The 457,377-nt window shown below is 48.2% G+C and overlaps 5 protein-coding genes across 6 annotated transcripts in view; all 5 read right to left on the bottom strand.

The window, feature by feature from the left end:
* LOC144608808 (biogenesis of lysosome-related organelles complex 1 subunit 4-like) overlaps positions 1–245 on the bottom strand; it is a 16,974-nt gene extending 16,729 nt beyond the window's left edge. The window contains exon 1 of the mRNA XM_078426938.1: positions 4–245. Coding sequence (XP_078283064.1) covers positions 4–241 — 238 coding nt within the window. The 5' untranslated portion in view covers positions 242–245. The remainder of the gene's footprint in view (positions 1–3) is intronic.
* An 11,804-nt stretch (positions 246–12,049) lies between these two features.
* pard6ga (par-6 family cell polarity regulator gamma a) lies at positions 12,050–39,211 on the bottom strand. Of its 2 annotated transcripts, none has more exons than XM_078426915.1 (3): positions 38,995–39,211; positions 20,963–21,185; positions 12,050–14,913 (listed from the first exon to the last, which is right to left on the bottom strand). In XM_078426915.1, exons 1-3 carry the CDS (start codon positions 39,067–39,069, stop codon positions 14,060–14,062), a joined length of 1,152 nt encoding a protein of 383 aa, XP_078283041.1. In that variant the 5' UTR covers positions 39,070–39,211; the 3' UTR covers positions 12,050–14,059. The 2 variants fall into 2 exon arrangements, with proteins under 2 accessions (XP_078283041.1, XP_078283049.1); XM_078426923.1 differs by having other exon boundaries at positions 12,050–14,910.
* Positions 39,212–107,673: 68,462 nt separating this feature from the next.
* Positions 107,674–166,550, bottom strand: scgn (secretagogin, EF-hand calcium binding protein). The gene is made up of 11 exons (XM_078426900.1): positions 166,394–166,550; positions 152,591–152,661; positions 137,030–137,125; positions 133,386–133,475; positions 131,599–131,655; positions 129,854–129,931; positions 126,271–126,326; positions 117,129–117,174; positions 115,931–115,990; positions 112,377–112,445; positions 107,674–111,705 (listed from the first exon to the last, which is right to left on the bottom strand). Exons 1-11 carry the CDS (start codon positions 166,464–166,466, stop codon positions 111,577–111,579), a joined length of 825 nt encoding a protein of 274 aa, XP_078283026.1. The 5' UTR covers positions 166,467–166,550; the 3' UTR covers positions 107,674–111,576.
* A 28,974-nt stretch (positions 166,551–195,524) lies between these two features.
* LOC144601979 (F-actin-uncapping protein LRRC16A-like) lies at positions 195,525–346,851 on the bottom strand. Its single transcript, XM_078414660.1, has 30 exons — positions 346,777–346,851; positions 342,986–343,073; positions 341,721–341,815; positions 334,815–334,901; positions 330,787–330,890; positions 326,850–326,927; positions 319,924–320,000; positions 312,951–313,055; positions 308,443–308,512; positions 297,947–298,028; positions 291,368–291,467; positions 288,869–288,923; positions 283,750–283,922; positions 271,869–271,937; positions 269,748–269,841; positions 268,060–268,158; positions 264,937–265,065; positions 262,222–262,350; positions 260,080–260,255; positions 252,892–252,979; positions 251,337–251,486; positions 242,429–242,446; positions 237,617–237,683; positions 232,917–233,128; positions 230,334–230,440; positions 225,614–226,043; positions 219,631–219,709; positions 213,445–213,648; positions 210,891–211,034; positions 195,525–197,066 (listed from the first exon to the last, which is right to left on the bottom strand). The coding sequence occupies exons 2-30, from the start codon at positions 343,009–343,011 to the stop codon at positions 196,864–196,866; spliced, it is 3,450 nt and encodes a 1,149-aa protein (XP_078270786.1). The 5' UTR covers positions 343,012–343,073; positions 346,777–346,851; the 3' UTR covers positions 195,525–196,863.
* Positions 344,689–446,658, bottom strand: LOC144611052 (F-actin-uncapping protein LRRC16A-like). Its single transcript, XM_078430143.1, has 9 exons — positions 446,634–446,658; positions 420,652–420,761; positions 412,324–412,374; positions 391,567–391,626; positions 363,844–363,965; positions 360,792–360,889; positions 356,284–356,354; positions 352,283–352,356; positions 344,689–344,917 (listed from the first exon to the last, which is right to left on the bottom strand). Exons 1-9 carry the CDS (start codon positions 446,656–446,658, stop codon positions 344,689–344,691), a joined length of 840 nt encoding a protein of 279 aa, XP_078286269.1.
* Positions 446,659–457,377: the final 10,719 nt, after the last annotated feature.

The raw sequence follows: 457,377 nt of genomic DNA, 5'->3' as shown, positions 1-457,377 counted from the left end.
CCTCCTGCCCGGCGCTGGCCGTCAGACAGCCCGAGTAGAAGCTCGCCGCCCGCCGCAGCTGTTGGTGCAGCAGCGCCTCCTGCTCGCTGTCGGGCCGGGCTTCACCTCCCTGCCCGGGGTCAGGGTCAGGGTCAGGGTCGGGGCCATCGTCCTCCTCGTCCTCCTCCTCCTCCCCCTCCGCTCCCTCCTCCTCTTGCCCGCTGCCGCCGCCATTAGACGCTGCGGCCCACGAATCCGCCATCGAGCCCCGACCCTCCCTTGGTCCTGGTCCTCCCAGCCCCTCCTCCCCCCTGGTCCTCCCAGCCCCTCCTCCCCCCTGGTCCTCCCAGCCCCTCCTCCCCCCTGGTCCTCCCAGCCCCTCCTCCCCCCTGGTCCTCCCAGCCCCCGACCCTCCCTTGGTCCTGGTCCTCCCAGCCCCTCCTCCCCCTGGTCCTCCCAGCCCCTCCCCTGGTCCTCCCAGCCCCTCCTCCCCCCTGGTCCTCCCAGCCCCTCCCCTGGTCCTCCCAGCCCCTCCTCCCCCCTGGTCCTCCCAGCTCCTCCCTGGTCCTCCCAGCCCCTCCTCCCCTGGTCCTCCCAGCCCCTCCTCCCCCCTGGTCCTCCAACCTCCTCCCCTGGTCCTCCCAGCTCCTCCCCTGGTCCTCCCAGCTCCTCCCCTGGTCCGCCCAGCTCCTCCCCTGGTCCTCCCCAGCTCTTCCCCTGGTCCTCCCAGCTCCTCCCCTGGTCCTCCCAGCTCCTCCTCCCCCCTGGTCCTCCCAGCCCCTCCTCCCCAGGTCCTGGTCCTCCCAGCTCCTCCCAGCCCCTCCTCCCCTGGTCCTCCCAGCTCCTCCTCCCCTGGTCCTCCCAGCTCCTCCCCCGGTCCTCCCAGCCCCTCCTCCCCAGGTCCTCCCAGCTCCTCCCCTGGTCCTCCCAGCTCCTCCCCCGGTCCTCCCAGCCTCTCCTCCCCTGGTCCTGGTCCTCCCCAGCTCCTCCCCATGTCTACCCCAGCTCCCCCCCTGGTCCTGGTCCTCCCCAGGTTTTCCCAGCTCCTCCCCTGGTCTTCCCTAGCTGCTCCCAGGTCCTAATCCTCCCAGCTCTTCCCCTGATCCTCCCAGCTCTTCCCCTGATCCTCCCAGCTCCTCCCCTGGTCCTGGTCCTCCCCAGGTCCTCCCCTGGTCCTGGCATTGATGGCACTGCCCTGAGCTGGTTTGTTTCCTACCTCAAAAGTAGGAGCTTCTCCATCAACATAGGCAATTCCTCTTCTCCAGCTAGCCTCTCCTGCGGAGTTCCACAAGGCTCCATCCTCGGCCCCATTCTCTTCTCTCTTTACATGCTCCCCCTTGGCCAAATCATTCAAAGGCACGGCATTTCTTTCCACTGTTATGCTGATGACACACAACTTTATCTCCCCCTGAAACCCAACAACCGGTAAAATTTAATCAGCCTCATGCACTGCCTTGAGGACATAAAATGTTGGATGGCACAGAACTTCCTTCAACTAAACGAGAGCAAGTCTGAGGTCATCCTATCCCCCCCCCCCCCCCCCCCCCGACTCCATCAAAACGATCACAGGCAGCCTTGGAAGCCTATCCTCCCTAGTCAAACCGCATGTCAAAAACCTTGGCGTGATATTTGACTCTGCATTAAAGTTTGGCAAGCAAGTCAACGCTGTGGTAAAAGCCAGCTTCTTCCAGCTTCGTACCATAGCTAAAATCAAACCATTCCTCCGATTTGACGACCTTGAATAAATCATCCACGCATTCATTTCCTCCCGCCTAGACTACTGCAACTCCCTATACACTGGGATCAGCCAATCATCCCTGTCCCGCCTGCAATTGGTTCAAAACGCCGCAGCGAGACTCCTGACGCGTACCCGGAAAAGGGACCACATCACCCCGATTCTGGCCTCTCTCCACTGGCTCCCAGTACGGTACAGAATCAACTTCAAGCTCCCCCTATTCACATACAAAGCCCTTAATTGGCTTGCCCCCCCCCCCCCCCCCATATCAAAAATCTTCTAACCCACCACTCTATCTCCAGGTCCCTCAGGTCGGCCGACTTGGGGCTACTGACTATCCCGCGGTCTAGGCTTAAACTCAGGGGTGACCGCGCTTTTGCGTTTGCAGCACCCAGACTGTGGAACAGCATCCCTCTCCCCATCAGAACTGCCCCCTCCATCTACTCCTTTAAGTCCAGGCTCAAAACCTATTTCTAATCCCTAGCGTTTGAGGGGGTGCTGTAAACTCTCTATGGATGTGTTATTATGTTGGTGTGCCACTGGATGTTCTGATGTACAGCACTTTGGTCAACGTGGGTTGTTTTAAAATTGACTTGACTTGACTTCGTCGTACCAGCTCCTCCCCTGGTCCTCCCTTGGTCCTGGTTCCAGCTCCTCTCATGGTCCTCCCCTGGTCCTGGTCCTCCCAGCTCCTCCCCAGTCCTGCTCCAGGTTCAGGCTCGGCCCCAGGTCTCCCCAGCTCCACCAAGGCTCAGTTCCAGGTCCCCCCACCGTCCCCCCCCAGCTCCACCAAGGCTTTTAGATGGGCCCATGGAAGTGCAGGGAACAGAGGGATGCGGATCATGTACAGGCAGATGAAAGTAGAATGTAAGGACGTTCTTTTAGGAAGGAGATGAAGTGGAACTTCTTTAGACAGAGGGTGGTGAATCTGTGGAATTCATTGTCACAGGCGGCTGTGAGGGAACAGTCAGTGGATATTTTGAAGGCAGAGATGAATGGATTCTTGACTAGTACGGGTGTCGAGTTATGAGAAGGCAGGAGAATGGGGTTGAGAGGGAGAGATAGATCAGCCATAATTGCATGGTGGAATAGGTTTGATGGGCCAAATGGCCTAATTCTGTGACTTGTGAACTGATGAAGATGAGATCAGTTTATCCTGGCATCATATTCAGCACAGACATTATGGGGCACAGTAATGTACTATTCTATGTTATATCTCACGTTTGATATTGAGCATCAGTGGTCTATACACACCTTTTCCCAGTCTCCCCAGTTCTGGGCATCAATGTTGTCAAGCTGGAAAGTGTACAACGATAATTTACGAGGATGTTTCCAGGACTAGAGGGTGTGAGCTTTCGGGAGAGGTTGAGCAGGCTGGGATTCTATTCCTTGGAGCACAGGAAGATGAGGGCTGGTCTTATAGAGGTGTATAAGATTATGAGGGGAATAGATCTGGTAGATGCACAGAGTCTCTTGCCCAGTGTAGGTGAATCGAGGTCTAGAGGACATAGGTTTAAGGTGAAGGGGAAAAGATTTCATAAGAATCTGAGGGGTATCTTTTTCACACAAAGGGTGGTGGGTGTATGGAACCCCAGAAAAAGTAGTTGAGGCAGGGACTATCAAAACATTTAGGAAACAGATAAACAGGCACATGGATAGGACAGGTTTGGAGGAATATGGACCGAATGCAGCCAGCTCGTGGTTAGGACATGTTGGCCGGTGGGGGAAAGTTGGGCTGGTGGGCCTGTTTCCACACTGTATCACTGTCTATGACACTATTTCTCAGTAACTTAATTGTATCCTGAATGTAGATCCGTGATAAAGTAAACAGTATTTTCCCTTGGGAAAATATAGTCTTACTCTGTGGTTTAAACTACTTTATGCTTTGATTCTATGCTTTGGAGGGAGTGGCTGTGCAGTAGAAAGCTTGAAGTAGTTTACTATAATTGTAGTATATTTGTGATAGTTCATTGTAATTGCTTAAATAGTAAGTAGGAAATTGTTTTGTTTACCATTGTTGACCAGAGGAGGTCATAAGGAATAGGAGTAGAATTAGGCCATTCGGCCCATCAAGTCTATTCCGCCATTCAATCATGGCTGAGCTAACTCTCCCTGCTAACCCCATTCTCCTGCCTTCTCCCCGTAACCCCTGACACCCCGTACTATAGACAATAGACAATAGGTGCAGGAGTAAGCCATTCGGCCCTTCGAGCCAGCACCGCCATTCAATGTGATAATGGCTGATCATTCTCAATCAGTACCCCGTTCCTGCCTTCTCCCCATACCCCCTGACTCCGCTATCCTTAACAGCTCTATCTAGCTCTCTCTTGAATGCATTCAGAGAACTGGCCTCCACTGCCTTCTGCGGCAGAGAATTCCACAGATTTACAACTCTCTGACTGAAAAAGGTTTTCCTCATCACTGTTCTGAACATGTTTCCTGCCTCTAACGTGTCCAACCCCTTAATAATCTTATATGTTTCGATAAGATCCCCTCTCATCCTTCTAAATTCCAGTGTATACAAGCCTAGTCGCTCCAGTCTTTCAACATATGACAGTCCCGCCATTCCGGGAATTAACCTAGTAAACCTACGCTGCACGCCCCCAATAGCAAGAATATCCTTCAAATTTGGAGACCAAAACTGCACACAGTACTCCAGGTGTAGCCTCACTAGGGCCCTGTACAATTACAGAAGGACCTCTTTGCTCCAATACTCAACTCCTCTTGTTATGAAGGCCACCATTCCATTGGCTTTCTTCACTGCCTGCTGTACTTGCATGCTACCTTTCAGTGACTGATGCACTAGGACACCCAGATCTCGTTGTACGTCCCCTTTTCCTGACTTGACACCATTCAGATAATAATCTGCCTTCCTATTCCTACCACCAAAGTGGATAACCTCACACTTATCCACATTAAACTGCATCTGCCATGCATCCACCCACTCACACAACCTGTCCAAGTCGCTCTGCAACCTCATAGCATCTTCCTCACAGTTCACACTACCACCCAGCTTTGTATCATCTGCAAATTTGCTAATGGTACTTTTAATTCCTTCATCCAAGTCATTAATGTATACTGTAAATAGCTGCGGTCCCAGCACCGAGCCTTGTGGTACCCCACTAGTCACTGCCTGCCATTCTGAAAGGGACCCATTTATCCCCACTCTTTGCTTTCTGTCTGTCAACCAATTTTCTATCCATGTCAGTACCCTACCCCCATTACCATGTGCTCTAATTTTGCCCACTAATCTCCTATGTACTACTACTCCCACTACTCAGGAATCTATCTATCCCTCCCTTAAATATATCCACTGACGGCCTCCACAGCCCTCTGTGGTGATGAATTCCAGATTAACCCCCAAGAGGGATGTCAGGTGGCGGGCCGAGCCGGTCGAGCGTGACGGAGGAGGCCCTGCATCAACTTGTAGATAAGTGTGAGGTTATCCACTTTGGTGGTAAGAATAGGAAGGCAGATTATTATTTGAATGGTGTCAAGTTAGGAAAAGGGGACGTACAACGTGATCTGGGTGTCTTAGTGCATCAGTCACTGAAAGGAAGCATGCAGGTACAGCAGGCAGTGAAGAAAGCCAATGGAATGTTGGCCTTCATAACAAGAGGAGTTGAGTATAGGAACAAAGAAGTCCTTCTGCAGTTGCACAGGGCCCTAGTGAGACCGCAACTGGAGTACTGTGTGCAGTTTTGGTCTCCAAATTTGAGGAAGGATATTCTTGCTATTGAGGGCGTGCAGCGTAGGTTTACTAGGTTAATTCCCGGAATGGCGGGACTGTCATATGTTGAAAGACTGGAGCGACTAGGCTTGTATACACTGGAATTTAGAAGGATGAGAGGGGATCTTATCGAAACATATAAGATTATTAAAGGGTTGGACATGTTAGAGGCAGGAAACATGTTCCCAATGTTGGGGGAGTCCAGAACCAGGGGCCACAGTTTAAGAATAAGGGGTGGGCCATTTAGAACAGAGATGAGGAAAAACTTTTTTAGTCAGTTGTGAATCTGTGAAATTCTCTGCCTCAGAGGGCAGTGGAGGCCAATTCTCTGAATACATTCAAGAGAGAGCTGGATAGAGCTCTTAAGGATAGCGGAGTCAGGGGGTATGGGGAGAAGGCAGGAACGGGGTACTGATTGAGAATGATCAGCCATGATCACATTGAATGGCGGTGCTGGCTCGAAGGGCCGAATGGCCTACTCCTGCACCTATTGTCTAACTTACCCGGATCGTGATCTGCTCCAGTATATCGAGCGTGAGCCTTTTGTAAAGGGCACCAAACTATGGTGACCCGTGCGTGTGAGCTGTGCAGTGCACACATGACAATAAAGCATCATTGAACCATACGATGACCATTACCATTCACATGTTTGTCTATTTTGTGTGGTTTGTAATTCCTTGTATATATTTAGTCACCCGCACTTAGCTTGCTTTTCTTTCTAGTTTTTAGTTTAGAGATACAGCGCAGAAACAGGCCCTTCGGCCCACTGAGTCCGTGCCGACCAGCCATCCCTGCACATTAACACTGCCCCACACACACACTAGGGACAATTTTACATTTATACCACGCCAATTAACCTACAAACCTGTACGTCTTTGGAGTGTGGGAGGAAAGTGAAGATCTTGGAGAAAACCCACGCAGGACACGGGGAGAACGTACAAACCCCGTACAGACAACGCCCGTAGTCAGGATCGAACCCAGGTCTCCGGCGCTGCATTCGCTGTAAGGCAGCAACTCTACCGCTGCGCCACCGTGCCGCCCTCTGTGTGATCTATGCAGTGCACACGTGACAATAAAACACCATTGAACCATGTGATGACCATTACCATTGACATATTTACCATTTGACAACCAAAACTTGATTCCTTGCATATATTTCGTCGCCCGCACATGGCTTGTTTTACTTTGTCTTCAAATATGAGAACAATCTAAATGACAGCAAAAGACACAAAGTGCTGGAGTAACTCAGACTTAAGAAGGATCCCAGCCTGAAACGCTGCCTATCCATGTTGACATGAGATGCTGAGATGCTGCCTGACCTGTTGATTTACACCAACACTGAGGTACAGTGAAAAGCTTTTGTAGCTGCTATCCAGTCAAAGAAGACTATAAATGTTTACAATCAAGCCATCGGATGGCATTGAAGTGTGGCAACTCTGCGTTCTGGTCCCAAAGAAGGATCTACCATCATCTAGTATAAGAAAATAACTGCAGATGCTGGTACAAATCGAATGTATTTATTCACAAAATGCTGGAGTAACTCAGCAGGTCAGGCAGCATCTCGGGAGAGAAGGAATGGATGACGTTTCGGGTCGAGACCCTTCTTCAGACTGATGTCAGGGGGGCGGGACAAAGGAAGGATATAGGTGGAGACAGGAAGATAGAGGGAGATCTGGGAAGGAGGAGTGGAAGAGAGGGACAGAGGAACTATCTAAAGTTGGAGAAGTCGATGTTCATACCGCTGGGCTGCAAACTGCCCAGGCGAAATATAAGGTGCTGTTCCTCCAATTTCCGGTGGGCCTCACTATGGCACTGGAGGAGGCCCCTGACAGAAAGGTCAGACTGGGAATGGGAGGGGGAGTTGAAGTGCTCGGCCACTGGGAGATCAGTTTGGTCAATGCGGACCGAGCGCAGGTATTGAGCGAAGCGATCGCCGAGCCTGTGCTTGGTTTCGCCGATGTAAATAAGTTGACATCTAGAGCAGCGGATGCAATAGATGAGGTTGGAGGAGGTGCAGGTGAACCTTTGTCTCACCTGGAAGGACTGTTTGGGTCCTTAGATGGAGTTGAGGGGGAGGTAAAGGGACAGGTGTTGCATCTCGTGCGGTTGCAGGGGAAAGTGCCCGGGGTTGGGGTGGTTTGGGTAGGAAGGGACGAGTGGACCAGGGAGTTACGGAGGGAACGGTCTCTGCGGAACGCAGAGAGGGGAGGGGATGGGAAGATATGGCCAGTGGTGCGGTCCCGTTGTAGGTGACGGAAATGTTGGTGGATGATTTGTTGGATCCACTGGCTGGTGGGGTGGAAGGTGAGAGTGAGGGGGATTCTGTCCATCTGATACAATCACTCTCCTCTTTAAAAATGTGGAGGAAGGAACTGCAGATGCTGGCTTACACCAAAGATAAGACACAGAATACTGGAAAAATTCCATGGGTCAGGCAGCATCTCTGGAGAAAAAGGAATTGGTGACATTGCAGGTTAAGACCCTTCTTCAGACTGAGATTCAGGGGAGAGAAAAAGTCGAGGTATGAAAAGGTTCTGAACAAATCAGAGCCAGCACCGATGATCAAGAAAAGGTGGAGCCCACAATGCTTCATTGTCGGCTGTGGAAGAGGTTAGCAAAGAGATATATGGCTCCTCCTTCAAATCTCTTTTCTACTCATAAATCTAGAACCAGATTCTGCACTCTATCTTTCCCTTTGCTTTACGTATTGCACTTGAGTTTGGTTTGACTGTAGTTATGTACAGCATCATCAGATCTGATGGGATATCATGCAAAGCTTTTCACTGTACCTCAGTACATGCGTACATGCGTCAACCATAAACCTAAACCAAAGAACATTGGGGGTTGGGGCAAGAGATTTAATTAAGAAATTCCAAGACTTAAAAAAATGAAGGCATGCCAGCTAAGGATGGGTTAAGGAAAGGGGGATTATACTTATACAAGACTGCAGTATAAATAAAACAAAGTGCTAGAGTAACTCAGAGGGTTAGGCAGAATCTGTGGAGAACATGGATAGTGTAGGAAGGAACTGCAGATGCTGGTTTAAACCAGAGACACAAGAAGCTGGAGTAACTAGTCATAACCAGAAAAAAGCCTCCTTTATTGCCGAACTTTGCCTCCTGCCATCCAGCAAACCTGCTATCCCTGCTAGTATCTGTCCTTTGATACCATGGGTTCTCATCTTCTTTAGCACCTTAACAACGGCCATTGAAAATCCAGGTAAACAACATCCACTGACTCTCCTTTGTCTGTCCTGCTATTTACTTACTCAAAGAATTCTAACAGGTTTGTCAGGCAGGATTACCCTTTCACAAAACCATGCTGACTTTGGCCTATTTTATTGTGTGTTTCTAAATACTCATAAATCTCATCCTTGATAATGGTCTCTAAATTCCTACCAACCACTGAAGCCAGGCCTTTAGTTTCCACTTAATGTAGACACAAAATGCTGGAGTAACTCAGCGCGACAGGCAGCATTTCTGGAGAGAAGGAATGGGTGACGTTTCGGGTCGAGACCCTTCTTCAGACTGCAGTTTCCACTTTTCTGCTTCGCTCCCTTCTTGAACAGCAGCGTAACATTAGCAATTTCCCAACCGTCTGGAACCAACCCTAACTCTAGTGATTCTCGAGAGTTCACAACTAATGCCTCCATAATCTCGAAAGCCTACTTAATTGTATTATTTAGGAAGCTTTTAAATTAGACCATTAAACTATTTCGCTATTTCATATCTCCAGTGGAGATGGGACATCCCAAGCTGTTGTTCGGTGAGGTACAGGGGAAGTCTGGCCAATATTTATTCTTCAGTCATCACAATGTGTTTATCTAATCAGCGGGGCTGTGATGTGGCACTTATCTGTATGCACAATTATCTGCTGCATTTCCAGACAAGCACTTTCAACTATAATGGTGCTTTGGAATGTCTTGACGTCATGAAAGGCAAACGCGATAACTTCTTTACTTTTACAAAGAAGGGCAGGAAATCCAACCACTTCGTCCCACAAAGGAATCACATTGTAGAAACTGCTCAGTTTTATAAAATTGAAAAAAGGTTCTGCAGAAAAAGGCAGTATTTGAGCGAATGACCGAGAAGCTTGTGGAATGGGAGCAAATTCGGCCAAGCAAACACTGGGACAAAGATTCAGCGCTAGGGGGAAAAGAAAGTTAGAAAGTAGATTTAGATTTAGAGATACAGCGCAGAAACAGGCCCTTCGGCCCACCGGGTCCGCGCCGCCCAGCGATCCCCGCACATTAACACTATCCTACACCCACTAGGGACAATTTTTACATTTGTCCAGCCAACTAACCTGCACGTCTTTGGAGTGTGGGAGGAAACCGAAGATCTCGGAGAAAACCCACGCAGGTCACGGGGAGAACGTACAAACTCCGTACAGTACAGCACCCGTAGTCAGGATCGAATCCGAGTCTCCGGCGCTGCATTCGCTGTAAGGCAGCAACTCTACCGCTGCGCCACCGTAGGGCAGTACAATGGCGGAGCAGTAGCGTTACTGCCTCACAACACCAGAGACCTGGGTTCAATTTTGACCCTGGGTGCTGTCGGTACGGTAGAGAATTTGTACGTTCTCCCTGTGACCTGCATGGGTCTTCCCCGGGTGCTCCAGTTTCCTCCCACACTCCAAGGACGCACAGGTTTGTAGGTTAATTGGCTGGGGTAAAGATTATATATTGACCTTGGTGTGTAGGATAGTGCTGGGGTGCAGGAGTGACCGGGGGTCTAATGAGATGGAGGAACTGAGGGAAATCCAGGTTAGTCGGGAAGTGGTGTTAGGTAAATTAAATGGATTAAAGGCAGATAAATCCCCAGGGACAGATAGGCTGCATCCCAGAGAGCTTAAGGAAGTAGCCTCAGAAATAGTGGATGCATTAGTGATAATTTTTCAAAACTCTTTAGATTCTGCAGTAGTTCCTGAGGATTGGAGGGTAGCTAATGTAACCCCACTTTTTAAAAAGGGAGGGAGAGAGAAAACGGGGAATTATAGACCAGTTAGCCTAACATCGGTAGCGGGGAAAATGCTAGAGTCAGTTATTAAAGATGTGATAGCATCACATTTGGAAAGTGGTGAAATCATCGGACAAAGTCAGCATGGATTTACAAAAGGCAAATCATGTCTGACGAATCTTATAGAATGTTTCGAGGATGTAACTAGTAGAGTGGATAAGGGAGAACCAGTCGATGTGTTATATCTGGACTTTCAGAAGGCCTTCGACAAGGTCCCACATAGGAGATTGGTGTACAAACTTAAAGCACACGGTATTGAGGCTTCAGTGTTGAGGTGGATAGAAAATTGGTTGGCGGACAGGAAGCAAAGAGTAGGAATAAACGGGTCCTTTTCAGAATGGCAGGCAGTGACTAGTGGGGTACCGCAAGGCTCAGTGCTGGGACCCCAGTTATTTACAGTGTATATTAATGATTTGGACGAGGGAATTGAATGCAACATCTCTAAGTTTGCGGATGACACGAAGCTGGGTGGCAGTGTTAGCTGCGAGGAGGATGTTAGGAGGCTGCAGAGTGACATGGATAGATTAGGCGAGTGGGCAAATGCATGGCAGATGCAATATAATGTGGATAAATGTGAGGTTATCCACTTTGGCGGCAAGAACAGGAAAGCAGAGTATTACCTGAATGGTGAACGATTAGGAGAAGGGGAGATGCAACGTGACCTGGGTGTCATGGTGCACCAGTCATTGAAAGCAAGCGTGCAGGTGCAGCAGGCAGTGAAGAAAGCGAATGGTATGTTGGCATTCATAGCAAGAGGATTTGAGTTTAGGAGCAGGGAGGTTCTACTGCAGTTGTACAGGGCCTTGGTGAGACCGCACCTGGAGTATTGTGTGCAGTTTTGGTCTCCTAATCTGAGGAAAGACGTTCTAGCCTTAGAGGGAGTACAGAGAAGGTTCACTAGATTGATCCCTGGGATGGCGGGACTTTCATATGAAGAAAGTGGATAGACTAGGCTTGTACTCACTGGAATTTAGAAGACTGAGGGGGGATCTTATAGAAACATATAAAATTCTTAAGGGGTTGGAGGGGCTAGATGTGGGAAGATAGTTCCCGATGTTGGGGGAGTCCGGAACCAGGGGTCACAGCTTAAGGATAAGGGGGAAGTCTTTTAGGACCGAGATGAGAAAACATTTCTTCACACAGAGAGTGGTGAGTCTGTGGAATTCTCTGCCACAGAAGGTAGTTGAGGCCAGTTAATTGGCTATATTTAAGAGGGAGTTAGATGTGGCCCTTTTTGCTAAAGGGATCAGGGGGTATGGAGAGAAGGCAGGTACAGGTTACTGAGCTGGATGATCAGCCATGATCATATTGAATGGCGGTGCAGGTTCGAAGGGCCGAATGGCCTACTCCTGCACCTATTTTCTATGTTTCTATGTTTCTAAACTAAATTCTAGGCATGGTCTATTTCAATTCTCAGTGAAGAACCAATTTATTACTTGCAATGAGGGTAAAGGCATTTAAAACTACTGAAAGTTAAAAGCAAATTCAATATAAAGTTTGAATGCTTCATGCATATCTTTGGTTTCCCTCAATAATAATCCCAATGACAATAATAATTTTCTAGTACAATGAAGCCAGTTTCCACATATTGTATTCATAGGTAAACAGGTGCATTGACAATCGTTGCAGATACAAAAATAGATAACCCCTCCCCCAAATAAGAGAACGCTTTACGTATAAAATTTGAAATGCATAAAATATAAGATACCATAAAATGATTTGCAGATGAATTCAAGAGACTCAGATGACAATCACAATTTGGTCAAGCCTTAATTTGGTATTCATGTCACTTAAAGCTCCTGATCGTTCATTCCTTAGTATCCATTTTCTACACACTACTAACTGGCACTCGTGCCTATTTGCCGATAAGATTTATTATTTATTATTATTTTCAGCTCCAAAGAGTGTTTTTCTCGACATATTGTAGATGCACTTTTTTAGTTTAGTTTAGGGACACAGCGTGGAGACAGGCTCTTCGGCCCACCGAGTCAGCGCCGACCAGCGGTCACACGGTCACACTAGCACTATCACACCAGTGACAATTTACTATCTTTACCAAAGCCAATTAACCTAAATGTCTTTAAAATGCGGGAGGAAACCGGAGCACCCAGGGAAAACCCGAGCAGGTCAGGGGGAGAACGTAAAAACTCCGTACAGGCAGCACCCATAGTCGGGATCGAACCCGGGTCTCTGGCGCTGTGAGCAGCATCTCTATTGCTGCGCCACCGAGCTGCCTTCTACAACTCAGTTCTTGAAAGTCAAGGAAGTGTTGTAGAGCAGAGGGATCTAGGAGTGCAGGTGCATAGTTCGTTGGAAGTGGCGTCACAGCTAGATAGGCTGGTCAAGAAGGCTTTTGGCACATTGGCCCTCATCGGTCAGATTACCGAGTATAGAATTTGGGAGGTCATGTTGCAGTTGTATAAGGCCCCACATTTAGAGCATTGTGTTCACCTCAGGGCACCATGTTATGGGAAAGATGTTGTCATGCTGGAAAGCTCTGGTGCTGTAAGGCAGCAACTCTATCGCTGCACCACTGTGCACTTCTTAACATTTGTGGCTATTCATCTCCAAACATACTCAACATTAAAATTTAGAAACAAAAACAAACTATGGCCGTTGAATTGGGCATTTTATTAGTCATCGTGGGGGGGGGGGCAATGGTCAGTATGGACTCGGTGGGCCGAAGGGGCTGTTTCCGTGCTGTATCTTTCAATCGATTCAATTTTATGCTGAAACATTTGTCATTCTCTACCATTGCCTCAGATTAATTTAGCCACTTCTTTAGCCAGAGGGTGGTGAATCTGTGGAATTCATTGCCACAGACTAGCTGTGGAGGCCAAGTCAATGGGTGTTTTTAAGTTGGAGATTGATAGACTCTCGATCGGTACAGGTATCTGGGGTTATGGGGAGACGGCAGGAGAATGGGGTTGAGAGGGAAAGATCGATCAGCCATGATTGAATGGCAGAGCAGACTTGATGGGCTGAATGGTCCAATTCTGCTCCTAGAACCTATGAACTTCCAGATTGTACGTGTGTAAGAACCCATGAACTTCCAGATTGTACTTGAGCTAATTTAATACTGACTAGCTAATTAAATTATTGCATCGTATGGGAGGCGCATTCCCAATCTCGTTGTACCCCTGTACAATGACAATAAAGATATATTGTATTGTATTGTGTCTGGATTAATAGCTGTAATAATAACTATGTATTTGAAGAATTTAATGTTCAATTATTGCTACAAACGTCTGCTCATATCTAACAAGTGGTATTATACAAGACAATCATTTCTGACCACAGGTTAGCTTCCATGATTTAAAAAAAAAAGTTTAAACTAATTTGGTATTGTGCTTTTCGATATATCGACTTAAAAACTTCAATGATTTAAAATAATTTATGGCTTTGTGACCTATTCACCCATAAGATTTGATTAATAGTAGTTGCCTTTAAATGTTAAAGGCAATGCATAGAAAAAACAGAGATTACAAATTCTAGTAAAAAAATAGGAAATGTTCCCCAAAAATTCCAGAAATTCAAAAACAGTGAAAGGCAACAAAATTCATTGTTGCCCGCTGACACCGGGCGGAATGGGAAGTGTCAGAGTGTTATCACTGTTCCATCTTCCTCGATGCCTCCCCTGGTGAGGGCGAGACTGTGCCTGGCCTCGGCTTTGATTGCAGTCAACGTGTTAAGTATGCTCGCTCTGTTTTCCCGAATGGAGTCATTGAACGCCAGTTCCTTCTGCAGCCTCTGACTGAGGTGAGCAGCGTTCGTCTGGGAAGCAGCAAAGGAGGAAGGCAGCGGCCTGAAGGGGATGCTGTGCGTGTGGTTGGTCCCCTCGATGATGATGTCAGCCTCCTCATCGCTCTCGTCCTCGGGGTTGTAGTTGTGCATGGCGTGGGCTGACGACAGGCTGTGGTGACTGGATGTGCTGTCGTTGGAGTGGCCAGAGCTGCCGGACATGCGGCTGCTGCGGATGACATTGTTCCTCTGGTTGACCGGCTTGACCGTGACGATGAGGTTATGACTGTTGGCGATCATCATGTCCGTGACCTGGTCGAGGGTCTTCCCCATCACCTCGATCCCATTCACCTCCAGCACCTCGTCGTTGACAGCCAGGAGCCCCGTGCTTTCGGCCAACCCCCCCGGCACCAGCCTGGAGATGAAGATGCCCGGAACCTTCTCCAGGCCGTGGGCGGTCACTCTCACGCTGGTGCCGTCTCGAATGTAGAATCCGAGGGGCTTCTCGCATCCGTGCTTGTACAACCGGACTCTCCGGTGGGTTTCAGGCAGAATGTCCACGTCAATAATGGAAGAGACCGGTCTAAAGTCTTGAGGAACGCTGATGCTGAGGTGAACACGCTTCCGCAGGGTGTCGTTTCGCAGACCTCCCAGAGGCTTCTTCTTTCTTGTCAATGAATCCGTGCCAAAAAGATCGTAGTCTACCTCTTCTGAAAAAGTCAAAAGCAAATTTCTGAAAACGTTCATTCATAATATTGTGCATCATCTAGGACAATTTAAAAAATATATATATAGAGTCATAGAGTCACACATCATGGAAACAGGCCCTTTGGACCAACTTGCCCACACCGGCCAACATGTCCCTGCTACACTAGTCCCATCTGCCCACGTTTGCTCCATATCCATCCAAACCTGTCCTATCCATGTATCTGTCTAAGTGTTTCTTAAATGTTGGGATAGTCTCTGCCTCAGCTACCTCTTTTGGCAGTTTGTTCCAATAATCCACCACACTTTGTGTGAAAATGTTACCCCTCAGATTCCCATTAAACCTTTTCCCCTTCACCATAAACGTATGTCCTCTGGGCAAGAGACTCCGTGCATCTACCCGATCTTTTCCTCTCATGATCTTATGACAACGCCCAGAGGATTGTCGGCTGCCCTCTACTTACCTTGGAGGACTTACACAGTTCCCGCTGCATCAAAAAATCCCAGAGTATTATAAAGGACATTTCCCACCCCGGACACTCCCTGTTTGAACTGTTACCGTCAGGCAGACGGTACAGATCTACAAGGACAAGGACAAACAGACTTAAAAATAGTTTTTACCCCACTGCTATAAAGGCACTAAATGTAGCCGCCAAGGAACGCAGGGGCGATACATAATAAGAGACTGTGAAATCGACAGAAGGATGTAGGGTTGGGTGTTTATGCGTGCTATTTTCATGATATTTATTTTAGTTGTTTATCTTTTTTAAAATATTTTACCTTGTATGTATCGTTAGCTTTTAGAAATGTTTGAATGGTGCACTGACTGGCTGACATTTTACAATTTCGTTGTACATGGCTCATGTTACAATGACAATAAAGGAACTATTCTATTCTACTATTCTATACATCTCTATAAGATCTGTTCACAAAATGCTGGAGTAACTCAGCAGGTCAGGCAGCATCTCAGGAGAGAAGGAATGGGTGATGTTTCGGGTCGAGACCCTTCTTCAGACTGATGTCAGGGGGGCGGGACAAAGGAAGGATATAGGTGGAGACAGGAAGATAGAGGGAGATCCGGGAAGGAGGAGAGGAAGAGAGGGACAGAAGAACTATCTAAAGTTGGAGAAGTCGATGTTCATACCGCTGGGCTGCAAGCTGCCCAGGCGAAATATGAGGTGCTGTTCCTCCAATTTCTGGTGGGCCTCACTATGGCACTGAAGGAGGCCCATGACAGACAGGTCAGACTGGGAGTGGGAGGGGGAGTTGAAGTGCTCAGCCACTGGGAGATCAGATTGGTTAAGGTGGACTGAGCGATCTGTCTCTCTAAATTTAAAAAAAATCTAAGATCACCCCCCATCCTCCTGCGCTCCAAGAAATAAAGTCCCAGCCTACTCAATCTCTGCCCGATAGATGAGACCCTTGAGTCCTGCTGCACTTATGAACTTTTGTTTAGAGATTCTAAATAGCAAAGCATTCCCAGTGAAACCTGCTATTTAATATATTTTAAACCTATTTCAAGTAAACTGGTTGCCATGTAGACATTTCAAAGTGATAATATAGAATTAAACATCAATTAGAATTCACAATGATAAACATTAGACACGGAATGCATTATAGCAAAAATATTAAAAACCATTAGAAAAACTAATCTTATGCCTTATAGTCAAAATTATTTAATCAGATTACATAATGCAATTTAAAAATAGTGAATATAAGAAAATAACTGCAGATGCTGGTATAAATCGAAGGTATTTATTCACAAAATGCTGGAGTAACTCAGCAAGTCAGGCAGCATCTCCTGAGAGAAGGAATGGGTGACGTTTCGGGTCGAGACCCTTCTTCAGTCTGAAAATAGTGAAGATAAATGCAAAGTGCTGGAGTAACTCAGTGGGTCTGGCAGCATCTCTGAATATAAAGGATGGGCTTTGACCTTTCTTCAGACGGAAAGCAGGGGGTGGAGATGAGTGGCGGGTGGAAGAGAAGAGGTGGAGGCGAGAAAAGATAGAGGGTCACAATTAAACAGAAGCCCTGTGTTCGTAGAAGAAATGCCGCACCTCCAAAACTGCCTGCCTCTTCGGGGACTGCCTGCCCCATTCGACGGGGAGTCTGAAATTCCCACCCTGGCCTTAGTAGCCCCTTCAGAACCCATTAAACTGGAGTGGAAGTAATTCCCTTGAGAGACTACCTGAGATCAGGGTGAATCTTTAAAGAAATGGTCAGTGCGGTTGATGTTAAAATTGGATGAAGCTTCAAATAGACTAAGTGATTAACTCCACAAAAACATTACTTTAAAATGCAATTTTTTTGCACATTCACGTGGGCTAGTCCAGAACCAGGGGCCATAGTCTTAGAATAAAGGGGAGGCCCTTTAAAACTGAGGTGAGAAGGAACTTTTTCACCCAGAGAGTTGTGAATTTGTGGAATTCTCTGCCACAGAGGGCAGTGGAGGCCAAATCACTGGATGGATTTAAGAGAGAGTTAGAGAGAGCTCTGGGGGCTAGTGGAATCAAGGGATATGGGGAGAAGGCAGGCATGGGTTATAGATTGTAGATGATCAGCCATGATCACAATGAATGGCGGTGCTGGTTTGAAGGGCCGAATGGCCTCCTCCTGCACCTATTTTCTATGTTTCTATGTTTCAAATAACATTCTGAAGCAAGACCACGATCAGTGTCATGCAACAGAGACACAGGCAGCTGCAGGTGGTAGAAACTGGAGCAACAAACTAGCTGCTGGAGGAACTCAGCGGGCCCAGCCGCATCTGTGGGGTGTGGGTTTTGAAGGAATTGTCAACTTTCCAGGTCAATATATTTTGGGTTAAAGCATTCATAAGTTCCCAAGTTCCAGGAGCAGAATTAGGCCATTCGGCCCATCTGCCATTCAATCATGGCTGACCTATATTTCCCTCTCAACCCCATTCTCCTGACTTCATCCCATAACCTGACACCTGTACTAATCAAGAATCTATCAATCTTCACCTTAAAAATACCCACTGACTTGGCCTCTACAGCCTTCCGTGGCAATGAATTCCAGATTCACCACCCTCTGACTAAATAAATTCCTCCTCATCTCCTTCCAAAAAGAACGCCCTTTAATTCTCAGGGTATGGCCTCTAGTCCTAGACTCTCCCACAGGTGGAAAAATCCTCTCCACATCCACTCTATCCAAGCCTTTCACTGTTCTGTACGTTTCGATGAGGTCCCCCCTCATCCTTCTAAACTCCAGCGACTACAGGCCCAGTGCCTACAAAGGCTCATGATTTGTTAACCCTCTCATCCCTGGGATCATTCTTGTAAACCTCCTCTGGACTGCATTGCATGAAATGTCCTGATCATGCAAAACTGTCTGCTTCTAAATATAGAAACTGTTTACAGGAGCGGCGAACAACGTCAACGGGTGAATTTGAGAGATTGTGCTTCGGATGTTTATCAAATTTTGTATCTGTTTGTATTAAACAGGTAGCTTTGGTCACAAAAGATTCTGCCTCTTTTTTTTCTTTTTGGTGCTTAGAATACCATTCAGTTCAATCTATTGAAGTCACAATCATCTTCGGTGACTTAATTCTGGTAAAATATTAGAGCTTGGGTGCTGGTTATAGACACTAAAAGCTGGAATAACTCCGCGGGTCTGGGAGCATCTCTGGAGAAAAGGAGTAGGTTAACGTTTCCGGTCGAGACCCTTCTTCAGACTCTGGTTGCTGGTTAGATCTACTTTCCCCAGAGATGCTGCCTGAGCCGCTGAGTTACTCCTGCACTCTGTGTCCAGCATCTGTAGTTCCTTGTTTCTACGTATTCACCAATAACCTACTCTCTGGAGTAACTCAGCGGGTCAAGCAGCATCTCGGGAGAGAAGGAATGGGTGACGTTTTGGGTCGAGACCCTTCTTCAATCTGATAGCAGGCAGTGAAGAAAGCCAATGGAATGTTGGCCTTCATAACAAGAGGAGTTGAGTATAGGAGCAAAGAGGTCCTTCTGCAGTTGTACAGGGCCCTAGTGAGACCGCACCTGGAGTACTGTGTGCAGTTTTGGTCTCCAAATTTGAGGAAGGATATTCTTGCTATTGAGGGCGTGCAGCGTAGGTTTACTAGGTTAATTCCCGGAATGGCGGGACTGTCATATGTTGAAAGACTGGAGCGACTAGGCTTGTATACACTGAAATTTAGAAGGATGAGAGGGGATCTTATCGAAACGTATAAGATTATTAAGGGGTTAGACACGTTAGAGGCAGGAAACATGTTCCCAATGTTGGGGGAGTCCAGAACAAGGGGCCACAGTTTAAGAAGAAAAGGTAGGCCATTTAGAACTGAGATGAGGAAAAACTTTTTCAGTCAGAGAGTTGTGAATCTGTGGAATTCTCTGCCTCAGAAGGCAGTAGAGGCCAATTCTCTGAATGCATTCAAGAGAGAGCTAGATAAAGCTCTTAAGGATAGCGGAGTCAGGGGAGGGGTTATGGGGAGAAGGCAGGAACGGGGTACTGATTGAGAATGAACAGCCATGATCACATTGAATGGCGGTGCTGGCTCGAAGGGCCGAATGGCCTACTCCTGCACCTTTTGTCTATTGTCTAAATCCTCGGTCTCCCTTTCTGACAATGCTGTGGGAATACTCTCACCAACAGACTTTAACCGTTTAACGAGGATGACTTAATATTTTCTGAAAATATTATGAATATTAAGCATTTACTGTCCGTGGGAACGGACAATAAATGCTCGCCTCAGATCCCACATATGAATTTACGCACATATGTAAGACCAAAGACCCAACAGAAGCAGCACCCTAAAATAACAGTTATCTGGATATTTGAGATTGCAGTATTTATAAAATGGCTGCTTGCAAGGCCTCGAGTAATTACATCTTCATGCTCCTAAAACGTATTCAAATCTAAAAAAAACATTTGAAAAATGGTAATTTTAGCGTATTTGCTAATTTAATTCAAGCAGTCTAAAGATTTATCTCATCCGAAAAACCCGAAAACCAATTATGCTTTGAACTCGTTATGTTTATAATTATTAGCAGATGTTCAGAATGCAGATGTTAGGAATTTCTTTAGCCAGAGAGTGGTGAATCTGTGGAATTCATTGCCACAGAAGGCTGTGGAGGCCGAGTCATTGGGTATTTTTAAAGCCGAGATTGATAGGTTCTTGATTTGGTAAGAGCGTCAACGGTTATGTGGAGAAGGCAGTAGAATGGGGCAAAGGGGGGAAATATAGATCGGCCATGATTGAACGGCACAGGCAGACTCGACGGGTCGAATGGCCTAATTCCGCTCCTATATCTTATGAGCAGCAATCTGATATTATTTAACACATATTTTCCACATAACTGCATCGTAATATTTTAGTTATATACATTTGATGACTAATCCAACAAAACCAAAGGAGCATGGGAATGCAGAGCCAAAAATAAAGTGGAGATTCAATATCCTGATACGAGGCTGGAGGAGGTGAGGTGCAAACAGAGGACAAATCTTTAGCACATCTTGCAGTGCATTAGCAGTTTTGGGCCCCATATCAGAGGAAGGATGCGCTGGCATTGGAGAGGGTCCAGTGGAGGTCTACGAGAATGATCCCAGGAATGATTGGGTTGACATACAATGCGTGTTTGAAGGCACTGGGCCTGCATTTGCCAGAGTTTAGAAGAATGATGGGGAGACCTCAATGAAACTTACAGAACAGTGAAAGGCCTGGATAGAGTGAATGTGGAGAGGCCGTTTCCACTAGTGGGAGAGTCGAGGGCCAGAGGCCACAGTCTCAGATTAAAAGGATGTAGCTTTAGAGGAAGAATTTCTTTAGTCAGAGGGTGGCAAATCTGTGGAATTCATTGTCACAGAAGGCTGACGATGGATTTTGTTAAGGCGGATATTGACAGATTCTTGATTAGTACGGGTGTCAGGGGTTTTGGAGAGAAGGCAGATGAATGGGGTTGAGAGGGAAAGATAGATCAGCCACAATTGATTGGCGGAGTAGACTTGATGGGCAGAATGGCCTAATTCTGCTCCTAGAGTTTATTAACTAACATTTACTTTAAATCTAATCTAGTTTCAAAATCATACCTTTCCGTTGCACAAAAATTCTGAGCAATGGGTTGGCCATGGTAATAGCTTTATAGAAGTTGTCATTGTTGTTGATCGGAAGCAGGTCACCGTGAACATCGGCATATCCAATTAATATATCCATGTTGGAGATGTTATGTGTATGAAGGATTAGGTTGTAGAATTCATCAAACTTTCCAGGCTTGTACCGGCACAACGAGAATCTTCGGAATTCTGCTCCAAACTGATCAAAAAAGAAAAATTAGTATGGTATTGTCAGTCTGTGAGCATATTTAACATTACATTTAGAAATACACCGATCAGCCAAAACATTATGACCACCTGCCTAATATGCTGTTGGTCCTCCGTGTGCAGCCCCATACGCAGCAGGGTGCGATGCACTGTGTATTATGACACATTCCTCCCGTGACCACCATTAACATTTTCTGTGACTTGTGCCACAGTAGACCTTCTGTCAGTTCAGACCAGACGGGATAGCCTTCGTTGCCCTCGCGCATCGATGAGCCTTGGGCGCCCAACACCCTGTCGCCGGTTTGTGGTTTGTCCCTCCTCGGACCACTGTCGGTAGGTACTCACCACTGCTGACCGGGAGCACCCCACAAGCCTTGCCGTTTCAGAGATGCTCTGACCCAGTCGACTGGCCATAACAATTTGGCCCGTGTCAAAGTCGCTCAGGTCTTTACTCCTGCCCATTTCTCCTGCATCCAACGCATCAACCTCAAGAACTGACTGTTCACTTGCTGCCCAATATATCCCATCCCTTGACAGGTGCCATTGTAACAAGATAATCAATGTTATTCACTTTGCCTGTCAGTGGTCATAATGTTTTGGCTGATCGGTGTATAAGGGCAATAGGAAAATACTGGTAACATCCACATGAAGACAACTTCAGCTCACGATAATGCTTATATAGAGAAAAGCAACATGCAATCTCCAAAACACTGCTGAATCAAAGAATCGAGTCGCGTTTCCTTTTTCACTCCTAATCAAAGACAATGAAAAGGCCATACCCTCCAGGGTATGGCCTTTTCCTAGTATTTGATTAGGAGTGAAAAAGGAAACTCGACTCAATTCTGGAGGGTATGGCCTTTTCCTTGTCTTTGATTAGGAGTGAAAAAGGAAACTCAACTCGATTCTTTGATTCAGCAGTGTTTTGGACTGCTTGGACAGGTCATGGATAGCAGAATATACTTTGGGAAGGTAGAAAAAAAAAATTTAACAAAAATTAAGATAGTAATTTTACAATCATGCATCCTGAAGATGATGGCACCTTGCATAGTATATTACAATTCAATAGTTTTATATTTATCATCAAAATAATAATTAGCCGAGCACAGACAGCTTCATTTACTTTTCTTTGCAAGTTCCAACACCACCCGCCCCACTGCCCACTGCTTGGACCAGGGACAAAATAGATCACCCCAAATGAATTCACTGCAGGTGGCTGGGACTGTCCGTGGAGAATAAGGCAGCATGTCTTAAATCTCAACTCGGACACCGAGATCTACATTTACATTTTTTGAAAAGGCGTAACTGAAAAATTACATCAGAGAATTATATTTACACTTCACGCTGCCTCGGCAAGGCCAGCAGCACAATCAAGGACAAGTCACTCCATGGTCACTCCCTCTTCTCCCCTCTCCCATCAGGCAAGAGGTACAGAAGTGTGAAAACGCACACCTCCAGATTCAGGGACAGTTTCTTCCCAGCTGTTATCACGCAACTGAACCATCCGATCAAAAACCAGAGAGCGGGCCTGAGCTACTATCTACCTCAAGGGAGACCCTTGGACTATCTTGAATCAGACTTTACTGGACTTTATCTTGCACTAAACGTTATTCCCTTTATCGTGTATTAGTACACTCTTTTTGGCTTGATTGTATAGTCTTTCTGCTGACTGGTTAGCATGCAACAAAAATCTTTTCACTGTACCCCGGTACACCTGACAAACTAATCTTCCCATTGCCAAGATAGTAGTTAGTGGCAGTCTCTGGAATATTAGAGTCCACATAAAACTCATGCAAGTCATCGAACAATTTTTTATTGGTAATAAAGCATTTAACTAACGTCAAAATTCTTTTGCAATTGTGATTTAATTTTTTTTAATTAAATAGCTTCAAAGTTTAATTATGTGCACTATACATCATTTTATACGTGCATTATCCTTTTGTGATAAATATCTATTAAAGGATTAAACAAAAATTACATGTTGCTGCATCTCCATTCTGACATTTCAAAAGACACCATTAATCTAGGGTAAATTCAACTGTGGTCTGATCTCTAGAAATACTAGACGATAATCCATTTAGGATGAATTGAATGCTTTCAACTAAATTCTTTCTTATGCCACGTGCAGAACAAACCACTAATTCTGTTCCTTTTCTTCCAAGATACTGCTGCTTTTCCCCCCTCAATTTTTGGCTCAGCTGCAAGGCAAAACATTCAATCCATATAAGAAAATAACTGCAGATGCTGTTACAAATCGATTTATTCACAAAATGCTGGAGTAACTCAGCAGGTCAGGCAGCATCTCGGGAGAGAAGGATTGGGTGACGTTTCGGGTCGAGACCCTTCTTCAGACTGATGTCAGTGGGGCGGGACCTTTGTCTGCCTGACCTGCTGAGTTACTCCAGCATTTTGTGAATAAAACATTCAATCCAACTAGTTTAGGAAGAAGGGTCCCACCCCAAAACATCACCCATCCATGCTTTCCTGGGATGCTGCCTGACCTGCTGAGTTACTCCAGCACTTTGTGTTAGAAACAAAGAAAATAGGTGCAGGAGGAGGCCATTCGGCCCTTCGAGCCAGCATCGCTATTCATTGTAATCATGGCTGATCGTCCCCAATCAATAACCCGTGCCTGCCTTCACCCGCACGGTGGCGCAGCGGTAGAGTTGCTGCCTTACAGCGAATGCAGCGCCGGAGACTCGGGTTGGATCCTGACTACGGGCGCCGTCTGTACGGAGTTTGTACGTTCTCCCCGTGACCTGTGTGGGTTTTCTCCGAGATCTTCGGTTTCCTCCCACACTCCAAAGACGTACAGGTATGTAGGTTAATTGGCTGGGCAAATGTAAAAAATAATTGTCCCTAGTGGGTGTAGGATATGTTAGTGTGCGGGGATCGCTGGGAGGCGCGGACCCGGTGGGCCGAAGGGCCTGTTTCTGCGCTGTATCTCTAAATCTAAAAAAATCTAAAAATCTAAAATCCCCATATCCCTTGATTCCACTAGCCCCTAGAGCTCTGTCTAACTCGCTCTTAAATCCATCCAGTGATTTGGCTTCCACTGCCCTCTGTGGCAGAGAATTCCACAAATTCACAACTCTGGGCGAAAAAGTTTTTTCTCATCTCAGTTTTAAATGGCCTCCCCTTTATTCTAAGACTGCGGCCCCGTGGTTCTGGACTCGCTCAACATTGGGAACATTTTTCCTGCATCTAGCTTGTCCAGTCCTTTCATAATTTTATATGTTTCTATAAGATCCCCTCTCATCCTTCTAAACTCCAGTGTTCTTTGTGCCACCCATTACTTCTCTCCAGAGGTGCTACCTGTCCCACTGAATTTCTCCAGCATTTTGTGTCTATCTTTCGTTTAAATCTTTCATTGACTCATTTACCTGTCACTGAAAGACCACCACTGCGACTCCCCTTTTGTCTCCTCACATATCACTGGCGCGTGAAAGGCCATACCTTTTCAACAAGCCAAGCACCGACCGTAATCCCACCTACAATCCTGCTTCCTTTCAAGGGGCACTAAGCCTTCAGCTGCTTCCTTCTGTGCTCCCCACAAACCACGACTTGCTCCCTTTCATCAGATTTTGAAAGATTTCTCTTCCAAAATGCTGCTGAGCATTTCTGTTTGAAGGCCACTTCAATATACTTCATACACATGTATTAACCTTACACGACATTCAAGTCCAGTCTGTCACCATTGTCACATCTTGACAGTTTTGCATAAATGTTTATCCTTGTGGATATTTAAGCCGAATAAAAAAAGTACCGAAAACGTTGGAAAGCTGAAACATGACCAAATCTACTTTCTGAACTATTTCTTATTAATATTTAAGCTTAACATGTTTAGACAGCGTGATATTTTGCCTGAGGCAATGTTTCAAATATTATAAATCATTTTTTTAATTTATTTTTGACAGGAAACAAACACCTTACATTGAGTTTAGAGATACAGTGTGGTAACAAAGTGGCCCTTCAGCCCACTGAGTCTGTACCAACTAGAGGTCCACGCACACTAATACTATCCCACACACTAGGGACTATTTTGCCAAGCCAATTAGCAAACCTGTACGTCTTTGGTGTGGGAAGGAACCGGAGCACCTGGAGAAAACGCACGCAGGCCACGGGGAGAACGTACAAACCCCGTACAGACTGCACCCATAGTCAGGATTGAATGTGGGTCTCTGCAGCGGTAAGGGAGCAACTCTGCCGCTACACCGCCGGGCCGCCCCAATGCTCTATATATTGTCGGTATTGTGATGGCTATAATTAAACTACATCAATTCAAAAGAATCTGATTGCAGCACGAAAAATGTATACCCAATGGAAATATAAGAAAATAACTGCAGATGCTGGTACAAATCGAAGGTATTTATTTCACAAAAATGCTGGAGTAACTCAGCAGGTCAGGCAGCATCTCAGGACAATAGGTGCAGGAGTAGGCCATTCAGCCCTTCGAGCCAGCACCGCCATGGCTGATCACTCTCAATCAGTACCCCGTTCCTGCCTTCTCCCCATACCCCCTCACTCCGCTATCCTTAAGAGCTCTATCCAGCTCTCTCTTGAAAGCATCCAACGAACTGGCCTCCACTGCCTTCTGAGGCAGAGAATTCCACACCTTCACCACTCTCTGACTGAAAAAGTTCTTCCTCATCTCCGTCAGACTGAAGAAGGGTCTCGACCCGAAACGTCACCCATTCCTTCTCTCCTGAGATGCTGCCTGACCAGCTGAGTTACTCCAGCATTTTTGTGAAATAAATACCCAATGGAAATATGATTAGTTAAATTTTAGTTTTGAGACACAGCACGGAAACAGGCCCTTCGGCCCACCGAGTCTGTGCCAACCAGTGATCCCACAGGTGATCTGAAAGCGAGTATTGAGATTAGGCAACATTCTGCACTGGTTCCAATTTTCTAAAAGAATTATCTAAAAAAAGAACTAATTTCCACATACGAAATGCAGAATGTTAAATGCAAATCTGCCACAATGTAATTACGTCCCCCTGCATTGGTTAAATTGCTATCCAACTTAATTCAGTGCAGCAACATATTAATTTCTAAGTCCCAAAATTTCAACAATTCAAGTTTTACTGCGTAGTAGTTACTTAAAAGATGAACAGCTTCTGGAAGTGATTTTAATAGACTAGCTGTTTGTTTCTGTGTGCCACAAATAATGCAGGGAGTTGTGGACATAGCCCAGACCATCGCGCAAACAAACACTTCCATTGACCCCGTCCACACTTCACGCTGCCTCGGCAAGGCCACCAGCATAATCAAGGACCAGTCTCATCCCGGTCACTCCGTCTTTTCCCCTCTCCCAACAGGCAAGAGGTACAGAAGTTTGAAAGTGCACACCTCCAGATTCAGGGACAGTTTCTTCCCAGCTGTTATCAGACAATTGAACCATCCTATCAACAACTAGAGAGCAGTCCACACCTCCCATCTACCTCATTGGAGACCTTTGAACTATATTTAATCAGACTTTATTGGACTTCATCTTGCATTGAACGTTACATCCTCTATCCTGCATCTATACACTGTGGGTGGCTTGATTGTAATCATGTATAATTGTTTCACTGACTGGATGGCACAAGAACAAAAAACTTTCACTGTACCTCGGGTACATGTGACCATACTAGACTAAACTAAACTAGCAGACAAGAATTAATACATCTGAAACAGTCACAATTTAATAATCCGATAATAAGATGTACACAAAATGCTGGAGTAACTCAGCGGGACAGGCAGCATCTCTGGAAAGAAGGAATGGGTGCTGTTTTGGGTCGAGATCCTTCTTCAGACCTGATCTTATAAAATGTTTACAAACTTTGCACAAAAAAAATATCGCAATTTGCACTCAGCAAATCAATGCAAATTAGTTCTTTTGAATACATAATCAAGCCTTGTTCCTGTCTCAATTAGCTTAATCGCTGGACATTACAAGAACGGCAGAAATTTTCCATTAAAAGATAACTAGAGATATTGTGTGCCAGTGAGTGGTGAAAACAGGCTTGGACAAGCACGGTGTTTATTTTGAAATTTTAAAACTAAAACCAGTTTTGCAGGAACTCTCCATTCTAAGAAATAAGACTCAACTACTGCACTGTGCAGATAAACACTAGTCAGTGTACACAGCAGTGCAAACAGGTCTAATTCACCAAAGAAAAAGCTTTTGCTATGCATTACAAAATTACATGCTAAACTATTTGTGCTGTTGGCTGTTTATTAAATTATTTTCTTGCCAGTGAAGGTTCATTTCAAGATTTGCCACCATTACACTGGATATAACCAGGATAGCCTGTTTGCATTTAGAAAGCTTCCACAAATGTCATTGTGATAGCAACCAGATAATGTTTGTTTACTGATGTTGACAATGATAATATTGAGCAGTGCCAGATATTTATCTTGTTTCCCCAAGGTATTATTTTATCATGCCACTCTGACATTCGCATTGTTCCACACATCCCTCCTCCACCTTCTCTCCTATGAAAAGTCAACTTGCATGTCTCCTCCCCGGTTGTGACAAAATGTTACCTGTTTCTCTTTCCAAGATTCTCCGTGACCTGCTGAGCTTTTCTGCCATTTTTCTTTTTTGGTTTAGAAAATTGAGTTTCTTCCAGACCCAGTCCATCTAAAAAAAATGCTACATGTCTGGTCGTACTAACCTGCAAACACCCGATCGTGTCTGAACTTGTAAGCTAAGCAGGCTGAAGCCTCGTTAATATTTGGATGGGTGACCGCCTAGGAATAAATACCAGGTGCAGTGCACATAGGGGCAGCAGACTGGCACAGATTAGAGATACAGCGTGGAAACAGGCCTTTTAGCCCATCCCGACCACCAATCACCTATACACTAGTCGGAAAGAAAACTGCAGATGCTGGTTTAAATCGGCTTCACAGTGGCGCAGCGGTAGAGAAATGCTGGAGTAACTCAGCGGGTCAGGCAGCATCTCTGGAGAGAAGGAATGGGTGACCGAGACTTCAGTCTGAAGAAGGGTCTCGACCCGAAACGTCACCCATTCCTTCTCTCCAGAGATGCTGCCTGACCCGCTGAGTTACTCCAGCATTTTGTGTCTACCGATACACTGGTTCTATCCTACACAATAGGGACAATTTACAGATGCCATTTAACCTACGCGACTTTGGAATGTGTGGGGAAACCGCAGTATCGACAGAAAACCCATGCGGTCGGTCTCAGGGAGATTGTACAAACTCCGGACAGACAGAACATGTAATCAGAATAGAACCTGGGTCTCTGGCTCTCTAAGGCATCAACTCTACCGCTGCGCCACTGTGCGGCCAGCAGCTGGTAGAGCTGTTGTCTCTGTTACCTCCAGTTTGTAGGGAACGGATGAGAAAGTGGAATATAGAACTAGATGATCAGCATGGACTCGGAGGGCTGAAGGGCCCGTTTCCATGCTGTATCTCTAAACTAAATAGAATAGCCTTTAATGTCATCCAAAAACATGTTTTTGGACGAAAGTACGTTACCCACAGTCAACAATGAGAGGCAATAAAAAAGAAAGCAGTAAAACACACAATCACAAAACCAACATAAAACAAAGAAACATCCATCACAGTGAGTCTCCTCCAGTCACCTCCTCACTGTGATGGAAGGCCAGAATGTCTTTTCTCTTCCCTGCCGTCTTCTCCCAGCAGTCAGGCAGTCGAAATTGCCACGTTGGGGCGGTCGGGGCTCCCGACAATGAAGCCCCCGGCGAGCGGTGGAAAATCCCGCTGCCTATTCCAGGCCGCGCCGGACGGTGAAAGGTCCGCAGCGGGCCGTCCCAAGCCCCACTATTCGGGGCGGGCAAAGACGCTGCCGGAGCTCCCGAAGTTGGCCCCCACCCAGGGACCTGCGAGCTTCCGACGTCCACAGGCCCCGCTGCCGAAGGCGAGTCGCAGTCGCACTCGCAGCGACACCACAGCCTCCGAAGGCAGCCAGCTCCGCAGGTGGCAGGTACAGTCCAGTCTCTGCGAACCAGAGCCCCAGGTGGTCCCAGCTGGAGGCCGCCAGCTCCAGGTGTTTGGCCGATGGTAGGCCGCAGCGTGAACGGAGACACCACCCAGAAAAAAGGTTGCGTCTTCGTTCGGAAGAGACATTTTTTATAGCTCCTCCCCCTCCCCACATATAGTATACAAACACAAAAAATACTACATCACATCCAAACACTACAATTAAGACAAAAAACAAAAAACCCCACAAAGAGACAAACTGACTGCAGGTGAGCCACACCGGCTGCGCAGCGCCGACACTTCCTTGAATGAATTTAAGGTTCATTCCATAACTAAGAACCATTTCAAGGTTTGAGAATTAAGTATGCACTGAGAACCAACCATATGTTAAGATGGAAACTGTCAAATCAAATCTCCACTAAGAAATACAATGGACAATAGGTGCAGGAGGAGGCCATTCGGCCCTTCGAGCCCTCCAGAAATACATCTCCATTAACCCAGGAACTAATAATGCAAGGCTAAAACTTGCCCAAAGCTTTAAAGCTTCAGGTGTGATTTCCATGGCTTCCAACATAATGACAACGAGAAGCAAGTCAATATAGATGACTGTTTAAAAATAATTTATATAGAAAAAAAACCTGAATCTTGATAACTATTTGGAATTGTTTTAATTTGGAGCTTTTCAAATCATGAATCCTTTAAGCAATAATGCTACTTATCTCCATTAAAGGTTAATCAGTCGCAGACTGAAACTAATATGCAATCTCGAGCAAACATTTTGAATAACAGTGGAACAGTTTCGAGGCATGCGTATCTCTAAAGCTACTATTTACCTCATTGGAGACCCTTGGGCTATCTTTAATCAGACATTATCTCGCACTAAACATTATTCCCTTTATCATGTATTTGTACACTGTGGACGGCTCGATTGTAAGCATGTGTAGTTTTTTTCCCGCTGAAGGGTTAGCATATAACAAAAACCTTTTTACTGTACCTCAGTACATAGAGTCAAAGAGTGACACAGCGTGGAAACAGGCCCTTCTGCCCACACCGGCCAACATCTCCCAGCTACACTAGTCCCACCTGCCAGCATTTGCCAGCAACATGTGACAATAAACTAAACTCTCCTGGGTCCAGAATATCGATGTAATCACAAAGAAAGTCATCAATGCCTCTACTTCTTTAGAAGATTGAAGAGATTTGGTATGTCGGCGAATACTCTATTAAACTTCTATATGCGTAGGTTAGAGTACTGGCTGACTGGTGATATTACAGTCTGGTTCAGCAACTCAAACGTCCAGGAACAGAGGAGACCATTGAGAGTGGTAGACACTGCCAAGTCCATCACAGATTAACTAGTAATACTGGTTATTCATTTACTCTACTACAGTAAACCCTTGCAGTAACAGACCATGGGGGGAGGGGAAGAATGGTGTCTGTTATAACCGAGTAATGGGTTATCAGTGTATGGGTTTTGTGTATTAGTTGTTTCTACAACCAAAGGCGTTGGTTACTACACAGGAGAACACAAAGAGACACAAAATGCTGGAGTAACTCAGCAGATCAGGCAGCATCTCTGGATAGAAGGAATGGGTGACACAAAGAACACAAAGTGCTGGAGTAACTCAGCAGGTCAGGCAGCATCTCTGGAAAACATGGATAAGTGACGTTTCGGGACGGGACGTTTCTTCAGACTCTCGGTCTGGAACTGGGCCTGGAATCCAGATGAGTTGATAGCCCCGGCCTGCTGGTGGCCAGGGAAAGAGGCACGGATCGGCGGAGTCAACGGCCGTGGAGAGAGTGCAGGTAAGGGTCGGCAGTGGCAAGTGAGGCTTAGAAGGGGCCGAGGAAGGGATGGGGCTGGCGTCTGCGGCCCAGCCTGGCGGTGAAGGTTGGTAGGTTCGTCCGCTATAACTGAAACCCGTTATAGAAAATAGGTGCAGGAGGAGGCCATTCGGCCCTTCGAGCCAGCACTGCCATACATTCTCAGTAACCCGTGCCTGCCTTCTCCCCATATCCCTTGATACCACTAGCCCCCAGAGCTCTATCTAACTCTCTCTTAAATCCATCCAGTGAATCGGCCTCCACTGCCCTCTGTGGCAGAGAATTCCACAGATTCACAACTCTCTGGGCGAAAAAGTTCCTTCTCACCTCAGTTATAAATGGCCTCCCCTTTAGACAATAGGTGCAGGAGGAGGCCATTCAGCCCTTCGAGCCAGCATCGCCATTCAATGTGATCATGGCTGATCATTCTCAGTACCCCGTTCCTGCCTTCTCCCCATACCCCCTGACTCCGCTATCCTTAAGAGCTCTATCTAGCTCTCTCTTGAATGCATTCAGAGAATTGGCCTCCACTGCCTTCTGAGGCAGAGAATTCCACAGATTCACAACTCTCTGACTGAAAATGTTTTTCCTCATCTCAGTTCTAAATGGCCGACCCCTTATTCTTAAAATGTGGCCCCTTGTTCTGGACTCCCCCAACATTGGGAACATGTTTCCTGACTCTAACGTGTCCAACCCCTTAATAATCTTATACATTTCGATAAGATCTCCTCTCATCCTTCTAAATTCCAGTGTATACAAGCCTAGATGCTCCAGTCTTTCAACATATGATAGTCCCGCCATTCCGGGAATTAACCTAGTAAACCTACGCTGCACGCCCCCAATAGCAAGAATATCCTTCCTCAAATTTGGAGACCAAAACTGCACACAGTACTCCAGGTGCGGTCTCACTAGGGCCCTGTCCAACTGCAGAAGGACCTCTTTGCTCCTATACTCAACTCCTCTTGTTATGAAGGTCAACATTCCATTGGGTTTCTTCACTGCCTGCTGTACCTGCACGCTTCCTTTCAGTGACTGATGCACTAGGATACCCAGATCTCGTTGTACGTCCCCTGTTCCTAACTTGACACCATTCAGATAATACTCTGCCTTCCTATTCTTACCACCAAAGTGGATAACCTCACACTTATCCACATTAAACTGCATCTGCCATGCATCCGCCCACTCACACAACCTGTCCAAGTCACCCTGCAACCTCATAGCATCTTCCTCACAGTTCACACTACCACCCAGCTTTGTAACATCTGCAAATTTGCTAATGGTACTTTTAATCCCTTCATCCAAGTCATTAATGTATATTGTAAATAGCTGCGGTCCCAGCACCGAGCCTTGCGGTACCCCACTAGTTACTGCCTGCCGTTATAAAGAGGTTTGTAAAAACAAGGGTTTACTGTATTATATATTTATCTGTGTTTTATCTCGACTCTATAGTTCTGCAATGTTACATTCTTCACAAAAGGAAAGAGGAGGCTCAGGAATTATATACTAAATAAAACCAGGAAATTCTTGTCATGGAACAATAAAATCATCCAACAAGTACTGTAAAACTGTCATCATAAGTCATTAAGATGTGTTGTTTACCTGACACTGTGCCCATTACATAACGAATGTGAAAAGTAAAACAATACTAAGAACCGAGAAATTGTTCAAGTGATTTTTTCCTCATGCATCCTAGGAACATCAAATGATAGTGAAGCTAGCCAACAATTTTGGCAAAGTGAGAACATTCACACTGCTGTTTCCATGCAACTAATCTGATTATCCCGATAGTCATTGTTTACACATGATAGTGTGGCTGAATCCTGCATGCAATTAAGATAGAATAGACTCCACAAGGCAAAACCAGCCCTCGGGCTGATTCCTGAAGTCAATCTCCACGTGGCTATCCCCTGATGGAACACGCAGACTGCAAACAGCAAAGCATACGCCAACATGCTGAGATGGCAAATTTTGTTCCAGTTCCTTTCAATTCAAAGTTAATGGGTTAGCGTGCTTCATTAGCACCATACAAATCTCACCGGAGATACCTCACGCTGCCTCGGCAAGGCCACCAGCACAATCAAGAACGAGTCGCACCTGCAGGTCCTTCTGACAGTTTCTTCCCAGCGTTATCAGGCAACTGAACCATCCATCCCACCACAACTAGAGAGCAGTCCTGAACTACTATGTGTAGGAAGGAACTGCCGATGCTCGTTTACACCGTAGATTCAAAATGCTGGAGTAATTCAGCGGGACAGGCAGACAATAGACAAAAGGTGCAGGAGGCCATTCGGCCCTTCGAGCCAGCACCGCCATTCAATGTGATCATGGCTGATCATTCTCAATCAGTACACCGTTCCTGCCTTCCCATACCCCCTGACTCCGCTATCCTTAAGAGCTCTATCTAGCTCTCTCTTGAATGCATTCAGAGAATTGGCCTCCACTGCCTTCTGAGGCAGAGAATTCCACAGATTCACAACTCTCTGACTGAAAAAAGTTTTTCCTCATCTCAGTTCTAAATGGCCTACCCCTTATTCTTAAACTGTGGCCCCTTGTTCTGGACTCCCCCAACATTGGGAACATGTTTCCTGCCTAGAAGGAATGGGTGACGTTTCGGGTCGAGTCCCTTCCTCGGACTAATATCTAGCTCATTGGAAACCCTCGGACTATCTTTCATTGGATTTACTGGCTTTATCTTGCACGAAATGTTTGAAGAAGGGTCTCGACCCGAAACGTCACCCATTCCTTCTCTCCTGAGATGCTGCCTGACCTGCTGAGTTACTCCAGCATTTTGTGAATAAATTTCCTTTATCCAGTATCTGTACACTATAAATGGCTCGATTATAATCATGTATTATCTTTCCGCTGACTGGTTAGCATGCAACAAAAGCTTTTCACTGTACCTCGGTACACGTGACAATAAACTGCACTCAAATTCAAAAACACCTGTCTAGGGCTAGCAGAGTGAGCATATACACACCTTGCATTTACGTGATGTTTATATCACTGCAGAGCATTTCAAAGCCCTTCACAATGGTCTTATCAAACAACATTTGACACAGAGATATTAGAACAGGTGAGCAAGAGGGGTGATTTTTGGACAACCTTGGATTAATCTTGTTGATCAAGGACAATCTTGAAGGATGGGGCAAATAAATGGGCAGGTAGCAAAGTCCAGAAAATAGATCGCAAACAGGGAAAGCACTAAATAAATTTAGGAATATACGTACACAGTGACAATTGGATAAATTCACAGATCTGGGAGCGCTGTATAGAGATGAAACAAGTTTGGGCCATGTAGATTTGAAAACTTCGGGTTATGAAAAAAATGGAATTCTGAACAAGACAGAACAGGGACAGTAGAATTATTTGGGGAGATTTGAAGCACGTGAAAGGTGGAGGCTGTACAAGGACAAGACATACAAGGTGGTGCAGCGGTAGAGTTGCTGCCTTGCAGTGCCAGAGACCTAGGTTCGATCCTGACTGTCTGCACGTTCTCCCCATGACCTGCATGGGTTTTCCCCGGTTGCTCCGGATTCCACCCTCAGATGTACAGGTTTGTAGGTTAATTGGCTTGGTAAAATTGTAAATTGCCCTAATGTGTGCGGGGATTGCTGGTTGGCACGGACTCGATGGGCCGAAGGGCCTGTTTCCGCACTGAGTCACTAAATAAGATAAAGGCGTGGATGAAGACTGTCAAAAAGCTGAGGCAGGCAAACAGGCCACATATCACAAAGTGCTGGGGGAACTATAGAGTCAGGCAGCATCTGTGGAAGGGATTTTCAGGTAATGTTTCATGTCGAGACCCTTCTTCAGACCCCCAGTCTAAAGATGATGTGCGCGCTGTCCATTCCCTCTACAATACAATACAATATATCTTTATTGTCATTGTACAGGGGTACAACGAGATTGGGAATGCGCCTCCCATACGATGCAATAATTTAATTAGTTAGTCAGTATTAATTTAAACAACCCAATGAAACAAATTGTAACAGTTTTAAAACAGAATAAAGTGCAAGTAGATCTGTGCCGGATCACTGTGCGATGTGACCATCCGGCTCAGCAGGACCGGTTCATAGCAGCTATGGCCCTGGGGATGAAGCTGTTCCTGAGTCTGGAGGTGCGGGCATAGAAGGTCTTGTATCGTCTGCCCGATGGTAGAAGTTCGAACAGACTGTTGCAGGGGTGTGAAGAGTCTTTGTGGATGCTGGTGGCTTTTCTGAGGCATCGTGTGTTGTAGATGCCCTCCAAGGCTGGTAGCTGTGTTCCGATGGTCCTCTGAGCTCTATGGACTACCCGCTGAAGAGCTTTCCTCTTTGCCCAGATGCAGCCCAGCCCGCTGAGTTCCTCCAGCATTTTATATTTTGCCCAAGATTCCAGCATTGCAATTCCTTGGGTCTCCAGGCAAAGTTACAAAAGTGGATGCATGCCATCATGCAGTTCGAAACACTTCCCAGGACCGAAATAGAGGCCAAGCTTCAAAAAGGTTTGAGCCTCAAAACAGCTCGGGAACGGAAGGAGGTAACGAGGTTCTCCCTTCCTATTAATCAGCTCTTGGGAATTTCTGCTCAGATCGTGAAATGATCAAGCGATTTCAGAGCAAGCAGTAACATGCAAACTGTTCGCAGAAAACTCCCACTTCAAGTACAATTTATTATAAAGCACACAAATGGCATGGATATTGCGCAAGATTACAAGAAACAAAACTCGTCTGGGAAGCAACATCAACCCTTCACGCATGATGCATTACACAGTAATCCTAACATCCAGGTGAACGAACAGCAAACCTCTTTAGCCAAATCTAGTTGCAGCTGACCCTGGAGAAACAGGTCCCCAAGGGGAAAATAAAACTCAGGAGGGCTGGGTGAAGTGAGGAGAAAGACAGGGGTGGGGGGTGTAACAACTCTCTCCAACTGCCGGGGCACCGTTCCCCTCTCTACTGATGCTGCCCTGAACAATTCAGCATTTCCCAGAATTTTCTGAATTTATTACAGAATTTCCAGCATCTACTTCTGGATTTTCAACAGGTTCCAGATGTCACTTCCTCCACTTTGTTTTTTTACACACATACACCGAAGCAGGGAGCTGAGAGGGAGAGATAGAAGAAACCTTTTTACAAACAGCTTTGCCCCAAAACTTTTCTCCACTTTAAATGGAAATCGACCTTGGTTGAAAAAGAGAGCCAAAATTGCTACTTTTTTTTGCGTGTGAGAGTGGTGGTGGGGGGGGATTTCTTTGCTGGGAAATGATTATGACTCCCGTCTCGTCTGCTGGTGATTTAAAACACATAAGGAGGGCTTGGGGTATAAAAGGAGGCGGCAGTAGCACAAGCAATATTGACATTTGGAGCCGCCCCCCACCATCTTTTCCCCAACCCCAATTATTCCCACCTTTCCCCACCCTCAGCCCCCACCAAAACCCCTCCAACATCCACCTATCCCCCCCCTCCACCTAACCCCACCACCCACCCTACACCTAAACTGCCCCCATCCACCTCACAACTTCACCCAATTCCCCTAACCCTCCACACCAATCCCTCCCAAGCCACCCCTACCCAACTGCCCTAACCCAACCCCCAACTCCCCTAACCCTCTCCACCCAACCCCCCGAACCCCTTCCATCCACCACTCCCCTAACCCCCTAAACTCCCAACACCCACCCACCCTCTGACCTCCTCCACCCATCCCCCCTTAATTCCCCCACCCACCCACCCATCCAGTGAAAATGTCCAGTGAATTGGCCTCCACTGCCTTCTGTGGCAGAGAATTCCACAGATTCACAACTCTCCGGTTAAAAAAGTTTTCCTCATCTCAGTCCTAAATGGCCTACTTATTCTTAAACGGTGACCCCTGGTTCTGAACTCCCCCAACCTCTGGAACATTTTTCCTACATCTAGCCTGTCCAATCTCTTAAGAATTTTCATGTGTTTCTATAAGATCCCCTCATCCTTCTAAATTCCAGTGAATATAAGCCCAGTCAACACGTTCCCCCTCTCCCTTCCCCTACCCCATCCTCCCTCTCCCCCCCCCCCTTCCTAATTTGAGGAAAGACATTATTGCTATTGAGGGATTGCAGCGTAGGTTAATTCCCAGGATGGCAGGACTGACATATGATGAAAGAACGGGTCGACTGGGCTTGTATTCACTGGAATTTAGAAGGATGAGAGGGAATCTTATAGAAACATATAAAATTATGAAAGGACTGGAGAAGCTGCATGCAGGAAAAATGTTCTCAGAACTTTATTCTGTTTTAAAACTGTTTCTAATTTTGTTTCATTGGGTTGTCTAAATTTATACTGATGAGCTAATTAATTTATTACATCCTATGGAAGGCGCATTCCCAATCTCGTCGTACCCCTGTACAATGACAATAAAGATATATTGTATTGTATTGTAAACTAAGGTGAGGGAAAAACGTTTTCACCCAGAGAGTTGTGAACCTGTGGAATTCCCTGCCACAGAGGGCAGTGGAGGCCAATTCACTGGATGTTTTCAAGAGAGAGATGGATGGAGCTCTGAGCAGGAGCTATCTGCAAAACCACACATTTTAGTATCATCAATTCACTGGATGTTTTCAAGAGGATGAGATGGGATCTTATCGAAACATATCAGATTATTAAGGGGTTGGACATGTTAGAAGCAGGAAACATGTTCCAAAATTTGGGGGAGTCCAGAACCAGGGGCCACAGTTTAAGAATAAGGGGTAGGCCATTTAGAACGGAGATGAGGAAAAACTATCTCAGTCAGAGTTGTGAATCTGTGGAATTCTCTGCCTCAGAAGGCAGTGGAGGCCAATTCTCTGAATGCATTCAAGAGAGAGCTAGATAGAGCTCTTAAGGATAGCGGAGTCAGGGGGTATGGGGAGAAGGCAGGAACGGGGTACTGATTGAGAATGATCAGCCATGATCACATTGAATGGTGGTGCTGGCTGGAAGGGCCGAATGGCCTACTCCTGCACCTATTGTCTATAAGAGAGTTGGATGGAGCTCTAAGCAGGAGCTATCTGCAAAACCACCCATTTTAGTATCATCAATTCACTGGATGTTTTCAAGAGAGAGCTGTTAGATTTAGTTCTTAGTAGGGCTAAAGGAATCAAGGCAAGGGATTTGGGGAGAGGGCAGGAACGGGGTACTGATTGAGAATGATCAGCCATGATCAGATTGAATGGCGGTGCTGGTGTCAAAGGGCCGAATGGCCTCCTCCTTTAAATCAAATCAAGTCAAATTGTTTTATTGTCATTCAAAAATAGATTTGAATGAAATTGGCGTTACCATGCAGTCCTGCACCTATTGTTCTCTACGTTTTCACCTTAACACCCACTTCCCCTCACCCGCCCCCAAATCCTCCTCACCTCCCCCCCAAATCCCCCTCCCCCCCAATCCCCCTCACCCCCCCAAATCCTTCTCAAACCCCCTCCCCCAAATCCTCCTCACCCCCCATCCCACTCACCTCCCCCATTCCTCCTCCCCCAAATCCTCCTCACCCTCCCAAATCCTTCTCACCGCCCCCCAAATCCCCCTCACTCCCCCCCAAATCCTCCTCACCACCCCCCAAATCCCCCTCACCTCCCCCAAATCCTCCTCACCCCCCCAAATCCCCCTCACCTCCCCCCAAATCATCCTCACCCCCCCAAATCCCCCTCACCCCCCCAAATCCCCCTCACCCCCCCAAATCCCCCTCACCTCCCCCCAAATCATCCTCACCCCCCCAAATCCCCCTCACCCCCCCAAATCCCCCTCACTCCCCCCCAAATCCTCCTCACCACCCCCCAAATCCCCCTCACCTCCCCCAAATCCCCCTCACCCCCCCAAATCCCCCTCACCTCCCCCCAAATCATCCTCACCCCCTCCCCGAAATCTCCCTCACCCCAGATCCCCCCCATTCCTCCCCAAATCCTCCTCACCCCCCCATTCCTCCCCAAATCCTCCTCAGCCCCCCAAATCCCCCTCACCCCCTTCCCCCCAAATCCCCTCACCCCCCCAAATCCCCTTCACCTTCCCCCCAATCCCCCTCCCCCCAAATCCCCCTCACCTTACTCTTCACCTCCACCGCCACCATGATGTCCAAGCCCCTCAGCATGTCCGCTGTGCCGTAACTTCTACTCATTCTCCTCCTTTATCGATCGTGTTGATCGTGTTGCCTGGATCGGGGGAGAGGAGAGGGGGGTGAGGGCCGACGACGACTCTCCCGCCGCTCTCTCTCTCTCTCTCTCTCAGTGTGTCCCGGAGCCGAGCAGAGCCCGGACAGTTGCTCTCGCCTCCGCCTCCGTCTCTGTCTCCGTCTCTCTCCCCTCCCCTCGCCGCGCACCGATGAGATCACTCGGCTCCACACAGCTCCTCCCGACCTGCGGGCGGCGCTGCAGGTAGGAGGACCATTGATCATCCCCGCACACATCTACATTCAGCTCCTCCCGACCTGCGGGCGGCGCTGCAAGCAGGAGGACCATTGATCACCCCCCCCCCCCCCCCCCCCCCCCCCCCACCCCCACCCCCACCCCCACCCCCACCCCCACCAGACACACACACACATCTACATTCAGCTCCTCCCGACCTGCGGGCGGCGCTGCAGGCTGGAGGACCCACTGATCATCCCCACACATCTACATTCAGCTCCTCCCGACCTGCGGGCGGCGCTGCAAGCAGTAGGACCATTGATCCTGCAGGACCATTAATCATCCCCCTCCCATACACATACATATCTACATTCAGCTCCTCCCGACCTGCAGGCGGCGCTGCAAGCAGGAGGACTCATTAATCATCCCCATACACTCACACACATCTACATTCAGTTCCTCCCGACCAGCGGGCGGCGCTGCAGGCAGGAAGGACCCATTGATCATCACTCCACACACACAAACACACAAACACACACACATCTACATTCAGTTCCTTCCGACCTGCGGGCGGCGCTGCAGGCAGGAGGACCATTGATCAAAGGTGGACACAAAATGCTGGGGTAACTCAGTGGGACTGCCCGTCCTTGCCGGCATTGCCCCGGCCAACATCAGACGAGAAGCAGCCACACTGGCCCTTTCTCGAAAGGCACAGACCAGTGATTTCCACCTTCTCCATCAGATCGTCACAGAGACACCATGACATGTGCGCCTCAAGTCACGGTGCTCCTTTGCCATGCAAGCCCACGAGCTGCTCTGTACAACACCAGTTGACACTTCCAAGGCCACCTGGGTCAAGACGAGATGGAGAGACCAGTGGAAGTCAGCGGAACCATCTAGGCTACACCGCTACATCGGTGAACCTGGCCAGGACATGCCCCGAAAGCAGTGGATAACCCTCAATCGCTTGAGGACAGGCGTCGGGCGCTATGGAGTAGCGATGAAGAGGTGGGGTCTCGTGGACAGTGCCTTCTGCGAGTGTGGGGACCCAACACAGACAGTGGAGCACATAGTCACCAGTTGCCCCAAATACCGGGGGTATGGGGAGAAGGCAGGAACGGGGTACTGATTGAGAATGATCAGCCCCGTTCCTGCCTTCTCCCCATACCCCCTGACTCCGCTATCCTTAAGAGCTCTATCTAGCTCTCTCTTGAATACATTCAGAGACTTGGCATCCACTGCCTTCTGAAGCAGTGAATTCCACAGATTTACAACTCTCTGACTGAAAAAGTTTTTCCTCATCTCAGTTCTAAATGGCCTACACCTTATTTTGTGTGGTGGGACACAAGAAGAGGAACATTTAATGCATGGCTGCTTGCAGCGCCAGAGACCCGGGTTCCATCCTGACTATGGGCACTGTCTGTACAGTGTTTGTACGATTTCCCCGTGACCGCGTGGGTTTTCTCCGAGATCTTCGGTTTCCTCCCACACTCCAAAGACGTACAGGTTTGTAGATAAATTGGCTTGGTATAAATGTAAATTGTCCCTAGTGTGTGTAGGATGGGGCGTCGATCCCAGGCAAGGAATCGGCTCAGATGTTAAGTGGTGTTGCATGCCAACCAGTCAGTGGAAAGACAATACATGATTACAATCGAGCTATTTACAGCGTACAGATACATGATAAAGGGAGTAGCGTAAATAATGTTTCGTGTCAAGATAAAGTCTGATTAAAGATAATCTAATGAGGTAGATAGTAATGTGGAGGAAGGAACTGCAGATGTTAGTTTAAACCGAAGATAAACACAAAATTCCCAGAAGGGGACAGGCAGATTCTCTGGAGAGAAGGAATGGGTGATGTTTCGGGTCAAACCCCTTCTTCAAGGGAAAGGGAAACATGAGGTATAGGCAGTGATGTAGAGAGATATATTTCTTTAATTTAATTTATTTGTCTATGTAGGTTGGCACAGGGTCAACGGTACAATGAAATGTATTTGACAAGACAACGGGTCACCTCAGCAGTAATATTCCAAGGATAAATAAGATTTTTCAAAATGACATTAGTAAGGTAAAAAGACAATATTAAAAATAATCAGCATATATGATGTGAAATGTGTTTGTGAGTTCAGAAGCCTGATGGCCTGATGGTGGAAACTGCTCTTAAGTCTGGTGGTACGCACAGCCATACTCCTGTATCGTCTGCCTGACGGTAACAAGGAGAACAGCCTGCGTGCTGGGTGGCTGTGGTCCTTGATGATGCTGCGTGCCTTCCGCAGGCACCGCCGGTAGAAAATGTCCGGAATGGCCGGGAGACAGTTGCCAGTGATGTGCTGTGCCGCCTTCACCACTCTCTGTAGTGATTTGTGGCTGTGGGCAGAACAGTTCCCGTACCAGACTGTAATGCAGCCCGTCAGCAGGCTCTCGATGGTGCATCTGTAGAAGTTTGTGAGGATGCTGGCGTTCATGCCAAACTTCCTCAGTCTTCTCGGGAAAAAGAACCGCTGGCGGGCCTTCTTTCTTATTGTGTCTGTGTGCAGTGTCCAGGAAAGGTCCTCAGTGATGTGCACACCGAGGAACTTAAAGCTGCTGACCCTTTCAACCTCAGCATCACCGATGTGGATGGGGAGGTGTCCACTCCCCTGCTGCCTCCTGTAGTCCACTATCATCTCTTTAGTTTTGCTGACATTGAGAGAGAGGTTATTTTCCTGGCACCAGCTGTTTAGTGCCTTTACCTCCTCTCTGTAGGCCGTCTCATTGTTGTCTGTGATGAGGCCCAAGATGGGCGTGTCGTCAGCAAACTTTAGGATGCTGTTTGAGCTGTGCTTAGCAGTACAGTCTTGCGTGAACAGGGAGTACAGGAGAGGACTGAGCTCACAGGCCTGTGTTGAGGATCAGTGAGGAGGAGGTGTGGCTGCCAATTCTCACCACCTGGGGCCTGCCCGTCAGGAAATCGAATATCTATCCGCAGATGGAGGTCTCCAGTCCAAGATCTAGGAGCTTGGGGACGAGTTTTGAGGGAATAATAGTGTTGAATGCCGAGCTGTAGTCAATAAAGAGCATTCCCACATATGTATTTCCTTTGTCCAGGTGGGTGAGCGCAGTATGTATTGCCATGGCGATGGCATCGTCTGTGGCCCTCTGGTCTATATGCAAACTGGAGATGTTCCAAGGTGTCAGGGAGAGAGGAGCAGATGTGAGTTTTGACCAATGTTGGGGGAGTCCAGAACCAGGGGCCACAGTTTAAGAATAAGGGGTAGGCCATTTAGAACGGAGATGAGGAAAAACTATTCCAGTCAGAGAGTTGTAAATCTGTGGAATTCTCTGCCTCAGAAGGCAGTGGAGGCCAATTCTCTGAATGTATTCAAGAGAGAGCTAGATAGAGCTCTTAAGGATAGCGGAGTCAGGGGGTATGGGGAGAAGGCAGGAACGGGGTACTGATTGTGAATGATCAGCCATGATCACGTTGAATGGTGGTGCTGGCTCGAAGGGCCGAATGACCTCCTCCTGCACCTATTGTCTATTGTCTAGTCGCTCGAAACACTTCATGTTGACTGATGTCAGTGCGACAGGACGGTAGTCATTTAAACAGGAGGTTACTGGTTTCTTTGGAACAGGAACGACGGTGGATGCTTTGAAGGAGGTGGGAACCACAGACTGACTCAGAGAGAGGTTGAAGATGTTGGTGAACAAAATGAATGAAAGATATGCAAAAAAGTAACGGTGATAAAGGAAACGGGCCATTGTTAGCTGTTGGCTAGGTGAGAACGAGAGGCTGGTGCGACTTGGGTGGGGGTGGGATGGTGAGACAATAGACAATAGGTGCAGGAGGAGGCCATTCGGCCCTTCGAGCCAGCACCGCCATTCAATGTGATCATGGCTGATCATGGAGGGAGTGAGAGAGGGAGTGTATGGGATTCTTGAGGTTAGAGAAATAATATTCATACCACTGGGTACTTGAAGTTAGAGATGTTTTTCTCCAAGTGACCCGAACCATCACCTGTCCATGATCTCCAGAGATGCTGCCTGACCCCGCTTAATTACTCAAGCACTTTGACTCTTTTTTTGTTGTTGACCAGCATCTGCAGTTCCCTGTTTCTACTTAATAGCCGTTCCAGGTTTACAACATTTGGCATGCACTTTGGAATAAAACAATGCAATCCAGTCACTCTACACAGAAACAGCCCTCACTGACTCCAAGAACATGTGTAATTTTAGCTGATACAATGATGGAAGGAATTAACACCGGAAATGAAAATCAAAGATTTGCATATGATGGAAATTTTAAATAGAAAATAAAAATACTGTTCAAGAATGTTTTAGGTTGAAAACTTAAGCTTATGACGCAGCCCAGACCATCACACAAACCAACCTCCCTTCCATTGGCTCCATCTACACCTCACGCTGCCTCGGCAAGGCCAGCAGCATAATCAAGGACCAGTCGCACCCTGGCCACTCCCTCTTCTCCCCTCTCCCATCGGGCAAAAGGTACAGAAGTGTGAAAACGCATACCTCCAGATTCAGGGACAGTAGCTTCCCAGCTGTTATCAGGCAACTGAACCACCCTACCACAACCAGAGAGCAGTGCTGAACTACCATCTACCTCTTTGGGATTATCCTTGATCGGACTTTGCTGGCTTTACCTTGCACTAAAAGTTATTCCCTTGTCATGTATCTATACACTGTAATGGCCCGATTGTAATCATGTGTTGTCTTTCTGCTGACTGGATAGCACGCAACAAAAGCTTTTCACTCTACCTCGGTACACGTGACAATAAACTAAGCTGAAGAATTTCATTGTTCCATTTCGGTACTTATAACAACAAAACACTCTCTTCCCTTGAAGGTAGACACAAAAAGCTGGAGTAACTCAGCGGGACAGGCAGCATCTCGGGAGAGACGGAATGGGTGACGTTTCGGGTCGAGACCCTTCCTCAGACTCTACTTCTCTCCAGAGATGCTGCCTGTCCCGCTGAGTTACTCCAACATTTTGTGTCTACCTTCGATTTAAACCAGCATCTGCAGTTCTTTCCGACTCTGTTCCCTTGACTCTCTTCTCCTGAAGAAAGGCAGCTGGAATGTGTAAGGAGGAACTTCAGCTGCTGTTTTAAACCGTGGACACCAAAAGGCAGATGGAATCGCAGTTTAATGTCTCTCCTTGTAGAGTGCTTTGGGCAATGTGACTTTGTGTCAATACTGCTTTGAAAAGTCAGTGCAGATTATTGCTTCTGAAGTAACAGTGGGCTTGCCAGTACAGGTTTACTAAGTAATGTTGTACTTCTACATTAAACGCAGAACAAAAAATTTAAATCCTTGTTTATACTCACCTCAATTTGTGCTTTATCATTACCTTGTAATCTACTTGATCATAATGTATTCCTTTATTCATCCCACACCGGGGAAATTTACATATTTTGGCATCTATTGAGACTTAACTAAATTTATATTTACTTTATCTCAAATTGAATCAAATCAGTCACTGAAAGGAAGCAGGCAGTGAAGAAAGCTAATGGAATGTTGGCCTTCATAACAAGAAGAGTTGAGTATAGGAGCAAAGAGGTCCTTCTGCAGTTGTACAGGGCCCTAGAGAGATCTGGGTGTCCTAGTGCATCAGTCACTGAAAGGAAGCGTGCAGGTACAGCAGGCAGTGAAGAAAGCCAATGGAATGTTGACCTTCATAACAAGAGGAGTTGAGTATAGGAGCAAAGAAGTCCTTCTGCAGTTGGACAGGGCCCTAGTGAGACCGCACCTGGAGTACTGTGTGCAGTTTTGGTCTCCAAATTTGAGGAAGGATATTCTTGCTATTGAGGGCGTGCAGCGTAGGTTTACTACGTTAATTCCCGGAATGGCGGGACTGTCATATGTTGAAAGACTGGAGCGACTAGGCTTGTAAACACTGGAATTTAGAAGGATGAGAGGGGATCTTATTGAAACATATAAGATTATTAAGGGGTTGGACACGTTAGAGGCAGGAAACATGTTCCCAATGTTGGGGGAGTCTAGAACCAGGGGCCACAGTTTAAGAATAAGGGGTAGGCCATTTAGAACGGAGATGAGGAAAAACCTTTTCAGTCAGAGAGTTGTGAATCTGTGGAATTCTCTGCCTCAGAAGGCAGTGGAGGCCAATTGTCTGAATGCATTCAAGAGAGAGCTAGATAGAGCTCTTAAGGATAGCGGAGTCAGGGGGTATGGGGAGAAGGCAGGAACGGGGTACTGATTGAGAATGATCAGCCATGATCACATTGAATGGTGGTGTTGGCTTGAAGGGCCGAATGGCCTCCTCCCGCACCTATTGTCTATTGTCTAAATTAATGTTAAATATATATTTTTTAACTTTACCATTGCTTTGAATAGTAAATCAGTCTCCATTTTTATGTGATTCCAACTACCGGTTATGAAGCACCCCTCAGTTTACCAACAGGGTGCCGGTGGGCGGCACGGCGGTGCAGCGGTAGAGTTGCTGCCTCACAGCGCCAGAGACCCGGGTTCCATCCTGACTACGGGTGCTGTCTGCACGGAGTTTGTACGTTCTCCCCATGACCTGCTTGGATTTTCTCCAGGTGCTCTGGTTTCCTCCCACACTCCAAAGGCGTGCAGGTTTGAAGGGTAATTGGTTTCGGTACAAAATTGTAAGTTTCAGTGGCATTGCAGATATGCTTTCAGCTGGAAGTGTTTTACTTTGTGAAGTTTAGTTTTAGTTTAGGGATACAGCGCGGAAGCAGGCCCTTCGGCCCACCGAGTCCGCGCCGACCAGCGATATCCCGGTACACTAGCACTATCCTACACACATGAGGGACAATTTGCAATCTTTACCGAAGCCAATTAACCTACAAACCTGCACGTCTTTGGAGTGTGGGAGGAAGCCGGAGCACCCGGGGAAAACCCGCGCGGTCACGGGGAGAACGTACAATCTCCGTACAGACAGCACCCATCGGCGAGATCGAACCTGGGTCTCTGGCGCTGTGAGGCAGCAATTCTACCGCTGCGCCACCGCGCACCCTGAATAAGGCCTATATCTTGATGATTTGTCATTGTCAGACAAACGCTAGGATGTTAGGCACGGTGGCGCAGCAGTAGAGTTGCTGCCTTACAGCGCCAGAGACCCGGGTTCGATCCTGACTACGGGTGCTGTCTGTGCAGAGTTTGTACGTTCTCGCCATCACCTGCGTGAGTTTTATCCGAGTGCTCCGGTTTCCTCCCCCACTCCAAAGACGCACAAGATTTGCAGGTTAATTGGTTTCTGCAAAATGGTGAATTGTCCCTAGTGTGTGTAGGATAGTGTTAATGTAGGGGATCGCTGGTCGGCGCGGACCTAGTGGGCCGAAGGGCCTGTTTCTGCGCTGTATCTCTAAACTAAACTGGACAACTGGATCTCCGGGATGGCCCGTTTCCTCCCACACTCTGAAGACATACAGGTTTGTATGTTAATTGATTTCGATAAAATAGTAAATTGTTCTCAGTGTGTGTAGGACAGTGTTAGTGCGCGGGGATCGCTGGTCGGCGCGGACCTGGTGGGCCGATGGGCCTGTTTCCGCGCTGTATCCCTGAACTAAACTGGAAATGTTCTTTTTGCCTGTTGTTCCTGGTGCGTGGTCTGTGTGAGTGGTCTGGTTTCCAGAGCACTAAGAGGCCGCCCTATCTCTGAAGCTCTGCCAGATGAAAACACCGCTGTAAAAACATGCCAGATTCCATCACGTTATCGGGCTCAGTGACTCTTCAACGCTGGGCCGCTGCGATAAGGGAAACCAGAGAGACCCCTGGCTCCTAATAAAAATAAACAAAAAGCCTTTGCAGTTAATCAAGGTGATAGTTTGATCTCGAAAGAAAAATACTACTTGGGTGACACTGCCGACTCAAAAGCTGAGACATTCCAGTTAAGGAACGGTAAAAAGGGGGAAAAAACCCGTTTAGTTTAGTTTAGTTTAGAGATAAAACGCGGAAACAGGCCCTTCAGCCCACCGAGTCCGCACCGTCCACCGATCCCCCCACACCAACACTACCCTACACACACTGAGGACAATTTTTACATTTATTAACCAAGCCAATTAACCTACAAACCTGCACGTCTTTGGAGTGCGGGAGGAAACCGAAGATCTCGGGGGAAAACCCACCCAGGTCACGGGGAGAACGTACAAACTCCGCACAGACAGCACCCGTAGTCGGGATGGAACCCGGGTCTCTGGCGCTCGAAAGGCTGCAACTCTACCGCTGCGCCACCGTGTAATTTGCGATCACTCAATCCAAATTCTCTGTGCAGAAACATACCTCAGATAAGATGTCCATTCCAGTTTCACTGTTAAAGTGACAGTGGGGAAATAATTTCGAAATCTGTTATTTTTTTGTACAGTTCAAGGAACAATGGGATTTCTGACAGGATTCCCCATCTAGGCAGCATCTCTGGAGAGAAGGAATGGGTGACGTTTTGGGTCGAGACCCTTCTTCAGACTGCCTACCGTGACTGTGCAATGTTTATCTTTCAAGCAACAATACTAATTCCATGGGTTTTATTACATGTGTAGGAAGGAACAGCCGATGCTGGTTTACACTGATGAAGATAGACAGAATATGCTGGAGTAACTCAGCAAATCAGGCAGCATCTCTGGAGTGAAGGAATAGGTTATGTTTTGAGTCGAGACCCTTCTTCTGTCTGAAGAAGGGTCTCGACCCGAAATGCCACCTATTTGTTTTTTTCCAGAGATACTCCAGCACTTTCTGTCTATCTTCGGCCTTTATCACATAGTTACCTGCATATACTTGCCATTGTCCAAGTTTTGTCTTCTGATAAACTTTGTGTTACATGACACAGATTCTATGCTTCCACATTATCACAACAACGCATATCTGCAGGATAAAGATACAGCCTCCATATTTGTAGGCATATAGTTTGTATCATGTAACGCGGCATTTATCAGACGACTTATAGCTGAATATTCTATGTTTCAACATGACAACATTTTAAACTTATTGTCTGCAAAACACTTTGGGATGTCTTGATTGATAGTTATGGAATGGAAGCAGGCCCTTCAGCTGGGGTTGCCAACGGTCCCGTATTAGCCGGGACATCCCGTATTTTGGCCTAAATTGGTTTGTCCCGTACGGGACCGCCCTTGTCCCATATTAGGCCTGGGGGGGGCGCTGTTGGCCCGGACCCTGTTGGCCCGGACCCTGTAGGCCTGGATGCTATAGGCCCGGATGCTGTAGGTCTGGACAGTGTACGTCCGGACGGTGTAGGTCTGGACAGTGTAGGTCTGGACAGAGTAGGTCCGGACACTGTAGGTCCGGACACTGTGGGTCTGGACACTAAGTCCGGACACTGTAGGTCTGGACACTAGGTCTGGACACTGTAGGTCCGTACACTGTAGGTCTGGACAGTGTAGGCCCGGACACTGTAGGTCTGGACACTGTAGGTCTGGACAGTGTAGGTCCGGACACTGTAGGTCCGGACACTGTAGGTCTGGACACTGTAGGTCCGGACAGTGTAGGTCCGGACAGTGTAGGTCTGGACAGTGTAGGTCCGGACAGTGTAAGTCCGGACACTGTAGGTCTGGACACTGTAGGTCCGGACACTGTAGGTCTGGACAGTGTAGGCCCGGACACTGTGGGTCTGGACACTGTAGGTCTGGACAGTGTAGGCCCGGACACTGTAGGTCTGGACACTGTAGGTCTGGACACTGTAGGTCCGGACAGTGTAGGTCCGGACAATGTGTGGCCCGGAGGCCTGGGCGCTGCCTAACGGAAGTTGCTTAGCGACCGGCCTCCTGGCCCGGGTGGCCGACATTGGTGGAGCGGTAACACGTGGCCGCTAGCTGGGTGAGGTCACGTGGGGCGCGGGGCGGTGACGTCGCCTTGTCCCCTATTTGGGAGTGAGATAGTTGGCACCCCTACCTTCAGCCCACCGAGTCCACGCCGACCATCGATCGCCAGTTCATACTAGAACTATCTTGTCCCACTTTCTCATCCACTCTCTCTTCGCCGTGAAGAACAATGGGGACCCGGCTTGGGGGGACTGCCGTGAGGGAAGATGGGAGAACAAAGGGGGACCTGGTGTGGGGGAGGAGTGGAGGGGCACTCTGGTTTTTGAATCCTCTGCCCAGGGGATAAGTCTGTGTTCGTTTGTTTGTTTGTTCGGTCGTTCCGGGTAAAGCGCTGTGCACACTTGTCTATATCTTTTTTTTCTCTCTCACTCTTAATTTCAAGTTTTCGTGTACCTTGTTGTGTGTTGTGACTGTTGGCAGACCAATTTCCCCTCCAGGGATGAATATAGTTCTATCGTATCGTATCGTATCATACACACCAGGGGCGGGGGGGGGGGGCAATTTACAGAGGCCAATTAACCTCCAAACCTGCACGTCTTTGGGATTTGGAGGAAATGAGGAAACGCAGAAAAATGTGAGGTGTTGCACTTTGGGAAGTCCAAATAGGGCAGGACGAACAGAGTGAATGTTAGGGCTCTGGGAGTGTTGTGGAGCAGAGGGATCTGGGAGTGAAGGTACATTTGTGAATTTGTGAATCTGTTTGTACATTGTTCCTTGAAGGTGGCATCATAGGTGGATAGGGTGGCCAAAAAGGCTTTTGGCACATTGCCCTTCATCAGTCAGAGTACTGAGTATAGATGTTGGGAGGTCATGTTGCAGTTATATAAGACTTTGGTGAAACCGCCTTTAGAGTATTGTGTTCGGTTCTGGGCACCACGTTCCAGGAAATATTTTTTTAGATTTTAGAGATACAGCGCGGAAACAGGCCCTTCGGCCCACCGAGTCCGAGCCGCCCAGCGATCCCCGCACATTAACACTATCCTACACACACTAGGGACAATTTTTTTTAACATTTACCCAGTCAATTAACCTATATACCTGTACGTCTTTGGAGTGTGGGAGGAAACCGAAGATCTCGGAGAAAACCCACGCAGGTCACGGGGAGAACGTACAAACTCCGTACAGACGGCGCCCGTAGTCAGGATCGAACCTGAGTCTCCGGCGCTGCATTCGCTGTAAGGCAGCAACTCTACCACAGCGCCACCGTGCCACAATATGTTGTTGGAAAGGGTGCAGAGAAGATTTACGAGGATGTTGCCAGCATGGTTGAGTTGGGCTGAAGGGCCTTTTGGAGGCATCTGGGCCAAACGTAGGCAAATTGGGACGAGCTTAGATGGGGCATCTTGGCCAGCATGGATGAGTTGGGCCGAAGGGCCTTTTTCCGCACCGACTGACTCAATGGCTCCACGACATACAAATGAAGATTAAGTCTGGGCATGTCTGCTCATGCTGCAGTTGCAATTTTGCCTTGGGCTGAACAGCATAATTGATGAATGTCCTCACCACACATTTAGAATTAAGCGAAACTAAGTATTTACAGTACCACGTCTTTATAAACCTTTCCTTCATGTGGGACCGGAATTAATCAGAAGGATCAGGATGATTACAGTGCGGAATACGCAAATTGTGCTTCATATTACAACATACATCGTGTTATGCATTTGTAAGCAAATAACAAAGAGTTTATCAAACAACTTTTCATGAGGAAGAGCCCTTTGATTGAGCTCGTAAAAGGGATGTGTAGGGGTGGAAGGATGAGAGGGGATCTTACAGAAACATGTAAAATTCTTCAGGGATTGGACAGGCTAGATGCAGGAAAAATGTTCCCGATGTTGGGGGAAATCCAGAACCAGGGGGTCACAGTTTAAGAATGAGGGGTAGGGCATTTAGCATTGAGATGAGGAAAAACTTTTTCACCCAGAGAGTTTGTGAATCTGTGGAATTCTCTGCCGCAGAAGGCAGTGGAGGCCAATTCACTGGATGTTTTCAAGAGAGTTGGATTTAGCTCTTAGGGCTGACGGAATCAAGGGATATGGGGATAAAGCAGGAACGGGGTACTGATTTTGGATGATCAGCCGTGATCACATTGAATGGCGGTGCTGGTTCGAAGGGCCAAATGGTCAACTCCTGCACCTATTTTTCTATGTTTCTATGTGTAGTTTGGGTGAAAGATAGGGGGGTGGGGGGAGAGGATGGGAGGGGGTAGTCCGAGGCTCTTCAATGAGGTAGATGGTAGATCTGGACCGCTCTCTAGTTGTTGATAGGATGGTTCAGTTACAATCCTGATTCAACTACCTCCTCTGGCAGCTCGCTCCATACACCCACCACCCTCTGAGTGAAAGGGTTGCCCCTCTATTTCCTATAAAATCTTTCCCCTCTGACCTTTAACCTATGTCCTTTGGATTTAGCTTCCCCAACTCTAGTTTAGTTTAGTGTCGGCACGGTGGCGCAGCGGTAGATTTGCTGCCTTACAGCGAATGCAGTGCCGGAGACCCGGGTTCGATCCTGACAATGGGTGCTGTACTGTACGGAGTTTGTACGTTCTCCCCGTGACCTGCGTGGGTTTTCTCCGAGATCTTCGGTTTCCTCCCACACTCCAAAGACGTACAGGTTTGTAGGTTAATTGGCTGGGCAAATGTAAAAATAGTCCCTGGTGGGTGTAGGATAGTGTTAACGTGCGGGGATCGCTGGGCGGCGCGGACCCGGTGGGCCGAAAGGGCCTGTTTCCGCGCTGTATCTCTAAATCTAAATCTAAATCTAAATCTAAAAAGTCACACGTACAGTGAAAAGCTTTTGTTGCGTGCTAACCAGTCAGTGGAAAGACAATACGTGATTACAATCGAGCCGTCCACAGTGTACAGATACACGGAAATAGGAATAGCGTGAATAACGTTTAGTACAAGATAAAGTCCGATGAAAGATAGCCCAAGGGTCTCCAATGAGGTAGATAGTAGCTCAGGGCAGCTCTCTGGTTGTTGGTAGGATGGTCCAGTTGCCTGATAACAGCTGGGAAGAAACTGTCCCTGAATCTGGAGGTGTGCGTTTTCACACTTCTGTACCTTTTGCCCGGTGGGAGAGGGGAGATGTCAGCAACTTTGTATTGTGTCTCTATGTCTGTGTATAGGTCTCTGGGTACATGACTGCATTCACCATATCGATTCTCCTCATGATTTTATACACCTCTATAAGATCATCCCTTGGCTTCCTGCGCCCCCAGGAATAAAGTCATAGCTTGTCCAACCTTTCCCTATAGCTCAGGCCCTTGTGTCCTGGCAACATCCTCGTAAATCTTCTCTGCACTATTTCCAGCTTAAAGACATCCCTCTAAGGCACGGCGGGCGGCACGGTAGCGCAGCGGTAAAGTTGCTGCCTTACAGCGAATGCAGCGCCGGCGTCTCAGGTTCGATCCCGACTACGGGCGCTGTCTGTACGAAGTTTTATACGTTCTCCCCGTGACCTGCGTGGGTTTTTCTCCGAGATCTTCGGTTTCCTCCCACACTCCAAAGACGTGCAGGTATGTAGGTTAATTGACTGGGTAAATGTTTTTAAAAAAAAATTCCCTAGTGTGTGTAGGATAGTGTTAATGTGCGGGGATCGCTGGGCGGCGCGGACTCGGTGGGCCGAAGGGCCTGTTTCCGCGCTGTATCTCTAAATCTAAAAAAAAAATCTTTACACCCCAGCAGCATGAACATTGACTTGTCTAACTTCAGATAGTCCCTGCTTTCCCTCTCTCTCCATCCCCTCCCCCTTCCCAGTTCTCCCACTAGTCTTCCTGTCTCCGACTACATTCTATCTCTGTCCCACCCACTCCCCTGACATCAGTCTGAAGAAGGGTCTCGACCCGAAACGTCACCCATTCCTTCTCTCCAGAAATGCCTCCTGACCTGCTGAGTTACTCCAGCATTTTGTGTCTGCCATCAACTGTCTGATGTATTTCAGGATAGGTAATGCCAGCATGCCTGAAGGTGAGAATGTGGAGCATTTAAATGATTTCAACACTTAATACAGCCTCACATACAATGGCCTGTTTGTTTCCGCTGTGCAACCCTGGTCTCATGGGGGAAAAAATGGATCAAACATTTGATAAAAGGCAAATCACGTAATTTGATAAAGACTGCAAACAAGGAAAGGGTAGATTATTTCATCTGCATTAATAAAGGACCATTCATAAGAGTGTAAATGCAATGAACTGCAGACACAGGGACAGTTCCTTCACAGCTGTTATCAGGCAACTGAACTGTCTTCTGCCCAGCTAGAGATGGGACGTAAGTTCACAAGTTCAAAAGTACTAGGAGCAGAATTAGGCCATTCAGCCCATAAAATTATGAAAGGACTGGACAAGCTAGATGCAGGAAAAATGTTACCAATGTTGGGCGAGTCCAGAACCAGGGGCCACAGTCTTAGAATAAAGGGGAGGCCATTTAAAACTGAGGTGAGAAGGAACTTTTTCTCCCAGAGAATTTGTGGAATTCTCTGCCACAGAAGGTAGTGGAGGCCCAATCATTGGATGGATTTAAGAGAGAGTTAGATAGAGCCCCAGGGGCTAGTGGAATCAAGGGATATGGGGAGAAGGCAGGCATGGGTTATTGATTGTGGACGATCAGCCATGATAGCGGCACGGTAGCGCAGCGGTAGAAGTTGCTGCTTTACAGCGAATGCAGCGCCGGAGACTCAGGTTCGATCTTGACTACGGGTGCTGTACTGTAAGGAGTTTGTACGTTCTCCCCGTGACCTGCGTGGGTTTTCTCCGAGATCTTCGGTTTCCTCCCACACTCCAAAGACGTACAAGTATGTAGGTTAATTGACTGGGTAAATGTAAAAAAAATAAGATAAAAAATTGTCCCTAGTGTGTGTAGGATAGTGTTAATAGTGTTAGTGTGCGGGGATCGCTGGGCGGCACGGACTTGGTGGGCCGAAAAGGCCTGTTTCCGCGCTGTATCTGAAATATGAAATATAAAATAATAAATATGAAATGATCACAATGAATGGCGGTGCTGGCTCGAAGGGCCGAATGGCCTCCTCCTGCACCTATTTTCTATGTTTCTATCATCGGCATTTCAGCAACAATTTCTAAGTCTACTCCGCCATTCAATCATTCTATCTCTCCCTCCCAACCACAATTCTCCTGCATTCTCCCTATAACCCCTGACACCCCGCACTAATCAAGAATCTATGTATGTCTGCCTTAACTTGGCCTTTAACTTGGCCTCCACAGCCCTCTGTGGCGATGAATTCCACAGATTCACCACTCTCTGCCTAAAGAAATTCCTCCTCATCTCCTTCCTAAAGGTAGCTTTAGCAAGCTTGCAGCCCAGCGGTATGAACATTGACTTCCCCAACTTTAGATGGTTCCTCTGTCCCTTTCTTCCCCTCCCTCTTCCCAGTTCTCCCTCTATCTTCCTGTCTCCACCTATATCCTTCCTTTGTCTCGCCCCCCTGACATCAGTCTGAAGAAGATTGAGGGGGGATCTTATAGGAACTTACAAAATTCTTAAGGGGTTGGACAGGCTAGATGTAGGAAGATTGTTCCCGATGTGGAGGAAGTCCAGAACAAGGGGTCACAGTTTAAGGATAAGGGGGAAGTCTTTTAGGACCGAGATGAGAAGGTTTTTTTTCACACAGGGAATGGTGAATCTGTGGAATTCTCTGCCACAGAAGGTAGTTGAGGCCAGTTCATTGGCTATATTTAAGAGGGAGTTAGATGTGGCCCTTGTGGCTAAAGGGATCAGGGGGTATGGAGAGAAGGCAGGTACGGGATACTGAATTGGATGATCAGCCATGATCATATTGAATGGCGGTGCAGGCTCGAAGGGCCGAATGGCCTGCTCCTGCACCTATTTTCTATGTTTCTATGTTTCTAAGAATGGTCTCGACCCGAAACGTCACCCATTCCTTCTCTCCTGAGATGCTGCCTGACCTGTTCAGTTACTCCAACATTTTGTGAAATAAATTCCTTCCTAAAGGTGTTCTTTTATTCTGAGGCTTTGATCTCTTGTCCTAGACTCCTCCACTAGTGGAAACATCCTCTCCACATCCACTATATCCAGGCATTGACATTGCATCCGACAACAGCCATGTTTGGAGTTGAATTGAATTGAATACATTTTATTAGCCAAGTATGTACGCATACAAGGAATGTGCCTCGGTGTTTAGCTCACAAGTAACAACACGACATACAGTAAACAATTAAGAATAAAACATAAAACATTAAAACATTAAGAATAAAACATTATAGTTTAAACATGTGAATGAAATAAAATACCAGAGCGAAAGGAGGCCACAAACTTTTGGTTGTTGAGTAGAGCTACTGCTCGTGGAAACAAAGCTGTTTTTATGTCTTGCTGTGGCTGCTTTGACAGTCCGGAGTCGCCTTCCAGAGGGAAGTGCTTCGAAGAGTTTGCGGCCAGGGTGAGAGAGGTCAGAGATGATCTTGCCCGCTCGCTTCCTGGCCCTTGCAATGTACAGTTCGTCAATGGGGGGGGGGGGGGGGGGGGAGGGGAAGGTTGCAGCCAACAACTGATCGAACGATGCGTTGCAGCCTCCGAGTGTCCTGCTCGATGGCTAAGCCAAACCAGATTGCGATGGAGAAGGTGAGGACGGACTTTACGATGGCAGTATAGAACAGTTTAATTTAGCTTAGTATAGAACATAAAACAGTACAGCACAGGAACAGGCCCTTTGGCCCACAATGTTCAGACCGAACACGATGCCTAGTTAAAATGGCCTCATCTGCTTGTACATGATCCATGTCCCTCTATTCCCTGCACTTCCGTGTGCCTATCCAAAAGCCTCTTAAACATCACTATCGTATCTGCCTCCACCACCATCCCTGATGGTGTGTTTCAGGCCCCCACCACTCTATGTGTAAAAAAAAAATCTTAGTCTAGTTTAGTTTATGTGTACTAAGTTACAGTGAAAAGGCTAACCTATGATGAGCGTTTGTGGGCACTGGGCCTGTACTCGCTGGAGTTTAGAAGAATGAGGGGGGGGGGGACCTCATTGAAAAATACAGAATAGTGAAAAGGCTTGGATCGAGTGGATGTGGAGAGGATGTTTCCACTAGTGGGAGAGTCTAGGACCAGAGGTCACAGCCTCAGAATTAAAGGACGTTCTTTCAGGAAGGAGATGAGGAGGAATTTCTTTAGTCAGAGGGCGGTGAATCTGTGGAATTCTTTGCCGCAGAAGGCTGTGGAGGCCAAGTCAATGGATATTTTTAAGGCAGAGATAGACAGATTCTTGATTAGTACGGGTGTCAGAGGTTATGGGGAGAAGGCAGAAGAATGGGGTTAGGAGGGAGAGATAGTTCAGCCATAATTTAATGGCGGACTAAACTTGATGGGCCGAATGGCCTAATTCTATTCCAATTCCTTATGACCTTATGAAAAGCTTTTTTATCGTGCTATCCTGTCATTAATACTTGATTACAACAGAGCCATTTACAGTGTACAACTACATGATGAGGGAATAGCATTTAGCGCAAGGTTAGGGTTAGTGTCTTGTATTTAGAAAACGTAATTATTGAATATTAATATTTAAATATTTTCACATTAAATAATAGTGTATTTTAATATCATAATGAACCTCGAGAGTGTTTTATTATTGTCTGATCTGAAACAGAACAATGAAATTCAAACTTTACTCCGACAATGAAATTCTTTCAGTACTTTTCAATGTAGTTTAGTTCGAGATGCACTGTGGAGACTGGCCTTTGCCCACCGGGTCCGCGCCGACCAGAGATCCCCACACACTAACACCACCCTACACACACCAGGGACAATTTTTACATGGATGCCAAGCCAATCAACCTACTAACCTGCACGTCTTTGGGAGTGTGGGGGGGAAAACCGAAGATCTCGGGAGAAAACCCACGCGGGTCGCGGGGAGAGGGTACAAACTCCGTACAGACGGCGCCCGTAGTCGGGATCGAACCCGGGTCTCTGGCGCTGTGAGGCAGCAGCTCTACCGCTAAACCACCGTTCCGCCCTGGAGCTGACAATTAAAGTTTTCCTGCAGTTTGGACAAGTATTTTCTGGGAGAGTGGCTTAATTTACCATCAAAATAATTCAGTGACTGGGAACTGTATTCGCCACTGTCTAGTCCTGTGCAACAAAAGGGTTTCTCAACCAAGAAATGGTTCGGAGATCAAGTTTGCCGACAGCGAACAATATCTTTAAAATAACAATGTTCTCATTTTTTTTTTAAACGCGTTCCGTGTTTCATATTCCTCTCGTTTCCCTCGTATGGTGTACCCGGACTTTCAGAAAGCCTTCGACAAGGTCCCACATAGGGATTAGTGGGCAAAATTAGAGCAAATGGTATTGGGGTAGGGTACTGACATGGATAGAAAATTGGTTGCAGACAGAAAGCAAAGAGTGGGATAAACTGGTCCTTTCAGAATGGCAGGCAGTGACTAGTGGAGTACCGCAAGGCTCGGTGCTGGGACCGCAGCTATTTACAATATACATTAATGACTTGGATGAAGGGATTAAAAGTACCATTAGCAAATTTGCAGATGATACAAAGCTAGGTGGTAGTGTGAACTGTGAGGAAGATGCTATGAGGTTGCAGGGTGACTTGGACAGGTTGTGTGAGTGGGCAGATGTATGGCAGATGCAGTTTAATGTGGATAAGTGTGAGGTTATCCACCTTGGTGGTAAGAATAGGAAGGCAGAGTATTATCTGAATGGTGTCAAGTTAGGAAAAGGGGACGTACAACGAGATCTGGGTGTCCTAGTGCATCAGTCACTGAAAGGAAGCATGCAGGTAGAGCAGGCAGTGAAGAAAGCACTGGAATGTTGGCCTTCATAACAAGAGGAGTTGAGTACAGGAGCAGAGAGGTCCTTCTGCAGTTGTACAGGCCCTAGTGAGACCGCACCTGGAGTACTGTGTGCAGTTTTGGTCTCCAAATTTGAGGGAAGGATATTCTTGCTATTGAGGGCGTGCAGCGTAGGTTTACTAGGTTAATTCGGGAGGCGGGATGTCATACGTTGAAAGAAAATTGACACGACCCCTCCCCTCACCTTCCTTATGTCCTTTGACAGATCTGGGTCAGGATCCAGTGGCGTGGAGTCCAAGACGACGGGGACCCTTTTCTGCTGCGGCCTTCATCCATCCACCTTCCCAGCCGTTGTGACGCTCCACTAAAGTCAGCCATCACCCTCCGCCTGTTCCACCGTTGAGGTCTTGTTGGATTGCTCTTTGTCAGGGACCTCCCCCTCGATCTTCCCGCCATGGGTGACCCTACCAGGAGCGTAGCTCCAGACGGCATCGCTCTCGAGGATCTCAGGACCACACGAGCTTCTCCACCACGACAAGGTGACAATCCACGCAGAAGTTGTGCTTATAAGGAACCATTGAACCATAGAGAAAAGGAAAGTATTGGAACTGCTGGTAAATAGTCATAGAGTCGTACAGAATGGAAACAGGCCCTTCTGCCCACTCGCCCATGCTGACCAAGATGCCCCATCTACACTAGTCCCACCTGCTCACGTTTGGCCCATATCCCTCTAACGCTTTTCTACCCACGTACATGCCAAAGTGACTATTAAATGGTGTTATTGTACGAGCCTCCACACCTCCTCTGGCAGCTGGTTGTGAAAATGTTGCCCCTGAGTTCCTATTACATTTTTCTGTCATTCTCTCTCCCTCTCTCTCTCTCTCTCTCCCCTTCACCCTGTTTCCCCTCTCTCTTGTGTCACTCTTGCTCTTTCTCTCTCTCTCTCTCTTCTCTCTCTCTCTCTCTCCTCTCTCTCTCTCTCTCTCTCTCTCTCTCTCTCGTCTCTCTCTCTCTCTCTCTCTCTCTCTCTCTCTCTCTCTCTCTCTCTCTCTCTCTCTCTCTCTCTCTCTCTCTCTCTCTCTCTCCCTCTCTGTCTCTCTCTCGTCTCTCTCTCTTCTCTCTCTCTCTCTTCTTCTCTCTCTCTCTCTCTCTCTCTCCCCACCTTACTCTAAGGCACGCAAGACTGGACAGTGTGCAGGAGACATGCAGCCAGCTTAATCACTTCCACATGACATGTCTGCACAGAATACATCACATCAGGAGGCACGGCAAAATCCCAGACCACACAGAATGTATTAGCAAAGGTTTTTTTTTATTGTTTATGGGGAGAAGTGCAGGAGAATGGCCTACTAAGAAATAAGTGGGTCGATGCCATTTTAGAACGGAGATGGGAAAAAAACGTTTTCAGTCAGAGAGTTGTAAATCTGTGGAATTCACTGCCTCAGAAGGCAGCAGAGGCCAAGTATCTGAATGCATTCAAGAGAGAACTAGATAGAGCTCTTAAGGATAGCGGAGTCAGGGGGTATGGGGAGAAGGCAGGAACGGGGTACTGATTGAGAATGATCAGCCATGATCACATTGAATGGTGGTGCTGGCTCGAGAGGCCGAATGGCCCTACCTCCTGCACCTATTGTCTATTGTCTTACTGGGGTTGATCAGCCATAATCACATTGAATGCGGTGCTGGGCTCGAAGGGCCGAAAGGCCTACTCCTGCACCTAATGGCTAGTGTCTATTGTCTATTGAGAGGGAAAGATAGATCATCCATGATTGAATGGCGGAGTAGATTTGATGGGCCGAATGGCCTAATTATGCTCCTAGGGCTTATGAACTTATGAACAACCAATATGTCTACACTAGTCCTACCTCACTGTGTTTGGTCATATCCCTCTAAACCTATCCTATACATGTGCCTGTCCAAATGTCCAGAGGAGTTTACCTGTCCAGAGGAGTTTTACCTGTCCAGAGGAGTTTTACCTGTCCAGAGGAGGTTTAGCCTGTCCAGAGGAGGTTTACGAGGAATGATCCAGGGACTGATTGGGTTAACGCATAGGGAGCATTTGATGGCTCTGGGCCTTTACTCGCTGGAGTTTAGCGCTGATGAGGGGATTGAGATTTCAGTTGCAACCTAGCCCAAAATAATAGAAAGGCCTGGATAGAGTGGATGCGGAGAGGAAGTGATTTCCACTGGTGGCGAGAGTCTAGGACACAGAGGGCACAGCCTCAGAATTAAAGGGTGTTCCTCTTTGAATAGAAATGAGAAGGGGATTTCTTTAGGCCAGAGGGTAGTGAATTTGTGGATTAGGATACGGACAAGTGTCTCAGAAGAGACCTTGATCAGGCATGATCATATTAAATGGCAGGGCAGGTTTGAAGAGCCTAATGTTCTTATTTTCTCATTGCGCTCCTATTTTAGTTTACTTTAGAGATCTCTCTCTCTCTCTCTCCTCCTCTCTCTCACTCTCTCTCTCTCTCCTCTACTCTCTCTCTCTCTCTCAGTCTCTCTCTCTCCTCTCCTCTCTCTCTCTCTCTACATCTCTCTCTTCTCTCGCTCTCTCTCTCCTCTCTCCAGCTCTCCGCCTCTCCCTCTCTCTCCCTCTCTCCTCTCTCCTCTCTCTCTCCTCTCTCTCTCTCGTCTCGCAGAGAAGGAATCAGCGTTTCAATGAAATCTCATCCCTCTCACCCTGCTAACTCCATGGAAACTTGCTATTCACACCAAGCCCAATTAAACCCACAGACCCTTTGGAGTGTGGGAGAAATGAAGATCTCGTGGAAAAACCCACGTCAGGACACGGGAGAAACGTACAAACTCTGTACGGACAGCACCTGTGGTCAGGATCGAACCCGGATCTCTGGCGCTGTAAGGCTGCAACTCTACTGCTGTGGCCATCATGCCATCTGGTGGAGTCATAGGTGGTACAGTGTGGAAATAGGCCCTTCGACCCAACTTGCTCACACCGGCCAACAATGTCCCATCTACACTAATCCCACCCGCGCTGCCTATGGGCCCATGTCCTCTAAACCTGTCCTATCCAGTGCTCCTGGCTAATCTATATACTAAAACTCTCGTTTGTTATCTTGTTTGTGACTGAACTTCAGCCAAAACGGTACACGATTAGCGCGACAATTTTAGGCCCACCTTACTCACCATTGTCACTTTAGTGATAATGCAAGTAGTTTTATTGAAATCGGTGTTATATTTTTAAAGTTATTCACATTTTAAAGTTTAAAAAGGAGGGAGGGGGAGGGGAGGAGGGAGGAGGGAGGGTAAGGGGGAGTTAGGGTAGAAGGGAGAGGGGAGGGGGGGTTGAGGAGAGAGGGAGGGGTGGAAAGTGAAGTGGAAGAAGGGATGAGGGAGGGTAGGGGGTTGAGGAGAGAGGGGAGGGGGGGAGGACAGGGTGGTGCCACCAATGCAGGAGAGGTTTGGGGCCCAACGGTCCACTTGTCTAATTGCTTATTAAAGTAGTCGAGCTAGTCCCTGCTCAGACTATAAATCTTCCAGCAGCTCGGTCCATACACCCACCACCCTTTGCGTGAAACATTTACCCCTCGGATTCCTGCCAGCAGAAAAATGCATTTGTTTGAAAAGACCATTTTCTGTTGGTAAAAGAAGTTATGCTTTCTCCCCCCCCTATTTTCTCCAGACCTTTGCAAAGTTTAAACACTCTAATGAGTTCATCGTGTTGCCATTTTACTTTCAAAGGCAACAGCAAGGTAGGCATGTGGGAGCTGGAATGTGATCGGCCCTGAAGGGAATCGTATGCCGGACCTTGCAGGCAATGTGGTGTTGTTACAGCGGTTACATGGGCGATTAAAGAGTCTAACTGTGTATTCTTAAGAGAATCAAGGAACTGCAGACGTTGGGATCTCCAGCAAAAACACAAAGTGCTGGAGTAATTCAACGGGTCAGTCAGCATCTCTGGAGGACATGTTTGATTTAGTTTAGTTTAGTTTAGAGATACAATGCAGAAACAGGCCCTTCGGCCCACCGGGTCCGTACCGACCAGTGATCAGTACACCTGCACTATCCTACACACTAGGAATAATTTTACAATGTTTACTGAAGCCAATTAACCTACAAACCTGTACGCCTTTGGAGTGTGGGAGGAAAGAGGTCCTTCTGCAGTTGTACCGGGCCCTGGTGAGACCGCACCTGGAGTACTGTGTGCAGTTTTGGTCTCCAAATTTGAGGAAGGACATTCTTGCTATTGAGGGAGTGCAGCGTAGGTTCACTAGGTTAATTCCCGGAATGGCGGGACTGTCGTATGTTGAAAGACTGGAGCGACTGGGCTTGTATACGCTGGAATTTAGAAAGATGAGAGGGGATCTTATTGAAACATATAAGATTATTAAGGGATTGGACACGCTAGAGGCAGGAAACATGTTCCCAATGTTGGGGGAGTCCAGAACCAGGGGCCACAGTTTAAGAATAAGGGGTAGGCCATTTAGAATGGAGATGAGGAAAAACATTTTCAGTCAGAGAGTTGTGAATCTGTGGAATTCTCTGCCTCAGAGGGCAGTGGAGGCCAATTCTCTGAATGCATTCAAGAGAGAGCTAGATAGAGCTCTTAAGGATAGTGGAGTCAGGGGGTATGGGAGAAGGCAGGAACGGGGTACTGATTGTGAATGATCAGCCATGATCACATTGAATGGCGGTGCTGGCTCCCTGCCCCCTGAATGATCATGGCTGATCATTCTCAATCAGTACCCCGTTCATGCCTTCTCCCCATACACCCTGACTCTGCTATCCTTAAGAGCTCTATCTAGCTCTCTCTTGAAAGCAAGAGAGAGCTTTTCTGACACTTACAGCCAACGAAGCAACTTTGACATCTAATTACTAGAGAAAAGTCTCTCGAGGTGTGAAACTATACTTACATTGTCCTAATGATGCAGGAAGGAACTGCAGACGCTGATCTAAACCGAAGGTAGACACAAAAAGCTGGAGTAACTCAGCGGGTCAGGCAGCATCTCTGGAGAGAAGGGATGGGTGACGTTTCGGGTCGAGACCCTTCTTCAGACTGGTTAGGGAAACGAGAGATATGGACAGTGATGTGGAGAGATAAAGGACAATGAATAAAAGATACGCAAAAAAGTAACGATGATAAAGGAAACAGGCCATTGTTAGCTGTTGGATGGATGAAGACGAGACTTGGGTGGGGAAGAGATAGAGAGAAAGAGGGGGAATGCCGGGGCTACCGGGAGTGAGAGAAATCAATATTCAGACCACTGGCGTTATTCATATTCATATAGGGTTGCCAACTGTCCCGTATTAGCCGGGACAGCCTATATTTTGGGCTAAATTGGTTTGTCCCGTACGGGACTGCCCTTGCCCTGTATTAGGCCTAGGGGGCGCTGTATACCGGACATTGTAGGCCCAGGCGCTGTAGGCCCGGACACTGTAGGCCCAGACGCTGCAGGCCCGGACACTCTTGGCCCAGACACAGAGGCCCGGGCACTGCCTGGCGGAGGTTGCATAACAACCCGCCTCCCGGCCTGGGCGGCCGCCATTGATGCAACAGGAGCACGTGGCCGCTGGCTGGGTGAGGTCACGTGGGGCGCGGGGGCAGTGACGTCACCTTGTCCCGTACTTGGGAGTGAGATAGTTGGCAACCCTGTATTCATGAGGAAGGATATTCTTGCTATTGAGGGAGTGCAGCGTAGGTTTACTAGGTTAATTCCCGGAATGGCGGGACTGTCATATGTTGAAAGACTGGAGCGACTAGGCTTGTATACACTGGAATTTAGAAGGATGAGAGGGGATCTTATCGAAACGTATAAGATTATTAAGGGGTTGGACACGTTAGAGGCAGGAAACATGTTCCCAATGTTGGGGGAGTCCAGAACCAGGGGCCACAGTTTAAGAATAAGGGGTAGGCCATTTAGAACGGAGATGAGGAAAAACTTTTTCAGTCAGAGAGTTGTGAATCTGTGGAATTCTCTGCCTCAGAAGGCAGTGGAGGCCAATTCTCTGAATGCATTCAAGAGAGAGCTAGAAAGAGCTCGTAAGGATAGCGGAGTCAGGGGGTATGGGGAGAAGGCAGGAACAGGGTACTGATTGAGAATGATCAGCCATGATCACATTGAATGGCGGTGCTGGCTCGAAGGGCCGAATGGTCTCCTCCTGCACCTATTGTCAATTGTCTATACCACCCTACATTGTCCTAATCTGCCTACTAGGCCAGCTCTTTGTCATACAGCACGGAAACAGGTCCTTCGTCCCAACTCGTCCATGCCAACCAAGATGCCCCCGTCTAAGCCTGTCCCATTTGCCCATGTTTGACCCGCACAGATCAATATCCTTCCTGTCCATGTACCCAACAGGTGGCTTTGCAATATTGTGTAGGAAGAAACTGCAGATTTTTAGTTTTAGTTTAGTTTAGTTTAGAGATACAGCGCAGAAACAGGCCCTTTCGAGGGTGCTGCATGATTACAGGAGAGGTTTGAGCCCAACGGGTCCACTTGGTCTAGTTCTTATTAAATCTTTTCCCCCTCACCCTCGACCCGTGCTCTCTGGTTCTTGATTCCCCTACTCAGGGTAAAATATACTGTGCATCCACCAGATCTATTCCTCTCATGATTTTGTACACCTCTCTGCAAGATCACCCCACTGCCTCCCCGGTGTTCCAAGGAATAAACAGCTAGCCTGCCCAGTCTCTCCCTGTGGCTCCCGTACTCGAGTCCTGGCGAATCTTCTCTTAGTTTAGTTGAGTGATACCACGCTGAAGCAGGCCCTTCGGCCCACCGAGTCACAGAAACATAGAAACATAGAAAATAGGTGCAGGAGGAGGCCATTCGGACCTTTCAATCAGATTCCTAGAAACATTGAAACATAAGGTGTAGGAGGAGGCCATTCGGCCCTTCGAGCCAGCACCGCCATTCATTGTGATCATGGCTGATCGTCCACAATCAGTAACCTGTGCCTGCCTTCTCCCCATATCCCTTGATTCCACTAGCCCCCAGAGCTCTATCTAACTCTCTCTTAAATCCATCCAGTGATTTGGCCTCCACTGCCCTCTGTGGCAGAGAATCCCACAAATTCACAACTTTCTGGGTGAAAAAGTTCCTTCTCACCTCAGTTTTAAATGGCCTCCCCAATATTCTAAGACAGTGGCCCCTGGTTCTGGACTCCCCCAACATTGGGATCATTTTTCCTGCATCTATCTTGTCCGGTCCATTTTTAATTTTATACGTCTCTATAAGATCCCCTCTCATCCTTCTAAACCCCAGTGAATACAAGCCTAGTCTTTTCAATCTTTCCTCATATGACAGTCCCTCTGACCAGCGATACCCGCACACCAACACTAAGTTGACCACTGGATGGCGCCGTGAGAGGCAGCCTCGTCAACAGCCTGTCTTGCCCCTTTCTTTTTTGTTGTTTTTACCCTGTTTTATTTATATGTTTTAGTTGATCTTTAGTTTTTGTATTATGTGGGGGGGGGGTTGAGGGAAACTTTATTTTAACTCTTCCCCCCGACGGAGATGCGAATCGTATCATATCTCTGTCCGCACTGCGGCCTTAGCATCGTGGAGCTGGTGGTCCCTTTGTTAGGGAACGACTTCGGGAGCTCCAACCGCAGGAGCTTCGACCGCCCCGATCGCGGGAGCCTCAATCGCCCTGATCGCGGGAGCCTCAATCGCCCTGATCGCGGGAGCTTCGGCCGCCCCGATCGCGGGAGCTTCGATCGCCGACTGCGGGCGCTTCGATCGCCCCGACTGCAGATGTTTCAATGGCTACGACCTCGCGGGAGAAAAGGAGGAAGAAGGTACAAGTTATTGGCCTTCCGTCGCAGTGGGGGACGTGAGGTCGCCGAAAACAAGATGGCCGTGCGGTCTGCGCTGGTGGGGACTCGGAGGGAGGGTGTACCGTGAGTGCGATGATCTCGGTGTTTGCGGGGACGTGGCTCCATGTGGACATCCCAGAGTCTGGTGCGAGTGCGAACGTCTTTCTGACAGTTCGGGCGGACAGGGACTGCAGAGAGAGTGACAGCGGTCGGTACAACTCTGGTCACATCACGGTGAAGGAGCGTGTGTGTGTGTGTGTGGAGCGGACATTGAACTGATGGCTGTGGGTCTCTGCTTATGCTGTGTGCCCTGGGGATTTTCACACGCCGCTGTGATGATTGTTTCTGTTTAATTTTTATGTCATATTGTGTCTTGTTGCTTTTTTGGTATGACTGTATGGTAAATCAAATTTAATTGTACCTCAAGGTACACGTGACAATAAAGGACAAACAAAGCCAATGGAATGTTGGCATTCATAACAAGGGGAGTTGAGTATAGAAGCAAAGAGGTCCTTCTGCAGTTGTACAGGGCCCTAGTGAGACCGTACCTGGAGTACTGTGTGCAGTTTTGGTCTCCAAATTTGAGGAAGGATATTCTTGCTTTTGAGGGCATGCAGCGTAGGTTTACTAGGTTAATTCCCGGAATGGCGGGACTGTCATATGTTGAAAGACTGGAGCGACTAGGCTTGTATACACTGGAATTTAGAAGGATGAGAGGGGATCTTATCGAAACGTATAAGATTATTAAGTGGTTGGACAGGTTAGAGGCTGTGTTTATGTCTGGAGTCGTCTTCCAGAGGGAAGTGCTTCAAAGAGTTTGTGGCCAGAGTGAGAGGGGTCAGAGGTGATCTTGCCCGCTTGCTTCCTGGCCCTTGCAGTGTACAGTTCGTCAATGGCTCTTAAGGATAGAGCTCTTAACGATAGCGGAGTCAGGGAGTACGGGGAGAAGGCAGGAACGGGGTACTGATTGAGAATGATCAGCCATGATCACATTGAATGGCGGTGCTGGCTCGAAGGGCCGAATGGCCTCCTCCTGCACCTATTGTCTATTGTCTATTGGAGGGGGGGGGGGGGGGGGGGAGAGGGTACAGCCAACAAACTTCTCAGCTGTGCGAACGATCCCTTGCAATCTCTGGATTCAATGAAGTCCCCCCCTCATCCTTCTGAAACGTCTTGTCACCTCAGCTGGGACAAAGCATGATAAATATCAATGAGCTAATTCACCGCGCCCGGCAGTCACTTCTACGCAGTCACTTTGCTGCAAATCTGTATTGACACGGGTATTTGTAGATTTCGAAAGAGCACAATCAATCATCGCCGTACCACTTCCAAAACACATTTCTCTCTGTCCATTAACTCAAGTCAATAAAAAAGGTTTGCAGCAATAACCATTTCGCACCGTAACAGATTGCTTTCATGAAGTGCTATTCGGCTTGTCTAGAAAGGACAAACACTTGCATCTATTTTCGTGACAACAATAAAACTTCGTCGAGAGTCTTTTAAATGCGGCATGTGTCAGCCCTTGTCAGCCACAGCAGTATTGCAGTCCAGTATTACAGTCCACAGTACAATCTCCGTACAGACAGCACCCGTGGTCAGGATCGAACCCAGGTCTCTGGCGCCGTGAGGCAGTAACTCTACCGTTGCGCCACCGCGCCGCCCTAAATAATTAATTTTAGTGGGCATTATCCTTGCACAGAAACGTCCCGACATTTTCCAGAAAGAAAGGGGTGTAATGCCGAGGCTCTACAAGGCGCTGGTCAGGCCGCCTTTTGGAGTTCCGTGAGCAAACGTTGGGCCCCATATCTGAGGAAGGGCGTCCTGGCTCTGGAGAGGGTCCAGAGGAGGTTTACGAGAACGATCCCAGGAATGAGTTGGGTTAACCTATGATGGCCGTTTGTCGGCACTGGGCCTGTACTCGCTGGAGTTTAGAAGGTTGAGGGGGGGGGGGACCTCATTGAAACTTACAGAATAATGAAAGGCATAGATGGAGTGGATGTGGAGGGGATGTTTCCACTAGTGGGAGAGTCTAGGACCAGAGGGCACAGCCTCAGAATTAAAGGATGTACTTTTAGAAAGGAGATGAGGGGGAATTTCTTTAGTCAGAGGGTGGTGAATCTGTGGAATTCTTTGCCGCAGAAGGCTGTGGAGGTCAAGGCAAAGGATATTTTTAAGGCAGAGATAGATAGATTCTTGATTAGACAATAGACAATAGACAATAGGTGCAGGAGGAGGCCATTCGGCCCTTCGAGCCAGCACCGCCATTCAATGTGATCATGGCTGATCATTCTCAATCAGTACCCCGTTCCTGCCTTCTCCCCATACCCCCTGACTCCGCTATCCTTAAGAGCTCTTTCTAGCTCTCTCTTGAATGCATTCAGAGAATTGGCCTCCACTGCCTTCTGAGGTACGGATTAGTACGGATGTCAGGGGTCATGGAGAGAAGGCAGGAGAATGGGGTTGAGAGGTAAAGAAAGATCAACCATGATTGAATGGCGGAGTAGACTTAATGAGCTGAATGGCCTAATTCTGCTGCTATAACTTCTGAACTTTTCAGAATGATAGAGCTTTACTGAGGTGAGTGTGGAGCCACGTTTGTCCAGAACTGCTGAGCACGAGGATACGAATCTGCTTCTGCAGGCTATTGAGTTGGAAAATTGATCTTCTCTTTCACTGCTCAATATGTCAGCCTTTTTCATGCTTCATGGCACTTGGCTGAGATTATGGATTTAACTGATGCAACTAATGGGCAGAACACTGTAGCTTAGAAGACTCCAAGCACAATACAGCATGGATAAAGGCTATCGAAATGAGTCAGCCACATGGTGGCACGGTGGCGCACCGGTAGAGTTGCTGCCTCACAGCGCCAGAGACCCGGGTTCCATCCTTACTGCGGGTGCTGCCTGTACGGAGTTTGTACGTTCTCCCCGTGACCTGCGTGGGTTTTCCCCAAGTGCTCCGGTTTCCTCCCACACTCCAAAGACGTACGGGTTTGTCGGCTAATTGGCTTGGTAAAATTGTAAATTGTCCCTAGTGCGTGTAGGATAGTGCTAGTGTGCGGGGATCGCTGGCCAACGCGGACTCGTTGGGCCGAAGGGCCTGTTTCCGCACTGTATCTCCAAGCTCAATATCAAGGAATAATTTAGCTTACAGTTGAAAGAAGCAGAATCTATTTTTATTGGGCATTATGCTTGTACCGAAATCTCTGGACATTTTAGACAATAGACACCAGACAATAGATAATAATAATAATAATAATAATAATAATGTATTTTATTTATATAGCGCTTTTCATATACTCAAAGACGCTTTACAGAGATTTAAAGAACATAGGGAAATTAATAAATAGATAAATAAGTAAATAAATAAACGAGCGGTAGAGTTGCTGCTTTACAGCGAATGCAGCGCCGGAGACTCAGGTTCGATCCTGACTATCGGTACTGCACTGTAAGGAGTTTGTACGTTCTCCCCGTGACCTGCGTAGGTTTTCTCCGAGATCTTCGGTTTCCTCCCACACTCCAAAGACGTACAGGTATGTAGGTTAATTGGCTGGGTAAATGTAAAAATTGTCCCTAGTGGGTGTAGGATAGTGTTAATGTACAGGGATCACTGGGCGGCACGGACTTGGTGGGCCGAAAAGGCCTGTTTCCGGCTGTATATATATGATATGATATGATGAAGGTGAGGTGACCTTCAGTGGTTGAAGGCAGTACTGAACAGGTGAGACTTCAGCGATGTTTTGAATGTGGTGAGTGTGGAGGAGTCTCTAACGTTTTGGGGTAGTGAGTTCCATAGGGTGGGAGCAGCGATGGAGAAAGCCCTGTTCCCCCAGGATCTGAGTTTGGTCCGGATGTGGGGGGATAGGAGATTGGCAGCGGCAGAGCGGAGGGTGCAGGTGGGAGTGTGCCTGTGGAGGAGGCCCTTTGACCATTCAGCCCTTCGAGCCAGCACCGCCATTCAACGTGATCATGGCTGATCATCCACAATCAGTACCCTGTTCCTGCCTTCTCCCCATACCCCCTGACTCCGCTATTTCTAAGAGCTCTATCTAACTCTCTCTTGAAAGCATCCAGGGAATTGGCCTCCACTGCTTTCTGTGGCAGAGAATTCCACAGATTCTACAACTCTCTGAGTGAAAAAGTTTTTCCTCATCTCAGTCCTAAATGGCCTACCCCTTATTCCTAAACAGAGGTCACAGTTTAAGAATAAGGGGGAATGCCATTTAGGACTCTTATGTTTCTATGTCATGGGTGTGTAATCCTTAACAGCCCCAGCAATGTGTTGCACATGCACCTTTGAAGGTCAACACAAAATGCTGGAGTAACTCAGCAGGTCAGGCAGCACCTCAGGAGCGAAGGAATGGGTGACGTTTCGGGTCAGTCTGAAGAAGGGCCTCGACCCGAAACGTCACCTATTCCTTCTCTCCTGAGATGCTGCATGACCCGTTGAGTTACTCCAGCATTTTGTATCTACCTTCAATTTGAACCAGCATCTGCAGTTATATTCCTACACATGCATCTGTTGTCAATTTAGATGAAAGCAGCTTGTATAGTCTCCGAGAAACCTCTGGTTCACAATCCTATTCGGCCATTGACGGACCGCACCGACCAACAATGGTCAGGTGTCAAGGAGGAGAAGGTCACAGAGATACGTACGGTTGTAAAAATCATATTGGTTTCCTTCAGATGCACGACGTTTATGGCCAATAGTTTATAACACAGATCAATAGACAATAGACAATAGACAATAGGTGCAGGAGTAGGCCATTCGGCCCTTCGAGACAGCACCACCATTCAATGCGATCATGGCTGATCATCCACAATCAGTACCCCGTTCCTGTCTTCTCCCCATACCCCCTGACTCCGCTATCCTTAAGAGCTCTATCTAGCTCTCTCTTGAATGCATTCCCTTCCTCCTCTCTCCCCTGCCCCTATTGGACCTGGACTTTAACACCCCACACACACGCACATCCAGCACCAGACACTTTAAAAAAAATTTTTTTTTAACGCATTTGAAGTGACTATATTTTATATTTTATATTTTATGTTGATTGTTGTTTGCTGTGCCTTTTTAATTTTAACTTAGTTTTATGCACTTTGTTCCTCGGGATTGTGGGAAACGGTATTTCGATTTTCTGTCTGTGTAAACTGGCAGAGGATTGACAATAAAATTGACTTTGACTTTGACTTGACTTGACTTGGCCTCCGCTGCCTTCTGCGGCAAAGAATTCAACAGATTTTTAACTCTCTGACTGAAAGAGTTTTTCCTCATCTCCGTTCTAAATGGCCTACCCCTTATTCTTAAACTGTGGGCCCTGGTTCTGGACTCCCCCAACTTCGGGAACATGTTTCCTGCCTCTAATGTGTCCAATCCCTTAATAATCTTATATGTTTCGCTAACATCCCCTCTCATCCTTCTAAATTCCAGCGTATACAAGCCTAGTCGCTCCAGTCTTTCAACATACGACAGTCGCGCCATTCCGGGAATTAACCACGTGAACCTACGCTGCAAGACCTCAATAGCAAGAATATCCTTCCTCAAATTTGGAGATCCAGTATCATTTGACAAACCAACCCTGTGGTGAACCCGCAAGAAGTGGTCAGACGCAAGCTGAACAATTTGAATACTCTAGAAACATAGAAACATAGAAAATAGGTGCAGGAGGAGACCATTTGGCCCTTCAAGCCAGCACCGCCATTCATTGTGATCATGGCTGATCATCAACAATCAGTAACCCGTGCCTGCCTTCTCCCCATATCCCTTGATCCCACTAGCCCCTAGAGCTCTATCTAACTCTCTTTTAAATTCATCCAGTGAATTGGCCTCCACTGCCCTCTGTGTCAGAGAATTCCACAAATTCTCAACTCTCTAGGTGTAAAAGTTTCCTCTCACCTCAGTCTTAAATGGCCTCCCCTTTATTCTTATACTGTGTCCCCTGGTTCTGGACTCGCCCAACATTGGGAACATTTTTCCTGCATCTAGCTTGTCCAGTCCTTTTATAATATTATACGTCTCTATAAGATCTCCTCTCATCCTTCTAAACTCCAGTGAACACAAGCCCAATCTTTCCAATCTTTCCTCATATGACAGTCCCTCCATCCCAGGGATTAACCTCGTGAACCTACACTGCAATGCCTCAATATGTGGCCTCATCAATATCTTATACAACTGTAACATGACTTCCCAACTTCTATACTCAGTGGTCTGACTGATGGAGGCCAATGTGCCAAAGGCCTTTTTGATCACCCTGTCTACCAGTGATACCATTTTCAACAAACGATGTCCCTGTATTATTACAAGAAAAATAACTGCAGATGCTGGTACAAATCGAAGGTATTTATTCACAAAATGCTGGAGTAACTCAGCATTTGATCTCAAACTGATCTCCCGGTGGCCGAGCACTTCAACTCCTCCTCCCATTCCCAGTCTGACCTTTCTGCCATGGGCCTCCTCCAGTGCCATAGTGAGGCCCGCCGGAAATTGGAGGAACAGCACCTCATATTTCGCCTGGGCAGCTTGCAGCCCAGTGGCATGAACATCGACTTCTCCAACTTTAGATAGTTACTCTGTCCCTCTCTTCCCCTCCTCCTTCCCAGATCTCCCTCTATCTTCCTGTCTCCACCTATATCCTTCCTTTGTCCCGCCCCCCTGACATCAGTCTGAAGAAGGGTCTCGACCCAAAACGTCACCCATTCCTTCTCTCCCGAGATGCTGCCTGACCTGCTGAGTTACTCCAGCATTTTGTGAATATATACCTGTATTATTAGATCCCTCTGCTCTACAACACTCGCCAGAGCCCTGCCATTTACTGTGTAGGACCTGCCCACATTAGACTTCCCAAAGTGCAACACCTCACCTTTCTCTGCATTAAATTCCATCATCCATTCCTCGCACCACCCACCCTGCCAAACCAATCAAGACCCTGCTGCAAATTTTGACAACCATCATCGCTATCTGCAGTGCCAGCCCACATTAATGCCATTTGCAAACGTACTGATCATGTGCTCTCATTCAAATCATCCACGGACACTTCATCCACTTGCCCCTCCCAATTTCATAAGATCATAAGTGATAGGAGTAGAATTAGACCGTTTGGCCCATCAGGTCTACTACGCCATTCAATCATGGCTGATCTATCTCTCCCTCCTAACCCCATTCTCCTGCCTTCTCCCCATAACCTCTGACACCTGTACTAATCAAGAATCTACAGTATCCATCTCTGCCTTAAATATATCCACTGACTTTGCCTCCATTGCCGTCGGTGGCAAAGAATTCCACATATTCACCACCATCTGACGAAAGAAATTCCTCCTCATCTCCTTCCTGAAAGAACATCCTTTAATTCTGAGGCCGTGACCTCTAGTCCCTCGAGTCTCCCACTAGTGGCGGCACGGTGGCGCAGCGGTAAAGTTGCTGCCTTACAGCACTTGCAGCACCGGAGATCTGGGTTCGATCCCGACTAGATATTAGATTTTTAGATTTAGATTTTTTAGATTTTAGATTTTAGATTTTAGATTTTGTGATACAGCGCAGAAACAGGCCCTTCGGCCCACCGGGTCCGCGCCGCCCAGCGATCCCCGCACACTAACACTATCCCTACACCCACTAGGGACAATTTTTTTACATTTGCCCAGCCAATTAACCTACATACCTATACGCCTTTGGAGTGTGGGAGGAAACCGAGGATCTCGGAGAAAGCCCACGCCGGTCACGGGGAGAACGTACAAACTCCGTACAGACGGCGCCCGTAGTCAGGATCGAACCTGAGTCTCCGGCGCTGCATTCGCTGTAAGGCAGCAACTCTACCGCTGCGCCACCGTGCCGCAAGACCGTGCCACCGTGCCTGCTGCGACTACGAAACTGACTCCTCTCCCCCCTCTCCCCCTCCCCAAACTTTGCATGGCCCCCAATCCTTCCCACTCGTCACTTTAATTTCATGTTTCATGTATCCTGTTGTGTTTTATGACTGTTGGCAGATCAATTTCCCTCCTGGGATAAATAAAGTTCTATCGTATTGTATCGTATTGTAGAGCTGCTGCCTCACAGCGCCAGAGACCCGGGATCGATCCCGACTACGGGTGCTGTCTGTACGGAGTTTGTACCTTCTCCCAGTGACTGCCTGGGTTTTTCTCCGGGTGCTCCGGTTTCCTCCCACACTCCAAAGACGTGCGGGTTTGTAGTTGATTGGAGATTGACACAAATTGCTGGAGTAACTCAGCGGGTCAGGCAGCATCTCTGGAGAAAAGGAATAGGTGACGTTTCGGGTCGAGACCCTTGTCAGCCCCTTGCAGTTAAATAGCTTCGGTAAAGATTGTGGATTGTCCCTAGTGTGTGTAGGATAGTGCTGGTTTAGTTTAGTTTACTTTAGTTTTTCAGATACAGCGTGGAAACAGGCCCTTTCGGCCCACCGGGTCCGCGTCGACCAGCGATCCCCGCACACTAACACTATCCTACACCCACTAGGGACAATTTTTACATTTACCAAGCCAACTAACCTACAAACCTGTACGTCTTTGGAGCGTGGGAGGAAACTGATGATCTCGGAGAAAACCCACGCAGGTCACGGGGAGAACGTACAAACTCCGTACAATCGGCGCCCGTAGTCAGGATCGAACCCGGGTCTCCGGCGCTGCATTCGCTGTGAGGCAGCAACTCTACCGCTGCGCCACCGTGACCACCCTGTGCGGGGATCGCTGGTCTGCACGGACTCAGTGGGCCGAATGGCCTGATTTCCGCGCTCTAAACCAGACGAAACTAGACTAAGAAGCACCGTTGAACATTATAAATTGTAAATATATACACAACAATTAGGCTTAATTTTTAAACTAATGTGGGTTGAGTAGTGCTAATGCATTCTAATTATTTGGTCTTGATTTTATTGGTGAAACAAAATCACACCATATAGTCCCTGATCACAGCACAAAATATAAATGAGGTTTTTAATTGGAAGTGGTTGTCTAAAGATAAATTGCCAAATGAAGACTGATAGGACAATGCAGGCATGAGCTGTGTCAAGCTTTCTAAACCATGCTTGCTTCATCAACATCTTAGAAACATAGAAAACATAGAAAATAGGTGCAGGAGTAGGCCATTCGGCCCTTCGAACCTGCACCGCCATTCAATATGATCATGGCTGATCATCCAACTCAGTATCCCGTACCTGCCTTCTCTCCATACCCCCTGATCCCTTTAGCCACAAGGGCCACAACTAACTCCCTCTTAAATATAGCCAATGAACTGGCCTCAACTACCTTCTGTGGCAGAGAATTCCACAGATTCACCACTCTGTGTGAAAAAAAACGTTCTCATCTCGGTCCTAAAAGACTTCCCCTTATCCTTAAACTGTGACCCCTTGTTCTGGACTTCCCCAACATCGGGAACAATCTTCCTGCATCTAGCCTGTCCAACCCCTTAAGAATTTTGTAAGTTTCTATAAGATCCCCCCTCAATCTTCTAAATTCCAGCGAGTACAAGCCGAGTCTATCCAGTTTTTCTTCATATGAAAGTCCTGCCATCCCAGGAATCAATCTGGTGAACCTTCTCTGTACTCCCTCTATGGCAAGAATGTCTTTCCTCAGATTAGGAGACCAAAACTGTACACAATACTCCAGGTGCGGTCTCACCAATGCCCTGTACAACTGCAGCAGAACCTCCCTGCTCCTATACTCAAATCCCCTCGCTATGAATGCCAACATACCATTCGCTTTCTTCACTGCCTGCTGCACCTGCATGTCTACTTTCAATAACTGGTGTACCACGACACCCAGGTCTCGTTGCATCTCCCCTTCTCCTAATCGGCCACCATTCAGGTAATAGTCTGCTTTCCTGATCATGCCACCAAAGTGGATAACCTCACATTTATAGTGGATAACCTCACATCTTTATCCATCAGTGTCAACAGAACTACTAAAACATTGCTGCAAGGTCATTTTCTATATGCTGGGAAAATGTCACCTGCTGAGATTTCCCTTTCCGGCTCATTCAAGATGGCGCCCAACCCAGGTGACTCTGTGCGCCAGTCACAGAAGTGACGATGGGCGACTTGGTGGCGCAGTTGCTGCCTTACAGCGCCAGAGATCCGAGTTCGATCCCGACTACGGGCGCTGTCTGTACGGAGTTTGTACGTCCCCCCCCTCCCCCCCCCGTGACCTGCGTGGGTTTTCTCCGGGTGCTCCGGTTTCCTCCCACACTCCAAAGACGTGCAGGTTTGTAGGTTAGTTGGCTCGGTATAAATGTAAATTGTATCTAGTGTGTGCGGGACGGTGTTAGTGTGCGGGGATCGCTGGTCGGCGCGAACCTGGTGGGCCGAAGGGCCTGTTTCCGTGCTGTATCTCTAAACTAAACTAAACTAAATGGATCTGCAATCACGCATTCCAATCGCTCCACTCTATTAAATCTCAGCTCCAACAGCAACATTTCTTACTTTAACTTCTTTAACTCCTCTGTTCACATTATTCCCTTTACTATGTGTCGATCGTAACCATGTATTGTCTTTCCGCTGACTGGTCGGCACGCCACAAAAGCTTTTCACTGTACCTCAGTACACGTGACAATAATAGACAATAGACAATAGACAATAGGTGCAGGAGTAGGCCATTCAGCCCTTCGAGCCAGCACCGCCATTCAATGCGATCATGGCTGATCACTCTCAATCAGTACCCCGTTCCTGCCTTCTCCCCATACCCCCTCACTCCGCTATCCTTAAGAGCTCAATCTAGCTCTCTCTTGAAAGCATCCAACGAACTGGCCTCCACTGCCTTCTGAGGCAGAGAATTCCACACCTTCACCACTCTCTGACTGAAAAAGTTCTTCCTCATCTCCGTTCTAAATGGCCTACCCCTTATTCTTAAACTGTGGCCCCTTGTTCTGGACTCCCCCAACATTGGGAACATGTTTCCTGCCTCTAATGTGTCCAATCCCCTAATTATCTTATATGTTTCAATAAGATCCCCCCTCATCCTTCTAAATTCCAGTGTATACAAGCCTAATTGCTCCAGCCTTTCAACATACGACAGTCCCGCCATTCCGGGAATCAACCTAGTGAACCTACGCTGCACGCCCTCAATAACAAGAATATCCTTCCTCAAATTTGGAGACCAAAACTGCACACAGTACTCCAGGTGCGGTCTCACTAGGGCCCTGTACAACTGTAGAAGGACCTCTTTGCTCCTATACTCAACTCCTCTTGTTACGAAGGCCAACATTCCATTGGCTTTCTTCACTGCCTGCTGTACCTGCATGCTTCCTTTCAGTGACTGATGCACTGTTGTATATAACCAATTTCTTTCTCAATTACTGTAGTCAGAGTCTCTTTTTTTAGGCTGTGTGTCTTATTTAATTTGGTACATCTTTTTCCTTCAGTTACTTTTTCTGAACCTCATAGGTTTTGCTCTTTTAAATGAAGAAGCTGCCGCGTCTATCAATAAGGTATGTGAGGAAGAGTCGAGAGTCAAGGGCCAATAGCAGGCAGGTGGGACCCGTGTAGATGGGACATGTTGGTCGTCGGTGACGGCCCTGATTTGTCCTGAACCTGTCCTTTCCCTCTCCCATGACTCTCAGGGTCAGAAGAAGGGGTCTCGACCCAAAACACCACTTATTCCTTCCTAGTTTAGTTTAGTTTGGTTTAGAGATACAGCGCGGAAACAGGCCCTTCGGCCCACAATAAACCAAACTCGAACTCAACTCAGTGGAGTACCTGGTTGTTGTTGTTGTTCGTCCTTCGGGTTGGAAGATGACCATGACTTCACTTTCAGTTGGGGGATTGGTGACTGTGGGTCCGGAAGTGACTGGTGAGGCCAATCCGGGCCCGGGAGGCACGCCCACACGTAGGACACAAGTGGATGGGTGCTGCAGTGGAAGTGGAGGTAGCCCGGGCCTTGCGCGCGGTGCGTTTCCTCTGGGCCTCTGCAGTGCGTCTCGGTTCTCTGCTGCACGGGCTCCTGTGGTGAGCTTGCTACGCCAGGTTGGACGGTCCAGAGCAAGAGACTCCCAAGTACAAGTACCTGTTAGAGCTGCTGCCTTACAGCGCCAGAAACCCAGGCTGAGTCCAGTTTAGTTTATTGCCGCGTGTAACGAGGTACAGTGAAAAGCTTATGCTGTGAGCAAACCAGTCGGCGGAAAGACCGTCCGTGATTACAATTGAGCTGTCCACAGTGGACAGATACAAGGTAAAGGGGACAATGCTTAGGAACCAGGGCGTTACCTCCAGCTCCTGCAAGATCGGCTATAAAAAGGCACCCATCAGGATTCAGAGGAGAGGGAACTTGGGTCGGGCTTCATAGAAACATAGAAAATAGGTGCAGGAGTAGGCCATTCGGCCCTTCGAGCCAGCACCGCCATTCAATATGATCATGGCTGATCATCCAACTCAGTATCCCGTACCTGCCTTCTCTCCATACCCCCTGATCCCTTTAGCCACAAGGGCCACATCTAACTCCCTCTTAAATATAGCCAATGAACTGGCCTCAACTACCTTTTGTGGCAGAGAATTCCACAGATTCACCACTCTCTGTGTGAAAAAAAACTTTCCCATCTCGGTCCTAAAAGACTTCCCCCTTATCCTTAAACTGTGACCCCTTGTTCTGGACTTCCCCAACATCGGGAACAATCTTCCTGCATCTAGCCTGTCCAACCCCTTAAGAATTTTGTAAGTTTCTATAAGATCCCCCCTCAATCTTCTAAATCCCAGCGAGTACAAGCCGAGTCTATCCAGTCTTTCTTCATATGAAAGTCCTGCCATCCCAGGAATCAATCTGGTGAACCTTCTCCGTACTCCCTCTATGGCAAGAATGTCTTTCCTCAGATTAGGAGACCAAAACTGTACGCAATACTCCAGGTGTGGTCTTACCAATGCCCTGTACAACTGCAGCAGAACCTCCCTGCTCCTATACTCAAATCCCCTCGCTATGAACGCCAACATACCATTCACTTTCTTCACTGCCTGCTGCACCTGCATGCCTACTTTCAATGACTGGTGTACCATCTTCCATATCTATCGTTTCCCACTCCCCCGACTCTCAGCCTGAAGAAGGGTTTCGACCCTAAACGTCACCCATTCCTTCTCTCCAGAGATGCTGCCTGTCCCGCTGAGTTACTCCTCGGTCGCCTCGGCAGAAATCGAACTATCTGTCCCTGGGAGAAGCATGGGGGAAGAGAGAAGAAATTGTTTTGCCTTCCATCACAGTGAAGGGGTGTCTGGAGGAGACACTGTGATGGATGTTTGTGTTAAAATTGTGTGTCTTGTGTCTTTTACTCTGTACTGTTGTGGCTGCGTGACAAATGATTTCTGTTCAATTCATTTTGAATGACAATAAATGTAATTCAGATTCAGATTCAGATTCAAATTCCAGCATTTTGTGTCTATTTTGCGTCAGGCTCCCCTGGATCCACTCTAGGACTTCCAACCCGTGGAATGGACGTTGCACTTTGGACTGGTGCGTTTTCTCTTTTTTTCCCTCTTTTTCGTAAACGACGGCAAAACTGTGGCGACTGCATTTTGTGGTGGTGTAAAAGAATTTCACTCAGGTGCACGTACGTGACAATAAAGAACCGATGAAGCTTTGCAAGTCCAGGAAATAGGGTTGGCAACTGTCCCGTATTAGCCGGGACATCCTGTACATTGGGCCAGATTGGTTTGTCCCATACGGGACCGCCCTTGTCCCTATTAGGCCCGGGGGGCGCTGTAGGCCCGGACACTGTAGGCCGGGACACTGTAGGCCGGGACACTGCAGGTCGGGACACTGTAGGGCCGGACAATGTAGGCCGGGACACTGTAGGCCCGGACACTGTAGGCCCGGACACTGTAGGCCGGGACACTGCAGGCCGGGACACTGTAGGGCCGGACAATGTAGGCCGGGACACTGTAGGCCCGGACACTGTAGGCCGGGACACTGTCGGCCCGGACACTGTAGGCCCAGGGACCGCTGTAGGCCTGGACAGTGTAAGCCTGGAGGCCCGGGTGCCGCCTGACGGAGGTTGCATGGCAATCTGCCTCCCGGCCCGGGCGGTCGCCATTGGTGGAGCAGGAGCACGTGGCCGCTGGCCGTGCGAGGTCATGTGGGGCGCGGGGCGGTGAAGTCACCTTTTGTCCCTTATTTGGGAGTGAGAAAGTTGGCAACCCTACCAGTAAAATCAGATAATAGATAGTCTGAGGGTCTCCAATGAAGTAGATGGTAGCTCAGTTTGTACGTTCTCCCCGTGACCTGCGGGTTTTCTCCGGGTGCACCGGTTTCCTCCAAAGACGTACAGGTTTGTAGGTTAACTGGCTTGGTATAAATGTAAATTGTCCCTGGTGTGTGTAGGATAGTGTTAATGTCCGAGGATCGCTGGTCGGTGCGGACTCAAAGGGCCGATTTCCGTGCTTTATCTCTAAATGAAAACGAAACTAAACTAAACTGAACTAAATTAAGCAGACAGAAAAAGTAACTGAAGTAAAAAGATGTACCAAATTAAATAAGACACACAGCCTAAAAAAAGAAACAGACTCTGACTACAGCAATTGAGAAAGAAATCGGCTATATTCAAAATTATATCTCCATGTAATTACATATAATTACATATATACTTTAATACATACTTAAAATATTGTTCATTTTTATATAACGTGTGCAATTATGTATCATTATATTTCTATCAAACTCTTTCTAATTACATGTAATCACCTGCATCTGCCTTGGTACCTCTGTAACTTGTATACACTGGAATTTAGAAGGATGAGAGGGGATCTTATCGAAACATATACGATTATTAAGGGGTTGGACATGTTAGAGGCAGGAAACATGTTCCCAATGTTGGGGGAGTCCAGAACCAGGGGCCACAGTTTAAGAATAAGGGGTAGGCCATTTAGAACGGAGATGAGGAAAAGCTTTTTCAGTCAGAGAGTTGTGAATCTGTGGAATTCTCTGCCTCAGAAGGCAGAGGAGGCCAATTCTCTGAATGCACTCAAGAGAGAGCTAGATAGAGCTCTTAAGGATAGTCTCTTGGGAAGGGAGAGGGGAAGGAGGGAGGGAGTGGGGGGGGGGGGGCGGGGGGAGGATAAGGGGGATTGAGGGGAGGAGGGAGGGGGGAGGTGGGGATGGGGGAGGGGGGGAGAGAGGGTGCTGCACCAATGCAGGATAGGTTTGGGCCCAACGGGTTCACTTGGCCTAGTGAATACATATAGATATATTTGTCATTGCGATGTTGATAAATAAAACAAATACCATCTGAGACGGTGGGGGGAGGTCTCCACTTCTCTAACTGGGATAGTTCTGCATCATCTTCAGAGTCCACTGGGACAAGTCAGGGAAGGCCAGGCTTTGTCACCAAATCCGGAAAAACTGTCCTTCCACATCAGACTGAAGTGTCATCCAGCATTGTGGCCTCCCGACATTCATGGGGGAGGGAAACTTAGTCTCAGAGACAAGGTTGCTCATATATATATATATAGACATGTGTAAGAAAATAACTGCAGATGCTGGTACAAATCGAAGTTATTTATTCACAAAATGCTGGAGTAACTCAGCAGGTCAGGCAGCATCTCAGGAGAGAAGGAATGGGTGACGTTTCGGGTCCGAAACATCACCCATTCCTTCTCTCCTGAGATGCTGCCTGACCTGCTGAGTTACTCCAGCATTTTGTATATGTAGACGTAAAGTGCTGGAGTTACTCAGCGTGTCAAGCAGCATCACTGGAGAAAAAAGGCTCCAGAAAATGGAGGAACAGCACCTCATATTTCGCTTGGGCAGCTTACAACCCAGCAGTATGAATATTGACTTCACTAATTTCAAGTAGCCCCTCTCTCTCCCGACCCCCCCCCGCACTGTTTGTATTCCCTCGTTATCACCTCCTTCAAAACCAACAATGGACCACACACTGGAATTTAGAAGGATGAGAGGGGATCTTATCGAAACGTATAAGATTATTAAGGGGTTGGACACGTTAGAGGCAGGAAACATGTTCCCAATGTTGGGGGAGTCCAGAACCAGGGGCCACAGTTTAAGAATAAGGGGTAGGCCATTTAGAACAGAGATGAGGAAATTTTTTTTTAGTCAGAGAGTTGTGAATCTGTGGAATTCTCTGCCTCAGAAGGCAGTGGAGGCCAATTCTCTGAATGCATTCAAGAGAGAGTTAGATAGAGCTCTTAAGGATAGCGGAGTCAGGGGGTATGGGGAGAAAGCAGGAACGGGGTACTGATTGAGAATGATCAGCCATGATCACATTGATTGGCGGTGCTGGCTCGAAGGGCCGAATGGCGTCCTCCTGCACCTATTGTCTATTGTTTATTGTCTATCGTGGGCTTCTTGGCCCTGATTTGTTTCATGGCTTTCCTTACCTCTCATTTTCCCTCGCCCCTGACTCTCAGTCTGAAGAGGGGTCTTGACCGAAAAACGTCACCTCTCCGTTTTCTCCAGAGATGCTGTCTGGCCCCCTGAGTTGAATGCTGAGTTAGGCCAGCTGAATACAAGCCTAGTCTTTCCAATCTTTCCTCATACGACAGTCCCTCCATCCCAGGGATTAACCTCGTGAACCTACGCCGCACTGGCCTCAATAGCAAGGACGTCCTTCCTCAAATCAGGAGACCAAATTATGGACCGTTTCGTGTCCATCACACCACATTGGCTGAAGAGCCCCAAACTGAGACGAAACATGTTTGCGGTTCACGAGCCAGCGTCCGCCATATGTAATGGACTGGGTGAGTTGTCGTGCGAAAGTCGAGAAGAAATGCAGGAAGCCGTGATATTTTCAGTGTTATTGCTAATCAAATACACTGACATTCCACAGGTCAGAGTGGTGCGGAGTAAGATTTGACTTCTGTGGTGACACACAGCTGAGAAAATCAATCAGCGGGCTATTTATAAGCAACCTGCCTTCAGTGGCAAAGAAAATCAAGTGTGAAGTAAATCAGACTGTCCACATCTACTCACTGCTGCCACAGGCATGCAATGTACTGACATGGATAGAAAATTGGTTGACAGACAGAAAGCAAAGAGTGGGGATAAATGGGTCCCTTTCAGAATGGAAGGCAGTGACTAGTGGGGTACTGCAAGGCTCGGTGCTGGGACCGCAGCTATTTACAATATACATTAATAAAACAATAGACAATAGACAATAGGTGCAGAATTAGGCCATTCGGCCCCTCGAGCCAGCACCGCCATTCAATGTGATCATGGCTGATCATTCTCAATCAGTACCCCGTTCCTGCTTTCTCCCCATACCCCCTGACTCCGCTATCCTTAAGAGCTCTATCTAGCTCTCTCTTGAATGTATTCAGAGAATTGGCTTCCACTGCTCTCTGAGGCAGAGAATTCCACAGATTCACAACTCTCTGACTAAAAAAGTTTTTCCTCGTCTCTGTTCTAAATGGCCTACCCCTTATTCTTAAACTGTGGCCCCTGGTTCTGGACTCCCCCAACATTGGGAACATGTTTCCTGCCTGTAACGTGTCGAACCCTTTAATAATCTTATACGTTTCGATAAGATCCCCTCTCATCCTTCTAAATTCCAGTGTATACAAGCTAAATTTCAGCGTATAATGACTTGGTTGAAGGGATTAAAAGTACCATTAGCAAATTTGCCGATGATACAAAGCTGGGTGGCAGTGTGAGCTGTGAGGAAGATGCTATGAGGTTGCAGGGTGACTTGGACAGGTTGTGTGAGTGGGCGGATGCATGGCAGATGCAGTTTAGTGTGGATAAGTGTGAGGTTATCCACTTTGGTGGTAAGAATAAGAAGGTAGAGTATTATCTGAATGGTGTCAAGTTAGGAAAAGGGGACGTACAACGAGATCTGGGTGTCCTAGTGCATCAGTCACTGAAAGGAAGCATGCAGGTACAGCAGGCAGTGAAGAAAGCCAATGGAATGTTAGCCTTCATAACAAGAGGAGTTGAATATAGGAGCAAAGAGGTCCTTCTGCAGTTGTACAGGGCCCAAGTGAGACCGCACCTGGAGTACTGTGTGCAGTTTTGGTCTCCAAATTTGAGGAAGGATATTCTTGCTAATGAGGGTGTGCAGCGTAGGTTTACTAGGTTAATTCCTGGAATGGCGGGACTGTCGTATGTTGAAAGACTGGAGCGGCTAGGCTTGTATACACTGGAATTTAGAAGGATGAGAGGGGATCTTATCGAAACATATAAGATTATTAAGGGGTTGGACACGTTAGAGGCAGGAAACATGTTCCCAATGTTGGGGGAGTCCAGAACAAGGGGCCACAGTTTAAGAATAAGGGGTAGGCCATTTAGAACGGAGATGAGGAAAAACTTTTTCAGTCAGAGAGTTGTAAATCTGTGGAATTCTCTGCCTCAGAAGGCAGTGGAGGCCAATTCTCTGAATGCATTCAAGAGAGAGTTAGATAGAGCTCTTAAGGATAGCGGAGTCAGGGGGTATGGGGAGAAGGCAGGAACGGGGGGTACTGATTGAGAATGATCAGCCATGATCACATTGAATGGCGGTGCTGGCTCGAAGGGCCGAATGGCCGAATGGCCTCCTTCTGCAACTATTGTCTATTGTCTATTGTCTATTGTCTATTGCTCTATTGCTGGACTGTGGGTGACCGACCTTTCATTTCTTTTTTTTTTAGAGATACAGCGCGGAAACAGTCCCTTCGGCCCACCGAGTCCGCGCCGCCCGGTGATCCCCGCACACTAACACTATCCTACACTCACTAGGGACAATTTTTTTAAACATTTGCCCAGCCAATTAACCTACATACCTGTACGTCTTTGGAGTGTGGGAGGAAACTGAAGATCTCGGAGAAAACCCACGCAGGTCACGGGGAGAACGTACAAACTCCGTACAGACGGCACCCGTAGTCAGGATCAAACCTGAGTCTCCGGCGCTGCATTCGCTGTAAGGCAGCAACTCTACCACTGCACAAACCGTGCCGCCCTAAGATAGAACTCTTAAAGATAGCGGAGTCAAGGGATATGGGGAGAAGGCAGGAACGGGGTACAGATTGTGGATGATCAGCCATGATCAGAGTGAATGGCGGTGCTGGCTCTAAGCTGTCTATAAGCTGGCTCTCCCGAATGGCCTACTCCTGCACCTATTGTCTATTGTCTATCATGTACAGGCTAGATGAGTTTGGTTTGACATGTTTGGCATCATGTTCGGTACAAACATTGTGGGCCGAAGGACCCTATCCTGTATTGTACTGTTCTGTGTTCTGATATTGCAGACAACATTCAGTCAGCAGTTAGATATTTCCCATTGCTGCTAGTTGGTGAGACCATCAATTGACTTGGTGGTAAATGCAAAACGCTGGAGTAACTCAGCAAGTCAGGAGACCTCTCTGATGAAAAGGAATAGGTGACGTTTCGTGTCGAGACGTCTTTCTCAGACACAAACTCAGACTTCATTGACTTTGTGGCCTCAATGTGAATCACCGATGGCAATGTATTTATAATCAAAACATGCTGGTATGTGTTGGTACACTTGGCAATGATAAACCAATACCGATACTGGAGGAGACTCACTGTGATGGATGTTTTCTTGATGGATGTTTCTTTTGTGTGTTTTGGGGGTTGTGTAATTTTAATGCCTATTTTGATGCTTTTGTTGTTGGACTGTGGGTGACTGAATTTCGTCCAATTTGGATGACAATAAAGCTATCTTGAATCTTGAATCTTGAATCTTGAATCTTGAATCTTGAATCTTGAATCTTGAATCTTGAATACCAATTTTAGGGGCGGCGCGATGGCGCGGTGGCGCAGCGGTAGAGTTGCTGCCTTTTACAGCGCCAGAGACCTGGGTTCCATCTTGACTACGGGTGCTGCCTGTACGGAGTTTGTACGTTCTCCCCGGAGTCGGTTTTCTACGAGATCTTCGGTTTCCTACCACACTCCAAACACGTACAGGTTTGTAGGTTAATTGGCTTGGTATAAATGCAAAATGTAATATTGTCCCTAGTGCGTGTAGGGTCATGTTAATGTGCGGGGGTCGCGAGGCGGAGCCTGCTTCCGTGTTGTATCTCCAAACTAAACTAAACAAGGCTCGTAGATGCAGCATAAAGTCATATGAAGAAAGACTGGATAGACTCGGCTTGTACTCGCTGGAATTTAGAAGATTGAGGGGGGATCTTATAGAAACTTACAAAATTCTTAAGGGGTTGGACAGGCTAGATGCAGGAAGATTGTTTCCGATGTTGGGGAAGTCCAGAACCAGGGGTCACAGTTTAAGGATAAGGGGGAAGTCTTTTAGGACCGAGATGAGAACGTTCTTTTTCACACAGAGAGTGGTGAATCTGTGGAATTCTCTGCCACAGAAGGTAGTTGAGGCCAGTTCATTGGCTATATTTAAGAGGGAGTTAGATGTGGCCCTAGTGGCTAAAGGGATCAGGGGGTATGGAGAGAAGGCAGGTACAGGATACTGAGTTGGATGATCAGCCATGATCATATTGAATGGCGGTGCAGGCTCGAAGGGCCGAATGGCCTACTCCTGCACCTATTTTCTATGTTTCTATGTAAACAAAGAATAGCTTTCACGAGGGTAAACATGTCCCTATGTTTGTCTTCATTTTGTCTAATTTATCTGTCTAACAGATCGTTTCAAGGAAAGATTATGGCCAGAGTAAGCCTAGCTTCACCCTATCACCTTACATTCAAGCCTCCCCCCACTCCCACAACACGTTCTACAACTTAAAATCAACTTGTTGTCTCTCTTTCTTGAGCAAAACACTTGGAGAGGTATCTTCAACCTATAACATTAACTCTGGCCCTCTCTCCACAGATGCTGCCTGACCTCGTAGAGTTATAGAATCATACAGCGTGGAAACAGGCCCTTTGGCCCAACTTGCCCACACCGGACAAAATGCCCCAACTAGTCCCACCTGCCTGCGTTTGGTCCACATCCCTCCAAACCTGTCCTATCCATGTACCTGTCTAACTGTTTCTTAAACGTTGGGATAGTCCCAGCCTCAACTACCTCCTCCGACAGCTCGTTCCATACACGCACCACCCTCTGTGTGAAAAAGTTACCCCTCAGATTCCTATTAAATCTTTCCCCCTTCACCTTGAACCGATGTCCTCTGGTCCTCGATTCCCCTACTCTGGGCAAGAGACTCTGTGCGTCTACCCGATCTATTCCTCTGATGATTCTGTACACATTGATTTTGGACCTGCTTAGTATTTTAAAAATCACTTCAGATTATTTCAGCACGGTGGCGCGGCAGTAGAGTTGCTGCCTCACAGCGCCAGAGATCCGGTTCCGAACCTGGCTACGGGTGCTGTCTGTACGGAGTTTGCACGTTCTCCCCGTGACCTGCGTGGGTTTTCTCCGAGATCTTCGGTTTCGTCCCACACTCCAAAGACGTACAGGTTTGCAGGTTATTTGGCTTGGTATAAATATAAATTGTCCCTAGTGGGTGTAGGATAGTGTTAGTGTGCGGGGATCGCAGGTCGGCGCGGACTCGGTGGGCCGAAGGGCCTATTTCCGCGCTGTATCTCTAAACTAAACTAAAAGAAGCTAAATTTTCAACATCGACAGCGTTAAAAAAAATGATCTTCAACGAGGATAAATATCACTTACTGGCAATTTGGTTGATGAAATTCTAACGCATGTGCACCACATTCCTCTCACCTTTTTAAATGAGTTAATGCCTCAGTGGGAAGAACAGAGGAATGGCAAGTAAGGATGATCAGGATCCATCTGAAATCATCACCAGAGCTGGCAGCTGCCTTTATGTTTCGAACACAGAGTGCTGGAGTAACTCAGCGGGTCAGGCAGCATCTCTGGAGAACATGGATAGGTGACATTTCATAGAGTGCTGGAGTAACTCAGCGGGTCAGGCAGCATCTCTGGAGAACATGGGTAAGTGATGTTTCACAGAGTGCTGGAATAGCTCAGCGGGTCAGGCAGCATCTCTGGAGAACATGGATAGGTGACATTTCATAGAGTGCTGGAGTAACTCAGCGGGTCAGGCAGCATCTCTGGAGAACATGGATAGTGACGTTTCACAGAATGCTGGAGTAACTCAGCGGGTCAGGCAGCATCTCTGGAGAACATGGATAGGCATTGATTTGGATTGGGACCTTTCTTTAGGCTGACCCCATCAGTCTGAGAAGAATCCTGACCCGAAATGGATCGACTGGGCTCATATTCACTGGAATTTAGAAGGATGAGAGGGGATCTTAAAGAACATATAAAATTCTTAAGGGATTGGACAGACTAGTTGCAGGGAAAATGTTCCCGATGTTGGGGAGTCCAGAACTAAGGGTCACAGTCAGGATTCAGATGAGGAAAAACAGAGTTGTGAATCTGTGGAATTCTCTGCCACAGAAGGCAGTGGAGGCCAATTCACTGGATGTTTTCAAGAGAGAGTTAGATTTAGCTCTTAGGGCTAACGGAATCAAGGGATATGGGGAGAAAGCAGGAATGGGGTACTGATTTAGGATGATCAGCCATTATTATATTGAATGGTGGTGCTGACTCGAAGGGCCGAATGGCCTACACCTGCACCTATTTTCTATGTTTCAAAATGCACAGAATCTTTTACCCGGAGTTGGGGAAGCGAAAACAAAGAGGATATTTATTCAAGGTGAGAGGGGAAAGATTTAATAGGAACCCGAGGGACATCTGGAATGAGCTGCCAGAGGAGGTAGTTGAGGCATGGACCACAGCACCATTTGAAAGATATTAGGACAGGTGTCATGGATAGGACAGGTTTAGAGGGATATGGGCCAAACACAGGCAGGTGGGACTAACAAACATGGGCACTCTTGAAGGTATCACAAAAATCTGGAGTAACTCAGTGGGTCAGGCAGCATCTCAGGAGAGAAGGAATGGGTGACGTTTTGGGTCGAGAAGTTGCAAAGTGCCGTAAAAATGAAAATTTGTTTCGGGGAGAAAAGTGTAAGAGGGAGAAGCATTTTAGCAGAGTAGCTTAGTTTAGTTTAGAGATACAGCGTGGAAACAGGCCCTTCGACCCACGAGCCCACGCCGACCAGCGATCCCCGCATATTAACAAAGAAACATAGAAACATAGACAATAGGTGCAGGAGGAGGCCATTCGAGCCAGCACCGCCATTCTTTGTGATCATGGCTGATCATCCACAATCAGTAACCTGTGTCTAACTTCTCCGCATACCCCTTGAATCTACTAGCCCCTCGAGCTCTATCTAACTCTCTCTTAAATTCATCCGGTGATTTGGCCTCCACTGCCCTCTGTGGCAGAGAATCCCACAAATTCACAACTCACTGGGTGAAAAAGTTCCTTCTCACCTCAGTTTTAAATGGCCTCCCCTTTATTCTAAGACTGTGGCCCCTGGTTTTGGACTCGCCCAACATTGGCAATATTTTTCATGCATCTAGCTTGTCCTTTTAAATTTTAGATGTCTCTATAAGATCCCCTCTCATCCTTCTAAACTCCAGTGAATACAAGCCTAGTCTTTCCAATCTTTCCTCATATGACAGTCCCGCCATCCCAGGGATCAATCTCGTGAACTTACGCTGCATTGCCTCAATTACAAGGATGTCCTTCCTCAAATTAGGAGACCAAAACTGTACACAATACTCCAGATGTGGTCTTACCAGGGCCCTATACAACTGCAGAAGAACCTCTTTACTCCTATACTGAAATCCTCTCGTTATGAAGGCCAACATTCCATTAGCTTTCTTCACTGCCTGCTGTACCTGCACGCCAACTTTAAGTGACTGGTGTACAAGGACACCCAGGTCTCGTTGCACTTCCCCCTTAACACTACCCTACACACACTTGGAGCCAATTAACCTACAAACCTGTACGTCTTTGGAGAGTGTGGGATGAAAACAAAGATCTCGGAGAAAACTCACGCCGGTCATGGGGAGAACGTACAAACTCTGTACGGACAGCGCCCGTAGTCAGGATGGAACCCGTGTCTCTGGCGCTGCAAGGCAACAACACTACCGCTGCGCCACCGTGCCACCCAGGTTTTGGAGGGACGTGCTTGCTACGGGAGAGGAGGGAGAGGATTGTTAGAGGCAGATGCTTGTCAATCGGATACATTTATCATAAGGAAGTGATTTATTTAGTTTACGGGAGGATTCGGTTCATTAGGATTGAAAGCTTATTACTGAAAGAGGGTTTCAAGTAGAGCCCGTTTCTTGGTGGGATAACGACCGTGAGTGGGAGCAGTTTATTGGGAGAAATGATTTAAGGAACTGTATGTTCGAAGTGAAGTGGCTTGTTATATGTAAAGGTTTTATAAGGGCAGAGATGTGATGAAATGTTTATACTTTAAAGGGTTTCACAGCGATGCTGCCAACATTTCTAAATAAATATCGGTGTCTCCATAGAGTCAGGGAGGAAGGTAGGCCACTACTTCCTGGTCATCGTGTGTCGGAAGGAACTGCAGATGCTGGTTTAGATCGAAGGTGGACTCAAAATGCTGGAGGAACTCAGCGGGTCAGGCAGCACTTGATTGAGAATTGAAAGATTTCATGTTCATAATATGAAAACATTAAAATTTATGTTTGTCATAAGTTCATAAGTGATAGGAGCAGAATTAGGCCATTCGGCCCATCGAGTCTACTCCGCCATTCAATCGTGGCTGATCTATCTCTCCCTCCTAACCCCATTCTCCTGCCTTCTCCCCATAACCCCTGACACCCGCACTAATCGAAAATCTGCCAATCCCCACTTTAAAAGCCTCTTGGCCTCAACAACTATTGGTACATTCACCAGACAGCGTATTGATTTTGGGGGTTGGCTGGCGTTTGAGTATGGAAGAACTTGTAAATCTGTGTCTTTAAAATATCCATTGACTTGGGCCCCACAGCCGTCTGTGGCAATGGATTCCACAGATTCACCACCCTCTGACGAAACAAGCCAGTCTACCCCACGACAGAACGGGGTGGAGGTGTACAGTTGTACAGTTTGATAGCCACATGGAAAAAGGATCCCCTGCGGTGTTCTCAGCTACACCTTTGTGGGACAAAACCATCAGAGCAATAGGCGGCACGGTGGCGCAGCGGTAGAGTTGCTGCCTTACAGCGAATGCAGCGCCGGAGACCCGGGTTCAATCCCGACTACGGGTGCTTGTCTGTACGGAGTTTGTACGTTCTCCCCGTGACCTGCGTGGGTTTTCTCCGAGAACTTCGGTTTCCTCCCACGCTCCAAAGACGTGCAGGTATGTAGGTTAATTGGCTTGGTAAATGTAAATATTGTGCCTAGTGGGTATAGGATAGTGTTAAGTGCGCGGAGATCGCTGGTCGGCGTGGACCCGGTGGGCCGAAAGGACCTGTTTCCGCGCTGTATCTCTAAACTAAACTCTGATCTAACCTAAACTAGATTGGGTGGACGCATAGAGTCTCTTGCCCAGAGTAGGTGAATCGGGGACCAGACGACATAGGTTTTAAGGTGAGGTGGGAAAGATTTAATAGGAATATGAGGGGTAGCTTTTTCATACAAAGGGTGGCGGGTGTATGGAATGAGCTGCCAGAAGAAGTAGTTGAGGCAGGAACTATCGCAACGTTTTTGAGATACATGGATAGGACAGGTTTCGAGCTGGTTTAAACCGAAGACAGACCCAAAATTCTGGAGTAACTCAGCGGGACAGGCAGCATCTCGACCAGAAGGGTCTCGACCAGAAACGTCACCCATTCCTTCTCTCCAGAGATGCTGCCCGTCCCGCTGAGTTACTCTGGCGTTTTGCGTCTATTTCCTGAACACTGCTCTGAAGCTGTTGGTAGGATGATTCAGCTGCCAGATAACAGGCTGGGTAGAAACTGTCCCTGAATCTGGAGGTGTGCGTTTTCACACAGGGCTAAGAATAGTAAGCACTACAGCTCGTGTGAATGGTGAGCAGGCACCAAGATGGTGTTCTTGAGGGGGAGCATTTTGAACTACCCACAAATATATTGGGAGGCCACCATCGACTCCACAGTCAAAAAGGCCCAACAGAGGATGTACTTCCTGCGGCAACTGAGGAAACACAATCTGCCACAGGCAATGATGGTCCAATTCTATACTGCTATCATTGAGTCCGTCCTCACCTTCTCCATCATGGTCTGGTTTGGCTCAGCCACCAAGCAAGACATCCAGAGGCTGCAACGGATCGTTCGCACGGCTGAGAAGGTTGTTGGCTGCAACCTTCCCCCCATTGACGAACTGTACACTGCAAGGGCCAGGAAGCGAGCGGGCAAGATCATCTCTGACCCCTCTCACCCTGGCCACAAACTCTTTGAAGCACTTCCCTCTGGAAGGCGACTCCGGACTGTCAAAGCAGCCACAGCCAGACATAAAAACAACTTTTTTCCAAGAGCAGTAGCTCTACTCAACAACCAAAAATCGGTAGCCTCCTTTTGCTCTGGAATTTTATTTCATTCTTCACATGTTTAAATTACAATGTTTTATTTTTAATTGTCCACTGTATATCATATTGTTACTTGCGAGCTAAGCACCAAGGCAAATTCCTTGTATGTATACGTACTTGGCTAATAAAATTTATTCACTTTAATTCAATTCAATTCAACCTTTCTATCCTGGGCCTATGGTTGCCAACTGACCCGTATTAGCCAGGACATCCCGATTTTTGGGCTAAATTGGTTTGTCCCGTACGGGACCGCCCTTGTCCCGTATTAGGCCCGGGGGATACTGTAGGCCCCGACGCTCTAGCCCCGACACTGTAGGCCCCGACGCTGTAGGCCCTGACGCTGTAGGCCCCGACACTGTAGGCCCCGACACTGTAGGCCCTGACGCTGTAGGTCCCGATAGTTTAGGTCCCAACACTCTAGGTTTCCGACATTTTAGCTCCAGATAGTCCAGGTCCGGAGGCCCGGGTGCCGCCTAACGGAGGTTGCGTAGCAACCCGCCTCCTGGCCCGGGCGGCCACCATTGGTGGAGCGGGAGCACGTGGCCGCTGGCTGGGTGAGGTCACGTGGTGCGCGTGGCAGTGACGTCACTTGTCCCTTATTTGGGAGTGAGACAGTTGGCATCCCCACCCTCTACCCTGACTCTCAGTCTGAAGAAGGGACTCGACCCGAAACGTCACCAATTCCTTCTCTCCAGAGACGCTGCCTGTCCCGCTGAGTTACTCCAGCGTCTTGTGTTCATCTGAGCTCCACCTTTCTCACTCAGTTAGAAAAAGAAAAAAACGTGATTATTCTTCCAGTTCCTGGCTCCTGTTGCAAAGGGCAGGCAAGCTGTCTGCATCAGTTGCCAATCAGCATTGCTGAAAGGCAACCCTCTCTGATCTTCGCTCTGAATTTATTCCCCTTAACCTCGAGGGGACACGGTATATTATTTACTTATCCACTGAACCACCAGCAGCACAGTTATATTACTCTGCTGTTCAAACGTGCACAGCTGTGGCCTGTACTCGCTGGAGTTTAGAAGGATGAGGGGGGAACCACATTGAAACTTCTGGATAGTGAAAGGCCTGGATAGAGTGGATGTGGAGAGGATGTTCATAACAAGAGGAATTGAGTATAGGAGCAAAGAGGTCCTTCTGCAGTTGTACAGGGCCCTAGTTAGACCACACCTGGAGTACTGTGTGCAGTTTTGGTCTCCAAATTTGTGGAAGGATATTCTTGCTATTGAGGGCGTGCAGCGTAGGTTAATTCCCGGAATGGCGGGACTGTAATATGTTGAAAGACTGGAGCGACTAGGCTTGTATACACTGGAATTTAGAAGGTTGAGAGGAGATCTTATCGAAACGCATAAGATTATTAAGGGGTTGTACACGTTAGAGGCAGGAAACATGTTCCCAATGTTGGGGGAGTCCAGAACCAGGGGCCATAGTTTAAGAATAAGGGGTAGGCCATTTAGAACGGAGATGAGGAAAAACTTTTTTAGTCAGAGAGTTGTAAATCTGTGGAATTCTCTACCTCAGAAGGCAGTGGAGGCCAATTCTCTAAATGCATTCAAGAGAGAGCTAGATAGAGCTCTTAAGGATAGGTGAGTCAGGGGGTATGGGGAGAAGGCAGGAACGGGGTACTGATTGAGAATGATCAGCCATGATCACATTGAATGGCGGTGCTGGCTCGAAGGGCCGAATGACCTCCTCCTGCACCTATTGTCTATTGTCTATTGTGTAGTGGGAGAGTCTAGGACCAAAGGTCACAGCCTCAGAATTAAAGGACGTTCTTTTAGGAAGGAGATGAGAGGGAATTTCTTTAGTCAGAGGGTGGTGAATTGGTGGAATTCATTGCCACAGAAGGCTGTGGAGGCCAAGTCAGTGGATATTTTATAAGACAGAGATAGACAGATCTTGATCAGTACGGTTGTCAGGGGTTACGGGGAGAAGGCGGGTTCGGAGGGAAAGATTGATCAGCCGTGATTGAATGGCGGTGTAGACTCGATGGGCCAAATAGCCTAATTCTGCTCCTATCACTGATGAACTTATGAAGATAGACACAAAATGCTGGAGTAACTCAGAGGGACAGGCAGCATCTCTGGAGAAAATAAATGAGTGACGTTTAAGGTCGTAGCCCTTCTTCAGTCTGAGAGCCAGGGGAGAGAGAGTCTAGAGGTTTCGAAGAGGTACAAATAACAAGGGAATGAAAGGTATGCATGGAGACAAATCAAAGCCAGCAACGATGATCAAGGAAAGGTGGAGCCCACAATGGTCCGTTGTTGGCTGTGGGGAAGGTGATCACGAGTGATACCAACAGCGAAACTAGGGGGATGACTAGGGTGGGGGAGGGACGGAGAGAGAGGGGATGCAAGGGTTACTTGAAGGTAGAGTGCGGCCACGGTGGCGCAGCGGGCAGAGCTGCTGCCTTACAGCGAATGCAGCGCCGGAGACCCGGGTTTGATCCCGACCACGGGTGCCGTCTGTACGGAGTTTGTACGTTCTCCCCGTGACCTGCGTGGGTTTTCTCTGAGATCTTCGGTTTCCCCCCACACTCCAAAGACGTACAGGTTTGTAGGTTAATTGTAGGTTAATTGGCTTGGTGTATGTGTAAATTGTCTCTTGTGTGTGTAGGGTAGTGTTAGTGTGCATGGATCGCTGATGGTGGGCCGAAGGGCCTGTTTCCGCGCTGTATCTCTAAACTTAAAAAATATATATATTCATACCACTGGGGTGTAAGCTGCCCAAGTGAAATATGAGGTGCTGTTCCTCCAATTTGCGTTGGGCCTCACTCTGACAATAGACAATAGACAATAGACAATATGTGCAGGAGGAGGCCATTTGGCCCTTCCAGCCAGCACCGCCATTTAATGTGATCATGGCTGATCATTCTCAATCAGTACCCCGTTCCTGCCTTCTCCCCATGCCCCCTGACTCCACTATCCTTAAGAGCTCTATCTAGCTCTCTCTTGAATGCATTCAGAGAATTGGCCTCCACTGCCTTCTGAGGCAGAGAATTCCACAGATTCGCAACTCTCTGACTGAAAAAGTTTTTCCTCATCTCAGTTCTAAATGGCCTACCCCTCTGAATGGAGGAGGCCCAGGACAGAAAGGTCAGGGTCGTAATGGGAGGGGGAGTTAAAGTGTTTAGCAACCTGGAGATCAGGTTGGCCAAGACGGACTGAGCGAATGGAATTTATTTGCTTGTCCTCTGAATAACCAGCCGCACATTTATATTACCCTGGTAATCAAACATGTACAGCTGTCTACAATATTATACTGCTTGCCAAACACTTTTGAAATCCCTGCATGGTGCACTTTTTTAAAGCCTCTTTTATTTAACCTGTTCCAGGTGCTAAGCATGATTTTCTTTCCACAAACAGGAGACGGGTGTTTCAGTAATAATTGACATCGGAGCTGAATGACCATTGAAAGAGCTTGATTAGTACTGGTGTCAGGGGTAATGGGGAGAAGGCAGGAGAATGGGGTTAGGAGGGAGAGCTAGATCAGCCATGATCGAATGGTGGAGTAGACTTGATTGGCCGAATGGCCTAATTCTGCTCCTATCGTTTATGTACTTATGAACTCTAAGTGCCTCCGTAGATAAGGCAAGACCCTGTACAGATGGTTATACTATGTTACACCGAAAGTAAACACAAAATCGTTCCGAGTCAGCATAGATTTACGAAGGGGTAGTCATGCTTGACTAATCTTCTGGAATTTTTTGAGGATGTAACTAGGAAAATGGATAAGGGAGAGCCAGTGGATGTAGTGTACCTGGACTTTCAGAAAGCCTTTGACAAGGTCCCACATAGGAGATTAGTGGGCAAAATTAGAGCACATGGTATTGGGGGTAGGGTACTGACATGGATAGAAAATTGGTTGGTAGACAGGAAACAAAGAGTTGGGATTAACGGGTCCCTTTCAGAATGGCAGGCAGTGACTAGTGGGGTACCGCAAGGCTCGGTGCTGGGACCACAGCTATTTGCAATATACATTCATTATTTAGATGAAGGGATTAAAAATAACATTAGCAAATTTGCAGATGACACAAAGCTGGGTGGCAGTGTGAACTGTGAGGAAGATGCTATGAGGTTGCAGGGTGACTTGGACAGGTTGTGTGAGTGGGCGGACGCATGGCAGATGCAGTTTAATGTGGATAAGTGTGAGGTTATCCACTTTGGTGGTAAGAATAAAAGCAGCAATTCTACAGTCTGAAGAAGGGTCTCGACCCGAAACTTCACCCATTCCTTCTCTCCAGAGATGCTGCCTGTCCCGCTGAGTTACTCCAGCATTTTGTGCTCTTTCTTGTCTAAGTGACATTCTTGCCAGCAAAACGCCTTCTACATCAGCTCCTTCTTGTGCCTCTCAAAATTTAGTGCAGTTCAGTTTAGTATATTGTCACGTGTACCGAGGTACAGTGAAAAGCCTTTTGTTGCGTGCTAACCAGTCATCAGAAAGACAATACATGATTACAATCGATCCATTTTCAGTGTACAGATACATGATAAGGGAATAACGTTTAGTGCAAGATAAAGCCAGCAAAGTCCGGTCAAGGATAGTCCGAGAGTCACCAATGAGGTCGATGGTAGTCCAGCACTGCTCTCTGGTTGTGGTAGGATGGTTCAGTTGCCTGATAACAGCTGGGAAGAAACTGTCCCTGAATCTGGAGGTGTGCGGTTTCACACTTCTGTACCTTTTGCCCGATGGGAGAGGGGAGAAGAGGGAGTGGCCGGGGTGAGACTGGGTCCTTGATTATGCTGCTGGCCTTGCCGAGGCAGCGTGAGGTGTAGATGGAGTCGATGGAAGGGAGGTCGGTTTGTGTGATGGTCTGGGCTGCGTCCATGATTTGCTGCAATTTCTTACTGAACATGAAATAATAACATTTACTACTTGAATCGTAACATTTATTATTTTGGCCTTCATTTCTCACCCCCGGGCACCGTTCCATCGGGCTCCAATTTTGCTTCCAGCGGTACACTCTGTACTTAATTTCATCCAGGTTCCCCCAGCAAGCAGTAACAAGATGAAAGAGTGTGGAACGCTGGCACAGCACTTCGGAACACTTTCGGAACAGCGAAACATAAAAGCGTTTGAAAATCAACGTTGGCTCGTTGCCAATGCTGGAATGCACACAAATGCAGATGCAGGAAAAATGCTCCCTGTGTTGGGGGAGTCCAGAACCAGGGGTCACAGTTTAAGAGTAAGGGGGAGGCCATTTAGGACTGAGATGAGGAAAAACTTTTTCACCCAGAGAGTTGTGAATCTGTGGAATTCTCTGCCACAGAAGGCAGTGGAGGCCAATTCACTGGATGTTTTCAAGAGAGAGTTAGATTTAGCTCTTAGGGCTAACGGAATGAAGGGATATGGGGAGAAAGCAGGAACAGGGTACTGATTTTGGATGATCAGCCATGATCACAATGAATGGCAGTGCTGGCTCGAAGGGCCGAATGGCCGACTCCTGCACCTACTTTATTCTCAACATATGACAAGTCACAGTGAAGTTCTTTCTTTGGATAAACGAGGTATGCAAATAGTCACCCGTAAAGGGCGCTTACAAAGTTACTAAGTACCCCTCGGATTTTCTCCGAGATCTTTGGTTTCCTCCCACACTCTAAAGACGTAGGTTAATTGGCTTGGTATGAACTGTAAAATTGTCCCAAGTGTGTGTAGGATAGTGATAATGTGCAGAGGGATCGCTGGTCCGTACGGACTCGGTGGGCCGAAGGGCCTGTTTCCGCGCTGTATCTCTAAACTAAATTAAACTAAAACTTTATTCTACTGTGTCTTCATGTTATTGTGTTTACGGCGCTTGTAAGCAGGGTTTCATTATACGGCAGTTGGTGCGTGTAAACGTTAAACACTTTTGATTCACAAGTTCACGTTATAGTAGGATGAGGACATTCGGCCCATCGAGCCTACTCCGCCAATTCAATCATGGCTGATCTCTGCCTCCTAATCCCATTTTCCTGCCTTCTCCCCATAACCCTTGACACCCATTCGAATCAAGAATTTGTCCATCTCTGCCTTAAAAATAATCCACTGACTTGCTCTCCACAGCCCTCTGTGGCAATGAGTTCCACAGATTCACCACCCTCTGACTGAAGAAGTTCCTCCTCACCTCCTTTCTAAAAGTGCGCCCTTTAATTCTGAGGCTGTGACCTCTGGCCCTAGACTCTCCCACCAGTGGAAACATCCTCTCCACATCCACTCTATCCAGGCCTTTTACTCTTCTGTAAGTTTCAATGAGGTCCCCCCTCAACCTTCTAAACTCCAGCGAGTACAGGCCCAGTGCCGACACACGCTCATCATATGCGAACCCAACTCATTCCTGGGATCGTTCTCGTAAACCTCCTCTGGACCCTCTCCAGAGCCAGCACATCCTTCCTCAGGTATGGAGCCCAAATCTGCTCACTGATTCTTGACTTTTGATTGTTAAATCCCTTCATCTTCAGTTATCTAAAGTAAACAACGGAAATAGCAACAGTAATTGCCCTGCCCTTACTTACAATTGCACAAACTCCCGAGGTGAAGTCATCACAGTGAGTGTTCTATCTGCATAGACAGAGAAATACAATAAAACTACAGTTCAATTGCTGTTAAGCCGAGCATTCATTATGGAAAACAATTTTAAAAATCAATACAGCAGTCTCCCGGTTACTTATTACTTTCAGTAATATGCAGAGAAAAAAATGTGGTGGTTAATGATAAACATAAAGAATTATGTACCTTGACTGTGTAGGAAGGAACAGCAGCTGCTGATTTAAACCGAAGATAGATACAAAATGCTGGAGTAACTCAGCGGGACAGTCAGCATCTCTGGAGAGAAGGAATGGGGTGACGTTTTGGGTCGAGACACTTCTTCAGACTGGAGAATTGCTGCCTCACAGCAGAGAGACCCGGGTTTGGTCCTACCATTCGCTGTGTGGGTCCTGTCCATGCGAGTCTGAAGAAGGGTCTCGACCCGAAAAACGTCACCCATTCCTTCTCTCCGAGATGCTGCCTGACCCGCTGAGTTACTCCAGCATTTTGTGATACCTTCGATTTGTACCAGCATCTGCAGCCATTTTCCTACACTCCCAAATGCAACACCTCCCATTTCTCTGCATTAAATTCCATTAACCATTCCACAGCACAACTGGTCAGGATCCTGGTGCGATTTTTGACTCCCATCTTCACCATCTACAAAACCACCCACTTTTGTGTCATCTGCAAACTTGCTAATCATGCCACGTACGTTCTCATCTAAATCATCGATGGAGATGACAATCAGCGACGGGCCCAGCACCGATCCCTGAGGCACAACACTCGTCACAGGCCTCACCGTAACCTCTCACCCCTGTTCAGGTACAGGTACAGGAGCCCGAAGACAGTAACGTCCAGGTTCAGGAACAGCTTCTTCCCTACAGTCATCAGACTATTAAACACTACAACCTCCAACGAGCTCTGAATTACAAAGACTGCCATTGTTATTATTGCACCATAATTGTCTGTTTGTTTATTAAGTTACATATGTGTGCGTATGTGTATATATAGACAATAGACAATAGACAATAGGTGCAGGAGGAGGTCATTCGGCCCTTCGAGCCAGCACCGCCATTCAATGTGATCATGGCTGATCATTCTCAATCAGTACCCCCTTCCTGCCTTCTCCCCATACCCCCTGACTCTGCTATCCTTAAGAGCTCTATCTAGCTCTCTCTTGAATGCATTCAGAGAATCGGCCTCCACTGCCTTCTGAGGCATAGAATTCCACAGATTCACAACTCTGGAAACACTTTTTCAGTCAGAGAGTTGTGAATCTGTGGAATTCTCTGCCTCAGAAGGCAGTGGGGGCCAATTCTCTGAATGCATTCAGGAGAGAGCTAGATAGAGCTCTTAAGGATAGCGGAGTCAGGGGGTATGGGGAGAAGGCAGGAACGGGTTACTGATTGAGAATGATCAGCCATGATCACATTGAATGGCGGTGCTGGCTCGAAGGGCCGAATGGCCTCCTCCTGCACCTATTTTCTATTGTCTCTCGTTTATTATATTGTACATGTTCTGTCGTGCGGCTGCAAGTAAGATTTTCATTGTTCTATCTGGGACATTTACCAGTAAAACACTCTTGACTCTGTTCAAAGCCACGGGTTTTAGTGAGCAGAGTGCACTTTAAGCCCCTAGACACAATAGCAGCCTTTTCCCACCGTAGTCCTGAGCTGTTCAATGCAGCAACGATCCAACACACTCTTCCCAAATCACAGCTGGCCCAGTTGTTTTAATGTCTATTGTAACTGGCTTAATTTTCGATTCAGGATTGTGTTGGGTTCTTTTGTCCTCCATTCCAATCTCGTTTTCCCAACTGGTCATGTCTGCTTAATATTTTAAATCCATCAGGCAAAAAAAAGCCCTTTTAAATTTTCTCAGTTGCACTGAGTTACAGCCTGGCTGTTTGCTTTTTTCCTTTGGTATCTGTTCAATGAATTGCCATTGGATTGTGTCATTGGATTGTGGACGTTTGCAAAGCTCCAAATGGGTCTTTTGTGCAGTAGTCACCGTCACCGTCAGTCTTTGCTTTTATATTCCATACCTCTCATGGTGAAGGCCGACACTTGATTAGCCTTCATTCTTGCACTTGTCAATTATATTTGGAGCCGCCTTCAACTTAGTGTGTAGTGTGCATCCGCTGCTCCAGATGTCAACTTATTTACATCGGCGAAACCAAGCGCAGGCTCGCCGATCGCTTCGCTCAACACCTGCGCTCGGTCCTCATTGACCAAACTGATCTCCCGGTGGCTGAGCACTTCAACTCCCCCTCCCACTCCCAGTCTGACCTTTCTGTCATGGGCCTCCTCCAGTGCCATAGTGAGGCCCACCGGAAATTGGAGGAACAGCACCTCATATTTCACCTGGGTAGCTTGCAGCCCAGTGGTATGAACATCGACTTCTCCCACTTTAGATAGTTCCTCTGTCCCTCTCTTCCCCTCCCCCTTCCCAGTTCTCCCTCTATCTTCCTGTCTCCACCTATATCCTTCCTTTGTCCCGCCCCCCTGACATCAGTCTGAAGAAGGGTCTCGACCCAAAACGTCACCCATTCCTTCTCTCCCGAGATGCTGCCTGACCCGCTGAGTTACTCCAGCATTTTGTGAATAAATACCTTCGATTTGTACCAGCATCTGCAGTTATTGTCTTATACTCTCTGGAGAGAAGGATTCCTTCTCTCCAGAGATGCTGCCTGTCCCTTCAACTTAGATTAGACTTAATTAAAAGTTATTTAATTAAACGTTCACTGTGGGCCGAAGGGGCCACAGTCTGAGAAGAGCTTGTGCTGATCTGTTTAGTTTAGTTTAGCTTAGAGATACAGCACAGAAACAGGCCTTTCGGCCCACCGAGTCCACGCTGACCTGCGATCACCCCGTACACTAACACTATCCTGCATGCACTGGGAACAACTTACAATTTTACCGAAGCTGATTAACCTATAAAAACCTGCACATCTTTGGAGTGTGGGAGGAAACCGGAGCACCCGGAGAAAACCCACGCAGGTCATGGGGGGAACGTACAAACTCCGCACAGACAGCGCCCGTAGTCAGGATCGAACACGGATCTCTGGCGCAGTAAAGCAGCAACTCTACCGCTGCGCCACCGTGCATTAGTGTTATCTTCAGTAGTGTTCACAATCGAATTGGGGATCTTATAGAAACATATAAAATTATAAAAGGACTGGACAAGCTAAATGCAGGAAAAATGTTCCCAATGTTGGGCGAGTCCAGAACCAGGGGCCATAGTCTTAGAATAAAGGGGAGGCCCTTTAAAACTGAGGTGAGAAGGAACTTTTTCACCCAGAGAGTTGTGAATTTGTGGAATTCTCTGCCACAGAGGGCAGTGGAGGCCAAATCACTGGATGGATTTAAGAGAGAGTTAGATAGAGCTCTGGGGGCTAGTGGAATCAAGGGATATGGGGAGAAGGGAGGCAGGAACTGTGGCCCCTGGTTCTGGACATGCCCAACATTGGGAACATTTTTCCTGCATTTAGCTTGTCCAGTCCTTTTATAATTTTACTGATTGTGGACGATCAGCCATGATCACAATGAATGGCGGTGCTGGCTCGAAGGGCCGAATGGCCTCCTCCTGCACCTATTTTTTTCTATGTTTTCTATGATTCTTATACCAAGCGTCTGCCATGCATCACCCATTCACCCAACCTGTCCAAGTCACCCTGCGGCCTCATAGCATCCTCCTCGCAGCTCACACTGCCACCCAGCTGTGTGTCATCCGCAAACTTGGAGATGCTGAAGACGGGTTTGAACCCTTAACTGAGCACGGGTAATTGGACAGCTCTAAGTGCTCATTCCCAGCTGACAAAGCGGACAAAAGAGAGCGATAGCCAAATCCTTTTATCATAATGGCTTGTTATGCTGAGCAGTTGATCCACTTGAGCAAGTTTACAGAATAAAAGTCATGACATTGTAATTGCCCGCCATAGATTGCCATTAGCCTTCATGGCTGTGCACTGTGTGCAAGGCACTTGTCAAAATATGTCACTCATTGTTTCCACTGCCAGCGGAAGCAGCCGGCTCTGGTAGTCTTGGCAACAAACTGAGAGTTTAGAAGGTATAGGAAAGAAAACTGCAGGTGCAGGTTTAAATCGGAGGGAGACGCAAAATGCTGGAGACAATAGACAATAGACAATAAGTGCAGGAGGAGGCCATTCGGCCCTTCGAGCCAGCACCGCCATACAATGTGATCATGGCTGATCATTCTCAATCAGTACCCCGTTCCTGCCTTCTCCCCATACCCCCCTGACTCCGCTGTCCTTAAGAGCTCTATCCAGCTCTCTCTTGAATGCATTCAGAGAATTGGCCTCCACTGCCTTCTGAGGCAGAGAATTCCACAGATTCACAACTCTCTGACTGAAAAAGTTTTTCCTCATCTCAGTTCTAAATGGCCTACCCCTTATTCTTAAACTGTGGCCCCTTGTTCTGGACTCCCCCAACATTGGGAACATGTTTCCTGCTTCTAATGTGTCCAACCCCTTAATAATCTTATACGTTTCGATAAGATCCCCTCTCATCCTTCTAAATTCCAGTGTATAAAGGAACACTGTCCAGAACCAGGGGCCACAGTCTTAGAATAAAGGGGAGGCCATTTAAAACTGAGGTGAGAAGGAACCTTTTCTCCCAGAGAGTTGTGAATTTGTGGAATTCTCTGCCACAAAGGGCAGTGGAGGCCAAATCACTGGATGGATTTAAGAGAGAGTTTAAGAGAGAGTTAGAGTAACTCAGCGGGCCAGGCAGCATCTCTGGAGGGAAGGAATGGGTGACGTTTAAGGTCGAGACCCTTCTTCAGACTGATGTCAGGGGAGGGGGAGGGACAAATATGGGATGTAGTAGGAGACAGGACTAAACTCACGTCGAAGTTTCTGTGTTTCTATGAAGAGAGGAGGAGAACTTCTTCAAAGTAGACATGTGTAGGAAAGAAAACTACAGGTGCTGGTTTTAAATCGGAGGGAGACACAAAATGCTGGAGTAACTCATTTTGCGTCTACCTCCGATTGGCAGTGGAGGCCAAGTCAAGTTTCTCTTAGTAAAATAAACAGAGGGGATCTTGTAGAAAAGATGGGGGATATTATATAAAAGGACTGGACGAGCTAGAAGCAGGAAAAATGTTCCCAATGTTGGGGGAGTCCAGAACCAGGGGCCACACACAGTCTTAGAATAAAGGGGAGGCCATTTTAAACTGAGGTGAGAAGAAACTTTTCCACCCAGAGAGTTGTGAATTCGTGGAATTCTCTGCCACAGAGGGCAGTGGAGGCCAATTCACTGGATGGATTTAAAAGAGAGTTAGATAGAGCTGCAGGGGCTGGTGGAATCAAGGGATATGGGGTGAAGGCAGGCACGGGTTACTGATTGTGGATGATCAGCCATGATCACAATGAATGGCCGTGCTGGCTCGAAGGGCCGAATGGCCTCCTCCTGCACCTATTTTGTATGTTTTTATGTTTCTATATAAACTAAAGATAGACACATAAAGCTGGAGTAAGTCAGGCAGCATCTCCGGACAGAAGGAATGGGTGACGTTTCAGGTCGAGACCCTTCTAAACATAAGCTAAGTATGAATAGAAACATAAAGTCGTAGGATAACTGGTAGCAAAAACTTTGTAATCGCTTCCATCTTTTTTTGACCGTTGGATCATTTAGAACAATGGAATGTCAAGGCCACCTTGGTGTGCAGGCTCTTAGAAGTGTCTGAGCTAAAGCAACTGTGAAATTTATTTCAGAAATGCTGCACACCCATTAATCAAATGTATTGATGGAACGCAAGGGAAACAGTGGAATGCACACTGTTCTGAATAAGGGAAGGCAAATTTAATAGCAATTTTCAAAGGTACGCTGGATAAAACCTTGGCAGGGCGATTGGAAAATGAGGCAGGGCGTCTTAATTGAAGACCTCATTCAAAACGTTTGCACAGTCAATGGAAACAAATAAAAATGACACTCTGGTTAACATCCCTTTTCACCCAAACCAACCCCACCCCACCCCGGGTACTTTCCCCTGCAACCGCAGGAGATGCAACACCTGTACCTCGATCCTGTCCGAGGACCCCGACAGTCGTTTCCAGGTGGGGCAGAGGTTCACTTGCCCCTCCCTCCTCCAGCCTCGTCCACTGTATCCGCCGTTTCCAGGTGTGGACTCCTGTAGATGGAGGTGGAGACCAAGGCGCAGGCTCGGCGATCGTTTCGCTGAACACCTCCGCTCAGTCCGCCAAGGCTTACCTGATCTCCCGGTTGCCAAACACTTTAACTCCCCCTCCCACTCCCACGCTGTCCTTTGTGTCCTGGGCCTCTTCCACTGTCAGAGTGAGGCCCAGTGCAAATTGGAGGAGCAGCACTGCATATTTCGCTTGGGTAGCTCGAACATTGACTTCTCTAACTTTCAGTCACTCTTGCCTTCCCTCTCTCTCTCCATCCCTCCCCCATCCTGGATCTCCGACCAGTCTGACTGTCCTCCTGATTAAATTTTACATTGTAGGCCTCGTTGTCACCTTCCCCTCAGCTAACATTGATCTATTCTCTGTTTTTCTTGATCTTCGCCTCCGATGATCTCTCGTTTTCACGCAATTTCTTACCCTTCCATATCTCTCCTTTCCCTCTCCCATGACTCTCAGTCCGAAGAAGGGTCTTGGCCCGAAACGTCACCCATTCCTTCCCTCCAGAGATGCTGCCCGTCCCGCTGAGTTACTCCAGCATTTTGTGTCCATTTCCAGCAATATGTATCCACTATCACGAGTAGGGTTGCCAACTTTCTCACTCCCAAATAAGGGACAAGGTGATGTCACCGCCTGAGCCCCACGTGACCTCACCCAGCCAGCGGCCACGTGCTCCTGCTCCACCAATGGCTGCCGCCCGGGCTGGGAGGTGGGTTGCTACGCAACCTCCATTAGGCGAACGCACTCGGTCCCGCTCCCCGAACACACTCCGTCAGCTTACACTGTCCCCGGGCGTACAGTGTCCGGGCCTACAGCGGCCCCCGGGCGTACCGTGTCCGGGCCTACAACGGCTCCCGGGCTTACAGTGTCCGGGCCTACAGTGTCCGGGCCTACAACGGCCCCCGGGCTTACAGTGTCCGGGCTTACAGTGTCCGGGCTTACAGTGTCCGGGCCTACAGTGTCCGGGCCTACAGTGTCTGGGCCTACAACGGCCCCCGGGCTTACAGTGTCCGGGCCTACAACGGCTCCCGGGCTTACAGTGTCCGGGCCTACAGTGTCCGGGCCTACAATGGCCCCCAGGCTTACAGTGTCCGGACTTACAGTGTCCGGGCTTACAGTGTCCGGGCCTACTGTGTCCGGGCCTACAGTGTCTGGGCCTACAACGGCCCCCGGGCTTACAGTGTCCGGGCCTACGGTGTCCGGGCCTACAACGGCCCCCGGACTTACAGTGTCCGGGCCTACAGTGTCTACAACGGCCCCCGGGCTTACAGTGTCCGGGCCTACAGTGTCTGGGCCTATAGCGCCCCCTGGGCCTATAGCGCCCCCTGGGCCTAATACGGGACAAGGGCAGTCCTGTCTGGGACAAACCAAATTAGCCCAAAATACGGGATGTCCCGGCTAATACGGGACAGTTGGCGACCCTAATCACGAGGATGGAAGTTGTACCAACGGAAAGAGTTGTGGAGTACTTTCAAAGCAATGGTTCATAGTTTGCACGTTCTCCCTGTCACAGCGTGGGTTTTCTCCGGGTGCTTCGGTTTCCTCCTATATTGCAAAGACATGCAGGTTTGTAGGTCGATTGGCTTCTGTAAATTGCCATAAGTGATTGGAGCAAAATTTAGGCCATTCGGCCCTTCAAGTCTACTCTGCCATTCAATCATGGCTGATCTGTCTCTCCCTCTCAACCCCATTCTCCTGCCTTCTCCCCATAACCCCTGACACCCGTACTAATCAAGCATCAATAAATCTTTGCCTTAAAAATATCCACTGACTTGGCCTCCACAGCCATCTGTGACAACGAATTCCACAGATTCACCACCCTCTGACTAAAGAAATTGCTCATCTCTTTCGTAACGGAGCACCCTTTTATTTTGAGGCGAGAACGAGGGTGGTCCTAACCTGAGACCTTCAGTTCAGTTCAGAGATACAGGGCGGGAACAGGTCCACGCCATCCAACCATCACGCACGCACTAGTTCTATCCTCCACACGAGGGACAATTTACAGCAGCCAGTTAACCTTCAACCTTAGTGCGGCACGGTGGCGCAGCGGTAGAGTTGCTGCCTTACAGCGAATGCAGCGCCGGAGACTCAGGTTCGACCCTGACTACGGGCGCCGTCTGTACGGAGTTTGTACGTTCTCCCCGTGACCCGCGTGGGTTTTCTCCGAGATCTTCGGTTTCCTCCCGCACTCCAAAGACGTACAGGTATGTAGGTTAATTGGTTGGGCAAATGTAAAAATTGTCCCTAGTGAGTGTAGGACAGTGTTAATGTGCGGGGACTGCTGGGCGGCGCGGACCCGGTGGGCCGAGGGGCCTGTTTCCGCGCTGTATCTCTAAATCTAAAAATTACGTCTTTGGAAGGTGGGAGGAAACCGGAGCACCCGGAGAAAACCCACGAGGTGACAGGGAGAGTGTACAAACTCCGTACAGACAAGTGCCTGCAGTCGGGATCGATCCTAGGGGTCTCTGGTGCAGTGAGGCAGCGATTCTACCGCTGCCCCTCCGTACCAACCTCGTTCAAACAGGCACAGTAGGCAGGTTGAACTGAATGGAGTCTTTCTCTCTTGTGTGGGGACAGTTCTGTAGCAGGAAACCAGGCAGGAAAAAAGGGCGCAGATATAGTCTCTCAATGGACAATAGACAATAGACAATAGGTGCAGGAGGAGGCCATTCGGCCCTTCGAGCCAGCACCGCCATTCAATGTGATCATGGCTGATCATTCTCAATCAGTACCCCGTTCCTGCCTTCTCCCCATACCCCCTGACTCCGCTATCCTTAAGAGCTCTATCTAGCTCTCTCTTGAATGCATTCAGAGAATTGGCCTCCACTGACTGCCTTCTGAGGCAGAGAATTCCACAGATTCACAACTCTCTGACTGAAAAAGTTTTTCCTCATCTCTGTTCTAAATGACCGACTCCTTATTCTTAAACTGTGTGGCCCCTTGTTCTGGACTCCCCCAACATTGGGAACATGTTTCCTGCCTCTAACGTGTCCAACCCCTTAATAATCTTACACGTTTCGATAAGATCCCCTCTTATCTCACAACAAAGAACGGAAAGCCAATAGGTACATTCCACCACGTAAATTTAATTTCATTTGACAAACACTGCAGAGCAGTACCCAGGTACACAGGCTTACACTGAGCTAAACATTCAAAACATACACAGCCCTGTGACAAGCAGAAGACACAATAGTTATTTCAATACTCGGCAAAAAAAGGCAAATTTCTTTTGAGTTACCGTCACAGAAGCGCAAGGAATAAGTGGGTATTAAACGTAGAACAGAGCTCTGCTAAAGGACTCCAAGTGCGAGCTTTCGCTGATACCTCAGCAACAAGGTTTGGTTTAGTTCAGAGACGCAGCGTGGAAACATAGGCCCTCTGGCCCACCGAGTCCGCGCCGATCGCCGATCCCCATACGTCCCACACAGTCTGGGGACAATTTTTACAATGTTATCAAAGCCAATTTACCTGCAGTCCTGTACACCTTTGGAAGGTGGGAGGAAACCGGAGCACCCGGAGAAAACCCACGCGGGTCACGTACAAACTCCGTACACACAGTACCCCGCGGTCAGGATGGAACCCGGGTTAGGCAGCAACTCTACCGCTGCGCCACCGTGCTGGTTGTTCAGTAGTTTACTACGGGATAGATATTGCTTTTTGTTTTAGCAACAGGATAATGTCCAGAAAGGCACTGTGGAAAAATGCGAACACTTATCTTTCCCTTGAAATACACGCAATATTTCCAAATAATTCCTCTTTTAAAAAAAATTGAACCAGAGCACCAGGAATAGACACTTCAACTTTTAATTTCATCGGTCAGGTTTCAATATTGCTGGATTATGTCACTTGCGACCATTGTCAAAATCTACGGACAGTGCCTTACAATAACGATGAGGAAAGGAATGAATGGTTCAAACCAGTATTGCCATTTACAATGGAGACACAAGGAATTGCAGATAAGGACACAAATTGTGCTGGAGGAACTCAGCAGGTCAGGCAGCATCATTGGAGACCTTAGTTTAGTTTAATTTAGAGATTCAGCGCGGAAATAGGCCCTTCGGCCCACCGGGTCCGCGCCGACCAGCGATCCCCGCACATTGACACTATCCTACACCCACTAGGGACAATTTTTACATTTACCAAGCCAATTAGCCTACAAACCTGTACGTCTTTGGAGTGTGGGAGGAAACCGAAGATCTCGGAGAAAACCCACGCAGGTCACGGGGAGAACGTACAAACTCCATACAGACAGCGCCCGTAGTCGGGATCGAACCCGGGTCTGCATTCGCTGTAAGGCAGCAACTCTACCGCTGCGCCACCGTGCCGCCCTTGGAACATGGATAGATGACGTTTCGGGATGGGACCCTTCACATCCCCCCCCCCGCCCCTTCCACCTACATTCCTTCCTCTAGCTTCACAAGTCACAACTCTTCAATCCTTTTGTCTCATCTGTATCTTTCCATCTCTGCTCTTTGTCCAACCAACTGCTGATCAAACACCTCCCACTTACCTGCGTTCACCTATAACCTACCATTGTCTTGCCCTTCCTGTCTTCCACCTTCCCCCCCCCCTTCCCCGCCCCATTATCAATCTGCAGGGGGGTTCCCGACCCGAAACGTCACCTATCCGTGTTCTCCAGAGATGCTGCCTGACCCGCTGAGTTACTCCAGCACTCTGTGAAACGTCGCCTATCCGTGTTCTCCAGAGATGCTGCCTGACCCGCTGAGTTACTCCAGCACTCTGTGAAACGTCGCCTATCCGTGTTCTCCAGAGATGCTGCCTGACCCGCTGAGTTACTCCAGCACTCTGTATCATAAGGTCATAAGTGATTAGCGCAGAATTAGGCCATTCGGCCCATCAAGTCTATTCCGCTATTCAATCATGGCTGATCTATCTCTCCCTTCTAACCCCATTCTCCTGCCTTCTACCCGTTACCCCTGATACACTTTGTGTCGTTTGATGTGTTAATCAGCATCTACAGTTGCTTGTTTAGTTTAGTTCAGTTTAGTTTAGTTTAGTTTAGAGATACAGCGCAGAAACAGGCCCTTTCGGCCCACCGAGTCCACGCCGACCAGCGATCCCCGCACACTAACACTATCCTACACCCACCAGGGACAAGTTTTACATTTACCAAGCCAATTAGCCTACATACCTGTACGCCTTTGGAGTGTGGGAGGAAAGCGAAGATCTCGGAGAAAACCCACGCAGGTCACGGGGAGAACGTACAAACTCCGTACAGACGGCGCCCGTAGTCGGGATGGAACCCGGGTCTCCGGCGCTGCATTCGCTGTAAGGCAGCAACTCTACCGCTGCGCCACCGTTTCTACAAGGAATTGCGGATGCTATTTTACAAATCCGAAAGTACTGGAGTAACTCAGCAGGTTTGGAAGCATCTCTGCAGAGCATGGGTAGATGATGTGTTGCACGATAATGAAAGGGGGGAGGGGGGGGGGGGGGGAAGAATGAAGTACAATTTCTAAATTATAAGGTTTCAGGGAACATTGTAAGATCACTCTGGAGACTGAATGAGTAGTTTCATCAAAAGTAAAGCTGAACTGAGTGTGAAGAAGGGTCCCGACCAGAAACGTCACCAATCCATGTTCTCCAGAGATGTCGCCTATCCCGCTGAGATACTCCAGCACTTTGGGCCCTTTTGTGTGTTAACCATCTTTTGCAGTTCTGGATGTAATTCAGTTCTGGAGTAACACAGCAGGTCAGACAGCATCTCTGGAATCTCAAGAATGATCCCAGGAAAGAGTGGGTTAGCATATGATGAGCGTTTGTCAGCACTGGGCCTGGAGTTTAGAAGGTTGAGGGGGGGACCTCATTGAAACTTACAGAATAATGAAAGGCCTGGATAGAGTGGATGTGGAGAGGATGTTTCCACTGGTGGGAGAGTCTAGGACCAGAGGTCACAGCGTGAGAATTAAAGGGCGCTCATTTAGAAAGATGAGGAGGAACTTCTTTAGGGTAGTTAATCTGTGGAACTCATTGCCACAGAGGGCTGTGGAGGCCAAGTCAGTGGGTATTTTTAAGGCAGAGATAGACAGATTCTTGATTAGAACGGGTGTCAAGGGTTATGGGAAAAAGGTAGGAAAATGGGATTAGGAAGCAGAGATCAGCCATGATTGAATGGTGGAGTAGACTCGATGGGCCGAATGGCCTAATTCTACTCCAAAAACTTGTGAACATGGATAGGCGACGTTTCGAAAGAGGTGTCCCAACACGTAACTTCACCCATTCATGTTCTTGATCAGTACGGGTGTCAGGGGCTTATGGGGTGAAGGCAGGAGGATGGGTTTGGGAGGGAGAGATAGATCAGCCATGATCGGATGGCGGAGTAGACTTGATGGGCCGAATGGCCTAATTCTTCTTCTAGAACTTATGAACTTCTGTTCTCCAGAGAAGCTGCCTGATCCACTGGGTTACTCCAGCACTTTGTCAAATGTTTGCCTTTTACAATGTCTGCATCGTTTTATATCGATGACATTCAACAGTGAGAACGGGGTTAAGAGGGAAGGCTAGATTGATCAGCCATGATTGAATGGCAGAGCAGACTTGATGGGCCGAATGGACTAACGCTGCTCCTATCACTTATGACCTGATGAACACATTGCATTCTAGGCATGCAGATTCAAAAGCATTCGAGCATTTCAATAGCAAGTGCTGGATTGACTGATCGATTGACTGATCAATTGACAGATCGATTGACTGATCGATTGACTGATCGATTGATTGACTGATCAATTGTTTGATCGACTGATTGATTGATTGATTGATTGATTGATTGATTGATTGATTGGTTGATTGGTTGATTGATTGATTGATTGGGGGGAGGGGGAGATTAGTTTCACTTCCCCTCTCCTGCACGAACAAGGAGCACCCCGGCGAGGCGCAGAGCTGGGGGATTGTCGGCAAATGTTATCAAGGTGGGGTTTGGACGTGCGGTTAAAAGGGCGTGGAACCGCTGGCTGCATGGCTGGGCTCACTGGTTCATCTTCAGGCCGAGGCAGAGAGCCAGCTCAGACTTCTGGATCTTTCCGTCCTGGTTCTCGTCACAGTGGTGCAGCAGAATCTCACGGAACTTGTCCAGGTCAATTCCGCTGATGCTCGACTGAAGAACAGACGGGGGAAAAAAAGGACACAGAATGACTAAAGCTGACGCCTCATCCTCGCGTATCTTCACTCTGTTGTATCGCACACCACTGCTATTTTCACTTAAGACATTAGACAATAGACAATAGGTGCAGGAGGAGGCCATTCGGCCCTTCGAGCCAGCACCGCCATTCAATGTGATCGTGGCTGATCATTCACAATCAGTGCACTGTTCCTGCCTTCTCCCCGTACCCCCTTACTTCAGACTTTAGAGATACACCGCGCAAACAGGCCCTTCGGCCCACCGCGTCCGCGCTGACCAGCGATCCCCACGCATCAACACTGTCCTCGCACTAACATTAGGGACAATTTACAATTGTCACCAAGCCAATTAACCCACAAACCTGGACGTCTTTGGAGTGGGGGAGGAAACCCGAAGATCTCGGGGGAAACCCACACAGGTCACAAACTCCGTTGAGACAGCACCCATGTGCAGGATCGAACCCGGGTCCCTGGCGCTGTAAGGCGGCAAGTCCACCGCCCTTATGGGCCACCGTGCCGCCCATAATATTGCCAATATTGGCGCCATTTACATCCATCTTAATGGCAGTGGAAACACACATCCACATTGCTGCACATAGTTGCATAAACAGACATTTTTTTATCCCAACTCATCTTGCATGAACTCACCTTCACCAATTCCATCATATCTTTGACAAACCCGTCCACCTCAGGACCTTCCAGGGCTCCTGTTTTACTCTGCAAAATAATAATCAACAATCGAGGATTTAGTAAATCCTTTCAGTCGAGGAGCAGCGCTGAACTACTATCTACCTCTCCAGTGCCCCTCGGACGATCTTTGATCGGGCTTTACCTTGCTCTCAACGTTATTCCCTTATCATGAAGATATATGAAGATTTGGATGATCAGCCATGATCACGGTGAATGGCGGTGCTGGCTCGAAGGGCTGAATGGCCTCCTCCTGCACCTATTGTCTAATGTCTATTGCCTTCAATTGGTCCAAAACGCCGCAGCGAGACTCCTGACGGGTACCCGTAAAAGGGACCACATCACCCCGATTCTGGCCTCTCTCCACTGGCTCCCAGTACAGTACAGAATTAACTTCAAGCTCCTCCTATTCACATACAAAGCCCTAAACGGGCTTGCCCCCCCCCCCATATCTTCTAACCCACCACTCTATCTCCAGGTCCCTCAGGTCGGCCGACTTGGGGCTACTGACTATCCCATGGTCTCGGCTTAAGCTCAGGGGTGACCGCGCTTTAGCGGTTGCAGCTCCTAGACTGTGGAACAGCATCCCTCTCCCCATCAGAACTGCCCCCTCCATCCACTCCTTTATGTCCACGCTCAAAACCTATTTCTACTCCCTAGCGTTTGAGGCCCTCTGAGGGGGCGCTGTGAACTGTTTATGTATGTGCTGTTATGTTTGTGTGCCATTGTATGTTCGTTCTTAGTACCTGAACTGATGTACAGCACTTTGGTCAACGTGGGTTGTTTCTAAATGTGCTATACAAATAAAATTGACTTGACTTGACTTGTCACAAAATGCTGGAGTAACTCAGCGGGTCAGACAGCATCTTTGGAGAGAAGGAATGGGTGACGTTTCGGGTCGAGGCCTATTCTTCAGGCTGAGAATCAGTGGGAGAGGGAAACTAGAGGTACGAAAAGGTTCAGGACAAATCAGAGCCGGCACGGATGGCCGAGGAAAGGTGGAGCCCACAATGGTCCGTTGTTGGCTGTGGAAGAGGTGATAACGAAGGGAAGCAAGGATGCGAACAGTGAAACTGGCAGGACAGCAGGGGTGGGGGAGGGGCAGAGAGAGAGGGAGTTACTTGAAGCTAAGAGAAATCAATATTCATACCGCTGCCCAAGCGAAATATGAGGCGTGGTTCCTCCAATTTGGCAGTGGAGGAGGCCCAGGACAGAAAGGTCAGTGTGGGAGTGGGAGGGGGAGTTTAAAGTGTTTGGCAACTGGGAGATCACGTAGGTCCAGGCGGACTGAGCGGATGGACCTACGATCGCCCAGTCTGCGCTTGGTCTCGCCGATATATACAGGAGCACACACCTGGAACAGCGGATACAGTGGGTGAGGTTGGAGGAGGTGCAAGTGAACCTCTGCCTCACCTGAAAGACCCTGGATGGAGCTGCGGGAGGAAGTATAGGGACAGGCTGCTCTGCCTGATAGTCACACTGTACAATAGCGTAACAGAAGCCTGATGTAGCACTGAAGTACTGCGCATCTGTGTTCAATTGCTCTAGGACTCGAGGTCACAGCCTCAGAATTAAAGGACGTTCTTTCAGGAAGGAGACGAGGAGAAATTTCTTCAGTCAGAGGGTGGTGAATCTGTGGAATTCTTTGCCACAGAAGGCTGTGGAGGCCAAGTCAGTGGACATTTCTAAGGTAGAGATAGATAGATTCTTCATTAGTACAGGTGTCAGGGGTTATGGGGAGAAGGCAGGAGAATGGGGTTAGGAGGGAGAGATAGATCAGCCATGATTGAATGGCGGAGTAGACTTGATGGGCCGAATGGCCTAATTCTACTCCTATTCCTCCTGTAAGGAAAATAGACAATAGACAATAGGTGCAGGAGTAGGCCATTCGGCCCTTCGAGCCAGCACCGCCATTCAATGTGATCTTGTGGCTGATCATTCACAATCAGTGCCCCGTTCCTGCCTTCTCCCCATACCCCCTGACTCTGCTATCATTAAGAGCTCTATATAACTCTCTCTTGAAAGCATCCAGAGAATTGGCCTCCACTACCTTCTGAGGCAGAGAATTCCAAGGATTTACAACTCTGACTGAAAAAGTTTTTCCTCATCTCCATTCTAATCTCTGGATGAAAAAGTTTTTCCTCATCTCCGTTCTAATCTCTGACTGAAAAAGTTTTTCCTCATCTCCCATTCTAATCTCTGAGTGAAAAAGTTTTTCCTCATCTCCCGTTCTATCGAAATCCGAAAAATCGTGTACATTCGTGTGTCTCCACCTCCCAGACCTACCAGGCATTCAGTTATACAGAGTCCCATGACCGGCTTGGTGTCAGGAGATCAACAACAAGTTTTTGCTTACACAAAAGGACACCAAGTTCTAGAGGAAATCAGCGGGCCAAGCAACATCTCCGGAGAACATGTCAGGCGAAATTTCGAGTCAGGACCCTTCTTCTGACTAATTATCGTGGGGAGGGTAGCGGAACATTTAGTCAAGGACAGAGGCAGGGCAAAGTGTAACAGGGTTTCAGTTCCAGTTTAGCTTATTGTCACGTGTACCGAGGTACAGTGAGAAGCTTTTGTTGCGTGCCGACCAGCCAGCGGAAAGACAATACATGATTACAAACGAGCCATTTACAGTGAACAGATATATGATAAGGGAACAACGTTTAGTGCAAGGTAAAGTCAATAGACAATAGACAATAGGTGCAGGAGTAGGCCATTCGGCCCTTCGAGTCAGCACCACCATTCAATGTGATCATGGCTGATCATTCTCAATCAGTACCCCGTTCCTGCCTTCTCCCCATACCCCCTGACTCCGCTATCCTTAAGAGCTCTATCTAGCTCTCTCTTGAATGCAGTCCAATCAAGGATAGTCCGAGGGTCACCAATGAGGTAGATAGTAGTTCAGCACTGCTCTCTGGTTGTGGTAGGATGGTTCAGTTGCCTGATAAGAGACGGGAAGAAACTGTCCCTGAATCTGGAGGTGTGCGGTTTTCACACTTCTAAACTTTTGCCCGATGGGAGAGGGGAGGAGAGGGAGTGGCCGGGGTGCCACTCGTCCTTGATTATGCTGCTGGCCTTGCCGAGGCAGCGTGAGTTTAGCTTTTTAGTTTGGTTTAGAGATACAGCGCGGAAACAGGCCCTTCGGCCCACCGAGTCGGCACCGACCAGCGATCCCCGCGCACTAACACTATCCTACACTAGGGACAATTTACACTTACACCAGGCCAATTAACCTGCAAGCCTGTACGTCTTTGGAGCGTGGGAGGAAACCGAAGATCTCGGAGAAAACCCACGCGGGTCACGGGGAGAACGTACAAACTCCGTGCGGACAGCACCCGTGGTCGGGATTGAACCCGGGTCTCCGGCGCTGCATTCGCTGTAAGGCAGCAACTCCAACGCCGCGCCACCGTGACCGCCCCTCCCTGAGGTACAAGTGGAGTCAATGGAAGGGAGGTCGGTTTTGTGTGATGGCCTGGGCTGCGTCCACAATAGGTCGACATATAAACGTCACCCACCACATCATAGTGAGAGAAAATCGTCTCAAAGTCGTGTCTTCTTTCCTCCAGGCTGCAAGCCTTTGCAAAAGAGGGAGAAAATTAATGACAAACAGCGGTCGTTTCCATTGAGAAGGCGAGAGAACAGCTCGATTTGTCAAAACCAAACCACAGTGAAACCGCATGAAAAATAGGTTGATGCACAATAACGAGAAAACTGGAAACTTCATCCAGGATGATTCTGGAATTGCAAAATCTAGGTGAAACAATTTAATAATAATAATAATAATAATAATAATAATAATAATAATAATAATAATAATAATAATAATAATAATATTCCTTTATTTGTCCTACACCGAGGAAATTTTCTAGCAGCAAAGTGGATAGCAGCAAAGAGATCATTCATTATAAATAAAAGTAAAGGCAAGGATAATTGTCATCATTTACTGTGTTATTCCTTTACTGTTACTGTTGACTCGTCTGCTGGGAGCAGTGCTGGTTGTGCAGTCTCACAGCAGCGGGAAGGAAGGACCTCCTATATCTCTCCATCACGCACTTGGGGTGAAGGAGTCTGTCACTGAAGGAGCTACTCAGCGCAGTGACAGTGTCCTGCATGGGGTGGGAGTCGTTGTCCCAGCAGCGATGTTAGCTTTGCCATCGTCCTCCTCTCTCCCACCGCCTGCACTGAGTCGAGGGGGCAACCCAGGACGGAGCTGACCTTTCCTGACCAGCTTGTCGAGTCTCTTCCCCTCCCATTATTCAGTGCGTCAACCAGCGATCCCCGCACACTAACACTATCCTACACCCACTAGGGACAATTTTTACATTTACCAAGCCAATTAACCTACAAACCTGTACGTCTTTGGAGTGTGGGAGGAAACCGAAGATCCCGGAGAAAACCCACGCAGGTCACGGGGAGAACGTACAGACTCCGTACAGACGGCACCCGTAGTCGGGATCGAACCCGAGTCCCGGCGCTGCGTTTGCTGTAAGGCAGCCACTCTACCGCTGCTGCCTGACCCACTGAATTACTCCAGCACTCTGTGAAACGTCACCGATCCATGTTCCCCAGAGATGCTGCCTGACCCGCTGAATCACTCCAGCACTTTGTGTCCATTTGTTTAGTTTGTAGATTTGTTTCTCCGTCAAATAGGCAGCAACTCTACCGCTGTGGCGCCCTTTGCTTTCTGAGGAATGTTACGAAAGTTGAACTTACATCCATTTTGAACTGCAAAAGGAAATTTTCATCCAGCGATAGAATCCTGTGACAGAAAAGAACGTGCACAGTCAGTCCAAAATCTAAAGTCATCCAAACTGAAGACTTGTCAACAATTCTCCAGGCTGTTGATGATCATTCTTCAGCACTGGAACGAGAGGACGGGTTTATTAGGGGACATGGGGAAAGACTGGTAATGATTTGCCATGAGTCTTGACCAATAATGTGCGGCACGGTGGCGCAGCGGTAGAGTTGCTGCCTTACAGCGAATGCTGCGCCGGGTTCGATCCTGACTACGGGCGCCGTCTGTACGGAGTCTGTACGTTCTCCCCGTGACCTGCGTGGGTTTTCTCCGAGATCTTCGGTTTCCTCCCACACTCCAAAGACGTACAGGTATGTAGGTCAATTGACTGGGTAAATGTAAAAATTGTCCCTAGTGTGTGTAGGATAGTGTTAATGTGCGGGGATCGCTGGGCGGCGCGGACCCGGTGGGCCGAAGGGCCTGTTTCCGCGCTGTATCTCTAAATCTAAAAATCGAAATCGAAATCTAAAAATCAATTGTTCCCAATGTACAACCATTCCCCAAGCCCTTCGTCTAAGCGATAAAGTCCTATCCTGCCCAACCTCTTCCGAAGATAGACGCAAATAGCTGGAGTAACTCAGCGGGACGGGCAGCATCTCTGGAGAGACGGAGATGGGTGACGTTTGGGGGTCGGGACCCTTCTTCAGACCTCCAGAGATGTTCGTCAGCCTCTTCTCCCACCACCTCTCCCAGTTGCCCAGTTTCTCTAGCCCTGCCGACATCCTTGTAAATCTCCGCGGCACTCTTGCCAGCCTCATGGTATCTTTCGTCGTGGAAGCATGGGGGAAGAGAGAAGAAATCTTCTTGCCTTCCATCACAGTGAAGGGGTGTCTGGAGGAGTCACTGTGATGGATGTTTGTGTTAAAATTGTGTGTCTTGTGTCTTTTACACTGTACTGTTGTTGTGGCTGTGTGGCAAACGATTTTCGTTCAATTCATTTTGAATGACAGTAAAGGTAATTCAGATTCAAATGGCAACTTCGCAGTTGGTTTCAACGAGGCCCCCCCACCCCCCCCCCCCCCCCATCCTTCCAAACTTCAGTGAGTGCAGGCACAGAGCCGACAAACGGTGACCTCATACGGTAACCCAATTATCCCCAGGATAATTCTCGTGAGCCTCCTCTGGACCCTCTCCAAAGCTAGCACATCCTCCCTCAGATATGGGACCTAAACCCTTTTGCAGACTCCAACCCTAGTTCTTGGATCAGAATTTGGCCATTCCGCCCAATCATGTCTACTCCGCCATTCAATCATGGCTGATCAAATCTTTCCCTCTCAACCCCATTCTCCTGCCTTCTCTCCAAAGCCAGCACATCCTTCCTCAGATATGGGACCTAACCCCTTTTTCAGACTCCAACCTTAGTTCATAAGTTCGGATCAGAATTTGACCGTTCGGCCCAATCAGGTCTACTCCCCCATTCAATCATGGCCTCCACAGCCGTCTGTGGCAATGAATTCCACAGATTCACCGCCCTCTGACTGAAGAAATTCCTCCTCATCTCTTTTCCAAAGGTACATCCTTTTATTCTGAGGTTGTGCCCTCTGGTCCTAGACTCCCCCGCAAGTTCAAATTGTCGGTACGATCATTCTCGTAAACCTCCTCTGGACTCTCTCCAATGTCAGCAGCACAGTGGCACAGCGGTAGAGTTGCTGCCTCACAGCGCCAGGGACTCAGGTTCGATCCCGACTGCGGGTGCTGTCTGTACGGAGTTTGTACGCTCTCCCCGCGACCTGCGTGGGTTTTCTCCGAGACCTTTCCTCCCACACTCCAAAGACGTACGGGTCTGTAGGTTAATTGGCTTGGTGCAAAAATTTAAAAATTGTCCCCCAGTGTGTGTGTGTGTGTGTGTGTGTGTGTGTGTGTGTGTGTGTGTGTCGGATAGTGTTAGTGTGCAGGGGATCGCCGGTCGGCGCGGACTCGGTGGGCCGAATGGGCCTGTTTCCACGCTGTATCTCTAAACTACACTAACAAACGTCCTTCTGGGGAAGTGTAAGAAAATAACTGCAGATGCTGGTACAAATCGAAGGTATTTATTCACAAAATGCTGGAGTAACTCAGCAGGTCAGGCAGCATCTCAGGAGAGAAGGAATGGGTGACGTTTCGGGTCGAGACCCTTCTTCAGAAGTCTGAAGAAGGGTCTCGACCCGAAACGCACCCATTCCTTTTCTCCTTCTGAGGAAGGGTCGGAAGAAGGGTCTCGACCCGAAACGTCACCCATTCCTTTGCTCCCGAGATGCTGCCAGACCTGCTGAGTTACTCCAGCATTTTGTGTCTACCTTAAAAACGTCTTTCCTCAGATATGGGGACTAAACCCCCCCCTTGTTTCAGACTATATCCTCCAGTTCCTACTGCGGACACAGCCCACAGTTCCGACCCCAGACTCGGACCCCGTATCCCAGTGCCCTCCCGACTCAGGATCAGAACCATGGGGTGGAAAGCCAATGGAATGTTGGCCTTCATAACAAGAGGAGTTGAGTATAGGAGCAAAGAGGCAGCTTTTTCCACACAGAGAACAAGCTGCCAGAGGAGGTAGTCGAGGCTGGGACTATCCCAACATTTAAGAAACGGTTAGACAGGTACATGGACAGGACGTAGCGCAGCGGTAGAGTTGCTGCTTTACAGCGAATGCAGCGCCGGAGACTCAGGTTCGATCCTGACTACGGGTGCTGCACTGTAAGGAGTTTGTACGTTCTCCCCGTGACCTGCGTGGGTTTACTCCGAGATCTTCGGTTTCCTCCCACACTCCAAAGACGTACAGGTATGTAGGTTAATTGGCTGGGTAAATGTAAAAAATTGTCCCTAGTGGGTGTAGGATAATGTTAATGTACGGGGATCACTGGGCGGCACGGACTTGGAGGGCCGAAAAGGCCTGTTTCCGGCTGTATGTATATGATATGATATGATATGACTTGGTTGGAGGGTTATGGATCAAATGCGGGCAGGTGGGACTAGTGTAGCTGGGACATGTTGGCCGGTATGGGCAAGCTGGGCCGAAGGGCCTATTTCTACACTGCATGGGTCTATGACTAGTGAAAAAAATGATTGCAGAAAGACAGAGCATGAATTTCAATAGCACCTTTCTCATCTAAGTAGAGTCATAGAGTGCAAAATAGGTCCTTCGACCCAACTTGCCCACACCGGACAAGATGTCTCAGCTGCACTAATCCCACCTGTAGCTGGGACATGTGAAATGCCTACACACCCAACGAATAATGAATGTTTCCACATATTTCCACTGGTGGGAGAGTCCATGACCAGAGGCCATTCCTAGAAGATGAACCTCTAGGAAGGTGTGATTGAATGGCCGAGTAGGCTGCACGGTGGCGCAGCGGTAGAGTTGCTGCCTTACAGCAAATGCAGCGTCGGAGACTCAGGTTCGATCCTGACTACGGGCGCCGTCTGTACGGAGTTTTGTACGTTCTCCCCGTGACCTGCGTGGGTTTTCTCCGAGATCTTCGGTTTCCTCCCACACTCCAAAGACGTGCAGGTTTGTAGGTTAATTGACCGGGTGAATGTGAAAAAACAATTGTCCCTAGTGGGTGTAGGATAGTGTTAACGTGCGGGAATCGCTGGGCGGCGCGGACTCGGTGGGCCGAAGGGCCTGTTTCCGCGCTGTATCTCTAAATCTAAAAAAAATAATCTAGACTCGATGGACGAATGGCCTAAATCTACTCCGATGTATTATGGTCGTACGGAAGGAGGAGGAATTTTGTTTAGTCCATTTTTTAAATCTGGGGAATTCATTGCCACAGACGGCTGTGGAGGCCAAGCCTATTGATATTTTTAAGACAGAGATCGATAAATTCTTGATTGGTACAGGTGTCAGTGGTTATGGGGAGAAGGCAGGAGAATGGGGTTGAGAGGAAAAGATAGATCAGCCATGATTAGAAACATAGAAACATAGAAAATAGGTGCAGGAGGAGGCCATTTGGCCCTTCGAGCCAGTACTGCCATTCATTGTGATCATGGCTGATCATCCACAATCAGTAACCGTACCTGCCTTCTCCCCCTATCCCTTGATTCCACTAGCCTCTAGAGCTCTATCTAACTCTCTCTTAAATCCATCCAGTGATTTGGCCTCCACTGCTTTCTGTGGCAGAGAATTCCACAAATTCAACTCTCTGGGTGAACAAGTATTTTCTCACCACAGTTTTAAATGGCCTCTCCTTTATTCTTAGACTGTGGCCCCTGGTTCTGGACTCTCCCAACATTGGGAACATTTTACCTGCATCTAGCTTGCCAGTCCTTTTATAATTTTATACGTCTCTATAAGATCCCCTCTCATCCTTCTAAATTCCAGTGAATACAAGCCCAGTCTTTCCAATCTTTCGTCATATGACAGTCCCGCCATTGAGTTGGTGGTAGACTTGATGGGACAAATGGCTTAATTCTGCTCCTATAACTCATGAACTACAATTGGAGTTGTGCGTTCTGTAAGTCGGGGATATGTATAAGATGGCTGTGGATGTCACGGGTTACTAAACGTTCTTGTTTTGCAGGTGTGTGCGGCACTTCTGAGGGGATGTTGCCAACACTTGGCATCTCTGCACCTGTGTAAAAGTATCTTCTCCCACAGGTAATCCATCTGCTTTAAAGATGTTTTTCTTCGCTCGTTCTCATCTTGCTTTAAATACAGTAAACCCTCGATCTCACCGACCATGGGGTGGGGTGGGGGAATGGGGTCCATTATTGCCCGCCATAACCGAGCAAGGGATTCGCTCCAACCACCTAGTGAACCTCTCTGTGGATCAAAGTTCTTTCTAACAGCTAACAATGTATTTTTGTTACTGCAAGCTAAAAACACCAAAGGCTGTTTGCTACATTGTGAATAGAGTTAAGCGTCGATGGAAGCGATTGCTGATCAATTTCAATGCCTTGTCAATTTCAATGCCTTGTGGACTTCAATGCCTTGTCAATTTCAACGCCTTGTCAATTTCAACGTCTTGTCGATTTCAACGCCTTGTCGATTTCAACGCCTTGTCAATGTCAATGCCTTGTCAATTTCAATGCCTTGTCAATTTCAATGCCTTGTCAATTTCAATGCCTTGTCAATTTCAATGCCTTGTCAATTTCAATGCCTTGTCAATTTCAATGCCTTGTCAATTTCCATGCCTTGTCAACATCAATGCCTTGTGGACTTCAATGCCTTGTGGACTTCAAGGCCTTATGGACTTCAATGCCTTGTAAACTTCAATGCCTTGTCAACTTCAATGCCTTGTCAACATCAATGCCTTGTGGACTTCAATGCCTTGTCGACTTCAATGCCTTGTCAACTTCAATGCCTTGTCAACTTCAATGCCTTGTCAATTTCAATGCCTTGTCAACATCAATGCCTAGTGGACTTCAATGCCTTGTGGACTTCAATGCCTTGTGGACTTCAATCATGGCTGATGGCGGCGCGCACGGACGCAGCGGCTCACAGCTCTCCCTTTCGGTGCGTTTTATGTGTGTTATCTGTGTTATGTCTGTTAGTCAATTTTAGTCATGCAAACCAGGCAAATCAGGCAAATCCTACCTACAACCGAAAGGATTTTCTGATCATAGGATTCCAGTGCAATCGGGACCTTGTGCGCGAATTTCCACACCTGCGAAATATACCGGAAGAGATAGCCAGGACACCGGGCGCTCCGTGGATAGTTGTCGGCGCGAACAGGCGTCGCAGGCGGAGGAGAAACAGGAAGCAAAAGCGAGGATGCCGGTCCGGTATACTTGCCAAGCTAAAGAGACAGCCACACAAACCACCGCTACCTAGCATGTTTCTCACCAACGCCAGATCCATCATCAACAAAATGGACGAACTAAAACTACAGATATCAGCAAACAAACTCGTGGAGGACTGTTGCATTCTCTTAGTAACAGAGACATGGCTTCATCCACTTATCCCAGACGGAGCCATTGAGCTAGCCGGGCGTACAGCGTTTCGTTGGGACAGAAACATCGACTCCGGTAAGAGCAAGGGGGGGGGGGTTATGCATTTACGTGCACAACAGCTGGTGCACTAACATCCAAATCATAGATAGCCACTGTTCTCCTGATCTGGAGTCCCTAACAGTTAAATGCAGGCCTTTTTACCTTCCTCGCGAATTTACAGGGGTTATAGTAACAGCAGTCTACATCCCACCGAATGCTAACGCTAGCACAGCTTTAGGCTACCTGCTCGGTGCAATAAACTCACAACAGAGCACATATCCAGAAGCAGCCCACATCATAGCCGGGGACTTCAACCATGCAGACCTAAAGTCAGTTCTCCCGAAACTTGAACAACACATAAGATGTGCTACCAGGGGGAAAAACACACTAGACAAGGTTTACTCAAATATTAAGAAGGGTTTCAGGTCAGCACCACTACCACACCTGGGGCAGTCAGATCACCTGTCCATATTCCTAACTCCAGCATACACCCCACTCAGGAGGAAAGCTCCAGTCACCATAAAGACTGTTAAGACATGGCCTGAAGGAGCTTCCTCGCAGCTGCAGGATTGCTTCGAAAGGACCAACTGGGATATTTTTGAGGATCAGGACTTGGAGGAGTACACATCAACTGTACTTTGCTACATCCAAAACTGTGTTGACAATGTCACCGTCGACAAACGCATCCGGTTGTATCCCAATCAAAAACCCTGGATGACAAAGGATGTCAGGTCTCTCCTCAAGGACCGTAACACCGCCTTCAGGTCTAGTGATAGAGCTCTATACAGTGCTGCTAGAACCAACCTGAAGAGAGGCATCAAGGATGCCAAAGCGTCCTACAAGAGGAAGATTGAGGACCACTTTTCCAACAATGACCCACGGCGGGTATGGCAAGGCATCCAGCACATCACCAACTACAAGACCAGCAACCGCACGACTGCCGACGGCGACGCCTCGCTGGCAGAGGAACTTAACTGTTTCTTTGCTCGTTTCGAGGTGAAAGCTACAGTGGCAGACATAACACCCTCTCCAGCACCTGACAGCAACACCTTCACTGTGCAGGAGTATGATGTTAAGCGCGTGCTCAGAGCAGTGAATCCCAGGAAAGCTGCAGGCCCCGATGGTGTGACGGGCAGAGTGCTGAGGGAATGTGCAGGCCAATTATCTGAGGTCTTCACAAAAATCTTCAACCTGTCCCTTTTAAAATCCACCATCCCTCCCTGCCTGAAGTCCGCCACAATCATCCCACTGCCGAAAAAGTCTGTCATCAGCGGTCTTAACGACTACCGTCCGGTAGCACTCACACCGGTCATCACAAAGTGCTTCGAGAGACTGGTCCTGCAGCACATCAAAGCCAGCCTCCCACCCACCTTCGACCCACACCAGTTTGCCTACAGAGCAAATAGGTCTACAGGGGATGCCATCGACACTGCTCTTCACACTGCACTGACCCACCTTGAACACCAGGGGAGCTATGTGAGGATGCTCTTCCTCGACTTCAGCTCTGCCTTTAACACGGTCATCCCGAGCAGACTGGTCACCAAACTTTCCAACCTTGGATTTTCCCAAACCATCTGCCAATGGATCAAGGACTTCCTGACCAACCGCCCCCAGACCGTCAAAATAGGCCCTCACCTCTCCTCCACCATTACACTGAGCACCGGCTCACCACAGGGCTGTGTGTTGAGCCCCATCCTTTACTCCCTCTACACTCACGACTGCGCCCCCACCCATCCCACCAACACCATCATCAAGTTCGCGGATGACACGACTGTGGTTGGACTCATCTCAGAAGGAGATGAGACAGCCTATAGGGATGAAATCCAAAGGCTGGCAGCATGGTGTTCAGTGAACAATCTGGTCCTGAACTCCTCCAAAACAAAGGAACTTATAATTGACTTTAGAAAAACCAGTGTAGATTACGACCCACTCTACATCAATGGGGTCTGTGTGGAAAGGGTACCAGCTTTCAGGTTCCTGGGTACGCACATCGCAGAGGATCTTACCTGGTCTACCAACACCATCACCACAGTAAAGAAGGCACAGCAGAGACTCCACTTCCTGAGGATCCTCAGGAAAACCAACCTGCAGGAGAAGCTCATGTTGTCCTTCTATCGCTGCTCCATCGAGAGTGTGCTGGCATACTGTATAACCACATGGTATGCCAGCTGCTCAGAAAAGGACAGGAAGGCCCTTCAGAGGGTCATCACGACGGCCCAGAAGATCATCGGCTGCTCACTGCCCTCCCTGGAGCACCTGTTCAGCCTACGCTGCCTCAGTAGAGCAGGCAAAATAATAAAAGATCCATCCCACCCCGGCCACCGTCTGTTTGTTCATCTGCCCTCTGGTCGACGTTTCAGGTCGATCAAATCCCGAACAAACAGACTTAAGAACAGTTTTTACCCCAGGGCCATACGAGAACTGAACACTACCTTTGCACTAGGCAACACCGTTAAAAAATCTTGTACTTAATATAATTGTATTTAATTGTATTTATGTATTTATTTGTTTTTGCATTTATTGCATATATGTTTGTACGCACCGTCAGGATTGGCTATTTTTTAATTTCGTTGTACTCGTTGCAATGACAATAAATGAATATTATTATTATTATTATTATTATTATTATTATTATTATTATTTGTGGACTTCAATGCCTTGTCGATTTCAATGCCTTGTCGATTTCAATGCCTTGTCGATTGCAATGTCTTGTCAATTTCAACACAATGTCAATTTCAACGCCTTGTCAATTTCAACACCTTGTCAATGTCAATGCCTTGTCGATTTCAATGCCTTGTCGATTTCAATGCCTTGTCAATGTCTATGCCTTGTTGATTTCAATGTCTTGTCAATTTCAACAACATGTCAATTTCATGCCGTGACAATTTCAACCCCTTGTCAATTTCAATGCCTTCTCAACGTCTTTGCCTTGTCAACATCTATAATACGATACCATAGAACTTTATTGATCCCAGGAGGGAAATAGCATCTGTAGTGCAACTTGCAGCCTGTGTTTTCTCAAAGAAACAGTCTGCTATAAACCAAAATCTGTCATAAAGACGTCTGTAATAACAAGGGTTTACTGCACTTATTCTAGAGAGCCTGGCCGTCTAAAAACAGGTTGAGGTGCAGCGTATAGATTCAACTAACCTTGCCAAGTCATTAAGGTCCAGGCGGCCATCTTTGTTTTTATCAAAGATTTTCATCTGAAATGAATTAATCGTGAATAGTGAGTGGTCATCACATAAGATAGATTTTCATATGCAAACAATGAGCATTTTCATGTTAATAAACTTTATGTACATGGTAACGGGTGTCAGGGCTTATGGGGAGAAGGCAGTAGAATGGGGTTAGGAGGGAGAGATAGATCAGACATGATTGAATGGCGGAGTAGACTTGATGGGCCGAATGGCCTAATTCTGCTCCTATCACATCCATATACTAAAACTCTCGTTTGTTTGTTTGTTTGTTTGTTCCTGAACTACAGCCAAAACGGTACACGATAGCTCGACATTTTTAGGCCCACCTTACTCACCGTCGTCCCTTTGGTGCTAATGGAAGAAGTTTCATTGAAATCGGTGTTATATTTTTTAAGTTATTCACATTTTGAAGTTTAAATCTATCTCCTAGGGAGGGAGGGAGGGAGGGAGGGAGGGGGTGGAGGGAGGATAAGGGGGGTTGAGGGGGATGGAGGGGAGGGGAGGGGAAGGGGAGAGGGGGAGGGGGAGGGGGGGAGGGAGGGGAGGGGGTAGGGGAGGGGGGAGTGGAGGAGAGGGGAAGGGGGAGAGGGGGAGGGGGGAGGGAGTGGGAGGGGAGGGGGGGAGGGGAGGAGAGGGGAAAGGGAGGGGGAGGCGGGGAGGAGAGGGTGCTACACCAATGCAGGAGAGGTTTGGGCCCAACGGATCCACTTCGTCTAGTATATATGACCTTAAAAATGTACTATTTGACCTCCAAAACTGATGCAAAATAAATCCCTGTTTAAACCGAGCCCATGGAGTTATGTCCAATCAACACCATCCCTTAAATTCTAGTTGTGGGCATCCAACTGTAAAGATCCCAGGGCGGCACGGTGGCGCAGCAGTAGAACTGCTGCCTTACAGCGCCAGAGACCCGTGTTCGATCCTGACTACGGGTGCTGTCTGCGCGGAGTTTGTACGTTCTCCCCATGACCTGCGTGGGTTTTCTCGGGGTGACCCGCTTTCCTCCCACACTCCGAAGACATGCAGGTTTGTAGGGTAATTGGCTTTGGTATAGTTGTAAATCGTCCCGAATGTGTGTGTGTGTGTGTGCGCGGGTGCACGCGTGTGTGTGTGTGTGCGTGTGTGTGCGTGTGTGTTTGTGTGTGCGCGCGTGCGTGTCTGTGTGTGTTTGCGTGTGTGTGTGTATGTGTATGTGTGTGTGTGTGTGTGTGCGCACGTGCGTGTCTGTGTGTGTTTGCGTGTGTGTGTGTGTGTGTGTGTGTGTGTGTGTGTGTGTGTATGTGTGTGTGTGTGTGCGCGCGTGCGTGTCTGTGTGTTTGCGTGTGTGTGTGTGTGTGTGTGTGTGTGTGTGTGTGTGCGCGCGTGTGTTTGTGTGTTTGCGTGTGTGCGTGTGTGTGTGTGTGCGCGCGTGCGTGTCTGTGTGTGTTTGCGTGTGTGTGTGTGTGTGTGTGTATGTGTGTGTGTGTGTGTGCGCGCGTGCGTGTCTGTGTGTTTGCGTGTGTGTGTGTGTGTGTGTGTGTGTGTGTGTGCGCGCGTGTGTGTTTGTGTGTTTGCGTGTGTGCGTGTGTGTGCGCGCGTGCGTGTCTGTGTGTGTTTGCGTGTGTGTGTGTGCGCGCGCGTGTGTTTGTGCGTGTGCGTGTGCGTGTGCGTGTGTGTTTGTGTGTTTGCGTATGTGCGTGTGTGTGTGTGTGTGTGTGTGTATGTGTGTGTGTATGTGTGTGTGTGAGTGTGTATGTGTGTGTGTTTGTGTGTTTGCGTGTGTGCGTGTGTGTGTGTGTTTGCGTGTGTGTGTGTGTGTGTGTGTGTGTGTTTGCGTGTGTGTGTGTGCGTGCGTGCGTGTTTGTGTGTTTGCGTGTGCGTGTGTGTGTATGTGTGTGTGAGTGCGTGTGTGTGCGCGTGTATGTGTGTGTGTGTGTGTGTGTGTGTGTGTGTGTGTGTGTGTGTGTGTGTGTGTGTGTGTGTGTGTGTGTGTGTAGGATGCAGTTAGTGAGCACGGATCGGGGATCGCTGGTCAGCACGGACTCGGTGGGCCGAAGGGCCGCTTTCCGCAGCGTGTCTCCAAACGAAACTAAAAACAAAACTAAAATACTAAACACTAAACTGTAAACTAAACTATGAACTAAAAAATGAATCTAAAAGAACTAAACCAGGCCAGCTGACGTGCTTATGTATAAGGAGCCATCTTCAAATTCATTCCATTGTACCCAGCTAAATGAAAAGAAAATCACCAGCACTGTCCAAATCAGTTATCACTGCATCATATAGAACAGCTGAGACATCCAGGCTGGGATGGCGTAGATTGGAAATAAATCCATGGGCGCAGACAAAAGCTTTGGTCTGACACACAAACAGCGGCTCTGGAGTAAGTGAGCTGTGAAATATACCACTCACATTCAGGCACGGAGTCATAGAAACATTGAAACATTGAATATAGGTGCAGGAGGAGGCCATTCAGCCCTTCGAGCCAGCACCGCCATTCAATATGGGGATCTTATAGAAACATATAAAATTCTTAAGGGGTTGGACAGGCTAGATGCGGGAAGATTGTTCCCGATGTTGGGGAAGTCCAGAACCAGGGGTCACAGCTTAAGGATAAGGGGGAAGTCTTTTAGGGCCGAGATGAGAAAACATTTCTTCACACAGAGAGTGGTGAGTCTGTGGAATTCTCTGCCACAGAAGGTAGTTGAGGCCAGTTCATTAGCTATATTTAAGAGGGAGTTAGATGTGGCCCTTGTGGCTAAAGGGATCAGGGGGTATGGAGAGAAGGCAGGTACAGGTTACTGAGCTGGATGATCAGCCATGATCATATTGAATGGCGGTGCAGGCTCGAAGGGCCGAATGGCCTACTCCTACACCTATTTTCTATGTTTCTATGTTTCTAATATGATCATGACTGATCATCCAAAATCAGTACCCCGTTCCTGCTTTCTCCCCGTATCCCTTGATTCCATTAGCCCTAAGAGCTAAATCTAACTCTCTCTTGAAAACATCCCGTGAATTGGCCTCCACTGCCTTCTGTGGCAGAGAATTCCACAGATTCACAACTCTCTGGGTGAAAAAGGTTTTCTCTCATCTCAGTTATAAAATGGCCTTCCCCCTTATTCTTAAACTGTGTGACCCCTGGTTCTGGACTCCCCCAAAATGGGGAACATTTTTCCTGCATCCCTTAAGAATGTTATATGTTTCTCTAAGATCCCCTCTCATCCTTCTAAATTCCATTGAATACAAGCCCAGTCGACCCATTCTCTCATCCTATGTCAGTCCCGCCATCCCGGGAATTAACCTGGTGAACCTGCGCTGCACTCCCTCAATAGAAGAATGTTCTTCCTCAAATTCGGAGACAATAAACTGCACACAATACTCCAGGTGCGGTCTCACCAGGGCCCTGTACAACCGCAGTATGGCCTCCTTGTTCCTATACTCACATCCCCTCGCTATGAAGGCCAACATGCCATTAGCTTTCTTCACTGCCTGCTGCACCTGCACGCTTACTTTCAGTGACTGATGTACAAGGACACCCAGGTCGCACTCACCATCGTGTCAGTGTACTCATCCAGTTTGTCGTCTGGGATTGTTTTCTTGTGTCGGAGAAACAAGTCTCTCAGGAAACTCTGCAGATCACATTAGAGGCAAAGAATAAACAGAAAGATATTGTTGCCCGGCATTCAGTTAACCCACATCTTTCTTCTGTGCAGTTTCGGCTTTCAGCAACTAATTGGACGGAGAAAAGCAATTCCCACTCTGTTCCACTTTCCGCTTCCAGCAAAACGTTGATGGCAGACGGAGTCACTGAGTCGTACAGCGTGGAGACAGGCCCTTCAGCCCAACTTGCCCATGCTGGCCGACATGACCCGTGCACAAATACGGGAAAAAAGGCAATAATGACAGAGCATGGGACGGCGGCGCGGTGGCGCGGCGGTAGAGTTGCTGCCTCTCAGCGCCAGAGACCCGGGTTCGATCCTGACTACGGGTGCTGTCTGTACGGAGTTTGTACGTTCTCCCCGTGACCTGCATGGGTTTGCCCCAGATCCCGCGGTTTCCTCCCACACTCCAAAGCCGTACAGGTTTGTAGGTTAATTGGCTGAGGTAAAATTGTAAATCGTTCCTTGTGTGTGTGGTGTGTGTGTGTGTGTGTGTGTGTGTGTGTGTGTGTGTGTGTGTATCTGTGTCTGTGTGTGTGTGTGTGTGTGTGTGTGTGTGTGTGTGTGTGTGTGTGTGTGTGTGTGTGTGTGTGTGTGTGTGTGTGTGTGTGTGTGTGTGTGTGTGTGTGTGTGTGTGTAGGACAGGGCTAGTGTGCGGGGATTGTTGGTCGGCATGGACTCGGTGGGCCGAAGGGCCTGTTTCCACACTGTATCTTTAATCTAAACAAACAAAAAATCCACACTAGTCCCACCTGCCCACGCTTGGCCCATATCTGTGTGGAGTTTGCATGTGGGCCCCATTTCTCCCAACACAAGGGCCCGGTAGATTCATAGCTAGTTAAAAGTGAATAGCCGAAAATAGCCGTGCAGGTGAGTGGCAGAATGTTGAAAGACTGGAGCGACGAGGCTTGTGTACACTGGAATTTAGAAGGATGAGAGGGGATCTTATCGAAACGTATAAGATTATTAAGGGGTTGTACACGTTAGAGGCAGGAAACATGTTCCCAATGTTGGGGGAGTCCAGAACCAGGGCCCACAGTTTAAGAATAAGGGGTAGGCCATTTAGAACTGAGATGAGGATAAACCTTTTCAGTCAGAGAGTTGTAAATCTGTGGAATTCACTGCCTCAGAAGGCAGTGGAGGCCAATTCTCTGGATGCTTTCAAGAGAGAGCTAGATAGAGCTCCTAAGGATAGCGGAGTCAGGTGGTATGGGGAGAGGGCAGGAACGGGGTACTGATTGAGAATGATCAGCCATGATCACATTGAATGGTGGTGCTGGCTCGAGGGGCCGAATGGCCAACTCCTGCACCTATTGTCTATTGTCCAATCTGGGTACAGCTGTCGTGAATGTGGGGAGAATAAAATGTGGGGGATTCACCTAAGTAAGTGGGTGTTTGATAATCGGTGTGGGCATGTTCCTGTTTCGGTGTTTATAGAGTCACACAGCACGGAAACAGGCCCTTAAATCTGCATATCCACGTGCTTTTCCAAACGCCTCTTCAACGCCGCTATCGTATCTGTCTCCACCACCACCCCTGGCAGCGAGTTCCAGGCCCCCACCACCCTGTGTAAAAAACTTTAGGCCCACACAACCTCAGTTAAACTTTGCCCCTATCTTCCTCTCCAATCTACTTACTCGAAGTTCAGAGGCAGAAATATATCCACTGCTGTCGGCATCATATTTACGCCAGATCTAAACAGGATAACAGAAGAATTGAGTTTGCATGGAAACATGGAAAATAGGTGCAGGAGGAGGCCGTTTGGCCCTTCGAGCCAGCACCGCCGTTCATTGTGATCATGGCTGATCATCCACAATCAGTAACCCGTGCCTGCCTTCTCCCCATATCCCTTGATTCCGCTAGCTCCTAGAGCTCTATCTAACTCTCTTTTAAATTCATCCAGTGAATCGGCCTCCACTGCCTTCTGTGGCAGAGAATTCCACAAATTCACAACTCTCGGGGTGAAAGAGCTTGGTTTAATTTAGTTTAGAGATACAGCATGGAAACAGGCCCTTCGGCCCACAGAGTCCACGCTGACCGTCGAGCACCGGTTCAGGCTAGTTCTATGTTATCCCACTTTCCCGTCCGCCCCCTACAAACCCCCTACAATCTAGTGGCAATTTATAGACGTCAAACCTGCTCAAACCCCTCCCCCCCTCCCTTCTTCCCCCACCCTGATTCTATCCCAACTCCCCTCCCTCCTCTCTGACCAGTCTGGATTCTCATCTGTGTCCCCCCTCCCCCTCTCCTTCCACCTACATTCCTTCCTCTAGCTTCACAATTCGCAACCCTTTCCATCCTTTTGTCTCACACCTTCTGTCTTTTCATCTCCGGCTTTTGTCCGACCACCTGTCTATCTGCTTAATCTGAAGAAGGGTCTCGACCTGAAACGTCACCCATTCCCTCTCTCCAGAGATGCTGCCTGACCCGCTGAGTTACTCCAGCATTTTGCGTCTGTCCTTGGTATGAAGGAACTGCAGATGCTGGTTTAAATCGAAGATGGAGACAAAATCCTTATCTATACACGCCCTTATCTATGTTCCTCCCAGTCCCTTGACATCAGGCTGAAGAAGGGCCGTGCCCCGAAACGTCACCCATTCCTTCACTCCAGAGATGCTGCCTGTCCCGCTGAGTTACTCCCCCAGCCTGTGTTCACCCTTAATCTACCTGGCTTTGTACTGCCCCTCCTCCCTTCCAGCTTTCATTCCGACCCCACAACCAGTTAGAAGAGGGGTCCCGATCAGCTTTAAGTAGGGTTGCCAACTTCCTCACTCCCAAATAAGGGACAAAGGGTGACATCATCGCCCCGCGCCCCACGTGACCTCACCCAGCCAGCGGCCACGTGCTGCCGCTCCACCAAGGGTGGCCGCCCGGGTCAGGAGGCGGGTTGCTAAGCAACCTCCGTTAGGCAGCGCCGAGGCCTACACTTTCCGGGACTGCTGCGGCCCCCGGGCTACAGTGTCTGGGCCTATAGTGTCTGGGCCTACAGTGTCCGGGCCTACAGTGTCCGGGCCTACAGGGGCCGGGCCTACACTGTCCAGGCCTACAGCGTCCGGGCCTACGGCGTCCGGGCCTACGGCGTCCGGGCCTACGGCGTCCGGGCCTACGGCGTCCGGGCCTACGGCATCCGGGCCTACGGCATCCGGGCCTAGGACGTCCGGGCCTACATCGCCCCCCCCGGGCCTATTACGGGACAAGGACGGTTCTGTACGGGACAGTTGGCAACCCTAGCTATCAGTGTTCTCCGAAGATGTTTCCAATCCCGCCGAGTTACTCCAGCACTTTCTTTCTAGTTTAGAAAAACCACGGCCTGTTTCCTCGCTGTATCCCTAAACTAAACAAAAACGGAACGTAAACGCAGACAAATGATGTGACCTTCGGGTCGATGAACCTCCAGGCCTAGATCCTGAGCTCAGTTACCTACCCGCATGAAGTCCACGCTGTTGTCCAGTGGAGTTTCACGTCGGAATAACAGAAGGAAGTTTTCATCCTCTGGGAGAATCATGTTTGCCAGCTGCAGGGAGGGAAGATCAACTTCAACACACACGCACTTTACTAATTGCAAAGCAAACTCAATGCTAGCATTTATTTCAAGAGGGTTTGTACACGATGTACTGAGAGGCTGAGGCTCTCTATCACTGGATGCATTCAAGAGAGAGCTGGATAGAGCTCTTAAAGATAGCGGAGTCAGGGGGTATGGGGAGAGGGCAGGAATGGGGTGCTGATTGTGGATGATCAGCCATGATCACATTGAATGGTGGTGCTGGCTCGAAGGGCCGAATGGCCTACTCCTGCACCTATTGTCTGTGGTCTATAAGGTGCTGACATTTGTAATATTGTCAGCAATTTTGGGCCCCATATCTGAGGAAGGACATGCTGGCTCTGGAGAGGGTCCAGAGGAGGTTTACGAGAATGACCCCAGGAATGAGTGGGTTAACCTATAATGAGCGTTTGTCGGCACTGGGCCTGCACTCGCTGGGGATTAGAAGCATGAGGGGGGACCTCATTGAAACGTACAGAATAGTGAAAGGCTTGCACACCCTACACAATTTACAGAGGGCCGATTAACCTACAAACCTTGCAGGCTAGACACAAAGTTCTGGAGTAACTCAGTGGGTCAGGCAGCATCCCCAGAGAGAAGGAATGGGTGACGTTTCGGGTCGAGACCCTTCTTCAGACTGGCCTATTCAGAATTCGCACTACACCTCTTCCTTCTCTCCAGAGATGCTGCCTGGCCCGCTGAGTTACTCCAGAATTCTGCGCCTATCTTCGGTGTAAAGCAGCATCTGCAGTTCCTTCCCACACAAACTTTGTAGGTTAATTGGCCTCTGTGCCTGAAGAAGGGTCTCGGCCCAAAACGTCACCTATCCCAATTCTCCAGAGATGCTGCCTGACCCGCTGAGTTACTCCAGCACTTTGCATCTAACCTACAAACCCCGCACGCCTTTGGGATGTGGGAGGAAACCGGAGCACCCGGAGGAAACCCACGTCGTCACTGGGAGAACATACAAACTCCGTGCAGACAGCACCCGTGGCCAGGATGGAGCCCGGGTCTCTGGCGCCGTGAGGCAGCAACTCTACCGCTGCGTCACCTCTCCGTTTCAGTCTTTGATTCTACTGAAAATTGAAATTAGATCCTTGATGGAGCTTTGGGATCGGAAACATAGAAAATAGGTGCAGGAGGAGGCCACTCTGCCCTACGAGCCAGCACCGCCATTCATTGTGATCATGGCTGATCATCCACAATCAGTAACCCGTGCCTGCCTTCCCCCCATATCCCTTGATTCCGTTAGCCCCTAGAGCTCTATTTAACTCTCTTTTAAACTTATCCAGTGAATTGGCCTCCACTGCCTTCTGTGGCAGAGAATTCCACAGATTCAGAACTCTCTGGTTGAAAAAGTTTTTTCTCATCTCAGTTTTAAATGACCTCCCTTTTATTCTTAGACTGTGGCCCCTGGTTCTGGACTCCCCCAACATTGGGAACATTTTTCCTGCATCTAGCTTGTCCAGTCCTTTTATAATTTTATACATTTATTAGCTTCAATAGATTTCGTACCATGGACAAATATTGACCCAACCAATGTTTTATCTTGGGTCAATATTTGTCCATGGTGCAAAATCTATTGCAAGGTGCCGGTAGGCAAATCAATTAAAAATGAATCTACGTTTAAGACAATTTTTTTCCCAATAATATTCTGTTTTTATTCTGGGTTGCTTTGAGGAAGGACATTCTTGCTATTGAGGGAGTGCAGCGTAGGTTCACGAGGATAATTCCCGGAATGGTGGGACTGTCGTATGTTGAAAGACTGGAGCGACTGGGCTTGTAGACACTGGAATTTAGATGGATGAGAGGGGATCTTATCGAAACGTATAAGATTATTAAGGGGATGGACACGCTAGAGGCAGGAAACATGTTCCCGATGTTGGGGGAGTCCCGAGCCAAGGGCCACAGTTTAAGAATAAGGGGTAGGCCATTTAGAACGGAGATGAGGAAAAACTTTTTCACTCAGAGAGTTGTGAATCGGTGGAATTCTCTGCCTCAGAAGGCCAATTCTCTGGATGCTTTCAAGAGAGAGTTAGATAGAGCTCTTAATGAGTCAGGGGGTATGGGGAGAGGGCAGGAACGGGGTACTGATTGAGAATGATCAGCCATGATCACATTGAATGGTGGTGCTGGTTCGAAGGGCCGAATGGCCTCCTCCTGCACCTATTGTCTATTGAATCAGTCAATCTCCTCCTTAAAAATACCCTCGGAATTCCATAGATTCACCACCCACTGGCTAAAGAAATTCCTCCTCATCTCCTTCCTAAAAGTTTTATGCAGGCCCAGAGCTAAGGGTGAGTTAAGGGTTATGGCATATAGCTGATGGAACATGCTGTGCGTGTCCAAGTGTTGTCAATTGAGACTATGTTTGATGGGTATTAGTTTAGGTTAGTTGAGTTTAGTTTAGAGATACAGCACGGAAACAGGCTCTCCGCGCCGACCAGCGATCCACGCACATTAACACTATCCTACACACACTGGGGACAATTTTACATTTTTACCAAGCCAATTAACCACCAAACCTGTATGTCTTTGGAGTGTGGGAGGAAACCGAAGATCTCAGAGAAAACCCACGCAGGTCGCGGGGAGCACGTGCAAACTCCGTACAGACAGCGCCCGTGGTCAGGATCGATTTCGGGCCTGTGGGGCCGTAATTGTTGAGGCAGGGACTATCCCTACATTTAAGGAACAGGTACATGGATAGGACAGGTTTGGAGGGATATGGGCCAAAACACAGGCAGGTGGGACTAGCGTAGCTGGGACATGTTGGCCGGTGTGGGCAAGGTGGGCCTGTTTCCACGCTGTGTCACTCCGTGACCCTATGATGGAGCCAGGTTTAAAAGGTGGCAATTGCGTTTGGCGAATTAAGATTGGATTATTTGCCATTATTTACAATAGACAATAGGTGCAGGAGGAGGCCATTCAGCCCTTCGAGCCAGCACCGCTATTCAATGTGATCATGGCTGATCATTCTCAATCAGTACCCCGTTCCTGCCTTCACCCCATACCCCCTGACTCTGCTATCCTTAAGAGCTCTATCCAGCTCTCTCTTGAAGCTGTACGTAGCTTTGTCTCGTACGTAGAGATCTGTAGGATTTACAAAAGGTCATGCAAACGGGCCGGACTGATCCGTGTAATTGATGTGCTGGGAGGAAGTTTCCAGGTTTAATTAAATATTACGCTCCATGTAAATGACAAATTTCTGCAAAACAGTAGCTCCGCCAGCTGTCATTGTTAAACACACTGAGGCTTCCAACCCAACTGGTACTTAGGAATAGAAGTGGTGCAGTCAGCGGAGTCATAGAGTGATACAGTGTGGATAGTCTGCTTCTCCGTGGATTGTCACCCGTGCTGTGGTGGAGATCCTGAGAGCGATGCCGTCTGGAGCTACGCTCCTGGTAGGGTCACTCATGGCGGTAAGGTCAAGGGGGAGGTCCCTGACAAAGAGCGATCCAACCAAGACCCCAACGGTGGAACAGGCGGAGGGTGATGGCTGACTTTAGTGGAGCGTCACGACGGCTTACCTCCTGGATCTGTAGCTTCCCATCAGCGGTCACATCGTACGCTGACATAAAGCGCTCTTTCATTTTCTGCACCTTCGTAGCACTCAGGTCAGTGCCCTGATCAAGGGAAGCAAAGCGGACACATTAGAAACATAGAGACATAGAAAATAGGTGCAGCAGTAGGCCATTCGGCCCTTCGAGCCTGCACCGCCATTCAATATGATCATGGCTGATCATCTAGCTCAGTATCCCGTACCTGCCTTCTCTCCATACCCCCTGATCCCTTTAGCCACAAGGGCCACATCTAACTCCCTCTTAATTATAGCCAATGAACTGGCCTCAACTGCCTTCTTTGGTAGAGAATTCCACAGACTCACCACTCTCTGTGTGAAGAAATGTTTCCTCATCTCGGTCCTAAAAGACTTCCCCCTTATCCTTAAGCTGTGACCCCTGGTTCTGGACTTCCGCAACATCAGCAACAATCTTCCCGCATCTAGCCTCTCCAACCCCTTAAGAATTTTATGTTTCTATAAGATCCCCCCTCAGTCTTCTAAATTCCAGCGAGTATAAGCCTAGTCTATCCAGTCTTTCTTCATATGAAAGTCCTGCCATCCCAGGGATCAATCTGGTGAACCTTCTCTGTACTCCCTCTAAGGCTAGAATGTCTTTCCTCAGATTAGGAGACCAAAACTGCACACAATACTCCAGGTGCGGTCTCACCAAGGCCCTGTACAACTGCAGCAGAACACAGTACCCCTCAGGTTCCTATCAAATCTTTCCCCCCTCACCTTAATCCAACTTCGAAGGTATTTATTCACAAAGTGCTGGAGTAACCCAGCAGGTCAGGCAGCATCTCAGGAGAGAAGGAATGGGCGACGTTTTGGGTCGAGACCCTTCTTCAGACTGAAGAAGGGTCTCGACCCGAAACGTCATCCATTCCTTCTCTCCTGAGATGCTGCCTGACCTGCTGAGTTACTCCAGCATTTTGTGAATAAATACCTTCGATTTGTACCAGCATCTGCAGTTATTTTCTTAATCCAACGTCGTCTCAGAGTCACGGAGTGATGGAGTGATAAGAGTCATACAGAGCAGAAACGAGTCCATCAGCCCATGCGGCCCAACATGCCCCATCTACACTAGTCCCACCTACCCGCGTTTGGCCCATATCCCTCTAAACCTGTCCTATCCATGTATCTGGCCAAATGTTTCTTAAACGTTATAGTACCTGCCTCAACTAGCTCCTCTGGCGGCTCGTTCCGTATACCCACCACCCTCTGTGTGAAAAGGTTGTACCTCAGGTTCCTATTAAATCTTTCCCTTCTCACCTTAAACCCATGCCCTAGGATTCCTGATTCTCCTGCTCTGTGTAAAAGACTCTGTGTGCATTTACCACGGCACGGTGGCACAGCGGTAGAGCTGCTGCCTTAAAGCGCCAGAGACCCGGGTTCGATCCCGACCACGGCGGTTGTCTGTACGGAGTTTGTACGTTCTCCCCGTGACCTGCGTGGGTTTTCTCCGAGATCTTCGGATTCCTCCCACACTCCAAAGACGTACAGTTTTTTTGGTTTAATTGACTTGGTGCAAATATATATAGAATGTAAAATTGTCCATAGCGTGTGTAGAATAGTGTTAGTATGCGGGGATCGCTGGCCTCGTTCAGGACTCGGTGGACCGAAGGGCCTGTTTCTGCGCTGTAACTCTAAAGTAAAACTAACGGAGGTTGCGTAGCAACCCACTACCCGGACCGGGCGGCCGCTATTGGTGGAGCGGGAGCGCGTGGCCGCTGGCTGGGTGGGGTCACGTGGGGCGCAGGGCGGTGACGTCACCTTTTAGATTTAGAGATACAGCGCGGAAACAGGCCCTTCGGTCCACCGGGTCCGCGCCGCCCAGCGATCCCCGCACATTAACACTATCCTACACCCACTAGGGACAATTTTTTTACATTTACCCACTCAATTAACCACCAAACCTATACGTCTTTGGAGTGTGGGAGGAAACCGAAGATCTCGGAGAAAACCCACGCAGGTCACGGGGAGAACGTACAAACTCCGTACAGACGGCGCCCGTAGTCAGGATCGAACCCGAGTCTCCGGCGCTGGATTCGATGTAAGGCAGCAACTCTACCGCTGCGCCACCGTGACGTCCTGTTTGTCCCTTATTTGGGAGTGGGGAAGTTGGCAACCCCAACCATATCCATGCCTCTCATGATTTTATACACTTCTATCAGGTCTCCCTTTACATCAATTAAAATATAAAGCATTTGTTAACATTTCATTGACATTGGAATTAAATTGCTCGTTCGTGTCCCATTGAAAATAACCTTTTGCATCACATTGCAATAAACTGATTTTGGATGTTCAGCCATGATCATATTGAATAGCTGGCCTATTCCTGCACATATTTTCTATGTTTATATTTCTTCTTGTAATGGCGTTTCATACATGATCGGCCACGATATTAAAGTCTGTGCTGAACTATTCGGGAAGGAAGATTTTTCCCCCCCCATTCCACCTGTGCCTCACTGTGACAAATGAACAATAGACAATAGGTGCAGGAGGAGGCCATTCGGCCCTTCGAGCCAGCACCGCCATTCAATGTGATCATGGCTGATCATTCTCAATCAGTACCCCGCTCCTGCCTTCTCCCCATACCCCCTGACTCCGCTATCCTTAAGAGCTCTATCTATCTCTCTCTTGAATGCATTCAGAGAATTGGCCTCCACTGCCTTCTGAGGCAGAGAATTCCACAGATTCACAACTCTCTGACTGAAAAAGTTTTTCCTCATCTCAGTTCTAAATGGCCTACCCCTTATTCTTAAACTGTGGCCCCTTGTTCTGGACTCCCCCAACATTGGGAACATGTTTCCTGCCTCTAGCGTGTCCAATCCCTTAATAATCTTATATCTTTCAATAAGATCCCCTTTCATCCTTCTAAATTCCAATGTACACAAGCCCAGTCGCTCTAGTCTTTCAACATACGACAGTCCCGCCATTCCGGGAATTAACCTAGTAAACCTACGCTGCACGCCCTTAATAGCAAGAATACCCTTCCACAAATCACGTTCTGAAATGCAGTCATTGCAGACCAGCAGGTCTGAATGAGCTTTATGTTTGGAGACCAAAACTGCACACAGTACTCCAGGTACGGTCTCACTAGGGCCCTGTACAACTGCAGAAGGACCTCTTTGCTCCTATACTCAACTCCTCTCGTTATGGAGGCCAACATGCCATTGGCTTTCTTCACTGCCTGCTCTACCTGCATGTTTACTTTCAGTGACTGAAATGTGTACCTGACATACGATGCATAAATTAATTAGCTAGTCAGTATTAATTTAGACAACCCAATGAAACAAATTGGAACAATTTTTAAAACAGAATAAAGTGCAAGTAGGTCCGTGCCGGTTCACTGTGCGATGTGACCATCTGGCTCAGCAGGACCGGTTCATAGCAGCCATGGCCCTGGGGATGAAGCTGTTCCTGAGTCTGGAGGTTCGGGCGTAGAAGGCCGAGAGGTATAGATGATGATGCGGAGAGATTAAGAACAACGAATGAAAGATATGCAAAGAAGTAACGACGATAAAGGAAACAGGCCATTGTTTGTTGTTTGTTGGGTGAAAACGAGAAGCTGGTGCGACTTGGGTGGGGGAGGGATGGAGAGAGGGAGGGAATGCCGGGGCTACCTGAAGTTAGAGAATTCAATATCCACACCACTGGGCTGTAAGCCAATTTGCGTTTAGCCTCACTCTGGCAGTGGAGAAGACCAAGGACAGAAGGGTCAGTGTGGGAATGGGAAGGAGAATTAATGTGTTTCGCAACCGGGAGATCAGGTGGCACAGCGGTAGAGTTGCTGCCTTACAGCGAATGCAGCGCCGGAGACCCAGGTTCGATTCTGACTGCGGGCGCCGTCTGTACGGAGTTTGTACGTTCTCCCCATGACCTGCGTGGGTTTTCTCCGAGACTTTCGATTTCCTCCCACACTCCAAAGACGTACAGGTTTGTAGGTTAACTGACTGGGTAAATGTAAAACAAAATTGTCCCTAGTGTGTATAGGGCAGTGTTAATGTGCGGGGATCGCTGGGCGGCACGGACTCGGTGGGCCGAAGGGCCTGTTTCCGCGCTGTATCTCTAAATCTAAAAAAATAAAAAATCAGGTAGGGAACTCCCTCAACCAAAAGGCTGTGGATTGCTGGGTTAGGTGGAATTCACTAAATTAAGATTAGAGATGTGAGTTATCTTAAGGCATTAAGTAACAGTGAACAAAAATCAGCGTGCAAAAACTGGTGAATTGCTTTTGCAGTGATGGAGTCATAGAGTGATACAGCATGGAAACAGGCCCTTCGGCCCAACTTACCCACACTGACCAACATGTCCCATCTACACTAATCCCACCTGCCCGCATTTGGCCCATGTCCCTCCACACCTGTCCTATCCATGTACCTGTCTAACTGTTTCTTAAATGTTGGGATAGTCCCTGCCTCAACTACCTCCTCTGGGAGCTTGTTCCATATATCCACCACCCTTTGCGTGAAAAAGTTACCCCTCAGATTCCTATTAAATAAACCTTGCTATTGAGGGCGTGCAGCGTAGATTTACTAGGTTAATTCCCGGAATGGCGGGACTGTCATATGTTGAAAGACTGGAGCGACTAGGCTTGTGTACACTGGAATTTAGAAGGATGAGAGGGGATCTTATCGAAACGTATAAGATTATTAAGGGGTTGGACACGTTAAAGGCAGGAAATATGTTCCCAATGTTGGGGGAGTCCAGAACCAGGGGTCACAGTTTAAGAATAAGGGGTAGGCTATTTAGAACTGAGATGAGGAAAAACTTTTTCAGTCAGAGAGTTGTGAATCTGTGGAATTCTCTGCCTCAGAAGGCAGTGGAGGCCAATTCTCTGAATACATTCAAGAGAGAGTTAGATAGAGCTCCTAAGGTTAGCGGAGTCAGGGGGTATGGGGAGAAGGCAGGAACTGGGTACTGATTGAGAATGATCAGCCATGATCACTTTGAATGGCGGTGCTGGCTCGAAGGGCCGAATGGCCTCCTCCTGCACCTATTGTCTATTGTCTAAATCTTTTCCCCTTCACCTTGAACCTATGTCCTCTGGTCCTTGATTCACCTACTCTGGGCAAGAGACTCGATGCGCTATTCCTGATTTTATACACCTCTATAAGATCACTCACTGCACAACTTCCTGCCCTCCAAGGAATAGAGTCCCAGCCTGCTCAACCTCTCCCTGTAGCTCAGACCATCTAGTCCTGGCTACATCCACAGTACCCTTTCCAGCTTGACAACATCTTTCCTACAGCATGGTGCCCAGAACCGAACACAATACTCTAAATGCAGCCTCACCAACGTCTTACACAACTGCCACATGACCTCCCAATTTCTATACTCATGAGGGGAATTGACAGGGTGGATGCCCCACATGGTTTTGGGCGGCACGGTGGCGCAGCGGTAGAGTTGCCGCCTTACAGCGAATGTAGCGCCGGAGACCCGGGTTCGATCCCGACTACGGGCGCCGTCTGTACGGAGTTTGTACGTTCTCCCCGTGACCTGCGTGGGTTTTCTCCGGGATCTTCGGTTTCCTCCCACACTCCAAAGACGTGCAGGTTTGTAGGTTAATAGGCTTGGTAAATGTAAAAATTGTCCCTAGTGGGTGTTGGATAGTGTTAATGCGCAGGGATCGCTGGTCGGAATAAAGTCCCAGCCTGCCCAATCTCTTCCTATAGCATTCCCTCTCAACTTAAACCTATGACCTCTGGTTCTTGACTCCCCTACCCTGCCTACCAGTCCAAATGTCTTTTAAATTGTGTTATAGTCCCTGCCTCAACTACCTCCTCTGGCAGTTCGTTCCATGTACCCACCACCTTCCGTGTGAAAAAGTTGCCCCTCAAGTAAAACATGGGTAAAAGACCCATTCACCCTATCAGTTCACTCATGATTTTATATATCTCTATGATATCACCCTCAGGTGGGGTTGCCAACTGTCCCGTAATAGGCAGGACATGCTATATTTTGGGTTTAATTGGTTTTTCCCGTACGGGACCGCCCTTGTCCCCTATTAGGCCTGGGGGGGGGCACTGTAGGACTGGACGCTGTAGGCCCGGACAGTGTAGGCCCGGACAGTGTAGGCCCGGACAGTGTAGGCCCGGACAGTGTAGGCCCGGACAGTGTAGGCCCGGACAGTGTAGGCCCGGACAGTGTAGGCCCGCACAGTGTAGGTCCGGAGGCCCGGGCGCCGCCAAACGGAGGTTGCGTAGCAACCCGCCTCCCGGCCCTGCCCGGGTGGCCGCCGTTGGTGGAGCGGGAGCACATGGCCGCTGGCTGGGTGAGGTCACGTGGGGCTGGCTGGGTGACGTCACCTTGTCCCTTACGTGGGAGTGAGATAGTTGGCAACCCCTACCCTCAGCCTCCAATGTATGTTGCCTGGTCCTCGATTCCCCTACCTTGCAATTAGTTATAGAATAATCATTTTTCAGCTGATGGTGAATTAAACTTAAAAGGTGGATGGACCTTACTTTGGTCTTTATTCCCAAGGTTTTTATTTTAACCTACAGGCCAAATTCATTTATTTAAAATAAACCAGTTAACTCGGTTGTCTTGAACTGAGTAAAAGGCAGAAGGGAAAGGGCCAAGATTGATAGCAATCAAAAACCAAAATCAAATTATGAAGCAAATCGACCCAGCTGGAAATGGGATATTTCTAAGAGTAAATGGGTGGCCAGGGTTATTGTGTACGGTCATGGGTGGAGTTAAAATCCAGCTAATGCATCAGCAAAATCTCATTTTAGCTTGATAATGGGATCCAAATAACACAATTACCGCATCACAACCTGCTCACGATTCTTCCAGTTGCTCCCAAGAGCATTGACTATCACCAGCTGGCAGAAGCTCTGGAAGTATAGAGTCATACAGCATGTGCAGTTTTGGTCTCCAAATTTGTGGAAGGATATTCTTGCTATTGAGGGCGTGCAGCGTAGGTTTACTAGGTTAATTCCCGGAATGGCGGGACCATCATATGTTGAAAGACTGGAGCGACTAGGCTTGTATACACTGGAATTTAGAAGGATGAGAGGGGATCTTATCGAAACGTATAAGATTATTAAGGGGTTGGACACGTTAGAGGCAGGAAACATGTTCCCAATGTTGGGGGGGTCCAGAACAAGGGGCCACAGTTTAAGAATAAGGGGTAGGCCATTTAGAACTGAGATGAGGAAAAAAAAATTCAGTCAGAGAGTTGTGAATCTGTGGAATTCGCTGCCTCAGAAGACAGTGGAGGCCAAGTCTCTGAATGCATTCAAGAGAGAGCTGGATAGAGCTCTTAAGGATAGCGGAGTCAGTGGGTATGGGGAGAAGACAGGAACGGGGTACTGATTGAGAATGATCAGCCATGATCACATTGAATGGCGGTGCTGGCTCGAAGGGCCGAATGGCCTCCTCCTGCACCTATTGTCTATTGTCTATTGAAACAGACTCTTTGGCCCAACTTGCCCACGCCCCGACCAAGGTGCCCCGTCTACACTCGCCCCACCTGCCTGCGTTCCACCCCGAACTGTGATGTCAGCCGCACAATTCTCACAGTAAAAAGCCCATCGGTCCATCGCATCCCTGCCACACAGCTTGGAAACAGGCCCTTCTGCCCAACCTGCCCATGCCGACCACGGTGGAGCGTCGCTGCCTTACAGCGCTTGCAGTGCCAGAGACCAGGGTTCGATCCTGACTATGGGTGCTTGTCTGTATGGAGTTTGTATCTTTACAGTGGTTTAGCTTAGAGATACAGCGCGGAAACAGGCCCTTCGGCCCAACGGGTCCGCGCCGACCAGCGATCCCCGCACACTAACACTATCCTACACCCACTAGGGACAATTTTTCCATTTACCCAGCCGATTAACCTACAAACCTGTAGGCACCTCTTTGGAGTCTCCATAGACAATGGACAATAGACAATAGGTGCAGGAGTAGGCCATTCGGCCCTTTGAGCCAGCACCGCCATTCAATGTGATCATGGCTGATCGTTCTCAATCAGTACCCCGTTCCTGCCTTCTCCCCATACCCCCTGACTCAGCTATCCTTCAGAGCTCTATCTAGCTCTCTCTTGAATGCTCATCGCATGCTCAAGCTATTTCCACCTCATCTTAGAATATAAATACAGGGATGTAATGCCGAGGCTCTATAAGGCATTTGTCAGACCGCATTTGGAGTACTGTGAGCAGTTTTGGGCCCCGCATCTGAGGAAGGATGTGCTGGCTCTGGAGAGGGTCCAGAGGAGATTTACAAGAATGATCCCAGGAATGAGTTGGGTTAACGTATGATGAGCGTTTGTTGGCACTGGGCCTGTACTCGCTGGAGTTTAGAAGGTTGAAACTTACAGAATAATGAAAGGCCCGGATAGAGTGGATGTGGAGAGGATGTTTCCACTGGTGGGAGAGTCTAGGACCAGAGGCCACAGCTTCAGAATTGAATGGCGCTTTTTTAGAAAGGAGGTGAGGAGGAACATCTTTAGTCAGAGGGTGGTGAATCTGAGGAATTCTTTGCCACAGAAGGCTGTGGAGGCCGAGTCAATGGATATTTTTAGATTTTAGATTTTAGATTTAGATTTTAGATTTAGAGATACAGCGCAGAAACAGGCCCTTCGGCCCACCGGGTCCGCGCCGCCCAGCGATCCCCGCACATTAACACTATCCTACACCCACTAGGGACAATTTTTACATTTTACCCAGCCAATTAACCTACAAACCTGCACGTCTTTGGAGTGCGGGAGGAAACCGAAGATCTCGGAGAAAACCCACGCAGGTCACGGGGAGAACGTACAAACTCCGTACAGACGGCGCCCGTAGTCAGGATCGAACCCGAGTCTCCGGCGCTGCATTTGCTGTAAGGCAGCAACTCTACCGCTGCGCCACCGTGCCGCTCAGAGGTTAAGCTGGAGGTTGACAGATTCTTGATTAGTACGGGTGTCAGGGGGTTATGGGGAGAAGGCAGGAGAATGGGGCTGAGAGGGAGAGATAGATCAGCCATGATTGAAATGGCGGAGTAGACTCGATGGGCCGAATGGCCTAATTCTGCTCCTATCACTTACGGCCTTGCAGGCTCCCTTTACGCCTGGCTCCCTGCTTGAAATCAATGAATTTATTCTCCTTTTTGTTGTGTGTTTTGTAGCAACTTATTCAGAGATATGTCCACTGAGATGGGACGTGTTATGAAAATCTGCATGGTGCCAATTTGTTGCTTCAGTGGGGCATTCATCATTTTTGATGTTTAATATCGTCAACAAAATTGCATTGACCAATGAAAAGGAACATGAACGAAGCGCTTGCCACGGTAAAATAATCACTCACAATGTTATTTTGTGGTTAGACTGGCGCAAATGATTAACTGTGCGGCTCGGTGGCGCAGCTGGTAGAGTTGCTGCCTCACAGCGCCAGAGACCCGGGTTCCATCCCGACTACGGGGGGCTGCCCGTACGGAGTTTGCACGTTCTCCCCGTGACCTGCGTGGGTTTTCTCCAAGATCTTCGGAGGAAACATAGAAACATAGAAACATAGAAAATAGGTGCAGGAGTAGGCCATTCGGCCCTTCGAGCCTGCACCGCCATTCAATATGATCATGGCTGATCATCCAGCTCAGTATCCCGTACCTGCCTTCTCTCCATACCCCCTGATCCCTTTAGGCACAAGGGCCACATCTAACTCCCTCTTAAATATAGCCAATGAACTGGCCTCAACTACCTTCTGTGGCAGAGAATTCCACAGACTCACCACTCTCTGTGTGAAGAAATGTTTTCTCATCTCGGTCCTAAAAGACTTCCCCCTTATCCTTAAGATGTGACCCCTGGTTCTGGACTTCCCCAAGATCGGGAACAATCTTCCCGCATCTAGCCTCTCCAACCCCTTAAGAATTTTATATGTTTCCATAAGATCCCCCCTCAGTCTTCTAAATTCCAGCGAGTACAAGCCAAGTCTATCCAGTCTTTCTTCACATGAAAGTCCTGCCATCCCAGGGATCAATCTGGCGAACCTTCTCTGTACTCCCTCTAAGGCTAGAATGTCTTTCCTCAGATTAGGAGACCAAAACTGTATGCAATAGATCGGGTAGATGCGCAGAGTCTCTTACCAGGAGGCGGGGAATCGAGAACCAGAGGACAGAGGTTTAAGGTGGGGGGGGGGAACATTTAATAGGAATCTGAGGGGTAACTTTTTCACATAAAGGGCGGTGGGTGTATGGAATGAGGTAGTTAAGGCAGGTACTATTGTAATGTTTAAAAATCCATGTAAGCAGGTGCATTGATGGGACAAGTTTAGAGGGATATGGGCCAAGTGCAGGCAGGTGGGACTAGTGTAGATGGGACAAGTAAATATAGATGAGGAAGATGTGGCTTAATGGGCCGAATGGCCAAATTCTGCTCCTATGACTGATGAACATGATCTTATAAGAAGGGTGGTAAAAGGATCCTAGTTCTCTCTGGTTTAGGGTTGCCAACCGTCCCGTATTAGCCGGGACATCCCGTATTTTGGGCTAAATTTGTTTGTCCTGTACGGGGCTGCCCTTGTCCGGTATTAGGCCCGGGGGGCGCCGTAGGCCCGGACACCGTAGGCCTGGTGGCCGCTGTAGGCCCGGACAGTGTAGGCTAATGGAGTGTGTTCGGGGAGCGGGGCAGTTCGGGGAGCGGGAGCATGTGGGCCCCATTGGTGGAGCGGGAGCACGTGGGCGCTGGCTGGGTGAAGGCACGCGGGGCACTATGCAGTGACGAGATCTTTTGTCCCTTATTTGGGAGTGAGAAAGTTGGCAACCCTAGTCTGGCCTATCACTGATTTCTGACAAGTGCAATATTTTGCCTTCGTATAAAGTTTGATTTTTCTCCCAAGTTGTTATGGTAATCACGTGAAAGAAACACAGGCAAGCAATTAACACAAACTAGATAAGAAAGCTGTAGCAATCATTCAAAGACAACACATGTGCAATTTATATTTGAGCAATCTTCCTGACAAAAACCAGACCTGAAAGGAAATTAGCTTGGAGCTACTGATTAAGGAGCTTTAAAGATAAAGTAGTGTGGCACAATGTTGCAGCCAGAAAAGCTGCTGCCTCTTGCGAGATAGAAACATAGACAATAAGTGCAGGACAATATAGACAATAGACAATAGACAATAGGTGCAGGAGTAGGCCATTCGGCCCTTCAAGCCAGCACCGCCATTCCATATGATCATGGCTGATCATCCAAAATCAGTACCCCGTTCCTGCTTTCTCCCCATATCCCTTGATTCCGTTAGCCGTCAGAGCTCTATCTAACTCTCTCTTGAAAACATCCAGTGAATTCCACTGCCTTCTGTGGCAGAGAATTCCACAGATTCACAACTCTCTGGGTGAAAAAGCTTTTACTCATCTCAGTCCAAAATGGCCTTCTCCTTATTCTTACACTGTGACCCCTGGTTCTGGACTTCCTCCAACATTGGGAACATTGTTCCTGCATCTAGACTGTCCAATCCCTTAAGAATTTGATATGTTTATATGATTCTGTAAGATCCCCTCTCATCCTTCTAAATTCCAGTGAATACAAGCCCAGTCGATCCACAGGTTTAATCCCGACCTCTGGTTTAGTATAGATAGACACAAAATGCTGGATTAGCTCAGCGGGACAGGCAGTATCTCTGGAGAGAAGGAATGTGTGACGTTTCGAGTCGAGACTCTTCTTCAGAACTTTTCTTTTTAAAAACTGCAGTCGTGGTAGAAACGGAGGGCTTTAAGGCCTTCCTGGTGGGGGAGGGAGGTGTCTAGGGTTGCCAACTTTCTCACTCCCAAACAAGGGACAAAGGGTGACATCACCGCCCCGCGCCCCACGTGACCTCATCCAGCCAGTGGCCACGTGCTCCCGCTCCACCAATGGCGGCCGCCCGGGCCGGGAGGCGGGTTGCTATGCAACTTCCGGTAGGTGGCGCCCATGCCTCCAGGCCTACAGTGTCCGATACAAGCAATCTCCCAGATGTTCTAGTGGCCAGAGATCCTCGGGTGACAGAGGAACTGAAGGAAATCCACATTAAGCAGGAAATGGTGTTGGGTAGACTGATGGGACTAAAGGCTGATAAATCCCCAGGGCCTGATGGTCTGCATCCCAAGGTACTTAAGGAGGTGGCGCGAGAAATTGTGGACGCATTGGTGATCATTTTCCAATGTTCTATAGATTCAGGATCAGTTCCTGTGGATTGGAGGGTAGCTAATGTTATCCCACTTTTTAAGAAAGGAGGGAGAGAGAAAATGGGAAATTATAGACCAGTTAGTCTGACATCAGTGGTGGGGAAGATGCTGGAGTCAATTATAAAAGGCGAAATTGCTGAGCATTTGGATAGTAGTAACAGGATCGTTCCGAGTCAGCATGGATTTACGAAGGGGAAATAATGCTTGACTAATCTTCTGGAATTCTTTGAGGATGTAACTAGGAAAATTGACAGGGGAGAGCCGGTGGATGTGGTGTACCTTGACTTTCAGAAAGCCTTCGACAAGGTTCCACATAGGAGATTAGTGGGCAAAATTAGAGCACATGGTATTGGAGGTAGGGTACTGACATGGATAGAAAATTGGTTGACAGACAGAAAGCAAAGAGTGGGGATAAATGGGACCCTTTCAGAATGGCAGGCTGTAACTAGTGGGGTACCGCAAGGCTCGGTGCTGGGATCTATTGTCCTGTTGTCTATTGAAAGGGGTGAAGTTTAAAGGGGTTTTGTAGGGTCAAGATTGTTTTTTTCCACACAGAGTGCCTGGGGTTGTGGTTTTTAGCTTAGAGATACAGCGTGGAAACAGGCCCCTTCGGCCCACCGGGTCCGCGCCGACCAGCGATCCCTGCACGTTAACCTATACCCGCTAGGGCAAAGGTTCCCTACTTGTGGTAAATTTTTCCCCCGGGGGGGTAAACTTCACCCACCATTATTGTTATTTAACTTAAAATAATAACGTTAAAAACAGTATTTTAAAATTTACCCTTTGTCGGTTGCTTTATTGTGGTAGAAGTGTAAACTCAAACTACTGAACAAAACAGGGTGGGGGTAAATTAACTTTCAAAAAGTTGCCAGGGGTCAATGGGATGAATAAGGTTGGGAACCCCTGGTCTGGGGACAATTTTTTTACATTTAGATTTTTTTTAGAGATTCAGAATTGAAGGGCGCTTTTTTAGAAAGGAGGTGAGGAGGATCACCTTTAGTCAGAGGGTGGTGAATCTGAGGAATTCTTTGCCGCAGAAGGCTGTGGAGGCCGAGTCAATGGATATTTTTAGATTTTAGATTTAGATTTTAGATTTAGAGATACAGCGCAGAAACAGGCCCTTCGGCCCATCGGGTCCGCGCCGCCCAGCGATCCCCGCACACTAACACCATCCTACACACACTAGGGACAATTTTTACATTTTACCCAGTCAATTAACCTACATACCTGTACGTCTTTGGAGTGTGGGAGGAAACCGAGCCAAGCCAATTTCCCTACAAACAAACTTGTACGTCTTTGGAGCGCGGGAGGAAACCGAAGATCTCGGAGAAAACCCCACGCAGGTCACGGGGAGAACGTACAAACTCCGTACAGACGGCGCCCGTGGTCGGGATCGAACGCGGGTCTCCGGCGCTGCAGTCGCTGTCAGGCGGCGACTCTACCGCTGCGCCACCGTGACAGCCGTGCGTGAGTGGGGGGCAGATACGATAGTGGTTGTCAAGAGACTCTGTGCGTCTGCCCGGTCTGTTCCTCCCGTGACCTTGTGCACCTCTGTAAGGCCATGATGCAATGCTATAATGCATCTCTCCCGAAAACTAGATTACACTCTTGTCTAAAAGTCAAAAACGTGACCTCTCTGCCTGAGGCAGCAATAGCCATGACAGAAAGTGTAATCTGATATTCCGCATCAACCGTGCTCAGAACGTTTTACACCAAATCTGCGGCTCAGCTCAACGGGTGCCCCACTGGGAGTTGTCAATTCAATCCTTCAAACTCAATCACTTATTTTGTCTGCCTTCTTCTCTGCTCCGAGAAAAGACCAGCAAGAACAGCTTGAATATTTATTACCTCAGCCTGAATATAAATGTCACCTTCCTCTGCCTGGAATGCATAAACCACAAACAGTTCAGTTTAGTTTAGTTGGCACACTCCAAAAACGTACAACAACTTTGGTTGGACAAAACCCACGCAGGTCAATAGACAATAGACAATAGGTGCAGGAGTAGGCCATTCGGCCCTTTGAGCCAGCACCGCCATTCAATGTGATCATGGCTGATCATTCTCAATCAGTACCCCGTTCCTGCCTTCTCCCCGTACCCCCTGACTCCGCTATCCTTAAGAGCTCTATCCAGCTCTCTCTTGAATGCATTCAGAGAATTGGCCTCCACTGACTTCTGAGGCAGAGAATTCCACAGATTCAGAACTCTCTGACTGAAAAAGTTTTTCCTCATCTCAGTTCTAAATGGCCTACCCCTTATTCCACGGGGAGAACGTACAAACTCCGTACAGATGGCGCCCGTAGTCGGGATGGAACGCGGGTCTCCGTTCCCACACTGATCTCTCTCTTTCTCCCCCCTCCCCGTCCCTCGTCATCCTGCTAGTTTAACTGTTCATATCCCTTTGTCATCACCGCGTGGACGCAAACAGAAAGCTTTTCACTGTACCTCGCCACACACGACAATGAACTAAACTAAGCAACAATGGATCATTGTGGGCTCCACCTTCGCTTGCTCATGGGTTCTGGCTCTGACTTGTTCTGCATCGCTTCATACCTCGAGTGCCCATTCCGCCTGACCAATCCCAGCCATGAGTGGGTTAACCTATGACGAGCTTTTGTCGGCACTGGGCCTGTACTCGCTGGAGTTTAGAAGGATGAGGGGGGACTTCATTGAAACATACAGAATAGTGAAAGGCTTGGATAGAGTGAATGTGGAGAGGATGTTTCCGCTGGTGGGAGAGTCTAGGACCAGAGGTCACAGCCTCAGGATTAAAGGACGTTCCTTTAGGAAGGAGATGAGGAGGAATTTCTTCAGTCAGAGGGTGGTGAATCTGTGGAATTCTTTGCCACAGAAGGCCGTGGAGGCCAAGTCAGTGGATATTTTTGAGGCAGAGATAGATAGATTTGTGATTAGTGCGGGTGTCAGAGTTTATGGGGAGAAGGCAGGAGAATAGGGTTAGGAGGGAGAGATAGATCGGCCGTGATTGAATGGCGGAGTAGACTTGATGGGCCGAATGGCCTAATTCTGCTTCCTATCACTTATCCAGAACCAGGGGCCACAGTTTAAGAATAAGGGGTAGGCCATTTAGAACGGAGATGAGGAAAAATGTTTTCCAGTCAGAGAGTTGTGAATCTATGGAATTCTCTGCCTCAGAAGGCAGTGGAGGCCAATTCTCTGAATGCATTCAAGAGAGAGCGAGATAGAGCTCTTAAGGATAGCGGAGTCAGGGGGTATGGGGAGAAGGCAGGAACGGGGTACTGATTGAGAATGATCAGCCATGATCACATTGAATGGCGGTGCGTACAGGCTCGAAGGGCCGAATGGCCTCCTCCTGCACCTATTGTCTGTTGACCTTATGGCCCTATCGCCCAATGAGGACGAACACTCACCTCAGTACCAAGTTTCTTCATCAGGTGGAGAAAGAAGTCGTCCAGTTCTTTGCCTTCAATATATCCATTGTCTAGGCAGAGTTGAACAGAGAGAGAATGGTTTACAGAGGCACAGAATAAGGGGCAAAGACAGCAAAATAAACCACTTTCGAGAAAGTCTCCGCGATGAACCTTTGCTACGATATAAAGGAACAATGAACTGCAGCAGGTCGGTATTTACACACGTTAAGGCCATCCGTAAAGCCCAAGATGGTAAAAAATAAATACTAGAGGGCAGAGCTTTAAGGTTTGGTTTAGTTTAGCGACACAGCTCGAAAACAGGCCCTTCGGCCCACCATGTCCGCGCCGACCAGCGATCCCCACACAGGCAGCACGGTGGCGCAGCGGTAGAGTTGCTGCCTTACAGCGCCGGAGTCCCGGGTTCGATCCCGGGCGCTGTCTGTACGGAGTTTGTACGTTCTCCCCGTGACCCGCGTGGGTTTCTCCGAGATCTTCGGTTTCCTCCCACACTCCAAAGACGTGCAGGTTTGTAGGTTAATTGGCTGGGTGTAAGTGTAAATTGCCTCTAGTTTGGGTCAGACAGTGTTAACGTGCAGGGATCGCTGGTCGGCGCGGGCTAGGTGGGCCGAAGGGCCTGTTACCGCGCTGTATCTCTAAACTAAACTAACACTATCCGACAAACACCGGGGACAATTTGTGCCTTTTTACGTGGCCGGTTAGCCCACAAACCTGTACATCTTTGGAGGGTGGGAGGAAACCGGAGATGGGGAGAACGTAGGTCACGAGGAGAACGTACAAACTCCGTGCAGACAAGCGCCCATGGTCGGGATCGAACCTGGGTCTCTATCGCTGTGAGGCAGCAACTCTACTGCTGCCTTGCCACCATGCTGCCGGTGACAATAGACAATAGGTGCAGGAGTAGGCCATTCGGCCCTTCGAGCCAGCACCGCCATTCAATGTGATCATGGCTGATCATTCTCAATCAGTACCCCGTTCCTGCCTTCTCCCCATACCCCCTGACTCCGCTATCCTTAAGAGCTCTATCGAGCTCTCTCTTGAATGCATTCAGACAATTGGCTTCCACTGCCTTCTGAGGCAGAGAATTCCACAGATTCACAACTCTCTGACTGAAAAAGTTTTTCCTCATCTCAGTTCTAAATGGCCTACCCCTTATTCTTAAACTGTGGCCCCTGGCTCTGGACTCCCCCAACATTGGGAACACGTTTCCTGCCTCTAACGTGTCCAACCCCTTAATAATCTTATACGTTTAGGGACAGGCAAAGTTTAATCAAGAAGTGCAGGACAAAGCTTAGTTTTTCCACACAGGGTAGTGAGTGGCTGGAATGCACTGCCAGGGGTAGTGGTGGACCCAGATATGTTAGTGGCACCTAAGAGCCTTTTGGATAGGCACATGGATTATAGAGGGATATCCCTGGAGTATGTGCAGGCAGATAAGAGTTGGACTTGGCATTATATTCAGCACAGACATTGCGGGCCGAAGGGCCTGTTCACGTGCTGTACCGGTCCATGAAACCAGGTGGCGCAGCGGTAGAGTTGCTGCCTTGTAGCACATGCAGCGCTGGAGACCCGGGTTCCATCCCGACTACGGGCGCTGTCTGCGCGGAGTTTGCACGTTCTCCCCGTGACCTGCGTGGGTTTTCTACGCGATCTTCGGTTTTCTTCCACACTCCAAAGACGTGCAGGTTTGTAGGTAAATTAGCTTGGCGGAAGTGTTAATTGTCCCTGGTGTGTGTAGGATAGTGTTAGTGTGCGGGGATCGCTGGTCGGCGCGGACTTGGTGGGCCGAAGGGCCTGTTTCCGCGCTGCATCTATAAACTAAACTAAATCTCTTCAACCGCTTGCATGGTTAGTCAGAGTTTGAAGGGACTCAGGTGTTGTAATGCAAGGGTTAAAAAAAGCTGCCAGAGGAGGTAATTCAATAGACAATAGGTGCAGGAGGAGGCCATTCGGCCCTTCGAGCCAGCACCGCCATTCAATGTGATCATGGCTGATCATTCTCAATCAGTACCCCGTTCCTGCCTTCTCCCCATACCCCCTGACTCTGCTATCCTTAAGAGCTCTATCTAGCTCTCTCTTGAATGCATTCAGAGAATTGGCCTCCACTGCCTTCTGAGGCAGAGAATTCCACAGATTCACAACTCTCTGACTGAAAAAGTTTTTCCTCATCTCAGTTCTAAATGGCCTACCCCTTATTCTTAAACTGTGGCCCCTTGTTCTGGACTCCCCCAACATTGGGAACATGTTTCCTGCCTCTAACGTGTCCAACCCCTTAATAATCTTATACGTTTCGATAAGATACAGGCTGGGACTACCCCGACGTTTAAGAAACATTTGGACAGGTACATGGATAGGACAGGTTTGGAGGGATATGGACCAAACGCAGGCAGGTGGGACTCGTGTAGCTGGGACATGTTGGCCGGTGTGGGCAAGTTGGGCCGAAGGGCCTGTTTCCACGCTGTATCACTCTCTGACTCTGTGACTCTGTGTCAGCTAAAATGGAGTTGTCAGCTAAATTTGCAGCGCCACATTTTAATCCCTGCTTAGGAAAGCAAGTAGATGTTTTGGAAGGATGATTAGACTAACTCAAAGGGAACAGTAAATCATGAGGCCGCCTGTGAGGTCACTGAGATAAGCTTTGCTTTCCCAGAGACATCCCAGACCAGCTCGGAGTCTGACATGACACATGACTCACGCTAATCTGCTACCAAGGAGGATGACCCATTTTGACAAGTAGTCAACTGTGGTTCTTAGGGATAACGTTATTATATAAGTGCATGCTTCCACCACCAGAGAGAACTTCCACCAGAGAGGGGGGAAGGAGGGGGGGGGGGGGGGGGGGGGGGGGGGGGGGGGAGAGAGAGACACACAGGGACAGAGAGAGGGGCAGACAGAGAGACAGAGAGACAGAGAGAGACAGACAGAGAGAGAGAGGCAGAGAGAGAGAGGCAGAGAGAGAGAGGCAGAGAGAGAGGCAGAGAGAGGGGCAGAGAGAGGGGCAGAGAGAGGGGCAGAGAGAGGGGCAGAGAGAGGGGCAGAGAGAGAGGGGCAGAGAGAGAGGGACAGAGAGAGAGGGACAGAGAGAGAGGGACAGAGAGAGAGGGACAGAGAGAGAGGGACAGAGAGAGAGGGACAGAGAGAGAGGGACAGAGAGAGAGGGACAGAGAGAGAGGGACAGAGAGAGAGGGACAGAGAGAGAGGGACAGAGAGAGAGGGACAGAGAGAGAGGGACAGAGAGAGAGGGACAGAGAGAGAGGGACAGAGAGAGAGGGACAGAGAGAGAGGGACAGAGAGAGAGGGACAGAGAGAGAGGGACAGAGAGAGAGGGACAGAGAGAGAGGGACAGAGAGAGAGGGACAGAGAGAGAGGGACAGAGAGAGAGGGACAGAGAGAGAGGGACAGAGAGAGAGGGACAGAGAGAGAGGGACAGAGAGAGAGGGACAGAGAGAGAGGGACAGAGAGAGAGGGACAGAGAGAGAGGGACAGAGAGAGAGGGGCAGAGAGAGAGGGGCAGAGAGAGAGGGGCAGAGAGAGAGGGGCAGAGAGAGAGGGGCAGAGAGAGAGAGAGGCAGAGAGAGAGGCAGAGAGAGAGGCAGAGAGAGAGGCAGAGAGAGAGGCAGAGAGAGAGGCAGAGAGAGAGGCAGAGAGAGAGGCAGAGAGAGAGGCAGAGAGAGAGGCAGAGAGAGAGGCAGAGAGAGAGGCAGAGAGAGAGGCAGAGAGAGAGGCAGAGAGAGAGGCAGAGAGAGAGGCAGAGAGAGAGGCAGAGAGAGAGGCAGAGAGAGAGGCAGAGAGAGAGGCAGAGAGAGAGGCAGAGAGAGAGGCAGAGAGAGAGGCAGAGAGAGAGGCAGAGAGAGAGGCAGAGAGAGAGGCAGAGAGAGAGGCAGAGAGAGAGGCAGAGAGAGAGGCAGAGAGAGAGGCAGAGAGAGAGGCAGAGAGAGGCAGAGAGAGGCAGAGAGAGGCAGAGAGAGGCAGAGAGAGGCAGAGAGAGGCAGAGAGAGGCAGAGAGAGGCAGAGAGAGGCAGAGAGAGGCAGAGAGAGGCAGAGAGAGGCAGAGAGAGGCAGAGAGAGAGAGACAGACAGAGACAGAGATAGAGAGATAGAGACAGAGACAGAAAGAGAGAGAGAGATACACAGAGGGACACAATACAATACAATACAATACAATATATCTTTATTGTTATTGTACCCAGGGGTACAACGAGATTGGGAATGCGCCTCCCATATGATGCAATATACACACAGACATATACACACAGAGACACACACACACACAGAGACAGAGAGGGAGACAGGAACTTTTTGGATAGTTGATAGATTCCCTGTATTTTACGTATTTTGCCTTAAAAATTGTAAATTCTGCTTCTCAGGATGTGATTTCTCCTTTCATTCATTCATTCATTCATTCATTCATTCATTCATTCATTCATTCATTGATCCAAATCGTTGTTTCATGCATATATTTAGTTACAGGAGTCAAGAGTGTGTAATTGCTGGAGCTGCGATCGGCACAAGCACTGTGGGCCGAAGGGCCTGTTTCTGTGCTGTACTGTTGTGTGGTCAATGCCATATGACCACAGAACAATGAAATTCTTACTTGCTACAGCATAGCATGCCTGTAAACATCTTACACACACATAATGTCTAAAAAACAAAGAAATATCTAATAAACAAAGAAAATCATTAAAGTAATAAACACATTATTAGTGCAAAAAAAAACCCCTCCAGGTTCTTAATATTACCAAAGACAGGGCAGAGACGTTCGTAGATGAGGTTAGTGTTGTGCAGCGTTCAATAGACAATAGGTGCCGGAGTAGGCCATTCGGCCCTTCAATGTGATCATGGCTGATCATTCACAATCAGTACCCCGTTCCTGCCTTCTCCCCATACCCCCTGACTCCGCTATCCTTAAGAGCTCTATCTACCTCTCTCTTGAAAGCATCCAGAGAATTGGCCTCCACTGCCTTCTGAGGCAGAGAATTCCACAGATTCACAACTCTCTGAGTGAAAAAGTTTTTCCTCATCTCCGTTCTAAATGGCCTACCCCTTATTCTTAAACTGTGGCCTCTGGTTCTGGACTCCCCCAACATTGGGAACATGTTTCCTGCCTCTAACGTGTCCAACCCCTTAAAAATCTTATATGTTTCGATAAGATCCCCTCTCATCCTGCTAAATTCCAGTGTATACAAGCCTGGTCGCTCCAGTCTTTCAACATATGACAGTCCAGCCATTCCGGGAATTAACCTAGTGAACCTACGCTGCACGCCCTCAATAGCAAGAATGTCCTTCCTCAAATTAGCACGCTGCAAAAAGCTTTTCTCTGTGACAATAAACTCAACCCAAACTACTTTGTCTGAAAGCCCCTCTTGAGTAGTGTTGTAATTCTGCGTGGTTGCACAATAGTGAGCACAAGGACACGGAGAAGGTCAGGAGGAGTGACTGCTCAATGATGGTGCAGCATGCCACACTATAATGCAGGGAAGCCTTGAATGGTGCATTCAGTGCACTGAATGGAAACTAATCAGCCCTCCGTCAAACAATAGCTGCCGTGATGCCAGTATCCATGCCGTGGAGATGAAAAGAATCCTTCAACATCACTGAATACACTTTAAAATGACGTTAAATCCCGAGGGTATCACAAAATGCCGGAGTAACTCAGTTTCGTTTCGCTCAACACCTTCGCTCAGTCCGCCTTAACCAACCTGATCTCCCGGTGGCTGAGCACCTCAACTCCCCCTCCCACTCCCAGTCTGACCTTTCTGTCATGGGCCTCCTCCAGTGCCACAGTGAGTCCCACCGCAAATTGGAGGAACAGCACCTCATATTTCGCCTGGGCAGCTTGCAGCCTAGCGGTATCATATCATATATATACAGCCGGAAACAGGCCTTTTCGTCCCTCCAAGTCCGTGCCGCCCAGCGATCCCCGTACATTAACACTATCCTACACCCACTAGGGACAATTTTTACATTTACCCAGCCAATTAACCTACATACCTGTACGTCTATGAACATTGACTTCTCCAACTTTAGATTGTTCCTCTGTCCCTCTCTTCCCCTCCCCCTTCCCAGTTCTCCCTCTATCTTCCTGTCTCCACCTATATCCTTCCTTTGTCTCGCCCCCCTGACATCAGTCTGAAGAAGGGTCTCGACCCGAAACGTCACCCATTCCTTCTCTCCTGAGATGCTGCCTGACCTGCTGAGTTACTCCAGCATTTCGTGGAGTAACTCAGCAGGTCAGGCAGAATCTCCGGAGAGAAGGAACGGGTGACGTTTCGGGTTGAGAAGTCATTGAGCAGTCTTCTTCAGACTGACGGTGGAAATCTAGAGGGTGGCGGGTGTACGGAGCCAGCTGCCGAAGGAGGGAGTTGAGGTAGTCAGGGACTATCGCAACGTTTAAGAAGCAGTTAGACAGGCACATGGACAGGACAGGTTTGGAGGGATACGGGCCAAGCTCGGGCAGGTGGGACCAGTGGGGCTGGGACATGTTGGCCAGTGTGGGCAGGTTGGGCCGAAGGGCCCGTTCCCACACTTTGCGACTCTATACCTTGTGGAAACAGGCCCTTCTGCCCGCACCTACCAACATGCCCCAGTGACGCTAGTCCCACCTTCCTGCGTTTGGCCCACATCCCTCTAAATCTGTCCTATCCATGTGCCTGTTGTAAGGTCATGAGTAATGGGAGCAGAATTAGGCCATTCGGCCCATCAAGTCTACTCCATCATTCAATCATGGCTGATTTGCCTCCTAACCCCATTTCCGTGCCTTCTCCCCATTGCCCCGTACTAATCAAGAATCTATCTATCTCTGCTTTAAAAATATCCAGTCTAAATGTTTCTTAAACATTACGATAGTCCCTGCCTCAACTACCTCCTCTGGCAGCTCGTTCCATACACCCACCACACTTTGTGTGAAAAAGTTACCCCTCAGGTTCCTATTGAATCATTCCCCCCTTCACCTTAGACGTATGTCCTCTGGTTCTCGATTCCCCTACTCTGGGCAAGAGACTCTGTGGGTCTGCCCTCCCATTCCCAGTCTGACCTTTCTGTCATGGGCCTCCTCCAGTGCCATAGTGAGGCCCACCGGAAATTGGAGGAGCAGCACCTCATATTTCGCCTGGGCAGCTTGCAGCCCAGCGGTATGTACATTGACTTCACCAACTTTAGATAGTTCATCTGTCCCTCTCTTCCCCTCCCCCTTCCCAGTTCTCCCTCTATCTTCCTGTCTCCACCTATATCCTTCCTTTGTCCCGCCCCTCTGACATCAGTCTGAAGAAGGGTCTCGACCCGAAACGTCACCCATTCCTTCTCTCCCGAGATGCTGCCTGACCTGCTGAGTTACTCCAGCATTTTGTGAATAAATACCTTCGATTTGTACCAGCATCTATAGTTATTTTCTTACACTGTGCGTCTACCCGATCTATTCCTCTCATGATTTTAGCCACCACTATAAGATCACCCCTCATCCTCCTGCGCTCCAAGGAATAGAGTCCCAGCCTGCTCAACCTCTCCCTGTAGCTCAGGCCCTCGAGTGCTGGCAACATCCTCGTAAATCTTCTCTGAACACTTTCCAGCTAAACTAAATTAAACTAGTACGCAAACAAAATCTTTTTTGACTTTTTCTCGGCACACGTGGCAATAAGAAAACTAGAGGCACGAAACATGTTCCCAATGTTGGGGGAGTCCAGAACAAGGGGCCACAATTTAAGCATAAGGGGTAGGCCATTTAGAACGGAGATGAGGAAAAACTTTTTCAGTCAGAGAGTTGTGAATCTATGGAATTCTCTGCCTCAGAAGGCAGTGGAGGCCAATTCTCTGAATGCATTCAAGAGAGAGCTAGATAGAGCTCTTAAGGATAGCGGAGTCAGGGGGTACGGGGAGAAGGCAGGAACGGGGTACTGATTGAGAATGATCAGCCATGATCACATTGAATGGCGGTGCTGGCTTGAAGGGCCGAATGGCCTCCTCCTGCACCTATTGTTTATTGTCTATAAAACCAAGAAAAATAAAATATTTGTTTTATCATTGTTCAGGTCAGTTTAGTTTATTGTCACATGTACAGTGAAAAGCTTTTATTGCGTGCAGTCAGCGGAAAGACAATGGGTGACGTTTCAGGTCGAGACACCTCGTCTCAAGAAGGGTCTCGTCCCGAAACGTCATCCACTCCTTCTCTCCGGAGATGCTGCCTGTCCCGCTGAGTTACTCCGGCTTTTTGTGTCTATCTTCGGTTTAAACCAGCAGCTGCTGTTCCTTCTTACACAGCCGAAAGACAATCCATGATTACAATCGAGCCATTACAGTGTAGATACACGATAAGGGAATAAATAGCATTTTTAGTGCAAGATAAAGCCAGCAAAGTGCGATCAAGCATAGTCCGAGTGTCACCAACGAGGTAGATAGACAATAGACAATAGGTGCAGGAGGAGGCCATTCAGCCCTTCGAGCCAGCACCGCCATTCAATGTGATCATGGCTGATCATTCTCAATCTGTACCCCGTTCCTGCCTTCTCCCCATACCCCCCGACTCCGCTATCCTTCAGAGCTCTATCCACTACTAATGATAGTAGTTCAGCACTGCTCTCTGGTTGTGGTAGGATAGAAACATAGAAAATAGGTGCAGGAGTAGGCCATTCGGCCCTTCGAGCCTGCACCGCCATTCAATATGATCATGGCTGATCATCCAACTCAGTATCCCGTACCTGCCTTCTCTCCATACCCCCTGATCCCTTTAGCCACAAGGGCCACATCTAACTCCCTCTTAAATATAGCCAATGAACTGGCTTCAACTACCTTCTGTGGCAGAGAATTCCACAGACTCACCACTCTCTGTGTGAAGAAATGTTTTCTCATCTCGGTCCTAAAAGACTTCCCCCTTATCCTTAAGCTGCGACCCCTGGTTCTGGACTTCCCCAACATCGGGAACAATCTTCCCGCATCTAGCCTCTCCAACCCCTTAAGAATTTTATATGTTTCAATAAGGTCCCCCCTCAATCTTCTAAATTCCAGCGAGTACAAGCCCAGTCCATCCAGTCTTTCTTCATATGAAAGCCCTGCCATCCCAGGGATCAATCTGGTGAACCTTCTCTGTACTCCCTCGGGGGGAGGGGGGAGAAGAGGGAGTGGCCAGGGTAGGGACTCGTCTGCAATGTTTCAGCATTTTACAAAACGATCGCTCAGGTTACAGTCTGTGGGTTGGAGTAGCTGTCTGTTTGCTTTGGGTCATTAGCTCTCCTTGTACATTACAGCCTGCATATGGGAACGAATCATTCATTCGACGCATTGACCGGGTTTATTTGTTAACATGTCCCACCTGGCTCTACACTGTTTAAACACTTCACAACACCACCAAGCCATCTGGCACCATGATATGTGGGCTGTCAAAAGACCAGCTTCCATTATGTTACAGAGACGAGACACGCAGGGAAGAGGTCGGGAAATTACAATGATAAGATCATAAGTGAGAGGAGCAGAATCAGGCCATTCGGCCCATCCAGTCTTCCCCGCCCTTCCACCATGGCCAATCTATCTCACCTTCCTAGCCCCATCCTCCTGTCTTCCCCTGGAGGACTCTTACTAATCAAGAATCTATCTATTTTAGCTGTCTATCAGTTTAAACCAGCATCAGCAGTTCCAGAACCAGGGGCCACAGTCTTAGAATAAAGAGGAGGCCATTTAAAACTGAGGTGAGCAAGGAGCTTTTTCACCCAGAGAGTTGTGAATTTGTGGGATTCTCCGCCACAGAGGTCAGTGGAGGCCAAATCACTGGATGGATTTAAGAGAGAGTTAGATAGAGCTCTGGGGGCTAGTGGAATCAAGGGATATGGGGAGAAGGCAGGCACGGGTTATTGATTGTGGACGATCAGCCATGATCACAATGAATGGCGGTGCTGGCTCGAAGGGCCGAATGGCCTCCTCCTGCACCTATTTTCTATGTTTCTATGTTTCTGACAACATCTGCCCATCGATCTATGTATCTCTCTCTATCTCTGCCTTAAAAATATCCATTGACTTGGCCTCGGCAGTGAATTCCACAGATTCACCACCCTCTGACTAAAGAAATTCCTCCTCATCTCCTTCCTAAAGGAACTTCCCTCAATTCTGAGGCTGTGACTCTCCCACCAGTGGAAACATCCTCTCCACATCCACTCTATCCAGGCCTTTCACAATTCTGTAAGTTTCAATGAGGTCCCCCCTCATCCCCCTAAACTCCAGCGAGTACAGGCCCAGTGCCGACAAACGCTCATCATATGTTAACCCACTCATTCCTGGGATCGTTCTCGTAAACCTCCTCTGGACCCTCTCCAGAGCCAGCACATCCTTCCTCAGGTACGGGGCCCAAAATTGCTCACAGTTCTCCAAATGTGGCCTGACCAGTGCCTTGTAGAGCCTCAGCATTACATCCCTGTTTTTGTATTCTAGTCCTCTTGGAATAAATGCTAGCAGCCATAGAGTGATACAGCGTGGAAACAGGCCCTTCGGCCCAACTTGCCCATACCGACCAACATGTCCCATCTACACTAGTCCCACCTGCCTGCGTCTGGCCCATATCCCTCTAAACCTGTCTGAATTCTGTGGAATTCTGTGCCTCAGAAGGCAGTGGAGGCCAATTCTCTGAATGCATTCAAGAGAGAGCTAGGTAGGGCTCTTAAGGATAGCGGAGTCAGGGGGTATGGGGAGAAGGCAGGAACGGGGGTACTGATTGAGAATGATCAGCCCATGATCACATTGAATGGAGGTGCTGGCTCGAAGGGCCGAATGGCCTCCTCCTGCACCTATTGTCTATTGTCTATTGATCCATGTACCTGACTACATGTTTCTTAGATGTTGGGTGAGTCTGGGACCAGAGGTCACAGCCTCACAATTAAAGGGCGCTCTTTTTAGAAAGGGGGTGAGGAGGAACTTCTTTAGTCAGAGGGTGGTGAATCTGTGGAACCCATTGCCACAGAGGGCTGTGGAGGCCAAGTCAGTGGATATTTTTAAGGCAGAGATAGACAGATTCTTGATTAGAACGGGTGTCAAGGGTTACGGGGAGAAGGCAGGAAAATGGGGTTTAGGAGGCTGAGATCAGCCGTGATTGAATGGCGGAGTGGACTCGATGGGCCGAATGGCCTAATTCTACTCCTATGACTTGTGCACTGGAGGTGATACTACCTAAGGGTTGGGGCGAATCTGTTTCTATTGCAGTAGGCTCTGAGGTAGTTGAGGTGGGAAGTGTTTAGCTTGGATGTACATATCAAGGGACTGTTGACAAGGAATTGTAGGAAGGAACTGCAGATGCCGGTTTAAAACCAAAGAGGCTGGAGTAACTCAGCGGGGCGGGAGGCATCTCTGGAGAGAAGGAACAGGGGACGTTTTTGGGGTCGAGACCCTTCTGCAGACCAACGGTCAGGGGAAAGCGGAATGAGAGATATGGACAGTACTTCGAAGAAGTGGGCGGCACGGTGGCGCAGCGGTAGAGTTGCTGCCTCTCAGCGAATGCAGCGCTGGAGACCCGGGTTCCATCCCGACTACGGGTGCTGTCTGTACGGAGTTTGCACGTTCAGGGGGTATGGGGAGAAGGCAGGAACGGGGGTACTGATTGAGAATGATCAGCCATGATCACATTGAATGGCGGTGCTGGCTCGAAGGCCGAATGACCTCCTCATGCACCTATTGTCTATTGTCCCACACTCCAAAGACCTACAGGTTCCCTCTCACCCTGAAAGAAGGGGCTCGACCCGAAACCCGGCCCCTATACTTCTCTCCAGAGATGCTGCCTGTCTCTGTTGAGTTACTCCAGCTAGCAAGGGAGTTTTGAAGTGCAGGGCGACTGAGAGACTGGTAGGAACAACAGGGATTTCTCTGTTATAATCACAATTTAATTTGGTTGAATCTATCCAAAAACAGCTGGAAAAAACCCCCCACATAATCGCAACGTGGTGAAGATAGATACAATATCTTGAGATAACATAATGCTGGAGTAACTCAGCGGGTCAGGCAGCATCTCTGGAGAGAAGGAATGGGTGACGATTCGGGTCGAGACCCTTCTTCAGACCGAGAGTCAGGGGAGAGGAAGCCTAGAGACACGGAAGGGTAAGGTGTGAAAACGACAGATCAAAGCGGATGCTGATAAGGAAATATTGAATATTTCATTATTAGCTGAGGGGAAGCTGACAACGAAGGCATACAAAGGGAAATATTTAATCAGGACAGTGGAATTAGTCGGGGAACTAGGATGGGGTGGGGGGGAGAGAGAGAGGGAGGAAGGGAGAGATGAGGGGGAGAGGGGGGAGAGGGGGGAGAGGGGGAGAGGGGGAGAGGGGGAGAGGGGAGAGGGGGAGAGGGGGAGAGGGGGAGAGGGGGAGAGGGGGAGAGGGGGAGAGGGGGAGAGGGGGAGAGGGGAGAGGGGGAGAGGGGGAGAGGGGGAGAGGGGGAGAGGGGGAGAGGGGGAGAGGGGGAGAGGGGGAGAGGGGGAGAGGGGGAGAGGGGGAGAGGGGAGAGGGGGAGAGGGGGAGAGGGGGAGAGGGGGAGAGGGGGAGAGGGGGAGAGGGGAGAGGGGGGAGAGGGGGAGAGGGGGAGAGGGGAGAGGGGGAGAGGGGGAGAGGGAGAGAGAGAGCAAGGGTTGCTTGAAGTTAGAGAAATCAATATCTATAGGGCTGGGTTGTAAGCTGCCCAAGTTACTCCGGCATTTTGTGTCTATCTTCCTACTCATTCACACTGAAATGATGCATCTTAATAAAGCATGGTAGAATTGGGCGATAGAAAGGAACAGCGTGCTCACCGATTTAACAGCCCACCCGTTTTTGTTCTAAACGTAGATACAAGGAACTTGTCTGAAGAAGGGTCTCGACCTGAAACGTCACCCATTTCTTCTCTCCCGAGATGCTGCCTGACCCGCTGAGTTACTCCAGCATTTGTGAATAAATCGATTTTGTACAGCATCTGCAGTTATTTTCTGATACAAGAAACTACTGGCTGGTTTAATATAAAAGAGGACACAAAGTGCTGGAGTAACTCAGCGGGTCAGGCAGCATCTCTGAAGGCGGTCTGAACTGTTCTGGACATTTTTAAACCTCTAGTCTCTCTGCCTCTCTCCCTCTCCCCCCTGTCTCTCAGTCTGCAGAAAACCCTGAACGTCACCCATTCCTTCTCTCCAGAGATGCTGACCGACCCGCTGAGTTACTCCAGCATTTTGTGGTGCCTCTCTCTGGAGCACATGAATAGGTAGGTGGCCCTTCTTCAGACTCACAACAGATCCTTGCCAGGCTACTATTAGTCCTTTCCGAACCATCGAGGAACCCAATCTCAATTGAAAGCATGCGTGCACAACCTTGAAAATTAAATTTGCATTGAAATAAAGACAATTTAAATTACTTTCCAGAGTTTTCACACAAACACAGACACACACACACACACAAACACACACACACACACACAAACACGCGCACACACACGCACACGCACACACACACACACAAAGACACACACAAACACAAACACACAAACAGAAACACACAGAGACACACACAGACACAAACACACACACACACAGAGACACACACACAGACACAAACACACACACATGTACACACACACATGTACACACACACAAACACACACACACACACAAACACACACGCACAAACACACACGCACAAACACACACAAACACGCACACACACGCACAAACACACACGCACACACACACACACACACACAAATCACTCCTGCATTAAATCACACCGTTCTGAACGGGCATTTCTTTGTGATTTTTGTTTTTGCATTAAATAAAAATGTAAACAAAAAATCGGTTACCATCAGCGTCAAAGCGTTGCCAAATCCGCAGAAATCCGACGGCGTCTAAGTTTTCGAAGAAAGGACTGTCCATGGTGCTGACGGAGAGGGGCGAAGAAAAGTTTTTGCAGACGCTGGCTGGCTCTCTCTCTCTCTCTCTCTCTCTCTCTCTCTCTCTCTCTCTCTGCGGGCGAGCGTGATTGGGAAACCTCCTCTGTCAGAGACACAGTTAAAATAAGAGCCCAACACTGCCCCTCAGTCTGCCCTTTAACACCTTCGCTCTGCATGACTTGCTCCCAAGCTCCCCAGCTCCTCCCCCGACCCCACTCATCCAATTGAACGGTGCATCCAGTCCAGTACACTCTGACTGCAAAGTCAACCAGCAGAGTCTGCATTGAATACCATGTTCGGAATAACAACTCAGCCCCAGGCTCCAATGTCTCAATGAGACAGTTTGGGTCCCAATGTCTCCGAGACAGAGTGCTGGAGTAACTCAGCGGGTCAGGCAGCATCTCTGGAGAACATGGATAGGTGACGTTTCACAGAGTGCTGGAGTAACTCAGCGGGTCAGGCAGCATAGACACATAGACACATAGACACATAGAAAATAGGTGCAGGAGTAGGCCATTCGACCCTTCGAGCCTGCACCCACCGCCATTCAATATGATCATGGCTGATCATCCAACTCAGTATCCCGTACCTGCCTTCTCTCCATACCCCCTGATCCCTTTAGCCACAAGGGCCACATCTAACTCCTCTTAAATATAGCCAATGAACTGGCCTCAACTACCTTCTGTGGCAGAGAATTCCACAGATTCACCACTCTCTGTGTGAAAAAAAAACTTTCTCATCTCGGTCCTAAAAGACTTCCCCCTTATCCTTAAACTGTGACTCCTTTTTCTGGACTTCCCCAACATCGGGAACAATCTTCTTGCATCTAGCCTGTCCAACCCCTTAAGAATTTTGTAAGTTTCTATAAAATCCCCCCTCATTCTTCTAAATTCCAGCGAGTACAAGCCGAGTCTATCCAGTCTTTCTTCATATGAAAGTCAGTTCAATGAGTCATTTTGAGTCCCAATGTCTCTGAGACAGAGTGCTGGAGTAACTCAGCGGGTCAGGCAGCATCTCTGGGGAACATGGATAGGTGACGTTTCACAGAGTGCTGGAGTAACTCAGCGGGTCAGGCAGCATCTCTGGAGAACATAGATAGGAACGAGCTGCCAGAGGAGGTAGTTGAGGCTGGGACTATGCCAACATTTAAGAAACAGTTAGACAATAGACAATAGGTGCAGGAGCAGGCCATTCGGCCCTTCGAACCAGCACCGCCAATGTGATCATGGCTGATCATTCTCAATCAGTACCCCGTTCCTGCCCTCTCCCCATACCTCCTGACTCCGCTATCATTAAGAGCTCTATCTAGCTGTCTCTTGAAAGCATCCAGAGAATTGGCCTCCATTCGCTTTCTGAGGCAGAGAATTCCACAGATTTACAACTCTCTGACTGAAAAAGTTTTTCCTTATCTCCGTTCTAAATGGCCTACCCCTTATTCTTAAACTGTGGCCCCTGGTTCTGGACTCCACCAACATTTGGAACATGTTTCCTGCCTCTAACGTGTCCAATCCCTTAATAATCTTATATGTTTCAATAAGATCCCCTCTCATCCTAAATTCCATGTGTATACAAGCCTAGTACATGGATAGAATTTGATTGGGGGGATATGGGCCAAATGCAGGCAGGTGGGACTAGTGTAGATGGGGCATGTTGGCCGGTGTGGGCAGGTTGGGCCAAAGGGCCTGTTTCCACGCTGTATCACTCTATGACTCTATCACTGTCTATACCTCTCGTTTCCCTTTCCCCCGACTCTCAGTCTGAAGAAAGGTTTCGACCCGAAACGTTACCAATCCTTTTTCTCCAGAGATGCTATCTGACCCACTGAGTTAGTCCAGGTTTTTAAGTCTATTTTTGCTAAGAATCTCGTGTTGTTTGGGCATGCTTATGTAATATGTATTTAAGTGTTCATAAGATCATGCGATAGGAGCAGAATTAGGCCATTCGGCCCATCAAGTCTACCCCGCCATTCAATCACGGCTGATCTATCTCTCTCCCTCCTAACCCCATTCTCCTTCCATCTCCCCATAACCCCTGACACCCGTACTAATCAAGTTTTATTTTAGATTTCCCGCATTGGTGGTATAATGTGTCTAAATTCTCCTTCCACCTTTAGTCCCACTCTTTGAGCGTCGAGCAGGCTATCTCAATGTGTGTGTTTCTTCTGCTCCACAGCATCATATATATTCATAATTTAATTACTAAAGGCATATTGGGCACATTGCCTATTGCACTTCAAATGTCAAGCTTTCCTAATTTGATTTGCGACACTTTAATTCGATTAGCTCAAATTTCACTTCCCTCCATCAGCAACTAATGTCAATACAAACCTCCAATCCTGACAGTTCCAGATGGGGAAAAGGACATTAATAAATGGATGGCAGCTGTAATCAACAATAAAAATGATCAAATATTGCTTTTGCTAAAAATCTTTGACTTTTTTTTACAGTCATAGAGTTGGACAGCAGGGAAACAGGCCCTTCGGCCCAACCTGCCCACGCCCGGCCAACATGTCCCCTCGACACTGGTCCCACCTGCCTGCGTTTGGCCCCTCTCCCTCTAAGCCTGTCCGATCCATGTACCTGTCCAAACGTCTTTTAAATGTTGTTTGGGTTGGGTTTAGTTTAGAGATAGAGCGTGACAGGAGGCCCTTCGGCCCATCGAGTCCGCACCGACCAGCGATCACCCCGTACACTAGTTCTATCCGACACGCACCGCGGTCAATTTACAGAAGCCGATTAACCGACAAACTCTGCACGTCTTTGGAATGTGGGAGGAAACCGGAGAGCCCTGGGAAAACCCGCGCGGTCCCGGGGAGAACGTACAAACTCCATGCAGACAGGAACTCTACTACTGCACCATCATATGTTCTAAGAGCTGAATTAGGCCATTCGCCCATCAAGTCTACTCTGCCATTCAATCACGGCTGATCTATCGTTCCCTCTCAACCCCATTCTCCTGACCTCTCCCCATAACCCCTGACACCCGTACGAATCAAGAATCTATAACATATAACATATAACATATAACAACTACAGCATGGAAACAGGCCTGTCCGGCCCTACCAGTCCACGCCGACCATTCTCCCTGACCTAGTCTCATCTACCTGCACTCAGACCATAACCCTCCAATCCCCTCCTATCCATATACCTATCCAATTTACTCTTAAATAATAAAATCGAGCCAGCCTCCACCACTTCCACCGGAAGCCCATTCCATACAGCCACAACCCTCTGAGTAAAGAAGTTCCCCCTCATGTTACCCCTAAACCTTTGTCCCTCAATTCTGAAGCTATGTCCCCTTGTTGGAATCTTCCCCACTCTCAAAGGGAAAAGCCTACCCACGTCAACTCTGTCCGTCCCTCTCAAAATTTTAAAAACCTCTATCAAGTCCCCCCTCAACCTTCTACGCTCCAAAGAATAAAGACCCAACCTGTTCAACCTCTCTGTAGCCTAAGTGCTGAAACCCAGGCAACATTCTAGTAAATCTCCTCTGTACCCTCTCCATTTTCTCTCCTTAAAAATATCCACTGACTTGGCCTCAACAGCCTTCTGTGGCAATGAATTCCACAGATTCACCACCCCTCTGACCAAAGAAACTCCTCCTCATCTCCATCCTAAAGGAACATCCTTTTATTGTGAGGCTGTGGCCTCTGGTCCTGGACTCCCCCACTAGTGGAAACGTCATCTCCGCATTCAGTCAATCCAGGCCTTTCACTATTTGGTAAGTCGCAATGTGGCTCCCCCCGTCACGCTGCTAAACTCTGGAGAGTGCAGGCTCAGTGCCGACAAAAGCTCAACATATCTTAACCCAAATGTTTCCATGGGATTATTCTCGTAAACCTCCCCTGGACCCTCTCCAATCTTTCCCCAAATACGGGGCCCAGAAATATGTGCAACAAATAAAGCACCATTGAACCATTGAACTATTGAACCATTGAACCATTGAACAATTGAGCTATTGGACCCATGTCTACTTATCTTTGTCAGTCCTTCTTCCACGTGTACCATTTGGGGCAGTACGGTGGCGCAGCGGTAAAGTTGCTCCCTCACTGGATAGACTCGGCTTGTACTCGCTGGAATTTAGAAGATTGAGGGGGGATCTTATAGAAACTTACAAAATTCTTAAGGGGTTGGACAGGCTAGCTGCAGGAAGATTGTTCCCGATGTTGGGGAAGTCCAGAACAAGGGGGGTCACAGTTTAAGGATAAGGGGGAAGTCTTTTAGGACCGAGATGAGAACGTTTTTCTTCACACAGAGAGTGGTGAATCTGTGGAATTCTCTGCCACAGAAGGTAGTTGAGGCCAGTTCATTGGCTATATTTAAGAGGGAGTTAGATGTGGCCCTTGTGGCTAAAGGGATCAGGGGGTCTGGAGAGAAGGCAGGTACGGGATACTGAGTTGGATGATCAGCCATGATCACATTGAATGGCGGTGCAGGCTTGAAGGGCCGAATGGCCTACTCCTGCACCTATTTTCTATGTTTCTATGTTTCTATGTTTCTCACAACGCCAGAGATCCAGGTTCGATCCCGACTATGGATGCTGTCTGTACGGAGTTTGTACGCTCTCACGATGACCTGCGTGGGTTTTCCCCGAGATTTCCTCCCACACTCCAAAGACGCACAGTTTCGCGGGTTGATTGGCTTGGAATAAATGTAAAATTGTCCCTAGTGTATGTAGGATAGACATAGAAACATAGAAAATAGGTGCAGGAGGAGGCCATTCGGCCCTTCGAGCCGGCATCGCCATTCATTGTGATCATGGCTGATCGTCCACAATCAGTAACCCGTGCCTGCCTTCTCCCCATATCCCTTGATTCCGCTCGCCCCTAGAGCTCTATCTAACTCTCTTTTAAGTTCATCCAGGATAGTGTTAAGGTGCGGGGATCGCTGGTCGGGGGCAGACTCGGTTGGCCGAAGGGCCTCTGTATCTCTAAACTAAAAATAAATTTCCATTGCCAAATAAAATTGCCACTATACAGATCCACAGCAATTAGTCGATTTAATAAGCCAGCACTCTCTCAAAGTGCACAACATCACGTTGCATATAATGCACTAATTACGGCAAAAAACAATAAAGCTATGATAGATCACGCTCTTGTTCCTAAATACAAACCCATCCTGTCCTGTTATATTCTCTTCACGTCAGTCAATTTTTTCAGCTGGTGTCAATTCATCACTTTTATTGGGGTTTTTAATTTTTTTTAAAAATATTTATTTATTTATTTTAAAAAAATTTATTTTTTGAAAAGCATATGTACAAATAGAAATAAAAGACACATTTGTTACAGAGTTCTTACATAGCTTCAACTTTTATTGGGTTTTGAGAAAATCCTCGCAGTGCATCATATCAATCACAATAGACAATAGACAATAGGTGCAGGAGGAGGCCATTTTGCCCTTCGAGCCATTACCGCCATTCACTGTGATCATGGCTGATCATTCTCAATCAGTACCCTGTTCCTGCCTTCTTCCCATACCCCCTGACTCCGCTATCCTTAAGAACTCTATCTAGCTCTCTCTTGAATGCATTCAGAGGATCGGCCTCCACTGCCTTCTGAGGCAGAGAATTCCACTCTCTGAGTGAAAAGGTTTTTCCTCATCTCCGTTCTAAATGGCCTACCCCTTATTCTTAAACTGTGGCTCCTGGTTCTGGACTCCCCCAAAATTGGGAAAATGTTTCCTGCCTCTAACGTGTCCAACCCCTTAATAATCTTTTTTAGACAATAGACAATAGGTGCAGGAGTAGGCCATTCGGTCCTTCGAGCCAGCACCGCCATTCAATGTGATCATGGCTGATCATTCTCAATCAATACCCCGTTCCTGCCTTCTCCCCATACCCCCTGACTCCGCTATTCTTAAGAGCTCTATCTAGCTCTCTCTTGAATGTATTCAGAGAATTGGCCTCCACTGCCCTCTGAGGCAGAGAATTCCACTTTTGTTTCATTAAGATCCCCATAATCTTATATGTTTCAATAAGATCCTATGTTTTTAATAAGATAAGGCAGAGATAGCCATATTATTGTTAGAATGGGTGTCAAGGGTTATGGGGAGAAGGCAGGAAAATGGGATTAGGAGGCAGGAATGGCGGAGTAGATTCGATGGGCCGAATGGCCTAATTCTACTCCTATAACTTGTGAAGTTGTGAAGACTGCAAGAGTCTGCAGAAAGCGGTTGATGTAGCCCAGACCATCGCACACACCAGACTTCCCATTCAGCCCTTTGAGCCAGCACCGCCATTCAATGTGATAGAAACATAGAAACATAGAAAACAGGTGCAGGAGGAGGCCATTTGGCCCTTTGAGCCAGCACTGCCATTCATTGTGATCATGGCTGATCATCCACAATCAGTAACCTGTGCCTGCCTTCTCCCCATATCCCTTGATTCCACTAGCCCCTGGAGCTCTATCTAACTCTCTTTTAAATTCAGCCAGTAATTTGGCCTCCACTGCCCTCTGTGGCAGAGAATTCCACAAATTCACAACTCTCTGGGTGAAAAAGTTTTTTCTCACCTCAGTTTTAAATGGCCTCCCCTTTATTCTAAGACTGTGGCTCTTGGTTCGGGACTCCCCCAACATTGGGAACATTTTTCCTGCATCCAGTTTGTCCAGTCCTTTTATAATTTTATACGTCTCTATAAGTTCCCCTCTCATCCTTCTAAACTCCAGTGAATACAAGCCCAGTTTTTCCACCCTTTCCTCATATGACAGTCCCGCCATCCCAGGGATCAATCTCGTGAACCTACGCTGCACTGCCTCAATTACAAGGACGTCCTTCCTCAAATTAGGAGACCAAAACTGCACACAATACTCCAGAAGTGGTCTTACCAGGGCCCTATGCAACTGCAGAATAACCTCTTTACTCCAACACGCAAATACTCTTATTATGAAGAACAACATGCCATGAGCTTTCTTCACTGCCTGCTGTACCTGCATGTTCACTTTCAGTGACTGATGTACAAGGACACCCAGGTCTCGTTGCACTTCCCTTTTACCTCATCTGACACCATTGAGATAATAATCTGCCTCCTTGTTTTTGCTGCCAAAGTGGATAGCCCACCTTGACCAGTCATCCAAAATCAGTACCCCGTTCCTGCTTTCTCCCCATATCCCTTGATTCCGTTAGCCCTCAGAGTTCAATCTAACTCTCACTTGAAAACATCCAGTGAATTGGCCTCCACTGCCTTCTGCGGCAGAGAATTCCACAGACTGTGGAATTCTCTGCCTCAGAAGGCAGTGGAGGCCAATTCTCTGAATGCATTCAAGAGAGAGCTAGATAGAGCTCTTAAGGATAGCGGAGTCAGGGGGTATGGGGAGAAGGCAGGAACGGGGTACTAATTGAGAATGATCAGCCATGATCACATTGAATGGCAGTGCTGGCTCGAAGGGCCGAATGGCCTCCTCCTGCACCTATTGTCTATTGTCTATTGTCTATTGACTCACAACTCTCTAGGTGAAAAGGTTTTTCCTTATCTCAGTCCTAACAGGATAGGACAGTTTTAGAGGGATATGGGCCAAACGCAGGCAGGTGGGACTTGTGAAGATGGGGCACGTTGGTTGGTGTGGGCAAGTTGGGCCGAAGGGCCTGTGCCCACGACGTATCTCTCTATGACTGAGAATGCAAATACATGCTTTTCATGTGACGATAACAAAACCAATATAATTATGCATTGCTCACGAGTACATTGAGATTAAAAAAATTCATTTACAGCACAACACAGGAATGCACAATGCTCTAATCAAGGTCCATCAATATTGGCTCATTGTTTGATAAACCTATTAGGCTTTCAGGAGAAATGGTTGGAATCTGGAGTGAGTTAATGAGAACCTGAGGAGAACAATAAAGAGTTATTGTGAATGATAATTATACGGGCGGCACGGTGGCGCAGCGGTAGAGTTGCTGCCTTACAGCCCGGAGACACTGGTTCGATCCCGACTACGGGTGCTGTCTGTGTGGAGTTTGCACGTTTTTCACATCACCTGCGTGGGTTTTCTCCGGTTTGCATTCCACATTCAAAAACAAAACGTGCAGGTTTGTAGGTTAATTGGCTTCTGTAAATTTAGTTTACTTTAGTTTAGGGGTACAGCGCGGAAACAGGCCCTTTCGGCCCACCGGGTCCGCGCCGACCAGCGATCCCCGCACACTAACACTATCCTACACCCACTAGGGACAATGTTTACATTTACACCAAGCCAATTAACCTACAAACCTGCACGTCTTTGGAGCGCGGGAGGAAACCGAAGATCTCGGAGAAAACGCACGCAGGTCACGGGGAGAACGTACAAACTCCGTACAGACGTCTCCCGTGGTCGAGATCGAACCCGGGTCTCCGGCGCTGTATTCGCTGCAAGGCAGCAACTCTACCGCCGCGCCACCGTGACAGCCCTGTGTCCTTAGTGTGTAGGATAGAACTGGGTGTACGGGATGATCGCTGGTCGGCGTGGACTCATTGGGCGGAAGGGCCGGTTTTCATGCTGTATCTCTAAACTAACCTAAACTAAAGATGATTTATCCACAAAATGCTGGAGTAACTCAGCAGGTCAGGCAGCATCTCAGGAGAGAAGGAATGGGTGACGTTTCGGGTCGAGACCCTTCTTCAGACTGATGTCAGGGGGGCGGGATAAAAACACTAAGGTCTCTTCTACATCCCGCAGCTCCGCTCTTGCTCCCCCTCCCCCCATTCGTAACAAGGACAGAATCCTCCTCGTTCTCACCTTCCACCCCGCCAGCCAGCGGATCCAACATATCATCCGCCAACATTTCCGTCACCTACAATGGGACCCCACCACTGGCCATATCTTCCCATCCCCTCCCCTCTCTGCGTTCCGCAGAGACCGTTCCCTCCGTAGCTCCCTGGTCCACTCGTCCCTTCCTACCCAAACCACCCCAACCCCGGGCACTTTCCCCTGCAACCGCACGAGATGCAACACCTGTCCCTTTACCTCCCCCCTCAACTCCATCCAAGGACCCAAACAGTCTTTCCAGGTGAGACAAAGGTTCACCTGCACCTCCTCCAACCTCATCTATTGCATCCGCTGCTCCAGATGTCAACTTATTTACATCGGCGAAACCAAGCGCAGGCTCGGCGATCGCTTCACTCAACACCTGCGCTCGGTCCGCGTTGGCCAAACTGATCTCCCGGTGGCTGAGCACTTCAACTCCCCCTCCCATTCCCAGTCTGACCTTTCTGTCATGGGCCTCCTCCAGTGCCATAGTGAGGCCCACCGTAAATTGGAGGAACAGCACCTCATATTTCGCCTGAGCATCGACTTCTCCAACTTTAGATAGTTCCTCTGTCCCTCTCTTCCCCTCCCCCTTCCCAGTTCTCCCACTGTCTTCCTGTCTCCACCTATATCCTTCCTTTATCCCGCCCCCCCTGACATCAGTCTGAAGAAGGGCCTCGACCCGTAAACGTCACCCATTCCTTCTCTCCTGAGATGCTGCCTGACCTGCTGAGTTACTCCAGCATTTTGTGAATAAATACCTTCGATTTGTACCAGCATCTGCAGTTATTTTCTTAAACTAAAGGTGATTGATGGTTTGTGCAGACTAGATGGGCCGAAAGGTCTGCTTCTGTGCCCTGTGACAGGGACAGTTCCTTCCCAGCTGTTATCAGGCCACTGAACCATCCTACCCACAAACAGAGAGCAGTCCTGAACTACCATCTACCTCATTGGACCCCCTCAGAACATCCTTGATCGGACTTTACTGACTTTACCTTGCACGAAACCTTATTCACGTTACTCCCTTTATTCTGTATCTGTACACTGCAAATGGCTCGATAGTAATCATGCATTGTCTTTCTGCTGACTGGTTAGCACGCAACAAAAGCTTTTCACTGTACCTCGGTACACGTGACAATAAACTAAACTGAACTATCCTTTACTCTTAATGTGTCAGAAGGAACTGCAGATGCTGGTTTAAACCGAAGGTAGACACAAAATGCTGGAGTAACTCAGCGGGACAGGCAGCGTCTCTGGAGAAAAGGAATGGGTGAGGTTTCGGGTCGAGACCCTTCTTCAGACTAGTCAGAGGAGACGGGAACAAGAGATATAAACGATGATGTAGAGAGATGTAGAACAAGTGAATGAAAGACATGCAAAAAAGTAACGATGATAAAGGAAACAGGCCATTGTTAGCTGTTTGCTAGGTGTGAACGGGAACCTGGTGTGACTTATCATATCATATCATATATATACAGCCGGAAACAGGCCTTTTCGGCCCTCCACGTCCGTGCCGCCCAGTGATCCCCGTACATTAACACTATCCTACACCCACTAGGGACAATGTTTACATTTTACCCAGCCAATTAACCTACATACCTGTACGTCTTTGGAGTGTGGGAGGAAACCGAAGATCTCGGAGAAAACCCACGCAGGTCACGGGGAGAACGTACAAACTCCTTACAGTGCAGCACCCGTAGTCAGGATCGAACCTGAGTCTCCGGCGCTGCATTCGCTGTAAAGCAGCAACTCTACCGCTGCGCTACCGTGCCGCCCGTGGTGGGGGAGGGATGGAGAGAGAGAGGGGTTACTGGCAGTGAGAGAAATCAATATTCATACCACTGGGGTGTAAGCTGCCCAAGCGAAATATGAGGTGCTGTTCCTCCAATTTGCGCTGGGCCTCACTCTGACAATGGAGGAGGCCCAGGATAGAAAGGTCAGTGTGGGAATGGGAAGGGGGATTAAAGTGTTTGGCAACCGGGAGATCAGGCAGGTCTAGGCGGACCGAGCGAAGTTGTTCAGCGAAGCGATCGCCCAGTCTGCGTTTGGTCTCGCCGATGTACGAGAGTCCACAGGAGGGTCGGCTGAGGCAGCTTGCATTCAGGAAAAAGTTAGATAAATACGCAAGAAAGAGTATTTTGTTAAGATTAGGTGAAAGATCTTGAGAAGGAGTGTTGAAGTGACATAGGCCGACTCGGGTGAATGACCTATTTCTGCGCTGTAATCAGTGTGCAAGTCCTGAGGAGGTGTTTCGACCTAAAAAGGGACTGGAAGATGAGCTGATATGATAACTTTGAAATTGTCGAATGTCGAGTGAACGTGAAGGTGTTGACAGGTCCGTTGTTCCATTACCTGGAGACCGTGCACCACGAAGCCAAAGTTCGTGATGGAACGCTAAATTGTGTCCATTACGAGCATGGGAACTGTTTGCTTAGATGCTTGGTCTGTATTAAACTTGTCCCAGAGTCACATAGAAACATAGAAAATAGGTGCAGGAGTAGGCCATTCGGCCCTTCGAGCCTGCACCTCCATTCAATATGATCATGGCTGATCATCCAGCTCAGTATCCTGTACCTGCCTTCTCTCCATACCCCCTGATCCCTTTAGCCACAAGGGCCACATCTAACTCCCTCTTAAATATAGCCAAAGAACTGGCCTCAACTACCTTCTGTGGCAGAGAATTCCACAGACTCACCACTCTCTGTGTGAAGAAATGTTTTCTCATCTCGGTCCTAAAAGACTTCCCCCTTATCCTAAAGCTGTGACCCCTGGTTCTGGACTCCCCCAACATCGGGAACAATCTTCCCGCATCTAGCCTCTCCAACCCCTTAAGAATTTTATGTTTCAATAAGATCCCCCCCTCAGTCTTCTAAATTCCAGCGAGTACAAGCCTAGTCTATCCAGTCTGCCTAGTCTATCCACACAGCTCGACAGCTCATAGACACCACACAGGTGGCGCAGCGGTAGAGTTGCTGCCTCACAGCGCCGGAGACCCGGGTTCCATCCTGACCACGGGCGCTGCCTTTACGGAGTTTGTACGGTCCACCTGCGACCGCGTGAGTTTACTCCGGGTTCAGTCTAGTTTAAAGGTACAGCGCGGAAACAGGCCCTTCGTCCCACTGAGCCCGTGCCGACCAGCTGCTTCTTCTTTCATGTCCATCATCCATGTTTCAAATGTTGACATCTCTCCAACACCAAGTCTACTCCGCCATTCAGTCATGGCTGACCTATCTCTCCCTCCTTAACCCATAAGGTCATAAGTGATAAGAGCAGAATTAGGCCATTCGGCCCATCAAGTCTACTCCGCCATTCAGTCATGGCTGACCTATCTCTCCCTCCTTAACCCATAAGGTCATAAGTGATAAGAGCAGAATTAGGCCATTCGGCCCATCAAGTCTACCCCGCCATTCAGTCATGGCTGACCTATCTCTCCCTCCTAACCCCATTCTCCTGCCTTCTCCCCATAACCCCTGACACACGCACTAATCAAGAATCTGTCTATCTCTGCCTTAAAAATTATCCACTGACTTGGCCTCCACAGCCTTCTGAGGCAAAGAATTCCACAGATTCACCACAACTCTAACTAAAGAAATTTCTCATCTCCTTCCTAAAAATTCTGAGGCCGTGACCTCCAGTCCTCACAATATTTCATATGTGGCCTGACCAGCGCCTTGTAGAGCCTCAGTATTACATCCCTGTTTTTGTAAACAAGCCCTCTTGAAATAAATGCTAGCAGTGAGTTTGCTTTCTTCACTACCGATTCAACTTGCAGATTAACTTTTGGGGGAATCCTGCACCAGCAGTCCCAAGTCCCTTTGCATCTCCGATTTCTGGATTCTCTCCCCATTTAGAAAATAGTCTACGCCTTTATTCCTACCAGCAAAATGCATGGCTCCACACTTTGCTACACTATATTCCATGGAGTTGAGTAGAGGAGCAAAGAGGTCCTTCTGCAGTTGTACAGGGCCCTAGTGAGACCGCACCTGGAGTACTGTGTGCAGTTTTGGTCTCCAAATTTGAGGAAGGATATTCTTGCTATTGAGGGCGTGCAGCGTAGGTTTACTAGGTTAATTCCCGGAAAGGCGGGACTATCATATGTTGAAAGACTGGAGCGACTAGGCTTGTATACACTGGAATTTAGAAGGATGAGAAGAGATCTTATCGAAACGTATAAGATTATTAAGGGGTTGGACACGTTAGAGGCAGGAAACATGTTCCCAATGTTGGGGGAGTCCAGAACAAGGGGCCACAGTTTAAGAATAAGGGGTAGGCCATTTAGAACTGAGATGAGGAAAACATTTTTCAGTCAGAGAGTTGTGAAACTGTGGAATTCTCTGCCTCAGAAGGCAGTGGAGGCCAATTCTCTGAATGCATTCAAGAGAGAGCTAGATAGAGCTCTTAAGGATAGCGGAGTCAGGGGGTATGGGGAGAAGGCAGGAACGGGGTACTGATTGAGAATGATCAGCCATGATCACATTGAATGGCGGTGCTGGCTCGAAGGGCCGAATGGCCTCCTCCTGCACCTATTGTCTATTGTCTATTGTCTATCTGCCACTTCCCTGCATTCTCTACACCACCTGCCCCTGCACATATTCTCGTATCATCCACAAACCTGGCCACAAAGCCTTCGATCCCCTCGTCCAAATCATTAATATACAACGTGGAGAGCAGTGGCCCCAGCACCGAGCCCTGTGGAACTCTGCTAGTCACTGGCAGCCAAGCAGAAAAAGCCCCTATTTATTCTCCCCCCATCCTCCTGCCATCCTCCCATAAACCCTGACAGTTACTAATCAAGAATCTATCTATTTCTGCCTTAAAAATATCGTAGATGGCCTCTACAGCATTCTGTGGCAATGAATTCCACAGATTCACCGCCCTCTGACTAAGGAAATTCTAAAGGTTTGTTCTTTTATTCTGAGGCCGTACCCTCTAGTCCTAGAGTTTGCCACCACTGGAAACATCCTCTCCACATCCACTGTCTCTCTCTGCTTTATATTAATCGGGAGCTTTCAATGAGATTCATTTGGTTTCCAGATGTTTTCCATACAGCAGATCATACAATTGAATGATATCACAAAATGCTGGAGTAACTCAGCAGGTCAGGCAGCATCTCGGGAGAGAAGGAATGGGTGACGTTTCGGGTCGAGACCCTTCTTCAGACTGATGTCAGGTGGGCGGGACAAAGGAAGGATATAGGTGGAGACAGGAAGATAGAGGGGGAAGGGGGAGGGGGGGGGGGGGGGAAGAGAGGGACAGCGGAGCTATCTAAAGTTGGAGAAGTCAATGTTCATACCGCTGGGCTGCATGTACCAGCATCTGCAGTTATTTTCCTACACAATTGAATGATTAGCCTCTCCTCTGGCAGTGAAGATAAGCCTTTATTGTCCAACACATCCATTTAGTTTAGATTAGAGATACAGTGTGGAGACAGGCCCTTCGGCCCACCAAGTCCATGCTGACTATCGCTCACCCATACACCAGTTCCATGTTATCCCACTTTCTCATCCACTCCCTGCACACTAGGAGCAATTTATAGAAGTTAATTAACCTACAAACCTGCAAGTCTTTGGGATAGGAACATAGAAACATACAAAATAGGTGCCATTCGGAGGAGGCCATTCGGCCCTTCGAGCCAGCAACTCTACCGCTGCGCCACCGTGCCAAAACGACGCAGAGTGCTGAACTTTTTAGACTGCTAAAGTAAAGCCAATGCTTTTGTTTAGTTTATTGCCGCGTGTACCAAGGTGAATTGCTGACCAGTCAGCGGAAAGACCACACATTGATTACAATCAAATAATCCATGTTGTACAGATACAGGATAAATGTAGGTCAGGACAAACATATAAAGTAACTGGTCATAGATACAGAGACAAGCAGCGCCGTTCATTGTGATCATGGCTGATCATCCACAATCAGTAACCCGTGCCTGCCTTCTCCCCATATCCCTTGATTCCGCTAGCCCCTAGAGCTCTATCTAACTCTCTCTTAAATCCATCCAGTGATTTGGCCTCCACTGCCTTCCGTGGCAGAGAATTCCACAAATTCACAACTCTCTGGGTGAAAACATTTTTTCTCACCTCAGTTTTAAATGGCCTCCCCTTTATTCTTAGGCTGTATGGCCCCTGGTTCTGGACTCCCCCAACATTGGGAACATTTTTCCTGCATCTAGCTTGTCCAGGCCTTTTATAATTTTATACGCCTCTATAAGATCCCCTCTCATCCTTCTAAACTCCAGTGAATACAAGCCTAGTCTTTCCAATCTTTCCTCATATGACAGTCCTGCTTTTTCCACATATGACATACTGTTATAGTATCTGCATTCTGTAGTTGTCGTTTGAAGCCTCATCACCTTGAATCACACAATGCCAAATCAGCCCCGCAAGGCAATACACAAAGGCATTGCTGATGAACAAAACAGTACAAACACATTGTCCTTCTGCAGTTGTACAGGGCCCTAGTGAGACCACACCTGGAGTACTGTGTGCAGTTTCGTTCTCCAAATTTGAGGAAGGATATTCTTGCTATTGAGGGCGTGCAGCGTAGGTTCACTAGGTTAATTCCCGGAATGGCGGGACTGTCATATGTTGAAAGACTGGAACGACTGGGCTTGTATACACTGGAATTTAGAAGGATGAGAGGGGATCTTATCGAAACGTATAAGATTATTGAGGGGTTGGACACGTTAGAAGCAGGAAACATGTTCCCAATGTTGGGGGAGTCCAGAACAAGGGGCCACAATTTAAGAATAAGGGGTAGGCCATTTAGAACGGAGACGAGGAAAAACTTTTTCAGTCAGAGAGTTGTGAATCTGTGGAATTCTCTGCCTCAGAAGGCAGTGGAGGCCAATTCTCTGAATGCATTCAAGAGAGAGCTAGATAGAGCTCTTAAGGATAGCGGAGTCAGGGGGTATGGGGAGAAGGCAGGAACGGGGTACTGATTGAGAATGATCAGCCATGATCACATTGAATGGCGGTGCCGGCTCGAAGGGCCTAATGGCCTACTCCTGCACCTATTGTCTGTTGTCTAAATTACTTCTTCCAACCTAACAATCTGATTCACTCTGGCATCTCCTGGCATCTGTGCATTGCCTGCTATCCTGTTCACTGCTGCAGTACAAGTTGGGCGGCACGGTGGCGCAGCGGTAGAGTTGCCGCCTTACAGCGAATGCAGCCCCGGAGACCCGGGTTCGATCCCGACCGCGGGCGCCATCTGTACGGAGTTTGTACGTTCTCCCCGTGACCTGCGTGGGTTTTCTCCGAGATCTTCGGTTTCCTCCCGCACTCCAAAGACGTGCAGGTATGTAGGTTAATTGGCTCGGTAAAATGTAAAAATTGTCCCCAGTGGGTGTAGGATAGTGTTAATGTGCGGGGATCGCTGGTCGGCGCGGACCCGGTGGGCCGAAAGAGGTTGTTTCAGCGCTGTATCTCTAAACTAAACAAATTACCTTTATTAAATTCACAAGACCTTTCGCTTCACCCATTGAAGGGGCGGCTGTCAGTTCTATCCATGTTTTCTTGAAGCTCTCTGCTTTTTTTTAGCTCCAAAGACAGACGCAAAATGCTGGAGGAACTCAGCGGGTCAGGCAGCACCTGTGGAGAAGATGGATGGGCGACGATTCGGGTCAGGACCCTCCTTCAGAGCTACAGATGTTGGTTTACACGCAAGGACGCAAAGTACCGACGCACCTGTGTCACCCTAGGTGTGCTGCAAATCTACCATTTCTACCATTCTGGAGAAGGCAGGAAAATGGGCCATGATTGAATGGCGGAGTAGACTCGATGGGACTAATTCTACTCCTATAACTTGTGAATGTGTAAATTGCCCCTGGTAGCGCAGCGGTAGAGTTGCTGCTTTACAGCGAATGCAGCGCCGGAGACTCAGGTTCGATCCTGACTACGGGTGCTGTACTGTACGGAGTTTGTACGTTCTGCCCGTGACCTGCGTGGGTTTTCTCCGAGATCTTCGGTTTCCTCCCACACTCCAAAGACGTACAGGTATGTAGGTTAATTGACTGGGTAAATGTAAAAATTGTCCCTAGTGTATGTAGGATAGTGTTAGTGTGCGGAGATCGCTGGGCGGCGCGGACTTGGTGGGCCGAAAAGGCCTGTTTCCGCGCTGTACCTGAAATATGAAAAATATGAATTTACACATTCACAAGTTATCGAAGTAGAATTAGGCCTTTCGGCCCATTGAGTCTACTCCGCCATTCAATCATGGCCCATTTTCCTGCCTTCTCCCCATAACCCTTGACACCCGTTCTAATCAAGAATTTGTCTATCTCTGCTTTAAAAATATCCACCGACTTGGCGTCCACAGCCCTCTGTGGCAATGCGTTCCACAGAGTCACCACCCTCTGACTAAAGAAGTTCCTCCTCACCTCCTTTCTAAAAGATCGCCCTTTAATTCTGAAGCTGTGACCTCTGGTCCTAGACTCTCCCACCAGTGGAAACATCCTCTCCACATCCACTCTATCCAGGCCTTTCGTTATTCTGTAAGTTCCAATGAGGTCGCCCCTCAACCTTCTAAACTCCAGCGAGCACAGGCCCAGTGCCGACACACGCTCATCATAGGTTAACCCACTCATCCCTGGGATCGTTCCTGTAAACCTCCTCTGGACCCTCTCCAGGGCCAGCACATCCTTCCTCAGATATGGGGGCCCATGTTTGCTCACATACGACATTCCCGGAATGGCGGGACTGTCGTATGTTGAAAGGCTGGAGCGATTGGGCTTGTATACACTGGAATTTAGAAGGATGAGGGGGGATCTTATTGAAACATATAAGATAATTAGGGGATTGGACACGTTAGAGGCAGATAACATGTTCCCAATGTTGGGGGAGTCCAGAACAAGGGGCCACAGTTTAAGAATAAGGGGTAGGCCATTTAGAACGGAGATGAGGAAGAACCTTTTCAGTCAGAGGGTGGTGAAGGTGTGGAATTCTCTGCCTCAGAAGGCAGTGGAGGCCAGTTCGTTGGATGCTTTCAAGAGAGAGCTGGATAGAGCTCTTAAGGATAGCGGAGTGAGGGGGTATGGGGAGAAGGCAGGAACGGGGTACTGATTGAGAGTGATCAGCCATGATCGCATTGAATGGCGGTGCTGGCTCGAAGGGCTGAATGGCCTACTCCTGCACCTATTGTCTATTGTCTATTGTCTCACAGTGCTCCAAATATGGTCTGACCAGCGCCTTATAGAGCCGTGGCCCCAGGCAGAATCAGCACAGACCAGACATCTACCGGGATAAAGAAATAAATTTGATTTAGTTCACTTTATTATTGTCATGTGTACAATGGTACTGTGAAAAGCTTTTGTCTGTGAGCTATCCAGTCAAAGAAAAGACCACACATGAGTACAATCAAGTCGTCCACCACATATAGATAAAGATAAAGGATATTTTTAAGGCAGATCGACAGATTCTTGATTATTACGGGTGTCAAGGGTTATGGGGAGAAGGCAGGAGAATGGAGGTCGAGAGGGAGAGACAGATCAGCCGCGATTGAATGGCGGAGATGGCTTGATGGGCCGAATGGCCTCGTTCTGCTCCTATCACTTATGACCTTATGACTTTACGATGGGGGGTACAGCATTTAGTGCAAAGATATAACATTGAAGTCTGATAAAGTCAGATTAAAGTAAGTTCAATGGTCTCCAATGAGGTAGATAGTAGTTCAGCACTGCTCTCTGGGTGTGGTAGGATGGTTCGGTTGCCTGATAACAGCCGGGAAGAAACTGTCCCTGAACCTGGAGCTGTGCGTTTTCTCACTTCTGTACCTCTTGCCTGATCGGAGAGGTCATAGAAACATAGAAACATAGAAAATAGGTGCAGGAGTAAGTAGGCCATTCGGCCCTTCGACCCTGCACCGCCATTCAATATGATCATGGCTGATCATCCAACTCAGTATCCTGTACCTGCCTTCTCTCCATACCCCCGATCCCTTTAGCCACAAGGGCCACATCTAACTCCCTCTTAAATATAGCCAATGAACTGGCCTCAACTACCTTCTGTGGCAGAGAATTCCACAGATTCACCACTCTCTGTGTGAAAAAAAACTTTCCCATCTCGGTCCTAAAAGACTTCCCCCTTATCCTTAAACTGTGACCCCCTTGTTCTGGACTTCCCCAACATCGGGAACAATCTTCCTGCATCTAGCCTGTCCAACCCCTTAAGAATTTTGTAAGTTTCATAAGATCATAAGTGATAGGACTAGAATTAGGCCGTTCGGCCCATCGAGTCTACTCCGTCATTCAATCGTGGCTGATCTATCTTTCCCTCCCAACCCCGTTCTCCTGCCTTCTCCCCATAACCCCCGACACCCGTCAGAGAGGGACGGAAGAGGGGTTGGCCAGGGTGCGAGTCGTCCTTGATTCTGCTGCTGGCAGCGTGAGGTGTGGATGGAGTCAAGGAAAGGGAGGTTGGGGTTTGTGTGATGGTCTGGGCTGCTGCTTCCACAACTCTCTGCAATTTCTTGCGGTCTTGTGTGGAGCTGTGATGCATCCCGATAAAATAACAAGGGGAGTCAGTATTTAGCACGCCTTCTTGATGTTGCCTGATTGCAATTCTGCTCTTGCCACCAATGTGACCTTCCGGAGCTGAAGGAGTAATTTGGATATAATGTCCATTTACCTGTTTTCTTTCGAAGCAGCAGTTCAGATATGCACTCCATGAATGTCTGAAGAAGGGTCTCGACCTGAAACATCGCCCGTTCCTTCTCTCCAGAGTTGCTGCCTGTCCCGCTGAGTTACCCCAGCATTTTGTGTCTAGACAATAGACACTAGGTGCAGGAGTAGGCCATTTGGCCCTTCGAGCCAGCACCGCCATTCAATGTGATCATGGCTGATCATTCTCAATCAGTACCCCGTTCCTGTCTTCTCCCCATACCCCCTGACTCCGCTATCCTTAAGAGCTCTATCTAGCTCTCTCTTGAATGCATTCAGAGAATTGGCATCCACTGCCTTCTGAGGCAGAGAATTCCACAGATTTACAACTCTCTGAGTGGAAAGGTTTTTCCTCATCTCCGTTCTAAATGGCCTACCCCTTATTCTTAAACTGTGGCCCTTGGTTCTGGACTCCCCCAACATTGGGAACATGTTTCCTGCCTCTAATGTGTCCAATCCCTTAATAATCGTATATATTTCAATAAGATCCCCTCTCATCCTTCTAAATTCCAGTGTATACAAGCCCAGTCGCTCCAGTCTTTCAACATATGACAGTCCCGCCATTCCGGGAATTAACCTAGTAAACCTACGCTGCACGCCCTCAATAGCAAGAATGTCCTTCCTCAAATTTGGAGACCAAAATTGCACACAGTACTCCAGGTGTGGTCTCACTAGGGCCCTGTACAACTGCAGAAGGACCTCTTTGCTCCTATACTCAACTCCTCTTGTCATGAAGGCCAACATGCCATTAGATTTAAACCAGCATTTGCAGTTCTTTCCTACACACTCCATATCAATCTTTTGTCTTCATTCTTTAACTTGAATCCCCCAGTAACCAGGAGCGATTTAGAAAGCAAAATGATTATTACTTCGAGGAGCAACACTGAAATGTATTATATTTTCTAGGTCACAACGCAGGTGTGGTTTCGGTTATTATCGTCATGCGTACCGAGCTGAAGTGAAAATCTTTTGCTTGCGTGCTCTCCAGTCTAAAAAAAAGACTAACAGAGAAACATAGAAAATAGGTGCAGGAGGAGGCCATTTTGGCCCTTCGAGCCAGCACCGCCATTCATTGTGATCATGGCTGATCGTCCACAATCAGTAACCCGTGCCTGCCTTCTCCCCGTATCCCTTGATTCCACTAGCCCCTAGAGCTCTATCTAACTCTCTCTTAAATCCATCCAGTGATTTGGACTCCACTGCCGTCCGTGGCAGAGAATTCCACCAATTCACAAATCTCCGGGTGAAAAAGTTTTTTCTCACCTCAGTTTTAAATGGCCTTCCCTTTATTCTTAGACTGTGTGGCCCCTGGTTCTGGACTCCCCCCAACATTGCGAACATTTTTCCTGCATCTAGCTTGTCCAGTCCTTTTATAATTTTACACGTCTCTATAAGACCCCCTCACATTCTTCTAAACTCCAGTGAATACAAGCAGTCCGCGGGAGCCACTCCAGTACATCGAGCGAGCGGGCCGATCGGACTTTGAATAATGGTGTCACAAAATGCTGGAGCAACTCAGCAGGTCAGGCAGCATCTTGGATAGAAGGAATGGGTGATGTTTCGGGTCGAGACCCTTCTTCGGACTTAGAATTAATGGTGCCAATAATGGTGGTGCCCCCATGTGTAATACGAGCAAAAAATAATTTCACTGTGCAGTTGCATTTGTGACAAATAAGCACAATTGACCATTGACACTATTGACTATTGACACTATTGACTATTGACACTATTGACTATTGGCACTATTGACTATTGGCACTATTGACTATTGGCACTATTGACTATTGGCACTATTGACTATTGGCACTATTGACTATTGACACTATTGACACTATTGACTATTAGCACTATTGACTATTGACACTATTGACTATTGGCACTATTGACTATTGACACTATTGACTATGGACACTATTGACTATTGGCACTATTGACTATTGACACTATTGACTATTGGCACTTTTGACTATTGACACTCTGGACTATTGACACTATTGACTATTGACACTATTGACTATTGACACTATTGACTATTGACACTATTGACTATTGGCACTATTGACACTCTGGACTATTGACACTATTGACTATTGACACTATTGACTATTGACACTATTGACACCATTGGCACTATTGACTATTGGCACTATTGACTATTGGCACTATTGACACTATTGACACTATTGACTATTGGCACTATTGACTATTGGCACTATTGACTATTGGCACTATTGACTATTGGCACTATTGACTATTGGCACTATTGACACTATTGACTATTGACACTATTGACTATTGACACTATTGACTATTGGCATTATTGACTATTGGCACTATTGACTATTGGCACTATTGACTATTGGCACTATTGACTATTGACACTATTGACTATTGGCACTATTGACTATTGGCACTATTGACACTATTGACTATTGGCACTATTGACACTAATGACACTATTGACTATTGACACTATTGACTATTGGCACTATTGTCTATTGGCACTATTGACACTATTGGCACTATTGACTATTGACACTCTGGACTATTGACACTATTGACTATTGACACTATTGACTATTGACACTATTGACTATTGGCACTATTGACTATTGGCACTATTGACTATTGACTATTGACACTATTGACACTATTGACTAATGACACTCTTGACTATTGGTACTATTGACTATTGGCACTATTGGCACTATTGACACTATTGACTATTAACACTATTGCCTATTGACACTATTGAGAATTGGCACTATTGACTATTGGCACTATTGACCATTGGCACTATTGACACTATTGACTATTGGCACTATTGACTATTGGCACTATTGACTATTGGCACTAGTGACTATTGGCACTATTGACTATTGACACTCTGGACTATTGACACTATTGACTATTGCCACTATTGACTATTGACACTATTGACTATTGGCACTATTGACACTCTGGACTATTGACACTCTGGACTATTGACACTATTGACTATTGACACTATTGACTATTGACACTATTGACACCATTGGCACTATTGACTATTGGCACTATTGACTATTGGCACTATTGACACTATTGACTATTGGCACTATTGACTATTGGCACTATTGACTATTGGCACTATTGACTATTGGCACTATTGACTATTGGCACTATTGACACTATTGACTATTGACACTATTGACTATTGACACTATTGACTATTGGCATTATTGACTATTGGCACTATTGACTATTGGCACTATTGACTATTGGCACTATTGACTATTGACTATTGGCACTATTGACTATTGGCACTATTGTCTATTGGCACTATTGACACTATTGGCACTATTGACTATTGACACTCTGGACTATTGACACTATTGACTATTGACACTATTGACTATTGACACTATTGACTATTGGCACTATTGACTATTGGCACTATTGACTATTGACACTATTGACTATTGACACTATTGACTATTGACACTATTGACTAATGACACTCTTGACTATTGGTACTATTGACTATTGGCACTATTGACACTATTGACACTATTGACTATTAACACTATTGCCTATTGACACTATTGAGAATTGGCACTATTGACTATTGGCACTATTGACCATTGGCACTATTGACACTATTGACTATTGGCACTATTGACTATTGGCACTATTGACTATTGGCACTAGTGACTATTGGCACTATTGACTATTGACACTATTGACTATTGACACTATTGACTATTGAAACTCTTGACCATTGACACTCTTGACCATTGACTCCAAAATGGCGCCAGTTACAGACATCAACCCGCGAGCCGTCAGGCCTTGCCTCACACAGCCGCCGATCGGTCTTCGTGTCCCTGCGTTCCCTCCACAGCTGACGTTGGAGCACCCAGAGGGGATTTTGAGGGCACGGGAGGTAAGGCCCCAACCAACTTACGGGCATCTTTGTGTCCCAGCGTCTGCCACTGCCGCCGCCACCTTGAAGGAACCTGATGATTGAAGGAAAATAGCTGTTCTTGAACCCGTGATGTTGGACTTCATGCTTGTGTTCCTCCTGCCTAGTGATAGCGGTGAGAAGATAGACTTACGGGATGGTCATAAGTGAGAGGAGTAGAATTAGGCCATTCGGCCCATCAAGGGCCGCACGCTGGTGCAGCGGAAGAATTACCGCCTTACAGCGAATGCAGCGCCGGAGACCAGGGTTCGATCCTGACTACGGGTGCTGTCTGTACGGAGTTTGTTCGTTCTCCCCATGACCTGCGTGCGTTTTCTCCGAGATCTTTGGTTTCTTTCCACACTCCAGAGACGTGCAGATATGTAGGTTAATTGGCTTGGTAAATATAAAAAAATTGTCCCTAGTGGGTGTAGGATAGTGTTAGTGTGCGGGGATCGCTGGTCGGCGCGGACCCATTAGGCCAAAAGGGCATGTTGCCGCGCTGTATCTCTAAACTAAACTACACTACACTAAACTAAACTAAAGTCTACTCCGCCATTCAATCATGGCTGATCTATCTCTCCCTCCTAACCCCATTCTCCTGCCTTCTCCCCATAACCTCTGTTACCTGTACTAATCTAGAATCTATCTATCTCTGCCTTAAAAATATCCACTGACTTGGCCTCCACAGTCTTCTGTGGGGAAGAATTCCTGATTCACCACACTCTGATAAAGAAATTTCCCCTTATCTCCTTCCTAAAAGAAAGTCCTTTAATTCTGACACTATGACTTTTTTTTAGTTTAGTTTAGTTTAATTTAGAGATGGAGCGTGCAAACAGGCCCTTCGGCCCACCGGGTCCGCGCCGACCAACGATCCCTGCACATTAACATTATCCCACACCCACTCGGGACAATTTTTACATTTACCAAGCCAATTTACCTACACACCTGTACGTCTTTGGAGTGTGGGAGGTAACCGAAGATCTCGGAGAAAACCCACGCAGGTCACGGTGAGAACGTACAAACTCCAAACACGTTAGAGGCAGGAAACATGTTCCCAATGTTGGGGGAGTCCAGAACCAGGGGCCACAGTTGAAGTATAAGGGGCAGGCCATTTAGAACTGAGATGAGGAAAAACTTTTTCAGTCAGCGAGTTGTGAATCTGTGGAATTCTCTGCCTCAGAAGGCAGTGGAGGCCAATTCTCTGAATGCATTCAAGAGAGAGTTAGATAGAGCTCTTAAGGATAGCGGAGTCAGGGGGTATGGGGAGAAGGCAGGAACGGGGTACTGATTGAGAATGATCAGCCATGATCGCATTGAATGGCGGTGCTGGCTCGAAGGGCCGAATGGCCTACTCCTGCACCTATTGTCTATTGTCCATACAGACAGAACCCGTGGTCGGGATCGAACCCGGGTCTCCGGCGCTTCATTCGCTGTAAGGCAGCAACTCTACCGTTGCGCCACCGTGCCGCCCTAAACCTCTAGTCCTAGACTTCCCCCACTAGTGGAAACATCCTCTCCACATCCAATGGTCGAGGTCCATGATGATAGATGCTTCCATTTTGAGGCAGTGACTCATGTGGAAGTCTGGAACCAGCGGGCACAGCCTCAGAATTAAAGGACGTACCTTTGGAACGGAGATGAGGAGGAATTTCTTTAGCCAGATTTCTTGCTATTGAGGGCGTGCAGCGTAGGTTTACTAGGTCAATTCCCGGAATGGCGGGACCATCATATGTTGATAGACTGGAGCGACTAGGCTTGTATACACTGGAATTTAGAAGGATGAGAGGGGATCTTATCGAAACGTATAAGATTATTAAGGGGTTGGACACGTTAGAGGCAGGAAACATGTTCCCAATGTTGGGGGAGTCCAGAACCAGGGGCCACACAGTTTAAGAATAAGGGGTAGGCCATTTAGAACTGAGACGAGGAAAAACTTTTTCAGTCAGAGAGTTGTGAATCTGTGGAATTCTCTGCCTCAGAAGGCAGTGGAGGCCAATTCTCTGAATGCATTCAAGAGAGAGCTGGATAGAGCTCTTAAGGATAGCGGAGTCAGGGGGTATGGGGAGAAGGCAAGAACGGGGTACTGATTGAGAATGATCAGCCATGATCACATTGAATGGTGGTGCTGGCTCGAAGGGCCGAATGGCCTCCTCCTGCACCTACTGTCTATAAGTGATAGATAGATAGCTTTATTTGTCATCCAAATTGGACGAAATTGGATGGGAGCAGCATTAGGCCATTCTGCCCATCAAGTCTTCTTTGCCACTCAATCCTGGGCTGACCTATCTCTTCCTCCTAACCCCATTCTCCTGCCCATAATCACACTACGGGGAGAAGGGTATGAAGGAGGGTCTCGACCCGAAACGTCACCCATCCCTTCTCTCCACAGATGCTGCCTGACCCGCTGAGGTACTCCAGCATTTTGTGTCTGTCTTCGGTGTAAACCAGCACCTGCAGTTCCTACCTGCGCAAGGTGTTCATGTAACTGCAGCACCATCTAGTGGCCAATTTGCATTTGCAGCATCTGATGAGCGCCTTCACTCAGTCCACCTAAACCTACCTGATCTCCCGGTTGCTCAACACTCCAACTCCTCCTCCCATTCCCACACTGACCATTCTTCCACTGTCACAGTGCGGCCCAACGCAAATTGGAGGAACAGCACCTTGGGCAGCTTACTACACAGCGGTATGAACATTGATTTCTCTAACTTCAAAGGTTTCAAAGGTCTTTATAGACAATAGGTGCAGGAGGAGGCCATTCGGCCCTTCGAGCCAGCACCGCCATTCAATGTGATCATGGCTGATCATTCTCAATCAGTACCCCGTTCCTGCCTTCTCCCCATACCCCCTGACTCTGCTATCCTTAAGAGCTCTATCTAGCTCTCGGATGCATTCAGAGAATTGGCCTCCACTGCCTTCTGAGGCAGAGAATTCCACAGATTCACAACTCTCTGACTGAAAAAGTTTTTCCTCATCTCCGTTCTAAATGGCCTACCCCTTACTCTTAAACTGTGGCCCCTGGTTCTGGACTCCCCCAACATTTGGAACATGTTTCCTGCCTCTAATGTGTCCAACCCCTTAATAATCTTATATGTTTCGATAAGATCCCCTCTCATCCTTATAAATCCCAGTGTATACAAGCCTAGTCGCTCCAGTCTTTCAACATAGGACAGTCCCACCATTCCGGGAATTAACCTAGTAAACCTACGCTGCACGCAAATGTAATAAAATTACATTTTATCTTTAGTTTAGTTTAGATACAGCGTGGAAACAGGCCCATTCGGCCCACCGGGTCCGCACCCGCCTGCGATCCCCGCACATTAACACTATCCTACACCCACTAGGGACAATTTTTACATTTACCAAGCCAATTTACCTACAAACCTGTACGTCTTTGGAGCGTGGGAGGAAACCGAAGATCTCGGAAAAAAACCCACGTGGTCACGGGGAGAACGTACAAACTCCGTGCAGACAGCACCCGTAGTCAGGATCGAACCCGGGTCTCCGGCGCTGCATTCGCTGTATGGCAGCAACTCTACCGCTGCGCCACCATGACTGCCTCTGTATGACCTCTGTATGCTTGTCAACTGCTCCTTGCTTACAATGATCTATTCTATATTTTCCTTGAACTGCATCCCCTTTGATGTCTCGTTTTCACACCTTACACTTCCTTATCCCTGTGCCTCCCTCTTCTCTCGCTCTCAGTTTGAAGAAGGGTCTCAACCCGAAACGTCACCCATTCCTTCTCTCCAGAGTTGCTGCCTGTCGCGCTGAGTTACTCCAGCATTTTGTGTGTGTGTATCTGAACTGAAACTGATGTGGGCTCAGGGGATTTATCTGCTGGTCTGGAGATGATGCTTATGTATGGCAATAATCTCACCGATCTGTGGGCAAAGCATTTCACTCTACATTGGTACAGGTGATAATAAAGAAACTATTGGACCATTTTTGTCATCACGTCCAAGAAGAATTGAAAGATGTTGGCAAAATTATCAAGCGTTTTTTTTTTTTTCTGTAAGATTCCTCCTCTGAACCCTTTGCAAAGCCTTCATCTCCTTCCCACCCTGGTCGTCCTGTTAGTCTCACAGTTCGCATCCCCTCATTATAACCTCCTCCACAGCCAACAATGGACCATTGTGGGCTCTTTGGCCATCGGTGCCGGCTCTGATTAGTTCTAGTTACCTTTTCATACCTTTCGTTTCTCTCTCCCCCGACTCTCAAGTCTGAAGAAGGGTCCCGGCCCGAAACGTCACCTGTCCCGCTGAGTTACTCCAGCATTTTGTGTCTTATCTTCGAGGCAACCCAGCATCTGCGGTTCATTCTCACACATTACTTGTCCAAATGCTTTTAAAATGTCGTCACAGTACCTGGCACTAATACCTCCTCCGGCAGCTCCTTCCGTTTGCCCACAACCTACTCGGGTGAGCAGGCTGGCTGTGGGAGGGAGGGCAGGGCCTCGACGGGGGAGTGGGGCGCTGGAGGCCCTGCAGCGGCCTGTGGCTGGGCTGGACCGGGCGCCGCTCCCAGAGGTCGAGCGCGCGGACTGCACGCGGCCTACAGCGGTGGAGCAGCGGCGGGGGACACGACGGCCACGCTTGGCCAGGCCGACCCTGCAATGTCGTCATGACAACGGGCCTTCATGGTCAGGCCAAGATCTTACACGTTAGAGGCAGGAAACATGTTCCCAATGTTGGGGGAGTCCAGAACCAGGGGCCACAGTTTAAGAATAAGGGGTAGGCCATTTAGAACGGAGACGAGGAAAAACCTTTTCAGTCAGAGAGTTGTGGATCTGTGGAATTCTCTGCCTCAGAAGGCAGTGGAGGCCAATTCTCTGAATGCATTCAAGAGAGAGCTAGATAGAGCTCTTCAGGATAGCGGAGTCAGGGGGTATGGGGAGAAGGCAGGAACGGGGTACTGATTGAGAATGATCAGCCATGATCACATTGAATGGCGGTGCAGGCTCGAAGGGCCGAATGGCCTCCTCCTGCACCTATTGTCTATTGTCTATCCCTGCACTTACAACAAATGGGACTTGAAACTGGCGCCAAACTGGCGCTTCTGTACACTGTTGTAACTTGTACAGTATCTGAGATGCTTATCTAAGATGTACCTACGTGCTTATGTATAGTGATACTGCTTCACCACCCTCTGACTAAAGAAATTTCTCTTTATCTCCTTCCTAAAAGAAAGTCCTTTAATTCTGACACTATGACTTTTTTTTTAGTTTAGTTTAATTTAATTTAGAGATAGAGCGTGCAAACAGGCCCTTGCGGCACACCGGGTCCGCGCCGACCAACGATCCCTGCCCATCGAGTCTACTCCACCATTCAATCATGGCTGATCTATCTCTCCCTCCTAGCCCCAATTCTCCTGCCTTCTCCCCATAACCCCTGACACCCATACTAATCAAGAATCTATCCACCTCTGCTGTAAAAATACCCACTGACTTGGCCTCCAGTCTTCTGCGGCAGAGAATTCCACAGATTCACCACCCTCTGACCCCCTCATCTCCTTCCTAAAGGAACGTCCTTTAATTCTGAGGCTGTGCCCTCCGGTCCTAGACTCTCCCACTAGTGGAAACATCCTCTCCACGCCCACTCTATCCAGGCCTTTCACCCCCCCCCCCCCCCCACACCACTCATTCTTCTAAACTCCAGCGAGCACAGGCCCAATGCCTCCGAACGCTCGGCTGATGAATAGTCAAGGCCAGAGGTAGCAAGGGTATGAATCATTCTCTTTATTGGTACAAATATATACACGAGGAAATCCCGCCCACACTCCGGAACGAACCTACAGTGTGAGCCGGTGCCACCGGAAGGCAAAACTGATAAAATTATTCCAGATGTAAAAGTCGGTATAAATCCATCTGCTACCCTAGTGATTAAAATAAGAGGACACTTCCCTGCTCCGTTTACATGAAACTGCTAAAAGTTACACCCCGCATCGTCGTGTGTGCTTATGAGAACGTGTTCTGCCGTTGTCTTGGTAAATGACGTACCTGTACAACGCGAGGGTAAAAGATGCCCTGCCAGAGGATTGTAAACCCTTTTCCAAGCTCCCCCCGATTTTATTTATAATAAATTATACAAATCTATTTCGTTACTGTGCTCAGGTTTTTTAGCGTGACTCAGCCTAGTAGCTTGCATTCAGGAATATATCTCGTGTGCACGTCTCTCAAACGCAGGCAGATTTATCATCCATTAGCTTTCAGAATATTGTACAGAAGCCGAATCACCCCACCCCCCCCCCCCCACACCCCAAAAATAATAGGTTTCCTGCCAGCACCTCATGTTTCGCTTGGGCAGCTTACAACCCAGTGGGTATGATTATTGATTTCTCTCACTTCAAGTAGCCCTTGCATTCCCCCTCTCTCTCTCTCCGTCCCTCCCCCGCCCACTGGAAGTCGTTGTACCAGCTTCAAAGTCACCCTGTTGAGTTTCATTGTCTGTGACTCGTTTTCACCTAGACCGCGGCTAACGACGGTCATCGTTACTTTTCTTTTGCAAGCCTTTCGTTCATCTCTCTCTCTCTCTATAATCTCTCCTTCCCCTCTCCCCTGACTCTGGGCCTGGACCCGAAACGTCACCCATTCCTTTCCTCCACAGATGCTGCCATGACCCGCTGAGTTACCCCAGCTTTTTTTGTGCCTATTTCCTTGCCTTGTTTCCAATGTCCCCCCTGCCCCCTCCTCCCCTTGTAGCTGCGATACGTTAAAAAAACAATCCAGTGTAAGAGAAAGTATTGGCGTCTAATGGTCAAAATTGGGGAGCAGCGGGGACGGATTAAGGATAAGATTGGGGTTAGGGTAAAACATTCTAAGCATGCAGTAAAATTAATGTAGTAGATTATATTAAAGGATCATTTTAAAACTAAAAATTTGAGTGCCAGGAATGCAGACTGCCAGGAATCAATTTTTGTAAAATAAAACGTTATTTCTTCGATGCTCGGCTGGTGGGTGGAAACTTCAGAGGATTTCCTGTATGCCCAGGTAGCCATGTTTCATCGTGTGCGCCTGTGCTGTTGTGTTGTTCCCCCCCCCCCCCCCACTCCCCCCACAACAGCCTTTACACAAAGATGTAGTCCTTGTCCCCCTCCTCCCCAGAGTCGCTGGACTTGCTGCCGTTCTTGCCGTCCGCCTTCGAGTTTTGCCGCTCTCTCCTCCCCGCCCGGACCTTCGCTGGGAACTCCTGGTCGTCGTCGGCCGGTCCGCCCGCCCTGCCCTCGTCGTTCTGCCTGGGGCTGCCGTCCGTCACCGAACTTTGGCGCGCTGGTGGGGAGGTTTTAAAGGACAGTTCGTGAGACAAGGTTTTATCAGCCGGGTACGTACGCGCACAAGGAATCCGCCCTCGGCGCTCTGCTCGCGAGTAGCATCGCGACATACAGTAAACAATTAAGGACAAAACATGATCATTTACACACGTGAAGAATGACATGAAATACCAGGGCAAAAGGAGGCTGCAGACTTTTGGTCGTTGAGTAGAGCTGCTGTGCGGTAAAAATCATAGAAACATAGAAAATAGGTGCAGGAGGAGGCCATTCATTGTGATCATGGCTGATCGTCCACAATCAGTACCCCTGCCTGCCTTCTCCCCATATCCCTTGATTCCACTAGCCCCTAGAGCTCTATTTAACTCTCTCTTAAATCCATCCAGTGATTTGGCTTCCACTGCCCTCTGAGGCAGAGAATTCCACAAATTCACAACTCTCTGGGTGAAAAAGTTTTTTCTCGCCTCAGTTTTAAATGGCCTCCCCTTTATTCTTAGACTGTGGCCCCTGGTTCTGGAATCCCCCCAACATTGGGAACATGGGGATTTGGGGAGAAGGCAGGAACGGGGTACTGATTGAGAATGATCAGCCATGATCACATTGAATGGTGGTGCTGGCTCGAAGGGCCGAATGGCCTCCTCCTGCACCTATTGTCTATTGTCTATCATTCATTCAAATCTATTAAACACAAGGAATTAAAGAAAACAATTAAATTAACCACTGGCTCCGGTTCCAACATACTAGGAGCATGGAGAACCAGCTGGGAACAGACATCGCCACCTCCTCAATTCACCGTCGCACCGAACACCACAGCCCCACCCGGCTCGGACATGCCCCGCAAAGAGTGGGTCGCCCTGAACCGGCTCCGCACAGGGGTCGGCCGGTTCAACGCCAACGTGCATCGTTGGGGGTTGCGTCCATCAGCAGCCTGCATGTGTGGAGCAGACCAGCAAACAGCGCAGCACGTCATGTTCGACTGCACTGTCCTCCGTCCCCCTGGTGGAGGGGTAGACCTCACGGCCCTCCCTCGACAACAGCACATTGCACTGGCTACAGCGCCTGGAGGGCGATACATAACCTCTGCTGCCTCAAACGTAAGAAGAAGAGGAGTCAACTACCTCCTTCCTACCTCTGTCTCTTGTGTACGGGGATGCCCAGGGATGTCCTCCTTGCACCAGACACCAATTTGGGGAATGGTGCTTGCACGTATTGCCCGCACTAAGCAGTGGCGAGTTGGTTCACCTCTCTGATACATGCTAGGATGTTTCCACCAGTGGGAGAGTCTAGGACTAGAGGTCGCGGCCTCAGAATTAAAGGACGATCTTTTAGGAAGGAGATGAGGAGGATTTTCTTTGGTCAGAGGGTGGTGAACCTGTGGAATTCTTTGACACAGAAGACTATGGAGGCCAAGTCCACAGTGGATTTTTTTTAAGGCAGAGATCGATAAGATTCTTGATTAGTACGGGTGTCAGAGGTTATGGGGAGAAGGCAGGAGAATGGGGTTAGGTGGGAGAGATAGATCAGCCATGATTGAATGGCAGAGTAGACTTGAGGGGCCGAATGGCCTAATTCCACTCCTATTTCTTATGACCCTCGGACTATCTTTGATCGGACAATACTGGCTTTACTTTGCACTAAACGTTATTCCCTTATCACGTATCTGTACACTGCAAAACGGCTCGATTTCCGCTGGCTGGTTAGCACGCAACACAAGCTTTTCACTGTACCTCGGTGCACGTGACAATAAACTAAACTGGAACTGGGCTGGAAGTGCTCAACATGAGAGCACAGAGACAAGCAGCTGAGAGAGCCAGGGCAGGGAGGAGTCAAAGCTGCGCTCAAACGTGGGGGGAAAACGCAGGCCGTATTTAGTTTAGATTAGTTTAGAGGTACGGGCCCTTCGGCCCACCGAGTCCACTCCGACCAGCGATCCCCGCACACTAACACTATCCTACACTCACTGGGTGTCATTTACAATTACTCCAAGCCAATTAGCCTACAAACCTGTACGTCTTTGGAGTGTGGGAGGAAACCGGAGCACCCGGAGAAGACCCACGCTGGTCACAGACAGCACCCGTGGTCAGGATTGAACCCGGGTCTCTGGCGCTGTGAGGCAGCAACTCTACCGCTGCGCCACCACATGTGGTGAACCAATGACAAGTTATGGGCGGTACGGTAGCGCAGCGGTAGAGTTGCTGCTTTACAACGAATGCAGCGCCGGAGACTCAGGTTCGATCCTGACTACGGGTGCTGCACTGTAAGGAGTTTGTACGTTCTCCCCGTGACCTGCGTGGGTTTACTCCAAGATCTTCGGTTTCCTCCCACACTCCAAAGACGTACAGGTATGTAGGTTAATTGGCTGGGTAAATGTAAAAATTGTCCCTAGTGGGTGTAGGATAGTGTTAATGTACGGGGATCACTGGGCGGCACGGACTTGGAGGGCCGAAAAGGCCTGTTTCCGGCTGTATATATATGATATGATATGATATGATATCTGAAAATTCGGGGACCTTCGGACAAAGGCAGGCCCACGGAGATTGCGTACAGATCAGCCGTAATCTAGAGTCACGGAGTTTCATGGGGTAACAACAGAGATGTAATGCTGGGGCTTTCTTGGGCACTGGCGTTTGGAGCATCGTGAGCAGGTTATATTTCTGAGGAAGGATGTGCTGGCTCTGGAGAGGGTCCAGAGGAGGTTCACAAGAATGATCCCAGGAATGAGTGGGTTAACCTGTTAATCGATGAGCGTTTGTCGGCACTGGGCCTGCACTCGCTGGAGTTTAGAAGGATGAGGGGGGACCTCATTGAAACGTACCGAATAGTGAAAGGCCTGGATAGAGTGGATGTGGAGAGGATGTTTCCACTGGTGGGAGAGTCTAGCACCAGAGGGCACTGTCTTAGAATAAATTGCGTTAGTGTGCGGGGATCGTTGGTCGGTGCGGACACGGTGGGCTAGATGAAGGGCCTGTTCCCTAAACTAAACTACACTAGTTTGTGGAATTCATTAAAAATTGCTTCATCTCTTTACATTCACAGCAAATGTTTGTGGAATATTGGTCGGAGATTGAAGGCTTACATATGGAGTAATCGAGAAAGGGCAGGGAAAAAGAGCAGTGAATCGAATTGCAAACCAGTCTTTAGTTTAGATTAGTTTAGACATAGAAACATAGAAAATAGGTGCAGGTGTAGGCCATTCGGCCCTTCGAGCCTGCACCGCCATTCAATATGATCATGGCTGATCGTCCAGCTCAGTATCCTGTACCTGCCTTCTCTCCATATCCCCTGATCCCTTTAGCCACAAGGGCCACATCTAACTCCCTCTTAAATATAGCCAATGAACTGGCCTCAATTACCTTCTGTGGCAGAGAATTCCACAGACTCACCACTCCCTGTGTGAAGAAATGTTTTCTCATCTCGGTCCTAAAAGACTTCCCCCTTATCCTTAAGCTGTGACTCCTGGTTCTGGACTTCCCCAACATCGGGAACAATCTTCCCACATCTAGCCTCTCCAACCCCTTAAGAATTTTATATGTTTCTATAAGATCCCCCCTCAGTCTTCTAAATTCCAGCGAGTATAAGCCTAGTCTATCCAGTCTTTCTTCATATGAAAGTCCTGCCATCCCATAGCGAGGAAATAGGTCCTTCGCCAATCCGTGCCGACCATCAATCAACCGTACACTAATTCTATCCTACACATTAGGGATAAATTTGTCGAAGCCAATTAACCTGCAAACCCGCACGTCTTTGGAGTGTGGGAGGAAACCGGAGCACCCGGAGAAAACCCACGCAGGTCACGGGGAGAACGTACAAACTCCGCACGGGCAGCAGCCGCAGTCGGGATGGAACCCGGGTCTCTGGCGCCGTGAGGCAGCAGCTCCACCGCTCTGCGCCAGCGTGCCGCCCATGGAATGTATCTTTAATGAGATCGTTACTGGGCCTGGATTACTGCACTTAGGCAATACAGCACACAGTGTTTGTCTACAGGTGATCGTGAAAAGAACAAATGAAATGACAAACAAATGTTGCCAATCCCAGCGGCAATGCCTGTACACATAATACTCTAATGAAGCTTGAAGGTTAAATAGAAATAAAACAGAATCATCACTGCAAAGAACAACATCAAAGCAAAGCTTGAAAACTAGAGCATCTTTTTCCATGGTCCATTCAAAGAAGCTTAGATTTAAATCGAGAAGTCAGCTTCTAATTTCGATAATCACTTAAAATGTTTTAAGTTAAAATGCAAAGAGAATTTGCAGGAAGGATATTCTTGCTATTGAGGGCGTGCAGCGTAGGTTCACTAGGTTAATTCCCGGAATGGCGGGACTGTCATATGTTGAAAGGCTGGAGCGACTAGGCTTGTATACACTGGAATTTAGAAGGATGAGAGGAGATCTTATCGAAACATATAAGATTATTAAGGGGTTGGACACGTTAGAGGCAGGAAACATGTTCCCAATGTTGGGGGAGTCCAGAACCAGGGGCCACAGTTTAAGAATAAGGGGTAGGCCATTTAGAACGGTGATGAGGAAAAGCTTTTTCAGTCAGTTGTAAATCTGTGGAATTCTCTGCCTCAAAAGGCAGTGGAGGCCAATTCTCTGAATGCATTCAAGAGAGAGCTAGATAGAGCGCTTAATGATAGTGGAGTCAGGGGGTATAGGGAGAAGGCAGGAATGGGGTACTGATTGAGAATGATCAGCCATGATCACATTGAATGGTGGTGCTGGTTCGAAGGGCCGAATGGCCTACTCCTGCACCCATTGTCTATTGAGAACAAACAGTACAGAAACAGGCCCTTCGGCCCACAATGTCCGTGCCAATGTTTAGTTTAAAGGTACAGCGCGGAAACAGGCCCTTCGGCCCATCGAGTCCGCACCGACCAGAAAGGAGATGAGGAGGAATTTCTTTCGTTAGAGGGTGGTGAATCTGTGGAATTCATTGCCACAAAAGGCTGTGGAGGCCAAGTCAATAGATATTTTTAAGGCAGAGATAGATAGATTCCTGATTAGTATGAGTGTCAGCGGTTATGAGGTGAATGGGGTTGAGAGGGAAAGATAGATCAGCCATTATTGAATGGCGGAGTAGACTTGATGGGCCGAATGGTCCAATTCTGCTCCTAGAGCTTGTGAACTTATGGAAGGGAATAATGTGAAAAACGTTTAGTTAATAGCAATCCCTGCACACAAACGCTTTCCCACACACACTAGGGACAATTTACAATTTTACCGAAGCCAATTAACCTACAAACCTGCACGTCTTTGGAGCGTTGGAGGAATCCGGAGCACCCGGAAGAAAACCCACGCAGGTCACAGGAGAGAACGTACAAACTCCGTACGCACAGCATCCGCAGTCAGGATGGAACCCGGGTCTCTGGCGCTGTGAGGCAGCAACTCTACCGCTGCGCCACCGTGCCGCCCTGAATGTTATCGATTTTCAATAGAGGCTAACGGCAATTATTTTCACATTGCTTTCATTTTGAGCAAATATAATTAACTTGAGACAGGGAATAAGATGCTAAAGTTTTCGATTGCAAGCTATGAGAATGATATGCCTCCAAACATGAAAATGGCACCAACAAACCACAGGGAAAGCAGTTGTTAATAACATTACAACTGGCCCCTTGTACTGTTATTTTTTGCATTTGTCATGAGTGAAAACTAACAGCCCAAATCTCCTAAAGCCCGTCGTGTCACAGTTTAGAGGTACAGCGCGGGAACAGGCCCTTCGGCCCACCGGGTCCGCGCCGCCCAGCGATCCCCGGGCACTAACACTACCCTACACCCACTGGGGACAATTTTTTTACATTTACCAAGCCAATTAACCTACAAACCTGCACGTCTTCGGAGTGTGGGAGGAAACCGAAAATCTCGGAGAAAACCCACGCAGGTCACGGGGAGAACGTACAAACTCCGTGCAGGCAGCACCCGTAGTCGGGATCGAACCCGGGTCTCCGGCGCTGCATTCGCTGTGAGGCAGCAACTCTACCGCTGCGCCACCGTGACCGCCCAACAGTCTAGCAAAGATTATTTTCTTAAAGCTAGCAGGCTGTCGAGCAAGGAGGAAGAACTTTTTCAGTCAGAGGGTGGTGAAGATGTGGATTTCTCTGCCTCAGAAGGCAGTGGAGGCCAGTTCGTTGGATGCTTTCAAGAGAGAGCTGGATAGAGCTCTTAAGGATAGCGGAGTGAGGGGGTATGGGGAGAAGGCAGGAACGGGGTACTGATTGAGAGTGATCAGCCATGATCGCATTGAATGGCGGTGCTGGCTCGAAGGGCTGAATGGCCTACTCCTGCACCTATTGTCTATTGTCTATTGTCTATAAGCCAATATGCATTTAGAATCTAGTGGGACAGTCCAGGACCAGAGGCCAAAGCCACAGAATTAAAGGACGTCCCTTTAGGAAGGGGATGAGGAGGAATTTCTTCAGTCAGAGGGTGGTGAATCTGTGGAATTCATTGCCACAGACGTCTGTGGAGACCAAGTCAGTGGATATTTTTTAAGGCGGAGATTGCCTGATTCTTGATTAGTACGGGTGTCAGGGGTTATGGGGAGAAGGCAGGAGGATGGGGTTGAGAGGGAGAGATAGGACAGCCGTGATTGAATGGCGGAGGAGACTTGATTGGCCGAGTGGCCCAATTCTGCTCCTAGAACATACGGAAGGGAATAATGTGAATAACGTTTAGTCGTTCATATATTTAGTTGGTCATAGATTTAGTTTTACACAAAATGCTGGAGTAACTCAGTGGGACAGGCAGCATCTCTGGAGAGAAGGACTGGGTGACACCTTGGGTCGAGACCCTTCTTCAGGTCTCTTGTCTCCGGAGATGCTGCCTGTCCAGCTGAGTTACTCCAGCAGTTTCATGTCTATCTTCGGGTTTAAACCAGCATCTGCAGCTCCTTCCTATATATTCAGTTTATTTTAGTTTAGGTTAGTTTAGAGATACTGCAGGGAAACAGGCCCTTCGGCCCACTGAGTCCGTGCTGACCACCACCCTACACACACTGGGGACAAGTTTTATATTCGTGCTAAAGCCAATTAACCTGCAAACCTGCACGTCTTTGGAGTGCGGGAGGAAACCGGTGCACCCGGAGAAAACCCACGCAGGTCACGGGGAGAACGTACAAACTCCGTACAGGCAGCACCCGTGGTCGGGATCGAACCCGGGTCTCCGGCGCTGTGAAGGCAGCAGCTCTACCGCTGCGCCACCATTGAATTAGACGGTAGACAATAGACAGTAGGTGCAGGAGTAGGCCATTCGGCCCTTCGAAAGCCAGCACCGCCATTCACCGTGATCATGGCTGATCACCCACAATCGGTACCCCGTTCCTGCCTTCTCCCAGTACCCCTCGAGTTGAGCTAGTCATATATTTAACTGCTTGTAGTGGGGGTGCCTCTCGAGGTAGAAACAGGTAGATATTTGTTGGTGCCAACCACATCACCACTACCACTCCAGCAAGGGAAAAATGTCTGACCGGTCAACGGCTGTGATTTCTTGCGCTCAATCTCGCTTGCGTCTTTCACCGCGCCAGTCGACGATTGCCGCAGCGTTCTTTTGACACGCGCTCCATTTCTGGCCATTTCAGAATCACTCTCTGCGTCAGGCCTACTATCAAGTCCAAGTGGCTCTATCGGGGGGAGGGGGGAGGAGGGGGGAAAGGGCACTTTTATCACCTTCACTTTACAAACACAATCAGTGCAGTAACAAGTCACACTCACATACACAGAACGGGTACAGCACAGGAGCAGGCCCTTCGGCCCACAGCGTTTCCCAGCCGGAGATGATGCCAAGGACCAACTCTCATCTACCTGCGCGTAGTCCATAATCCCTTCACTGTCTGCATAGTCGTAGAACAGAGGACAAAGAACAGTACATCCCAGGAACAGGCCCTTCGGCCCAGAGTGTCTGTGCTGAACATCATGCCAAGGACCAACTCTTGTCTGCCTGCACGTAATCCATATGCCTCCATTGTCCGCATAATCCATGTGCCTATCCAAAAGACATCATAGAACACAAGACAGGCAACACAACACAAGACAGGCCTTTCAGGCCACCACATCTGTAGACAATAGATAATAGGTGCAGGAGGAGGCCATTCGGCCCTTCGAGCCAGCACCGCCATTCAATGTGATCATGGCTGATCATTCTCAATCAGTACCCCGTTCCTGCCTTCTCCCCATACCCTCTGACTCCGCTATCCTTAAGAGCTCTATCCAGCTCTCTCTTGAATGCATTCAGAGAATCGGCCTCCACTGCCTTCCGAGGCAGAGAATTCCACAGATTCACAACTCTCTGACTGAAAGTTTTTCCTCATCTCAGTTCTAAATGGCCTACCCCTTATTCTTAAACTGTGGCCCCTGGTTCTGGACTCCCCCAACATTTTCGGAACATGTTTCCTGCCTCTAACGTGTCCAACCCCTTAATAATCTTATACGTTTTGATAAGATCCCCTCTCATCCTTCTAAATTCCAGTGTATACAAGCCTAGTCGTTCCAGTCTTTCAACATATGACAGTCCCGCCATTCCGGGAATTAACCTAGTAAACCTACGCTGCACGCCCTCAAGAATATCCTTCCTCAAATTTGGAGACCAAAACTGCACACAGTACTCCAGGTGCGGTCTCACTAGGGCCCTGTACAACTGCAGAAGGACCTCTTTGCTCCTATACTCAACTCCTCTTGTTATGAAGGCCAACATTCCATTGGCTTTCATCACTGCCTGCTGTACCTGCATGCTTCCTTTCAGTGACTGATGCACTAGGACACCCAGATCTCGTTGTACGTCCCCTGTTCCTAACTTGACACCATTCAGATAATACTCTGCCTTCCTATTCTTACCACTAAAGTGGATAACCTCACACTTATCTACATTAAACTGCATCTGCCATGCATCCGCCCACTCACACAACCTGTCCAAGTCACCCTGCAACTTCATAGCATCTCCCTCACAGTTCACACTACCACCCAGCTTTGTATCATCTGCAAATTTGCTAATGGTACTTTTAATCCCTTCATCCAAGTCATCTCCTTTATATTTTGCCCCTCTCACCTTAAAGCTGTGCCATCTGGTAATTGTTTTTTCTAAGCAGGGAAAAATGGTTCTGACTGTCTACCTGACCTGTTGTAGGAATTCCATTGTTCTATCTGTGTATATATAACTTACCTTCGTACCTCATCTTTTCTCCCCGTATTGCCTTTTTAGTTATCTTCTGTTGCTCTTTAAAAGAGTCCCAATCCTCTGGCTTCCCACTCATCTTTGCTATGTTATACTTCTCTTTTATATTTATACTGTCCTTGACTTCCCTTGTCAGCCAGTCGCCTCTTACTCCCTTTAGAATCTTTCTTCCTCTTTGGAATGAACTGTTCCCGCATCTTCTGGATTATTCCCACGAATACCTGCCATTGCTGTTCCACTGTCTTCCCTGCTAGGGTCTCTTTCCAGTCAACTCTGGCCAGCTCCTCTCTCATGCCTCCATAGTCCTCTTTGCTCAACTGTAATACTGCCACTTCCGATTTTCCCTTCTCCCTCTCCAATTGTAGATTAAAACTTATCATATTATGGTCACTACCTCCTAATGGCTCTTTTACCTTGAGTTCCCTTATCAAATCCGGTTCATTGCACAACACTAAATCCAGAATTGCCTTCTTCCTGGTAGGCTCCAGTACAAGCTGCTCTAAGAATCCATCTCGGAGGCACTCCACAAACTCCCTTTCCTGGGGTCCAGTACCAACCTGATTTTCCCAGTCTACCTGCATGTTGAAATCTCCCAAAACCACTGTAGCATTACCGTTGCTACATGCCAATTTTAACTCTTGATCCAGACTAGTGTTTGGGGGCCTGTAGATAACTCCCATTAGGGTCTTTTTAACCTTACAATTCCTCAGTACTGTCCATACTAACTCTACATCTCCTGATTCTACGTCACCCCTCGCAAGGGACTGAATGTCATTCCTTACTGTGAACTGTTTGCGTACTACTGTATGTTTTCATTTTTTTTTCTATTGGAACCTAATCAAATGTACAGCACTTTGGTCAACGTGGGTTGTTTTTAAATGTGCTATACAAATAAAATTGACTTGACTTGACTTGACTTACCACCAGAGCTACCCCAGAGTTTCTAAATCCATGTATCTATTGAAAGCATCTTTATCGTTACTGCCTCCACCACCACCTCTAGCAGATCGTTCCAGGCACTGACTGCTCTCTGTGTAAAAAAACCTTGCCATGCACATTCTCCTTTAAACTCTGCCCCTCTCACCCGAAGGCATGCTGGGCTTCACCTTGCACTAAACGTTAGTCCTTTATCATGTATCTATTCACTGTAAATGGCACAATTGTAATCATGCAGTTTCTTTCTGCTGACTAGAAAGCACGCAACAGAAGCTTTTCACTGTACCTCGGTACATGTGACAATAAAACAGAGTAAACTAAACTAAAGCTATCCAATCAGCAAAAAGGCTGTACATGGATACAATCGAGCTGTCCACAGTGCACAGATACAGGATATAGGGAATAACGTTTATACGAATAACGTACACTGACAATAAACTAAATTGAACCAGCCTTCAGTCTTTGACATTTCAACCCTTGGAGAAAGGTTCTGACACAGAAACATAGAAACATAGAAAATAGGTGCAGGAGTAGGCCATTCGGCCCTTCGAGCCTGCACCGCCATTCAATATGATCATGGCTGATCATCCAACTCAGTATCCCGTACCTGCCTTCTCTCCATACCCCCTGATCCCTTTAGCCACAAGGGCCACATCTAACTCCCTCTTAAATATAGCCAATGAACTGGCCTCAACTACCTTCTGTGGCAGAGAATTCCACAGATTCACCACTCTCTGTGTGAAAAAAAACGTTCTCATCTTGGTCCTAAAAGACTTCCCCCTTATCCTTAAACTGTGACCCCTTGTTCTGGACTTCCCCAACATCGGGAACAATCTTCCTGCATCTAGCCTGTCCAACCCCTTAAGAATTTTGTAAGTTTCTATAAGATCCCCCCTCAATCTTCTAAATTCCAGCGAGTACAAGCCGAGTCTATCCAGCCTTTCTTCATATGAAAGTCCTGCCATCCCAGGATTCAATCTGGTGAACCTTCTCTGTACTCCCTCTATGGCAAGAATGTCTTTCCTCAGATTAGGAGACCAAAACTGTACGCAATACTCCAGGTGCGGTCTCACCAATGCCCTGTACAACTGCAGCAGAACCTCCCTGCTCCTATACTCAAATCCCCTCGCTATGAGTGCGACTGTCTACCCTCTCTATGCCTTTCATCATTTTATGGACGTCTATCGTGATTCCCTTCAATCTCTGGTGTTCCAGTGAAAACAATCCAAATTTCTCCAATTAATTTAATTTAATTAAAAATCGTTGAAAACATTAGCGATGCAGTGGTGCTGGTTTCTGACGGGCACAGTGACGGACGCCCCACACATCTCTGTCCTCCACACAGCTGGCCAGCTCCTCCTTTGTCTCTGTGTAGCTCCCCTTTTGTCTCCCCCAGCAGGACCAAAAACAAGGCCTGTCAAAGGACGGGTGAGCTCCTATCGAGCCAACGGCCATCCACACTTCAGTAGAAACTGCCATCACCGTGATAGCACTGTGAGGAATGATGATGAATTTCTCCAACCTCTGGGGATCCCTCTATCACCTTACAACCTTGCTCCTAGAGTCAGAGTGATACAGTGTGGAAACAGGCCCTTTGGCCCAACTTGCCCACACCGGCCAACAATGTCCCAGCTACACTAGTCTACACCTGCCTGCGTTTGGCCCACATCCCTCCAAACCTGTCCTATCCATGCACCTGTCTTGCTGTTTCTTAAACGTTGGGATAGTCCAGGCCTCAACTACCTCCAATGGCAGCTAGTTCCACACACTCAACACCTCTTGAGATCTTTGTTGTGATGTAGGCAGATTTGTAAGGTTGACCAATGTTACACTGTGTTTAAATCAGTCTGAAATTAAAATTAAGATGCTTGTATAGGTTTCAAATCACCACAAAGCATCATTTGAATTTCCAGTTGGGAGTAATGAGTTTCATTACAGCTATGAAAGGTGACGTTTGTTACAGTTTATGGAGGCAACCAATGGAAATACATGTATGAAATGCACATTTTGCAATAATTTAAAAAAACCATTTGTAATGTAAAATGCGCACATGATGGTTCACACATTGCAGCGGCCGGTACAATTGCAATAACTTATTAAATGAACTGCATTATTGATAGATGCACAATTGAGTATGCAGTGAACCCTCGTTATAATGGACCATGGTGGAGGAATGTTGTCTGTTATTGCCGATTGTCTCCAGCCACCTAGTGGAGTCTCCGTGAAACAAGTTGTTTTCAAATACAAAGTTCTTTCCAACAGCTATAAATGTATTTTTGGTTCTGCAGGCTGATAAACATTCACGGTTGCTTGCTGTTACATTGTTCAATGGAGTTAAGTGTCGATTAGAGTGATTGCTTGTCAATTTCTACGCCTTGTCAATTTCAACACCTTGTCAATTTCTACGCCTTGTCAATTTCAATGTCTCATCAATTTCAACACCTTGTCAATTTCAACACCTTGTCAATTTAAATGCCTTGTCAATTTCAATGCCTTGTCAATTTCAATGCCTTGTCCATTTCCACGCCTTGTCAATTTCAGCGCCTTGTCAATTTCAACACCTTGTCAATTTCAATGTCTCATCAATTTCAATGCCTTATCAATTTCAACGTCTTATCAATTTCAACACCTTGTCAATTTCAACACCTTGTCAATTTCAACACCTTGTCAATTTCAACGCCTTGTCAATTTCAATGTCTCATCAATTTCAACACCTTATCAATTTCAACACCTTGTCAATTTAAATGCCTTGTCAATTTCAATGCCTTGTCAATTTCAATGCCTTGTCAATTTCAGCGCCTTGTCAATTTCAACACCTTGTCAATTTCAATGTCTCATCAATTTCAATGCCTTATCAATTTCAACGTCTTATCAATTTCAACACCTTGTCAATTTCAACACCTTGTCAATTTCAACGCCTTGTCAATTTCAATGTCTCGTCAATTTCAACACCTTATCAATTTCAACACCTTGTCAATTTCAACGCCTTGTCAATTTCCACGCCTTGTCAATTTCCACGCCTTGTCAATTTCAACGCCTTGTCAATTTCAACGCCTTGTCAATTTCAACGCCTTGTCAATTTCAACGCCTTGTCAATTTCAATGCCTTGCCAATTTCAATGCCTTGTCAATTTCAGCGACTTGTCAATTTCAACACCTTGTCATTTTCAACGCCTTGTCAATTTCAATGCCTTATCAATTTCAATGCCTCGTCAACTTCAAAGCATCGTCGATTTCTATGGCCTCCCGCAATGCAATGAGCAGCCTGAGTTCTTAAAGACAGTCCACTGTAACCGAGATCCATTATAAAGAGGTCCGTCATAACGAGGGCTCCCTGCATTTGAGTTGAAACTATATCTTCCATTACTTTTAATCCACTAATACATGATCTTTTACAGATGTTATTGCCGTTGTATGTTACCACTTTGTAACTCTTTCACTGAATGCATCCCACAACATCACCAGTCTCCAATCAGACAAAACTCTCGATGTGGAATTTTGTTAAACTTTTTAAACACGGTTTGAAATCTTGGCTTCTTTTGGAAAAAAAGCTGGTGCGGTTCTTTTGAGATACTGGTAAGGTGGTGGATGGCACAGTTAAAAGAGTTAACTGTCTGCTGTATTGTTCAAATATACTCCGGTAAAGCTGTCAAAGCAACCCTTCCTCTCCCCCTGAAGATCCGCCCGTCTCACTTGGACAGCCATTAAACTGTGTCCACCTACCTTCGTGCGACGATGACCAGCTGTTGGGCCCACTGAAAGGTGGGCTGCCCTGCCCATCTCTATCTGATGGTATCCGCCTTAGAGCAGGTGGGACCAGAGCAACTTTGGGGGAAGTGTGACCAGATGGTGATTCTGCAGTTTCCTCTACAAGAAACAACAAAGATATAAATCTTATCAATATTGCTTATTATTAAATCATCTCCAAACAATACGAGTGGTTGATCGAGATAGGTTAGTGCCTTTGCACCCAATGATCCCATTAAAACAATCTTCAAGCCATGTAGTGTGGAGGCGGTATTAGAGCCAGGTACTATCACAACATTTAAAAAACAGTTGGACAAGTAATGTGTACGAAGGAACTGCAGATGCTGGATTTCACCAAAGATAGACACAAAATGGCGGTGCTGGCTCAAAGGGCCGAATGGTCTACTCCTGCACCTATTGTCTATGTATCTATGTATCAATTTAAAATGCTGGAGTAACTCAGCGGGGCAGGCTGCATCTCTGGAAAGAAGGAATAGGTGACGTTTCGGGTTGAGACCGTTCTTTATGTTTTTATTGCTTGATACTTTATATAGTTTAGTTTAGAGATACAGCGCGGAAACAGGTCCTTCGGCCCACTGGGTCTCTGAACACTAGTACTATCCTACAGACTGGTGACAATTTTCAATTTGTTTTCACCAAAGCCAAAATAACCTACAAACCTGCACGTCTTTGGAGTGTGGGAGGAAACCGGAGCACCCGGGGAAAACCCACGCGGTCACGGGGAGAACGTACAAACTCCGGACAGACAGCACCTGTAGTCAGGATCAAACCCGGGTCTCTGGCGCTGTAAGGCAGCAACTCTATCGCCGCGCCACCGTGCTGCCCCAATAATCCCAATAAAACATTGTTTAACAAGTTTTGTGTGTTATTGATTGATTGATAGTATTTTCTCACATAGAGAGACGTATAAAATTACAAAAGGACTGGACAAGCTAGATGCAGGAAAAATGTTCCCAATGTTGGGGGTGTCCAGAACCAGGGGCCACAGTCTAAGAATAAAGGGGAGGCCATTTAAAACTGAGGTGAGGAAAAACTTTTTCACCCAGAGAGTTGTGGAATCTGTGGAGTTCTCTGCCACAGAAGGCAATGGAGGCAAATTCACTGGATGAATTTAAAAGAGAGTTAGATAGAGCTCTAGGGGCTAGCGGAATCAAGGGATATGGGGAGAAGGCAGGCATGGGTTTGTGGATGATCAGCCATGATCACAACGAATGGTGGTGCTGGCTCGAAGGGCCAAATGGCCTCCTCCTGCACCTATTTTCTATGTTTCTCTGTGCCATGTCACAGTGAAATACTTTGTTTTGCGTACGTATAGGGTGCTGTTAAATGTACAAATGGGTTTAGTGTGATAACGTACCATTAATCTGTTGAACTACCATCCATTGTGTAAAGCAGCACCAGTCCAAAATATGTAACTTACTATCATTAAAGTGGATCTAAATCTCTTATGTTATATTGAACGTTGTGTTATATTGAATTTCTGTTATGTTATAATATTACTTATGTTTAATATTAGAAATGATGGATTAATATATTTTAACCTAGTCTTACAGCGTGGAAACAGGCCCTTTAGCCCAACTTGACCACACCGACCAACATGCCCCATCTACACTAGTTCCACCTGCCTGCGTTTGGTCCATATCCCTCCAAACCTGTCCTACGCATGTACCTGTCTGAATGTTTTTTTTTAAAACGTTGTGATAGTCCCTGCCTCAACTACCTCCTGCGGCAGCTCGTTCCATACACCCACCACCCTATGTGTGAAATAAGTTGCCCCTCGGGTTCCCATTAAATCTTTCCCTCCTCACCTTGTGTGGAGATTGAAAACACCTACCAGACAAACCTGCTGAGTTACTCCAGCATTTTGTGAATAAAAGGAAAGATAGTGTTGGGTTACAAATTATAATGTAGTGAGGAAGGGCAGTGAACCTGAAGACCAGTAGGATTTATAAACATCAGCAGAGGGTGAATGAGACATTAGTACAGAAAGGAAAGTATATAATGAGAAAAAATATAAAAGAAATATAATGCACGAAATAAGAGATTGTGAGAATCCTTACAGTCAAGTAAAGAATGGGTCGACTGGGTTTGTATTCACTGGAATTTTGAAGGATGAGAGGGGATCTTATAGAAACATATACAATTCTTCAAGGATTGGATAAGCTAGAAGCAGGAAACATGTTCCCGATGTTGGGGGAGTCCAGGGGGTCACAGTTTAAGAATAAGGTGTATGCCATTTAGGACTGAGATGAGGAAAAACATCTTCACCCAGAGAGTTGTGAATCTGTGGAATTCTCTGCCACAGAAGGCAGTGGAGGCCAATTCACTTCGCCCTCAGATTCCTATTAAATCTTTTCCCCTTCACCTTGAACCTATGTCCTCTGGTCCTCGATTCCCCTACTCTGGGCAAGGGACTCTGTGCGTCTACCCGATCTATTCCTCCTGTTTTGTACACCTCTGCAAGATCTCCCCTCATCCTCCTGCCCTCCATGGTGCTGAGTCCACTCACCTGCACTCCAGCTGGGTCTGGGCTTTTGAGGAATAGTCGGGCGGCCCATGTTGCTGGGCTTGTGGGCGAGTGGCGGTGTTTTTGGGCTGGTGGGGGTGCTGGAGGAACCTTTAGGCTTCACTGCTTCGGCCTTCGGCTCAGGCTTGGCAAGCACCTCCGGTGAAGTCACCACGGCATCTCCCTTCTGGGTTTGCAGGTCCTTGGCTAACAGGGCGAGAAGAAGAAACGTTGCTGGTTCAAATCGAAGGTAGACACAAAAATGCTGGAGTAACTCAGCGGGTCAGGCAGCGTCTCGGGAGAGAAGGGACGGGTGACGTTTCGGGTCGAGACCCTTCTTCAGACCGAGAGTCAGGGGAGGGGGCGGGACAGAGACAGAATGTGGTGGGAGACAGTCAGACTGGTGGGAGAACTGGGAAGGGGGAGGGGATGGAAAGAGAGGGAAAGCAAGGGTTATCTGAAGTTAGAGAAGTCAATGTTCATACCGCTGGGGTGTAAGCCGCCCAAGCGAAATATGAGGTGCTGTTCCTCCAATTTGCGCTGGGCCTCACTCTGACAATGGAGGAGGCCCAGGGCAGAAAGGTCAGACTGGGAAAGGGAGGGGGAGTTGAAGTGCTGAGCCACCGGGAGAATGCTTAGTCATACAGCGTGGAAACAGGCCCTTCGGCCCAACGTGCCCATGCCGACCAACATGCCCCATCTACACAAATCCCACCTGCCTGTGCCTGGTCCATATCCCTCCAAACCTGTCTTATCCATGTACATGTATAACTGTTTCTTAAACGTTGGGAGAGTATCTGCCTCAACTACCTCCTCTGGCGGTTTCGTTCCACGCACGCACCACCCTTTGCGTGAAAACGTTACCGCCCAGGTTCTTATTAAGTCTTTCCCCCCCTCACCTTAAACCTATGTCTGCTGGTCCTCGATTCCCCTACTCTGGGCAAGAGACTCTGTGCGTCTACCCGATCTATTCCACACCTCTATAAGATCACCCCTCATCCTCCTGCGCTCCAAAGCAACAAAGTCTTGCTCAGAGTTTAAAGTTTGGGGATACAGCGTGGAAACAGGCCCTTCGGCCCACCGAGCATTGATCGCCTGTGCGGTAGTTCTGTGCTATCCCACTTCACACTAAGGGGCAAATTACAGAAGCCAATTAACCTACAAACCCGCACATCATTGGAATGTAGGATGAAACCGGAGCACCCAGGGAAAACCCACGCGGTCACTGGGAGAACGTGCCACCTTCATATAGATAGCACACAGTCAGGATGGAACCTGGGTCTCTGGTGCTGTAAGGCAGCAACTCTACCGCTGTGCCACCGTGCCACCCCAGAGAATGTGGGGAATGGGGTTGGGAGCGAGAGACAGATCAGCCATAATTGAATGGTGGGATAGACTCGATGGGCCGAATGGCCTACCTCTGCTCCTATAACCTATGCGACACAGCTGTAACTAAGTAGGTTTTCAGACAACAAGGAACCTTAACTGATACTGTGAACCGGCAGAATACCTTCGGCAGTGGCACAGTTCGGTAATCACTACTGGTGCTCATGTTCACAAGGGATCGGTGTGGGAATTAGGCCGTTCGGCCCATCAAGTCTACCCCGCCGAGTCTCAATCATGGCCGATCTATCTTTCCCTCTCAACCCCATTCCCCACGTTCTCTTGGCGGCACAGTGGCGCAGCGGTAGAGTTGCAGTGACAATAGACAATAGGTGCAGGAATAGGCCATTCGGCCCTTCGAGCCAGCACCGCCATTCAATGTGTATAAGAAAATAACTGCAGATGCTGGTACAAATCGAAGGTATTTATTCACAAAATGCTGGAGTAACTCAGCAGGTCAGGCAGCATCTCAGGAGAGAAGGAATGGGTGACATTTCGGGTCGAGACCCTTCTACCACCATTCAATGTGATCATGGCTGATCATTCATAATCAGTACCCCGTTCCTGCCTTCTCCCCATACCCCCTGACTCCGCTATCCTTAAGAGCTCTATCTAGCTCTCTCTTGAATGCATTCGGAGAATTGGCCTCCACTGCCTTCTGAGGCAGAGAATTCCACAGATTCACAACTCTCTGATTGAAAATGTTTTTCCTCATCTCCGTTCTAAATGGCCTACCCCTTATTCTTAAACAGTGGCCCCTTGTTCTGGACTCCCCCAACATTGGGAACTTGTTTCCTGTCTCTAACGTGTCCAACCCCTTAATAATCTTATACGTTTCGATAAGATCCCCTCTCATCCTTCTAAATTCCAGTGTATACAAGCCTAGTCGCTCCAGTCTTTCAACATACGACAGTCCCGCCATTCTGGGAATTAACCTAGTGAACCTACGCTGCACGCCCTCAATAGCAAGAATATCCTTCCTCAAATTTGGAGACCAAAACTGCACACAGTACTCCAGGTGCGGTCTCACTAGGGCCCTGTACAACTGCAGAAGGACCTTTTTGCTCCTATACTCAACTCCCCTTGTTATGAAGGCTAACATTCCATTGGCTTTCTTCACTGCCTGCTGTACCTGCATGCTTCCTTTCAGTGACTGATGCACTAGGACACCCAGATCTCGTTGTACGTCCCCTTTTCCTAACTAGAGTAGAGGTAGAGTTGCTGTGCCAGCGGTGGAGTTTCCTGAGGATGCCGACAAAAGGCTGGTGACCTCCTACCACCGCCGCACCACAGAGAGCATCCTAACATACTGCATCTCTGCGGGATATCTCAGCTGCACAGCGGAGGGATAGGAGAGCTCTTCAGCGGGTCGGCTCCAGAGCGCAGAAGATCATTGGGATACAGCTCCCAGCCCTGGAGGACATCTACAACGCACGCTGCATCAGAAAAGCCCCCCAGCATCGGCAGTTCCTTCCTACACAAAAAATATTTATCGATGTGTGCTGCAATAGTTAACTAGTACCTGTTTCTACATTGGTGTGCAATCTTAGCATACACGTTCTTAGGATTTGCTTTGTTAAACAGCGTGGAAACAGGCCCTTCGGCCCAACTTGCCCACACCGACCAACATGTCCCATCTACACTAGCCCCACCTACCTGCGCTTGGCCCATATCCCTCTAAAACTGTCCTGTCCACGTACCTGTCCAAACATGTCGGAAGGGACTGCAGATGCTGGTTTAAAACAAAATGCTGGAATAACTCAGCGGGTCAGGCAGGATCACTGGAGAAAAGGAAGAGGTGACATCTCGGGTCGAGACCTTTCTTCAGACTCAGAACTTCAATTTGAAGTAGGGGCTCGACTCGAAACGTCAGCTATTACTTTTCTCCGGAGAGACTCTGCCTGACCCACTGAGTTTAGCTTAGCGATACAGCGCAGAAACAGGCCCTTCGGCCCGCCGATTCTGTGCCGACCAGCGATCCCCTGCACACTAACGATATCCTACACACACTAGGGACAATCTACAATTATACCAAGCCAATTAACCTGCAAACCCGTACGTCTTTGGAGTGCAGGAAGAAACCGGAGCACCCGGAGAAAACCCACGTGGGTCACGGGGAGAACGTACAAACTCCAAACAGATAAGCACCCGTAGTCGGGATCGAACCCGGGTCTCTGGCGCTGTAAGGCAGCAACTCTACCGCTGGGCCACTGTGCCGCCCCTGAGTTACTCCAGTATATTGTGTGTCGCTGACTAAATATTTCTTAATCTATATACTAAAACTCGTTTGTTTGTTTGTTTGTTTGTTCCTGAACTACAGCCAAAACGGTACATGATAGACAATAGACAATAGGTGCAGGAGGAGGCCATTTGTCCCTTCGAGCCAGCACCGCCATTCAATGTGATCATGGCTGATCATTCTCAATCAGTACCCCGTTCCTGCCTTCTCCCCATACCCCCTGACTCCGCTATCCTTAAGAGCTCTATCTAACTCTCTCTTGAATAGCCTACTCCTGCACCTATTGTCTATTGTCTAATTGGCCTCCACTGCCTTCTGAGGCAGAGAATTCCACATATTTACAACTCTCTGAGTGAAAAAGCTTTTCCTCATCTCAGTTCTAAATGGCCTACCCTTATTCTTAAACTGTGGCCCTTGTTCTGGACTCCCCCAACATCGGGAACATGTTTCCTGCCTCTAACGTGTCCAACCCCTTAATAATCTTATACGTTTCGATAAGATCTCCTCTCATCCTTCTAAATTCCAGTGTATACAAGCCTAGTCGCTCCAGTCTTTCAACATACGATAGTCCCGCCATTCCGGGAATTAACCTAGTAAACCTACGCTGCACGCCCTCAATAGTAAGAATATCCTTCCTCAAATTTGGAGACCAAAACTGCACACAGTACTCCAGGTGCGGTCTCACTAGGGCCCTGTATAACTGCAGAAGGACCTCTTTGCTCCTATACTCAACTCCTCTTGTTATGAAGGCCAACATTCCATTGGCTTTCTTCACTGCCTGCTGTACCTGCATGCTTCCTTTCAGTGACTGATGCATTAGGAAACCCAGATCTCGTTGTACGTCCCCTGTTCCTAACTTGACAACATTCAGATAATACTCTGCCTTCCTATTCTTACGACCAAAGTGGATAACCTCACACTTATCCACATTAAACTGCATCTGCCATGCATCCGCCCACTCACACAACCTGTCCAAGTCACCCTGCAACCTCATAGCATCTTCCTCACAGTTCACACTACCAGCCAGCTTTGCATCATCTGCAAATTTGCTAATGGTACTTTTAATCCCTTCATCCAAGTCATTAATGTATATTGTAAATAGCTGCGGTCCCAGCACCGAGCCTTGCGGTACCCCACTAGTTACTGCCTGCCATTCTGAAAGGGACCCATTTATCCCCACTCTTTGCTTTCTGTCTGTCAACCAATTTTCTATCCATGTCAGTACCCTACCTCCAATACCATGTGCTCTAATTTTGCCCACTAATCTCCTATGTGGGACCTTGTCGAAGGCTTTCTGAAAGTCAAGGTACACTACATCCACCGGCTCTCCCCTGTCAATTTTCCTGGTTACATCCTCAAAGAATTCCAGTAGATTAGTCAAGCATGATTTCCCCTTCGTAAATCCATGCTGACTCGGAACGATCCTGTTACTACTATCCAAATGCTCCGCAATTTCGTCTTTTATAATTGACTCCAGCATCTTCCCCACCACTGATGTAAGACTAACTGGTCTATAATTTCCCGTTTTTTCTCTCCCTCCTTTCTTAAAAAGTGGGACAACATTAGCTACCCTCCAATCCACAGGAACTGATCCTGAATCTATAGAACATTGGAAAATGATCACCAATGCATCCACAATTTTTAGCGCCACTTCCTTAAGTACCCTGGGATGCAGACCATCAGGCCCTGGGGATTTATCAGCCTTCAGTCCCACCAGTCTACCCAACACCATTTCCTGCCTAATGTGGATTTCCTTCAGTTCCTCCGTCACCCTAGGATCTCTGGCCACTAGAACATCTGGGAGATTGCTTGTATCTTCCTTAGTGAAGGCAGATCCAAAGTACCGGTTCAACTCGTCTGCCATTTCCTTGTTTCCCATAATAACTTCCCCCGCTTCTGACTTCAAGGGACCCACATTTGCCTTGACTATTTTTTTCCTCTTCACGTACCTAAAAAAGCTTTTACTATCCTCCTTTATATTATTGGCTAGTTTACCCTCGTACATCATCTTTTCTCCCCGTATTGCCTTCTTAGTCATATTCTGATAGCACGATAATTTCAGGCCCACCTTACTCACCGTCATCCCTTTGGTGCTAATGGAAGAAGTTTCATTGAAATCGGTGTTATATATTTAAAGTTATTCACACTTTAAAGTTTAAATCTATCTCCCAGGGAGGGAGGAAGTGGGGGGGGGGGGGGGGGTTGAGGGAGGGAGGGAGGATAAGGGGGTTGAGGGGAATGGGGTGAGGGGGAGGGTGAGGGGAAGGGGAGGAGGGAGGGGGAGGAGGGAGGGGGAGTGGGAGGGGGAGGAGGGAGGGAAGGGGAGGAGGGAGGGGGAGGAGGGAGGGGGAGTGGGAGGGGGAGGAGGGAGGGAAGGGGAGGGGAGGAGGGAGGGGGAGGGGGAGAGGAGGGAGGAGGGAGGGGGAGGGGGAGAGGAGGGAGGGGAGAGGGGGAGGGGAGAGGGGAGAGGGGGGAGGAGATGGTGCTGTACCAATGCAGGAGAGGTTTGGGCCCAACGGGTCCACTTGGTCTAGTACCTGTCTAAATGTTTCTTGACTTGAACTCACCTCTCCCCGTTTCATTTACTTGGTCTGCACTTGACAAGATGTCATGTGACTCCTTACTTCCTGCTTCGTTTTCCAGCTTCTGAAAGATGCACCAAAATTAAAGAAAAAATGTTAGCACACAAACGATCAAACCAGTTCCTTAATTGTTCCGTGGCCTTGAAGACGCAATTCTTGCTATTGAGGGCGTGCAGCGTAGGTTCACTAGGTTAATTCCCGGAATGGCGGGACTGTCATATGTTGAAAGACTGGAGCGACTGGGCTTGTATACACTGGAATTTAGAAGGATGAGAGGGGATCTTATCGAAACATAAAAGATTATTAAGGGGCACGTTACACGTTAGAGGCAGGAAACATATTCCCAATGTTGGGGGAGTCCAGAACCAGGGGCCACAGTTTAAGAATAAGGGGTAAGCCATTTAGAACAGAGATGAGGAAAAACTTTTTCAGTCAGAGTTGTAAATCTGTGGAATTCTCTGCCTCAGAAGGCATTATAGACAATAGACAATAGACAATAGGTGCAGGAGTAGGTCATTCAGCCCTTCGAGCCAGCATCGCCATTCAATGTGATCATGGCTGATCACTCTCAATCAGTACCCCGTTCCTGCCTTCTCCCCATACCCCCTCACTCCGCTATCCTTAAGAGCTCTATCCAGCTCTCTCTTGAAAGCATCCAACGAACTGGCCTCCACTGCCTTCTGAGGCAGAGAATTCCACACCTTCACCACTCTCTGACTGAAAAAGTTCTTCCTCATCTCCGTTCTAAATGGCCTACCCCTTATTCTTAAACTGTGGCCCCTTGTTCTGGACTCCCCCAACATTGGGAACATGTTTCCTGCCTCTAATGTGTCCAATCCCCTAATTATCTTATATGTTTCAATAAGATCCCCCCTCATCCTTCTAATTCTCAATGCATTCAAGAGAGAGCTAGATAGAGCTCTTAAGGATAGCAGAGTCAGGGGGTATGGGGAGAAGGCAGGAACGGGGTACTGATTGAGAATGATCAGCCATGATCACATTGAATGGTGGTGCTGGCTCGAAGGGCAGAATGGCCTCCTCCTGCACCTATTGTCTATTGTCTAATCAAGAGGACAGTCAGACTGGTCGGAGAATTGGCCTCCAGTGAATTGGCCTCCACTGCCTTCTGTGGCAGGAATGAAGGAATAAAACGCTGAATTAAAAGAGCAGGCACAGGAACCCAATGGGTTAAAGGATGAGCAACAAGGGGAAAATAAAACACAACTAATTTGGAATTGATAGTGCACTCAGCATTGATTGTAACAAAACACCAACCGAGCCAAGGCCCTTGGCGAGAAGTCAAAGAGCATTACATGCTTATTCATTGCTGGAGCTGCCTTAGAGAGGAATAGATGGCAGACTGATTGGAGCCCTATTGGATATTCAAGGGCACTTGCTTTGTTGGCAGTGGTGGCATGGTGGCGCAGCGGTAGAGTTGCTGCCTTGCAGCGCCAGAGACCCCGGTTCGATCCCGACTATGGGTGCTTGTCTGTACGGAGTTTGTACGTTCTCCCCGTGACCTGCGTGGGTTTTCCCCCAAGATCTTCGGCTTCCTCCCGCACTCCAAAGACGTGCAGGTTTGTAGGTTAATTGGCTTGTTGTAAACTGTCCCTAGTGTGTGTGGGATGCTGTTGGTGTGCGGGGATCGCTGGGCGGCGCGGACCCGGTGGGTCGAAGGGCCTGCTTCCGCGCTGTATCTCCAAACTAAACTAACCTAAGTGAAAGACAGAGGGGGAGAGAGTAGGCAGATGTGGGACACTGGGATTTTACACTGAAGTCTGCCGGATAAAAGACGTCACTCCAAAGACGTACAGGTTTGTAGGTTAATTGACTGGGTAAATGTAAAAAGAAAATTGTCCCTAGTGTTGTGTAGGATAGTGTTAGTGTGCGGGGATCGCTGGGCGGCACGGACCCAGTGGGCCGAAGGGCCTGTTTCCGCGCTGTATCTCTAAATCTAAAAAATCTAAAAAAATCAAAAGCAGATTATATAAAAGCACAAGGCCTGTCAAGGATCCTAGAATATTAAAAACTGTGATGTAATGCTGAGGGAAGACACAGAATGCTGGAGTAACTCAGCGGGACAGGCAGCATCTCTGGAGAGAAGGGATGGGTGACGTTTCGGGTCGAGTCCCTTTTCTGCAGCTCTCCGGCCAGACGGCATTTGGAGTGTGTTGCGAGCACTTTTGGCCCCCCAACTCTGAGGAAGGATGTGCTGGCTTTGGAGAGGGTCCAGAAGATGATTTGTGAGAATGATCCCAGGAACGAGTGGGTTGACATACGGCACAAGAGTACAAACTCAAGCCAATTAACCGACAAACCTTTGGAGCGTGGGAGGAAACCGAAGATCTGGGAGAAAACCCAAGATGGACACAACGAGCTGGGGATGACTCAGTGGGACAGGCAGCATCACTGGAGAGAAGGAACGGGTGACCTGTTTCGGGTCGAGACCCTTCTTCAGACTCACGCAGGTCTCGGACTTGAACCCGGGTCTCCGGCGCTGTGAGGCGGCAACTCTACCGCTGCGCCACCGTGCCAAAAAGACGCAGAGTGCTGAACTTTTTAGACTGCTAAAGTAAAGCCAATGCTTTTGTTTAGTTTATTGCTGCGTGTACCAAGGTGAATTGCTGACCAGTCAGCGGAAAGGCCACACATTGATTACAATCAAATAATCCATGTTGTACAGATACAGGATAAATGTAGGTCAGGGCAAACATATAAAGTAACTGGTCATTCTGGATTTAGTGTTGTGTAATGATCCTGATCTGATAAGGGGACTAGAGGTAAAAGAGCCATTAGGAGGCAGTGATCACAACATGATAAGTTTTACTCTGCAAATGGAAAGGCAGAAGGGAAAATCGGAAGTGTCAGTATTACAGTATAGCAAAGGGGATTACAGAGGCATGAGGCGGGAGCTGGCCAAAATTGACTGGAAGGAGGCCCTAGCAGGGAAGACGGTAGAACAGCAATGGCAGGTATTCCTGGGAATAATGCAGAGGTTGCAGGATCAATTTATTCCAAAGAGGTGGAAAGACTCTAAGGGGAGTAAGAGACACCTGTGGCTGACAAGGGAAGTCAGGGACAGCATAAAAATTAAGGAGAGGAAGTATAACATAGCAAAGAAGAGTGGGAAGACAGAGGATTGGGACTCTTTTAAAGAGCAACAAAAGTTAACTAAAAAGGCAATACGGGGAGAAAAGATGAGGTACGAGGGTAAACCAGCCAATAATATAAAGGAGGATAGCAAAAGTTTTTTTAGGTACGTGAAGAGGAAAAAAATAGTCAAGGCAAATGTGGGTCCCTTGAAGACAGAAGCAGGGGAATTTATTATGGGGAACAAAGAAATGGCAGACGAGTTAAACCGTTACTTTGGATCTGTCTTCACTGAGGAAGATACACACAATCTCCCAAATGTTCTAGTGGCCGGAGAACCTAGGGTGATGGAGGAACTGAAGGAAATCCACATTAGGCAGGAAATGGTTTTGGGTAGACTGATGGGACTGAAGGCTGATAAATCCCCAGGGCCTGATGGTCTGCATCCCAGGGTACTTAAGGAGGTGGCTCTAGAAATAGTGGAAGCATTGGAGATCATTTTTCAATGTTCTATAGATTCAGGATCAGTTCCTGTGGATTGGAGGATAGCAAATGTTATCCCACTTTTTAAGAAAGGAGAGAGAAAACGGGTAATTATAGACCAGTTAGTCTGACATCAGTGGTGGGGAAGATGCTGGAGTCAATTATAAAATACGAAATTGCTGAGCATTTGGATAGCAGTAACAGGATCATTCCGAGTCAGCATGGATTTACGAAGGGGAAATCATGCTTGACAAATCTACTGGAATTTTTTGAGGATGTAACTAGGAAAATTGACAGGGGAGAGTCAGTGGATGTGGTGTACCTCGACTTTCAGAAAGCCTTCGACAAGGTCCCACATAGGAGATTAGTGGGCAAAATTAGGGCACATGGTATTGGGGGTAGGGTACTGACATGGATAGAAAATTGGTTGACAGACAGAAAGCAAAGAGTGGGGATAAATGGGTCCCTTTCGGAATGGCAGGCAGTGACCAGTGGGGTACCGCAAGGTTCGGTGCTGGGACCCCAGCTATTTACGATATACATTAATGACTTAGACGAAGGGATTAAAAGTACCATTAACAAATTTGCAGATGATATACTAAGCTGGGGGGTAGTGTGAATTGTGAATTGTGAGGAAGATGCAATAAGGCTGCAGGGTGACTTGGACAGGTTGTGTGAGTGGGCGGATACATGGCAGATGCAGTTTAATGTAGATAAGTGTGAGGTTATTCACTTTGGAAGTAAGAATAGAAAGGCAGATTATTATCTGAATGGTGTCAAGTTAGGAGGAGGGGGAGTTCAACGAGATCTGGGTGTCCTAGTGCATCAGTCAATGAAAGGAAGAATGCAGGTACAGCAGGCAGTGAAGAAAGCCAATGGAATGTTGGCCTTCATAACAAGAGGAGTTGAGTATAGGAGCAAAGAGGTCCTTCTACAGTTGTACCGGGCCCTGGTGAGACCGCACCTGGAGTACTGTGTGCAGTTTTGGTCTCCAAATTTGAGGAAGGATATTCTTGCTATGGAGGGCGTGCAGCGTAGGTTCACTAGGTTAATTCCCGGAATGGCGGGACTGTCGTATGTTGAAAGGCTGGAGCGATTGGGCTTGTATACACTGGAATTTAGAAGGATGAGGGGGGATCTTATTGAAACATATAAGATAATTAGGGGATTGGACACATTAGAGGCAGGAAACATGTTCCCAATGTTGGGGGAGTCCAGAACAAGGGGCCACAGTTTAAGAATAAGGGGTAGGCCATTTAGAACGGAGATGAGGAAGAACTTTTTCAGTCAGGGAGTGGTGAAGGTGTGGAATTCTCTGCCTCAGAAGGCAGTGGAGGCCAGTTCGTTGGATGCTTTCAAGAGAGAGCTGGATAGAGCTCTTAAGGATAGCGGAGTGAGGGGGTATGGGGAGAAGGCAGGAACGGGGTACTGATTGAGAGTGATCAGCCATGATCGCATTGAATGGCGGTGCTGGCCCGAAGGGCTGAATGGCCTACTCCTGCACCTATTGTCTATTGTCTATTGTCATAGATACAGAGACAATAGGTGCAGGAGGAGGCTATTCGGCCCTTCGAGCCAGCAGCGCCGTTCAATGTGATCATGGCTGATCATCCACAATCAGTACCCCATTCCTGCTTTATCCCCATATCCCTTGATTCCGCTAGCCCTAAGAGCTCTATCTAACTCTCTTTTAAATTCATCCAGTGAATCGGCCTCCACTGCCCTCTGTGGCAGAGAATTCCACAAATTCACAACTCTCTGGGTGAAAAGGTTTTTCCTAATCTCCGTTCTAAATGGCCTACCCCTTATTCTTAAACTGCGTGACCCCTGGTTCTGGACTCCACCCACATCGGGAACATGTTTCATGCACCTAGCGTGTCCAATCTCCTAATAATTTTACATGTTTCAGTAAGATGGCGGCACGGTGGCGCAGCGGTAGAGTTGCTGCCTTACAACGAATGCAGCACCGGAGACTCAGGTTCGATCCTGACTACAGGTGCTGTCTGTAAGGAGTTTGTACGTTCTCCCCGTGACCTGCGTGGGTTTTCTCCGAGATCTTCGGTTTCCTCCCACACTCCAAAGACGTGCAGGTTTGTAGGTTAATTGGCTGGGCAAATGTAAAAATTGTGCCTAGTGGGTGTAGGATAGTGTTAATGTGCGAGGATCGCTGGGCGGCACGGACCCGGTGGGCCGAAGGGCCTGTTTCTGCACTGTATCTCTAAAAAAATATCTAAAGATCCCCTCTCATCCTTCTGAATTCTAGTGCGTAGAAGCCCAGTCGCTCCATTCTTTCATCATATGACAGTCCCGCCATCCCGGGGATTAACCTGGTGAACCTACGCTGCACTCCCTCAATGGCAATGATGTCCTTCCTCAAATTAGGAGACCTACTTACTTTCTGGACCGCGGCCCGCTTTTCCTGCTTGGCCTTGAATTCTGCCAGCAGTCCGCTGCCCATCACTTGCACCCCGTACCACCGGCCACTTTGCGGGCTCCCTTTGCCGTCCACCTTCTCCGTCCTCCCCGCCTCCTCCAGCGCGGCCTCCGCCGTGTCCGGCGTCTTGTGCCCCTCGGAGAGCTCGGCCCCGCCGTTCTGTTCCGCCTGCCTGGAGTCCCTCCTGCCGAGGTCTGGGGCCGGGGCCGGACCCTTGGTCCCACCTCTGGGCGACAGCGGCTCCTCGGTACCGCCCGCCGCCTGGGGCCTCTCCGCCTTGCTGGTGCGCGACTTGATCAGGTTGAGGAAGTTGCTCTTCTTGGAGTCCTTGCGCTTCCTGTCGTCCGACTCGCCGGAGTCCAGGGAGTCCGAGCTCCGTAGTGAGAGCCTTCTGAAACACAAAAATCACAAGACGTGTCGGTCAGCTGCACGCACACAGTTCAGTTTAGTCTAGACGCACAGTTCAGTTTAGTCTAGTCTAGACGCACACTGTTCAGCTTAGTCTAGTCTAGACGCACACACGCACACAGTTCAGCTTAGTCTAGTCTAGACGCACACAGTTCAGTTTAATCTAGTCTAGACGCACACTGTTCAGCTTAGTCTAGTCTAGACGCACACAGTTCAGTTTAGTCTAGACGCACACAGTTCAGTTTAGTCTAGACGCACACAGTTCAGCTTAGTCTAGTTTAGACGCACAGAGTTTAGCTTAGTTTAGACGCAGAGTTTAGTTTAGTTTAGTTTAGTTTAGATTAGACGCACAGAGTGTAGTTTAGTTTAGTTTAGACGGACAGTTTAGTTTAGTTTAGACGCACAGAGTTTACTTTAGTTTAGTTTAGACGCAAAGAGTTTAGTTTAGTTTAGACACACGGAGTTTAGTTTAGTTTAGACACACGGAGTTTAGTTTAGTTTATAGATCCATCGCGGAAACAGGTCCTTTCAGCCCACCAGGTCTGCACCGACCAGCGATCCCCGCATATATTTGGCCCTATACCCACTAGTTCACCGTTTACATGGTTTAAACTCTTGGTTAAATGCTTTAACTTTTACCGTTTACATGCTTTAATCCCCTGTCTATATGTATTGTATTGCACTGTTTAACTGTATTGGACTGTATCGTATTGTACTGCACTGTCATCCCGTCTACCCATATGTTTTGCATTTGTATTGCACTATGGCCCCCCCCAGAGGCACTCTGTTTCGTCCCATTTGTTGCATGAACTGTAAGGAGTGGAATGACAAATAAACTAATTGATTGATTGACTAATTGATTGATTGATTAATTGATTGATTGATTGGGACAATTTTTACATTTGCCAAGCCAATTCACCTACATACCTGCATGTCTTTGGAGTGGAGTCTCTTGCCCAGAGTAGGGAAATCGAGTACCAGCGGACAAAGGTTCAAGGTGAAGGGGAAAAGAATTCATAGGAATTTCAGTATAGGAGTAAAGAGGTTCTTCTGCAGTAATTTCAGTATAGGAGTAAAGAGGTTCTTCTGCAGTTGTATAGGGCCCTGGTAATACCACATCTGGAGTATTGTGTACAGTTTTAGTCTCCTAATTTGAGGAAGGACATCCTTGTAATTGAGGCAGTGCAGCGTAGGTTCAAGAGATTGATCCCTGGGATGGCGGGACTGTCATATGAGGAAAGATTGAAAAGACTAGGCTTGTTTTCACTGGAGTTTAGAAGGATGAGAGGGGATCTTATAGAAACATAAAATTATAAAAGGACTGGACAAGCTAGATGCAGGAAAAATGTTCCCAATGTTGGGCGAATCCAGAACCAGGGGCCATAGTCTTAGAATAAAGGGGAGGCCATTTAAAACTGAGGTGAGAAAAAACTTATTCACCCAGAGAGTTGTGAATTTGTGGAATTCTCTGCCACAGAGGGCAGTGGAGGCCAAATCACTAGATGGATTTAAGAGAGAGTTAGATAGAGCTCTAGGGGCTAGTAGAATCAAGGGATATGGGGAGAAGGCAGGCACGGTTTATTGATTGGGGACGATCAGCCGTGATCACAATGAATGGCGATGCTGGCTCGAAGGGCCGAATGGCCTCCTCCTGCGCCTATTTTCTATGTTTCTATGTTGCTAGGAATCTGGTGGGTAACCTTTTCACACAGTTGCGCAGCGGTAGAGTTGCCGCCTTACAGCGAATGCCGCGCAGGAGACCAGGGTTCGATCCCAACTACGCGCTCTGTCTGGACGGAGTTTGTACGTTCTCCTCGTGACCTGCGTGGGTTTTCTCCGAGATCTTCGGTTTCCTCCCACACTCCAAAGACGTGCAGGTTTGTAGGTTAATTCGCTTGGTAAATGTAAAAATTGTCCCTAGTGGGTGTAGGATAGTGTTAGTGTGCGGGGATCGCTGGGCGGCGCGGACCCGGTGGGACGAAAGGGCCTGTTTCCGCGCTGTATCTCTAAACTAAACTAAAAGGGTGGTGGGCGTATGGAAAGAGCTGCCAGAGGAGGTAGTTGAGGCTGGGACTATCCCAATGTTTAAGATACAAATTAGACAGGTACATGGATAGGACATGGTTGGAGGGATATGGACCCAGTACAGGCAGGTGGGACTAGTGTAGCTGGGACATGTTGGCCGGTGTGGGCAAGTTGGGCCAAGTACCTGCCCACCACATGTTCAGCCATCCCGCTGACTACGAGAGCAAATTCTTTAGTTAACTTTCGCTGAGAGATACCGTTCAGTTTCAGTTTAGTTTAGTTTATTGCCACGTGTACCGAGGTACAGTGAAAAGCTTTCGTTGCGTGCTAACCAGTCAGCGGAAAGACAATACGTGATTACAATCGAGCCGTCCACAGTAAAAAGATACAGGATAAAGGGAATAATGTGATTATTGTTTAGTGCAAGATAAACGTCAAGTAAAGTTCGATCAAAGATAGTCCGAGGGTCACCAATGAGTTTAGTTTAGTTTAGATGCAAAGAATTTAGTTTAGTTTAGTTTAGACGCACAGAGTTTAGATTTGTTCGATCAAAGATACTCCGAGGGTCACCAATGAGGTGGATAGTTGCTCTGGACAACTCTCTGGTTGTTGTTAGGATGGTTCAGTTGCCTGATAACAGCCAGGAAGAAACTGTGCCTGAATCTGGAGGTGTGCGTTTTCACACTTGCCTGATGGGAGAGGGGAGAATAGGGAGTGGCCGGGGTGAGACTGGGTCCTTGATTATGCTGCTGGCTTTGCCGAGGCAGCGTGAGGTGTAGTTGGAGACAATGGAAGGGAGGTCGGTTTGTGCGATGGTCAGGGCCAAGCTGTGATGCTTCCTGATAAAATGCTTTCTACGGCACATCTGTAGAAGTTGGTGAGAGTTGTTGGGGGCATGCCGAACTTCCTAAACCATCTAAGGAAGTCGTGTGCATTCTTAGCCATGATTGCTTTGATAAACTCCATAAAGGGAATAATGTGATTATTGTTTAGTGCGAGATAAAGTCCAGTGAAGTCCGATCAAAGATAGTCCGAGGGTCACCAATGAGGTGGATGGTAGTAGAGTAGGTGGTCCAGGACATGTTGCTGGTGATATTTACACCTGCAGATTCCCGCCACAGATGCTGTGAGAAGATTCAGAGGTAGAGAGCGGAAAGAGGCCCTTCGGCCTAGGATAGTGGCAATGCCTGTGTGGCTCGCTGCTCGGGTCCGCGCCGACCTGTGATCCCCGCACACATTACCACTATCCTACCCGACACACACTGGCGACAATTTCTTTTCACATTCACCAAGCCAATTAACCTACATGCCTGTAGGTCTTTGAAGGTTCACCAGATTGATTCCTGGGATGGCAGGACTTTCATATGAAGAAAGACTGGATAGACTCGGCTTGTACTCGCTGGAATTTAGAAGATTGAGGGGGGATCTTATAGAAACTTACAAAATTCTTAGGGGGTTGGTGGGAGGTGGAGCCTCGCTGGTGGGGGGTGGATCCTCGCGTGTCGGGGGTGGAGCCTCGCGGGTCGGGGGTGGAGCCTCGCGGGTCAGGGGGTGGAGCCTCGCTGGTGGGGGTGGAGCCTCGCGGGTCGAAGGCGGGGCCTCGCGGGTCGATGGCGGAGTCTCGCTGGTGGGAGGTGGAGCCTCGCTGGTGGGAGGTGGAGCCTCGCTGGTGGGAGGTGGAGCGAATCAACCGCTGCGTCGCCATGCCGCCCCTTCTTCCCGTGCATGAATGCGTGATTCCCAACCACCAGACGGGACGCAACCCAAGACAGACAGACTCGGTGGGCCGAAGGGCCTGATTCCACACTGTATCTCTAAACTAAACTACCAAGCCAACTAACCTACTACAATCCTGTGCACACGTCTTTGGAGCGTGGGAAGTGTCCAGAACCAGGGGCCACAGTTTAAGAATAAGGGTTAGGCCATTTAGAACTGGGATGAGGAAAAACGTTTTCAGTCAGAGAGTTGTGAATCTGTGGAATTCTCTGCCTCAGAAGGCAGTGGAGGCCAATTCTCTGAATGCAATCAAGAGAAGGAAAGGGTGACGTTTCACAGAGTGCTGGAGTAACTCAGCAGGTCAGGCAGCGTCGCTGGAGAACACGGATAGGTGACGTTTCACAGAGTGCTGGAGTAACTCAGCGGGTCAGGCAGCGTCGCTGGAGCGAAGGAACGGGTGACGTTTCGGGTCGAGACCCTTCCACAGACAACCCCTGCCCTCCCCCCGGCCCCTCTCCTCTCGAAGACTTACTTGGATTCCATGGGGATTATCCGCTTGTTGAAAAACTCGTCCACCCCCTCATCCACTCGATCTATCAGGCCGTTCTGCTCAGGCTCCTGGCTCTCTGTGGCCGAAAGCTGCAAGAAAATAATTCTTCCTTAATTCGGAAACATAGACCACGTGTCCGAATAGTCATCTTTCCTCCGGACCATCTTGATGGGCCCCATTGTGTCGACAGGATTAGTAACCTGCTTATAAGTTCATCAGGTAGACCCAAAATGGTGGAGTAACTCAGCGGGTCAGGCAGCATCTTGGGAGAGACCCTTCTTCAGACTATTGTCAGGGGAGGGGGTGGGACAAAGATAGGATGTAGTCGGAGACAGGAAGACTAGTGGGAGAACTGGGAAAGGGGAGGGGATAGAGGGAGAGGGAAAGCAGGGACTATCTGAAGTTAGAGAAGTCGATACAAGTTCATAAGTTCAGTTTAGTTTAGAGATACAGCGCGGAAACAGGCCCTTCGGCCCACCGGGTCCACACCGACCAGCGATCCCCGCACACTAACTCTATCCTACACACACACTAGGGACAATTTTGTATTTTATACCAAGCTAATTAACCTGCAAACCTGTACGTCTTTGGAGTGTGGGAGCAAACGGAAGATCTCGGAGAAAACCCACGCAGGTCATGGGGAGAACGTACAAAGTCCGTACAGACAGCACCCGTAGTCGGGATCGAACCCGGGTCTCTGGCGCTGTAAGGCAGCGACTCTACCGCAGCGCCACCGTGCCGCCCATGAGGAGCAGGAGCAGAATTAGGCCATTCGGCCCAATAAACGCCAATGGGCTTGCATTCACTGGAATTTAGAAGGATGAGAGGGGATCATGGAAACACCTAAAATTCTTAAGGGATTGGACAGGGCTAGAAGCAGGAAAAATGTTCCAGATGTTGGGGAGTCCAGAACCAGGGGTCACAGTTTAAGAATAAGAGGTAGGCCATTTAGGACTGAGATGAGGAAAAACATTTCACCCAGAGAGTTGTGAGTCTGTGGAATTCTCTGCCGCAGAAGGCAGTGGAGGCCAATTCACTGGATGTTCTCAAGAGAGAGTTAGATTTAGCTCTTCGGGCTAACGGAATGAAGGGATATGGGGGAAAAGCAGGAACGGGGTACTGATTTTAGATGATCAGCCATGATCAATAGACAATAGACAATAGGTGCAGGAGTAGGCCATTCAGCCCTTCGAGCCAGCACCGCCATTCAATGCGATCATGGCTGATCACTCTCAATCAGTACCCCGTTCCTGCCTTCTCCCCATACCCCCTCACTCCGCTATCCTTAAGAGCTCTATCCAGCTCTCTCTTGAAAGCATCCAACGAACTGGCCTCCACTGCCTTCTGAGGCAGAGAATTCCACACCTTCACCACCCTCTGACTGAAAAAGTTCTTCCTCATCTCCGTTCTAAATGGCCTACCCCTTATTCTTAAACTGTGGCCCCTTGTTCTGGACTCCCCCAACATTGGGAACATGTTATCTGCCTCTAATGTGTCCAATCCCCTAATTATCTTATATGTTTCAATAAGATCCCCCCTCATCCTTCTAAATTCCAGTGAATGGTGGTGCTGGCTCGAAGGGCTGAATGGCCTTCTCCTGCACCTATTGTCTATTGTCTATTTTCTATGTTTCTGTGTCTATGAGTTCGCACCGACCATCGATCCCCCACACATTAACACTGCCCAACAACACACAAAAGAGCCAATTTCCACTTAAACAGAGCAGATATAGGTGGCGCAGCGGTAGAGTTGCTGCCTTACAGCGAATGCAGCGCCGGAGACCCGGGTTCGATCCCGACAGCGGGCGCTGTCTGTACGTTCAAGTTTGTACGTTCTCCCCGTGACCTGCGTGTGTTTTCTCTCCGAGATCTTCGCTTTCCTCCCACACTCCAAAGACGTGCAGGCATGTAGGTTAATTGGCTTGGTAAATGTAAAAAACAATTGTCCCTAGTGGGTGATGGATAGTGTTAATGTGTGGGGATCGCTGGTCGGCGCGGACCCGGTGGGCCGAAAGGGCCTGTTTCCGCGCTGTATCCTCTACGCTAAACGAAACTACCACCCCAAGACCAATTAGCGTACAAACCTGCAGCTATTTTCTCTGTTTCTATGTTTCTAAGTCCACTTAAGAAAAAAATTCTTAAGGGGTTGGACAGGCTAGATGCAGGAAGATTGTTCCCGATGATGGGGAAGTCCAGAACAAGGGGTCACAGTTTAAGGATAAGGGGGAAGTCTTTTAGGACCGAGATGAGAAAGTTTTTTTTCACACAGAGAGTGATGAATCTGTGGAATTCTCTGCCACAGAAGGTAGTTGAGGCCAGTTCATTGGCTATATTTAAGAGGGAGTTAGATGTGGCCCTTGTGGCTAAAGGGATCAGGGGGTATGGAGAGAAGGCAGGTACAGGATACTGAGTTGGATGATCAGCCATGATCATATTGAATGGCGGTGCAGGCTCGAAGGGCCGAATGGCCTACTCCTGCACCTATTTTCTATGTTTCTATGTTTCTACTCCGCCAGAAGAAACAAGTGGAGTTAAGCACAGGTTTGACAAACGCAAAATGACTTACGGCAGCCTTGCTTGGCGGCAGCTTCTTGTTCCTCTTGGGTCTGGACTTGGTGTAGTGCTCCAGCTTCTTGACTTCATCAGAGGGGAGTTCATTCATCATGCTGCTGGGCCGCGATGACCGGTCCAGCCTGCTGTAGGCGCTCGAGCCGGGAGTCGAGTCGTCGTAGTGGACCGGGATATCCTCCAGGGCCTTATCCAAGTCAAACTCCATCTCTGTACCAAGCACAAAATGGAGGTCAGCGGCCCGGTCGGGAGCAGCGGTAGCGTTGCCGCCTTACAGCGAATGCAACGCCCGAGGCCCGGGTTCGATCCCGACCGCGGGCGCTGTCTGTAAGGAGTTTGCACGCTCTCCCCGTGACCTGCGTGGGTTTTCTCCGAGATCTTCGGTTTCCTCCCGCACTCCAAAGACGTGCAGGTATGTAGGTTCATTGGCTGGGCAAATGTAAAAACTGTCCCTCGCGTGTGTAGGGTAGTGTTGGCGTGCGGGGATCGCTGGTCGGCGCGGACCCGGTGGGCCGAAAGGCCCTGGTTCCGCGCTGTATCTCTAAACTAAACTAACTCCCAAGCATTGGAATTCTCTGCCACAGGAGGCAGGTGGAGGCCAATTCACTGGACGTATTCAAGAGAGAGTTAGCTATGGCTCTTAGGGTTAATGGAATCAAGGGGTATGGGGAGAAAACAGGAAAGGGGTACTGATTTTGGATGATCAGCCATGATCATATTGAATGGCGATGCTGGTTCGGACGGCCGAATGGCCACCTCCTGCAACTATTTTCTATGTTTCTATGCCTATGAGTCCGCACCGACCAGCGATCCCCGCACATAAACACTGCCCAACACACACTTGTAAATTGCCAAGTATACCAAGTATACAAACCCAAGCCAATTAACCTATAGAGTTCATGTTCATAAGTGATAGGAGCAGAATTAGGCCATTCGGCCCATCAGGTCTATTCCGCCATGGTTGATAGAAGATAGACACAAAAAGCTGGAGTAACTCAGCGGGACAGGCAGCATCTCTGGAGAGAAGGAATGGGTGAGGTTTCGGGTCGAGACCCTTCCTCAGTCTGAGAGTCATGGGAGATGGTGGGGAGATAGAGAGATAAGGAAGTGTGAGGTGCGAGAACGAGACATCAAAGGGGGTGAAGTATTAGGCTTGTATTCGCTGGAGTTTAGAAGGATGAGAGGCGATCTTATAGAAACGTATAAAATTATAAAAGGACTGGACAAGCTAGATGCAGGAAAAATGTTCCCAACGTTGGGCGAGTCCAGAACCAGGGGCCACACAGTCTTCGAATAAATGGGAGGCCATTTAAAACTGAGGTGAGAAGGAACCTTTTCACCCAGAGAGTTGTGAATTTGTGGAATTCTCTGCCACAGAGGGCAGTGGAGGCCAAATCACTGGATGGATTTAAGAGAGAGTTAGACAGAGCTCTAGGGGCTAGTGGAATCAAGGGAAGAAGGCAGGCACGGGTTACTGATTGGGGACGATCAGCCATGATCACAATGAATGGCGGTGTTGGCTCGAAGGGCCGAATGGCCTCCTCCTGCACCTATTTTCTATGTTTCTAAGTTCAAGGAAAATGCAGCAGGAGGAATTATAGAGAGGGGGAGCAGCGAGGGAGATGGTGCAGAACACTCATCAGAGAGAGGAGCAGAACCTCTTCAAAGTCGGCACACCTTGAGGAGATCTCACAGTGGAGCAGGTGAAATGTGTGGGAAGGAACTGCAGATGCTGGTCTAAACACAAAATGCTGGAGTAACTCAGCGCGCCAGGCAGCATCTCTGAAGATCATCTCTGGCCGATCGATCTCTCCCTCCTAACCCCATTCTCCTGCCTTCTCCCCATAACCCTTTTGACGCCTTTACTAATCGTGAATCTATCTGTCTCTGCCTTAAATATATCCACTGACCTGGCCTCCACAGCCTTCTGTGGCAAGGAATTCCACAGATTCACCACCCTCTGACAAATTCCTCCTTCTTAAAGGAACGTCCTTTAATTCTGTGGCTGTGACCTCTGGTCCTACTAGACTCTCCCACTGGTGGAAACATCCTCTCCACATCTACTCTATCCAAGCCTTTCACTGTTTAGTAAGTTTCAATGAGGTCCCCCCCCTCACATCCTACTAATCTCCAGCGAGTGCAGGTTCAGTGTTCCATTTAAACTTTGCCTCTGACACCTTAAAGCTATGCCCTCTAAGAAGGGTCTCGACCCGAAACGTCACCCATTCCTTCTCACCTGAGATGCTGCCTGACCTGCTGAGTTACTCCAGCATTTTGTGAAATAAATACCTTCGATTTGCACCAGCATCTGCAGTTATTTTCTTACACAACCACAAGATGGCGCTCATTTCTCACGAACAGCTCCCCCATCTCTAGCAGGAAGTAACGATAGTGGCGCAGTGGTAGAGTTACTGCCTTGTAGCGTTGGAGACCCGGGTTCGATCCCGACTCCGGGTACTTGTCTGTACGGAGTTTTGTACCTTCTCCCCGTGACATGCATTGGTCCTCTCCGGTTTCCTCCCACACTCCAAAGACATGCAGGTTTGTAGGTTAACTGACTTCGGTAAAGATTGTAAACTGTCAATAGACAATAAATAGGTGCAGGAGTAGGCCATTCGGCCCTTCGAGCCAGCACCGCCATTCAATGTGATCATGGCTGATCATTTTCAATCAGTACCCCGTTCCTGCCCTTCTCCCCATACCCCGTGACTCCGCTATCCTTAAGAGCTCTATCTAGCTCTCTCTTGAATGCATTCAGAGAATTGGCCTCCACTGCCTTCTGAGGCAGTGAATTCCACAGATTCACAACTCTCTGACTGAAAACGTTTTTCCTCATCTCTGTTCTAAATGGCCTACCCCTTATTCTTAAACTGTGGCCCCTGGTTCTGGACTCCCCCAACATTGGGAACATGTTTCCTGCCTCTAACGTGTCCAACCCCTTAATAATCTTATACGTTTCGATAAGATCCCCTCTCATCCTTCTAAATTCCAGTGTATACAAGCCTAGCCGCTCCAGTCTTTCAACATACGACCCTAGTGTGTGTAGGATAGTGCTAATGTACGGGGTGATCGCTGGTCGGCACAGACTCAGTGGGCCGAAGGGCCTGTTTCAGCGCTGTTTCTCTAAACTAAACTAAACTAAACAGGGTGTTGGAAGGAACTGCAGATGCTGCTTTGGACCAGAGATAGACACAATGTGCTGGAGTGACTCAGCAGGCCAGACAGCATCTCTGGAGAGAAGAAATGGGTCAGGATCCTTCTTCAGGATGAAGGGCCTCGACCCGAAACGTCACCCGTTCGTTCCTTCTCTCCAGAGATGCTGACTGACCCGCTGAGTTACTCCAGCATTTTGTGTCTACCTAAACTACATTCCTTCACGAGCATCGTGAAGCTTATTAAAAAAAAAAAAAATCAATCCGTTTGGTTCCAATCTGAGTTTTTTGCGCACTAATAAAATACTTGCAGTAGAACAGAATTCCCCTTTTCCTATTAAAACAAGTGTTTTGTAACTTAAGTGTTTGATGTCATGTAACTCTATACATTTTTTTTGAAATTCCCAGCAACTTTGCGGTTTTCGGGGAAATTTTCAGTATCGGTGAACATTTTGGAACAGCGAAGGTGGACACAAAACGCTGGAGTAACTCAGCGGATCAGGCAGCATCTCTGGAGAGAAGGAATGGGTGACGTTTCGGGTCGAGACCCTTCTTCAGACTGATGTCAGGGGAGTGGGCGGGACAGAGATAGAATGTAGTCGGAGACAGTAAGACTGGTGGGGGAACTGGGAAGGGGGAGGGGTGGAGAGAGAGAGAGAGAGGGAAAGCCAGGGCAACTTGAAGTTAGAGAAGTCAATGTTCCTAACGCTGGGGTGTAAGCTGCCCAAGCGAAATATTAGTGCTGTTCCTCCAATTTGCCCTGGGCCTCACTCTGACAATGGAGGAGGCCCAGGACAGAAAGGTCAGTGCGGGAATGAATGGGTGGGGGAGTTGAAGTGTTGGTTATAGAAAATAGGTGCAGGAGTAGGCCATTCGGCCCTTCGAGCCTGCACCGCCATTCAATATGATCATGGCTGATCATCCAGCTCAGTAACCTGTACCTGCCTTCTCTCCATACCCCCTGATCCCTTTAGCCATAAGAGCCACATCTAACTCCCTCTTAAATATAGCCAATGAACTGGCCTCAACTACCTTCTGTGTCAGAGAATTCCACAGACTCACCACTCTCTGTGTGAAGAAATGTTTTCTCATCTCGGTCCTAAAAGACTTCCCCCTTATCCTTAAGCTGTGACCCCTGGTTCTGGACCTCCCTGCTCCTATACTCAAATCCCCTCGCTATGAATGCCAACATACCATTCGCTTTCTTCACTGCCTGCTTACACCTGCATGCCTACTTTCAATGACTGGTGTACCACGACACCCAGGTCTCGTTGCATCTCCCCTTCTCCTAATCGGCCACCATTCAGATAATGGGAATGGGAGATCAGGTAGATTTAAGGAGGTGTTGAGCGAAACGATCGCCGAGCCTGCGTTTGGTCTCGTCGATGTACAGGAGACCACACCCGGAACGGCGGATACAGTAGATGAGGTTGGAGGAGGTGCAAGTGAACCTCTGCCCCACCTGGGAAAGGAACAGCGAGCGGGCTGTTTAGGGCTTAATTAATCAGATTCCAGATGAAAAGTAAAGACATGAAGATTCGTTTACCAAAAGCTTTGGATACTGGGCGGAGCATTCGGCTGTGGATGCTTTTCCTCTTTGACTTCGGAGTCATCTGCCACATAAAACATAAGTCTCGTTAATCGCTCATAGATCAATATTACTTCATCCCAACCTACCATCATCCCACTACCGGGGATCAGTGCTGAACTGTGACTTGTGGGAAGGAACCTCAGACGCCGGTTTACACCGCGGACAGACACAAAATGCTGGAGTAACTCAGCGCGGGGGACAGGCAGCGTCTCCGGAGAGAAGGAATGGGTGGCGTTTCGGGCCCAGAACCTTCTTCTCGACCCAAAACGTCACCCATTGCTTCTGTCCAGAGATGCTGCCAGTCCCTCCGAGTTACTATCTTCGGTGTAAACCAGCATCTGCAGGTTCCTCCCTGCATTTTATCTCCTCCGGCCTCGTTGCACAGTCACAGCTGTATCACATCAGTTCATAAGTTCCAGGAGCAGAATTAGGACATTCGGCCCCCATCGAGTCTACTCCGCCATTCAATCGCGGCTGATCTATCTCTCCCTCCAAATCCCGTCCTCCTGCCTTCTCCTCGTGACCCCCTGACACCCTGTACTACTAATCGAGAATCAGTCAATCTTGGCAGGTGGCGCAGCGGTAGAGTTGCTGACTTAGCGAATGCAGCGCCAGAGACTCAGGTTCGATCCTGACGACGGACGCCGTTAGTTAGATGTGGCCCTTGTGGCTAAAGGGATCAGGGGGTATGGAGAGAAGGCAGGTACGGGATACTGAGTTGGATGATCAGCCATGATCATATTGAATGGCGGTGCAGGCTCGAAGGGCCGAATGGCCTACCCCTGCACCTATTTTCTATGTTTCTATGTCTGTACGGAGTTTGTACGTTCTCCCCGTGACCTGCGTGGGTTTTCTCCGAGATCTTCGGTTTCCTCCCACGCTCCAAAGACGTACAGGTTTGTAGGTTAATTGGCTGGGCAAATATAAAAATTGTCCCTAGTGGGTGTAGGATAGTGTTAGTGTGCGGGGATCGCTGGGCGGCACGGACCCGGTGGGCCGAAGGGCCTGTTTCCACGCTGTATCTCTAAATCTAAAATTAAAATCTAAATCTCCGCCTTCAACATGTCCATTGACTTGGCCTCCACAGCCTGTCTGTGGCAGGAATTGGGCCCTAAATCCCGGGTAGAAGCTTTCCGATGGGTGGCGGGACGTGGACGCACCGCGCGGGCAGGCCCGGCTCACCTGCCGTGGAATCGGGACACCCCCCCGTGGAGCGGAGCCACCGGGATCGGCCGCTGCCTGTCCCTGGCGCCGGGAACTGCAGAGGACAGTGGAGGGAGTCGGCCATATTGGACGGCGGAGCAAAGTGCCGATGGCCCCCAACCCAGCTGACTATTTGGGTGCCAGCCACAGAAGCAGTCTACAATCACATAGAAACATAGGAAATAGGTGCAGGAGGAGGCCATTCGGCCCTTCGAGCCAGCACCGCCATTCTTTGTGATCATGGCTGATCGTCACCAATCAATAACCCGTGCCTGCCTTCTCCCCATATCCCTTGATTCCACTAGCCCCTAGAGCTTTATCTAACTCTCTTTTAAATCCGTCCAGTGAATCGGCCTCCACTGCCCTCTGTGGCAGAGAGTTCCACAAATTCACAACTCTCTGGGTGAAAAAGTTTTTTCTCACCTCAGTTTTAAATGGCCTCCCCTTTATGCTAACACCGTGTGGCCCCTGGTTCTGGACTCCCCCAACATTGGGAACATTTTTCCTGCATCTTGCTTGTCCAGTCCTTTTATAATTTTGTACATTTCTGTAAGATCCCCTCCCATCCTTGCAAACTCCGGTGAATACAACAAGCCCAGTCTTTCCAAAGTGGATAACCTCAGATTTATCTACATTATACTGAGATGAATGTAATACACATTACAATCGCTCCACACTCTTTAACCTCTACTCCTAGGGCTACATCTGTGCATTGTGAACGGCTCGATTGTAATCATGTACTGTCTTTCCGCTGACTGGTTATCGCGCGAGAAAAGCTTTTCACTGTACCTCGGTACACGTGACAATGAACTACACTGTAATTGCCAAACAACTTCACAAGGGCGGTCACGGTGGCGCAGCGGTAGAGTTGCTGCCTTACAGCGCATGCAACGCCGGAGACCCGGGTTCGATCCCGACTGCGGGTGCTGTCTGTACGGAGTTTGCACGTTCTCCCCGTGACCTGCGTGGGTTTCCTCCGAGATCTTTGGTTTCCACCCACACTCCAAAGACGTGCAGGTTTGTAGGTTAATTGACTTGGTATAAATGTTAAAATTGTCCCTAGTGGGTGTAGGATAGTGTTAGTGTGCGGGGATCGCTGGTCGGCGCGGACCCGGTGGGCCGAAGGGCATGTTTCCGCGCTGTATCTCTGAACTAAACGATCTTTAAGAACGTTGAAAATGTGTCGGACTTGGATCAAGAATTCCATGGAAAGCCACAATAGAAAACTAATGCTCCATTTGGTGTGAAATTCTTCAGCATGAATCTTATTTGAACATATTTCACATTACCTCGTTAAAATTGCGGCAGCCTAAAATCTGGGTTTGTACTAACATCTGTACGCAAAGAAAAAAAAATGTCACTGTATCTTGCTACTTGTGATAATAAAGAACCACTGGATTGATATTAACATAGAAATATAGAAAACAGGTGCAGGATTAGGCCATTCAGCCCTTCGAACCAGCACCACCATTCAACATGATCATGGTCAAACATCCAGAATCAGCACCCCGTTCCGGCTTTTTCTCCCCATATCCCTTGGTTCTGTTAGAGTTAGTCTGACTCTCTCTTGAATACATCCAGTGAATTGGCCGCCACTGCCTTCTGTGGCAGAGAATTTCCATTGGGTTACGTGGCTGCTGTGGATACAAGCTGAAACAGGCATGTTTACACCCTGCTTCAGGTCTAGAACTGATGTGAGGAATGTGGAATGTGAGACGTGGGCTGTGTTTCACACTATAACCTCCTCAGGCTCAACTGTCAAGTCTTCAGCCTGAAGAGAAAATCTGACTGCATGCTCTTGTGAAAAAAGCATAGGAGCAGTTTCTGCATCTTACATAGAAACATAGAAAATAGGTGCAGGAGTAGGCCATTCGGCCCTTCGAACCTGCACCGCCATTCAATATGATCATGGCTGATCATCCAACTCAGTATCCCGTACCTGCCTTCTCTCCATACCCCCTGATCCCTTTAGCCACAAGGGCCACATCTAACTCCCTCTTAGATATAGCCAATGAACTGGCCTCAACTACCTTCTGTGGCAGAGAATTCCACAGACTCACCACTCTCTGTGTGAAAAAAAACTTTCTCATCTCGGTCCTAAAAGACTTCCCCCTTATCCTTAAACTGTGACCCCTTGTTCTGGACTTCCCCAACATCGGGAACAATCTTCCTGCATCTAGCCTGTCCAACCCCTTAAGAATTTTGTACGTTTTCAGAGAAGGCTTTAGACTTAAGGCTTAAACTAGTTTAATTTGGAGATACGGCGCTGAAACAAGCCCTTCGGCCCGCCAAGTCCACCCGGCCCAGGCGATCAACATACACCAGCACTATCCTACAAACATGGAGTACCTTTGGACAAAGGCAGGAGGTTGCGTACAGATCAGCCGCGATCTGGATTTGGATTTTTTTAGATTTAGAGATACAGCGCAGAAACAGGCCCTTCGGCCCACCGGGTCCGCGCCGCCCAGCGATCCCCGCAAACCAACACTATCCTACACCCACTAGGGACAATTTTTACATTTGCCCAGCCAATTAACCTACATACCTGTACGACATTGGTGTGTGGGAGGAAACCGAAGATCTCGGAGAAAACCCACGCAGGACACGGGGAGAACGTACAAACTCCGTACAGACGGCGCCCGTAGTCAGGATCGGACCCGAGTCTCCGGCGCTGCATTCGCTGTAAGGCAGCAACTCTACCGCTGCGCCACCGTGACGCGCTAAAGTCACAGAGTTTCATGGGGTAACAACAGAGATGTGATGCTGAGGCTTTCTAAGGCACTGGCATTTGGAGTATTGTGAGCAGTTTTGGGCCCCATATCTGAGGAAGGATGTGCTGGCTCTGGAGAGGGTCCAGAGGAGGTTTGCAAGAATGATCCCAGGAATGAGTGGGTTAATAAATGATGAGCGTTTGTCGGCACTGGGCCTGTGCTCGCTGGAGTTTGGAAGGTTGAGGGGGGACCTCATTGAAACTTACAGTATAGTGAAAGGCCTGGATAGAGTGGATGTGGAGAGGATGGGAGAGGTTATAGCTTTAGAATTAAAGAGCATTCCTTTAGGTAGGAGATGAGGAGGAATTCCTTTAGTCAGAGGGCAGCGAATCTGTGGAATCCTTTGCCACAGAGGGCTGTGGAGGCCAAGTCAGTGGATATTTTTAAGGCAGAGATAGAAAGATTCTTGATTAGTATGAGTGTCAGGGGTTACGGGGAGAAGGCAGGAGAGTGGGGTTGAGAGGGAGAGATAGATCAGCCACGATTGAATGGCGGCGTGGACTTAATTCTGCTCCTATCGCAACCGAACCTGTGAAAAGCTTTTTGCTGTACCTCGGTCGGTACACGTGACACTAAACTAAACTAAACCCGACTCAACCTCACCTGATATTGAAGGTCCGTCGAACATTAAAAAGCAAACTTGAATAATCAGTTAGCGCGTGCATCAAACATATATGTATCAGTTCCAGCTCTTAGCCAAAGGACGTTTGAGTTGAGACAGAGTCGCACACAATTCAAAAAGCAAAGCAAAGTGAGTGATAAAGAGGGAGAGAGTGGGCAGACTAATACTCACACTGGTGCAGCAGAGAGTCTCCAAGCAGCACAGGGAGAAATCAGAAAGTCAAGAAAGAAAAGGACATGATGAATATGCTTTTGTAATTCAGAAAGATTAGGGCAACCAGCACAAGATTATTATTCAAACACAATCTGCCACAGGCAATGACGGTCCGATTCTACACTGCTATCATTGAGTCCGTCCTCAACCTTCTCCATCATGGTCTGGTTTGGCTCAGCCACCAAGCACGACATCCGGAGGCTGCAACGGATCGTTCGCACGGCTGAGAAGGTTGTTGGCTGCAACCTTCCCCACCATCGACGAAACTGTACACTGCAAGGGCCAGGAAGCGAGCGGGCAAGATCATCTCTGACCCCTCTCACCCTGGCCACAAACTCTTCGACGCACTTCCCTCTGGAAGGCGACTCCGGACTGTCAGAGCAGCCACAGCCAGACATAAAAACAGCTTTTTTCCCCACGAGTGATAGTTCCGCTCAATAACCAAAGTCTGTAGCCTCTTTTTTGCTCTGGTTTATTTTAACCCACATGCTTAGACCGTAATGTTGTATCCTTATTGTTTTGATGTGGTTATGCTTTATTTTTCATTGTTAACTGTATGTTTGTGTTGTCATTTGTGAGCGGAGCACCAAGGCACATTCCTTGTATCTGCACATACTTGGCCAATAAACTTATTCATTGTGAAACCATTCAAAGCTTGAGATGCTGCAGAAAGGGCAACCAACTCTAAAGAGGGTAAACACAAAAAGCTGGAGTAACTCAACGGGACAGACAGCATCTCTGGAGAGAAGGAATGGGTGACGTTTCGGGCCGAGACCCTTCGAAGGGCCTGTTTCCACGCTGTATCTCTAAACTAAAAAAAGCAATCTTGCACTAATATCAATTCTAATATTTAACTATTTGATTTACGTTCGGGCAATGTCTTTTCCAAATTTGGTTAGACAAAACAGTGTGGAATCTAGCCGTCCCCGACTACATTTTATCTCTGTTTGTTTTGTTGTTACCTTCTCCCAGCTAACAATAGACAATAGACAATAGACAATAGGTGCAGGAGGAGGCCATTCGGCCCTTTGAGCCAGCACCGCCATTCAATGTGATCATGGCTGATCATTCTCAATCAGTACCCCGTTCCTGCCTTCTCCCCATACCCCCTGACTCCTCTATCCTTAAGAGCTCTATCTAGCTTTCTCTTGAATGCATTCAGAGAATTAGCCTCCACTGCCTTCTGAGGCAGAGAATTCCACAGATTCACAACTCTCTGACTGAAAAAGCTTTTCCTCATCTCAGTTCTAAAGGGCCTACCCCTTATTCTTAAACTGTGGCCCCTGGTTCTGGACTCCCCCAACATTGGGAACATGTTTCCTGCCTCTAACGTGTCCAACCCCTTAATAATCTTATACGTTTCGATAAGATCCCCTCTCATCCTTCTAAATTCCAGTGTATACAAGCCCAGTCGCTCCTGTCTTTCAACATATGACAGTCCCGCCATTCCGGGAATTAACCTAGTAAACCTACGCTGCACGCCCTCAATAGCAAGAATATCCTTCCTCAAATTTGGAGACCAAAACTGCACACAGTACTCCAGGTGCGGTCTCACTAGGGCCCTGTACAACTGCAGAAGGACCTCTTTGCTCCTATACTCAACTCCCCTTGTTATGAAGGCCAACATTCCATTGGCTTTCTTCACTGCCTGCTGTACCTGCATGCTTCCTTTCAGTGACTGATGCACTCAGACACCCAGATCTTGTTGTACGTCCCCTTTTCCTAACTTGACATTCAGATAATAATCTGCCTTCCTATTCTTACCACCAAAGTGGATAACCTCACAGTTATCCACATTAAACTGCATCTGCCATGCATCTGCCCATCCACACAACCTGTCCAAGTCACCCTGCAACCTCATAGCATCTTCCTCACAGTTCACACTACCACCCAGCTTTGTATCATCTGCAAATTTGCTAATGGTACTTTTAATCCCTTCATCCAAGTCATTAATGTATATTGTAAATAGCTGCGGTCCCAGCACCGAGCCTTGCGGTACCCCACTAGTTACTGCCTGCCATTCTGAAAGGGACCCATTTATCCCCACTCTTTGCTTTCTGTCTGTCAACCAATTTTCTATCCATGTCAGTACCCTACCTCCAATACCATGTGCTCTAATTTTGCCCACTAATCTCCTATGTGGAACCTTGTCAAAGGCTTTCTGAAAGTCGAGGTACACCACATCCACCGGCTCTCCCCAGTCAATTTTCCTAGTTACATCCTCAAAGAATCCCAGAAGATTAGTCAAGCATGATTTCCCCTTCGTAAATCAATGCTGACTCGGAACGATCCTGTTACTACTATCCAAATGCTCCGCAATTTCATCTTTTATAATTGACTCCAGCATCTTCCCCACCACTGATGTCAGACTAACTGGTCTATAATTTCCCGTTTTCTCTCTCCCTCCTTTCTTAAAAAGTGGGACAACATTAGCTACCCTCCAATCCACAGGAACTGATCGTGAATCTACAGAACAATGGAAAATGATCGTCCACAATTTCTAGCGCCACCTCCTTAAGTAATCTGGGATGCAGACCATCAGGCTCTGGGGAATAACGTAGAATAGATTGTTGTTAGCTGGGGGTGGGGGGGGGGAGGGGGGGGTGGGGGGAAGGTAACAACGAAGCAAACAGAGATAAAATGTAGTCGGAGACAGTCAGACTGGTCGGAGAACTGGGAAGGGGGAGGGTTTGGAGAGAGACTCTCACCTCTAAGCGAACCCTTATTTGGTCAAATGGCAGAAAATTGAACTTTTTCAAGCAGTCTATCGCTGGCACTGTGGTGACAAGCCTAGATTTTCCCAGCATCTCACAGCCTTTCTCGTCTTCGAGACACATTTCCAATAGATTAGCAAGAGGCTGCCATTGACAGACCGTTAATTTGCCTGTCAGGAAGCAAATTATTCAAGCAACTGAAGAATTAAGGAGTATTATTTATACCAAAACGTGATGTGTTTCAAATCAAGCAATTTACTGCAGCCTCGTGCGAAAACCGCCTTGGCCTCAACCTCTCAGTTACTTTTATGAACTTGCTGGATTTGCCCCTGTAATTGCTTATTAAATTTGTCATTCATGCTTAAAAATGCAAGCTCCCATTTAATGACCTGCCAATCAACTCTCGGGCGAATCTCTGAACAGTGAACGGCTTGGATAGAGTGGATGTGGAGAGGATGTTTCCACCAGTGGGAGAGTCTGGGACCAGAGGTCACAGCCTCAGAGTTAAAGGACGTTCTTTCAGGAAGGAGATGGGGAGAAATTTCTTCAGTCAGAGGGTGGTGAACCTGTGGAATTCTTTGCCACAGAGGGCTGTGGAGGCCAAGTCAGTGGATATTTTTAAGGCAGAGATAGATAGTACGGGTGTCAGAGGTTAAGGGGGAGAAGGCAGGAGAATGGGGTTAGGAGGGAGAGAAAGTTCAGCCATGATTGAATGGCGGAGTAGACTTGATGGGCCGAATGGCCTAATTCCACTCCTACTCCTTAAGCTGCTGCCTCACTCCTTGCATGCAGCAAATTCATCCGGCACGTGAAGTCCATTTTTCCTGTTAATTTATTCTTTTCTTTAGCTATTAGGAGAGTTTGGATAAACTTATGACTGTGAGAGTTGGAGGCCAAGGGGTGAGCAAATGTTAGTACATCAAGTTACCAGAGGCATGGGCAGGGCAGGCAGTCTTTTACCCAGGGTGGAAACGTCAAATATTACAGGTTATAAGGGGAGTTACTGCCTCACAGCACCAGAGACCCACCCGGGTTCGATCCTCACTGCGGGTGCTGTCTGTACGGAGTCTGTACGTTCTCCCCGTGACCTGCGTGGGTTTTCTCCGAGATCTTCAGTTTCCTCCCTCACTCCAAAGATGTGCAGGTTTGTTGGTTAATTGGTATAAATGCAAATTTTCCCCAGTGTGTGCAGGGTAGTGTTAGTATGTGGGGATCGCTGGTCGGTGCGGACTCGGTGGGCTGAAGGGCCTGTTTCCGCGCTGTATCTCTAAACTAAACTAAACTTTAAGGTAAGAGGGAGAAAGTTTAAAGGAGAAACACAAGGCGGTGCCTGAAACACACTGCCAGGGGTGGAAGCAGAGGCAGATATTTCAACTAGAGAGTGGACCTAACCTACCATCTATAGACAATAGACAATAGGTGCAGGAGGAGGCCATTCGGCCCTTCAAGCCAGCACAGCCATTCATTGTGATCATGGCTGATCATCCACAATCAGTAACCTGTGCCTGCCTTCTCCCCATATCCCTTGATTCCGCTAGCCCCTAGAGCTCTTTCTAACTCTCTCTTAAATCCATCCAGTGAATTGGCCTCCACTGCCCTCTGTGGCAGAGAATTCCACAAATTCACAACTCTCTGGGTGAAAAAGTTCCTTCTCACCTCAGTTTTAAATGGCCTCCCCTTTATTCTAAGACTGTGGCCCCTGGTTCTGGACTCCCCCAACCAACATTGGGAACAATTTTCCTGCATCCAGCTTGTCCAGTCCTTTTATAATTTTATATGTCTCTTTAAGATCCCCTCTCATCCTTCTAAACTCCAGTGAATACAAGCCTAGTATTTTCAATCTTTCCTCATATGACAGTCCCGCCATCCCAGGGATCAATCTCGTGAACTTACGCTGCACTGCCCCAATTACAAGGATGTCCTTCCTCAAATTAGGAGATCAAAACTAATTGAATGCATCTCGTACTTTATTTAATCGGCAGAATTAAATAATTAATCGGTATTTTATCTAATCGGTAGAATGCCCAGAACCAGGGGCCACAGTCCAAGAATAAAGGGGAGGCCATGTAAAACTGAGATGAGAAAAAAACATTTCCACTCAAGAGTTTGTGGAATTTGTGGAATTCTCTGCCACAGAAGGCAGTGGAGGCCGATTCACTGGATGAATTTAAAAGAGAGTTCAATAGGGCTCTATCTAGGGGCTAGCGGAATGAAGGGATATGGGGAGAAGGCAGGCACGGGTTACTGATTGTGGATGATCAGCCATGATCACAATGAATGGCGGTGCTGGCTCGAAGGGCCGAATGGCCTCCTCCTGCACCTATTTCCTCTGTTTCTATGGTACGTTGCAATTATGATTGATGCTGTGCTTGTTAGCTGCACAAGGAGGCTGCATTTTAAGTGAGCATTAACCTGAGACAACCACAATCATCCTGACTTATCGACCATGTCATATGATATTAAGTCTGACGAGCCACTTCCAAGTCGTTAGTTGTGCTTTAGATTTATTTGTTGAACCTTTTGATGTGTGCTATCCAGTCAAAGAAAAGACTATCGAGAACCAGAGGACATAGACAATAGGTGCAAGAGGAGGCCATTCAGCCCTTCGAGCCAGCACCGCCATTCAATATGATCATGGCTGATCATTCTCAATCAGTACCCCGTTCCTGCCTTCTCCCCATACCCCCTGACTCCGCTATCCTTAAGAGCTCTATCTCGCTCTCTCTTGAATGCCTTCAGAGAATTGGCCTCCACTGCCTTCTGAGGCAGAGAATTCCACAGATTCACAACTCTCTGACTGAAAAAGTTTTTCCTCATCTCTGTTCTAAATGGCCTACCCCTTATTCTTAAACTGTGGCCCCTGGTTCTGGACTCCCCCAACATTGGGAACATGTTTCCTGCCTCTAACGTGTCCAACCCCTTAATAATCAATACTCCAAATGTGGTCTCACCAGGGCCCTATACAACTGCACTCATCCCTCCCACCCCTCCCCCTTACTCCCTTCCTCCACCCTAGTCATTTAACCAGTTGCTCAGTTCTTCACATTGGGATCTCTCTTGAGATCCCTCTTGAGATGCCAATGGCATGTTGGCCTTCATATCGAGAGGATTTGAGTATAGGAATAAAGAGGTCCTTCTGCAGTTGTACAGGGCCCTGGTGAGACCACATCTGGAGTACTGTGTACAGTTTTGGTCTCCCAATTTGAGGAAAGACGTCCTTGCTATTGAGGCAGCGTAGGTTCACGAGGTTATGGCGGGACTGTCATATGAGGAAAGGTTGGAAAGACTGGGCTTGTATTCACTGGAGTTTAGATGGATGAGAGGGGATCTTATAGGAACATACAAAAGTATAAAAGGACAGGACAAGCTAGATGCAGGAAAAATGTTCCCAATGTTGGGGGAGCTCAGATAGATGGATAGATAGGCAGAGATAGATAGATTCTTGATTAGTGCGAGTGTCAGAGGTTATGGGGAGAAGGCAGGAGAATGGGGTTAGGAGGGAGAGATAGATCAGCCATGATTGAATGGCAGAGTAGATTTGAAGGGCCGAATGGCCTAATTCTACTCCTATTCCTTATAACATATAACAACATATAACAACTACAGCATGGAAACAGGCCTGTCCGGCCCTACCAGTCCACGCCGACCATTCTCCCTGACCTAGTCTCATCTACCTGCACTCAGACCATAACCCTCCAATCCCCTCCTATCCATATACCTATCCAATTTACTCTTAAATAATAAAATCGAGCCAGCCTCCACCACTTCCACCGGAAGCCCATTCCATACAGCCACAACCCTCTGAGTAAAGAAGTTCCCCCTCATGTTACCCCTAAACCTTTGTCCCTCAATTCTGAAGCTATGTCCCCTTGTTGGAATCTTCCCCACTCTCAAAGGGAAAAGCCTACCCACGTCAACTCTGTCCGTCCCTCTCAAAATTTTTAAAACCTCTATCAAGTCCCCCCTCAACCTTCTACGCTCCAAAGAATAAAGACCCAACCTATTCAACCTCTCTCTGTAGCCTAAGTGCTGAAACCCAGGCAACATTCTAGTAAATCTCCTCTGTACCCTCTCCATTTTGTCGACATCCTTCCTATAATTTGGCGACCAGAACTGCACACCATACTCCAGATTCGGCCTCACCAATGCCCTATACAATTTCAACATTACATCCCAACTTCTATACTCGATGCTCTGATTTATAAAGGCAAGCATACCAAACGCCTTCTTCACCACCCTATCCACATGAGATTCCACCTTCAGGGAACAATGCACAGTTATTCCCAGATCCCTCTGTTCCACTGCATTCCTCAATTCCCTACCATTTACCCTGTACGTCCTATTTTGATTTGTCCTACCAAAATGCAGCACCTCACACTTATGACCTTATGTAAAGCCCTAACAGAAAACTAAAGCTCCATTTGGAATGAAATTCTTCACTTTGAAATAGATTTTCAGTACGAATCAGACACAGAGTGTTGGAGTAACTCAGCGGGTCAGGCAGCATCTCTGGAGAACATGGATAGGTGACATTTCACAGAGTGCTGGAGTAACTCAGCGGGTCAGGCAGCATCTCTGGGGAACATGGATAGGTGACGTTTCACAGAGTGCTGGAGTAACTCAGCGGGTCAGGCAGCATCTTTGGAGAACATGGATAGGTGACGTTTCCATTCATTTGTCCTTTATCTCTCGATTCCATCTCCCCCGACTCTCAGTCTGAAGAAGGGTCTCGACCCGAAACGTCACCCATTCCTTCTCTCCAAATATGCTGCCTTATCCGCTGAGTTACTCCAGCTTTTTGTGTCTAGCTCCCTTCCGTTGACTCCAATTACACCTCACGCTGCCTCGGCAAGTCCAGCAGCATAATCAAGGACCAGTCGCACCCCGGCCACTCCCTCTTCTCCCCTCTCCCATCGGGCAAAAGGTATAGAAGTGTGAAAACGCACACCTCCAGATTCAGGGACAGTTTTTCTTCCTTGCTGTTATCAGGCAACTGAACCATCCTACTGGAAACAGAGAGCAGTCCTGAACTACCATCGGCCTCATTTATTTATATAATATATATATAGATATATGGATATATATATACGAAGATAAATACAAAAGTAACTCAGCGGAACAGGCAGCATCTCTGGAGAGAAGGAATGGGTGACGTTTCGGGTCGATATATATATATATATATATTGAACTTCTTTCATTTCTTATGCTGTTTTCAGAGTATTATGTTTAGATATCCTGTTGTGCTGCTGCAAGTAGAGTTATAGAGTCATAGAGTGATACAGTATGGAAACAGGCCCTTCGGCCCAACTTGCCCACACCGGCCAACAATGTCCCAGCTACCCAAGTCCCACTTGCCTGCGCTTGGTCCATATCCCTCCAAACCTGTCCTATCCATGTACCTGTCCAACTGTTTCTTAAACAATGGGATAGTCCCAGCCTCAACTACCTCCACTTGTTCCCATACACCCACCACCCTCTGTGTGAAAAAGTTACCCCTCAGATTCCTAATAAATCTTTCCCCCTTCACCTTGAACCTATGTCCTCTGGTCCTCGACTCCCCTACTCTGGGCAAAAGACTCTGTGCGTCTACCCGATCTATTCCTCTCATGATTTTGTACACCTCTGTAAGATCTCCCCTCATCCTCCTGCGCTCCATGGAATAGAGACCCAGCCTGCTCAACCTCTCCCTACAGCTCACACCCTCTGGTCCTGGTAACATCCTCGTAAACTAAGAATGTCATTGTTGCGTTTGGGACCGTAAACCAAAGATACTAGAGGAGCAAGATGGACCACTCCGTTGAAATCTCCAATACTGAAGTGTAGTACGCAAAGGAGCCATTTTAGTAGGCAAAGGAGCCATTTTAGTAAGCAAAACCCTCCGTTCGCTATGCCTCTCGCAGTGTAATCAGTGTTTTGGGGGAACAGTATACCATTAAAATGCAGAATATATCTCATCTATCAATTCACAGATTTTTGTGGTAGTTCTTTTTAAATGTCGCTGCAAGTTTCTGCCTACTAAAATGGCGCCGTGATGTACTACGGGTCGAGTGGTCTATCTTGTTCCTCTAGTATCTTCGCCGTGAACCAGCGTCTGCTGTTGCTTCCCACGCAGAGTGCCCAAGAGGGTTTGGTTCGACCAGGCAGCAGCTTACCATGCAGGTGTCGAGTTCCTCTAGCCTCTCCAGCTCCGTCAGCTCGTCCACCGTGACGCCCAGCCTCTTTGCCGCCCTCTCCTCCAGCACCTCTATTTCCGTCGACTCCTGCCGGGGCAGGGGCCTGCCTCGCTTGGTCAGGTGGTTGGCCTGTCGCAACAGAGGGAAGACAAATATCCCATCACCGGAAACAAAATCACAGTTTAAAAATGAGGGGGGGGGGGGGGGGGGGGGGTAGGCCATTTCAATAGACGATGGACAATAGGTGCAGGAGTAGGCCATTCGGCCCTTCGAGATGAGGAAAAACCTCTTCACCCGGTGTGTTGTGAATCTGTGGAATTCTCTGCCACAGAAGGCAGCGGAGGCCAATTCACTGGATGAATTCAAGAGAGAGTTAGATTCAGCAAGGAGGCAGATTATTATCTTAATGGTGTCAGGTTAGGTAAAGGGGAAGTGCAGCGAGACCTGGGTGTCCTTGAACACCAGTCACTGAAAGTTGGCGTGCAGGTACAGCAGGCAGTGAAGAAAGCTAATGGCCTGTTGGCCTTCATAACGAGAGGATTTCAGTATAGGAGTAAGAGATTCTTCCGCAGTTGTATAGGGCCCTGGTAAGACCACATCTGGTGTATTGTGGGCAGTTTTGGGTCTCCTAATTTGAGGAAGGATGTCTTGCTATTGAGGCGGTGCAGCGTAGGTTCACGAGGTTAATCCCCGGGATGGCGGGACTGTCATATGAGGAAAGATTGGAAAGACTGGGCTTGTATTCACTGGAGTTTAGTAGGATGAGAGGGGATCTTATAGATACGTATAAAATTATAAAAGGACTGAACAAAGTAGATGCTGGCAAATGTTCCCAATGTTGGGGGAGTCCAGAAACAGAGGCCGCACAGTCTAAGAATAAAGGGGAGGCCATTTAAGACTGAAGTGAGAAGAATCTTTTTCACCCAGAGAGTTGTGAATTTGTGGAGTTCTCTGCCACAGAGGGCAGTGGAGGCCAATTCACCGGATGAATTTAAAAGAGTTAGATAGAGCTCTGGGGGCTAGTGGAATCAAGGGATGTGGGGAGAAGGCAGGCACGGGTTACTGATTGTGGATGATCAGCCATAATCACAATGAATGGCGGTGCTGGCTCGAAGGGCCGAATGGCCTCCTCCTGCACCTATTTCCTATGTAACTCCTTCCATCGGCCACCACGCATTGTTTGCACAGCGGACGATGGCAATGGTCTACAGTGAAGGACGCTACCGAGAAGGGAATAGTTCTATCTAGGTGTCAGGGGTTATGGGGAGAAAGCAGGAGAATGGGGTTGGGAGGGAGAGATAGATGAGCTGCTGTGACTGAATGGCGGAGTAGACGTGATGGGCCGGGTGGCCTAATTCTGTTCGTGTCACTGATGACCCGATGACCCACGCCGGGTCCTCCATTGTTCTCGGCGGCGTGACCGACCTCCTGCCCCCGGGCTGCCTGTCCAAAATGTTGGGTTTGTATCGATCATCTCTCACCAAAATTGGAGTAAATGAGGAACAAAGCAAACGTGGCAGGCTTGCTCACTTACCAGTTTATGCTGGGAGGTCAACAGGGCTTCCAGGATCTCGTCTACGATGTGGTCAGACAGAAACGATGCCACCGTCAGCTTCACCTCACTGTGTGAGAATCACAGAAATATATCAGACAAAACCACCTCAATCACCTCCTCCAATGTCATGTTTTGTACTGAGGTCTCATCGAAACAGATAAGATTATTGAGGGATTGGACACGTTAGAGGCAGGGAAACATGTTCCCAATGTTGGGGGAATGCAGAACCAGGGGCAGCAGTTTAAGAAAAAGTGGTAGGCCATTTAGAACGGAGATGAGGAAATACTTTTTCAACCCAGAGAGTTGTGAATCTGTGGAATTCTCTGCCACGGAAGGCAGTGGAGGCCAATTCTCTGGATGCTTTCAAGAGCGAGCCAGATAGAGCTCTTAATGATAGCGGAGTCAGGGGGTATGGGGAAACGGCAGGAACGGGGTACTGATGGTGGATGATCAGCCATGATCACAGTGAGAGGCGGTGCTGGCTCGAAGGGCCGAATGGCCTCCTCCTGCTCCTATTGTCTATCGTCTTTTGTCTTCCTCTTCAGCCTCCAAGTTCTTTAACTTAAACTCGTGATAACCTCTATCCCCTTCCGTATGCAAAGAGTGGTGAGAATTAGGAACTTGCCCCCCAAAACGAATGGTTAAAGCAAAGAGTACGGTTTGGGGGGCACGGCACGGTGGCGCAGCGGTAGAGTTGCTGCCTTACGGTGCTTGCAGCGTCAGAGACCCGGGTTCAATCCCGACTACGGGCGCTGCCTGTACGGAGTTTGTACCTCCTCCCCGTGACCTGCGTGGGTTTTCTCCGAGATCTTCGGATTCCTCCCAAACGCAAAAGACGTGCAGGTTTGTAGGTTCATTGGCTTGGGGCCGTACACTTGGCAAAGGTGTAAATTGTCCCCAGTGCGTGCAGGGCTTGTGTTAATGTGCGGGGATCGCTGATCAGTGCGGTCTCATGGGCGTAGAAATGTAGAACATAGGCGCAGGAGTAGGCCTCTCTGGTTGGGGTAGGATGGTTCAGTTGCCTGATAACAGATGGGAAGAAACTGTCCCTGAATCTGGAGGTGTGTGTCTTCATGGGAGAGGGGAGGGAACTCAGCAGCTCAGGCACATGAAACATCCTCGTCAGTCTTCTCTGAATCCTTTCATAGATACATAGACAATAGGTGCAGGGGCAGCTTCTCCGCTGTTCAATGTGATAATGGCTGATCATCCACAATCAGTACCCTGCTCCTGCCCTCTCCCCAGACCCCCTGATTCCACTAGCCCTAACAGCTCGATCTAACTCTCTTTTGAATGCATCCAGCGAATCGGCCTCCACTGCCTTCTGAGGCAGAGAATTCTACTGTGGATAGGGTGAGCAGTTTTAAATACTTGGGAGTCCGCATCACAGAGGATCTGACATGGGCAACGCACATTGCCGCACTGGTGGGTAAGGCAAAGCAGCGCCTTTACCACCTTAGACAACTGAGGAAATTCAGAGTGTCTCTGAGGATCCTTCATTGCTTCTACTCTGGGGCTGTAGAGAGCATCCTGTCCGGCAACATCTGGTTTGGGAACAGCTCTGCCCAGGACAGGATGGCCCTGCAGAGAGTAACAATATAACAACTACAGCATGGAAACAGGCCTGTCCGGCCCTACCAGTCCACGCCGACCATTCTCCCTGACCTAGTCTCATCTACCTGCACTCAGACCATAACCCTCCAATCCCCTCCTATCCATATACCTATCCAATTTACTCTTAAATAATAAAATCGAGCCAGCCTCCCAAACTTATTAAAGCTAATAACCCAATTTGGTTCATTTTCAGGATACAGAATAAATTGGGAAAAAAGTGAAATTATGCCAATAAGAGAACGTAATAAACAGATAATACAACAATTTCCATTTAAAATAGTAAATGAAAAATTTAAATATCTAGGTATCTATGTAACTAAGATATATACATCATTATTTAAAGCAAATTTCCACCCATTACTGGACAAATTACATAAGAATATTCAATATTGGAAAACACTCCCTATCTCAATGGTTGGGAAAATTAATGCCATAAAAATGATTTTTTTACCGCAAATATTATACCTTTTTCAGACAATTCCGATATATCTGACAAAAAACTTTAAAAAAAAATTGGACTCTATTGTTAATGATTTTATCTGGGATTACAAGAATCATAGGATAAACAAAAGACACTTGTGTAAATCAAAAATAAATGGAGGCCTGGCTTTACCCAATTTTTTGTTTTATTTCTGGGCAGTTAATATTAAAAATATGAATTTCTGGTTGGAAGAAATAGATCATCAACCAGACTGGTTAAAAATGGAAAAGGAAGATTGTTTACCTTTTGATATTGGTTCGATATTATTCGCCACGTCTAAATTAAATAAAAAAATTTATAGGGGAAACCCTATAATATTTAGTGCTACACGAATTTGGAAACAATTAAAAAAGACATTAAAATTAGATAATTTATCACTTTCTCTTCCAATTGTGAATAATCCTTTGTTTAGGCCTTCATGGGTAGACGGGGGTTTTACACAATGGAAGGATTATGGAATTAAAAATATGGGACAGCTTTATAAGGAAGGCACCTTTCTGACATTTCAGGAGTTGCAACAGACTTATGGTCTTCGTGGAAATGATTATTTCAGATATCTTCAACTTAGAGATTATGTAAAATCGAACTCCCAAAATTTTCGAATTAGAAATTCAGAAATTCTTGATGAATGTTGGAACAAACATCCTAATACAGAAAAATTAATATCTTATATATATAATATCTTATTAGACAGTGACATTCCCTCCACGGATTTATACAGACAAAAATGGGAAAAAGAATTAAACCAAGTAATTACGAAAGATACTTGGGAAGAAAGTTTGCAACAGATATATCAGTGTTCACTAAACGCCAGACATTCTCTAATACAATTTAAAGTAATACATAGGTTACACTATTCAAAAACAAAACTACATAAAATTTTCCAAAATATTTCACCTAAATGTGATAAATGTCAACATTTAGAAGCTACATTATTTCATATGTATGTAAACTGTATAAAAATTAAAAAATTCTGGGTAAATATTTTTAGCATAATATCTAAAGTAACCAGCACACAATTGGACCCAGATCCAAAATTAATTATACTCGGAATATTAGAATTAAATCAAACATTTAGAACAATACAAAGAAACTTTATGGATTACAGTTTAATAACAGGAAAAAAATTAATTCTAAAATTTTGGAAAGGCCCTACGGTCCCCACAATCAAAATGTGGATTGTAGAAATGACGGAGACCTTAAACGTGGAAAGAATCAGATTTTCCCTGTTGGACAAACAGGAACTATTCATTGGAATATGGTCCCCTTTTATTGATTACTTAAAGGGTCAGAATGGTTCAGCACAGGAGCCTGACTAGCACTCGGACGGAAGAATGGATGAAATGCTATACTTTGAAATGTACGAATATATCTCGAATGAAGTTGTTGTTATTTTAATAAATTTCTCCACTCTTCTTTAACTAACTTTGTCCTTATCTTTATAATTTGTTTTTGTTTTTGTTTTTATTTTGTTTCTCTCTCTTTTCCTTCTCTACTTCATCTATTTCTTTAGCTCTATCTAGTTTAAAAAAAAGGGGGTAAAAGGTATTGGAGACAATATAACAATAATTGACAATAGTATCAATTTAAAAATGTATGACTGTAAAGATGTACCTATCTCCAATAAAATTTATTTAAAAAAAAAAAAAAAAAAAAATAATAAAATCGAGCCAGCCTGTAGTTGTTATATTGTTATATTGTTATATTGTTAGTAGTGCGTTCGGCAGAACGCACCATGGGAACTACACTCGTCCCCCTGCAGGACCTATACATCAGGAGGTGCAGATCCAGAGCAAGCAAGATCATGAGGGACCCCTGCCACCCCAGTAACGGACTGTTCCAGATGCTACGATCAGGCAAACGCCTCCGCTGTCACGCTGTGAAAACAGAGAGGATGAGACGGAGTTTCTTCCCACAGGCCATCAGGACTGTCAACTTTTATAACTCCAGGGACTAAATTTTTGTCTACACTATAGTAACTTATTAACTTTATTTATATGCTGTAACTGTAATACTTTTTTGTGCACAATCCGCAGGCATTGCCACTTTCATTTCACTGCACATCGTATATGTGTATGTGGCAAATAAACTTGACTTGACTTGACTTGAGATTCTCAATGCTCTGCGTGAAAAGGTTCTTCCTCGTCTCAGTTCCAATTGGCCTGCCCCTTATTCTTAAACTGTGGCCCCTGGTTCTGGACTCCCCCAACATTGGGAACGTGTCTCCTGCCTCTAGCTTGTGCAATCACTTAATAAATTCATACGTTTCTTTCAGATCCCCTCTCATTCTTAAATGGATTAAAGGCAGATAAATCCCCAGGGCCAGATAGGCTGCATCCCAGAGTGCTTAAGGAAGTAGCCTCAGAAATAGTGGATGCATTAGTGATAATTTTTCAAAACTCTTTAGATTCTGGAGTAGTTCCTGAGGACTGGAGGGTAGCTAATGTAACCCCACTTTTTAAAAAGGGAGGGAGAGAGAAAACGGGGAATTATAGACCAGTTAGCCTAACATCGGTAGTGGGGAAAATGCTAGAGTCAGTTATTAAAGATGTGATAGCATTACATTTGGAAAGTGGTGAAATCATCGGACAAAGTCAGCATGGATTTACCAAAGGCAAATCATGTCTGACGAATCTTATAGAATTTTTCGAGGATGTAACTAGTAGAGTGGATAAGGGAGAACCAGTCGATGTGTTATATCTGGACTTTCAGAAGGCCTTCGACAAGGTCCCACATAGGAGATTGGTGTACAAACTTAAAGCACACGGTATTGAGGGTTCAGTGTTGAGGTGGATAGAAAATTGGTTGGCGGACAGGAAGCAAAGAGTAGGAATAAACGGGTCCTTTTCAGAATGGCAGGCAGTGACAAGTGGGGTACCGCAAGGCTCAGTGCTGGGACCCCAGTTATTTACAGTGTATATTAATGATTTGGACGAGGGAATTGAATGCAACATCTCTAAGTTTGCGGATGACACGAAGCTGGGTGGCAGTGTTAGCTGCAAGGAGGATGCTAGGAGGCTGCAGAGTGACTTGGATAGATTAGGCGAGTGGGCAAATGCATGGCAGATGCAATATAATGTGGATAAATGTGAGGTTATCCACTTTGGCGGCAAGAACAGGAAAGCAGAGTATTACCTGAATGGTGACAGATTGGGAGAAGGGGAGATGCAACGTGACCTGGGTGTCATGGTGCACCAGTCATTGAAAGCAAGCATGCAGGTGCAGCAGGCAGTGAAGAAAGCGAATGGTATGTTGGCATTCATAGCAAGAGGATTTGAGTTCAGGAGCAGGGAGGTTCTGCTGCAGTTGTACAGGGCCTTGGTGAGACCGCACCTGGAGTATTGTGTGCAGTTTTGGTCTCCTAACCTGAGGAAATACGTTCTTGCCTTAGAGGGAGTACAGAGAAGGTTCACCAGATTGATCCCTGGGATGGCGGGACTTACATATGAGGAAAGACTAGATAGACTGGGCTTGTACTCGCTGGAATTTAGAAGACTGAGGGGGGATCTTATAGAAACATATAAAATTCTTAAGGGGTTGGAGAGGCTGGATGCGGGAAGTTTGTTCCCGATGTTGGGGGAGTCCAGAACCAGGGGTCACAGCTTAAGGGTAAGGGGGAAGTCTTTTAGGACCGAGATGAGAAAACATTTCTTCACACAGAGAGTGGTGAGTCTGTGGAATTCTCTGCCACAGAAGGTAGTTGAGGCCAGTTCATTGGCTATATTTAAGAGGGAGTTAGATGTGGCCCTTTTTGCTAAAGGGATCAGGGGGTATGGAGAGAAGGCAGGTACAGGCTACTGAGCTGAATGATCAGCCATGATCATATTGAATGGCGGTGCAGGCTCGAAGGGCCGAATGGCCTACTCCTGCACCTATTTTCTATGTTTCTATGTTTCTATTCTTCTGAATTCCAGTGAGTACAGGCCTAGTCGATCCATTCTCTCATCATGTGACAGTCCAGCCATCCCGGGAATTAACCTGGTGAACCTACGCTGCACTCCCTCAATAGCAAGGATGTTTCAAGCCCTGCTGAAGGATTCCACCAGCCCCTATGTAAGCAGCACACCCTCACACAACACGGACAATCATCGCACAGATGATACATTCTTGCTATTGAAGGCGTGCAGTGTAGGTTCACCAGGTTAATTCCCGGAATGGTGGGACTGTAGTATGTTGAAAGACTGGAACGACTAGGCTTGTATACACTGAAATTTAGAAGGATGAGAGGGGATCTTATTGAAACATATAAGATTATTAAGGGATTGGACACGCTGGAGGCAGGAAACATGTTCCCAATGTTGGGGGAGTCCAGAAACAGGGGCCGCAGTTTAAGAATAAGGGGTAGGCCATTTAGAACGGAGATGAGGAAAAACCTTTTCAGTCAGAGAGTTGTGGATCTGTGGAATTCTCTGCCTCAGAAGGCAGTGGAGGCTAATTCTCTGAATGCATTCAAGAGAGAGCTAGATAGAGCTCTTAAGGATAGCGGAGTCAGGGGGTATGGGGAGAAGGCAGGAAAGGGTACTGATTGTGAATGATCAGCCATGATCACATTGAATGGCGGTGCTGGCTCGAAGGGCCGAATGGCCTACTCCTGCACCTATTGTCTATTGTCTAATAATGATAGCGGAGTCAGGGGGTATGGGGAGAGGGCAGGAACGGGGTACTGATGGTAGATGATCAGTCATGATCGCATTGAATGGCGGTGCTGGCTCGAAGGGCCGAATGGCCTCCTCCTGCACCTATTGTCTATTGCACTCAATCGTTTAGATAGATTCTTGATTATTACGGGTGTCAGGGGGTTATGGGGAGAAGGCAGGAGAATGAGAGGGAAAGATAGATCAGTCATGATCAGATTGAATGGCGGTGCTGGCTCGAAGGGCCGAATGGCCTCCTGTTGTCTATTGTCTATGAAGGATAGCGGAGTCAGGGGGTATGGGGAGAGGGCAGGAACAGGGTACTGATGGTAGATGATCACATTGAATGGCGGTGCTGGCTCAAAGAGCCGAATGGCCTCCTCCTGCCCCTGTTGTCTATTGTCTATTGATACAGAATGCTAATGAGAGTTTCAATACCTGATCTTATTGAGGATGTCGATGCCGGATTGCTCGAGCAGAACGTTCTTGATGAAGGCCCTTGGGATGCACACCTTGCCGCTGGTGGCCTCGATTAGGTTCTGGCGCAGGTGGGCTTTCCTCATCACGTAGGGACAGAGGCCTTCTACAGCATCCACCATGGACTCCAACATCATCTGCACCGCAAAGCAAAACTCAGACCGGGGGACAACCATCAAAACCTCTTCCCCGTACCTCACACGCCCGGATGTTACAGTCACAGAGACAATAGACAATAGGCGCAGGAGGAGGCCATTCGGCCCTTTTCTATGTCCATGTCCCTTTGGCCCACCGAGCCCGCTCCAACACCAGCGATCACCCCGCACACTGGCACTATCCTACACAGTCTCGGGTCTGAACCCATCTTTAGTTTAGTTTACCGATAGACAATAGACAATAGGTGCAGGAGGAGGCCATTCGGCCCTTCGAGCCAGCACCGCCATTCAATGCGATCATGGTTGATCATTCACAATCAGTACCCCGTTCCTGCCTTCTCCCCCAATACCCCCTGACTCCGCTATCCTTAAGAGCTCTATCTAGCTCTCTCTTGAATGCATTCAGAGAATTGGCCTCCACTACCTTCTGAGGCAGAGAATTCCACAGATTCACAACTCTCTGACTGAATTTTTTTTTCCTCGTCTCCGTTCTAAATGGCCTACCCCTTATTCTTAAACTGTGGCCCCCTGGTTCTGGACTCCCCCAACATTGCGAACATGTTTCCTGCCTCTAATGTGTCCAACCCCTTAATAATCTTATATGTTTCAATAAGATCCCCTCTCATCCTTCTAAATTCTGGAAGCAGGCCCTTCGACCCAACTCGCCCACACCGGCCAATAATGTCCCAGCTACCCTAGTCCCACTTGCCTGCGCTTGGTCCATATCCCTCCATACCTGGACTGTCCATGTACCTGTCCAACTGTTTCTTAAACGATGGGATAGTCCCAGCCTCCACTACCTCCTCTGGCAGCTTGTTCCATACACCCACCACCCTCGGTGTGAAAAAGTTACTCCTCAGATGGCCTCCTCCTGCACCTATTGTCTATGTTTCTATGTTTCTAATAGATGTCAGGGATCATCAATAAGATGCAGTCCACATCAATGAACAGCATCTCACCATTTGATCAAGCCAGACGTCATTTCAATGTCAATGGCAGACAAACAAATTGCTCACTTCAGATACTAATCAATAGTCAACAGACAATAGGTGCAGGGCCCTTCAAGCCAGCACCGCCATTCACCGTGATCATGGCTGATCATACACAATCAGTACCCCATTCCTGCCTTCTCCCCATACCCCCTGACTCCGCTATCTTTAAGAGCTCTATCTAGCTCTCTCTTGAAAAGCATCCAGAGATTCGGCCTCCATTGCTTTCTGAGGCAGAGAATTCCAGATTCACAACTCTCTGGGTGAAAAAGGTTTTTCTGAAGAAGGGTCTCGACCCGAAACGTCACCCATTCCTTCTCTCCAGAGGCGCTGCCTGACCCGCTGAGTTACTCCAGCATTTTGTGTCTAATTTTTCCTCATCTCAGTCCCAAACGACCTACCCCTTATTCTTAAACTGTGTGACCCCTGGTTCCGGGCTCTCCCCCCAACATCGGGAACAATTTTCCTGCATCCAGCCTGTCCAATCCCTTGAGAATTTTATGCTGTACGTTCCTATGATGTATAAAATAACGAGTGGGTTTACACCAAAGATACTAGAGGAGCAAGATGGACCACTCCGTTGAAATCGCCTATACTGAAGTGTAGTACGCAAAGGAGCCATTTTAGTAGGCAAAGGAGCCATTTTAGTAGGCAAAGGAGCCATTTTAGTAGGCAAAGGAGCCATTTTAGTAGGCAAAGGAGCCATTTTAGTAAGCAAAACCCGCCGTTCGCTATGTCTCTCACAGTGTTTTGGGGGAACAGTATGTGTGATGATACCATTAAAATGCAGAATATATCTCATCTATCAATTCACAGATTTTTGTGATTTTTAAAAAAAAATGTTTCTGCAAGTTTACGCCTACTAAAATGGCGTCGTGACGTACTACGGTTTTCAGGGTCGAGTGGTCTATCTTGTTCCTCTAGTATCTTTTGTCTACACCGCAATCACGTGCGGGTACCTTGAGTTGCTCGTCCACTACCCGTGTGACCTCTCCAGCCATGGACTCCAGCTTCTCCTCGATGGGGTTCGATGATCCGCTGAATCCCGTCCAAGAAGCTCCTCGCAGGTGGTAAAGATTGGGCAGAAGCTGAAAGCCAAAGCAACCAATGTCACTGGAATAGACAGAGCTCAAAATGGCGGAGTAACTCAGCGGGACAGGCAGCATCTCCTCGGTCTGACGAAGGGTCTCGACCCGAAACGTCGCCCGTTCCTTCTCTCCAGAGATGCTGCCTGTCCCCGCTGAGTTACTCCGGCATTTTGTGTCTGTCTTCGGTTTACACCAGCATCTGCAGTTCCTTCCCACACAGTTAGTTACCCCTTCGCTAATGCTGCACCTGTGAGCAATACCACACTAATAAAACGTTTGATCAAGCAACATCTCAATTTGCTCATCTGTCCACAGGTATTGAGTATAGAAGTTGGGAGGTCATGTTCATGAGTTCTAGGAGCCAGAATTAGGCCATTCGGCCCATCGTGTCTACTCCGCCATTCAATCACGGCTGATCTATCTCTCCCTCCTGACCCCATTCTCCCCAGAGCCTCTGACACCCGCACTAATCACAAATCTGTCAATCTCCGCCTTAAGAGTATCCATTGACTTGGCCGTCTGTGGCAAAGAATTCCACAGATTCACCACCCTCTGACTCAACTATCGACAGGCATTGTATAGAAGTGGAGAGGTCATGTTGCAGTTATATAAGTAGTTGGTGAGACCGCATTTAGAATATTGGGTTCAGTTCTGGGCACCATGTTACAGGAGAGATGTTGTCAAGCTTGAAAGGGTGCAGAGAAGATTTACATGATGTTGCCAGGACTAGAGGGACTGAGACCAAGGGAGAGTTTAAGCAGGCTGGGACTCTATTCCTTGGAGCGCAGGGTGACGAGGGGGGATCTTATAGCAGTGTACAAAATTATAGATTGGGCAAACGAACAGGCTTTTGCCCAGTGTAGGGGAATCGAGAACCTGAGGGCATAGGTTTAAGGTGAGGGGGAACCTGAGGGGAAACTTTTTCACACAAAGGGTGGTGGGTGTGTGAAACGAGCTGCCGGAGGAGGTAGTTGAGGCTGGGACTATCGCATCGTTTAAGAAACATTTAGACAGGTATGTGGATAGGACAGGTTTAGAGGGATATAGGCTCAATGCAGGCAGGTGGGACTAGTGTAGGTGGGGCATGTTGGCCGGTGTGGGCAAGTTGGGCCGTTGGGCCTGTTTCCATGCTGTATCACTCTATGACTAGTGTAGGTGGGGCATGTTGGCCAGTGTGGGCAAATTGGGCCGATGGGCCTGTTTCCACGCTGTATCACTCTATGACTAGTGTAAGTGGGGCATGTTGGCCAGTGTGGGCAAGTTGGGCCGATGGGCCTGTTTCCACGCTGTATCACTCTATGACTAGTGTAAGTGGGGCATGTTGGCCGGTGTGGGCAAGTTGGGCCGATGGGCCTGTTTCCACGCTGTATCACTCTATGACTAGTGTAGATGGGAAAAGATGGCCGGTGTGGGCAAGTTGGGTCGAATTGCCTGCTTTTCACTCCTGTATCACTCTATGACTCTATGACTAACGTGATACAAAGAGCAAGGTTGCTGAGTTCACTGTGCTGTGATGCTTTTGCCAATTCCAGCTTTTGCACTGATATTTCCCATTCTTTCCCCCTCTACTGCTTTCCTTAGCTTGGTCACTGTGTAAGTACCTTCCCTGCTTTTTAACCTCTGTTGATCCAGAAAAATGCCTTCCTCGCCTTGTCTTGTCAGGATCGCCATTTTGAACGACATGACGCAGATATTTTGTGCATTAATATCTTTTGCATTAATATTTTTATTTTTGATTTAGATTTAGAGATACAGCGTGGAAACAGGCCCTTCGGCCCACCGGGTCCGCGCCGCCCAGCGATCCCCGCACATTAACACTATCCTGCACCCACTAGGGACAATTTTTACATTTGCCCAGCCAATTAACCTACATACCTGCACATCTTTGGAGTGTGGGAGGAAACCGAAGATCTCGGAGAAAACCCACGCAGGTCACCGGGAGAACGTACAAACTCCGTACAGACGGCGCCCGTAGTCAGGATCGTACCCGAGTCTCCGGCGCTGCATTCGCTGTAAGGCAGCAACTCTACCGCTGCGCCACCGTGCCGCCCAAATATCGAAGAAACATTTGGACAGGGCGGCACGGTGGCGCAGCGGTAGAGTTGCTGCCTTACAGCGAATGCAGCGCCGGAGACTCAGGTTCGATCCCGATTATGGGGACTGTGTAGGGAGTTTGTACGTTCTCCCCGTGACCTGCGTGGGGTTTCGCCGAAATCTTCGGTTTCCTCCCACACTCCAAAGTCGTGCAGGTATGTAGGTTAATCGGCTTGGTGTAAATATAAAAATTGTCCCTAGTGTGTGCAGGACAGTGTTAATGTGCGGGGATCGTTGGTCGGCGCGGACCCGGTGGGCCTAAGGGTGTCTCTAAACTAAACTAAACTAAAAGGTGCATGGATAGGACAGGCTCAGAGGGATATGGGCCAACACACAGGTAGGTGGGGCTAGTGTGGATGGGACGTGTTGGTCTTTGTGGGCCAGCTGGGCTGAAGGCCCTGTTTCCACGCTGTATCACTCTATGACTCTATAACCATTAGAGCAAAATATGTTCGTAAACACGCTTAGCTTGGAAACAATTTGATGCCTCACTGTTTTGGAGTTTCTGGCGTCCCTCATGAAATTCTCTGCCAGCCTCACGTCCTCCTGCACACCGTCTCCCGCTGCGTTTCTAAGCGAGTTCAGATGGTCCTGCACTTTCACGCACATCCGGTCAATCATCTGTTGGCAAAGAACAGGGTCAGTTCAGTTCAGTTTCGTTGATTGTCATCTGTACCGAGGTACAGCGAAAAGCTTTTTGTTGCGTGCTGACCAGTCAGCGGAAAGACAATGCATGATTACAATCGAGCCGTTTACAGTGTGTAGATACGTGATCAGGGGATAACGTTTAGTGCAAGGCAAAGCCAGCAAAGTCCCATCAAGGATAGTCCGAGGGTACCACCAAAGAGGTAGATAGTAGTTCAGCATCTGCAGTTATCTTCATGCTGCCTGACCTGCTGAGTTACTCCAGCATTTTGTGAATAAATACCTTCGATTTGTACCAGCATCTGCAGTTATCTTCTTATACTAGATAGTAGTTCAGTACTGCTCTCTGGTTGTGGTAGGATCATCAGGTCATAAGTGATAGGAGTACAATTAGGCCATTCGGCCCATCAAGTCTACTCCACATGGCTGATCTATCTCTCCCTCCTAACTACTTTCTCCTGCCTTCTCCCCATAACCTCTGACACCCGTATTAATCAAGAACCTATCATTCTCTGCCTTAAATACTGTAAGTCCACTGACTTTGTCTCCACAGCCTTCTGTGGCAGTGAATTCCACAGATTCACCATCCTCGACTAAAGAAATTCCTCCTCATCCCCTTCCTAAAAGAACGTCCTTTAATTCTGAGGCTGTGACCTCTAGCCCTAGACTGTCCCACTAAGAACCCAGGATGGTTCAGTTGCCCGATAACAGCTGGGAAGAAACTGTCCCTGTATCTGGACCTGTGCGTTTTCGCACTTCTGTACCTCTTGCCCGATGGGAGAGGGGAGAAGAGGGAGTGGCCGGGGTGAGACTGGTCCTTGATTACGCTGCTGGCCTTGCCGAGGCAGCGTGAGGTGTAGATGGAGTCAATGGAAGGGAGGTTGGCTTGTGTGTGACGGTCTGGGCTGCGACAATCCTGGGTTCAAGGCTGTGTTCAGAACATCAAGATTGGCACATCAAACCAGCTCGTCAAGGGTTTAATCAAGTAGAAGTCCTTTCACTTGCGTTAGATCGACACATAATGCTGGGGTAACTCAGTGGGACAGGCAGCATTTCCGGAGGGAGGGAATGGGTGACGTTTCAGATCGAGATCCTTCTTCTGGACCTGAAGACATTTTTTTAATAAGAGACATCATGGATGTCCCTTTGGCCTTTGGCCCAGGCAGATCGGCTATCACCCCATACACTAGTTCTACCGCGCAAATGAGGAACAATTCACAGAAGCCAATCAACCTAGGTTCACTAGGTTAATTCCCGGAATGGCGGGACTGTCATATGTTGAAAGACTGGAGCGACTGGGCTTGTATAAACTGGAATTTAGAAGGATGAGAGGAGATCTTATCGAAACGTATAAGATTATTAAGGGGTTGGACACGTTAGAGGCAGGAAACATGTTCCCAATGTTGGGGGAGTCCAGAACCAGGGGCCACAGTTTAAGAATAAGGGGTAGGCCATTTAGAACGGAGATGAGGAAAAACTTTTTCAGTCAGAGAGTTGTGAATCTGTGCAATTCTCTGCCTCAGAAGGCAGTGGAGGCCGATCCTCTGAATGCATTCAAGAGAGAGCTAGATAGAGCTCTTAAGGATGGCGGAGTCAGGGGGTATGGGGAGAAGGCAGGAACGGGGTACTGATTGAGAATGATCAGCCATGATCACATTGAATGGCGGTGCGTACAGGCTCGAAGGGCCGAATGGCCTCCTCCTGCACCTATTGTCTATTGTCTATCTCACTCCCAAATGAGTGACAAGGTGACGTCACCACCCCGTGCCCCACGTGACCTCACCCAGCCAGCAGCCACGTGCTCCCGCTCCACCAATGGCGGCCGTCCGGGTCGGGAGGCGGGTTGCTACGCAACCTCCGTTAGGCAGCGCCCGGGCCTCTGGACCTACACTGTCCGGGCCTACAGTGTCCGGGCCTACGCTGTTCATACCTACACTGTTCGGACCTACGCTGTCCGTACCTATGCTGTCCGGGCCTACACTGTCCGTACCTACGCTGTCCGGACCTTCGCTGTCCGGACCTACGCTGTCTGGTCCTACACTGTCCGGGCCTCCACTGTCCGGGCCAACACTGTCCGAACGTACACTATCCGGGCCTACACTGTCCGGACATAGTGTCCGGGCCTACACTGTCTGGACCTACACTGTCCGGACGTAGTGTCCGGGCCTACACTGTCCGGACCTATGCTGTCCAGACGTACAGTGTCTGGGCCTACAGTGTTCAGGCCTACAGTGTCCGGGCCTACACTGTCCGGACCTATACTGCCCGCACCTACACTGTTCGGACCTACGCTGTCCGGGCCTACGCAGTCCGGGCCTATAGTGTCCGGGCCTACACTGTCCGGGCCTACACTGTCCGGACCTACACTGTCTGTGACCTGGGTGGGTTTTCTCCGGGTGCTCCGGTTTCCTCCCACACTCCAAAGAGATGCAGGTCTGCAGGTTAATTGGCTTCGGTAAAGATTGTAAATTGTCCCTCGTGTGTGTAGGATAGTGCTAGTGTACCGGGTGACCGCTGGTCAGCGTGGACCACTCGGTGGGCCAAAGGGCTTGCTTCCGCGCTGTAGAAACATAGGGCCTGTTTCCACGGTGTACTTCTAAACTAAACTAAAGATGGGTTCAGACCCGAAACTGTGTAGGATAGTGCCAGTGTGCGGGGTGATCGCCGGTTTTGGTGCGGGCTCGGTGGGCCAAAGGGCTTGCTTCTGCGCTGTAAAAACATAAACATAGAAAATAGGTGCAGGAGTAGGCCATTCGGCCCTTCAAGCCAGCACCGTCATTCAATATGATCATGGCTGACCATCTAAAATCAGTACCCCGTTCCTGCTTTTTCCCCCCATATCCCTTGATTCTGTTCGCCCCGAGAGCTAAATCTAACTCTCTCTTGAAAACATGTATCTCTGTATCTGTAAAGTGTAACGTTTGTAAGCTCGGCCTGAGGGATGGTTTCAGGTGTGACTGCATTTCATACCTGTTGGGTGGTACTGGTGACAATGCCTTGTTGTAGCCGGTAAGCCTGTTCCTGCAGGTACTTCCTTGTCTCATGATTCCGCAGAAGATAATTCTCGATCTGTAGTGAAGACGGAAAAACAACACAGCACTGCATTTAGAACCAAGGAACTGTGGGTTTAGTTCAGTTTTAGTTTAGAGAGAAAGCGCAGGCCCTTCGGCCCACCGAGTCCGCACCGACGGCGATCCCCACACACACACCAACACTAGGGACAATTTATAAAAAAAATTTTCCAAAGCCAATTAATCTACAAACCTGCACGACTTTGGAGTGTGGTAGGTAACCAGAGCACCCGGGGGAAAACCCACGCAGGTCACGGGGAGAACGTACAAACTCCGTACAGACAGCGCCTGTAGTCAGGATCGAACCCGGGTCTCCGGCGCTGTGAGGCAGCAACACTACCGCTGCGCCACCGTGCTGCCCAAGCATGGTGAATGGTGAGTGTGGGTGGGCGGAGTCTAACCGTATATTTCGGGCCATTACATGTTAATATTGTTTACGACAAAAGACATTTAGAGCGGCACGGTGGCGCAGCGGTAGAGTTGCTGCCTCACAGCGAATGCAGCGCCGGAGACCCGGGTTCCATCCTGACTACGGGCGCTGTCTGTACGGAGTTTGCACGTTCTCCCCGTGACCTGCGTGGGTTTTCTCCGAGATCTTTGGTTTCCACCCACGCTCCAAAGACGTACAGGTTTGTAGGTTAATTGGCTTGGTAAATGTGAACATTGTCCTTAGTGGGTGTAGGATAGTGTTAGTGTGCGGGGATCGCTGGTCGGCGCTGACCCGGTGGGCCGAAGGGCCTGTTTCCGCGCTGTATCTCTAAACTAAACTCAACTAAGCTACTGCCTTGCTGCGCCAGAGGCCCGGGTTCGATCCCATATTCCAAAGACGTGCAGTTTTGTAGGTTAATTGGCTTGGTATAATTGTAAATTGTCCCTCGTGTGTGTAGGATAGTGTCACTTTGCAGGGATCGCTGGTTGTTGTTGACTCGGTGGAGTTTAGAAGAATGAGGGGGGGACCTCATTGAAACATACAGAATAACGAAAGGCTTGGATAGAGTAGATGTGGAGAGAATGTTTCCGCTAGTAGGAAAGCCTAGGACTAGAGGTCACAGCCTCAGAATTAAAGGATGTTCCTTTAGGAAGGAGATGAGGATACATTTCTTTAGTCAGAGGGTGGTGAATCTGTGGAATTCTTTGCCGTTGAAGGGTGTTAGAGGTTATGGGAGAAACATAGAAAATAGGTTCAGGAGGAGGCCATTTGGCCCATCGAGCCAGCACCACCATTCATTGCGATCATGGCTGATCATCTACAATGAGTAACCTGTGCCTGCCTTCTCACCCTAAGGGGTAGGCCATTTAGAACGGAGATGAGGAAAAACTTTTTCAGTCAGAGAGTTGTAAATCTGTGGAATTCGCTGCCTCAAAAGGCAGTGGAGGCCAATTCTCTGAATGCATTCAAGAGAGAGCTAGATAGAGCTTTTAAGGATAGTGGGGTCAGGGGGTATGGGGAGAAGGCAGGAACGGGGTACTGATTGAGAATGATCAGCCATGATCACATTGAATGGTGGTGCTAGCTCGAAGGGCCGAATGGCCTACTCCTGCACCTATTGTCGATTATCTATTGAAACAGCAGGAGAACAAGTTTACCTTCTGCAGGGCTTCCTCTGTTTTTTCTGGATTAGCCTTCAATGCCTGTGAAGCATCATTGACAGGAATAGGCATGAACCTCAGGGTATAATTCCTGCAAAGAAGGAACACCAGGTTAATATCAATTACCGCTTATTTTGATTAGACTGCAGACAACAGACAATAGGTGCAGGAGTAGGCCATTCGGCCCTTTGGGGAATGGGGTTAGGAGGGAGAATGGGGTTAGGAGGGAGAGATAGATCAGCCACGATTGTATCGCATAGTAGGCTTGATGGGCTGAATGGCCTGATTCTGCTCCTATCACTTAGGAACCTGTGAATTTATGATGTCACTAACCCAGGTAACAGACACGGAAGAATTACAGCAGCTAAAATTAACATGTCACATGAGGACTGGTAGACGCACAGAATCTCTTGCCCAGAGTAGGGGAATCGACAACCAGGGGACATAGGTTTAAGGTGAAGGGGAAAAGATTTAATAGGGAGTCCCTTTTCCCTGACATCAGTCTGAAGAAAGGTCTCGTCCGAAACGCCACCCAGTCCTTCTCTCCAGAGATGCTGCCTGTCCTGCTGATTTACTCCGGCATTTTGTGTCCATCTTCCACTCACCTATCTATGTTGCTTTCAGTCCCACAAATATACAAGGGTTCCAAGAGACAAGGCAGCATATGTTGGAGGATGTGGGGTTGCCAACTTCCTCACTCCCAAATATGGGACAAAGGGTGACTTCGCCGCCCTGCGCCCCATGTAACCTCACCCAGCCAGCGGCCATGTGCTCCCGCCTCACTAATGGTGGCCGCCCGGGCCGGGAGGCGGGTTGCTATGCAACCTCTGTTAGGCGGTGCCCAGGCTTCCGGGCCTACATTGTCAGGGCCTACACCGTCCGGGCCGACACTGTCCGGGACTACAGCGGCCCCCGGGCTACAGTGTCCGGGCCTACACTGTCCGGGACTACAGCGGCACCCGGGCCTACAGTGGCCCCCGGGCCTACAGTGTCCTGGCCTACAATGTCCGGGACTACAGCGGCCCCCGGGCCTACAGTGTCCGGGCCTTACACCGTCCGGGCCTACACTGTCCGGGACTACAGCGGCCCCGGGCTACAGTGTCCGGGCCTACACTGTCCGGGACTACAGTGGCCCCCGGGCCTACAGTGTCCTGGCCTACACTGTCCGGGACTACAGCGGCCCCGGGCTACAGTGTCCGGGCCTACACTGTCCGGGACTACAGTGGCCCCCGGGCCTACAGTGTCCGGGCCTACACTGTCCGGGACTACAGCGGCGAGTTGGGCCGAAGGGCCTGTTTCCTCACTGTATCACTCTATGAATCTTCGTAAAATGGCCATCATGGGTCTTCACGTTCCCTTTGACAGAGAATCTCCCTCCTGGGCTCATATTTGGATGTGTGGAGTGTGTGGAGTACAGGTGTCACCGAGGTTACGGGGAGAAGGCAGGAGAATGGGAATGAGGAGGGAGAGATGAACCAGCCACGATTGAATGGCGGAGTAGACTCGACGGGCCGATGGCCTAATTCTGCTCCTATCATTGTTCCCAATGTTGGGGGAGACCAGAACCAGGGGCCACAGTTTAAGAATAAGGGGTAGGCCATTTAGAACTGAGATGAGGAAAAACTTTTTCAGTCAGAGAGTTGTGAATCTGTGGAATTCTCTGCCTCAGAAGGCAGTGGAGGCCAATTCTCTGAATGCATTCAAGAGAGAACTAGATAGAGCTCTTAAGGATAGCGGAGTCAGGGGGTATGGGGAGAAGGCAGGAACGGGGTACTGATTGAGGATGATCGGCCATGATCACATTGAATGGCGGTGCTGGCTGAAGGGCCGAATGGCCTCCTCCTGCACCTATTGTCTATTGTCATTTATGACCCACCCTGCCGTGCTCCCCCCCCCCCACCCCCCCCATTTTCTCGGTGTCACCCTCCCCCACCGAGATACAGTGTCACCCTCCCCCACCGAGATACTTTTGGGAAGTAAGTGGGGGTTCGGGACCGATGGGAGCCGACACTGACTCAACATTGTGGCTTCAGGGATGGATGCACTGTCACCAGACCAGTCACACTCATGTACTTGCTCACGGCTCTGAAGGAACAAGAATCTGCCTGTGCCACCTACTTTTCCAAAGCTACGGCTATGTCCTGGAAGCCCTGCGCGGAAATATTGTTCTTGTCCCAGATTACCGTCCTGTTGAGAAAGAGAGACAACGACATTTCAGTGAAACGCTTCGGTACACGGGCAGCTCATAGAATCTTGCCGCAGCGCCAAATGCACGCAATGCTCCAACCTTAGAATATTCTAAAGCGCTCAGCTCTGGGCACCGCGTTACAGGAAAGATATCGTCGAGCTCGAAAGGGTTCAGAAAAGATTTACGCGGATGTTGCCAAGACTAGAGGGTGTTGCCAAGACTAAAGGGTCCTCCTGCACCTATTGTCTATTGTCTATTGTCTATGACTATGACTGCAGCCTAAACAAAGTCCGATAGAGCTGCATCGTGAGCTCGGTGTACTTCTACCAAGTCTCCCCTCTACCTGAGAGTGGCCCCAGTGTGGGGCGGCCACGGTGGCGCAGCGGTAGAGTTGCGCCTCACAGCGCCAGAGACCCAGGTTCCATCCCGACTACGGGTGCTGCCTGCACAGAGTTTGCACCTTCTCCCTGCGGCCCTGTGAGTTTTCTCCGGGTGCTCCGGTTTCCTCCCACGCTCCAAAGACGTGCAGCATTGCAGGTTCACTGGCTTCTGCAAACATTGTAAATTGTCCCTTGTATGTGTAGGATCGTGTTAGTGCGCAGGGGGGGATCGCCGGTCAGTGCGGACTCGGTGGGCCGAAGGGCTTGTTTCCGCACTGTATCTCTAAACTTAACTAAAGCTAAGTTTATAGGCTTGTATACACTGGAATTTAGAAGGATGAGAGGAGATCTTATCGAAACGTATAAGATTATTAAGGGGTTGGACACGTTAGAGGCAGGAAACATGTTCCCAATGTTGGGGGAGTCCAGAACAAGGGGCCACAGTTTAAGAATAAGGGGTAGGCCATTTAGAACTGAGATGAGGAAAAACTTTTTCAGTCAGAGAGTTGTGAATGTGTGGAATTCTCTGCCTCAGAAGGCAGTGGAGGCCAATTCTCTGGATGCTTTCAACAGAGAGCTAGATAGAGCTCTTAGGGATAGCGGAATCAGGGGGTATGGGGAGAAGGCAGGAACGGGGTACTGATTGAGAATGATCAGCCATGATCACATTGAATGGCGGTGCTGGCTCGAAGGGCTGAATGGCCTACTCCTGCACCTATTGTCTATTATCCATTGTCTATTGTCTAAAGCTAAAGATTGTAAGCTGAAGGTAAAGATTGTATATTGGCCCTGGTGTGTAGGGTGGTGATAGTGTACGGTGTGACCGCTGGTCGGCGCGGATGCGGTGGGCCGCGGTTTCTGCGCTGTATCTCTAAACTAAAGCTAATGATTGTGAGCTAAAGATTATAAGCTGAGGCTAAAGATTGTAAATCGTCCCTGGTGTGTAGGATAGTGCTCGTGTATGAGGTGATCGCTGGTCATCACGGACTCTGTGGGTCGAAGGGCCTAGTTCCGTGCTGTATCTCCAAACTAAACTAAAGCTGAAGATTGCAAGCCAAAAGATTGTAAGTTGAATTTAAGAATAAGGGGTAGGCAGGCCATTTAGGACTGAGATCACATTGAATGGCGGTACTGGCTCGAAGGGCCAAATGGCCTACTCCTGCACCTATTGTCTATTGTCTATTGAGATGAGGAAAAACCTTTTCACCCAGAGAGTTGTGAATCTGTGGAATTCTCCACCACAGAAGGCAGTGGAGGCCGATTCACTGGATGTTTTCAAGAGAGAGTTGGATTTAGCTCTTTGGGCTAAAGGAATCAAGGGATATGGGGAAAAAGCAGGAACGGGGTCCTGATCGTGGATGATCAGCCATGATCGTATTGAATGGCGGTGCTGGCTCGAAGGGCCGATTGGCCTTCTCCTGCACCTATTTTCTGTGTTTTCTAAGAATGTGTGTTGAAGCTAAAGTTTGTACATTGTTCCTAGTGTTTGGGACAGCGCTAGTGTACGGGGCGATCGCTGGCCGGCGTGGACTCGGAGGGCCGAAGAGCTTGTTTCCGCGCTGTATCTTTAAAGTAAAGTCTTATGGTAAAGTCCCAGAGCATCAGTCTGAAAATGGTAGCTGTTTAAACTACATCAGCCGCGATTTTAATTAGCTTCATCCAATGTCCCTTGGTGAGACTCAAATAACCCGTGACATTCACAGCTGAACATTACAATCCTCTCTCATGCTTCACTCTAACCCTTGATTTAGCTGCTCCTGCTGGAAAATCACTGCACAATCTCCGAGCTCATTTACAAGCTGATTCGTATAGTTTGAAGATAGATTCTTGCTATTGAGGGCGTGCAGCGTAGGTTTACTAGGTTAATTCCCGGAATGGCGGGACCGTCGTATGTTGAAAGACTGGAGCGACTAGGCTTGTATACACTGGAATTTAGAAGGATGAGAGGGGATCTTATCGAAACGTATAAGATTATTAAGGGGTTGGACACGTTAGAGGCAGGAAACATGTTCCCAATGTTGGGGGAGTCCAGAACAAGGGGCCACAGTTTAAGAATAAGGGGTAGGCCATTTAGAACTGAGATGAGGAAAAACTTTTTCAGTCAGAGAGTTGTGAATCTGTGGAATTCTCTGCCTCAGAAGGCAGTGGAGGCCAATTCTCTGAATGCATTTAAGAGAGAGCTAGATAGAGCTCTTAAGGATAGCGGAGTCAGGGGGTATGGGGAGAAGGCAGGAACGGGGTACTGATTGAGAATGATCAGCCATGATCACATTGAATGGTGGTGCTGGCTCGAAGGGCCGAATGGCCTCCTCCTGCACCTATTGTCTATTGTCTATTGATGCTCTGGGACTTTACCATAAGACTTTACTTTAAAGATACAGCGCGGAAACAAGCCCTTCGGCCCTCCGGGTCCGCGCCGGCCAGCGATCGCCCCGTACACTAGCGCTGTCCCAAACACTAGGAACAATTTACAAACTTTAGCTTCAACTTACATTCTTAGAGAAGTGGGTGACGTTTCGGGTCGAGACCCTTCCTCAGACAGTTTTTTTCTTTCGGCTCCTTCATTTTGGTTGTAGTGTACAATTTATGTATAACTAGACCAAGTGGAACCGTTGGGCCCAAACCTCTCCTGCATTGGTGCTTTACAGCGCTTACAGCACCAGAGACTCAGGTTCGATCCTGACTACGGGTGCTGTCTGTACGGAGTTTGTACGTTCTCCCCGTGACCGGCGTGGGTTTTTTCCGAGATCTTCAATTTCCTCCCACACTCCAAAGGTTTGTAGATTAATTGGCTTTGGTAAAATTGTGAAATGTTCCCTAGCATGTGGAGGATAGTGTTGGTGTGCGGGGATCACTGGTCGGCATGGACTCGGTGGGCTGAAGGGCCTGTTCCCGCGCTGTATCTCGAAACTAAACTAAAAAACTAAATTATGTTCCGTGTGTTGTCTGAGTCTAGAAGCCCCTGATGCAGCTGCAAGCAAGGTTTTCACAGCACTTTACAACAGACTTTAAAGATACATCACAGAAACAGGCCCTTCGGCCCACCGAGTCCGTGCCGACCAGCGACCCCCACACACTAACACTATCCGACACACACTAGGGACAATTTACAATGCACAAATACCAATTAACCTTCAAACCTGCACGTCTTTGGAGTGTGGGAGGAAACCGGAGAACCCGGAGAAAACCCACGCAGGTCACGGGGAGAGCGTACAAACTCCGTACAGACGGCGCCCGTAGTCAGGATCGAACCGGGGTCTCTGGCGCTGCAAGCAATCTAAGGCAGCAACTCTCCCGCTGCGCCACCGTGCCGCCCGCAATAAACTCGCCTTCATTTCTCTCCTTGTTACGCGAATACTCCACAAGGTTAGCAAATTAAGAAGTAACTCTTATAATAAGGGCAGCATGGTGGCATCAGGGTACAGCTGCTGCCTCACAGCGCCGGAGACCCGGGTTCGATCCCGACTACGGGTGCTGTCCGTACGGAGTTTGTACGTTGTCCCCGTGACCTGCGTGGGTTTCCTCCAGGATCTCCGGTTTCCTCCCACACCCCAAAGACATACAGGCTTGTAGGTTAATTGGCTTGGTGTATGTGTAAAATAGTGTGTGTAGACTAGTGTTAATGTGCGGGGATGGCTGGTCGGCACAGACTCGGTGGGCCGAAGGGCCGTTTCTGCGCTGTATCTCTAAATTAAACAAAACTATTTTGGTTTGTCGAGTACAATGTTGGCTCGGCTAGATTCAAGGCTTGAATGTTTTGGTCTCAATGTTCGGCACAGCTCATCTGTATCTGTATCTATAAACTAAAGGCGATCATGGTGGCGCAGCGGTAGAGTTGCTGCCTTCTGGAGAGGCCCAGAAGCGGTTGGAGGCGGTTGGAGCAGCGTCCGGGCAGTAGGTTTAAAAACCCAGCGCGGGGCTTGTTCACACAGAGGCCCAGGAGCGGTTGGAGCAGTGTCCGGGCGGGGCCCAGGAGCGGTTGGAGGCGGTTGGAGCAGCGTCCGGGCGGGGCCCAGGAGCAGTTGGAGGCGGTTGGAGCAGTGTCCGGGCGGGGCCCAGGAGCGGTTGGAGGCGGTTGGAGCAGTGTCCTGGCGGGGCCCAGGAGCGGTTGGAGGCGGTTGGAGCAGCGTCCGGGCGGGGCCCAGGAGCGGTTGGAGGCGGTTGGAGCAGTGTCCGGGCGAGGCCCAGGATCGGTTGGAGGCGGTTGGAGCAGTGTTCGGGCGGGGCCCAGGAGCGGTTGGAGGCGGTTGGAGCAGCGTCCGGGCGGGGCCCAGGAGCGGTTGGAGGCGGTTGGAGCAGTGTCCGGGCGGGGCCCAGGAGCGGTTGGAGGCGGTTGGAGCAGCGTCCGGGCGGGGCCCAGGAGCGGTTGGAGGCGGTTGGAGCAGTGTCCGGGCGGGGCCCAGGAGCGGTTGGAGGCGGTTGGAGCAGCGTCCGGGCGGGGCCCAGGAGCGGTTGGAGGCGGTTGGAGCAGTGTCCGGGCGGGGCCCAGGAGCGGTTGGAGGCGGTTGGAGCAGTGTCCGGGCGGGGCCCAGGAGCGGTTGGAGGCGGTTGGAGCAGTGTCCGGGCGGGGCCCAGGAGCGGTTGGAGATAAAAACGTTCCCACACACTTTAAAAGAAGTGTTCTGGAGGAAACCGCTGATTGTTGGAAGCGGACTAGAGGAAGCAGCTGATTGGGCGTAACCCCGGGGTTGTATTTCTGCTTTTTGTTCGTACTTTTAGTTAAGGGTTCAGTGAGTTAAGGGTTCGGTGAGTTAAGGGTTCAGTGAGTTAAGGGTTCAGTGAGTTAAGGGTTCGGTGAGTTAAGGATTCAGTGAGTTAAGGGTTCAGTGAGTTAAGGGTTCAGTGAGTTAAGGGTTCGGTGAGTTAAGGGTTCCGTGAGTTAAGGGTTCAGTGAGTTAAGGGTTCAGTGAGTTAAGGGTTCGGTGAGTTAAGGGTTCGGTGAGTTCAGGGTTCGGTGAGTTAAGGGTTCGGTGAGTTAAGGGTTCGGTGAGTTAAGGGTTCGGTGAGTTCAGGGTTCGGTGAGTTAAGGGTTCGGTGAGTTAAGGGTTCAGTGCTTTTTAGTAAAGGTACAGTTTAAAGGATTAAGAGGGATTTGATTTAATTTGGGGGTAAGACATGTCAGATGAGATCGGCCCCGTGGATTGCTCATCCTGCAACATGTGGGAGATCAGGGATATTGTTGGTGTCCCTGATGACTACATGTGCAGGAAGTGTGTCCAGCTGCAGCTCCTGGCAAACCGCATTGAACGGTTGGAGCTGCGGTTGGACTCATTCTGGAGCATCCACGATGCTGAGAAGGTCGTGAATAGCACGTATAGTGAGTTGGCCACACCACAGGTAAAAGATAAGCGGACAGAAAGGAAACGGGTGGCCACTAGCCAGCGTAGCAGTAGGCAGGTAATGCAGGAGTCCCCTGCAGTCATCTCCCTCCTAAACAGATATGCCATTTTGGATACTGTTGGGGGAGATGCCTCATCAGGGGAAGGCAGCAGCAGCCAAGTTCATGGCACCGTGGGTGGCTCTGCGGCAAAAGAGGGGAGGAAAAAGAGTGGAAGGGCTATAGTGATAGGGGATTCAATTGTAAGGGGAATAGATAGGCGTTTCTGCGGCCGCAAACGAGACTCCAGGATGGTATGTTGCCTCCCTGGTGCAAGGGTCAGGGATATCTCTGAGCGGCTGCAGGACATTCTGGAGGGGGAGGGTGAGCAGCCAGTTGTCGTGGTGCACATTGGCACCAACTATTTAGGTAAAAAACGGGATGAGGTCCTACAAGGTGAATTTAGAGAGCTAGGAGATAAACTTAAAAGTAGGACCTCAAAGGTAATAATCTCTGGATTACTACCAGTGCCACGTGCTAGTCAGAGTTTCAACATAATTGTATAAGGGGTAAGAGAGTTGTAAAAACAAGCCTGAAGGCTTTGTGTCTCAATGCAAGGAGTATACGTAATAAGGTGGATGAATTAAATGTGGAGATAGTTATTAATGATTATGATATAGTTGGGATTACGGAGACATGGCTCCAGGGTGACCAAGGCTGGGAGCTCAACATCCAGGGATATTCTATATTCAGGCGGAATAGACAGAAAGGAAAAGGAGGTGGGGTAGCGTTACTGGTTAGAGAGGAGATTAAAGCAGTGGAAAGGAAGGACATTAGCTTGGAGGAAGTGGAATCGATATGGGTAGAGCTACGAAACACTAAGGGGCAGAAAACGCTAGTGGGAGTTGTGTACAGGCCACCTAACAGCAGTAGTGAGGTTGGGGATGGCATCAAGCAGGAAATTAGAAATGCGTGCACTAAAGGTGCAGCAGTTATAATGGGTGACTTCAATCTACATATAGATTGGGTGAACCAAACTGGCAGGGGTGCTGAGGAAGAGGATTTCTTGGAATGTTTGAGAGATGGTTTTCTAAACCAACATGTCGAGGAACCAACGAGAGAACAGGCCATTCTAGACTGGGTATTGAGTAATGAGGAAGGGTTAGTTAGCAGTCTTGTTGTGCGAGGCCCCTTGGGCAAGAGTGATCATAATATGGTAGAGTTCTTCATTAGGATGGAGAGTGACAAAGTCAATACAGAAACAAGTGTTCTGAACTTAAAGAAAGGTAACTTTGAGGGTATGAGGCGTGAATTGTCCAAGATAGACTGGCGATTGATGCTGAAAGGGTTGACAGTGGACATGCAATGGAAGGCATTTAAAGGTCGCATGGATGAACTACAACAAGTGTTCATCCCAGTTTGGCAAAAGAACAAACCAGGAAAGGTAGTGCATCCGTGGCTAACAAGGGAAATCAAGGATAGTATTAAAACAAAAGATGAAGCATACAGATTAGCCAGAAAAAGTAGCATACCAGAGGACTGGGAGAAATTCAGAGTCCAGCAGAGGAGGACAAAGGGCTTAATTAGGAAAGGGAAAATAGTTTATGAGGGAAAACTGGCAAGGAACATTGAAAACTGACTGCAAAAGCTTTTATAGATATGTCAAGAGAAAAAGATTAGTTAAGACAAATGTAGGTCCCTTGCAGTCGGAAACAGGTGAATTGATCATAGGGAACAAGGAGATGGCAGACCAATTGAACAAATACTTTGGTTCTGTCTTCACTAAGGAAGACATAAACCGTCTGCCGGAAATAGCGGGGGACCGGGGGTCTAATGAGATGGAGGAACTGAGGGAAATCCAGGTTAGTCGGGAAGTGGTGTTAGGTAAATTATATGGATTAAAGGCAGATAAATCCCCAGGGCCAGATAGGCTGCATCCCAGAGTGCTTAAGGAAGTAGCCTCAGAAATAGTGGATGCATTAGTGATAATTTTTCAAAACCCTTAAATTCTGGAGTAGTTCCTGAGGACTGGAGGGTAGCCAATGGAAAGGCAGAAGGGAAAATCGGAAGTGTCAGTATTACAGTATAGCAAAGGGGATTACAGAGGCATGAGGCAGGAGCTGGCCATAATTGACTGGAAGGAGGCCCTAGCAGGGAAGACGGTAGAACAGCAATGGCAGGTATTCCTGGGAATAATGCAGAGGTTGCAGGAACAATTTATCCCAAAGAGGCGGAAAGACTCTAAGGGGAGTAAGAGACACCTGTGGCTGACAAGGGAAATCAAGGACAGCATAAAAATTAAGGAGAGGAAGTATAACATAGCAAAGAAGAGTGGGAAGACAGAGGATTGGGACTCTTTTAAAGAGCAACAAAAGTTAACTAAAAAGGCAATACGGGGAGAAAAGATGAGGTACGAGGGTAAACTAGCTAATAATATAAAGGAGGATAGCAAAAGTTTTTTTAGGTACGTGAAGAGGAAAAAAATAGTCAAGGCAAATGTGGGTCCCTTGAAGACAGAAGCAGGGGAATTTATTATGGGGAACAAAGAAATGGCAGACGAGTTAAACCGTTACTTTGGATCTGTCTTCACTGAGGAAGATACACACAATCTCCCAAATGTTCTAGGGGCCGGAGAACCTAGGGTGATGGAGGAACTGAAGGAAATCCACATTAGGCAGGAAATGGTTTTGGGTAGACTGATGGGACTGAAGGCTGATAAATCCCCAGGGCCTGATGGTCTGCATCCCAGGGTACTTAAGGAGGTGGCTCTAGAAATAGTGGAAGCATTGGAGATCATTTTTCAATGTTCTATAGATTCAGGATCAGTTCCTGTGGATTGGAGGATAGCAAATGTTATCCCACTTTTTAAGAAAGGAGGGAGAGAGAAAACGGGTAATTATAGACCAGTTAGTCTGACATCAGTGGTGGGGAAGATGCTGGAGTCAATTATAAAAGACGAAATTGCTGAGCATTTGGATAGCAGTAACAGGATCATTCCGAGTCAGCATGGATTTACGAAGGGGAAATCAGGCTTGACAAATCTACTGGAATTTTTTGAGGATGTAACTAGGAAAATTGACAGGGGAGAGTCAGTGGATGTGGTGTACCTCGACTTTCAGAAAGCCTTCGACAAGGTCCCACATAGCAGATTAGTGGGCAAAATTAGAGCACATGGTATTGGGGCTAGGGTACTGACATGGATAGAAAATTGGTTGACAGATAGAAAGCAAAGAGTGGGGATAAATGGGTCCCTTTCGGAATGGCAGGCAGTGACCAGTGGGGTACCGCAAGGTTCGGTGCTGGGACCCCAGCTATTTACGATATACATTAATGACTTAGATGAAGGGATTAAAAGTACCATTAGCAAATTTGCAGATGATACTAAGCTGGGGGGTAATGTGAATTGTGAGGAAGATGCAATAAGGCTGCAGGGTGACTTGGACAGGTTGTGTGAGTGGGCGGATACATGGCAGATGCAGTTTAATGTAGATAAGTGTGAGGTTATTCACTTTGGAAGTAAGAATAGAAAGGCAGATTATTATCTGAATGGTGTCAAGTTAGGAAGAGGGGATGTTTAATGAGATCTGGGTGTCCTAATGCATCAGTCATTGAAAGGAAGCATGCAGGTACAACAGGCAGTGAAGAAAGCCAATGGAATGTTGGCCTTCATAACAAGAGGAGTTGAGTATAGGAGCAAAGAGGTCCTTCTACAGTTGTACCGGGCCCTGGTGAGACCGCACCTGGAGTACTGTGTGCAGTTTTGGTCTCCAAATTTGAGGAAGGATATTCTTGCTATTGAGGGCGTGCAGCGTAGGTTCACCAGGTTAATTCCCGGAATGGCGGGACTGTCGTATGTTGAAAGGCTGGAGCAATTAGGCTTGTATACACTGGAATTTAGAAGGATGAGGGGGGATCTTATTGAAACATATAAGATAATTAGGGGATTGGACACATTAGAGGCAGGAAACATGTTCCCAATGTTGGGGGAGTCCAGAACAAGGGGCCACAGTTTAAGAATAAGGGGTAGGCCATTTAGAACGGAGATGAGGAAGAACTTTTTCAGTCAGAGAGTGGTGAAGGTGTGGAATTCTCTGCCTCAGAAGGCAGTGGAGGCCAGTTCGTTGGATGCTTTCAAGAGAGAGCTGGATCGAGCTCTTAAGGATAGCGGAGTGAGGGGGTATGGGGAGAAGGCGGGAACGGGGTACTGATTGAGAGTGATCAGCCATGATCGCATTGAATGGCGGTGCTGGCTCGAAGGGCTGAATGGCCTACTCCCGCACCTATTGTCTATTGTCTATTGTCTAATGTAACCCCACTTTTTAAAAAGGGAGGGAGAGAGAAAACAGGGAATTATAGACCAGTTAGCCTAACATCGGTAGTGGGGAAAATGCTAGAGTCAGTTATTAAAGATGTGATAGCATCACATTTGGAAAGTGGTGAAATCATCGGACAAAGTCAGCATGGATTTACCAAAGGCAAATCATGTCTGACGAATCTTATAGAATTTTTCGAGGATGTAACTAGTAGAGTGGATAAGGGAGAACCAGTCGATGTGTTATATCTGGACTTTCAGAAGGCCTTCGACAAGGTCCCACATAGGAGATTGGTGTACAAACTTAAAGCACACGGTATTGAGGGTTCAGTGTTGAGGTGGATAGAAAATTGGTTGGCGGACAGGAAGCAAAGAGTAGGAATAAACGGGTCCTTTTCGGAATGGCAGGCAGTGACTAGTGGGGTACCGCAAGGCTCAGTGCTGGGACCCCAGTTATTTACAGTGTATATTAATGATTTGGACGAGGGAATTGAATGCAACATCTCTAAGTTTGCGGATGACACGAAGCTGGGTGGCAGTGTTAGCTGCGAGGAGGATGCTAGGAGGCTGCAGAGTGACTTGGATAGATTAGGCGAGTGGGCAAATGCATGGCAGATGCAATATAATGTGGATAAATGTGAGGTTATCCACTTTGACGGCAAGAACAGGAAAGCAGAGTATTACCTGAATGGTGACCGATTGGGAGAAGGGGAGATGCAACGTGACCTGGGTGTCATGGTGCACCAGTCTTTGAAAGCAAGCATGCAGGTGCAGCAGGCAGTGAAGAAAGTGAATGGTATGTTGGCATTCATAGCAAGAGGATTTGAGTTTAGGAGCAGGGAGGTTCTGCTGCAGTTGTACAGGGCCTTGGTGAGACCGCACCTGGAGTATTGTGTGCAGTTTTGGTCTCCTAACCTGAGGAAAGACATTCTTGCCTTAGAGGGAGTACAGAGAAGGTTCACCAGATTGATCCCTGGGATGGCGGGACTTTCATATGAGGAAAGACTGGATAGACTGGGCTTGTACTCGCTGGAATTTAGAAGACTGAGGGGGGATCTTATTGAAACATATAAAATTCTTAAGGGGTTGGAGAGGCAAGATGCGGGAAGATTGTTCCCGATGTTGGGGGAGTCCAGAACCAGGGGTCACAGCTTAAGGATAAGGGGGAAGTTTTTTATAACCGAGACGAGAAAACATTTCTTCACACAGAGTGGTGAGTCTGTGGAATTCTCTGCCACAGAAGGTAGTTGAGGCCAGTTCATTGGCTATATTTCAGAGGGAGTTAGATGTGGCCCTTTTTGCTAAAGGGATCAGGGGGTATGGAGAGAAGGCAGGTACAGGCTACTGAGCTGGATGATCAGCCATGATCATATTGAATGGCGGTGCAGGCTCGAAGGGCCGAATGGCCTACTCCTGCACCTATTTTCTATGTTTCTATGTTACAGCGAATGCAGCGCCGGAGACCAGGGTTCGATCCTGACTACAGGCGCCGTCTGTACGGAGTTTGTACGTTGTCCCCGTGACCTGCGTGGGTTTTCTCCGAGATCTTCGGTTTCCTCCCACACTCCAAAGACGTACGGGTATGTAGGTTAATTGGCTTGGTAAATGTAAAAATTCTCCCAAGTGGGTGTGGGGCAGTGTTAGTGTGCGGGGATCGCCGGTCGGCGCGGACCTGGTGGGCCGAAGGGCCTGTTTCCGCGCTGTATCTCTAAACTAAATAAACCAAACTAAATTGATAAACCCACGTAGCAATATAACCGGAATAACCAGAATAAAAATCATTAGCGGTCTGTAATTCTTACCTGAGCTTGGTGTTAATCTGTAGTGCTTTTCCCAGCATCTTGGCACCAATATCTCCCATTCCATTCCCACTAATGTCCACCTTGGTTAATGACGAGTTGCTTCCCAAAGCATTGATTATTATCGTCAATTCGGTCTTCAACTTCGAATCGGCGAGAGATAGCGACTCCAGTGGCTGGGCATGGAATGAGAGAAAATGTGATCAGCTTTATTTCATTTGGTTTCTGATTGTCATGCGTACCGAGGTACATATGAAACGGGTTTTTTTTTCGCGTGCTACCCAGTGAAATAAAAGGCTATACGTGAACATTTTCAAGAGAGAGTTGGATTTAGCTCTTTGGGCCAACGGAAACAAGGGATTGTGGGGGAAAAAGCAGGAACGGGGTACTGATTTTGGATGATCAGCCACGATCATATGGAATGGCGGTGCTGGCTCGAAGGGCCGAATGGCCTACTCCTGCACCTATTTTCTAGATTTCCATGTTTCTATACACCTACGCTCAGGCCGCCTTGGCCTACGCGATCTCCCGGTGGCTCAGCACTTTAACTCTCCCTCCCACTCCCACACTGACCTCTCTGTCCTGGGCCTCCTCCATTGTCAGAGTGATGCCCAGCGCAAATTGGAGGAACAGCACCTCATATCTCGCTTGGGTGGCTTACACCCCAGCGGTATGACTCCTGATATCTCTAATTTCAAGTAACCCTTGCATTCCGTCTATCCACCACCCCAGTGGTCCTGCTAGTTTCACTGTTCATATCCCCTCGTTATCACCTCCACCACAGCCAACAATGGACCATTGTGGGCTCCACCTGTCGCTGGCCATCGGCGCCGGCTCTGATTTGTTCTGAACCTTTCCGTGCCTCTAGTCTCCCTCCCCCACTGACTCTCAGTCTGAATGAAGAAGGGTCCCAACCCGAAACGTCGCCTATTCCTTGTCTCCAGAGATGCTGCCTGAGTTTACCCCGGCATTTTGTGACTATCTCCGGAGTAAACCAGCATCTGTAGTTCCTTCCTACACAACATAATCAAATCATCCACAGTGCACAGGGAAAAGGATAAAGGCTACATCATTTTAGTGCCAAGACATATCACTGAAGTCCGATAACTAATGTTAATAATTAAAATTGCTACACTCACAAAATGAAATAAAATGACAAAATTGTGTAAATCTATTTGCCGCATTAATGACTCTGAAAATGAGATCATCTTGGCCTTATCAAACATAAGGTTTAGCACCACACGCTACCAATCCCAGCTGTGTAGACATTGGTATAGTTGTAGGACACTGATTTTTAACCATATATTGTTCTTTTGTATGTAATTTATTTCGCTTCTTTTGTATGTAATTTTTGCTGGCTCCAAGGGCTGAATGGCCTAGTCAAGTCAAGTCAAGTCAATTTTATTTGTATAGCACATTTAAAAACAACCCACGTTGACCAAAGTGCTGTACATCAGTTCAGGTACTAAGAAACGAACATACAAAGGGCACACATACGTAACAGCACATACATAAACAGTTCACAGCGCCCCCTCAGAGGGCCTCAAACGCTAGGGAGTAGAAATAGGTTTTGAGCCTGGACTTAGAGGAGTGGATGGAGGGGGCAGTTCTGATGGGGAGAGGGATGCTGTTCCACAGTCTAGGAGCTGCAACCGCAAAAGCGCGGTCACCCCTGAGCTTAAGCCTAGACCGCGGGATAGTGAGTAGCCCCAAGTCGGCCGATCTGAGGGACCTGGAGATAAAGTGGTGGGTTAGAAGAATTTTGATATGGGGGGGGGGGGGAAGCCCGTTTAGGGCTTTGTATGTGAATAGGAGGCTACTCCTCCACCTATTGTCTATTGTCTATTTATTGTGCTTCTGTATGTAATTTATTGTATTTTATTTGGACCCTGAGTCTGTAATAAAAGTATTGTTTTGTTGTTGTTGTTGTCGTAATAAATATTTGATCATGCGCTCCTTTCTGGCCAAGTTCATTACTTCTTTCCAATTAACTAACTGACTAGGAAAGTTGCACCCTAAAGCACAAAGTCCGCGATAAATAGCCCAAGAACAGAGTTTAACCCTTTGCAAACTTAGAAAAGTTTCATAGCAGGAGTCAAGAGTATTTAATTGTGTATCGGCATGAGGTCATAAGAGATAGAAGCAGAATTTGGCCATTCGGCCCATCAAGTCCACTCCGCCATTCAATCCCGGTTGGTCTATCTCTCCCTCCCTAACCCCATTCTCCTGCCTTCTCCCCAAAACCCCTGACACCCGTACTGATCAAGAATCTATCTATCTCTGCCTTAAAAATAACCACTGACTTGGCCTCCACAGCCTTCTGTGGCAATGAATTCCACAGATTCACCTAAAGACCCCCTGACTAAAGAAATTCCTCCTCATCTCCTTCCGAAAGGAACGTCCTTTAATTCTGAGGCTGTGACCTCTAGTCCTAGACTCTCCCATCAGTGGAAACATCCTCCCCCCATTAGAAGAATGAAATTATTAATTCCTGTTGCTTTGCAAGAAGCTGCTGGCAAAACATCACTGTACTCTGGCACCATTATAAAGGCTATTAAACAATGACTAAAAACTGAAATAAATATTAATGCCATGAAGTTACAGAGCACTATCGAAGCTTACAGAATAGTGAAAGGCCTGGATAGAGTGGATGTGGAGAGGATGTTTCCACTAGTGGGAGAGTCTAGGACCAGAGGTCACAGCCTCAGAATTAAAGGACGTTCCTTTAGGAAGGAGATGCGGAGGAATTTCTTTAGTCAGAGGTTGGTGAATCTGTGGAACTCATTGCCACAGACGGCTGTGGAGGCCAAGTCAATGGATATTTTTAAGGCAGAGATAGATAGATTCTTGATTAGTACGGAATGGTGTCAGGGGTTATGGGGAGAAGGCAGGAGAATGGGGTTGAGAGAGAGAGATAGATCAGCCATGATTGAATGGCGGAGTAGACTTGATGGGCCGAATGGCCTAATTCTGCTCCTACAATTTATGAACTTATGAAGTTGTTCAGATAATTTAGCTGCATGGAAAAAGCTAAACATTAATCAATAACTTTCTGACTCGTGATTTTCTTAAAACTATAAATACGCCACGTTTTAGTGCATGGATAAGCAAGCTGCTGGTTCTTACTCTGTCCCTTGGGAAAGAGAATGAGTTGTTTCCATTCCAGTCCTGCGTGTTCCAAGGAAGTTGATGATCATACAGATTCTACCACAGTATGGGTCACAGAGACATAGAGTGACACAGCGTGGATACAGGTCCTTCGGCCCAACTTTTGCCCACACTGACCAAGATGCCCCAACTACACTCGTCCCACCTGCCTGAGTTTGGCCCGTATCCCGATCCTTACATATCCATGTACCTTAGGGTTGCCAAAACCTTCTCACTCTCAAATCAGGGACAAAAGGTGACGTCACCGCCCCACGTGACCTCGCCCAGCCAGCGGCCACGTGCTCCCGCTCCACCAATGGTGGCCGACCGGGCCGGCAGGCGGGTTGCTACGCAACCTCTGTCAGGCGGCGCCCGGCCCTCCGGGCCTTCACTGTCCGGGCCTACAGCGGCCCCCGGGCCTACAGTGTCCGGACCTACAGTGTCCGGGCCTACAGTGTCCGGGCCAAAGACGTACAGGTTTGTAAGTAAATTGGCTTGGTATAAATGTAAATTGCCCCCAGTGGGTGTAGGATAGTGTTAGTGTGCGGGGATCGCTGGTCGGCGCGGACTCGGTGGGCCGAAGGGCCTGTTTCTGCGCTGTATGTCTAAGCTGAACTAATCTAAAGTAATCCAAGGATAACTTACAAATATAAGGCAGTACCTCTACCGTTGCACCACCTAAGGCTAATCCCATTTGCCTGCATTTGGCCCATCGCACTCAAAAGCCTCCCTATCCATAACTCTGTCTAAAGGTCTTTGAGTCACAGAGTAATAAAATGATTATCCAAAATAACCTCTGTCCTTATTTTAACACTCATTCCAACCCTTTCCGTGTAGGATCATTAAACCACATTAATAAAGTAACAGCTGCATGCTGAGGAATTTAATTAAAAATGCAAATGTGCTATTTTAATTAAATGATAAACCCGCATTTAGAATATGTTCAAATTACACGTGAGTGAAAACGCACACCTCCAGATTCAGCAACAGTTTCTTCCCAGCTGTTATCAGGCAACTGAACCATCCTACCACAACCAGAGAGCAGTCCTGAACTAGTATCTTCCTCGAAGATAGACACAAAATGTTGGAGTAACTCAGGCAGCATCTCTGGAGAGAAGGAATGGGTGACATTTGGGGTCGAGACCCTTCTTCGGATTCCTATCTACCTCATTGGAGACTCTTGGACTATCTTTGATGGGACTTTACTGGCTTTACCTTGCACTAAGCATGATTCACGTTATTCCCTCGATCATGTATCTGTACACTGTGGACAGCTCAAATGTATTGTCTTTTCGCTGACTGGTCAGCACGCAACACAAGCTTTTCACTGTACCTCGGTACACGTGACAATAAACTGAACTGATAACTGACGGAGTGAAGGCAGGAGAATGGTGTTGAGAGGGAGAGATAGATCAGCCATGATTGACTGGCGGAGTAGACTCGATGGGCCGAATGGCCTAATTCTGCTCTTACAAATAAGAAACTAAACTGCTCCAGAGAAAAGTGGCAAATTAGTTCTGGATTTTGAAACATTTTGGCATTGAATGCAAGAAGATTGAGAGAGGGCAAGATTTAAATATAAAGACTTTGGGAGTTGTTTAGATTTAATGCAGAACTGGCGTGAAGTTTGAAATTAAATAAGACTTGGCGTCTCAAAACTTAAATGAACTGCTGTGAGGTTAAGTTTTTCTGCTATGTGTACAATACAATAAGCTGCTTGAATCCAGAGCCTGATTGCTTGAATATCTCTTGAGGATTTTGGTAAACCTTTAATTGGCTTGGTTAATTGGCTTGAATTGTCCCCAGTGTGTGTAGGATAGTGTTAATGTGCGGTGATCGCTGGTCGGTCCGGGCTCGGTGGGCCGAAGGGCCTGTTTCTGCGTTGAATCTCGAAACTAAACTAAAATAAACTGAATACAATCAAGACAAACTCAAGTACAATAAACTCTATTTATCAGAATAAGTCAAAACTTACCGATTCTTCATCCTGAATCATGTGCACAATATTATCCAGCACAGGAGCAAGATTCCTATAAAACAAACATTTTCACGTGAGGAACTGCTGAAATCAGAGGTTGAGCTAATGATATATATCATACCACACCTCTAGAACCAACATCAATCTGAATGTAGAAAGGAAGAACCGCAGATGCTGGTTAGTACAATAAAGTGCTGGATTAGAAACATAGACAATAGGTGCAGGATTAGGCCATTCAGCCCGTCAAGCCAGCACCGCCATTCAATATGATCACGACTGATCATCCAAAATCGTTACCCCGTTCCTGCTTTCTCCCCATATCCCTTGATTCCGTTAACCCTAAGAGCTGTATCTAACACTCTCTTGAATACATCCAGCCAATTGGCCTCCACTGGCTTCTGTGGCAGAGAATTCCACAGATTCACAACTCGACATTAACTCAGCATGCCAGGCAGCATCTGCGGAGAACATGGACAGGTGACGTTCCAGGTCGAGACCCTTCTTCGTACAAGTGGCACTGGGCCGCCTCACATAAATTGACATTGCCGTCAGACAAAATATCCCTCTCAAGATGCACAAAATCATGAGAAGAATAGATCTTGCTATTCTTGCTATTGAGGGCGTGCAGCGTAGGTTCACTAGGTTAATTCCCGGAATGGCAGGGCTGTCGTATGTTGAAAGACTGGAGCGGCTGGGCTTGTATACACTGGAATTTAGAAGGATGAGAGGGGATCTTATCGAAACATATAAGATTATTAAGGGGTTGGACACGTTAGAGGCAGGAAACATGTTCCCAATGTTGGGGGAGTCCAGAACCAGGGGCCACAGTTTAAGAATAAGGGGTAGGCCATTTAGAACGGAGATGAGAAAAAACTTTGTCGGTCAGAGAGTTGTGAATCTGTGGAAAATTCTCTGCCTCAGAAGGCAGTGGAGGCCAAGTCTTTGAATGCATTCAAGAGAGAACTAGATAGAGCTCTTAATGATAGCGGAGTCAGGGGGTATGGGGAAAAGGCAGGAACAGGGTACTGATTGAGAATGATCAGCCATGATCACATTGAATGGTGGTGCTGGCTCGAAGGGCCGAATGGCTTACTCCTGCACCTATTGTCTATCTGGTGGAAGCGATGGAAATGTAACAGTCACATTTAGAGTATTGTGTTCAGTTCTGGGCATCCTGTAGAGTAAAGATGTTGTCAAGCTGGAAAGGTGGCAGAGAAGATTGATGAGGATGTTGCCAGGACTCGAGGGTCAGAGCTGTAGGGGGAGGTTGAGCAGGCTGGGTCTCTACTCCATGGAGCACAGGAGGATGAGGGGGTAATCTTATAGAGGTGTACAAAATCATGAAAGGAATAGATCAGGTGGACGCACAAAGTCTCTTGCCCAGAGTAGGGGAATCAAGTACCAGAGGACATAGGTTTAAGGAGAGGGGGGGGGGGGAGATTTAATAGGAATCTAAGGGGTAACTTTTTCACACAAAGGGCGGTGGGTATGTGGAACGAGCTGCCAGAGAAGTTTGGTGAGGCAGGGACCATCGCAATGTGTATGAAACATTTAGACAAGTACATGGATAGGACAGGTTTAGAGGGACACTAGACCAAGTGGACCCGTTGGGCCCAAACCTCTCCTGCATTGGTACAGCACCCTCTCCTCCCCCACTCCCATCTCCCTCCTCCCTCCCTGCCTCCTCCCTCCTCTCTCCTCCCTTCCCCCTCCCCCTCCCCTCACCCTCTGCCCCATCCCCCACTCCATCCCCCTTATCCCCCCCCCCCCTCCCTGGGAGATAGATTTAAACTTTAAAATGTGAATAACTTTAGAAATATAACACCGATTTCAATGAAACTGCTTCCATTAGCACCAAGGGGACGAAGGTGAGTAAGGTGGGCCTTAAATTGTTGCGCTGTCGTGTACCGTTTTGGCTGTAGATCAGGAACAAACAATCAAACAAACGAGAGTTATATAGATGGGCCAAACGCAGGCAGGTGGGACTCATGTAGCTGGGACATGTTGGCCGGTGTGGGCAAGTTGGGATGAAGGTCCCGTTTCCATGCTGTGACTCTGTGAGTCGTGGCAAATGGATTTACTTGAAATCAACAGAACTAACACTATGCCATAGTGAGGCCCACCGGAAATTGGAGGAACACCACCTCATATTTCGCCTGGGCAGCTTGCAGCCCAGTGGTATGAACATCGACTTCTCCAACTTTAGATAGTTCCTCTGTCCCTCCCGTCCCCTCCTCCTTCCCCGATCTCCCTCTATCTCCCTGTCTCCACCTATATCCTTCCTTTGTCCCGCCCCCCTGACATCAGTCTGAAGAAGGGTCTCGACCTGAAACGTCGCCCATTCCTTCTCTCCTGAGATGCTGCCTGACCTGCTGAGTTACTCCAGCATTTTGTGAATAAATACCTTCGATTTGTACCAGCATCTGCAGTTATCTTCTTATAACACTTACTCGGTGGATTCCCAAGTTTAGATAGCGATCGGTAAAACGTACTTACTTGGACTTGATGTTGTTGAAGTTTTTGCCCAGGGCGAGATGACGGATTGATCTGTTTTTGCTCATCCACACCACAAGGGTGGCGAGGTCAGAGTCCAAACCTGTGCAAAACAAGATGGAGTCGTAGAGTCATATGGTGTGGTCAGGCAGCATCTCCGGGCCCTCGAGACCCTGTTGATGTGCCTCACCGCGCCACTCTTCATTCTCTCTCTCTCTCTCTCTCTCTCTCTCTCTCTCTCTCTCTCTCTCTCTCTCTCTCTCTCGGCAGGTGAATATCGCATTCCTGATCGAGTCACAGAGTGATACAGCGTGGAAACAGGCCCTTCGGCCCAACATGCCCACACCGGCCAACATGTCCCATCTACACTAGTCCCACCTGCCCGCGTTTAGCCCAGATCCCTCCAAACCTGTCCTATCCATGGACCTGTCTAACTGTTTCTTAAACGTTGGGATAGTCCCTGCCTCAACTACCTCCTCTGGCAGCTTGTTCCATACACCCACCACCCTTTGTGTGAAAAGGTTACCCCCCAGATTCCTATTAAATCTTTTCCCTTTCACCTTAAACCTACGTCCTCTGGTCCTCGATTCCCCTACTCTGGGCAAGAGACTCTGTACGTCTACCCGATCTATTGCAGATTGAAAATACCAACTGCATAATTCATAAGACCAGGTTGGCACGGTGTTCTCCCCCTTGACCTGCGTGGGATTTCTATGAGATAGAAACATAGAAACATAGAAAATAGGTGCAGGAAGAGACCATTCGGCCCTTCGAGCCAGCACCGCCATTCATTGTGATCAGGGCTGATCGTCCCCAATCAATAACCCGTGCCTGCCTTCTCCCCATATCCCTTGATTCCACTAGCCTCTAGAGCTCTATCTAACTCTTTCTTAAATCCATCCAGTGAATTGGCCTCCACTGCCCTCTGTGGCAGAGAATTCCACAAATTCACAACTCTCTGGGTGAAAAACTTTTTTCTCACCTCAGTTTTAAATGGCCTCCCCTTTATTCTAAGACTGTGTGTCCCGTGGTTCTGGACTCCCCCAACATTGGGAACATTTTTCCTGCCTCTAGCTTGTCCAGTCCTTTTATAATTTTATATGTTTCTATAAGATCCCCTCTCATTTCCAAATTCCAGTGAATACAAGCCTAGTACAAGGAGTCCGACCGTACCGGAACGTTCCGCCTAGGCCGCCGAGGGGCCTAGATACCGGCCTTGGGAGTTGGCGATGGGAACGGATCTGCCGGCTCGGGCCGGGCCGGAGTTCCAGAGCCCCGGCCGCAGGGGGCAGATTCGATCCGCCGATCGACCGCGGAAATCAATAGACAATAGACAATAGGTGCAGGAGGAGGCCATTCGTCCCTTCGAGCCAGCACCCCCATTCAATGTGATCATGGCTGATCATTCTCAATCAGTACCCCGTTCCTGCCTTCTCCCCATACCCCCTGACTCCGCTATCCTTAAGAGCTCTATCTAGCTCTCTCTTGAATGCATTCAGAGAATCGGCCTCCACTGCCTTCTGAGGCAGAGAATTCCACAGATTCACAACTCTCTGACTGAAAAGGTTTTTCCTCGTCTCCGTTCTAAATGGCGGACCCCTTATTCTTAAACTGCGGCCCCTGGTTCTGGACTCCCCCAACATTGGGAACACCTCCCGATGAGTTGGATATCGGCCGCCTCACCCGACCCGGGTGCCACATTTCCGGGGGGAAATCCGGGAAGGGATTTCAAGTGGGCTCTGGTGATTTTGTCCGGATTAAAGGAGATGCCGGATCACCAGTTGCCGGAAGGTCAGTGGTGGACCTGTACATGGTACACGTTCAAATGCACTTCATTGACTTGGATTTGTTTTTAATTAACCGTGATTAAAGTTGCCCAGTATCAATTTCTTCTATAAATATCCACCATGTAGTCGAGTCTGTTACCTTTTCCTGATTTTTGTTTAGTTTAGTTCAGAGATACAATGCGGAAACAGGCCCTTTCGGCCCACCGGGTCCGTGCCGCCCAGCGATCCCCGCACACTAACACTATCCTACACCCACTAGGGTCAATTTTTACATTTATACCAAGCCAGAATAACCTACAAACCTGCACGTATTTGGAGTGTGGGAGGAAACCGAAGATCTCGGACAAAACCCACGCAGGTCACGGGGAGAGCGTACAAACTCCGTACAGACAGCGCCCGTAGTCGGGATGGAACCCAGGTCTCCGGCGCTGCATTCGCTGTAAGGCAGCAACTCTACTGCTGCGCCACCGAGCCATCCGGGAATCTTAATCTGATATTAAGATAAATCATTTATGTTCGCCTGATTTATTATACATTTTTCGAACAGGGGTAGCTGCCATTATATCTGGAATAGCTCTATTCAATTAGCTGCCAGAGGAGGTAGTTGAGGCAGTATAAATCTTCATAACCAGAGGTAATAAATTCCTAATTGTTTGATCTGCTGGATAATATCTCATTTAATAGATGAAATATATTCAGCAATGTATGGAACGAGCTGCCAGAGGAGGTAGTTGTGGCAGGGACTATCCCACCATTTAAGAAGCAGTTAAGACAGGCACATGGATAGGACAGGTTTGGAGGGATATGGACCAAACGCTGGCAGGTGGGACTAGTGCAGCTGGGGCATGTTGGTCGGTGTGGGCAAGCTGGGCCGAAGGTCCTGTTTCCACACTGTATCACTGTGTGACTCCATGAGGAATGCAATATTCACCAGACTCAAAGGAATGCAGAGCAGTGCAGCACAGCAACAGGGTCTCGACTCGAAACGTCACCTATCCATGTTCTCCAGAGATGCTGCCTGACCCGCTGAGTTACTCCAGCACTCTGTGAAACGTCACCTATCCATGTTCTCCAGAGATGCTGCCTTGAGTATAGGAGCAAAGAGGTCCTTCTGCAGTTGTACAGGGCCCGAGTGAGACCGCACCTGGAGTACTGTGTGCAGTTCTCGTCTCCAAATTTGAGGAAGGATATTCTTGCTATTGAGGGCGTGCAGCGTAGGTTTACTAGGTTAATTCCCGGAATGGCGGGACTGTCATATGTTGAAAGACTGGAGCGACTAGGCTTGTATACACTGGAATTTAGAAGGGTGAGAGGGGATCTTATCGAAACATATAAGATTATTAAGGGGTTGGACGCGTTAGAGGCAGGAAACATGTTCCCAATGTTGGGGGAGTCCAGAACCAGAGGCCACAGTTTAAGAATAAGGGGTAGGCCACCTATCCATGTTCTCCAGAGATGCTGCCTGACCCGCTGAGTTACTCCAGCACTTTGGTGTCTACCTTTGGCCCACAATGCCTGTGCCGACCTTGATGCCATGTTAAACACATCCCTTCTGTCTGCACGTGATCCATGTTCCTCCTTCCCCTGATCCATGTTCTCTCATGCAATAAATTAAAAAAGAAAGTGTGTGGCACTTTCAGTGGTAGAGTTGCCGCCTCACAGCGCCAGAGACCCGGGGTTTGACCCCGACTACGGGTGCTGTCTGTACGGAGTTTGCACGTTCTCCCCGTGACCTGCGTGGGTTTTCTCCGGGTGCTCCGGTTTCCTCCCACACTCCAGGTTTGACGGATAATTGGCTTTGGTAAAATTGTAAGTTGTCCCTCATGTGTGTAGGGTAGTGTTAGTGCGCGGGGATCGCTGGTCGGCGTGGACTCGGTGGGCCGAGTGGCCTGTCCCCACGCGGTATCTCTAAACTAAGCTGTATCTCAAAAAAAATACCAGTCTCTCTTCTATCTCTTCATTAATTAGCGGTATGATTGCGAGCAGGAATTCTGCATGCATCGCATTACTAAATGCAGATTTACAGCTTTGAAATGGAAAAATAAAGGCGTTTAAATGGAGCTTGCAGTTCAATAAAAATATATTTATAGCTAATTTCTGCTGTGGCCATAAAGCCATACAACCCAGATCAGAAGTGCTCAATAATAACCTATTAATATTCTAGTGTGGTCCCACAGCAACAAAAAAAACATTTGCACAAATCGAGTTGTCTTTCAAATCGGGATATATAATCCATCATCTATTTAGTTTAGTTTAGAGATACAGCGCGGAAACAGGCCCTTCGGCCCACCAAGTCCGCGCCGCCCAGCGATCCCCACATATTAACGCTATCCTACACACACTAGGGGCGATTTACAATTTTTACCGAAGCCAATTAAACCAACAGACCCGCACGTCTTTGGAGTGTGGGAGGAAACCGGAGCACCCGGGGAAAACCCACGCAGGTCACGGGGAGAGCGTACAAACTCCGCACAGACGGCACCCGTGGTCAGGATCAAACCTGGGTCTCTGGCGCTGTGAGGCAGCAACTCTACCGCTGCACCACCATCTCTCCAATATCTATGGCGAAGATGGTAGATGTCAGACAAAGGGGAAGCGTAAAATCTCGCATTGCGACGGAGAACACCATAAGGGTGGCCCAGCGGTAGAGTTGCTGCCTTCTGCAGTTGTACAACGAGATCTGGGTGTCCTAGTGCATCAGTCACTGAAAGGAAGCATGCAGGTACAGCAGGCAGTGAAGAAAGCCAATGGAATGTTGGCCTTCATAACAAGAGGAGTTGAGTATAGGAGCAAAGAGGTCCTTCTGCAGTTGTACAGGGCCCTAGTGAGACCGCACCTGGAGTACTGTGTGCAGTTTTGGTCTCCAAATTTGAGGAAGGATATTCTTGCTATTGTGGGCGTGCAGCGTAGGTTTACTAGGTTAATTCCCGGAATGGCGGGACTGTCGTATGTTGAAAGACTGGGGCGTATTTAGGCTGATATACGCTGGAATTTAGAAAGATGAGAGGAGATCTTATCGAAACGTATAAGATTATTCAGGAATTGGACACGTTACAGGCAGGAAACATGTTCCCAATGTTGGGGGAGTCCAGAACCAAGGGCCACAGTTTAAGAAAAAGGGGTAGGCCATTTAGAACTGAGATGAGGAAAAACTTTTTCAGTCAGAGAGTTGTGAATCTGTGGAATTCTCTGCCTCAGAAGGCAGTGGAGGCCAATTCTCTGAATACATTCAAGAGAGAGCTAGATAGAGCTCTTAAGGATAGCGGAGTCAGGGGGTATGGGGAGAAGGCTGGAACGGGGTACTGATTGAGAATGATCAGCTATGATCACATTGAATGGCGGTGCTGGCTCGAAGGGCCGAATGGCCTCCTCCTGCACCTATTGTCTATTGGCTGCCTTACAGCGCCAGAGATCCAGCTTCCATCCTGACCACGGGTGCTGTCTGTACGGAGTTTGTACGTTCTCCCCGTGGGCTTTCTCCGGGTGCTCCGGTTTCGTCCCCCTCACCGAAGACGTGCAGGTTTGTAGGTTAATTGGCTTCCATAAAATTGTAAATTGTCCTCAGTGTGTGTAGGGTAGTGGCAATGTGCGGAGATCGTTGTCGGCACGGACTCGGTGGGCCGAAGGGCCTGTTTCCGCGCTCTATCTCTAAACTAAACTAAAATAAAACTTCACTGACACGTTGCGCGTTATTCAGCTTCAAAAGCTGAGCCGCCGAGAAATCAATTACGATTACACTTCTTATCTGTTAATTTGTCGTTTCTGAATGAATGATTTTTATCTTTAAAGGCTTCAAAATGTCCTTTTCATGTTACTCAACTCAGGAGCGAAGTGAATTGGGAAAATCCTGCCTCAGCTCAAATCGGGATGTTAAATTTGTTTGAAGATGGTTGATAAATCCAGCCCACATGATTTTCTTTAATATCGGGATTTGCTGATGTAGGAAAAAGTAACAGGCACGGTGGCGCAGCGGTAGAGTTGCTGCCTCACAGCGCCAGGGACCCGGGTTCAATCCTGACCACGGGTGCTGTCTGAACAGAGTTTGTACGTTCTCCCCGTGACTTCTCCCCATACCCCTGACTCCGCTATTCTTAAGAGCTCTATCTAGCTCTCTCTTGAGTGCATTCAGAGACTTGGCCTCCACTGCCTTCTGAGGCAGAGAATTCCACAGATTCACAACTCTCTGACTGAAAACGTTTTCCTCATCTCCGTTCTAAATGGCCTACCCCTTATTCTTAAACTGTGGCCCCTGGTTCTGGACTCCCCCAACATTGGGAACATGTTTCCTGCCTCTAACGTGTCCAACCCCTTAATAATCTTACATGTTTCGATAAGATCCCCTCTCATCCTTCTAAATTCCAGTGTATACAAGCCTAGTCGCTCCAGTCTTTCAACATATAACAGTCCCGCCATTCCGGGAATTAACCTAGTAAACCAACGCTGCACGCATCACGGGGAGAACGTGCAAACTCCGTACAGACAGTGCTTCAGACTGAAGAAGGGTCTCGACCCGAAACGTCACCCATTCCCTCTATCCAGAGACGCTGCCTGACCCGCTGAGTTACTCCAGCATTTTGTGTCTATCCTCGATTTAAACAGGCATCTGCAGTTCCTTCCTGGCCAATTTGCAAATGTTTCCAATGCTTGCAAAAGATGTCTACAGATAATTCTATTGAGCGTTCACATGGCGTTATGGAAAGAAGCAATTATTTGCTCAGTGATTCCCCCCCTCTGTACATTAAACACACGATGACGTTCAATGCAACAAATAAAACAAATAAATAATCTCACTCACCGTTATCTGAAATATCCAGTTTTGAGATGTTATGGATTTCTGCAATACATCCTTCCAAGATCTGAGCACCCCCCGATCTTAGCTGAGAAGAAAAGAAACATTGAAACCAGATTAACTGAAGAAATGGGACACAATGAAGAGATTTCAATGATCTCAAGTGCGATAGACTTAGACAACAGGCAATAGGTGCAGGAGTAGGCCATTTGGCCCTTCGAGCCAGCACCGCCATTCACCGTGATCATGGCTGATCATCCACAATCAGTACACCGTTCCTGCCTTCTCCCCATACCCCCTGACTCCGCTATCATTAAGAGCTCTATCTAACTCTCTCTTGAACGCATCCAGGGAATTGGCCTCCACTGCCTTCTGAGGCAGAGAATTCCACAGCTTCACAACTCTCCGAGTGAAAAAGTTTTTCTTCTAATAGGGAGACATGGAGTGATACAGTGTGGAAACAGGGCCCTTCGGCCCAAGTTGTCCACACCGGCCAACAATGTCCCAGCTACACTAATCCCACCTGCCCGTATTTGGTCCGTACCCTTTGCAAACCTGTCCGATTAATGCACCTGTCTATTGTACCTACGATGTATGCAGGTATTTTTCTGTACAACCAGTGCACAGAAGATAAAATCCATTTTAGCAATATGCTGTCTCTGGCCTTACGTTTTTTAACAATGTCTTCCTGCTTTTGTGATGGGTTATGGAAATGGTTGGTTATAAACAGACTGATCATTTAGCTTTAGTTTTAGAGATACAACGTGGAAACAGAACCTTTGACCCACAGAGTCCACGCCGACCATCGATCGCCCATTCACTAGTTCTATGTTATCCCACTTTCGCATCCTACACACACTAGGGGCAATTTATGGAGGCCAATTAACCCGGAAACAGGCCTGTGGGCCCACCGAGTCCGCGCCGACCAGCGATCACCGTGCACACCAGCACTATCCTACACACGAGGGAGAATTTAGAATCTACAGAAGCCAACTAACCTACAAACTCAGGAGCACCAGGGGAAAGCCCACGCAGGTCACGGGGAGAACGTACAAACCCCGTACAGACGGCACCCGAGGTCAGGATCGAACCTGGCGCGGTAAGGCAGTGACTCAATCGCTGCGCCCATGTTCCTCCACAGTTAACCTGCTCAGGCCGACTGCAAAGTGCAACTCAACAGAAGCAGTCAAGCATTGTGGCATTTTGAATGAAGCTTCCCCCCCAAAGGCACAAAGTGATCAAGTACTTATAAAGATGGGACTAACAAATCTCATCTAAGCAAGTGGATTGACCAGGAGGTGAGGCATATTATCCTTAGAGTCATAGGGTGATACATTGTGGAAACTGGCCCTTCGGCATAACTTGCCCACACCGGCCAACATCTCCCATCTACACTAGTCCAACCTTGGTCCATATCCCTACAAACCTGTCCTATCCATGTGCCTGTCTAACTGTTTCTTAAACGTTGGGATAGTCCCAGCCTCAACTACCTCCTCTGGCAACTTGTTCCATACACCCACCACACTTTTGTCAGCCCTCAGATTCCTATTGAATCTTTTTCCCTTCATCTTCAACCCATGTCCTATTGAAAAGACTAGGCTTGTATTCACTGGAGTTTAGAAGGATGAGAGGGGATCTTATAGAGACATATTAAATTATAAAAGGACTGGACAAGCTAGATGCAGGAAAAATGTTCCCAATGTTGGGCGAGTCCAGAACTAGGGGCCACACAGTCTAAGAATAAACGGGAGGCCATTTAAAACTGAGGTGAGAAGAAACTTTTTCACCCAGAGAGTTGTGAATTTGTGGAATTCTCTGCCAGAGGGCAGTGGAGGGCAATTCACTGGATGGATTTAAGAGAGAGTCAGATAGAGCTCTAGGGGCTAGCGGAATCAAGGGATATGGGGAGAAGGCAGGCACGGGTTATTGACTGGGGACGATCAGCCATGATCACAATGAATGGCGATGCTGGCTCGAAGGGCCGAATGGCCTCCTCCTGCACCTATTTACTATGTTTCTATGTTTCGATGTCCTCGACTCACCTACTCTCACACGGCAAAACATTTTGCCCATTTTGTTATATTTGGAAACTAAGAATAAAACAAGTGGTCCAAATTAAGCCATCCCGATGTTTGTATTTCACATGGAATCAGTTCAGTTCAGTCCAGTTTATCGTCATGTGGACCGATGTACAGTGAAACGTTTTTTTGTTGCGTGCCAACCAGTCAGCGGAAAGACAATACATGATTACAATCGGGCTGATCACAGTGTGTAGATCATAGTTAAAGTTGGAAGTGTTAATGCAGGAGTAGAGATATAAGCGTGGGGAGCGATTGTAATGCGTGATTGTCGGTCGCCTTCTGTGGCAGGCACGCAAAGAGTCCCTCTGGGTTGGCCGCCATCTTGGGTTGGCCGCCATGTTCGAAGCGCAATTATTTCATCAATTCAATTGAGAAGTTTGAGCCGTGAAGATCCAAGCACAAGCAGCAGGAAACAGCATTGAGGAAAAGGGTGACAACAGAAAAATGGCAATTGTAACCTGACGAATCTACCAATGAGTAACTTAAATTGAAAAGGATAATAGGGTTGCTTCCATGGATGAGTGGCGTTCTTGGTGACAATAGACAATAGGTGCAGGAGGAGGCCATTCGGCCCTTCGAGCCAGCACCGCCATTCAATGTGATCACGGCTGATCATTCTCAATCAGTACCCCGTTCCTGCCTTCTCCCCATACCCCCTGACTCCGCTATCCTTAAGAGCTCTATCCAGCTCTCTCTTGAATGCGTTCAGAGAATTGGCCTCCACTGCCTTCTGAGGTAGAGAATTCCACAGATTCACAACTCTCTGACTGAAAAAGTTTTTCCTCATCTCCGTTCTAAATGGCCTACCCCTTATTCTTAAACTGTGGCCCCTGGTTCTGGACTCCTCCAACATTGGGAACATGTTTCCCGCCTCTAACGTGTCCAACCCCTTACTAATCTCATACATTTCGATAAGATCTCCTCTCATCCTTCTAAATTCCAGTGTATACAAGCCTAGTCGCTGTACCAAATATACCTCTGGTAATATTTGTCTATTGTCTATTGTTTATATTGCTTTCTAATCCTAGATCCTAATTTTCCCTGGTTTCTATTAGATGTTCAATCGCAATTGTGACATAAAAACATCTGAAAAGTGACACAGAATTTAAAGTTCTGTTGCATTCAATTAATCTTTGAGATATTTTACATTTCTGTTAAAAAAAAGAGTAACTCAGCGGGTCAGGCAGCAACTCTGGAGAACATGGATAGGTGACGTTTCACAGAGTGCTGGAGTAACTCAGCGGGTCAGGCAGCATCTCTGGGGAACACGGATAGGTGACGTTTCACAGAGTGCTGGAGTAACTCAACGGGTCAGGCAGCATCTCTGGGGAACATGGATGGGTGACGTTTCACAGAGTGCTGGAGTAACTCAGCGGGTCAGGCAGCATCTCTGGACAACACGGATAGTTGAGTTTAGTTTAGAGATGCAGCAGGGAAATAGACTCTTCGGCCGACCGAGTCCATGCCGACCATCGACCACCCTGCACACACTAGTTATACTAGTTATCGCACTTTGTCATCCACTCCCGACACACTAGGGGGCACTGTACAGAGGGCAGATTAACCTACAAACCCCCACGTGTTTGAGATTTAGATTTAGAGATACAGCGCGGAAACAGGCCCTTCGGCCCACCGGGACCGTGCCGCCCAGCGATCCCCACACACTAACACTATCCTACACCCACTAGGGACAATTTTTACATTTGCCCAGCCAATTAACCTACATACCTGCACGTCTTTGGAGTGTGGGAGGAAACCGAAGATCTCGGAGAAAACCCACGCAGGTCACGGGGAGAACGTAGCCAGGATCGAACCTGAGTCTCCGGCGCTGCTTTCGCTGTAAGGCAGCAACTCTACCGCTGCGCCACCGTGCGGGATGCGGGAGGAAACTGGATCGCCCGGAGGAAAGCCCCCGCGATCTCAGGGAAAACGTGCAAACTCCACACAGACAGCACCCAAGGTCAGGATCGAACAAGGTAAGTGGCCCTTCTTGTGTCTCCATCTTACATTTATTTCATAATATTCAGGTCTCGGGAAGGCCCCGAAGCAGGTGTCCACATGGCTGGGCTGGAAACTGGAAGTGCCCTGAGCTAATTCTGCTACCACCATCGTCTCTTGTAACAAGTGATGGCTCCCACTGATTGTCGCCGGGAGCTAGCGCCCTCTTCAGGACGGATGATGACAGCGATGCCAACAATAGAAACGTGGATGATGGACACGAAAGAAGAAGTGGAAGCTCTCAGGAACATGCAAGAACGTTCAGAGCTGCAACTAAGCTAAGGTCGTGCAACGGTAGAGCTGCTGCCTCACAGCGCCGGATTCCCCGGTTCGATCCTGACTACGGCTGCTGTCTGTGCGGAGTTTGCACGCTCTCCCCATGACCTGCGTGGGTTTTCTCCCGCCTTCAATAGACAATAGGTGCAGGAGGAGGCCATTCGGCCCTTCGAGCCTGTACGCACCGCCATTCAATGTGATCATGGCTGATCATTCACAATCAGTACCCCATTCCTGCCTTCTCCCCATACCCCCTGACTCCGCTATCCTTAAGAGCTCTATCTAGCTCTCTCTTGAATGCATTCAGAGAATTGGCCTCCACTGCCTTCTGAGGCAGAGAATTCCACAGATTTACAACTCTCTGACTGAAAAGGTTTTTCCTCATCTCAGTTCTAAATGGCCTACCCCTTATTCTTAAACTGTGGCCCCTTGTTCTGGACTCCCCGAAGTGGGATTTATTGTGCTGTGTAAATTGCCCCTGGTGTGTAGGGTGTGAAAGTGGAACATAGAACTAGCAAACGGTTAACCGGTCGGTAGTGTGTGCGGTAAATGGTCGGCATGGACTCGGTGGGCCGAAGGGCCTGTTTCCACACAGTATCTCTCAATCTAAAAATACCGAAACAAAAGAGTTGAATTATTAATAATTGACATGATAACTAATGCAGCAGTAGATTTCCAATGAAAAACGTGCTCACATCTTCCCCTCCATGTGCAGTCTTTACAACTGGATAGGTAAAACATGATCAAGTTTTTCAATTTTAGGTTTTCGTAACGGATACGCCAAAATACAAACAAGCATTTTTTTTCTTTGAATTTGAATTTCTTTCAATTGATTGTTCGAATGATCGAGGCCCATGGCTTCATGGGAAATACAGCCTGAGCAAAGATACTAACGCACAAAATGTCTGCGTCATGTCGTTCAAAATGGCGATCCTGACAAGACAAGGCGAGGAAGGCATTTTTCTGGATCAACAGAGGTTAAAAAGCAGGGAAGGTACTTACACAGTGACCAAGCTAAGGAAAGCAGTAGAGGGGGAAAGAATGGGAAATATCAGTGCAAAAGCTGGAATCGGCAAAAGCATCACAGCACAGTGAACTCAGCAACCTTGCTCTTTGTATCACGTTAGTCATAGAGTCATAGAGTGATACAGGAGTGAAAAGCAGGCAATTCGGCCCAACTTGCCCACACCGGCCAACATGTCCCATCTACACTAGTCATAGAGTGATACAGCGTGGAAACAGGCCCATCGGCCCAACTTGCCCACACCGGCCAACATGCCCCACCTACACTCGTCATAGAGTGATACAGTGTGGAAACAGGCCCATCGGCCCAACTTGCCCACACCGGCCAACATGCCCCACCTACACTAGTCATAGAGTGACACAGCGTGGAAACAGGCCCATCGGCCCAACTTGCCCACACCGGCCAACATGCCCCACCTACAATAGTCCCACCTGCCTGCGTTTGGCCCATATCCCTCCATACCTGTCCTATCCATGTACCTGTCTAAATGTTTCTTAAACGTTGTGATTTATTCACAAAATGCTGGAGTAACTCAGCAGGTCAGGCAGCATCTCAGGAGAGAAGGAATGGGTGACGTTTCGGGTCGAGACCCTTCTTCAGACCGCTGATTTGTACCAGCATCTGCAGTTATTTTCTTACATTAAATGTGTGATAGTACCTGTCACAATTACTTCCTCCGGCAGCTCGTTCCGTGCACCCAACACCCTTCCTGTGGAAAATGTTACCCCTCAGCTTCTTATTAGTCTTTTCCCCCCTTGATTCCCCTTCTCCAGGCAAGACACGCTGTGCGTTTACCCGGGCTATTCCTCTCATGATTTTGTACACCTCCATAAGATCACCCCTCATCCTCCTGCGCTCCAAGGAATAGAGTCCCAGCCAAAGAAACTAGAGGAACAAGATGGACCACTCCATTGAAATCGCCTATACTGAAGTGTAGTACGCAAAGGAGCGGGACGGCCGCCATTTTAGTAAGCAAAACCCGTCGTTCGCTATGCCTCTCGCAGTGTGATCAGTGTTTTTGGGGAACAGTATGTGGGATGATACCATTAACATGCAGAATATATCTCATCGAAACGTATAAGATTATTAAGGGGTTGGACACGTTAAGAGGCAGGAAACATGTTCCCAATGTTGGGGGAGTCCAGAACAAGGGGCCACAGTTTAAGAATAAGGGGTAGGCCATTTAGAACTGTGATGAGGAAAAACTTTTTCAGTCAGAGAGTTGTGAATCTGTGGAATTCTCTGCCTTAGAAGGCAGTGGAGGCCAATTCTCTGAATGCATTCAAGAGGGAGCTAGATAGAGCTCTTAAGGATAGCGGAGTCAGGGGGTATGGGGAGAAGGCAGGAACGGGGTTCTGATTGAGAATGATCAGCCATGATCACATTGAATGGCGGTGCTGGCTCGAAGGGCCGAATGGCCTCCTCCTGCACCTATTGTCTATTGTCATCTATCAATTCACAGATTTTTGTTATTTTTCTGTTTAAATGTTTCTGCGAATTTCTGCCTACTAAAATGGCGCCTTGACATACGACGGTTTTTAGGGTCGAGTGGTCTATCTTGCCCTGCTCTGTTATCTTTGGTCCCAGCCTAACTCAACCTCTCACTGTGGGTCAAGCCCTTGATTCCTGGCAACATCCTCGTAAATCTTCCCGGCGTCCTTTCCAGCTTGGCGACACCTTTCCTGTAACACGGAGCCCAGAGCTGAACACAATACTCTAAATGTGGCCTCACTGACATCTTGTACAACTGCAACATGACCTCCCAATTTCTATTGTACGTTGTATTTTTTACAAATGCAGGCAAATGCGACATCCCAGAATGCCATCTTGGTTGGCATGGATAAGTTGGGTCGAATGGGCTTTAAGGGAATGTGAAAATATTTTGAATTGCTGAATACTTCCCATTTAATTAATTTAATGAGATAAAATGCATATAAATGAAATAAAAACACATCAATCATTTTGGAAATTATTGCCTCTGGTTACGAACAATTACACTCATCCAACTTTTTAAGACTTAAAGTTCATTGACATATTTGCTGCTGACGTTATTAACTCGTGCAACACGACCACAAGGTTATTAAGCAAGAGGTCAGAAACAAAACAAATGCTGGAAATCTGAAATAAAAAGCAGCAAACGCTGGAATAACTCAGCATCTGTGGAAAGAGAAGAGTTAATGCTTCAAGTCCACAACCTGAATGGATTTTCGCGAAGAGACATACAGATTGGAGGCGACGGTTTGACGGTCAGGTAAGCGTGGGAATTTCGCGATGTTTCCGAAGATGGTGTAATCTCTTAGCCAGGTGCTAGTCTCACAAAAAAAGTCACTTGTATCGACCTGACTCGGCATTATCGTGGTCATTGTCGTAGGGTGCAAGAAAATTTTGGCGATCTGCTACGACTTTGACAGTCGCCGGCAGTCGCCTAAAAAATCGCGTAACTGGGACAGGCCCTTTAGACTTGACTTTAGACTCAGAGATATAGGGGCGGAAACAGGCCCTTCGGCCCATCCAGTCCGCGTGGACCAGCGATTACCCCGTACACTAGCACTATCCTACGCACACTAGGGACAATTTTACAATTTTTACCAAAGTCAATTAACTGACAAACCTGCACGTCTTTGGAGCGTGTGGGGAAACCGAAGATCTCAGGAGAAAACCCACGCGGTCACGGGGAGAACGTGCAAACTCCGCAAGAGACAGCTCCCGTAGTCGGGATCGAACCCGGGTCTCCGGCGCTGCAAGCGTTGTAAGGCAGCAACCCTGCCGCTGTGCCACCGTGCAGCCCATTAAAGTGAAGAATTAACGCTTCAAGGACCACAACCTGAATGAATTCTCGTGAAGAGACCTGGACCGTTTATCTATCCAGTGGGACTGCCAAACCTGATGAATGTTCCCTGCAATTTTTTTTTGTTTTCATTAAGCTACAGCAATATATTCCTCATGTACTGTGGGGCAGGCACGGTGGTGCAGCGGTAGAGTTGCTGCCTCACAGCGCCAGAGACCCGGGTTCCATCCCGACCACGGGTGCTGACTGTACGGAGTTTGTACGTTCTCCCCGTGAGTTCTCCCCGGGTGCTCCAGTACCCTCCAGGGACGTACAGGTTTGGCTTTTGGTAAGGTAGTGTGTAGGATAGTGCTAGGGTACGGGGATCATCGGTCAGTGCAGACTCGGTGGGCCGAAGGGCCTGTTTCCGCGCTGTATCTCTAAACTAAACTAAACTAAAGTATTATTCATATATGCACCCGTACACTGTCTCTCTAATTCAGAGGTGGTGTCCAAGAAGCTAAAGTGGGACCTTAAGAGATGTACGAATTAGAATTAAAGTTTTTAGTTTTTAGTTTAGCTGAGAGTAGGGTTGCCAACTTCCTCACTCCCAAATAAGGGAGAAAGGGTGACGTCACCGCCCAGCGCCCCACATGACCTCACCCAGGCAGCGGCCATGTGCTCCCGCTCCACCAATGGCGGACCCCCGGGCCGGGAGGCGGGTTGCTAAGCAACCTCCGTTAGGCGGCGCCTGGGCCTACACTGTCCAGGCCTACAGTGTCCGGGCCTATAGTGTTCGGGCCTACAATGTCTGGCCTACAGCGGAACACGGGCTACAGTGTCCGGGCCTACAGTGTCCGGGCCTACAGTGTCTGGGCCTACCGCGGACCCCGGCCTACAGTGTCCGGGCCTACAGCGGCCCCCGGCCTACAGTGTCCGGGCCTACAGCGCCGTCCAGGCCTAATAGGGGACAAGGGCGGTCCCGTACGGGACAAACCAATTTAGCCCAAAATACGGGATGTCCCGGCTAATACGGGACAGTTGGCAACCCTAACTTAGAGATACAGCGTGGAAACAGGCCCTTCAGCCCACCGAGTCCATGCCGACCAGCGATCGCCTGTTTGCTGGTTCTATGTTTTCCCACTTTCAGATCTTAACACACCAGGGGTAATTTACAGAAGGCAGTTAAGCTAAAAACCTGCATGCCTTTGGGATTTGGGAGGAAACTGGAGCCGCCGGGGAAAACCCACGAGGTCACGGGGAGAACGTGCAAACACCGTACAGACAGTAGCCATGGTCAGGATCGAACCGGGGTCTCTGGCGCTGCAAGGCAGCAACTCTACCGCTGCGCCACCGCGATCGCTACACAGTCTCTTCTAAATGCTCCGAATCAGATCAGCTACAATGTTCACTCCAGATAGAGCTCTTAGGATAGCGGAGTCAGGGGGTATGGGGAGAAGGCAGGAACGGGGTACTGATTGAGAATGATCAGCCATGATCACATTGAATGGTGGTGCTGGCTCGAAGGGCCGAATGGCCTCCTCCTGCACCTATTGCCTATTGTCTATCCTCCCCACGTCCACTCTATCCAAGCCTTTCACCATTCGATAAGTTCCAACATATAATTGAAAGTTAATTGTAATTAATCAGCACGAAAACAATTGTAGTTTTCAAGCCTGAATTATATTTCCCCATCACATTTCCAAGTGAAATGGACTCAATGAACAAGACTGACATCCTTCCCCCCACCCCCCTCCCAATCTTTGCACATCCCCAATCTTGGACTTTCCACTCATCACTCGGGTGGTCACGGTGGCGCAGCGGTAGAGTTGCCGCCTTACAGCGAATGCAGCGCCGGAGACCCGGGTTCGATCCCCACTACGGGCGGCGTCTGCACGGAGTTTGTACGTTCTCCCCGTGACCTGCGTGGGTTTTCTCCGAGATCTTCGGTTTCCTCCCACACTCCAAAGGCGTGCAGGTTTGTAGGTTAATTGGTTTGGTAAATGTAAAAATTGTCCCTAGCGGGTGTAGGATAGTGTTAGTGTGCGGGGATCGCTGGGCGGCGCGGACCCGGTGGGCCGAAAGGGCCTGTTTCTGCGCTGTTCCTCTAAACTAAACTAAACTAAACTTTAATTTCATGTTTCATGTATCTCGTTGTGTTTTTATGACTGTTGGCAGATCAATTTCCCCCCTGGGATAAATAAAGTTGTATCGTATCGTATCGTAAAATTCGAAGTGCTGGAGAAAAACTCAGTGGGTCGGGCAGCATCTGGGGAGTGAATGGACAGGCGGCGTTTCGGGTCGAAATCCTTCTCCAGCATTGGGTGTCTGTTGTGTCTCCATCATTCCTCCTTACCTCACAGTTGCTCAGGTCCAGAGAGACCTCCTTCACTTGCAGGTTGCACGAAAGCCCGAGTAAAAGTGCCCTGTAAAGAGAGAATTATATCGAGAGTCAGGGGTTTTATCATCATACTAGACCAAGTAGACCCGTTGGGCCCAAACCTCTCCTGCATTGGTGCAGCACCCTCTCCTCCCCCACTCCCACCTCCTTCCCCCTCTCCCCCTCCTCTCCTCCTCCTCCCCTTCCCTCCCCTCCCTCCACCCTTCCCTCCACCCCCCCTCCCCCTCCCCCCTCCCTTCCCAATCCCCCCCACTTCATCCCCCTCAACCCCCCCTTATCCTCCCCCCCTCCCTCCCCCTCCCTCCCTAGGAGATAGATTTAAACTTTAAAATGTGAATAACTTTAAAAATATAACACCGATTTCAATGAAACTTCCATCAGCACCAAAGGGACGACGGTGAGTAAGGTGGGCCTAAACTTGTCACAATATCATGTATCGTTTTGGCTGTAGTTCATGAACAAACAATTACACACAAACAACAGTTTTAGTATGTAGATGTCCCAGGTAGAACAATGAAATTCTTACTTGCAGCAGCACAACAGAATATGTGTACTCTGGAATACAATATAATCGACGAGAAAAAAGTTCTGCGTACACACACAAACGTACTCCAGAAACACGTACATACATATGGATTTTCACACGATGGGTTTATTTTAGTTCAGAGGCACAGCGAGTCCGTGCCGACCAGCGATCCCCGACACACGAGCACTATCCTGCACACACTAGGGACAATTTACAGTTTTACCGAAGCCAATTAACCTACAATCCTCTATGGGAGTCCAGAACCAGGGGTCACAGTTTAAGAATAAGGGGTAGGTCATTTAGGACTGAGATGAGGAGAAACCTTTTCACCCAGAGAGTTGTGAATCTGTGCAGAAGGCAGTGGAGGCCGATTCACTGGATGTTTTCAAGAGAGAGTTAGATTTAGCTCTTAGGGCTAACGGAATAAAGGGCGGCACGGTAGCGCAGCGGTAGAGTTGCTGCTTTACAGCGAAGGCAGCGCCGGAGACTCAGGTTCGATCCTGACTACGGGTGCTGCACTGTAAGGAGTTTGTACGTTCTCCCCGTGACCTGCGTGGGTTTTCTCCGAGATCTTCGGTTTCCTCCCACACTCCAAAGACGTACAGGTATGTAGGTTAATTGGCTGGGTAAATGTAAAAATTGTCCCTAGTGGGTGTAGGATAGTGTTAATGTACGGGGATCGCTGGGCGGCACGGACTTGGAGGGCCGAAAAGGCCTGTTTCCGGCTGTATATATATGATATGATATGATATGTGGGGAGAAAGCAGGAACGGGGTACTGATTGTGAATGATCAGCCGTGATCGTATTGAATGGCGGTGCTGGCTCGAAGGGCCGACTCCTGCACCTGTTTTCCATGTCTCTATGTTTCTCTGTCTTTGGAGTGCGTAGAACGTGAAACTGGAATTGCAGACCGAGTAGAGACACCAAGAAGCTGGAGTCACTCAGCGGGACAGGGGAGAAGGAAAGGGTGACGTTGCGGGTCTCGTTGGTCGTTGGGGACATGGCAGGCTGAAGGGCCTGTTTCCAAGCTCCTCTTCTGAAGCAGAAACCAATCTGGAAGCTCTGCTGCTTGGCTATTAATAGCCCCGACACACCACGAGGATGTTCATTCCTCAAAGGAAGGTCCATTGGGGAATCTGCCAGCAGCACAGAACTCACATGATTCAGCACAAGCTGGTAATGAAGACAGCGCCAGGACGAGACAAAAATAAAACGGCAGCCGCTGCCGGTCAACGTGACCTACAGGGGGGGGGGTGAGTTGAAGACAATGCCACTGGAGCCGTGTAAAGTGACTTTAACGCTGCATTCGCTCTTCAAGGTTCCGAGTGTGTCTACCCGCCCAGAGATCTCTTGACCAGAGCAGGGGAATCGGGCACCTGAGGACAGAGGTTTAAGGTGAAGGGGAAAATATTTCATAGGAATCTGAGGGGTAACATTTTCACACAGAGGGTGGTGGGTGTATGGAACGAGCTGCCAGAGGAGGCAGTTGAGGATGGGACTATCTCATCGTTTAAGAAACAGTTAGACAGGTACATGGATAGGACAGATTTGGAGGGATATGGACCAAACGCAGGCAGGTGGGACTAGTGTAGCTGGGACATTGTTGGCCGGTGTGGGCGAGTTGGGTCGAAGAGCCTGTTTCCACGCTGTATCACTCTATGACCTCCCTGATGACCTTCGGACTATCCTTGTCCGGTCTCTCCTATCCTAGATCGGAATTTGCTGGCTTTACCTTGCGCTAAATAGACAATAGACAATAGGTGCAGGAGGAGGCCATTCGGCCCTTCAAGCCAGCACTGCCATTCAATGTGATCATGGCTGATCATCCTCAACCAGTACCCCGTTCCTGCCTTCTCCCCATACCCACTGACTCCGCTATCCATAAGAGCTCTATCTAGCTCTCTCTTGAATGCATTCAGAGAACTGGCCTCCACTGCCTTCTGAGGCAGAGAATTCCACAGATTCACAACTCTCTGAATGAAAAAGTTTTTCCGCATCTCAGTTCTAAATGGCCTACTCCTTATTCTTAAACTGTGGCCCCTTGTTCTGGACTCCACCAACATTGGGAACATGATTCCTGCCTCTAACGTGTCCAACCCCTTAATAATCTTATATGTTTCAATAAGATCTCCTCTCATCCTTCTAAATTCCAGTGTATACAAGCCTAGTCGCTCCAGTCTTTCAACATATGATAGTCCTGCTATTCCGGGAATTAACCTAGTAAACCTACGCTGCACGCCCTCAATAGCAAGAATATTCTTCCTCAAATTTGGAGACCAAAACTGCACACAGTACTCCAGGTGCGGTCTCACTAGGGCCCTGTACAACTGCAGAAGGACCTCTTTGCTCCTGTACTCAACTCCTCTTGTTATGAAGGCCAACATTCCATTGGCTTTCTTCACTGCCTGCTGTACCTGCATGCTTCCTTTCAGTGACTGATGCACTAGGACACCCAGATCTCGTTGTACGTCCCCTGTTCCTAACTTGACACCATTCAGATAATACTCTGCCTTCCTATGTTATTCCTTTATCATGTACCTGTAAAATGGATCGATTGTAATCATGTGTAGGAAGGAATATGCAGATGCTGGGTTAAACCGAAGATGGACACAAAAAGCTGGTGTGACTCAACGGGACAGGCAGCATCTCTCTGGAGAGAAGGAATGGGTGACGTTTCGGGCTGAGACTCTGAAGAAGGGTCTCGGTCCGAAACATCACCCTTTCCTTCCCTCCAGAGAAGCTGCCTGTCCCGCTGAGTTACTCCAGCATTTTGTGTCTGTCTCCAGTTACAAGCAGGCCTTTACTTTGTGGAATTCTCTGCCACAGAGGGCAGTGGAGGCCGATTCACTGGATGAATTTAAAAGAGAGTTAAGTAGAGCTCTAGGGGCTAGTGGAGTCAAGGGATATGGGGAGAAGGCAGGCACGGGTTACTGATTGTAGATGATCAGCCATGATCACAATGAATGGCGGTGCTGGCTCGAAGGGCCGAATGGCCTCCACCTGCACCTATTTTTCTACGTTTCTATGTCAGTGCAGAAATAAAGAAGGAATGTCGAGAGGACTCGAGTACAAAAACAGGGGTGTAATGCTGAGGCTCTACGAGGCGCTGGTCAGGCCACATTTGGAATATTCAGAGCGGTTTCGGAGAGGAAGGACGTGCTGGCTCTGGAGAGGGTCCAGAGGAGGTTTACGAGAACCATCCCAGGAATGGTCCACTCCTATAACTTGTGAACTTGCGACCCAAGTCGTCCATACCGACCAAGATGCCCCATCTAAGCTCGTCCCATCTTCACGCATTTGGCCCATATCCCCTCTAATCCTTCCCTATCCACGTTCCTGTCGAAGAATCCACGCCCACCAGCGATCCCCCCCTCACCCCCCCCCCCCTCCCCCCAACCCCCACACTAACACTAACCCTACACACACCAGGGACAAAGCACTTTTTTTTTACCAAAGCCAATTAACCTACAAACCTGTATAAGAAAATAACTGCAGATGATGGTACAAATCGATTTATTCACAAAATGCTGGAGTAACTCAGCAGGTCAGGCAGCATCTCGGGAGAGAAGGAATGGGTGACGTTTGGGGTCGAGACCCTTCTTCAGCTGCCTGACCTGCGGAGTTACTCCAGCATTTTGTGAATAAATCTACAAACCTGCGCGTCCTCGGAGTGCGAGAGGAAACTGGAGCACCCGTAGAAAACCCACGTGGGTCACGGGGAGAACGTACAAACTCCGTACAGACGACACCCGCGGTCGGGATGGAACCCGGGTCTCCGGCGCAGTGAGGCAACGACTCCGCCGCTGCACACACCTGGCCGACCCTCAAAAGCAAACCCAGGCTTTTCGCTGTACCTCGCTCGGTGCACGTGTCAACCACCACAAACCGAAAGTGGAATTGAAAGAAATCAAAGAGGTGAAAGAAAGCAACACTGACTTGACGGCTTCTGGAGGAAGTTTTGTGCCCGAGAGGTTGACGTGCTTCAAAGCGTGTGAGCTGCTGAAGAACATCTTGAACGACTGAGGGATCTCCTTGCCCTTCCTGCAACAGCGAGGGAAGAAGAATTAACATCGGGCGACGGGATGACTTTATAAACAGAACAACGTTCACCAAGACAAATCACAGCAATCCTTTCACGACATCTAGGGGGTCACGCCAAAGACTTTGAAATTAAACCTTATGTATCAACCTTTAAAAAAAATTTGTTTGTATATCAATCAAGGAAATTCTTGACATTTTGACGTAAAATTGATAGACAATAGACAATAGGTGCAGGAGGAGGCCATTCGGCCCTTCGAGCCAGCACCGCCATTCAATGTGATCATGGCTGATCATTCTCAATCAGTACCCCGTTCCTGCCTTCTCCCCATACCCCCTGACTCTGCTATCCTTAAGAGCTCTATCTAGCTCTCTCTTGAATGCATTCAGAGAATTGGCCTCCACTGCCTTCTGAGGCAGAGAATTCCACAGATTTACAACTCTCTGACTGAAAAAGTTTTTCCTCATCTCCGTTCTAAATGGCCTACCCCTTATTCTTAAACTGTGGACCCAGGTTCTGGACTCACCCAACATTGGGAACATGTTTCCTGCCTCTAACGTGTCCAATCCCTTAATAATCTTGTACGTTTCAATCAGATCCCCCCTCATCCTTCTAAATTCCAGTGTATATAAGCCCTGTCGCTTCAGTCTTTCAACATACGCCATTCCCGCCAATTAACCTAGTGAACCTACACTGCACGCCCTCAATAGCAAGGATGTCCTTCCTCAAATTTGGAGATCAAAACTGCACACAGTACTCCAGGTGCGGTCTCACTAGGGCCCTGTACAACTGCAGAAGGACCTCTTTGCTCCTATACTCAACTCCTCTCGTAATGAAGGCCAACATTCCATTGGCTTTCTTCACTGCCTGCTGTACCTGCATGTTTACTTTCAGTGACTGATGGTGTAGAATCAATCGCATGCATTTCGGAAAGGCGCCCAGTAGAAACAAGGAACAAGGCAAGTCCAGCAGCATAATCAAGGACCACTCCCTCTTCTCCCCTCTCCCATCGGGCAAATGGTAAAGAAGTGTGAAAACGCACACCTCCAGATTCAGGGACAGTTTCTTCCCAGCTGTTATCAGGCAACTGAATCATCCTACCAACAACTAGAGAGCAGTGCTGAACTACTATCTACCTCTTTGGTGACCCTCGGACTATCTTTGATCGGACTTTGCTGGATTTATCCTGCACTAAACATTATCCCCTTTATCATGTACAGTATCTATCTAGACACTATAAATGGCTCGACTGTAAACACGTATTGTCTTTCTGTTGACTGGTTAGCACGCAACAAAAGCTTTTCACTGTACCTTGGTGCACATGACAATAAACTAAACTGAAGCAAAGGAAGTAGTTTACACAAAATGCTGGAGTAACTCAGCGGGTCAAGCAGCATCTCTGGAGAACATGGATAGGTGATGTTTCACAGAGTGCTGGAGTAACTCAGCGGGTCAGGCAGCATCTCTGGAGAACATGAAAGGGTGACGATTGAGGTTGGGACCCTTCTTCCTGGATACCCAGACTGATGAAATAACCCAACTTCCAATGCTTTTATTAAGGTTTTAACGAATTTATGCCTTGGTTCCTCAAAGCCTTTATTCTGTAAACGTCCTTTATAATCATAGAAAGACACAAAGTCAAGTCAAATTTATTGGTATAGCACATTTAAAAACAACCCATGTTGACCAAAGTGCTGTACATCAGTTCAGGTACTAAGAAACGAACATACAATGGCACACAAACATAACAGCACATACATAAACAGTTCACAGCGCCCCCTCAATGAGCCTCAAATGCTAAGGAGTAGAAATAGGGTTTTGAGCCTGGACTTAAAGGAGTCGATGGAGGGGGCAGTTCTGATGGGGAGAGGGATGCTGTTCCACAGTCTAGGAGCTGCAACCGCAAAAAGCGCGGTCACCCCTGAGCTTAAACCTAGACCGCGGGATAGTCAGTAGCCCCAAGTCAGCCGACCTGAGGAACCTGGAGAAACTCAGCATGTTAGATCGTTAATCAAGATATCAGAAGGCATATCTAAAAAAAACGATGTAACTTTCACTATTTACAGAGAGAGATGAGAAAGAACACGAACTTATATTTCCAGGCAAGTAATTAAAAATAGAATTAACTCCGTAAGTGAAATGTTGTCCGGTCTCATGAGACTTAGTTCAGTTTAGTTTAATTCAGTTTAGTTTATTGTCACGTGTACCGAGGTACAGTGAAAAGCTTTTGTTGCGTGCTAACCAGTCAGCGGCAAGACAATACATGATTACAATCGAGCCGTTCACAGCATTAGGAGTGGGAGCCAAAGACACAAAACTCAACGGGACAGTCAGCATCTCTGGATAGAAGGAACGGGTGACGATTCGGGTCTGGGCCGAGACCCTGAAACATCATCTATTCCTTTTCTCCAGAGATGCTGCCAGCCCTGCTGAGTTAGACAACAGACAATAGACAATAGGTGCAGTAATAGGCCATTCAGCCCTTCGAGCCAGCACCGCCATTCAATGTGATCATGGCTGATCAATCACAATCAGTACCCCGTTCCTGCCTTCTCCCCATACCCCCTTCCCCAAACCCCCTGTCCCGCTGAGTTACTCCAGCATTTTGTGTTTATCTTCGGTGTAAACCAGCATCTGCAGATCCTTCCTACTAATATGTAAGGGGCCTGGTTTTGAATTCGCTCGACCCATTCCACTCCATTTATCATTTTAAAAGGCATCTTCTCAGTCCTTTTTTTGATTAAAACCCCAGTCCCCCTCTGGTGTAGTGAATCAAACATGGCGGGACTGACGTATTATGAAAGAATGGAGCGACTGGGCTTATATTAACAGGAATTTAGAAGGATGAGAGGGGAACTTATAGAAACGTATTAAATTATTAAGGGATTGGACAGGCTAGATGCAGGAAAAATGTTCCCAATGTTGGGGGAGTCCAGAACCAGGGGTCAGTTTAAGAATAAGGGGTAGACCATTTAGGACAGAGATGAGGGAAAACATTTTCACCCAGAGAGTCGTGAATCTGTGGTATTTTCTACCACAGATGGCAGTGGAGGCCAATTCACTGGATGTTTTCAAGAGAGAGTTGGATAGAGCTCTTAAGGCTAACGGAATCAAGGGATATGGGGAGAAAGCACGAAAGGGGTACTGATTGTGAATGATTAGCCATGATCAAAGGGCCAAATGGCCTCCTCCTGCACCTATTCTCTATGTTTCTAGGTACTCTAACAATGATTAAGAAACATTTAGACAGGTACATGGATCGGACCGGTTTAGAGGGATTTGGACCAAACGCAGGCAGGTGGGACTCGTGTAGCTGGGCCATGTTGGCCAGTGTGGGCAAGGTGGGCTGAAGGGCCTGTTTCCACGCACATGGCTCAATGTGTTGTTACTTTCAGGGAGTTATGGAGACCAATTCCTCGTTTTCCCATTCTCCATTTTCTCCGCTGAAACATTCAGTGCGAGTAGCAGTTGGGGGAAAGTGGGAAGTGCTGAGGGAAGCGTTCTCCCCGTGACCTGAGTGGGTTTTTCCCGGGCACTCCTGGTCAGGAAGGCCAGCTCTGTCCTGGGTTGCCCCCTCGACTCAGTGCAGGCGGTGGTAGAGAGGAGGACGATGGCAAAGATAACATCGCTGCTGGACAACGACTCCCACCCCATGCAGGACAATGTCACTGCACTGAGTAGCTCCTTCAGTGTCAGACTCCTTCACCCCAAGTGCGTGAAGGAGAGATATCGGAGGTCCTTCCTTCCCGCTGATGTGAGACTGCACAACCAGCACTGCTCCCAGAAGACGAGTCAACAATAACAGTTAAGAACACACAGAAAACTGATGACAATTTATCCTTGTCTTTACTTTTATTTATAATGAATGATCTCTTGCTATCTATCCACTTTGCTGCTGTAGCACTGAAAATCTCCCCGGTGTGGGACGAATAAAGGAATATATTATTATTATTATTATGTTTCCTCCCACACTCCAAAGACGTGCAGGTTTGTAGGTTTCTGTAAACTGTAAATTGTCCCCAGTGTGCAGGATAGTGCTAGTGTACGGGGCGGTCGTTGGTCGGCGTGGATTCGATGGGCCGAAGGGCCTGTTTCTACACCGTATCTCTAAAGTGTGGAGCTTTTATGAAAATGACTTTTTTTTTTCTGCTGCCTGTAATATTTCAATCAGCTCACCTGGAGTGGCCCAAGGTATGTACCACGCAGTTTGTGAGGGAGGACTTGAGTTCCTTAAGTTCACGTGATAGGAGCAGAATTAGCCCATCGAGCCGACTCCGCCATTCAATCACGGCTGATCTATCTTTCCCCCTCAACCCCATTCTCCTGCCTTCTCCCCATCACCCCTGACACCTGCACTAATCAACAATCTATCTATCTCTGCCTTAAACATATCCATTGACTTGGCCTCCACAGCCTTCTGTGGCAATGAATTCCACAGATTCACCACCCCCTGACGAAAGAAATTCTCAGGCCAGAGGTGGAATGGACGGGGGAGGGAGGAGGGAGGAGGGGGGGGTGCTGTGGAGTGCTGTGTTGGTGAGATGTGATGTAAGAGAGTGGGTGAGTCAGGAGGCCGTGTGCGCAGAGCGTAGAACTCCACCATGTTGGCTCTCAGGGGTCCTGTGAGCTGCTCAGTCAGTCACACAGGCTATGTCTGTGGGTGACGGGACGGTGAAGTGCGGGCGGGCGGCGCCGTGAGCCGGGCTGTGGGAAACTGAGCCCACCCGCGGCGCGCGTCCAATGGCTGCTCTTTCACTCTGCGGTGTGGGGTGGGGGGGTGACCTCCCACTGAAACCGGGACGGAAGCAGATCCGAGCTGAGAGTGGGGCTGTCTGCAACTCAGGGGGGGAGGGAGGAGGGGGGGAGGGAGGGGAGGGGGGAGAGGGAGGGGGGGAGGGAGGGGGGAAAGGAGAGGGTGAGGAGGGGAGGAGGGAGGGAGGAGAGAGGAGGGAGGAGAGGGTGGGGGGTTGGGGAGGGAGGGGTTAGAGGGGTGGGAGGGGAGTGGGGAGGAGGGGAGGGAGGGGGGTAGGATGGGAGGGAGGGAGGTGGGGTGCGGAGGGGGTGGGCGAGGGAGGGGGGTAGGAAGGGATGGAGGAGGGAGGGGGAGGGGATGGAGAGAGAGGGAGGGAGAGTGGAGAGGGTGCTGCACCAATGCAGGAGTGGTTTGGGCCCAACGGGTCCACTTGGTTTAGTATTATTATAAATCTTTCAAGTGAAGAAAATAATACAATAAACCCTCGTTATTATAGATCTCGTAATAATGGATTTTGGTTATAGTGGACTGTCTCTTTAAGAAAACAGGCGGTTGGTTATGTTGCAGAAATCATTGGAATTGACAAGGTGTGGTAATTGACAAGGTATTGAAATGTACAAGGTTTTGAAATTGACGAGGCATTGAAATGGTCAAGGCATTGAAATTGGCGAGGCATAGACATTGACAAGGCATTGACATTGACAAGGCATTGAAATTGACAAGGCATTGAAATTGGCATGGCATTGAAATTGGCAAGGCATTGACATTGGCGAGGCATTGACATTGACAAGGCATTGAAATTGACAAGGCATTGACATTGACAAGGCTTTGAAATTGACAAGGCATTGAAATTGGCAAGGCATTGACATTGACAAGGCATTGATATTGACGAGGCATTGACATTGGCGAGGCATTGACATTGGCAAGGCATTGAAATTGGCAAGGCATTGAAATTGGCAAGGCATTGAAATTGGCGAGGCATGGAAATTGGCAAGGCATTGACATTGACAAGGCATTGACATTGGCAAGGCATTGAAATTGGCAAGGCATTGACATTGGCGAGGCATTGACATTGGCGAGGCATTGACATTGACAAGGCATTGACATTGACAAGGCTTTGAAATTGACAAGGCTTTGAAATTGACAAGGCATTGAAATTGGCAAGGCATTGACATTGACAAGGCATGGACATTGGCGAGGCATTGACATTGGCAAGGCATTGAAATTGGCAAGGCATTGAAATTGGCAAGGCATTGAAATTGGCGAGGCATGGAAATTGGCAAGGCATTGACATTGACAAGGCATTGACATTGACAAGGCATTGACATTGACAAGGCATTGATATTGACAAGGCATTGAAATTGACAAGGCATTGACATTGACAAGGCATGGATATTGACAAGGCATTGACATTGACAAGGCATTGACATTGACAAGGCATTGACATTGACAAGGCATTGATATTGACAAGGCATTGAAATTGACAAGGCATTGACATTGACAAGGCATGGATATTGACAAGGCATTGACATTGACAAGGCATGGATATTGACAAGGCATTGAAATTGACCAGCAATCGCTTTGATCGATATTTAACTCTATTAAACAATCAAACAGCCTTTAGTATTTTTAGCTGCAGTAGCAAAAATACATTGTCAGCTACACCTGAAGTTGGTGTGAACTCGGTAGGCTGAAGGGTCTGTTTCCACTCTGTATCTCTAAAGTTTAATGGTCACACAGCAGATTCAGTCCGCTATAAACAAAATCCGCTATAAACAGGTCCGTTATAGTGATGTGTGTCGGAAAGAACTGCAGATCTGAAGAAGGGCACCCATTCCTTCTATCCACAGGTGCTGTCTGTCCCGCTGAGTTACTCCAACATTTTGGTGTCTATCTTCCGTTATAACAAGGGTTTACTGTATTTGAGAACAACGTTGTTGTTTCACGGAGAGACCGCGAGGTGTTTGGAGCGAATCCCTTGCTCGGTTATAGCGGGCAATAACGAACCCCAATCCCCCACCACCACATGGTCAGTGAGATCGAGGGTTTACTGTATTTAAAGCAAGACGAGAACGAGCGAAGAAAAACATCTTTAAAGCAAATGGCAGATGGATTACCTGTGGGAGAAGATACTTTTACACAGGTGCAGAGATGCCAAGTGTTGGCAACATCCCCTCAGAAGTGCCGCACACACCTGCAAAACAAGAACGTTTAGTAACCCGTGACATCCACAGCCATCTTGTACATATCCCCAACTTACAGAACGCACAACTCCAATTGTAGTTCATGAGTTATAGGAGCAGAATTAAGCCATTCGGTCCATTGAGTCTACTCTGCCATTCAATCATGGCTGATCTATGCACCTATCCCTTGTATGACTATCCATCTGTCTACCCATGTACCAATTCTATTTGTCTGTCTGTCTGTCTGTCTGTCTGTCTGTCTGTCTGTCTGTCTGTCTGTCTGTCTGTCTGTCTGTCTGTCTGTCTGTCTGTCTGTCTGTGTCTGTCTGTCTGTCTGTCTGTCTGTCTGTCTGTCTGTCTGTCTGTCTGTCTGTCTGTCTGTCTGTCTGTCTGTCTGTCTGTCTGTCTGTCTGTCTGTCTGTCTGTCTGTCGTAACTCAGCGGGTCAGGCAGCATCTCGGGAGAGAAGGGATGGGTGACCTTTTGGGTTGAGACCCATATTCAGACTGATGTCAGGGGAGGGGGCGGGACAAAGATAGGATGTAGTCGGAGACAGGAAGACAGTGGGAGAACTGGGAAGGGGGAAGGGAAAGAGAGGAAAAGCAGGGACTATCTGAAGTTGGAGAAGTCAATGTTCATACTGCTGGGGTGTAAACTACCCAAGAGAAATATGAAATGCTCATACCGCTGATCATTCCAGAAAAAACATTTTCACCCAGAGAGTTGTGAAATTGTGGAATTCTCTGCCACAGAGGGCAGTGGAGGCCAAATCACCAGATGGATTTAAGAGAGAGTTAGATAGAGCTCTAGGGGCTAGTGGAATCAAGGGATATGGGGAGAAGGCAGGCACGGGTTACTGATTGTGGATGATCAGCCATGATCACAATGAAAGGCGGTGCTGGCTCGAAGGGCCAAATGGCCTCCTCCTGCACCTATTTTCTATGTTTCAATATTCTCTGCAATAGAACTGTGCGAAATTTCTCTTCCCACAAGAAAAGAAAATGATGCCTGAAGGCTAGATAGTTTTTGAAGATTAAAAATGCTCTCGAAGCAGATTCAATTATGACTTGTAAAAGACAGATATCCGAAGAAGGATGTGCTGGCTCTGGAGAGGGTCTGGAGGAGGTTTACAAGAATGATCCCAGGAATGAGTGGGTTAACATATGATGAGCGTTTGTCGGCACTGGGCCTGTACTCGCTGGAGGTTAGAAGGATGAGGGGGGAACCTCATTGAAACTTACAGAATAGTGAAAGGCTTGGATAGAGTGGATGTGGAGAGGATGTTTCCACTAGTGGGAGAGTCTAGTACTGGAGGTCATAGCCTCAGAATTAAAGGGCGTTCTTTTAGGAAGGTGATGAGGAGAAATGTCTTTAGTCAGAGAGTGGTGAATCTGTGGAATTCTTTCCCACAAAAGACTCTGGAGGCCAAGCCAGTGGATATTTTTAAGGGAGAGATAGATTAGAACTTGATTAGTACGGGTGTCTGGGGTTATGGGGAGAAGGCAGGTGAATGGGGTTAGGAGGGAGAGATAGATCAGCCATGATTGAATGGCGGAGTAGACTTGATGGGCCAAACGGCCTAATTCTACTCCTATTACAAATGACCTTACGATGCAGCAGAGAACTGTACAAGAATATCCTTCCTCAAATTTGGAGTACTCCAGGTGCAGTCTCACTAGGGCCCTGTACAAACTCCAACTAAACTCCAAACTGCCCTTGTCTAGTTTAGTTTATTGTTGTCCCATGCATCGAGGTACAGTGAAAAGCCTTTCTTTGTGCACTATCCAGTCGTAGAAAAGACTGCGCATGATTGGAATCAAGCCATCCACACAGCACAGATAAAGGATAAAGGGGAGATGGGACACAAAATGCTGGAATAACTCAGCGGGGCAGGCAGCATCTCTGGAGAGAAGGGATGGGTGACGTTCCTGGGTCGAGACCCTTCTTCAGACTGATAACGTATCGGGTCGAGTCTCTTCTTCAGGTCTGAAGAAAGGTCTCGTCCCGAAACTCCATCCATTCCTTCTCTCCAGAGATGCTGCCTGTCCCGCTGAGTTACTCCAGCATTTTGTGTCCATCTTCGATTTCAACCAGCATCTGCAGTTCCTTCCTACACCTAAAGGATTAAAGGTACTGACCTCCCATTTAGCGCAAGATAAAGCCCGATAAGGTCCAATTGAAGATAGTTCAAAGGTCTCCAATGAGGTAGACGGAGGTCAGGACTGCTCTCTAGTTGGTGGTAGGACGGTTCAGTTGCGTGATAACAGCTGGGAAGAAACTGTCCCTGAATCTGGAGGTGTGCGTTTTCACACTTCGATACTTCTTGCTTGAGGGGAGGGGGGAGAAGAGGAAATGGCCAGGGCGAGACTGGTCCTTGATTACGTTGTTGGCCTTGTCGTGGGCCATCTTACAAGCCTCCCTCCCAACTCACACTGTGAGAGACATTGATAATTGACATTTGAGACGAGATTGATCCCTGGGATGGCAGGACTGTCATATGAGGAAAGATTGAAAAGACTAGGCTTGTATTCACTGAAGTTTAGAACGATGAGAGGGGATCTTATAGAAACATATAAAATTATAAAAGGACTGGACAAGCTCGATGCAGAAAAAATGTTCCCAATGTTGGGTGAGTCCAGAACCAGGGGCCACAGTCTTAGAATAAAGGGGAGGCCATTTAAAACTGAGGTGAGATGGAACTTTTTCACCCAGAAAGTTGGAATTTGTGGGATTCTCTGCCACAGAGGGCAGTGGAGGCCAAATCACTGGATGGATTTAAAAGAGAGTTAGATAGAGCTCTAGGGGCTAGTGGAATCAAGGGATATGGGGAGAAGGCAGGCACGGGTTACAGATTGTGGATGATCAGCCATGATCACATTGAATGGCGGTGCTGGCTCGAAGGGCCGAATGGCCTCCTCCTGCACCTATTTTCTATGTTTCTATGTTTCTATGATAAATTGAGCAGCGATAATTGAGCAGTGTATATTCCGCAGAATATCACCAGCGTTTCACAAGGAGAGATGACATTAATCTGACACGTACTCCCTGGAATACAGACGGTTAAAGATTAATTTGGGAGAGATTTATCGGACTTAGGAAGAAAGCGATGGTAAAGCTAGAAAATGTTCTGTCATTGGAAAATCCAGGCTTTTCTGGGTAGAAGGCAGGCAGCAAACATCTGTTCATGCTGTGGGTTATGGAAGTGTGGAACTCTCTCCCACGGACACCAGATGCTCCATGCATAATTTAACATTGGAGCTTGGTAAATGTTTGCTATCCAAGGGTATTAGGAGATGTGGTGTTAACGTTGTCTGTGTACTGTGGATTATGGATTCAAAGCAGAGAGATGGTAGAGTGAGGGGTGGATATGGGTGCGTACACTCACAAACGCACGCACGCACACACGCAGGCACGCACACCAACACGCAACACGTGCTCCAGCACAGACACGCACACACTCACGCGAGCACACACACACACACACAAACAACACACGCACCAGCAGACACGCTCACACGCACACACGCTCACACCCACTCACACACGCACGCAAGAACACACTCACATGTACACACGCCCACACACGCACACCAACACTAAACGCATGCTCCAGCACAGACACGCACACACTCACGCGAGCACGCACACACACAAACAACACACGCACCAGCAGACACGCTCACACCCTTACACCCACTCACAAATGCACACACTCACGAATGCACGCAAGAACACCCTCACATGCACACGTGCACGCACGCACACACCAACACTCAACACATGCTCCAGCACAGGCACACACACACTCGCATGCACACACACACACGTGCACGCACGCACACACCAACGCTCAACACACGCTCCAGCACAGACACGCACTCAGTCAAGCGAGCACGCACACACACAAAGAAACACATGCACCAGCAGACACGCTCACATCACCTACAAATCCACACACATGCACAAGCGCATTCACACACACAGGAACACACGCGCACGCACACAACACATGCACCAGCAGTCTTGCACACACATGTTCACACGCACACACCCACTCACACCCACACACACACGAGCGCAGGTGCACACACGCACTCACAGGAACACAGGCACACATGCATGCTCACACTCGCACACTCAACGCAACGCAACAGGCACAAACAGACACTCACACACGCACACACCCACTCACACATGCAAGCACCCGCTCACACATGCACATTCATACACAGGCACAAGTGCAAACACACACAAACACTCGCACACACCAGCACAGACACATACACACGCACGGCATGCACACTCACACAAACATAGGCACACACACGAAGGCACACATGGACGGGCACGCACACTCGCACACTCACACACACACACACATGCACAGGCCCAGGCTTGCACACATACATGCACACACACACACACACGCACACACAAATGCACGCACTCACACACATGCATGCACGCACACGCACAGACACACGCTCACACTCACACGCATGCATGCACACGCACAGTTGATTAAAATAGAAAATGCTTTGCAGAGGTAGAATTAAAGTTGGTGCTGGACAATAGCATTTTGATTGTGTGTGATCTACTTTCTTCCGCACAGATGGGGGATTAACAATGTATTACTTCTGGAAGGACCAGGCACTGAAATCATTCTGTCTTTCTACTGACGAGCCGGGTAGATTTGTCTTACAGTTATCGAACATGGAAACAGGCTCTTCAGACCAAAATGCCCCATCACAGATAGTCAATGTGCTGATTGCCTTTTTGACCAACTTATTGACCAGTGGTGACATTATCAAGGAACTATATATATGCATCCCTCTGCTCTACAACAGTCCACAGAGCCCTGCCATTCGTTATGCAGGTCCCGGCCTTGTTGGACTTTCCAAAATGCGGAGTCAGGGGGTATGGGGAGAAGGCAGGAACGGGGTACTGATTGAGAATGATCAGCCATGATCACATTGAATGGCGGTGCTGGCTCGAAGGGCCGAATGGCCTCCTCCTGCACCTATTGTCTATTGTCTATAGTTCCATTTCCAAATCCCTCTCCACCTTTCCTATGCCTGTACCTGTCCGTGTGTATTTTAGATGCTGTTAAACGACCTGCCTCAACTACCTCCTCCGGCAGCTTGTTCCATACACCCACCACCCTCTGTGTGAAAAAGTTACCCCTCGGATTCCTATTAAATCTTTTCCCCTTCACCTTGAACTGGTCCTCGATTCCCCTACTCTGGGTAAAAGACTGTGCTTCTACCCGATCTATTCCTCTCACGATTTTGTACACCTCTATAAGATCTCCCCTCATCCTCCTGCGCTCCATGGAATAGAGACCCAGCCTGCTCAACCTCTCCCTGTAGCTCGCCCTATAACATGTTCTATCTATGCTACTCCCACCTGCCTGTTTGGTCTATATGCCTCTAAACCTGCCCTACCCATGTAGCTGTCTAAGTGTATCTTAAATGTTGGGATAGTCCCAGCCTCAACTACCTCCTCTGGCAGCTCATTCCACACACCCACCACCATCTGTGTGAAAATGTTACCGTTCAGATTCCTATTACATCTTTATCCCCGTCACCTTCAACCGATGTCCTCTGGTCCTCGATTCCCCTACTCTGGCAAGAGACTCTGTGCATCTACCCGATCAATTCCTCTCGTGATTTTATACCCCTCGATAAGATCACCCCTCATCCTCCTGCGCTCCAAGGAATAGAGTCCCAGCCTGCTTAGCCTCTCCCTACAGCTCAGGCCCTCGAATCCTGGCAACAACCTCGTAAATCTTCTCTGTACCCTTTTCAGCTTGACAACATTTTTCCTATAACATGGTGCCTAGAACTGAACACAATACCAGTGATCCCCGCACACTAACACTATCCAACACACACTAGGGACAATTTTACATTTATACCCAGCCAATTAACCTGCAAACTTGTACGTCTTTGAAGTGTGGGAGGAAACCGAAGATCTCGGAGAAAACCCAAGCAGGTCACTGGGAGAACGTACAAACTCCGTACAGACGGCGCCCGTAGTCGGGATCGTACCCGGGTCTCTGGCGCTGTAAGGCTGCAACTCTACCGCTGCGCCACCGTGCCACTCAAATTATATTGCATCTTCTGCATAGATTTACTTTAGACTTGCAGCGTGGAAACAAGCTCTTTGGCCCACCGAGTCCGCGCCGACCAGCGATCCCCGCACACTAACACTATCCCACTCACACTAGGAACATTTTACAATTTGTATTGAAGCCAATTAACCTACAAACCTGTATATCTTTGGAGTGTGGGATGAAATCAGAGATCCCGGAGAAAACCCACGCAAGTCACGGGGAGAACGAGCAAACTCCGTACCGACAAGCACTCATGGTGAGGATGGAACCCGGGTCTCTGGCGCTGTGAGGCAGCAACTCTACGGCCGCGCCACCGTGACGCCCGGATCCAGCTGAATCCTTGTAGGCCGATTCCTCGGATGTGAATCAAGGCGGCACGGTGGCGTGGCGGTAGAGCTGCTGCCTTACAGCGCTTCCATCCCGACTACGGGTGCTGTCTGCACGGAGTTTGCACGTTCTCCCCGTGACCTGCGTGGGTTTTCCCCGAGATCTTCAGTTTTGTCCCACACTCCAAAGACGTGCAGGTTTGTAGGTTAATTGGCTTGGTATAAGTGTAAATTGTCCCTAGTGGGTGTAGGCTTGTGCGGGGATCGCTGGTCGGCGCGGACTCGGTGGGCCGAAGGGCCTGTTTCCGCGCTTTATCTCCAAAACTAAACTAAAGAAAAGTCTCTGAGCCATGAACTGGAAAATTCAGATCATTGCTTTCAAACACATACATGGCAACAATATGAAACACAAGTACGTACCATATCTAAAGCACAGTCAGTGTTTGACAGATCGAGATGAGCAATTGCATTTGGCTGGGACAGGAAATTGTACAGGTTCTGTAAAAAGACAAACACAACAAAACTTGCAATAAAAATGCTCCGTAACATTACTCAAGTTTACACAGCAAAGTGTACATTTTGCAATGAAAGATTGGAAAGACCGGGCTTGTATTCACTGGATGAGAGGGGATCTTATAGAGAGTTGTGAATTTGTGGAATTCTCTGCCACAGAGGGCAGTGGAGGCCAATTCACTGGATGAATTTAAAAGAGAGTTAGATGGAGCTCTAGGGGCTAGCGGAATCAAGGGAAGGCAGAAGGCAGTGGAGGCCAATTCTCTGAATGCATTCAGGAGAGAGCTAGATAGAGCTCTTAAGGATAGCGGAGTCAGGGGGTATGGGGAGAAGGCAGGAACGGGGTCCTGATTGAGAATGATCAGCCATGATCACATTGAATGGCAGTGCTGGCTCGAAGGACCGAATGGCCTACTCCTGCACCTATTTTCTATTGTCTATTGATATGGGGAGAAGGCAGGCATGAGTTACTAATAATATTCATTTATTGTCATTGCAACGAGTACAACGAAATTAAAAAATAGCCAATCCTGACGGTGCGTAAAAATAGAAATGCAATAAATGCAAAAACAAATAAATACAATTATATTAAGTACAAAAGTTTTAACAGTGTTGCCTCGTGCAGAAGGTAGTGTTCAGTTCTCGTATGGCCCTGGGGTAAAAACTGTTCTTAAGTCTGTTTGTTCGGGATTTGATCGACCTGAAACGTCGACCAGAGGGCAGATGAACAAACAGACGGTGGCCGGGGTGGGATGGATCTTTTATTATTTTGCCTGCTCTACTGAGGCAGCGTAGGCTGAACAGGTGCTCCAGGGAGGGCAGTGATTGTGGATGATCAGCCATGCTCACAATGAATGGCGGTGCTGGCTCGAAGGGCCGAATGGCCTCCTCCTGCACCCATTTTCAATGTTTCTATGTTTACACTCGTCCCACCTGCGACCCATTTGGCCCATATCGTTCTAAACCTTTCCTCTCCATGTACTGGCCCAAATGTCTTTTAAATGTTGTTATGGGTCCTGCCTCACTCAACCAGCTGCTCCGGCAGCTTGTTCCGTACACCCACCTATGTGTGCAAAGGTCGCCCCTCAGAATCTTTATCCTCTCACCTTAAACCTTTGCCCCTTGGTTCTTGAGTCCTGATCGAGTTTAATGGATTAAAATAACGTGTCCCAAGTATCCCTTTAAAAATGAGTTTCCAACTCAGTTTAAAAATAAAATCCAAGTGGAGATATATTCTGTTCCAAAGATAGACACAAAACGCTGGAGTAACACAGCGGGTCAGCACTTTGTGTCCATCTCAATATTCCCTCCAGCTTGTATCTGAACACAGTTGATGGCTCAATTGTAATCATGTATTGTCTTTCCGCTGACTGATTAGCACGCAACAAAAACTTTTCACTGCACTTCGGTACACGTGACAATAAACTAAACTCAACCCAACTCATCTTTGGTATGAACCAGCATCTGAAAACTGAAGGCAACTGAACCAACCTACCACCAACTAGAGGGCAGTCCTGAACTACGATCCACCTCATTGGAGACCCTCGGTCTATCTTTAATTGTACTTTACTGGACTTCATCTTGTACTAATTGGTATTCACATTACTCCCTTTATCATGTATCTGTACACTGTGGACGGCTCGATTATAATCATGTATTGTCTTTCCACTGACTGGTTGGCACGCCATAAAAGCTTTTCACTGTAACTCGCTGAGTTACTCCAGCACTCTGTGAAACGTCGCCTATCCCGTGTTCTCCACAGATGCTGCCCGACCCGCTGAGTTACTCCAGCACTCTGTGAAACGTCGCCTATCCCGTGTTGTCCATAGATGCTGCCTGACCCGCTGAGTTACTCCAGCACTCTGTGAAATGTCACCCATCTGTGTTCTGCACAGATGCTGCCTGACCCGCTGAGTTACTCCAGCACTTTGTGTCCTTTCGACTATACCAGCGTCTGCGCTTCCTTATTTCTCCACCTTGTTTCTCCACTTAAGTAATCAGGTTTCATTATATTTATATTTGGTTCAGTTTAGAGATACAGCGCGGAAACAGGCCCTTTCGGCCCACCGAGTCCACGCCGATCAGCGATCCCCGCACACTAACACTATCCTACACACACGAGGGACATTTTCTACATTTATACCGAGCTAATTAACCTACAAACCTGTAAAACCCGCTGTTCTTTGTTTCGATATTTTGTCCCGCTTACCGTGTTTATGGATGACTGGAGGATTGTGGATGTTATTCCTGTAGTTTTTACGTTCTAGCCCCCTTCAGCATATGTTTTAGAAGCAGAATTGGGCCATTCGGCCCATCAAGTCTACTCTGCCATTCAATGATGGCTGATCGATCTTCCCCCTGCCTTCCCCTCTCAACCCCTCAGGCAGCAGCAGCTCCACCACATCTAATAGTGTACTATCTGATCTGTTTGGATAACAGGCAAACAAAAGCTTTTCAGTGTTCCTCAGTACACCTGACAACAATAAACCTACACCTAAACCCAATTTTCATGTCGTTTCTGGTGCTTTGCGTGTTATTGGCGAGTTGTGTATAAGTTCACACGTCATAGGAGCAGAAGTAGGCCATTCGGTCCATCAAGTCTACTCCGCCATTCAATCACGGCTGATCTATGTCTCTCCCTCCTAACCCCAGAGAGAGCTGGATAGAGCTCTTAAGGATAGCGGAGTGAGGGGGTATGGGGAGAAGGCAGGAACGGGGTACTGATTGAGAGTGATCAGCCATGATCGCATTGAATGGCGGTGCTGGCTCGAAGGGCTGAATGGCCTACTCCTGCACCTATTGTCTATTGTCTATTGTCATATTCCCCTGCCTTCTCCCCGTAACTCCTGACACCCGCACTAATCTAGAATCTATCTATCTCTGCCTTAAAAATATCCACTGACTTGTGGCCTCCACAGCCATCTGTGGCAATGAAATCTACAGATTCACCAGCCTCCAACTGAAGAAATTCTTTCTCGTCTCCTTCCTAAAGGTACGTCCTTTCATTCTGAGGCTGTGGCCTCTGGTCCTAGACTCTCCCACCAGTGGAAACATCCTCTCCACATCCACTCTATCCAGGCCTTTCACTATTTGGTAAGTTTCAATGAAGCCCCCCCCCCTCCCTCCCCCACCTCATCCTTCTAAACTCCAGCGAGTAGATTTAGATTTAGATTTAGATTCAGAGATACAGTGCGGAAACAGGCCCTTCGGCCCACCGGGTCCACGCCGCCCAGCGATCCCCCCACATTAACACTATCCTATACCCACTAAGGATTTTTATTATTTTTATTTTTACATTTACCAAGCCAATTAACCTACGCACCTGTACGTCTTTGGAGTTTGGGAGGAAACCGGAGATCTCGGAGAAAACCCACGCAGGCCACGGGGAGAACGTACAAACTCCGCCCGTAGTCAGGATCGAACCTGAGTCTCCGGCACTGCATTCGCTGTAAGGCAGCAACTCTACCGCTGCGCCACTGTGCCGTTGTGCTGTCAAACGGTCATCATAGAAACATAGAAAATAGGTGCAGGAGTAGGCCATTCGGCCCTTCGAGCCTGCACCGCCATTCAATATGATCATGGCTGATCATCCAACTCAGTATCCTGTACCTGCCTTCTCTCCATACCCCCTGATCCCTTTAGCCACAAGGGCCACATCTAACTCCCTCTTAAATATAGCCAATGAACTGGCCTCAACTACCTTCTGTGGCAGAGAATTCCACATTCACCACTCTGTGTGAAAAAAAACTTTCTCATCTCGGTCCTAAAAGACTTCCCCCTTATGCTTAAACTGTGACCCCTTGTTCTGGACAACGTGTTCACCCATTCGTTAAGTCCAACTTACCGACAGATCGTCGCCACGGAGAAAATTTCCCGAGAGGTCAAGGTGCGTGAGGGTGTTACAAACTTGCTGGTTGGCACTCAGAGACTGAGCAAGGCTGTTCACCCCTGGAATCACACGGAACACTAAATTAACACCCGACCACGTTGTGTACAAAACCTGCCAAGACTATTTCACACCATTAAATCCAAAATGCCAGCAGAGAAAAAACTGAAACATGCGTTAATAATAAATGCTGTAAATACTGTCTGGCACAGACAAAGTGATTAAAAAAATGTGCACGTTTAAGAAAAAAAAGATTTATTTGAACCTACGGCTAAATATAAGAGTGTCCAGTTTAATTTAGTTTATGGTCACATGTACCGAGGTACAGTGATAAGCTTTTGTTGCGTGCTAACCAGTCAGCGGAAAGACTATACATGATCACAATCGAGCCGTCCACAGTGTACAGATACATGATAAAGGGAATAACGTTTAGTGCAAGGTAAAGCCAGTAAAGTCCGATCAAGGATAGTCCGAGGGTCACCAATGAGGTAGAGACTAGTTCAGCACAGCTCTCTGGTTGGGGTAGGATGGTTCAGTTGCCTGATAACAGCTGGGGAAGAAACTGTTCCTGAATCTGGAGCTGTGCGTTTTCACACTTCTGTACCTTTTTGCCCGATGGGAGAGGGGAGAAGAGGGAGTGGCCGGGGTGAGACTGGTCCTTGATTATGCTGCTGGCCTTGCCGAGGCAGCGTGAGGTGTAGATGGAGGCAATGGAAGGGAGGTCGGTTCTTCAAAGAGATTAAGCATATTGTCGTGTAAGAAAATAACTGCAGATGCTGGTACAAATCGAAGGTATTTATTCATAAAATGCTGGAGTAACTCAGCAGGTCAGGCAACATCTCAGGAGAGAAGGAATGGGTGACGTTTCGGGTCGAGACCCTTCTTCAGACTGATGTCAGGCTGGCGGGACAAAGGAAGGATATAGGTGGAGACAGGAAGATAGAGGGAGATCTGGGAAGGGGGAGGGGAAGGGAGGGACAGAGGAACTATCTAAAGTTGGAGAAGTCAATGTTCATACCACTGGGCCGCAAGCTGCCCAAGCGAAATATGAGGTGCTGTTCCTCCAATTTCCGGTGGGCCTCACTATGGCACTGGAGGAGGCCCATGACAGAAAGGTCAGACTGGGAGTGGGAGGGGGAGTTGAAGTGCTCAGCCACCGGGAGATCAGGTTGGTTAAGGCGGACTGAGCAAAGGTGTTGAGCGAAACGATCGCCGAGCCTGCGTTTGGTTTCGCCGATGTAAATAAGTTGACATCTAGAGCAGCGGATGCAATAGATGAGGTTGGAGGAGGTGCAGGTGAACCTGTCTCACCTGGAAAGACTGTTTGGGTCCTTGGATGGAGTTGAGGGGGGAGGTAAAGGGACAGGTGTTGCATCTCGTGCGGTTGCAGGGGAAAGTGCCCGGGGATGGGGTGGTTTGGGTAGGAAGGGACCAGTGGACACCAATACATCAATATTCATCAATACCTACTATTATCATCAATATACCTACTATATGGATATTTAAATTTCCTCTCCGCTGACTCTGTCTGGAAAAGGGTCCTGACCCAAAACGTCACCCATTCCTTCTCTCCAGATATGCCGTCTGACCAACGATCACCTAGTATGCTAACGACTGTGTGACACACTTACAATTTACACACGAGGGACAATTTACAATTTACGGAAGCTAAATGACCTACAAACCTGTCCTGGTTTGGAGTGTGAGCGGAAACCGGAGCACCCGGAGAAAACCCACAAGGTTCTGGGGGAGAACGTACCAACTCGGTGCAGACAGCACTGGTAGTCAGGATTGAACCCGGGTCTCTGGCGCTGGGAGGCAGCAACTTTACTCTGGTCTGCTGGCCTTAATTGGCTTCAGTAAAAATCGTGAATTGTACCTAGTGTTAGCGTGCAGAGTGATCGCTGGTCGGCACAGACTCGGTGGGCCGAAGGGCATGTTTCCGCGCTGTGTCTCTAAACTAAAGTGAAATGTCCATATCGCAGGTGAAAGGATAGCAACGGTTTAACCATTTCCCCCACTTTGGTCAAAGGCACATCAGCTTTTTGCTTGTATACGGAGGAACTGCAGATGCTGGTTTCAACTGAAGGTGGACACAAAATGCTGGAGTAACTCAGCGGGTCAGGCAGCGTCTCTGGAGAGAAGGAACGGGAGAGGTTTAGGGTCGAGACCCTTCTTCAGACTGATGTCAGGGGAGTGGGCGGGATAGAATGTAGTTGGAGACAGTAAGACTGGTGGGAGAACTGGGAAGGGGGAGAGAATGGAGAGAGAGGGAAAGCAAAGGCTATCTGAAGTTAGAGAAGTCAATGTTCATACCGCTGGGGTGCAAACTACACCCAAGTGAAATATGAGGTGCTGTTGCTGGGCAGCTTATGCCCCAGCAGTATGAACATTGACTTCTCTAGCTTCAAGGAACAGCACCTCATATTTCGCTTGGGCAGCTTAGTCAAGTCAAGTCAACTTTATTTGTCACATACATATACAAGATGTGCAGTGAAATGAAAGTGGGCTTACACCCCAGCGGTATGAACATTGACTTCTCTAACTTCAAATAGCCCTTGCTTTCCCCCTCTCTCTCCATCCCCTCCCCCTTCCCAGATCTCCCACCAATATTACTGTCTCCGACTACATTTTACCTTCAGTCTATCTGTTTTCTTGTCGTGCTCGACGATGTTTCCATCCAATTGACCCAAACTACGCAATTTATTTTTGTCTCGTCTTTCATGATTCAATGATTTCTCATGCAATCCCGAGTGTCCATCTACATTCTGATTAAATATTGAGGCCCACAGGCTTTAGCTGCTAAATGTAAATCTCTAACTGTAGCAATGTCACGTTCAGTCTGAAGCCATTTAAATTAAACCATTTAAATTAAACCATTATCAAATTAATGTGCCAGAAGGGGACAGGAAATGTTGATATTTTAGTTTAGTTTAGAGACACAGCGTGGAAACAGGCCTTTCGGCCCACCGGGTCCGCATCGACCAGCGATCCCCGCACACTAACACTATCCTACACGCACTAGGGAGAATTTTTACATTTACCAAGCCAATTAACCTACAAACCTGCACATCTTTGGAGTGTGGGAGGTAACCGAAGAACTCGGAGAAAACCCACACAGGTCACAATAGACAATAGACAATAGGAGCAGGAGGAGGCCATTCGGCCCTTTGAGCCAGCACCGCCATTCAATGTGATCATAGCTGATCAATCTCAATCAGTACCCCGTTCCTGCCTTCTCCCCATACCCCCTGACTCCGCTATCCTTAAGAGCTCTATCTAGCTCTCTCTTGAATGCATTCAGAGAATTGGCCTCCACTGCCCTCTGAGGCAGAGAATTCCACAGATTCACAACTCTCCGACTGAAAAAGTTTTTCCTCATCTCTGTTCTAAATGGCCTACCCCTTATTCTTAAACTGTGGCCCCTGGTTCTGGACTCCCCCAACATTGGGAACATGTTTCCTGCCTCTAACGTGTCCAACCCCTTAATAATCTTATATGTTTGGATAAGATCCCCTCTCATCCTTCTAAATTCCAGTGTATACAAGCCTAGTCGCTCCAGTCTTTCAACATATGACAGTCCCGCCATTCCGGGAATTAATGCTGCACGTCCTCAATAGCAAGTCTCGGGGAGAACGTACAAACTCCGTACAGACAAGCACCCGTGGTCGGGATGGAACCGGGGTCTCCGGCGCTGCAAGCGCTGGAAGGCAGCAACTCTACCGCTGCACCACCGGGAGTCTTTCATGATGAAAATATCGGTTCCTCATGTCCGTTCTAAATGGCCTACCCCTTATTCTTAAACTGATCATATTGAATGGCGGTGCTGGCTCGAGGGGCTGAATGGCCTACTCCTGCACCTATTGTCTATGTTTCTATGTTTGAAGCCTCTCCTGATACCCAGGTTCCAGTGAAGCCTGTTCCCCTCCCTCTCTCCCTCTCCCAACTCCCCTCTCACGGAAACAATCATTCACATGTTTACCTACCTTTGGGTGACAAGGAGATTTTCGACATGTTTAAATGTTTCAGCCCCTTCGGAATTTTGGCAAATTGGCTGCTCAGGGAAGCCGTTCCTGCAAAAACAAAAGCCGGTTATTAATTCTAAATTGCACGATGAAACAAATGCACAATTTCTAAAACTAACATCAACCCCAACGAGAGAGCGAGCAATTAAAAAAACCGCAAAGTCTGAACGAGGGTCTCGACCAGAAACTATCAGTGCTTAGTTTAGTTTAGTTTAGTTTAGAGATACAGCGCGGAAACAGGCCCTTTCAGCCCACCGGGTCCGCGCCGACCAGCGATCCCCGCACGCTAACACTATCCGACACACACTCGGGACAATGTTTACATTTACCAAGCAGCCATGTTACCTACATTCCTGTACGTCTTTTGGAGTGTTCTCCAGAGATTCTGCTTGACCTGGTGAGTTACTCTACCACTTTATGAGGGAGTCATTATATATATTGTACCTACTAATATAATATATATTATATTATGTATATGTACACACAAAAAACTGGAGTAATTCAGCAGGACAGGCAGCATCTCTGGAGAGAAGGAATGGGTGATATATGGATGTACACATATACATACCCCTCTCCCATTCCCTGTACCGCCTTTAATTGCGCTCCCCCTCCCCTGGAGGAGCACGGCACCACAGTGAAGGAGAAAGAAGATGGCCGCTGGCAGGACGGAGTCAGTGGCTCCTTCTCCCCTTCCCCTCCCCCACCCTATTCCCCCTCCTCACCCACCCCCTCCCCTCTCCACACCCACCTCCCCTCTCCACCCTCTCCCCCCATTGAAATTATTATTTTTTAACAGACAATTTATTTTAAAGGAAAAACGCGATTTCCCCAGGTCGCAATGGATACCCTACGAGGAACGGGCCCAACTTGGTCTAGTATTTTAAAAAATATATATATATATATGCCCACACACACACAACTTTTTTTCTTGTTAATTATGTTATTTACGGCATAGTATAGAGTCATAGAATGATAGTGTGGAAACAGGCCCTTTGGGCCAACTTGCCCACACCGACCAACATGTCCCATCGATATCTTCTTGCGTTTGGCCCATATCCCTCTAAACCCGTCCGATCCACATACCCGTCTGAATGTTTCATAAATGTTGCGATAGTACCAGCCTCAACTACCTCCTCCGGCAGCTCGTTCCATACACCCACCACCCTTGGTGTGAAAAACGTTATCCCTCGGGCTCCCATTAAATCTTTCAAGACGTTGAGTTCCGCCGGCATCTGCAGTTCCGTATGTCTCGAGTACATGCAGGTACAGCAGGCAGTGAAGAAAGCCAATGGAATGTTGGCCTTCATAACAAGGGCAGTTGAGTATAGAAGCAAAGAGGTCCTTCTGCAGTTGTACAGGGCCCTTAGTGAGACCGCACCTGGAGTACTGTGTGAGGTTTTGGTCTCCAAATTTGAGGAAGGATATTCTTGCTATTGAGGGCGTACAGCGTAGGTTCACCAGGTTAATTCCCTGAATGGCGGGACTGTCGTATGTTAAAAGACTGGAGCGACTAGGCTTATATACACTGGAATTTAGAAGGATGAGAGGGGATCTTATCGAAACGTATAAGATTATTAAGGGGTTGGACACGTTAGAGGCAGGAAACATGTTCCCAATGTTGGGGGAGTCCAGAACAAGGGGCCACAGTTTAAGAATAAGGGGTAGGCCATTTTGAACGGAGATGAGGAAAAACCTTTTCAGTCATAGAGTTGTAAATCTGTGGAATTCTCTGCCTCAGAAGGCAGTGGAGGCCAATTCTCTTGATGCTAGATAGAGCTCTTAAGGATAGCGGAGTCAGGGGGTATGAGGAGAAGGCAGGAACGGGGTACTGATTGAGAATGATCAGCCATGATCACATTGAATGGCGGTGCTGGCTCAAAGGGCCGAATGGCCTCCTCCTGCACCTATTGTCTATTGTCTATTGTCTACAAGAGCAAACGGCTTCAAATCATACTGCATTTCCAGCTTTAAAACATCAAGACTGAATATAGTCCAGGCAGCTAATTCATGCCTTTGTCACCTGCTGGATAGAGATACCTCAGATTTAAAAATGGTAAAAATTCAATTAAGAAAGCTATTACACATAAAGGAAATTAATTCAATGGCCTAACGGCAATGAGATCTTCGATTTATTAATTTAGGAATTAATTAATTTAGGAGCACCTCATTGAAACTTACCGAATATTGAAAGGCCTGGATAGAGTGGATGTGGAGAGGATGTTTCCACTAGTGGTAGAGTCCAAGACCAGAGGTCACAGCCTCAGAATAAAAGGACAAATATTTAGGAAGGAGATGAGGAGGAATTTCTTTAGTCAGAGGGTGGTGAATCTGTGGAATTCATTGCCACAGACGGCTGTGGAGGCCAAGTCAGTGGATATTTTTACGGCAGAGATTGTCAGATTCTTGATTAGTACGGGTGTCAGGGGATATGGGGAGAAGGCGGGAGAACGGGATTCAGAGGGAAAGATAGATCAGCCGTGATTGAATGGCGGAGTAGACTTGAAGGGCCGAATGGCCTAATTCTGCTCCTATCACTTGCAGAATAATCTTAATAAATCGGAGAAGGCAAAATATATAGGAAGAACCATCTCAAGTGTAAAGAGATAAAGATTATTACGTTTAGTGCAAGATAAAGTCCGATTAAAGATAGTTCGAAGATCTCCAATGAGGTAGATGGGAGGTCAGGACCGCTCTCTGATTGGTGGTAGGACGGTTCAGTTGCCTGATAACAGCTGGGAAGAAACTGTCCCTGAATCTGGAGCTATTTGGAAACTTCCTGCCTGGAACAATTGACAATTTTGCTCTTGATTTCCTTGATCCCAATGTAGTATAAGAAAATAACTGCAGATGCTAGTACAGATCAAAGGTATTTATTCACAAAATGCTGGAGGGTCTCGACCCGAAACGTCACCCATTCCTTCTCTCCTGAGATGCTGCCTGACCTGCTGAGTTACTCCAGCATTTTGTGAATAAATATCCTTGATCTCAATGGATATTTTCAAGGCAGAGATAGTTTCTTGGTCAGTACGGGGTGTCTGGGGCTATGGGCAGGAGAATGGGGTTAGGGGGGAGAGATAGATCAGCCATGATTGAATGGCGGAGTAGACCTGATGAGCCGAATGGCCTAATTCTGCTCCTATCACTTGTGACCTTGCGATTTTGCTTTCCATTTCGTGCAGGTTTGAGATCTTTGTGTTCGCCATTCCCCGTAAACACGTCAACACACTGAGCGAGGATGGCAGGCACAAGAGGAGTTCAGATGCATTATAAAGTAGTATAGATGGATGCAGTGACTCAAAGTGACTACCACTGGTGAAATTTTAATGTTGCTTCTACTGCGTTTAAATTAATGTCAAGAAAACCTTTGGCAGTCTATAAATTATGCGTGCTCCCTCTCCACACATGTTTATTTTAAATCAGTACAGCTTTCCCATCCTTGGCTGTAATTTGGTACGTGGCTCAAAAGGGTACTTATTTCTAATGTACAAAACATTCAAATTTTTGATCTCTGTGATAACTGATACCATCAAAAGCATCTGTAAGAAAATAACTGCAGTTGCTGGTACGAATCAAAGGTATTTATTTCACAAAATGCTGGAGTAACTCAGCAGGTCAGGCAGCATCTCAGGAGAGAAGGAATGGGTGACGTTTCGGGTCGAGACCCTCCTTAAGACATCAAAAGCATCTCATCATTTTATCAGGACGCATCTCAGCTTGGTTTAGGAACAGCTCAATCCAAGACCGTATGTGTGTGATGTTTTCAAGAGAGAGTTAGATACAGCTCTTTGGACCAACGGAATCAAGGGAGATGGGGAGAAAGCAGGAACGGGGTTACTGATTCTGGATGATCAGCCATGATCACGTGGAATGGCGGTGCTGGCTCGAAGGGCCGAATGGCCTACTCCTGCACCTATTTTCTATGTTTCAATACGTGCCTCTGAAATAGTTTTCTTTCTATTCAGAATACAAAATACCATCACGTCTCTGAGCCAGTGTTTAGATTTAGAGATACAGAGCAGAAACAGGCCCTTCGGCCCACCGAGTCCGCGCCGCCCAGCGATCCCCGCACACTAACACTGTCCTACACCCACTAGGGATTATTTTTACATTTACCCAGTCAATTAACCTACAAACCTGTACGTCTTTGGAGTGTGGGAGGAAACCGAAGTTCTCGGAGAAAACCCACGCAGGTCACGGGGAGAACGTACAAACTCCGTACAGACGGCGCCCGTAGTCGGGATCGAACCTGAGTCTCCGGCGCTGCATTCGCTGTAAGGCAGCAACTCTACCGCAGCGCCACCGCTTTGTTTGCTCCGGAGTGTCGGTGACTGAGGGGAGACCTGGTTTTAGTTTTAGTTTAGTTTGGAGATACGGCGCGGAAGCAGGCCCTTCGGCCCACCGAGTCCGTGCCGACCAGCGGGCGATCCCCGCACACAGGCGCTATCCTACACACCCACTGGGGACGATTAACAATTTTACCGAAGCCAATTAACCTACAAACCTGTACGTCGTCGGAGTGTGGGAGGAAACCGGAGCACCCGGAGAAAACGCACGCAATAGACAATAGGCAATAGGTGCAGGAGGAGGCCATTCAGCCCTTCGAGCCAGCACCGCCATTCAATGTGATCATGGCTGATCATTCTCAATCAGTACCCCGTTCCTGCCTTCTCCCCATACCCCCTGACTCCACTATCCTTAAGAGTTCTATCTAACTCTCTCTTGAATGCATTCAGAGAATTGGCCTCCACTGCCTTCTGAGGCAGAGAATTCCACAGATTCACAACTCTCTGACTGAAAAAGTTTTTCCGCATCTCAGTTCTAAATGGCCTAGCCCTTATTCCTAAACTGTGGCCCCTGGTTCTGGACTCCCCCAACATTGGGAACATGTTTCCTGCCTCTAACGTGTCCAACCCCTTAATAATCTTATACGTTTCGATAAGATCCCCTCTCATCCTTCTAAATTCCAGTGTATACAAGCCTAGTCGCTCCAGTCTTTCAACATACGACAGTCCCGCCATTCCGGGAATTAACCTAGTGAACCTACGCTGCACGCCCTCAATAGCAACAGCACAGACAGCGCCCGTAGTCAGGATCGAACCTGGGTCTCTGACACTGCAAGCGCTGTACGGCAGCAACTCTACCGCTGTGCCACCGTGCTGCTTCTACTGTGTTTGACTTAATGTTTGGAAAATATATTGGCAGTCACGATACATTATGTGTGCACCCAATACACACGTGTTTATTTTAAATCAGTCCTGCTATCCCCTTCATTGACTGTAATGCGGTACTTGGCTCCCTGGGTAATTATTTTCCCATGCTGTGTCACCCTAGGACTCCATGAATGAGAACAATTTGCAGCACGACAAAACCAAAGTGAGAATATCAAGGTCGGGATCTGAAGGACAGATTAAGGGGGGGGGGGAGGTGGGGGGGGGGCGTCAGTGAAAAGTACCGAATAGTGAAGGACTTGGATAGAGTGGATGTGGAGAGGGTGTTTCCACTAGTGGGAGAGTCCAGGACCACAGACCACAGCCTCAGAATTCAAGGAGATGATGCGGATTTTCTTTAGTCAGAGGGTGGTGAATCTGTCAAATCCTTTGCCACAGAAGGCTGTGGAGGCCAAGTCAGTGGACATTTTTAAGGCAGAGATAGATAGATTCTTGATTAGTACAGGTGTCAGGGGTTACGGGGAGAAGGCAAGAGAATGGGGTTGAGAGGTAGAGATGGATCAGCCGTGATTGAATGGCGGAGTAGACTTGATGGGCCGGATGGCCTAATTCTGCTCCTGTCACTCGTGAACCTACAGTATGCAGCACTGAGGTATCACAAAATGCTGGAGTAACTCAGCGGGTCAGGCAGCATCTCTGGAGAGAAGGAATGGGTGACGTTTTGGGTCGAGACCCTTCTTCAGACGTTTCAGGTCGAGGCCCTTCTTCAGACTCCATCAGTCTGAAGAAGGGTCTCGAACCAGAAACGTGGCCCATTCCTTCTCTCCAGAGATGCTGCCTGACCCGCTGAGTTTCTCCAGTATTTTGTGATACCTTCGACTTGTACCAGCATCTGCAGTTATTGTCCTTCACAGTATGGAGACAGAAGCAAGGCGAACAAAAATAACGTGAATTATATTGGATGGTAGTTCACTCGGGAGTGCCAACTATCTCACTCCCAAATACGGGACAAGGTGATGTCACGCCCCACGTCCCACGTGACCTCACCCAGCCAGCGGCCACAGGCTCCACCAATGGTGGCCGCCCGGCCAGGAGGCGGGTTGCTACGCAACCTCCGTTAGGCAGCACCCGGACCTCCGAACCTAGACTGTCCGGAGCTACAATGTCGGAAACCTAGTGTCGGGACCTAAACTGTCGGGACCTACAGTGTCTGGGCCTACAGTGTCTGGGCCTACAGTGTCGGGGCCTACAGCGTCTGAGCCTACAGTTTCCGGGCCTAGGGCTTCAGGGCCTACAGTGTTGGGGGCCAACAGCGTCCGGGCCTACAGCGTCGGGGCCTACAGTGTCGGGGCCTACAGTGTCGGGGCCTACAGCGTCCGGGCCTACAGCGTCGGGCCTACAGCGTCGGGGCCTACAGTGTCGGGGCCTACAGTGTCGGGGCCTACAGCGTCCGGGCCTACAGCGTCGGGGCCTACAGTGTTCGGGCCTACAGCGTCCGGGCCTACAGTGTCGGGGCCTACAGTGTCGGGGCCTACAGTGTCCGGGCCTACAGTGTCCGGGCCTACAGTGTCCGGGCCTATAGCATCCCCCTGGGCCTAATACGGGACAAGGGCGGTCCCGTACGGGACAAACCAACTTAGCCCAAAATACGGGATATCCCGGCAAATACGGGCCAGTTGTGACCCTACAGTTCACGTACCTCTGTCCTCCAGCTGATTGTTGGCAAGGTCGATAGTGTGCAGTCCAGAGTGGGGATTGTTAGCGAGGGCACTGGCCAGCTTCTGTGCAAAATCCCTGGGGGGCAGAAAACAGGATTACAACCCGACCGAGGAATGCACTTGAAGAATAATCCACACCTCGGTAAACGTAATGATTCAATGATGTTTCGATGATACTACATTGCCACGTGTACCCAGGGACAGGGTAGTGGTCTGTTTCGCACGCAGCCCGGTAAAATCACACAGCCAACCTCACCCCGGCTACCCAAGACTCTCTGGCACCAACAACGTGACCGAAGTTCACCGAACAGTCCTAACTACTGCCTGCCGCCCTACTCACCAACCCCCCCCCACCCCACCCCACCCCCACTCCCCAATTCATTCTCAGCGACCCCCCACTTCCCCTCCCCCTCCCCCCCCCACCTCCCCCCCCTCCCCTCCCCCGCCACCTCCCCTCCCCCCCACCTCCCCTCCCCCCCCACCTCCCCCCCACCTCCCCCTCCCCTCCCCTCCCCCACACCTCCCCTCCCCCCCCACCTCCCCTCCCCTCCCCCTCCACCCCACCTCCGCCCTCCCACCTCCCCTCCCCCCCACTCCACCTCCCCTCCCCTCCCCCACCACCTCCCCTCCACCTCCCCTCCACCCCACAAACCCTCCCCACCCCCTCCCCCCCCCACCTCCACTCCCCTCCCCCCTCCACCCCTATATTTTGTAATTCCTAAAAAAGATTCACATATTCATAAGTTCATAAGTGATTGGAACGGAATTAGGCCACTCGGCCCCATCAAGTCCACTCTGCCATTCAATCATGGCTGATCTATCTCTCCCTCACAACCCCATTCTCCTGCCTTCTCCCCATAACCCCTGACACCCGCACCAATCAACAATCTATCCATCTCTGCTTACAAATATCCACTGACTTGGTCTCTACCACCTTCTGTGGCAAAGAATTCCACAGATTCACCACAACCTGACTAAAGGTATTCCTTCCCATCTCCTTTCTGAAGGTACATCCTTTAACTCTGAGGCTGTGACCTCTATTCCCAGACATCGGTTCCCACTAATGGAAACATCCTCTCCACATCCACTCTATCCTGGCCTTTCGCTATTTGATGCATTAATGAGGTTCCCCCCCCCCTCCCATCCTTCTTAACTCCAGCGAGTACAGGCCCATTGATGTTAATATTAATTTTCATTCTAAGGGGGCTGCACACTTTTGAAACAATGACTGACCAAAGGTACTTACGCTCGAAGTCCCGCGTTTTCCAGCATCAGTTCTTCCAGCGTGTCGATCGAGCGACCACTCGTAGAATTTGGTCGCACACGTCTGTGGACTAAAACAATTAGCACATGAAATCTGCCCAGCATTAAAAAAAATACAATGCTTAACTTGGCATGGGTGGGGGAAGAAGAACAATGGAGGACCCGCGGTGGGGGGGGGGGAGAAGAACAATGGAGGACCCGGCGTGGGGGGGGGGGGGGGAGAGAACAATGGAGACCCGGCTGTGGCGGGGTGGGGGGGGGGGGGGGGGGAGAATGGAGGACCCGTCGTGGGGGGGGGGGGTGGAAAGAACAATGGAGGACCTGGCGTCGGGGGGAAGAACAATGGAGGACCTGGCGTGAGGGGGGGGGGAGAAGAACAATGGAGGACCTGGCGTGAGGGGGGGGGGAAAGAAAAATGGAGGACCTGGCGTGGGGGGGGGATAAGAGCAATGGAGGATCTGGTGTGGGAGGGGGAAGAACAATGGAGGACCTGGCGAGGGGGGGGGGGAAGAAGAACAATGGAGGACCCGGCGCGGGGGGGGGGGGGGGGTGGGGGGGAGAGAACAATGGAGGATCTGGTGTGGGGGGGGAAGAACATGGAGAAATTGGAATGGCGGGGGGAGGGGGAGAACAACGGAGGACCCGGCGCGAGTGGGGGGAGAGAACAATGGAGGATCTGGCGTGGGGAGGGGGAAAGAACAATGGAGGACCTGGCATGTGGCGGGGGGGGGGAGAACAATGGAGGACTCGGAGGGGGTGGGGATTTGTAACTTTGTCAGTGCCCTTCATGGGTGTCCTATTTGCGTACCTTGCAAGGTTTGCAAGCAAAGAATTTCACATGCGACAATAAAGTTTTCATTATCTCCATCTGTCTACGTCTCTATACAGATCAGCTAACAGAAATGGGCGGTCGGAGAGCCGTACAGCACGGAGACAGGCCCTTCAGCCCAACTTGCCCAAGACACCCCCATTTACGCTAGTCCCAGTTGCCTGAATGTGGCCCAGATCCCTCGAAACCTGTCCTATCCCGTTGGGGGTCTCGACCCGAAACGTCACCCATTCCTCCTCTCCTGAGATGCTGCCTGACCCGCTGAGTGACTCCACAGCTTTTTGTATCCGTCAATGTTACCTGCCCAAATGTCTCTTAGTCGTTGTTATAGTCCCTGCCTCAATTACCTCATCTGGCAGATGGAAGGTATCACAAAATGCTGGAGTAACTCAGCAGGTCAGGCAGCATCTCGGGAGAGAAGGAATGGGTGACGTTTCGGGTCGAGGACCCTTCTTCAGACTGATGTCAGGGGCGGGGGCGGGGACAAAGGAAGGATATAGGTGGAGACAGGAAGACAGTGGGAGAACTGGGAAGGGGGAGGGGGGAAGAGAGGGACAGAGGAGCTATCTAAAGTTGGAGAAGTCAATGTTCATACCGCTGGGCTGCAAGCTGCCATGCAAAATATGAGGTGCTGTTCCTCCAATTTGCACTGGGCCTCACTATGGCACTGGAGGAGGCCCATGACAGAAAGGTCAGGCTGGAGTGGGAGGGGGAGTTGAAGTGCTCAGCCACCGGAGATCAGGTTGGTTAAGGCGGACTGAGCGAAGGTGTTGAGCTAAACGATCTCCGAGCCTGCGTTTGGTCTCGCCGTGGTTTCCAGCACCGGCTCCAGACTTCCCAGTTCGGCACAACCCGGACTACAGGCTCCGACACTTGCCGGTCCTCTGGCAGCTCGTTCCATACACCCACCGCTCTCTGCGTGAGCCTAGCCCTTTGCTGGAACTTTGCGGTCGTCGGCTTGATGTGTTGAAGGTCAAACTCAGTGCAAATCCCCGTCGGAATGTGTGTTCCACGGAGAGGATGCTCGGGTAACTACAAGTTAGTTTGACCTTCCTGCGATTCATGGGGCAATCTTCATAAATCAGGCTGCCACAGCAGGGGAGCGGATTAACGAAGCAAAAGAACTCCACGGCCAGTTTAATTAAGAAAGACTCGTGGAAATTTACCCATGATGCTGGCCCACTCCCTCTTCCCCCCTCTCCCATCGGGCAAACGGTACAGAAGTGTGAAAACGCACACCTCCAGATTCAAGGACGTTTTCTTCCCAGCTGTTATAGAAAATAGGTGCAGGAGTAGGCCATTCGGCCCTTCGAGCTACACCGCCATTCAATATGATCATGGCTGGTCATCCAACTCAGTATCCCGTACCTGCCTTCTCTCCATACCCCCTGATCCCTTTAGCCACAAGGGCCACATCTAACTCCCTCTTAAATATAGCCAATGAACTGGCCTCAACTACCCTCTGTGGCAGAGAATTCCACAGATTCACCACTCTCTGTGTGAAAAAAAAGATCTCATCTCGGTCTTAAAAGATTTCCCCCTTATCCTTAAACTGTGACCCTTGGTTCTGGACTTCCCCAACATCGGAACAATCTTCCTGCATCCAGCCTGTCCAACCCCTTAAGAATGTTGTAAGTTTCTATAAGATCCCCCCTCAATCTTCTAAATTCCAGCGAGTACAAGCCGAGTCTATCCAGTCTTTCTTCATATGAAAGTCCTGCCATCCCAGGAATCAATCTGGTGAACCTTCTCTGTACTCCCTCTATGGCAAGAATGTCTTTCCTCCCGATTAGGAGACCAAAACTGTACGCAATACCCCAGTGTGGTCTCACCAATGCCAGTACATCAGTCAACTGAACCATCTCAACCAGAGAGCGGCCCTGAATTACTATCTACCTCTTTGATCAGACTCTGCTGCCTTTACTTTCTTTAGTCTCTTTTTTGCTCTGGTTTATTTTCACCCACAAGTTTAGACCGTTAATGGTGTATCCTTATTATTTTGATGTTTTTATGCTTTATTCTTAATTGTTAACTGTATGTTTTGTGTTGTAATTTGTGAGCGGGGCACCAAGGCACATTCCTTGTATATGCACATACTTGGCCAATAAACGTATTCATTCATTTGCTCATCCATTCATTCATTACCTTGCACTAAACGTTATTCTCTTATCATGTATCTGTACACTGTAAACATGTTCCCAATGTTGGGGGAGTCCAGAACCAGGGGACACCGTTTAAGAATAAGGGGTAGGGCCATTTAGAACAGAGATGAGGAAAAACTTTTTCAGTCAGAGAGTTGTGAATCTGTGGAATTCTCTGCCTCAGAAGGCAGTGGAGGCCAATTCTCTGAATGCATTCAAGAGAGAGCTAGATAGAGCTCTTAAGGATAGTGGAGTCAGGGGGTATGGGGAGAAGGCAGGAACGGGGTACTGATTGAGAATGATCAGCCATGATCACATTGAATGGCGGTGCTGGCTCGAAGGGCCAAATGGCCTCCTCCTGCACCTATTGTTTATTGTCTATTGTCTAAACGGCTCGATTGTAATCGTGTATTGTCTTTCCGCTGACTGGATAGCACGCAACAAAAGCTTCTCACTGTACCTCGGTACACGTGACAATAAACTAAACTGTACTGAAACAAGCATTGTGACTATTCCTCATTGATAAGCATGGTCATTGCCTTACAGCACTTACAGCGCCAGGAGACCCGGGTTCAATCCTGACTACTGGCGCTGTCTGTACGGAGTTTGTACGTTCTCCCTGTGACCTGCGTGGGTTTCCCCCGTGACCTGCGTACGTTCTCCCCGTGACCGAATGGCCTCCTCCTGCACCTATTGTCTACTGTCTATTGAGATGCTGCCTGACCTGCTGAGTTACTCCAGCAGTTTGTGTCTACACCAAAGCGATTGACTTCCATTTAACAGAAAACTTTAATATTTACTCACCAGTTTAAGGTCCTTGGAAGAGAGTTTAGTGAACCATTGGTTGTATTCCAGCGAAGCCACAATTGGTATTAAGTCCTCTAATAAAATAAGAAGGCAGTTTGATTTATTTGACTGAGATCTGCAAGACTGATTTCTATAATAAACAACAACAAAAATAATGTACAGACATCAGTTCAAAGTTTTAAAGGTGTCTCCCTGGATCCAACTAATACAATACCTTACAATACGATGGAACTTTATTTATCCCAGGTGGGAAATTGTTCAACAGTCATAAAACACAACAAGATACACGAAACATGAAATTAAAGTGACGATGGAAAGGATTGGCGACGTGCAAATATTGGGGAGGAGGGGAGGGGCAGGGGGAGTCCAGTCTCAGTCTACCCCACGACAGAAGGGGGAGGGGTTGCACAGTTTGATAGCCACAGGGAAGAAGATCTCCTGTGGCGTTCTGTGCTGCATCTTGGTGGGACCAGTCTGTTCTGCAGTTGTACAGGGCCCTAGTGAGACCGCACCTGAGTACTGTGTGCAGTTTTGGTCTCCAAATTGAGGAAGGATATTCTTGCTATTGAGGGCATGCAGCGTAGGTTTACTAGGTTAATTCCGGAATGGCGGGACCGTCGTATGTTGAAAGACTGGAGCGACTAGGCTTGTATACACTGGAATTTAGAAGGATGAGAGGGGATCTTATCGAAACGTATAAGATTATTAAGGGGTTGGACACGTTAGAGGCAGGAAACATGTTCCCAATGTTGGGGGAGTCCAGAACCAGGGGCCACAGTTTAAGAATAAGGGGTAAGCCATTTAGAACAGAGATGAGGAAAAACTTTTCAGTCAGAGAGTTGTGAATCTGTGGAATTCTCCTGCCTCAGAAGGCAGTGGAGGCCAATTCTCTGAATACATTCAAGAGAGAGCTAGATAGAGCTCTTAAGGATAGCGGAGTCAGGGGGTATGGGGAGAAGGCAGGAACGGGGACTGATTGAGAATGATCAGCCATGATCACATTGAATGGTGGTGCTGGCTCGAAGGGCCGAATGGCCTACTCCTGCACCTATTGGTCTATTGTCTATTGTCTATTGTTGCTGAAGGTGCTCCTCAGGTTGACCAGTGTGTCATGGAGGGGGTGAGCTGCATTGTCCAGGATGATGTTTGAGGAGCATCCTCCCTCCAAGGCCACCTCCCGTGAACCCAACTCCGCCCCCCAGGACGGAACCGGCCTTCCTGGATGAGCTCGTTAATCCGAGCTTAATACAAGCTGGTACAGACGCACCTCGACTTCCTTAAGGTTTGCGTACTGCGGCCCTAGTCTAGGTCAGAAGATACTGTTAGTTCAGTTTAGTTTGGAGATACAGCACAGAAACAGGCCCTTCAGCCCACTAAGTCCGCGCCAACAAGCGATCCTTGCACACTAACACTATCCTGCACACACTAGGGACAATCTATATCAATTTCATACATAGAAACATAGGAAAATAGGTGCAGGAGGCCATTCGGCCCTTCGAGCCAGCACCACCATTCAATGTGATCATTGCTGATCATCCAGAATCAGTACCCCATTCCGTTTTTTTTCCCCATTTCCCTTGATTCCGTTAGCCCCAAGAGTTAAATCTAACTCTCTCTTGAAAACATCCAGTGAATTGGCCTCCACTGCCTTCTGTGGCAGAGAATTCCACAGATTCACAACTCTCTGGGTTAAGAAGTTTTTCCTCACCTCAGTCCCAAATGGCCTACCCCTTATTCTTAAACTGTGACCCCTGGTTCTGGACTCCCCCCAACATCGGGAACATGTTTCCCTGCATCTAGCCTGTCCAATCTGCTAAGAATTTTATATGTTTCCATAAGATCCCCTCTCATCCTCCTAAATTCCAGCGAATACAAGCTCAGTCGACTCATTCTTTCTTCATACGTCAGTCCCGCCATCCCAGGAATTAACCTGGTGAACCTACGCTGCACTCCCTCAATAGTCCAGGTGCGGTCTCACCAGGGCCCTGTACAACTGCAGTAGGACCTCCTTGCTCCTAAACTCAAATCCTCTCGCAATGAAGGCCACCATGCCATTGGCTTTCTTCACTGTCTGCTGTACCTGCAAGCTTACTTTCAGTAGAAAGCAGACACAAAATGCTGGAGTAACTCAGTGGGTCAGGGGCAGCGTCACTGGAGAGGAGGAATGGGTGACGTTTCGGTGACGTACATTCAGTGACTGATGTACAAGCACACCCAGGTCTCGTTGCACCCTCCCCTTCACCTAATCTGACACCATTCAGATGTCTGCCTTCCTGTTCTTGCCACCAAAGTGGATAACCTCACATTTATTCACATTAACCTCACATTTATCCACATAACAAGCCAATTAGCCTACAATTACGTCTTTGGAGTCCGGGAGGAAACCGAAGATCTCGGAGAAATCCCACGCCGGTCACGGGGAGAACGTACAAATTCCGTACAGACAGCGCCAGTAGTCGGGATCGATCCCGGGGGAATCCAGAAGCGGAGGACGCAGGTTTAAGGTGAGGGGGGGGAAAGATTTTATAGGAATCTGAGGGGTGACCTTTTTACATAAAAGGGTGGTGGGTGAATGGAACAAGCTGCCAGAGGAGGTAGTTGAGGCAGGGACTACAGCAATGTTTAAGAAACATTTAGACAGGTACATGGATAGGACAGGTTTGGAGCGATAGGAACCAAACGCAGGCAGGTGGGACTAGTGTAGATAGGGCATGTTGGTTGGTGTGAGCAAATTGGGCAGGAGGGCCAGTTTCCACACTGTATCACTATAATTAGGCCATTCGGCCCGTAGATATTAATCTACTACGCCATTCATATCTTTCCCTCTCAACTCCATTTTCCTGCCTTCTCCCCATAACCTCTGACACCGCGTACTAATCAAGAATCTGTCAACCCCCACCTTAAAAATACCCATTGACTTGGCCTCCACAGCCGTCTGTGGCAATGAATTCCACAGATTCACCACCCTCTGAAGAAATTCCTCCTCATCTCCTTTATAAAGGTAATAAAATTCTGTGGCTGTGGCCTCTGGTCCTAGACTCCCCCACTAGTGGAAACATCCTCTCCACATCCACTCTATCCGGGCCTTTCACTATTTGGAAAGTTTCATTGAGGTCCCCCCTCATTCTTCTAAACTCCAGTGAGTGCAGGCCCAGTGCCGACAAACGCTCATCACATGTTAAGCCAACTCATAGACATAGAAACATAGAAACATAGAAAATAGGTGCAGGAGTAGGCCATTCGGCCCCTTCGAGCCTGCACCGCCATTCAATATGATCATGGCTGATCATTCAGCTCAGTAGCCTGTACCTGCCTTCTCTCCATACCCCCTGATCCCTTTAGCAAAAAGGGCCACATCTAACTCCCTCTTAAATATAGCCAATGAACTGGCCTCAACTACCTTCTGTGGCAGAGAATTCCACAGACTCACACTCTCTGTGTGAAGAAATGTTTTCTCATCTCGGTCCTAAAAGACTTCCCCTTATCCTTAAGCTGTGACCCCTGGTTCTGGACTCCCCAACATCGGGAACAATCTTCCCGCATCTAGCCTCTCCAACCCCTTAAGAGTTGCTGGGATCCCATTCTGGGATCGTTCTCGTAAACCTCCTCTGGACCCTCTCAGAGCCAGCACATCCTTCCTCAGATATGGGGCCCAAAATTGCTCACAATATTCCAAATGCGGCCTGACCAGTGCCTTGTAGAGCCTCAGCATTACATCCCTGTTTTTGTATACAAGCCCTCTGTAAATAAATGCTAGCATTGAGTTTGCTCTCTATACTACTGTCTTCTGGTCTTATAGCCCCAGATTTCTGAACCCCTTTTGCTTTGATGGCTAGATTTACTGAACTAAACAAATAAATTGTAAGTTCGAAGAGGGTACTGTTGAAAACAATATCCATTATTAAAAACTTTTGAATTTTGAAGGACTTTCCTGCAAATCAGAGCCACTGCTTTGATAGAGGTGTTTTATTTCCTAAAGTAAATATTAATTGGAAAACTTAAGCAGCCAGCTAGGATATTTAGATTTGAACTATTTTGGGTTCTCAAACCATGTCTTTGAGAGAGAATTAAATGCTGTGTTCTGTGTAGGAAAAAAAACTGCAGTTGCAGGTCTAATTCGAAGGTAGACACAAAATGCTGGAGTAACTCAGCGGGTCAGACAGCACCTCTGGAGAGAAGGAATGGCGACGTTTCGGGTTGAGACCCTTCTTCAGCCTGAGGTTCAGTCTGAAGAAGGGTCTCGACCTGAAACCGTCACCCATTCCTTCTCTCCCGAGATGCTGCCTGACCGCTCTGTGTTCTGTGTCTGAAGCAAAGAAAAAGGACAGATCTCCACATTTGCACAGAAATAAATAGGCAATTTCCTTACAGCGGCCGTACGAGAATGATGCCAGGAATGGGTGGGTCAACATATGATGAGCGGTTGACCGCACTGGGCCTGTGTTCGCTGGCGTTTAGAAGAATGAGGGGGGAACCCCATTGAAACTTTCGGAATAGTGAAAGGCCTGGATAGAGTGGATGTGGAGAGGATGTTTCACCAGTGGGAGAGTCTAGGACCAGAGGTCACAGCCTCAGAATAAAAGGATGTTCCTTTAGGAATTTCTTTAGTCAGAGGGTGGACTGAATTCTGTGGAATTCATTGCCGCAGGAGGCTGTGGAGGCCAGTCAATGGATACTTTTAAGGCGAGATAGATAGATTCTTGATTAGTACGGGTGTCAGGGGTTATGGGGAGAAGGCAGGAGAATAGACAATAGACAATGGACAATTGGTGCAGGAGTAGGCCATTCGGCCCTTCAAGCCAGCACCGCCATTCAATGTGATCATGGCTGATCATTCTCAATCAGTACCCCGTTCCTGCCTTCTCCCCATACCCCCTGACTCCGCTATCCTTAAGAGCTCTATCTAACTCTCTCTTGAATGCATTCAGAGAATTGGCCTCCACTGCCTTCTGAGGTAGAGAATTCCACAGATTTACAACTCTCTGACGGAAAAAGTTTTTCCTCATCTCCGTTCTAAATGGCCTACCCCTTATTCTTAAACTATGGCCCTGGTTCTGGACTCCCCCAACATTGGGACCATGTTTCCTGCCTCTAACGTGTCCAACCCCTTAATAATCTTATACGTTTCGATAAGATCCCCTCTCATCTTTCTAAATTCCAATGGGGTTGAGAGAGGGAGAGAGAGAGAGAGAGAGAGAGAGATAGAGAGAGAGAGATAGATCAGCCATGAATGAATGGCGGATTACACCTGATGGGCTGAATGGCCTAATTCTGCTCCGATCACTTCTGAATCGATTTATAAATGCTGGAGTAACTCAGCAGGTCAGGCAGCATTTCAGGAGAGAAGGAATGGGTGACGTTTCGGGTCGAGACCCTTCTTCAGACTGACCACTTCTGAGCCTATGAGCATTGAATTAGTGATCTTCGGCAGGACTTGCATTCAAAGGTCAATGTAAAGATAATTGATCAGGACAACCTCATCAAATACAAGGGCTTCACTTACCGATGGTCGAGATGGCTGAAATCTTGCAAATTCAGTTCCTTCGTGTCTTGAGTAAGATAAATCGTATCCACATCCTGAGAAAGTATAAAAAAACTAAATTAGAGACTGCTTTAAAAATTGTGTGAAAATCACATTAAACTGCTAAACAGTTCAAGGAAATAACTTAGTCATAAAGTCATGTAACGTGGAAACAGGCCCTATGGCCAAATTTTCCCACTCCGACCATCATGTCCCATCTACACCCGGCCCACCTGCTTGTGTTAGGCCCATATCCCTCTAAATCTGTCCTATCCATGTACCTGTCCAAATGATTTTTTTTTTAACATTGCGATAGGACGTGCCTCAACTACCTCATTGGGCAGCTCATTCCATACACCCATTACCCTGTGTGTAAAGTTACCCCTCAGGTTCCTATTAATTCTTTCCCCCCTCAGCTTAAACCTGTGTCCGCTGGGTTATGATTTCCCCACTCTGGGTAAAAGACTCTGTGCGTCCCCCCGATATATTCCTCTCAGGATTTTATACACCTCTAAAAGATCACCCCTCATCCTCCTGCGCTCCAAGGAATGCCCTCTAATCCTGAGAGTCCTCAGATACTTTCAAGGGCTTTTTTAAAGTTTTTTAGTTTAGAGATACATCGCGGAAACAGACCCTTCGGCCCACCGAATCTGCATTGACCAGCGATCCCCACACATTTAGGCGATTGTAAGGCGACTGCCGGCAACTAGGCTGTCGCCGACAGTTCGCCGGGTGTCACGGGCATGATCGTGAGGAGTCTTCAAAGAATCGTAGTGGATCTCAGAGCGTCACTGAGAAATCAACCGGTTTGAAATTTCTCGCCGACAGCTGGCTTGTCGCCAGGTAACGTTGCTTATTGCGGGCGCTGTCGCATGCTGTCCCCAGGTTTGCTAGTTTCTCTTAGATGCATTTAGAAGCACGAAATAATAAATGAAGTAAAATCATTTGAAGATACCATAAAATACTTATGTTTAACCAATTTATTTACCATCAGGACATTTGACAGGTAGATTGGAGGCGACAGTTTGACGGTCAGGTAAGCGTGGGAATTTTCGCCATGTTTATGGCCATCAGCCATTACATTTAAAGTGGGCTCCCAACCCAGGTATGCAACCCAGAAACCAGATATGCATCTCCCGTACATTTTCAAAGAATGCCCACACACCGCACAAAAATCCATTTAACCACTTTTAAAATTAAATTTCTTAATACTGCTGTTAGTAAACTTGAAGTCAATCCAGCTTATGCCTTGTTACCGTGAAGCTTGGTTTTCAAGTAACCCGGGCAAGATATTATATTTAAAAACTCTTAAGTGATTACAAACTTGTCAGAGACGTCAGCGAAAATTAGGACGCCGGAGAAGCATTGACAGCGTGAGAATTTTGCGATGTTTCAGAAGACGGTGTAATCTCGACCTGACTCGGCATTGTCGTGGTCATTGTCGTAGGTTAAAAGAAAAATTCGGCAATCTGCTACGACTTTGACAGTCGCCAAAAAAATCGCCTAAGTGGGACAGGCCCTTAACACTATCCCACACACACCAGGCACAATTTACACATATTCCCAGCCAATTAACCTACAAACCTGTCCGTCTTTGGAGTGTGGGAGGAAACCGAAGATCTCGGAGAAAACCCACGCAGGTCACGGGGAGAACGTACAAACTCCGTACAGATGGCACCCGTAGTCGGGATCGAACCCGAGTCTCCGGCGATGCATTCGCTGTAAGGCAGCAACTCTACCGCTGTGCCACCGTGGCTTAAAAATCTTAACTGAATAATGAAGACATGGTCAAGACCATTCGGCCCGTCAGGTCATTCGGCCCCGTCAGGTGTTAGGTGCAAAATTCAGCTGCAAGGCTGCTTGAACTGTTTGCCGCAAAACAATACGGTGGCGCAGCGGTAGAGTCGCTGCCTCACAGCACCAGAGACCCGGGTTCCATCCCGACTACGGGTGCTGTCTGTACGGAGTTTGTACGTTCTCCCAGTGACCCGCGTGGGTTTTTTCCGGGTGCTCCGGCTTCCTCCCACACTCCAAAGTCGTGCAGGTTTGTGGGTTAATTGGCTTCGGTAAAAATTGTAAATTGTCCCTAGTGTGTGTAGGATAGTGTTAGTGTGCGGGGAACGCTGGTCGGTGGGAACTCGGTGGGCCGAAGGGCCTGTTTCCGCGCTGTGTCTCTAATCTAAACTAAGTACTGACTCCTCAAGGTGTGCGTGTCTATTTTGAAGAAGTCCTCTCTCCGACGAGAGTTATACAACATCCTCCCTCGCTGCTCCCCCTCTGTGATTCCTCCTGATCTCCGATAGCGGAGTGAGGGGTTATGGGGAGAAGGCAGGAACGGGGTACTGATTGAGAGTGATCAGCCATGATCACATTGAATGGCGGTGCTGGCTCGAAGGGCTGAATGGCCTACTCCTGCACCTATTGTCTATTGTCTATTCCACGAACATTGACCTGTTTCCTTTATCATCGTGACTATTTTCCACATCTTTCATTCATTTATTCTATTTCTCTATCTCTCGTTTCCCAATTCCCCGACTCTCGGTCTGATGAAGGGTCTCGACCCGAAACGTCACCCATTCCTTCTCTTCAGAGACGCTGCCTGACCCGCTGAGTTACTCCGGCATTTTGTGTCCACCTTCAGCCCACGATGTCTGTTTCGAACATGCTTCTTCAGTTCTATCTGAAGGGTCAGATGCTCGCTGACATAGAAACATAGAAAATAGGTGCAGGAGTAGGCCATTCGGCCCTTCGAGCCTGCACCGCCATTCAATATGATCATGGCTGATCATCCAACTCAGTATCCCGTACCTGCCTTCTCTCCATACCCCCTGATCCCTTTAGCCACAAGGGCCACATCTAATTCCCTCTTAAATATAGCCAATGAACTGGCCTCAACTACCTTCTGTGGCAGAGAATTCCACAGATTCACCACTCTCTGTGTGAAAAAAAACTTTCTCATCTCGGTCCTAAAAGACTTCCCCCCTTATCCTTAAACTGTGACCCCCCCTTGTTCTGGACTTCCCCAACATCGGGAACAATCTTCCCGCATCTAGCCTGTCCAACCCCTTAAGAATTTTGTAAGTTTCTATAAGATCCCCCCTCAATCTTCTAAATTCCAGCGAGTACAAGCAGAGTCTATCCAGTCTTTCTTCGTATGAAAGCCCTGCCATCCCAGGGATCAATCCGGTGAACCTTCTCTGTATTCCCTCTATGGCAAGAATGTCCTTCCTCAAGAATGACCCGCTGAGTTACTCCAGCTTTTTGTGTCTGTCAATGATCCAATGATTCTTTAGTGTCACGTGTACCTGGTACAATAATTTACAATCGCTTTTTTACACATCTTTCATTCACTGTTCTTTTTCTCACTACATCATCGTCTATGTCTATTGTTTCCCTTTGCCCTGACTAGTCTGGAGAAGGGTCTCGACTCAGAAACGTCACCCGTTCCTTCTCTCCAGAGATGCCGCCTGTCCCGCTGAGTGACTCCACCTTTTTGTGCCAGTCTTTGGTGTAATAGACAATAGACAATAGGTGCAGGAGTAGGCCATTCAGCCCTTCGAGCCAGCACCGCCATTCAATGCGATCATGGCTGATCACTCTCAATCAGTACCCCGTTCCTGCCTTCTCCCCATACCCCCTCACTCCGCTATCTTTAAGAGCTCTATCCAGCTCTCTCTTGAAAGCATCCAACGAACTGGCCTCCACTGCCTTCTGAGGCAGAGAATTCCACACCTTCACCACCCTCTGACTGAAAAAGTTCTTCCTCATCTCCGTTCTAAATGGCCTACCCCTTATTCTTAAACTGTGGCCCCTTGTTCTGGACTCCCCCAACATTGGGAACATGTTATCTGCCTCTAATGTGTCCAATCCCTTAATTATCTTATATGTTTCAATAAGATCCCCCCTCATCCTTCATTTGTATTGTTTCCCATCCCCTGCAAAATGCACGTGCAGATTGGGAAGCACACCTAATGATTTCTTACCCATTGGACCTCCTCTCTGTAAGGTAATCCAAGCCAGTCACAGACGCATGCGTACATCTGCGAGAATCCACCTAAAGTCAAGACATCGCAAACATGAGACAGGAAATCAAATGAAAAGAATTTCACTTGTGTAGTTAGAAAACATAGAAACGTAGAAAATAGGTGCAGGAGGAGGCCATTCGAGCCCTTCGGCCCTTCATTGTGATCGTGGCTGATCGCCCACAATCAGTAACCCGTGCCCAACTTCTCCCCGTACCCCTTGATTACAGATCCACCACCAATATTCCGGCACCCTTGGTTCCAGAGCTTTTCCAGATTATCCATTTTGCCGGACCGACAGAGGTTTCGGCCTCCGAGAGGAGTCCGATGGTACCGGAACATTCCGCCTAGGCCGCCGGGAGGGGGCCGGCCTGCAGAGTCCGATGGGAACGGATCTGCCGGCTCCGGCCGGGCCAGAGTTCCTGAGCCCCGGCCGCAGAGGAGGGCAGATTCAACCCGCCGTTCGGCCGCGGTGAGGTGGAGATCGGCCGCCTCGCCCGGCCTGGGCGACACACTTTCGGGGGGGACTTCCAGGCGGGGATTTCAAGAGTGCTCTGCTCAATTTGATTTAGTGAACTTAAATATATTCCCAACAGCACGTTATTAGACACACTCGGTTTATTTAGCTGGAAAGGGCGCAGAGAAAATATACGAGGATGTTGCCAGGACTCGAGGGCCTGAGCTACAGGGAGAGGTTGAGCAGGCTGGGACTCTATTCCTTGGAGTGCAGGAGGATGAGGGGCGATCTTATAGAGGTGTAGATCATGAGAGGAATAGATCGGGTAACATAGAAACATAGAAAACAGGTGCAGGAGGAGGCCATTCGGCCCTTCGAACCAGCACCGCCATTCATTGTGATCATGGCTGATCATCCACAATCAGTAACCTGTGCCAAACCTCCCCATATCCCTTGATTTCACTAGCCCCTAGAGCTCTATCTAACTCTCTCTTAAATCCATCCAGTGATTTGGCCTCCACTGCCCTCTGTGGCAGAGAATTCCACAAATTCACAACTCTCTGGGTGAAAAAGTTCCTTCTCCCCTCAGTTTTAAATGGCCTCCCCTTTATTCTAAGACAGTGGCCCCTGGTTCTGGACTCGCCCAACATTGGGAACATTTTTCCTGCATCTAGCTTGTCCAGTCCTTTTATAATTTTATATGTCTCTACAAGATGCCCTCTCATCCTTCTAAACTCCAGTGAATACAAGCCTAGTCTTTTCAATCTTTCCTCATATGACAGTCCTGTCATCCCAGGGATCAATCTCGTGAACCTACGCTGCACTGCCTCAATTACAAGGATGTCCTTCCTCAAATTAGGAGACCAAAACTGTACGCAATACTCCAGATGTGGTCTTACCAGGGCCCCATACAACTGCAGAAGAACCTCTTTACTCCTATACTGAAATCCTCTCGTTATGAAGGGTAGACGCACAGAGTCCCTTGCCCAGGGTAGGTGAATCAGGGACCAGAGGACATAGGTTTAAGGTGGCGGGGAAAAGATTTAATAGGAATCTGAGGAGTAACTTTTTCACACAAAGGGTGGTGGGTGTATGGAACAAGCTGCCAGAGGAGGTAGTTGAGGCTGGGTGTATCCCAATATTTAAAAAAGCAGTTAGACAGGTACATGGATAGGACAGGTTTGGAGGGATATGGGCTAAACGCAGGCAGGTGGGTCTAGTGTAGATGGGACGGTGTGGGCAAGTTGGGCCGAAGGGCCTGTTTCCGTGCTGTATCACTCTATGACTCCATGACACTAATTTTAAACCAGCTTAATGAAATGTTTTGTTGAAGTTGCCTGTTGTTGTTCAACTGCCTAAACTTATTGCCTAAACTTGTTATTAATTTCATAAGTTCATGTGCATAAGTGATAGGAGCAGAATTAGGCCATTCGGCCCATCAAGCCAACTCCACCATTCAAACATGGACCGATCGCAGGTAGGTGGGACTAGTGTAGCTGGGACATGTTGGCCAGTGTGGGCAAGGTGGGCTGAAGGGCCTGTTTCCACGTTGTATCACTCTATGACTCCACATAAATATGAACAGTGGGGATCCCAGCTCTTGGGACAAGGCTAAGAGTGTGGCCAATATCACTAAGGGTTGCCAACTATCTCACTCCCAAATAAGGGACAAGGTGACGTCACCGCCCCGCGCCCCACGTGACCTCACCCAGCCAGCGGCCACCTGCTCCCACTCCACCTATGGTGGCCGCCCGGGCCGGGAGACGGGTTGCTACGCAACCCCTGTTAGGTGGCGCCCGGCCCCCCGGGCCTGCACTGTCTTGATGTAGGCACAAAATGCTGGAGTAACTCAGCGGGTCAGGCAGCATCTCGGGAGAGAAGGAATAGGTGACGTTTCGGATCGAGACCCTTCCTCGCTCTGAAGAAGGGTCTAGACCCAAAACGTCACCCATCAGACTGAAGAAGGGTCTCGACCCAATACATCACCCATTCCTTCTCTCCCGAGATGCTGCCTGACCCGCTGAGTTACTCCAGCATTTTGTGTCTTACCTTCGATTTTAACCAGCATCTGCAGTTTTTTTCCTACAGTGTCGGGGCTTACAGTGTCAGGGCCTACAGTGTCGGGACCTACAGTGTCCGGGCCTACAGTGTCCGGGCCTACAGTGTCTGGGCCTACAGTGTCCGGGCCTACAGTGTCTGGGCCTACAGTGTCCGGGGCCTACAGTGTCCGGGCCTACAGTGCCCCCCGGGCCTAATACGGGACAAAGGCGGTTCCGTACGGGACAAACCAATTTAGCCCAAAATACGGGATGTCCCGGTTAATACGGGACAGTTGGCAACCCTACCTGACACCCACACCACCCTGGCCAAGCTCTCATTTCACTCCTGCCATTGGGAAGAAGTTACAGGAATCTGAACACCGTGAAACCATGAAAACCATGACCAAATAGCGAAGGGCTTGGATAGAGTTGATGTGGAGAGGATGTTTCCACTAGTGGGACAGTCTAGGACCAGAGGTCACAGCTTCAGAATTAAAGGACGTTCCTTTAGGAAGGAGATGAGGAGCAATTTCTTTAGTCAGAGGGCGGTGAATCTGTGGAATTCATTGCCGCACATGGCTGTGGAGGACAAGTCAGTGGATATAATTTAAGGCAGAGATAGACAGATTCTTGATTAGTACGGGTGTCAAGGGTTATGGGGAGAATGCAGGGGAATGGGATTGAGAGGGAGAGATAGATCAGCCATGACTGAATGGCGGAGTAGACTTGATGGGCCGAATGGCCTAATTCTCTTCCTATCACTTATGACCTTACGAGCCACCGGTTTGAAGAAAGGCTTCTTCCCAGCAACCATCAGGCTTTTGAACATTGCAAAGCACTGACTGCTCAGCGATGAACCATGGACAATGGAAAGATCGGCTGGCCTCCTCACCCGGCCTCCTCACCCGGCCTCCTCACCCGGCCTCCTCACCCGGCCTCCTCACCCGGCCTCCTCACCCGGCCTCCTCACCCGGCCTCCTCACCCGGCCTCCTCACCCGGCCTAGGTACCACATTGTCAGAGGGACTGTCGTGGATTTTTCTCCCGCTTGAGAAAAATAAGACTGGAACACGGAGGAGGCTCTGTTCACCAGCCTTCACTAGCGTGGTATCAGGGGGAACTCAGCTCTCTAAAGGGAGGTAGCTACAGTTCCAAAGCACGACAGAATGTACGGTTCTTTTGATAGTGTAGTACACCATAATTCATCCGGTACAATCTAACCCTGATAACAAGCGACACAATGTGCCAGTCAGTACATCCCTTAAGTAAACTTAAACACAGGATACGGTTACATCTGGGACTAGATAAGAACAACATTCACTTTTTCTTCAACACAAACATTGCCACCGTTTGTTAAGCAATGAATCAAGACAGTCTTCTAAGCAAGACACACACTAGGCTTAACCCTTCCACAGCTGAATTTCTTCCACAGGGACAATAGACAATAGACAATAGGTGCAGGAGGAGGCCATTCGGCCCTTCGAGCCAGCACCGCCATTCAATGTGATCATGGCTGATCATTCTCAATCAGTACCCCGTTCCTGCCTTCTCCCCATACCCCCTGACTCCGCTATCCTTAAGAGCTCTATCTAGCTCTCTCTTGAATGCATTCAGAGAATTGGCCTCCACTGCCTTCTGAGGCAGAGAATTCCACAGATTCACAACTCTCTGACTGAAAACGTTTTTCCTCATCTCCGTTCTAAATGGCCTACCCCATATTCTTAAATTGTGGCCCCTGGTTCTGGACTCCCCCGACATTGGGAACATGTTTCCTGCCTCTAACGTGCCCAACCCCTTAATAATCTTATATGTTTTCGATAAGATGGGACTTCCAGTGAGGGGGGGGGGGGGGGGGGGGGGGGGGGATTTCAAGTGCGCTCTGGGTAATTTTGTCCGGATTAAAGGAGGTGGGGGAATGACTAGTTGCTGGAGAACGGGTGGGTGGACCTGTGTCAGAGATGTAATGTTACTCACCACAAGGCCCAGGCTCTGCCATGTTCTGGCTGTCCCATACGGACTGTACGGATGAGAGTCGATCTGCGGGCTCCATTATCACCTTCTTGATCACTCTCCTGGTTTACGCGCAGGTAAAGAAAGATCTTATTCAGAAAAACACCTCACTGCTAAGTTCCAAATTATTGCATTCAGTTTAGACTTTATCTTTAATCGGTCTTTATCTTGCACGACACGTTATTCCCTTTCTCATGTGTCTGTACACTGTGGACGGCTTGATCGTAATCATGTCTAGTCTTTCTGCCGACTGGGTAGCGCGCGACAAAAAGCTTTTCACTGTACCTCAGTGCACGAGACTATAAACTAAGAAGGGTCTCGGCACAAAACGTCACCCATTCCTTCTCTCCAGAGATGCTGCCTGTCCCGCTGAGTTACTCCAGCATTTGGTCCACCTTCAGCCCACCTTCAGTTTAAACTAAACAGGGTCAGCAAGGTGGCGCAGCGGTAGAGTTGCTTCCTTACAACGTTGGAGACCCGGGTTCGATCCCGACCACGGGTGCTGTCTGTACGGAGTTTGTACGTTCTCCCCGTGACCTGTGTGGGTTTACTCCGAGATCTTCCTTTTCCTCCCACACTCCAAAGACGTGCAGGTTTGTAGGTTAATTGGCTTGGGGAAAATGTTAAAAAATGTTCCAAGTGTGTGTAAGGTAGTGTTAGTGTGCGGGGATCGCTGGTGGGCGCGGACTCGATGGGCCGAAGGGCCTGTTTCCGCGCTGTATCTCTAAACTAAACATTCATGAGGTTAATTCCCGGAATGGAGGGACTGTCGTACGTTGAAAGACTGGAGCGACTGGGCTTATATACTCTGGAATTCAGAAGGATGAGAGGGGATCTTATTGAAACATATAAGACTATTAAGGGATTGGACACGCTAGAGGCAGGAAACATGTTCCCGATGTTCGGGGAGTCCAGAACCAGGGGCCACAGTTTAAGAATAAGGGGCAGGCCATTTAGAACGGAGATGAGGAAAAACTTTTTCACTCAGAGAGTTGTGAATCTGTGGAATTCTCTGCCTCAGAAGGCAGTGGAGGACAATTCAATAGACAATAGACAAACCTGCATGTCTTTGGAGTGTGGGAGGAAACCGGAGCACCCGGAGAAAACCCACACTGGTCACGGGGAGAACGTGCAAACTCCGTACAGACAACACCCGTGGTTGGGATTGAACCCGGGTCTCTAGCGCTTGGAGGCAGCAACTCTACCGCTGCGCCACCGTGATTGCCCTATGAAGACACCCCATTCACCTTATGAAGAAGAGATTATAGGAACAATGCTAGAGGTCAGGAAGACCCCAAATATGATATTTTTAAGCTCAAATAAAAAGAATGTTAACCCGATAATTAATTGCACCGTCAAAGGATTATCGATTGCCAATCAGTTGATCAGTTCAAGGCAAATCATGTTTGACCTACTGAATAGTGAAAGGCTTGGATAGAGTGGATGTGGAGAGGATGTTTCCACCAGTGGGAGAGTCTAGGACCAGAGGGCACAGCCTCACAATTAAAGGACATTCCTTTAGGAAGGAGATGAGAAGGAATTTCTTCAGTCAGAGGGTGGTGAATCGGTGGAATTCTTTGCCATAGAAGGCTGTGGAGGCCAAGTCAGTGGATATTTTCAAGGCAGAGATAGATAGATTCTTGATTAGTACGGGCGTCAGGGGTTATGGGGAGAAGGCAGGAGAATGGAATTGAGAGGGAGAGATAGCTCAGCCATGATTGAATGGCGGAGTGGACTTGATGGGCCGAATGGCCTAATTCTGCTCCTATCACTTATGAACATGAATTTATAAAATTAATAACAAGCTCAATAGGTTTACGCAGTTGAACAACAACATGCAACTTCAACAAAACATTTCATTAAGCTGGTTTAAAATTAGAGTCATAGAGTGATACAGCGTGGAAACAGGCCCTTCGGCCCAACTTGCCCACACCGGCCAACATGTCCCACCTACACTAGTCCCATCTGCCAGCGTTTGGACCATATTCCTCCAAACCTGTCCTATCCATGTACCTACCTGTTTCTTAAACGTTGGGATAGTCCCTGCCTCAACTACCTCCTCTGGCAGCTTGTTCCATGCACCCACCACCCTTTGAGTGAAAACGTTACCCCTCAGATTCCGACTAAATCTTCTCCCCTTAAACCTGTGTCCTCTGGTCCTCGATTCATAGAAACATAGAAACATAGAGTATAGGTGCAGGAAGAGGCCATTCGGCCCTTCGAGCCAGCACCGCCATTTATTGTGATCATGGCTGATCATCCACAATCAGTAACCCGTGCCTGCCTTCTCCCCATATCCCTTGATTCCACTAGCCCCCAGAGCTCTATCTAACTCTCTCTTAAATCCATCCAGTGATTTGGCCTCCACTGCCTTCTGTGGCAGAGAATTCCACAGATTCACAACTCTGGCTGGAAAGGTTTTTCCTCACCTCGGTCCTAAATGTCCTGCCCCTTATTCTTAAACTGTGTGACCTCTGGTTCTGGACTCCCCCCGACATCGGGAACATGTTTCCTGCATTTCCAGCCTGTCCAATCCCTTAAGAATTTTATATGATTCGATAAGATCCTCTCTCATCCTTCTAAATTCCAGTGAATGTAAGCCCAGTCGACCCATTCTTTCATCATATGGACCTTTCACCGTCCTGGAACGTGGCAAGTTCAACAGCCTGGCCGCGGGAGAAGACGGCAGGGGAAGAGAGAAGACATTGTGGCCTTCCGTCACAGTGAGGAGGTGACTGGAGGAGACTCACTGTGATGGATGTTTCTTTTTGTTGTTGTTGTTTTGTGTTGGTTGTGATTGTGTGTGAAATTGCTCATTTTTATTGCTCTATTGCTGGACTGTGGGTGAACTTTCATTTCACTGCACATCGTGTATGTGTATGTGACAAATAAACTTGACTTGACAACTCTTTTTTCTCATCTCGGCCTACCCCCCTTATCCTGAACGCTATGCTCTAAATTCCGCAGTCGCACCCACTTGAAACACTACCACGTGGTGGTGTCCTCGAGTACGTACATTGGGGAGAGGCCAGGGAACATCTTCTTGAGGCACGATCCCAGGTATCCCACCACCTCGTTCACCTCCTCCGACGATGTCAGCTTCAGGGGAATCGCACACCGGTCTGTTTCGACGACCAGCTGAAAAACAGCAGGATTGGCAAACGTGTTAACTCTGAGCTCTCAATGAGATACAAATAGAAGCATAGAAACATAGAAAACAGGTGCAGGAGGAGGCCATTTGGCCCTTCGAGACAGCACCCGCTACTCATTGTGTCACAAACGTCTGGAGTAACTCAGCAGGCCAGGCAGCATCTCAGGAGAGAAGGAATGGGTGACGTTTCGGGTTGAGACCCTTCTTCAGACTCCGATTTGTACCAGCATCTACAGTTATTTTCCTACACCACTTGCCCCCATTCATTGTGATCATGGCTGATCGTCCACAATCAGTAACCTGTGCCTGCCTTCTCCCCGTATCCCTTGATTCCGCTAGCCCCTAGAGCTCTATCTAACTCTCTTTTAAATCCATCCAGTAAATTGGCCTCCACTGCCCTCTGCGGCAGAGAATTCCACAAATTCGCAACTGTCTGGGTGAAAAAGTTTTTCACGTTGTGGTAAAAATAGAGAATGGTTAATCAAGACCAACATCATCCTGCAAGGCCAGACATTATTTCTTTGTGAATTTCCTTTGTGTATAAAAACATAGAAACATAGAAAAATAGGTGCAGGAGTAGGCCATTCGGCCCTTCGAGCCAGCACCGCCATTCAATGTGATCATGGCTGATCATCTAAAATCAGTACCCCGTTCCTGCCCTCTCCCCATACCCCTTGACTCCTTTGGGCCTAAGAGCTACCACACCCACCTTGAGCATCCACTGCGTCCGTACCAGCAGAATTTCAGTTTTAGTTTCGTTCGGTTCGTTATTATCGTCACATGTACCGAGGCACGATGAAAAGGTTTTGTTTTAGCGCATGCTATCCAGCCAGTGAAAAGACTGTGCATGATTATATTTCGCTTGGGCAGCTTACACCCCAGCGGTATGACTCTTGATTTCTCTAACTTCAAGTAGCCCTTGCATTCCCCCCCCCCCCCCCCTTCACTCCACCCCCCCCCCTTCCCCACCCCCACCCCACACAAGTCATAGAAACATATAAAATAGGTGCAGGGGGAGGCCATTCGGCCCTTCGAGCCAGCACCACCATTCACTGTGATCATGGCTGATCATCCACAATCAGTAACCTTCTCCCCATATCTCTTGATTCCACTAGCCCCCAGAGCTCCATCTCACCCTATCTAACAAACCAGCTTCAAAGTCGTCTTGCTGAGTCTCATTGTCTGTAACTCGTTTTCACCTAGCCCACAGCTAACACCGATGTTTCCTTTATCATCCTTACTTTTCTGCATATCTTTCATTTGTTTGCTTGTTCTATATCTCTCTACATCATCGTCTACATCTCTCGTTTCCCTCTCCCCTGACTCTCAGTCCGGAGAAGGGTCGCAACGCGAAACGTCACCTATTCCTTTTCAATAGACAATAGGTGCAGGAGGAGGCCATTCGGCCCTGCGAGCCAGCACCACCATTCAATGTGATCATGGCTGATCATTCTCAATCAGTACCCCGTTCCTGCCTTCTCCCCATACCCCCTGACTCCGCTATCCTTAAGAGTTCTATCCAGCTCTCTCTTGAATGCATTCAAAGAATTGGCCTCCACTGCCTTCTGAGGCAGAGAATTCCACAGATTTACAACTCTCTGAGTGAAAATGTTTTTCCTCATCTCAGTTCTAAATGGCCTACCCCTTATTCTTAAACTGTGGCCCCTGGTTCTGGACTCCCCCAACATTGGGAACATGTTTCCTGCCTCTAACGTGTCCAACCCCTTAATAATCTTATACGTTTCGATAAAATCCCCTCTCATCCTTCTAAATTCCAGTGTATACTAGCCTAGTCACTCCAGTCTTTCAACTTATGACAGTCCCGCCATTCCAGGAATTAACCTAGTAAACCCACGCTGCTAAGCTTCTCTTTTCTCCAGAGACGCTGCCTGACCCGCTGAGTTACTCCAGCTTTTTGTGTCTTATCTCCAGTACCTTGAAAGCATCCAGTGAATTGGCCTTCATCTGCCTTCTGCGGCAGAGAATCCCATAGATTCGCAACTCTCTTTCCCCCTCTCTCCGTCCCTCCCCCATCCTAGTTCTCCGACTAGGTTTACTGTCCTCCTGATTGAATGTCACCGATTGTTTGCCTCGTTGTCACCTTGCCCCCCAGCCAACAATGAACCATTCTACATTCTACATTCTCACCCATTCCATATCTCCAGAGACGCTGCCTAACTCGCTGAGTTACTCCAGCAATTTGTGTCTACATTCTACCTTTCCTTTATCACCGTCTGCTTTGATCTGTTGTTTTCTCTCGTGTCCCTCTCCCCCCGACTCTCAGTCTGAAGAAGGGTCTCGACCCGGAACGTCACCCATTCCTTCTCTCCGGAGGTTACGGTGGCGCAGCGGCAGAGTTGCCGCCTTACAGCGAAACCCGGGTTCCATCCCGACTACGGAGTTTGTACGTTCTCCCCGTGACCTGCGTGGGTTTTCTCCGAGATCTTCGGGTTCCTCCCTCACTCCAAAGACGTGCAGGTTTGTAGGTTAATTGGTTTGGTAAATGTAAAAAAATTCCCGAGTGTGTGTAGGATAGTGTTATTGTGCGGGGATCGCTGGGCGGCGCGGACCCGGTGGGCTGAAGGGCCTGTTTCCGCGCTGTATCTCTAAACTAAACTAAAGGATGCTGCCAGCAAATTACTCCAGCATTTTAAGGGGTTGGACACGTTAGAGGCAGGAAACATGTTCCCAATGTTGGGAGAGTCCAAAACAAGGGGCCACAGTTTAAGAATAAGGGGTCGGCCATTTAGAACTGAGACGAGGAAAAACGTTTTCAGTCAGAGAGTTGTGAATCTGTGGAATTCTCTGCCTCAGAAGGCAGTGGAGGCCAATTCTCTGAATGCATTGAAGAGAGAGCGGGATAGAGCTCTTAAGGATAGCGTAGTCAGGGGGTATGGGGAGAAGGCAGGAACGGGGTACTGATTGAGAATGATCAGCCATGATAACGTTGAATGGCGGTGCTGGCTCGAAGGGCCGAATGACCTCCTCCTGCACCTATTATCTATTGTTTATTTTGTGTCGAGACGTGATTACAATCAAGCTGCCCAGTGTACAGATACGGGACATAGGATTTACCCTCAATTACCCAAAATGGTGCATTGTTTTCTTAGGATGGGCAGCAACTCAAATCAATGAGAGGTTTATGAGGGTGACAATTGCAACGTGCCACACTGACTGGATCACTGAGAGTATTTATCACAGGGAAACAGCTGGGTGCCCCATCTTTTCTCTATAGTTACTGACCTGGAAAGGTATTGCCACATCATTCGATTTTTAGTTTTGTTTTACTGTTTAGTTTAGAAATGCAGCGCGGAAACAGGCCCTTCGACCCACCGAGTCCGCGCCGACCAGCGATCCCCGCGCACTAACACTATCCTACACACAACTAGGGACAATTTTTACATTTATACAAAGCCAACTAACCTGCAAAGCTGTACGTCTTTGGAGTGTGGGAGGAAACCGAAGCACCCGGAGAAAACCCACGCAGGTCAACATAGAAAATAGGTGCAGGAGTAGGCCATTCGGCCCTTCGAGCCTGCACCGCCATTCAATATGATCATGGCTGATCATCCAACTCAGTATCCCGTATCTGCCTTCTCTCCATACCCCCTGATCCCTTTAGCCACAAGGGCCACAACTAACTCCCTCTTAAATATAGCCAATGAACTGGCCTCAACTACCTTCTGTGGCAGAGAATTCCACAGATTCACCACTCTCTGTGTCAATAGACAATAGACAGAAGGTGCAAGCCCTTCCAGCCAGCACCGCCATTCACTGTGATCATGCTTGATCATCCACAATCAGTAACCCGTTCCTGCCTTCTCCCCAAAGGGCATGGGGAGAACGTACAAACTCCGTTCGGACAGCACCCGTAGTCAGGATCGAACCCGGGTCTCTGGCGCTGTGAGGCAGCAACTCTACGGCAATAGTTGTAACATTGCTCCTGTTAATAAATGCTACAAGCAGGTGTTCAGAGAGCAGGTGGTGAATAAATGTAGAAGGATCATGTATTTCATGGAGCAGAATCATTGGAGCAGAATTAGACCATTCAGCACATTGAGACTACTCTGCTATTTGATCACGGCTGATCTATCTCTCCCTCTCAACCCCGTTCTCCTGTCTTTTCCCCAGCATTAACCGTTGACACCCGTTCCAATCAGGAGCAGCATTGTAGCATAACAGTTCGAGGGGAAAAGTGCAATGTCTGCAAAGAGGTTGGTTGGAAGATTGGGACTACAACCAGGCTGATGGAAGAACCATTCAGAAGCCTGTTAACAGAGGGGGAAGAAGCTGTTTGTGAGTCTGCTGGTACGTGCATACAAGCTTCCGTACATTCTGCCTGGTGAAAGCAGAAAGAAGATGGAATAACCATGGTGAAAAAGGTCCGTGTATATGTTGAAACAATGTTCTAAAGCGCTGGAGTAACTCAGTGGGTCTGGCAGCATCTCTGGAGAACATGGAGAGGTGACGTTTCACAGAGTGCTGGAGTAACTCAGCGGGTCAGGCAGCATCTCTGGAGAACATGAAACGGTGACATTTAGGGTCGAGACCCTTCTTCAGACCTGCCCTGTTTTGCCCCCTCCCCCTCTCCTGCAGCTTTCTTCCCCTCCCCCCACCACAATCAGTCTGAAGAAGGGTACTGACCCGAAACGTCACCTATCCACGCTCTCCACAGATGCTGCCTGACCCGCTGAGTTACTCCAGCACTTTGTGTCTTTTTTTGCAAACCAGCGCCTGTAGTCCTTCGCTCCTACCCTTGATTATGTCGGCTGGTTTCCCCGAACAGTGTAAAGTGCAGATGGAGTCAATGGCGGTAAAATCCTCGTAGATCTTCTCTGCACCCTTTCCAACTTGACTACATCTTTCCTATAACACGGCGCCCAAAACGAAACACAACGCTCTAAATGTGGCCTCACCGACGTCTTGTACAACTGCAACATGACCTCCCGACTTCTAAACTCAATACCCTGACAGATGAAGGCCTGTTTGACCAACCGAGCTACCTGCGACTCCACCTTCAAGGAACTATGCACCTGCACTCCTAGATCCCTCTGCTCTACAACACTCACCATAGCCCAGCCTTTCACAGTGTAGGTCCTGCCCATGTTAGACTTCCCAAAAAGCAACACCTCACAGTCAGATGAAGTTGAAGGCAAGACTGTAAAACGTAAAAATATCAGTTCTGTTCAGTTCAGTTTAACTTATTGTCACGTGTACCGTAGGTGCAGTGAAAAGCTTTGGTTGCGTGCTAACCTGTCAGCGGAAAGACAATACATGATTGAAATCGAGCCATTCACAGTGTGTAGATACATGATTAGGGACTAATGTTTAGTGCAAGGTAAAGCCAGCAAAGTCCGAACAAAGATCGTCCGAGGGTCGCCAATGAGGTAGATAGTAGTTCAGCACTGCTCTCTGGTTGTGGTAGGATGGTTCAGTTGCCTGATAACAGCTGGGAAGAAACTGTCCCTGAATCTGGAGGTGTGCGTTTTCACACTTCTGTACCTTGTGCCCGATGGGAGAGGGGAGAAGAGGGAGTGGCCGGGGGTGAGACTGGTCCTTGATTATGCTGCTGGCCTTGCCGAGGCAGCGTGAGGTGTAGATGGAGTCGATGGAAGGGAAGGTAGACACAAAATGCTGGGGTAACTCAGCGGGGACAGGCAGCATCTCTGGAGAGAAGGAATGGCTGACGTTTCCGGTCGAGACCCTTCTTCAGACTGGAAGGGAGGCTGGTTTATGTGATGGTCTGGGCTGCGTCCACAATCCTCTGAATGTTGAGTGCAAGAAAGAAATCACGCACGCCAGAGTGTAAACACACGCTGCAGAAGAGAAATATTTCCGCATAGACTTGCCCTTTGTTGCGTTCCTCAAACTTACCCACAACGTGAAATATTAACTGCGGCCACAGAATATTAAAGGAAGCTCAGACGAACGTAAATCTCAAAACTACCCCAAATTCACATAAAATGCATGGCCTAAGTGTGCAAAATAGTTCCCCTTTCAACTAATGCTCTCAAAGGGAACCTCATAAATCAACATGGATTTATTTGTTGATGTGGGGGAAGAACTCCTAACTTCTTCCTTTAAATAAGATAAAAACAGGGTATGTAAGGCTGAGGATTTACAAGGTGGCCGGTCGGACGGCATTTAATATATTCCTTTATTCGTCCCACACAAGGGGAAACTTACAGTATTACAGCAGCAAAGTGGAAAGCAAGAGATCGTTCATCTATATACTAAAACTCTCGTTTGTTATCTTGTTTGTGACTGAACTTCAGCCAAAACGGTACAGGACGGCACGACAATTTTAGGCCCACCTCACTCACCATTGTCACTTTAGTGATAACGCAAGTAGTTTTATTCAAATCGGTGTTATATTTTTAAAATTATTCACATTTTAAAGTTGAAAAGGAGGGGAGGGGGAGGGGAGGAGGGAGGGGGGAGTGGGGGAGAAGAGAGAGGGGAGGGGAGGGTGATGGGAGAGGGGACAGGGTGCTGCACCAATGCAGGAGAGATTTGGGCCCAACGGGTCCACTTTGTCTAGTTATAAATAAAAGTAAAGACAAGGATAAATTGTCATCAGTTGACTGTGCATTCCTTAGCTGTTACTGTTGACTCGTCTGCTGGGAGCAGTGCTGGTTGTGCAGTCTCACAGCAGCGGGAAGGAAGGACCTCCTATATCTCTCCTTCACGCACTTTGGGGTGAAGGAGCCTGCCACTGAAGGAGCTACTCAGTGTAGTATTTGGAGTATTGTGGACTGCTCTCGGATGAGGGATGTGCTGGCTTTGGTAAGAGCGCAGAAGGCATGCGATGGCTGGGGTTAGCACGCGACAAAAGCTTTTGGCCGTACCCAGTCACACGCGACAATAAACTAACAACTCAACTCAAGAGGCCTACGAGAATGATCCCGGGGACAATTGGGTTCATGTGTGACGAGCGTTTGACTGGACTGGGCCTGTACTCGCTGGAGATTAGGAGGATGAGCGGGGGAGGGGGCGGGGGAACATCATTGAAAAGACTGGAGCGACTTATCAAAAGACTTATGTTGAAAGACTGGAGCGACTGGGCTTGTACACACTGAAATTTAGAAGGATGAGAGGGGATCTTATCGAAACGTATAAGATTATTAAGGGGTTGGACACGTTAAGAGGCAGGAAACATGTTCCCAATGTTGGGGGAGTCCAGATCCAGGGGCCACAGTTTAAGAATAAGGGGTAGGCCATTTAGAACGAAGATGAGGAAAAACTTTTTCAGTCAGAGAGTTGTGAATCTGTGGAATTCTCTGCCGTGGTGGAGGCCAATTCTCTGAATGCATTCAAGAGAGAGCTAGATAGAGCTCTTAAGGATAGCGGAGTCAGGGGATATGGGGAATCCATTACCACAGACAGCTGTGGAGGCCGTCGATAAGTATTTTTAAAGCAGGTTCTTGATTAGTGCGGGTGTCAGGGGTTATGGGGGGAAGGCAGGAGAATGGGGTTGAGAGGGAGAGTTAGATCAGCCACGATCGAACGGCGGAGTGGTCTCAATGGGCCGAATGGCCTAATTCTGCTCCTATGATTTATGAACATGAATTTATGATCCTTCTACATTTATTCACCCCCTGCTCTCTGAACACCTGCTCACAGCATTTAACAACAGGAGCTACGTTCCAACTATTGCCATCAATATTTTGAAGGTTGCCATTAACCAGAAGCGTGGACCAGCCATCTAAGCAGCACAACTGTGGGGGAGCTCTATGAGACAGCATGAGACGATACGATACAACTGGGCGGCACGGTGGCGCAGCGGTAGAGTTGCTGCCTTACAGCGAATGCAGCGCCTGAGACTCAGGTTCGATCCTGACTACGGGCGCCGTCTGCACGGAGGTTGTACGTTCTCCCCGTGACCTGCGTGGGTTTTCTCCGAGATCTTCGGTTTCCTCCCACACTCCAAAGACGTGCAGGTATGTAGGTTAATTGACCGGGTAAAATGTTTTTTAAAAATTGTCCCTAGTGTGTGCAGGATAGTGTTAATGTGCGGGGATCGCTGGTCGGCGAGGACTCGGTGGGCCGAAGGGCCTGTTTCCGCGCTGTATCTCTAAATCTAAATCTAAACTTTATTTATCCCAGGAGGGAGATTGGTCTGCCAACATTCATACAACACAACATACATGAAACATGAAACTAAAGTGATGAGTGGAAAGGATTGGGGATGTGCAAAGATTGTGGAGGGGGAGGGGAGTCAGTCTCAGTCTACCCCACGACAGAAGGGGGAGGAGTTGTACAGTTTGATAGCCACAGGGAAGAAGGATCTCCTGTGGCGTTCTGTGCTGCATCTTGGTGGGACCAGTCTGTTGTTGAAGGTGCTCCTCATGGTTGGCCAGTGTGTCATGGAGGGGGTGAGCTGTATTGTCTGGGATGCTCCACAGTTTGAGGAGCATCCTCCCCTCCTTATAGAGCAGTGAGGCCTAGCTATGAATGATGACACTAAATTCTCTCTTGAACTGAATGGGTCGCACTCAAGCACCTCAACGTCACGGTTCGACACATGCGTGAAGTGCCAAAACAGAAAAGAGTCAAATTATTTTCTTGCATGCAGCCCAGTCGAGTACTTCCAGACCTTAGTGCATCCCCGATGAGCAAGTGTACAGATTTGGTCTACTGACCCCGCATGCAAGGGGTGCCATGCTTTGAAGAAACGCCATTTTCAGAGTCCCGGCCCAGCTTAGCCATGTAGACTATCCACACTAGTCCCGCCTGCCTGCGTTTGGCCCATATCCCGCCAAACCTGTCCTATCCACGTACCTGTCTAACTGTTTCTTCAAAGTTGCGATAGTCCCAGCCTCAACTACCTCTAGGGTTGCAAACTTCCTCACTCCCAAATACGGGACAAGGTGACGTCACCGCCCCGCGCCCCACGTGGCCTCACCCAGCCAGCAGTTGGTACGGTATTAGGCCAGGGGGGCACTGTAGGCCCGGATGCTGTAGGCCCTGACACTGTAGGCCCCATCGCCTGAGTGAGGAATTTGGCAACCCTACGAAGACAGGGCATGGGCGGTCCTGTAAGGGACAAACCAATTTAGCTCAAAATATGGGATGTCCCGGCTAATACGGGACAGTTGGCAACCCTGACTAGATCCTCCAGCAGATAGTTCCATACACCTACCACCCTTTGTGTGAGAAAGTTACCCCTCAGGTTCCTATTAAATCTTTTCCCCTTCACCTTTAACCTATGTCCTCTGGTCCTCGATTTTGATAAACCTCTTCAGATCACTCCTCATCCTCCTGCGCTCCAAGGAATAGAGTCCTCGTCTGCTCAACCTCTCCCTGTAGCGCAGGCCCTCGAGTCCTGGCAACATCCTACCACAACCAGAGAGCAGTGCTGAACTACTATCTACCTTTTTGATGACCCTCGGACTATCCTTGATTGGACTTTGCTGGCTTTACCTTGTACTTAACGGTATTCCCTTATCATGTATCTATACACTGTAAAAGGATCGCTTGTAATCATGTACTGTCTTTCCGCTGACTGGTTAGCACGCAACAAAGAGTTGTAGCAGCGTATCTAGCAGCGGTAGAGTTGCTGCTTTACAGCAAATGCAGCGCCGGAGACTCAGGTTCGATCCTGACTATGGGTGCTGCACTGTAAGGAGTTTGTACGTTCTCCCCGTGACCTGCGTGGGTTTTCTCCGAGATCTTCGGTTTCCTCCCACACTCCAAAGACGTACAGGTATGTAAGTTAATTGGCTGGGTAAATGTAAAAATTGTCCCTAGTGTGTGTAGGATAGTGTTAATGTACGGGGATCGCTGGGCGGCGCGGACTTGGTGGGCCGAAAAGGCCTGTTTCCGGCTGTATACATATGATATGATATGATATGAAAAACTTTTCACTGTACCTCGGTACACGTGACAATAAACTAAACATCCTGGTAAATCTTCTCTGCACCCTTTCCAGCTTGACAACATCATGTCTATAACATGGAGCCCTAAACTGATCACAATAAATGTGGCCTCACCAGCGTCTTGTATAATAGCAACATTACCTCCCAACTTCTATGCTCAATTCATATTCTATACTCAGTATTTATCTTTCAAATAACAACACGGCACCATGTTATCTCACTGCTGTCCATGAGATGAAATCAGAAGTCACATCTGGTAAGACAGACACAAATAGCTTGGGTAACTCAGCGGGACAGGCAGCATCTCTGGAGAAACGGAATGGGTGACGTCTCGGGTCGAGACCCTTCTTCAGACTTCATAGAAACATAGAAACATAGAAAATAGGCCATTCGGCCCTTCGAGCTTGCACCGCCATTCAATATGATCATGGCTGATCATCCAACTCAGTATCCCGTACCTGCCTTCTCTCCATACACCCTGATCCCTTTAGCCACAAGGGCCACATCTAACTCCCTCTTAAATATAGCCAATGAACTGGCCTCAACTACCTTCTGTGGCAGAGAATTCCACAGATTCACCACTCTCTGTGTGAAAAAAAAGTTCTCATCTCGGTCCTAAAAGACTTCCCCCTTATCCTTAAACTGTGACCCCTTGTTCCCCAACATCGGGAACAATCTTCCTGCATCTAGCCTGTCCAACCCCTTAAGAATTTTGTAAGTTTCTATAAGATCCCCCCTCAATCTTCTAAATTCCAGCGAGTACAAGCCGAGTCTATCCAGTCTTTCTTCATATGAAAGTCCTGCCATCCCAGGAATCAATCTGGTGAACCTTCTCTGTACTCCCTCTATGGCAGTGTAGACTTCACATCTAGTCACAGAATAACTGAGTACCTTCACAAGTATTTCTTCAGCGTTTGGGTGAGTTTTGAGAGAATTTGAAAATCTGAAAATCTTTTACTCTGATATAGTTAGTGCCCCTAGTTTTACCTCGCTCGGCACAAGGAACTGCAGGTGCTGGTTTATACAAAAAGTGTCCAGTGTGTTTTATTGCCACATGTCCCAGACAGAACAGTGAAATTCTTACTTGCAGCAGCACAACAGAATATGTAAACGTAGTACACACTACATCCGCAAGGTAAAGGGAAAAAGAGTTCATAGGAATCTGAGGGGTAACTTTTTCACACAAAGGGTGGTGGGTGTATGGAACGAGCTGCCGGAGGTGGTAGTTGAGGCAGGGACTACCCCAACGTTTAAGATACAGTTAGGCAGGTACATGGACAGGACAGGTTTGGAGGGATATGGACCAAACGCAGGCAGGTGTGACTAGTGTAGCTGGGACATTGTTGGCCGAAGGGCCTGTTTTCACACTGTATCACTCTATGACAATACTACGCTGTAAATGATATAATTAACAAGAAAAATAGATGTGAGTGTGTGTGTGGGTATATATATATATGGACGGCACGGTAGCGCAGCGGTAGAGTTGCTGCTTTACAGTGAATGCAGTGCCGGAGACTCAGGTTCGATCCTGACTACGTCTGTACGTTCTCCCCGTGACCTGCGTGGGTTTTCTCCGAGATCTTCGGTTTCCTCCCACACTCCAAAGACGTACAGGTATGTAGGTTAATTGGCTGGGTAAATGTAAAAATTGTCCCTAGTGGGTGTAGGATAGTGTTAGTGTATGGGGATCGCTGGGCGGCACGGACTTGGTGGGCCGAAAAGGCCTGTTTCCGGCTGCATATATATGATATGATGATATGGTGATATGATATATATAAATATATATTAAAAAAAGTCTGAAGAAGGGTCTCGACCCGAAACGTCACCCATTCCTTCTCTCCTGAGATGCTGCCTGACCTGCTGAGTTACTCCAGCATTTTGTGAATACCTTTGATTTGTACCAGCATCTGCAGTTATTTTCTTACACTATATATATATATATACATGGATATGTGTATATCCGTAAATCACCCATTCCTTCTCTCCAGAGATGCTGCCTGTCCTGCTTAATTACTCCAGCTTTTAATGTGTATTTATATATATATATATTATATAATATATTATATGTATATATAATCTACAGACACACCTAAATACAAACAAACAATGAGATGGGATCTTAATGAAACATAGAAGATTATTAAGCGATTGGACACGTTAGAGGTAGGAAACATGTTCCCAATGTTGGGGGAGTCCAGAACCAGGGGCCACAGTTTAAGAATAAGGGGTAGGCCATTTAGAACGGAGGTGAGGAAAAAAAAAAACACTCAGAGAGTTGTAAATCTGTGGAATTCTCTGCCTCAGAAGGCAGTGGAGGCCAATTCTCTGAATGCATTCAGGCAGAGAGCTAGATAGAGCTCTTAAAGATAGCGGAGTCAGGGGGTATGGGGAGAAGGCAGGAACGGGGTACTGATTGTGAATGATCAGCCATGATCACATTGAATGGTGGTGCTGGCTCGAAGGGCCGAATGGCCTACCCCTGCACCTATTGTCTATTGTCTAATAATAGTGCAAAAAGACAAATCCGATGCCCCCAAGTCTATGGAGTTGAGAGCTTAAGTTCATAAGTTCATAAATCAAAGGAGCAGAAGTACCTATTTGGAGGTTGCAGTGTTTCAAAGCCTGATGGCTTTGGAGAAGAAGCTGTCCGTGACACAAAGACACAAAGTGCTGGAGTAACTCAGCAGGTCAGACAGCATTCTTGGAGAACAGCGCTCGTTGGCGTTTCAGGTCAGAACCCTCCTTCAGACTTCTGAAACGTCACTGATCCATGTTCTCCAGAGATGCTGCCTGACCCGCAGAGTAACTCCAGCACTCTGTGAAACGTCACCTATCCATGTTCTACAGAGATGCTGCCTGACCCACTGAGTTACTCCAGCACTCTGTGAAACGGCACCTATCCATGTTCTCCAGAGATGCTGCCTTGAGTATAGGAGCAAAGAGGTCCTTCTGCAGTTGTACAGGGCCCGAGTGAGACCGCACCTGGAGTACTGTGTGCAGTTTTCGTCTCCAAATTTGAGGAAGGATATTCTTGCTATTGAGGGCGTGCAGCGTAGGTTTACTAGGTTAATTCCCGGAATGGTGGGACTGTCGTATGTTGAAAGACTGGAACGACTAGGCTTGTATACACTGGAATTTAGAAGGATGAGAGGGGATCTTATCGAAACATATAAGATTATTAAGGGGTTGGACACGTTAGAGGCAGGAAACATGTTCGCAATGTTGGGGGAGTCCAGAACCAGGGGCCACAGTTTAAGAAAAAGGGGTAGGCCATTTAGAACGGAGATGAGGAAAAACTCTTTCAGTCAGAGAGTTGTGAATCTGTGGAATTCTCTGCCTCAGAAGGCAGTGGAGGCCAATTCTCTGAATGCATTCAAGAGAGAGCTGGATAGAGCTCTTAAGGATAGCGGAGTCAGGGGGTATGGGGAGAAGGGCAGGAACGGGGTACTGATTGAGAATGATCAGCCATGATCACATTGAATGGTGGTGCTGGCTCGAAGGGCCGAATGGCCTCCTCCTGCACCTGTTGTCTAATGGCCGACCCCTTATTCTTAAACTGTGGCCCCTGGTTCTGGACTCCTCCAACGTTGGGAACATGTTTCCTGCCTCTAACATGTCCAACCTCTTAATAATCTTATATGTTTCGATAAGATCCCCTCTCATCCTTCTAAATTCCAGTGTATACAAACCTAGTCGCTCCAGTCTTTCAACATATGACAGTCCCGCTATTTTGGGAATTAACCTAGTAAACCTACGCTGCACGCCCTCAATAGCAAGAATATCCTTCCTCAAATTTGGAGACCAAAACTGCACACAGTACTCCAGGTGCGGTCTCACTAGGGAACTTAACAATTGCAGAAGGACCTCTTTGCTCCTATACTCAACTCCTCTTGTTATGAAGGTCAACATTCCATTGGCTTTCTTCACTGCCTGCTGTACCTGCATGCTTCCTTTCAGTGACTGATGCACTAGGACACCCAGATCTCGTTGTACGTTCCCTTTTCCTAACTTGACACCATTCAGATAATACTCTGCCTTCCTATTCTTACCACCAAAGTGGATAACCTGTCACTTATCCACATTAAACTGCATCTGCCATGCATCCGCCCACTCACACAACCTGTCCAAGTCACCCCGCAACCTCATAGCACCTTCCTCACAGCTCACACTACCACCCAGCTTTGTATCCTCTGCAAATTTGCTAATGGTACTTTTAATCCCTTCATCCAAGTCATATTTGACCGCTGTCTGTAAACCTGCTTGTGTGTGCTTTTGTCGCTTCTATATATTGTTGAAAGTGGGGAAATACCAATGGCTCGTATGGACGTGGCTGAAAACTGAAAGCCTGCAATCCTCGGAAAAACCACAGAACATAATAATTACTGGAAAAGCTGAGGACTGACGGCGGACGACCGTCATCGACAAGGGAAAGCAGAAAGATAAGAGGACAGGGGATTGTTGAGAGGACAGGGAACTTTTATCAAGTAGCACCACAAAGACAAGTTATCATATCATATCATATCATATATATACAGCCGGAAACAGGCCTTTTCGGCCCTCCAAGTCCGTGCCGCCCAGCGATCCCCGTACATTAACACCATCCTACACCCACTAGGGACAATTTTTACATTTACCCAGCCAATTAACCTACATACCTGTACGTCTTTGGAGTGTGGGAGGAAACCGAAGATCTCGGAGAAAACCCACGCAGGTCACGGGGAGAACGTATAAACTCCGTACAGTGCAGCACCCGTAGTCACATGCGGTCATGTTGAAGTGGAGAGATGATGACTTTGCAGAGCTCGTAAGGCTCTCTGTGTTGTCTAGAGATGCAGCCAGCATGCTGCATCTTTGAGTGGGGCCACGAGGGACTGCTAGAAAGCTCTCCCATTCCCGTCTGACGAAAAATTAAAGCCTGGCTCGGTTTTACCTTTGACCGCGTGCGTTGTTGTCTGTTTTAAGTAGCGAACTTTAACGGGAGGATGTGCTGGCACTGGAGAGGATCCAGAGGAGGTTTACGAGAATGATCTCGGGGATGAAGAAACGTCACCCGTTCCTTCTCTCCAGGGATGCTGCCTGTCCCGCTGAGTTACTCCAGCATTTTGTGATACCAGGAATGAGTTGGGTTAACGTATGATGAGCGTTTGTTGGCACTGGGCCTGCACTCGCTGGAGTTTAGAAGAATGAGGGGGGACCTCATTGAAACATACCGAATATTGATAGGCCTGGATAGAGTGGATGAGGAAAGTCTCGACCGGAGGTCTCGGACCGGAGGTCGTAGCGTCAGGATTAAAGGACGTTCCTTTAGGAAGGAGATGAGCAGGAATTTCTTCAGTCAGAGGGTGGTGAATCTGTGGAATTCATTGCTACGTAAGGCTAGGGAGGCCGTGTCAATGGATATTTTTAAGACACAGATAGATTCTCGATTAGTACGGGTGTCAGGGGTTATGGGGAGAAGGCAGGAGAATGGGCTTAGGAGGGAGAGATAGATCAGCCATGATTGAACGGCGGAGTTGACTTGATGGACCGAATGGCCTAATTCTGCTCCTATCACTTATGCCCTTATGACTTTAAAGGTAAAATGGTGGCGCAGCGGTAGAGTTGCTGCCTTACAGCGCCAGAGACCCGGGATTGATCCTGATTACGGGTGCTGTCTGTACGGAGTTTGTACGTTCTCCCCGTGACCTGCGTGGGTTTTCCCCAGGTGCTGCGGTTTCCTCCCACACTACGAACACGTACACGTTTGTAGGTTAATTGGCTTGGTCATAGATTCATACAGCATAGAAATGCTGTATGGCCCTTCGTCTCAACTTGCCCACACCGGCCAACTAGTCCCATCTGCCTGCGTGTGGCCCATATCCCTCCAAACCTGTCCTATCCATGTACCTGTCTAAATGCTTCTTAAACATTGGGATAGTCCCTGCCTCAACTACCTCCTCTGGCAGCTCGTTCCATACACCCACCACCCTTTGTGTAAAAAAAAGTTACCCCTCAGGTTCCTATTAAATCTTTTTCCCCCTCACCTATGTCCTCTGGTTCTCGATTCCCCTACTCTGGGCAAGAGGTTCTGTGTGTCTATCCGATCTATTCCTCTCGTGATTTTGTACACGAGTATTCTTTTTAAATCGTGCAGTAGGTCCTGATAGGTGAACTGAGTTTTTGTTTGCCTGTGTTTTTTTTTTTTTTAAAACACACAATTTTATTGTGGTCAAAATTTCTTTAATGCAGGAAGGTTTCGGCATCCATCGGGAGCCAACATTTATTGCAAAACAAACTCCACCTGAGGAGATTATTTCTTGTCACCTTTTGTGCGTATTTGCGTAAATAAATTGACACCTGACATCACCGCAAAAGTTTCGGCTTACAACTTGGAAGCAATTCTTGAGAAGCAAAGCTCTTACAGATGCGTGAAGTGGAAAGGAATGTTCTGTCTAAATGAAAATGCTTCTATTGCTGCTGGTCCCGTCAAAGGTCAATTCACACACTGTGATTTGGTCTAGTTTAGGTTTAGAGAAACAGCACGGAAGCAGGCCATTCTAACGCACCGTGTCCGCGCCGACCAGCAATCCCCGCACACTAACACCATCTTACACACACACACTAGGGATTCATTTACACTTACACCCGGCCAATTAACCTGCAGATTTGTATGTCTTTTTAAATTTTTTAAATTATTATTTACTACAAATACTTTGTGAGGTGCTGGCTCGAAGGGCCGAATGGCCTACTCCTGCACCTATTGTCTATAGTCCTTGTACACCAGTCACTGAAAGTTGGAGTGCAGGTACAGCAGGCAGTGAAGAAAGCTAATGGCATGTTGGCCTTCATAACGGGAGGATTTCAGTACAGGAGTAAAGAGGTTCTTCTGCAGTTGTATAGGGCCCTGGTAAGACCACATCTGGAGTATTGTGTACAGTTTTGGTCTCATAATTTGAGGAAGGACATCCTTGTAATTGAGGCAGTGCAGCGTAGGTTCACGAGATTGATCCCTGGGATGCCGGGACTGTCATATGAGGAAAGACTGGGCTTGTATTCACTGGAGTTTAGAAGGATGAGAGGGGATCTTATAGAGACATTTAAAATTGTAAAAGGACTGGACAAGCTAGATGCAGGAAAAATGTTCCCAATGTTGGGGGAGTCCAGAACCAGGGGCCACAGTCTTAGAATAAAGGGGAGGTAATTTAAAACTGAGGTGAGAAGGAACTTTTTCACCCAGAGAGTTGTGAATTTGTGCAATTCTCTGCCACAGAGGGCAGTGGAAGCCTAATCACTGGATGAATTTAAGAGAGAGTTAGAGCTCTAGGGGCTAGTGGAATCAAGGGTTATGGGGAGAAGGCAGGCACGGGTTACTGATTGTGGATGATCAGCCATGATCACAATGAATGGCGGTGCTGGCTCGAAGGGTCGAATGGCCTCCTTCTGCACCTATTTTCTATGTTTCTATGTTTCTATCACTTATGAACTTATGAAAGCTTTGATGAGCGTTTGACGGCACTGGGCCTGTGCTCGCTAGAGTTTAGAAGGATGAGGGGATGAGCTCATTGAAACTTACCGAATAGTGAAAGGCCTGTATCGACCTCATTGGAGACCCTTGGACTATCTGTGATCGGACTTTAGCTTGCACTAAACATTGTTCCCTTTGTCATGTGAAGGAGTGAAGGGGAAAAGATTTAATTGGAATCCGAGGGGTAACTTTTTCACACAGAGGGTGGCAGGTGGTGGGTGTATGGAACAAGCTGCCAGAGGAGGTCATTGAGGCTGGGACTATCCCATTGTTTAAGAAACAGTCGGACAGGTACATGGATAGGACAGGTTTGGAGGGTTATGGACCAAGCGCAGGCAGGTGGGACTCGGGTAGCTGGGACATTGTTGGCCGGTGTGGGCGAGTTGGGCCGAAGGGCCTGTTTCCACACTGTGTCAATCTATGACTCTATGTTTCTGTGCTCAGTGGAGGGCTCGACTGTAATCATGTGTCGTCTTTCCGCTGACTGGCTAGCACGCAACAACATCTTTTCACTGTACCTCGGCACACGTGACAATAAACTGAACTCAAAATGAATCTTGCAACTGTAGCATTCACGAAGCTGCTGTATTTCTGTCACTTGTCATTGTCTGCCTGAGGCACCAGTTATTCCAGTCTCTCGTCTCCCCCCACACATTCCCACAAGTGCACGGTCTCTCGGTCAGACTTTTGTCTCTTCAGATTGCGATTCGGTGGGGCTTTGTTGCTGCTTTTCATTCTTCCTCTGTGAAGGTATTAAGTTCTTTCAAAGGCAACAAAGCAAGTAAATTAAATCGGAAGCAGAACTGGCAGAGAGAGAGGCGGCTTGATGCTAGTGGACGTTTTTCATGTTAAAGATTGAGGCTTTGAATGAACTAATGGCACTTTAGTGTACAATACAATACAATACAATATATCTTTATTGTCATTGTACCCAGGGGTACAACGAGATTGGGAATGCGCCTCCCATACGATGCAATAATTTAAGTAATTAACAGCAACCCAACGAAACGAAACAATTGTAACAGTTTTTAGACAGGGTAAAGTGCAAGTTGATCTATGCGTTGTGGCCATCCGGCTCAGCAGGACCGGTTCATAGCAGCTATGGCCCTGGGGATGAAGCTGTTCCTGAGTCTGGAGGTGCGGGCGTAGAAGGCCTTGTATCGTCTGCCCGATGGAAGGAGTTCGAACAGACTGTTGCAGGGGTGTGAAGAGTCTTTGTGGATGCTGGTGGCTTTTCTGAGGCATCGTGTGTTGTAGATGCCCTCCAAGTCTGGTAGCTGTGTTCCGATGGCCCTCTGAGCTCTATGTAGAGATACAGCGCGGAAACGGGTCCGTCTGCCCACCGAGACCGCGCCGACCAGCGATCCCTGCACGCTAACACTACCCCACACGTACCAGAGACAGATTTACATTTTGCCAAGCCAATTTACCGACAATCCTGTACATCTTTGGAGTGTGGGGGGGGGGGGGGGGGGAACCGAAGATCTCGGAAACACACAGCTCCAGACTCAGGGAGAGCTTCTTCTGAGCTGTTATCAGCCAACTGAAGTGCCCTCTCACCGGTAACTGTCTAACACAAACGGTGGTGGATATGTGCGGGAAGAGCTACCGGAGGAGGTACCATCTGAACGCACGAGAAACATGCAGATTGGTAGAGTCATCGAGCCACAGAGTCACACAGCAAGGAAACAGGCCCTTCGGCCCAGCTTGCCTGCACCAGCCAACTTGCCCCATCTACACTAGTCCCACCTGCCTGCGTTTGGCCCATCTCCCTCTAAACCTGTCCTATCCATGTACCTGTCCAAATGTTTCTTAATCGTTGCGATAGTCCCTGCCTCAACTACCTCCTCCGGCAGCCCATTCCGTACACCAACCACCCTTTCTGTGGAAAAAGTTATCCTTCAGGTCCCCATTGAATCGTTCCCTCCTCTATAAGCCCAGCCGCTCCAGTCTTTCAACATATGACAGTCCCGCCATTCCGGGAATTAACTTAGTGAACCTACGCTGCACGCCCTCAATAGCACGAATGTCCTTCCTCAAATTTGGAGACCAAAACTGCACACGGTTCGCCAGGTGCGGTCTCACTAGGGCCCTGTACAACTGCAGAAGGACCTCTTTGCTCCTATACTCAACTCCTCGTGTCATGAAGGCCAACATTCCATTGGCTTTCTTCACTGCCTGCTGTATCTGCATGCTAACTTTCAGTGACTGATGAACAATGCGTGGTTAATCCTCACAGTTTAAGGATAAGGGTGAAGTCTTTTAGGACCGAGATGAGAAAGTGGTGAATCTGTGGAATTCTCTGCCACAGAAGGTAGTTGAGGCCAGTTCATTGGCTATATTTAAGAGGGAGTTAGATGTGGCCCTTTTTGCTAAAGGGATCAGGGGGTACGGAGAGAAGGCAGGTACAGGCTACTGAGCTGGATGATCAGCCATGATCATATTGAATGGCGGTGCAGGCTCGAAGGGCCGAATGGCCTACTCCTGCACCTATTTTCTATGTTTCTATGTTTCTATCTGTGGTTCCTCATTTCTACGCCTCCTCTCCCTTCCCTGTGATAACGAGAGTCCATAAAACTATTTCCACTATTTCCTGAACATTCCCGTGTTAAAGGGTTTTCAAGTTCCTCGCGGTTCGTGCTCCTCGATTAAATCAATACTGTGGCAGCACTTATGGAAATGAAATATTCCTTTGTTGAAACGCATGCCCTCCAGGTCTGTGTACTGCAGATCCGATCTTGCAGGAGACATGTCTGTACTTTGTACCTTTCTAACAGAAGCACCTTTGTTTTAATGCCCTGGGGTTTCTCAGCTACCTGTCTGCAGTAAACCCATTAACACAAGAGGCTGGCAGTGTTTGTTACCAACTTAAAGCTTTGGGGACCGTTGATCAGTTGATCATTGATGGAGCTGGTTACTTATTTACCGCTTTTTAAAGAAAAGCTAGACCATATTTACTGCTTTTTAAAGGAAAGCTAGACCAAGTGGACCCATTGGGCCCAAACCTCTCCTTCCTCTCCTCCACTCTCCCCCCCCGCCCCTCCCTCCCTCCCCCCTCCCTACCCCACCCCCCCCCTCAACCCCCCCTTATCCTCCCTCCTCCTCCCTCCCTCTCCCCCCCCCCCCATCCCCTCCCTCCCTAGGAGATAGATTTAAACGTTAAAATGTGAATAACTTAAAAAATATGACACCGATTTCAATGAAACTTCTTCCATTAGCACCAAAGGGACGACGGTGAGTAAGGTGGGCCTAAAATTGTCACGCTATCGTGTACCGTTTTGGCTGTGGTTCAGGAACAAACAAACGAGAGTTTTAGTATTATAGATATGTCCTGGGGGGAGGAGGCAAGCCTGGGCAAACTTTACTTGTGGAGTGGTCGAGCAGGAATGTGCAGGAAGGAAGTGCAAATAGAGTCATCGAGTCATATAGTGGTACAGTGTGGAAACAGGCCCTTCGGCCCAACTCGCCCACACTGGCCAACAATGTCCCAGCTACATTAGTCCCACTTGCCTGGTCCATAACCCTCCAATGTGAAACCTGTTCCCCCGTTTGGAGACGTTGGTTCAGGGTACCACTCCACCTCGTGCGGTCAGCTGCAAGGCTCTCCCGGGACTCCACATCGATGTCGAGCGCCTTCAAATCTCTATTGCAGAACATCCTTGTAACATAGCTGGTGGCGGCCGATGGTTCTCCTCCCTGATGTCAGCTCTCCATAGAGGATGTCTTTTGGAATACGGCCATCCTCCATGCGGTGGACATGGCCCAGCCACCCCAGCCTGCGCTGCCTGAGTAGAGTGTACATACTGGGAAGGCCAGCGCCAGACAGAATCACGGCGTTGGACACTCTGTCTTGCCAGGATATGCCCAGGATGCGGCGGATGCTTCTAAGGTGGAAGGTGTTGAGTCTTCTCTCCAGTCTGGCGTATGTAGTCATATGCCTCAAAGACTTGGACATCAACCTCCCTCAGCACTTGGGAGTCTCTTGCTCTGGACCATCCAACCTGGCGTAGCAAGCTCACCACAGGAGCCCGTGCAGCAGAGAACAGACGCACTGCAGAGGCCCAGAGGAGACGCACTGCGCGCAAGGCCCGGGCTACCTCCACTTCCACTGCAGCACCCATCCACTTGTGTCCCAGGTGTGGGCGTGCCTCCCGGGCCCGGATTGGCCTCACCAGTCACTTCCGGACCCACAGTCACCAATCCTCCAACTGAAAGTGAAGTCATGGTCATCTTCCAACCCGAAGGACGAACAACAACAACACAGTGACATTTTCACATTATTTTGTACTGCCTGTTTTTACTTTGAAATGCACTAAAAGAGGCATTTCAAAAACGTCCCAATTTTTTGACCCCCGCTTTACGTCTCACGCAAACGCTCGGCTCTTTTCCTCTTTTGTTTTTGACCACACTCGCGTGCCTGGGTATGACAGATGAAGAAGCCCAAGTGGTGGCTTTAGAGAGTAGCTTCAGGAGGCAGGAGGTTCATTCGCACAGGCCAGGGAGTGTGGGAACTGCAGTACAACAAAGGTTAAGATAGCTGTACAGCGCAACAACCTTTAGGCAATCCTTAACACACACCACAAAGTTCCTGATAGAATGGGTCGACTGGGCTTGTACTCACTGGAATTTAGAGGGATGAGAGGGGATCTTAACCATACACTAAAACTCTCGTTTGTTTGTTTGTTTGTTCCTGAACTACAGCCAAAACGGTACACGATAGCGCGACAATTTTAGGCCCACCTTACTCACCGTCGTCCCATTGGTGCTAACGGAAGAAGTTTCATTGAAATCGGTGTTATATTTTTAAAGTTAGTCACATTTTAAAGTTTAAATCTATCTCCTAGGGGGGGAGGGAGGGAGGAGGGAGAGGGGAAAGGGGGGAGGGGGAGGGGAGGAGGCGAGGGGATAGGGGGAGGAGGGGGGAGGGGGGATAGGGGGGAGGAGAGGGGGGGAAGGAGAGGGTGCTGCACCAATGCAGGAGAAGTTTGGGCCCAACAGGTCCACTTGGTCTAGTAGAAACATAAAATTCTTAAGGGATTGGACAGGCTAGGTGCAGGAACAATGTTCCCGACGTTGGGGGAGTCCAGAAGCAGGGGTCACTATTTAAGAATAAGGGGTAGGCCATTTAGGACACAGATGAGGAAAAACCTTTTTCACCCTTTTTCACAGAGTTGTGAATCTGTGGCCTCTCGGGGGTCGGGACCCTTCTTCAGACCGCCGTGCAGTTTGGCCGTTGCAATTGAAGGTGAGGCGAGATCTGAAGAGGATGCGTGGTGGCTGGGAACGATTGCTTAATGCAAGCTTTCACGGGGGGGGGGGGGGGGGGGGAGGAGAGAAATGAACAGCAATGGGGTCCCGAGAGAGGGGGCGCCAGCGACACAGGTTATAAACAACGCACGAAAAGCCCAGACGGTCCAAAGGGAATCGTTGCTACCAAATCCCGTGCAGGGAGACAGTGTTTATCCTGCAGCGCCAATGGAGGTACCACTGGGACAATGATTCTTGATCAGTGCGGGCCTCAGGAATTACGGGGAGAAGGCAGGAGAATGGGGTTGAGACGGAGAGGCTGACGCGGGGTCTAGATCGCCCCGACGCGGAGGGGCCCGACCGCCGGCTGCGGGAGCCAACATCGTCCCGTCAACGGAAGGCTCGAGGCCCCCGACCGCGGGAGGATAAAGAAGGGAAAGAAGATTGAGCTTTTTTTTCGCCTTCCATCACAGTGAGGAATGTGGAGGAGTCACTGGGGTGGATGTTCATGTTAAAATGTATTGTGTGTGTCCTGTTGCTTTTTATTGGTATGACTGTATGGCAAATTAAGTTCCTCGTATGTTTTTTTCTGTATTCATTTTAATTTATATGCTGTAATTGTATTTTTTTTTTTGCACAATCCGCAGGCGTTGCCACTTTCATTTCACTGCACATCGTGTATGTGTATGTGACAAATAAACATGACTTGATTTGATACATGGCTAATAAAGTAAGATAATAGAAACATAGAAAATAGGTGCAGGAGTAAGCCATTCGGCCCTTCGAGCCTGCACCGCCATTCAATATGATCATGGCTGATCATCCAACTCAGTATCCCGTACCTGCCTTCTCTCCATACCCCCTGATCCCTTTAGCCGCAAGGGCCACATCTAACTCCCTCTTAAATATAGCCAATGAACTGGCCTCAACTACCTTCTGTGGCAGAGAATTCCACAGATTCACCACTCTCTGTGTGAAAAAAAACTTTCTCATCTCGGTCCTAAAAGACTTCCCCCTTATCCTTAAACTGTGACCCCTTGTTCTGGACTTCCCCAACATCGGGAACAATCTTCCTGCATCTAGCCTGTCCAACCCCTTAAGAATTTTGTAAGTTTCTATAAGATCCCCCCTCAATCTTCTAAATTCCAGCGAGTACAAGCCGAGTCTATCCAGTCTTTCTTCATATGAAAGTCCTGCCATCCCAGGAATCAATCTGGTGAACCTTCTCTGTACTCCCTCTATGGCAAGAATGTCTTTCCTCAGATGATTACGATCATTTCCCCATAATGATTACGATCAGCCATGATTAAATGGTGGAGTAGACTTGATGGGCCCAATGGCCTCATTCTGCTCCAATCAATTATGAACTAATGAAAGATTTGATGAGCGTTTGTCGGCACTGGGCCTGTGCTCGCTGGAGTTTAGAAGGATGAGGGGGGACCTCATTGAAACTTACCGAATAGTGAAAGGCCTGGATCTACCTCATTGGAGACCCTTGGACTTTCTTTGATCGGACTTTATCTTGCACTAAACATTGTTCCCTTTATCCTGTATCTGTACACTGTGGACGGGGCAGAATCTGGCCATTCGGCCCATCAGGTCTACTCCGCCATTCAATCCTGGCTGATCCGTCTCTCCCTCTCAGCCCCATTCTCCTGCCTTCTCCCCGTAACCACTGACACCCGACAAGCCCCGCACCGCCTTGGGATGTGGGAGGAAACCGGAGCACCCGGAGGAAACCCAGGTGGCCACCGGGAGGAACAATAGACAATAGGCAATAGGTGCAGAAGGAGGCCATTCGGCCCTTCGAGCCAGCACCGCCATTCAATGTGATCATGGCTGATCATTCTCAATCAGTACCCCGTTCCTGCCTTCTCCCCATACCCCCTGACACCGCTATCCTTAAGAGCTCTATCCAGCTCTCTCTTGAATGCATTCAGAGAATTGGCCTCCACTGTCTTCTGAGGCAGTGAATTCAACAGATTCACAACTCTCTGACTGAAAAAGTTTTTCCTCATCTCAGTTCTAAATGGCCTATAAGATCCCCCCTCAATCTTCTAAATTCCAGCAAGTACAAGCCGAGTCTATCCAGTCTTTCTTCATATGAAAGTCCTGCCATCCCAGGGATCAATCTGGTGTGTGTCCTGTTGCTTTTTATTGGCATGACTGTGTGGCAAATCAAATTCCTCGTATGTTGCAAAACATACTTGGCTAATGAAGTACTATTATGATTATGATTTACTTTGCAGTTATCGTCATTCAGTAAATAAGGAAGTAATGCACAAGTAACGACTAAGTGAAACATTCATGTACAGCTCTTTTGGCACGCCGTCTCACCACCTGTATCTCAAAATAATAATGCTCTCATGCAAATACTATGTGTGGGAAGGAACTGCAGATCTCGAAACGTTACCCATTCCTTCTCTCCTGAGATGCTGCCCGACCCACTAAATTACTCCAGCTTTTTGTGTCTGTCTACGGAACTGCAGATGCTGGTTTACACCAAGAGCAGGAGTAACTCAGCGGGTCAGGCAGCATCTCGGGAGAGAAGGAATGGGTGACATTTCAGGTTGAGACCCTTCTTCAGACTGAGCTTCAGGGGAGAGGGAAATTAGAGATATTTTCAGACTCAGAGAAGGTATCACAAAATGCCACGTTTAGTACGTCTACATATTTTTAGACTCAGTTCAGTTCAGTCTAGTTTATCGTCACGTGTACCGAGCGAGGTACAGTGAAAATCTTTTGTTGCGTGCCAACCAGCCAGCGGAAAGACAATACATGATTACAATCGAAGGTAGACACAAAGTGCTGGAGTAACTCAGTGGGTCAGGCAGCATCTCTGGAGAGAAGGAATGGGTGACGTTTCGGGTCGAGACCCTTCTTCAGACTGATGTCAGTGGAGGGGGCGGGACAGAGATAGAATGCAGTCGGAGACAGTAAGACTAGCGGGAGAACTGGGAAGGGGGAGGGGATGGAGAGAGAGGGAAAGCAAGGGGTATTTGAAGTTAGAGAAGTCAATGTTCATACCGCTGGGGTGTAAGCTGCCCAAGCGAAATATGAGGTGCTGTTTCATTTAGAACTGAGATGAGGAAAAACGTTTTCAGTCAGAGAGTTGTGAATCTGTGGAATTCTCTGCCACAGAAGGCAGTGGAGGCCAATTCCCTGAATGCATTCAAGAGAGAGCTGGACAGAGCTCTGAAGGATAGCGGAGTCAGGGGGTATGGGGAGAAGGCAGGAACGGGGTACTGATTGAGAATGATCAGCCATGATCACATTGAATGGCGGTGCTGGCTCGAAGGGCCGAATGGCCTCCTCCTGCACCTATTGTCTATTGTCTGTTGACTTTGCCAGTACCTTTCACTTCGCGGGAATACAATTTAATCCCTAGCACTGACCGAACAAAAACAAGGCAATGCCCTCAGGACTAATCTTCAATTCATTCCACCTTGAAAATTTTAAACCAGCCATTTTATACAATCATTACAACAGCATTAACTCAACCTTATTTATGGCTTCTTGTAACAGGAGCGTGCAGTCATATCTATTGATGCATCAATCAAAGACCTCTATTAACATTTACAACCGGCTAATTGCTAAATTAATGGGAAATCATTTTTAAATTGTTAGAGGGCTCGGAATATGACTGTGTGGATTGAGCTTGCGGTACTTAGACTTGATGTCCACTATTTGAAGCACTATTCACTGCTCTGCACTGAAAGAGATCGATTCACGTCTGTAACATTTTAGATCGCCATCAAAAAAAGTGGCAAAACTAATAGTTATTTATTGACTGGGGAAGCAGATCCAAGATCACATTTAAGAAGGGCGGCACGGTGGCGCAGCGGTAGAGTTGCTGACTCACAGCGCCAGAGACCCGGGTTCCATCCCGACTACGGGTGCTGTCCGTACGGAGTTTGTACGTTCTCCCCTTGACCTGCGTGGGTTTTCCCGCACTCCAAAGACGTGCAGGTTTGTAGGTTAATTGGATTGATATTAAAAAAAATGGAAATTGTCTCGAGTGTGTGTGTGTGTTGGATAGTGTTAGTGTGCGGGGATCGCTGGTCGGTGTGGACTCGGTGGGCCGAAGGGCCTGTTTCCGCGCTGTATCTCTGAACTAAACCAAACTAAAGGGCAGAAGGCTTTCAGCATTGGGTTAGCCTTTAGACTTGAGAGATACAGTGCGGAAACAGGCCCTTCGGCCCACCAAGTCCGTGCCGACCAGCGACACTATCCTACACATCAAGGGATAATTTACAATTTCCAGGAGCCAATTAACCTATAAAAATGCATGTCTTTGGAGTGCAGCAGGAAAGCGGAGCACTCGGAGAAAACCCACGTGGTCACAGGGAGAACATATAACTCCCTCTTCTCCCCTCTCCCGTCGGGCAAGAGATACAGAAGTGTGAAAAATGCACACCTCCAGATTCAGGGGCAGTTTCTTCCCGGCTGTGATCAGACAACTGAATTAACCTACCACACCCAGAGAGCGGCCCTGAGCTACTATCTACCTCTTTGGTGACCCTCAGATGATCTTTGATCAGACGTCACCTTACACTGAACGTTATTCCCCTTATCATGTATCTGTACACTGTGGACGGCTCGCTTGTAATCTTGCATAGTCTTTCCGCTGACTGGATAGAGCGCAACAAAAGCTTTTCACTGTACCTCGGTACACGTGACAATAAACCAAACCCAACTCGACATCATGTGACAATAAAACACTCTGGACTCTAGCGTGCTTTAAATCCCAGTCGCATAGATAAATTCTCGATTAGTACGGGTGTCAGGGGTTACGGGGAGAAGGCAGGAGAATGGGGTTAGGAGGGAGAGATAGATCAGCCATGATGGAATGGCGGAGCAGACCTGATGGGCCAAATGGCCTAATTCTGCTCCGATCTCTTACGAAGGCACAGACTAACTATTAATAGCCACATACTGGATCGAAAGAAAACAACTTACTTGCCCGGGTTTAGAGCAACTTATTCCTTGAATTTCCAGATAGTTGAAAGTGAGTTCCAACTGCAAAACAAGAGGGTTAAGGAGGAGAAAAAAAAGAAATATGTTTAGTATAATATACATTAATACTTGAATACATGGAACTTGGAGGAACTGCACCTCATAATTTGCTTGGGCAGTTTACAACCCAGAAGGGTCTCGACCCGAAACGTCACCCATTCCTTCTCTCCAGAGATGCTGCCTGTCCCGCTGAGTTACTCCAGCATTTTGTGTCTGTCTAAGGTATGAATATTGATCTCTCTAACATCAAGTAACCCTTGCTTTCCCACTCTCTCCGTCCCTCCCCCATCCTAGTTCTCCGACTAGTTTCACTGCCCCCCTGATTAAATATTGCTGATTGTATGTGGATAAGTGTGAGGTTATCCACTTTGGAGACAAGAACGGGAAGGCAGATTATTACCAGAATGGTGTCAGGTTAGGAAAAGGGGAAGTACAATGAGATCTGGGTGTCCTAGTGCATCAGTCACTAAAAGTAAGCATGCAGGTACAGCAGGCAGTGAAGAAAGCTAATGGCATGTTGGCCTTCATAACAAGAGGAGTTGCTTATAGAAGCAAAGAGATTCTTCTGCAGTTGTAGAGGGCCCCTGTGAGACCGCACCTGGAGCATTGTGTGCAGTTTTGGTCTCAATAGGCAATAGACAATAGGTGTAGGAGGAGGCCATTCAACCCTTTGAGCCAGCACCGCCATTCAATGTGATCATGGCTGATCATTCTCAATCAGTACCCCGTTCCTGCCTTCTCCCCATACCCCCTGACTCCGCTATCCTTAAGAGCTCTATCTAGCTCTCTCTTGAATGCATTCAGAGAATTTGCCTCCACTGCCTTCTGAGGCAGAGAATTCCACAGATATACAACTCTCTGACTGAAAAGGTTTTTCCTCATCTCAGTTCTAAATGGCCTACCCCTTATTCTTAAACTGTGGCCCCTTGTCTCCTAATTTGAGGAAGGACATTCTTGCTATTGAGGGCGTGCAGCGTAGGTTTACTAGGTTAATTCTCGGGATGGCGGGACTGTCGTATGTTGAAAGAATGGAGCGACTGGGTTTGTATACACTGGAATTTAGAAGGATGAGAGGGGATCTTATTGAAACATATAAAATTATTAAGGGATTGGACATGTTAGAGGCAGGAAACATGTTCCCGATGTTGGGGGAGTCCAGAACCAGGGGCCACAGTTTAAGAATAAGGGGAGACCATTTAGAACGGAGATGAGGAAAAACCTTGTCACACAGAGAGTTGTGAATCTGTGGAATTCTCTGCCTCAGAAGGCAGTGGAAGCCAATTCACATGATGCATTCAAAAGAGAGTTAGATGGAGCTCTTAGGGCTAGCGGAATCAAGGGGTATGGGGAGAAGGCAGGAACGGGGTACTGATTGAGAATGATCAGCCATGATCACATTGAATGGCGCAGCTGGCTCGAAGGGCCGAATGGCCTACTCCTGCTCCTATTGTCTAGACAATAGACAATAGACAATAGGTGCAGGAGGAGGCCATTCGGCCCTTCGAGCCAGCACCGCCATTCAATGTGATCATGGCTGATCATTCACAATCAGTACCCCGTTTCTGCCTTCTATGCAGCTATATATACCTTCCCCGCGGCCAACAATGAACCATTCAACAACCCTTAGCATCGTATGCTGTGATCTGTCGTCTTCACACCTTACCCTTCTTTATCTCTAGACTCCCTCCCCCCTGTCCCTCAGTCTGAAGAAGGGTCCCGACCCGAAACGTCACCCATTCCTTCTCTCCAGAGACGCTGCCTGACCTGCTGAGTTACTCCAGCATTTTTTTTTTTAGAGATACAGCGCAGAAACAGGCCCTTCGGCCCACCGGGTCCGCGCCGCCTAGCGATCCCCGCACACTAACACTATCCCACACCCACTAGGGACAATTTTTACATTTTACCCAGCCAATTACCCTACAAACCTGCACGTCTTTGGAGTGTGGGAGGAAACCGAAGATCTCGGAGAAAACCCACGCAGGTCACGGGGAGAACGTACAAACTCCGTACAGACGGCGCCCGTAGTCAGGATCGAACCTGAGTCTCTGGCGGTGCATTCACTGTAAGGCAGCAACTCTACCGCTGCGCCACCGTGCCGTGTAGATTTTGTTTCTATCTTCGGTGTGGTCGAGCATCTGCAGTTCCTTCCCACACGTTAATACTTTTGGTCATTTACAGAATTAAATTATGGGCGTATAGAACATCCACTGATTTCAAAATTCAGATTTCATTCTCTTCGTAAGTGCCGAAAGATGAAACTAAGTGGCGACAGCCCGTCACTGCACGACAAGCTCATTAGGCCTTTCATGAGCGCTGGTAGCCGCTTGTATTACTGGTAAAGTTGGCGAAATATTAATTTGATTACTGTTTGCTTGTAAACTGCCGATGTAGGCAACCTTTGATCGTGTTACCACTCTGTACGTTTGGTTTTGTTTTCTGAATAAAGTATTTGTATCATTAAAAAAAAAGACAAACTCGTTACATACCTTGCTCACTTCAAAAGAGAGAAAACTACCATCGATCCCAATGACCATCAGTTCATAAGTGGCAGGGGCAGAATCAGGCCATTCGGCCCATCAAGTCTACTCCGCCATTCAGTCAGAGAGTTGTGAATCTGTGGAATTCTCTGCCTCAGAAGGCAGTGGAGACCAATTCTCTGAATGCATTCAAGAGAGAGCTAGATAGAGCTCTTAAGGATAGCGGAGTCAGGGGGTATGGGGAGAAGGCAGGAACGGGGTACTGATTGAGAATGATCAGCCATGATCACATTGAATGGCGGTGCTGGCTCGAAGGGCCGAACGGCCTCCTCCTGCACCTATTGTCTATTGTCTATTGTCTAACCTATGCCCTCTGGTTCTTGATACCTCTAGCCCGGGTGAAAGACTCTGTGACTCGCAAACATACAGTACTGACGGATGAAACACTGGCCACGGCACCTCTCAAGTTCCTCAGAAGTGTGCAAAGTCTGAAGAAGGGTCTCGACCCGAAACGTCACCCATTCCTTCTCTCCCCAGAGACACTGCCTTGTCCCGCTGAGTTACTCCAGCTATTTGCGTCTATCTTCGGAAGGTATGTCGTGTGTGCAATCTCGCATTCCTGTGGGACCATCTCATGCATTCCAGCCACTCCACTCACACACCAACGCATCATTTTCCAAAGGCCTCAATGACTACCGACCAGCGGCATCTCCTCATTATTTTATGGTGAAATCGTTTTATTCCCAAAGGTCGTATCTGAAGCCTCTCAATTTCTGGGGCGGTCACGGTGGCGCAGCGGTAGAGCTGCCGCCTCACAGTGAATGCAGCGCCGGAGACCCCTGTTCGATCCTGGCTACGGGCGCTGTCTGTGCGGAGTTTGTACGTTTGTACGTATACACTGGAATTTAGAAAGATGAGGGGGGATCTTATTGAAACATATAAGATAATTAGGGGATTGGACACATTAGAGGCAGGAAACATGTTCCCAATGTTGGGGGAGTCCAGAACAAGGGGCCACAGTTTAAGAATAAGGGGTAGGCCATTTAGAACGGAGATGAGGAAGAACTTTTTCAGTCAGAGAGTGGTAAAGGTGTGGAATTCTCTGCCTCAGAAGGCAGTGGAGGCCAGTTCGTTGGATGCTTTCAAGAGAGAGCTGGATAGAGCTCTTAAGGATAGCGGAGTGAGGGGGTATGGGGAGAAGGCAGGAACGGGGTACTGATTGAGAGTGATCAGCCATGATCGCATTGAATGGCGGTGCTGGCTCGAAGGGCTGAATGGCCTACTCCTGCACCTATTGTCTATTGTCTATTGTCTTCTCCCCCGTGACCTGCGTGGGTTTTCTCCGAGATCTTTGGTTTCCTCCCACAGTCCAAAGACGTGCAGGTTTGTAGGTTAATTGGCTTGGTGTAGACAATAGACAAGAGGTGCAGGAGGAGGCCATTCGGTAAATTGTCCCTAGTGTATGTAGGGTAGTGTTAATGTACGGGGATCGCTGGTCGGCGCGGGCGCGGACCCGGTGGGCGTTGAGGCTTTGTTTCCGCGCTGTATCTCTAAACTAAACTATACTCACTGATAAGCTCACTCCACACAGAGTCACACAGCACAGAAACAGAACCTTCAGCCCAACTTGCCCGTGCCAACCAAGATGCCCCATCTACACAAGTGTAGCCCTGCCCGCCTTTGGCACATACCCCTCTCAACCTTTCCTATCCATGTACCTGTCCAAACGTCTTTTAAATGTCATAGTACAGTGGCGCAGCGGTAGAGTTGCCGCCTCACAGCGCCAGAGACCCATGTTTGATCCCGATTGGCAGCACGGAGTTTGTACGTTCTCCCCGTGACCTGCGTGGGTTTTCTCCGAGATCTTCGGTTTCATCCCAAGCTCCAACGATGTGCAGGTTTGTAGGAGAATTGGCTTGGTACACAGTAAATGTAAATTGCCCCTAGTGTGTGTAGGATAGCGTTAGTGTGCAGGGATCGCTGGTCAGTGCGGACTCGGTGAGCCAAGCTACATCTCTAAAGTCTATAGTCTAAATGCTGTTAAAGCGAATGGTATGTTGGCATTCATAGCAAGAGGATTTGAGTATAGGAACAGGGAGGTTCTGCTGCAGTTGTTCAGGGCCTTGGTGAGACCGCACCTGGAGTATTGTGTACAGTTTTGGTCTCCTAATCTGAGGAAAGACATTCTAGCCTTAAAGGGAGTACAGAGAAGGTTCACCAGATTGATCTCTGGGATGGCAGGACTTTCATAGAAAGACTGGATGAATTTAAAAGAGAGTCAGATGGAACTAGGGGTTAGTGGAATCAAGGGATATGGGGAGAAGGCAGGCACGGGATAATAGAAACAGAAACATAGAAAATAGGTGCAGGAGGAGGCCATTCGGCCCTTCGAGCCAGCACCGCCATCCATTGTGATCATGGCTGATCGTCCCCAATCAGTAACCTGTGCCTGCCTTCTCCTCATATCCCTTGATTTCACTAGCCCCTAGAGCTCTATCTAACTCTCTCTTAAATCCATCCAATGATTTGGCTTCCACTGCCGTCTGTGGCAGAAAATTCCACAAATTCACAACTCTCTGGGTGAAAAAGTTTTTTCTCACCTCAGTTTTAAATGGCCTCCCCTTTATTCTAAGACTGTGGCCCCTGTTTCTGGACTCCCCCAACATTGGGAACATTTTTCCTGCATCTAGCTTGTCCAGTCCTTTTATAATTTTATATGTTTCTATAAGATCCCCTCTCATCCTTCTAAACTCCAATGAATACAAGCCTAGTCTTTTCAATCTTTCCTCATATGACAGTCCCGCCATCCCAGGGATCAATCTCGTGAACCTACGCTGCACTGCCCCAATTACAAGGATGTCCTTCCTCAAATTAGGAGACCAAAACTGTACACAATACTCCAGATGTGGTCTTACCAGGGCCCTGTACAACTGCAGAAGAAACTCTTTACTCCTACAACTGAAATCCTCTTGTTATGAAGGCCAACATGCCATTAGCTTTCTTCACTGCCTGCTGTACCTGCACTCCAACTTTCAGTGACTGGTGTACAAGGACACCCAGGTCTCGCTGCACCTCCCCCTTACCTAACCTGACACCATTGAGATAATAATCTGCCTCCTTGTTTCTGCCGCCAAAGTGGATAACCTCACATTTATCCATATTATACTGCATCTGCCACGCATCTGCCCACTTACTCAACCTGTCCAGGTCACCCTGCAACCTCCTAACATCCTCTTCACAGTTTACATTGCCACCCAGCTTTGTGTCATCCGCAAACTTGCTAGTGTTGCTTCTAATTCCCTGTTCCAAATCATTAATATATATGGTAAACAGTTGCGGCCCCAACACCGAGCCTTGCAGCACTCCACTCGCCACTGCCTGCCATTCTGAAAAGGACCCGTTTACTCTTACTCTTTGCTTCCTGTCTGCCAACCAATTTTCTATCCATGTCAACACCCTTCCCCCAATACCATGTGCTCTAATTTTAGTCACCAATTGCCTGTGTGGGACCTTATCAAAGGCTTTCTGAAAGTCTAGATACACTACATCCACTGGCTCCCATTCATCCATTTTACTTTCTTTCTTTTTGGAATGAAATGATCCTGCGTCTTCCGGATTATGCTCAGAAATTCCTGCCATTGATGTTCCACCGTCATTCCTGCTAGGATCCCTTTCCAGTCTACCTTGGCCAGCTCCTCTCTCATGCCTTCATAGTCCCCTTTGTTCAACTGCAACACTGATACTTCCGATTTAACCTTCTCCTTCTCAAATTGCAATTTAAAACTAATAATATTATGATCACTACCTCAAAGCGGTTCCTTTACCTCGAGTTCTCTTTATCAAATCTGGTTCATTGGACAACACTAAATCCAGAATTGCCTTCTCTCTGGTAGGCTCCATTACAAGCTGCTCTAAGAATCCATCTCGGAGGCACTCTACAAACTCTCTTTCTTGGGGTCCTGATCCAACCTGATTTTCCCGGTCTACCTGCATATTGAAATCGCCCATCACCACAGTGGCATTACCTTTGTTACATGCCAGTTTTAACTCCTGCTGCATCTTACACCCTTCATCCGGGCTACTATTTGGGGGTCTGTAGATAACACCAATTCGTGTCTTCTTGCCTTTACAATTCCTCAACTCAATCCACAGTGACTCTCCTTCGTCAGTCCCTATGTCTTCCCTCGCAAGGGACTGAATTTCATCCCTCACCAGCAGAGCTACCCCACCGCCTCTTCCCACCTGCCTGTCCTTTCTATAGGATGTATAACCCTGAATATTAAGTTCCCAGGCCCGATCCTCCTGCAGCCACGTCTCTGTAATCCCCACAATGTCATATCTACCAACCTCTAACTGAGCCTCAAGCTCATCTACTTTACTTCTTATACTTTGCGCATAGCCTTAGAGGGACTACAGAGAAGGTTTACCAGATTGATCCCTGGGATGCCAGGACTTTCATATGAAGAAAGACTGGATAGACTAGGCTTATACTCGCTGGAATATAGAAGACTGAGGGGGGATCTTATTGAAACATATAAAATTCTTAAGGGGTTGGAGAGGCTAGATGCGGGAAGATTGTTCCCGATGTTGGGGAATTCCAGACCCAGAGGTCACAGCTTAAGGATAAAGGGGAAGTCTTTTAGGACCGAGATGAGAAAACATTTCTTCACACAGAGAGTGGTGAGTCTGTGGAATTCTCTGCCACAGAAGGTAGTTGAGGCCAGTTCATTGGCTATATTTAAGAGGGAGTTAGATGTGGCCCTTGTGGCTAAAGGGATCAGGGGGTATGGAGAGAAGGCAGATACAGGTTACTGAGCTGGATGATCAGCCATGATCATATTGAATGGCGGTGCGTACAGGCTCGAAGGGCCGAATGGCCTACTCCTGCACCTATTTTCTATGTTTCTATGTCTATATACAGTACTTTTAATTCCTTACTCAACTCATCCTTCACATCGATCCCTATTACACTTGGCCATACCCTCCTATCTGGTTATGGACGATCAGCCATGATCACAATGAATGGCGATGCTGGCTCGAAGGGTTGAATGGCCTCCTCCTGCACCTATTTTCTATGTATCTATGACAGGTTTGGAGGGCTATGGGGCAAACGCAGGCAGGTGGGACTAGTATAGCTGGGACATGTTGGGCGGTGTGGGCAAGTTGGGCCGAAGGGCCTGTTTCACTCTATGACACCATCTGCATACAGTAACAATAGACAATAGACAATAGGTGCAGGAGTAGGCCATTCGGCCCTTCGAGCCAGCACCGCCATTCAATGTGATCATGGCTGATCATTCTCAATCAGTACCTGCATTCTCCCCATACCCCCTGACTTCGCTATCCTTAAGAGCTCTATCTAGCTCTCTCTTGAATGCATTCAGAGAATTGCATATTGCATATAGATGTGGATAACAGCTGGGAAGAAATTGTCCCTGAATCTGGAGGTGTGCATTTTCACACCTCTGTACCACTTGCCTGAAGTGTGGAGGGATTCTTCTTATTCTGAGGGCGAGTCAGCCAAATACCAGTTTAGTTTAGAGATACATGGTGGAAACAGGCCCATCGGCCCACAGAGTCCGCGCCGCCCAGCGATCCCCACACACTAACACTATCCTACACACACTGGGGACAATTTACATTTACACCGAGCCAATGAACCTGCAAACCTGCACGTCTTTGGAGTGTGGGAGGAAACCGGAGATCTCGGAGAAAACCCACGCAGGTCACGGGGAGAACGTACAAATTCCGTACAGGCGGCGCCCGTAGTTGGGATCGAGCCGGGGTCTCGGGCGCTGTATAGGGGCAGTGCTGTCACCCGTCATGGAAGAGGGCACGGAAATGCCAATAGGCTATAGAAACATAGAAACATAGAAAATAGGTGCAGGAGTAGGCCATTCGGCCCTTCGAGCCTGCACCGCCATTCAATATGATCATGGCTGATCATCCAGCTCAGTAACCTGTACCTGCATTCTCTCCATACCCCCTGATCCCTTTAGCCACAAGGGCCACATCTAACTCCCTCTTAAATATAGCCAATGAACTGGCCTCAACTACCTTCTGTGGCAGAGAATTCCACAGATTCACCACTCTCTGTGTGAAAAAAAACGTTCTCATCTCGGTCCTAAAAGACTTCCCCCTTATCCATAAACTGTGACCCCTTGTTCTGGACTTCCCCAACATCGGGAACAATCTTCCTGCATCTAGCCTGTCCAACCCCTTAAGAATTTTGTAAGCCGAGTCTATCCAAACACAGCACGGTTTGGGAACAGCTCCATCGAAGAAATTGCAGAGAGTTGTGGATGCAGCCCAGACCATCACACAAACCAACCTCTCTTCTAATGACCTCAGAGAATCATAGTCATTGTGCAGTAGAGTGATACAGAGTGGAAACAGGCCCTTCGGCCCAGCTTTCCCACACCGGCCAACATGTCCCAGCCACACTAGTCCCACATGAATGGCGGTGCAGGCTCGAAGGGCCAAATGGCCTACTCCTGCACCTATTTTCTATGTTTCTATGTTTCTATGTGTTGCTTCCCAGTAAAATGGCCCGTAAAAAACAGGCCCTTCAACCCAACTAACACAAGGTGAGCAGGAAAATAACTGCAGATGCTGGTTTAAATCGAAGGCAGACACAAAATGCTGGAGTAACTCAGCGGGTCAGGCAGCATCTCAGGAGAGAAGGAATGGGTGACGTTTTGGGTCGAGACCCTTCCTCAGACTGATGTCAGGGACCAAGATGCCTCATCTACGTTAGTCCCACCTGCCCGCGTTTGGCCCAGATCCCTCTAAACATGTCAATAGACAATAGACAATAGGTGCAGGAGGACGCCATTCGGCCCTTCGAGCCAGCACCGCCATTCAATGTGATCATGGCTGATCATTCTCAATCAGTACCCCGTTCCTGCCTTCTCCCCATGCCCCCTGACTCCGCTATCCTTAAGAGCTCTATCCAGCTCTCTCTTGAATGCATTCAGAGAATTGGCCTCCACTGCCTTCTGAGGCAGAGAATTCCACAGATTCACAACTCTCTGACTGAAAAAGTCTTTCCTCATCTCAGTTCTAAATGGCCTACCCCTTATTCTTAAACTGTGGCCCCTTGTTCTGGACTCCCCCAACATTGGGAACATGTTTCCTGCCTCTAACGTGTCCAATCCCTTAATAATCTTATACGTTTCGATAAGATTTCCTCTCATCTCTGTCCTATCCATATACCTGTCCAATCAAGCACATTTTTTTCCTACCATATAAAATTATTTTTATACTACAACAGGCAGGCCCAGACACATTCTGGCATGTCTATCGCATCGTTTAGCGGGTACTAGCGCAACATTTAATTGATTTCCGAGTTTGTTGCTTATTTCTCCTGCAACTAGGCACAAAGGGTGAATGGAACGAGCTGCCGGAGGAGGTAGCTGAGGTAGACAGGAACTAGCGCAATGTTTAAGAAGCATTCAGACAGGTACATGGATAAGGCTTCTTTTCGAGACATATAAAATTATAAAAGGACTGGGCAAGCTTGATGCAGGAAAAATGTTCCCAATGTTGGGGCGAGTCCAGAACCAGGGGCCACACAGTCCAAGAATAAAGGGGAGGCCAACTAAAACTGAGGTGAGAAAAAACTTTTTCAACCCAGAGAGTTGTGAATTTGTGAAATTCTCTGCCGCAGAGGGCAGTGGAGGCCAATTCACTGGATGAATTTAAAAGAGAGTCAGATGGAGCTCTAGGGGCTAGTGGAATCAAGGGATATGGGGAGAAGGCAGGCACGGGATACTAGAAACATAGAAACATAGAAAATAGGTGCAGGAGGAGGCCATTCAGCCCTTCGAGCCAGCACCGCCATTCATAGTGATCATGGCTGATCGTCCCCAATCAGTAACCCGTGCCTGCCTTCTCCTCCTGCAGCCACGTCTCCTCCTGCAGCCACGTCTCTGTAATCCCCACAATGTCATATCTACCAACCTCTAACTGAGCCTCAAGCTCATCTACTTTACTTCTTATACTTCGCGCATTCATATACAGTACTTTTAATTCCTTACTTATCTCACCCTTCACATTCGACCCTATTACACTTAGCCTTCTATCTGGTTGTGGATGATCAGCCATGATCACAATGAATGGTGCTGCTGGCACGAAGGGTTGAATGGCCTCCTCCTGCACCTATATTCTATGTTTCTCTGACAGGTTTGGAGGGCTATGGGGCAAACGCAGGCAGGTGGGACTAGTATAGCTGGGACATGTTGGGCGGTGTGGGCAAGTTGGGCCGAAGGGCCTGTTTCCATGCTGTTTCACTCTATGACACCATCTGCATACAGTAACAATAGACAATAGACAATAGGTGCAGGAGTAGGCCATTCGGCCCTTCGAGCCAGCACCGCCATTCAATGTGATCATGGCTGATCATTCTCAATCAGTACCCCGTTCCTGCCTTCTCCCCATACCCCCTCACTCCGCTATCCTTAAGAGCTCTATCCAGCTCTCTCTTGAATGCATTCAGAGAATTGGCCTCCACTGCCTTCTGAGGCAGAGAATTCCACAGATTCACAACTCTCTGACTGAAAAAGTCTTTCCTCATCTCAGTTCTAAATGGCCTACCCCTTATTCTTAAACTGTGGCCCCTTGTTCTGGACTCCCCCAACATTGGGAACATGTTTCCTGCCTCTAACGTGTCCAATCCCTTAATAATCTTATACGTTTCGATAAGATTTCCTCTCATCTCTGTCCTATCCATATACCTGTCCAATCAAGCACATTTTTTTCCTACCATATAAAATTATTTTTATACTACAACAGGCAGGCCCAGACACATTCTGGCATGTCTATCGCATCGTTTAGCGGGTACTAGCGCAACATTTAATTGATTTCCGAGTTTGTTGCTTATTTCTCCTGCAACTAGGCACAAAGGGTGAATGGAACGAGCTGCCGGAGGAGGTAGCTGAGGTAGACAGGAACTAGCGCAATGTTTAAGAAGCATTCAGACAGGTACATGGATAAGGCTTCTTTTCGAGACATATAAAATTATAAAAGGACTGGGCAAGCTTGATGCAGGAAAAATGTTCCCAATGTTGGGGCGAGTCCAGAACCAGGGGCCACACAGTCCAAGAATAAAGGGGAGGCCAACTAAAACTGAGGTGAGAAAAAACTTTTTCAACCCAGAGAGTTGTGAATTTGTGAAATTCTCTGCCGCAGAGGGCAGTGGAGGCCAATTCACTGGATGAATTTAAAAGAGAGTCAGATGGAGCTCTAGGGGCTAGTGGAATCAAGGGATATGGGGAGAAGGCAGGCACGGGATACTAGAAACATAGAAACATAGAAAATAGGTGCAGGAGGAGGCCATTCAGCCCTTCGAGCCAGCACCGCCATTCATAGTGATCATGGCTGATCGTCCCCAATCAGTAACCCGTGCCTGCCTTCTCCTCCTGCAGCCACGTCTCCTCCTGCAGCCACGTCTCTGTAATCCCCACAATGTCATATCTACCAACCTCTAACTGAGCCTCAAGCTCATCTACTTTACTTCTTATACTTCGCGCATTCATATACAGTACTTTTAATTCCTTACTTATCTCACCCTTCACATTCGACCCTATTACACTTAGCCTTCTATCTGGTTGTGGATGATCAGCCATGATCACAATGAATGGTGCTGCTGGCACGAAGGGTTGAATGGCCTCCTCCTGCACCTATATTCTATGTTTCTCTGACAGGTTTGGAGGGCTATGGGGCAAACGCAGGCAGGTGGGACTAGTATAGCTGGGACATGTTGGGCGGTGTGGGCAAGTTGGGCCGAAGGGCCTGTTTCCATGCTGTTTCACTCTATGACACCATCTGCATACAGTAACAATAGACAATAGACAATAGGTGCAGGAGTAGGCCATTCGGCCCTTCGAGCCAGCACCGCCATTCAATGTGATCATGGCTGATCATTCTCAATCAGTACCCCGTTCCTGCCTTCTCCCCATACCCCCTCACTCCGCTATCCTTAAGAGCTCTATCTAGCTCTCTCTTGAATGCATTCAGAGAATTGCATATTGCATATAGATGTGGATAACAGCTGGGAAGAAATTGTCCCTGAATCTGGAGGTGTGCATTTTCACACCTCTGTACCACTTGCCTGAAGTGTGGAGGGATTCTTCTTATTCTGAGGGCGAGTCAGCCAAATACCAGTTTAGTTTAGAGATACATGGTGGAAACAGGCCCATCGGCCCACCGAGTCCGCGCCGCCCAGCGATCCCCACACACTAACACTATCCTACACACACTGGGGACAAATTTTACATTTACATTTACCAAGCCAATGAACCTGCAAGCCATTTACACCGAGCCAATGAACCTGCAAACCTGTACGTCTTTGGAGTGTGGGAGGAAACCGGAGATCTCGGAGAAAACCCACCCATGTCACGGGGAGAACGTACAAACTCCGTACAGACGGCGCCCGTAGTTGGGATCGAGCCGGGGTCTCCGGCGCTGTGAGGCAGCAACTCTACCGCTGCGCCACCGTGCCGCCTAGAGTTTTCAAGGAGAACAGGGCACCTTCTTGGTTTAGGTCATAAGGTCATGTGACAGGAGTAGAATTAGGCCATTCAGCCCATTACAAGTCTACTTAGACAATAGACAATAGACAATAGGTGCAGGAGGAGGCCATTCGGCCCTTCGAGCCAGCACCACCATTCAATGTGATCATGGCTGATCATTCTCAATCAGTATCCTGTTCCTGCCTTCTCCCCATACCCCCTGACTCCGCTATCCTTAAGAGCTCTATCCAGCTCTCTCTTGAATGCATTCAGATAATTTGCCTCCACTGCCTTCTGAGGCAGAGAATTCCACAGATTCACAACTCTCTGACTGAAAAAGTTTTTCCTCATCTCAGTTCTAAATGGCCTAAATACTTTAGTTCAGTTTAGTTTAGTTTAGAGATACAGCGCGGAAACAGGCCCTTTCGGCCCACCGGGTCCACGCCGCTCAGCGATCCCCACGCACTAACACTATCCTACACCCACTGGGGACAAATTTTACATTTACCAAGCCAATTAACCTACAAACCTGTACGTCCTTGGAGCGTGGGATGAAACCGAAGATTTCGGAGAAAACCCAGGCAGGTCACGGGGAGAACGTACAAACTCTGTGCAGACAGACCCCGTAGTTGGGATCGAACCCGGGTCTCCGGCGCTGCATTCGCTGTAAGGCAGCAACTCTACTGCTGCGCCACCGTGCCGAATTTCAATCATGGCTGATCTCTCTCTCCCCCCCTAACCCCATTCTCCTGCCTTCTCCCCATAACCTCTGACACCCGCACTGATCTAGAATCGATCTATCTCCGCCTTAAAAATATCCACTGACTTGGCCTCCACAGCCGTCTGTGGCAAATAATTCCGCAGATTCACCACACTTCCTCATACTTTATGAGCATTCACCTGAGGCTGCCCCTTTATTCTACTTTAATAACGATAAGTGCCATTAGCATCACCTTAATTCCCAACACTAATAGTCCCGGCAAATTACATCATTCTGGTGCAGCAGGATAATTACAGTGAAATAAATCAATTCCTTTACGATGTGACTGAAAGTAATTACGTTACACTGACATTTCCATCTCACAGTCTGAGATGGAATATTAACCCCTCAATTAGTTTAGTGCTTTTCCAATCAACTCATTTTGCTGTCCAAATACTCTTCCAATCCCTCAGCAAGTCAAGGGCGGCACGGTGGCGCAGCGGTAGAGTTGCTGCTTTACAGCGAATGCAGCGCCGGAGACTCGGGTTCGATCCTGACTACGGGCGCCGTCTGTACGGAGTTTGTACGTTCTCCCGGCGTGGGTTTTCTCCGAGATCTTCGGTTTCCTCCCACACTCCAAAGACGTGCAGGTGTGTAGGTTAATTGACTGGGTAAATATAAAAATTGTCCCTAGTGGGTGTAGGATAGTGTTGGTGAGCGGGGATCGCTGGGCGGCGCGGACCCGGTGGGCCGAAGGGCCTGTTTCCGCGCTGTATCTCTGAATCTAAAATCTAAAAAAAATCTAATGCTATCTAACACACAACGAGCATTTGATGGCACTGGGCCTGTGCTCGTTGGAGTTTAGAAGGATGAGAGGGGGACCTCATTGAAACGTACTGAATAGAGTGGATGTGGAGAGGATGTTTACACCAGTGGGAGAGTCTAGCACCAGAGGGCACAGCCTCAGAGTTAAAGTACGTACCTTTGGAAAGGAATTTCTTTAGTCAGAGGCTGGTGATCTCTCTGTAACACCGCCCACATCTCTCATTTTCCCCCTCCCCCTGACACTCAGTCTGAAGAAGGGTCTCGACCCGAAACGTCACCCATTCCTTCCCTCCAGAGATGCTGCCTGACCCGCTGAGTTACTCCAGCATTTTGTGATACCTTCACCTGTTACAGGCTTGTTACATGAGTTAAAACACACATCTCCAGCCTCAGGGGCAGTTTCTTCCCAGCTGTTATCAGGTAACCGAACCATCCTACCAACAACTAGAGAGAGGTCCTGAGCTACCATCTATCTCATTGGAGTCCCTCGGACTATCAGTGATTGGAATTTTTACCTTGCACTCAACGTACGCAAGGAAGCATGCAGGTACAGCAGGCAGTGAAGAAAGCCAATGGAATGTTGGCCTTCATAACAAGGGGAGTTGAGTATAGGAGCAAAGAACTCCTTCTGCAGTTGTACAGGGCCCTAGTGAGACCGCACCTGGAGTACTGTGTGCAGTTTTGGTCTCCACATTTGAGGAAGGATATTCTTGCTATTGAGGGCGTGCAGCGTAGGTTCACCAGGTTAATTCCCGGAATGGCAGGACTGTCGTATATTGAAAGACTGGAGCGACTAGGCTTGTATACACTGGAATTTAGAAGGATGAGAGGGGATCTTATCGAAACATATAAGATTATTAAGGGGTTGGACGCGTTAGAGGCAGGAAACATGTTCCCAATGTTGGGGGAGTCCAGAACCAGGGGCCACAGTTTAAGAATAAGGGGTAGGCCATTTAGAACGGAGATGAGGAAAAACTTTTTCAGTCAGAGAGTTGTGAATCTGTGGAATTCTCTGCCTCAGAAGGCAGTGGAGGCCAATTCTTTGAATGCATTCAAGAGAGAGCTAGATAGAGCTCTTAAGGATAGCTGAGTCAGGGGGTATGGGGAGAAGGCAGGAACGGGGTACTGATTGAGAATGATCAGCCATCACATTGAATGGTGGTGCTGGCTCGAAGGGCCGAATGGCCTACTCCTGCACCTATTGTCTATTGTCTATTGTTATTCACGTTATTCCCTTTCCCTTTAACCCTGAAAGGGCAACACGTGACAAAAGCTTATCATTGTAACACGGTACACCTGACAAGAAACTAAACTCAAACTCATCATGTTTAGTTTCGTTTAATTTAGAGATACAGCGCTAAAACAGGCCTTTCAGCCCATCGAGTCCAGGCCGACCAGTGATCCCCGCAGATTAACACTATCTTCGATAGACACAAAATGCTGGAGTAACGTTGGGCGGTCACGGTGGCGCAGCGGTAGAGTTGCTGCCTTACAGCGAATGCAGCACCGGAGACCCGGGTTCGATCCCAACTACGGTTGCCGTCTGTACGGAGTTTGTACGTTCTCCCCGTGACCTGCGTGGGTTTTCTCCGAGATCTTCGGTTTCCTCCCACACTCCAAAGACGTACAGATATGTAGGTTAATCGGCTTGATTAATGTAAAAATTGTCCCTAGTGGGCGTAGGATAGTGTTAATGTGCGGGGACCTCTGGTCGGCGCGGACCCGGTGGGCCGAAAGGGCCTGTTTCCGCGCTGTATCTCTAAACTAAACTAAACTCAGCGGGACAGGCAGCATCTCTGGAGAGAAGGAATGGGTGACGTTTCGAATCGAGACCCTTCGTCAGACTAACCTTCACTTACTAACACGCACTAGGGACAATTTACAATTATGCCAAGCCAATTAACCTACAAACCTGCACGTCTTTCGGAGTGTGGGAGGAAACCGAAGATCTCGGAGAAAACCCACGCAGGTCACGGGGAGAACGTACAAACTCCGTACAGGCGGCGCCCGTAGTCGGGATCGAACCCGGGTCCACGTATCTGTCTGTACACTGCGGACGGCTTGATTGTAATTGCGTACTGTCTTTCCGCTGACTGGTTAGCACGCGACACAAGCTCTTCACTGTACCTCGGCACACGGGACAATAAACTCATCGCAAACCTCCAGCCCGAAAAAGATAACACCCTCCCACTAACCTCTCTCTCTTCTGGAAAGCAAACCAGCTCCGAATCCAAACGACCAAGTCTTCACAGGCCCCCCATCACGAAGCAAAATTATTTTGGGCTTTTGTGATTCAACATGTTAGCTGAACGACTTGTTCCCTATTGTTGCAGTGATGTTAAGTTCACATTTTGTGCTGTGATTTAATCTGGAAATAGCATCAGGCTGAATATTAAAAATGTAACGATGAGGTTGTAAGGAGATATTTATGGGTCACTGTGGCACGACAAAATCAACCAAGGAACTAAAGTGTAGCCAAGCCCCAGGAAGAGATACTCTGCTCAAATTTAGACCAGTTACCAGGAAACGGAGATCACAACACTAATTACAATTAGTTTGCCAGCCGGCGGTGAAGTTTAAAGCAGCAGGGAGAGATCACACTTCTGTGCAAAGGACGATGGGATGACTTCTCGTTTAGTTTGCTCAGTAAAAGTTGAGTCCGAAGAAGGGTCTCGACCAGAAACGTCACCCATTCCTTCTTATACAAGGATCTTATGGAAAGATATAAAATTATAAAAAGACTGGACAAGCTAGATGTAGGAAAAATGTTCCCAATGTTGGGGGAGCCCAGAACCAGGGGCCACACACAGTCTAAGAATAAAGGGGAGGCCATTTAAAACTGAGGTGAGAAGAAACTTTTTCACCCAGAGAGTTGTGAATTTGTGGAATTCTCTGCCACAGAGGGCAGTGGAGGCCAAATCACTGGATGGATTTAAGAGAGAGTTAGATAGAGCTCTAGAGGCTAGTGGAATCAAGGGATATGGGGAGAAGGCAGGCACGGGTTACTGATTGTGGATGATCAGCCTCGATCACCTCGTGGCACCACGGGAGAAGAATGAGGAGGAGATAAGACTTTTCTTTGCCTTCCATCACAGTGAGGGTGTGCCTGGAGCAATCACTGTGATGGCTGTTTGTGTTAAAAATTGTATCTGTGTGTCCTGTGCTTTTTGTTGTCTACTGCCGGACCCTGACGTGAGAGGACGCTGGCGCTGTTTATTCGCCGCTTCTCCGTTAGGATAGTTTGTCTGTTTGTTTTTATGTTAATTGTTTTTGTAAAGCCCTTTGAGCTTCTGGTAAGGCGCTATATAAAATAAATGCTTATTATTATTATTATTATTATTATTATTATTATTATTATTATTATTATGATCACAATGAATGGCGGTGCTGGCTCGAAGGGCCTACACACATAGCAACAGCGCGGACTCGGTGGGCCGAAGGGGCTGTTTCAGCTCTGTATCTCTAAATTAAACTACACGTACACGCTTAGACCGATCTCAACGGGTACTCCAGCTATTTGTATCCATCATCGGTTTAAACCAGCATCTGCAGGTCTTGCCTGCACATGAATCCAACATCTTTTACACAGTAGAGCAAGGTCAGGCCGAGGCAATAACCCAGGGGCCCATTCTGTCATTCTGCCATTCAAACATGTCAGGGCTGACCTGTGACCCGGATTCAGTTACCTACTAGAGTTTCATGTTTCTAAGCATCGTGGCTTCATAAAAATCTGTCAATTTCAGATGTAAAGTTAACAGTCGACTTAAGGGCGGCATGGTAGAGTTGCTGCCTCACAGCGCCAGAGACCCGGGTTCGATCCTAACCACGGGCGCAGTCTGTACGGAGTTTGTACGCTCTCCCCGTGGCCTGCGTGGGTTTTCTCCGGGCGCTCCGGTTTCCTCCCGCGCTCCAAAGACGTGCGGGTTTGTAGATAAATTGGCTTTGGTAAAAATTTGTAAATTGTCCCTAGTGCGTGTAGGATAGTACCAGCATGTAGGGATCGCTGGTCGGCGCGGACTCGGTGGGCTGAAGGGCCTGTTTCTGCGCTGTATCTCTACATTGAAATAATCTGACACTGAACATCCACCCGTAAGTTTTTCAGGAAACTGTTCTGATTTACTACCTATTTTAGTTGAGGAATAAAGGCCTAGAATACCTTCTAAATGGGGAGAAGATTCAGAAATTGGAGGTGCAAAGGGATTCGTGCGTGCTGGTGCAAGATTCCCAAAAGGTTCATTCGAAAGGTGAATCAGTGGTTAGGAAGGTAAATGCATTCATTTCGATGAGACCAGAACATATATATTTAAACTCTCGTTTGTTTGTTTGTTTGTTCCTGAACTACAGCCAAAACAGTACACGAAAGCGTGACAATTTTAGGCCCACCTTGCTCACCGTCGTCCCTTTGGTGCTAATGGAAGAGGTTTCATTGAAATCGGTGTTATATTTTTAAAGTTATTCACATTTTAAAGTTTAAATCTATCTCCTAGGTAGGGAGGGAGGGAGGGGGGTGGAGGGAGGGGGAGGAGGGAGGATAAGGCCTCCTCCTGCACCTATTTTCTATGTTTCTATGAGCTTTTGAAGGCTTTGGGCCTGTACTCGTTGGAGCTTAGAAGGATGAGGGGGGATCTCACTGAAACCTATCAGATAATGAAAGGCCCGGATTGAGTGGACGTGGAGATGATGTTTCCAGTGATAGGAGAGTCCAGAACTAGAGGGCACAGTCTCTGAATAAAAGGACGTACCTTTAAAATGGAGAAGCGGAGAAATTGATTTAGACAGAGGATGGCCAATCTCTGGAATTCTTTGCCACAGATGGTTGTGGAGGCCAAGACATTGGATATTTTTAAAGCAGAGATAGATAGGATCTTGGTTAGTAGCGGGGGGGGGGTCAGGGATTATGGGGAGAAAGCAGGAGAATGGGGTCGCGAGGGAAAGGTAGATCGGCCATGATTGAATGGCGGAGCAGACTCGATGGGCCGAATGGCCTAATTCTGCTTCCCATGTCTTATGGTCTTATACTGTACTGTAGTTCCGATATGGACTGGCACAGGAACAACATGCCAAGAGGCCTTGTTTCAATAGACAATAGGTGCAGGAGGAGGCCATTCGGCCCTTCGAGCCAGCACCGCCATTCAATGTGATCATGGCTGATCATTCTCAATCAGTACCCCGTTCCCGCTTTCTCCCCATACCCCCTGACTCCGCTATCCTTAAGAGCTCTATCTAACTCTCTCTTGAATGCATTCAGAGAATTGGCCTCCACTGCCCTCTGAGGCAGAGAATTCCACAGATTCACAACTCTCTGACTAAAAAAGTTTTTCCTCATCTCTGTTCTAAATGGCCTACCCCTTATTCTTAAACTGTGGCCCCTGGTTCTGGACTCCCCCAACATTGGGAACATGTTTCCTGCCTCTAACGCGTCCAACCCCTTAATAATCTTATATGTTTCGTTAAGATCCCCTCTCATCCTTCTAAATTCCAGTGTATTCAAGCCTAGTCGCTCCAGTCTTTCAACATATGACAGTCCCGCCATTCTGGGAATTAACCTAGTAAACTTACGCTGCACGCCCTCAATAGCAAAAATATCCTTCCTCAAATTTGGAGACCAAAACTGCACACAGTACTCCAGGTGCGGTCTCACTAGGGCCCTGTACAACTGCAGAAGGAACTCTTTGCTCCTATACTCTCCTCTTGTTATGAAGGCCAACATTCCATTGGCTTTCTTCACTGCCTGCTGTACCTGCATGCTTCCTTTCAGTGACTGATTCACTAGGACACCCAGATCTCGTTGTACGTCCCCTTTTCCTAACTTGACACCATTCAGATAATAATCTGCCTTCCTATTCTTACTTCCAAAGTGGATAACCTCACACTTATCCACATTAAACTGCATCTGCCATGCATCCGCCCACTCACACAACCTATCCAAGTCACCCTGCAACCTCATAGCATCTTCCTCACAGTTCACACTGCCACCCAGCTTTGTATCATCTGCAAATTTGCTAATGGTACTTTTAATCCCTTCATCCAAGTCATTAGTGTATATTGTAAATAGCTGCGGTCCCAGCACCGAGCCTTGCGGTACCCCACTAGTTGCTGCCTGCCATTCTGAAAGGGACCCATTTATCCCCAATCTTACATTCCACATAACACGAGGGCTCAAGAAAGATAAGTAGTTTTGTTCTACCTTGGTTGGGATCCGGGCAGTCAAGAGGAACACACGACATGATGTTAGCACCTGTGGGGTTAAAAAGGATTGCAGATTAGTTCGTTTTCGATGGAATATCTGGCTTACATTGTGTACATGAGAATCACGGCTTTTTCGTGGACTATTAACGCAGCACAAATGGAAAGCACAATCAGGAGAGAACGTACGCCACAGTTTGCAGCAGTTAGTTTATTTTAGTTACAGAGATACAGCGCTGAAACAGGCCCTTCGGCCCACCGGGTCCTCGCCGACCAACGATTCCCACGCATTAACACTGTCCTACACCCACTAGGGACAATTTTTACATTTACCAAGCCAATTAACCTGCAAACCTGCACGTCTTTGGAGTGTGGGAGGAAATCAAAGATCTCGGAGATCACGGGGAGAACGTACAAACTCTGTACAGACAGCGCCCGTAGTCGGGATCGAACCCGGGTCTCCGGCGCTGCATTCGCAGTAAGGCAGCAACTCTACCGCTGTGCCACCGTGACTGCCAATGGTTACCTTGGGAGTTTTATTTCATAGAGCCATAGAGTGATACAGCATGGAAACAGGCCCATCGGCCCAACATGCCCACACCGGCCAACATGCCCCATCTGCACTAGCCCCACCTGCCTGCGTTTGATCCATATCCCTCCAAACCTGTCTTATCCGTGTACCTGTCTAAATGTTTCTTAAACGTCACTTTAGTTTATGATTGTCTCGTCTACCGTGGTATGGTGAAAATCTTTTGCTTGCATGCTCTCCAGTCAAAGAAAAGGGGAAGCCATTTAAAGTTGAGGTGAGAAGAAACTTTCTCACCCAGAGAGTTGTGAATTTGTGGAATTCTCCGCCACAGAAGGCAGTGGAGGCCAATTCACTGGATGAATTTAAGAGAGAGTTGGATACTCTAGGGGCTAGTGGAATCAGGAGATATGGGGAGAAGGCAGGAACGGGTCACTGATTGTGGATGAACAGCTGTGATCACAATGAACGGCGGTGCTGGCTCGAAGGGAAAAATGGCTTCCTCCTGCACCTATTTTCTATGTTATTATACATGAATACAAACAGATCAAAGATGGACACAGAGTGCTGGAACAACGCAGCATGTCAGGCAGCATCTCTGGAGAACACGGATAGGTGACGTTTCACAGAGTGCTGGAGCAACTCAGCGGGTCAGGCAGCATCTGTGGAGAACATGGATAGGTGACGTTTCACAGAGTGCTGGAGTAACTCAGCGGGTCAGGCATTATCTCTGGGGTGAACGTTAGGGTGACGTTTCGGGTCGGGACCCTTCTTCAGACCAGCAGCTTGGCGAAGAATGGGTCTGAAGAAGGGTCCTGACCCAAAACGTCACCCATCCCTTTTAATCCAAAGATGCTGCCTGAACTGGTGAGTTACTCCAGCACTTGGTGTTTTTCTTTGTTTCTTTGGTACCAACCAGCATCTGCACATTTTCGCACCTAAATGCATTCAGATCATGCACAAGTGCACAGGTAGACGAATAAGAGGTGCAGCATTTAGTTCAAAGATATAAGATTGAAGTCCAATAAAGTCCTGACGCCAATTGGTTCAAAGGTCAATGAGGTAGACGGGAGGTCAGGTCAGGTCCAGAACCAGGGGCCACACACAGTCTAAGAATAAAGGTGAGGCCATTTAAAACTGAGGTGAGAAGGAACTTTTTCACCCAGAGAGTTGTGAATTTGGGGAATTCTCTGCCACAGAAGGCAGTGGAGGCCAATTGACTGGATGGGTTTAAAAGGGAGTTAGAGAGAGCTCTAGGGGCTAGCAGAATCAAGGGATATGGGGAGAAGGCAGGCACGGGGTGCTGATTGTGGATTGTATACACTGGAATTTAGAAGGATCTTGTATACACTGGAATTTAGAAGGATGAGAGGAGATCTTATTGAAACGTATAAGATTATTAAGGGGTTGGACACGTTAGAGGCAGGAAACATGTTCCCAATGTTGGGGGAGTCCAGAACAAGGGGCCACAGTTTAAGAATAAGGGGTAGGCCATTTAGAACGGAGATGATGAAAAACTTTTCCAGTCAGAGAGTTGTGAATCTGTGGAATTCTCTGCCTCAGAAGGCAGTGGAGGCCAATTCTCTGAATGCTTTCAAGAGAGAGCTGGATAGAGCTCTTAAGGATAGCGGAGTCAGGGGGTATGGGGAGAAGGCAGGAGCGGGGTACTGATTGAGAATGATCAGCCATGATCACATTGAATGGCAGTGCTGGCTCGAAGGGCCGAATGGCCTCCTCCTGCACCTATTGTCTATTGTCTATTGTCTATGATCACAATGAATGGCGGTGCTGGCTGGAAGGGCCAAATAGCCTCCTCCTGCACCTATTTTGTGTTGCTATGTATGTAGGTCTCTCGATGATGAGAGGACGGTTCCAGAGATGCTGCCTGACCTGCTGAGTAAAATGTTTATTTTAGTTTAGCTTAGTTTACCGTCACGTGTACCGAGTTACAGTGAAAAGCTTTTTTTTGTTGTGTGCGGAATTCTGGCAAGGAGCTAACAATCCTCAACACACAAACTGATGGGCCGAATGGCCTAATTCTACTCCTATGCCTTATGGCCTTATGGCCTTATGACAAGCAGCTAACAATGAATGGCCTGTTCCCTTTATCATTGTCACTTTTTTGCATATCTTTCATTCATAGTTCTTTCCCTCTCTACATCCACCGACCATACCTCTCGTTTCCCTCCCCCCGTGACATTCAGTGTGAAGACAGGAACATAGAAAATAGGTGCAGGAGGAGGCCATACGGCCCTTCGAGCCAGCACCGTCATTCACTGTGATCATGTCTGACCATCCACAATCAGTAACAACGTGCCTGCCTTCTCCCCATATCCCTTGATTCCACTAGCCCCCTAGAGCTCTAATCTAACTCTCTCTTAAATTCATCCAGTGAATCGGCCTCCACTGCCCTCTGTGGCAGCGAATTCCACAAATTCACAACTTCTGGGTGAAAAAGTTCCTTCTCACCTCAGTTCCTTCTCACCTCAGTATTAAATGGCCTCCCCTTTATTCTGAGACTGTGTGGCCCCTGGTTCTGGACTCGCCCAACATTGGGAACATTTTTCCTGCATCTAGCTTGTCCAGTCTTTTTACAATTTTATATATCTCTATAAGATCCCCTCTCATCCTTGTAAACTCCAGTGAAACGTTGCCCATTTCTTCTCTCCAGAGATGCTGCCTGTCCCGCTGAGTTACTCCAGCATTTTGTGTTCGTCCTCTTGGGAGGGGAAGTTCCTTGTATCCAACTTGTTTGCATAGGACAACCCCATCGACTCTGTTACCAACCTCGAGTTCCTTCTTCCCTCTAAAAAACTAAAGTCACAGAGTGCTGGAGTAACTCAGCGGGTCAGGCAGCATCTCTGGAGAACACGGATAGGTGACATTTCACAGAGTGCTGGAGTAACTCAGTGGGTCAGGCAGCATCCCTGGAGAACATGGATCGGTGACGTTCCGGGTCAGGACTCTTCTTGAGTCTCGACCCAAAATCCAGAGATGGTGCCTGTCTTGCTGAGCTACTCCAGCACTTTGTGTCTTTTTTTTAAATAGTAAATTAGCATCTGCAGTTCCATGTGTCTTCTTGCCTCCAAGTCAGCTGTATCCCCTGGAAATCTATAGCAGAAACGTGGGCAGTACACCAGGTTATAATAATAATAATAATAATACATTTTATTTATATAGCGCTTTTCATATACTCAAAGACGCTCTACAGAGATTTTGAGAACATAGGGAAATTAATAAATAGATAAATAAGTAAATAAATAAATGAACAGAGAAAGGAGACAGAAGGTGAGGTGACCTTCAGTGGTTGAAGGCAGTACTGAACAGGTGAGACTTCAGTGATGTTTTGAATGTGGTGAGTGTGGGGAGTCTCTAACGGTTTGGGGTAGTGAGTTCCATAGGGTGGGAGCAGCGATGGAGAAAGCCCTGTCCCCCCAGGATCTGAGTTTAGTCCGGATGTGGGGGGATAGGAGATTGGCAGCGGCAGAGGGGAGGGTGCAGGTGGGAGTGTGCCTGTGGAGGAGGTCGGTCAGGTAGGATGGGTCCAGGTTATGGAGGGCTTTGTAGGTTATGAGGAGGATTTTGTACTGGATTCTCTGGGGGATGGGGAGCCAGTGGAGTTTATAAAGGACGGGGGTGATATGGTCACGGATCGAGGTGTGTGTGAGTAGACGGGCAGCGGAGTTTTGAATGTATTGAAGTTTATTGATGATTTTTGAGGGTGCGCCATAGAGGAGGCTGTTGCAGTAGTCCAGACGGGAGGTGATGAAGGCGTGGATGAGGGTTTCTGCAGCTGTGGAGGAGAGGGATGGACGGAGACGGGCAATGTTTTTGAGGTGGAAGAAGGCTGTCTTTGTGATGTGTTTGATGTGTTTGTCGAAGGAGAGGGTTTGATCAAGGATGATTCCAAGATTCCGGATGTGAGGTGAGGTGGATACTGGGAGACCATCAATGTTGAGGATGAAGTTTTGGGTGGATTTGGTGAGCATTTTTGGACCAATGATGATGATTGATATAAGTGATAGGAGTGAAATTAGGCCATTCGGCCCATCGAGTTTACTCCGCCATTCAATCATGGCTGATCTATCTCTCCCTCCTAACCCCATTCTCCTGCCTTCTCCCCATAACCCCTGACACCCGTGCTAATCAAGAATCTATCTATCTCTGCCTTAAAAATATCCACTGACTACGAGTAGAATTAGGCCATTGGGCCCCATCAAGTTTTCTCCACCATTCAATCATGGCTGATCTATCTCTCCCTCCTAACCCCACTCCTCCTGCTTTCTCCCCATAGCCTCTGACACTTGCACTAATCAAGAATCTATCTACTGTATCTCTGCCTTAAAAATATCCACTGACTTGGCCTCCACAGCCGTCTGTGGCGAAGACTTCCACAGATTCACCGCCCTCTGACTAAAGGAATTCCTCCTCATCTCCTTCTTGAAGGAACGTCCTTTAATTCTGAGGCTGTGACCTCTGGTCCTAGACTCTCCCACTAGTGGGAAACATCCTCTCCACACCCACTCTATCCAGGCCCTTCACCGTGGTAATCGTGTTAATCTTACGCTTCATTTGTGCCATTTGTATCGCTGATGGTTTCCTGTTCTCGCAAGCTATGATCAAACCCTCTCCTTCGACAAACACATCAAACACATCACAAAGACAGCCTTCTTCCACCTCAAAAACATTGCCCGTCTCCGTCCATCCCTCTCCTCCACAGCTGCAGAAACCCTCATCCACGCCCTCAGGTTCGATCCTGACTACAGGTGCTGCATTGTAAGGAGTTTGTACGTTCTCCCTGTGACCTGCGTGGGTTTTCTCCGAGATCTTCGGTTTCCTCCCACACTCCAAAGACGTACAGGTATGTAGGTTAATTGGCTGGGTAAATGTAAAAATTGTCCCTAGTGGGTGTAGGATAGTGTTAATGTACGGGGATCGCTGGGCGGCACGGACTTGGTGGGCCGAAAAGGCCTGTTTCCGGCTGTATATGATATGATATGATAATTTACCAAGCCAATTCACCTACAAACCTGTAACGTCTTTGGAGCGCGGGAAGAAACCGGAGATCTCGGAGAAAACCCACGCAGGTCACGGGGAAGAACGTACAAACTCCGTACAGACACAGGCAGGATCGAACCCGGGTCTCTGGCGCTGTGAGGCAGCAACTCTACCGCTGCGCCACCGTGTTAACATTACTTATGTTTATTTTGCTGCTTTCTTACCCATTCCTTTGACCTTTCTGTGTTCCCCTGGGACACTGATAAATTCTCTACATTATTTTACGCTCTCAGCCACTGTTGAACTACGAGCAAATCTGGCTACATAAGCAGGATCCTTTATCAGATGGTAATCTGCTTCAGATAACAAACACTGTACACTTAGACTGTGTCCAGCTTACGAACCTGGTAAATCAAATCATATGGTGCAAAAGAGAAATTAAACATAGAGTAGAAACAAAGAACTACAGATGCTGGTCACGACACCATCTTAACGTAGAAACATAGAAACATAGTTGCAGGTGGAGGCCTATTGCTCCTATTTACATGAAATCAACTCCCATAAGGTACTGGAGAAAAGACACTAAATGCTGGAGTAACTCAGCGGGACAGGCAGTTTTCTCTGGAGAAAAGGAGTGGGTGACGTTTCGGGTCGAGACCCTTCTTCGGACTGAGAGTCATAGAAACATAGAAACATAGAAAATAGGTTGCAGGAGGAGACCATTCGGCCCTTCGAGCCAGCACCGCCGTTCATTTTGATCATGGCTGATCGTCCACAATCAATAACCCGTGCCTGCCTTCTCCCCATATCCCTTGATTCCACTAGCCCTTAGAGCTCTATCTAACTCTCTCTTAAATCCATCCAGTGATTTGGCCTCCACTGCCCTCTGTGGCAGAGAATTCCACAAATTCACAACTTTCTGGGTGAAAAAGTTTTTTTCTCACCCCAGTTTTAAATGGCCTCCCCTTTATTCTTAGACCGTGTCCCCTGGTTCTGGACTCCCCCAACATTGGGAACATTTTTCCTGGCATCTAGCCTGTCCAGTCCTTTTATAATTTCCCTCTAAGAAACTAAAGACGCAAAGTGCTGGAGTAACTCAGCGGATAGCCACAGGGAAGAAGGATCTCCTGTGGCGTCCTGTCTTACATGGAGATGTAAATTCTTGCAATGATTCTCTTCTGCAAAATGTATCTAATTGAAAATAGATGGTGATAATTGACAAAGCCAAGCTACCATCAAAGGGGGAGCAGAGGTCTCCCCCTCCTACTCATTATAAACGATACGTTGCAATGAATTGAGTTCCTTCAGTGGCACTTCAAAGATTAATCAGCGTGACATGCACTTTCAAGGGCGGCACGGTGGCGCAGCGGTAGAGTTGCTGCCTTGCAGCGAATGCAGCGCCGGAGACCCGGGTTCCATCCCGACCACGGGCGCCGTCTGTACGGAGTTTGTACGTTCTCCCAGCGAGAGGTCATTGGAAAACTGTTTACCTCCCTCTCTTAATTTTAATGAATCAATTGTGGTGAAAATCAATAGTGCTTTATCCCTGTCAGTTTCACTGCGGGCCAGGAGTTAACCGCAGTTGACTGGCATGATCCCTCAGGCCTGATATAAAACACAATCAATTGCTTCCGCAGAACAGAGGGACGACCTGGGCCGTATTAATTTGCTTTAAAAAGAAACGTTTCCCCGCATCTAAGATGCAAACTTCTTCAGCTGCCAACTTCACGGTGGAGCAACTGGTAGAGCCGCGGCCTCACAGCCAGCGTCAGACACCCGGGTTCGATCCCGACCTGGGGTGCCGTCTGAGTGGAGTTTGCACCAAAGATACTAGAGGAACAAGATGGACCACTCCGTTGAAATCGCCCATACTGACGTGTAGTACGCAAAGGAGCCATTTTAGTACGCAAAGGAGCCATTTTAGTAGGCAAAGGAGCCATTTTAGTAGGCACAGGAGCCATTTTAGTAGGCAAAGGAGCCATTTTAGTGGGCAAAGGAGCCATTTTAGTAAGCAAAACCCGCAATTCGTTATGCCTCTTGCATTGTAATCAGTGTTTGGGGGGGGAACAGTATGTGTGATGATACCATTAAAATGCAGAATATATCTCATCTATCAATTCACAGATATTTGTTATTTTTCTTTAAAAAAAATTCTGCAAGTTTCTGCCTACTAAAATGGCGCCGTGACTTACTACGGTTTTCAGGGTCGAGTGGTCTATCTTGTTACTCTAGTATCTTTGGTTTGCACTACATTAGTTCTGTCCTACATAGAGGCATAGAGTGATACAGTGTGGAAAAAGGCCCTTCGGCCCAACTTGCCCACACCGGCCAACAATGTCCCAGCCACACTAGTCCCACTGGGCTACTCTTGGTCCATATCCCTCCAGACCTGTCCTATATATGTTCCGGTCTAACTTTTTCTTAAGCGATGGGATAGTCCCAACCTCAACTGCCTCCTCTGGCAGCTTCTTCCACACACCCACCAACTACCCTCTGTGTGAAAAGGTTACCCCCTATTAAATCTTTTCCCCCTTCCCCTTGAATCTATGTCCTCTGGTCCTCGATTCCCCTACTCTGGGCAAGGGACTCTGTGCGTCTACCCGATCTATTCCTCTCATGATTTTGTACACCTCTATGAGATCCCCCCCTCATCCTCCTGCGCTCCAAGGTATGGAGTCCCAGCCTAACTCAACTCTCCCTGTAGCTCAGTCCTGGCAACATCCTCGTAAATCTTCTCTGTACCCTTTCAAGCTTGACAACATCTTTCCTGTAACACGGTTCCCAGCCTGTTCCGCCTGAGATCACGTTGTGTCGGGAGAATTTATCCAGGGTCCTGTGATGCTGAACAATGGAGTCATGAGGGCTCTCCGGATATCCAGTCCTTTGAAGTTCATCCAGTTGCCGTGGCAACCGGCCTGCATTTATAAAACACCAGAGGTTTCATAAAAGAGGATTTGAAATCAGTTTTGGCCACAGCTTCTCAAAAGGCATGCGGCCAAATGTAAGACTCTAGTTCTAAAAACTGTTATATTTATTAATTTTGCTCCCATTTACATGAAATCAACTCCCATAAGGTACTGGAGAGAAGACACAAAAAGCTGGAGTAACTCAGCGGGACAGGCAGCATCTCTGGAGAAAAGGAGTGGGTGACGTTTCGGGTCGAGACCCTTCTTTGGACTGAGAGTCATAGAAACATAGAAACATAGAAAATAGGTGCAGGAGGAGGCCATTTGGCCCTTCGAGCCAGCACCACCATTCATTGTGATCATGGCTGATCGTCCACAATCAGTAACTCGTGCCTGCCTTCTCCCCATATCCCTTGATTCCACTAGCCCCTAGAGCTCTATCTAACTCTCTCTTAAATCCATCCAGTGATTTGGCCTCCACTGCCCTCTGTGGCAGAGAATCCCACAAATTCACAACTCTCTGGATGAAAAAGTTCCTTCTCACCTCAGTTTTAAATGGCCTCCCCATTATTCTAAGACTGTGTGTGGCCCCTGGTTCTGGACTCGCCCAACATTGGGAACATTTTTCCTGCATCTAGCTTGTCCAGTCTTTTTATAATTTTATCTGTCTCTATAAGATCCCCTCTCATCCTTCTAAACTCCAGTGAATGCAAGCCTAGTCTTTTCAATCTTTCCTCACATGACAGTCCTGCCATCCCAGGGATCAAACTCGTGAACCTACGCTGCACTGCCTCAATTACAAGGATGTTCTTCCTCAAATTAGGAGACCAAAACTGTACACAGTACTCCAGATGTGGTCTTACCAGGGCCCCATACAACTGCAGAAGAACCTCCTTACTCCGATACTGAAATCCTCTAGTCACGGGAGAGGGAAACAAGAGATATTGACGGTGATGTAGAGAGATTTAGAACAAACAAATGAAAGATATTCAAAAAAGTAACGATGATAAAGGAGGCAGGCCATTGTTAGTTGTGGGCTAGGTGAAAACAAGTTACAGACAATGAGACTCAACAAGACGACTTTGAAGCTTTTACGACTTGTGTGGGGTGGGGGGTGGAGAGAGGGGGGGGGGATGTAAGGGCTACTTGAAGTTAGAGCAGTCAATATTCGTACCGCTGGGGTGTAAGCTGCCCAAGCGAAATATGAGGTGCTGCTCCTCCAATTTGCGGCTGGCCCTCACTCTGACAACGGAGGAGGCCCAGGACAGAAAGGTCAGTGCGGGAATGGGAAGGAGCATTAAAGTGTCCAGCAACCGGGAGATCAGGCCGGTCCAGGCAGACAGAGTGGCGGTGTTCAGCGAAACCATCGGCCAGTCTGCGTTTGGTCTCGCCGATGTATAAGAGCCCACACCTCGAACAACGGATACAGTAGATGAGGTTGGAGGAGGTGCAAGTGAACCTCTGCCTCACCTGAAAAGACTGTCGGGGACCCTGGATGAAGTCGAGGGAGGAGTTATTGGATCTCCCCTCTCAGTCCCTCCCCCTCCCCCACAATTTGGGTGGGGGAGGGGCAGAGAGAGGGGATGCCAGGGTTAGTTGACGTCATCAAATCAGTTTTGGCGACATCTTCTAGAAAGGTCCGTGACAATATTAATCTAACACGGAAAGTATACCCAAGAGCTGAGAACTGTTATACTTATTAATTTGACAATTTTGCTCCAATTTACATTAAATCAACTCAATAGACAATAAACAATAGGTGCGAGAGGAGGCCATTCGGCCCTTCGAGCCAGCACCGCCATTCAATGTGATCATGGCTGATCATTCTCAATCAGTACCCCGTTCCTGCCTTCTCCCCATACCCCCTGACTCCGCTATCCTTAAGAGCTCTATCCAGCTCTCTCTTGAATGCATTCAGAGAATTGGCCTCCACTGCCTTCTGAGGCAACTCCCGTAAGGTGCTGGCCCCAGTGTAGGCTTAATCGTGCTTTAAACAGAATTAGGCGGCGTCTGTGTTTTAGAGAAAGCAAGAAAAAATGGATGTTAATCACAGTTTTTAAAAAGGCAAGAATACACGGTGGCGCAGCGGTAGAGTTGCTGCCTCACAGCGCCAGGGACAGCCGGGTTCCATCCCGACTACGGGCGCTGTCTGTACGGGAGTTTGTACGTTCTCCCCGTGACCTGCGTGGAATTTCTCCGGTTTCCTCCCACACTCCAAAGTCGGGCAGGTTTGTAGGTTAATTGGCTTCGGTGAAAATTGTAAACTGCCCCCAGTGTTTAGGATAAGTGTTAGTTAGCGTGCGGGGTGATCGGCGGTCAGCGCGGACTCGGCGGGGCCGAAGAGCCAGTCTCCGCACTGTGCCTCGCAGGTCCAAAGCAAAGTCTAGAGTACAGCATTCACACCAAAAGACTGGAGCGACTAGGCTTGTATACACTGGAATTTAGAAGGATGAGGGGATCTTATCGAAACGTATAAGGTTATTAAGGGGTTCGACACGTTAGAGGCAGGAAACATGTTCCCAATGTTGGGGGACTCCAGAACAAGGGGCCACAGTTTAAGAATAAGGGGTAGGCCATTTAGAACGGAGATGAGGAAAAACTTTTTCAGTCCGAGAGTTGTGAATCTGTGGAATTCTCTGCCTCAGAAGGCAGTGGAGGCCAATTCTCTGAATGCATTCAAGAGAGAGCCAGATAGAGCTCTTAAGGATAGCGGAGTCAGGGGGTATGGGGAGAAGGCAGGAACGGGGTACTGATTGTGGATGATCAGCCATGATCACATTGAATGGCGGTGCTGGCTCGAAGGGCCGAATGGCCTCCTCCTGCACCTATTGTCTATTGTCTATAAAACGCCAATTTTCCAACTAATTAACTGACGGCAAGCACCGACGGCTTCTTATTCACACAGATTCCGCAGGGCCACATCACGGCTGGTGAAATATATAGGGACTGCAGATGCTGGTTTACACCAAAAATAGACGCAAAATGCTGGAGTATCTCAGCGGGACCGGCAGCATCTCAGGAGAGAAGGAATGGGCGGTGTTCCATGTCGAGACCCTTCTTAAGAGTTACTCCAGTACTGTGTGTCTTATCTTCGGTATAACCCGGCACGGTGGCGCAGCGGTAGAGTTGCTGCCTTACAGCGAATGCAGCGCCGGAGACTCAGGTTCGATCCTGACTAGGGGTGCCGTTTGTACGGAGTTTGTACGTTTGGGGTTGAGACCCTTCTTCAGACTCAGACCCGAAACGTCGCCTATTCCTTCTCTCCCGAGATGCTGCCTGATCTGGTGAGTTACTCCAGCAGTTTGTGTCTACATTCAACCTCTCTCTATCGCTAGTTATACAGTTAAAAGCTTTAGAAACATAGAAAATAGGTGCAGGAGTAGGCCATTCGGCCCTTCGAGGCTGCACCGCCATTCAATATGATCATGGCTGATCATCCAGCTCAGTATCCTGTACCTGCCTTCCCTCCATACCCCCTGATCCCTTTAGCCACAAGGGCCACATCTAACTCCCTCTTAAATATAGCCAATGAACTGGCCTCAACTACCTTCTGTGGCAGAGAATTCCACAGACTCACCACTCTCTGTGTGAAGAAATGTTTTCTCATCTCGGTCCTAAAAGACTTCCCCCTTATCCTTAAGCTGTGACCCCTGGTTCTGGACTTCCCCAACATCGGGAACAATCTTCCCGCATCTAGCCTCTCCAACCCCTTAAGAATTTTATATGTTTCAATAAGATCCCCCCTCAGTCTTCTAAATTCCAGCGAGTACAAGCCTAGTCTATCCAGTCTTTCTTCATATGAAAGTCCTGCCATCCCAGGGATCAATCTGTTGAACCTTCTCTGTACTCCCTCTAAGGCTAGAATGTCTTTCCTCAGATTAGTTAAAGTTAATAAAGTCAAGCAGAGAGCAATGCTGAACCACGATCTACTTCTTTGATGAACCTCAGATCATCCTTGATCAGACTTAGCTGGCTTTACCTTGCACGAAACGTTACTCCCTTATCATGCATCTATACACTGTAAATGGCTCGATTGCAATCATGTACCATCTTTCTGCTGGCTGGTTAGCACGCACCGAAAAAAGCTTTTCACTGTACCTCGGTACACGTGACAATAAACTAAACTGAACGATAAACGCTTTATCGGAAATCAAGGCATTTGGGCAGTGCAGCAACTGAAGCCTCGAAAATGATTCCATGTAGTAAGCTGACATAATATTAGAGGCAAGAAATGAAAGGGAGATACAAAATTCTGCTGAAGATTCACACCTTTTTGGTAAATAAAGAAACATTGGATGATCTCCCATTTTTCAAAGGCTGTAAATGTTACAGTTTACTTGCATTAAAGCAGCAAATTAAAATGCCGGTGGAGGGAGTCAAGTCTTAAGATTTATTTTTTCCAAATTTGCTTGGTTGCTAGTTGCACTTAAGATATCTTCAGACGTCTGCCAAGGGAATATCTTCAACAGACGGCTCCGTTTGGAAATGTTGTGCAGGAGTGCCAGCACAAATGTGTAATGAGTAGCTGGTGAGTATTTCTTCACATTTGTGTTTGTGTATCTTCTATTAAATTAATTTACCACGCAAAACAGCAACTGTTAGCGAGGAAAACAAAGGCAGGTTTACCAATACAACGGTAGAATGCGGCACAGTGGCCCAGCGGGTAGTGCGGTTGCCTCACCCCGCCAGAGAGACGCGATTTCAACGCACTAAACGTTACTCACCTTATTCCCTTCGGCCCCGGACGTTCCCTTTATCCTACAAACCAGTAGGTCTTTGGGGCCACAGTCTTAGAACAGGGGCCACAGTCTCAGAATAAAGGGGAGGCCATTTAAGACTGAGGTGAGGAGAAACTTTTTCACCCAGAGAGTTGTGAATTTGTTTAAGAATAAGGGGTAGGCCATTTGGAACGGAGATGAGGAAAAACCTTTTCACTCAGAGAGTTGTGAATCTGTGGAATTCTCTGCCTCAGAAGGCAGTGGAGGCCAATTCTCTGAATGCTTTCAAGAGAGAGTTAGATAGAGCTCTTAAGGATAGCGGAGTCAGGGGGTATGGGGAGAAGGCAGGAATGGGTTACTGATTGAGAATGATCAGCCATGATCACATTGAATGGTGGTGCTGGCTCGACGGGCCGAATGGCCTCCTCCTGCACCTATTTTCTATTGTGGAATTCTCTGCCACAGAGGGCAGTGGAGGCCAAATCACTGGATGGATTTAAGAGAGAGTTAGACACAGCTCCAGGGGCTAGTGGAATCAAGGGATATGGGGAGAAGGCAGGCACGGGTTACTGATTGTGGACGATCAGCCATGATCACAATGAATGGCGGTGCTGGCTCGATGGGCCGAATGGCCTCCTCCTGCACCTATTTTCTATGACTATGTCTATGAGTGTGGGAGGATAGTGTATTCCAGAGAGTTATATTAGAATCTGCTGGAAATCATTAATCAAAAAAACAGCATATCACAAAATGCTGGAGTAACTCAGCGGGTCAGACAGTGTCTCTGGAGAGAAGGAACGGGTGACGTTTTGGGTCGAGACTGAAGAGGGGTCTCGACCCGAAACGTCACCCATTCCTTCTCTCCAGAGATGCTGCCTGACCCGCTGAGTTACTCCAGCATTTTGTGACACCTTCGATTTGTACCAGCATCTGCAGTTATTTTCCTAATCAAATAAACAAGAGCAACTCAGCGGGTCAGGCAACATCTCTGTGTGAAAACGCACACCTACAGATTCAGGGACAGTTTCTTCTCGGCTGTTATCAGGCAACTGAACCGTCCTACCAACAACCAGAGAGCAGTGCTGAACTACTATCTACCTCATTGGAGACCCTCGGACTATCCTTGATCGGACTTTACTGGCTTTATCTTGCACTAAACGTCATTCACGTTATTCCCTTCATTCCTGTATCTGTACACTGTGGGCGGCTCGATTGCAATCATGTATTGTCTTTCCTCTGACTGGTTCGCGCGCAACAAAAGCTTTTCACTGTACCTCGGGCCACGTGACGATAAAACAGACCTCGGAAGCCGTCTGTGTGGAGTTTGCACGTTCTCCCAGTGACCACGTGGGTTTACTCCAGGTGCCCCGGTTTCCTCCCACATCCCAAAGACGTGCAGGAGGACACGGGTGCACGCGGAGAAAACACAACTAACCATTATTTACATCGGCGAAACCAAGCGCAGGCTCGGCGATCGCTTCGCTGAACACCTGCGCTCGGTCCGCATTAACCAAACTGATCTCCCGGTGGCCGAGCACTTCAACTCCCCCTCCCATTCCCAGTCTGACCTTTCTGTCATGGGTCTCCTCCAGTGCCATAGTGAGGCCCACCGGAAATTGGAGGAACAGCACCTCATATTTCGCCTGGGCAGTTTGCAGCCCAGTGGAATGAACATCGACTTCTCCAACTTTAGATAGTTCCTCTGTCCCTCTCTTCCCCTCCCCCTTCCCAGTTCTCCCTCTATCTTCCTGTCTCCACCTATATCCTTCCTTTGTCCCGCCCCCCTGACATCAGTCTGAAGAAGGGTCTCGACCCGAAACGTCACCCATTCCTTCTCTACCGAGATGCTGCCTGACCTGCTGAGTTACTCCAGCATTTTATGAATATAACCATTATTGACGTTGTATGTATCTGTACCTTTATCATGTATCTGTACAATGTGGATGGCTCGATTGTAATGGTGTGTTGTCTTTCCGCTGACTGGCTTCTGCTGACTGCACCCGTGACAATAAACGAAACTAGACCTCGGTTGCTGTCTGCGTGGAGTTTGCACGGTCTCCCTCGGACCGTGTGGGTTTCCTCCGGGTGGCTCCGGTTTCCTCCCACATCCCAAAGAGGTGCGGGAGGAAACCGGAGCACCCGGAGGAAACCCACGTGGTCACAGAGAGTTAGTTGGCCTCTGTAAATCAGCCCTAACGTGCAGGCAGTGCATGGGAAAGTTCAATAACATAACTAGTGCCAATGAGTGATTGATGGCCAGCATGGACTCCACGTCCCACACCGACATTTCAAAAGGTATTGTTCCCCATGTTGGGGGAGTCCAGAACCAGGGGGTCACACAGTTTAAGAATCAGGGGTAAGCCATTTAGGACTGAGACGAGGAAAAACTTTTTCACCAGAGAGCTGTGAATCTGTGGAATTCTCCGCCACAGAAGGCAGTGGAGGCCAATTCACTGGATGTTTTCAAGAGAGAGTTAGATTTACCTCTTAGGTCTAACGGAATCAAGGGATATGGGGAGAAAGCAGGAACGGGGCACTGATTCTGGATGATCAGCCATGATCATATTGAAAGGCGGTGCTGGCTCGAAGGTCCGAATGGCCTCCTCCTGCACCTATTTCCAAACACGTACAGGTTTGCACGCTTCTGTAAATTTTCCTTGGTGCGTGTAGGATAGTGTTAGTGTGTGGAGGTCGCTGGTCGGTGCAGACTCGGTGGGACGAAGGGCCTGTTTCTGCGCTGTATCTCTAAACTAAACAAAAAAGGAATGTCGCCTGACCTGCTGAGTAACTCCAGCGAGGGAGAGATAGATCAGCCATGATTGAATGGCAGAGTAGCCTTGATGGGCCGAATGGCCTAATTCTACTATCTATATACTAAAACTCTCGTTTGTTATCTTGTTTGTGACTGAACTTCAGCGAAAACGGTACACGATAGCGCGACAATTTTAGGCCCACCATTGTCACTTTAGTGATAATGCAAGTAGTTTTATTGAAATTGGTCTTATATTTTTTAAGTTATTCACATTTTAAAGTTTAAAAGGAGGGGAGGAGGAGGGAGGGAGGGGGGAGGGGGAGAAGGGAGAGGGGAGGGGGGGGGGGGTTGAGGGGAGAGGGGAGGGAGGGGAGGAGAGGGTGTTGCACCAATGCAGGAGAGGTTTGGGCCCAACGGGTCCACTTGGTCTAGTCACTTATAATCTTATGTATCACAAAATGCTGGAGTAACTCAGCAGGTCAGGCAGCATCTCTGGAGAGAAGGAACGGATGACGTTTCGTGTCGAGACCCTTTTGCATTTTGTAATGAAACGTCACCTGTCCATGTTCTCCAGAGATGCTGCCTGACCCGCTGAGTTACTCCAGCACTCTGTGAAACGTCACCTATCCATGTTCTCCAGAGATGCTGCCTGACCCGCTGAGTTACTCCAGCACTCTGTGAAACGTCACCTATCCATGTTCTCCAGAGATGCTGCCTGACCCGCTGAGTTACTCCAGCACTCTGTGAAACGTCACCTATCCATGTTCTCCAGAGATGCTGCCTGACCCGCTGAGTTACTCCAGCACTCTGTGAAACGTCACCTATCCATGTTCTCCAGAGATGCTGCCTGACCCGCTGAGTTACTCCAGCACTCTGTGAAACGTCACCTATCCATGCTCTCCAGAGATGCTGCCTGACCCGCTGAGTTACTCCACCATTTTGTGATACCTTTGATTTGTACAGCATCTGCAGTTATTTTCCAACACAACTTATAATCTTATGATCTTTGTGTTACTCTCAAGATTACTTTTTTAAAAAAAGATTCAGAGACCGATACAAGGCGAATAAAAACTCAGTACTGTTGAGCGTAAATATACTCAGATTGTAAAACTACTACCTTCCTTGAAGATTGGCACTAAATGCTGGAGTTACTCTCTGGGTCAGGCAGCATCTCAGGAGAGAAGGAACGCGTGACGTTTCGGGTCATAGATACATAGGCAATAGGTGCAGGAGGAGGCCATTAGGCCAACACCGCCATTCATTGTGATCATGGCTGATCATGGCTGATCATCCACAATCAGTAACCCGTTCCTGCCTTCTCCACATACCCCCCTCGGTCGAGACCATTCTTCGGTTAAAAACTCAAGCTTGGTGTTAACTGTCAGACGACATGACACTCTCCATAGCGAAGGTAGACGCAAAATGCTGGAGTAACTCAGCGGGTCAGGCAGCATCTCAGGAGAGAAGGAACGGGTGACGTTTCGGGTCGAGACCCTACTCCAGACCCCCCAGTTTGGACACAACCCGGACTACAGGTTCCGACAATCGATCTCCTGCTTTTCCCCAGCAATTCTCCTTCCGCGCCCTGCTCCTGCACAACTTGCCTCTCCATAATAGATAATAGACAATAGGTGCAGGAGGAGGCCATTCGGCCCTTTGAGCCAGCACCGACATTCAATGTAATCATGGCTGATCATTCTCAATCAGTACCCCGTTCCTGCCTTCTCCCCATACCCCCTGACTCCGCTATCCTTAAGAGCTCTATCTAGCTCTCTCTTGAATGCATTCAGAGAATTGGCCTCCACTGCCTTCTGAGGCAGAGAATTCCACAGATTCACAACTCTCTGACTGAAAAAGTTTTTCCTCATCTCCGTTCTAAAAGGCTTACCCCTTATTCTTAAACTGTGTGGCCCCTTGTTCTGGACTCCCCCAACATTGGGAACATGTTTCCTGCCTCTAACGTGTCCAACCCCTTAATAATCTTATACGTTTCGATAAGATCCCCTCTCATCCTTCTAAATTCCAGTGTATACAAGCCTAGTCGCTCCAGTCTTTCAACATACGACAGTCCCGCCATTCCGGGAATTAACCTAGTGAACCTACGCTGCACGCCCTCAATAGCAAGAATATCCTTCGTCAAATTTGGAGACCAAAACTGCACACAGTACTCCAGGTGCGGTCTCACTTGGGCCCTGTACAACTGCACACAGTACTCCAGGTGCGGTCTCACTAAGGCCCTGTACAGCTGCACACAGTACTCCAGGTGCGGTCTCACTAGGGCCCTGTACAACTGCACACAGTACTCCAGGTGCGGTCTCACTAGGGCCCTGTACAACTGCAGAAGGACCTGCAGAATGAACACAGGTGGCAGGGCTGCCTCTTTACTGTCCCTATTTCAAAAACAAATCGAAATTCCCAGCAAGTCCAGACAATGACTTGAAGAGCCCTTGAATCAAGGCCCGAGGCAGTGATTAGACTGTGGCCAATTCGGCTCCCATTCCCTGCATTTTATTCATAGTTTAAGTACAAGTAACTCAGACACAAGCCATGCAGATGGACAGGAATGCAAAACCTGACCCCAATAACACCGGTGGCGCAGCGGTAGAGTTGCTGCCTCACAGCGCCAGAGGCCCCGGGTTCGATCTCCCGACCGCGGGTGCCGTCTGTACGGAGTTTCCACGTTCTCCCCGTGACCTGCGTGGGTCTTCCCCGGGCGCTCCGATTCTTCCCGCGCTCCAAAGTAGGCTAATTGGCTTCGGTTAGAATTTGTAAATTCCCCCATAGTTTGAGTTGAGTTTATTGTCACGCACACCGAGGTACAGTGAGAATCCTTTTGTCGCCCGCTGACCAGTCAGCGGATGGCCGATGCATGATTACAGTCGATCCGTCCACAGTGCACAGATACAGGATGAAGGGAATATCGTGAATGACTGACGTTCAGTACAAGATGAAGGTATTTATTCACAAAATGCTGGAGTAACTCAGCAGGTCAGGCAGCATCTCAGGAGAGAAGGACGTTTCGGGTCGAGACCCTTCTGCAGACTGATGAGGACAAGATAGCGTCCAGTAAAGTCCGGTGTATTGTGTGGGATAGCGCTAGTGTGCGGGGATCGCTGGTTGGTGTGGAAAAATAGAAACATACAATAGACAATAGGGTGCAGGAGGAGGCCATTCGGCCCTTCGAGCCAGCACCGCCATTCAATGTGATCATGGCCGATCATTCTCAATCAGTACCCCGTTCCTGCCTTCTCCCCGTACCCCCTGACTCCGCTATCCTTAAGAGCTCTATCCAGCTCTCTCTTGAATGCATTCAGAGAATTGGCCTCCACTGCCTTCTGAGGCAGAGAATTCTACAGATTCACAACTCTCTGACTGAAAAAGTTTTTCCTCATCTCAGTTCTAACTGGCCTACCCCTTATTCTTAAACTGCGGCCCCTGGTTCTGGACTCCCCCAACATTGGGAACATGTTTCCTGCCTCTAATGTGTCCAACCCCTTAATAATCTTATACGTTTCGATAAGATCTCCTCTCATCCTTCTAAATTCCAGTGTATACAAGCCTAGTCGCTCCAGTCTTTCAATATATGAAGATAGGTGCAGGAGGAGGCCATTTGGCCCTTCAAGCCGGCACCGCTATTCGACGTGATCGTGACTGATCGTAGACATGTTGGCCAAAGGGCCTGTTTCCGTGCTGTATCTCTAAACTAAATTAAACTAATAAGGATCTACAGTAACCAACCGCCTGTCTTGGATGAATCACAGCCAAGCTACGGACAAAAAAAACACACACTAACGCCTCTGTTTTCTCAAGAGACTAAGGAAATTTGGCACGTCTCCAATGAGTCTTACAAACTGGTGCAGATGCACCTTTGAAAGCACACGATCAGGTTGCATCACAGCTTGGTTTGGGAACAGCTCTGCCCAACACCGCAAGAAACTGCAGAGAGTTGTAGATGTAGCCCAGTCCCTCACACAGACCAGACTCCCCACCATCGATGAGAGGATGAGAGGAGATCTTATCAAAAACGTATAAGATTATTAAGGGGTTGGACACGTTAGAGGCAGGAAACATGTTCCCAATGTTGGGGGAGTCCAGAACCAAGGGCCACAGTTTAAGAATAAGGGGTAGGCCATTTAGAACTGAGATAAGGAAAAACGTTTTCAGTCAGAGAGTTGTGAATCTGTGGAATTCTCTGCCTCAGAAGGCAGTGGAGACCAATTCTTTGAATGCATTCAAGAGAGAGCTAGATAGAGCTCTTAAGGATAGCGGAGTCAGGGGGTATGGGGAGAAGGCAGGAACGGGGTACTGATTGAGAATGATCAGCCATGATCACATTGAATGGCGGTGCTGGCTCGAAGGGCCAAATGGCCTCCTCCTGCACCTATTGTCTATTCACTCCAGTCTAGTTTAGTCTAGTTTAGTTTAGAGATACAGCGCGGAAACACTAACGCTGTCCTAAACGCACTGGGGACAATTTACACATACACCAAGCCAATTAACCTGCACGTCTTTGGAGTGCGGGAGGATACCGAAGATCTCGGAGAAAAACCCACGCAGGTCACGGGGAGAACTTACGAACTCCGTACGGACAGCAGCCGTAGTCGGGATCGAACCTGAGTCTCCGGTGCTGCATTCGCTGTAAGGCAGCAACTCTACTGCTGCGCCACCGTGCATTTATTGTCACCTGTACCGAGGAACAGTGAAAAGCTTTTGTTGCGTGCTATCCAGCCAGCAGAAAGACTATGATAAAGGGAACCTAGTAAACCTACGCTGCACACCCTCAACAGCAAGAATATCCTTCCTCAAATTTGGAGACCAAAACTGCACACAGTACTCCAGGTGCGGTCTCACTAGGGCCCTGTACAACTGCAGAAGGACCTCTTTGCTCCTATACTCAACTCCCCTTGTTATGAAGGCCAACATTCCATTGGCTTTCTTCACTGCCTGCTGTACCTGCATGCTTCCTTTCAGTGACTGATGCACTAGGACACCCAGATCTCGTTGTACGTCCCCTTTTCCTAACTTGACACCATTCAGATAATAATCTGCCTTCCTAGTCTTACCACCAAAGTGGATAACCTCACACTTATCCACATTAAACTGCATCTGCCATGCATCCGCCCACTCACACAACCTGTCCAAGTCACCCTGCAACCTCATAGCATCTTCCTCACAGTTCACACTACCACACGGCTTTGTATCATCGGCAAATGTGCTAATGGTAATTTTAATCCCTTCATCCAAGTCATTAATGTATATTGTAAATAGCTGCGGTCCCAGCACCGATCCCAGCACCGAGCCTTGCGGTACCCCACTAGTCACTGCCTGCCATTCTGAAAGGGACCCATTTATCCCCACTCTTTGCTTTCTGTCTGTCAACCAATTTTCTATCCATGTCAGTACCCTAACCCCCAATACCATGTGCTCTAATTTTGCCCACTAATCTCCTATGTGGGACCTTGTCGAAGGCTTTCTGATAGTCGAGGTACACCACATCCTGTCAATTTTCTTAGTTACATCCTCAAAAAATTCCAGAAGATTAGTCAAGCACGATTTCCCCTTCGTAAATCCAAGCTGACTCGGAACGATCCTGTTACTGCGATCCAAATGCTCCGCAATTTTGTCTTTTATAATTGACTCCAGCATCTTCCCCACCACTGATGCCAGACTAACTGGTCTATAATTTCCCGTTTTCTCTCTCCCTCCTTTCTTAAAAAGTGGGATAACATTAGCTACCCTCCAATCCACAGGAACTGATCCTGAATCGATAGAACATTGGAAGAGAATCTATCTTTCTCTGCTTTAAAAATATCCACTGACTTGGGCTCCACAGCCGTCTGTGGCAAAGAATTCCACAGATTTATCACCCTCTGGCGAAAGAAATTCCTCTTTATCTCCTTCCTGAAGAGACGTCCTTTAATTCTGAGCCTGTGCCCTCTGGTTCTAGACTCTCCCACTTAATGGAAACATCTTCTCCACAGCCACTCTATCCAGGCCTTTCACTATTCGATAAGTTTCAATGAAGTCCCCCCTCATCCTTCTGAACACCAGCGAGTACAGGCCCAGTGCTGTCAAATGCTTATCGTATGCTAACCCACTCATTCCTGGGATCGTTCTCACTAAACTTCCTCTGGACTCGCCAGCGCCAGCACATCCTTCCTCAGAGGCGGGGCCCAAAACTCCTCACAATACACGAAAACTGCGGTCTGACCAGCGCCTTGTAGAGCCTCAGCATTGCATCCCTGTTTTTGTATTCTAGTCCTCTCGGAATAAATGCGAGCATTGCATTCGCCTTCCTCACTACCGATTCTGAGATGCCTCACGGGTTAGACGGGGGACACAAGGGAGTCAGGCAGATAACAGCTAGCCTTAGTGACCAAGTGTAGGAAGAAACTGCAGATGCTGGTTTAAACCGAAGATAGACACAAACTGCTGGAGTAATTCAGAGGGAGAGGCAGCATCTCTGGAGAGAAGGAATGGGCCACGTTTCGGGTCGAGACCCTTGGTGGCCCATTCCTTTTCTCCAGAGATGCTGCCTGTCCCGCTGAGTTACTCCAGCAGTTTGTGTCTGTCTTGGTGACCATGTTTGGTACGGACATGGTGGGCCGAAGGTAGGGTTGCCAACTGTCCCGTATTAGCCAGGACATCTCGTATTTTGGGCTAAATTGGTTTGTTCCGTATGGAACCACCCTTGTCCCGTATTAGGTCCGGTGGGCGCTATAGGCCCGGATGCTGTAGGCCCGGACAGTGTAGGCCAGGACAGTGTAGGCCCGGACACTGTAGGCCCGGACAATGTAGGCCCGGACAGTGTAGGCCCGGACAGTGTAGGCCCGGACAGTGTAGGCCCGGACAGTGTAGGCCCGGACAGTGTAGGCCCGGGCAGCGTAGGCCCAGACAGTGTAGGCCTGGAGGCCTGGGTGTCGCCTAACGGAGGTTGAGTAGCAACCCGCCTCCCAGCCTGGGTGGCCGCTATTTGGTGGAACGGGAGCATGTGGGCGCTGGCTGGTCACCTTGCCCCTTATTTGGGAGTGAGAAAGTTGGCAACTTCTAGCCAAAGTGCCTGTTTCCTGCACTCTACTGCGCTACACTCCACAGCCATCAACACAGGGACCTCAGAGCCTTGTGCTCAGTCCCCAGCACAGCTCTCTGAAAAGCCCATGACTGGCACGGTGCCAAAACTATCTTTACACTTGCAGAGGCCACCAGTGCTGTTGGCTGAATAACAATGAGTTCAATGGTTGAATGGTGCTTTGTTGTCCCAAGTGAGAAAAAAAAACACAGAGCGAAATTCTTTCCTGTAACTTCAGTAACTTACTGCCATGCCTGAGAACAGTCCCCGACGAGCAAAGTGTACAGAAAGAGTCTTGGTTCTTGGTCCTCCAAAATATTCCAAATGGAATTTAAACTGGAGGTGGCCCACTGATGCCGCGGTGCAAGAGCTCCAGGTTGTGGCGCCATTTTCGAAGTCCCCTTTCTCTGCTCACGTTGGGAAGAAGGTGCAGGAGCCCGAAAACCATGACCCCCCACCCCACTAGTCACTGCCTGCCATTCTGAAAGGGACCCATTTATCCCCACTCTTTGCTTTCTGTCTGTCAACCAATTTTCTATCCATTTCAGTACCCTACCCCCAATACCATGTGCTCTAATTTTGCCCACTAATCTCCGATGTGGGACCTTGTCGAAGACTTTCTGAAAGTCGAGGTACACCACATCCACCGGCTCTCCCCTGTCAATTTTCCTAGTTACACCCTCAAAAGATTCCAGAAGATTAGTCAAGCATGATTTCCCCTTCGTAAATCCATGCTGACTCGGAACGATCCTGTTACTGCGATCCAAATGCTCCGCAATTTCGTCTTTTATAATTGGCTCCAGCATCTTCCCCACCACTGATGTCAGACTAACTGGTCTATAATTTCCCGTTTTCTCTCTCTCAGTCAGGGGAGATGGGAGACACAAAGATAAGGAAGGGTGAGGTGTGAAAAGGAGAGATCGCTGGTCGGCGGGGACCCGGTGGGCCGAAGGGGCCTGTTTCCGCACTGTATCTCTAAACTAAACTAAACTAAACAGAGAATAAATTAACTGTAACACATTAGACGTCATGCGGGACGAGCGCTGAATATTGTCTTATTCCAAAGAGTAATCAATTGAAAGATTAGCGTGAGCGTAAGGAAGATACTGTGGTGTGAACACAGCACTAATCCATTCAACCAGTTCAATGCTCTCTGGGTAAAATAACGCCCTGCAGCTCTGCATTCAGTGAGTTGAGTTTGCTCTGCAGTAATACGATATTTCAATTACATGACAAAATGATTTGAAACGAAGTTCGCTTCACCTGCACAGGCAAGTGGGGACCTGGCAGCTGGACAATAAACCCTGACCTACGCACGAACCGCGCGCGCTGTTGAGGTGAATCAGCGGGCAACCTTCCCACGTTAAACATACAAACATGGTGTTTGTCTCTGATTAGGACACGTCTTTTGACACCACATTTAGGCCTCTGCTCTCCGAGATTTTCAATGATGGCAAGATTAAAAGAAACTTAGAAAACAGGTGCAGGAGTAGGCCGTTCGGCCCTTCGAGCCAGCATCGCCATTCAATATGATCATGGCTGATCATCGAAAATCAGTAGGGGAAAAAAGAAAACTGCAGATGCTGGTTTAAATCGAAGGTAGACACAAAATGCTGGAGTAACTCAGCGGGTCAGGCAGCATCTCGGGAGAGAAGGATTGGGTGACGTTTCAGGTCGAGACCCTTCTTCAGACTGAAATCTAAAATCAGTACCCCATTCCTGCTTTCTCCCCATATCCCTTGATTCCATTAGCCCTAAGAGCTATATCTAACTATCTCTTGAACACATACAATGAATTGGCCTCCACTGTCTTCTGTGGCAGAGAATTCCACAGATTCACAACTCTGGGTGAAAAAGTTTTTCCTCATCTCAGTCCTAAATGGCCTGCCCCTTATTCTTAAACTGTGTGACCCCTGGTTCTGGACTTGCCCAACATGGGGGGCATTTTTCCTGCCTCTAATGTGTCCAACCCCTTAATAATCTTATACGTTTCTATAAGATCCCCTCTCATCCTTCTAAACTCCAGTGAATACAAGCCCAGTCGACCCATTCTTTAAGGAAAGATCTGTACCGGGAGAGAGACAACCATACGGTAAAAGGTTTAGTTTAGGATCTTGAAGGGTCTCGACCCTAAACGTCACCCATTCCTTCTCTCCACAGATGCTGCCTGACTGGCTGAGTTACTCCAGCGTCCAGTGGAACTAATTGTAGACTTTCGGAGAGATCCCCCTCCCCTCCCCTCACTCACCATCAACAGCACCACAGTCACATCTGTGGAATCATTTAAGTTCCTTGGAACCATCAACTCCATGGACCTTAAATGGGGGGCCACCATCGACTCCACAGTCAAAAAGGCCCAACAGTGGATGTACTTCCTGCGGCAACTGAAGAAACACAATCTGCCACAGGCAATGATGGTCCAATTCTATACTGCTATCATTGAGTCCGTCCTCACCTTCTCCATCATGGTCTGGTTTGGCTCAGCCACCAAGCACGACATCCGGAGGCTGCAACGGATCGTGCGCACAGCTGAGAAGGTTGTTGGCTGCAACCTTCCCCCCATTGATGAACTGTACACTGCAAGGGCCAGGAAACGAGCGGGCAAGATCATCTCTGACCCCTCTCACCTTGGCCACAAACTCTTCGAAGCACTTCCCTCTGGAAGGCGACTCCGGACTGTCAAAGCAGCCACAGCCAGACATAAAAACAGCTTTATTCTCCATGAGTGATTGTTCCGCTCAATAACCAAAGTCTGTAGTCTCTATTTTGCTCTGGTTTATTTTCACCCACATGTTTAGACCGTAATGTTGTATCCTTATTGTTTTGATGTGTTTATGCTTTATTCCTAATTGTTAACTGTATGTTTGTGGTGTCATTTGTGAGCGGAGCACCAAGGCACATTCCTTGTATCTGCACATACTTGGCCATTAAACTTATTCATTCATTTTGTGCCTATCTAAGGTTTAGTTTAGTTTGGATTATTATTCTCACATGTACTGAGGTACAGCGAAAAGCTTTTTGTTGCATGCCATCGTGTCAACGAAAAGACTATCCATGATTACAATCAAGACATCCACAGTGGCGCGGTCCGGTCCAGTCCAGTCCAGTCGCCGTCGTGGTAGCTCTGCGGGAACTGTGCGTTTTCAACAGGTATGTTTACTTTAAAATTACCCCTAAGTGCTCTAGCGTGTGCTAGCACTTAGCATTAACCAATGTACGACCGGGAAACGCTCGTAAAATTAAACTCGAGCGCTACCGGATCACTATTAAACAGAAAACTACTCACCGATATACCGATAGAGATCATCAAAGGAGCGCACCGCGGCAGCAGCAGTAGCAGTGGGAGCGCAGGTCAGCGGGAAAGTCGGAAAAAACACAGAGGGAAGCGAGGGGGGATTCGGAACAGGCTGAGAACCCAAGCCTTACGTCCACCTCTGCCCAGCATACTTCTGGCCAACGTCCAGTCCCTGGAGAACAAGCTGGATGACCTCACGGCAAGGATCAGATTCCAGAGGGAGATAAAGAACTGTAACATCCTTTGTCTGACCGAAACATGGCTGACCCCGCTGGTGCCTGACCAGGTGATCTGCCCATCCGAGTCCTTCACTGTTTTCCGGGCGGACAGAACGGAAGAATCCGGGAAATCCAAGGGCGGAGGAGTCTGCTTCTTGACCAATAATAACTGGTGCAATCCTGGAAATATTAAGACGCTTTCTCGTTCCTGCTCGCCGGACCTGGAACATCTAACTATCTCATGCCGACCATTCTACCTACCCCGGGAGTTCAGCTCGGTGATCATCACAGCCGTCTATATCCCACCGCATGCGGACACCGACGTGGCACTGTCCACCCTACACGATGTGTTGTGTCAACACCAAAACAAGAACCCTGATGCGGCTGTGCTGGTGGCTGGAGACTTCAATAGGGGAAATCTCAAAAAGGTCATGCCCAACATCATGCCCATCACGTGTGTTACCAGGGGGGAAAGAACTTTGGACCACTGCTACACGCCGTTCAGGAAAGGCTACAAGGCCGTTTCTCTCCCTCCTTTTGGGAAATCTGACCACGCTGCCATTTTCCTGCTGCCGGAGTACAAACAACGGATAGTACGGGAAGCGACAGTGACGAGGGATGTAAAGCGGTGGGCTGACCATTCAGAGGCCATGCTGCAGGATGCACTGGGCGATGTCGACTGGAACATGTTCCAAGCAAGTTCCAGAGACGTAAATGAGTTTGCGGAAGCGGTTACGGACTTCATTGCCACAATAGCCGATACCATCATCCCCACGGTAAGGGTCAGTATCTTTCCTAACCAAAAACCCTGGGTGGACAGGTCTATTCGCGTGGCCTTGAATGCTCGCACCGCTGCTTACAACTCCGGCCTGGCATCCGGCAACATGGACGACTACAAGGGAGAGTCCTACCGACTGCGAAGGGCAGTGAAGGATGCAAAAAGGAGGTACCGGGACAAGATGGAGTCACAGATGGAGCAGCAGGACACCAGGCGCCTTTGGCAGGGGCTACGGACTATAACTAGCTACAGGTCCAGCACCCCCTCAACCGGAAGTGCCGGCTCCTCCTTAGCTGATGACCTGAACTCTTTTTATGCACGGTTTGAGACGGGTAACACCACCAGCTCGCCGTCTAAAAACAGCACCGAAGGGGCGCTGGCTAGCGAGGCTGGAGGGGGATCCACCGCCGGGGATGTGAACACATTCTCGGTGTCCGAGCATGAGGTGAGGTGGGCTCTGACGCGTGTGAACACGAGGAAAGCTGGAGGCCCAGATGGTATATCTGGGCGAGTACTAAAGTCTTGTGCTACTCAGCTTGCTCCAGTGCTCACCACAATATTCAACCTCTCCTTGGCAAAGTCCGTGGTCCCTGCATGCTTCAAAAGATCCATCATTGTACCGATGCCAAAGAATGCCTCTCCAGCGTGTTTAAATGACTACCGACCGGTGGCCCTCACCTCGGTTGTCATGAAATGCTTCGAGAGACTAATCAAGAAGCACATCTGTGCCCTCCTTCCTCGCAACATGGACCCACTACAGTTCGCATACCGTCCAAACAGGTCCACTGATGATGCGGTCTCCCAGGTTCTACACACCGCTCTCTCTCATCTGGACAGCCAGGGGGGCTATGTGAGGATGCTGTTCATTGACTTTAGTTCAGCATTCAACACAATAGTCCCCAGCAGACTGGTTGAGAAGCTGCTGGAACTGGGGCTTAGCACCCCTCTGTGTGCCTGGGTCCTGGACTTTCTCACTGCCAGGCCCCAAGTGGTCAGGATGGGGGAACACACATCTAGCTCCCTCACCCTGAACATAGGATCCCCCCAGGGCTGCGTCCTTAGCCCCCTACTGTACTCCCTGTACACACATGACTGTGGGGCCAGGTTCAGCTCAAACTCCATCATCAAGTTTGCTGATGACACTGTGGTGGTGGGCCGGATCTCCAACAACGATGAGAAGGCCTACCGGGAGGAGGTGGCTGATCTGGCACTCTGGTGTCAGGACAATAGCCTCCTCTTGAATGTCACTAAAACAAAGGAGCTGATTGTGGACTTCAGAAGGGCTAAACATCCAAGGACGTACACGCCACTGGAGATAAATGGGTCTACTGTGGACAGGGTGAGCAGTTTTAAATACTTGGGAGTCCGCATCACAGAGGATCTGACGTGGGCAACGCACATTGCCGCACTGGTGGGTAAGGCAAAGCAGCGCCTTTACCACCTTAGACAACTGAGGAAATTCAGAGTGTCTCTGAGGATCCTTCATTGCTTCTACTCTGGGGCTGTAGAGAGCATCCTGTCCGGCAACATTACAATCTGGTTTGGGAACAGCTCTGCCCAGGACAGGATGGCCCTGCAGAGAGTAGTGCGTTCGGCAGAACGCACCATGGGAACTACACTCGTCCCCCTGCAGGACCTATACATCAGGAGGTGCAGATCCAGAGCAAGCAAGATCATGAGGGACCCCTGCCACCCCAGTAACGGACTGTTCCAGATGCTACGATCAGGCAAACGCCTCCGCTGTCACGCTGCGAAAACGGAGAGGATGAGACGGAGCTTCTTCCCACAGGCCATCAGGACTGTCAACTTTTATAACTCCAGAGACTAAATTTTTGTCCACACTAATAGTAACTTATTAACTTTATTTATATGCTGTAACTGTAATTCTTTTTTGTGCACAATCTGCAAGCATTGCCACTTTCATTTCACTGCACAGTATGTGTATGTGTATGTGACAAATAAATTTGACTTGACTTGACTTGACAGATACAGGATAAAGGGAACAATGTTTAGTGCAAGGTAATGTCCGATTAAACATGGTCCAAGGTCTCCAATGGGGTAGATGGGAGGTCAGGATCTAGCTGATGAGAGGACGGTTCAGTTTCTTCATAACAGTCAGGAAGAAACTCTCCCTGAATCTGGAGGTGTGCGTTTTCACACTTCTGTCCCTCTTGCCTGATGGGAGAGGGGAGAAGAGGGAGTGGCCGGGGTGAGACTGGTCCTTGATTGTGCTGCTGGCCTTGCCGAGGCAGCATGAGGTGTAGATGGAGTCGATGGAAGGGAGGTTGGTTTGTGTGATGGTCTGGGCTGCTGCGTCCACAATTCAATGCAACTTCTTGCGGTCTTGGCAACTGAACCATCCTACCACAACCAGAGAGCGGTCCTGAACTACTATCTACCTCATTGGTGACCCTCGGACTATCCTTGATCGGATTTTATTTTCTTTATCTTGCACTAAACGTTATTCTCTTATCATGTACATTGTACACTGTAAATAGACAATAGACAATAGAAAAAAGGTGCAGGAGTAGGCCATTCGGCCCTTCGAGCCATTCAATGTGATCATGGCTGATCATTCTCAATCAGTACCCCGTTCCAGCCTTCTCCCCATACCCCCTGACTCCGCTATCCTTAAGAGCTCTATCTAGCTCTCTCTTGAATGCATTCAGAGAATTGGCCTCCACAGAGAATTCCACAGATTTACAACTCTCTGACTGAAAAAGTTTTTCTTCATCTCAGTTCTAAATGGCCTACCCCTTATACTTAAACTGTGGCCCCTTGTTCTGGACTCCCCCAACATTGGGAACATGTTTCCTGCCTCTAACGTGTCCAACCCCTTAATAATCTTATATGTTTCGATAAGATCCCCTCTCATCCTTCTAAATTCCAGTGTATACAAGCCTAGTCGCTCCAGTCTATCAACATATGACAGTCCCGCCATTCCGGGAATTAACCTAGTAAACCTACGCTGCACGCCCTCAATAGCAAGAATATCCTTCCTCAAATTTGGGGACCAAAACTGCACACAGTACTCCAGGTGCGGTCTCACTAGGGCCCTGTACAACTGCAGAAGGACCTCTTTGCTCCTATACTCAACTCCTCTTGTTATGAAGGCCAACATTCCATTGGCTTTCTGGCTCGACTGCAAACATGTATTGTCTTTCCGCTGACTGGTTAGCACGCAACAGAAGCTTTTCACTGTACCTCGGTACACGTGGCAATAAACTAGACTGAACCGAAACTAGACAGTATGGTTAGGTGACGTTTCGTGTCGACACCCTTTTTTAGACTGATTGTGGAGTGGGGGTGGGGCGGGGGGGGAGGGGAAGAAAGCTGAAACTTTGTTCTTCTTTAGAGACACAGCAGGGAAACAGGCCCTTTGGCCCACCGAGTCCACACCGACCAGCGATCACGCCGCACTACTAGCACCGTCCTACACACACCAGGGACAATTTATCAATTTTAACCGAAGCCAATTAACCTACAAACCTGCACGTCTTTGGAAAGTGGGAGGAAACCGGAGCACCCGGAGAAAACCCACGGAGAACGTACAAACTCCGTACAGACGGCACCCGTAGTCGCGATGGAACGTGGGTCCCTGGCGCTGTGAGGCAGCAACTCTACCGCTGCGCCACCGTGCCACCCCTTTCTGTTCCACTTTGTTCCCTCGACATCTTTATCTGTAAATATCTTAATTCTGCTTATTGATCCTTGGCAGAAATATCATCTTTCCTGCCTACGGTGACTGACTTGCATTTTTGTGTTTAAGAAAATAACTGCAGATGCTGGTACAAATCGAAGGTATTTATTCATAAAATGCTGGAGTAACTCAGCGGGTCAGGCAGCATCTCGGGAGAGAGGGAATGGGTGACGTTTCGGGTCGAGACCCTTCTTCAGTCTGAAGAAGGGTCTCGACCCGAAACGTCACCCATTCCTTCTCTTCCGAGATGCTGCCTGACCCGCTGAGTTACTCCAGCATTTTGTGAATAAATACCTGCATCTTTGTGTTTGATTTTTTCTAGGTTTGTAGCTTATTGTATTCCGCAACTAGGCGCTAACAGTGGTGGAACGATGTGCCGGAGGAGGGAGTTGAGGCAGGGACTATCCCAACGTTTTACTTTCAGTTTTAGAGATACAGCACGGAAACAGGCCCTTCGGCCCACCGAGTCCGCACCGACCAGCGATCCCTGTACACTAACACCACCCAACACACACTCGGGACAATTCACGTTTGTACCGGGCCAATTAACCTACAAACCTGTACGTCTTTGGAGTGCGGGCGGAAACCGAAGATCTCGAAGAAAACCCATGCCGGTCACGGGGAGAACGTACAAACTCCGTACAGACAAACGCCCGTAGTCGGGATCGAACACGGGTCTCTAGCGCTGCAAGGCAGCAACTCTACCGCTGTGCCACCCGGTAGAGATGTTTCCATTGTGCTCCAGGTCTGTGTGTTAGTGATCTTTACATTCCGATCCAGACAGACAGACAAACAGACACAAAAATAGCAATGAGCTTTGACAAAACTCAGCTTTGAAACTCGACACCGATGCAGAGGACTCTGACGGGAGAACATCACGTCTCGACACGGTCTCTGCCGCTGGAAGGCAGCAGCTCTACCACTATGCCACCGTGCCTACCTTCAGAAACAATACCACAGGTACATGGACAGGACAGTTTCGGAGGGATGTGGGCCAAGCGCAAGCAGATGGGACTAGTGTAGTGGGGCATGCAGGTCAGTGTGGGCAAGTTGGGCCGAGGGGCCTGATTCGTACACCATGTGACTCTATGAGTCTAGGCTGTCAGCTCCCGCCAAACTCTAAAACACCCTGCCTTGCGCAATGAGGATGTCACATTCCTTCCACATTCCAAAGACGTGCAGTTTTGCAGGTTAATCTGCTTCTGTAGATTGTCCTCCAGTGTGCAAGATAGGACTAGTGTGAACATGCGATCGATCGTTGGTCGGTGCAGACTCGGTGGGCCAGAGGGCCAGACTCCACCAAAGATACCACACAAAATGCCGGAGTAACTCAGTGGGGACGGGCAGCATCACTGGAGAGAAGGGATGGGTGACGTTTCAGACAATAGACAATAGGAGCAGGAGGAGGCCATTCGGCCCTTCGAGCCAGCACCGCCATTCAATGTGATCATGGCTGATCATTCTCAATCAGTACCCCGTTCCTGCCTTCTCCCCATACCCCCTGACTCCGTTATCCTTAAGAGCTCTATCTAGCTCTCTCTTGAATGCATTCAGAGAACTGGCCTCCACTGCCTTCTGAGGCAGAGAATTCCACAGATTTACAACTCTCTGACTGAAAAGGTTTTTCCTCATCTCCGTTCTAAATGGCCTTATTCTCAAACTGTGGCCCCTGGTTCTGGACTCCCCCAACATTGGGAACATGTTTCCTGCCTCTAACGTGTCCAACCCCTTAATAACCTTATACATTTCGATAAGGTTCCCTCTCATCCTTTTAAGTTCAAGGTTTCGGTTCGAGACCCTCTGACAGACTGGGGAGGGAGATAGATAGATAAGGAAGTACAAGGTGTGAAAACAGGGCAAAGGGAATGGAGATCAAGGAAAATAATAATAATAATAATAATACATTTTATTTATATAGCGCTTTTCATATACTCAAAGACGCTTTACAGAGATTTTGAGAACATCGGGAAATGAATAAATAGATAAATAAGTAAATAAATAAACGAACAGAGAAAGGAGACAGAAGGTGAGGTGACCTTCAGTGGTTGAAGGCAGTACTGAACAGGTGAGACTTCAGCGATGTTTTGAATGTGGTGAGTGTGGGGGAGTCTCTAACGGTTTGGGGTAGTGAGTTCCATAGGGTGGGAGCAGCGATGGAGAAAGCCCTGTCCCCCCAGGATCTGAGTTTAGTCCGGATGTGGGGGGATAGGAGATTGGCAGCGGCAGAGCGGAGGGTGCAGGTGGGTGTGTGCCTGTGGAGGAGGTCGGTCAGGTAGGATGGGACCAGGTTATGGAGGGCTTTGTAGGTTATGAGGAGGATTTTGTACTGGATTCTCTGGGGGATGGGGAGCCAGTGGAGTTTATAAAGGACGGGGGTGATATGGTCACGGATCGAGGTGTGTGTGAGTAGAAATGTGGTATGGATCACTGTTAGCTGGGAGAAGGTAACAACGAAACAAACAGGGATTAAATGTAGTCGGAGATGGCCAGTTTCCACGCTGTATTGTATAACCAAATGTAGAAAAGACAGCGCCTAAATGTTACAATTGATATTAGTGCAAGATCGCTTTTTTTTCAGTTTAGAGCTACAGCGCGGAAACAGGCCCTTCGGCCCACCGAGTCCGCACCGACCAGCGATCCCCACACATTAACGCTACCCTGCACTCGGGACAATTTTAAAAACATTTCTTCATACCAAGCCAATTAACCTACAGACCTGTAACGTATTTGGAGCGTGGGAGGAAAATGAGGGAAATCGTGTATCACAAAACATCTGAAAGACAGAGGTGACAGGATATCCACAGATATGAATAAGGGGAACAAAAAATTGAATCAGAACAGGTTTGACCCAAGTCAGAACCGCGAATGAAAACAAGAGAGTCGCCTTTTCAACGAGGATAGCCAATCTGCACTCGGTCAGTGCAATGCAGGAGAACACAAACCATTATTTAGAGGGGCCATTCTTTGGAAAGTGAACCAAAATGTCACTCGCGTGACCTGACATCATCACATAAAGTGTAGGGAAATAACTGCAGATGCTGGTATAAATCGAAGGTGTCACAAAATAGACAATAGGTGCAGGAGGAGGCCATTCGGCCCTTTGAGCCAGCACCGCCATTCAATGTGATGGTGGCTGATCATCCACAATCCGTACCCCGTTCCTGCCTTCTCCCCATACCCCCTGACTCCGCTATCATTAAGAGCTCTATCTAGCTCTCTCTTGAATGCATTCAGAGAATTGGCCTCCACTGCCTTCTGAGGCAGAGAATTCCACAGATTCACAACTCTCTGACTGAAAAAGTTTTTCTTCACCTCGGTACATGAGACAAATACCATACCAAAGTACCATACCATTAAATGCTGGTCCAGGAGGCATTCGACCCCCAGCGGTGCCCAGCGGTCACGGAACGCCACCATGGTGCCCGTGGGCACCACGTGTTCCTTTTCGAGGGACACCCGGGTGCGGACAAAGGGAATGGAGATCAAGGAAAATGTGGTATGGATCACTGTTAGCTGGGAGAAGGTAACAACGAAGCAAACAGTAGTCGGAGACGGCCAGTTTCCACGCTGTATTGTCCAACCAAATGTAGAAAAGACAGCGCCTCAACGTAAATCAAATAGTTAAATGTTAGAATTGATATTAGTGCAAGATCACTTTTTTCCAGTTTAGAGCTACAGCGCGTAAACAGGCCCTTCGGCCCACCGAGTCCGCACCGACCAGCGATCCCCACACATTAACGCTACCCTGCACTCGGGATAATTTTTTAAACATTTCTTCATACCAAGCCAATTAACCTACAGACCTGTAACGTATTTGGAGCGTGGGAGGAAAATGAGGGAAATCGTGTATCACAAAACATCTGAAAGACAGAGGTGACAGGATATCCACAGATATGAATAACGGGAACAAAAAATTGAATCAGAACAGGTTTGACCCAAGCCAGAACCGCGAATGAAAACAAGAGAGTCGCCTTTTCAACGAGGATAGCCAATCTGCACTCGGTCAGTGCAATGCAGGAGAACACAAACCTCTATGGCTCACCCTCAAAAATCATCAGTAAACTTCAATACATTCAAAACTCCGCTGCCCGTCTACTCACCCACTCCCCGATCCGTGACCATATCACCCCCGTCCTTTACAAACTCCACTGGCTCCCCATCCCCCAGAGATTCCAGTACAAAATCCTCCTCATGACCTACAAAGCCCTCCATAACCTGGCCCCATCCTACCTGACCGACCTCCTCCACAGACACACTCCCACCTGCACCCTCCGCTCTGCCGCTGCCAATCTCCTATCCCCCCACATCCGGACTAAACTCAGATCCTGGGGGGACAGGGCTTTCTCCATCGCTGCTCCCACCCTATGGAACTCACTACCCCAAACCGTTAGAGACTCCTCCACACTCACCACATTCAAAACATCGCTGAAGTCTCACCTGTTCAGTACTGCCTTCAACCACTGAAGGTCACCTCACCATCTGTCTCCTTTCTCTGTTCGTTTACTTATTTACTTATTTATTTATTTATTCATTTCCCTACGTTCTCTAAATCTCTGTAAAGCGTCTTTGAGTATATGAAAAGCGCTATATAAATAAAATGCATTATTATTATTATTATTATTATTATTATTTAGAGGGGCCATTCTTTGGAAAGTGAACCAAAATGTCACACACGTGACCTGACATCATCACATAAAGTGTAGGGAAATAACTGCAGATGCTGGTTCAAATCAAAGGTGTCACAAAATAGACAATAGGTGCAGGAGGAGGCCAATCGGCCCTTTGAGCCAGCACCGCCATTCAATGTGATCATGGCTGATCATTCTCAATCAGTACCCCGTTCCTACCTTCTCCCCATACCCCCTGACTCCGCTGTCCTAAAGAGCTCTATCTAGCTCTCTCTTGAATGCATTCAGAGAATTGGCCCCTGGTCCTGGACTCCCCCCAACATCGGGAACATTTATCTTGCATCTAGCTCTCTCCAATCCCTTAAGAATTTTATATGTTTCTGTAAGATCCCCTCTCATCCGTCTAAATTCCAGTGAATACAAGCCCACTATTGTCAAATTATCAAACCTTTGAAAAGCATTCTGTTGTTTGGATCCCACACAAAATGGCTCTCTGTCAGTGTTCCTTTAGCAAACAAGTGCACACAATTACCTCAGATTCTTCTGTCTATCATTCTGCTAACACACTGGATGCTAACACCAATGAGATCATGCTGGGTTTTTGTTGAATCCATTCCATTGTGCATTGCTTTGTTTTCAAACGAGAGGCCTCTACCTTTTCGAATGTTTTCTAGTTTAGTTTTTGAGACACACACTGCGGAAACAGGACCCTTCGGTCCACCGGGTCCGCGCCGACCAGCGATCCCCGCACACTAACGCTGTCCCACACACACTGGGGACAATTTTTACATTTACACCAAGCCAATTAATCCTGCAAACCCGTATATCTTTGGAGTGTGTGGGAGGAAACCGGAGCACCCGGAGAAAACTCACACGCAGTCGTAGAGAGAACGTACAAACTCCGCACAGACAGCACCCGTAGTCAGGATCGAACCCGTGTCTCTGGCGTTGTGAGGCAGCAACTCTACCGCTGCGCCACCGTGCTCAGAGAGAATCGGTGCCTATCATGTTCCTCTGCAAAATCATATTCTGTCATATTCCTTGAGTTGCAAGCAACGAGAAAAGAGTTGCCGTCCTTATGAAGTAAATGCAGTATATGAAGTAAAACAAGAAACAGGCCCTTCGGCCCAACTTACCCACACCTACCAAAATGTCCTTTTTACACTAGTCCCACACACCCGCGATCAGCCCCTATCCCTCTAAACCTGTAGGTTCACAAGTTATAGGAGCAGAATTAAGCCATTTGGCCCATCATCAAACATGGCTGATCTATCTCTCCCTCCTAACCCCATTCTCCTGCCTTCTCCCCCATAACCCCTGACACCCGTACTAATCACGAATCTGTCAATCTCCTCTTTAAAATTTTCCACTGACTTGGCCTCCACGGCCGTCTGTGGCAATGAATTCCACAGATTCTCCACCCTCTGACGAAATAAATTCCTCCTCATAAAAACATAGAAAATAGGTGCAGGAGTAGGCCATTCGGCCCTTTGAGCCTGCACCGCCATTCAATATGATCATGGCTGATCATCCAACTCAGTATCCCGTATCTGCCTTCTCTCCATACCCCCTGATCCCTTTAGCCACAAGGCCACATCTAATTCCCTCTTAAATATAGCCAATGAACTGGCCTCAACTACCTTCTGTGGCAGAGAATTCCACAGATTCACCACTCTCTGTGTGAAAAGAAACTTTCTCATCTCGGTCCTAAAAGACTTCCCCCTTATCCTTAAACTGTGACCCCTTGTTCTGGACTTCCCCAACATCGGGAACAATCTTCCTGCATCTAGCCTCTCCAACCCCTTAAGAATTTTGTAAGTTTCTATAAGATTCCCCCCTCAATCTTCTAAATTCCAGCGAGTACAAGCCGAGTCTATCCAGTCTTCCTAAAGGTACGTCCTTTAACTCTGAGGCTGTGGCCTCTGGTCCTAGACTCTCCCACTAGTGGAAACATCCTCTCTACATCCACTCTCTCCGGACCTATCCATGTATCTGTCTAAATGTTTCTTCAACGTACCCTTTATCTTTTTCACTGTGGATGTTTGAACGTAATCACGTATCGTCTTTTTTAATGGTTAGCAGGCAAACAAAAGCTTTCCACTGTAACTTTGCACACGTGATAATGAACTAGACTGGACTGAGCGAGGAATATACTGGTTTAGTTTGGAAGATACAGCATGGAAACAGGCCCTTCTTCAGAGCGTGGGAGGAAACTGGAAAAAACCCACGCAGGTCACGGGGAGAAGGTACAAACTGCGTACAGACAGCGCCCGTAGTCGGGATCGAACCCGGGTCTCCGGCGCTGTGAGGCAGAAACTCACCACCTTGCCACCCATTGATAATTCCACTGATAATTCTTACACTTTTAGCATTGTTAAATCGTTTTCCTTCTCATTCCAGAACGGAGATGAGGAAGAACTTTTTCAGTCAGAGGGTGGTGAAGGTGTGGAATTCTCTGCCTCAGAAGGCAGTGGAGGCCAGTTCGTTGGATGCTTTCAAGAGAGAGCTGGATAGAGCTCTTAAGGATAGCGGAGTGAGGGGGTATGGGGAGAAGGCAGGAACGGGGTACTGATTGAGAGTGATCAGCCATGATCGCATTGAATGGCGGTGCTGGCTCGAAGGGCTGAATGGCCTACTCCTGCACCTATTGTCTATTGTCTATTGTCTATTGGCAGATGATCAGAATTTTGCGTTTCTTGTTTTACTTCATATACTCTGCGTACACACGGAAGACCATGACTTTTTTTGTGTTCTTTTTATTGTCACATCATCTGGTGTCTAATCGAAGATATAATATTGGAAAACCTGTCTTAATGATGGGGTGGCACGGTGGCGCGGCGGTAGAGTTGCTGCCTTACAGCGCCGGAGACCCGGGTTCGATCCTGAACGCTGGTGCTGTCTGTATGGGGTTTGTACGTTCTCCCCGTGACCGCGTGGGTTTTCTCCGGGTGCTCCGGTTTCCTCCCACACTCCAAAGACATGCAGGTTAGTGGATTAATTGGCTTCGGAAAAGATTGTATACACTGGAATTTAGAAGGACGAGTGGGGATCTTATCGAAACGTATAAGATTATTAAGGGGTTGGACACATTAGAGGCAGGAAACATGTTCCCAGTGTTGGGGGAGTCCAGAACAAGGGGCCACAGTTTAAGAATAAGGGGTCGGCCATTTAGAACGGAGATGAGGAAAAACCTTTTGAGTCAGAGAGTTGTGAATCTGTGGAATTCTCTGCCTCAGAAGGCAGTGGAGGCCAATTCTCTGAATGCATTCAAGAGGGAGCTAGATAGAGTTCTTAAGGATAGTGGAGTCAGGGGGTATGGGGAGAAGGCAGGAACGGGGTACTGATTGAGAATGATCAGCCATGATCACATGGCTCGAAGGGCCGAATGGCTTACTCCTGCACCTATTGTCTATTGTCTATTGTCCCTAGTGTGTGTAGGACAGTGCTCGAGTACGGGGATTGCCTGTTGGCACTTTAGAGGTGGGCAGAAGGGCCTGTTTTCATGCTGTATCTCAACTAAACTAAACATAAGTTTGGGTTTTGAAAGTGTGAGGTGGTGATTGATGTTTATCTTTCTCCGTGCAGTTAAATTATCTGAACAACTGGATAAGTTCATAAATTGTAGGAGCAGTATTAGGCCATTCGGCCCATCAAGTCTACTCCGCCATTCAATCATGGCTGACCTATCTCTTCCTCCTAAACCCATTCTCCTGCCTTTTCCCTGTAACCTCTGACGCCCGTACTAATCAACATTGATGTTGGGGGGATCAATACCATGACCGATGAAGGCAATGTGTATTGATTAACACTTGCGAAAACCTCTGTCGACCTCTACCATCTCTCATGTCATGTACCTTTGTGGCGTCTCTTGAATGCCATTATCCCATCTGCTTCATCCACCAACCCTGACAAGGAGGGATGTCAGACCCTGAAAACTGTAATGTCTGTAAATGCAGGGAAAATATTCCCAATGTTGGGGGAGTCCAGAACCAGGGGCCACACACAGTCTAAGAATAAAGGGGAGGCCATTTAAAACTGAAGTGAAATTAGAGAGTTGTGAATTTGTGGAATTCTCTGCCACAGAGGGCAGTGGAGGCCAAATCACTGGATGAATTTAAAAGAGAGTTAGATAGAGCTCTAGGGGCTAGTGGAATCAAGGGTTTACTAGGTTAATTCCCGGAATGGCGGGACTGTCATATGTTGAAAGACTGGAGCGACTAGGCTTGTATACACTGGAATTTAGAAGGATGAGAGGGGATCTTGTCGAAACATATAAGATTATTAAGGGGTTGGACACGTTAGAGGCAGGAAACATGTTCCCAATGTTGGGGGTGTCCAGAACCAGGGGCCATAGTATAAGTATAAGGGGTAGGCCATTTAGAACGGAGACGAGGAAAATCTTTTTCAGTCAGAGAGTTGTGAATCTGTGGAATTCTCTGCCTCAGAAGGCAGCGGAGGCCAATTCTCTGAATGCATTCAAGAGAGAGCTGGATAGAGCTCTTAAGGATAGCGGAGTCAGGGGGTATGGGGAGAAGGCAGGAACGGGGTACTGATTGAGAATGATCGGCCATGATCACATTGAATGGCGGTGCTGGCTCGAAAGGCCGAATGGCCTCCTCCTGCACCTATTGTCTATTGTCTATTGATATGGGGAGAAGGCAGGCACGGGTTACTGATTGTGGATGATCAGCCATGATCACAATGAATGGCGGTGCAGGCTCCAAGGGCCTCCTCCTGCACCTATTTACTATGTTTCTATGGTTTTCTATGTCTCGTGTAGATGGGGTATGTTGGTCAGCATGGGCAAAGTGGGCCAAAGGGCCTGTTTCCACGCCATATGACTCGATGCCCCTACCTATCACTCTAACATTGTGAAGGAAGGAACTGCTGATGCTGGTTTAAACTGAAGATAGACACAAAGAGCTGGAGTAACTCAGTGGATCAGACTGCATCTCTGGGTAAAAGGAATAGGTGACGTTTCGGGTCGAGACCCTTCTTCAGATTTCACCCATTCCTTCTGTCCAGACATGCTGCCTTACACGCTGAGTTACAGAATACAGAATACAGAGCCTTTATTTGTCATTCGGTACCGAGGTACCGAACAAAATTACGTTACCAGCAGTCACACAAAAAAAAAAACACAAGACACACGACCCCAACACAAACACCCATCACAGTGACTCCAAACACCCCCTCACTGTGATGGAGGCAACAAAACTTCCGCTCTCTTCCCCACGCCCAAGTCCCCGCGGCCGAGCCGCACCGGGCGCTGAAACCTCCTGCATTTATTGTTGGTTTGGAATTCCCACACCACAATCTGATCAGATGGTGGGTCATAGAGTTGCTGCTTTACAGCGAATGCAGCGCCGGAGACTCAGGTTCGATCCTGACTACGGGTGCTGCACTGTAAGGAGTTTGTACGTTCTCCCCGTGACCTGCGTGGGTTTTCTCCGAGATCTTCGGTTTCCTCCCACACTCCAAAGACGTACAGGTTATGTAGGTTAATTGGCTGGGTAAATGTAAAAATTGTCCCTAGTGGGTGTAGGATAGTGTTAATGTACGGGGATCGCTGGGCGGCACGGACTTGGAGGGCCGAAAAGGCCTGTTTCCGGCTGTATATATATGATATGATATGATAAGTGATAGGAGCAGAATTAGGCCATTTGGCCCATCAAGTCTTCTCCGCCGTTCAATCATGGCTGATCTATCTCTCCCTCCGAACCTGCCTTCTCCCCATAACCCCTGACACCCGTACTAATCAAGATCCTATCTGTCTCTGCCTTAAAAATATCCACTGACCTGGCCTCCACAGCCTTCTGTGGCAAAGAATTCCACAGATTCACCACCACTCTGACGAAAAGACTTTCTCCTCATCTCCTTCCTAAAAGAACGTCCTTCAATTCTGAGGCTGTGACCTCTGGTCCTAGACTCTCCCACCAGTGGAAACATCCTCTCCACATCCACTCTGTCCAAGCCTTTCACTATTCTGTACGTTTCAGAATCAGAATCAGAATCAGAATCGCCGTTATTGACATCCAAAACAAACCAAGTCTTTTGGACGAAATTCCATTACCCACAGTCCAACAATAAGAGCAATGAGGTTTCAATGAGGTCCCCCCTCATTCTTCTAAACTCCAGCGAGTACAGGCCCAGTGCCAACAAACGCTCATCATATGTTAGCCCACTCATTGGTGCGAAGATATACCATTGAAGACCGTGTCCCTTGCTTGTAATGAAAATGTAGATTGGCAAAGAGTAAACACAAGTAAAACACTTGAGACAACCTGCCTAGCCGTGCATTCCTAAAGACCTCAGTGTTAAACCAGCACGGTGGCACGGTGGCGCAGCGGTAGAGTTGCTGCCTTACAGCAAATGCAGCGCCGGAGACTCAGGTTCGATCCTGACTACGGGCGCCGTCTGTACGGAGTTTGTACGTTCTCCCCGTGACCCGCGTGGGTTTTCTCCGAGATCTTCGGTTTCCTCCCACACTCCAAAGACGTACAGGTATGTAGGTTAATTGGTTGTGCAAATGTAAAAATTGTCCCTAGTGTGTGTGGGATAGTGTTAATGTACGGGGATCGCTGGGCGGCGCGGGATCGGTGGGCCGAAGGGCCTGTTTCCGCGCTGTATCTCTAAATGTAAAATCTAAATCCAAACCAATTGTTTAGTTTAGTTTAGAGACACAGCGCGGAAGGAAACAGGCCCTTCGGCCCACCGAGTCCACGCCGACCGGCGATCCCCACACACCAACACTCTCCCACACACACTGGGGATGATTTCCACTCACACCGAGCCAATTAACCTGCAAACCCGCACGTCTTTGGGAGTGTGGGAGGAAACCAAAGATCTCGGGGAAAACCCACGCAGGTCGCGCGGGTGAACGTACAAACTCCATAACAGGCAGCGCCCGTGGTCGGGATCGAACCGGGGTCTCTGGCGTTGTGAGGCAGTAGCTCTACCGCTGCGCCACCGTGTCGCTAAAACTAGAAGGATGAGAGGAGATCTTTTCGAAACGCATAAGATTATTAAGGGGTTGGACACGTTAGAGGCAGGAAACATGTTCCCAATGTTGCGGGAGTCCAGAACCAGGGGCCACAGTTTAAGAATAAGGGGTAGGCCATTTAGAACTGAGATGAGGAAAAACTTTTTCAGTCAGAAAGCTGTGAATCTGTGGAATTCTCTGCCTCAGAAGGCAGTGGAGGCCAATTCTCTGAATGCATTCAAGAGAGAGCTGGATAGGGCTCTTAAGGATAGCGGAGTCAATGGGTATGGGGAGAAGGCAGGAACGGGGTACTGATTGAGAATGATCAGCCATGATCACATTGAATGGTGGTGCTGGCTCGAAGGGCTGAATGGCCTCCTCCTGCACCTACTGTCTATTGTCTAACAGGGGGGACGGGGGGGGAAGGAGGGGGAGATGGAGAAGACTCTTGCCATTGCAAATTAAGGCAGCTCAGAAGTTCTCAAGAACCCATCGCCGAGATTTTAATGACTTCCTTTGTGAGAGAACACAAAGATGTTTCTGTTGGGATTACATTTCGCAACTTGATAAGCTGCCAACTAGCTACCGCACGGCCAATCCCCTACTTTGTTCGGTCCGTGGCGTGTTGGGTATTTATTCTGCGTTCAGTGAAAGACAAGCAGGCAATATTCACAATGCTCCGCTCACATCAACATGATTCATTGCTGTTTTAAGTTGCGTGGGACACTGTTGCCAGAATCGTGATGTCCTCATTCACGGTTGGGAAAGCTTGGCGCAGTAGATTTCAGAGAACAACGACAATGGAAGAACAGAAGAACAATTTCCCCGATGCATATCCACTGACGATCCTGTTTTCAATCCCATTTCCCGACCCTGATCGATGCAGCCCATCATATGGCACGGTGGCGCAGCGGTAGAGTTGCTGCCTCACAGCGCCAGAGTCCCAATAGACAATAGGTGCAGGAGGAGGCCATTCGGCCCTTCGAGCCAGCACTGCCATTCAATGTGATCATGGCTGATCATTCTCAATCAGTACCCCGTTCCTGCCTTCTCCCCGTACCCCCTGACTCCGCTATCCTTAAGAGCTCTATCCAGGCTCGACCCGGGTTCGATCCCCACTGCAGGTGCTGTCTGTACGAAAATTCAGAAGTTTACTTTGGCTTAGTTTAGAGATACATGCATGGAAACAGGCCCTTCGGCCCACCGGGTCCGCGCCGACCAGCGATCCCTGCACACTAACATTACCCTGCACACACGCTGGGAACGATTTACACACGCACACAGCGAGCCGATTCACCGACAAACCTGCACGCCTTTGAAGTGTGGGGGGTGAAACCCGAAGATCTCGGAGAAACCCCGCGCAAGGTCACGGGGAGAACGTTAAAAAACTCCGCAGGGACAGCACACGCGGTCGGGATCGAACCCGGGTCTCCGGGCGCTGCAAGGGATGCAAGGCGCCGCGCCTCCGTGCCGCCCGCTCTTCAAGTTCCCGAAGCAGAATTCGGCCAATTGCCCCACGGAGATATTCATGGTCTCTGACGGTAGGCACAGAATGCTGGAGGAACTCAGCGGGTCAGGTCAGGCAGCACCTCAGGGGAAAAGGAATGGGTGACATTTCGGGTCGAGACCTTTAAGCGACAGGGTTACCAAGGAAGGGTTCCCCCTATATGAATGGACGTTATTGTCAAGTCAAGTCAAATTTATTTGTCACATACACATACACGATGTACAAATGGAGATGGATGTTGGAGTGTTTCTATGACATCCAGGGGCTTGGACAGTTAGTTCACAAGTAGTGTTTCAAGTAACCTTTACTTTCTCTCACTCTCCATCCCTTGTCCTCTGATTCCCCTACTCTGGGTAAAAGACTACCCGATCTATTCCTCTCATGATCTTGTACGCCTCTATAAGATCACCCCCCCCCCAATCTTCCTGCGCTCCAAGGAACAGAGTCCCATCCTGCTCAACCTCTCCCTGTAGCTCAGGCCCTCTAGTCCTGGCAACATCCTCGTAAATCTTCCCCGCACCCTTTCCAGCTTGACAACATCTTTCCTGTAGTTTACTGATTAACCCAGTCTGGTTTACACGAGGCAAGATCTAAAAACAGACATGGGCTCCATAAAGTCCCTCGCCCCCTGTTCCATTGTTCTCATCTCACTCTCTCGGCACAGGAGGGAGGGGGGGGGGGAGGGTGCAGCAGGTAGAGCTGCTGCCTGACAGCGCCAGGAGGCAAAGGTTCGAGTCCTGACCTCGGGTGCCGTCTGTGTGGAGTTTGCACGTTCCCCTCCCCCCCCCCCCCAGACCTGCGTGGGTTTCCTCCGGGTGCTCCGGTTTCCTCCCACATCCCAAGGCCGTGCAGGTTTTGGCAGGTTAATTGGCCCTCTGTAAATTGCCCTGAACAGAGAACTGGTGCCAAACAGGGGTTTGTGGGGGGGGGGGGGGGGGGGGGGGGTGCTGATCGATGGTTGGCGTGGTGGGCTTGTTT

The sequence above is a fragment of the Rhinoraja longicauda genome, chromosome 2, assembly GCF_053455715.1.
Source record: "Rhinoraja longicauda isolate Sanriku21f chromosome 2, sRhiLon1.1, whole genome shotgun sequence".
Taxonomy (NCBI): domain Eukaryota; kingdom Metazoa; phylum Chordata; class Chondrichthyes; order Rajiformes; family Arhynchobatidae; genus Rhinoraja; species Rhinoraja longicauda.
The sequence above is the reverse complement of the archived record's forward strand: the minus strand, read 5'-3'. Positions and strand labels throughout refer to the sequence as shown.

Bases quoted from the DNA above. Each gene is read 5' to 3' on its own strand.
- pard6ga (XM_078426915.1), bottom strand. From the start codon at position 39,069: ATGAGTAGAAGTTACGGCACAGCGGACATGCTGAGGGGCTTGGACATC. The intron at 21,186-38,994 runs GTGAGGGGGATT...TTTTTTGATCAG, and splicing joins CGGTGGAGGTGAAGAGTAAG to TTTGGAGCAGAATTCCGAAG. The intron at 14,914-20,962 runs GTATGATTTTGA...TGACTTTTTCAG, and splicing joins AATTTTTGTGCAACGGAAAG to AAGAGGTAGACTACGATCTT.
- scgn (XM_078426900.1), bottom strand. From the start codon at position 166,466: ATGGACAGTCCTTTCTTCGAAAACTTAGACGCCGTCGGATTTCTGCGG. The intron at 133,476-137,029 runs GTAAGCCGTCGT...CCCTCCCTGCAG, and splicing joins GGAAGCTACAGATCCAGGAG to CTGGCAAACATGATTCTCCC. The intron at 129,932-131,598 runs GTAAGTAGATTG...TGTGATCTGCAG, and splicing joins TTTCTGCCTCTGAACTTCGA to AGTTTCCTGAGAGACTTGTT.
- LOC144601979 (XM_078414660.1), bottom strand. From the start codon at position 343,011: ATGCTGGAAAACGCGGGACTTCGAGC. The intron at 291,468-297,946 runs GTGAGTGAGATT...TGTTTTGCACAG, and splicing joins ACTGGATATTTCAGATAACG to GTTTGGACTCTGACCTCGCC. The intron at 226,044-230,333 runs GTAAGTCTTCGA...TTTGTGTTTCAG, and splicing joins ATAATCCCCATGGAATCCAA to AAGGCTCTCACTACGGAGCT.
- LOC144611052 (XM_078430143.1), bottom strand. From the start codon at position 446,658: ATGCCTCCTGGACCAGCATTTAATG. The intron at 420,762-446,633 runs GTATGGTACTTT...TTATAAATGCAG, and splicing joins TCCTGGACCAGCATTTAATG to GCCGGTTGCCACGGCAACTG. The intron at 391,627-412,323 runs GTAGAACAAAAC...CTTGTTTTGCAG, and splicing joins CTGCCCGGATCCCAACCAAG to TTGGAACTCACTTTCAACTA.